Genomic DNA, 453,149 nt, shown 5'->3' with positions numbered 1-453,149 from the left:
TAATTGCATGCACATTGCACACCTCTTTTCAGTAAAGCAGTGCCCAACCAAGGGGTTTCCAAAATGCTATAGACCTGTGATGGCGAACCTATGACACGTGTGTCAGCACTGACACACATAGCCATTTTTGATGACACACGGCCAGATACACAGAAGAATGGGGTCGCATCCCAAAAAGGACATTTCATCCTCGGCTCCTGTACCAGCATTTTTCTATAATGCCGAGATATATGGCATTATAGAAAAAATAAGGTAAGTTAAATAATTAGTTTTTTTGGTTTATTAAATGCAGTTATATATTACAATAATATATTTTTGTTATAATTGGGTTTTTTTTTCTTGAAGTGACACCCTACCTGAGTTATGCTCAATTTTTTGGCAAGTTTTGACACACCAAGCTCAAAAGGTTGCCCATCACTGCTATAGACTATGGTATCTGGAAATTTTATCCACCGCACACTTCCAATAATGGGACACATTGAGAACAGGCAGATGAAAAGACCCTTGGGGTTCTATCATAACTGCTTTTCTTAATGCACCCATGACCAAGAGAGCGCTACACATGGCATCTCCCAGCTTACTTACTTATTTAGGCGATCCCTCGTTGTCTGAGTAGGATTGTCTTCTAAGAGGTGGGTCCGTAGGTGACTGTGAAGCCCTATTCTTGACCTGCATGTTCTCTCGCAGTGAAGGCATTGGTTTCCAGGTGGAAGGCGGTCTCGGTCGGGGTTAGTTTGACATGCCTTTCTCTTGGCACGTTTCTCTCTTTCGCTCTCCATTTGTGCCTCTTCAAATTCTACAGCACTGCTGGTCACAGCTGACTTCAAGCTGGAGCATTCAAGGGCCAGGCCTTCCCAGTTCTCGGTGTTGATGCCACCATTTTTTAGGTTGGCTTTCAGCTCATCTTAAAGATGGGCATCTCCCAGCACCACAATCTGAACTGTCCAAGAAATCCTTCATTTGAGATATTCCCTGGCTCAAAAGGTATGTATTGAGGGTGCGGATAACATTCAGTTATTAATTACCATAAATGTGGATCCCCAACTTGACAAGACTGTAAATCTATTTTACGATTCCATGAGTGCTTAACAGGACGCCAGTTTTGTTTTACTTCCCAAATCACACAAATTCAGGGCATGATAGCCCATTCAAATGCTTTTAGGATCCTTATAATTCCCCTGCCAACAAATGCATATTCAAAGAACCTCTTTGAATTTCTGGCAGCAAGGGTTAGCTGGAAATCCTTCCCAATCCATTCCTGTCGTTGGCACTGAAACTGGAAATTGTCTACCATCATTAAATTTGCAGTTACTTGACTACACTGTTGAAATATTGAATAATGAAAGACAAGGTTCTACATCTCCCAGAATATCATCCTGCTATTAACAAGCAATGCCTCATGGAAAGAAATGCCACTGATAGGAATTGTCACAGATGATCATCTTGAGGATTCTGTGATTCCTTATTTCAATATGTGCTTGTCTAAGATATCAATTGCTCCTGTTAAGCACAAACTATAGGAAAGTATTGGAGTAGTGTGCCAAGTATTAGAAAATGTCTTTCAGGATGTTCAGGTGGGCACCATTCCTAAGATGTTCCTAAGAAGTTCTTTTGTTTTAGATACCTTTCTGATGTCATGATTATCTTTGTTGGAGCACCTTTGGAGATCTCTTGCTAAAATCCCTGGCTATGTCCCTGGCTATGTTCCTGGGAGCCTGCTCACACACACCCCAGAAAGTGCACACTTTCTGGGATGGGTGTCCAGACATTCTCCCAGGACTAGCCCGGGAGAACATCTGGTGGCCCTACCCATTTCCCCCGAAGCCCCGAGACCCTTCTGAAAAGTAAAAAAAAACTTACGTGGCCTCCAGTATACTCTCGGAGCATTTTCCTCCCCTTCCCCTGCTTTCCTGGTGCGTCAGGGTTTGTTTTTTTTTAACTTTTCAAAGAGGTTTGGGGCTTTGAAGGGAGGGGTGAGTATTCCCACAATTTACTGGGTTTATTTAGCCTGGTAAACTTTGGGAATGGTGTCTGGACAGTAGTCCGGTAAGTTGTGGGTTTATCCCACGCCTTCCAAGGAGGCGTGGAATAAATCCACTATCTAAGTAATTTGCAGCAAGCCAGGGGTCTCCTGGTTTGTGGTGAATTAATTCGAGGCTGTCCAGAACGTTGTCTGGACAGCACCTCCTTTATTGCAGTAGATATAGCCCTCACTCTCTCATCTGAGGGGATTTCCTTTTTATTCCCTCAGGGTGCTTCCAGACAGCACCAAATTATGGGTTTTAGTCAGGGGCAAAAAAAACCCGGGACCTGAGAAGAGGTCCACATACAGAACTGTATGTGCCTCCATTATCCACACTTGCTGCTTTGTCCTGGGATTTTGCAGCACCCAAGATGGCTGCCGTGGGACATCTGCTGGAAATTTTGGCAGTTTTTTTAAAAGAAACTTAAGATAACACCCCTGTAATATTTGTTTTGTAGTCTGTGCCCCTGTTCAGAAGATTTCACTTCACTTTCTCTCCCTGTGACAATTAGATTTTGAAAATTTGGGGTTATTGTGGAAACTTCAGTGGAGACACCTTTTCTCATGATGACTCTTACAGGAGTGAATTTCCCTTCCTGAGATAGATTTCCTCTCGCTTCCTGTTGTCTCACCCCAGTTTGTAACTAGGAGTTGGGTGCAAGTTGGATGTTTGTAACTTGGGAACCGCCTGTATTTTATGCATTTATATCCTACCTTTTGCCTGATAATGGGACTCAAGATAGATGAAAACATATTTAAAACAGTACAAACTAAAAACAATTTCTAAGTTAAGACATTAAACATTAAAATATTAAAATATATTAAAATACTATATACACATCATTTAAATAAACCTTTAAAACAATACCACATGGTATTAAAACCCAATTCTAGTCAGTTTGTAAAAGCCTGACAACACAAAAATGTTTGGCACATGAATGGAAGGATAACAAGGATTGGGCCTTTCTTGTCTGTCTAGGTCAGGAATTCCAATGTTTGGAAGCAGCCACCAAGAAGGCTCTCTCCTCTGTTTCTACTAAATATGATGATGATGACGATGATGATTATGTTTATGATGGATCTCATCATCATATCCTACCTTGTTCATGCCCAGCATTTTTTTAAAATTTTAAACTATTACATTTGGCCCAGCCATAGGTTTGTAAATCCTTGCGTGTTATTGCCTATATGTGATTTATATTAATTTGTATTGTATTGTATTGTTTTGTTTATTGCTTTTTTGTTTTATTGATGTGTTGTTGGGCTTGGCCTCATGTAAGCTGCTCCAAGACCCTTGGGGAGATGGTGGCAGGGTATAAATAAAATGATTATTATTATTATTTATTGGTAGCTTGAATCACCACAAATTGTGGTGAATCCACCGGTGCCCGTTGGGGGGCATGGGGAACCCATTGCCTCACGCCCCATGCCCCACATCACCTGGCTGGAAACCACATCCCACAGGGGGAAACCTCTGCCACACAGCTTCCTCCCATTGTTGCCAATGCAACATGAGTAGCCTCCCATGTTGCTGCGGAATTGGCATACACTGTTTCAGCTGTAGTTTAGCCACGGAGCCCCATCAGAAGTAGATGTATGCTGTGGGATGGGAGTTGGTTGTCTCTGTGGCTAAATTACAGTGGAACCAGCATATGCTGCCAAAAACAGCGCCATGTGATGAGATCGACAGTTTATTTATTTCGTTTTTGCTGTTTTTTCTCTCCACAAAGGAGACTCAAAGCAGCTGGGAACATACCTGGGAAGGTAGTGGGACAGCAAGAAGGAGCTCCGAGAAGATTTTAGAGCTCTGATAGGCTCATACTGGAAGGTACACTCCTTTAAAAACCTAAACCCAAGCTGCTTTATAGGGCTTTATAGGTAAAACCAGCACTTTGAATTGAATGGTGCCTGGAAACAGACCACATGTTTATTGGATCCATGCCTTTCTTGGCTCAGAAAAGCTACTAGAAGAGGGACCAACAGGTGTTTCTTTGCAAAGCAAGGCAGAGCTTGTCCTGCCAAAAATAGCTGGTGGTAACACCTCTGCTGAAAATAACATTCTCTGACCATAATGGACAATTGCTGACCAGCCTTCAGTATTTCATGTTTTATAAGGTATTGCTGGAAGATTTTTGCTCAACTCCATGGCTGTTAGCCTATGAAGTCCCTCAGGATTCAGTTTTGACATCTGTGCTATTTAAAATTTATATGGGTGGCTTCTCAACTCAAATGATTTCTGGATGAAATGGGTTATCTAGATGCATTTCAATCTGGCTTCAGGCCTGGTTGTTTGAAGGAAATAGCTTTGTTTTCCTTTGTGAATGACCTGTACTGGGAACTAAACAAGGGGAGTGCCCCTTGTTGGTGATTCTGGACCTCTACTCAGTTTGAGAACTGTCAACTATGGCATCTCTCTGGGTTGGGACTTAAGTGGGCCATTCTATAATTCTTTTTCTGGAAGCGCGCATTTAGAAAGTGCTACTGGAGGGTTCCAATTCAATGCTATAGTTATAATGGTCCTGCATGGTTCAGTTCTGTTCACCATATAATAAATCACAGGGAGAGAGGGTTTGGGGATCATGAAAGAATAGAAGTTGGAATAAACCAGCAAGATCAGTGTTTCTCAACCTGGGAGTCAGAACCCCTGGGAGGATTGCGGGGGGTGTCAGAGGGGTCGGCAAGGACCATCAGAAAACACAGAGTATTTTCTGTTGGTCATGGGGTTCTCTGTGGGCAGTTTGGCCCAATTCTATCATTGGTGGGGTTCAGAATGCTCTTTGATTGTAGGTGAACTATAAATCCCAACAACTACAATTCCTAAATGACAAGATCTATTTTCCCCAAATTCCACTATTGTTTACATTTGGGCATATTGAGTATTCATTCCAATTTGGTCCAGATTCATCATTGTTTGAGTCCACGGTGCTCTCTGGATGTAGGTGAACTACAACTCCAAAACTCAAGGTCAATGCCCATCAAACCTTTCCAATATTTTCTGTTGGTCATGGGAGTTCTGTGTGCCACGTTTGGTTCAGTTCCAGCATTGGTGGAGTTCAGAATGCTCTTTGAATGTAGGTGAACTATAAATCCCAGCAACTGCAACTCCCAAATGACAAAATCAATCCTCCCATCCCAACCCCACCAGTATTCAAATTTGGGCAGATCAGGTATATGTGCCAAATTTGGTCCAATGAATTAAAATACATTCTGCATATCGGATATTTACATTACAATTCATTGCTGTTCATTCGTTCAGTCGCTTCCGACTCTTCGTGACAATTCATAACAGTAGCAAAATTACAGTTAGGAAGTAACAACGAAATTAATTGTATGTTTGGGGGGTCACCACACCCACATGAGGAACTGTATTACAGGGTCACGGCATTAGGAAGGTTGAGAACCACTGAGCAAGGCCATCCAGTCCAATCCCCTGCCATGTGAGAACAAATAATCAAAGCACTCCTGACAGATGGCCACCCAGCCTCTGTTTAAAAACCTCCACCAAGCTATGAGGCAGCATATTCCGCTGTCAAGCAGCTCTAACCATCAAGAAGTTTTTTTTCTTATGTTTAGAAATCTCTTTTCCTGTAATTTGAATCCATTGTTCCATATCTTGGTCTCAGGAGCAGCAGAAAATAAAATTGTTCTCTTTTCAATAGGACATCATTCCAAATATTTAAACATGACTTGAATCATTCTCTTCTCCAACCAAAACACACTCAGATCTTTAAGCCTCATAGGGTTAAACCTCATAGGGTTCCAGGACTTATATCATTTTAATTGCCCTTCTCTAGACACGTTCCTGCCTGTCAATATCCTATTTCTGGGATTCAGTGCCACCAACATGCTGATGATGTTCCAAACTCTCTCTCTTCTTTTATCCAATTTCAAGTTGTCTTAGAATTAAACTAGTGTTTGGTGTCAGTAATAGACCAGATGAAAGAGAACTATTCAAATCTTATACTACATGAATCAGTAGAGCTCTTGTCAGAAGGCAGACCAAGGAACAAATATTCAACCCATGCTGGCTCTGGTTGCGCTTCCCCTCCAGGTATACTCCTGGACATCCTTCAATCTCAATGCCCAGGTTTTTAAGGAGACGGGGGCTCAGTGGGCATTTGCAGCATTAAAGTATATGCACCAGCTGTGCTCATTCCTTGAGCTGTCTGACTTGGTTACAATCTATTTGAATTACCATAATGCTCTCAGTGTTGAGATGCCTTTAGAAAGTGTTTGTAATATTCGACAGGTTCAAGTAACTGTGGCTTGCTGGTTATGGAGAAACAAAACCTCCTTGATTTGACACTCCACTAGTCACTGGTTTGTTTGTAGACATAAATCAAAGTGCTGATCATGACCCATATGGCTTGGGTCAAGACTGTATCCTTTCGGTGTCTAAAAATATAGGTCATTTTTGACACATTGTGGAAGAAGATAGTCAACTTCTTTCTTCAACACTTCTTGGCTTCTTGCTGGCCTTGTTCCCAACAGCATCCAGATTGATAAGACATCCTATAGGACCTCCAGTGCAGATTTCATAGGATATTGTAAAGGACGATGAACAAATGACGAACATATATATAAAACCAGGGCGATGAAGAGACTAAGATAGTGATGGTGTGTGTTGCTGAGGCTTTGTTTATCTATATATATATATATATATATATATATATATATATATATATATAAATGCTCTGTGCGTAATGAGTACCTTAAAACAAAAGAACCAATGAACGAAATCACACCAAATTTGGCAACAAAACATCTCACAACACAAGGAGTGACCATCACTCAAAAAATTATGATTTTGGGAGTTGTAGTTGCTGGGATTTATAGTTCACCTACAATCAAAGAGCATTCTGAGTTCCATCAACAATGGAATTGAACCAAACTTCTTACACAGAACCCCCATGGCCAACAGAAAATTCTGGAAGGGTTTGGTGGGCATTGACCTTGAGTTTGGGAGTTGTAGTTCACCTACATCCAGAGAGCACTGTGGACTCAAACAATGATGGATCTGGACCATCATTGCACTCAATACGCCCAGATATGAACACAGATGGAGTTTGGGGGAAATAGACCTTGACATTTGGGAGTTGTAGTCACTGGGATTCACAGTTCATCTACAATCAAAGAGCATTCTGAACCCCACGAACGACAGAATCGGGGCAAACTTCCCACACAGAACCCCCATGGCCAACAGAAAATACTTAAGGCCATCCAATCCAACTCCCTTCATCAGGGCAAGAAAACGTAATCAAAGCCCTCCTGACAAAGAGCCATCCAGCCATAGATATAGATAGATATGATTCACACACAGAGAGATATAATATCATATATTTGAAAGGGATGCCTAAAGAAGGACAATAATATGTTCCATGTTCCAGAGTAGGCAAACCAGACACTCTCCACATCAACACTGACAAGGAAACAGTAAGAAATACTGTTTACCCACAAGCATAAAGAAATTACATATATTAGAAACCAACACTTTCTCATTACTTTATTTTCCAGATCAACAGACTGGGCCACAGCAACGCATGGCAGGGGACAGCTGTGTCTCTTTAATATGTGTGACCTAATACATATCGTTTCTTTAATAATTAGACACAAGTCTTCAGTATTTGAACTGAACAAAAATATATTTATTTAAAGAATACTCGGGTTCACACAAGGTGGATGGTTACGCAATATCTTCTTGCTGAGTCGCCTGAGGGCTGAGAAAAGCGGTATATAAATGAAGTAAATAAATAAATAAATAATACAGCAAACTCTTTGTTTTTCTAAAAACATGAAACTGTACTGTTAATCTTTAAGAATGGCTTCTCTTCTGTCACCTCAATGTTTGTTGTTTCCTTCTTTAAAACTTAGTTTCTACCCTCAGTCTCTTGACTGGGTTACTTTAATCTTATGGTTTCTTCACTTTACTTATAATTCAACTGAATATTTACTCTTTGATGAGCACCTTTCACCTCAGTCTTTCTGACTGACATTAAATCCAAATTCCCACTTTTATTACTTCAGATTTGACACTGAAGTCACAATAAAACTATCGGGAATCTCTTTCCTCTAGCACCCTGGCTAGATTATACTTCAAAGTTAATTACTCTTACTCTTATAATACCCTGGCTGAAGATTAAACTGGTTATAATAAACCTCTGAGTCCTGCCCTTACAAAGCTAGGACCACCCTTTAGCACTCCGGCTAAAGACTTAAACCCCTTTGGTTCGGCTTCTCAACAAACCAACCTTCCACTTTGTTTCACTGACCAAACACTGACTTTCTAAACTGAGCGCTCTCACCAGTGGCAGTTAGCTCCATTCCTTTTGCTTCTGCCTGGAGGCCTACGTCGCTATGGCAACGCATCAGCTAAACAAACGGCTACATTTCAAACTAACCTGCCTGAACTATATATCACTCAATAAAACCTTTTTTTTCTATAAACTCCTATAAATTAAGTAATTTGTTACAGATACCATTGTGTTTTCACCTCAGCCAGACACTTTCCCAATCTCCCCCATTTTCCACTGGCCACTAAAAGGCAATTGAGAGGAACCTTAATAGAGAAGGGGCATTGCAGGAAGAGCTATATAGTATAGTCATGCTCGGGCAGAATTCTGTGCTACATCTTCCAATGCAGGATCTTAGTCATGGCATTGTGTCTATTTTTGCTCTGAAATGCTTCTCAAGTCTTATGAGTGTGTGACATTCCAAGACAAAAAGTACTGTGCTGTTGGAAGGTGTGAAATTGCTATTTCTGTCCAAATAGATGAATTCAACATAATTCTTTTCCATGCCTACTGATAACACAAACAATCTTATGAAATCATCATGGCACACATGGACAGCCACAGACTAGACTGTGTAAATCACTGAAACTATTTAGGATTTCAGTTCTGGTGGAAACCAGGAATGGACATTTTTCTCAGATCGATGGAAAATTAATATCGACTTGCTCTGGGAAGAGTTCATTTTTGGAAACAAATGTTGTATTCAAAAAGGTTTCTAGACTGAAATCTAGGAAGGTGGACTTCCAGTGTGGCGCTATGGTGACTGGAAGGGCATCTTGAGAAGTCTCCAAGGTGTCAGCCCTGTCAAGTGATCAGATAGAGCGTTGGCTCCCTCTTTCCATTGGATTGAAGTTAGAAAGACAGCAAAACCCAAAGGGCACTAAACCCACGGCCGAAGAGACGTCTCCCGTCAATTTATTTATTTATTTACGACATTTCTATGTCGCCCTTCTTACCTTGAAGGGGACTCAGAGCGGCTTACAAGTAATATGTAAATACAATAGATTATATTATTACCATAGCACAATATTAGTATTATATATATATATTACTAAATTGTACTATACCATTATACTGTAATATTATTAGTAATATTACATGTAATAAAAATAATAAAAAATAAAATAACTAACTAAAGACATAAAATAATATAGTTAAGAGTCAAAAACAGAGACTTAAATGGTGGAAACTGGCAAAGAGACAAGTAGGAGAAGGGCTAAGAAAGACACCATTTAAAGAAAACTACAACAGGTTGACCTTGACGAGAAGCTGTTTTGGATACGGCGAGGCTTCATCTAAACAACTAAGAAAGCATAGAGGAAGAGGGGAATGCCTAAAGAAGACTGGAGCTGACAAAACAGGAACAGAAGGTGATAGAGTGTAAAGAGGATAGAGAGAAATCTAGGAAGGTATATTACAGTATTATTTCAGAGAATTGAAAACCATGTGGCAGACTTGGAATAGCATGGTGCTTGTATTCAGCTGTCGTCTTTCTTTGTTCTATTTTTTGTTCTATTTTTGAAATATATATTTTATTTTAGGACATACACATACATAAACACAACAGTTACAATTCCCACCACCATCACCACCACAAGGATTATTTCTTTTACATATTAATCCTTTTGTGACAATCCTTCTAGATTTACATATTGTAGAACATCTGTATTCTATTTCTTATGGCCTGATCTCTAGACTTATTCATAATATAATTCTTGACCCAGTTCCATCTTTCTTCAACTTATTGCATTCTATTTTCATTACATTTTGAATCATTTAATTTTACATCGATAATTTTGAATTCCATTTGGTCCACTATATACTTTTTTATTTTTTTGTCGTGTCAGGAGTGACTTCAGAAACTGCAAGTCATTTCTGGTGTGAGAGATAAATAAATGTAAATAAATGGTAAATAACGATATACTGTTATTCCATATACTAATACCATTTACTTACTGTCCACTTTGATTTGTCTTTCTATCCCAATACTATCACTGCTTGTGTGCACTCAGTTATAACTTCCTTTATTTCCCTGTAATTTCCCATTCCCTCTCTTTGTACTAAGACCACATTTTTTTTGTTATATTCAGTTGTTGTCTTTGAACAAGATATTCAAATTGGACTGGGCTGTGGCACAGCTAGTTAGTAGCCAGTTACATTAAATTACTGACCGAGAAGTCATGAGTTTGAAACCAGCCTGGGTCAGAGTGAGCTCCCGACCATCAATAGTCTAGCTTGCTGTTGGCCTATGCAGCCCGAAAGACAGTTGCATCTGTCAAGTAGGAAATTTAGGTACCGCTTTACGCGGGGAGGCTAATTTAACTTATTTATGACACCATAAAACCTTCCAGCAGCGTGTAGAACAGGGGTTCTCAACGTTCCTAATGCCGCGACCCCTTAATACAGTTCCTCCTGTTGTGGTGACCCCCAACCATTACATTATTTTCATTGCTACTTCATAACTGTCATTTTGCTACTGTTATGAATTGTTATATCTGATATGCAGGATGTATTCTCATTCACTGGACCAAATGTGGCACAAATACCCAATATGCCCAAATTTGAATACTGGTGGGGTTGGGATGGGAGGATTGATTTTGTCATTTGGGAGTTGCAGTTGCTGGGATTTATAGTTCACCTACATTCAAAGAGCATTCTGAACTCTACCAACGATGGAATTGGACCAAACTTGGCACACAGAACACCCATGAGCAATGGAAAATACTGGAAGGGTTTGGTGGGCATTGACCTTGAGTTTTGGAGTTGTAGTTCGTCTACATCCAGAGAGCACTGTGGACTCAAACAATGATGGATCTGGATCAAACTTGGCACGAATATTCAATATGCCCAAATGTGAATACTGGTGAAGTTCAGGGAAAATAGACCTTGACATTTGGGAGTTGTAGTTGCTGGAATTTATAGTTCACCTACAACCAAAGAGCATTCTGAAGCCCACCAACGATAGAATTAGGCCAAACTTCCCACACAGAACTCCCATGACCAACAAAAAATAGTGGTCTTTGGCAACCCCTCTGACACCCTCTCATGACCCCTCCAGGGGTCCTGACCCCCAAGTTGAGAACCACTGGTGTAGAAGAATGACGAAGTACTCCTTCAAAGGACTCGGTGTCACAAGTGGACGGTGAAGAAACAGCTCCAACTGTGGCCAGAATTGAGCATACCCTCATGAAACTGGAAAGCTGGAATGTTAAATTGCATCTGTGTCAAATCAAATCAAAACATTTATTTCGGTCATTGACCAGCACAGGAAATAGTGTCACGTTTCCATACAAACCTGGCATGTTTGGTACATTAAAAATATAAATACAACTACTAAAAACACAATATGGGTGAGGGAGCAGAAGGGGAAACAGGGTAAAAACATACAATGCCCAGATCCATCACCAAATTGTAGATTCAGGGAAGACGATTACTGGACACACAGTTGACTTTTGGAACTAGTCATTCCCTGGCGGATTTTGTATGCTGCTGCACAAAACTTTGCGACATTGTAGGTTGTAGCTGAATTAGTATCCGCAAGTAGCAGGGAGGTATAAAATTGTCCTGAATGGCCTGGGTGCTTGTCTATCAAGGGTAAGATAAGCCTGGCACGGGTATCCCTGTAGAACGGACACTGAAGGAGCACATGTTCTATTGTTTCCACATGACCCGAGTCACAGGGGCAGAGTCTCTCTGGGAAGGGGATCTTCCGGTAGCGGCCTTCGAGTACAGCTGATGGGAGAGCGTAGCATCGGGCCAGGGTGAAAGCCCTCCGATGAATAGGAACCTCTAAGTATGTTAAATATGCCATAGGGGAGGCAAGGTATCTGCTGTCTTCACTGACAAGAAAGGTTGGAGCCGAGGCCAGATCTAGTTGGCGCTCTGTGTCTGTGATATGTTGTTTAATAAGTGCTTTGGCTTGGTTGTAATCCATAGCTAATAGTAGACCTGGAGAAAATCCCAACGAGGAGATTTTGGATGCTACCGCCTGCTTCCATGTGGATTGGAAGTCATCCTCCATGGTTAGTGGGGCAAGGCCAAGGGGTGCACGGGACAGTCTGAGCCAGAGGTTAAGTATGGCCACCCACACCCTGGCCTCCACTCTCATAAAACCCGTCTCTAGTCGCAGGGTGGCATTTGAAACACATTTAGGTACCTGCAAGGCCGATCTCAGAAACTTGGACTGAACCACCTCTAATGGGGCAAAACTGGGGAAGGGGCCCAGCTGAGCCCCATACAAGAGTTGGGCTAATGACTTGGCTTCAAACAGCTTGAGCGCTGCCGGTGTGAAGTGACCCCCTCTTGTCCTGAGATATTTAAGAATGGCAATTGAGCTCCCCTGCGCGGTGTTGGATACTTGATCCCCATGAGCTCTTCTGCTACCATTAGATTGGAAAACTACACCTAGATATTTGAAGGATGTAACTTGTTCAATTTTATGACCATCTATGCTCCAAGAGTACTCTTGGAGCATCTGTGTCTGTCTATATATGTTGGATATCTATGGCATTGAATATTTGCCATGTATATGTGAATTGTAATTCGCCCTGAGTCCCCTGCAGGGTAAGAAGGGCAGAATATAAATACTGTAAATAAGTAAATAAATAAAAATTATCATATGTACAATGGATAATATCTAGGGTAGGAGAGCATCTTGGCCTACGAGCCCACGAGGACCTTGAGATCGTCTGGAGAGGCCCTTCTCTCGATCCCGCCTGCCTCACAGGCACGGCTGGCGGGGACGAGGGAGAGGGCCTTCCGGGGGTGGCCCCCCGGCTGTGGAACACTCTCCCTGCAGACATCAGACAGGCGCCCTCCCTCATGTCCTTCCGAAAAAGCCTTAAGACATGGCTGTTCGAGAGGGCATTTAATTAAGTGCAATAATGTGGTAAAGAATATCGGAATGGAACAAGGAATATGAGACTGGTTATGATTCTACTAAGAGACGAAGCGGATTTTTAATGTTGTCTGTAATTGTTGTTTAGTCTATATGTTGTTGTAATTGGTTTCTTTTGTAAATTGTCTTTTATATGTATTTGTACACCGCCATGAGTCGCCCTAATGGGCTGAGAATGGCGGTTAATAAGTGCATCAAATAAATAAATAATAAATAAGGTGCACTACAGTGACAAAAGAGTTTAGTGGTGACTGTGGGGATCCAAATGACCTGAGCTGATTTTTTATTTTTTACAGTGATCAGACTTTAAAAATACGAAAGCATGAGAAACAGCTGGATTCTAAACCAAGCAAGTAGAGTGACTCTGTATACCTTTTCATTCTCTAGTCATAACACATCTGTAATGTCAACTACAATAGGTTTGTAGGTTGTACTTTTGCCAGGCCACAACACTCATTTAATATCAGCACTGTACTGTGGAAATTTTTAATGGCCTTTCCAGTGACCAAAGTGAAAAGCCATTTTGAAAAGGCGAAATGAACATTTGAGGATGATCTGCTTTGTAAAATTCTTTTAAAAACACATTTTGGCAGACTTTAATTCATCCTCAAAGTACAGATGTAGATAAGCAGGCCTGTCAAAGCTAATCTTCCGTCATGATTCGAAAACCTTCATTTTGTCTTAATACTCTCTCTTTCATTTTCTTGAGTTCTCCTATGGTTTGTAAAAAGAACCTGGCTTGCTTTCTGATTAATGGAAATGGGGTTTCGTCATCTGAATATACTGTCTTGTGTTACTGACAGTTGGTAGAAAAGGATCGATGGACGGAAAACTGGAAAAGGAACAGTGTGAATTATGGCACTAAGGGAGAAAGGGAAAGAAAAAGACATAAGCCTTTGGCCAGGGTACCTTACAAACCAGTCCAGAAAAGCTAATTACAACAGCAGGTGCCAGGTTCAGTGCGCGGTTGGCAAGGTGTTCAGAGGACATAATTATAAATACAGCACAGCATTTCAGAATATGATGAAGATTTCAAGAGTGTGGTGGTATGTATCTAATCCATAATTTAAATCCTCAAATGCATTTAGATCCACATGCTTTCAGCAGCCATCTTCTTTTATTTAAGTGCTTAGTATGAGAATTATATGAAAGGTATTGTCGAAAGCTTTCATGGCTGGAATCACTGGGTTGCTGTGAGTTTTCTGGCCTGTATGGCCATGTTCCAGAAGCATTCTCTCCTGACATTTTGCCTGCATCTATGGAAGGCATCTTCAGAGGCTGTGAGGTCTGTTGGAAACTAGAAAAATTGGGTTCATATATCTGTGGAATGTCCAGGGTGGGAGAAAGAACTCTTGTCTGTTTGAGGTAGGTGTGGATGTTTCAATTGGCTACCTTAATTAGTATTTAATGACCTAGCAGTTTCAAAGTCTGGCTTCTTACTGCCTGAGGGACTCCCTTGTTAGGGTATGCGTAGCTGCTCCTGATTTTTTCTTGTCTGGAATTCCCCTGTTTTTGAGTGTTGTTCTTTATTTACTGTTATGATTTTAGAGTCTTTAAATATTGGTAGCCAGATTTTATTCATTTTCATGGTTTCTTCCTTTCTGTTGAAATTGTCCCACTACCTCACTTTAGACTGCATCGGATGATCTTGTGGGTTGAGTTCAGTTTTAATAATTACTTGGATTGGTTTTTAGCTTAGATTTTAAAATTTGTTGAAGTTTGACGTGTATAACCCCTTCTTGGGTTTGATGTGAATGTAAGGGACTGGGTCCCCATGTTGTGATCTGGTCATCGACCATAATAAACTTTACTTACTTACTGGATTTCAAGTCATTTCAAGGAGAGAATACTTCTGGAACATAGCCATACAGTGCGGAAAACTCACAACAACACAGATATCAAAGGTCCTTCAGTGATTTTATGTAGATGGTATAAGGTTGCCTTCTGTCCACTTTTCAAACAAACAAATAGAACCTGTTAGTTAACAATTACTTTGTGAGCACCAGGTAATCTAAATCTCTTAGTTTTTAATTTATATGTAACATGTAAGGATTTCCTGGTTTAATTTACTAACTTAAAGCTGGCAATCGGAAGGAATTGATGTGTATACTTTTAATGAGAACTGTATGTCTCTTCAAGGAAACCTAAGCAGATGATAGTGACCTTGTTTCATCCTTCAGTACCATTTCTATGAGGTGTTAAATAAAATATTTTGAAGAGAGGGATTTTTTTTATATCTCTATAAAAAGTAGGGGAAAATACAGTATTTGCTGGAATTCTTCTCAAGGCCTGAGGTGTGAATATTTCTCAAGAAAGATCACAAACAGCAGTAAAGATTAAAATGGAACAGATTCCAATTGTGTCCCGCTCTACTGGAGCTCTGCCAGGAATCCATCCAACTCCACTTGTCTCCAACGTCTTCCTTATTTTTAGTATGACTTCTTCTGCATCACAATCTAGAAAGGGGTTAGTGTTTGCGCATCTATAAGCTCCATTAGATTCAGCAACTTTACAGAAACAAACAAGGTATTTATCCATTCAGGGGTCCACAGGATCACACCTGAACCACAGAACTAGTGCCTACATGGTCCATGTCAGCATGCAGGGAGCTGTGGCTTGTGCTAATTTGCTAATATCAACATTTAGAGTTGGCAGATGTTTTGGGTTCATAAAATATTATCTCTGCATAGATACAATTTCATTTTCATCTTTGCTGTCATGTTCCAGTTGGGCCACAGAAGTATCCTCTTATATAAGATTATCTAGATCTTATTTAACAGATCTTAAACTTTTTCATTCCGGATCCCTTTAGGCCTGAGAAATTTTTATGTGACCCTGAGTATATAAGTAAATAAATTAGATATAAAAAAACAAACATTTCCTGATTGCAGATCAGCGTTCGCATGTGTCGCTAAACCTAATGATTTTCCTATTTATGAAGTACAGCTGAAGCATCTTCTGCAAAGTCCACTGTAAACACTGCACAACAGATTTGTGTCAATGTCTAAAACAGCCACTAGGTGACGACCAGAATTTTTTTCCAAACCCCAACATTGAGCTAAGACGGTGGTTCTGTACTTTTTTTTTTTTACCAGAGACCACTTGACCAAGGACCTCTTTGACCAAGGACCACTTGGACCAGGGACCATTCCCCAACATTAGTACCAAAAGGGTTACAAATCAGTTTTTGGTCAACTTTAGATTTTGTTTGGTTATTTGGGTTGCTGATTCAGAAAATTGCAATGGATAGGCCACATCAGCTCTTGTTTCTGATACAGAACATATGCCATCCAGTAGTTGCCATCTGCTCACTCACAGAAAACCATATTTAATTTAATCTAGAGCTAATGTGGTAGTAGTAATATTTTATGGGTAATCAGCCTCTTCCCTCTTATAGTGTTGTTGCCTCGGTGTAGTAATGGTGAGGCCATGGACCATATTTTTGTTATTGTAGACCACTGGTGATCGATAGCAGGGGTCCTCAAACTAAGGCCCGAGAGCCAGATATGACTCCCCAAGGTCATTTACCTGGCCCTCACTCAGGGTCAACCTAAGTCTGAAACGACTTCAAAGCACACAACAACAATCCTATCTCATCAGCCAAAAGCAGGGCCACACTTCCCATTGAAATACCAATAAGTTTATATTTGTTAAAATTGTTCTTCATTTTAATTATTGTATTGTTTTAAAGTGTCTTTCACACTACAAATAAAATATGTGCAGTGTGCATAGGGTTTTTTTCAAATTATAATCCGTTCCTCCAACAGTTTGAGGGACTGTGACCTGGCCCTCTGTTTAAAAAGTCTGAGGACCTCTGGACTAAAGGTTGGGAACCACTGAGCTAAGAGGACCACATATGCGGTTGGGACCCACAGATAAAGAAGGCGCAATCTAGATAATCCTGCCATAGAAGTTGGCAAAATTGTAAAGATGTGGAAATATTTGTTCTGTGAGAAGCCTATGTACGCTGATAATGTATGGAGAGAACTACAGCTCCACTTCTAGAAAGTCAATACAAAGCAGTCCAGAGGTCCTCAGATACCCCTCTTGAAATAAATAGATGGAAATGTACCTGTAATTGCACAAAGTTCATGTTTAGTTTTGTTCTTTGGTGTCAAATTATTATGTATATGTAAATAGTAAACTGAAATAGAAGTCTTTGCTGTAAGAGGACTTTACAAAGACTGTATCCTATAATTACCATAATTGATTCTAAAGTTCATCCATGAATACACATTCACATACATACACAATAATATGGAAACAGCAAACTTTGAAAACATACCTGAGGTTTATTAGAAGACAAGACTGTTGCACATTTTAAAGAAATGTATTTTTAAAATAATAAATACAAGAGAGAGAATATATCTTGGGATATGATTAGGGCAATACCGGTAGGTATTGCACAGTGTGATAAGAAACAACATCTTTTCAGAAATCCACATTTGTTTGATTTAGAACTGCCACTGTATTGACTCTTCACTGAATATAATACTTCCCCTTCTGTCATCTCTGCAGCAGATTCATTGAACACATGATATCATCCACAGTTGAGTTCACTTCCTTCCTGTCAGGCTTTCAGCTTGACGGGCAAGAAAGGATCAAGATCCAACACTGCAATTAGAGGAGAGGCTGCTTTTGAAACTGTTGCAGCTCCTTTGATCTTAGCAGGTCCAACTCATCATATACAGTATCTGAGCTACTTATTTAGCTACAATGTACAAGTTAGGCCATAGCCCTCTGATATTCATTCAATCTAGTTTTCCCCTGGCTGCTTCTCAGAATGTATCTGTTCAGTATGTGTTTCTAAGGGCCCTTCCACCCAGCCCTATATCCCAGAATATTAAGGCAGAAAATCCCACATTATCTGAGTGTGGATTCAGATAACCCAGTTCAAAGGAGATATTGTGGGATTTTCTGCTTTGGTATTTTGGGATATAGGGCTGTGTGGAAGGGCCCTCAGAAAATCCCACATTATCCGAGTGTGAACTCAGTGCCCTTCCAGACAGGCCCTATATCTCAGGATTTGATCCTAGGTTTTCTGTTTATCCCTGATTATCTGGCAATGTGGACCATATAATCCAGTTTAAAGCAGAAAACCTGGGATTAGTACCTGGGATATAGGGCTTGTCTGGGATTAGTACCTGGGATATAGGGCTTGTCTGGAAGGGCCCTAACCGAGGGCCTTTTCACACAGCCCTATATCCCAGAATATCAAGGCAGAAAATCCCACACTAACCCAGTTCCTTATCATTCTCAACCTGTGGGTCCCTTCAACTTCCAGAAATCCTAATGGCTGGTAAACTGGCTGGGATTTCTGGGAGCTGTAGACCAAAATGCCTTGGGACCCACAGGTTGAGAACCATTGTCTTAAACCCAGCTGTTTGAAATCTGCAGGCATGATTCGGTATACAAGAGGACATTCGACACAGCCGATATTGTGGGATTTTCTGCCTTGATATTCTGGCATATAGGGCTGTGTGAAATGTCCCCTTGTATACCAAACCATGCCAGCAGATTTCAAACAGTTGGGTTTAAGACAATGGTTCTCAACCTGTGGGTCCCAAGGCATTTTGGCCTACAACTCCCAGAAATCCCAGCCAGTTTACCAGCCATTAGGATTTCTGGAAGTTGAAGGCCAAAACATCTGGGGACACACAGGTTGAAAATGGTAAAGAATTATTCAAGAATGATAAGGAATTATTCTGAAAGAGCCATCAACATTACTGCTGCAATTGTTTTCTCATATCTTCTGAAGGATGCAATGGCTCCACCAGAGATTATCAGAGGTTAAGGATGACCTGAGAACTGCACTTTAAGAAGTACTCAATCTGCAAATCTTTACAAATTCAAATAATTTCTGCAGCAAGCATCAATATAGGGTGCACAACAGATACGAAACTGTTGTCAGAAGTGTGTCATATCAGTATAGACAAAGGAATGCTTCAAGGAGACACAATATTGCCAAAACTGTTTATGGCGACTTTAGAAAAGCTCTTCCAAAAAATCAAATTTAAAGCCAGGATTTCAATTGAGAGCAAACAACTTTCTCGTCTCCTCTTTGCAGATGAATGTGGTCCAGCTCACCCTCATGAATCCTTGTACCATTTCGATACTGTTTTATTATGTTATTGTCACTATTTTATTGTATTATCATGTTATTGTTTAGTATTTTTACTTGATGTTATTGTCTATTTTTGTATGTATTTTATTTTATTTTGCCTTATTGTAATTGCTTGGCCTTGGCCCCATGTTAGCTGCCCCAAGTCCCTTTGGGGAGATGGTGGCAGGGTACAAATAAAGTTGTTGTTGTTGTTATTATTATTATTATTTCCTTTTTTTGCCAAAAATCCAGAAGATTTACAACATGATCTCCAACAACTAGCTCGACTCTCAAAATCAGAAGGACTGGAAATGAAATGAATGGGGAAAAAAGCCGTGTCCCGGGCTGCATCATTATAAACTGAGATGAAATTGAGGAAGTGAGTGAATATGTATATATTAGACAACAAGTACAGTTGAATAATTTGGCAGATGGCGAATGGGCAAGAAGATGAAAGGCGGCTTGGATGGCTTTTAATCGAAACCAGACAGTGTGAACACATGCTAAGTTGCCAACGAAGGTCAGAACAGGTATCTTCAACACTACAGTTTTACCTGCAATGTCATATACATCTGAAACATGGGCAACAACAACGTTAGAGAAGGAAAAACTGAGGTGACTCAGAGAGCAATGGAAAGAAGGCTGTGTGACATGACAATAAGAGATAATGTCAGTAACAAAGAGCTGTGTCAAAGAACCAGGGTACATGACATGGTCAATGAGATCTATGAGGCAAATAGAAGTTGGGCAGGGTACAAACAAAAGACAACCAATGGACATGCCAACTAACAAACTGGATACCAAGAGACCACAAGCGCCCCTTGGGCAGACTTTGTACTCAATGGGAAGAACCATTCAGCCAGAAATGGAAAAGAAAAAAACAAAATCATATAATTTGGCAAATGGTAGATTTGCGTGAAGCCAAAATGAGTGGATCGATAACAAATCAAGTAGAATTATCCATTCTGCCTGACATCAGTGTTTCTTCAGTGATAATAAACTCCATAGTCTAACTCTGCAGTGTGTAAATAATGAAAAGAATGTATCAGTCTTAAATCACACACTATTCAGGTTCAGGAATTTTTCTTGGGATCCAACATCATGAGAGAGGGTGTGTTTCTCTTATTTTTTCCACAGCGTGCATCATTTATAAATCTCTATTATGGCTTCTCTTATCCTCCTATCTTTTAAACTAAAAACATCTCAAACGTTGTGATTTTTCTGTCAGTTATTCCAGTTTCATGAGCTTTTTTGTTGCTCTTCCCATATGTCCAACACTACTTTTAACCCGGTATAGTGACAATAGTTGTGCACAATATTCCAAATACAATCACACCACAAATTTGTAAAAAAAGCAGTAGGATATTGGTATTGCTTTTTTATTCTATTTTTAATTATGTCCTCAAAAGAACAAAACAAATCAGCTCCACAGTGAGGCCAGGGGTTCATCGAAATACCATAACTCTGAAAAAGGCACTTTTACTGTTGTAGTCTTGATTTTTTTACCTTACTATATAATTCTCAAAAATATATAAAAAAACAAATTGCAATTTTCTGATCATTTTTTAAAAAACATTATGATTACATTTTAAAAAATTATATTTAAGTCAGACAGGTAATAAATATCTTACACCCTATTTAATATAACATGTTTGAATGACCACTATTTTAAGGACAATCACCATACGCTCCTACTGCCATCTGAAGCCAGTAGTCCAAGCTTCTAAAAATTACAAAATTGTATAAATTCTCTCCCCCCTTTAGGAAACTGTGTTCACTTTCTCTCCAGGAAACAGGGGTGTCAGCAAAGCCATGCACAGTCAGTGTAGCCCATTGAGCCAACTTTGGTTCTTCAAAATAGCAACTGTGGAAAGAAACAAGGAAGCATAGCTAGTGAATACCATGTAGCTGATCCTATACATAATTACTGAAATATAAGTCATGGTGGCGCAGTGGGTTAAACCATTGAGCTGCTAAACTTGCTGACCGCAAGGATAGCGGTTCGAATTCGGGGAGCAGGGTGAGCTTCCGCTGTTAGGCCCAGCTTCTGCCAATCTTGCAGTTCGAAAACATGCAAATGTAATTAGATCAATAGGTACCACTCCTGTGGGAAGGTGACGGTGCTCCGTGCAGTCATGCTGGCTACATGACCTTGAAGGTGTCTACAGACAACACCGGTTCTTCGGCTTAGAAATGGAGATGAGCACCACCCCACAGAGTCAGACATGACTAGACTTAATGCAAGGGGAAATCTTTACCTTTACTTAAGACTTATTAATATGATTGTATATTAAACCCTCCACTCAAAAACATAGTTGAGATTCAGACTAAGATAGTCATATTTAGATCCCACTGAAATCAATATGAAAACGTGGGCCAAATGTAAATAATTGGTTCATCTGAGTCACACACATCTGAGTTACAATAATAAGTCTTCTACTGGTATAAAGACAGTGTCACTCCATAAATGTGGAGAGATGGAGAAAAAAGAACATGTCTGGACATTTGGTATTCATTTGCCATATATACAAAGGACTTTCTTGTTAATAAACCAAAATCATAATTTTTGATTAACAGTTCCAGACACCATCTGTGTTTATAAACTTGTGGTCTATAAATTATAAAGGACCTTATACCTTGTTTAACTTTTGTGTGTGTGTGTCAGGAGTGACTCAAGAAATTGTTAAGTTGCTTCCGGTGTAAGAGAATTGGCTGTCTGCAAGAACGTTGCCCACGGGATGCCAGGATGTTTTACCATGCTGTGAAAGGCTTCTTTCATGTCCCCGCATGAGAAGCTGGAGTCGACAGATGGTAGTTCACCCCGCTCCCCGGATTTGAACTGCCAATCTTTTGGTCAGCAGTCCTGCTTAACATGATATCCCTGCTTAAATTGTTACTATTATAAGAAATTGAGTTTTAAAAAGAAGCAAGATACCAGTATAAAAAGAATCATAAAGGAAGTAGTAATATTAGATAAATCTGTGTGGCTTCTACTAACCATTAGGTTGTATGTAAACTTAAACACCCAGTTTTCTTTTAAAAACAAACAAACAATAGCACAATAACTGAATTAGATATGGAGCACTGATGTCAAGGAAATAATCTGAAAATAAAGAGTGCAGAAGTTCAGCTACTTTAAGCTTCATCAACTCCAGGGAGGGAATGAAGTACACACTTAAATCTTTCTGATTTAAAAATCAGTTCGTCTTCTAGTTTTCCAAAGTTTAGCTTCTCTTTGGTTTGTCTCGTTATTCACTGTATAACAGTAATAAAGTGAAACCAACTGCAAAAGCATTATTGCCTAATACTTTGCAGAATTATTACAAATGAACACATCAAGTCCCTATTACACAAAAATGTACTTATACACACTAAAACGAGGATATGTTTTCCAAACTCTAAAAAAAATAAATAACCCAGACCAAATACAGTTTGTACTAGGAGGATCCAGGGTCACATCTTTCTTCAGTAAGGAAGCTCGTGGGTATTTTGGCCCAGCCATGATCTTTCAGTCTAACCTATTGCTTAGGGTAACCAGGGAAGGAAAAGAACAAAAATGCTGCTCTGACCTCACTGGGATATAAAAGTAATAAATAAATAGCCAATGCTGTCACTTTATCTGTGGAAGTAGCTTCTGTGACAGCAAAGGGTGGTTTACAATCCTTCTTCCTCCTACAATAGTTCATATACCCTAAAGACTTTCAAAACTTGTTCAAGAAAGCTGAGAAACACTTTGAAAGAGGTTTTCAGCACCAGGGGAAGGGCTAAAAATATTGCTGCAACTGTCACTGGCATGTCAGATATAGGCCACAGGTTTTTTTAAAAAAAGATGTGCAACACAATCCTGTACAAGTTTCCAAGAATTCTGTGAGCTGAAGTCCAAAACATCTGGAGGGCCACAAGTTTGACACCACTATTCTTATGTATTTAAGTCCTATTGCAGGTGAAATCTAAACAGTCCTAGACAATGCTCTCAAATGCTGAGTCAGCCTCAGTGACAAACAGCTTACCATATCTGTTCCAATAAATGAGCTATCTTCTCTGGAAGTATAAATCCAGTTATTGTACACAACAAAGCCTGATCGACCAGCGTGCTTGGCTGAGGACAGGAATAGGTTGATAAGAAACTAGAAGATGTGTTTTCCCTGCAAAGAGACAGATCACATTGGACACTTGACATGACTATTAACATTTGAACACACTCTTTTAAAAATCATTGCACCAGGCAATCAGATCTCATACAGAGCAATCTCTTTCACACACACACACACACACGGAGCATAATATATTAGAAAGCTTCAAGATATAAGCAGAATATATTTATGCAAATGGCAGATACTTACAAACCAACATTATTAAAAATGGCACCAAGCCATTCAAAGAGTTCCTGTGCACTGCACGCAGTTTCTGGCTCTCCTTGCAGTTTATTATTCTCCAGCACTGGACACTGGACATTTTTTAATGTGCTGAATGTTATTTTTGGCTGATAGGTGTGTATTTCATTTTGGGAGAAATATGATTTCAAGCTTAATTCTTCTGAACCTTAAAAAACAAATTTAAATGACAATCAAAAACAGTATTTTGTTTCAAATAATTTCAATTCTTTTATCACTGTAGGTCAACGAGAAATACAAAACTGTTGATAAAATGCAAAATAATAAAATACTTTGAAGCAGTTCAGATTTCCAGATGTTATTGGGACTGTGAGTTGTGGCAATCCTGACTGGCAAAGCCAATACCATAGAATGCTAGGAGTTGCAATCTAACAGCATTTGAAGAATCACGCAATTTCCACCCCTAATCTATGTATTGCCTCAAACAGATAAATTCCTACCCTATTCTTCTTCAGGTTCCCCAGATTTATGTTTCCTTTTCAGCAAACAAAGAGGAAAGGATATTTTCAAAATAAGTTTACTTGGACCTGAAGGGTGAGATCCAATGAGGAGGAAATATGAAAGGTGTCTAAAGAAACCAAGATGATTGACTGAATAACTTTTTGCTGAGTTAAGATTTGAAAGAGGCATGTACAAGAAATTGGAAAAAGGGGAGATTACTAAATAGAAGTTCAAATGAATAGCCAGCACGTGGTAATAATCTCTGAGAATTCCCAGAAAACATGCAAAGTTCAAGCATGTGACAGAAGGCAAAATATTTACTCCATTTTGGATACAGATATGATTTATTGAATGATAGAAAGGGGATTGTGTTCCCAAATCACTTTTTTTAGGATATTCTCTCACAGACATGTTTCAAGAAAGTTATCATGGGGAAATGTTTTCTCATCACTCCTTGTGTCCAAAACAAGCCACATTTTTCAAAATCCAGTTATCCCAAGGACAGAAAGTGAGGTGAAATTTTCTAAACAGTGGCATAAACAGCAAAACAAACATCACAGGGGTGTTAACCCTGCCCTGTGCTATCCAAAGCTAAAAAATAGACATTTTTGGCCAGAGTTATACTTTAAAAATGTATCTGTTTCGACTTATATACAATTCAGCTTAAGAACAAACCTACAGAACTAATCTTGTTTGTAACTTGGGGACTGTCTGTAGATGATTTGTATGATAATAAAATACATTTCCAAGATTTTTGTAATTTTTGAGTAACAATATGCAAATATGTGCTAGAATTTCTTTTAAAAGTTGTATAACACTTGCATAGTTTCATCTATAATCACTCCATTTTGTTCCTTTGCTCCCAGTGGCAGGGGGAGGAAGCCTGGGAAGCACATGGGAGGGGCCACCTTCCCCAACCGCCTGATCTACAGCAGCCAATCATTTCCTGGCCCTTAATGGTGAGCCTAATGAGAATGGCCAGCCCTCCTCCCTTAGATCTGCCTGGGAGCTTATCCAAACAGCTGCTGGGTCCAAGGGAGGAGGGCCACCTGTTCACATTATTAGATATCCAACTCACCAGGAAGTGCTTGTTTCTAGTAGCAGGGGGAGAAGGTCTAGGGGGGACATGATTCCCCTCCCTCAATTTTGTCTCCCAACATTTTTCGCACAGCACATTAACATGTTGCAACACAGTTAGAAAAACTCTGCTCAAGGATGGCTAAAACACATGAAAACATTATGTAAACTGCAATGATATCTGATTTCACATCTTTCAGTTAGTTTTCATGATCAGCCCACTATTACCTGTGTAATGCCAGGCCAATAAGAAATCAAACTCCAGGGGCTTTTTTTCTTTCAAGGCCCAAATCACTCTGCTATGTTTCTTGCTATGAGGGTCAGAGGCTAAATCAGTCAGGTTAACAGTAATAACTAATAAGAGAGAAAAAGATAAGCAATGGAAGTATATAGCAATAATTTTTTAATTACTTAGGCAACAAATTCTTTAAAAAAATACAATTACTGTTATGCATATTAAGAATTATAACATTATAATATATACAATATTTATATATTACTATTCACTGGGTCCCCTGGTGGCACAGCAAATTAAACCACTGAGATGCTGAACTTGCTGACCGAAAGTTTGGTGGTTCGAATCCAGGGAGAGGGGTGAGCTCCCGCTATTAGCCCCAGATTCTGCCAACCTAGCGGTTCGAAAACATGCACATGTGAGTAGATCAATAAGTACCGCCTTGGAGGGAAGGTAACAGCATTCCATGCTGGCCACCTGACCTTGGAGGTGTCTATGGACAATGCCGTTTCTTCGACTTAGAAACAGAGATGAGCACTATCCCCTACACTTTGCAACTTAAAATACAATAAAAACAGTTTGTTCAATCCACAAAAACAATGTTACTAAAGAAACATTTCTATATTCCTAAATTAAAAGAACAATAGAAATGCCTCAGTTCCACAAATAATCGCATAAAAGCTATTTTCATGCAAATACAAAATACCATGTACAAGACCATTATATAAATAATAAAGCACTGCTGGGAAGATGACAATCTTGCTTCCCCAAACTGTATTCCACAGATCCCCAGGGTTCTGTACAAACATTGTAGGGGTTCCACTAAAAATCATTAAAATCTTTTTTTTTAAATCCATGCCAGAGTATGATGATTTTATTGAAATTAAATGTACCTCTTCTTTAAAAACGAAAAATGACTATTGGGTAGGACTGACAGGTGTATAGGTGTCAGTAGTCAAAAAAAATATTCTACCAATGCTCCCTTTCAAGTCCACCTACTGATGTAAATCAGACTTTTCAGCTTATGCTTACACCAAAAACAAATTTAGGAGCATGATGCCACCCTGGATTCACATATTCAGTTTTTGAACATAAAGCCCAATTTCAAAACTATTTTAAGGACAAAAAAGAAACATTTTTCTGCACAATTGTAAATGTGAATTCAATATTTTCCTATACAAAAATAAATGTTTGTAGTCATATCCAATATTTTCTTGTACCAATATAAATCTTTGTGTTTATATGTAAAATGTTTTCTCTTTATTCTAAACCTAGTGGATTAAACAAAACATTCAAACAATAGGAGTAGATGAAAAAAGAAATAATGTGTGGGTTCACCATGCTTAGTGAGAGTTAGGGTTACTTGGGAGAAAAACTCTTCTGAAATGTCCAATGATCGAAAAAGTTCGGAAACCGCTGATCTAAAGCGATGCCTCACCAATACAATCTAAGATCCACGTGATTAAATAGGACCTTAAGATTTTTGTAGCCCAGGTTGTACATGATTTTGAAAGTCAAACTGCACCACAGATAGAGTAAATGTGAGTACCAAGTAAGTTTATAAGCTAGAATTGTATAACTACATATTGCATAAAGATTGCTGAATTGTTTTATTTTCTCCAACTGAATATCTTGTTACTGGAGAATGATGATTACTTACTGTATCTCATTGGTTTTTTACCAGAATAAAGGGAAGGATGGCCTTGTAATCCAAGTTCTTCATATGTGTCCTTGTCTACTGATATAATTAGTTTGCCTGTTAAAATATTTAAAATAACAGTATTTTAATTACCATGCAAATATAGAAATTACATCACCTCCCCCTTCTGTCATGCCCATATTCCCATCTTCCCGTTTTCAGGAACCACTCAAGGACTTAATGCAAGGACTGATACGTAATGTTTGTAAAAGATTATAAAACTTGAATAAATGTCCTACCTGTTGGTAGTAGAGCAGCAGTATTGTCTTGGTCAATCCTTGTATTATATGTAAGAGCATAACATGACCCTAAAACACAAAGTTAATACATCTTTTTGAATGGGAAAATGTAAAGCTACACTTATTTTTTTTAACATTTGTGTCAAAAGCATTGCATAAATAAGTATAAAACATAAAATAGAGGGAGCATAAGCGGCTAAATATTTTTGGAACAAAAACTGTCTGTAGCTTTACACAATTCTTCCTCAGTGTATGAGGCACGGCATTGTGAGCAAGAATACAGATAGGGAGTTGCTTGTTCTGCTCCGCAGTTGCACAAGGTGGAGTATTCTTCCAGGTACTGCCATTTTGCCAGGTTGTCTTTTGATCTGCCATCTCCGCTTCTGTGTCTGTTCAGGGACTTCCAAGTTGCCCATTCTTGGTTTGCCCCTGGAGGCAGAGCCTCATGGGGGCCATCCATTTGGGGTTTCCTGGTTTAGCTGCCCAGAGAGATGCACTTGCTGTTGCTGGGAGAACATTAAGAGAAGTGGTGGTTCTCATGAAGCTTTTCCTTGATTTAAGTCTACTAGGAGGAGGCTGATAGCCATGCAATGGAAATATGTCAGTCAAAGAGGCTTGTTCATTCAAATGATTGTCTGATTATTGTTTATTACATACTATTCTTTCTTTTAAAGCAAAACAAACCTTCCTCATTGTGGCTATTTTCGGTTGCTGACACTAAATGACACTTTCCTATAAATTTGTTGTTGCAGAAAATTAATATAAGAATGTGATTCTAATTTCTCTGAACATAACAGAAATGTCTACATTAAAAAAGTCACAAACTCTCTTCCCAATCTTACCATATTTTTCCTTAAAATAATTAGAATAAACCTCTACTAACCAGTGGAGAATCGAGTTCCTTTTACTATCACAGGCACATTTCTTTTCTCTCTTACCTTTTTTCACAAATGTATTAATAAACTCCTCTGTTACAAACTCATGAAGGGGCAATTTCTTCACCAAGTAGTACTCCCCAAAGTCTCCAACTGCATTTTTCAGTATTTCTGGAACCATTCCACATTCAGGGATCAACAAGGACACCTATTCACAGAACATTTGGGACACGAATGAGATCTAATTGACAAATCTGACTGCAAAATCTCTTTTTAAGCAGCTCTTTTGATAACATACAATTATAACAATACAAAGTACTTTAAATGAAATATTGCAATAGCAAGTAAAATTATTAAGATGCTATTATGCACACATCAAATAATACTTTTCAGTTTCAGTTTCAGTTTTTTTCCCATATCAGAAATGGCTTGAGAAACTGCAAGTTGCTTATAGTGTGCGAGAATTGGCCATCTACAAGGACTTTGCCCAGGAGATGCCCAAATGTTTTACCATCCTGTAGGAGGCTTCTCTCATGCCCGGACAGACAGGAATTCACCCCATCTCGCGGATTCAAACTGCCGACCTTCAGGGTCTCACTACCTCTGAGGATGCTTGCCATAGATGCAGGTGAAACGTCAGGAGAGAATGCCTCTAGAACATGGCCATATAGCCCGAAAAAACCTACAACAACCCAGTGATTCTGGCCATGAAAGCTTTCAACAATGCATTGCATTTACTGCGTTTCCATCTGACTCTTCCCTCCACATCTCCCATTTCACTCTAATTTAATGCAGTTGGACACCAGTTAACTGACATGCTCAGTGCTATGGGATCATGGGAGTTGTAGTTTGAAAATGTCTTTAGCATTCTATGGCAAGTAATGTTGTTGCCCCAGCAAACTATAACCTTGACTTCTTTGGCTAATAAGAATAGCCAATTGAGCAACTGGAGACCTGTAGTTTCGGGGGACTCAGACCAGTATCTTGGCCTGAGATCCACTTTGGACCATAGACCAACCCTGAAGCAGCGCTCTCTCTTTCTGGATAAAAACAGGCTTTCTGCGAGCTGCTTGGGACAGATAGTTTTCTCTGTGACTGGTGAATTATGTGGAATTTTTAAGATGTACTTGTACTGCTGAAATAAACTTGACCTAGTGCTACAAGCAGGTTGGATCAAAAGCAATGCCACACTTAGATCCTTTGTAGGAGCAATAGCTCTCTGGGACTCCTCCAGGTCTCCGCACATAGTCAGGAGTTCCCTGGGCTTGAGAGGGCAATATAATGGAAGACATGCCATATGTTGAATTCCAACTACAGAAGCTGTTTATTGCGGACATAGTAATAAGGACAAGATGCATGGGACACAAAATGTCTGTCACACCCCCAAATGGGGTCGCAAGGCTTTTATCGCTTTGACAGAGAATTAAAGACACATTCTCATTGGTCTAAGCTGGCTGATACAATTTTCACTGCCTCTATATGACTTTGACAGGCATGAAGGCACACATGGGATCTTAACAATGGCACAACAATAATCTATTGTTCTCTGGCCATGAACACTCAGTTGGAAAGTATCTATAGGTCAATTACTTCAAGCGGCTGGGAAATTAGGGAAGTATTAGAGAGTACTTTATGTACAACTCTGGTCCTTGGCAGCCAGTTAGGCCCCAATAGGGCTAGATTTACACTGCCATATAATCCAGTTTCTGAATCGAGATTCTTTGCTTTGAACTACATTATGAGAGTCTACACTGCCATATAACCTAGTTTTAAGATGATATTCTGGATCTGGAAACTGGGTTATATGGCAGTGGGTTCAGAAACTGGGTTATATACCATATAACCTAGTTTCTGAATCCAGAATATCACCTTTAAGCTAGATTATATGGCAGTGTAGATTATAATCTAGTTCAAAGCATAGATCCAGCCCTAGTGTGTGTTATCTATCTGTCTTCGTGCTTGATTTCAGGGCCCTTTCCAGCTCTATGTAATTTAGTCCTTTCCAACACTACACTCCATTCCTAAGGAATGTATAGGCCAGGGGTCCTCAAACTATGGCCCGGGGGCCGGATATGGCCTTCCAAGGTCATTTATCCGGCCCTTGCTCAGGGTCAACCTAAGTCTGAAACGACTTGAAAACACACAATAACAACAACAATCCTATCTCATCAGCCAAAAGCAGACCCACACTTCCCATTGAAATACTAATAAGTTTGGGCTGTTGTAGGTTTTTTCGGGCTATATGGCCATGGTCTAGAGGCATTCTCTCCTGACGTTTCGCCTGCATCTATGGCAAGCATCCTCAGAGGTAGTGAGGTAAAACGTTTGTGGATCCCTGGTATAGACCATAATGGGAGAACCAGTATGGCATGGCGGTTGGAGTGTTGGGCTATGACTCTGGAGACCAGGGTTCAAATTCCAGCTTGCCTCTGACAGATTCGACATAGAATCACCGCAAGTTGCAAGTTCTCAATGAGGGTAAACAACAATACCTCACTGAGAACTTCAGGATACAACTTTGTGTTGTTGTTGACTGCCATCAAGTGGAATTCCACTTATGGAGACCCTACAAACATACAAGACATGGTGCCATAATGGAATTGCCACTAGCAGGCCAGGGCTCGTGGAAATAAGTGAAGTGCACTGAGGTTCATATGCATGAGGGTAAGGGTTCATCTACACCCTAGATTTAATGCAGTTTGACACCACTTCAACTGCCCTCAGTCAATGCTATGGAATCAGGACCATGGAAAACTGCAAAGGATGGTGGCATCACCAGAGGGCGGGGGGGGGAGGAGTATTCTACTGCCTTAAAGTGACGTCACGCTTCTCTTCAGAGAGCCTCGACCACGCCCCCTCCAGCAGACCAACAATTCTTGCCGCCACGCGCCGCCCCCCCTCCTCCCTCCCGCGCGCTCACCCGGCAATTGAAGGCGTGGTTGCGCACGTGCGCCGCGTGGCGGGAGCGCTCGTGCCGCACGTGGCTCCTCTCGCACACCAGCAGGTGGCGGGGAGTCTCGCGGAGCCATCTCAGAGGGACGAACATGCTTTCCTCTTCCTTTTCTCTCCGGTCGCGCGCCCAAGCTGAGAGAAGGGCCAAGGAGGGGGCGGGGCCTGAACGTCACGCGCAGCCGGGAGAGAGAGAGAGAGAGAGAGAGACGAGGAGGAGGAGTTGTCAGAAGGGGGCGGGGCGATCTGTGCGCATGCGTATTTTCCTGCTTGGGGGAAGCGCTCCTCCCAATACCTCGTTGCCCTCACTGGAATGGCCAAAGTGAAGTTGTTGCTTCTTGTCCCAAGGAAAGAAGTTTTGATTCTTGTGGTTATAATAAGCAATGTCTTTAGCAGCAGTATATTGTCAGGAGCTGTCTCTCTTATTATGCAAAATATTAGGACAGGGAGTAGAATTGTACTGAATATACAGTCCATACTTCAGGAAATAAAGCCCAACTGCTCATTGGAGGGAAGAATAGTAGGGGCAAAGATGAAGTACTTTGGTCACATCATGAGAAGAAAGGAAAGCTTAGAGAAGACAATTATGCTGGCGAAAATGGAAGGAAAAAGGAAGAGGGGCCGACCAAGGGCAAGGTGGATGGATGGTATCCTTGAGCTGATGGTGGTGACGGCCGACAGGGAGCTCTGGCATGGGCTGGTCCATGAGTTCACTAAGAGTTGGAAACAAATGACATTATGGTGATTTTGTCAGTGGCAATTGTTTTTAATGCTAGCCAAGGACTGTTGCAAAGGTGTAAAAAAGCAGGGCATGTGGCCATGCAAATGTTATTAACAATGTAGACCACACAAGCTAGGAGAGGCTGCAGCCGTTTGCTTTTGCCCAAGTCTATTGGGAAGGGCGAGATTCTATCTCCTTCCTGTCTGCAAAGTCAATTGAGTGCAAACTACTTTGCATTTTGAACTCAGTTTGCAGCAGTTAGAAAGCTGGGAGGACAAGGAAGACTATGAGTTATGGAAGGAGAAACTGTTGTAATTTTTCTTAAACAGCTGAAAAATGGGATGAGAGAATATTTACCAGAGTTCTCTGTGCCAAAGAGGGACAGGAAGATGGTATGTATACATAGAATCAAAAGATTGTGAGCCCAGAAATTGGTATTTAGCACAGCTGTCATTTTGTTACTGCTTATTATTCAACATTTCAGAAAGTTTTGCACATCATCCAGCTTTGCCTTCTGCCCATCTCTTCTGTAGCTGATGTTTCTGGTTCTAAATACCATGTTAAAAAATAGTTGCCACCTGACAACGTGGAGCTGTCAGTTTCCTTTATTTTCTTAGCATATTAAGGATTTGTCACTTTGAAAAGAAAGCCACTGCAGTTAAGATCTGAAATTGCTTTTTACGTGCTTTCTTCTTGTCCCTTTTTTGTTTCATTTTGTGTCTTTTAAAACTGGGAGCACAGACTATGTCATTACTGATCTTTTAAACGCCCCGAGAGCCATTTACAGTTGAAGAGCAGGGTGAAATACTTCAAATAAATAAAATAAGGTGTAGGATCTAAATGCTTGCATCTGGAGCTGAGTGTCAAATCTGCACTCATTACATTCATTGAATTAGACTCAGGTATGTCATTCTCAAAGCCATAGGGGAGGCACGCATGAAAAACAAGTGTGTGCCATCAAAATTACATACAGGACAAAATATAATAAATCAATTGGTTGTCCTCCATTGTTTACGCAACGCTTTTTCCTGAAGTGACATCTCTAATCAATGTTCATTTTATACACACCTAATTGCTTGCTTCAAAGAGCAAGATGTTCCAGGCAATTGAATTTTCTGAATATATAATACCTAATGTTTGTGAATACCTGTTGAGGCAGGAGTTTCCAAGCAACTGTTATGCATGTTTTCACATATGACAACAAAAGCATTTCTTTCTCTTCATGATACAGTTCAACAAAATAGAGTTAGACTATGTTCCCCCAATTACTGTCATTTCACTAATGTCACTTACACTATGTAAAAAGTTAGTAGTGAATTTTACCTTTCACTCTTAACAACCGTCTTGTGAGAAAGTAAATATGGTCAGTTTTGATTACAGTGCAACTTACTTATCCACAGATTCGATATCCACAGTTTCACTTAACCACGTTTCAAAAAGTATTCCCCCCCCCACACACACACACACATACAAACACTCCAGAAGTGTTTGTGGACCTTTCTAGGCTCTCCAGTGCAATTAAATGGTGCGCTTGTAGTCAAAATATAGGGTTTGTTATTATCTATGGTTTCAGGAACCCACTGGGTGGTATTGATTTTGGATCGTCTCCCCACAAATACGGGGTTGCATTGTACTCATATTGAGTACTTATGTTTTATAGCCACCCTGTTATCATGAGAAAACCCATAGATGAAGCAATATAAACAATGCAGATAAATCTAAGCATAATATTAAATTCTTTGTTTCTCAAACAATTATTTGAATAGTTTCCATAAGGGAACTTCAACTGGATAGATATCATATAGGGGTGTCAACCTTTTACTTCTACTAAGTTCCTTATCAGAATGTTTGTCATATTTGTTACTTAAATAGAAAGAAATCGATGCCCATAGGAAATTTCCTCCCATTGAGGACAACAGAGGCACAATGAGAGTATTCTGATCAAAAGCATGGTCAGTGGTAAGAGTGAAATCTACCTTCTCTGACATGATTTCAGGCTTCTGCCATTCCCCCTTTCAATGGCTGTCTTACCAAAAATCAAGCATGACATGGTAAACTACTGTGAACTTTACTCTTGTAGTTTTCAAATGGATGGCTAGTGCTTTGGTTATAATATTTCATAATAGGAGTTGGTTGCGTTAGTGCTTTCTTGTGTATCAGGAGTGACTTGAAAAACTGCAAGCCGCTTCTCGTGTGAGAGAATTGGCCATCTGAAAGGACGTTGCCCAGGGGACATCCGGATGTGTTTGATGTTTTACCATCCTTGTGGGAAACTTCTCTCATGTCCCCTCATGGGGAGCTGGAGCTGACAGAGGGAGCTCATCCATGCTCTCCCCAGATTCAAACCTCAGACCTTTTGGTCTTCGGTCGTGCCGGCACAAGGGTTTAACCTATTGCGCCGCCGATGGCTCCTTATTGCTGATGCATTGTTATCTTAGTATATAAAATGTTAAGGTGTTGAAGCACTAGTTCCCAATTTGAAAATAACATTTATTATCCTACAAATAAAAGTAAGTGTTTAATGACCAAATAAGGCATCTTGTCATTTTATATGAGCAATCCTTATGCATTATAAAAATATTTCATTTTAAGATGTGAAAAGCTTTTAACCTCTGGCAATCTCCTTTAATATTCTGAGTAAATTGACAAATGAATGACCTAAGAAAATACAATTGAGTAAATCCAGTTTTATGAAATTACAGAAGAATATATTATCAGGTAGCCTGTACAGAATGCTTTCAGGTAATAGTCTACAAAAACATAAAGTAAGATGGAATTTGGAAAGTTATTTCTTGTAATAGATTGCAAAATAATTGCTATTTCTTCAAATTCTATTTATAAAAGAATACCGTTCAAACTATAAGGGAAGTACTTCTTGTGAATGCCCATTCCTTCCTCTACATATGAGAATTGTGCCCAAGGCTGAAAAAAGGCACTTTGTTGCTGATGAAGACTAAAAAAAAAATATATCAGATTGCAATATGGAGCAGAAAATCAAATTAAAGGTTAATGCAATTTTAATGTTCATGCAGCCAGCCTAATTTGTTGCAGTGAAGGGCATAATTAAAAGCTAATTAAGTAAAATGAATTCTTACACTTTTAATGCCATGTTTATTCCACTCTACCATCTGGAAAAGCCATCAGAGAACCACACCTTCCATTTAAAAAAAATAATATTTTGTTAAAATAAAACCTGTTATTGCATTCAAATATAAGTTGGTATCATGTTGGGGCATTTTTCCAGCATAATCTCTGATTACACTGGGATTGTACTTTATATGTTTGTATTTGGAGGTATCAGTACCCTCTTAGGTAAGAAGTTATTTATTGCAGACGTGAATAACAGTGCAATATGCTAGTTTGATGATGATGATAAAAATTGTTAATTTCCTCTCCTCACAGCTCAAGGCAAGGTACAACACAGTCAAAATACATTCACATAGAATACATACTATAAAATACATATATTAAAACACATTACTATAAATGCATATAGATTAAAAGACATCGTACAAATATTAAAATACAATAGAAGTGGAATGTGAATTTAAAATTCATAATTCAAAATTGACTGGGGAGGCCTGCTGGAAGAGATAGGTCTTAATTTGTCTCTTAAGTTATGACAGCTGATCTAGATGTCTAAATTCTTCTGGCAGGTCATTCCACAGTCTTGGGGCAGTTGATTAAAAGGTCCTATGAGTGATGGTTGCAAGTTGGGTTTTTGCTGGTTGGAGTAATTGTGCCCTCAGAAGATCTCAGTGTCTATGGCAGACTGCATGAGAGAAGGCAATCCTATAGGTAACCAGGACCCAAACCATGTGGAGCTTTAAAGATTATTACCAACACTTTGTACTTTGCCTGGAAACTAACTGGTAGCCAGTGGAGTGACTTTGATGTGGGTGTTATATTCCCACTCCTAGATGTTCCCGTAGTCAATTTGGCTACCGTGTTTTGGAATAACAGGAGTTTCCAAAATTGGTACAGAGGTAGCCCAATGTACAGTGCGTTGTAGAAGTTTCAGCCTTGAAGTTAGTAGTGCGTACACTACCATCTTTATGTCTGATGATTTTAGGATGGAGTGCAGGATGTTGCTACTTTTGTATGAAGTCCTAAACAACTCAGAGCTTAAGAATAATAATAATAATAATAATAATAATAATAATAATAATAATAGGTTGTAGGTTTTTCAGGCTATATGGCCATGGTCTAGAGGCATTCTCTCCTGATGTTTTGCCTGCATCTATGGCAAGCATCCTCAGAGGTTGTGAGGTCTATTGGAAACTAGGCAAGTGTTATATATCTGTGGAATAACCCTAACCGTTTGCTTCAGGGTCTTCAATATAGGTATATGATGGACAGAAATATATGGTGTAGGTAATCATCTCTTCAGGAGCCATATTTTCTACAAGTAGTGATGAGGCACATATAGCTTTCTCTAATCCATAACTTCAAACACTTTTGATTTATACTTCTTTTTTTCTTTCCCTTAGCTTTTTGTTGGCGAGATCTACAGAGAGACTTCTTAATTGAAAGAAGTGAAACTGTTAAGAAGGCTTGTCCTCTGCAAAGCATATTAGCTCACATTGGCACATTTTTTAAAAAATGAAACTTTTTTCAGATTATCCCAATCAACAATAATACAAAGAAAGATTGCTCCAATAAGTAGTTATAATAAATATTAAACACGAATTATTGTTTTTCTCTGCCTTCAAATCATTCCAATTGAGTAGGGCTGTGAATGTGTGACTGGTGGTTTCCATTGATAATCAAGGAATCAAACTCTGGTCTCCAGAGTCAGAGTTCAGTCAGTACTCGAACCACTATACCATCACACTGTCTCTCTGAACAGAAATAGCATATCCTATAATCCAAATTTACGTGCATATTACCCCAAAATATAGTTCCCTGTCAATAGGAGGAAGAATGTGTTACAAATCACATAAGCCAAAAAGAGAAATGATCACAGAAAGGATTGTGTTATTGTAACATTGTTGAGGTATCAATTGCATATGTTTTTTTCATTCAAGAATAGTTCACTTAAACTGCTTTTGCGTTGCAGTATAAACCATTTTAATGATTTCTTCCAGACAGGTGTCTTTTCACTGCAGGCTGCCAAAGAAAAAGAGAAGGTTTTTCCTGAAATAATGTCTAACGCCATTCTGGGACGAAAGACTAGATGCATCTTGTTTTTGAAAACCTCCTACCAGAATGAATGGATCATATCAAAATGTGGTTATGTGTTCCAGCCTGCACCAATTCTTTGCCTATAGTTTGGTTAGGTACCCAAAGAATAAACTGAGAAAATATCTCCTTAACTGAAGTACCGTATTTTCCGGCATATAAAACGACTGGGCATATAAGACGACCCCCAACTTTTCCAGTTAAAATATAGAGTTTATATATTTTATAAGGCTACCCCTCATCCAACGCACACCAAATGCATTTTTTTAAAGTATCAGATTTGATTTCGATATGGTAATTTTCCTATTATTGTACCTCCTTCTCTGCCTCTCAGATCTCACATATGCGCACCTGCACTGCTTCACTGCAGTCTTCAGGAGCGAGATCTGAGAGGCAGAGGAGGAGGTACAGTAATAGGATACAAGGGCAGGCCAGACAGGTAAAAGAAGTGTGTTTTTCTGGGCCAAGAACTACTCTATCTCTTTTTTCCATACCCCGAGTGCCCCAGACGCCTGCAGCTTGCTCTGCCCTTCAATTACACCTTCCCGGTGAGGCACCCCTTCACCTCACCATTGGGACCGCATTAAGTCCATGAATCCTGATAAATGGATTTTCTTCTACTGTACTTGTACAGCGTCGCCCTTAATGCTTTCATACAGTTGCTGCATACAGCAGGGACACGGCCACTGCCATTTTTGAGCTTCCCCCACCATATGCAGCAACCACAGATTCTCCAATCTGGATTGGAAGTTTCAGCACCTGCTCCATAAGACTCCCGGCGTATAAAACTACTCCTGTGCATAAGACGACTCCCACGTATAAGATGACCCCTGACTTTTGAGAAGATTTTATTGGGTTAAAAAGTAGTTTTATATGCCAGAAAATACAGTAGTAGTTGTTGCTTCAGACTTCAGAGTGCCTTCCACTTGTATTCAGTCAGATCCAAGATCCTTTCCTCAAGTAAGTTGAATTCTATCCCTGCTATAACTTCTATCACTTAAACCCTATGTATTGTTTTTAAGATACATTATTTATGAGTCACATTTGTACTTTAATAATAATGGATGTAAATCTAGCAAATCCAAAATTTGCTAGATTTACACCCATTTAGATTAAATGAATCCTACTTGGTTTTCTAACGAAGGCCCCATGTTTAGGGGCATGTCTATAGAGAAATTGCTAAGCCTACGCAACCCATTCTTACCCAATGTTGACACTGAGCAAACTTATAATGATCAGACATAAAAGGCATCAGTCAGTAGTGAAAGTGAAGAAATCCAAATTTTTACCACTTGGTCTATGTTTTGAATGTGGTTCTCATCAAAGGAATACCCAAACATTTGCTTAAAATTATAATTGGGAGGCAATGCCAACATCTGGTATAATCTAGTTTTTTTCTTGAACTTCTAATGGAAAAGAAATGTTAGTTTTTATGTATAGTACAAACTGGTTTCCTTAATGGAAAATCCTGACATTTGAAAGTCCTAGCTTTCTTCCAGGTCTTTGGAACAGAATGATGATTGCATACTTGAACAACATAGTGCTGCTTATAAAGTTCAACTGACTTCTCTGTTTTTTTGTTAAGTAGCTTGTTTTAGCTCTACGGGATAAACCCCGAACGAAAAGATAACATGGTAGAACAGTGATGTCGCTGAACTAGGATGACTGGAGGCCTGCCTGTTTTCTCAGCAGTTGATGTTTTCTCTGCAGAGAGAAGTCTGTTTTTTAAACTACATAGTGTGGTCAAAGGCTTTTGTGGCTGGAATCACTGGGTTACTGTGTGTTTCCTGGGCTGTATAGCCATGTTCCAGAAGCATTCTCTCCTGACATATCGCCCAACTCAATGGCAGGCATCCCCAGAGGTTGAGAGTTCTGTTGGAAACTGGGCAAGTGAGGTTTATATATCTGTGAAATATCCAGGGTGGGGGAAAGAACTCTTGTCTGCCTTTGAAATCCGCAAGCATGTAGACAATTTCAATAGAAAGGAGGAAACCGTGAAAATGAACAAAATCTGGCTACCAATATTTAAAAACTCTAAAATCAGGACAGTAAATAAAGAGCAACACTAAAAAAATCGGGAATTCCAGACAGGAGTCAATCAGGGCCAGTTAACACCTCCCAACAAAGGAGCCCCCAAGCAGCAGCCAGCCAGGCTTTGAAGCTGCAAGGCCATTAAATGCTAATCAACATGGCCAATTGCAACATTCACACTTGCCTCCAACAGACAAGAGTGCTTTCTCCCAGCCTGCACATTCCACAGATATATAAACTTCACTTGCCTAGTTTCCAACAAACCTCACAACCTCTCAGGATGCCTGCCATAGAAGTGGGCAAAATGTCAGGAGAGAATGCCTCTGGAACATGGCCATACAGCAAAAAAAAAACTCATAGCAACCCTATGTAATTATCTATTTTCCATTGATTATAATTCACCACCTTCAATCATTTGATAGTCATGATGTTAATAGGAATTCCCGTGTAGCTCATCATTGGACTCTGTACTCCTCATAATAGCAGTTAAACTTTCAGGTATACTGTTTCTTAACAATAGCTTTGAGTTTAGCATGTTTTTCTTCTTCTACATTTGAATCTGCCAGTTATATGATAGTGGGTGACTCTTCCAGGGCTTCAAGTGTCTTCTTCTGTGGTCTGGTGCTTTTGTCTCTGGAAGGGCCAGTCTTCAATTCAGCTAGGAATGCTCTCGTCTCAGCAAAGAGTACTTTGAGTTTGCGCTTTCCTTGTGTAATTTGTCTAATGGGATGCTTCCAGCAATAGAGCATTCTTGTTTTCTTGAAAACTCCATGTACCGTAACTTTAAATACTTTCCTTCCTCTACAGTGCTGATAGAGTTACATATGGAAATCTTAGTAATGTGATGGCCTTGAGGCCGGAAGGACCTCCCTCTTAAAGTTATTTATAAAATACAATGTAATATAATACTATATAGCGGTATATTTGCATAGTCTTCTTCCCTTGAGAAGGCAAGGCCTGGGAAGGAATTGCCAAAAGAACCAAGAGATGAGAAAAGCATTTCAAGCTATTTCCTTCTCCAATTCCTGAATTTCTCACCCAGTTAATGTTCCCCTCTGCGTTTTTGTTCACTGGCAGCTCCAGTGGCGCTCAAGATTTTTAGTATAGCATATTTGAGTTTTGATTGACATCTTTGCTTCTGTCCCCGCTCCATGAAGTCTAGTTTGCTGCCTTAGTGAAATGGAATAATGTCTTAGACATTTCCTTACCGTCTTCATACTTTTCTGTAATGTAATTAAATCCTGAAATCCAGCAGAAAATGCTTAAAGCTCACAATGGGATACATGTCCTATTCAAATGTATTCTCATTAAAAGCTTGCGAGTTACACTGGAATGCCCGTGAGATACACAACAGAACGACTTACTCAACGCTATATCCTAGTTGAATGGGATTAAATATGGCTTCTCCCATTCTAAGCCAAAATTATACTAGTTTCCTGGGAAAGGAAGGCTATGATTACAAACATTCAGGGCACCAAATTTATTTTTGGAATGCATCTTTTCACAAGATAGCGTGGATTTATATATAATACATATATGTATTATACATATTGACATATGGAAATTGTAAATGTATTTATTATATTTACATAAGGATGTCCAATAATTTTTTCTCTGGACAATGCAGAAAATGATAATATTACATTTTAAATCATAATATTTTATGATGGTTCCTTATTTGATGCCTTTTTGGTGGGAGGTTGAGACCTTTTTATTCTACCAAGACTTTGGGAATTCGTTAACAGGAGCAGCAATGTACCTAGGATTGGTGACACCTGGTGTAATAACTCATAGTGCCTCTTCTCATACCACAATATTATAGCTAAAATATTAGAAAATGACATCCGTGACTATTAAAACCCCTCAACAGCAATGAAAACAATAGCATGTGCTTGTAGCGGGTGCAGCCACATGGCTTAAAGTGTCATTGCAATTGATTAATAATTACAGTTCTAACAAGAGTGCGTGCACATTAGAAGATTCAAGAAATAAATAAGTATAGTTTTAGACTTCTTGCTATATTGATACAATACATATAGATCTATTTTCTTATATTATTTTCCAATGAGTCACATTGTCTCATGATGTGTCCAAAGTACAACAGCTTCGGGCTAGTCTTCTTGCTCTCTCATGAGATTTGTGCTAGGCAAACCTAGCTGGAGTCTGCCAATCACAAATCAGAAAATACTGTGAAGGGAGGTTATGGAAGAACTTAGACAAAATCTGAGACAGATTGGGGAAAGAGTGCAAAAGGATAAGGGGAAGGTGCAGGCATGTAGCTGGGGGGGGGGGGTTGAGGGGCTTCAGCCCCCCCCCCCCCAAATTCTCATGGTGGTTCGCGAAAAGGCCTTACTGGTGCATTATTTAAACTGTTATGTTTATTCATATCATTATCTGATCACCATACTCAATATATCCCATATGCATGGGGGTATTGGGGTAATGATACAAAAGGTTTGCTAGGCTAGACCCTCTTTCACTCAGACTCAGCCCCCCCTGAAACTCAGCCCCCCCCGAAACCCCTCCCTGAAAATATTTTTAGCCCCCCCCCCCCCCGAAACGAAATCCTGGCTACAGGCCTGGGAAGGCGGCCTAGGACAGAGAATAGAGAATAGCTATAATAGGTCAATCAGTCAGTGGAGAGAACTGAAAGGGTTTTAGGGAACTGTTCATAAAGGATGCATGATTACCCTATATATAAATCTGGAATGTTTAATCCAAAAATCAACCCATAAATTCTGGGTCAATCAATCCATGAGTCAATGTGAGCATTGTACCTTAACTTATCACAAAAATTTGAATCATCCCCTTCTCTGAATTGAGTAGCAAAGGCAAGAACTTAGTCCATCCTGGAAGAACCTTACAAAAGGCACTGACCCCTTCTACTTTCAGCTTCTGGCCTCTTTAATGCTAGGGTGGGGAATGGGTGGTGGTGGGGAGGGGCTACTAACCCCATTGGTGCTTTCCACTCTCCATGGAGTGACCCTCAGTTTATGCATGGGCCATATCAAAACCCATAAGTTTGACCCAAAAACCTACCCTCAACTTACACATGGACTTATAAATTAATATATACGGTAAATAGTTCAGGGATCAACGTGCGATCTAACTGTGTATTAATAAACTTCTGGTTGTTTATCTTTTTTTACAACTATGTCTGGTTGTTTCTGTGAAGTTTTGATAGTCTGGTTACAAATACCATAGTGAACCCACTGAACAACAGATCCATTGCTTCATATAGGGATCATGTTGAGGCCCAAGTAGCTGGTCCAATGATAGATCTTGAACAAAAAAGGCCAAGCTAAGTAACAAGAGCGCAAGAGTTGGAATCATAGAATCAAAGACTTAAAAGAGACCTCATGGGCCATCCAGTCCAACCCCCTGTCAAGAAGCAGGAATATTGCATTCAAATCACCCCTGACAGATGGCCACCCAGCCTCTGTTTAAAAGCTTCCAAAGAAGGAGCCTCCACCACACTCCGGGGCAGAGAGTTCCACTGCTGAACGGCTCTCACAGTCAGGAAGTTCTTCCTCATGTTCAGATGGAATCTCCTCTCTTGTAGTTTGAAGCCATTGTTTCACGTCCTAGTCTCCAAGGAAGCAGAAAACAAGCTTGTTCCCTCTTCCCTGTGGCTTCCTATCACATATTTATACATGGCTATCATATCTCCTCTCAGCCTTCTCTTCTTCAGGCTAAACTTGCCCAGCTCCTTAAGCCGTTCCTCGTAGTATAGGGCCAGCCTGAAGAAGGGGTTTATTTGACCTAGGCACCATTCCTTTGTCTTTTTTTTTTTTTTTTTTTTTGGTAATCTGTAGTACTCTCCAGCTTTCCTCCAGCATCACACTCCAAACGTACTGATTTTTTTCAGCTTTCTTTACAGTCCAGCTTTCACAGCTATAAATAGAAATTGGAAATACTATTATATGTATGATTCTGATATTGGCATTTAATGATATATCTTTACACCTGAAAGTTATATCTATTTCCCTTCTGGCTGCCCTCCAAAGTCTCAGCCTTCTTCTGATTTCATGACTACAATCTCCATTTTGATGAATGACTGAGCCAATGTAGAGAAATTGCTTCAAAATGTAAGTGCACCATCTCTGACGATATGTAAAATCTAGATAAAAAAAACAATTTGAAAAGCTCCTTTTCTTAAATGAACGCATGCTGGAGGGGACATTGTATGCCATGGAATTTCATTACTTTCTCAGCCTGACCAGATTTTTTAAAAAAAATATATATCATGTTATATGTTTGTTTCAATTTCTGAATATACTTTCTGAATATACTATTGCTTAACCTTACTTACTTAGGCAATCCCTCATTGTCCGAGTATGAAGTGTAGTGTCTTGGTAGTGGATACATAGGTGACTATGGAGACCTATTCTTGATTCATATGTTCTTCCACTGTAAGGGCATTGGTTTCCAGGTGGAAGGTGGTCCCAGTCAGGGCTGACTTGACGCGCCTTCTCTTGGCACGTTTTTTCCTTTCATTCTCCATTTATGCCTCTTCAAATTCCACAGCACTGCTGGTCACAGCTGACCTCCACCTAGAGTACTCAAGGGCCAGGGCTTCCCATACTTTTTAAGGTTAACTTTAAATCTTTTTTCTTGTCCATCAACATTACATTTTCCATTCTTGAGCTGGGAGTATAGTAACTGCTTTGGGAGATGGTGATCGGTTATTCGGACAACGTGGCCAGTCCAGTGGAGTTGATGGCATAGGAGCATGACTTCAAATTGCTTAACATATCTACTGTTATTCTTTAAAAACTGCCAATTTGGCATAAAGATTTCAAACATCTAATGAAACATGTTTCTTCTTGTTACATTTATTCTGAACTGAAATTGACAGAATTTCTTCTGGGAGTTTTAATGGGAAAGCCAGTCTCTGGAAACCATATTAGCAGTAGAGCAGAAACCCAGAAACGTCAGTATTACACATCAAATTCATTGTAACTCTGAAGCTCATAAAGCTCATACAGCTGAATAAAACGAGTAAGTATTCTTATGGGCCTTTGAGAACAGTCTTACATGCATTCCAAATTCTTTTTAAAAATCAATGGTAGAAAAGCTGTAGTTAATTTCAGTGAATTCATACTGTCCATATACCATATATTCAAGGCCAGAGCCTTTCCTACTAGCCTCAGGCTAACTTGAAAAGGATACTTGTGCCAAGATTGTTGTCTCCATTTCCACTCAAATGTTTAGGAATCCAGCAACTCATTCTACTTGTTTCTTAATCACTTCTTCTGCCTCTTCCCATAAGTTTTCTTTAAAAGAAAAAAGAACTATGCAAAAATTATGGGACTTTAGATTTGTAGAATTATGTCTCAAGCAAAATTAGAACTTTTTCATAATACTATGTGTCGTATACAGTGCTCTTGTATCTTCAGGTAGCAAAAGTGCTTGGATTTTGCTTCAGGGCATTTATTCAAGATGACTATTTAATCTGAGGACAGAGCCAGCTTTCAAAGTCTGATAGAACAAATTGTTACACCAGAAGAAGATTCTGCACTTTCTCTTTGTTCACCAGAATGGGGAAAATACAGTTATGAAGAAAGGGCGTGAAGGACCAAGGTCATCTTTACACAAAGAGATTTATAACCCTAGATGGTTTTCTGAGATGCCCAGAGGCCTTTCCTGGTTAGCATTCCATCTAAGCTTGCCATCTCAATCCAGAATGTGATATGAAGGTGAAACCAATGTCATCTCTCTCAAATGCTCCCCGACAAACTCAAAACCATGTCGGTTCCATGGTAATTTGAGAAGATGAGAATAATTAAGGGCAATGGCTAAAACAGATGGGTGGAATATCAAAAAGGTTTTGTTCTCTAATCAAATGCTTATTTCTTTAGCATTATTGCTTCTGCCGAATGGCTGTGGTCTTGGAGACATAGTTTAATGGTGCTTCCAGTCCTTTTAGAGGATGAGTCTTTCTGGAACATCTTTGCTTGATATCTTACTCTGAAGCAGTGGTAGCCATTGTGTTATGATATCCCTTCTTGTTCAATGTTTTTCTAATATGTACAAGTTAAAACTGCTGTGAGAAATCACCCAGAAGTTTGGTTGGCATGTTCTTCATACAGTAGATCCTCATAATTGCTGGGGATGATTAATGTGTAGAAGCACACTAATAATTCTAGTATCAGTGTTTGTTGTACCTATAATGGCAGAATAATATTTTTCTCCTTTTCGGATTTTTGTCTTACAGTTTGTATTGGGGAGTTGTGTTAGTATTTCATGTTTAGGTTAATTTACTAGCTTAATACCCTGTATTAGTCTCAATGTAATTTAGTGTTAGGTCAGTTTTAATTGTAATCCATTAGATATGTATATAACAGTATATGTGATCATGTATTCTGATTTTCTTTCAGTTTTCTGTTTCATTGTTTTTTTTTATCTTTTCTATTTTAAATATTTTGCTATACTGTTTTATATTATGAAGAAAGGGCGTGAAGGACCAAGGGCATCTTTACACAAAGAGATTTATAACCCTCAGACACTGCTTTTTGTCTGAGGAAAACTAAGAAGTCTACTTAAGTTTGTGCATTTCTTGTCTTTATAGTATGTATTCATTCATTCATTCATTCATTCATTCATTCATTCATTCATTCATTCAGTAGGAACAAACCACAACCCCTGCCATGCAGGAATACACAATCGGAGCACTCCTGATATTCTCATTCATACAATTTATAACTTGCTTTTCTCTCAGCATGGGATCCAAAGTATGTTGCTGACTTTTGGGGGCCCCATGAATTTCTCAGAGCTTTCTTAGGCAAGGAATATCAAAGGTGTTTTTGCACATTCCTTCCTCTGAAATACAACTTACAGCAGCTAGTATTCATTGGTGATCTCCCACTTAAGTCCTAATTTTACTTTAGTTCCAAGATCAAATGAGATCAGGTACCTTTAGATCAGGAATGGGTGAACTTCAGCCTTCCGGATGTTTTGGATTTCAACTCCCACAATTCCTAACAGCCTACAGTTGAAGTCCAAGACACACGGAGGGCTGAAGTTTGCCTATGCCTGCTTTAGATCCTGGAAAAAATTTTTAAATAGGAGTTTAATCAAAATTCTGTTTTCTCAGAGTTAAAAAAATTAAATAACAATTTCTATTTAAAATGTACATGAACATACTTGACCAAATTGAGATTTTAAAAAAAACAACACTCTTTACACATCTTTTCTGCCAAAATAGGAAAATATTTGCTTGCTGATGAGAAGAGTCCAGAGAGAGGGTTAGCTGGACCTCCCTGGATTCAACCACTGAGAATTATTGTCTTTTGCTCTAATTTCCCCCCTCCTTTAAATTAAACCAGTCTCGCCTTTGTCTTCCATATTTCTTATCCTGTCTTCTCCAGATCCTTCCAGTTATTTTTAAAATTGAATTCATGCACATGTAAAGAAAATCCACACCATGTCAAGAAGACAATGACAAAGCTTCTATTTTCTTGTTATAAAAACATGCTTATATGTGTATTTTAAGTATCAAGCCTTTTTCCTTCGACAGCCTCTGCTCCCAAATTAGCTGACCTCAGAGCAAACCATATGATGTAACTTCAATTTGCTGGGATGGTGGGTGTAATGAGTGCTTATGACTTTTGTTGCATTTAGTTTTGATTAAGTACCGCAATGTAGTGCCAGATGATTGAAAATGAATTATCCAATTTCTGGCTGCAATCTGCTTCAAGTAACACTCAGGTTTTCAGTGTTGAAACTGGCAGTTTAGTTGCCAAAAGATGCTGCAGTTTATGGTTTAATTAAAAGTCTCTAAATTATGCTCCCTTCTCATTTATATTGGTACAAAACATCTGAGTTCGCTCCACTGACATCAGCGGAGTTTCTCAGTGAAGAAAATGGCTGCAATGCACAGTGCACTTAAAGCAGAATGGGAGGATTTATGGTGGCAGCCTGAAGTTATTTACCCTTCCCATAGCTAAGAATGCCATGGCCCCTTTTACCCAGGCAAGCTAGCTCAGGCACGGGCAAACTCTTTTGCCTTGGGACCGCATTGTGGACCTGACCGAGAGTGCACTATGAACCCACACATTGATGAATCTGGACCAAACTTGGCATGCATACCCGATATGCCCAAATTGGAATAATGATGAGGCTTGAGGGGAATTGACCTGTACATTTTGGAGTTGTGGGTACTGGGATTTATAGTTCACCTGCAATCAATGAGTACTTTGAACTCCACCATAGATGGAATTGGACCAAACTTCACACAGAGAGCTCCCATGACCAGCAAAAAACTGGAAATTCACCTTGATTCGGGGGAGTTGTAGTTCACCTACATCCAGAGAGCACTGTGAACCCAAACACTAATGGATCTGGACCAAACTTGGTACAGATATGCTGTAATTTGATTACTGGATGGGTCTGGGGAAACTTACCTTCCTTTCTGGGGGTTGTAGTTCACCCACAACCAGAGAAACTGTGACCTCCACCGATGATGGACCTGGATCAGACTTGGCACACAGAGCCCCCATGACTAACTCAACCTACTGGAAGGGTTTGAGGAGACTGACTCACCACAGTGGGAGTTGTACTTTACCCTACATTCAGAGAGCACACTGAACCCCACCATTGATGCATCTAGAGCAAACTTGCATAACATAACAAACTTTAAGTACTGATGGAGTTTCTTGGGGTGAATCTGGCATGATGTGAGTTGTAGTTCACCCATAATTTTATGCATTTTGTACCATTAAAAATACTTTTTCAAGTTTCCCGGACAATGCCAAGTACCCAAGCTAGTACTAAGTAATAGGCAGTGAAATGTGCTACGGTTACATGCCTTCAGTTCAACTCTGGCTTAAGGATATCATACCATAGGATTTTATTGGCTAGATTCTTGGCAGGAGATTTTCATTTGCGTTCCTCTGAGGCTGAGAAAGCATCACTTGTCCAAGGTCACCCAGTGGTTTCCATAACTGAGAACAAATTTAAATTCTGGTCACCTCAAAATCCTAGTCCAATAAACCACTACATGTGTACATTGTACTGGCTCTTTAATGAATTTATGAATGCCAGCAACTTCCACATAAACATAAACTTCTACATAAACATCAAGGGATGTGCTTTCAGTGAGCGTTAATCCTCTAGTAAATCCTGGGGTGACATTCTTAACTTGATTCTACTTTAGAGCTGGAGGCATACTTTGGGACACATTTTAATCTGCAGTCCAGGTGATGGCCAGAGCTATTTTTCAGTGCTGGTGTTTTGTTTGGAGACCACCTAAAGAAAAAATTATATATATATATACACACAGTATTTCTAAGGATTTGGAATGTGTCTTTTACTTACTGCTGAGAAGCAATGTATTCAAGCAAGCCTGGGCATAAAATGGAAATACATTATTTGCAAACTCAGCAGTCATTGATATAATCTACATTCTGTAATTTTGCAATTTTAGAGATACATTGCAAGGGATGGTAGCTCCATAATTGACTTTTGCTTTATGTGGAAGGATAGGATTATCATGCACAGAACAAGTACTATAGTATAATAATTAACATTTACTCAGTTCCTAGTATTCACCTGCATTCTCTTTGAGGATTTAATATGTGTGATTTAAAAAGACTCACCATAGTAAAATGGTTTTAGTATTGGACTGTATTGAAGACCAGAATTTGGATTCTCACTTGGCCATGGAAAACCACTGGATGGCCTTGGGTGAGTCATACCCTCAGCTGCAGAAAGCAAAGGCGCACCCACCTCTGAACAAATCCTGACAAGAAACTCTGATAGGGTTGCCTTAGGGTTGCCATAAATTTAAAAGACTTGAAGACAAGCACAACGACAACAAAGCCTAACTACTAACTTCCCCAACTAACTTTCTAGGGGTTCCTTACAGGAGTGGGCAACTATTGACAAACTGCTATCCCATCAGGTTGCTGTGAGTTTTCTGGGCTGCATGACCATGTTTTAGAAGCATTATCTCCTGACATGTTGACCACATCTATGGCAGGCATCCTCAGAGGGGTCTATTGGCAAGTAGGCAAGTGGGATTTATATATATGTGGAATACCTAGGAATGTCCAGGGTAGGAGAAAGAACTCTTGTCTGTTGGAGGCAAGTGTGAATGTTGCTATTGGCCTTGCAGCGTCAAAGCCTGGGTAGTTGCTGAAGGAATCCTTTGTTGGGAGGTATTAGCTCACCCTGATTGATTTTTGTCTGGAATTCCTATTTTTTGAATGTTGCTCTTTATTTACTGTCCTGATTTTAGAGTTTTTCAATATTTTGCCAGATTTTGTTCATTTTTATGTTTTCCTCCTTTTTGTTGAAATTGTCCACATGCTTGTGGATTTCAATGGCTTATTTGTGTAGTCTGACATGTTGGTTGTTAGAGTGGTCCAGCATTTCTGTGTTCTCCAATGATAAGCTGTGCCCAGGTTGGTCCATCAGGTGCTTTGCTATGGCTGACTTCTCTGGTTGAATTAGTCTGCAGTGCCTTTCATGTTCCTTGATTTGTGTTTGGGCAATGCTGTGTTTGGTGGTCCATATATAGACTTCTCCGCAGCTGCCATCCTATCCTTCTTCACATCATTCTCAGGCCCAGCAGCAGATGAAATGCTGTCGTTCAACTGCCACTTCCCTGACCTTGGTGAGAGAAGAGGGCAATATGTATCTGCTGGACTTCATCACCTTCCCCCTTTTGTTTTCTGTCTCAATTAGATTGGAAGTCTGACGATAGCAAACTGCTTCGTTCTTTTGCTGAAACACCATGTATAGTGATGGCACTATGGAAACCAAGGAGGAGGAGCAATATCTAAAGGCAGCAGAGTCTGTCTGCCCTTGGAAGCTAAGCAAGGTCAGAACTGTTTACTACTTGGAAGAACACCAGGCTTTATTTAAGTGGAAGGAACTGGCAAGACTATCTCTGAGTTTTCCTTGCCTAAGAAAACTCCATGAAATTCATGGGGTTGCCATAAGTCAACAGATGACTTGAAGGCCACATACACACAATGCTAATGCTAATAATGCTGATGGGAATTGGAGTTCAATAACCCTTGGAGTGATATAGCCTCTTCAATTCTGTGTTATTACAGAAGTATTCCCTAATGAACTTTGCAGTTTCAGCTTTATATGTATTTTTAAGTGGGTTTATGGTTTTTAATTGTTTTTTAAAAAATGCCATTGATGTTTCATTCTGTTTTAATGTTATATTCTTGTAGATTTTAAACTGTATTGAAATGCTTTTAATGTAAGCTGCTTTGAGTCTCTTTTGTGGAGTGAAAAAGCAGGGTATAAATAAATATAGATACAACAGTAATGGACTTTGGGCCAGAGTTAAGACTCATAGACCAATTGGAGCTCCGCTTGGTGAGCCTGGCAGTGAAGTTTATAAACCATCCTTCCTTATGTCATCTCAGAAGGCAGATTGGTGGGGGATATAAATATCATAAATACTAATGTTGATGGGAATTGGAGTTCAATAAAATCTGGTGTGATACGGAGTCTGTAGTATCACAAATGTAGGGACTGGCAGACCTTTTGAGACCACCTTTGGCTGGATCTACACTGTTATGTAGTGTAGTTAGATCAGGCATGTGCAAATTTGGGCCCTCCAGGTGTTTTGGACTTCAACTCCCACAATTCCTAACAGGCTACCGTCTGTTAGGAATTGTGGGAGTTGACCTATATAATGCAATTTGAGCTGCATTCTATGGCAACGTAGACCCAGCCTTGGTTAGCCCCGCAGACAAGTTTATAAACCACTAGCTGTCCCCTGTCGCGCGTTGCTGCTGATCTGGAAAATCAAGTAATGAGAAAGTGTTGGTTTCTAATATATGTAGTTTCTTTCTGCTTGTGGGTAAACAGTATTTCTTGTTGTTTCTTTATCAGTGTTTATGTAGAGATTGTCTGTTTTGCCTACTCTGGAACATGCAAAAATATAATTGTCCTTCTTTAGGGGTCCCTTTCAAATCTATTATACTATATCTATATTTTTCAACTTGGGGATTGGGATTCTTGGGGGGGGGGGTTGTGAGGGGGTGTCAGAAGGGTTACCCAAAACAGTTTTTTTTGTTGGTCATGGGGGTTCTGTGTGGGAAGTTTGACCCAGTTCTGTTGTTAGTGGGGTTCAGAATGCTCTTTGATTGTAGGTGAACTATAAATCCCAGTAACTATAACTCCCAAATGTTAAGGTCCATTTCCCCCAAACTCCATCTGTGTTCATATTTGGGCATATTGAGTATTCGTGTCAAGTTTAGTCCAGATCCATCATTGTTTGAGTCTGCAGTGCTCCATGGATGTAGGTGAACTACAACTTCCAAACTCAAGGTCAATGCCCACCAAACCCTGTTGGTCATGGGAGTCCTGTATGCTAAGTTTGGTTCAATTCCATCTTTGGTGGAGTTGGGAATGCTCTTTAATTACAGGTTAACTATAAATTGCAGCAACGACACCTCCCAAATGACAAAATCATATTTTTTTAAGTGATGGTCATTCCTTGGGTTAGTAGGTGTCTTGTGGCCAAATTGGGTGGAAATTTGTCCAGTGGATTCTGAGTTATGATGTCACTCAAAACGAATAGAGCATCTATATATAGATAGATAGATTTGTAAGGTTATCAGCCCAGAACTGGGCCCAACGCTGACGGAGAGGGAGGGGCACAATCCCCACTCCCACCAGGAGAGGCGGAGTGGGCGGTGGCTTCCTAGGGCTGCTTCTTCCCTGTCACGTCCTCTTTGAGGGAGAAAGGGAAGGCTCCCACTTACCCCTCCTCCCCGGTTGCCGCCCCTCTCTGTCAAGGCCCTTAAAGGGGAAGGCGGGCGAATGGGGCGCTTTGGGCCCGCCCTGTCCCGGCCAAGGCTTTTCGAGATTGGTTCCTGTGGGAAGGCAGAGCGGAGGCCTGCACTGAGGAAGTGAGGGAGGGGGGGGAGCGACTCCCCTCTCTTGGCCAAGGCCTTTCCCGATTGGTTCCCTGCGAGAGGTCTCGCTCAACTAGCCACGCCCACAGCGCTCTTGAGAGAAGGCAGAGCAAAGAGGTCTCTTTTCCAGAGGCGGATGGGAGGGGCTCTCAGTTTGGAGCAGCGCGTGCCTCCCCTCTCGCGGCCAAGGCCTTTCCCGATTGGTTCCTGTGTGAGGCCCCGCCCACCCGACCCCGCCCACCCCGCTCTCTGAGAGAAGGCAGAGCAGAAGCTTCCACTGAGGAAATGAGGGAGTGGGGAGGGAGCGACTCCACTCCCTGGGGCAAGGCCTTTCCTGATTGGTTCCTGTGGGAGGCCCCGCCCACGCAGCCCCGCCCACCCCGCACCCCGAGGGAAGGCCGAGCAAAGAGGCGGTGGAGAGCGGCGCGCCCCCTTCTCTCCGGGCACTCTGGAGGCGAGAATGGAGCGGGGCGAGTAGGGTCGCCATGCCATGGAGAGCCGGGGCTCGGCGGTGCTGGGCTTGGGGCAGCTGGTAGAGGCCCTTCCATGGAGAGGGACGCAAGACGAGGAGGAGGAGGAGGAGGAGGAGAAAGTGGGAGAGGAGGAGGAGGAAGCGGCGCTGCGGGAGTTGCGCCGCCGCCGCGGGCGCTCGCGCTCCTTGCCGTCCAGCCCGACTTTCCCTCGGAGGGAAGGCGATGAGGAAGAAGAAGAAGAGGAGGAGGGAGAGGGAGAGGAAGGGGGCGGCTCCTCTTCTTCCTCCTCGTCGGCGGCGGCAGGGGCGCCCGGGTGCTGCGCCAAGTGCACGAAGAAGCGGGTGCAGTTCGCGGACGCGCTGGGCCTGTGCCTGGCCAGCGTCAAGCACTTCAGCGCCGCCGAGGAGCCGCGCGTGCCGCCCGCCGTGCTCTCGCGCCTCCAGAGCTTCCCGATGCGACACAAGGACCTGGAGCAGTTCAGCGCCGCCTTGGCCTCCCTCCGCGCCTCCTTCCGCGCCGCCACCGCCACGCCCCCCGAGCCACCCCCCGTGCGGCGCCTCCTCCTCCTGGAGCCTCCTCCTCCCCTTCCCCCGCAGCCTTGCCCCCCGGGCCCGGTCAGCCTGGAGGAGGCCTCCGGGAGCTGCGTGGCCGGGGCGCCCTCCGAGGCCAGCGGCGTGGTGCGCGTGCAGGCCGGCCCCGGCCCCAAGGAGGTGACGGTGCGCTACACCTTCAACGAGTGGCTCTCCTTCCTCGACGCCGCCGCCTCGCCGCTCTCTTCCCCCGAGCCCACGCAGGACCCCGCCTCCTCCTCCTCCGTGGAGCGCTTCAGCTTCAGCCTCTGCCTGCCCCCGGGACTGGAGGAGGGCACCGCCGTCCGCTTCGCCGTCTGCTGCCGGAGCCCCCAAGGGGAGCACTGGGACAACAACGGGGGCGCCAACTACACCCTCAGCCCCGCCAACAGCAGCAGCGCCCACGAGCCCCGAGACTGAGGAGGAGAGGAAGGGGCATTGGCATTCAAGGCCCCCACTGGCTTCACAGCTCCCAAATGCCAAGCAGCTTCCTGGACAAGCAAATGGATGGAGCCAAGAAGGGAAGCATCCTCGTGTGAGCAAGGATGATTGTCCTCCAGAGGAAGTTATGTCCAAGTGACTAGGCAGGCCTATTCTGGACCTATACTTGTCCTAAGGGGAGCACTGGGATAACAGCAGCGGTGCCAACAATACCCTCAGCCCTCCTAGCAGTGCCCACGAACCCCAAGACTGAGGAGGAGGTGGAGGAGGGGAAAGGAAGGGGCATTGGGGATCCCCACTGGCTTCACCACCTTCTGCACTTGATGGGACTCCGTGCCTTTGGGTCTCCTCTCTCCTCTCTTGGATTTTACCATTCAAAGGGATCCCTCAAAACAGGTTGTGCCTTTGAGTTTCGTCTAGTGAAGACACGAAGGGATCTGACTTCCCTCTGATGGTTTGGGCCAAGCAGCTTCTTGCACAAGCAGGTGAATGGAGCCAAGAAATGGAGCATCCTGAGCTCTCCTAGCAGTGCCCACAAACCCTGGACTGAGGAAGAAGAGGAAAGGAAGGAGCTTTCAAGCCCCCACTGGCTTCACCCTTCCCACTATGCCTTCTGCACTTCACCCCTCCCCCCCCCCACACACCTTCTGCACTTGAGCCTCTTCCCCTGGATGCTTTGAGCCTATGTCTCTGCAGGGCAGACAGTTGTGGGACTCTATGCCCTTGGGGTCTGGTCTCTCCCAACTCTAGGACTCTACAATTCGAGGGGATCCCTCAAAACAGCGTGTGCCTTTGGATTTTGTCCAGTGAAAACACAAAGGGGTCTGTCTCCCCACCCTTTGATTGGGCTGAGCACAAGCGGGTGGATGGAGCCAAGCAGTGGAACATCCTTGCATGGGCAAAGATGACTGCCTTCCAGAGGCAGTATGTCCAAGAGACTAGGCAGGCTGGTTCTGGACCTATTCTTATCCCAAGGGGAGGACTGGGACAACAAGGGCGGCACCAACTACACCCTGAGCCCTCCCAGCAGTGCCCACAAGCCCAGAGACTGACGAGGAGGAAAGGAAGGGGCATTCGAGGCTCTCACTGGCTTCACCCCTCCCACTATGACTTCTGCACTTCACCCCTCCCACCACACCTTCTGCACTTGAGCCTCCTCCCCCGGATGTTTTGAGCCTAGGTCCCTGCAGGGCAGAGAGCTGTGGGACTCCATCCCCTTGGGGTCTCTTCTCTCCCAACTCTTGGATTCTACCATACAAGGGGATCCCTCAAAACAGCCTGTGCCTTTGGGTTTCATCCAGGAGGAAGACACAAAGGGGTCAGCCTCCTCCTGCATTTCCCCTGCACACAAGTTGGTGGATGGAGCCAAGAAGTGGAGCATCTTCAGGAGAGCAAGGATGATTGCCTTCCAGAGGCAGTATGTCCAAGTGACTAGGCAGGCCTATTCTGGAACTATACTTGTCTCAAGAGGAGCACTGGGACAACAGTGGAGGCACCAGCTACACCCTGCGGCTTCCCTGGCAGCGTCCACCAGCCCCGAGACCAAGGACAAGGGGCACTGGGGAATCCCCATTGGCTTCAGCCCTCCCACAACGCCTTCTGCACTTCAGCCTCCTCCCTTAGATGATTTGAGTCTATGTCCCTATAGGGCCGAAAGAGGTGGGACTAGGTGCCCTTGGGGTTTCTCCCAACTCTAGGATTCTACCATGTGAGGGGATCCCTCAAAACAGCCTGTGCCTTTGGGTTTCATCCAGTGAAGACACAAAGCGATCTGTCTTCCCTCCCATTGATTGTGCCAAGCAGTTGATGATGCCAAGCACTTTCCTGTACAAGCAGGTGGACAGAGTTGAGGAGTGCGGGCCAGAGAAATGGAGTTTCCTCACCTGGGCAATCTGTCCTGGACAAGAGGCAGTATGTCTAAGCGACTATGCAGCCCTATTCTGGATCCACGTGGCCTTTCATGATGACAAAACAGTGAGAAGACACCGAGAAGAGACATAAAGAGGTCTTCCCTAAGGGCTTCATTGTGCCAAGCAACTCCTTGCAACTACATGGACGGACAGAGTTGAGATGTGGATACAAGAGTATATATGTTATCCTTTCCGCTTTTTGTTCCAGTACATCATCAGAAATACTTTCCCCTTGGCTTGATGGTTGCGACTTTTGTGGATGGAGCGGAGTTTGTGGCTACAAGGATGTTTGTGTGATATATTTGCCTCTCCATATATTAAGAGAGAAAGGACAGTGCAACTTCCAAAACATTGTTACCAGTGTGAAGATACTATGAAAGTACAGGCAGTCTCCAAGTTACAAATATCTGACTTGCATACAAATCATAGTTAAGAGCGGGGGTGAGACAATAGCAAATGAGAGAATAATAATAACAATAATAACTTTATTCTTATAACCCGCCTCCATCTCGCCAAAGGGATTCAGGGCAGCTTACATTGGGACCAAGTCCAGAATCAACAGAGTTCAAAGTACAAAATTAAAATACATAGCAAAACAATAAGATTCATAGAATTAAAACTGAGAATGTAACAGCATCATCAAAATACAACAATCAACATCAGAAAATCGAAAAGTGGGCATAATCTGATTTACTAGGGAAGGGCAGGGCTTGGGCAAAACCACAGGATAATAGGACCAGGGCTGGGAATAAAGTGCTGGAGAACCAGAACAACAAATAAAGGCTGGAAAGGGATGGTTGCAAGCTAAACTATTCAAAGGCACGTTGGAACATCCAAGTATTCAAGTATTTACGGAATGTGAACAAGGTGGGGGCTAATCTGATTTCCCTGGGGAAAAAGTTCCAGAGCTGGGAGGCCACCACAGAGAAGGTCCTCTCCCATGTCTCCACCAACCGTGCTTGTGGCAGGAGGGAGTGAGAGGAGGGCCTCCTAAGCAGATCTTAGAGCCCACGCTGGTTCATAGGAAGAGATACAGTCACGAAGATAAGCAGGGCCCAAACCATTTAGGGCTTTATAGGTAAGGGAAATTTGCTCCTGAAAGAGTGATCATGGGGAAGGTGTGTTTCCACTATCACTAATCTTTGTTTCCACAAAAAGCCACTTTTTTTCCGAAATCCAATTATCGCAGGGAAAGTAAGTGAGGTGAAGTCTATTGAACAGCCAAACGAACACCACAGGGGTGTTGACCCGTCCCTATGCTATCCAAAGCTATATAAATATATATATATAGATAGAGAGAGAGAGAGAGAGAGAGAGAGAGAGGCTGGAATGTACCTGTTACGACTTACATAAAAATTCAACTTAAGAACTAACCCACAGAACCTATCTTGTTTGTAACTTGGGGACTGCCTCGAAATAACGGGGTCTCCCCTTGCCTTGATTGTGCCAAGCAACTCCCTGCAACTAGGTGGATGTAGTTGACATGCAGATACAGAGACGTGTGTGTGATATCCTTGCCTCTTCATATATAAAGAGAAAGGATGGGAGTTTGTTCCAGGAACAACTGTGAAAGTAATGGCCAAACAGCTCACTGCAACTGGGCAGATGGGGCTGAGAAATGGATACAGTGATGTGGGCCCTCTTCTTATCGAAAGAGAAGGAAAGGAGGGGGGTTACTGTTCCAATACAATGTCACCAGCAAGAAGATACTGTGACAGTAATGGCCAGCCTCGGAGATAAAGGCAAAATCCTCTTGCCTTGATTGTGCAGTTGTCCCTGCAACTGGGTGGATGGAGTTGACAAGTGAATACAGTGACATTGTTGTAATATATTTCCCCTTCTTCATATGTAGAGAGATGGGATGGAGGGAGTTTGCTGTTCCAGGAGGACAATGTCTCCACAGGGGCAAAAGTTTGCAACCTGAAAAAGCTATTTCTGACTTGTACCTTTTATTTTTTCCTGGACACTTTGTGTAGGAAGCACTAAGGGACCCAGTGGTCACTGACATAAACTTGGAGCAATATGTTGGGAGATAGCCCAGTCTTGACAGAATTGGAAAGAAAGTCTGAGCTCTTTGAAAGGAACTTTGTGTGTTTGTTTGGTTTGCACTAAGGTTTTGAGTCTCTGTCCTAGACTAAACATGTTAGCTAAATCAGACCATATGTGCTCTCAGAGTCTGCGAAAGGTATGAGTTATGTGTGTCCTACACAATTCAGAGTGGGTTGAAACCTCCATTACTCACTGACTTCAAAATTCTTCCTATGCCTAAGATAGAAGGGCCCCAGGGCTTGTAAGAAGGTGCAAAAGAAGGTGGATGGAAGTTTTTCTGATGGAATTCTGTCTGCCATAGAAGTGTTGAAAGTACAGAAGGCTAGTTCTTCAAATTTAGATGCTCAGTCTGGACTGTCTCCCTACTTTCGAGACTTTGGGAAAGTTATTTCTGAAAATTATAGTAACAAAAAGCTATTCAAGGCTTAGTATGTATAGTTGGCTGTGCACAGTGCCTTTGTGAAATGTACTAGCAGGATTTAAAACAAGCTGTGGACTATCATGTATCAAGTTGACCACCCTTGGAACGTGCAAATTGGTGCATCTGTTTGCTCAGTATTTGAAAGCTTCCCTTTTTAGCGATCCTTTGAGATGAATCACATTGACAAAAAACTGTCGCAATAGATCCTGTTTTGTCACTTTTAGCGTAATCCTTTTCACTTGGGTGCCCCATGTCTCCAGTTTTGGGTTTGCGTTCACTTTGAAACTTAATGCACTTTTACAACCTTAAGTGGCTTATTAAGCTATCAGTCACTTTACCGCAACTCACCCTCTGCCTGAAGAACACACATTTTGGGTAATTAGCTGCTAAAATAGAGGGAACAATCCAATCACTACTTAATTGGTGCCTTATTGAGTTAAATGGTTAGTGAATCATGGTCTAAGGACTGCATCCCATTGTTCGATTTGTTGAATGAGTAGAGTTTACTTATGCATTAATTCACAGTTCGATGAGTCTACTCAAGTGTGGACTAATCAGTAAGATTCAGGCTTTAAAAGCCTGCTTACTCATTGTATTGTACTATAAGTACTATTGTATTGTTATTGTTCCTGAATTATGATAGAAATTTTCATGGCAAAATCCCTTGAATGAGATGGGGTAAATTATCAATTTGCCTTTTAGAAGCAAAAGTGTGGATTTCCATGCTTTCTTATAAATTCTCTTTATCAGACTTGTATTGTTGGATTCTTTTCTATCTGGAGTTCTGAGAAAACAATACTACAAAACACACCCTCTTTATCACCCTGATGTGATATAGAGGGTGTGTTCTACAGTATATGAAAGTATATAGGTTGACACCCATATACCAAATGTAACTATTGCAAATTATGACTGGTGCAGTGGCACTTTAGTAGTACAAAGCACCTGCTTTTTGTTTGAATGGAGCCTGCTATGTGACTACTGCTTTGGCTGGTAGAACCCCCAACATGAAGGGATGTTTGGGCAAGAATAACATTTGTGAATCCATGCTTGGCTATTCACATCTTAAAGCCATGTCTTACTGTGACTTCATCTTTTTGTAATCCAGAGCTATTGACAATTTAAACAGTGTTAGCAGAGTGACTACAGTGGGGCTGTGCAAGCAACATGTTCTGTAAATATGAATCTAGGACCCTTTCCACACAGCTGAATAAAATCCCACATTATCTGCTTTGAACTGGAATATATGGCAATGCGAACTCAGATAAGCCAGTCCAAAGCAGATATAGTGGGATTTTCTACCTTGATGTTCTGGGTTATATGGTTGTGTGGAAGGGTCCTAAGAGCCCTTTCCTAGCCATGTCTAGATCAGGGTCTAAGCACCTTTCAGACAACACAATTATAACGCTATGATTCCACTTTCATTACCTTGGCAACATCCTGTGGAATACTTGAATTTGCAGTTTAGAGAGGGACATTTAGAGTTCTCAGTGAGAGAGCACCTACCAACTACAAATCCCAGGATACTATAGGATATTAAAGTGGGACCATAGTGTTATAATTATGTAGTCTGAAAGATATCTAGGCATGGTTCCCCAATATGTACATGTAAGTTATGGTGTCCCTGCAGTAAGAGATATATTAAAGGGTGCTCTTCTGTGCATTGTAATCCAGACTTTGTAAGCTATATGTAGAATGTAACCTTTTTAGACCTAACATACATTGGGGGAAAAAGATTTTGGATATTGTTTAAAAATTTCATGGTGTTCCTAAAGAGTTAAGTGTCTGTCTTGGTTTGGATGCATAGACAGGCTGACAGTGAATCATGCAATAACCTTGGACTTCATCAGCTGAAGATTGTTTGGGATCAAAGTTGAAATGTACTGGAAGGAAACCCTTCTGGTTATAACATGGGAAATGTGTACACTTACCAAGCTCTGCACTGGCTTGTGTTTTTCTCTGTATTCTTAAAAAAATATAGACTTTTTACAGCCAGAACAGAAGCTTTCTCCAAAAAGCAGGAAAGAACCCATTCTAGACACTGTTTTTAAATGCTGTATTGTAACTGCAGGTTTTCTGTTTTTGATTTCTAAAATGTTTTAGCCATTGAATAAGCAAGCACAAGTATATAAATAAATGTCACCTATTCCTTTTGTTTGGACAAAAAAAAGATACCGTGCCAAAGAACTAGCAATGAGCTGGAAGGTCTTCCACATTGCCTTTGCTGCCAATGCTGCCTTAAAAGGGAAAGATTTTGCCATTTTTAGAAAGAAGATAAGCCAGTTTGTATCTTCCCATGGGAAATTTCTTACAAAGAATGGATATAGACGTATGTATGGCATAGGATAGAGCTTGGAAAGGTTATTATGTTGAGACTACAACTTGGAAAATCCACCAACCAGTATCGCTAACGCACATGTTGGATGGGGAATTTGGGAGCCAAAAAGTGTCCTTCCATGCTTCGGTTGTGCAGATATTTTGAGAAATGCAAAATTAGGGAGAAATTGAATTTGTGCCAATTCCAAGTGCCTGCATTTTTCAACTCTTCTGTCTCTGCTAATTCTATAAGCTGGCTACCAAAGTCCAGCTCTTGCCTGGGTTAATGAGAGGTGAACAAGAAAGAAGGCTGGAAGTTCTCAGCCGGGTGGGATCAGAGTGAGATCCTTCAGAGCAAGTAGAGAAAATCAGTATGCTGTGATTATTTTGGCAAAACTGGAAAGAACAAGCAGTAGTTCTCAGCCTGTGGGTCCCCAGATGTTTTGGCCTTCAACTTCCAGAAATCCTAACAACTGGTAAACTAGCTCGGATTTCTGGGAGGCCAAAAAACTTGGGGACCCACAGGTTGAGAGCCACTGAAAGGTAGACAGTGGATTTCCTTGCTGAGAATAATCTTGCCAAAATAGGATTCAAAAAATAAAATACTAAGGAATGGCCCTATAATCTTTGAAGTGCTCAAACCCTTCTGATGTATTGCCTGCCTTCTGTGTATAAATGATAGCATGTTCCTTCCAGAGGAATGTCAAAAACATTTCTGTTTTGTGCCTTTATATAGGGATGGGGAGATGAGTTTGGGTGAATGTGTCTTATGTTTTATGGGTTGACTCAATAAGCAAACATTGTAGAATTTTATTAATAAAAAAGCATTTTGCCAATGTCTTCAGGTCACTGCCTGCTGCATGTCACTGCAACAGTTTTTCTCTTCAGTTTGTGTGTATTTGTATCTCAACAAAGACTGTAAACATAACAAAGTGGTACTGGAGATGGAAAAGAAGCCAGAGATTTCATGAGCTATAGCCAATAACACTTTGCTAGATTCAAATTAAGTACAGACTGTCAGAGTTTGTCTAATGGAACAGAAACTTGTCTTTTTAAGTTTTAAAAGTATTGTTTTTCTAGAATACATTTTGAGACTGAAATAGAAAATATGGGAAATAAGTTGATAACCACCAAACCTATCATTTACCTCTTCTGAAGTGTTTTTGGCACAATTTCCAGTTACCTCCTCCCTCCAGACCCATGCAAAAAGGCCTCTAAACTTGTGAGAACTCATGAAAATATCCCCAACCCCTACAAGCACCCAAGATCCCTTAATTCCCACCAAATGCCTTTATTTTCCTCTGTGGTCCCTCTCAAAAGTCAATAGAAAGTAATGCAATGTCATTTCATGTCCCCGTTTTGAGGACTAGAGGAGAAAGGAGGCATTTGAGTTTCCTGAGACTGATAATCAGTTATCACCCATCTGCCCTTGGTAGTAAAAATAGCCTTTATTAATAATGTAAACATATTCATTGACCTTCTGCCATCTGACTGAGGGTGCTGCCTCATGCCACCTGATGCAAGATTCTTTGGATCCAGCTGAATGCAGACCGATGACTGAATGCCTGCCAGGTGCTCCACAATCCCTGTTTCTGCATAATAAGCAATCTCCCTTCTATTGAACCCTTGGTGGGCTGCCAGAGACGGATGCTGCATCGGGCTCCCATCCAGCAGGCCTGCTTTCTCGAACTGTGTAAGAATAAAAATGGCCTGTGGTCATAGCTGATTCTTTATAAGCTCTTTGGGCCTTTTGCTGACTACTCAGATGCATCTTTATCCCCAAATGGTATCATTACAAGGGGAAAAGATTATTCATCAGGTGTGATCCTTAAGCACTTGAATTTTTTGGCAAGCTTCAGAATATGGTTTAGATTTTGTATTCCAGAACTCTTTTGACCTTTGAAATAGCAAACAGTCTAATTTTGGTGGACAGAGTTTTAAACTTGATAAAGAGGTTATTGGATCTGCTTCCCAAATAACAGGGGAACAGACCCTGTTGATCCCAGCAGCTGCTTCCTGGTAAGTGTGGCTAAGAGGGGTCAACTGTGTAGCATCACGACTACAGTGCTTACACATCATTAAAGGATTCTGGCCATTATGATTTTCCCATAAGGAAAACATCTTCAAAAGCCAATTAGTATGACATTCTCAAAGGAAAAAGCACTACAGAAGTGAAGCTAAGTGATCCAAAACAAGCAAGCTCATTTTCCTAGTTTCCAACAGACCTCGCAACCTTTGAGGATGCCTGCCATAGATGCAGGTGAAACGTCAGGAGAGAATGCTTCTGGAACATAGCCATACTGCCAGGAAAGCTCACAACAACCCAAGCAACCTTAGGTTTGCTCTTAAACATACATGCTGCATTAAGAGTTCTGTGATTGCTCCATTCTGTTTTGAAACTTAGCCCTGATTTTTCAACCTTTATGGATGAGCATCTTTTCAATAGTAGCAAAATATCTGTTCTATCTTTCATTAGTTTTGCACCTCTTAGAATTCAAACTTTCTCATTTTTTTTGTTGTGTCAGGAGCGACTTGAGAAACTGCAAGTTGCTTCTGGTGTGAGAGAATTGGCTGTCTGCAAGGACGTTGCCCAGGGAACGCCTGGATGATTTGATGTTTTTATCATCTTTGTGGGAGGCTTCTCTCATGTCCCCGCATGAGGAGCTGGAGCTGATAGAGGGACCTCATCTTCCTCTCCTCGGATTCGAACCTGCGACCTGTCGGTCTTCAGTCCTGCCGGCACAGGGATTTAACCCACTGTGCCACCAGGGGCTCTAGACTTTCTCATGACTTACCTATATTTAATTTTGTATTCTATGGTCCTATTTATGGTGCTGAACAAATGTCCTCTTCTAATTGGGAAGTTTTCCCACAAACTTTCTGGGACTGTGTATATACACAACAAGTCTTTGTGTGCTACATCAATTGTTGAACAAAATATATTCCATTTATTTCAGATCTCAGGGTATATGTTTTATATGAATAGTAACATTTGTTAAAGGGAAACGTTGGTGCAGGCATAATGTAAACATGATGAAAAGGGAACTTGAGAGGGAGACTGAAGTGATTTTTTTCCTGCTTGTGCAGTGGTATTACTCAACAAAATCATGCATGGAAGTGGTTCTTTAAAAAAAAGATAGACTATGGTAGTATTTGATAAGAAAACTGGTATAGTCCTGAAGAAAATCCAATTTCCATAGTCAATATGATATTGAATAGCAGCTGTGGTCAATAGATTGAACTCTTGAATACCGAAGAATAGCAGAAACTACTAAACTGGAAAAGCTCTGCTAACTCATACAAAGGTTTTTACTCAAAGTAGTGACATCTGATCAGAGGAACTACAAAGGCAGACAGTTCAACAATCACTTCCTATATGAAAAAAAGGCATGACTAGTAACTGGTGTCTCTCCCCTTTCAGGGAAAGTGGGACAGGAATACTGGAAGGAAGTACTGCAGTGGTATTTCTATATGACTTGTTTGAGCCAGTGCTTGCTGCAGGGATCAAAGGGCTACCACTCCCTACAAACACACAGAGGTTTCTTTGGTGTCTCATTAAGAGACTGATTTCTTAGCAACTTGAAATTGAACTTGTATTGAAACACTCAGAACCTAAGTTAAATATACCACTTGAGAATAGATTTAAGTTATTTTAACTGTACCAGAATAGTATTATCTATTTTCTCACACTTGCATTTTGCAAAGTTCTTGTGCCTCTGTATATAAATGAAAATATGTATGTGTGTTCTGCAAAGGTCTCCGCTTGATGGATCTAGACTAAATTTGGTACACATAACCTTTGTGGTTCAACTTAACATACTGGCCGGGCTTCAAATACCACTTTTTTTCAGCCTGGGTCTCAAAGATGAATAAGTATGTGCAACCACCAGAGAGCGGTACATGGATAGAAAAGCTACCAAAAGAAGATATGACGAATGGAAGAAGGCTAGAGCATCAACAGGAATCCCTTTTAGTGGGTGAGCAGGAAACTGTCGCTATAGTCATGGCAGACAAATGGCATTTTTTTAGAAAAATCCCAGATTGAGGCCTACTACGAGGCAAATATCGCTCTGAAGGCCATAGTTGGGATATCCACCCCATAAGATAGTAAGGAATTTAATGAATGGGTTGCTGTAAGTTTTCCGGGCTGTATGGCAATGTTTGAGAAGCATTATCTCCTCACGTTTCGTCCATATCTATGGCAGGCATCCCCAGTAGGTTGTGAGGTCTGTTGAAAACTAAAGTGGGGTTTATATATCTGTGGAATCTCCAGAGTGGGAGAAAGAACTCTTTGTCTGTTTGAGGCAAGTGCGAATGTTGCAAATGGCCACCCTGATTAGCATTTACTAGCCTTGCAGCTTCAAAGCATGGTTGCTTCCTGACTGGAGGAATCCTTTGTTGGGAGGTGCTAGCTGGCCCTCTATGGCAGGCATCCTCAGAGTTTATGGGGCCTGTTGGAACCTCTGAGGGATGTCTGCCATAGATGTGGGCAAAATGTCAGCAGAGAATGCTTCTGGAACATGGCCATACATCCTGAAAAACTCACAGAAACCCAGTGATTCCGGCCATGAAAGCCTTTTTAATATAATGAATACTTATATTTAATGAATATTTATATTTTGGAAGAGATGTGTGTGCGTACCTTCACCTTGCTCCCTCAGCCTGAGAGAGTGAGACTTCCAAGAGAAGGCCAGACCTAGTGCCTTTTAGGTTGATGGACAAACAAAGAGGATTTGTAATAAATAGCATTACTCTGGGTAGATAAGCTAATTATAAACAAATCAACACTGCAAAGAGCTATAGCCTCCATAAGACTGAAATATGATGCAAACCTGAGACTGCTGAATGTGGAAGATGTGACATTTACTATCTGATATGACAATATCAAAGATGTGCATATCTGCAGACTGGGAGACACAGCAAGATTTCAGTTCCTGACAACACACTTTACTCAGATACTTTTAAAATAAAGTACTACTTTATTTATTCCACAGATGGAAAAGTAAAGTGCTGATTTCCTTTAATAGTCTGAGACACAACGTTCAACAAAACTATAATTGTCAATACTTATAACATTTATCTTCTACAAAAGTGTTGAACTGGACACAAAGTTTCAAACCTTAGACTTATTAAAGGCATTTCAGGATTGTAACCAGAATGTTAATTTCTGAAATTAGGCATCGTGAAATATTTTGTCATTACAATTTAAACCCAAAGGCAACAACTATTTATTCAACTGTTGTTCATCCAGGAAGCAAGCAAACACATTAGCTTATGGAATTTTATTGTCAAGAAAACTAATGGTTTGAGAATACCAACCAACAGTGATGTTCAGCCACAACAAAATGTATTCCTCACCTTACCAATACATAGAAAGCATGCTTCTAATATTTTATGCAGTGTACACTGTTAAGACAGAATACAGTCTTAAGTCTTACATATATTCTGTAAGAAGAAAAACAAGATAGCTCAAACAATGTGTTCAAGTAAAAAAATCTGTGCGTGTGTTATACAATACTGAAGCTGGTCCGCTAGGGCTCCCGGAAGAGGCCTTCATCCTGTATCAGACTTTTTGTTCGTGTTCAATTACAAGCTTCTCTGCTGTATAGAGTTGGCCAACGAGGACCTAACATAAGAGAGAGAAAAATAAGAATAGGTTTAGTTATTTCTGAGTGCTATTTTCCTAAAGTGTCTCCTTCAAAATACATCTGTACTTCACAATGACAGGAAGTCATGATGGAAGCACAAGACGGTCCATTTGCAGTGACTGTGTACTTACTTTGAAACAGGCCAGTCCACTTATTCGAATGTCATAGAAGCTAATTTCTTATTTTCCTCTTTAGTAGCAAACACCTCTTTAAAACAGATTAGGCAGAGAGAGAATCTGAGACTTTTCCTTATATGCAGCCCCAAATGTATCAAGAACTACAGTTGGCTACAATGATGCTGGGGAAAATGGAAGGAAAAAGGAAGAGGGGCCGACCAAGGGCAAGATGGATAGATGTTATCCTTAAAGTGACTGGCTTGACCTTGAAGGAGCTGGGGGTGGTGATAGCCAACAGGAAGCTCTGGCGTGGGCTGGTCCATGAGGCTATGAAGAGTCGGAAGCAATTGAACAAATAAACAACCAACAACTTTCCTCTAGCCAGTTTGGTATAGCACCAAAAATAACTATTTATCAACAAATAAGCTATTTATTATTTATTTATTTGCTATACTTGTATACCGCTGTTTCTCAGCCTAGACGGCGACTCAACGCGGTTTACAACAGAATATAACAATCGACAGTATACAGTTTAAAAGCATAAAAACTTAATACACAATATATATATCAAACAACAATCCAATTCATCTCCTGACTAAAATCGTGATCCAGTTTCGTCGTCCATATTGCCAGTCCTTTAATCATTACATTCTTTGCACTGAGTTAACCAAATGCCTGCTCAAACATCCAGGTTTTTAATCTTCTTCGGAATACCATCAATGAGGGGGCTGATCTTACCTCCATGGGAAGGGCGTTCCATAGCCACGGGGCCACCACAGAAAAGGCCCTGTCTCTCGTCCCCGCCAGCCGCGCCTGTGAAGCAGGCGGGATAGAGAGCAGGGCCTCCCCAGAAGATCTTAGGGTCCTGGTGGGCTGATAGGCCGAGATACGTTCGGATAGGTAAGTTGGGCCAGAACCGTTTAGGGCTTTAAAGGCCAACGCCAGCACTTTGAATTGAGCCCGGTAGCAGATCGGCAGCCAGTGGAGCTGGTGCAGCAGAGGAGTTGTATGCTCCCTGCGCTCCGCTCCTGTTAGTATCATGGCTGCCGAGCGTTGGAGCTTCCGGGCCGTCTTCAAAGGCAACCCCACGTAGAGAGCGTTGCAGTAGTCTAAACGGGATGTAACCAGAGCGTGGACTACCGTGGCCAACTCAGACTTCCCAAGGTACGGGAGCAGTTGGCGCACGAGTTTTAACTGTGCGAATGCTCCCCTGGTCACCGCCGAAACCTGGGGTTCCAGGCTCAGGGGGAGTGCGACCCCATTCAACACAGGCTGTAACCCTATACCCTGTTCGGCCTTACGACTGACCAGGAGTACCTCTGTCTAGGTAGAATAAACTGCCTTTCACCTTTGTAGTCTTTTTAAAGTAAATTTTCCCCAGTAGAGCTACCTCTGTGGGAAGCCCTTTTCTCTTTATTGACTTAATACAATTTTAATAGCAGAAGAAAAACCCAAACAGTAACCGAAATGACCACACAAATATAACACAAAACAATGTTCCCATGCTACAAGATCTAAGCAACCTGCCAAATGCTGGCCATTTAACAACAACATGTGTGTTGATGGAGGCTGAATAGTAATTTGGCTATTATTCATTCAAAAACCTAGGCGTGTTAGTCTGGATCAATATGCAAAGGGATCCTGTGTCGCCTTTGAGACCAATTGAGAGAAAACAGTTGGTAGCATAAGCTTTCATAGACTAAGACTACCTCATTAGATGTATGAAGCGCTTAGCAACAGACCTTTAGAGCTATGAATATGCAGGTTGTATTGTGAATAACAACAGAAATTCAACACTTGTTAATATGCTAATGGGGTGACATGTTCAGAGGGCTTGTCACAGGGGACCAAAAGCAGGAGATAAAGCATGAGTAAGCAGAAACAACAACAACAACAACAACAACAATAATAGCCAATGTTGCAATCCCAGGCAACAGCATAAGACGAGAAACAACTAGAAAAGCGGACACAATATGAGGATTTAAAGATTGAACTGCAAAGACTCTGGCACAAGCCAGTAAAGGTGGTTGCAGTGGTGATCGGCACACTGGGTGCAGTGCCTAAAGACCTTGGCCAGCACAAAAAAACAATCGGCACTGAGTGTTCATTGGTTCCTGGAATGGTAGCTTGATCTAGGCAACACAAAAGCAGCTGACAACATTGGTCCCAAAGATAGTCTCTCTATGATGGGCTGCTGGACATCTGAGAGAGCATTCTTCACACCAACACTCTTGAGATATTAGCCACAGAGAATGCATGCAAGTTTCTCCTAAAAAGCAAGGTTGTTCAGGTACTTTCTGACAACACAACTGTGGTCTACTGCTTGAACAAGCAAGGCAGAATTAAACTGAGCACCCTCTCACACTCCACTGATGTACTGACACAAACATATCTTACATCATCTGCATCTGACATCATCTTACATCATATACCTAGAAGATTTGAAATGGTGCATTGTGCAGACACAGTAAATCCGATCTGTGTGGGTTCACAGATGATCACTGAAAAACTATTATAGCTAAGCAACCAGTCCTTCTGAACTATAGATGTACACTTTCTTTGGCAGTTTAATCTTCTCTCAGCCCAACTACACATACACCAAAATGAAAGCAGACTGTATTACTTTATCTTGGATATAGCTCACTCCTTCTCCCTCTCTCCTACCTCCACTCACTATTGCTTAAGCTGCTTATGTCAGAAGCATTACATATGTTATATACCTCTCTGTGTGTGGCTGTTAGAATAATTATGTCAATTACTAGTCATGCCCATTCCTTGTTATGTTGTTGTTGTTGTTGTTCATTCGTTCAGTCGTCTCCGACTCTTCGTGACCTCATGGACCAGCCCACGCCAGAGCTCCCTGTCGGCCGTTACCACCCCCAGCTCCCTCAAGGTCAGTCCAGTCACTTCAAGGATGCCATCCATCCATCTTGCCCTTGGTCGGCCCCTCTTCCTTTTGCCTTCCACTTTCCCCAGCATAATTGTCTTCTCTAGGCTTTCCTGTCTCCTCATGATGTGGCCAAAGTACTTCAACTTTGTCTCTAGTATCTTTCCCTCCAGTGAGCAGTCGGGCTTTATTTCCTGGAGGATGGACTGGTTGGATCTTCTCGCAGTCCAAGGCACTCTCAGCACTTTCCTCCAACACCACAGCTCAAAAGCATCGATCTTCCTTCGCTCAGCCTTCCCTAAGGTCCAGCTCTCACATCCGTAGGTGACTACAGGGAATACCATGGCTTTGACTAGGCGGATCTTTGTTGTCAGTCTGATGTCTCTACTCTTCACTATTTTATCGAGACTGGACATTGCTCTCCTCCCAAGAAGTAAGCGTCTTCTGATTTCCTGGCTACAGTCTGCATCTGCAGTAATCTTTGCCCCTAGAAATACAAAGTCTGTCACGGCCTCCACGGTTTCTCCTTCTATTTTCCAGTTGTCAATCATTCTTGTTGCCATAATCTTGGTTTTTTTGACGTTTAGCTGCAACCCGGCTTTTGCGCTTTCTTCTTTCACCTTGATTAGAAGGCTCCTCAGCTCCTCCTCGCTTTCGGCCATCAGGGTGGTGTCATCTGCATATCTGAGGTTGTTAATGTTTCTTCCAGCAATTTTCACCCCAGCCTTGCATTCATCAAGCCCCGCACATCGCATGATGTGTTCTGCATACAAGTTAAAAAGGTTGGGTGAGAGGATGCAGCCTTGCCGTACGCCTTTCCCAATCTTGAACCAGTCTGTTGTTCCGTGGTCAGTTCTGACTGTTGCTACTTGGTCCTTGTACAGATTCCTCAGGAGAGAGACAAGGTGGCTTGGGATGCCCATCCCACTAAGAACTTGCCACAATTTATTATGATCCACACAGTCAAAGGCTTTAGAATAGTCAATGAAGCAGAAGTAGATGTTTTTCTGAAACTCCCTGCCTTTCTCCATTATCCAGCGGATATTGGCAATCTGGTCTCTCGTTCCTCTGCCTTTTCTGAACCCAGCTTGAACATCTGGCAACTCTCGCTCCATGTATTGCTGGATTCTTCCTTGAAGGATCTTGAGCATTACCTTACTGGCATGAGAAATAAGGGCCACTGTACGGAAGTTGGAGCAGTCTTTCGCATTTCCCTTTTTTGGTATGGGGATATAAGTTGATTTTTTTTCCAGTCTGATGGCCATTCTTGTGTTTTCCATATTTGCTGGCAAATGGCATGCATCACCTTGACAGCATCATCTTTTAAGATTTTAAACAGTTCAGCTGGGATCCTGTCGTCTCCTGCTGCCTTGTTGTTAGCAATGCATTCAACCTCACTCCTCAGGATGTCTGGTTCTAATTCATTCACCACACCGTCAAAACTATCCTCAATATTATTATCCTTCCTATACAGATCTTCTGTATAGTCTCGCCACCTTCTCTTGATCTCTTCAGCTTCTGTTAGGTCCCTGCCATCTTTGTTTCTTATCATACCAATTTTTGCCTGAAATTTACCTCCAGTGTTTCTAATTTTCTGGAAGAGGTCTCTTGTCCTTCCTATTCTGTTGTCTTCTTCCACTTCCATGCATTGCTTATTTAAAAATAGTTCCTTATCTCTTCTGGCTAACCTCTGGAATTGCGCATTTAACTGGGCATATCTCCCCTTATCCCTGTTTCCTTTTGCTTTCCTCCTTTCTTGGGCTACTTCCAGTGTCTCAGCAGACAACCATTTTGCCTTCTTGTTTTTCCTTTTCTTTGGGACGTACTTTGTTGCCGCCTCCTGAACAATGTCGCTGACTTCTGTCCATAGTTCTTCTGGGACTCTGTTTACTAAATCTAGTCCTTCAAATCTGTTCTTCACTTCCACTGTATATTCGCTAGGAATGTTAGTGAGATCATATCTAACTGGTCTGTGTATTTTCCCTGATCTCTTTAGTTTTATTCTAAATTGAGCAATAAGAAGTTCGTGATCTGAGTTACAGTCAGCCCCAGGTCTTGTTTTCACCGACTGGATGGATGTCCGCCACCTTTGGCTGCAAAGGATGTAGTCAATCTGATTTTGGTGTTGACCATCTGGTGAGGTCCATGTATAAAGCCGTCTTTTAGGTTGTTGGAAGAGAGTATTCGTTATACACAGCGAGTTTTCCTGGCAAAATTCTATCAGCCTGCGTCCCGCTTCATTTTGTTCTCCCAGACCATGCTTGCCTGTGATCCCTGTTGTCATTTGACTTCCCACCTTGGCATTCCAGTCTCCTGTAATGAAAATAATGTCTCTTTTTGGTGTATTATCCAGTAGGTCCTGCAGATCCTCATAGAACTGATCTACTTCTGCTTCTTCAGCAGCTGTGGTTGGGGCGTATATTTGGATCACTGTAATGTTGAAAGGCTTTCCTTGCACTCGAATTGAGATCATTCTGTCATTTTTTGGGTTGTATCCAAGCACCGCTTTAGCAAATTTCTTATTAATTATGAAGGCTACTCCATTTCTTCGATGTTCCTCTTGTCCGCAGTAGTAGATCTGGTGGTCATCTGATGTGAAGTGGCCCATTCCAGTCCACTTCAGTTCGCTGACCCCCAGAATGTCTATCTTTAGTCTTGACATCTCGCCAATAACAACATCCAATTTGCCCTGGCTCATAGATCTTACATTCCAGGTTCCTATGGTGTGTTGATCTTTAGAGCATCGGATTTGTCGTTCACCTCCAGTACCGTCGGCCGCTAGCCTTCCTTTCGGCTTTGAGCTAGCTGCGTCATCACATCTGGGGCTAGTTGAACTTATCCTCTGCTCCTCCCCAGTAGCATTTTGGCCATCTTCCGACCTGGGAGTCCCATCTTCCAATGGCATACCGACATATCTCTGGTTGTACTGGTCCATTTAGTTTTCTTGGCAAGGATACTGGAGTGGTTTGCCATTGCCTTCCCCAGGGATCACGCTTGGTCTGACCTCTCTGCCACAACCGTCCCGTCTTGGGTGGCCCTTCACGGTTTCGCTCATAACATCATTGAGGTGCTCAAGCTCCAGCGCCCCGACAAGGCGGTGATCCTTTGCTGGAGCCTTGTTATGTTAGCTCTTGAAAAAAGCAAACAAGCAGAGATCAAATCATATGGGGAATTTTCAAAAACATATGTCCCTTTGCCTCTACCTGGAGTCTGGATGACACTTCATTGTATACGTTTTGCTACATGTATAGAAGGTCATCAGAAAGACAAGAACGGTTAAAGGAAGTTTCATAAAGTGATGGCTCATGAAAACATGGAAGCTCATTTAAATCTACACCTTGTATGGTACACGAAGAGCATAATCTTCTGGATATAGTAATTAGGCCAGCTGTGTGAACATCCGCACTAGTAAACCCCTAAGAGCACACAAGGGAAGTAATGGCATTTTCAGGGAGCCATTGCTTGCTTTGTTTACATTAGGGGTTTTGAAGTGCTATCTGCAAACAAAAATGCAGGGCTGTGCAATGTACACATGACCTAGAACACAGCATTCCCTCCCTTGTGCTTTGGCAGATTGGAGAGCCAATAGATCAAATGTTCAAGAAATTGTTGAATTTGTCTTTTTTTAAAAAGCTAAGCTACATCTAACAAACAGCAATTTCAGCTGGGAGCCTAATATAAAATCTAACAATTCTTTTTGCTGCCAACCATGAAAAGAAACGTTTCATTTAATGTTGGACTAGGGTACTATTTTGCCGTCTGCATAAAAGACAAAGATAAATATACTTTTATTTTCTGTTTAAACATTTAAGTTCTCTAAATACTCTTGGTAGCACAAATGCCACACACACACACATACAGAAGGAACCCACTCACCTGACAGATTTCCTCATGAAAAGCACCACCCAAGTCCAATTACCTCATTTTTTTCTGTAGTCACTCTCCAAATGACAATGGGAAGAAATGCACCATATTTCTGTCACCATATTGAGAGATAATACAGAGGAAAATGGAGGTATCTTCTCAAAATTACAAGAAGTAGAAATGTTCTTTCCCTGTTGTGATTTTGAGGGAGGCAGAAGAAAGGGTTTTTTTTTAGGTGTACACATGTGGCTCCCACATATTTTCAGGCACATTCTGAAGATTTGTCAACAGTTTTAAAAGGGGTATTGGAGACCGCTGGACTCTTTCAAGAACTGCAAAAGTGGGGCCAAACTTTAACGTAAAGGTAAAGGTTTCCCCTTGACATGAAGTCTTGTCATGTCTGACTCTGGGGTGTGGTGATCATCTCCAATTCTAAACCAAAGAGCCAGCATTGTCTGTAGATGCCTGCAAGGTCATGTGGCTGGCATGACTGCATGGAGCACCTATTGATCTACTCAAATTTGCACGTTTTCAAACTGCTAGGTTTGCAGAAGCTGGGGCTAACAGCAGGAGCTCACCCCACTTCCCGGATTCAAACCACCGACCTTTCAGCCAGAAAGAATCAGCAGCTCTGTGATTTGACCTGCTGCACCACTAGGGACTCCGGGGCCACAATTTACCTATCCTGATTTATAGACTCATTCAGGCATCCAAGATTTCTCATTACTTGACTTACCAATATGAGATAAATTGTAACTAAATGTGTTAAATTGATTTAAATCACAGAGAAGCCATGTCCAAACTTTTAAGTCATTTACAAGCATAAGTAGTATTTGCTTACTGAACAATTAAAGCATACATATTTGCAAGTAGATACAGTATTTACGCTACCTGGAGGCATCAACTCAGATTTTCGGTCTTGAAGACTTTTTTCTTGACAACTTGATAGGCCCATTTAGAACACAGCTTGCTACTGCCATCAAATTTGTAGATTTGCATGGTGTGCATAAATTTCCAAGAATTTTTAAGGCAAGGAATATTCAGAAGTAGTTTTCTCAGATACTTCCTCTGAAAAATAATCCACCTCACCGGTTATTTGTTGGTGGTCTCCCATTAAAGAACTAATCAGGGATGACCCTGCTTAACTTCTGGGATCAGACAGGATCTAGGGTCTTTAGGGTACTTTGAATGAACATCAGGTGCTGTAGGCTAAGAAAGGAACTGGCTAAACCAGGCATGAGCAAACTTCAGCCCTCCATTTGTTTTTTCTTCAACTCCCACAATTTCTAACAGCCAGCAGGAATTGTGGGGAGCTGGAGTCTGAAACACCTAAAGGCCGAAGTTTGCTCATGCTTGGGCTAAACCATCTCTGAGTATTCCTTGCCTAAGAAAACCCTATGAAATTCAGAGCCGACCAGCAACTTCAAGCCACATACACACAATGTATTACAGCCCTGTGATTTGGTTGTGTTGACAGTATAAAATGACCTTCAGTGGTTTCCTTCCTTTTTTAAATGAAGAGAGATGCACCGCAGTTCTGTTTTAGCTGGCTTTGGTTTTGTGTTCGCAGATTTTTACTGTCCTTCTCGGGCCTATTGGGTGTTGTTGGCAAGGGGAATGGCAAATGCTAATAGCTATTTTACTAACAAAAACATTGTTACAAGAGTTCCGAGCTTTACTTTTCCTGGCGCAACTTCCCTTCCGTTCCAGGGTTTCCATAGAAACAAATGGAAAATCCAAAAATGACCATAGCCATTTCAGAGCCCACAGTTGTTTCCGTCATACTGGAGGGTGCAATGTATTCAAGTTATCTCCCATATGTTTGTGTGTCAATCCTGTAAACATTTTTTTCATGTGCTAGCTAAAACGAAAACAAGAAGAAATGTTGTTCCAACATTTTCACTCTGGCGGAAGCCGTGAGACTTGGCAGAGCCTAGCACAGCGACTGCTGGTTTACTGCTTTCGGCCTAATTTAAGTGTGCCAAGCTTCATGTCTTTATCCTCGTAAAATCTCTCCCTAGAATTCTTGTATCATCTCAAGATTCCTTTCCAAAAGCAAGCATATTTGCTGTTATTTGCGGAGAGAGCGAGAGAGCGAGAGCGTTCCAACTAATAATTGAAACAGTTCCATGGGCTTGTAGAAAGCGTTACGACAATTTGTTTATTTATTTATCGTGTCAGGAGCGAATCAATGTATTTGAGAAAACACAAAGTTTAAAAACTTGCAATTCTATTAAATGTCCTTTGATCAGTAGCTAGCCACTGGGAGTGCCTCTAGTGTTGCTAGAAGAAGGTCCTCCATTGTGCATGTGTCAGGGATCAGGTTGCATTGTAATAGGTGGTCTGTGGTTTGCTCTTCTCCACACCCGCATGTCGTGAACTCCACTCTGTAGCTCCATTTCTTAAGTTGACTCTGCATCTCATGGTGCCAGAGCACAGTCTGTTCAGTGCTTTCCAAGTTGCCCAGTTTTCTGTGTGCCCAGGAGGGAGTCTCACATTTGGTATCAGCATGGATTGAGGTGCTGATGATTTATGATCCCCAGGTTGTGCCAGTCACAAGACAATTTGTGACTATAACTTAAACAACATTGTAATTCCAAATGTAATTCCAATGTAATTCCAAAAAAAAAAAAAGGGGGGGGGGAGATTCTAGCTATCTATCTATCTATCTCAGAATCCTGATGTATTCTAGGCTATAATAGAAGCCATTATTTCATTGGTTGCACTTTCTCAGATGTTGGGTAAATGGTAATGTGGTCCTGAGCGCAGCCCACTCTTCTATAGGCAACTATACATCTCTCTCTCTTTGCCCTTGGCTTGATGGGTGAGTGAAACTGAACTTAAGGCCAGACAATCTGTTACTGTGTTACTCAGCAGGCATGTATTTATGCTATAGTAGAAGTGTGCAGGAGTAAGCATTCTCTCACACTCAGAAGAAGGCAAAGGCAAATTCCCTCTAGAATCATAGAGTTGGAAGAGACCTCATGGGCCAAGAAGCAACCTTGCTAAAGAAACCATGTGGCAGTTTCACTTTCAGGTCACTGTAAGTCAGAAATGAATTGAAGGCTCATAACAACAACACAAGTGTACAGGATCTTGGCTAAAATATAACTGATATTATTTAACCAAAAGGGAAATTATAAAAATATATTTGCATGATTTTCTAGTAGAGTTGTCACTGTTACTATCAAAAGTAGTCTTTCATTGGGCAGTGCCTATCATTGTTGACAGCTACACCAGAGTATAAAGTCAAGGCACATATGTCCTTTACTGTCCCTTTTTTCCACTTTGAGATTTCTTAACCATGTAACTTGATTATTTTGATAGAGATAATTTGATGTATAATGTCTATTTTCCCTCTCTGTTGACTTCTTAATTAAAGCATTAACAGCCATTGCACCATGTTAACCAAATACTATTTCATAATCAGAGTTTGATTCATGATAATTCTAATAAAATGTGTGTATTGAATGATTCAAGGCCTCCCCAATAGCCAAATAAGGGCAATTTGCCTTCAGGGAGTGAGAATGTTCAAGTTTTGAGAAGTTGGCTAATGTCTGAAATATATACCCAAAATTATTTGTAAAATAATGTAATCTTTTATAGATATTAATTCATTTATTTAGTTTAGAAATCAAATTTGTACAGCGCCTAGTTTGAAAGAAATACCTGACCAATGAATAATTTAATGCATTAACTGTAGTTCTTGCCCTTTGAACACATATATTTCAGCCCACAACTGACAGATTTTTTTGGATTTTGGAATACCTGTATTGGTATATAAGTAGATAATCTTGGAACTGGAGCCCAAGTCTAAATGCAAATTTCATTTAAGTTTATATTCCATTAATTTTTATACAATATCTTAAATATTTTTATGCATAAAATAAAGTTTATGTACACCGAATCATCACAAAGCAAAGTTGTCACCATCTCAGTCAACAATGTTGATGATTTTGGGAAAATTTCAGTATTCTGGATAAGGGATGTTCAACCCGTGTGAGATATCTTTCTATGCCTCTGTTTCTATCGTGCTGACAGTCCTGCAATAAGCAATCCATAAACTATTGAAAAGGCTGCAACAACTAAACACCCAGAAAAAAATTACAACAACAACATTTATTTCTACTTGTCTCTCCTTATAGATGGAGCTGGGTAACTACAATCGATCAGATGTATAATACTATTTAGAAATATAAAACCAATGGACATTAATAACTATCAGCATACTTTACAATCATGTCAAAAGGATATATATCTAGGGAATTTGTGGCCTAGGAATAAGAGATCTTTGGACTAAATCCAAATGCTAGCTTTAACTACAGCAGTGGTTCTCAACCTTGCTAATGCCACAACCCCCTTAATACATTTCCTCATGCTGTGGTGAGCACGAATCATAAAATTATTTTTGTTGCTACTTTAGAACTGTAATTTTGTTGCTGTTATGATTCATAATGTAAATATCTGATATGCAGGATGTATTTTCATTCACTGGACCAAATTTGGCACAAATACCCAATACGCCCAAATTTGAATACTGTAGGGTTGGGGTGGGATTGATTTTGTCATTTGGGAGTTGTAGTTGCTGGGATTTATAGTTCACCTACAACCAAACAGCATTCTGAACTCCACCAATGATGGAATAAAACCAAACTTGGCACACAGAACTCCCCTGACCAACAGAAAATACTGTAAGGGTTTGGTGGACATTGACTTTGAGTCTTGGAGTTGTAGTTCACCTACATTCAGAGAGCACTGTGGACTCAAACAATGATGGATCTGGACCAAAATTGGCACGAATCCTCAATATGTCCAAATGTGAAAACTGATGGAGTTTGGGGCAAAGAGACCTTGACATTTGGGAGTTATTGTTGCTGAGATATATAGTTCACCTACAATCAATGAGCATTCTGAACTCTACCAATGATAGAAGTGGGCCAAACTTCCCACATAGAATCTCCATGACCAACGGAAAATACTGTGTTTTCTGATGGTTTTTGGTGACCCCTCTGAAACCCCCTCGCGACCCTCCCAGGGGTCCCGAACCTGATTAAGAAATGCTGAACTAGAGCACTAATTCTTAAACTGGGAGTTTCACCCAACACATGGGACCTTCCTTAGCTTAATGTTGGGGTCACAAAATTTTTGGTTGTATCAAAAGGCTACTGATTTCCACCCATTTACACCAATCTATTACAGAAACGTGCAGTGTTTACTCTGCAGAAAAAGCTTCAGCTGTATTCCATAAAAAGCAAAATCAGCTTCTTTAGCAAGCCTTGCCAATGCTGATTTATTTCGAGCAAATGTTTGATTTTCATACCTATATACCCGGGTTTACGTAAAAAAATATCAGGAGTGAAAGGGGTTGCGAGTGGAAAAGGTTTAAGAAGCTCTGAAATAGAGTGCACTCACTGAGTCAACAAAAACTTGCCCAGCTGGTAATCATGTATGGTACAATGACTCAATATGTCCAGTCTAGTTTGGATTAACAATGAGATCTTTGGTTCTCAGGAAGAAAATGTCAGGTCAATACCCCCAAATATGGATATATAGATTGTGTGATCCCAAGATGTTGATTTCTGTAGATTAAATTCCAGTTTAAAGCTAGAAAAAATGCTATTAAAAGTAACAATGGTTCCACTTCCAAATATCCTGGAAGGGGAAATTAAAAAGTAACTTTCTAAGTTCTGTTCTAGTGTGAGCTGTAGACTGGGGGGAACAAGTTGTGATTGCTCTCCAAACTCTGTTTGCTCAATATTGCTGCTGCCAGGCAGGCAAAGGCTGAAGAGCACTGACCTGGGGAGACTACGAACACCAGGTTCTTTCCTGTTCGCTCCCTTTTTGGCCTCTACAAAGGCTGCCAATCACAGAGCAGAGAAATGCCGTGATTTGGAAGGGCTGCCCGCTTGACCTTGGCAACTCAACTGACCCCAAGCCAAAAGATCCAGCGATTCATTCACTGCAGAATGAATTTGGCATCTACTGTCTTTCCAGTGGTGGGAGGCGAGAACACCCCATTTGATAACCTTGCACAAGAGCAAGCACAAAGTCATCTTGTACAAAGATGTATAGAAAACATTATGAGCAAACAAAAAGAAAGAGAGAGGTCCGCGATGTTATCTCTGCCCTTCTGGTTGCAGAGCTATGCTTAAAAACACAGAAATAACTGCAATCAGCAACTTTTCTCAAAGTTTCCAATATTTTATCATTTCCACTGGTTTATGACTGACAGAAGGCTTATTTTAGGCTCTTCTGCTTATTAAGATGCAGCAGAAAACTGCAGAAACCCCTTGGTGAACCCACTTCGTAAATGATACACAGATGTCCCTCGGTGAATGTCAGCCTGGCAAAAATCCAGATGTCCCTTTCAACTTAAACTTGGGCCTGACAAATGACATCAGCAGTGATAAAAACAGCCATTTCCCCCTTTCTTTTCCCCATGACCCATGACATATTCCATATGCCCCATTACTTCCATTGATATCCTCCTTTTTCTACACTACAAACATACCTCTGTTATCAAAGGAACTAACAGTGAAGCCCTTTAAAAAAAATTATGAACCTCCAGCCCTTTTCCTCCTCATCCGCTGTCTATCTAGATGTTTTCTAGAAGCATCAATATTGGGAAGATACTGAACAAGGGCTGAAGAAATACAGACTTCCAATGTCAAACTGCAGAAGCATGTCTACTAGGCATGGATAGAGTTGCTCGGATAATTCGTTGCTCGTAATAATTTCGTTAAAATTACCTTTTTGAAGCAATACCGAAGCTTTTTAAAAAACTTGAAGTCCCTTTGTTCTTCCAAAGCTTTTTCCACCATTTTTGTTATGACTCAAGAAGTGAGTCAGAAATTATTCAGCTTTTCCCTGCTTCTGGTCCCTGGCCTCGGCTCAAGCCAGTGAAGCCATTTTTAAAGCCAGATAAGCCAGTTTTAAACCAGAGAAGGAAGGAATTTCCTGGCCTTGGCTCAAGCCAAAGAAGCCAGTTTTAAAGCCAGAGAAGCCAGTTTTAAAGCCAGAGAAGGATTTCCTCCATCTGCTTTTCCCCGCTTCTGGTCCCTGGCCTCAGCTCAAGCTGAGGCAGAGGGACCAGAAGTGGGGGCAAGCAGAGGAAATTCCTTCCTTCTCTGGTTTTAAACCAGAGAAGGAAGGAATTTCCTCTGCTTGCTTTTCTCCACTTCTGGTCCCTGGCCTTGGCTCAAGCCAGAGAAGCTAGTTTTAAACCAGAGAAGGAAGGAATTTCCTCGCCTCGGCTCAAGCCAGAGAAGCCAGTTTTAAACCAGAGAAGGAAGGAATTTCCTCCGCTTGCTTTTCCCTGCTTCTGGTCCTTGGTCTCGGCTCAAGCCTGTGAAGCGAGTTTTAAACCAGAGAAGGAAGGAATTTCCTGGCCTCAGCGCAAGCCAGAGAAGCCAGTTTTAAAGCCAGAGAAGGAATTTCCTGGCCTCGGCTCTAGCCAGAGAAGCCAGTTTTAAAGCCAATTTGGGGAGCAGGCTTGATAGCGATTGCAATGTTTATGTGAACTGACAATGGATTGGATTTGGCTACATGGTTGTTAATAATGTTTTTAAATGGATTTTAACGTGACAGTTTTATTTAATTGTGATGTTGTGATATATTGTGTATGTATTCTGTATGTGTTGGCATTGAATTGTTGCCATTGTAAGCCACCCTTTGGGGGTTGAGAAGAACGGGGTACAAATGTTGGAAATAATAAATAAATAAATAAGTATGCCCCCAAGCACAGTCCAAAAATGCATACAGCTGTGTTGATCCATCCTAGCAAGCCATTTCTAGCACTTTTCAATTCCAGTGTGAAGACATTTGACTAACGTGTCTTGGTTGTTACTTCAGGTCAAGCTACTCTAGGATTCCTCACAATAATATACCATCTTTGGCAAAAAAAATCTGCCACTTGCTACTTTGAGAACTGCAGCGGAGCACAGAGAGAACAGAGAAGTGTGATAAGGCATAGAAGATTATTCCATTGATAATAACCACAAGGGTCAAGTGCTTCAACCGTCATGAGACCTGATTCCAGACAACACTGATCTTCCCTTTACCACTGACCAACCCTAACCTGTAACATTTGAGTAGGAAGGTCACCCAAATTGAAACCATTGTCCTGTGAAGCATTCTTGGATGGTTGTGGTAGCAAATTAGAAGGGATCCTTCATCTCACAAGCATATGCTTTCTCTTGAGGATGTTTCTCAAACCATCTGCCTAACTTTTAAAGTATTCTTTCAAACTTGCACTTCTGGTCTCTCTGTGTATGAGTGATCAAATAAAATATATATTGGATTTAAAGAAGATTTTTAAAGAGCTCAGTTTATAATGCCTTGCTAGTAGATCTTTCAACTGCCTCTCCATGCTTATGTCTGCAATTGTGATTCTTGACATCAGATTTTGATGGCATCACGGGAATGCAAAATCACCACAGGAAGCTGTGAGTGTAGAAACTTTCAGATTTGTCAAATGAAGTCTGTCAAAATGTGCTACTAGAAACAGCCATTAATTTATGGAACCATGTTGTGTTTGTTGCTGCCAAAGGGGACACAAATAAATATACTGCACAAGCTGCAAGCAGTTCTAAGTCTTTCGGGGGGTGGAAGTACATTCCATTGCATTCAACGTGACTTCAGCCACAGTGCTGACTTGGGGATAAATCCTAGTATATAAGCATGATTTAACTTTCATATATATGCACAAGATTTGACCATATGGCAGAAGTCAAAAGACACATACTTAAAAGTGAGAATTGCAAGTTTTACTAGACATTTTCTGCTTCTATTAGCAGATGGTAATGCTTACTTACACAATACCAGGATGCATATTTCTGCAGATCAATCAAACATTAAAAAGCACAAACACAGGCCTTGTCAGGGCTTTCTGGACAGCTGGCAACATTATTTGGAAAGAGGTCCCATTGACTGTAATTGTGCTTAATTCCAAGGATACTGCTGGGTGGAAAGGCCTTGAAAAATGTATTCTTTCATTGATATTTCTCTCCAGAACTCAACTTTGCATAGATTTTATTTTCTCTATTATTTCTTGAGTGAGAGCACTCACCCTGGCTTTCTGAAATTAATTTATCATCATCATCATCATCATCATTATTGTTATTATTATTATTTATATATAGACTGCCCTATCTCCCCAAGGGGACACAGGGCAGTTTCCAACACATATGGCAAGCATTCAACGCCAACAAAGAAAGATATCAACAAATTACATCAAAACGAGATACATCAAACAATACAAAACAGAAGAACTGTAAACTTAATACCAAAAAAATGAACCAACAACCCTAGCAGACATAATCACATCATAAAAAATTACACAAAATGAAACATTTAAAACAACTGGACCTGTATTAAGAGGTAGGATGGTTTCCAACAACTGACAGGCTAAGGTCAAATCCAGTACAGACAGAATTTAATGTTACCTAAGTGATGATATATGTCGGGGGTTATTAGTCTTCCTCTTCTTCATACACCAGAGTGCATAGGTATGTGTTTTCACAACTTTTTAAAGGTGAGGAGAGAGAGCAGTTTTTAGTTCTTTTGTGAGGGCGTTTCAGAGGCGGGGAGTGTTCATGGAGAAGGCCCCCTCTCTTGTTCCCACCAGCTGTGCTTAAAACGGGGGTGGGACCGAGAGCAGAGCCTCCTCAACTGCTGTATTTTTTCTTACCCACATTGCCAGAAGTTATTCTTGCTGTAATCCATCACCTTAACTCCACCTCCTTGTGATCAGTGCACGAGTACTAAAAACAAGTACCACATTTGCCCAATTTACTTTTCATTTGTCCTGCCCATTTTTAAATATTTGATTTTATTTGGTTTCAATTATTTGAAAGGACATACAGTATTGAACATGGGAGCCAACTTGGCTTTAGCTGCTCCAGAGATAATGGATTTAAACAACACAAAAGGACATTAAATATAAATATTAGGAAGAACTTCATGGCGATAATTGCTGCTCAATACTGGCTCAATGTGGTAGAGTTTCCTTTTTTTGGACATTTTTAAAGATAGTCGATGGCCATCTGTCAGGACTGGTCTGATTGAGTTCCCACATGACAAAGGGTTGGACTGGATGGTCCTTGTGGTCTGTTCCAACTCTACGTTTATATGATTTAGTTGAGTTTGAACTCAAAGCTATAGGAACATTCTTGGAGGAGGCTGGCTTATTTTATTTTTTGAAAAGCCATTTCTGCTGTTTTGCCAGACAGGGTATAACATGAGTAAATATAAGTGTCTGGACCTCCTGTGACCATTAACTTTTTATCTTGCTGACATTCAAAAGGTCATGTGTATTCTACAACCCTTCTTCTCTCATCTCCTAACTTAAAGAGCCGATAATTCTATGGTATACATAACAAACTGATTTCAAAGGCTCCAAATCCTGAATTGCTCCTACAGCCATGTAAGGTAAAGGGATGTTTTTTTTTCTTTCAATTTTCCGCTTTATCAACAGATCCACAAGCCGGTGGGATAGTGGAGCCCAGACTCACAAAGCCGAAGCAATGGGATTATTTTTGTTTGCAGGAGCTCAATATGCTCTGCTATTCCCATTAGCTGTTACTAGGCATTGTGTGTATAGTTAAATCTCAATAGTATCAGTGGATGGGGAGACGAGGTTTCCCCATGAAAAAATATTTTTGTGAAGTCCCAGTTGCAATGCAAACTATCTTGAATGGTGTCTTGCTCAAGCAGTTAGAATCATAGAGTTGGAAGAGACCTCATGGGCCATCCAGTCCAACCCCCTGTGAAGGAAGCAGGAAAATCGCATTTGAAGGACCCCCAATACATGGCCATCCAACCTCTGTTTAAAAGCCTCCAAAGAAGGAGTCTCCACCACACTCCGGGGCAGAGAGTTCCACTGCTGAACAGCTCTCACAGTCAGGAAGTTATGACCCAGGGCCCTTCCACACAGTCCTATATCCCAGAATATAAAGGCAGAAAATCCCACAATATCTGCTTTGAACTGGGGTTTCTGAGTCTACACTCAGATATTGTGGGATTTTCTGCTTTGATATTCTGGGATATAGGGCTATGTGGAAGGGCCCCCACTAAGTTTACAAAAGTTCTGGTTCCTGGTGGAGTTGAAAACTGCTAGGACTGGTCTGTTGAAATGAACCACAAGAGTTGCTTATTTTTTACACTGTGGAACTATAGGAATGTTCATAGGGTGAGTGTATGTGCTTCAAAACATATGCCTTCCATTCAGTAGTTGCAAGTAACTGCATTGAGATCCTCTTAGGAAGGATTGTATTAAATTGGGTTTCAACTCTTGGACATTTTTGACCTCATCCAGCAACTATTGGTTTTGTATACAGCAGGGGTCCACAAACATTTTAAACAGAGGGCCTGGTCACAGTCCCTTAAACTGTTGGGAGGGCCGGATTATAATTTGAAAAAAACATGAATGAATTCCTATGCACACTGCACATAATTTATTTGTAGTGCAAAAAAAAAACCCACTTAAAAACAATACAATAATTAAAATGAAGAACAATTTTAACGAGTATAAACTTATTAGTATTTCAACAGGAAGTGTGGACCTGCTTTTGGCTGATGAGATAGGATCATTGTTTTTGTTGTTGTGTGCTTTCAAGTCATGTCAGACTTAGGTTGACCCTGAGCTTAGGTTGACCTTAGAGGGCCGTATCCGGCCCCCCGGGCCTTAGTTTGAGGACGCCTGGTATACAGTATGCATATTAATCTGTATCTCCACTGAAATCACTGAATGGTTCACATTCTAAGACACTTGAGAGTTTCAATTCTTGGTTACCTTGTTCTAGCTTCTCCTAAATCCAAACACACAGGATATTGGTGAGTCTGAGTATACAGAGTATTCAAACATTTATTCCAAGATTCACAATACCTTTGGTTCAAAGGGAATATGTACAAAAGTTAATAAAACTTAAAATATCAGTCAGCAGATGGCAGTGCTGCACTGCCACAGCAATTCCAAATAAGCCTATTTAGAAGGAACACAAAGCCTTAAAGAAATAGATCCCTTTGCTTGCAGTTCATCAGCCTACATATGCACAATCAACAAACAATTCCTATCTGGTCTGTAGACACTTACAACCCAAGGCAATTCTGCTCTGGCTCTCAATTAACCCTCCAACTAGCCACCCATTTAAAAAGATCCACTGTATCTAATAAATCACACCGTGCCATTTCAATCAAGCTCATAGCAACTCAAAAACCGTTAAATGGTATCTTAAGTATTTTAAAAGCAATAACTACACACTTTGCACAGAAGACCTCTGTGCAAAGGCTCCCTGAATAGCAAGTAAATTGTCTGCTTTGACTCCAGTTAGCATCATGTTTGGGTCAAAGGGTATTTCGCTTTGTAGTTTCAGAAGATCTGTTATTTTCTTTACAAAGACTGAATATGATGCAAAATGTGTTCACCACTTACAGTGGAGCCCCCGATGGCGCAGTGGGTTAAACCCCTGTGACGGCAGGACTGAACCAGGTCACTGGTTCGTACCCGGGGAGAGGCGGATGAGCTCCCTCTATCAGCTCCAGCTCCTCATACGGGGACATGAGAGAAGCCTCCCACAAGGATGATGAAAACATCAAATCATCCAGGCGTCCCCTGGGCAACGTCCTTGCAGACGGCCAATTCTCTCACACCAGAAGTGACTTGCAGTTTATCAAGTCGCTCCTGACATGACCAAAAAAACCCCAAAAACCCACTTACAGTGGATTAGGTCCATCCTGCTATTACGAACAGGTATCTAGGATGACTGGACATTGCTATTATACTACAGGGATGAGATCGCATTTTTAAATCAAGTACAGACTTTTAATTTTTTTTAAGGGGGGTGGTAGAAGGAGAACACAGGAAATACATTTAGGGAAAAAAAGCCACAGACGGTGTTTACACATGTTTTAGATGGCAAACCTGAATATTTGGTCAAAGAGAAAGGGCAATGGACACTTAAAGCTAGAGATGAATCTGGGATAAAAGACTGGTTCAGATTCTTCCAACTGCTTATCGATGAGTGTTCATGTAGAACAGTGGTTCTCAACCTGTGGGTCCCCAGATGTTTTGACTTTCAACTCCCAGAAATCCTTACAGTTGGTAAACTAGCTGAGATTTCTGGGTGTTGTAGGCCAAAACACCCAGGGATCCATAGGTTGAGAACCATGTAAGGTTCCCCAAATATTTAAAAACAAATATAAGCAGAAAAACCTGTCAAATGTGCAAAATTTAAGATTTTATGTTTAAAAAATGTGTTAAGTTTCAAAATATCGCTCATACTAAATGCCAAACATAAATGTTACAGTGAGTAGAAAACACTGATGGACCTTAATGAGAAGTTGTACTAGTTGGAACATGATAGCATTCACAAATCAAGACTTGTGCTTTTCTAAAGAGACAACAAAGCTTTTATCATCCAGTTCCCTGTTTTCTGAAATAAAACAATACCTACATTTTGAAAACAATCTACACACAAGAACTATGCAGTAAAGTATGTCAACCCCTGGTTGCATCAATTAAAGGGAATAATTAGAACCAGGTGCTTCAGTAATGAGGTAAATCTGCAGGGACGAGTCTGGGAAGCACTATAAAAAGATCAGAAACTTTGTGAGATATGTTTGGGAAGCGCTATAAAAAGATCAGAAACTTTACGAGTTGAGTCTTCACCATTCAAATGTATACAAATGCGTTATATCATATTTCCCAAGGATCCAAGAAAATGTATTATTATTATTATACTTATTTATACCCTACTTTTTCTCTCCACAAGGCGATTCAAAGCGGCTTTTCAATACAATTAAAAATCTAAAAATATACAAACATTAAAACAGAATTAAATATAAATGGTATTTGAAAACATAATCAAGGCTAAAAACCACAGCACCTCCTGACTTGATCTTAAAAACCTTCTTTTTTAAAAGCCTGCCTGAATAAAAAGGTTTTATAACATTTCATATTGCCTTTGGTAAGAAGAGCATCCCCGACTTAGTGGTTACAAAACAATGAACAAGAAGGTTGTTCATGGGTTGATAAACAAGAAGAAATCACTGCTCTCAAAAAAGAACACTGCAGTTGATCAAAGATCACAAGGAAAATGTCCAAGATTTCTGGAATAATGCCCGTCAGACAGATGAGTCAAAAGCATAACTTTTGCCTCAATGAGAAATGTTATGTTTGATGTAATTCGAACTCAATGTGTTAGGAACCCGAGGTTTTGCCATTGTTGATGCAATTATAAATTTTGCGCTATATCAGAAGATTTTGGAGGACACTGGGAGACCTTCCATCCAAAAGCTGAACCTGAATGGAAAGTAGGGCATTTGACATGACTGTGATCCTAAAGATAACACTGGATCTACCAAAGAAAGGGTGTAGAAGAAGAAATGTCATGTTTCAGAATGGTTAAGTCAACATCAAAACATTGTAACAGAACCTGATAAAACCTGTTCATTCAAGGGAGTCCCTCAAAGGCCACAGAGCCAAAGCAATTCTGAAATAAGGAATAAGTCAACATTCCCAGAAAACAATGTGAAGAGTGGTTGAAAGTTAGAAAAATGACTCACTTCAATACTCACACTTCTTACTATTTCTTACCTCCTCGCCTATGAATCGAAATCCCTATGGATTGAAATTAATGCTGCTCAATGGGGTACGACAAGGTACTGAATCAGGTTTCACATATTTTTTCTCCTGTAGATACCAACTGGGTTGATCAGTTGTGGATAAATAAGTGTTGGCAATGTATCATGTTTGTGTGTTGTTTAGCTATGTTATTTGTTGTACTTTAGGATAATGGACTTTAGTTTAAGATATAATGCATTTTAAGCTAGGAAAGATATATAAGTTCTAAGAGGTTCACAAATTTTTCCTACCATAGCAAACATTTAAACAAAAGACTCCCAAATGAATACGGCTGCATTACTTATGACCCTTATTTAAAATGCATAATTAGTACAAATAACAGATGTTTTCCCTTGAATGCACCTAGCAGTTTGTTCAATTATCTCAGAATGTTGTACCTAGGATTATCTTTTCAACTCCCCTTAAAAGATTGGAGGATAGAAATATTTCGCACACTTCAAATTACGAAATGCACTCTCAACCCACCAATGTTTGGGTAGGCATGTCTTCCCTTCATTCTTCTTAACCCCCTGAAGAAAACTCTGCATTGTTTCCAGATTAAGACAGCTGAACCTCATAGCTACTGAAATCAATGGGACGTAAACCATGGAAAACATGTCACCTTTAGTTCAGTGGAAAGCCAATTTCAATTCATGTAGCCTAGACCTAATCCAAAGATATATTCATGGCAAACAAACTTGTCACTGAAGTGTAAACTGAAGTTCAATGAAATTCTATCATTGAGACGGCTTCTATCAAAGAGCTGTGATTCTGAAAGGGAGAGAGCTAATATGGGTATTCTTTGCTGATATGAATGTATTATCATTAAGGACTTTAAATTCAGAATACACCGGCATTGTGTAGGTTTTGGCTTAGAACATTACTCCATCGGACTACCTAGGGACACCTGCTACTTTTACTTTTTCAAAAATCAAATCAACAGAGAAGACATGACACTCATACAAACTAATCTTTCAAATCCACTTTATAGCCTTACTACTAGCCCTACATATTAAAATAACTGCATAATCTAGTGGTAATGCTTCAATGGCTTTTTAGGAAAATGCAGAATAAAAAAAATTACCACTCTCTTTAAGAATACTGATATTACAATCTCTAGTACAAATTACTAAGCAGCATGGAGCGTGAAGTGTAAGCACCTTTTGCATCTGAAGGAACACTTCTCCTTAATGTGCTTACTCTTTATCTTGGTAAACATTCATGAATGCAAGAAGCATGCAATGACCTGATGTGTTTGCAAGCAGCAAGTCATACCAACTTGCTCATGACAGCCCATGCATTTCACACATAATGTTCACCCCAGCATTTTAAAATAAAGCTTTACAGTATTGTGTAATGGTCAGTTACTGACACGGAAAGTGAGAAGATATTGCTATGTCTCTTTTCCAATGCAGCTTGTGTTAACCAGTGCAAAATGGATAGTTATAAGGCCCAGTGAATTCCTTTCCTCAAAAGAATACAGGCAGTCCTCAAGTTACGAACAAGATAGGTTCTGTAGGTTTGTTCTTCAGTTGAATTTGTTTATAAGTCAGAACAGATACACTTTTAAAGCCAAATAAGTGTGTGATTTCACCTCACTTTCTGTCCCTGTGATAATTGGATTTTGAAAAAAATGCCTTGTTGTGGAAATAAGGATTAATGATAAAGCTTCAGTGGAAACACATTTTCCCATGATAATTCTTTCAGAAGAGATTTTCCCTTCCAGGGGGTAGATTTCTCTTACTCCCTGTTATATCACCCCCTTTCTTAACTATGAGTCATTTGTAAGACACATATTTGTAACTTGGGGACTGCCTGTAACTGGAAAAGTAAAAGCAATTAATCAGTCCCCATTTATTTTGAAGCTTTACGGAGTCCTTCTTGGAGTATCGTATTTCTGGATCATTTCCAAACATCACCAGGGTTTGGAAACAAACAAACAAAATAGTACAGTATCATTCAGTGCAGGTTTACCTTTCTATCATATTCTAACACAGGATTGGTTCATTAAGAGATCAGGCGGCCTTTCACAATATAGATTTATACCACTATGATTCCACTTCAGCGAATAAGCCTGCATCTGGTGGCATCCTGAGGTCTCTAAGTCAGGCAGGCCCTAGAGCAGATTTCTCAACCTGGGGATTGGGAGCCCGGAGGGGGGGGGGGTCGTGCGGAGGTGTCAGAGGGGTTGCCAAAAACTATCCGAAAACACAGTAATTTCAGTTGGTCATGGGGGTTCTGTGTGGGAAGTTTGGCCCAATTCTATCATAGGTGGGGTTCAAAATGCTCTTTGATTGTAGGTGAACTACAATTCCCAGCAACTCCCAAATGTTAAGGTCTATTTTCCCCCAACTACACCAGTGTTCATATTTGGGCATACTGAGTATCAGTGCCAAGTTTGGTCGCAGCATTAGAAGCTTAAGAACGTCCTCTGGACGAGGAGTCTAAAATACCCCTCCCTAAACAGCCTATCTCAGGATTTCACAAAATGTAATGACATCAGTTAAACTGCAATGGTAGTGCTTCAATTGTGTAGTCTGAGAGGGGCCCAGGAATCTTCCACAGAACTGGATGTAAAGAAATGTGATGTTTAGAGCAAAATACTGAACTAGGGGTAAATGCTCAGAGGTTGAAGTCTTCAAAACAGGGAAAGTATGTTAGCATTGTTAAATCTAGTACAGACAAGATTCAAACTTAGGGCCCATCTAAACTGCAGAATTAATGATGCTTGACACCAATTTAACTGCCATCCATGGCTCAGTGTTATGAGATGCTGGGAGTTGTATTTTGGTGAGGCACAATCACTCTTTGGTGAGGAGTATTAAAGAGTTTGGAAAACTTACAAGTTCCATTATTCCACAGCATTGAACCATGGCAGCTAAAGTAGTATCAAACTGCATAAATTCTACATGCGTTCTTTGTCTCACATGAAGTGGATTTGTACCAATTCTGGGGAAGTGTTGGCCTACAGATATTTTAGACTTTAACTCCCATAAGTCGCAATCAGCATGGATCCACTGGGAAAGGGTGACAAACTGGAATGTGTTCAGAGGAGGGTGACTAAAACGATCAAGGGTCTGGAGAACAAGCCCCATGAAGAGCGGCTTAAAGAGCTGGACATGCTTAGCCCGCAGAAGAGAAGGCTGAGAGGAGTCATGATGGCCATATATAAATATGTGAGGAGAAATCATAGGGAGAAGGAAGCAAGCTTGTTTTCTGCTGCCCTGGAGACTAGGGCGCGGAACAATGGCTTCAAACTACAAGAAAGGAGATTCCACCTGAACATTAGGAAGAACTTCCTGACTGTGAGAGCTGTTCAGCAGTGGAACTCTCTGCCTCACAGTGTGGTGGAGGCTTTTAAACAAAGGCTGGATGGCCATCTGTCAGGGGTGCTTTGAATGCGATTTTCCTGCTTTTTGGCAGGGGTTTCGACTGGATGGCCCACGAGGTCTCTTCCAACTCTATGATTCTATGATGATAGAAGCTATAAACTAAATATTTTTTGAAGGGAGATGTCAAAGGTTCCCTACAAGGAACCTGTGATAATAACTTCCCATTTATCTCAGTGGATCTCTGGACTAAGTTTATGCATTTAGATAAAATACAACATTTTTTGCTTTGGTTATGGCTGTCAATGAAAAGAGAGGGAGAATCAGCATGGGAGGAAAGAGACACAGAGTAAAGGGAAGCATTAAATCTGCACAGGCCCAATAGGGCTCCCATTGCAAATCAAAGCATTTTGCTTGTTCCACGCTTCCTCCCCATTCCTCTATTAAAAATGAACAAGGTAGATTCATTTTCAAGGAAGGTCACACTTAATGTGTTTTTAAAAAGCAAGTAGATGGATTTCATCAGTGCTACCCAAACAGCCTCATTTGTATGCTAGATCTTTGAAAGGACAGGCAAGGAAATACTTTTCATTACTGCTTTTAAGCCATTCAAGATGGGAATTAAAGTACTCCCACAAGAAACATTCCCAGTTAATTCAAGAATGATAAAGAACGGGGAAACACATAGGATTTTTTCTTTCTTTTTTAAAGTGCAATTAATTAAAATGCAGAATTCATTAAATAAGTCATTTACATAAAAGGTCTATCAAGAATAATGTTACCAACATACCAATCCCACCATCATTCACAAGTACTTTCCCAACAGGGGAGCTTTTTATACTACAGTTACAGCACCATAACTGCATTTTCTCTGCCACGACAATATTGACAAGCTGGAATGTGTCCAGAGGAGGGTGACTAAAATTATCAAGGGTCAGGAGAACAAGCCCTGAGAGAGCGGCTTAAGGAGCTGGGCATGTATAGCCTGCAGAAGAGAAGACTGAGAGGAGACATGATAGCCATGTATAAATATGTGAAGGGAAGTCATAGGGAGGAGGGAGCAAGCTTGTTTTCCGCTGCCATGAAGACTAGGAATTAGAACAATGGCTTCAAACTACAGTAAAGGGGATTCCACCTGAACATTAGGAAGAACTTTCTGAGTGTGAGAGCTGTTCAGCAGTGGAACTCTCTACCCTGAGGTGTGGTGGAGGCTCCTTCTATGGAGGCTTTTAAACAGAGGCTGGATGGCCATCTGTTGGGGGTGCTTTGAATGCGATTGTCCTGCTCCTTGGCAGGGGGTTGGACTGGATGGCCCACGAGGTCTCTTCCAACTCTATGATTATATGATTCTATGGATCCTGGGATTTGCAGTTTCGGAAGGGATATTGTTAAGAGATCTCAGCTTCAGAGCTCTAGTGTTTCATCTAAACCACAAACCTCAGGATGTAGCCAAAAAAAGTAGAAAGTGGAATCATAGTGCTATAATTCTGTACTGGGAAGGGGGTCCCTGTGTACTCCCAGTGTGTTGGACTACACCTCCCATCATCACAGCCATGCTATTGGGAATTGCAGTCCAACAGGTTAAGAGGGCATCACTTTTGGGAGTGCTGATTTCAGAACATCTCTTTTAAAATGGTCATCTCCTCTGGCATTGGATGCATCATCTAAAGCAGTGGTTCTCAACCTGTGAGTCCCCAGATGTTTTGGCCTTCAACTCCCAGAAATCCTAACAGCTGGTAAACTGGCTGGGATTTCTGGGAGTTGTAGGCCAAAACACCTGGGGACCCACAGCTTGAGAACCACTGATCTAAAGCACTGCGGAAGATAACTGATCTGGGAAAATGGCAATTATATTTTCCAACGTGCCAGGGATTGGTATTATATTTAGAGTCTAATGCATACAATTGCTTCTTTCTTTACTGAATTCTTGCCAGGAAACAGGATTGATCTAAAATACACCGTTCTCCTTCAGTTAGTGGGTATTCCAATTAGGACAGTAACCTCACTTATACGAAGCCTCCTGTCTGAATTCAGTGAAGACATCACTTAATTTGACATCATGATTACTTGGATGTTGCACTGCAGGAGAACAAAAACTATCGCTAATACGGGCAGCAATATAACTGTGTTTTGCCAGTGGCCTACTTGGAAAGACATAAACACAAAGGAGTGAGTCACCAGAATCACAGAAAGTGAGCTATTTTAAATTTTACAAGTAAAATTAGACATTCACAAAGGGAATGAAGGTTTCAAATGCTAATCAGGTTTCTCCCTGCTGAAAGAGGCTGCTTGCATCCAGCATGGGTAAGTACTGTGCTAAGAAATTTGCCTTAGATGCTGCACCTTCTTTTGGCAGAACAAACACACACATGTTTGGACACAGAGGGAATTTGAAATCCTTGAAGGATTCAAGTTGTACCAGCCTTTCCAAAACCCTAGCTAAGAAGGGAACATATCAGGTAATCACCTAACTCTTACACATGAATAATCATCACAATACTGTCAAAGAGCTGCCAAATAGGATGTCAATGCAAAAAAACAAAAACAAAAAAAAATTACACAGATTGATAAAATAAAGCAAACACTTCTGGCACTGCTTCTGCAAGCAATGAATCATCCGGTGCTAGGGGCCCTTCATAATTTCCCGTTACCACAATATACAGACAGCCTTCCACATTCACCAGGGATAGGGGCACAGGACTCTAGAAAAAATAAAAAATACATTTTAAAAATGTTATTATTTTGAATTGAGGGAACACGCCTCTAGGAATCTCTAGACTCTATGGTCAACTTCTGCCAGATGTAGTCAACAAGTTGACTATAGTTTTACATTGGAAGACCTAGATATTGCTAAAGAGAACATTTCCATCAAATTTGTGAATAATTACAATAATGAAAACTTATAAATATGGAGGGCCAACTATAATTCCATTTCAATTCTATTTAAAGAATAGATAATGAACGATAAATCCCAGGATTCCACTGGATGCAGGCATGGTAGTTAAGAAGGAATCACAGTGCTATGAAACCATGTAGAGTGAAAGGATATCTAGTCTCTAAGTGCCATGTGCAATAGTTTGGCATTTGGAAAACATTTAAATTTACACTCATCATGATTTTGGTAAGCTATTTTTGTTGTTGTTGTTCATTCATTCAGTCGCTCTCGACTCTTCGTGACCTCAAGCTATTTTTAACCATAGGTATTTCAGCACACTGACAAAAAATGATTCTAGTTAGGCCTTGTTTAAGTGCCACTTCAGTTATCATCATCATAAGCCTCTCATATAACTGCCAACAGGTTTTCTTCATCAAACTGAGATTTTGATCCAGGCCCATAGGTTTAAAGTGCAAGAAATGTAGATCAAACAGATCCAAGATATGGCTGAATTGAGCGAGTAAAGAATTGGAAAAGTGAATGGACACAGGCTGGGAACAAGGAACAACAAGAAGTGATGGAATGATTTGATACAGTTTTTTTAATGTCAGGAGCGACTAGAGAAACTGCAAATCGCTTCTGGTGTGAGAGAATTGGCTGTCTGTAAAGACTTGGCCCAGGGGACAGCCGGATTTTTGATATTTTACCATCTTTGCGGGAGGCTTCTCTCATGTCCCCGCATGGGGAGCTGAAGCTGACAGAGAGAGCTCAACCTGCTCTCCTTGGATTCGAACTGCTGACCTATTGGTCAGCAGTCCTGCTGGCACAAGGGTTTCACCCATTGCGCCACTGGGAGCTCTGGAAAAGTAAGAAAGTTGAAATGTTTAAATTTTTCTGGTCATCCTTTTGAAGAATCCATTTGAAGAATCTTTGATAGGACATTTTGCAGCATAAGGCGAGATACATGTTTCTGAACTTACCATGGAAATAGAAAAATGTGGAGAAGAGCAAACCCTATTGAAATGAAATCCTATCGAAGTTATAACAGCTGTGGTGGAGAAAAAGATATTTGCAACTGCGAAACTAATGTATTAAACACTGTGACACTACTGTAATTTCAAGCAGAAGCATATCATTGAATTGCCTAGAGGACCTGGAAAATGTCTACAGTGGTCTTAAGATACCAATCATGTGGGGTGGGGGTGGGGGGTTCTTAAATTACTCATTCACACAAGTACACCTTTTTCCACTGTTACTGTTAACTGGCCTTCAAGCTTACTCCAACTGACAGTGACCCTATCCTAGGTTTTTCTTGGCAAGATTTATTCAAAGCAAATTTGTAATAGACCTCCTCTGAATATAATAAACTAATAATACCACTAACTTCATTTTTGAACCCCACCTCCATCTCCCCGAAGGGATTTGGGGCAACATATATGGCACAATGTGCACAAAACAACGCATAAAATAAATACACAATGCAATAAAAGATCAAACCAATAACATAGAAAACAATAATTTAAGGTCAAAATGGATGAGACACTTTCCCAAAATCATCCAGTGGGTATCCAAGGCTGAAAGAGAATTCAGACCATGATTTCCCAGTCCTACCCCAACACTCAAACCAATATGTTACTTTGGTAGTACAGAAATACACTAATAACAAAGTAGAGAATTAATAACTAGTTGTCCTTATGATCACTTATGATCACCGAAGGCAGTTATTTCACCATTTCTAATGACAAATCCAGCCCTTTCTAAAAGGAAGACACTGGTCATGGGTCCTTTTAATATAGCAAAGGCTAAGCGTCTAAAGAACAGAAATTGCTGGTCTCATCTTTGCCAGTTGCAAGATGAGGGCAAAAAGCTCTGGCCAAATGATTACTGAGCTGACCCTTCTTTGATGTGGATATGTGCCTAGAAATGTGTAAAAGTAAATGGAAAGAAAATGTGAGGAAGACTGGCAAACTTATTTTCCTAAGTGATTTTTTGAGGCAAGTACGTCTGATCTGGCCTTATCTCTGGTAATTTTTTGCAGATGTTTTTGTTGATGTTGTCTGGATTTCCTACATGCTGACCTAACATATGGTCATCATAGAGATAGTCAGAAGGCTGGGAGCTACTTCATGAAGGTTCAGGATGACATGATTCCAAAGATGTCAATGTTACGGGAAAGAGACAGATCAACCCATATGGCCACACTATACAAAAGTGACAAGTTCAGAGGCTTTGGCAACAAAGAAGGATGCAAAATGTAGAAAGTCAAATGGAATTTAAATAAAGCAATAAAATAGTAACACACATGCATTTTAGTGTGAGGATTGCCCAGTACCAGGTAGGCAATTTGGTGTTTTCCAAATGTGAAATTCTGTAATATCTGAACATCAGTCATGTTGGCTGGAACTATAAGGGCTATATTGCACTGCAGGCAATATAAACACAACTATATACAACTCAGGTTCTCTCATAATAGGTTTTTTGGATCCATCAAACATTCTGTAGCTCCTCATGGCTGACTCTAACTAGAGTGATATGGGAAAGTAGGGAATTTGATTAGATATGGTTTAGCATAGAGTAGTCATCACCATGCGACTTTTCAAAGCAAGACAACATTGTGGTTGACAGTAGCTTTTCTTCTTTTATAAAGAGTGGAACAGAGAGTCTACCATGTTATTAAATATTTATAGAACCTATTTGAAAGCATAAAGCAAAGGTCACATAGCGCTAATTACATCATCATGAGCTCGAGTGCTGCAAGAATGAACAGAAGTGTTTAATCATTTTTACAAAATGACTTTATTAGATTTTCCATGCCTGTCTTTGCAGACTTTTAAATCCACCCCCTCCCTCCCTGCCTGCTATGGATATTCAGTTTCACCCCCTCTGGGTTTTCCCTCCCTCATTGTGATTCCAGATTTTTAGAAAAAAAAACACATATTGCAGAAGGGAGAAGTGAATATCACCTTGTTCATTAAGGAAAATGTACCGCTTGTGCATTTGTTTATAACCACCAAATACATCTGCCTGAATAATGCAAGGTCTAAAGCAGGTAAGCTACAATTATTCAGTTACTCTTGTGAGAATAAAATCGGAGTGGATATGTATGTTGGAGGAAAGGCAAGGTATAAATGTATGAAATCAGTGCCTCCCAAGCTGACTGACCTGGGGGAACACCAATTATTTTTTTCCTGTATACAAGGATTGCATTGATGCCCATGTGGCACAGCGGGTTAAATCCTTGTGCCAACAGGACTGAAGGCCGACATGTCACAGGTTCGAATCCGGGAAGAGCATGGATGAGCTCCCTCTATCAGCTCCAGCTCCTCATGCGGGGACATGAGAGAAGCCTCCCACAAGGATGGTAAAAACATCCAAACATCTGGGCGTCCCCTAGGCAACGTCCTTGCAGACGGCCAATTCACACCAGAAGCAACTTGCAGTTTCTCAAATAACTCCTGACACACACAAAAAAGAAGAAGATTGTTCTTCCAAAAGACCAAGTGTAGTATTTCTCGCACTAATACAGGGAGACAGATTTGGCTTAGCGAGAAAACTGTTCACTCAGATTCATGTCTGAGTGGAGAAATGAATCCAAATTTCTCTCCAGCACTGTACCAAATTGGTACTTTTGCTGCCAGCATTCTTATATTCAATGCTTAACTAGCGTCTTAAGTGTAACCAATATTTGAACGAGTCTGAAATCTGGTCATTTAAGCTTGTAAGATCTGTTTAGTTTTTAAAATATTTTTGTCTGTTGATTTTCCATTGATTCTTCTCCTGAAGCGGTTTTCAAATATCTGATGTTTGTTTCATGTTCCTATATTTTATCAGTTTGAAACAGACTCTGTGAATCACCCAGATAGTTTTGAATGAATCTTTCAATGAAGAAAAAACATTGGATATTGGGGATAGTGTAGAAATGTATGGAGGTACATAAAAACAATTCACATCTAATGGTGGAAGATTTTACTATGTATCTATCCCCACCCTTTTATTTTTACTCCATGTACAGTAACACGAAGCTGAGACAGACCAACTTTCATTGCTGTTGATATTGGCTCATATCATTCTGCTCTTATCAAAATCACTATCTCCATTGCCCAAAGGACAAAAATAAATGAAAAGGGGGGGGGGGGTTATAAAATCCAGCTGCTCTGACAGCTGTGAAAAAGCTCAAGATTTAAAAATGTATCTGTTTAGCATGTGAGTAGAAGAGAAAGAATATGATAATATAGAATACACTCAAATGCAAGAACAAGACCAATAACGAACGAGTAAAAGCAAGGTAGTAAAGTGGAGATGGATCAATACGAATGCTGCTCTTCAGAGAAACTAGCAATCAATAGTTGACCCCAACACAGCTAGGCATGACTTTTGTTGCTATTCAAGGTGATGGCTGCACTGATGGATGACTTCTCCTTAGGCAACCGAATCACATGGAACTATAGCACCAGACTTTTAAATCTAGTCACTAAAGATGGTAAAAGGTTTGGGCTATATGGCATGTGTTAAAATTTTAAAGTCATATTTAGAACCACACTATACATTAACTAATAAAATTAGCATGATTTAATTTGAAAAAATCAGCATGAAATTTCAGTTTTGCTGAAAATTCCAGCTGACTGCAATGACATGTGTACAGCACTCACAACAACTTTAAGAGAAAGCATTTTCAATCAATTTAACTGAAGATGTGCAAGATATTAAAAACATATGGTAAAAATCAGTGATCTAACCGCAACTCCTAAATATAATTTATTTATTTATTTACTACATTTCTACCCTGTCTTTCTCACCCCAGAGGCAATGATTCAATGCCTTAAAACACAATGTTCACTTAAATGAACAGTTCTGGCCCAGCTTACCTATCTGAACGTATCTCTCCCTGTGAACCATCTAGGAATTTAAGATCGTCTGGGGAGGCCCTGCTCTCGGTTCCACCTTCTTCAGAGGTGCGTCTGGTGGGGACGTGAGACAGGGCCTTCTCAGTGGTGGCCCCTTGACTGTGGAACTCCCTCCTTAGGGATATTAGATCACTCCCCTCCCTCCTGCCCTTCCAAAAAAAGTAAACAACTGGCTCTTTGAACAAGCCTTTGGAAATGCAGTGCAATAGACAAACACAGAATTATGTACGTTTGAAACATAGAACAGGTTAGACGATGCTACTGAAAAATGAGATTAACAGGAAGACATTGGGTATTATATTATAATGGTTTTTATACTGTTTTTATAATGTCGTTTAAAATGTTTTGATTGTATATTGTGGACTGTTAGGGCATCAAATGGCTGCCAATTTGTAAGCTGCCTTGAATCACCTTCAGGCTTGAAAAAGATTGCATAAAATATCGTAAATAATTAAATATATCTATATATATAATAAAGAAGAGTGTTTGTATCGGACAGAGGAAGGGCGGAGGGAGGGCGGTGTATGTGCCAGCGTTCTGATTGGCCAGCCTGAAAGTTCCAACATTCGGATTGGCTGCCGCAGTGGTGCTATTTGCATATGGTCTCTGATTGGCCAGCTTCAATAGGAGCCCCTGGTGGAGAAGAGGGTTCATGGCAGAAACAGGGCATGACAGAAGGAACTTTGCATATGCTCTCTGATTGGCCAGCCTCAAATCCAAGATTCCGAGATGAGAAAGAGAGGAAAGGAAAGGCCGGGGGCTGGGTCAGAACACTCCCAATACAGACAGAAATAGGCACACAGAGCCCCCATCACCCACTCTACATCCTACTGCAGTTTGGAGGAGGATGAACCATGGATGATGGGACTTGCAGTACCACCACTCACATTCTGAGACCGCTGTTAACCTTATCCAATTACTGATCAGGACCAAACTTCGCACATAGACCACTCATGGCCCACTTTACGTCCTGGTGTGGTTTGGCCGGGGATGGACCATGGATTATGGGACTTGCAGTACCATTGCTCAATTCATCAGACCACTGCAACCCTCATCCAAATTCCAATAAATACTAAACTTGGCACACTGAGTCTCCATGATGCACTCTACATCCAGGTGCAGTTTGAAGGAGGATGCACCATGGACGATGGGACTTGCAATACCTGCACTCCCTTCCTAAGACCATTACAACTGCCAACGATGATGGATCAGGACCACAATTTACACAGAGAGCCTGCATAACTCACTCTACATCCTGGTGCGGTTTGGAAGAATTTGACAATGGATGATGGGACTTGCGGTCACTTCACTCACTTCCTGAGACCCTCGCCAATGACTCATCAAGACTAAACTTGGCACATGGAGCTTCAATGACCCACTCTACATCCTGGAGCAGTTTGGAGGACGACAGACCATGGATGATGGGACTTCAAGTACCTCCACTACCCAAGACTGCTGCAAAACTCATCTAATGACCAATCAAGACCAAAGTTGGCACACAGAGCCCCCATGACCCACTCTACATTCTGCTGCAGTTTTGGAGAAGGGTGGACCATGGATGATGGAACTTCCAGTACCTTCACTCACATTCTGAGACCTCTGCAAACCTCATCCAATGACGGATCAAGATCAAACTTGGCACATAGACCTCTCATGACCCACGTTACGTCCTGGTGTTGTTTGGAAAACTTTGGAGATGGATGATGGGACTTGCAGTACCTTTGCTCACTTCCTGAAACCACTGAGACCCTCACCAATGACTAATCAAGACTACACTTGGCACATGGAGCTTCAATGACCCACTCTACATCCTGGTGCAGTTTGGAGGAGGACAGACCATGGATGATGGGACTTCAAGTACCTCCACTCCCTTCCGAAGATTGCTGCAACCCTCTTCTAATGACCAATCAAGACCACACTTGGCACACAGAGCCCCCATGATCCACTCTACATCCTGCTGCAGTTTGAAAGGGGATGGACTTTGGATGATGGGACTTGCAGTACCTTCACTCACTTACTGACACCACTGCTACCCTCATCTAATGACTGATAAAGACCAAACGTGGCACACAGAGCCCCCATGACCCACTCTATATCCTGCTGCTGTTTGTAGGAGGATGGGCCATGGATGATGGGACTTCAAGTACCTTCACTCACTTCCTGAAAACAATGCAGCCGTTATCCAAAGTCCAATAAAGACCAAACTTGGCATACAGAACCGCCATTACCCACTTTCTCTAATAACCCGGGCAACGCCGGGTCCCCAAGCTAGTATTAAAATAAAATTTAAAATTACATTAAAAACAATTAAAACATTTTAAAACAATACATTCAGAGGTAAACACGTAATCCACAAGTGTAATCCGGGCTGTTCCAATGGTCACTGCACATTGTTCCAAGTCCATCTATTGCACAAGTTCTCTAAAGGCTTGGCCACAAAGCCACGTTTTCACTCTTTTGCAGAAGGACAGAAAGGAGGGACTGATCTAATATCTGTGGAGAGGGAGTTCCACAGTTGAGGGGCCACCACTAAGAAGGCCCTGTTGCTCGTCTCCACCAATCATGCTTGCGAGGGAGGCGGGACAGAGAGCACGGCCTCCTCAGATGATCTTAAATTCCGTGATGGTTCATAGAGGGAGATATGATAATGATTTAATTATTTCAGAAGGGATACTGGTATTGGGAGCCAGAATGGCATAATGGTTTGAGTGTTGGATTACGGCTCTGGAGACTAAGGTTCAAATACTTAGACATGGAAACTCGTTGAGTGACCTTGGGCAAGTCATAATCTCAGCTTCAGAGAGAAGCAAAAGCAACCCTGCTGAAAACCCAATGATAGGGTCACCATAAGTCTGTAACTATTTGAAGGTGACACAATCAATTGTCGCTGGTGAGCTTTGCAAACAAATGAATAAACAATGAAACAGCAGCAGCAGACAATATAGTCCATGAAAGCTCATGCCATAAGGAATTTGTTATACTTTCAGATGTCATGGGAATCTTTATTTTGACAAAATGTGCTTCAGTCTTCAAGAGGGTCACAGCCTCTCATGCAATTAAGGTGACTGTAAGGTAGCGCAGTGGGTTAAACCCTTGTGCCGGCAGGACTGAAGACCGACAGGTTGTAGGTTCGAATCTGGGGAGAGTGCAGATGAGCTCCCTCTGTCAGCTCCAGCTCCCCATGCGGGGACATGAGAGAAACCTCCCACGGGGCTGGTATAATATCATAACATCTAGGCATCCCCTGGGCAATGTCCTTGCAGATGGCCAATTCTCTCACATCAGAACCGACTTGCAGTTTCTCAAGTCGCTTCTGACATGGAAAAAAACTTATAGTATTTCCTTCTAAGATAAAGCCTAGTCCTTCAGTTTACACCCTTCCTCTCTTCTGTCTTTTTCCAAATGTTGATCACTTTGGCTCCTTTTTTGACTAATTGCCTTTTCATGGTATGTCTCAGGCATGACGTTCTGCGGTTTAACTATAGTTTATTAAAACAAGCCATCTCCTAAAACCAAGGTTTGAATTTGGCTTACCAGTTGTCTGAGTTCAGATACAATGCTGAACATGTTAACTGAAAATGGAAAAGAAAGTGTCTGATCCCCCAAGCTTGAAGCTCACATAGGCTTGTTTCCACAACAATAAACCATTTCTTCTGCTCTATTCTCTGTTAAGATTATTTGAATAAGCAGAGGAATGAAAAATGCAAGAGGATTTTCTTGCATTAACTATAGAAAGAGCTCTACATATAAATTGTGTAAGCACAGCCCAAGCATGCCTAGCTTTATAACAACAGGCTGAGAAAACCATAACAGAGGTTTAAAAACCCTTGTTAATTGCACCTTCGTTACATGAGATTAATACACTACATAGCATTCAGCCATCACAGTTAAAATCTCATAGTAAATCTTAATACAGCTTTAAAGGTAGGAAAAAGGCAGTTAAAAAAGATTGTTGCTTGTGCACATGTATAATCAGTTTTCTGCAGACACATTACAAAACATTTTCCTGCTATTTTAAGCCATCAGAACTGATTTTTTTTTTTACTTCAGCAGGGGTTTGCTATACCCATTATTAAATTTCAATGAGATTTATGTCATTACAAGTCTGCTAATATCCTTGTACTGATGAAACACATACCAACAGTGCCACAAACACCGATTACTGGACTATTAGCTGGCGGGGATCCAATTCTTTTGTGTATATGACTTACTCAGCATTATTATGTTTATGTATTACACGCACAAGAAGGCAAAGCTCCCAAACTACAGACTGTGTGCCAAATGGACATTCATATTATCAAAAAATTGCCACTAAAATGGGTGAGTTTCTAATTAAGAAAGGAAATTCTGTTGAACAATGATATATGTGATGAACTACATGGAGCAGCTACAGAGGAAACGTCACAAGCAGTACATAAGTGTAAAGGAATAAAATCTAAACATTGTTTATACAGTACATGAAACTTATATGTGTTGTATAAAACTTACATATATATTATACCGTATGAAACTTTTATAAGGGGTTGGTTTAACCTCTTGTTTGTCAGTAAAACTGAATTACCATGTTGCAAAAGGATGCATGTTTAAAAAGTGTGTAACCAACATGAATGGAGCCATGGTGGCGCAATGGATTAAACCCTTGTACCAGCTGAACTGCTGCCCCGAAGGTTGGAGGTTCGAATCCGTGAGACAGGGTGAGCTCCTGCCTGTCAGCTTCAGCTTCCAATTTGGGACATGAGAGAAGCCTCCCACAGAATGGTAAAACATTCCGGTGTCCCCATGGCAGACGGCCAATTCTCACACCAGAAACAACTTGTAGTTTTTCAAGTTGCTTCTGACACACACACACACACACACAACCAACATGAAAAATCTAGAAAGCTCTCTAGCTCTAGAGAGATCCACAAACACTTCCAGAAGGCTGAGTTTTTTGGAGCATGAGAGGTGAAAACCATGGGTACTGCATCCATGAATAAAGTGGTCATATTGTATTACAAATGCTAGCCTGTAAAAGACAAAACACACTCTTCTCTTATCCACCTTGCCATCACATCAATACCCAAAAGAAACAACAAGGCAGGAGCACTGAGCTACTGTGAATGCCAACACCTAATGAGATATTTCTTTTCTATTTAGTAAAGTCGCACCTCTCATAACTAAAAGCAATTTAAAAAGCTATAGCTAAATCACCAAAGGGTGATGTTATCCCTTGTTAAATTACAATCTCAATGTAATTTATTTATACCTTTGTTATGGCATTTGTGTGTGTGCAGAATTAATTATAAGTAACCCACTGTTTGCAATTAATTACTCCTAAGCTTTTGAAAACATGCTTTGTATGCAGAAGCCTCCAAAAAAATCTTCCTGGGATTTTCAGTTTTAAACAAAGCAAAACAAATCAGACAATAGTGGGAGAGATTGTCTGGCTCATAGGAGGCTGCCTCATCTGTTCATAACACATTCCTTGTGCCAGGATGGTCTCCGCTCCTGGATGAAGTAATATGAATGGCAGAGGAAGGAGCTAGGTTTGCTAGTGCCTTCCTGGTGACCTGAAGTTTCCATTATTAATACAAAGATATAGGACACTTCCACATTTACCTCAACATCACAAAGCTACATCAGTGCAGACCCTTAGTTACAGGGAGTCTCAGAGTAGGCACAGCTAAACAGTGGTTTCAGTGGCGAGCAAAATGTAAACCACTATTTGTTTTCTGGCAGCTTGCTTTCTGTGTTTTTTTTTTTCTGAGTTACGACTCCAATGATGTACTTTATAGGTATGCTTTTTCATATTTATGTTGGGGAGAGGCTTAAACACAAATCACAGACATCTTTAAAGGGATCTTAAAAACCAAGTTCCTTTTAAGGGTGAGGTTATCTGAGATATTTAGCACCAAGGCTCTTGTAGCAGTTTTCTCCGAAAATGATTTAGCTTTGCGGTGCTACTCTAGGAAAGAGAAAAATAACTTAAGGAAAAGATACTAAATGCCATAGGAAGCTTTTGTGGTACAGTCTCTGTCTAGTTTATGCCACACAGGTATTCAGTACCAAGGCTGCAAATACAAAGATTGTGATGGGTCAGCTATAGTGAATTTTAGTTCTTATGCCACTCCAAAATCCCCAGTCTGAAACTGGTCTCAGAACACCACTTGAATTAGATATGTAATAGAAATGCAGACCTGATGATACTTGCCCTAGGTGCTGCAGTGACACTTCATACTGAAAAGGAAGTTAGCATTTAAGGTAATGTGTGACCTTCAGAGGTTGCTGGATAGTAACTCCTAACATCCCTCTGGCAATATTGGCAAAGGCAGATGGGAGATGTAGTCTATATGTTACTTATTTGGGTGGTAAGTGCTCAAGAGAAAAACTGGTGTGTTTCTAAAAACAACAACAATATGTTTTGTTTTTGTTTTGGTCGTGTCAGGAGTGACTTGAGAAACTGCAAGTCGCTTCTGGTGTGAGAGAATTGGCCATCTGCAAGGAAGTTGCCCAGGGGACGCCCAGATGTTTTAATGTTTTACCACCCTTATGGGAGGCTTCTCTCATGTCCTTGCATGGAGAGCTGGAGCTGATAGAGGGAGCTCATCAGCACTCTCCCCGGATTCGAACCTGTGACCTTCAGTCCTGCCGGCACAGGGGTTTAACCCACTGTGACACCAGGGACTCCAATGGCAATATGTCATATGTGTTAATAAAAAAACTTCTATAACAAATCACTGTATTTCTAACGCCCATTTATTTTGCCTTACTTGCATGCGGGAGTAAGATTTAGTGACAGTTAAACAGAAACAGATTTTGGCAGGTAACCGACTATCAGTTTATTAAGTAGTAAATGTAGTATGGTGTATGAAAGATGTTATACATCCCATCCTTTTATAGAACATTAACTGGACATCTACTAGAAGACTACTAGAAAATATATTGCTTCCATTGTCTTTTGACAACTCATCAAAATACCTTAAAGGCACCAGATCCCATCTAGTTTTGGAAGCTAAACAGAATTAGTTATGACTAGTACTTGGGTGGGAGATCACCAATGAACACCAGGGTTTCATAGGTTATACTTCAGAGGAAGGAGGTGGCGAAACTACTTCTGAGTATCCCTTGTCTAAGAAAATTATATGATATTTATAGAGTCACCATAAGTCAACAAGTGATTTGAAGGCAAATCTGCACACAAAATGTTGAGAAAAATTGGGGGGACTGGTTGGATTTATTAAAATTTGATAGAAAACTGGTTCAAGATTTAAAACCTTCAAATCCAGGAAGAAAGGATGCTAACTAATACCAAGCAATTAGATTTCTTCCACGTGAACAGTTGACAGTGGTGGCCAAATTCTGAAAAGGAGAGACTTGGTATGCTTGCTTTTTCTGTACTCTTCCATTCTGTGATTCCCTATAGGGCAGATATGGCTGGGGAAAGATTAGGTGGCAATTGTTTTAACATACAGTCATTTCCTCTCTCCAGGAAGCTGCAGTCCTCCTTGTGCATCTGATAAATTACAGTTTAATCATTCAGAGCTATTAATCTCAGCAAGACCATTCACAGGGTCAAGATAGTCCTGATGTCAGGGGCTCAAATTGTTAGTCAATGAGTCATTAACAACCTCTGCATGGCTGGGGGCCATTTAGGCTACTTGTGGGCTGTCAAGTTCCTTAGTAGCCACTCAAGTGTGAAGTAGGACGGGGGGGGGGGGGGGGGGGAGAGAAAAGGCCTGGCATTAAATTGTGAGGTTTCTTAGGGATGTCAGGAAACCTACTGAAGAGCGGGAGTCTCTGTCTGTAAGCTGAAACCCATTATTGATTTTGGTTCAGCCTGGCCATCACGCTACTCCATCAGCCCTTTAATTCAGCACTGGGAAAATGCTTCATGGAGGCATAGTGTCACTGACAAATATATCAGCCAGCTTGGTCTGATCACAGAGAACAGGTCAGGAAAAAAGCAGTAAGTGGCAGAGGCAGAGTCTAATGTAAGGATAGACTTATGCAATTCTGTTAGCTGGAAATACTTTATAGAGAGATTTATTTGAAGAAACCACTATTAGAAGTAACTGAAAAACCTTTGGCAATTTTAATGATCATTTATTTATTTTATTTCCAACATTTATATCCCGTCCTTCTCACTTCCGGAGGGGGACTCAGGGTTGCTTACAACCAGCAACCATTAGATGTCAACAACAATAATAAAACCACAGTTAGACATTAATTAAAACATCATAATAAGTTAAAAAGACCATTTAAAAGAGACAAGTCCAGAGTCATAATTCAAATCTATCCATTGTCAATCACAATATCCCTGTTGTGTACTCCTCTTCTGAGAAGGAGGGGATAGAATAGGAAGCTGAAGATATAGGAGTTGGGGATTTGGGACCACGAGCTGAGGAGGAGGAAGAGGGCCAGGAAAACATATTGCCAGTTCCTACCTTTCAGGAACGCCAAAGGGCAAAAGAACAAAGGGGAAAGTCAGCTAGAATTGCTGCAAGGATGTTGAGCAATCAGACCTCGCCTTAGGAACATTTGTGCTGGGAGTTGAGGGCTTTAAATCAGTAGTAAAGTCAGTGCTGGCAGCAACTATTCTACTCAGTGCTTCTGTGCTCCGGTTTCGTTGTTTGCAGCTCCAGGAAGTGCCTCACAAAGACAATTTCGGCCAAAAACTTAGGTTTGATATCTGCTTTAAGACTTTTGCTTTGTGTTTGGGATTTTGCTTCTGTTACTTTGCTGCTGTTTGTAATGAGTATTACCATTTTGCTGAAGTAAAGCAATTTTAGTTGCTTTAACCCTTGTTGTAAGGCGGTTTCTGGGGCAAACAGGACAATTCCTTTATAATTATTACTGTTGTGGCTGCTGCTCGAAAGCTTGGTCCCACAGCCATGATTTCAATTTTTTCCTGAAGGATAGGAGAGAGGGGGCTGACCTGATTTTATTAACGAGTGTGTTCCACATACGGGAGGGCCACCAACAAGAAGGCCCTGTCACTTGTCCCTGCCAAACGTGCCTGCAAAGGTGGCAGGGTTGAGAACAGGGCCTTCCCCGATGATCTTAACCTCCAAGGTGGATCATAGAGGAAGATACATTCGGACATGTAAGCTGGGCTGGAACCATTGGACAAGTAATTTTTCAGTATGTCCTATGATAAATTATTTATTTTAAACATACAACAACCAAATACCACTTTAAGCTTTCAGATAAACCACCATCACAAGCATGGTTGATGAGATAAAAATAAAAAATAAATACATGTATACATACTAACCCAAGATAAAACACGATCATAGAACAAGGAGACGGAAATAAATTTTTCTCTATCGTGGTCCACATTCTTCATGAACCACTATTACATTCAATAAAGGTTTTTTTTTACATGGGTGATTTGTTACTGACTGCCTTTGGCTATGGTTCATGAGCACTTAATCCTCAAATCATGGCAAGATTTCTGTATCTGAAACAGATCTTTGTGTTTAAAAAGAGGGTGCCAATGACAACTTTGTAAAAGACAATAAAATGTGGGGTGTACTGAGTGAATTATTTCTCTTACCATGCGTCAGTACAATGGAGCACATTTCATACATTTCACCAACAGCATATAAAGATACAACTAATTTAGACGTCCTCCCTTCTGTGTTACAAGATTTCTTTCAGGCTTCCTTATATTAGAAAGACTTCATCAGGTTACAACCACAAGCTTTTCAAATTATAGCCCCCTCTTGGCCAAAAGGCAAAGTAAACATGGATTAGGTAGAATAGTATATACCATTTTGGAGCAAGTTTATGTCCACATCTAATACACAAACATGAAAGAGCCCTGTGGCACCTTGAAGGATAATTGATCATGGCATGAGACATCACACTCCATCTTCTTCAGACAAAGGAGACTATGGATAACTGCAAAGCATTTCCTCTTATCAGAGAACATAATGGGAACAATGGGCTTGCAAAAGTACCCAAGGCTTCTTCCAAATCCTAACACACCCATATTTCAGTGACTTGTATGTTTCTGGAGCGATGGGACAATGATCCAATTCTATCTACTTGGCGCTAAATTTGATTTCAGGTAAGTTCTTCCTTCGAGTGCCTTGGTTACTTACTGACTTATAAATTTAGTTTTTATATGCAACTGAGAGAAAAGAATAAAAAAAAATCTGTTAATCTCTTTTTCAGCTATGATCTACCTGAAATCTTAAAGATGAATGCAGATGCTCTGTATATTGTGGATCCCGACCTTGACTGGAGTCCCCTTAGTTAAATGCTGAGGTCCCTCCTCCCCCCCCCCCCCCTGAAATTCACTTAGAGGCTGTTTTAGACATTTAGATTACTGTTGTGAAATATTTATAGAGGACTGCAGAAGATGCTTCAGCTGTAATTCATAAAAAGGGACAATCAGTTTAGCAGTCCTTGCAAATGCTGATTTATTATCAATACATCTTTGATTTTTATATCTATTTATTTATACCTACATTTCCACTTGGGCCAAAAGGAGTCCTAAGGGGAAATGTTTTAAAAGCCCTGAAGCAGAGACCAGCATAAAAAGATTAATGCTCAAGCACAACCAACCAACATCTGTACTACCTCACCACACCACAGAGGCAAGGCTCTTGGATGGAGTCACTTTTCACATCTAGGTGATAAGCATTAAGTTTGGAATAATTATGTTATGAGATACAAGTATCATACACATGCATATGAACCATACTACAGTTCTCAACCAGTGCATTTATTATTTACACTGAAACTGGTCCTTTTGCACTATACTGGCATACTGCAAAACCCAAATTTAACCTGTCTTTTATGTTTAATGTATATATTGCAATTTATTATTGTTTTTCCACTTACTCTTATTTGCACTCAATGGGCAACACTTTATCCTGAAATTTCACATTCACATGCCAGAGATGTACAAGGACATTTCTGTAAAGAACAATGGTTTCCCACAACAGAGATCTTGAGCTCCACCTCAGCACGATTTTAATGACGGTAATAATAGAAAATACTGATATTGATGCAAGAGGTGTCATCAAACCGATCCCTTCTCAGGGTGAAAATCTTTCCTTAAACATGTTGCTGCTTTATGTTAGTCCCCCAAGCACAATCTGCAGATATAATTCTGGGAAAACAGCCAACAAGATCAATGCAATGTGGCGCTATAGTTGAGTTACTCATGTAGCCCAGTTCTTCCAGATACCAAGATTCTTTGAACTTGAATACTAATTATTAAAAAAACACTGGAAAAAATATTTAACATAAAAGAAGCCTAAGAGGGATTTTCATTTGTCTCTGTGAGGAGTCCTTCTTTTATCTGCCTTTTGAATGTGGCATCTTTCTGTGCCCAGCTAAATTCATTAAAAAGGAGGGAAGACACTGGAGGAGAACGTACCTCTTTGGAATTATTACCAGAAATTTTGCAAAGGAGGAAAAAAAACCCTAGAAGATAATAGCATTCAGAAACTACGGCAGCTATGTGGGCTATTTCAGTTATCTCAAAGGAGCACAAAACATCCTACAAGACGGGGAATCTGCCAACTCAAAACTCATTAAATAACTGGACTGGGATCTTTTTCAAACGCTATATTGGAGAAATTGTGTCATTCTAGGCAGTGGTGGTGGGAAGAAAAATGCTGCAGGTCCTATGGCTGTGCAAGTAGTAAGTCCTTGGACAAAAAGACTGCTTGGAGTTGGCAGTTCTGTCTGCCTTCTTTTACCACTGCTGTGCAACTCTTGAAAGACTGCAACCATTTGAACAGCGGACCAAGAAGATTTTGGCCACACAGTCTAATTGATCATATCTATTGGTAGTTGGCAGAACATTGAGGATGGTTTTGACACTCTCTTTTTCTAAAATAAATTGTTGAAACAAGGAAAGGTAAAGAGAAAAGCAGATATTTACTTCTTGGGCTATGAAGTCTTTGAATTCAGTTTCGAGACTGAAAACAAATTCCATACCTGAATGCACTCAGAGGCATTCATTTCTTGATTCTATGTATATATCTAGCCCACCATTTATTACCTGGCTCCATTTAGTGCAGTGGTTCTCAACCTATGGGTCCATAGATGTTTTGGCCTTCAAATCCCAGAAATCCTAACAGCTGGTAAACTGGCTGAGATTTCTGGGAGTTTTAGGCCAAAAAACCTGGGGACCCACAGGTTGAGAACCACTGATTTAGTGGATCTTAGAAAGATCCTGTTAAGTCTGCCATAGCTGATTTAGTATACAGCCTTCCTGAGATGGAAAAACCCAGTTATTATTGCCTTTCTCAGAATTCTGCAAATATTCTCATTTTTTGTATGTCCATATGCTTTCAAGTCACTTGTCAACTGAACAGCCCTGTAACTTTAATAAGGTTATCTTAGGCAAGGAATACATAGTGTTGGTGTTGCCAGTTCCTTCCTCTGAAATATAGCCTATACCGCATGAAATTCATTGGCAGTGTCCTATCAGAGAGGATCTAGTCCAACAGGGTATGTAGGCCACCAGTGGGATAGTATGTTGTAATTTTTTCTTTTCTTTCTGCAAGTAAATACATATACGAGCCTTGGAAATGTATGGATTTTCAAGCTATCACATGTTTTGTTGTGTTGCTAACAATGTGGAAATGAATATTTTATGTATGGAAATGGCAGTCCAACAAATTTCATTAATATCCCTGCTTCCCAATTGTATTCCAGAATGCAGGCAATGATGTCATAGTCTTAGATTTGCGAGCGTCTGCAACTTGTGCTTTGGAAAAATACAGAGCACTAATGAAAATGGAAGGAAAAAGGAAGATGGGCTGACCAAGGGCAAGATGGAGGGAAGGCATCCTTGAAGTGACTGGATTGAACTTGAAGGAGCTAGGGATGGTGACGGCCGACAGGGAGCTCTGGCGTGGGCTGGTCCATGAAGTCACGAAGAGTCAGAAATGACTGAACAAATGAAGACACACAATGAAAACAATGACTCCGTATCTGAGAATGGATTTTCCTGTTCAACCTTCCAATTGGTGGGCTTCTTTGCATAGCTATTAGGAATAAGTGTTACAAGAATATTTCTAAGAACCCTTAATGGAAATCTACCATTTTAACTAACAAATATTATTCAAAGTCAAAACAAACTAATTTTCATATTCTCAAATTACTGATGAATAATAATTTTAAAAGTATGTGTATTTAGAAGTACCATTTCATTAACTCAAGAACCACAGACAATGTATTTTCTAAAAAGCAGAACAGAAAGTACACAAATTTCCAATTATTCTACTAGAATTTTAAATTATGCCTTCTGTTGCCCGTGGTGGGAAGAATGCATTGGAACACCACTGCGAAAAACATTTAAAAGAAATGAAAAGAGGGAGGTGATTGAAAAGTGGCATTAAGGGCAAAAAGCATTTTCAACATCATTAGGACTGAAGTGGAAAGAGGTGAGGAAAGAGTGGACGGAGGGAAGGAGCACTAAGAAGGGCTAGAGGCCTAACCGGGGAGAGAAATAAAAGCACAGTAGCAGGCGATTCTGTGCACTGACATTACCAGCCTGCTGAGAGCAATTACAATAGCACAGACAGCGCTTGCTTTATTGTGACCTTATTGAATTAACTTTGAGGGCAGGAGGAAAAAAAACACACCTAGCGATTCAGCAGGGAATTTATTAGAAAATTTTAATGCCAACTTAAATTTTATCCAAAGGCCCCAATATTAAAGGTCATCTCCATTACTATACTGCTGGAAACCCTGGGTCCTTTTACCCTCTTGTCCTCCCTTCCCTTTCCCTTGTTTTAATTTGTGTGTGTGTGTGTGTGTGTGTGAGAGAGAGAGAGAGAGAGAGAGAACAGAAAAAAGATGTGCAGAAAGAGAGGGAAAGGCAGGACAAAATTCTGGCTTTAAGCTCCTTGGATTTTTATTGGAGAACTGCATCTTGGTCTCAAGGCTTTAACTAGGAAACTATAGATGCCTTTCCATGTCACAACTCCTAAATTTCCTTACAAAATAAGCATACATGCCTACATACTGATAACTGATTTTTTTGGGCTGTGGGAGGATGGGGATGAGACACTACTAGTGAAGATGGCACAACATATATATAGGAGAAATAAATTATCTTTATAGGTATTTCAGTAAGGAAAGACTAGGGAAATTAAAGGAAACAGGAGGTAACAGATTGCTTTAGTAGGGGGAAAAAGAGGCTCCCACCCTTATGACATGGGAAGGGAGGACTGTTATTATTTTTTAAAGCCTTGAGATATTTTATTATCCTATGTCCAACCAGAAAGGTAAGTGCTCTAGGACAGGGCTACTTAAACTTTCTGACTTTGGCCCCATTTTTAGCCTAAGAATTCTTTACGTGACCTCAGGTATATAGGCATATGTAATAGATATAAAAATCCAGTATTTACTGATAATAAACAATCATTTGCAAGGCTTGCTTAACAGGCTGATTTTCCTTTTTATGAAGTACAGCTGAAGCACCTTCTGCAGAGTCCTCTGTAAACACTGCACAACAGATTCGTTTAAACATCTAAAACAGCAGCTAGGCGAGGTTTAGAAACCTTTTACTGTTGACATATCTTTCAGGGGCCCAACACTGAGCTAAGGATTCCTTTTGGTGTCATTGGGGTCAGGACCCACAGTTTAAGAAGCAGTGCTCTAGGATTAAGGAATGGTAATTCACAATGGCTGAGGGTGTAAGATTACCAGCCCCTGATATAATACCATAAAGCACATTGAACTTTTTGAAGATTCCGAAATGAAAGAAAACAAGAAAAGAGTTTCCTGAAAACTCCACCACTGCAACATTACCATTAAGCATTTCTTTTACAAATTCATTCTTCTTTCTGGACTCACCAATCCCAAGTTGCTCCTGACACAACAACACAAAAAACAAACAAAAAACAACAACAAACCAATCCCATTACAGTAATCTGTTCAGAAATGAACAGAAAGATAACTTTACCTGGAAAATTGTCCACACATGGCTACTGCTATATATGAACATTTACAGCAGGGCTGGCAAGTACTAGGGATGGGTGGTCTACACTGGTGTCCCATGAGACCTGTACCCTCCAATGTCACCATGCAATCTCTCATTTTTTTGCCTATAAACAGCCCCCACCCCGAAAAGTCTGGAATGTGTGGAAAGAAAAATCTGAACAGAGCTAAAAGGGTACCATTCCATGAGTAGCTAAGTAGTCAATAGTGCCCCCATCCTGTTTCCAACTTGGGACATTTCACACCCCCCCCCCCCAAAATAATGTTGGGTACTGGGGGATTTTTGATGCACTTTTCTCATTCCTAACCTATAGAAGGGGTAGTTATCCATATAGCACTTTAAATATTCACAATGGGTGAAAACAACTAAAATGGATGAAGACAACTATTTCTATGCTTTAAATTACCTAATTTAATTTACCAAAAACTTTTGAAAAATGCAGACCATGACAAGATTATTTGCTCACATTACAAAATCTGTTGAGGTGGTAGATATAAACTCATTCATTTTTAAATTAAAAGAAATGCAGATGCAAGAGTCAGCATTTGTATTTTAAGGATGTTAATTTCAACAGACTATGCTTTGTTTCTTTAGCAGCCTTTGGAATTTGTCACGGCTGAATATTGATGGCTATAACCCTTCTGTCTGTTTTGGTTACCATTCCACTGGGATGTTAATCAATCTTGTGCTTTTAAAAATTGGCATCAATAATGTGTTTACATTTGTCAATACTTCTTAATTGTCACGTTGTAACAGTGGACCCTCGATAATAAATCTTGTCAAAAGATAACCTCAGATCCTAGAATTTTAAGTGTTTCCCCTTCTGAGCAAATTGATATATTGATAATTGCTTTCGAGTCAACAGCAGAAGAAAAGAATATACATATGTGTATGGGGGAAGGTTTTGGAGGAATAAACCTTAGTATGCAAAACCAAGATAGGACTGTTACAGATGCAATATTTCAGACCTCTTAAGTCTGGTTAAAAAGAAAGGAATATTCCACAAGACAGAGACAAAAACTGCTTTAAATATGTTGTCATTAGTTTGGGACATTTTTGAGGACTAGCCTGATATAGCTCAGTTCAATGTCACCTTCCTTCTTCCCTACCGCACCCACTGTCAGGTCCGTGTACATTTAGTTTTCATATCTTGGCTCAGTATTTGTGTAAACAAGTGATTCTGATAAAGCAAACACCAAAACCCAGTTTAGGCAACAGAATGCAGATAAATGCAGTTTAAATTTTATTTGGGTGAGTAATTTCCGAAGTCTTACTTTCAGAATCCAGTCTATTCTTGATGTCACTGAAACTACTTCCCCAAAAAGTAAGCATCCCTCACTCACAATTCCAAAATGTGAAATATGCTAAAATCTGATATTATCCACATAGGTGGCTGAGCTAGTGATTTGTCTTCTGATGGTTCAATGTATACGAGTTTCTTTTAATGCACAAACTTATTAGAAGTACTGCATATAAAAACACTATGTGTGTAAGGAGTATATGAAATACACAAGAATGTCGTGTTTAGACTTGGGCTTCATCTCTAAGATAACTCATTATGTATATATATGAAAATATAGGAATATAGATCCAAAATACTTCTAGTCCCAAGCATTCTGGATAAGGGATCTTGTAAAAGTTTTTAAATGGGAAATGTTTTTTTTCCTAATGAAATTCAAAAACCACATCAGCATGCCTATTTTCTGAACATAGAAAAAAGTTGAGATTAATGTGCCCCCCTGCACTGACTTGAATAAGGAGGCTGCTGAGGAGTAGGGACTTTCTGTCTGATCTGGTTCAGGATCTCCAAAATATATTTTGCATAGGAAGGAAAGTTCCCAATTCACCATAATAATAATTTAATTTTACTGCATGGGTGAGGTGAGTAAAGAGTATGAATTGGAACCATAGCTGGGAAGAATGCAAATGATTAAAAGCTTCTCTACATGGTCCTAATTCTGGGGCTGCCTTGCTGGGAAAGGGGGAGGGTGTTACTGGGTGAGAGGAATGTTACTGATAAATTCTAAAATGCTGAAATTTGTCATCTCAGTTAGCGACTTCACAACAGTCAAACTGCCAAGGAAGAGGAGGAGGAAGAGGGGGAGTCAACCCTCAACAATAACACAAACATTACAAAGATAAATATATTTAGGAGTAGCCATATTGGCTGTGCAACAAAATACTACCAAACCCACAATCAACAAACAGCATTGTCTTTTTGGGCTAACACTAAAGCATAAAATACATTATAAAAGCTTCTGGAGCTTCACTGGCTTCTTCATCAGACTAAAATGTTAAACATTACATGCTTATATTTTGTCTGAGATGTTTGTTAAGATGGTATCAAGAAATTTCAATGCAGTCCTCCCTTATTGTCAATGGGAGGACTATAGGCAAAGAGTGATAAAAGACAGGCAATAAAATGTCAATCCCACGACCCACAGAAAAGTTGCTAAAGGACAATTATGGAACATATAATAAAACACAATATAAAAACATGCAAACAGATCATGTCCTTTTTATTATTTATCCTAAAAGGAGCTACTCTTGTTAGAAGTTATGAGTTGAAGTCCTATTTGGTTACTGAAGTCCTATTTGGTTACTGAATCCCAGAACTTGGTGAAAATTTAAATCCAAAGATTGTCCTTTAGGTTACCTCTACTGTAAGCATCTAATTGTTCCATCAGAATGCAATTGTTTGAGGCTGCTCTGACCACTTACTGAAATATCCCACATCTCCTGCACTTGAAAGGGATGGCAACAACTCTTCAATTCCCTTTTTGAAGAAGTGCTAAAACTCAAACAGAGCAGGCAGACCAGCTTCTACTGTTTCCCAGAAGTGATCCTCCATAAGCTTCCTAAGCTTCTCCTTTTGAGAACCATAATATGCATTCTTGTGAAGGGTCCTCTGACAGACTAGATCACAAATCCACTAAAAGAAAGTCCTGTTCCGTGCAGAGGTGAATCTTTTCAGTGGCAATTAAACTCAAATCAGAGGATAAGTGGTACTAAACAGGGAGAGGTCATTTCAAAAACATGTAATGTTGTGAGCCTTAAACACTGAGTTAAAACGACTGCTGCATTCTGTATGCCTTCAACCATTTTGAGTGTATCTTGTCTGTTTTGTGAACTCTGCCTAAAAAACCTAAGTAAAGAAATACATGACTCCACAGTTAACCTAAACTTAAACATGATTAATTATGTAGGCAGGACAGATGAGCTTGCATAGTTGTGTTTTATGAATTTCCTCTATGATTTGCCAAAAAGTATATATTAGACTTGTGTGTGCTCAATAAACTTGCCCCATTCACTCTCAGACTGTGAAGCCAAGGGGGATTTGACTCAAAAGACTGTGGCTCTTATCTACACTGTCAAATTAATGCAGTTTGATATCCTTTTAACTGCCACGACTCAATGCTATGAAACCATGATTAGTTTGGAGAGGCACCAGGACTTCTTGCCAAAGGGTAAACCCCTTAAATTACTAAAAGTCCTATGATTTCATAGCATGGAGTCATGGCAATTAAAGAGGTGTCAAACTGCCTTAATTCTACTGTGTAGCAACATCTTGTGCCTGCTCAAGGTGTGGAAAGTGGACGTTTGAGAATTGCTAACCATATCTGGGTTGCAAAGGGTTGAGAAATTATATGCTTCAGATTGAACTGAAGAGACTAAAATTGGAACTAGAAGTTGAATTAACAGTCACTGCAACTTCTGTTGAACTGGTTGAATATACTCCAGGCTCTACATTACTGAATCCAACAGAACTGCTGATCATTGGGACTGCTTCTGGGAGTTACAGCAATCCAACTGACAAATGGTGAAAATGTTCCTCTCATTGTAATACCACTTCCATCTTGCTTGGATTCCTCTTTGGCTCATTTAACCTCAGTAAACTCAGTCTATTTTCCATATTTTGACTGAACACAAGAGTCAAAAGTTCCCAACTTCTTAGTTAATGAACTACAGAGCTGTGTCATTGCTAGTACAACTCCAAATCTCCAGGCAGTCTTACACAGTGGGGTAAGAATGAGATTTTAAAAATCAGATTGGCACCTGTTAGTTAGAATGGAACTGAAAAGGTTGTCATGCATAATGAATATGAGCTGAAAATGGACCCAGCTATATTTCCATATATTTCACTTTTCCCAAAGTTTCAAGTTTTAAAGCAAGTCATGTGGGCTACATAATTCTGAAAGACCCAGGTAATGTCAGGTCTGTCTGGCACTTATAATTACCAGTTTGAGTGGAAAAGTCAAAAGGAAGGCAGCATACGATAAGAAGAAAGCAACAGTAGCACCCAACATCTCAAGCCTCCTTGTTATTTCCTGATGTGATCCAAGGCAGATGACAAGAAAGTGCACCTTTAAAAGCTCTGTTCACATAAAACAGGATTTCGATTAAAAATTGCTAATTTTTTTTAGCAGCGTTAACATTCTTAATTAGAGACAGATGCTTCCCATAGAACTATTTAATTATCATTAGTTTCTGCCTCTGAGATTCTATCTTAACGACCTCATAATGATTATCTATGTTTATTGTATGTTAAACTTTTCCTTCAATAATATTCAGAATTTCAGCAACAATTTTAGCATGGTAAATTGCCATTTTAACAGCAATTTAGTAGTGGGATATAAATAATCTTAATGAACACTGTGGAATGTCCTGAGGTGGGGTACAACAGGGTGTACCCCAACAAATGTGCCTATTGTTATTATTACCATTATTATTAATACCACCACTACCAACCAGAGGTTTTTCTGAATCCACTTTGCACAAGCATGATGACCCAAGGAAAACAGCAGCTCTTACTTGCACAGAGCCCAAACACCACAAATCGATTAGCTCCATATATTTTGATGAATTCTCAAAGTCTACCGTCTCCCAATATCTGAACTTTATGCTATCCCAAAAGAGTCGCAGTAGTTTCCTTTGATCAGTGGGCTCTGAGATCTGCCGAGGAGGCTCTTCTCTCAATCCCACCTCCGTGTCAAGTGCAGGTTGGTGGGGATGAGAGAGAGGGCCTTCTTGGTGTTATCCTCCCCCCTCTCCGGCTCTGGAATGCCCTCCCTAGAGAGATTAGACTACTCCCAACTCTCCAAGCTTTTTGGTCAAATGTGAAAACATGGTTCTTTAAACAGGCCTTGATTAGAATTTTGATGGTTAAACTCAAGGACTTTTGTTTCACTACAGCACTTAGGATTGATACTTGAAAACAGCTTATTTTATATCCGCAGGTAGTGCCGCTTTTTATGGAAACTTAAATCTTATTTAATTTGTTTATGTGACGTTTTATGTAAAATTTACATTGTCATTGTTTTATATGCTTATGTATTGTGTATCTTATGTGTGCTGCACTTTGGAGAGTTTTTGTGAACTGTCCCGAGTCCCTTCGGGGAGATGCTGGAGGGATATAAATGAAGTTGTTGTTGTTGTTACTATTATTATTATTACTACTACTACTACTATCATCAGCAAAGTCCAATCTATTATGCTTCACATGGATATTGAATTGCATCAGCTGCAATCTACTGTTATCCTCACAGTGACAATACTGGAGTGCTTCCGTAATACATGATGAACTCAGTCAAGGAAGTAATGGTTCTGAGCGTCTAAGACTTGAGCAGTGTGGTGATGATAATGATCTTGAGATTTCTCATTCATAGGTCAAATTGATGACAGTGAACAACAACAAAATACATGTAGGCACTCCATTGATGCACAGGCACCACAATTAGAAGCTCGGCTATGGGATACCAGATGAATGTCAGGAGACAACCCGCATGACCAGTAATGCTTTATGTATTTATTGATTTCATTTATATGTCACCTTTCTTTTGTAGTGAGCCCAAGGTGGCTCATAAAAAGAATCAGCTAAAAAAACCCTGGCAATAACATTTAAAACATAATGCAAAATATCACATTAAAACCATAGCCACAATTAGTACATAATAATTCTACACTTAATATAAATAAAATACTCCATGACTCATTAAATAAGTTACCCCATTAAGTAAAACACCAGTGTAGCTGACTGTAGCTTTGAACCAGGCCTGCTCTTCCTACGTTCTCTGATTCTGTGCCAGATCTTCAAACCAGAAGTAAAACTACACTGTGGCACAGAGGGCTGAAGATGTTCTTCTTGCACAGTGACATTATCTAATACCTTCTAATAATCTGTGCCTCTCTTGCCAAAAAGGATGGTGTTTGCATCTCTAATGCTGCTACTTCTATGGTTGGAAAAGCATTTTCCCTGGGGTTGTATTGGATTATTACAATGGGCAGCTCTACTTCCCCATGACACTCAATAAGCAATTATTCTTTAAAAAAAGCTTTGGGAAATGGCCAAAGAAGCAGGAAAATGGTTTTGTTCCCTTAGGAGGCTCTTTGGACCCAATGTCTAGGCTTTAATGTCATGAAGTGCCATCAGAAGAATAAGAAAGTTCTCCAAGTGATAAAACACTCACCCTCCACCTTTATTCAAAAAAAGAAAAGAAAAGAAAAAAGAACTACATTTATCCCAAGAACACACATATTTCTTACGACATATTTGTATGGTATGGCCTCATTGTACACACAGAAAAATTATATCTGAATTGTACAAAGCACCAATGCATATTGTTATATCGCTGCAATTTATATAAATGATTAGAACTTGAAAGTAATATAAGCTTTTCTCCATGAAACTTGAAATCCAAATACGTAACAGTGTCTGGTAGAAGTTCAGAGAGTCCTGTGTCACTTTGTAGGAGAATTGTCTATGTGAAGCACATTTTTCTCAAGTTCAAATTACTTGAAACAGAATGAAACAGAAAAAGTGCAATGCGCACCAAAGCTGTTATTTCACTGAAGGGCCCTTCAAAAATGAGACTTTGAAAATATCAAGTTGGAGCGGCACCTTTTGAATCTCTCAGGAAATCCAGATAATTCCTTTTTAAATGGGCAACTAATTCTTGTGTGATTCAACCTAAGGGCTTGTTCCCTCAAAACTGCTGCTCTTAGTGATCAAACTACAGATTCAGCAACTTCCTCCAAGAACACACAGATAACATCTTTTCTCAAAAGTTCAAACTCAGCGCTAACATTTTGCATCATGGCACACCTTTCCAGAGTTTTGATCTGGAGTAAGAAATATGTCAGAAGCAAATCAAGGCTGAATTATCTCTAGAAGTTGAAGTTGACTAAACTGAGACTGTTGTACTTTGGCCATATCTTGAGAAGACAAAATTCATTAGAAAACACAATGCTTGGTGAGGTTGAAGGCAGTAGGAAAAGAGGAAGACCACATTACAGAAGGATAGATTTAATCAATGAAGCCACAGACCTGAGTCTGCAAGACCTGAGTAAGCCTGTTGAAGATAAAGTAACGTTGAGGCCTCTTATTCATGGTTGCCAAGTCCAAGTCAACTTGATGGCAGTCAGCAATAACTATCTTGGTAGGAAGTCACAAAATATAGGAGGCATATTTTAAACTCCACAAGTGTCATGGTTGTGTGAACCCAGACAATGCAAAGATCTCCAGAACCTGCTCTACTTAAAGTGCAGGGTAGCTGAAGTCTGTTTTCCAGAATCAGAGATTGGAAAGTGACTCAAAAAATTAATTAGTTTGTTAAGTTGCAGAGCCCTTAAGTAGGTACAACATAAAAAACAACTATTTGCTTTCCTGTATCTCAAAAGTAACTATAATAATTACATTTACAGTAGAGTCACATTTATCCAACATAAACAGGCCGGCAGAATGTTGCATAAGCAAAAATGTTGAATAATAAGGAAAGATTAAGGAAAAGCCTATTAAACATCAAATTATGTTATGATTTTACAAATTAAGCACCAAAACATAATGTTTTACAACAAATGGACAAAAAAGGCAGTTTAATACATGGTAGCGTTATGTAGTAATTACTATATTTATGAATTAAGCACCAAAACATCACAATGTATTGCAACAGCTGTGGATCTGGGCAGGAGCCAGGCTGTGTTGGATAGCACAGAACATTGGATGAGCGAAGGTTGGATAAGTGAGACTCTACTGTATTACTTTTTCAAAGCACCAGACTACAAAATGATGACTACAAAACCTTCTACTTATCCACTTTGTTGCTACCTCAACAAAGATATGGAATATGACTACATTTTGTTGATATAGAAGTTTTGTTTTTTAAAACCATGTTTGCAACAAATGCAATAATCTGGAAAGCAGAAAAAGGACACTATCAGAAATAAAGGTCTCGTGCTCCTGAGCTCAAGATAGTTCTGTTTATAAAACCCAGCCAATTCGCATGAATGACATGAACAAAGTGGCAGTAATTTGCCACATTTCTACAATTCCCTCAAGCCTGATTCAAGTAGTTATTTATGAACTTGAAATACTAACGGTCACTTTGATGACTAAACTATAAATTAGCATGTAAAGAGAATAAGAATTTGATTTCAAGGTAGCAACAAATTACCAGGCAGCTAGCATATTATTTAATTTCTATTGACATGTCATGGAAATAAAAAGTCAGCAGAAAGAGATGTGCTATATCTTAATAAACCCCTAAACTGCAGAGTACATTTAAAATTCTATTTGCCCTGTGGCTTGATTTTAAAAACTCTGCACATAATGCATTTTAGCACACTTTCAAGAAGCCCCTGTTTATGACAATGGTTTTAAATTATTCAGTTACTAAAAGTTACAAATGTAATTACCACACCTAAATGGGGAAAGGAATATAGCAGACCCCCCACATTTGTGGGGGTCAGAGGTGCAGGATTCCCCATGAAAATGAAAAGACCATGGATATAAATAAAAAGCACAAATCTTAATTTTTTTATCCAAGAGAACATTTCTCAAGGCATATTTTACAGTTGCCGATAGGGCAGCAACACAGCAATCCACAAATGATTAAATCTGGAAATGTTTAATCCGCAAACTCCTAAACTCACTCATCCTAAACACGTATAAAGGTAGAAGAAATAGAACAATACGAATGAAGAAGCTTATTTCAACACATCTGTAACTGTATGGAAGAAATAGGATTTCTATTATTTCCTTATTGATTTCTTAATATTTATAGTTTAACCAAGAAGTATATGAAGCTCAAATATTACTAGCTACATAACTAAAACTTTTGTATATCCAACTACAAACTATGACCCCTTATTAAATATTCATTTTTTTCCACTCATTAAAGCAGTGGTTCCCAACCTGTGGTCTGTAGACCACCAGAGATCCCCAACAACAAGTATACGGCCACGGTCTCACCATTACTACACTGTTGCCTCAAAACCATGCGGCAACAAGACCAACTGGTCTCGCAAAACCCTCTTATAGTGCTGAGGCAACGGGAACATTGGGAGGGGAGAGGCTGACTACCCACAAAAGATTACTACTACCACATCAGCTCTAGATTATTAAATATGATTTTCTGTGGGCGAGTAGATGGCAACTACTGGATGGTATATGTTCTGTATCAAAAACTAGAGCTGATGTGGTCTATCCAATGCAGTTTTCTGAATCAGCACCCCAAATAATCAAACTGAATCTAAAGTTGACCAAAAACTGATTCATAGCCCCTTTGGTACTAATAACTAATAGTTACAATGTGAAATGTTCCTGTTCAGGATTCCAGATAGCAACCATATTCTTTTCCAGATTACACATTTCATTCTTTCTTCTCAGTTCTCCATCTCCCCTTCCCAAAAGGCAGCATTCTGAGGCCACCAAGCAAACTCAAACAAAGTAGGGTCTTTTTTTTTGGGGGGGGGGTCCCTCTTTCTCTTAAGCTTTTCATCCGAATAACTTTGTGCTTGGAAAATCTTTGGTGTTTTTTTGAGCTGGCTGATACTTCTTATGCAGAGATGGGTGCTGTTTTGGCTTCATAAGAATCAACACTTGGGAATGACTATTATATAGTTATAATAACAGAAATAGGTTCACTTTTTGTGTCTCTCTTTATTCAATTTTTCCTGGTATGAAACTCATCATATAAACTACATTTGGATGGCGTGAGATTCTTGCAATAAAATAGAGCTCTGATAAAGTGCATGAATAAAATAGGCATATATTGGGCTAAAAATCTTGTCACTCAGTCTCTTCCTAAAAGTAAAAAAAATGTTTATTTTGGAATGTATACACAAATGTGTACAAAATTACACTAACAGACTTCGGACTTCATGATGAAACTTTGCCTTCCTCTCCTCCACCCAACAGTCTTCCTCCTCGAATCTGCCCATTTTGTTGAAAGATAAGACAGAAGTGGATAGAAATAATTGAAGCTTTAGTCTCTGCACACAATTTAAGGAACAGATTCCATGGGAATCAATGAGACTTTTAAGTAACTGGATCAGATTGTGTAATTCCAACTCTTACAAGACTGGTGAAGATACCCAATTGGCAACAAACAGGCTCCACATCCAGTGCATCTCAGTAGCACCCTATCCAACTAAATTCATATATAAGAACTTTCAGAAAAGCCACATTAGAGTGACAATGCCAGATGTAATCGTCATCAGAAATCTCCTAAACATGTGTTCATTAGAAACAATTAAAGAAAAAGTAGGAAATGTCCAAGAGACAGGAGCAAATCTTCTACAAGAAAAGTCACAAAGTTTGGAGCTATCTGACCTTAAAGAAGAGATACTTAGCAGAGACATAGCATGGAGACTGTAGTTAAGGACAAGTTTCTTTCTATCACAATACTATAACCCAAGGTTAACCACTAGTTTATAGTAAAAAAATGGACATTCAGGACAGATAAAATGAAACTCTAAAATTCACCCCCACATGATATAGGGACAGTTGCTAGCATTATTATTGTTGTTGTGTGCCTTCAAGTTGTTTCCAACTTTACAGCCACCCTATTACAGTGTTTTGGAGGGCTCAAGGCCATCCATCTGCCTCCATATCTGCGCAGGGAATCAAACCCTGGTCTCCAGAGCATAACCCAATGATCAGAATACTATACCATGTTAGCTGTCAACATAGATGGCTTTAAAAGGTGAACTGATATGTTCATGAGAGTGGGACAAGTAGTGTTTACAAGTCAGGATGGTTATAGAGTTCTTCTATACAAGTCAGGATGGTTACAGAGTTCTAGTCATTGTTGCTGCTTGCTTTTAAGTTGCTTCCGATGCCTCTGTATTTCAGCTGCTGGGGATTACAAGATGAATGGTGCTACCAGTTAGTCTAGCAACATCTGGAGTACTGCAGGTTTCCCATTCTTGATGCAAAATGGATGCCACAGACTGAAACAATGCAACTAGAAAACACATGTTTGCAATTTAATTAGACTGGAAATAAAACAATGCTTACTTGTCGGCGTATGATTTCCAGATTAGTTTTTGCTTTGTTTAGTAGTGCTTCAATTTCTGTTGAATCACTGATGTTTTTGTTTTCCCTGAAAGCATCTTTTATTCTTCTAATGGCATAGGTCCTAAACATATTTGTAAGGAAGGAAAAATAAAGTTCAGTTTTATGTTTTACAATCAAAATTTCAAAACAACTATAAAGATGTAGAGCTAATATTTTGAATAATATGGAATGGTAGTTTTCACATTTATTATAACAGCTAGCGTTTATATAATGCTTTATATTCTTACATAATTTGACATGAGATTATATTGTCATATAAATCGACAATACACTTTCTATTTATCACTCTTTTATCTAGCACATTAAAGTATAATTTTGCACACATGTGTACTATAAAGATCCATCAACTTATTAATCCAGCCGTTCTTATAAAACCAAGGTCAGTTAGCATAAAATTGTCACCCTCATATTTAAGGGGCACTATGTTGCATACAGAGTCTAACTTTGATAAAGTAAGCCATAGCCCTGTGTATTGAGGGTTCAGCACTTGTATGTGGAAGACATACTTAAGGATTATGTATTGTCTAAGGCTTTCATGGCTGGAATCACTAAGTTCTTGTGGGTTTTTTCGGGCTATATGGCCATGTTCTAGAGGCATTTCTCCTGACTTTTCGCCTGCATCTATGGCAAGCATCCTCATATACTTAGGGATATTTGCACAAAGCAGAGGAAGCTGAACTGGTTTGCAGACCTCCCATTTCTTCTAATGGCTTGCTGTGTGGATACTTATGGTAGATTGAGGGCACAAATCACCAACGAACATTTCAAAATCCCCTAGGCACAGCTATTACTTCATAAGTAGACTGGATCACTCCAGTGATGATTAAGGGCAGCTTCAGAAAACCATTTTCTAATCTCAGTCATAGCTGCACTTCATGTCTGCAAGGAGCCCTCATATACACATCTTTGATTCCCGACTCTTGCTCTCCTTTTCAATTTGCACTTCAACTGTTTCAACTTCCATTTTGGACTACACTTCACTCACCACCTGCTGCATCTAAGCACCAAAAACCAAGGCAAACCGACAAAAGCAATTCAAAACTTGAAGGGAGCAAGAGAACGGTTGCAACCAAATAATAAATGGTCTCATTAAATTGCAGACTCCAGCTTAGAAGAAATCTGCTGCTGATGGCAATAATAATGTTATTTGTGTTTCTGATTGAAACATGGATTCTGGTTAAACCATTTATGGCACTACATCAAATCTTTTCATTTTGCAGTTCAAACATGAATGTATGGACAGCCCAATAAAATGTCTCTCTAAATAGATTGGGCTGGAAGGTTCACTGAGTGTAACAACACACATTAGCCTGTTGAAGTTAAAATTCACCAGCATGTTGAAATTTCCAGCTCTATGCTACCAAGCCAGTTTCAGTCTGGTTGGAAAAACAGTGAAGAACAATTGCAAGTGCTAAAAAAATGATTATTTTGAGTCAAAGAGTTTGCCTTCAATGCTCACATTTTAAAAAGTAAGGCATCTTTCTGGTCTCAGCCATTCGGAGGCATTCTGTAAATCTATTGTGCTCAAAGTTAATAACATCACCTACTCCAGCAGAGTGTGTTCATGCAACATGGTTTACTGGATGTATTCTGAGATTAGGCGATTTTTAAATTTCCAGGACCTGCTTGGACTCAACTTTCATCATCCCTCACCAGTGACTATGCTGATGTTGGTGAGAGTTGCAGATCACCATCAGGAAGGACACACAGTTCTGTTGTACTTCTGTTGACTGCTTGCTTTGTTTATTATTATAGCTTTAGCCACTGTAGTTATGTTTTTTTTTCTCTTATGCCATCCTATACTTAAAAAACAAAAAGGAAAAAAAGGAAATTCCTAAAATAGGGGGGATGGGGGTTCCCTTTAGTTTAATGTAAAAAGTTCTGATGGAGTTATACTTGAAAATTAAAGAAATCTAGATCACAGACTACCATGCTACCAGAGATAGGCACTTTAATGAACTCTTCTTGTAAACCTCTGTTTAAAATACGTACAAGGGCTACACTCCAGTTTTTAAAATATAATCAAGAGTAGCTCTGTTGGCTGTATAGCAAAAGGCAACAATATACAAAATCCACAAAAGTGCAATACTGTTATCGGCAAAGCAACATGCAGGTTTTTGCAGGTTCACTGGACACTTCATCAGGCAAAGATATTTAAAATCATACAGGGGGGGAAGGTGGCAATGTTAGAGCCACATGGTTAAATTATGTCTCAGATGTCACTTGGTCACTGATTTAAGAAGGTAAAGAGGGATTTCTTTCTTGATGTGTGAGCTGGATCCCACCTGGGAAGTTTTATCTATGCCTAAGTACCACTTAAAAGTTTTTTCCCCCCAGGGGCAACACTACAGAGACACAGTACCTACTTCATAGTACCTGCCGATCCAGTTCCAATCACAATTCAAAGTGCTGGTTTTGACCTACAAAACCCTATACGGTTCCGGTCCAGCCTATCTGTCCGAACGTATCTCCCGCTATGTTCCGCCTCGGAGTTTAAGATCTTTTGGGGAGGCCCTGCTCTCAGCTCCACCTCTATCACAAGTGAGGTTGGTGGGGACGAGGAGCAGGGCCTTCTCGGTGGTGGCCCCTCACATGTGGAATTCACTCCCCGGGGAAATTAGGTCATCGACATCCCTCCTCTCTTTTAAGGAAATTAAAAACATGGATATGGGACCAGGCTTTTGGGTAATCTGGCAGATAGACAAAGGACAAGCGACGACTAGAAGTGATGGATTTGACAATGTGGAATGAATTTACGGACTCTGAGCTGACAAACGTTGAGCACTAGTTTGGTTTTCATTTATTATGATATATATAAGTGACTGTTTTAATTGTTTTTAATTACTGTTTATATATGTTTATTTTTATCTTATTGTTTGTGTCAGCATCGAATTGTGCCTTTTGTAAGCCGCCCTGAGTCCCCCCTCAGCGGTTGAGAAGGGCGGGGTAGAAGTGCGCGAAATAAATAATAAAATAAATAAATACTTCGGAAGGAAGTCAACCTAAAAGAGAGGTCATTGAAAATGTCCTTGTTTTGTGGAATATAACTTGAACCATAACTTCTTAACATACAATGAAGAGTTTAATTTAGCATGGGGCCTTCATCCTATTACTGGGTGTCAAATAGAAAATACCCAATGGATCAATTTCATGTAGTAGTCTGGGTGTTGGACTAAGATGCTGGGTTCGAGTACCTGCTCAGCCACAGAATCCCACTTGGTGACCTTGGGTAAATCGGACTCATTCAGCCACTGAGCGAGTCTGATTCGCCCAAAGGCAAATCCCCTTTAAGCAAATTGTACCAAGAAAACCCCACAATGGGGTCACCATAAGTTGGAAATGACTTGAAATAACACAGCAACAACAAATCAGCACCTTGTTACACTACGACATAGGCAGGGATGCTGCCAGATGAGGTTTTAACTATGCAGTGGCTTTGTTTGTTAATGGAATTTTACAGGCGATTCAGATGTCATCATCTTTGACATTCAGGTTGACAAGAAAGGTTACTCACGTCTTGCCTTATTCTTGGGAGTGTCATCATTCTGGAAATACTCCAGAACTCAAGGCTGGCTTGAGATATTTTATGGCCTGATGCAAAAAATAAAATGCACCCGATTCTGTTTTCCACACAAAAGTCTAATGAATGTGAATCCAATAAGAGCAATGAGGGTCTGTCCTGTAAACCAGCAAGCAAGTTTAAAGGCTATAGGTCCGAGTGCATATTTTTTTTGCTGTTTTGAGTGAACATCTGCTACCTGCTAATGATAGTGACAACCTTTCCAGCCAGGACTCAAGTGTATTAAGAGTCAGTTGCTGTTGTGAGACTTCAAGTTGTTTCCAATGTATAGTATCCCTAAGATTCTGGAAATATTATTATTATTATTATTATTATTGATGATGGCAGGTTACAACATAGCTCAAAACACATAATCGCCATAATTATTATATAATACCCACATATTAAAATGTATTTCTGCAATACATGTACTGAAATATACAGAAAAAAAGATTAATATATAGTGAACACAAGATGTGAGTTTAAAATGCATAGTATTAATAAAATAATCCTGATCTCATAGTGAGATTTGTTCAGATGAGGTTTGCCTTTGCCTCCCTCTGAGGCTGAGAGAGTATGACTTGCCCAAGGCTTCCAGTGTATTTCTTATGGCCAAATAGGGATTCCCTGGCTTCCAGAGTTGGGGCCCAACAGTCAAATCACACTGGCAATACATTATTATGTTATTTTTATCCCAGACATGCACCTCCAGTCTTTTCTGTCCTGCATTTCACAGTGCAAGTTTCTGAAACCATTTAGACTCTTTAGGATTGAATAGCATAGGTTGTTTGAAAGGGGTCATGCCTGGTTTCCCCTCCCCCTTTGAAGAGCAATTCCAGAAATGTAAAGACAAAAGAAAACAAAATTGTTGCTGCCTTTGCCTTCAAAAAGAATAACAAAAAAAGAAAAGAAAAAAAACCCTTTTGCTTCTCCAAATTTGGTCAAGCAGCAATTGCATCAATAACATCCCTATTTATTTGTCGCCAAACTAGTTGCATCCCTCTGCAGTTTTGTTTTACCAGAACTTTTTAAAAACTATTAATACTATTACCATTATGAAGGAAACACTCCCAAGGACGCAACATCAAAATACCTGGAAGTTATCCTGGACCGTGCTCTGACTTATAAGAAGCACTACTTGAATATCAAGCAAAAAGTGGGTGGTAGAAATAATATCATACGAAAGCTGACTGACACAACTTGGGGATCACAACCAGACACAGTGAAGACATCTGCCCTTGAGCTTTGCTATTCTGTTGCTGAATATGCATGTCCAGTGTAGAACACATTTCACAGTTAAAATAATGGATTTGGCCCTTAATGACACATACACATTATCACAGGATAATGTAATAATGTAATAATGTCATGCCCCACATCACTGGAAGAAGTATACTGTTAGCTGGTTTTGCACCACCTGACATCCACCAGGAAGTAGCAGCCAATAATGAAAGGGCCAAGGCAGAGACATCTCTGGCCCATTCTCTGTTCGGATATCAGCCAGCACATCAACGCCTTAAATCAAGAAATAGTTTTCTAAGATCTACAAAGATACTTGCAGGAATGCCTCCACAAATGATAATCCAAAAATGGCAGGCTAAAACCTGGAACCTCAATCTACGGCTGATACCAAATGAGAGACTCCCTCCTGGGCACAGAGAAGACTGGGCAACTTGGAAGGCACTGAACAGACAGCGTTCTGGCACTACGAGATGCAGAGCCTGACATTGCTAATATTAATAATAGTATTTTATTATCATCTATCATTGTGGTATTATTATAGCATTATTATCATTGTATTCATATTATTATGATAAATTATGGTGGTGTCATATTCATCATGGTGGTATTATCACTATGTCATACAATTTGAAAAAGATTCTGTTCCTGGTTTGAAAGTACAATTTCCTGTTAAATTTTGCAATATTTACTTTGAAAGTTGTTATATTTCAGAAACATCATTTTTGTAGCTGCCACAAACTGCTGAATTGGTTGAGACTCAATCAGGTTGCTATAAGGAATTTATTGGTTTGAATCTGTTTTAATCTTTACTTTGTATGTTCTTATTGTATTGTTAGCTGCTTTGAGTCTTGCCTTGGTGTGGGAGAAAAGCGGGGTAAAAATTGACTCCAATAAATAAATATTGTGATTCATAATGCCATATACTATGTAATAGTGTATAATAATACCACCATGATAATAACAATAACACCATAATAATAACACCATAAACAATAATATTGTGTTACATAGTGTATGGTGTTATTATTATTAATCTTGGTGATATAATTATTAATTATGGTGTTATTCTTGTTATTAACCATGGTGTTATTATTCATTATGGTGTTACTATTATTAATTATGGTATTACTGCTATTAATCATTGTGGTATTATACATTCTGGTGTTATTATTACTAGTGATCACAGTGGTATGAATAATAATATCATACACTATGTAACACAATTTAATATTAATATTAATTCTGGTGGTGTTATTATTAATGATGGCAGCAGTATTATTAGTTATTGTGTTATTATTGATCATGGTGGTATGAATAATAATAATAATAATAATAATACCATACACTATGTAAGATGATTTTCATATCATGGTGGTGTTATTATTAGTTATGGTGCTATTCTTATTATTGTTATTATTGATCATGGTGGCATGAATAATACCATACATTATGTAACACGATTTTAATATTACAGTGGTATTATTATTAATGTTATTATTGTTATCATAAATAATAATAATAATAATAATACCATACACTATGTGGCACAATTTTAATATTATGGTGGTATTATTATTAAAGATGGGGTGTGGTGCTCATCTCCATTTCTAAGCCGAAGAGCCGGCATTGTCATGGTCATGTGGCTGGCATGACTGCATGGAGTACCATTACCTCCCTGCCGGAGCGGTATCTTTTTTTTTTGTTGTGTCAGGAGCGACTTGAGAAACTGCAAGTCGCTTCTGGTGTGAGAGAATTGGCTGTTTGCAAGGACATTGCCCAGGGGACGCCCGGATGATTTGATGTTTTTATCATCCTTGTGGGAGGCTTCTCTCATGTCCCTGCATGAGAAGCTGGAGCTGATAGAGGGAGCTCATCCGCCTATCCCCGGATTCAAACCTGCGACCTGTCGGTCTTCAGTCCTGTCGGCACAGGGGTTTAACCCACTGCACCACCGGGGGCTCCTTGCGGTACCTATTGATCTACTCACATTTGCATGTTTTTGAACTGCTAGATTGGCAGAAGCTAGGGCTGACCAAGGAAGCTCACGCCATTCTGAGACCTTTCGGTCAACAAGCTCAGCAGCTCAGCGCTTTAACCCACTGTGCCACTACTTATCATAGTGGTATGAATAATAATAATAATACCATATACTATATGACACAATTTTAATAATATAGAGGTATTATTATTAATTATGGTGTTACTGTTAATAATCATGGTGTTATTATTAATTATGGTATTACTGCTATTAAGCATGGCGGTGTTATTAATTATTGTGCTATTATTACTACTTAACATAGTGGTATGAATAATGATAGCATGAACTATGTAACACGATTTTAATGTTGTTATTATTATTGATCATGGTCGTATTATTGTGTTGTTATTATTGATCATGGTAGTATTATTATTAATTATATTGTTGTTATTATTGATCATGGTGGTATTAGTTAATAATAATTACAAGGACACCACCATGAAGAAGACACTTCCAGGTGAAGGGTCCTTAGCTCATAACAATAATAAAAATAATAATAATAACTGTATTAGCTCTTGAAGTTTTCCCACCCCGATCAGTGGATTTCTGAGGATAACATGAGGCTAGGAAGCATACTTTCTACATTCACTGGTGCCTATAAGGGATGAAGGAAACCCTGTGGACAGGGAGGCCTTTCTGGGCGTGGGGACGGGGCCGAGGCCTCTCCTCCTCCTCCTCGTCCTACCTGTACCCGTAGGCGGCGAAGGCCTGGCTCTCCCGCAGGAGGGCCCGGTAGAGGCGCAGCGCCTGAGCCCGCCGGGCTGCGGCCATGTTGTCAACACACGCGGAGGCCGCCTCCAGGCCCCGGCGCTCTTCTTAGGCCCTCCCTCCTTCCTTCCCTGCCTTTCCTTCCTTCCTCGAAGGCCGGTCCCGGAAGAGGAGGGCCCGGCGCTGGAAAGCAGCCGGCCGAGTCCCGCGTGGAGGCCGTGGGAGGAAGAGGAAGGTGAGTGGGAGGCGGGCGCGCGAGCCACTGGGCCTCCCTCCTCGCTATGCACTCTGGTGCAAGCCTGTAGCCAAGGGGCGGGTGAGGGGTGCAAACCAACCCCGAAAAGTTGCAAGTCAACCCAATCTATATAAATAAAAATGTAATGCTTGTTTGTGGGATTAACAGAACTCAAGAACCACTGGACGAATTGACACCAAATTTGGACACAAGACACCTAACAACCCAATGTATGGCCTTCACTCGAAAAAATTGATTTTGTCATTTGGGAGTTGTAGTTGCTGGGATTTATAGTTCACCTACAATCAAAGAGCATTCTGAACCCCACCAATGATGGAATTGGGCCAAACTTAGTACACAGGGCTCCCATGACCAACAGAAAAGACTAGAAGGGTTTGGTGGGCATTGACCTTGAGTTTGGGAGTTGCAGTTCACTTACATCCAGAGACACTGTGGACTCAAACAATGATGGAGTTGGACCAAACTTGGCACAAACCTATATAGATTTGTCAACTCCATCATTGTTTGTGTCCACAGTGGTCTCTGGATGTAAGTGAACTGCAACTCCCAAACTCAAGGTCAATGCCCACCAAACCCTTCTAGACATGGCATACAGGACTTCCATGACCAACAGAAATATATATATATATATATATATATATATATATATATATAGATTTGTGCCATATATATATATATAAATGCTCTGTGCATAATGAGTACCTTAAAAACAAAAGAGCCAATGAACAAAATCACACCAAATTTGGCTACAAAACATCTCACAACACAAGGAGTGACCATCACTCAAAAAATTATGATTTTGTCATTTGGGAGTTGTAGTTGCTGAGATTTATAGTTCACCTACAATCAAAGAGCATTCTGAATTCCACCAATGATGGAATTCATCCAAACATGGCATACAGGACTTCCATGACCAACAGAACACACTGGAAGGGTTTGGTGGGCATTGACCTTGAGTTTGGGAGTTGTAGTTCACCTACATCCAGAGAGCACTGTGGACTCAAACAATGATGGACCAAACTTGACACTAATATTCCATATGACCAAATATGAACACAGATGGAGTTTAAGGGAAATAGACCTTGACATTTGGTAGTTGTAGTTGCTGGGAATTATAGTTCACCTACAATCACAGAGCATTCTGAACTCCACCAATGATGGAATTGAACCAAAGGTGACACACAGGACTCCCATGACCAACAGAAAAGACTAGAAGGGTTTGGCAGTCATTGACCTTGTAGGAGTTGTAGTTCACCTACATCCAGAGACCACTGTGGACTCAAACAATGATGGATCCGGACCAAACTTGGCACAAATATGCCATATGCTCAAATATGTACACAGGTGGAGTTTGGGGGGGGGGGGGATAGACCTTGACATTTGGTAGTTGTAGTTACTGGGATTTATAGTTCACCTACAATCAAAGAGCATTCTGAATTCCACCAATGATGGAATTCATCCAAACATGGCATACAGGACTTCCATGACCAACAGAACACACTGGAAGGGTTTGGTGGGCATTGACCTTGAGTTTTGGAGTTGTAGTTCACCTACATCCAGAGACCACTGTGGACTCAAACAATGATGAATCTGGACCAAACTTGACACAAATACTCCATATGCCCAAATATGAACACAGGTGGAGTTTGGGGGGAATAGACCTTGGCATTTGGTAGTTGTAGTTACTGGGATTTATAGTTCACCTACAAACAAAGAGCATTCTGAACCCCACAAACAACAGAATTGGGACACATTTTCCACGCTGAACCCCATCACCAACAGAAAATACTTGAGGCCATCTAGTCCAACTCTCTTCACCAGGGCAAGAAAATCTAATCAAAGCCCTCCTGACAAAGAGCCATCCAGCCATAGATATATATAGATAGATATGATTCACACACACACACAGATGTAATATCATAGATTTTAAAGGGACCCCTAAAGAAGGACAATAATATATTGCATTTTCCAGAGTAGGCAAACCGGACACTTTCCACATCAACACTGACAAAGAGACAACAAGAAATACTGTTTACCCACAAGCATAAAGAAATTACATAGATTACATCTTTGATGACCCCTCTGACACACCCTCACGACCCCCCCCCGAGGGGTCCCAACCCCCAGGTTGAGAAACCCTGCCGTAGCCAAAGGGGCGGTTTAGGGGTTCAAACCAACCCCAAAATGTTGCAGGTCAACCCAATCCCAAATATATGAGAAGCAAAAATTAGAGTCCCTCCAGAACTACAAGCACTACCTCCACCCAATTTTGATTAGTCGCACTGTCATTACCCACCTTTCTACCCATTTAATAATAATAATAATAATAATAAACTTTATTTATACCCCACCACCATCTCCCCAAATTGGTGACATAGTGAAAGCGACCGAGTTGGTTTAGTAAAGGTAAAGGTTTCCCCTTGACACTAGTCGAATCCGACTCTGGGGAGTAGTGCTCATTTCCATTTCTAAGCTGAAGAGCCGGCATTGTCTATAGACACCTCCAAGGTAATGTGGCCAGCATGATTGCATCCAGCACCATTACCTTCCCGCAGAAGCGGTACCTATTGATCTACTCACTTTTGCATGTTTTCAAACTGCTAGGTTGGCAGAAGCTGGGGCTAACAGCGGGAGCTCAGCCCGCTCCCCGGATTCGAACCACAAACCTTTTAGTCAGCAGGGTCAGCAGCTTAGTAGTTTAACTGAGGTGTCTACTACTGCTTCATCTAATCCAGTGGTTCTCAACCTGTGGGTCCCCAGGTGTTTTGGCCTACAACTCCCAGAAATCCCGGCCAGTTTGCCAGCTGTCGGAATTTCTGGGAGTTGAAAGTCAAAACATCTGGGGACCCACAGGTTGAGAACCACTTATCCAAGCCCTGCCGAATAATAATAATAATAATAACAACAACAACAACAACAAGAAGAAGACAGAGTTTTGGAGCACAATACTCCTGACCTCCCAATTGTGTTAAAAAACAAAGTATGGATCTTCGATTTTTGGACAGGACATGAAAGTAACTTCCCTCTAGGAAAGTTACCTCTAGAAAAATCTAAAAAAACCTTTTGTCTAACGTTTGGCTGAAATTCTGAATTATCAAATGTAACTACGAAGATGGAGTTCTGCCATTGTAGCATTCCAGGTAAATAATAATAATAATATTCCCTCAGTTCTTGTGGGTTTTTTCGGGCTATATGGCCATGTTCTAGAAGCATTTCTCCTGACGTTTCGCCTGCATCTATGGCAAGCTTCCTCAGAGGTGAGGTCTGCTGGAGCTGGGAAAAAAGGGGGTTTATATATCTCTGGAATGACCAGGGTGAGACAAAAGGCTTTTGTAAGTTGGGCTGGGTGTGGATCTTTCAACTGACCACCTTGATTAGCATACAATGGGCTGACTGTGCCTGGAGCAAACTCTTCTTGAAAGGTGATTAGATGTCCCTGCCTGTTTTTCTCTCTGCTGTTTTTGCTGTTGCAATTTTATAATTTTTTAATACTGGTAGCCAGATTTTGTTCATGTTCATGGTTTCTTCCTTTCTGTTGAAATTGTCCACATGTTTGTGGATTTCAATGGCTTCTCTGTGTAGTCTGACATGGTGGTTGTGAGAGTGGTCCAGCATTTCTGTGTTCTCAAATAAAATGCTGTGTCCAGGCTGGTTCATCAGGTGCTCTGCTATGGCTGATTTCTCTGGTTGGAGTAGTCTGCAGTGCCTTTCATGTTCCTGGATTCTTGTTTGGGCAATGCTGCGTTTGGTGGTCCCTATGTAGACTTGTCCACAGCTGCATGGTATACGGTAGACTCCTGCAGAGGTGAGAGGATCCCTCTTGTCCTTTGCTGAACGTAGCATTTGTTGGATTTTCTTGGTGGGTTTGTAGATTGTTTGTATGTTGTGTTTCCTCATCAGCTTCCCTATGCAGTCAGTGGTTCCCTTGATGTATGGCAGGAACATTTTTCCTCTGGGTGGATCTTCATCTTTACTCTTGTGGCTTGTTCTTGGTCTTGCAGCTCTAATAATAATAATAATAATAATAATAATAATAATAATAATAATAATAGCACAGTTGCTCAGATGATTCGTTGGAACTTGTGCCACAAATACCATCTGCCTGCGAGAAAGAACTGGTGGGATCACAAGCTGGAAAAAGTTACAGAAAATGAACACGTCAAACTCCTCTGGGACTTCCAAATTCAGACAGACAGAGTTTTGGAGCACAATATTATTTACTTTGCTTATATACCGCTGTATCTCAAGCCCGAAGGCGACTCACGGCGGTTCACAAACAGTAAAAACAGTAGAAACAGCAGTGGTTCCATACAACATATAACAATTGACTTAACACATTATCCATAAATTACCAATAAGCAATTACAATGCACAATTATTACAAAAAACAACCGTACCCAATCTTCTCATCATCCAAGCGTAGTCCAGGTTCGTCGTCCATTGTTCCATTCCTATGTTCCATTACCAGATTGCACTAAATTACTCAAACGCCTGCACAAACATCCAGGTCTTCACCTTTTTGCGGAATACCATTAGAGATGGTGCTAGTCTAATGTCCGTAGGAAGGGCGTTCCACAGCCGAGGAGCCACCACCGAGAAGGCCCTATCTCTCGTCCCCGCCAGCCGAGCTTGAGAAGCAGGTGGGATCGAGAGCAGGGTCTCCCCGGAAGATCTCAAACTCCTCGTGGGTTCATAGGCAGAGATGCGGTCAGATAGGTAGCTAGGGCCGGAACCGTTTAGGGCTTTAAAGGCCAACGCCAGCACTTTGAATTCAGCCCGGTAGCAGATTGGTAGCCAGTGGAGTTGGCGCAACAGGGGGGTTGTATGCTCCCTGTGCTCCGCTCCTGTTAAAATCATGGCTGCCGAGCGTTGGACTAGTTGGAGCTTCCGAGCTGTCTTCAAAGGCAACCCCATGTAGAGAGCGTTGCAGTAGTCTAAACGGGATGTAACCAGAGCGTGGACTACCGTGGCCAAGTCAGACTTCCCAAGGTATTGGCGCAGCTGGCGCACAAGCTTTAGCTGTGCAAATGCTCCCCTGGTCACCGCTGAAACCTGGGGTTCCAGGCTCAGCGATGAGTCCAGGGTCACACCCAAGCTGCGAACCTGCATCTTCAGGGGGAGTGCGGCCCCATCCAACACAGGCTGTAACCCTATGCCCTGTTCGGCCTTGCGACTGACCAGGAGTACCTCTGTCTTGTCTGGATTCAATTTCAATTTGTTCGCCCTCATCCAGACCGTCACAGCGGCCAGGCACCGGTTCAGGACCTGGACAGCCTCCTTAGTAGCAGGTGGAAAGGAGTGACAGAGTTGGACATCATCCGCGTACAGATGACACCGTACCCCGAAACTCCGGATGATCTCCCCCAGCGGCTTCATGTAGATGTTAAACAACATGGGAGACAATATTGAGCCCTGAGGAACCCCACAAGACAATGGTTGTGGGGTTGAACAGGTGTCCCCCAACAACACCTTCTGAGATCGACCCTCCAGGAATGACCGGAGCCACTGCAAAACAGTACCTCCAAGACCCATCCCTGCGAGGCGTCCCAGAAGGATACCGTGGTCGACGGTATCGAAGGCCGCTGAGAGGTCAAGCAGCACCAACAGGGACACACTCCCCCTGTCGAGCTCCCGGCGCAGATCATCCACTAAGGCGACCAAGGCTGTCTCGGTACCATGTCCCGGCCTAAAGCCAGACTGTGCGGGGTCTAGATAATTCGTGTCTACCAAGAATACCTGGAGTTGTGAGGCCACCATACGTTCCAAGACTTTGCCCAAGAAGGGGAGATTGGAAACTGGCCGATAGTTGTCGAATTTGGTGGGGTCCAGTGATGGTTTCTTCAACAGTGGTTTTATTATAGCTTGTTTTAAGCTCGCTGGAATCTTGCCTTCCCGAAGGGAAGCATTAACCACCACCTTAACCCACTCAGCCAATCCCCCTCTGGCCTCCTTTAGAAGCCAGGATGGGCAGGGGTCCAGGATGCATGTGGTTGGCCTCATTCCTCCAAGTATCTTGTCCACATCCTCGGGTTTCACCAATTGAAATGAATCCATCAAAACTGGACAAGCAGGTGCTCGTGTTACATCCTCAGAGACTGCCATTAACATGGTATCCAGACCAGAACGGATCAAAGCGACTTTGTCTGTAAAGAACTGAGCAAAAGCTTCACAGCGAGAAGTCGAATCGTCAGGGTTCCCACCTTGAGTGGTGGGATTTAAAAGGCCTCTGACAATTCGGAACAGCTCAGCCGGACGGTTCTTTGCAGACGCAATAGTGGCCGCAAAGAAGGCCTTCTTTGCGGCTTTTATTGCCGCGGCATATGCCCTTAAAAAGGACACAAACTGTGTTCGATTTGGCTCACTCGGATCTGAACGCCACACACTCTCTAGTTCCCTCTTCCTTCACTTCATCGCTGCCAGCTCCTCGGTGAACCAGGGAGCTGGTTTAGCTCGGCTACTTGAGAGGGGACGTTCCGGAGCGATCGTGTCAATACTCCTGACCTCACAATCGTGTTAAAAAACAAAGTATGGATCGTCGATGTTGCAATCCCAGGTGACAGCAGGATTGAAGAGAAACAACTGGAAGAAGCTGACACCATATGAGGATTTAAAGATCGAACTGCAAAGACTCTGGCACAAGCCAGTAAAGGTGGTCCCAGTGGTGATCGGCACACTGGGTGCAGTGCCTGAAGACTTTGGCCTGCACTTAAACACAATCGGTGCTGACAAAATTACCATCTGCCAGCTGCAGAAGGCCATCTTACTGGGATCTGCATGCATTATTCACTGATACATCACACAGTCCTAGACACTTGGGAAGTGTCCAACGTGTGATCCAATACAACAGTCAGCAGAGTGTCTGATGTGGACTCATCTTGTTGTGTTTCAAATAATAATAATAACTTTATTTTTATACCCCGCCAACCATCTCCCCAAGGGGGCTCGGGGCGGCTTACAAGGACAAGCCCAAATATTACGATTAAAACACAGCAATCAAACATTACAATTAAAACATCAGATAAAAACAAGAAACCATGGAACAGGAGCAAAGAGAAGAAGCTGTGTCATTGGACTCTATATTTATTTATTTCATGTCCAAAGCATTGCATAAATAGATAAGTTTTGGAGTGCAAGCAACTAAATAGATTTAGACCAAAGATGGGCAACAACAACTGTATTGTCTGTAGTTTTAAACAGTTCTTCCTCTGTACATGAGGCAAAAGCATTGCATAAATAGGTAAGTTTGGGAGTACAAGCAGCTAAATAGATTTAGACCAAAGATAGGCAACAGCAACTGCATTGTCTGTAGCTTTAAACCAGGGGTCCTCAAACTAAGGCCCGAGGGCTGGATACGGCCCTCCAAGGTTATTTATCTGGCCCTCACTCAAGGTCAGCCTAAGTCTGAAATGACTTGAAAGCACCCAACAACAACAACAACAACAACAACAACAACAACAACTCTATCCCATCACCCAAAAGCAGGCCCACACTTCCCATTGAAATACTAATAAGGTTATATTTGTTAAAATTGTATTGTTTGTAAGTGTTTTTTGCACTACAAATAAGATATGTGTAATGTGCATGGGAATTCATTCATGCTTTTTTCAAATTATAATCTGGCCCTCCAACAGTTTGAGGGACTGTGGCCTGGCCATCTGTTTAAAAAGTTTGAGGACCCTGCTTTAAACAGTTCAGGGCATTGTGGGTCAAGCATACAGATGCTGAGTTGTTTGTTCTGCTCCACAGCTGCACAAAGTGGAGGATTCTTTTAGGTCAGTGGTTCTCAACCTGTGGGTCCCCAACTCCCCAAAATCCTAACAACTGGTAACTTGGCTGGGATTTCTGGGAGTTGTAGGCCAAAATACCTGGGGACCCACATGTTGAGAACCACTGTGGTAGTGCCAATTTGCCAAGCTGTCTTTTGAGCTGCCCACTCCACTTTAGAGTCTCTTCAGGGACTTCCAAGTTGCTCAGTTGCCCCTGGAGGAAGACCCTTGTGGGGAGCCATTCTGTTAGAATTTCCTGGTTTAGTTGCCCAGAGAGATGCTCTTGCTGTTACTGGAGGAACATGTAGATGAGTAGTGGTTCTCATGCAGCTTTCCCTTGATTTGAATCTACTGGGAGGAGGCTGATAGCTATACAGTGGGTGGCTTTCACAGTGTTCAACCTTATTTCTCATGCAATTGGCAGAAACTTCCTGTTGTACATCAGAGGGCGGACGGCAGTGCCAGCTAGCTTATAGAACAGCGTTTCTCAGCCTGGGGGTCAGGTTGTGAAGGGATGTCAGCTGGGAGTCGCCAAAGACCATCAGAAAACATCGTATTTTCTGTTGGTCATGCGGGTTCTGTGTTTAGCCCAATTCTGTTGCTGGTGGGGTTCAGAATGTTCTTTGATGTTTGGTGAACTATAAACCCGAGCAACCACAACCCCCAAATGTCAAGTCTATTTTCCTCAAACTCCACCAGTGTTCACATTTGGGCATTATGAGTATTCGTGCCAAGTTTGGTCCAGATCCGTTATTTTTTGAGTCCATAGTGCTCTCTGGATGTAGGTGAACTACATCTCCAACTACATTTGCATAATGATGGTAATTTCTGGGCCTTGTTGAGATCTCATGCCAGATCAGGAGACACTTGCCTGAAAAGTCAATGGGGATGGGGGTGGGATTTTAACCACTCCCACATTTTTTCTTGCTACGGGCCTGATCTGATATCCCTTTAATTGCCCTGGCTCAATGCTAGAGAATTCCAGGAGATACAGTTTGGCCTTTTTGGCAGAGAAGGCTGAAGAAGACCTTGCGAAGCTGTGTCTTATAGAATCATAGCATTACAAAGATCACAGAGTTGGAAGAGACCACATGGACCATCTAGTCTAACCCCCTGCCATGCAGGAAAGCACAATCAAAGTATCCCTTACAGATGGCCATCCAGCCTCTGCTTAAAAGTTTCAAAGGAAGAGTTTCCATCCCATTCCAAGGCAGAGAGTTCCACTGTTTAACAGTTCCTATGGTCAGGAAGTTCTTCCTAATGTTCAGGTAGAATCTCATTTCCTGTAATTTGAACCCATTTCTCCGAGTCCTGGGGCCCTTCCACACAGCCCTACATCCCAGAATATCAAGGCAGAAAATCCCACAATATCTGCCTTAAACCGCGTTATCTGAGTCGATACTGTCATATATTCCAGTTTAAAGCAGAAAATGAGGGATCTTATTCAGCTGTGTGGAAGGGGCTATAGGACTCTTATCTAGTTGGGCTATACATATATTTGTCACAGATTGGGAACCCAGGTGTCCTAGGTCCCTTCTACACTGCCATATAATCCAGAATATCAAGGCAAATAATCCACATTATTTGCTTTGAATGGGATTATTTGAGTCTACACTGCCATATTATCCAGTTCAAAGTGGATAATCTGAATTTTATACAGATGTGTAGAAGAGGCTGTAGGATGGATCTACACTGCCTTATATCCCAGGATTCAATCCCAGATCATCTACTTTGAACTAGATTATATCAATCTACACTGCCAGATAATCATGGATAGGCAGATAGTCTGGATCAGATCCTGGGATATAAGGCAGTGTAGATCCAGCCTTAGATGGTGATTAGAAAGACCTCTAAACAGATACAGATTAGCTGGCAAACTACAAAACCCAGTCCTTTTCCAATGCTGCATATTATGTTTTCCAAAGCTTTGCCTCATTTCTCACATTCACATTTTACGTTTTGTGCAGCTTTGAACTTTCACATCTGAATCTGTAGTTGAACATCCTTCTGGCCTGAGACTGGTTGTATCTTTGCTCTTTCCTAGTAGTTGGTTCAATACCATCACCTTCTGGGAGTCTCATTTCAAGTTATCTCATTGTCCTACTTTATTTTTCAAGTGAAAGATAGTCAGGAGTGGTTTTACCAGAGCTTTTGACATAGGACAAACACTTTTTGTGTTAAATAAAATGCCCCTGCTATTGTCTCTAAGGCTCCTTCTACACTGCCATTTAAAATTCAGATTATTTGCTTTGAACTGGATTATATGGCAGTGTAGACTCATATAATCCAGTTCAAACAGATAATATGGATTATCTGCTTTGATAATCTGGATTATATGGCAGTGTAGATCCAGCCTGAGAACCGTTTTTTCCAGTGTCACTCCCCACTAGAATTATTTGTTTGCCAAATAGTTCTAGCTCCTCAGCATAAGGTAGTCTGATATAGGAGACCATATCCATAGCAGTGCACTTATTCATTTTATTTTATTTTTTAAAAATACTACAATGTAGATGTTATTTCTGTAACTTTTCATCTAAACATTTTTTTGAGTTTTTATAGCAAATATAGCATATGTTTAAAAAACACAGAGGTCTTTAATGGAAGATATGAGTTGATGCTCACAGAGTAGCATTCTTCTTGTCATCTTGGAGCTCCAAGCAAAAATGATTATGCCTGAATTTCATCAAGGGAGTCCTCTGAAACCATTATGTCCAAATTGTGTTAAATGTTATTTTTTATCAACACATTTAAAATGTGTTAACAGAACAATAAAGCAATGCTGCTGTAATTTCTGTTTAAAAAAGATTTATCTCAGTACCTGTCTTCCCCTTCTGGAATTGCTCAAAAATAATGACTAGATATTTATGCCGTATTATTATGTTAATGTTTTCCCCGTTGCATATTTCTCTTTTTCCTCAGTGTAACCACCATCCCCTTTACAGGTATATTGTGTTTACAAACAGTTTTTTAGAGGCTGGTACATTTCTAAGGACACTTTGTTAACTTGGGTATATATTCATGTTCTCAGTTTGAATTCTTATTTATTTATTTATTTATTTACTATTCTTATATACCGCTGTATCTCAAGCCCAAGGGCGACTCACAGCGGTTTCCAGAAAGCAAACAACAGAGACAATAAAAACAGCAATAATCAATATATCATAACAGTTAACTACACAATTCCATTTCTAGCAATAAACAACATCAATACACAATTATCACAAAAATCCACCCCGGATCGCCTCATCATCCAAAACGTGATCCAAATTCGTCGTCCATTGTTCCTTTCCTATGTTCAATTACCAGAGATTGCACTGAATTACTCAAAAGCCTGCACAAACATCCAGGTCTTCAACTTTCTACGGAATGTCATGAGAGATGGTGCCAGCCTAACATCTACGGGAAGGGCGTTCCACAGCCGAGGAGCCACCACCGAGAAGGCCCTATCTCTCGTCCCCGCCAACCGCGCTTGAGAGGCCGGCGGGACCGAGAGCAGGGCCTCCCCGGAAGATCTCAAAGTTCGGGTGGGTTCATAGGCCGAGATGAGGTCAGATAGGTAACTTGGGCCGGAACCGTTTAGGGCTTTATAGGCCAGTACCAACACCTTGAATTGGGCCCGGTAGCAAATCGGCAGCCAGTGGAGCTGGTGCAACAGGGGGGTTGTGTGCTCCCTGCGCTCCGCTCCCATTAGAATCATGGCTGCCGCGCGTTGGACTAGTTGCAGCTTCCGGGCCGTCTTCAGGGGCAGCCCCACGTAGAGAGCGTTGCAGTAGTCTAGGCGGGATGTGACAAGAGCGTGTACCACCGTGGCCAAGTCAGACTTCCCAAGATACGGGCGCAGCTGGCGCACGAGCCTGAGCTGTGCAAATGCTCCCCTGGTCACCGCCGAGACCTGGGGCTCCAGGCTCAGCGGCGAATCCAGGGTCACACCCAAGCTGCGAACCTGTGTCTTCAGAAGGAGTGCGACCCCATCCAACACGGGCTGTAACCCTATACCCTGTTCGGCCTTGCGACTGACCAGGAGTACCTCTGTCTTGTCTGGATTCAACTTCAATTGTGAGGCATTGAGGCATTCTGAGGAATTCTGAGGCATTGAGACAATACAAATATAGACTTCTATCTTGTTCTATGATCTTTTAGTATAGCTATGCTTTAGAAACTATGATATCTAGATTGCTGAAAGTTTTTTGGGCTGTATGGCCATGTTCCAGAAACATTCTCTCATGACATTTCACCCACATCTAAGGCGGGCATCCTCAGAGTTTGTAAGATCTGTTGGAAACTAGGCAAGTGGAGTTTATATATCCAGGGTGGGTGAAAGAACCCTTATCTGTTGGAGGTAGGTGGGAATGTTTCATTTGGCCACCTTGATTAGCATTTAATGGCTTCGCAGTTTTATAACTTCCACAGATATATAAACCTGTCATATATCATGTCCCAAAGTTGATGGTGGTTGGTGGTGGCAAACCTAGCAGTTGGTGATGGAAGGGTTAATGTAAGTTTTAGTTCTAAAGGAGTGAGTAATCTGTAAGTAAGGGTTCATGGGTGAATGCAATTAAGGGTGGAGGTATGCAAGAGATAGGTTGCAGCTGGGTGTTTCTGGATATATTGAGCTAGCTTTGGGACTGATCTTTGGGAGAAAAGTATTTGTTTTATTTTGGTGGTAGATGCTGCTGGTTTTTCCCCAAGGTTTGTGGATTTTTGGTATCTTGACTTGTCTCCTGTACTCTTGGGATCTTGAATTTCTGGACTGGCTTTTGATTACTGTATAGACCCTCGATCCCTGGACTTCGCTCATTGAACTCTTGGCGTTTGACCACTGGACTGGACCTTTTGACTATGGTGTTATTCTGAACCTGCAACAGTGTTTGCCGTCAGTTTTTGTTTTATATTCCGTGGCTGAGTGCTATCTTTATGTTTTGGACTATTGAAACAGCCAGAAAGTAAGTACTGTTTTAATTAAATTCTTTAACACAAACTGGGAGTTTGTTTGGTTCATCTCTGCTGGAATAACGGCAGAGCCCTGGCATTGTGACAAAACCCCATTTTCCCAGTTTCCAACAGACCTCTGAGGATGCTTTCTATAGATGCAGGCAAAATGTCAGGAGAGAATGCTTCTGGAACATGGCCATACAGCCCGAAAAGGTTACAGCAGCCCAGTGATTCCAGCCATGAAAACCTTCAACAACCCAAGTATGATATCATTTATCTCTGGGCCCTTCCATACAGCCATATAACCCAGAATATCAAGGCAGAAAATCCCACAATTTCTGCTTTGAACTGGGCTATCTGAATCCACACTGCCATATATTCCAGTTCACAGCAGAAAATGTACGATTTTATTCAGCTGTGTGGAAAGGGACTCTGTGTGTGTCCTTGTCCTTGTGATAATCTTATTTTATATGCTAGCTTTTCAATGAGAGCTGGATTCCATACATTCGTCTTCCACAAAGATTAAGATGATGCTGTGCTGTATTTTCATTTGCAGTAGGTATTGTGGCAATATAGATAATGAAACTTTTATGCTTGAAGGTTTTTCTTCCTGTGTACTAGATTTAGTACTATTACCTCCAGATAAAGTTCCAGATCTTCACGTCAGCAATTTATAAGTCTGGTTTCATGAGTTAGGAGAGCTCACAGACAGATAATTCCAAATATCTCATGAAACTACAAATCCTGGGATTCCATAGGATGTAGCCGTAGCGGTTAGAATGGTAGTGAAGCACCATAATTTTATAGTGTGAGCCAGACCTCTGTTTCTGTTTGTCTCTTGTTCTGTTTGACAGAAATCTGGTTGGGTTTTTTCGCCTTTCGTTTTACGAAACTTTGGGATAAATGAGCAATTTGAAAAGGATGTAAAAACATAACCATCTGGTATACTTAATAATAGTCTAGAACTGTAGTCACATACTAATGATTTTTAACATAATACCTGCAGAGATCATGGGACTGTGTGGAAGGGAGCAGCTGTTGCATTCTCCAGGGCATGTTTGTAATATTGGCTTATGCTGCTTGAATTATTTTTTTGCTATGCGTCCTTTTATTTTTATGCCATAGCACCCAACTCTCAGGGAGATAAAGTGTAGGCATGTGTTCTTCTGGTACTCAGCTTTTGACAGTAATATTTTTATGTGGTCTTGAGTTATTGTTGATATTCATGGTATCATAATTAGTGTCCCCCTCCCCACATGGTGAGGCATCAGCACTCTTGGGTGGAGGAAGCTAAAGACCTTTTGAAACGACACCTCCCATGGTTCCATAGCACTGAGCCATGACTGTTGAAGTGGTGTTCAACTGCATTAATACCCCAGTATAGATGCTGGGGTATTAATCTAGAAAAATGTTGGGTATAATAAAGGGATGGGATGGATAGATCTGTTTCCATCTCCATGCTACTATAGCTGCACCACTTTGAATCTCATAAATAAAAGGATGGATGGAAAGATTTGGCTCAATGCAACTGTAGCTAAACGCCATGACTATCCAGAGTAGATCTTCCAACTTTGTGCTATTGTAGCTGAACCACTTCAAGACCTGGGGGGTAGCTATGCGGGCCACAAATGGCAATGTTTATCCAAAGTCGGTACTCTAGATTAGCATTGCCATGGTACATATTTCCAGCTTCCAAGCTGGCTTAGAGGCTGGTGGATGTCCACACTGCATACCTCTGAGCCAGCCTGGTGGTTGAATGCTCTTTGGATGGCCCAGTGTGCCAGAACCATTGGTGCCACTGGACAGACACCCTTCACTTGCCTCCATGAATCTGGCCCTTGAGAGAAATGAAATCTCTCCCTCCTTTCCTCCTTCCCTTTTCCAATTGCCTTATCACTCCAGCTATCATCCCTATAGAATCCCTACAGGAATCAAGTAACACAGCAATTTTCACACCCAGTGGTCACTGCAAAAGCCAAATCATTAGGGGAAAATAAATTGCCACCCCCTGTCTCCAGGCTCTGGCAGCTTGAAAGGGAAAACGAGGTGGTGATGTGAACATATGTGGCTGCTTCTGAATAGGAAGTAGCACAAGTCTTTAAATTGGCCCAAAACGAATGGGACTTTTGTTAATGTGGGACAAGGCCACATTGAGTGGCCTCCACCCACATTATGGCAAATGGACCCCACACATTGTATGGATGCCACAGAGCCCGTTCACCTCTGGATTGCCTTATATGACCCATGCATACGTGCTCCAAGTCTTAGAGGAACACCAAGAATAAATAAAAGGATGGATGGATCTGGCTCCATTCAACTGTAGCTGAACTCCATGATTATCCAGAGTAGATCTTCCAACTTTGTTGGCAATAGCAGCAACATATGCTGATGCTTCTGCCTGGCTGATTCATTTAATTTGTTTTAAAGGGATGGTGAAGGAAGAGAAATGCCATGTGTCTTCCTTCTTGCTCTGCTCCATTGCATCTGTTTCCAGCTAGTTGGTGAGACTTTTTATCTGCCAAATGTGTTGAACTATAGCTCCAACAACTTAGGAAATGCTGGGATGAGCTTCTGAGATATCTCAAATTTCCCTTAACTTACAGCCCCTTGTCACTGATATTGTTAGTTGTTATTGTTTCTCCATAGTAAATGTATTCCAAAATGTTCTGTTCTTGCGTGAAGTTTATTGCAAGCTGTTAATTTGCTAGTTGTAACTTCTAGCCTGTTTGTTTTGTATTCTGTCTCCCTCCCCACGCTGCATAAATATTGTGTTACATAATATTTGATAATGCAAAATGGATTTCTACAAAAATCTTTCTTCACACTAAAAAATAAACCTTGAATGGCTTGAAGGGGAAATGGAAAGCAGAAAGAAGGGAAAAATCTAACGTGGTGTAGATATTACATTTTAAAAGACATGTTTGTTTGGAATATTATACCTAACACTGACATGTCAAAATCTCCGCAAAATAACAAATGACTGAAACTAGCAATATTTGTTAGTCAATAAATCATCTTTTTATAATAACAAAAAAGAAGTATTTCAGTTTCCTTCTCATTAATTTCTCTGTAGGTGGTGCTTTGACATAACTGTATTGGAAACAGAACTAATACACCAATGATGCCTTGTTTTGTTTTAAGTTTTTCACAGAACTCTGGTTGCCTTGCTCTCTGCCCTTGTCACCAGGCTTATATTTCTGAAAGACAAAGATCTAACCTCTTATACTTTTACCTAAAGACAGGTGGGTGAGCTATTTAGTTTTGTCTTTAGGAATAATTCTGTGTAGGACAGAACCTGGAAAAATATTTTTAGGATTACAACTTTCAGAACCCACTTTCCAGCATGGCTACAGATGTGCTGTCAAGGAGCTTCTAATCTGAAAAAGTAATATTTCCAGTGTGTGATAGGGTCATTTCTAAAAAGATGCTTTATGTGCTGCAATACCTCAATATATGTGAAAAGTCTAATGGGTGTTCATTTTATTGGATGTAAGGAGATGAGAAGGAGGGATGAACAGTTAAATATAAGGCTATTCTTGACATTTCATAGTTTTCATTAGTGAGGCTAGATGGTTTCCAAAATTGCCTTAAGATTCCCAGCAGAGAATGTAAAGAGCATTTCATCATAGTTATACTGTAAAAGTTGTATAAAAAGAACCTTGCTGAAACAAACCATAGAATCCAGTTTGTCTAGGACTTTGATTCCTATAGTGACCAATTAGTTACTTCTGGGAAGCCTGTTAACAAAGCACACAAGCAAAAGTTTTCAACTGTCCCCATTTCAGGTTCAACCAAAAAGTCTTTGCTTTTTGCTTGAGGTAAATGACACGGTGGTGCACCTTCCCATTTCATGTACAGCTGCTAACTGGGTTGACAATTGGAACTTACTTCAACATTGCTGACAGAATAGAGGTCTGTCATGGCTTTTTTTCAGAAGTTCAGGAAAGGCTGTGTGATGCATACAGATCTATCTTCCAAAGAAAGGATGGTCAGGAGCCCCAGAGGGAAACTGTTGCTTCTGTTCACCCAAGCTTTTGCCCCACGATGTTGTAGCCTGGTCAGATTCTGAGTGCTCAGAAGAGGATGAAAGGGATGCTTGGATAGATTCAGAGGGCCCAGCGGAGAATAGAAGTGGCCTAAAGTGAGTTGCTTTGGAATCTCCTGAGATTTCCTACGAGACTGGAGAAAGCAATATCAGTTCTCATGATAACTTGTCAGAAGTGCAAACTGAAAGCAATGTGGGAGACAAATGTTTGTCTAGGTCAAGACACTTTGAATTCTGGAGACAGGGCATGCAACAAAGACAGACTCACTTTTTCCAGAGAATTCGAAATAAGGAAAGCAAAAGCAGGTGTGTGAGAAATGATGTTATGGGAGGGATTGGGGCCTTTTAAAGTGGTTCCTGCTGTATATATCCTTTTTGAGAGCAACATTGTATTCAGGTGAACAGCTCTCAGTTTTTGGTTCTATGTTCTTGGCATTCAAGTTTTTAAGTTTGTTCTTGCTCCTAGTTCATGTGTGGCATAAGCTGCCTGCCTTGGATTCATGGTATCTTGTTTATGGATATATTTGTAGATTGACTCTGGATATTGTCTTTGAAAGGATTTTGGACTCTTGGCTATCTTGGAAATAACCTTTTGAACTTTGATTCTCTTTTTTTTTTACTTTGCTTATTTTTATATATACTCTTCTTTAAACTTCTATTTATTGGATTACCTGGACAGAGTGTGGTTTGTGGTGAAAAGGGGTTTCAGAACTCTAGTGTAACACATGACATAGTTGCCCTTTGCTTCTAATTGTAGAGATAGCCCCTTGTCCTACAAAGATTCAGTATCCTCTAGTAATATTGTTTCACACTTAAGGCTTTATTTGTTTTCATAATTAGATACTAAGTTTTTCATGATGTTAAAAAAACACTTTAAGGTGGTCAGTCACATTTTTAAGATACATCATCATAGAGACTGATTTGTATCAAGAATGTTCACTTGCTGTGGACTAGGGATTCCTTGACTAGTTCAGAGTAAAACCAGCCAAATGAAGCATGTTATTTTTTAACATCCGGTGAAAATCACACTAGGGGACCTAGAAAATGCCCTGAAAGAGTATTTTCTCCCAGACATGGGCAAGTAGTGATCCCGCAAATATGGAGGTGATGCTGTACAGTGGTATGGGAAAAGTTTATATAAAAACCTTGTGATCAAGAAATAGGTTGTTTTGAGTCGCAACCTTTCTATTTCTGGTCTGTAGTTGTTCTACAATGCTCCAGCACTGCTTGTTTTACCAGATCACTTCTGAAAGGATCGATTTTTGTCTTTACAGGCATATATGGACAAAATCTTAACTAGGACCATATCTATATTATCATCTCCAAAAAATTGAAAAATAAATACATCCTTTTAAAATTTTCTGATTTTGGGCTTATATTCTTCAGAAGTTTGGCAGGCTTGATGCTTTCAGAAGGGACAGCTCTTCCAAAAGTTTGTATACCACTCTGCCAAGAAATGTAAAAGCTATTGGAAATTAGCTCATAACACAGAAACTGCTCTATCTCTTGTCTGATTCATGTTAGATATGATCCCTTCATAAATTCCTATTACAGCAGAAAATGAAATTTTATTTTGGTTAGAAGGAAAATGATAGATATTTCTGGATTTCTAATGAAAGTCAGTAGGAAGTGCAAAGATCTAGAGTTTAGGATTTGGACATGAATCCAATCAATCTCCATTCTAAGACTAAACTAAAGTTTGAAATGAATCTTGTGATCAATGTATGCTTTCACCCTGTCTCTTTCACACACATATATAATTAAAACATTTTAAAAAGAAAAAAGTGTTTTAAAGAAAGTAGAATTAAGATAAGTATAGAGTAGAAACATAAAAGGTGCTAAGAAAAACAAAGAGAGAATAGAAGAAAGGAACAAAAAGAAAGGTTGTTGGCTTCCAATCTATCTTCATTCAACAACAAAAATAATATAGGCATCACCCTCCAGGTTTCTTAGTGTTGACACTTTTCTCAAGCGAAAACACTTTCCAAATTAGTTTTCAAAACTTAAAATTGGTTAATCCCTTTCTTCTTCATGCAAAAAGTCAATAAAGGTTTCTGATCTTTCAAAAAAAAATTTCCAGTGTGTGCTTGACTCTCCAGTGTATTTGTGGGTTGGAATATTTCTCAAGTTAGCCAGCTTACATGTTCAGTTTCCAAACCTTGTGAAGTACTGAAAAACACAAAAAGGAGAAATGACTGTCAAAACAACTAGGCTAGAAGAGGAATGAAGCTTGTGATAGAACAACTCTGTAGGCTGGAGTTAAACTAACAAGAAATAAGTGTTATATTTCTGGTGTGAACAAATACTGGTAGTTGGAAACTCCACTCCTCTCTTGCAGTCATATGGAAGAGAATGGAAGCTTGTGCTTCCAGCGTGGGCTTGCTTCTTCTTCAAACTCACATTTCTTACCACAAGTTAGAAAAATATGATTTGTTTAAACTACAGTTAGTTTAAACTTTATTAGAAAACAGCTTGGTCCTAATGTGGCCTAGGAATGGATATATTGATCTGGTTTTGATAAGAGGTCCATTTCACACATCCTTAGGCCCCTTCTATATTGCCCTATATCCCAAGATCTGATCCCAGATTATCTGATTTAAACTGGATTATATGAATCTCTACTACCAGATAATCTGGGATAAGAAGGTAATCTGGGATCATATCCTGGGATATAGGGCAGTATAGACAGTCTAGGCTATTTGGCTGACTGCATCGCATTGAACAAACCTGCCTGGGCCTTGAGATCTTCAGAAGAGGCCTTTCTCTCGGTCCCACCTCCAGCTCAAGCTTGGTTGGTGGGAACGAGAGAGGGGGTCTTCTTTCTCTGTGGTTGTCCCTCAACTCTGGAACTCCCTACTTCCCAGGGAAGCCAGAATGACCCCGTCCCAGTTGTCCTTCTGCAGCAGGCTGAAACCTTTCTATTCAGCCAGGATTTTTAAAGAAGATGATTTTTAAGAGCAAGTTAGGGGGTGCTAAGATTTTTAGCTTTGAATATGTTTTAACGGATTTTAACTGAATTTTAGTACTGTCATGTTTAATTCTTTTTAAATGTTTGCATATTTATGTATTTTAAATTATGTGGTCATACTTTTAATTGTAAGATGCTTGAGTCTCCTTCAGGATATATAAAGTGGAGTATAAATGGCACCAAAAAATAGGAGCGGTGTGGCAGGGCTTTAGTTTTAAGTCTGTTCTGTCCTTGTTCTGCTTCAATCTGTTACTAGGTGTTACTTTGAAAAAAGCAAAATTCTGAACTCATCCCAGTAGCAAAAGATGATTAAACCGAGACTGTCAAACTTGAGCCATATCATGAGAAGTGATGACTCACTGGAGAACATGTTTGTTTGTTTATTTATTTACTATATTTGTATACTGCCCTTCTCAGCCCCTAGGCGACTCAGGGCGGTTTACAATGGCAACGATTCGATGCCCAAAAACACCACAAAACATTTAAAAACATTAACACATAATAAAAAACCATAACAAGAATACTAGAAGCATACATCATTTGAGTCTCCTAATAAAAACATTGTCCCATCTCATCGTCCAGTCGTTCCAATTCCTATGTCTTTTACCTTGCATATTCAAACACGTGCTCAAACAACCAAGTCTTGACTCTCTTCCAAAATGTTAAGAGGGAGGGGGCTGATCTAATTTCCCCAGGAAGGGCATTCCATAGCCAAGGGGCCACCACTGAGAAGGACCTGTCTCTCATCCCCACCAAACGTGTTTGTGACTCAGGCGGGATCGAGAGTGGGGCCTTCCCGGACAATTTTAAAGTCCTAGTAGGTTCATAAGGGCAGATGCGTTCAAACAGGTAAATTGGGCCACAACTGTTTATGTTAATGCTTAGTAAAGTGGAGGACAGCAGGAAAAGAGGACAAGCGCTTTCCAGATGGGGAGATTCAATCAGAGAAACCATGTCCCTTAGGCCCCTTCTACACTGTCAGATAATCCAGATTGTCAAAGTGGATAATCAAGATTATCGGTTTTGAACTGGATTATATGAGTCTATACTGCCATACAATTCCATTCAAAGCAGATAATCTGGATTTTATATGGCAGTGTAGAAGGGGCCGTAATCTCCAGTTTGAGGAGGTCTATTGAAGATAGGGTGACTGGGAAATCTCTTGTTCATAGGGTTGCCATAAATTGAAGTCAATTTGAAGGCAGCGAATAACAAAATTAAAACCAATTAAATTGGAAATCTACTAAAGAAAAGTGTCAAATTTATTAAATTTCTTTTTGAACTAAAATTATTGACTTTTGCTTGTATTTCAACACAAACATTTTTCCAAAATAAAATTATTTATTCGGTTATTTTTTCATAAAAGGTGCCAGGAATCAATACATTTTCACATTACTAGTTTGTTCTTTATCCAAAGGAACTTTTACAAACAGCTTTCATGCTTTTTGTTAACATTTCAGGGATGTATAATTGCAAGCGTTATGTCACAAGACCTGAGCGATATATCCCCAAGAGTTGATCCAATGGGATGCACAATGTTAAGGATAATGAATGAACAAATTGTTTATTGTACCAGCCATAGGCCATGACATCACATAATATACAACCTTTAAAAGTACAATAAGCACTTTCCAGTATAAATATTGAAACATATTCTATATACTGGCTCTTTAAAATTATAGTAGCACTGACATGATAACAATAACAAATAATCTGATTTGTATCATCCCAAACTATCTACATTTCCATTTCTGTCCTCTGCTGTGGACTTTACTAATTTAGCTTAGATTTTTTGTGTTGCGACTCCAAATGTGGCAACGTTTAATGTTATATTTTTGGAATAATCTGCTAACAAGTCACGGATAATTGTTTCTCGGACTTTTAGCTAAGATCAAGTGTAGTATCAATGTTAAGGAGCTTTTGAGCTTTGGAATCTGAGTAACCAATCCTCCTCACTGCATTTCTGAAAGCAACAAAGAATCCATATTACTGTAAATAGGCTTTGCTTATGTCTGTAAAAACTGAAGTTGTAGAAATGACTAAAATGTCTGAGATGTTGAAACAGGTAATTTAATTAGATTTTTGAAAAGCCTATCAGTGATTAATTGAATTGACCCTTCCTCACTCACTGTCCGATTTCCGTCTCTGTGTGTCTGTTTCTTCATTTTTATTTGATTTATTAGAAGTTACATTTCTAGAAATTACGTTTTTATTTGATGTATTACAAATGGTTCTGGCCCTGCTTATCTGTCCAAATGTATCTCTCCTTATGAACCATCTAGGAATTTAAGATCTTCTGGGGAGGCCCTGCTCTCAGTCGCGCCTTTTTCACAGGTTCGGTTGGCAGAGACAAGAGATAGGACCTTCTCATGGTGGCCCCTCGGCTGTGGAACGCCCTCTCTAGGGACATTAGATCGGCCCCCACCCTCTTAATATTTCGTAAAAAAAGTCAAAACCCGGTTTTGCGAGCAGGCTTTTTCAAATGCAGTGTAGCAGATAACTTCTTGACCTCAGAACGACTGGACAATTGTGATCGGATAAAGATTTTGGTATTGAGATGCGGAGGATTTATGCTTTTATTGATTTTACTGTTTATGGAATTTTATGTATTTTATATGCTTTTAACTGTTTTTATATTATTGTGGCATCGAATTGTGCTGTTTTGTAAACTGCCCTGAGTCGCCCTCGGGCTGAGAAGGGCAGTATAGAAATATAGTAAGTAAGTAAGTAAATAAATAAATAAATAAATAGAATGTTATCAACTGTGTCTTGGGAGAGAGCTCTTCAGGGCATATTAGATTAAAATGAAAAATAACAATCCAAGAGCCCAAAGTTATCTTTTACACATTTATGAAATTATACAGAATTATCATACTGGGGGAGCCCCCGGTGGTGCAATGGGTTAAAGCCTTGTGCCGGCAGGATTGCTGACCAACAGGCCAGCGGTTTGAATCCGGGGAGAGTGAGATGAGCTCCCTCGGTCAGCTCCAGCTCCCCAGTTGGGGACATGAGAGAATTCACCCACAAGGATGGGCAGCATCCTTGCAGACAGCCCCTGGGCAACTTCCTTGCAGACACCCAATTCTCTCACACCAGAAGCAACTTGCAGTTTCTCAAACCGCTACTGACCTGAGAAAAAAATAATAATACTGGGAATATTTTCTCCTCATAGCTATACAGAAGGCAGAGATATAACAGAATCTCTTTTCCCACAAGTCCTTCTCCTGTCTTCTACTTGTTCTGTTCAGTTCATAAGAGGTTCATAGTCAGTCTATTGTTGTTTTCAAAATAGTGGTAGTGGGGGAAATAAACAACATCTTTATCCATCTATTCCCCTTCCTTCAACATCCATCACTGGAGATGCAGCAAATTGCATTAGGAGCCCACATGGGGCCAGCACTGCTATGCTGCTAAGAGAAATCTGAGAATTTCCTTCTGTCTGGAAAAGCCCTGTGTGGTTTTCTGTTCTTCTGTGGCAGGTCTCTCTCTCTGTTTCCTATTCACAGCATTCATTGGATCTTAGCTATCTTATCTTTGTTTTCAATTTCCAAATCTATCATCAATAAGCTAAGAACAAGGCTTAAGATTTTGATTCTGAAGCATGCCACAATGTGCATTTCCATTAATGTTTACATAATAAAAGGCAAGAAGCCGGTCTTAAAGCGTGCCTCTTCCTCTTGTTATTATCCTTGAAAGGAATCCAAAGTGTATTGTTTAAAACAGCTACATGTATTTCATTTTTTGAAAGAATGGTTCTAGGAGGGTTTATTTTAAGATGTCATTTTTACTCAGTGATTTTAGAGTTTACACCACACTTATTTTGCCTTCCCTCCATCCAGAGAAAATGGTTATAAAACCAAGACATGTTATTTTAAGTAAAGGATGGACATTCTACATGGCGTGAGGATTTGAATTCCCATTGCAAATTCTGGTAGTGAATTGCCCAATTCTCAACATGTGGACGTATTTATCAGCTGAAAGAACATTGTTCTGTTATATCTCTGCCCTCTGAATAGCTAAGAGCAGAAAATATTCCCAGTATGATTTTTTTTCCTCAGGTCAGGAGCGGCTTGAGAAACTGCAAGTTGCTTCTGGTGTGAGAGAATTGGGTGTCTGCAAGGACGTTGCCCAGGGGACGCTTTGATGTTTGATGTTTTACCATGTTTGTGGGAGGCTTCTCTCATGTCCCCACATGGAGAGCTGGAGCTGACAGAGGGAGCTCACCATGCTCTCCCCAGATTCAAACGGCTGGCCTGTTGGTCAGCAATCCTGCCAGCACAAGGCTTTAACCTATGGCACCACCAGGGGCTTCCCCAGTGTGATAATTCTGTATAATTTCATAAGTGTGTAAATAACAATAATAATAATAATACACTTTATTTATATTCCTCCCTTCTCCCCTAGGAGACTCAGAGCAGATTAAAGCATTTACATACATAGACAAACGTTCAGTTCCTTTACAATCGCATGAGACACACAAACACAACCAAAGGTAAGGCTTCTCCTTTCATTTCTGTCTTTTGGAGGTGGTGGTCATTTCTGCCTCTGGGTGATGCTTTTCTCCATATTCAAACCAAGGAGCCTGTGTTATCACCTCCTGGTCATGAGGCTGGCAAGATTGATTGGAGCATCTCTTTTCCTTTTCCCATCAAAGTGGTATCTATCTACTCTCATTTGCATGTTTTCGAACTGCTAGGTTGGCAGGAACTAGGGCTGACAGATGGGAGCTCACCCCGTCTTGTGGATTCGAACTGCCAACCTTCAGGTCAGCAGTTTAGCAGCACAAGAGTTTAACCCATTGCACCGCCACCGCCCAATGGCTATTATAATTATAATAACAATGCTCTCCTGTGCTGGCTGCACATTATAATACCCCCAACAAAGATTGAATGTGTCAACTGGGCTTTCCCAGTTTGAAACTCTCTGGATTTTGGGCCTCAACTCACACCAGCCTCTCTTAGCAAGGTCAGTGTAAAGGGATAATGGGATATGCAGTCCAAAACATATTAAGAAGGCTACAAAAATGGCATAATTCTTGAATTTAAAGATGTTCAGAATTCAATCTCTGTCTTTTATTTTTAAAGGAGGGAAAGGGTTAGCTACCTACTTTTATTTCTAGTTAGAGTTGCAAGGTCATAATCCAGGGGCCATGTGCATCTTCGAAAGGCAAAGCGGTGAAAGAAATGACTACAGCCTCAGAGGCATTTCCACTGTACTTTGTTAAAGGGTTGGCAGTGTTGTGATGGAAGCTTTCCAGAAGCATGGCAAAGCTGTGTGATACAATCTCAGGATAGTTATCAATGTATTAGTTATGACAAGTGCCTAAGGGATAGGAAATAATATGAATCATTATGCCCACCAACAATGGTGAACAAATAATAATCTTGTATTTAGAGGTGCTTAACAAAAACCTATACAGGCCATGTACAAGTCCTTTGCCAGAAGACCATAAGCTTTGAAGCCTTGTGATCCCCACTATTTGCAGTGTTTGGTAACACTATAGATCCTTTCAGATGACACAGACAGAATGTAAGAACTGTTTGTGCTCATATTGTGTTTATTTTGGAAGATAACGGTCTGCTTCAGAAGTAACATATGTTATGTGCTATATGGCAGTTGTTATGGCAACTTTAAAAAAAGCATAACTAGCAAAAGCTTTTGAAATAAATGGCTGCCAACATTAACATGTACAGGTGAAGATATGAAAGAAATCTGATTCTCCTTTCTCCCTCACTCTGTAAATTATCTGTGATATTCAGCAACTTTGGTTTACTCTGATAAGGAGACAGAGGGCAGTTCCAGAGAGGGAAGAAGTCCGCACCGACCCGGGTTTAAAAAACCTGGGTCAGGGCAGTCTTCTGTCCTCACACTGGCCTGAAACCCTGAAACCCACATTATCCAGATGCACTCCCAGAACTTTCCAGGAGAACACTTAGACACCCTAACCCCCTCCATAAGTTACTGTCTTTTTTAAAAGGGATTTTGGAGAGGGGTTTGGTGCCCTTACCATTTTTTGGGGCTGATTTAGCCCAGAAAAACTCGAGACTTCTGTCTGATGTCCAAGACTTCTGAGTGGGCAGTCCAGACAGCGGGTATAGTAGGTTTGACCCGCATCTTCCAAGAAGGCGTAGGACAAATCCACTAACAAATTATCTTGGCGCAAAACAGGGTTTTCCTGCTTTGCGCTGAAAGCACTTGTGATTTTGTGAATATCCAGGAAGGTTTGCGTTTTGTGCCCTGTCTGGGTATGCCCACACTTACAAAGGAAAGGGACAGGGACAACCTGAGTCTCAGGGAACATTGCTTTTCTTTTGCTAATGGGGTTGAAATGTTATTACCTGTCCTTTATTGCTTTCTGTCTCTCGTCCCTAGATCAGGGCTTCTTAAACTGTGGGTCCCAACCCGAAATGGGATGCCCTTAGTTGAATGTTGAGGTCCCAGAAAAGTTTCTGAATGTCACCCAGTGGCCCTTTTGGACATTTACCAAATCTATTGTGCAGTGTTTACAGTATTTACTCCATAAGATTCTTTAGCAGCAGCCAGGTTGCTAACAAGAGCGGCGCTCAGGGAGCACACAACTCCTCTGTTGCGCCAGCTCCATTGGCTGCCTATTTGCTTCTGGGCACAATTCAAAGTGCTTTAGCCTATAAAGCCCTACATGGTTTTGGTCCAATTTACCTATCTGAATGTATCTCTCCTTATGAACCATCTAGGACACTAAGATTTTCTGATGAGGTCCTGCTCTCTCTCCCGCCTTCTTCGCAGATGCATCTGGCGGGGATGAGTGACAGGGTCTTCTCAGTGGTGGCCCCTCGACTGTGGAACGCCCTGCCTAGAGATATAAGACCGGCTTCCTCCCTCCTGACTTTTCAAAAAAAGGTGAAAACCTGGCTTTTTGAGCAGGCCTTCCCAAATATGGCATAGCTAAACGTAATTATGGAACTACTTTATAACGCAATCAAATAACAATTTGACATGGAGACGCTCACAATAATTTTTTAAGGCTTTGTATGGTTTTTATATTTTTTGTATCATATGCTATTGTTTTTAACAGAATTTCTTAATTGTTTTTACTTGTAATAATTGTTGAGTCATCGAATTGTTGCCAATTTGTAAACTGCTCCGAGTCACCTCTGGGCTGAGAGGGTCGGTATATAAATATAGTAAATAATAAATAAAATAAATAAATTAGCTGTACTTCATAAAAAGAAAAATCAGCCTGTTTAGCAAGCCCTGCAAATACTGATTTGTTATCAGTAAATGTTTGATTTTTATATCTGTTTTCTATACCTGGTTGTTAGAGTTAATTCTGAAGTAAGTGATGTAAGTGCTGTAAGTATCAATGCAGCAGAGAATGAGCCAAACCACCTGGCCAACATTGTGTAGTTACAGCCAGAGTGGGGCTGGATTGTTGGAGATGTGCGTTTGGAGGAGTCGTAGGAATTTGCTGAAAGGAGTTCTACAAGGCTTGTGTCTCAAAGAGAACATTTGGACTCTGTATGTATATATGTTCTTTTATAAACTCTGCAAAAGACAATGACTGAGTCTGTTCCATGGTAAAAGGCTTCCGCATTTGTGAGTGTCTGCATTAATCTTCATCGCGACACTGGGCTCATGTTAAAAAATTCTCAGGCCAAAAGGGGTCCCAAGTGGAAAAGTTTAAGATGCCCTGTCCTAGATGCCCAAGAATTGGAGTAGCCTTTGCCTGCCTTGAGATCTCTCTATAATACCTGCACTATGTAACTACATCTGATACAAAGTTGTAGATGTAAATATAAGCCTGTGACTCGAGATAATCGCCTTTATTATTCTGTATGATTTTAAAGATCTTTTATCTGTTGAAGAGGCCAGAGGAGCTTCAAAGGCTTGCATGATGCACATTTAGATGCCAATAAAGGTATCTGTTCCTTTTTTGTGGATTTTTGATTTTGTTATACAGGAAAGGTATCCTTTAAGAATGCGGATAGGAGCTCATTATGCAAAATATAAGAAGGAAGACTGAAAGTGAAATTGAGATTTAGGTATCACTCAGATCTTCTATAGCAGGCCTGTCAGTATGTTTCTTTTTAAACTGAACTTAATGTGTTAAAAACAGATACATCTGGCAAAACAATTGACTACATGGTGGCAAAAATGGTGGAGGAAGGTGACGCCCTAAACATGTTCTTTGAAGGTCATCTTCAAGGTAACGCATAATTTTTGGCTTATTTTGGGGAAACCAATCAGGAGATAATCTGAATTACACCAAGATGTAGACGAGGAGCTGTACAGCCAAGTCTATTTAGTTTCACTTTCACAGGTTGAGTGCTGTAAGGGCATGAGCAAGATAAACAATATTGTTGTTTCTCCCTAATAACTTTTTTGGCCTATTGTAACATTTTAATCATTTGATATGGCTATTTCAAATTTTAGCCCAAGCTATTTCCTTTAAATTGATGTATGGAGTGATTGGAGTCCCCGGTGGCGCAGTGGGTTAAACCACTGAGCTGCTGAACTTGTTTACCGAAAGGTTGCAGGTTTGAATTTAGTGGGCGGTGTGAGCTCCCACTGTTAGCCCCAGCTTCTGCCAACCTAGCAGTTTGAAAATGTGCAAATGTGAGTAGATCAATAGGTGCTGTTCCAGCTGGAAGGTAACAGTGCTCCATGCAGTCATGCCTGCCACATCACCTTGGAGATATCTATGGACAACGTCAGCTCTTCAGCTTAGAAATGGAGATGAGCACCAACCCCCAGAGTTGGACACGACTGGATAGATAGATAGATACGTTTTATTGATTGGCCTATTGCCCGTATCAAAACATTTAACACATAACACATTTAACACATAGTCATACAACATACAACCCTCGATATAAGAGAGGTTAAAATAAAAGAGGTTAAAATAAACAAACTGTTAGCAGATCCCGTTCAGGTCAAATATCTGTGTCACCTCCACAGTTTACCCCAATTGATTCTAAGTGTATCAAGGGAAAACCTTTACCTCTACCTATGGAATGATTAATTCAGATTACTATGTAGAATCCCTTGTGATAGGGACCTCCCACAGTATAGCTTATTTTTTTTCTCTGCATGCCACTTTCAAAAACTGAACAACTGTCTATAACAAGACAAAGAAGAGTGGACTCTGCAACTCTCCACAAGGACTTTGAAAGGCATTTTGAATGTTATATATTACTGCATGGCTTAGATAGATATTATGCTGGAAAGGCAAAGAGCTTCAAAATACAGCTGAGAAGTCTATCTCTTTTAAGTGTTATAAGATTTTGAAATGAAAAGCATACTTAATTATGGCAGCACATGGTGTTGGATTGGTATACTGTTTTAGCCAATTAAAACCACATTGCAATCCTATCAGTTGACCAGTATGTGGAGATGTTGGCTTGAATTACCTATAGGCAGAATGGGATATGCATGCAACTAAAAGTATCCACATTTTATTTTTATTTTATTTTATTTACCACACTTTTATCCCGCTCTTTTCAGCCCGAAGGCGACTCAGGGAGGTGTACAGACTGGCAACAATTAATCCTAAACACACATAAATACATTGTTTAAAACAGGTTAAATCACATAATAAAATTCATATAAAAACAATAAAACTATAAAAAATCAATGACTTCTGGGTTTAAATCCATGTCCATTTACATCATTAAACCGTTCCATATTAGTTTACAGTACTGATTTTATCTGTTTACAATGAGGTTCCAAAAGATTGCTTAAGAGCCCAGCTTTTACTCTTTTCCTAAAGGTCAGGAGGGAGGGGGCCGATCTTATATCCCCAGGAAGGGAGTTCCACAGCTGAGGGGCTACCACTGAGAAGGCCCTGTCCCTGCCTGTGAGGCAGGCAGGATCGAGAGCAGGGCCTCCCCAGATGATCTTAAATTCCTGGAAGGTTCGTAAGGGGAGACATGTTCGGATAGGTGAGTTGGGCCGGAACCGTTGCATGTATTCATTGTGATTAATACATGCATCTGTATGTATGGAGTCCTAGCTGTTGACCAGTCATTACATCTGTATCAAAACTGTCTCACATACTTTCTTTTGATTGGAGAAGTCAAATCAGTGGAACTCACCTTTCTGGTGATGTTGATAATCTGTATTGACTTTAGATGGGAAGATGTTCAAGGATATATATCTTTAGTACTAAGACCAGTGACAACCCAAATGTGATCTGGAAATGTAAAATGGTAGACTACAGAAAGGAGTTTGTTGATGGATTTTGTACGGATTGTAAGTGATGTCAACTGGACACACTACCTTGATACCTGGCTCCCAATAACACAAATTACACTATTTAAACCTTTTCTGACAATCAGTGTAGTGCAATGGTTTGAGTGTTGGACTACAACTCTGAAGACCAAGGTTCAAATCCCTGCTCAGTCACAAATCTACTGTGTGATGTTGGACAGGCCACATTCTCAGCTTTATCAAAGGTTATTTTAACAAATCATAGCAAGAAACCCCATTGAAAGGTTCACACTTTGTTGTTGTTGTTGTTGTTGTTGTGTGTCTTCAAGTTGTTTCTGATTTTTGTGCTGCTTAGAGGCACTTACCAAAACGTTTTCTTGACAAGATTTGTTTGAAAAGTTATGCTATTGCTTTCCTCTGAGGCAGAGAGAAAATGTGACTTGACCATGGTCACCCAGTGGGTTTTATTACTGAGCAGGTATTTGAATCCTGGGTTCTAGAATTGCAGTCCAACACTCAAACCACTATAGCACATAGGCTCTCAGAGTCACCCTAGGATTGCCATCAGTAGGAAATGACTTTAAGGCACTTACTTGTGTAAAAATATTCAAAAACACATAGCTAGAGGTCCATTGACAGTTTCCTTGTAGAAATACTGTGGTGGAATCAAACCTACAGAAAGGAAAAATAAAATCTGTAAGATTAATGATGGAATTATTGGTCAAGGAAGGATTGGAATAGCCAAGGAAGGAATACGTTCTGCCTGGAGGGCGATGGAGGCAGTGCTTCCTTCACATGTTATGAAAGTCTCTATGTAGAATGGAGTTGTAATGGAGATAATGTGAAATGGGACAAATCACTGAGCAACCGATAAGATTTGATATTTTCAGATTCACATATACAGAAATGTTAGATCCTGATAATACTGACTTCTGGTCTCCTTGAGCACAAAAGCTATGGCAACAGATGATGTGACCAATGAATTGCTCATGGTTAATGAGCAAAGGATACAAATAGTCTGTCATAATGTGAAGCTAATTAATCTGAACAGTTCTCCCATATCATGGCTCGCTGCAAAAATATAACTTGAAAACTTGTCTTCGTTGAATAAATCAAATGCTACCATGCAGCAGAGGATAAAGAAAATGATGAAGGCTGATGATAAGTTAATGCCGAGACTGCTTAATGGTACAGGCAGTGGTCATGTTTGATGTCCTAACACAAGTTATTGCTTGTGCTTTTTAAAAGTTGGAAGAGTGATATTGAATGTGAGGTTCTGTATAGGTTCTGTATAGCATCTGGAAACGTGATATGTTTATGTTCTCTTTCAAGACATAGAGAAGCCTCAGAAGTACCATGATGCCTTGAGTAAAGAGTTTAATTTGTTCCATTACTGAGCTCTTAAACCAAATCACTCTTATCTCAAAACAAATTTCCCATTGAAATGCTATTAATCTGTTCTGGCCCCATGAAACCCCACTAATTTTTTTGTTATGTGTTTTTAAATAAGAAAATAAATTATAAATAATCTATATAAATAAAAATGTAATGTTCATTTGTGGGATTATCATAACTCAAAAACCACTGGACGAATTGACACCAAATTTGAACATAATACACTTGTCAGGCCAACGAGTGACCATCACTCAAAAAAGTACTGAAAAACACAGTGGAAGGCACTTAAAAAGCCAAAAATAAAAATAAAAATACATTACAACACATGCGCAAAACCACATATATAGATGCAAACACATATACACATATACACACATATACACACACAAAAACCATATACACAGACTGGGCCACAGCAATGCGTGGCAGGCAATAGCTAGTAAATAATAATGTATAAAATTACACATAATTAAAGAGATTGTAAATAGATAAACTTGCTTGGTTCCATCCAGCTGCAAGGAAACACAATTGAGGCAACAAAAATGTGTGGTGGCTAGTGTAACAGCAAGGCAAAACCTACACATTTACATGGAATAGTAACGACAGAAAAATCAACTTTAAAATGGTAGAAACACAAAGTTGTGGCACTGTGGTGGAAGCACAGAGTTGTGGCAAGGAAGCCACAATTTAGTCCCAAATTAATCTTCTTTCTCTCCACATTTTCAGCTGTGATTAATTTTTTCAAAAATTTCTTTCCTCCCCTTTTTCTTTTTTTGTTCTCTTCTGGCTTCTTAAATGTCTAAAAGTCTTAAATAATTGTATATGTAAGTAGAAAATGTTACGTGTTACACAAGAGGCAGAAACATCATTTTCTTCATACTGTACAGTACTCATTCCAGTCTCCCTTCCTCTCTTGGTCTTTCTCCCTACCAGGAATCTTCCAAAGTGCTCATGTCTAAAAACGTTGCTTGTATGTAAAAACGAAACCAGACTGAGTGCCAGCTCATAACTTGAAAATCCCTTAAGTAGGGATGCTTCTAAATCGAGGTTCCACTGTATTGGGTTTTGGAAAAAATTAGGATATATTCTGCCATGTTACAACACCATGGCACTACAGGTAGAATTAATGCAATTTTCAGTTAATTTAGAACATACTCCATAAAGGTTGTCTTACAATCCAAGCAAGTGTACAATAGTACAAAGCAGGTTCATTAATAGATCTGATGTGAATTTCAAAGGTGATTTCAGCTGTTTTCCCTCTGATAACACCTTGCAAAGGCACTATGAACTGGCAACAGCTGGTTGCATCACTTAACCCATTGAAGATTTTGTGGGTCAAAACACGACAACGTGATGGGTTTGAATAAGTTTATGAGTACACCATAGTACTTTCCAACCCATACAGCACTAATATTTCCGCAGTTGCCCTTCCTGATTTCTGAATCAATTGAAACATGCACAATCTCTCTAATAGCTAGAAATAAAGTAATATCCATTACCTACCACTCACATATAACATCTATAATGAAGAATTTGGCAAGCTTCCATGTGTTTACAGAGTATGACACTATTGTTTCCATTGCCAATTATAAAAGAGTCCAGTTTCAAGGGTTTCTTTTTAAAGGATTTTTGTCAGTTGTATTGATAGTGATGGACGTTGTTGAGATGCTAAGGGATTTGTATGGCCTGAATCCCAATATGTATCATGTTAGGTTGCAAATCTTTACTACAAGCAAGAGGGATCTGTATATGCTATCTCCAAGGAAAGATGCACTCAAGCTCAGAGCTCTATATGCTAAGTGGTATGCAGAGATCTCACTGCACATATCAGTTTTGTGTGGATGCTGATACTCCTCAACTGCCTGGAAAGAGGAGTTTGATGTTTTATCTGCAGTCTAGATAAGATTGTTTGTTGTGTTCCATGACTATCTGGATGTTGTCAGTGATGTCTGGAAATGCCTTGTCTGTGTCCAGTGATCTGTGGAATTTGTGGAGCAATACAAAATGTCTAGTCCTTTTTATATAGTCCTATGTAATTTTGAAAATGTCCTTCAAGACCATTTTTAAGAGTGACTTCCACCTTCCTCCCTTTTCCCTGATGTGCAGTGGGTCTGGCAAAATGGCCCACTTTTAACATGCTAACTTATTTTCTAAATCACCTTCTGGTTTTTGGCTTGCCTATGGATGTCTGTTGAAGCAGGCTCAGCTTGCAGGAACCCATGCCACAGTAAACTGGCTGGTTTTAATGTGTTCCCAAAGTCTTTTCCTGTATTATTCCAGTACTGTAGTAGACTGAGTCAGCAAGCCATAAGACATTAAGGTCTTTGTTTTTTAGCAGCTGGGTGCTGCATAAAGTGGTGGTTGTGTCCAGGTCAACTATGGGCACAGAAATCTGTCTGGATTTCTCACATATTCCCTAAACATCTTTCCCAGATCTTAGTACTTGTAGTGGCAAGCTGAAAATCAATGTGAGTTACAGTCTGCATACAGCAGTGGTTCTCAACCTGTGGGTCCCCTACAACTCCCAGAAATCTCACCTAGTTTACCAGCTGTTAGGATTTCTGGAAGTTGAAGGCCAAAACATCTGAGGACCCACAGGTTGAGAACCACTGGCATACAGAATCATAGAGTTGAAAGAGACTGCAAAGATTATCCAGTCCAATTTTCTGCCATGCACATATCACTCAGTATCATGTGTTTGTGTTTGTTGTCAGCAAAAGCAGCAACTATTGCGATAGAAACAGTACAAGCATTGGAGCTGGTGTCTAAACCAAGCATTTCCAAGCCTTGACTATTCAATTTATTTGTATTTCCTGTCTCCAAAATATGTGAGCCTCTGAAAAAAACTTATGTACTGTGCTTGTATGTATGTTTCGGTTTGATAACTAATTTGTCAGAATGCAGACTTCTTCACAATAGATAACATTGACCTGCAAAATTGGGGGTCATAACAACCTTTTTTAAAAAAGGTATGTCAGTTTTACAGTATTTTGATATTCTAAATTAATTGTATTCAGCTTTCTTTACAAACCAGCTTACAATTATGATGGTAAATTCTGGTTTAGAAGGGAAGTGTAGTTTTTGTAGAACTGTAACAGTGAAGCATAGTTAAGGCTAGTTAGGAAAAAAAGAGAATTCTTGAGAAGTAGCGCAGGCTTATCAGATTCGCCAACTGCGATTTGGAAGGAAGAATTGTTATTCTTGCATCATATGTATCGTGATACTTGAAAAGAACAAAATAAAATCAGGCCCTTCTATTTTGGAATATGTTGGGACTGAGAGCTGAATTACATCCAAAAATGTCACATTGCAAAGCTTTGGCAGGAGCATACCTTTTCAGACTGCAAGTGGAAGGTCATGTTCCTTCATAATAAACTCACAACCAAATAAATCAGGCATCTCCCAGGTCAGGAAGAGCTAGAATTACAAAAAAAAAAAAAAAAGCGGTTCTAGTCCCACCTGAATGAGTTTGTGTGTGTTTCAGTATATAGACATTTATTTAATGTGTACTTGGCAATTCAAACGCTACCCACTTGCTTTTTAAAAAATAATAAAAGTGTGAGAATGGCTTATGTCTATGTTATTTTGAAACATCTATTTTTGCTCTAAATTCCTGGTGTTGTATACTGTTTATATGAATGCATACTGCAAGAGACAATCCATTAGAGGACTTAAGACATATGTTTTTTAAAAACCCTTTAAACATTATTTCAAATGCTAAATGTTGTCAATGATTTCTCTCTTTTTTTGTTAATTGTTATTGTTAAGTGATATGACCATATAGTTCTAAATGGTGGATATTGAGAAGGAGGTTCTGGCTTGCCCTATGCCAGTGCTCTAAACAAATAGATCTATTGAGTAGAAAATACAGAAGGTATTTTCATCTTTATAACCTTACATTGAGGTAGGTTTATGAGAATAAACAGATGGGCATGTCACGTTTTTGGCATTCATTGTTAAGTCTACAACACCTTCCAGGTGGCACTATGAAAACAATAATGGTGGTGGCAATGCTCCCATTTTTCTTTTTGTTCCACTCAGACTGCTTTTTCACCTGTCTGTTATGTTCATTTAAAGCCATCTGCTAGCTTTATTTGCTCCTGGCCTCAGTGACTTCAGCCTACATTAGCATCAACAGTGGTCATTGCTTGGAAGGGAAAACATTTGAATTCTTGGTTCTGGAATCATTGGTGGAGCAATTTCTCCTAAATGTTGCCAAATCAATGGAGATAGACCCGATGAACCCTAAAATAAGCATGATTGCTAATCTTTTAGCAGAATGTTATCCTGAACTGAGGAAAATCCACCATGTTGCACTGTTCCTACTTAAGGTGGAGATGGCATCTACAGATGGTTTCTTGCGAATACTGTCCTGTCCCTGGATTTTAATTTATCTTTAGATCATAATGGAAAAACATCAAAAATTACCTTAGACCTTTGTTAGTGGACATATACAAAATACAGGCAGTCCCTGAGTTACAAACATCCAGCTTACATAGTTAAGAAGAAGGTTGAGACAACAGGAAGTGTGAGAAATCTATCCCTCAGAAGGAAAATTCACTCCTGGAAGAATTATCATGGGGAAAAGTCTGCATAATAGACCGCCATAAGGACTTTTGATATCAGGCTAGTGCTGGGCTATGCTCAGGACTTGGATGAAAAATCATGCCCAGTGTAAACTTGAACTGTTTTATCTATTTAATAACATTGCTGCTGTGTGCCTCCAAGTAATTTCCAATTTATGATGATCCTAAGGCAAAGCTATTGTGATGTTTCTTGACAAGATTTGTTCAGAAAAGATTGATGTTGTGCTTTGAGTGTTGAGTCTAGGAGACCAAGGTTAGAATTCCTGCTCAGTCATGGAAACTCCCTTTGTGACCTTGGGCAAATCACACTTTTTCAGACTTTACGTGTCTGTTATATTCCTTCATCTAATGTAATGAACAAAGATCCTATCATTGGGTTGCTTTTTTTTTTTTTTTTGGCAAAATTTCATCAGAAGGAGCTTGCCATTATCTTATCTGAGGCTGAAAGAGTGTGACTTGCCTAAGGTCACCCTTGCATGATTGAATAGGATTGTAGTGACAACACCCAAACCACTAAACCACTCTAGCTGGCCACATTCTGTCAGTCTTAAAGGAAGTCAGTGGCAAACCTAACTGAATAAATGATGTCAAGAAAATCTAGGAATTGACAACAATGATAACAAGAGAAAGACAACAGGGTCATCATCTTAGTCTTTCGTAGAAAGTTAGTTTCAAAGTCTGGGAGCAGCCATCAAGAAGGTGATATCTTGAGACCCCACTAAATATGTCTCTGGGCATGGCAGGACTGAAGTTCTCGGGACTGACTAGCGTTGTATAGGATAACATGGTTCTTGAGGAATTGACAAGTGTTTTGTCCATTTTATCAGCAAATTCCTTCTTTTTTACATAAGAGACTTGCAGTGAACCCTCTCTCTTCCCCTCTGTGATAGAAACCCATTCCTCCAGGCATAAGTGCTTTAAGTTAATTGAAAATCACAGAGGCCATTTTATCTTTGTACAATAAATGTTAATAGCAAAGTTTCTCCATGTAATGTGTGTGTAAGTAGCTGTACATGTATTCTATAGCGTCATGGGTTATTTCCATGGAAGATTTGTGCCCTCTGAAAATTTTAAAAAGTGCCAGGGTTTCAGGGTTTGGTTTTCCAACGTGAGACTAAAAGGTGGAATAAACTTCTGTGTTACTTAGCGTTAAATTATTCCTCATTTCTCAAAAGGCTGTGCACATTTTCTTTAAAGCATGTCTCTGAGTGTAGTGAATTGAGTATACTAGGGTGGGATTTTAGATAAACTAAAATTGACACAAATTCAGGTCCAGTCTACTACCCCTGTGAGTGATTGAGTGAGGGGGTGGGGGTGGGGGTGGGAGGGAGAGAGGCATAGAAAAATATGAATATTAATATGTAAGTACTACTCTGCTCTTTTCCTGTATCTTTTAACCTGTGCTGGTACCCAGAACTGAAAGAGAGGAAAACTTCCAACCATGGAATTAAAGGGTAGTACAGAACCAATGGTTATGTGCACTTTTATTTCTAATCCACAAACATCCAGAAGAAATGGAAACGCTTTCCATTAAGTGTTACTTTTCTCCATCCTGTTGTACAGTCAGCCTTCCACATTCACTGCAAAAGTGGAAAACTCATGAATCAAAAAATCCTATTTTATTATCTGAGAGATCACCTCTGTAGGAATCTCTATGTCTTTCATTGTACCTCTATGACAGTAGTTGACCATAGAGTTACCCTGAAGGATTGAGAGATTCCTAGAGAAAACATATTAATCAAATCTGCGAATAATCAAATTTGCAAACGTGAAACCTGCAAATGTGGAAAGGCAATGCATAATGCAACCTGGATAAAATCTGTGTAAAGGAAGACAACTGGTGGCACCTTAGAAATCAACCCATTCATTTCAGTATAAAATGAATGATGCAGTACATCCTTGTGAGCTTTTCCAAATCTCTTCTTTCATACAAAGGACAGATAACTTTGAAATATGGGAAACCGGGATGTGTTGTGATAAGTTGTGGTTTCGATCTTGAAACAAACTAGAAAGGAAAGAACTGACTTTTCAATACAGTTGATGGAGTGGAGCCAGCTTCTCAAATCTTATGGTGGAAAGAAAGGCTATGGCAAGGTTAGAGTTGAGAGATGGAGAAGCGATGGAGTGGGACTTGCCTTTCATCGTTTTCAGTCTTGTTGTTTTTTGGAATGACATTGCTTATACTGCAGTGCAGTATGGAAACGGATGGACTTAGTACTATTTGTTGGGTTAAATGGTAGGAGAAAGGCAAAAAGTAAACTGTGCTCAAAAGTTAACAGGGAGAAGTAAAAAAATAGTACAAAGTAGGCTTGTGCATTTCAGGTGAACATCGATCCGTTTCTGTTGGCCAAATACTGGTAGACCCCAATCTCCATTTTTGTGTACCTTCCAAAAATGGGTGGATGGCTGGATAGCTATTTTCGTACTGCAGCTGGAAAATATGGCTAGATTCGGCCCACTGGCAGCAGTGGGGGGCTCCCCGGGCTCCTCTTCCCATCATTTTAGACAATGGCATTGTTTGTCCTTATATCCTTCATTAACACATGGATTAAATTTCATACTAAATATTTCAAACTAAATCAAACCCAGAACATCAATGCTTACAGCATATACAATATGGAGCTATTCAGGACTTGCAAAAAATGCATTTTCACAGAAATCAAGATGTTATTTTTGTATACTATATCACTTCGACAACTGTTGAGTTTCATTTGCTTGTAATCAGTTTTTAAAGTTAGATGGTAAAAGCAATTGAAGTCCTAGAATATAGAAATGTAATTTCAAACTATCAATAATGCTGGAGGAGGACAGGGAGTTTGGCTGGAAAAAAAAGACATGGATTAAAAGTATCAGAGTTATGATACCACTCTTTCTGTGATCCTTTCTCTTTGGTTTGTAAAGAAAAATTGAGTTTAAAGGAAGGGCTTAAGATACCACTCTTCCTGCAATCCTTTCCTTTTGATCTGTTGAGCCGGATTGGTCAAAGGGAGCGAACCAGTCCAAATCCGTGCACAAGACAAAATAACACAAAGGGGATTTAGTTCACTAGGGTTTTTCATTGATAAAAAGGATTGTGACAGTGATCCAAAAAGTAAGATAGCGGGATGGAATGTGTCCTGCACTTAAAAAAAATTGTGGTGGAACTGCTACAGAAGCACATTTATTTGTAAAGTGATGCTCTGTTGACACCTGCTGCATCTCTTTCTCATTTGATTGTACTGACTGCGAATTCCCTCTAGATGGTGTTGGGGGACCCTGATGAATGAGCATTCCTTTTAGTGTGACTCAGAGTTTACATTCCACCTAGCATTTTTTGGATGACAGCATGTTGGCATATATTGTAGGTGGTGTTTGAGTTTGCTTAGATTTAAACACATAAATTAGGGCACTGATTACATCTCCTGGAGAGAATGCACACCATCCTTATTTGAGCAATTGTTGTGTGCTCACTGCTTCCTTATTTTGGAGAAGAAAATAAGAGGAGTAGCCTTGGGTCTGGTGTTCTGGGTTATAGGAAATCTCCAATCACAAATCTTTCCTATGGTTTGGTCCTTTGTATGAATGTTCACAAATGAATCCTATTGAGTTTAATGGAGTTTTCTTACAGGAGTGCGTATATAGCGGGAATGAGAATCATGTAGCTGTCGAAGGCTTTCATGGATGGAATTACTGGGTTGTTGTAGGTTTTTTTTGGGCTATATGGCCATGTTCTAGAGGCATTCTCTCCTGACATTTTGCCTTCATCTATGGCAAGCATCCTCAAAGGTAGTGACCTCACTACCTCTGAGGATACTTGCCATAGATGCAGGCAAAATGTCATGAGAGAATGCCTCTAGAACATGGCCATATAGCCCGAAAAAACCTACAACAACCCAATCGTGTAGCTTTCCACATGCAGTTGAACTGCATCTCTCAGCATTCCACATTTATGTCTGTGCCTGGCTAGGAATGTAAGGGCTTGCTTCTAACAACCCTTTAGAGGACAGCTTTCCAAACATTTCATGTTGGTGACACACTTTTTAGAGATGCATCATTTTGTGACACAGTCATTTGGCTTTACTAGCAAACCAGAGGTTAAACCAACTCCTTAGAAAGGATACAGACACGTACATAAATTGCAGTAATGAGATGTATGTGAACACATGTCTCATGAAAACCTTTCAGTTATACACTCTAAAAATATATGGTTTATTGCTTATTTCACACAGACTCAGAACTTTCTCATTACATTCACACGACACGCCTACACACTGCAGTCAACACACTAATGTGTCATGACACACAGTTTGGAAAGCTCTGCTTCAGAGGGCTGCATGATTTTCACTCCTGGTGTATAGGATTGCAGCCCAAACATTTACTTTACTGAAAATGGACTTGGAAAGGAGCTGGAAATATTCTGGTTAGATCTGGATTTTCTGCATGTGAAGTCTAGGTCCAGACTCAAAACATTCTGGATTTTAATTCTACTGTAATACGAAGGCTTATTTACTGATTAAGCTGGTGAACATTCTTACTGTTACATAAAGCTTCTTTTGTTTTTGTCTACAGTGAGACCTTAATATCTGCTGGAGTTTGTTCCTGGACCTGCCCCCCCCCCCCCCATCAAAATCTGCAGATGCTCAAGTCCTCTTATACATGCAGTTGCATAGGAAAATGGTGTCCCTTATAGAAAAAGTTTGCCTTTGGGAATATATTCGGGGTGGGTGGTATTTTCCAAATTGTAGATGAGTGAATATGTGGATTCAGAACCCATGGATATGGAGCACTGACTGTATTTTCCATTATAACAATGTAAGGAACCCTGGACTGTGGACCAAATCTAGTCTGTTAGATTCTTCACCTTGTAGGAGCCTTTTTGGAACAGACAGACAAACATACATTGACTTTTATGTATACATAGATGTCGTAAAATGTAAAATGGCAGGAAACTGAAACAAATACCAGAGATAGCCTGAGATCTGTGAAATGATAGTAGACTATAGCACAATATGCTTACACGTGTGGCAAAATCAAATTTTCAAGTAGTTTTGCTCTGTGCTTGATTGAATTTGTCAATTTGGAACCCATAGATACAGAAGTCTGACTGGAATATGTTCAGATATGTGAATTAGTGTTCTTAGAGTATGGATAAAATGTTCTATAACACCATCAGTGTAGAGAATTATTTAGGTTTACAATTCTTTACATATATGATTACTCATTAAATTTTGGTCTGGAAGAAGTGTTCTCAAATAGTCATACAGGGAATATGTGCAGTCATGACAGGAACAGTCTTGACTACCATTACAGATTGTGTGGTTTTAATAATTGGTTTTAATGTTTACATGTTTCTTAAAAATATATGTTTTAATGTATATGTTTATTTTATTATTTGTTCGATAAGGCATCAAATTGTTGCCTATTGTAAGGCCGCTCTGAGTCCCTTTTGGGGCGAGAAGGGCAGGGTTCAAATGCGGTAAATAAAATAAATAAATTGGTTTATCTGGTGTTGACTAATCGATCTTTGTGTTATTACATGATTAAAAGGTCATAGATTACTGAAACAAATGGAAGTTAACTTTCTTACTTGAATGTTTCTCCCATATAAAAATGTTCTTAATAGTTATTGGTTCAGCATACTGAAAAAGACAAGAGTTGAGACTTGCAAAACCTGGCAAGAGATCAGCTAACAGAAGCATTGATCAGATGGTGAAACATTTGAGGCAAAACCATAAGCTAGCAAATTTGAAACGTTACTCTGTGTCTTAGTATCATTCAAAAGTTCTTCCTAATATTCTGATGGAATCACTTTTCTAGCAGTTTGAATCCATTACTATATCTCTTAGTCTCTAGAGCAGCAGAAAACAATCCCGTTCCATCTTCAGTTTGACAGCCTTTCCAATCTTTAAATATGGCTATCATGGCACCAGTGTTTACCTTCTGTCCTCCAGTCAGCACATACCCAGCTCCCTAAACCACTTCTCATAGGGAATGGCTTTCAGAACTTTTAGTTCTGTGTTTTGTTTTTCCTCCTTTCCAGCTTATCAATAATAATAATGATAATAATTTTTTTGCTTCTGCTCGTGGCCTGTGGTGGGTTACAAGATTGCTAAAACACAATCAAAACACATAGTCATTTAAAAACTCTCTGTAAAATACAGATATTAAAACATATTTCTGTAATATATATTAAAATAAACAAAGCAAAAATAAACATAGAATTAAAGTAAAAATATTTCCATTAAAAGTGTCTGGGTAGGCCTGTCGGAAGAGATAGGTCTTCATTGTGCCTTGAATTCTGACATCTGATCTAACTGTTGGAGCTCTACAGGCAGGTTGTTCCATAATTGTCGGGTGGCCGATGAAAAGTCTTCTGGGTGGTGGTTGGCGGTCAGGTTCTGGTAGACTGGAGCAGATCCCTCCCCCCTCCCCAACATACAAAGACCTCAGTGTTCGGGGTGGATTGTACAGGAGAAGGTGAACCTGTAGGTAACCTGGACACAAACCATGTAGGGCTTTCAAGGTCAATAGCAACACCTTATACTTTGCCCGGAAACTAATTGGCAGTCAATGGAGTGACTTTAGGAGGATAGGGTTATATGCTCACTCCTAGATGTTCCCCTAACCAATCTGGCTGCTGTATTTTGAACCAACTGGAGTTTCTGAACTTGGTACAAAGGTAGCCCTTTGTAAAACACATTGCAGAATTGAGGTTACTGGCATATGAACTACCATATTTAGGTCCTCCTAATCTAGAAAGGGGTGCAGTTGACGTATCAGCTGAAGCTCATAATAAGCACTCCTGACCATTGCATCTATCTGGGCAGACATTTGGAGAGATGGATCCAGTAACACTCCCAAGCTGCAAACACAGTCTTTCAGGAGGAGTGTAACTCTATCCAGAACTGGTTGACACACCTCCATCCCAGATTAGGACTCTTGATGGCAAGAACCTCTGTTTTGTTTGGATTCAGTTTCAATTTGTTTTTCCTCATCCAGCCTATTACCTCCTCTAGGCATTCATTCAGAGGAGACATGCTATCCTTAGCCGAAGCTGTTTTTGAAGGCATGGAGAAATATATTTGGGTGTCATCAGCATACTGATAATGCCCTCGCCCCATACCTAGGGATGATCTCTCTTCTAGTTGCTTCGTGTAAATCTTAAAGAGCATTGGACACAGTATTTCAAGTCAGGTATGGCCGAAGTAATTTGGAAGTCTGATCTATCAGATGTCTGCACATAGGCCAACTTCCCTAATGATTTAGGCTCTTCTCCTTATGTGGAGGCATTCATCTGAACTACATGTACCCAGAAGTTGACACAAAATCAGTGTGTGATCCATCTCTTGTCCAGGTTCTTGAAGTGGGTGAAGTCATTCTTTGACTTGCTATTATATCAGGTGGGTAAGTAAAAATGACAGAATTTTGTTGGAGAATGGCTTCCTTAAAGAAGAACCTTATATTTTTATATAGCTCATTTCTTCTTTTAGTCAGTCTGACCCACATCTGGGGTCCCAATCTATTTGTCCTTGAAAAATCAACATCTTGTAGTATGTAATGCCTGTGAGGGAGAGACTATTAAACATTAAAGTATTTAAACATTATATACTTTATACTATACTTTAGAAAAAGGAACAGCAAAGCATCTCTGAGTATTCTTTGCCTAAGAAAGTTGCCAGGTGACTTGAAGGCACATACACAGACTATATCACATATTTCTCCTGACAGTTTTTAAAGTAAATGTGGGCTTCTTTCCAGTGTACAATTACTGAAAGATCATGTATTTTCTGTCACTTATATATGTATTTATATTATGTTCTTCATATTTTATACGCCCTAAGGTAGGCCTCTAAATATTTATTGCTCTCTGAAACATGTCAGGCATTCAGACAATAACATGTCACTTTATAGCCTCTTGAGATGTGTCTCCTTCATTCAGGTGTCATTGTGATTAAGACAGAGTGTCTTGTTCATGGCTGCCAAATTCTAGTCTCGTTTAGAATACATGCAATTAAAACGCTTATAAAACAAGATTGGTGTTGTAGCTAACTCTGAGAGCGAGGGTGAGGAGGAAGTGTTTGAAGGTTCAGCCCAGCATTGCCCAGCACCTCAGCCAACCTTAGAAGAAGAGGCAATGGTGGAAGCTACCACTTCTCAGCCTGCAGAGAAAGTACAAGCAAGTTCATCAGAGCAGATGAAAGAAGGGTTAAGTATTCCAGCTCTTTTTGGCTTGCGAAGGGAAAAGGCTCTAATTCGCAGGTCCACTCAGTTAGCAGAAAAATGAGCTATTGATAGGCAACACTTGGAAAAGCTAGCTTAGAAGGTGATCAGGCATTGTATCTTGTTGCTGATAGCAACATCAGAGTTTGAAACTATGACCTTGGACTGCTGGTGATTTTGGGATTTGTAAATCTTAACCTCTAGTATCTGTTGAAAATGGCTTTTGGATCTTCACCTTGTGTTATTTCCTTTGGTTTGTGTCTCTTTGGCTGGCTTCTTTGGCTTGGACTTCGGCTGTTCAGATTAACCTTCTGTTTGGAAGCTCAATCTTGCCTTCATGACAGTTGATGAGTTGTTTCCCCTCCCCTATACATACAATGTGTTTTTTGAGAAAGTCAATGCAGTGAGCCAAAAGGGACATGAAGTGTAGCATAGGACACCATGTTCCCATCTCCAAATGGATACTTCTGAAAGAGCAAGCCTGCACTGTCCCCAATGCTTAAAACTGTCATATATCAGGCAGTTCCACTAGTTTTTGTCAAGGGAAACCATATTTTTTCCTCCCACCCTCTTATGTCACAATTGGGATCTGGACCAAGTGTTTTTAGGCTTACAACCCCCATCCAGAAGTCAGTTTGAGAACTGATAATAAATATGAGATGATGCTAATTCTAGAAATTATCATTCAAAAATTATGTTTCCTATCTCTAATGTTATTGTTTGGCGAGTAAGTTAAAAATTGCATAAAAAGCCAGAATGGACTGAGCTATTTTTTGATTTTCATTATTGATTAGCCATCTCCTGCCACACGTTGCTGTGGCCCTGTCTGTGTATATGTGTTTTGTGTGTGTATGTATGGGTTGTTAGAGTTCATTTCTGAAGTAACAAGTACTAAGTGATGTAAGTGATGCAAGGATCAATGCAGCAGGGAATGAGCCAAACCACCGGTCCAACATTGTGTAGCTACAGCCAGGGTTAGGCAGCTGCAGGGGGAATAAAGGAAGCAAAGTACAACTCCTTTGTGTGGTTTGTTGGAGGTGGGTCGTTGGAGGTGGTTACTGGAGCTGAATTGTTGGAGAGGTGCATTTGGAGGAGTTTGCTGGAAGGAGTTTGAAGTTCTACGAGGCTTATGTCTCAAAGAGAACATTTGGACTCTGTATGTGTATATGTTCTTTTATAAACTCTGCAAAAGATGACTGAATTTGTTTCTTGGTCAAAGGCAAAAAGCTTCCACATTCGTGAGTGTCTACATTCATCTTCATTGCAATGTGTATATATGTGGTTTTTGCATGGGTTGTAATGGGGGTTTCTTTTGCTTTTTAAGACTCTTCCACTGTTTTTCAGTGTTTTTTTGAGTGATGGTCACTCATTGGACTGATAGGTGTATTGTGTCCAGTGGTTTTTGAGTTATGTTAATTCCACAAATGAACATTACATTTTCATTTATATAGATTTCAGTTACTTGACTATGACCAGATTGTCGTTAAGATTGTTTAGCATGACATCTTTGGGCACTATAGAGACTGAGATTACCATTTCACATATGAACAAGTACCGAAAAGGGGGGATGCATTCAAGAGCATAATTACGCTCTCAAATAGATGAGGTCTCTAGAACTTTGGCAAAGTAGGTGTTGCTTACTTTGCCTCTGGCTGGGTATTGTTGATGAGAAGTCTACCTGACCGAGTCTCCAAGTTATTGTTATATTTAACTCTGGTCTATCACATCTAACATAGTCAGTGGCCAGGTATAATAAGAGATGCTGTCCAAATTATGAGGGATCAACAATGGTTTCCTATTCTTGAATTAAAATAATTTCCCTTTCTAAATGAAAAAGAGTATAGAACAGCATAATTGGTTTGAAGGGTGCTTTCCTTTACATTCATTTCCTGCAGTTATGAGTGATCTAGTTGCACATTCTGAATTAGATTCAGTCAGTTTCATCTTTACACATAGCCAAATATTCAGTAGGACTTTTGTAGAAAAAAGGTAAGGTCATTAGTGTTCTGAATTTTTATATTTATGGATAGATGTGTATGTGTTATCTTGACTCATGCCAGCCCCATGACTTTCATAAGGTTTTCTCTGAAACATAGAATAATAAGAGTTGGAAGAGACTACAATGACCATCCATCCTAACCCCATTTTGCTATGCAGAAACACAGATTAAAGCACCCACAACATATGGCCATAGCTTCTGCTTAAAAACCTCCACAGAAGGAGACTCTACCACACTCCGAGGCAGTATATTCCATTGCCGAACAGCTCTCAACATTCAAGGAATTCTTCCTAATGTTTAAGTGGAATCTCTCCCCCTCTCCTTGCAATTTGAATCCATTGCTCCATGTCCTAGTCCCTAGGGAAGAGAAAACAAGCATGCCCCCTCTTCAATGCGACCTTTTTTCAAATATTTAAACATGGCTGTCATGTCCCATCTCAGCCTTCTTTTCTCCAAGCTTAACCAGCTCTCTCAGCCATCCTTAATAAGGCTTGGTTTTCAAAACCTTGATTATTTTGCTTCCAGCTTGTCAATATCCTCCTTGAATGGAAGTGCCTAGAACTGTACACAGTATTGGTTTTCTTCCCAGATGAGGTCTGACAAAAGCAGAATAGAGTGGGACTATGATGTCCCTCAATCTAGACACTGTACTCCTGTTGATACAGTGTAGAATTGCATTGCCTTTTTAAGCTGCCGCATCACACTGTTAACTCATATACCACTTGTGGTTGATTAAGACTACTAGATTTCTTTCACATGGGCTGTTGTCAAACCAGGTGTCATCCATCCTATATCTGTGCATTTCCTTTTTATTGCCAAAGTCTAGTACTGTATATTTCCCCCTATTGAAATTCATTTTGTAAGTTTTGGCCCAGCTCTCCTGTTAAGGTCACCTTGGATCCCAATTCTGTCCCCTGGGGTATTGCTATCCCTCCCAATTTGGTGTCATCTGCAAATTTGATAAGTTCGTCTTCTATTCCCTCATTCAAATCATTGATAAAGATAACTCTGGGCCCAATACCAAACCCCGTGGCACCCCATTGGTCACCTCTCCAGGTTGAGGAGGACCCATTGGTAAGTACCCTTTGGTTTTAGCCACTCAACCAATACCACTCACAGTAGCATTATCTAGCCCACATTTTATTTACTTCTTTGTGAGAATATCATGGTTGAACCTTGTTAGAGACCTTACTGAATTAAAGATACACTGTATTCACAACATTCCCTTCATCTACCAAGTTTTAAACTCTTATTAAAAAAGAGATCGTGTTCATCTGGCATGACTTGTTTTTGAGAAACCAATGTTGACTTTTTTTGAGTATGCCATTCCGTTTAGAATGCTTAAAAATTGTCTCTTTAATGGTTTGTTCTAGATTTTTTTCTTCTGGTATTGATGTCAGGCTGACTGGGTAGTAATTGTTTTCCCAGGAGGGTGAAAATCTCTCCGTTGTAATCCTGCCTGCAGCTTCAGTGGCCTGTGGTTTCTTCTCATTCTTGTCTTTGTTAAGTGGTAAGATTTCATATCTTTCTCCATGGAAATCTCTGGATATTTGTATACCCAGTGTTCTAAATGTATGCATTTTAAAATAATTGTTACTAATTTGTTTTGTACATATTTCCTCTCATTCATTAATGTTAGGTACATTTTTTAAAAAAATAAACATTTTGAATTGCCTGCATTTATTTGCATATACAGTACCTTGAAAGAAAATAAAATGCTTGCAGTTTCTTCCCAGGGATGGGAAGCTGACGGCTATTGCATACAATGACATAAATAAACTTCTTTTCCATCCCTGTTTTCTGCCCATATGTAACAGGGCCATATAATTACTGCATCACAAATAAAACAGTGGTACCTGTAGTAAGCCTAGTAGTAGTGAGATTTTTTAAAGTCTCAAATTTCTTTTCAGAATTTCAGTTGAATCATGACTTGTTTTTGCCGTACCATCTGAATAGGCTTGTCTTCAAGAAGGTTCTCTTAATTCTCATAGTCTCAAGGCAATTGATAAAAGTAAACTGTTTTCTTTGTAAATGTCTTGCCAGACTGTACTAAATATTTTAAGTAAATTGTGTATTTTTTCTTCTTCTAGTAGGGCAGAATGTCATCTGACTATATTTATAGCCAGCTGCTATATGAAGCAATGCGTAGTCTGCGATACTCAGCAGTGCCTGGAGTATGTCTTGTCTAAAAATTAATGTAGAATTTATGCAAAGTACAATGTGTTGAGAGTGCCTGTTATTTCCTGCAGCCTTGAGAATTAGAAAGCAGGTGTTGCATGCCACCACATTCTACAATTACATTTATTCTTGTGTTATCTTGTGTGGGGATTAATTGTAGCACTCCAGTGGCCCGAATTCTCTGCTTAAGTCTTGTCTGTGATCATCCTATTGTGAAATACAGTTCATTGTATTTTGTTCACTGTATGGTATGCCCAGACTGCAGCCAGGAAATCAGAAGACGTTTACTTCTTGGGAGGAGAGCAATGAACTATCTCGATAAAATAGTGAAGAGTAGAGACATCACATTGGCAACCATGATTCGCATAGTAAAAGCAATGGTATTTCCCGTAGTCACCTATGAATGTGAGAGCTGGACCATAGGGAAGGCTGAGCGGAGGAAGATAGATGCTTTTGAACTGTGGTGTTGAAGGAAAATTCTGAAAGTGCCTTGGACCACAAGAAGATCTAACTAGTCCATACCAAGCCTGACTGCTCCCTGGAGGGAAGGATGTTAGAGGCAAAGATGAAGTATTTTGGCCACATGATGAGAAGACAGAAAAGCTTAGAGAAGACAATGATGTTGGGGAAAATGGAAGGAAAAAGGAAGAGGGGTCGACCTAGGGCAAGATGGAAGGATGGTATCCTTGAAGTGACTGGCTTGACCTTGAAGGAGCTGGGGGTGGTGATGGCCGACAGGGAGCTCTGGCGTGGGCTGGTCCATGAAGTCACAAAGAGTCGGAAGCAACTGAACGAATGAACAACAAAATACTGTATAATGATTACCCATACGTACTCGGTGTTACCTTAGTACTCCATCTTCATTGTGATAGCATTTTCAATCGTTAAACATGGCTATCTTGGCACCTGTTTACTTCTCTCCTCCAGGCTAAACATACCCAGCTTCCTAAACCACTTCTCATAGGGAATGGCTTCCAGAACTTTTACCATTTTATTCTGCTTCCTTGTCAGTACCTTTCAGCTTGTTAATATCCCATCTCTCATAATTCCTTAGCTTTGATTCATTGCAGTTAAAGTGGTGTCAAACTGCGTTAATTCTACAGTGTAGATAAACCCTAACTCTGGATTTAGACAATTGTCTTTAGTTTTGATAACAACATTATCATTTCTGGGTTGTTGTAGGTTTTTTCAGACTATATGGCCATGTTCTAGAGGCATTTTCTCCTGACGTTTTGCCTGCATCTATAGCAAGCATCCTCAGAGGTAGTGAGGCCTATTGGAACTAGGAAAGTGGTTTATATATGTGTGGAATGGCCAGGGTGGGGCAAAGAACTCTTGTGTGTTGGAGCTAGGTGTGAATGTTTCAACTGACCACCTTGATTAGCATTTGATGGCCTGGCAGTGCCTGGAGCAATCTTTTGTTGAGAGGTGATTAGATGTGCCTGATTGTTTCCCCTCTGTTGTTTTGCTGTTGTAATTTTAGAGTTTTTTTAAAATATTGATAGCCAGATTTTGATCATTTTCATTGTTTCCTCCTTTCTGTTGAAATCCACATGCTTGTGGATTTCAATTTTTATCATTTCTATTTTATACAGGGAAACTAAGATTTTGCAGTTCAAGTTTTATTTAAAGTTACATCCCTTTCTACTACTGTTGTACATTTTCAGCCATAGTCAGACATTTGCTGAAATATGTTCATGTAACATTAACTTAGCGGTCGTTGGAGGCACTGTGTTGATAGCTTATGCAGAAAATGAAATTGTCCTTTAATGTTTCTCATACAGTATTAAAGTTTCTTGCTATCTCTTTTGGATCCAGAGAGAGAATAAAGCATTCTAAATGGGGTAAGAAGTAATATATTATTGGCTATACTTGGTCTACTGTACAACATTAACTTTATAATGATTTTAATAAATTTCAGCTCTAGGAATAAAAGGGCAGTGGCAATTAGCAGCTAATAGGTACAGTTTACGACATCAGTTTATGGATCCATTAACTTCAGACTGAATATGTAAATTTTAATCAAATTTTTACTAGGGCTGATTGCTATGAAAGCACTTCAGATTTGATGATGATGTAAACAATGTGGATTTCTGGACCCAAGCTTTTTTATTATTATTCAGCTGAGTTCAGTTTTAAGCAAGACTTACTGAGTCTTAGCCCCAGAAATGTATGTGTGACATTCAGTGTAATATATGTGCCAATTACAGGTTGTGTAGCTCTTATCCAAAATACCTGAGACCAGAGGTGTTTTGGATTTTTAGGGATTTTTTTTAACATTCTTGTATTGGCATAAATCCTGTCCTATTTGATTTGTCATCAATCCACTCCTTTGGGCTTCACACAAATCTAGCATTTACCAAAATATGTCATCCTGTGCTTTTCTTTTCTATTTCTGGTTGAATAGCTTAACCATTGTGGTTTGTCCCATTGAGTACGAGGTCTTCCCAAGGGCCGCTTGTGGTCTCTTGGTATTTAGTTTGTTAGTCAGCATGTCCATTGGTTGTCTTTTGTTCATCCTATATGCCTTGCCCATCTTCTTTTTGCCTCGTAGCTTTCACTAACCATGTCGCATACCCTGGTTCTTTGACACAGCCCTTTATTTCTGACTTTATATCTTAGTGTCATACCACATATCCTTCTTTCCATTGTTCTCTGAGTCACCGCCAGGTTTTCCTCCTCTAACTTTGTTGTTGCCCATGTTTCAGATGCGTATAACATTGCCGGTAAGACTGTAGTGTTGAGGATATCTGCTCTGACCTTCATTGGCTGCTTATCTGTTAGCACTGTCCAGTTTCAATTAAAAGCTGTCCAAGCAGCCTTGCATCTTCTTGCCCATTTGCCAAATTATTTGATTGTATTTGTTAAAAAAATAATAAAATAAAATTTTATTTATATACTGCTCTATCTCCCCTAGGGGACTCAGGGTGGTTTCCACACATACAAGAACACAGAAAAGATATATAGAGTGTTCAAAACAGAGATACAAAATTATTAACACAAAGCATATACATTAAAACCAGTTCCAACACTATTCTATCATATGGAATGAGCTGCTAGGTCCCGAAGTAGTCAAATGGGCCTAGACCGTCTAAGGGGGCTGGGCTGAGGTTAGTCAGAGCAATATAGGGCCGGGGAGATAGAGAAAGTGCAAAGGCCCGAACAGTTTGGTCCTTTGTGGGGCCTGAATATGGTCCGACTATTCAGTGACTTCCTCAATTGACCATATTCAGTCACTTCCTCAATTTTATCTTTATAACAATTGGTATATAGATAGATAGCGAGATAGATAGAGCTATTTTGGAGATGGAACACACATCTTAAATAGAAAATTCATTTGAGTGATTCATATACACCTTATCCACAAGCCTTGTTACCTTCAAATCCTCCAAAGAGGAACAGATCTTAGTTCAAGATACAAGCAGGCAAAAGACATTGGTCTAGTCACATTGTTTCATCAGAGATTCGGAATAGAGAAATTCATGAGCTCGTGGGTGCCAAATAAATTTGGGACATGAAGCAAGGAAATCAGCCACTTTTTATAATATAGTCTTACATGTGTATCTTAGGAGAGGTATTATCTGGCCCAATTGCAAGCAACCACTCCGGTGAATAAGTAGAAACCCCTTGCATGCAACCAATCAACAACAGCAGGAACTAGAAGGGGGTGCATGGTTTCCCAGCAGCCATTCAATTGAAAGCTGACTCGAGAAAAGGCTGATGTGGCTCCCTGTCACTTTAGGATGAGTTGGCTCCTAAACTCCGTTTTACACTTTTGGTTTCTTATTGTTTATAATTTTGTACATGAAATATTGTTTGTAGATTCAGCTGCCAGACAGGAAAGCTGTCACTATCTCATGTGGACAGTTTTGGAGTATTTTGGATTTTAGAACTGGATTAGGAATCCTCAACCTATATTGGGATGAGTTCTCTTTCAGATTTGGGCACAGCATCTATCTGCTGCTATCCAAATTCTTGTATCCAAATTCTGGTATCCAAATGGCTTTCCAAAATCAATTTTTGTATGTGTTCAAGTTGATGAGTTTCCTTAAGTGATGTGTGATGTACACACCATTCTGATCATTTTCTGTTTATGTAGCAATGTGTAAAGTTTTTTTAAAAAAATGCCCAACATCTGAAACCAAAAGACTAGAACCCAAGCCGTTTATATTTCTAGACTCTGTCAGTTCTTTGCTGTAAAGGAGACTTTACAGCAAAAGGGAGCACTTCCTGAAGAACATGGAGATAACGCTTTATCTCTATTCCCAGCCGTGACCTTTCTCTCACAGCTCTACTCCAGGATCCAGATGTTGTGTCGGATTCCAGATTATTCTCTGTGAAAGATGGGGAAACTGCTGTAGGTGAATAGTTGCAATAGCAAAACAGTGGCATAGAGAGGGGCCGAGTCGTCGTGTCTCCATGTAACTCCTTTTTTCTTCAAAGCATCCATTTATGATGTTTGGAATTTTTGAGAATGCAGCTAGTTTGTGTAATGTAATTCAAGCTTCCTGTTAGGACAGTCCTGCTCATGTTCCTTTTGCAAAGCAGGTCATTATTGATTGAATTATTACACCTTCCTGCACAAAGTTTTAAATACATAAATGTAAGCACTAAAGCAAGTGAAATTCTAACCTGCTGTGAAACTAACCTGGCACTCCACTTTTCTGCAGCCCTGAAACAAGAGATGGATGTATCTGAGGCCTTGGAATGAATTTTGCCAGGGTGTTTATTTGGCTTTAATCTCAAACCTGACAAGACTTGACAAGGTTGGCTTTTTAAAAAGTTAGTTCAATAACAAGGTGAGTGCAGCAACAAAATTCTTGTTCCTTGGCAATTGCTAGAGATTTAGGCCATTCAGTGACCCAAGACTGTAAAATCACATAAGGGATTGTGAACTTGTCATCTCCGTATTGCAGGAGGTTGCTCTTTCAAGCCCTGAATTTCAATCTGGAATTTGGTTTCGCACTACTGAACTTTTCTAATTTTTTCCACTTCCAATATGTAAGTAAGAGCTTGTCTTAGTCTGAGCCATTATGGGAAATAGACATGTTTGAAACAGAAACCCTGAATGACATATCTTGCTTAGTATATGGGGTTAATAGAGCAGACAGCTTTCTTTTTGAAGAGCTGTCACAGAATAACTCTCCGTTGGACTCCTTTTCCTGTTTAAATGGGTTTCCAGTTTAAATTCATTTCAAAGACAAAGAAGCTTTCTTTTTTTTTTTAAAGAGAATTTGTTACTAAAATAGAAAATTCAGTGAAAGTGCATTGAAAATAAACATATTTAATACTTTCACATTAGTATTTTGTTTATTCATTCAGTTGCTTTCCACTTTTGGTAACCTCATGGACCAGTCCACGTCAGAACTCCCTGTCGGCCGTCACCACCCCCAGCTCCTTCAAGGTCAATCCAGTCACTTCAAAGATGCCATCCATCCGTATTGCCCTTGGTTGGCTCCTCTTCCTTTTTCCTTCCATTTCCACCAGCATCATTGTCTTCTCCAAGCTTCCTTCTCATTATGTGGCCAAAGTACTTCATCTTTGCCTCTTATATCCTTCCCGCCAGTGAGCAGCCGGACATTATTTCCTGGAGAATGGACTGGTTTGATCTTCACAATAGTTGTGTTCTAGCATGTATCTTCATTGTGAATTGAATGCAATTTGACATAAATTCAGTTGTCATGGCTCAATGCTAAGGAATCATGGAGTTGTAGTTTAGGAAGGTTTTAGCCTCCTCTGCCACAGAGTGCTGGAGCCTTAAATCCTCGGATTCCATAGCAGAGTCATGGGAGTTAAAGCAGTGTGAAACTGCATTCATTACAGTGTAGAAGTAATGAGCTGAGAAAGGCGGTATATCCACAATTAGTTTTGATGACCGTGCACTGCTGGTTGATTAAGAAGAAATATCAATAGAAATAATTTAAGAATTTCTAACAAAATATCAACTTTCCAGTAATGGCAGAGAAGCTTTTCTTTCCAACCCCTTCACAGCCTGATTTTTTTTCTTATACTGAACTTATGGAGACATATCTATTTTTGGAGATATACTATACCTATGTGTCTATGCCATGTTCCATATTGAAGTTGTTAATAAATTTTAGGGATGGGTAGAATTAGCTTCAATTTGGTCATCACTGAATCTGTTCACACTAGTCCAATCCAGTTTTGAATTCAGAATCCATTGCTATACTCCTAGTGGTAAACTCTTTGTGTTATGTAACATTGATATAAATGCCTCCTTAGTGTTATGGATCCACTACAAAAAGGGAGAAGGCATGAGCAACTGGAGAGAGGTTTGTCTAGTTAGTCTCAGTTTAAATGCTTCTATCTTGAAATTTTCATAAAAGCAGCGCAGTACAGGGAAATTACATTTTAAAACACACTCAGTGCCTAACAGTATAATAGGTTGGAGGGTTAATAAAACAGTAGATAACAGTGGGAAATTAGCTTAAATATGTACATAATATTCTAGTAAGAAACCAGAAAGTTGTCTTTAAAAATATTTTCTTTTTGCGCATGTTAGTAAGCATATTAGGTAAAGATATACTTTTATATACTTTGTGAAATGTCTATATATTTTTAAGTGAGTCTTTGTGGGATATATTTGTTACATATTCAAAATAAAAAGGGAAGAAAACCTATAACTGTGTGACTGAAAATGTAGAGTAAAAGTTATAAAACATTCTAGTAAGTATCTTGTGATACATTAAACAGGTTCTTTGTTGTGTTTTTTTCTGTAGCAAGCTAACACTGCTACCCTTTTCCACATTAAAAGCTCTATAATATTTCATGACCTATTTCATGATGCCATTTGAACTCCCTCTTGTACTCTTAAATAGAATTCATTATTGGACTGTTTTCCTCCCTCTTTATATTTATTCAATGTGTATTCATATGGGCTACATCCGCAATAAGGAGATCTTAGACCACAAGGGAGACATAGGTTTTTGGGTGTTGAAAAGGAATATTTTCAGCAGATACTGATCATATTTTCTTTGCTGTTTCCATTCTCTGGACCATTCCCAAGAAAAAGGAGCAGTAAATAGCTAATTTTATATATAGGGTAAATGTTATAGTCTTTGTTTTTTCTAGCTAGTCTAACTCGATGTGTCACATCCATTTTGGTGGCAAAAGAAGAGGGAGAGTGGGTATTCTATGGCATCCCTTCAATGTAGTTCAGTGTTATTATTTAGAATTTTTCTCTTTGAAAAAAAGTTATAAATTTGATTGTGAGTTGATATATGTAATTGTGTTCAAATATGTGAAGGATATGGGAAGACTGTACATGGGAAGTAGTTTTACATACAATCACAATTTGAGGGGAGTATTTATCATCCATTGCTGCATCTGCTGCTGAAACCCACTTTGCAACCATTGTACTTCTTGTTTTCACTTCCCTAAACAAATCCACAACCTTTGAATCAACATGTGGCAAATGAATTGCAAGAACATTATATAATCCTTCAAAATTTGGTTAAAATTAGTAACACTATTGGCACCCCACCCAACTCTCTCTCTTTTAACTTCTGATTTGAATTGCCAGCTTAAAATTAGCTCATCTCAAGGCCTTTAAACCTCTTATCCTTTTCCCCTACCTGAAACCAATCTTAATCTCCACTATTCTTTCCTCCTAATCCCAAATCTTCTGATCTAGGAGTGCCCAACAGCTTCAATATCTATCTATCTATCTATCTATCTATCTATCTATCTATCTATCTATCTATCTATCTAAATGCTCTGTTCGTTTTGAGTGACATCATAACTCAAAATCCGCTGGACAAATTGCAGCCAAATTTTGTGCAATACACCTAACCCAAGGAGTGACCATCACTCAAAAAATGGTTTTGTCATTTGGGAGTTGTAGCTGCTGGGATTTATAGTTAACTTACAATCAAATTGCATTCTGAACTCCATCAATGATGGAATTGAACCAAACTTGGCACACAGGACTCCCACGACCAACAGAAAACACTAGAAGGGTTTGGTGGGCATTGACCTTGAGTTTGGGAGTTGTAGTTCACCTACATCCAGAGAGCACTGTGGACTCAAACAATGAAGGATCTGGACCAAACTTGGCACAAATACTCCATATGCCAAATATGAGCACGGATGGAGTTTGGGGGAACTAGACCATGAAATTTGGGAGTTGAAGTTTCTCGGATTTATAGTTCACCTACAATCAAAGAGCATTCTGAACCCCACCAACGACAGAATTGGGCCAAACCTCCCACACAAAACCCCCATGACCAACAGAAAATACTGTATTTTCTGGAGGTCTTTGGTGACCCTTCTGACACCCCTTTGTGACCCCCTGTACTGACAAAGAAACAACAAGAAATACAAGCATAAAGAAATTACATATATTAGAAACCAACAGTTTCTCCTTAATCCACAAACATGTGGACAATTTCAACAGAAAGGAAGAAACCATGAAAATGAACAAAGTCTGGCTACCAGTATTAAAAAATTCTAAAATTAAAACAGCAGAGAGAAAAACAGGCAGGGACATCTAATCACCTTTCAAGAAGAGTTTGCTCCAGGCACAGTCAGCCCATTGTATGCTAATCAAGGTGGTCAATTGAAAAGATTCACACCTAGCCCACTTACAAAAGCCTTTTGTCTCACCCTGGTCATTCTACAGATATATAAACCCCTCTTTTCCCAGCTCCAGCAGACCTCACCCTCTGAGGATGCTTGCCATAGATGCAGGCGAAACGTCAGGAGAAATGCCTCTAGAACATGGCCATATAGCCCGAAAAAAACCCACAAGAACTGAGTGATTCCAGCCATGAAAGCCTTCGACAGTTTCTCCTTACTTTATTTTCCAGATCCCCAGACTGGGCCACAGCATGTGTGGCAGGGGACGGCTAGTATCTTCTATTTATGTACTTCCCAAAGTCTAGTCCAAAAATCTAGTTTTCGACTTCAAGTCTCAGGAGCTGCAGCTGGCTTGGCTGATGATTAGGGATACTGGGAGATGAAATCCAAAAATACCTGGATAATTATTTCAGTTTGGGGGAAATTGTTTTGTGTTTGAAGGAGCTATCCGGTGTGCTGAATCCTATCCCCAAAATAGGCTCAGTTTCTTGGATAAATCTGGAAATAAATCTTGTAATAAATTCACTGTACCACTGTCCATGGAATGTCAAGCCAATTCTTTGTATACAATGTATACAATGCTGTGCAAGGAAAACAATAATTCTGAACACACTCGAATGTTTGCATAATACTTAGTATATTTATTGCACGATCCTAGCCATTCCTGCTTGGAAGGTAGTTTTGCATGGAAACTACTTTGAGGCAGAAGTGCTTCGGACTACAACCTAAGCTCTGATTTTTCTTTCTCGAGTGGAATCAGAGTTACTTTAAGAGAAAATGGTGTGTGAAAATTGTAAAGACTTTCTTTCAGTCTCAATCACTCACACAAAAGCACCAAGCTAAGCACAGTAAAAGAATGTAGTTAGAATTTTTTTTTCTCGAAGAAGAAGAATGAATGATGAAACATTCTGAAAGCCATGCAAGAAATGTAAGTGATCCATCATTAGACAGACAGCAGAATCATGTTTGTATTTACTTAGAAGCAAGACTCACTGTATGCAGTGCCACTTACTTGCAGGAAATTGTACATAAAACATCAGCCTTCTTCCAGGGTGTAATTACCTTAATTTTTTATAACTAGTTCTTATTCAAACTATTGATTTATAGTTTAGTAGCATTTTGAGAAGTTGTTAATGCATCACATTCCAAATTGTATGTGGAAATCTACAACTATCGAATTATGAAGTTTACCCTTTTTCTGATAAAATATGAATACAAATCAGAGGATTTGGAACAGAAAACAGCCAGGATGTAGATGTTTAACCTTTGATCTCCATAGTTTGTTACTATATAAATTTGGATTTGGGAAACTGCAGTCCTAGGAATGAGGCATGGTTCAAATCTCTAAGCTTGTCTTCAAACCACACGGACTTTGATCTACTGAGTTTTGAGACAAAATGAACAATTTCAGTGCTTGATTAGGGAACAACTGCTTCATTATTCAATAACATTTTAACATCAAGTAAAGTTCACATTCCCCTTTTCTGTTAAGTTTACCTGTTCTTTTTTGCTACCACCAATCAGTCACAGCATATTATATTTAGTCTGCATTTAATACCATGCTGGCGCTTGGTATAACATTTTGTAGACAGTGTCATTGTGCTGTGTTTTAGTGTGTCTGCCAACTGTGATTCTTTGTGATGACTCAACTTTCTTCTATTGCTTGGGGGAATGTTTGGACTGGTGCCTGTTAATTTGAAGGATAAGAGACTTTTAAGGATAAGAAATGCTGGGTTTATTTCCATCCCGTAGCACCCTGTAACCTTTTATTAAAGTTGATGAATTGTCTTTTTAAGATGACTGATGTAAAAATACAGAATGCAGGGGAGGAAGATAATCAACACTAGGTCTGAAGTGCTAGGTACTACATCTATATGAGTATTTAGTTGGAACAGACGGTAGAAAATGTGCATCTGTAGGTTTTCTGTATTCATCATGAAACCCCTTCAAAAAGTATACTCTCCAATTAAGTGGGAAACACAGTATGTTTGCAGGCTGTTCATGCACCTGGTTAGTCATAATAGTTTTCTGAAGAACTATAAGAATGGGCTTATCACTATGGTCCTCATCTATGTCCTTCACTGATTCATTTGACAGAGGCAAGCACATTATTATGGCCCAGTCAGCCAACATTTTTGTTTGTTTCTTGCTATCCTACTCTCTCAGAGAGTTCTGTGTGGGACTGCGCTTGAAACTGACTGAGAAGCTGCAGCTAGTGTAAAATGCAGCAAAATTTCCAGCAGGAATGCTATATAATAGGCTTGGGCCTGAACCAGTTTGAACAAAAATGAATTGTAATATTCGGTGGTCCATTTTACATATATAACCTCCGAAAACAGAACAAGGAGGAGGGAGATGTAAAGCCCAGCAAAATAGATTGAGGGAGCAGGATTTTATCAGTTCCTGGAGAAAAATGAGTTAAGTCTGCAATATACTTGAGGTAGGGATCTGCCACATCTATTCTCTGTCCCAGTCAGCAGCAGTGTCCCCCCATTTCTTTTTAGAAAGTTCCTAGGTTCCTCCTCCAGAGAGGGCCCTGCTGGAAACTCGCTTTCCCAGCAGCACTTGCATAGGGCAGGCATTGAAAAGTCTTTGAGTGCTCTCAAACCTTTGATCTCCCCCTTAAAGGAGAGGACCTTGGGGGTCTTCAAAGCACCTAGGGGATTTGCGTACACCTTCTCCTTCGATCCGGTCGAAGGTGGGGAGCTATAGCTCAACCTCGCTGCTCAGCACAGGTCCTCCCTGAGAGAGCTTTCCCTCAGCGAGGCTTCCCCGTCGCCATTCCCACCGGAAGTCTCTCTCTCTGTTTCTCAGCCAATAAAAAGCCTGGTCATGTCCATGCTCTGATTGGCTGAGAATGGACACAACTGGTGACTGCAATTCCCAGAAACTTCTCTCGAGGTTTGCCTTATTTTTTAAAAAATGTTATGGTTAAAATAATTTTTAAAAAATCAGTAGATTGGTGAATTGTTTTGAAACTTGGCAGGCCTGCAGTTGTAAATGGGTTGAGTCTTTAAAGTTTCCCATTGCTGCCAATGAGTCAAATCTTTGCCAAATGAAAATGGCAACACCCCTCCCTATTCGAGAAACTTCCCGATAAAGATAGTAAGGGGTCACCTGACAATGGACCCTGAAACGGCATGCCTTTTGGCCAAATTGCACACCTCTTCCATATAAGCAACACATAATTCATTTTAATAGAACAGTGCTGGCTGCTATTTCATTCCCAGTCTGAACTCAAGGGATTGATAATAAGGTCCCCAAAGACCTTGAGGTGTATCTCCTGCCAGACATGCCAGGCACAGGGAGCCCTCCCTCCCTTTATCCTACCAATAAAGAAAATAAACATGGGAGAGGGCATTCTTAACTGTTGCACCCCAATAGTGGAATGCCCATTAGAGGTTCAATTTGATGCCAAGTGAGTTACCAGTTTTTATTGAAGCTTTTGTGGGTAAATTTTGAAATGTTCCAGCTTTTTAACTTGTTGCCTAGCTTAGTATTTATTTGTCCTGTTTTATTTATGTTTATGTTTTTATCCATAGTTGTTTTAGTTACACACCTACATGAAATTTCGCAATAAAGAACAAGTGAGTACCTTATAATATTCAAGGTGCTTCCTATTTTTTTTTAAAAAAATGTGTGAGGATGTGTTCGTTCCATTAAAAATGTGTATAATGTCTTCCCCACCCATGTACAAGGCTAAAGTACTAGAAGTTCATGATGGATGAAATGGAGATGTGATCTTGTGAGAAGAAAAGATTGGTTGTAGAAACTGTTGTATATGCATCACCAGGACTTATGACAAGGATGGAAGATCTATAGGCATTTAGATGTTTTGGATGTCAGCTGCTGGAAGTTCCAGCCAGCATGACCAATGGCAAGAGAATTATGGAAGTTGTAGTCTACAAAAATCCAGAAGGCCAAAGGTTCTGCATACCAATTTGGGTTTTCCAGCTTTCAGCCATCTCTCTTTCATGTGAAACAAGCAAGAGGGCTCCTATTGGTGTTGACCGAATGTTAAATGATATACTCTCTGGGAAACATGAATAGATTAGATTAGGTTTTGAATTTGGCATTTGTATTGCATTCATTATAAGAATTCTCTAGGAAGAAAATATGTAATACCTGAAAAATAAAACACTGATCAAGCTTATTAATTAAATATGATCTTACATTCTGTAGAAGTATCATATTGGAGTTAAACAAAACAGTGTATACATTGCCTTTGTATGTGGGAGGTTTTTAAATAGCAGTAGATTAGTTATTTGTCAGGAGTAATTGTGTGTTCCCCTTGTGTCAAGGGATTGGACTGAATGGCCCTTGTGGTTTCTTCCAACTCTATGATTCTATGATTTTTTGTAACAATATTTTCTTGTCTTACCTTCTGTATCTACACACAGTATATATTGGAATATATACATACTCCACAAATAGTAATCTTTCAGTGAAGAAGAAATTTCTCCTATTTCAATGTGAGCATTTTTAAATGACTCCAATTCTATTACATTTTAAAATAACTGGCATATCCTTTTACTGATTTTTGTATGTTTTAAATGTAACTGGCTTTAATATTTCTAAACTGCCTTGAGTCCCAGTATGGGGGAGTGGGATATAAATGCATAAAATAAAGAAATACCATAATAACATAATTATCATCCGTATCACCAACAACAGTTGCTGTGATGAGAAAATGTGGGTGAATAGGGTTTATTTTATGGGACAACTAACACCTCAAATGTATATGATTGTGTTTTCCTATGCCACATTTCTTCTACCGGCCAACCAATGGCAGAGCATAGCTTTCCTTGAAGTTAATTCATAATGGTGGGGCTAATATGACATAATGCAAATAATAATAATAATAATAATAATAATAATAATAATAAGAAGAAGAAGAAGAAGAAGAAAGACAGAGAAATGCTCTTTGTGTGGAAGAGTATATTTTGAGATTTTAATTTGTGAACGGTTCAAAACTAACATTACTATCTTCCTTCTAGCTTTTACAAGCTGGCTGGAAGATGCAGAATTGCAAAAGAGAGCATCTTCAGTTCCACTCCCTCAGAAACTGAGATGACAACTATAGTCTCACGTAGCACTATAGACATTTTGGACCAAGCCGAGGCACGTGGACATCCGGAGCCAGCCTGCTATCTTTTGGATGATCTCCCAGACATTGTCTGCCGTAGCAGGGTCACTTTGGCCTTTTTTTCTAGAGCTGTTTTTATTCAGGAAGGGAGAAATGTGCTCCAAAGTCCTGCCTTTTTGTGGGCTGAGCTCTGTGCTGTGCTTGGGAAAAATACAGTATTCCTTTTCCCAAATATTCAAATAAAAGTTGTGAGCATGTTTTTCAAATCCAGGCTAATGGCTGACATTGGTTCCCATGCAGAGAGTTTAGAAGAATGTGTATCCCTTTTAAGAGATGATTTTCAGAAAATGTTTTGGAAATACAGAAAGTGACATGGAATTTGCATATGAAATTGTGCAAGTGACATTGCTGCTTCACTTTAGTAGCATTAATAGTCTGGTAAGGTAGTATAATTAGGACTGTTTATGTCCAGAAGGGTCTTAGGTGATTCCTTGTTATCTGAGTATGATGGCCTTCCAGTGTAGTGTCTTGGCAGTGGATAAATAGGGGACTGTGGAGCCCTATTTTTGATCTGCATGGTCTTCCACTGTGACGGCATCGGTGTCCAGGTGGAAGGTGGTCCCGGTCAGTGTTGACTTCCTCTTGGCACATTTCTCCCTTTCACCTTTCATTTGTGCTTCTTTGAATTCCGCAGAACTGCTGGTCACAGCTGATCTCAGTTAGAGCACTCAAGGGTCAGGGCTTCCCAGTTCTCAGTGTCTATGCCACCATTTTTAAGGCTAGCTTTCACTCCTGAAACCCCCATGAGTCATAAGCTTAAAAGTATTGACCCACCTTATGTAAAAAATGATTATTAAAGTCTAGTTTCAATAAGCCCGCATGCCATATTTTCTCTGTGTTAAAATGAAATTTAGCACTTGCAATTTATGTGTACAATTCACTTAAAACTGATAATTTCATACATCGTTTGAGTCTCTTTGGTTTTGGTATTTTAAAAAATTGAAAAAATATAGATTATTCTTTCTGGTATCCCATCAAAAGGTGCAACATGTAGTGTATTGGGCATTTTAGACTTCCGATTTATAGTGTTCTACATGTTTATTGGAATTGGGTGAAGCTTTGATTTTTCTTCTTTTTCCTTCCTAAAAGCAGTAGCTTGTTCATTCAGTTACTCATTGCAGATACTGTGACACAGTGTGTATAAAAATGTAAATTGGAGTCTGTTGTTAATTGATTTTAAAATACCAACTGATATCACAAGGTTATTGTGCAGCATCATTAAATTATGGCTGTAAAAATGTTAAGAAGCTGAAACTAAAAAGTGCTAAGTAAGCAAAAAAAGGCGCTATTAAAAAGCCATGCATAATACAGTGGCCCGAGTAGAAGTAACTGCCTTTGTTAATATTAATTATGAGAATTATTTTATATATCATTTTGTGCAGGTAATACACAAGTGCAGATGAGGGTGACAAAAACAACTGTCAGGGGATGAAAGCTAGAGAATTTTAGGGTTTAGGGGAAAGCAAGTAAGGGGTACTTAATAGTGGGGACCCTCTGACCTTGGGATCTAAGTAGGGGAGAATGTGAATGAATACCGTGCTATATTTCAGAACAAAACCACCTCTGAGTATTTCTTGCCTAGGAAACCTCTTCAGAATCCATGGGGTCACCATAATCCAAGGGCCATTTGAGGGCACATGCACACACAGATGACCAGAAACAGTAAGTAAGATAAAACTATCCATGGCTACTAGGTAGGATGGTTTTATATATTACTTACAGTAACAGGACAGTATATCTCTCAGTGCCAATGGATGGTCCTCCAGGTGGCATTGCTTATCTGTATTGTTGAAGGGAGGAACTAGTGGTGGGCAGAACTCGCATCTATTGGGGTCATAAAACAGATGTGCCATTGGGCCCCTAGTTCCTTTTAAAGCAAAGCCTGGAAGACTACCTCTGTTTTAGCTGTGTAGTTCTGTATGGCAATTTTTTTTCGTGTCAGGAGCCACTTGGGAAACTGCAAGTTGCTTCTGGTGTGAAAGAATTGGCCATCTGCAAGAATGTTATCCAGGGGATGCCCTGATGTTGTGATGTTTTACCATCCTTGTGGGAGGCTTATCTCATGTCCCCGCATGGGGAGCCGGAGCTGACAGAGCTCATCTGTGATCTCCCTAGATTTGAACCTGCAACCCGTTGGTCTTCAGTCCTTCCGGCACAAGGCTTTAATCCATTGTGCCACCGGGGGCTCCTGTGGCCCATTCCACCTCTACAATTCTATTATTATAACAGGAACCCAAAGGTATATTAAATAAGACCATGGAAACTCCATGGAGATATGAAGGACAAATCCACAGATCTTTGCACATCTCTTCTCCACACACCATCAATCCATTTTAAGGAATAGAAATAGAATCCAGTTTATGAAATAAAGCAACCCTGGGTGTATCTGCACTGTGGAATGAATGCAATTTCACACCACTTAAACTGCTATGGCAAGGATTGACCAGTCCTGACTGCTCCATTCAGGATGGATTTGTTTTCATTTGGGTTTATGAGACTTTCTGACACCACAAGTCCCTTTGCTTCATCCCAACAGTCCTCAAATATGTATTCCCACATATGGTTCTTTCCCATGTTGAATTAAATTATATTTGTATGCATGATGCACAATGGGTTAAACCCTTGTGCTGGCAGGACTGCAGTGGTTCGAATCTGAGGAGCGGGGTGGCTCCTGTCTGTCAGCTCCAGCTTCTCATGCAGGGATTATGAGAGAAGCCTCCCACAGAATGGTAAAACATCTGGGTGTCCTCTGGGAAACGTCCTTGCAGACGGCCAATTCTATCACCCCAGAAGTGACCTGCAGTTTCTCAAGTTGCTCCTGACATAGAAAAAAAGAACAAAAATAGAACAATCATAGCCAGGTGGCCACAAATAACGTGAAGGATTGGATATGCAGACCACCCATCCAACGAGGCAGGAGGAAATGCATGGACAGTTATGCCACTGTCACCACAATGATGTGTGTGCCATTAGTGGGGTCACTGCAACCTAGAAAATGTGGTGCTAAACATATATTTTTTGTCAGTGTAGACAAGCTTTTGCTTATGGATTTCCTGTTGTGAACAGAATGTCTTTCAGAAACATCTTTGCTATGACCCTTCTGATCTGATTCTTATGCTTTAATAATTTGGGAACTATCTCTCCCATTAAGGAGAGTGCTGGAAACAGATAGCAGTAGTAATTACTTACCTTTACACCATATTACTCCAAAGAATTGTTCTCTTGAGTCCTGTGTTCATTCACACAGGTGCATACTGGTTTACACTGAAACATACATATATTTGCAAGTGCCATTGAATTCAGTGGGACTTAGTGTTAAGTATGTTGTGTAAGATCATAATCTATATTTTTCTAAAATAACGTTTATTCTGATTATAATAAGGGCTTATTGTCAGCTATATCCATTCATAATTATTTTCTTTATCACCAGGAGTTCTTTATAAAACTAGAGCAGCACAGGAACAGAATTAAGGATGCCAAATGATTCGAAAGCCCTTGGATCACCCTATCTGGGCTTTGTGTCTTAAGTTGCTTGCTGCTTTGTATGGCAGCCAGCTTCCTTGCATAATTTCCTTGACAAATGGCTTGTTCATTAATATTTCAGCCCTTCTCCTACCAACTGGTAGAAGCCGTTGTGCCTTAGGCTGCAAAGTACTGTTCCTTCTGCCCAAACATTCTCATATTTTCTTTTTCTTTTCGAAATGCTATGTTAAAACCAGTGACAGACAAATGGGAGCTGGTACAATTCAAACTCAGGATAACTCTTTTTAAAAAAAGAAATACAACTGCATGTACATTTACTGAGTGTAGCCTGGAGGTGTAATGTAACAAAAGGTAAAATAAAAATCAACAGCAGTGCTGTATATATATATGTTATTGGAGCACCCTGACCTGAAAACTATACACTGAATTGTGAAGTACAATGTATGAAAGAGCTTGGTTGTCTGTTTCTTTTATGGCTTGTTTTTTTTTTTTTGAATTTACATAATGTTTTCTCATTGTTGTTTGTACTCTCTCTAAGAAACATGATTTTGTACTGGCTGTACTATGAAAGCACAAGAATTACTTTGCTGGATCCATACCCAAAGATAATTAATTTCTGAATGTTCCCAAGCAGAGTATGATAGCAGTGATCCTTGTTGGTTGCTGCTAGTGTCTGGAAGTCAAAGGACTAGTGAATGATTAATAACAATAATAATTTTATTTATTTATCGCATCAGGAGCGAACCAAACAATTGTATTGTATTAAAAAAACACAAAGTTTGCAAATTTGGCATTCTGTTAAATGTCCTTTGACCAGTAGCTGGCCATTTGGAGTGCCTCTGGTGTTGCTATAAGAAGGTCCTCATTGTGTATGTGGCAGGGCTCAGGTTGCATTGTAGTAGGTGGTCTGTGGTTTGCTCTTCTCCACACTCACATGGCAAAATGGTACAATTTATACACAAGAATGTTTGAAGGGAATGCTCTCCTTATGGAAACTGGGCTGAGGATTGAAGTCTCTTGGAGGGACCCTCCTTTGTGACCAAGCAGTAAAGGCAATAGAGTGAGGAGGCCCTTCTCTATTGTGGCATCATAGTTGTAGAATGCCCCTTCTTCCAATTAGTAGTGACATTGATTTCATTTTGTACCGAGTTATAATATACAGTTGGGTTTGTTGTTTTTTTTAAAGTGTTTTAACTTGTTAAATATAGCCACCCCTCCAGATAGAGATGAGGGTTCGGGGCACAGGACCTCCTTGAAAATGAAACATTGCAAGTAAAGAAATTGCTTTTTTTTTTACTTGAGAAAACACCTCTCTAGGAATTTTTTGGTTCTGCCCCTCATTGTCCCCTGTAAAGAAATTGTTAATTAATTTTATTAAAAGCTGATTTAAACAATCTTTTGGCGGGGGGTGGAGGCTTTATTCAGTCATCCCACTGCTGCCACCAAATGTAAAGAGATGTAGTTTTTGTTACTAGCAATCCCACACGCTGACACCAAAATGTAAATAGTTTCTTTACTAATAGTTCCAAATGCTGTATAACCAATTGTAATGGATTCTGATTTAAAATGACTTAGATGTTTGGAGGCTGTAGAGGCTTTGCCACCAAACTCTGTATTCTGAGGAAATTTACTTTGAAAACTGGCTACCACCACACTTAAAAGAAATGTTCAGTTTTTAGTTTGGCAAGAGGATTTAAATAAACTGGAATGTGCTGGATTCGCACTCAGGGCTCTGAACTCTGAGGTAAATATCACTGAGAGTCTTTTAAAATGTCACTGCCACCAAACTTAAAATTGTGCTTCTCTAAAACTGCTATGGAACTATTTCACGTAGAAGCACTCTTGAGACCATTGTTGTTTAACAAAGAACAAAGTTGTTTATTTGTGTGAACTTCAACAATACAGGCACTTAAGCTTAGCGGTTGCAATAATGAGTTGGAGCGTATGGTTACTTTAAAACAGTTCAAGACTTAGTTCCAAAAACAATTCTTCACTCCCTCCTTTAAGAAACTAGCAGACTTCCCTCTGGCTAGGATTCTTAAAACTCCAGACAGTCCTTTCCCTTGGATCTGTCTATACTCTATACTAGCTATTCTTCCTAATAGTTATCTATCTCTACTAACTGACCAACTCTGGCTTCTATAACTTCTCTTCTCCTAACACTCCCAAAACCTAATCTTTTTCAACACACCAACCCTGACTCTCTTCATCGACACACAGATCCTGACTGAACTGTCAGATTTTAAAACGCACATTTTAAGGCATTTTTCCTGCACTCTAGCAAAGCTTCGCCCACTCTCTCTCCCAGCCAGTTACAAAGCTTCTCCACATTTCCCCTCAGGCTGCTCCTAAGCTCCGCCCCCACTAGGAAATGGGTACTCTAAGATGGCTGCCTACATGCACCATCTGACAAAAAGGTTGCCAAATTTCTAGGGCCTACTTCCTGAGCTTTTCCCTAGCCTAAAAGGTAGGCAATTCATCACACCCCTCAAATGGCTGATGGGGGTCATCCTGATCTCTCTGTGGAGATTCTTTTTTTATAAGAATATATATATAGAGAGAGAGAGAGAGAGAGAAAGAGAGAGAGAGAGAGAGAGGGAGGGAGGGAGGGGGCGGCAAACAAATGTGAGAGGTAGAAACAATTCTTCATAGACCCCAAGTTAATGCTGATTTTTAAAGTTTTTTTAGAAAAGGAATCTTAAGTGCAAAGAACAACCTTGATAGTAATTTTAATGTATTTTAATTGCCTTTTCTAGGATTTGTGTCTAAAATCGCTAATTTCTATTATTAATATAATTAGGTTTATTCAGTATTTGCTCCTCATTTTCCCCCCTAATTTCTCTTTTGTCACAAGTTTATGGTTATTATTTTTGTATTTATCTGATATTTTAAAATGTTTGTATTTGAGTTGGGCATTGAATGTTTGTCTTTCTTGTGTGTAAACCACCTTGCATTCTCTTGGGGAGAGATAAATAAAGCTGTTGTTGTTGTTATTGTTGTTGTTAGTAGTAGTAATTAGAAACCCTAAAACACTACCATAAATGAATGAGTTCTCCGTCCCAGAAGATAAATGAAGCTTCTGTTTTGTAATGGGAGCCCATGAGATTGGGCAAGTCTGTGAAAAGAAGGTCTTTGCTCATTCTAAGTGTCTGTTTAGTATGTCTTGTCTGTATTTTCTTCATTCCTGGTTTGACTTTATCAAACTACAGCTTGTGACCTGGAGCCAGGAAGCAGGTCGTTGCTGGCTAGCACAATGTTTGAATTTTTTCTCTCCCTTGTCTCTTGGCTGATTACTGAATGGTGTTAGAATTCTTTGCTGTATGGAAACAGGATTTGCAACTTCTTCAAGGTTCATGTCTCTCTACAATGATTTAGTGTAGAAAATAGAGACTATGCATTTCACTTTTTCCTGTCTGTCAGGTTTCTCATCCTTCAACCTCTCCAATCATTTTGTCATTATTCTTAAAATATGTACCCCATAAGAAGATGAAGAAACATTTTCAATCCAGAGACAATATTACAACCATTTGGCTGCAAATAAGCCCCAGTGAACTGAATGGGATTTTTAAATAGATGTATAAGGATGCACAAATTAAAATGACAATTATTTTTGCACATTCAACCGTTTCCTGTAGAACAAAATTTTTTGAGTATTTGAGCCATGGTTTTATATGGTGAGTATATTTTAATAAACAGACCAACAAATAAATGTGAGAGGCAGTCTTTTAGAAAGCCAAGTTTGCTGATACAAATGCAAATGAAAGGGTGATATGACTTAGTCTATGAAATTTTATGGTATCAACTTCATTTAACCTCTGAAGTTCTAGAAGATCTCTTTGCATACTGATATTCCAGAATAACACAGCTATGTCTTTGTGCCCAGTGAGGGCTCCGTGTGCTCAGTGTTGTTGGGTGAGGGATTGCCATGGTTAAATTGTTCTAAGTGGAAAACATGGTCAGTCTGCAAAGATTTAAGAAATTGGCAAGATATGTATTCTTTGCCAATGTGCGGACGTAAGAATTCTTACAGGGCTATCAGTACTGAATGCCTAGGAATCCCTTCACCCCTAGCAAATTCTTCACAGCCACATTATCTTGCTTTCTGCCTAGGGATATTAACTAAATACATCATTTTGGCATATCTTCCGAGAATTGCAGATTTCAAACAAAATGAAAGAGACTCAGTGGAACTGCAACTGAAATGTAAATGTAATACTGATGACTTCTTCTATTAAAACATGTTTTGGGCTTTCCAACACTCACAGAGAAAATTGGTGGTTATAAAATAACCACATTTCACAAATGTAGTTTATATCCTAATGTATATCTTTTCCTTTTCTCCAGACTTTCTGTTTTAATGAACTATAGGAGTAATCACTGCTTTCCATAGATGAATAAATCAGAAATGTAAGTTGTTTAGAGCTTGCATTTTTGTGAGGGACTGGCGGATACAGCTGAAATGGCACTTAAATATAATGGAATAATTGCTATGTACCCTTGTGACACTGATTCCAGTTTTAAGTTGAAACATGGAATCTGAAATTTTCAGCATTTCTGCAACTTGAACAGTTCAGGCTAGGGATTGAACAGAAATTCAACAATCCCTAAATAAACTTAGCTAGGAAGAGAATTGGCCACATCAAAAATTTCCACAAATTGTGGGAACATTTTTTCCTTCTGGCACAACTCAAACTGCACACTTTTTGTGAACTACACACACGTTTGAGAAATTCTACAGCTTTGCAGTGAAAACTTGCAGAAAACTGTACATCTTGTCTGTTCTCTATGGGCTTTTGGCATGCTGATCTTGCTTTTTTTGTGATGTCATGGCAGTGGGAGATAGGAGAACCCTCACATCTTTCCATACTATATTGATTGGTACAAGTAGAGAGAACTGCACCTTTGATCCCAAGAAGAGACCTGATAGATCCAACTAAATGTCTGTGTTAGTCCACTAGTTTGGATACCTCTAAGACAGTGGTTCTCAACCTGTGGGTCTTTTGGCCTTAAATTCCTATAAAATCCCAATAACTGGTAAACTGGCTGGGATTTCTGGGAGTTGTAGGCCAAAACACCTGGGGACCCACAGGTTGAGAAACACTGCTCTAAGAAGTCCACAAACAGGATGTGAGGGTACTCGTACCTTTCTGCTCAGCCACAGATAGTGGAAGACATACTATTTATTATAAGTTATATATAGTTATCATGATTGAAGACCATTGATCACTCTATTCACCATATTTTACCTGATTTTCTGTAAAACATATCTATGTAGGTAATTATCACTATGCCTACATCTTGTGGCAGGGACTCAGCTGATTATGCTTTATGTACAATGCACTTAAAATAATAGAATCATAGAGTTGGAAGAAACCACATGAGCCACCTAGTCCAACCCCCGGCCATGCAGGAAAATCACAATCAAAGTATCCCTATCAGATGACCATCCAACCTTTGTTTAAAAGCTTTCAAGGAAGGAGCTTCCACCACACTCCAGGCAGATAGTTCCACTTTCCACTTGTTGATAGCTTTTTTGAACTGTGGTGCTCAGAATTGGACACAGTATTCTAGGTGAGGTCTGACCAAAGCAGAATAGAGAGGCACCATGACTTCCCTCTATCTAGACACTATACTCCTTTTGGTGTAGCCCAAAATCCTGTTGGCTTTTAAAGTTGCTGCATCACACTGTTGGCTCATGTTCAACTTGTTGTCCATGAAGACTCCAAGATCTTTCTCACATGGCCTGTTGTCAAGCCAAGCATCACACATTCTGTATCTTTGCATACATTTTTTCTGCCTAAGTGTAGTATTTTACATTTGTTCTTGTTGAAATTCATTTTGTTAGTTTTGGCCCAGCTCTCTAATCTGTTATGGTTATTTTGAATTCTGCTCCTGTTCTCTGGAGTATTAGCTATTCCTCATAATTTCGTGTCATTTGCAAACTTGATAAGCACACCATCTAAACTGGCATCCAAGTCATTAATAAAGATGTTGAATTGTACTGTGCCCAGGATTAAACCCTGCAGCCCTCCACTAGTCACTTTTTGCCAGGATGAGGAGGAACCATTGGTGAGCACCCTTTGAGTTTGGTCGCTTAACCAATTATTGGTCCACCTAATAGTAGCATTGCCTAGCCCACATTTGACTAGTTTGTTTTCAAGGAGGTCATGTGGAATTTTGTTGAAGGCCTTACTGAAATTGAGATATACTACCTCCACAGCATTCCCTGCATCTACCAAGCTTGCAACTCTATCAAAAAAAAGAAATAAGATTAGCCTGGCATGACTTGTTTTTGAGAAATCCATGCTGACTTTTAGTAATCACAGCATTCCTTTCTAAGAGATTACAGACTGTCTCCTTAGTGATCTGCTACAGAATCTTTTCTGGTATTGATATCAGGCTGACTGGATGGTAATTGTTTGAATCCTCTCACACCCCCCCCCCCCCTCTTTTTGAAGATAGGGACAAAATTTGCCCTCTTCCAGTCTGCTGGGATTTCTCCTGTTCTCCAAGAATTCTCAATTATTACCAGTGGTTCTGAAATGACTTCTGCTGGTTCCTTCAGTACTATTGGATGTAGTTTGTCTGGCCCTGGAAACTGAAATTTGTTTAGAGTAGCCAGGTATTCCTGAACTACTTCTTTACCTATTTTGGGTTGCATTTTCCCTATTACCTCATCCGTTCTGTATTGCTCAGATTGAACCCCGATCTCCTTTTGGGAGAAGACTAAGGCAAAGAAGGTGTCGAACAGCTCTGCCTTTTCCCTATCCCATGTTAGCATTTCACCACCTTCTCCGCATCCTACCATTTCCTTTTTCTTCCTTTTTCTACTGACATAATCAAAGAGCCCCTTTTTATTGGTTTTAATCTCTCTGGTAAGCCTGAATTCATTTTGTGCCTTAGCCTTATGAACCTTTTCTGTACATATGTTGGTTATTTGTTTGAATTCCTCTTTGGTGATCCCCCCCCCCTTTCTATTTCTTGTGCATGTATTTTTAAAATCTTAGCTCGTGTCTATTTTTTTCTTGAATCTTTTGTTACTGAGGTTCCTCAACATATTTGGGTGGTTTAATTGGGCAACCCTGGACCAAGGAATTATGGAAAAAGTAAGAAAAAATCTATTCCTGATCTGCTACTTAGAATTACATATACAGTTATGCATCTTTATTGTAACCTCTTAGATCCAGAATCCCCAAATAAAAAATCAACAATTCATGACCCTAAATCGGATAACTCCGGTAATCCCATCCAAAGTAGATAATCAACAGTTGAATGATAAATCAACATTTAGATGAAACTTTCACTTCAGTCTGATTTGGATTGGATTTTAAATTTAATTTTGGCCATGGGGGATTTTCCAAAATAAGCAAAAACCAAGCAAGGTGGTGTAGTAGAGAGATAGCTCTGTTGGAGAACAAAAATAAATGTCTTTGAATCTTATATTGTTCGTAGATATAATTCAGTGATAAACTGCTGATGTAAAATCACCCCTTATGCATGGCAATATTTAATATTTCTGCAATTTCTCAGAATTCTAGCAGTGTATGGAGGCCACACACTGCCCATTCCTGAGGTATATCCCATTTCAGCAAGAACACATTTAGATAATCAAGTTTACCATTGACTTGAGTATTTACAGACTTATGCCCACACAAAGCCTTATGTCCATGCTAAAAAAAGTGTAGCTAAGTTGTTAATCAGCTTGGTAACTGTCCAATTTTAGCAATTTTAGCATGTGTTTGTTATTTTGTTTTCAGCATATGTTGTGCTGAGGAGAGTTCTCTATTTGCATGCAAGAACTTTGTCAGAGCATACAAAGAAGGTAGCCCTCCTGTCTTGATGTGTTTCCATAGCATTTTAGAATTTGTCTATTAAAGTATTTTTGGACAGAAGGAAGGAAACAACCATCTTAAAAGGATTTGGGTTTAAACTGTCAGTTTAGAGAAATTGTATATTTAACAGTCCATCTGGACACCATCAGCAAAAATTTCCAAGACATGGTATGGTGCATATGTACTACTGTAAGCATTTGTGAAGAGATTACTGTTTTTAGTTAGGTTTAGTTATCAAGGTCCAAGTTGTAGGGAATGTATCTGATTTGAAGGTGCAAATTGTAGAAAATGCATCTGATTTGAAAGTTGTCCAAGAAGCTCTAAAAGTGGAAGTACCTGTACCTTTGAGGTATGAGCTTTGGTGGTGGCCCAAAGATACTTACTACTTATATGCAATCCTTGATTTCTAGAAAGATGTTTTAATTGATGTACAATTGACTTTCCTTTCTGCAAGTGGAGAAATCTAACAGTAGACATACAATCCTCCTCTCTGCTTCTGCTCGGGTCAAGTCAAGTCTCAGAGGACACAGGAAGTAGAGGTTCTCCCACCATCAATTCTCTTTTGCCATTTTTGCCAGATTGCTTTGTTGATGATGGAACATACAGAGACAAATAGTCCTCTGTTGCTGCCATTTCTAATCTTCTGTTGAAGTTCAGCCTGTGATTGTGTTTCAAGATCAAGGTGCTTTGGATGTGTGGAATGATGTCAATGAGGTTCAAGATGGCAATGGTTTGGTCAATGATATTGATGCAGAGAATGACATAGAGAGTATTTTCCTATGGGAATGTTCCTACAGGGTATAGGGATGATGGTTTACTCCCTGAATTGCTCCCAGAGAGTTCCCACCAACTGTTCTTGTGACAGTGGTGGGAGCAAGAGGAGGGCCTCCTCGCCAAATTTTAGAGCCCGCACCAGTTCATAGGGAGAGATGTGATCACAGAGATAGGCAGGGCCTGAACCGTTTAGGGCTTTGTAGGTCATAACCTTCACCTTGAATTGGAACCGGCGACTTACTGGCAGCCAGTGGAGCTATTTTAATAGGGGCATTGTTAGAATCTATTTTCATTCGAGCTTCACATCCTAGTCAGCAGTTTTGTCATTTCTCCATGAAACATAGTATTTTGATCATCGTCATTGTTAATCAACATTCACTTTATTTACTTGTTTGTCTTGCCACAGTAATTAACCAGCAAACTCTTGCTGAAAGATAGAAGAGTATACAGAGATTCCCCTTGAACTATTGCCAACGTGAAGCATTATCACCATTTTCCAAGACCTTCTGTTGAATAATATTGGAAGACGTGTGTTTGTCATCTCTTGTTTGTCAACATGGTTTAGAGGCAGGTTCTTTGCGTGCCACTGCTGCCGCTGCCTATTCAGGTAAGTGCACTTTGGTTTGGGTTAATTGGGAAGTGAGAAATGACTATACAAAGCTGTCCTTCGCTGCAGTAGAGCATTGGTTTGTTCTGTTAAGCATCATTTGTTCCCTTAAACTTTCATCTATATCCCAGTTCACCCATTTATTAATAAAAATGTATAGAGTTCCTTCAACTGTTATACATCAACTGACTTTCTTTCTAAGCATAAACCTGTTGGGTTAGTAGTGTTTTCTCCCCCACAAACACTGGTTACAGAAGGTCTCCAGATGTGAAAGAATAATTAAACCAATCCTTCCCATAAAAAATCTACAAAAACTCTTCTACCGTTAACCTTACTCCATGAGAAATTGGAAGACATCACACCCATGTGGTAGAAGTTTCAAAAGCAGCCTCTTGTGGTTACTTGTTCTAAAGATTATATATTTTGAACCTAGATATTTATAATGTCTACACAGCAGTGATCATTATTTGTATTTTATTCCTTCCCCTCAGCCTCCAAAGCACACTGTGAAGGCTGTATTCTGAAATTCAATTCCAAAGATGGCGTATGGCATAATGGTTTCACGGTGGAGACTTCAAGGAATAATAGCTTCCAGTTTTAGCCATATGTGGTGCCGAAGTATAGTTTCAGATATTTCCGCCAGCATTTCTACTCCAGACACAGTGGAGGTCCTTGGCAAATCCTATGTTCTGGATGACTTCAGCAATATGACGAAGAAGATTATTTCCAAAGTGGGGAAGAACCTACACAACCAAAGGCATCACCCTCTGTGGCTGATCAAAGAGCGTGTGAAAGATCATTTCTACAAGCAATATATTGGACGTTTTGGAACACCTCTGTTTTCCGTATACGATGATTTTCCTCCAGTGGTCACAGTAGAGCAGAACTTTGATAGGCTGCTCATTCCAAAAGACCATGCCAGTCGGCTTAAAGGAGATAACTACTACATAAATCGCTTTCACATGCTAAGATCTCACACATCTGCTCACCAGTGGGACTTGATACACTCCGGACTTGATGCCTTTTTGGTAGTAGGAGATGTTTACCGTCGTGATCAGATTGATAACACTCACTACCCAGTCTTCCACCAGTTGGAAGGAGTCCGGCTCTTCTCAAACCATGAGGTAAGAATTGTTTTCAACTTTTTGAGCACTTCTGTAAGCTAAGAGAGGCTGTCATCGTGGGCTTTGGCAATCACAAAACAGCAGTTTTAAAGAAGCAAACTGATAAAGCAAAAAAATATATAATAGGCAAAGCTGGAAACTTAATTTCAAAGTGTAAACTTGTTTTATGAACCCATATAACTTCTGATAGGGGTATTACTTGAAACCATGTAGATGTATTTTGTACAACGGACTTCTCCTGAGATGGGAGAATTTATAATGATTGTTGGTTTTACTGATGGGTCTGTGGACCGTAATAAAATTGTTGCTGTTGTTTTATGAACCCATATACTTCTGCTCCAAATAAAAAAAGACAGTAATGCTACTTTTAAATGCTTTACTCATGCAGAATGCCAGCATCTCTCTTCATTCATTCATTCCCTTTGAAATCTAAGCATCAACCAAGAAGGACTGAAAAGCTGGTTGGAGATGTTAGTTAAAATGTTTTTCAGATGCCAGAAGACCTCTTGTTACTATCACAAAAAGTTTACCAAAATTATTGATTGAAGTGAAATCTGAAAAAATTAGGTCATATAGAAAAAAAATCTTATCTGTATTTTCTCAATATATTAGGTAAAAATATAAAATCATTTACAACATTGATTAATATACATAAACATAACATTAAAATAATTAAAATCAATAAAATGTCAGGTTAAAATTGACTAGGTATGGCTGATGGAAAAGATACCATATTTATTGTCATAATACTCCCCCTTTTTGGGGTTCTGTTTTTGGACTTTTTGTATTTTTTGCATAATAATTGCAACCTTACCTGCACGCCTGTCCCATAGAGCAGCCCCCTGTACCTCCGAGGGATAGACGCGCAGGTGGGTGAGGGTGTGAGAGCTACGCCTTGCTCACCCATACATAATACTTGGAACCCCTCTTTTTTGAAGGGGGGAAAGTGCAACTATGATGCATGAAATATAGTAGATCTTTTGTTGTTTTAAAAAATTCAGACATTATGTTTAGCCGATGAAGCCGATGGAATAGTAAGCATAATAATAATATACAAAATTCAGTAGAATCTGACTTATTCAACATAAACGGGCTGGCAGAATGTTGGATAAGCGAAAATGTTGGATAATAAGGAGGGATTAAGGAAAACCCTATTAAACTTTAAATTACATTATGTTTTTACAAATTAAGCACCAAAACAACATAGGCTGAAGATACCATATCTCTTTATTGTTCAGAATACAAGAGTCTCGCACTACTCTCCTTCTATATAGGCCTAGCTATAATATCATAAATCACTCAAGAATCTTGGCGCCTGGAGGTTGCCCCTTTACACATTTCAGAGCCCACTATCCTCCCATCTCAGGGCAATTCAGTTTGATGGCTGGTTCATATTGTCCTGTCCTCCCTTTTGGCCCATGGCCATGTGCTCTGTGTCAGAATGGTGGATAGTTGGATAGTTGGATGGCATGAGATAGAGATCATGACACTAAATCGAATTTTTAAGTATCTCTGTTGCAAGTCTTTTGCTTTATCATCTCTTTAATATGGAAGGCAGTATTTTACAGCAACAATGTCCTGATACTTTACCTCAAATATTCCAGAAAGCTGAGTAGGAATGTGTAAATATGGAAAAAATATGTCTTGCTAAAATTATTGAGTTTTTATAAAAGCCATTTTCCATTCTCTCTTTGCTGGGTACAACTAGCACTTCATATCCACAGATTCTATGTTCACATATTCAACCATCCATGGCTTAACCCCCCCCCCCCAAAAACCCCTCCCAAATCTTGATTTTGTCATTCTACATAAGGAACACCTTTTTACAACGCCATTATATATAATAGGACTTGAGGGTCCATAGCTTTGGGTATCCACAGGGGATTCTGGAACCAAACCCAATGGATACCAAGATCCACTGTATATATTTTAAAAATATATGAACACAAGAGTATAGAAACACATAGAGAATTTGCTTCTTCTTTTTTAAATGGGGGCTACTTTCCATAGTAAGAGGGCATCAGGACCTACTAGCCACTAGAGCAGTGGTTCTCAACCTGTGGTTCCCCAGATGTCTTTGGCCTTCAACTCCCAGAAATCCTAACAGCTGGTAAACTGGCTGGGATTTCTGGGTGTTGTAGGCCAAAACACCTGGGGACCACAGGTTGAGAACCACTGCACTAGAGACATTAATGCATCTTTCCAGTTAAGCTTTTTTTGGATTGACTTCACATAGTCTGACCACAGCTTCTTTCTGAGTAAGCAGTCATTAGATAGATGCCTTGCTATTAAGAGTAATTAAATAGGTCATTTGTATTAATTATGATTATAATATGTGTAAATGATAGACGAGTGAGAATGACAGAGAGAGCATGGGATGTGTGAAGTATATAATTGTACGGCTGTTGTGATGAGCTGCCACTGCCTTGTACCCATCATTTGTTCCCTTAAACTGTAAAACTGTTACGCTCTTCAGTGATAATGTGGTTAGCTTTTCTTTCAGGACAAGTTGTTATTACTTTGTTTTGACAGACTGCAGCATACGTTTTGTTTTTGGTTTGATTCATTGTCTGAAACAGGCACCATAGGACTGCATGATCCCTATAGTCTTAATAGTTTCTATCTGAAAAGTGTCCATAGTGTCTGTTACTGGATTTAATTGGGAAATTATTTTTCTCTTTCTCGAGAGAACAATTGAAATGATACTGCTGAATGTTAACATCTGTTGTATTCTGCAGCAGTTTTGTTAAACAGTTAGCCAGGCAGATCTACATTTCATAACTTTGTTTGCATAATACTATATTGCTTTCTTTGTGAATTTTAAAATCAATATGGAGATGTTGTATGTCAGAAAATCATTTTAAACATTTTCCTCTTGTGGGTGCAAATGTGAGAGGGTTTTAGGTGTTTATCTGTGCATATCTGGCACATTTAAGGTTGTGTGTTTTTTTTTTTTTGGTTAAATAATATGACCTTCTCATCCTGAAAAGAATGCAAAATGCAAATCTCTTTGGAACAATCATGGGGTTTTCCTGGCAAGATTTGTTCAGAGAATCCAGAACTCTACACCACTTTGACAAGGGACTACTCTCCAACATTAATACCAAAAGGGTTACGAATCAGTTTTTGGTCAACTTTAGGTTTAGTTTGGTTATTTGGGTTGCCAATTGAGAAAATTGCACTGGATAGAGCACATCAGCTCTAGTTTCTCATACAGAACATATGCCATCTGGTAGTCACCATCTGCTCACCCACGGAAAACCATATTGAATAATCTAGAGCTGATGTGGTAGTAGTAATCTTTTGTGGGTAGTCAGCCTCTCCCCTCCTGACATCCCCGTTGCCTTGGCACTGTAAGAGGGTTTCGCGAGACCAGTTGCTCTTGTTGCTATGTGGTTTCAAGGCAGTGGTGAGGCCATGGACCATATTTTTGTTCTTGCGAACCACTGGTGGTCCTCAGACCACAGGTTGGGAACCACAGCTCTACACTGACTCTGGATGACTATATATCACCTCAATCGTAAAAGGAGGTGTCACCCCCATGATCGATAGCAATATTTCTCTCTATAGCACTTGCAGGAAACATGAAATAGGGAGCTGTAATAGGACTTGTGTATAATAAATAGCTGGTTGGTCTTTGCATGCACACTATAATGGGTTGTATAGATCTTCAGTTTGATTTATCATGACCAATCTAATACCATGTTTTCAGGAAACTCTTGTTATTATAGGTTGAACATTCCAAATTCTAAAATTCAAAGTAGTCCTAAATCTAAAATTGTTCACATGGGTGCCTGAGGTAGTGACACCTTTGTTTTCTGTTGATTTAGCCTATACAGACATTGTTTTCTGTGCAAAATTATTAACGTATTATCCATAAAATTGCCTTGAGTCTGTGCCTATAAGGAGCATATGAAATACATATGAATTTTATGTTAAGGCCTGGATATGACTTCCATGTTTCTTTATTTGCTAATTAAGGTATTCCAAAATCTGAAAAAAACATAACATACAAAACAGTCCTTTTCCCAAGCAGTTCAAATAAGGGATTCCTAATGTGTGTGAGACCACCAAGTTAAAAAATCAGGTATATCATACAGTATATCCAAATCATTTCAGTACAAGCATTTCCCCCAACTGTTGACAAGACACCACTGTTAGTCCAGGTTCGGCTATGTATTCTGCAAGGCTTTCTTTGCCCCTTGAAATCAAGGATATTGTGAAGCCTGCCTTTTTGTTCTATGTGTGATATGTAATATTACACTGAACTAGAGAATAAAGGCCCCAGGATAGAGTTTAGAAAACTTGGAATAGATTGTGGAAAACTTGGTTTTGCTATGCTACTTGCTATGCCGGTTGAGATATTCTCAGCTTGTAGTTTCTGGATATGTCCCTGTTGTGTTGCAAGCACACAACAGACACCATCTATTTATATGTACATTAATTTAAATTTCAGTATGACTTGAGTTTTGCTGTAACCGTCATCTTAAATGATTATGAGATGAAATAAAATGTCCCCATGCCGGTTTACTAGTTTTTGAATTTGTTGTGGTGATTACATGCCTCCAAATGAATTCCAACTTATTACGATCCTTTTGTAGTGTTTTCTTACTAGAGTTTGTTCAGAGATTTGCCTTTCCTCTTTTCTGGGGCTGAGAGAGTGAGATTTGTCCAACGTCACCCAGTGGGCTTCTGTGGCTGAGAGGGATTTGAACTGTAGCTTTCTGGATTCCTGGTGCAGTACTCAAATCACACAGCATGCTGGCTCTCATTTATTAATTCGGAGCGACTATATACCACTGTTCTCCAAAGAGGCTTTCACAGCCTTTTAAAAAACACAGTGCTGTTAATAACAATTGTCTCTTCATGCTGAAGAGATAATAGAAATGCTGCTAAGTGAGTTTCCCCAAGGAGTGAATTCCAAAGGTGAGAAAGCAGAGAGGAAATCCTTCTACCTTCACTACTTTTATCGCAAGGGTCTACAAAAGGGAATCTTAATGCCGGGAAGGTTCTTATGAAAAGAAGGTATCATGTTTATTTGTTTGCTGTTGAAAGCTTTGAGACTTAAAGCAAGTATCCTGAAATGGACAGGGAGTTGGCGAAGCTGTTGCAAGACTAGTGCCCATATGCCCATTCCTGTTAGTCAAGGAATTATAGACAACATATGTGTGGGATTTTTTAAAAGCAGTATATGTAATGTAAAAGGGTATGTACATATATCTCTCTCCCTCTACCTTCAGTTGTGTTCTTCCGTGCATCCAATCTTGGGGTGATCATACTCTTTGTATAGATACGGTGTCACCCAACTAACTCCAACCCCATAATGTCTAGGCCCAGTAGCTGGTAAAGGTCCCCCCTCGATCCCAATTGCCACTGCTGGTTTCAGGAGGGAGAAAAAGGCAGCTCCATCATTCCTTGGCCCAGCAACTTATGAAAGGCTCTCCCTCCATCACAAGTTTCACTGCTGTGATGTCAGAAGGAAGATAAGAGCATCCCGACACAGCTCTTTCATGGCTTGGCCAAGAAGTAGATAAAAGATCTCTTCCTCCATTCCAACGGCCATTGCCCTGTCTGTGGAAGAAGGACAGTATCTGCTGGACTTCATCCCTTTCTCCACTGCCATTCCCATTTCCTTGTGTGTTGTTTCTTAATTACATTGTAGACTTGAGGGTAAGTAACTCAGAAATGAACTATTTACAAACCAACAGACTTTTTGGCTGAAGGATAGAATATAAATACCCTGAACAAAAGAAAAGGGAAGAAAGAAAGAACCCCTTCCCAAATTGCAGAGAAGTACAAGATATACTTAGACCTTGTAACAGAAAAAGTTGGGTTGCATGTTGGATGCTGATGGCTCTGCCTCTGGTGAAGCTATTCTTTTCCCCACTATCAAATAAAGTGAGGAATTAAACACCTCAAAAAAGTACAGACTGAATGAAATCACTAGGCTATGATTTAAAAGTCACATTTAAATATGGTGGAAACATACATTAGTATCAGTTTCATTTCTGGGGGGGGGGGGGAGCATCACACAATCAGGGTGCCACAGCAGAAAAAGCCATGCTGTATTGCTCTTACGGGTGGGATATTCAGGAAAGATTCTACATTAGACTTCAGTCTTGGAAATTTCCCTCAGTTCTTCTGAGAAGTGTTCCTTCAAGTATCAACCTCCTAGGCCATGTTTTGAGATCATGAGCACCTTGAATTCAAGATGGGAAATGTATTGTTGATTGCATTTTCATCCCAGCTAGAATTTCCTCTGCACTTTCAAATACCACTATTTTTCAATTAGCCTACTTTGCTTCTTCGATTTCCCCTCTTCCAGGTCTGCTTCCCAAGGAGCCTATTTCAAGTAGCTGCATGTCATTCAAAGTGAGATAAATCTTGGGAAAAATTACTTTTATGAATTGCGGCTTCCAGACTCTCTGGTCACTGTGGACACAGACATGGTATTCTAGAATCTGCAATGCTACCTACCATTCAGTATTTCCAGATTTCGATGCTGTCATGAAAGTGTTCATAAGGTGTGATGCAAGTAAACCATTAAAGGTGTATATAGTGCTAGCCAGAGACTTTTGCAACTTGATATATCAAATGGCATACCTCTTGCCTCTGTCATGGAGCTATATCCAAATCAGATTACTTTACATTTGAGACTAAAAACCCCACAACCACTTATCTTTATGCTTTACAGAATAAGGAATACACAAATAATAAATTAAATAAAAAACCATTTGCTGTCCTTTCATGACATGCAGAATTAGGTGTGTACGATTGAGTCTTCATTTTCCCTAATAGTCAGTCTGGACGACAGAGGGCAACAGTTAAAGCAAACACTGAAGTAGTTGATTCATTGCTCTAATGTAGCCATTGTCTCTTCTCTGTCTCCTTTTACGCATCCTTCTCTTTCTCTTCTTTCTTTTCCTTCTCCTTTTCCTCCTCTGATCATCAGGGCATCGTGTGTTTGAACATGTTTTCACAAAACCAACTGGATAACTGAGTAAACAGTTCAGATAAACTTGAATGCTCTCACAGAATCATAGAGTTTGAAGAGACCACAAAGACCATCAAGTCCAACCCCCTACCATGAATAAAAGACTCCAGATAGATGGCCATCCAGACCCCATCACACTCCAAAGCAGCACATTCCACTATCAAACAGCTCTTACTATCAGAAAGTTTTTTTTATGTTTAGATGGAATCTCCTTTCCTGCAGTTTGAATCTATTGCTCTGTGTTCTAGAGTAGCAGAAAATAAACTTGCCCTGTCTTCAGTGTGACATGTTTTCAATCCACTATTCCAGGAGTCCTCAAAACTAAGGCCCGGGGGCCAAATACAGCCCTCCAAGGTAATTTACCCAGCCCTCGTTCAGGGTCAACCTAAGTTTGAAATGACTTGAAAGCACATAACAACAACAATAATCCTATCTCATCAGCCAAAAGCAGGCCCACACTTCCCATTGAAATACTAATAGGCTTATATTTATTGAAATTGTTCTTCATTTTAATTATTGTATTGTTTTAAAGTGTTTTTTGCACTACAAATAAGATATGTGAAGTGTGCATAGAAATTCATTCATGTTTTTTTTTTTTCAAATTATAATCCAGCCCTCCAACCGTTTGAGGGACTGTGACCTGGCCCTCTGTTTGAAAAGTTTGTGGACCCCTGCTCTAATCAATCTCTGTTTTCTTATAGCAAATGCATGCCCTTTAATGTCTGACTTCTCTATCTAGCTAGCTAACTAGCTAGCTATCCCTTTCTACCTATAATGTTGCAGACTACTACAATTGTCTGTACTTGTTTTAATGGATGTTTTTAGAAAGCAGTCATTGGTGAACATTGCCATTCTAGAGCTCACTTTAACTGGCCTGTTTTTTCTTTCACTTACTTAAAAATTATTGTTTTTTGATATAGCAAAGACAAACTGATTGTCAACCCTCTTTTCTATTTTGGAAGGATCAATAAACAGGAACAGGAGTTTCTGTTTAAAAGAAGCTTCTCAGGAGCACTGAAATTGGATATATATTTTGGAAAGTGGTGCATGTCCAATTTTGAATAACGGCTCGTTTCCCCTTGTTTATGCTGGAAGAACTCATCATCTAAGTCATATATTCCCTATCAAAATAAATCTGTAGAGTCCTTGCATTCCACATACAGGAAGGATATGCAGAATCCTGTACAATTTGTCCATTCCCTTGTTGCCAATATGCTTCCTCCCCCAATACTTCTGTTTTAACACTGGAGTGTTATAATGAAAGGCTCTGTTATTTTTTCTGATTTTGTGTTATTCCCTTTCCACTTTTCACTTTTAATTGCACAGATGAAATTTCAACAAGAACCTGGAAAGTATGCAAAAGAGTGGCACAATGGGTTAATAATAATAATAATAATAATAATAATAATAATAAACTTTATTAACACCCCGCCACCATCTCCCCAAAGGGGACTCGAAGCGGCTAACATGAGGCCAAGCCCTTCTAAAAATACAATACAACACAGTAAAATACAAAACACAAAACAAAATACATCAAAAATAAATTACAATAACAAAATGAAATACAGTAGTAAAGCAAATTCACACAATATAAAATCGAGTAGGATGGGAAGGCCAAATGGACAAGATAAAATGATAAAACCCTGGGTGAGGTAGGAAATGTGCAAATGAGGGAGGCCCAAGAAAGTGAAGCAGTGGGGTCAGACTTTCAGTTTAGAATGGGGGGAAAGTTAAAACCTTGTGCCAGCAGGGCTGAAGACCGACAGGTCGCAGGTTCGCATCTTGGGAGAGTGTGGATGAGCTCCCTCTGTCAGCTCCAGCTTCCCATGCAGGGACATGATATAAGCCTCCTACAAGGATGGTAAAACATCCAAAAACAAAACAAAACATCCAGGCATCCCCTGGGCAATGTTGTAGAGACGGCCAATTCTCTCAACCAGAAGCGACTTGCAGTTTCTGAAGTCACTCCTGACATGAAAAAAAAACCCCTGTATACATTAATCTGTGTTTTTCATCTCTTTCTCCAGTGATTCCATAACTACTGGTAGAGACATTTTTGTGTTCAAGATTAATACGTCTGAGCATTCACGGAGAACCTTTTAGAACATAAATTAGCTCCATTTTGGAAAGGCTAGATGTCAGAATAAAGCAATTTTAAATATCTGTAATTATTGAAACTATACTCTGCCTTTTTCCCAGGATGCGATCCAAGGTGGCTTCCTGGTGGAAAGCAGATTTTTTAGAAAAAGAACTGATATAGAAACATAGTGGTCTGGAAAGTTCCATGTGTTTCCTTTTAAACAAGAAATGGAAGATTCTTACTGAACATATACCAACTCTGCTTCTTCTTTTATTTTGTTTTTGCCTTCTGAGAAGTACCATTTCATTTTGGCCAGAAGAGTTAGTTCTTCCAGCAATACACTGAAGGTTCTGTATCCTCCAGCTGTCCTAATAAGATTAATTCTCCATTGGCTCACTTTTTCAGCTGTCTTTTAAATATCCCAGCTTATCTTCCTTCCTTCCACTTTCCCCCTTTTTCCTCAGGCTCCTATTGTTTCTCAAATTGCATTTACACAGCCCTTCAAACACTGGCATTATTTACTAGAGAGCTCCGTAAACCCAGATTTGAATCCCCATTCAGCTATGGAAAACCTGCTAGGTGACCTTGAGCAAGTCATGCTCTCTCAGATGAAGGCAAAGGCATAACCCTCTGAGATAAATCACCGTTCTTATCTCAGCTGCTTCAACCTTGCAAGGAACTTCTTGAAGGCACGAAGTTGGAAAAACATCGGACTCATCAATTCAGCTTTCAACGAAAGTGACATTTTATCTTTATTTACAAAATGTGTGCACTACATTCTCTGGTCATGTCCATTCACATCTCAGCACACTGCACAGAACACATTGCAGATCTTCTTTTCTGGTTTGCATAGGAAACTCTGCACTCTACCAATTCTACACATCTCTATTGTTTTAACCCATACATTTGTGAAACCATACAGTTTAAACTATAAGCGATTTTCACACCAGAAACCATTATATTCTGACACTGGCAACTGGCCACATGACCTATGGACAACTCTGACTCTTTGGTTGAGAAATGGAAATGAGCACCACCCCCCAGAGTCAGACACAACTACACTTAATGTCAAGGGGAAACCTTTACTGTAATATATAACTATGTTGGGAGAAGAGCAATGACCAATCTTGATAAAATAGTGAAGAATAGAGACATCATACTGGCAACAAAGATCCACATAGTTAAAGCAGTGGTATTCCCCGTAGTAACTTACAGATGTGAGAGCTGGACCATAAGGAAGACTGAGCATAGATGCTAGTCTTCATTAAGATAGATGCTTTTGAAGTGTGGTGTTGGAGGAAAATTCTGAGAGTTCCTTGGATTGCAAGAAGATCCAGCCAGTCCATACTTCAGGAAATAAAGTCCGACTGCTCATTGGAGGGAAGGATAATAGAGGCAAAGACGAAGTACTTTGGCCACATAATGAGAAGACAGGGAAGCTTAGAGAAGATAATGATGCTTGGGAAAATGGAAGGAAAAAGGAAGAGGGGCCGACCAAGAGCAAGATGGATGGATGGTATCCTTGAAGTGACCTGCTTGACTCTGAAGGAGCTGGAGGTGGTGACGGCCATGGGCTGATCCATGAGGTCACGAAGAGTCGGAAGCAACTGAATGAATAAACAACAACAACATAACTAAGTTGACCTGGACTTTGGAAGCCTTGTTGGCCACATAAAATGATGTAGCGGTCTGGATTTGGCCGACGGGCCTTGTGTTTGACACATGTGCCTTATGGTCACTTAAGTCAGAAACAGCTTGAAGGCACACAACTACAAATCTGTGCCTAAAACTTTATGCAGAAAGCATACTTTCTTAAAAGTCCTGCTTTAAATTTAACCTGCTCTCCACTAGAGGGAGCTCATGCAAATCCATAAAGCATGTATCACAAAAGTGTAATTTAATTAGCAGTAATGGAAACATACATACTGTGGACAGCTTGGAGCCTTTTTCAGATGAGGCTAAGCTTTTGTAACCTATTTTGGAAGCTTGTCTTAGGGGAGGAGGGAGAGTATTTCAGCTAATTCAGGTTCTTGTTTCCAGTTGTATTTAGCATCAGATTATTCAGAGAAAAATACTGTGTAATGTCTTAAGTGGCAAAGGTTTCAATGTGATAAGGATGTTTAAGATTCACATATTGATGTGTACATTTTCCCAGTACTGCAGCTTATGAAAAGATGTCTCTAGGTCCCCTTTACACTACCCCATTAAAGTATGATGATTCCACTTTAACTGCTGTAGTTCCATCCTATGGGATTCTAGGATTTGCAGTTTAGGAACGGGTTTTTAGAATTCTTATCCAGAGAGTTTCTAAACTTGCCAAATGACAAATCCCAAAATCTCAAAGATCTTATTTTGGCAACTAACGTGGAATAAATAGTCACTGTGGTAGTGTAGTTTGAGTGTTGCCCTCAGACTCTGGAGACCAGGGTTTGAGTCTATGTTTAGTGATGGAAAACCCACTGGGTGATGTTAGACAATTCACATCCTCTTAGCCTCAGAGAAAGGCAAACACAAACCCTCTCTGAACAATTAATGCCAAGAAAACCCCATGATAGGGTTGCTTTTGAGTCGCCATATATTGAAACGAATTGAAGACACAGTAGAACAATAGTGCTATAATTGTTTGGTGTGAATGGCCCCCAAGAAACTAACAATGCAAACTTTTGGCAGGGATTTAAAAATAAAGAACACATGAAGGTTGGAAAAGGATTTTAGATAGAAGGGAGAGGAGAATGCGGAGTATTTCCCTATATGGAAATACATGGCTTCTATACCATCTAACATTTCACAGATGAAAACCTAACTGTGTGGGCAAGCAACTATGGAGTGAAGTTGAAATTTCAAAAGTTGTAAATGAAGAAGAGCACACAAGGAAGAGAGGTTACAGAAGTTTGCTTTTCCCTAATCCTATTAATAAGGGCAAGATTCTGTCTCTGTGTCCTATTGCAGAGCTAACTGAGTGAAAACTAACTGCATTTTGAACTCCATTTGAAGTAAGTTGAGTACAGAGAGGCTCAGAAAGTAACTGGGTTATTTTAAAAGCATCTGAAAAATGGGATGCAAGAGGATTAATTTGGACTCTCCCTCCCAAAGTGAGACAGTCTAAATGTATACTCTTAATATCAGGATGGGAAACCTCAGGATTTGTGGCTCCCACTACAGCTGTTTCAAACTCTGGGAATAGACTACATATGACTCTTTCCTTGTGACACTGTCAGTTGAGGATTTCCCAACTTCTTACATATTTTTCCCATTTAGAGAAAATTAAAAAACTTCTCAATTGGGCTTAGTCATTGGCAACAAGGGTTTGAAGCTAAAATATGATGATGATGATGATGATGATGATGATGATGATGATGATGATAGCTTAATTTATATCCCCCCTCTCCCCAAAAGAACTTGGGGCAGCTTACAACAGAGAAAACACAATATAGATAATGATAAACATACCAACCGAATCAAACAATAAGCTCACACAATAATTAAAATATATAAACACCATAACATATTAATAAAATTCAGGAGGGCATCCCCAATAGGCAAGTATATAACAGTTAAAGCATGTACTAAGATTTATAAGATTACAAATGGACCCTTCTTAATAAAACAGTCAAAGAGTTGACTTTTAATCCTCCATCATTTAAATTTGATTAGTCGTGCTTCCATAACCACGTTTTTGGGTCCCACTTTTTTGCCTCTCTCACTACTAGAAGGTAGGCTCTCAAACTCAATTCATTACTCTGGTCAAAAGAGCCTTCTACCCCCATATTAATCTTTCTGATGCTAGAAAGTTGTCAGGTATTGAAATTCCCAAATGTTTGTCCAAATCATTGAGGTTTGCCAGCCTTTGTAGATTGCAAATTATTTTTTACGTGCACCTACATGTACAAATTCAGCTGGCGAAACTTTCCCATGGACTCTTGACCATTCAGGCTCTTCTCCCTTCCCCTATGTATCCATTCTCACATTGACTCCCTAGTTGATTATAATTTTCCACAATATCTGAATCCACAGAACGTTGTTTGCTGCGAACTAGAATTTTCCTTTAAAACAAAACTAGAACCTACTGTGTGATATGTTGTCTACAATCATAGAGTTGGAAGAGACCGCACGGGCCATCTAGTCCAACCCCCTGCCATGCAGGAAAAGCACAATCAAAATATTCTTGACAGATCGCAATCCAGCCTTTATAAAAAAAGCCTCCAAGGAAGGAACTTCAATCACACTATGAGACAGTGAGTTCCACTGTTGAACAACATCTCTTATGATCAGGAGTTTCTTCCTTATGTTCAGATGTTTCAGAGGATATAATAATAATATTAATAATACTATTTGAGGGCCTCCCTCAGTCATCCTATTAGCCAGAAACTAGTGACAAGAAATATTGGCTATTTCAGTATAACTTCAGGGAGATCACATTCTGGTCTATCCCCTTGTTTAATGGTTTTGTTTTGGTTGGTGTTGTCTGAGGTTGCTGAGCTTTTCTGTTTCCTTAAGTGTTTTCATGCAGACCACCTAACCAGGCAAGAAATCATTTGTATTTCAGTGCAATAAAATATAAAGAGGTGTGCAGTCAAAAAGCCATGCATATATTAACCAGGGGGTTAATAACATTTTTAAAAGGTCTATGCACTTTCTCTGTTTCTTTTGCTGTCCATGTTCCGTCTGGATTCACATAATCCAAAGAGATACAGCATTCTGAACTCAGTGGCTTGTGGACGAAAAGATGCAATGATTACACAGCTGTGAGTTGCTGTCTAAAATAATTTGTGTTGTTTTCTTTTAAAACTAAGAGTCCCAGCAATACGCTGCACTGGGTACTCTATTATTAACACATCGACTTGAGTATCTGCTCGTTGAGTGACAGTGTGGGGACTAGGGTGTGATCTTACAAGTTTTATTGTGTCAAAGAGTGAGTGTGATGGCAGGAAGCATTCCTGTTGATGCACAGGTTCCGCATTAGTGTCATTGTTAATCCATCAGGATAGAGGTTGTGGTGTATTTGCAAAAATGTTTGGGTTTGGGCTAAGTGGATTTAGAGCATGAATTCTTCCTTATGTAAAACGTGATTGGCATAATTGCAAACACCAGCCCTTTGGCTATTTTTGTAAAAAAAAAATGGGAAGAAAGCAAATATTTTTTTCTGAGAGACATCCAGTAACTAAAATCAGGGAAGATGTAGAATAGAAACACACTGCAGCCAAGGTAAACTACATTCATACCCCAAATATATAAACAAGATATGTCCAGCCAAATGGTACCATGGTGGCTATCAATCTTATAAAAACATTGGTTAGCACATATTTATTTACCTTAATTTAAGAATGATCATTTAATTTGTTTGTTTAGCAAGTGGTTCCCAACCTTTTTTTGACCAGGGACCACTTTGACCAGGGTCACTCTCCAACATTAGTACCAAAAGAGTTACAAATCAATTTTTGGTCAACTTTAGACTTGATTTGGTTATTTGGGGTGCTGATTCAGAAAACTGGATTGGATATAAGCTCTAGTTTCTGATACAGAATGTATGCCATCCAGTAGTCGCCATCTGCTCATCCACAGAAACCGTATTTAATAATCTAGAGCTGATATGGTCTATCCAATGCAATTTTCTGAATCAGCACCCTAAATAACCCCAGGAACAGACCTAAAAATGAAGACACCAAGGCGCCCCCACTTCCAGGTGCTACAGAGAATGGCTCTGCTCAGGGGGAGGGAGGAGGAGGCTTGTTGTTGTGCGTAATCAGCCTCTCTCCTCCAGACATCCCTGTTACCTCAGCACTATGAGAGGGTTTCACGAGACCAGTTGGTCTTGTTGCAAATGTGTAGTAACAGTGAGGCCGCAGACCATGTTTTGTTTCTTGGGGACCACTGGTGGTCCATGAACCACAGGTTGGGAACTACTGGTCTAACAGTTCATGTTATTAATTAAACTCTTGATCAGCACTACATTAGTTGATTCTCTTCCTACACACAGAAATTGGAAATGTTATGGCCTGGATAACTGATAAATTGGTTATTACCAAGACCTTTTATACAGGCCTTTCAGACAGGATTTTGAGATTTTTTTCTATTAATATTCATTACTCATGTTTAGAGATCTCTGTTTGCTGCATTCTAACTTCCCTGAACTCATGCTATTCCCAAATATCTGTAGGAGCTTTTCGTAAGACCCAATCAGATATGTAGACAGACTGCAATGGGTATGGGCCTCCAGTCAGTGAGGGACACTGGGTACCACTCCTCGCTGCCCCTCTCCATCCCTGCTATGGAAGTAAGGAGACTGAGGAACATGGGGGCAGCAACTCCAGACTTCACTGCTATTGTTTTTCTTTCCTTCTTCGTCCATGAAGGGGAGGGTGTCAACTTGGAGGTGTGTGTTTGTAGTCAGCCATCCACAATAATTGGCATTACTGGCACAGGAACCCTGCAAAAGTTTTTAAAAAATGCAATTTTTTAGTTGCAAGAACATCTCTCTAGGACTAGGTTCTCCAGCATGACTCAATGGTCCACTTACCAAAGTTGACCCTAGAATTTCACTGGAAGATCTAGAGATTCCCAGAGATAACATTTTAATCAAACCCATGAATAATGAAATATGCAAAAACCAAATTCATGAAGGTAGAGGGCAACATGTATGGGTGTGTGCACGCACCAGCATAAAAGAGCGGCCATAATGACTGAACCATTAAGAGTGGGTGATCCAGACATAGTTGTGGTGGCAGCAGATGTTCTGGTAAGTATTTTAAGTTATGGACTCTGGCCTCTTAGCACCTACGGTTTACCTTGGGATTTCATGAAACTAAAATGTAGCAGTAGAACGCCTGCTCTTACAGATACTGATTTAGCCCACTTAAGTGAAAATTACTTTCATGATTTAACTCACTAAGGCTGGAACATAGATATACAGTCCAATAAACATAATGGAAAAGGTTTCTTTCCATTATGCCAACCAATTTATCCCTCAGCTGGTTGCAGAATATGCAACTTCGGTCATTTCTTGAATTGAGAACTTCTACCACTTGCCTGTTTGCTGCATGACATTTTAGCCAGAATATTCGGCAAGCTCAGTGTGGAGACTCTGAAATTGCTTGACTGGATGTGCATCAGAGGATTTTTGTGTCACACTGACTATCCTTATTCCCATCTTTAGATCTTGTTCAGTAAAAGTTCTGCAAACGTTTATGTAAATTATGCATTGGAAACTGGGAATACTCCCTTTTTTCTGATTTTATTTTTTTCTTTCTTTGCTCCAGATTTCCCAGTTGTGCACTTAAGTACGCATAGCTTGCATATGCATAGGTTCTGTTAAGGTATACTGGATGAATGTAGAGATAGGAGCAGGAACAGGTGGTGCAATTGATGGGGCTGGAAAATGTTGATTAAATCAAAAAATGTTGCAAAGTTGTATTTAAAGAGGGTAATCTTAAAAGTGGAAGACTTCTGGAATAAGGCAATCTAGGCAGATTCTCAATCAGAGGCTGTTCCAGAAGTCATTAATAGTGACCTCATTGTTAACTTGCTTCAGGTCAGTGGTGCTCTCAGAATAGGATTTTTCAGGGCAGAGGTCTATGACTCCACTCAGCAGAACGTCTATTGTGTCATCCCCTCTGGCAATGCAGAGATGAAAACTAAAACATGTGGGGCCATGCAACATCTGAGTGAGGTCAAGATGGCAAAAGTTATTAACGAGGAAGAACACACAAGTTAGGAGAGGTTGCATTACTTTGCTTACTCCCACTCCTCCCACTGAGTTAGTGGAGTGAAAAGTACTTTTGTGGTTTGATCTCAGTTTGTAGCAACTGAAGGAAGAGAAAAGTGGGAAGAAAACAAAGGAATTGGGACTTTTCAAAGACATTAGGAAAAAAATTGGATGGCAGATGTCCAAAATCTACTCAGTGCTTATTTTAGGCAAGGTGTTCTCCGTCGTCACCTCTCTTCTTTACTAATATATTTAGGAGTCTCAGTTCTTCCTCATTTATGCACCTGTGGATGAAATGGAGAGGGCATGTTAACATGCAGGTGACAATGGTGTATAAAAAGAAGAGAAGCAAATCTAGAAACTTCCACGAGTGAACTTTTGTTGGAATGTGGCCCTTTGCAAGTGCTCATGTCTTGATCATTGCTCTGGATTTAGATTTTTGGTCAAGGTTAAATGTGAGATATAGCTGCTACAGAGAGCCAGGAAAACCTAACATCACACTCATATTTAGCATAGAACTGAAGAATCTCTGACGTGCTTTGAATGTGATTTTCCTGCTTCTTGTCCGGGGGCTGGACTAGATGGTCCATGAGGTGTCTTTCAATGCTATGATGCTATGCTTCTACTAGTGTTGTTATTTATTATTTATTTATTATTATTCAGTCACTTCTAACACTTCATGACCTCATGGACCAGCCCAAGGCAGAGCTCCCTGTTGGCCGTCACCACCCCAAGCTCCTTCAGAGTCAAGCCAGTCACTTCAAGGATACCATCCATCCGTCTTGCCCTTGGTCGGCCCCTTTTCCTTTTTCCTTCCATTTTCCCCAACATCATTGTCTTCTCTTAAGCTTTTCTGTCTTCTCATTATGTGGCCAAAATACATCATCTTTGTCTATAAAATCCTTCCCTCCAATGAACAGTCAGGCTTTATTTCGTGAAGTATGGACTCTTTATGCACCTGTAGATCTTCTCATGGTCCAAGGCACTCACAATTTTTTCCTCCAACACCACAGTTCAAAACATCTATCTTCCTTCGCTCAGCCTTCCCTAAGGTCCAGCTCTCACATCCGTAGGTTACTACAGGGAATATTTAACTATGGAGATCTTTGTTGCCAGTGTGATGTCTGTACCCTTCACTATTTTATTGAGATTGGCCATTGCTCTCCTCCCAAGAAGTAAACGTCTTCTGATTTCCTGGCTGCAGTCTGTGTCTGCAGGAATCTTTGCACCTAGAAATACAAAGTCTGTCACTGCCTCCGCATTTTCTCCCTCTATTTGCCAGTTAACAATCAGTCCGGTTGCCAGAATCTTTGTTTTTTTTTAAAAAAAAGTTTAACTGCTATCCAGCTTTTGCACTTTTTTCTTTCACCTTGATTAGTAGTCCCATGAAAACATACCTTCTAACATTTCACAGATGAAGAATGGCACACATGTGGCTAAGAAAGAGTCTAGTTGAGATAAAAAGTATTATTGATGAGGAATAACACAGACAAGAAGAATATGAAGCAGTTTGTGTTTGCCTGAGCCTACTAAGTTAATTGGATGCAAAAAAAAAAAAAAACACTCCATAATCCTCTCCTCCCTGCTGAGATAACTGAGTGCAAACTACTTTTATTTTTTTGCAGCAATTGAAGTTAGCTTAGGACAAATGGGGAAAGTGGGAAGATCAGAGATATCCTGAGACATTTTACTAGCAGCTAAAAAGTGGTACTAGTGGGGATTGTTTGGGATTGTCCCTGCAAAACAGATTGTGGAAGACTATGATAATAACTAATGAAAGATATTTACCAACAGTGTAAACTATGAACAAGCATGTGGATAATTTCAACAGAAAGGAGCAAACCATGAAAATGAACAAAATATGTCTACTATATTTTAAAAAACTCTAAAATCAGGAGAATGAATAAAGAACAACATTCAGAAAACAAAGGAATTCCAGCCATGAATCAATCAGGGCCAGCTAACATCTCCCAACAAAGGATTCCCCCAGGCAGTAAACAGCAAGACCTTGAAACTGAAAGGCTAATCAATGCTAATCAGGTGGCCAATTGAAACGTTCACAACTGCCTCAAACAGACAAGAGTTCTTCCTCCCACCCTTAACATTCCACAGGTATATAAACCCCACTTGCATAGTTTCCAGCATACCTCACAACCTGTGGGGATGTCTGCCATAGATGCAGGTGAAACATTAGGAGAAAATGCTTATGGAACATGGCCACACAGCCCAGAAAACTCACAGCAACCCAGTGTGAACTATGAGCTAGGGATTTCTAGTTCAAAATTTTCCATCAGAAATTGCTAAGGTGACTTCAGGCAAATAATCATTTCTTATTCTCCCAATATTAGGGAAATGATTTCTTTTTCTACTTTCTAAAAAAAAAACCCAAAATAATTTGTTCAGTATAAATGGAATTCAACTGAAGTGCTTTAAAATATCTAAAGAAAGTTACAGCTATTTGAAAGGTACTATTTGCAAGGAAAATTGAAAGTGTGCATATGGAGTGCTTTCAATATTCAAAAAGGTTTTTTTAAATAGATATAAATGCCAAGTGTATTTGATGTTATTTTGTCTTTGAACAGCTGTTCAACAACATCAAGGGTGGAGAAGGTTTTTGCTTGTTTGAACAAGGCCTCCGTACATCACAGAAGCAAGAGATGCACACCATGGAGGCGGTCAAGCTCGTGGAACATAGTTTGAAAAGGACGCTGACAAAACTGGTGGTTCATCTCTTTGGTGATGGTAGGTGCTCTACAAACCTATTCTGTGGTCTTGCTAATACTATTGCAACCTATTTGCATTTTCCGGACACTCCCAGTAAGCAGTAGAAATGACAACATCTCATTTTGGCAAAGTAATTTAGCCAAAATGTGTGCATTAGACTTGAGTAAATATGGTTCTTATGCCAAATAAGAACTGCTTATCTGCCACCTTCTGATAGTACATCTTCCCATAGCCCACTGAGCATGAAGGCAGAGGTTCACAGGATTTTTCTCAAATATCTCCTCCTCACTAATTGATGCATAAAGATTTAGGAATGATCCCTTTTCACTCCACAAGATTGCATTCCCTGTGTATTGCAGAATGGGAACTCATGATCCTTATGATGTTGTGGATTATAACTCTCATCAGCCCTAGTAAAAACATTAAATGGTGAAAGTTAATGGAAGCAGCATTCACCAGTATTAGGAATAATACAGTTGTCTTCCCCATGGGATTATATTATTATTTGCTGTATAATAAAAAAAGAACCCCCAAAAGGTAGTCCTTCATCGGGTACATAAATATGTTTTGAAACCTGATATCATAGTGCTACAATTCGTTCTGGTTATTGCCAGTTGCTTCGGTGGTTGTATATAAATTAATGTGAGACTGGAAATGAATGTTTAAAAAATGGATTTTATGGTGCTGTGCTGTTTTTAATCTTTGTTCTAAAGTAAAGAAAGTTTTAATCCTGTTATTTAATATGGTTTTAACCTTTATTTTATATGTTTTTCACTATGTGTGTTTTTAATAACTTTTGTAAGCTGCCTTCTTTCCTAGTCTGGGAGATAGGTGGAATCTAAATAAAGTGATGGGTAGATTGATAGGTCTTTTATTTTATTTATCTCACTTTTTTATTGGAATAAACTCAGAACAGCTAACAAACTATATTAAAATAATTAACAAGGAATGGCAGAATAGTGACAATAGATAGTTAAATGAAGGTTTGATATTTAAAGGAAAAATATCTTGAGTGTTCATCAGAAGCTGGTAATCCATAAGAAAAGTTGTGCATCACCACCATGCTCTGCTTCTGGAATATAGATACCTATTGAAAACAACAACAACAAACCCAACAAAAAACAGGACTCCTCCAGTTCTATGGCCCACAGTTCCATCATCTAAGTCAGCTGTCTAGTTTTATGGTGATTGGAATAATGGGAATTATATGCTGGCACATTTGGAGGCTGCCTGGTAAGGGGCAATTCAGCCAGAGGCTGCTGATGAGGGGATTGTGGTTCAGCAAAAAGTTGAGGATGAGGGCACTGATGGGCTTTCCAGTGTGAAAAATTAGGGGATTTTTAGATCAGGATTCTGTCTGGGAGAATGGGACTGAGAGTGAAACAGCTTCAGAACAGAGCAGACAGGGAGATGCGGTGGCCTCCGATGATAGGATGAACTTTCCCCCTAGTCGTTCCTTAGCAATGCAAGATAAGGAGTTGGAAGGGTGAGAAGCTTCCCCTGAGAACACACCTGCAATTAGTATGAGATTGAGACTCAATCTTCAGGAGGAGGGAGTCAAATTACGGAGGTCTCAGCAAATTTGTGAAAAACAGTAGGGTGAGAAATCCTTGAAGCAACAGAGCAGATGTCAAAGGCATGACTTCATGGCTTTGTGGTCCGTAGAGTTAGATTAGGCATCGCTGCATTACCATGTATACCTAGGTCCTGTTCCACAGTCAACTCTATGTTACAGTACATTTGGAAAGTTTTATGCTCATGTTCATGGATTCATGGTTTGAAAGAAGACCTTGTGTTCCTGGTTTTGGTTTTAGGCTTATGCCATGATTCCTGATTTTTCCATGTACCTTGTCTCTTTGGAACAGAACGCTCATGTATGGACTATTGCCTTTTAATAGCCTTTTCTTCTATTTGTTTGACATTGTTTTTGATAATGTTTTTTTTTTTTACTTTTGCTTTTTTATATTTGCTTTTTCACTAAACTGTTTAGTTAGTATCCTGGACTCTTGTGTGGTGCAGAGGTGATTCCAGACGAGAGTGCAACAACAGCTATTGGAAGGAGAATGGAATTCCAAACTGGATTAACTTTACTCCAGGTTCAAATAGGGTTATTCTTATACTCACATTTCTATGGGACCTTTATTGGTGTCTTCATTTAAGACACAATTTTGTCTTAAATTTTAGGCATAATTATTTCTTAAATGTTGGCAGCACTAGAATTCATGCAAGATGTTGGCAGGTTTTAGAATTGTTAAAAAGGTATGTTTTTAGTGGAGAATTGTGCCAAGAACATTGGAATTAAAATTCCTACACAAATAATAAGATGTTTAACAACACTTTATTTTTAATGTTAATCATTTTCCTATCTGGACTTGATGAATGTTTATCACTTCTTTGTACAATCAACTCAGGTCACTGTAGGCTTCAGACGAAACCAATGACAATGTCAGACTAATGCTAATGCTGGATTTTTTTTCTTCAAAGTTAATCTGAAAGTACCTATTGGGTTCCTTGGGTCTTTTTATTCCACTACTTTTGTGTCACATAAGAATGCCTCCTTCTAATTTCTATAATATATATGTAAACACTTATCAGCTTTCTTGGGAAAGTTCACCGAAAAACTTTGAGGTATTTTCAACCATATTGAGTAATCGTTGTAACTCTATACAATATAAAAAGTGCCTTGCATTAATGTCACTCTGTGTACTGGGATAGAGTAGAAATAATATTTTATAATATCCAAAAGTGGTAGGAAAACATGTTTTTCAAGTGTCAAGAAACTCTTGCAAGAAGAATCCTTATGTGAAGTTTTGTATTTCAGTCCTGATTCTGTGCAAAATTTGTGTTTGTTTTTGTACAAAATAGCATTTTCTGTGCAGGAAATGCATGGAAAATAATACTTCAATGCAGAAATGTTAATTTGTGTACAGGAAATGTTGTTTTTCCCTCAGAAAAAAGTGACAATTGCAGATTTGTTTTGTGTAAAATTCACAATGGTTGATTTCCATAAATAACAGTATTTTCTTCACAGAAAACAGCATTTTCTCTGTGGGAATTAACATTTCTAAATAGAAGTATTGTTTTCCATACAGACAATATTACCATCTTTCAGGTGTGCTTTATATTCATACGTAACTGGTGGTTGAACTAGATGACCCTTGGGGCCTTTTCCAATTCAATGATTTCCTCTGCAGATAATTATGCTTTTCTGCAGAAAATGTCCATATACACATCTTTGGCACAAAAACAATGGCTAATTATAGCTTCTTCTTGCTCAAGTATGAATATTTCTTCATAGAAATTTTCTTTTCCATGCAGAAAATGCTGTTTCCCATTCAAAAGATACTGCTTTATGTGTCTATGTCTAAATATTTTGCAAAATAATTACAGGATCACAAGTAGCTTTCAAAACTTGGTCACTGCTACTTTTGAGATGACATTACATATGTGTATTAGTTAATGAAGCATGGGCACGGTGAACAAAAGTACTGTATTTAGTCCTGTCCAGTTATATGACTTCCTATTTTTCCTTGATCCACTTTACTCTGCTACTCAATTGATGGCTAAATTGTCTGTCTTTCCTTCCTGAAAAACAAGATACTTACAGTATACATGGTGTTTCTTAGGCTAGTAGCATTCCTGGAATCTTCCCCAAAATGCTATTAGCTTTGTAAATAAGGCAGGCGAACCCTGTATGCCCTCTTTCTACTGAAAATCAGAATGTGCAAGTCATCAGAAATTGTATTTATTCCGAAAAGCATGAGTTGCATTTGGGCTTAGATGAGGCCCCAGAAGTAATTTAAAATGTATTTCAAAATGGAACATAAATTGATTTAATTCCGTGATTTAAAAACAGTGCATTATCTTAGAGCTGTTCATCCTGATAGTAAGAGCTTTAGCAGTATATGTATAGTGTGTTCCTGAGTGCACTGTTAATAATCTTTACACTGTACATATACACTGGGCTAGACATTTTGAGTAAGGTGAACATAACAGGAGTTTCTCTAAGCCCAATTATCCAAGTCAGCGTTGGATGAGACAATTATAATGCTTACAGATTTTCTGTTAATGCATCTTTAAATAGCTACGTTTCTGTATCAAGCACATTCCTAACATTTGTCATCCCATTTTGATTTTTTCTTTGCTACAAGATGAAACAGTTAAAGTTTTTGAATAGAAGTAGAAGAACCCAGCTTCAAATTCTCGATTCAGTGATAGAGCTCACTATATCTTGGCTTAACCCATCCTACAGGGAATAAAGTTAGGGTGGGGGGGGGGGGTGATGCATGCCACTTAGAATAAGACTGACATAAATATAATTGACCTATATGGAGGCTGTTGGAGCAAAATGTCCACAGGCATAGTGGCAGAGGTGGCCCGGGGAGCACCCACATTTTAAGGTATGCTCTATCAGCTATATTCACATAATACCCTGCTACACAGTGCCAACACAGTTTTAGCCTCAGAAGGCATAACATCCTCTGTATGTTGGAGAATGGTCTGTCAGAAATAAGCTAAGTTAAATAGTTTTAAAAAATATTAAAAAATTAAATTCTATGTCACACAGCACTACAGTAGGATTCATTTGAGTCAAAAGCTGTCTTGGTAACTCTATAGATATGTTGTTATATCTATTAATTGATTGGTGGAGCTATGTATATGCTAGGAAAAAATCATTCCCAAGACATGTGGCTAGTAGCATAGGTAACTGAAGAGTTAATATCACTTAGGACCTAGAGAGGACAGACCAGGAATGTCATATCCAGCCAGGCAACTGACCAGCCCAGATGTCACATCCATGGGTGGCAACAGAGGTGACCTGATAAGCTATGATTTATAAGTGGCAACCATGTGGTTGATCTTTCTCTAATGGTCTCTCTTCTGCCATGAATATCTGAGCATAAGTAGCTGTAAATTATCTGTAATAATAATAAACATGAACCACTGAGAGTTCTTGGCTGAAAGACAGTGATCCAGTGTGTTTTGTTACGCAGCGATGTGTTTTGCCCAGAATCCCAGCGCCCAAAGCCCAGATGCAAAAGACTCACATAGTAAAAGTGAACAGTCTTTACTCTTTACTCAGCAGAGATGAAAACATAAACTAGCAGTGTTGCATACAAAAATCAAGCAATACAACAAACTTTCAGTCTTTGTAAGAAACACAAAATAAGGCATTTTCATCTTACAGCAAATGAGAGATCAAAATAAACCTTGGGTAAATATTTCACCATAACCTCCTTCAGAGTAGGTTCTCCAAACTGCTCCCAAGAGTAAAGCCTTGTAGCATAGGTCTCCTCAGAGAAAAGGTTCTCTGGGATCTCTCCTTCAGCATCTCCTGCTGGAACTCCAGTGCTGGTACTCCAGAATGTATTCTAAAAACTTCAAACAGTTATAGCCCCTTGGGCCACATCCAAGCTTGCTGGTTAATCTACATTTCCAGCTGTACATGATAATTAAGCACAATAAGGTTTTTCTTCACACACACATACTTGGTCCTGCAAGGACTTAGCATAACATGTTTGATTTAGGAAGCACAGAGGCAGGAGGAAGAGCAGAGAGGCACAGTGGAAGCTTGCATATCACAGTTACCACTCTTGTCTGTGGCTGCAAATCCAGGGGAACCTAAGTGCCTGCTTGTTTAGGGACCCCTGTCAATATCAGTTTCTGTACTTAATTTGGAAAATATTTGCTTTCTTCTGAGTAAACTGGCCTTTAAGCAACTGTGCCCACCATCTTGTCATCTCTTCCTTGCCCTAGCTTTCTGAGAACTATTGATTTGAGTGAAAATTGGTCTTTGAAAGCAGAGGCACATAGTTCTACCTGTGGCTTACTTACTTTGCTTTTCAGATCATCTATTTATTCAACCTCTCCCCATGCCATTTGGTTAATGGAGCTTGTCGCTGTATATATTAGAAACATATCAGAACTATATATATATATATAGTTTTTATTCATTATACAGCTCTATGAAATATTCATACGGAGGCACAAATCAAGGGAGAATAGCTTTGTGTTTAAAGTGGGTTACTGCAATAGTGCAAAATGCTATGAAGATTTATTTGCAAAAAGTGGTCATTAAGGTAATAGCTAAAAAAGAATTGTAAAATAATAAAGATTTAGTTAGACCTCTAGGGAGCCGTTAGTCATTTCCAGTTACTGGGCATAACAAAATTACCTGCTTAGCCCATGATTTTGGCTCATTTCCTTGCCATGTCAGGTGTTTGCTGGAGTTTGACAAGTGGTTAATTTGGTTTTAAAGGGAGGGATGTGTTGAATAGCACAAAGTAATTTTTATGTTAGAGAAGACATGGCTGTCCCATCCACAGCCTCATCATCTCTGTAAATACCTCAAAGGACACACAAACACACACTGACATAAGCTATTGAAGGTTATCTTGTTTGTTCCTTATTTTTTTATGGATTGCTACTATTGATGTTATTCACCAAAGGGCAAATTTTACTTTACTGATGGAGTGGGAGCAATAAGGCTTTAAATCATCTGCTTTTTTGTTTTTGTCTTTGTTTTCCACACAATGACCAGAGCTTGAGATTCGATGGGTGGACTGCTACTTTCCATTTACGCACCCTTCTTTTGAGATGGAGATCAACTTCCAAGGCAAATGGTTGGAGGTCTTGGGTTGTGGGGTCATGGAACAGCAGTTAGTGAACTCAGGTATGAAAACTATATTATTATTATTATGTTTATTTATATTCCTCTACTATAATTTTATAGAGCCAGTATATGGAATAAGTTTTAATATTTATATTGGAAAGTGCTTATTGTACTTTTAAAGGTTGTATATTATTTGATGTTATGGCCTATGACTGGTGCAATAAACCATTCATTCATTCACTGGTTTAGGATCAGGACATCTTCCTTGGCTTTAGGTGGAAAGGAATAGTAGATTTAGGTGTCATCTGCATATAAATGGCACTGAACTCCAAACTCTGGATAACCTCTCCCAGCAGTTTCATGTATATGTTGAACAGCATGGGGGACAAAATGGAACCTTGAGGAACCCAACAGGGGTTCAGACAGGAATCTCCCAGCACCACCTTCTGGGTATGGCCTTCTAGGAAGGACCGGAGCTACTGTAAAACTGTGTCTCCCAGTCCCATCCCAGAAGGATACCATGGTCAATGGTATTGAAAGCCACTGAGAGATCCAGGAGAACCAACAGGGACACACTTCCTCTGTCTAGCTCTGTATGTAGGTCATCCACCAAGGCAACTAAAGCTGTCTCTGTTTCATAGCCAGACCTGAAACCAGATTGATATGGATCTAGATAATCTGTCTCATCCAGAAATCTCAGGAGTTTGGTGGCCATCACACACTCCAAGGATCTAGATAATTTGTCTCATCCAGTGTCCAATTTCTCACAAAGAGGAGTTGGACACTGGCCGGTAATTACCCATTATAGAGGGGTTCAGGTATGGCTTTTTAAATATAAGCCTCACAACTGCCTCCTTTAGGCAAGTTGGAACTTTGACTTGTTCCAAGGAGGCATTGACCACCCCCTTCACCCACTCTGCCAGTTCCACTTTGGTCTGTTTGATCAGCCAGGAAGGACAAGGATCTAAAATTCAAGTGTTAGCTCTCACCTTTCCAAGGATCCTGTCCACATCCTCAGGCTGCACAAATGGAAAGATATCCATCAACACTGGACAAGCAGGAGCCAAAGTTACATCCATTAGAACTGTATCAATAACTACATCCGAGTCAGAACGAATCTGAACAACTTTATCTGCAAAATGCTATACAAATTCTTCAAAGCGCGATACCAAATGGTCAGGGATTTCTGCTTGCGGACCAGTATGTAATATCCCTCTGACCACTTGAAACAGCTCAGCTGGGCAGTTCTTTGTAGATGCAATGCTGGCAGCTATTTATCTGCTGCCCCCATTGCCATGGAGTAGGCTTTCAAATACGATCTAGCCCATGCTCAGTCAGATTCACTTTGAGTTCCCCGCCAACGTTGCTCTAGTCTCCGTCTCATTTGCTTCATCGCTGCCAACTCTTTGGAAAACCAAGGGGCTGGTTTGACTCCACTCTATGAGAGGGGATGTTCAGGAGCAATTGTGTCCATCGCCCTGGCCATTTTCCCATTCCAGAGGTCAGCCAGAGCTTCAACAGAATTGCCTGCCAAGGTGACAGGAAAAACCCCAAGAATTGTCAGGAATCCATCTGGATCCATAATCCTCCTGGGGCGGACCATCTTAATCGGTTCCCTATGGATATTTGGAATACCAGAGAGTCTAAACCTGACCAGGTAGTGATCAGTCCATGACAATGGAACTGTAGTAAGTTCCTTCTCACCATCATCACCATCATCCCATCCTACACAGAAAGCAAGGTTCAAAGTTGTGTCCAGCAGCATGGATAGGGCAAGATACCATTTGGGACAGACCCATGGTTGTCTTGGAGACCATGAAGTCCTGAGCCACTTCTAACAGGGCAGTGTCAGCATGGATGTTGAAACCTCCAGCACTATTAGCCACTGAGACTCCAAGGCTAATCTTGAGATCACCTTTAGCTAAATAAACCTGAACGCTATTGACTGTGGGATGGGGAACCTAGTCAGGGGGATGGAATCACGATAGACCACTGAAACTCCACCTCCCCATCTCCCAGGTCTTGCGTGCTGCTGCACAGAGAACCCTGGTGGGCTTGACTATCTGAAAGACTGTATTTCCCTAAAGAACAAGGCTTTCACCCAGTCCTTCAACCTGAATTGGTGAGGACCCAAGAGAAAAAAACCTTCTCAATGACTACTCCCACCATCTAAAATACCCTTCTTTGGGAGGACTGCTCCTTGCTCTCCTTTTGTTGGCAGTCAAATGTATTTTTTATTTCAGCAGGCTTTTCATGTACAAACAGCAGAGCTTTTTATTGGGATATTTTATTTATCTTTTACTACTATACTATTGTATGTGCCATTAATTATTTTTTTTTTACCATGAATGCTTTTAACTGTTTTGGAAACCGCTTTGGGCCCCACTCTGAGAGAAAAGCAGCATACAAATGCAAGAAATAAAATATAAATGGAATGAATGAACAAATAAATGAATGATTTTACTGAATTCTTGCTAGAGTTAGCTGTTCCAGCATCATTTCCATTAGACTGTGTCAGGGCTAAAAAGGGAAGGGGATAATTTCATAGTTAGTTGCTTTGCCAGCCTGTTATCTCCAATTATCTCTTCTTCAGAGTTTGGACATCCATTGCTATTCAGAATAGTATTGCTGAGGTAGATAGATCAATTATCTGATTTGGTTTAGGGCCACATCATGTTCATATATATTTTGGGATATTGGAAGGTAAGCAGGGTCAGGTCTATTTAGTACTTAGTTGGAAAACCATCAATGAATACCTTGTATATTTCACAAGGAAGGAACTGACAAAACCATCACTGAGTATTCCTCATCTAAGAAAACCACATTATATTTATGTGTTTGCCATATGTTGATAAGTGACTAGAAAGCCTATGCATTGCACACACATGCAAACGCACATAGTGTTTTGTTTCAGACAACTGAACAGCCTATATGCCTTTTGTTTTCGTTGAGCTAGAACTCCCGTTCTCCCTGTCTGTTGGTCATGATTATATGACTCATTTTGGTTGAAGACCAACAACATGCGGAGAGTAACTGATTGCTCACCCATGGTTTAAGATCTTATCATTACCTTTCTTAGGTTGTTTCATAAGCCTGAAGAGTTATAATCACAATCATCATGGAAAGCGAATGTAGAAGAACAGAATTTTTGAAACTGATTAGAGCAAAAAGGGCAAAAAAGGAAGGAAGGAAGAAGATAAATTATTTCCTGTTGTTTTCTCACCCTATTTATATTTTATAATGTATACTTGGAAAAATTGATTATATTCAAATTCTAAAATTAAATGTCCTTGAGTTGTCAATGTTTGGTCAACTACCAGGTAACAGCTTGTTGTGTTCTTAAAATTATCACAAGGCATTAGGCAAATAGCCAACAACAACAAAACAGTTTTCTGACAAAACATTTTGACAGACGGAAGTTGAACAGACATGGGACATGCCAGACTTACAGACGATGAGAAATAATTTTAAAAAGAGTAAAGTTAGGAAATATTTGCCTGTTTAAGAGATGGTTGACTTGCATTTCATATATATATATATATATATATATATATATATATATATATATATATATATATATATACATACATACACACACACACACACACACACACACACACACACACACACAGAGTAAAAGAAATATGGTATAATCTCAGGAGATAAATCAAAAGACAGGTTCCTCTCCCTAGTGAGCTAAAAAAAGTGGCTTAGTCACACATACTTTAAAATGACAAGAATGTGTTCTTTGGAGGGAAACCTGAGGACATTTCAGGTTCTAGTGAAGTTTCAAAATCCTTTGAAGTTTTTGATTTTGAACATTTAGTCATGAGTAAAGCATGTTGTTGTTCTCTTTACTGCCTTATAGAATCTATGCTGGGTCCTTTATCCTTTGTGTTGCTAAAGATAATGCTACACAGAAGAATATTTTACTGAGGAAACTTTTCTTTTGATTTATGGAGAGACCTACCTTGATTTTACTTCCATTTGAATAGAAACATGTACCACATCAATGAATAGTTAGAGAAAGGAAAGAGCAAAAGCTTTTAACAATGTAACTTGCAATCACCTCACCCCTGGCTTTTCTTTCTTGTGGGATTGTACAGGTAAGGCTTCTACAACCTTTTTATTTGTCATGGAGTATGACTAACCTTCTAACTATCCAGTGACAGGCACTGAACTTCATAATGTGTGACACAGTTCAACAGTTAAATTAGAGGTCTGAAAAGATTTGGCATATAAATCAAGTAGGAGCTACTCTCAGACTTGCTTTACATATACTTAACTTAGGCTGGGTCTTTAATTGGAGGAAAAATGTCTTCTGAATGGGTCAAATAGACAGTATAGAACAGCAGTTCCCAAACTGTGTTCTGCGGAACCCTTAGATTCCACAAAAGCATCATAGAGGTTGCACCAAATAAATAAATAAAATTAAAAACGTTTTAAAAATGAATGCCAGAGTATGAAGATCTTACTAAAATTTGATATATCTCTGCATTAAAAACAAATGTTGAATCTCTTTTATTTTCAGACCTACATTATGTGAATCAACCAGGCAATACGAGTAGATTAAAGAAGGAAGAACATTGTGATTTCACAGTGTTTAGGGACAAAGTCAAGGTTCTGTGGTTAAATCAGGGACTGCGTTAGGGTTCGGAGTGGGGGGGGGGAGTCCTTTGAAGGGTTCAATGACAAAAGCAGTTTGGGAACTGCTGATATAGAGGATTCTACAAGGGTCTTTATGTCAATACCCAAACATGTGTTGGTTCACACTTTTATGACTATCCATAGTTATTATAGGTTTCATGCAAGTATAGTTATTATAGATTTCACCCAACCTTAGTAGATATGGTGAGCCCCACAATGTCTACTAAGTGAAATATAGTGTAATGAACAAGAATATATTGAGTTAACAAACTCAATATATTCTTGTTCATTACTCTATAAATCCTGTATTCACGAGCATTACATTGTTGGAGTTTGCATAGATAACATAAAATTGCAGATGATAGCAAATCTTATTGAAATACAGGCTTCTGTCTCAAGAATCGAAAAAAATACCTAGAGAAGATTTTGTCAAATGTGGATAAATGAACTGTGGATACTTATCCCATGGTTATAGGGTTGTGCTGTATTTATTTAACTGAAAATGTGGCAGCAGAGTTAGAAATAACTCAGAAATTATAAGGATAATCACACACAAACAGAATTGTTCAAGATGTTTCAGCAAACCAGGCTAGGTAAGCCTTGCATAAATAAACAAAAACATTCTGAAACTTCATTGTGAAGTTTTCTTGCAAAATGGATCCAGGGACGACCTTTTTACCCCACTAGCCTCCTCTTTTGTTATGTTTTCCATTTTGGTGGCCTTTTTAAAGTGGTTGATTAGCGTAAATGATGAAGTGGGCTTCACTGCTTTTCCTTTTCTGTTCTGTTTATTTAGTCACTTATTTATAATACCTCTGTATCTCTCAGCCTACAAGGGTTCCTGGGGTGATTAACAAATAATCAGTTGGAACAATATGGAGATAAAGTATTTCAAATGCATCTTTAAAGCCTCCTAAAAAGCAGTCTAAAACAATCCTTGAATTTAATTTTAAAATAGCTAAAACACCAAAAATCATGCAGAATAGCACTGTTTGGCTTCACACAGAACATTTAAAGAGATGGATACAGCCTAACCTACTTGGATAGGGAGTTCCACATTCAAGGCACTAGTACAGAGAAAGCCTTATTACATGTACAAACCAATCTAACTTCAGTAGATTTTGGGACGTGCAGCAGGGCCTCTTCTGAAGATGTCAAATTTCTCGCAGGCTCAAGTGGACAGAGAGTTTTCCAGATGCCCTGACCCCAAGTCATTTAGCAAAGGGCCCTGGTGGTTAAAACGCTGAGCTGCTAAAAGGTCACCGGTTCAAATCCAGGGAGCGGGGTGAGCTCCCGCTGTTAACCCCAGCTTCTGCCAACCTAGCAGTGCGAAAACATGCAAATGTTAGTTACAGCTTCTGCGGGAAGGTAACAGCACTCCATGCAGTCATTCCGGGCACATGACAACACTGACTTTTTGGCTTTGAAATGGAGATGAACACCACCCCCCAGAGTTGGACTTGACTTGACTTAATGTCAAGGGGAAATCTTTACCTTTACCTTTTTAATCAACAGCAGCATTTTGAATTGAACTTAGAAGCAAATTGGAAGTAAGTATTATATGGTCTCTAAAATGTACACTTCTAAAACAGAAAACTGATGTCTGGCCTGCTGCATTTTACACTAGCTGTAGTTTCCAAACACTTTTCAAGGGCAGTCCCATTTAGATTACACTACAGTGGTCCACATTACATGCTTAGTAAAGAATTCTGGCAGCAGATGGCTGCTTAACTTGCCTGTCGCATGCAAGCACAAGTAAGGATCATATAAAACAAAACAAAAACAAACAAAAAAATAGGATCAATAGAACAATTTCCCCCTGCTCAGGATTTAGTTTCTGCTGCAACCTGGTGCTAAAAATCTGTGTTTGTCCACCCTCACCTCCCTGTCACCATTATTCAATATTGTCGCTGCTAAAGGAAGAAAAAGAAGGGAGCTGGCCCGATGGAAAAAAGACTGTGTCTTAGACTTTGTTAATTGATACATGATTGTAAAATACATTTCAAGATGTCTTGCATTGTGCACCTCTGTGTTAAGGAGTTTTAAGTCTGACCTGGTCAAACCCCCTTCATACTTAATAAGCAATTAATCCATCGATAATGGAAAAGTCTTGATAACATTACCTTGTAGGCATCATTTTAATTTATGTATCCATTTTGAATCCAACTGTAAGGATATCGTCTTTTTTCAATCATATTTTAAGCAGAAGGGTGTTAAGACAGCATTTTGTGCTTTGTATCTAGTACCTACTGCCTTTTTAGACATTTCCTTTTGAATTAAGCAGAAGCCATGTAGAGGGTAAGACACCTAACTAGGATGCCAAGCCAGAGCTGTTTATGACTCCAAATCACAGAATCCTCCAGCCAACATGGTTAGGGGATTCTGAGAGTTGCAGCATCTTTCTCAAGATGTGTGCCAATCTAATGACAGTGTTTGTAGCAAATACAGAAGGGGAATGTGCCATATATATTTTTGTATAAATCAGTAGTTCCCAACCTTTTTCTTTTTGACCAGGGATCACTTTGACTAGAGACTACTTGACCAGGGACCACTTTGACCAGGGACTATTCTCCACCATTAGTACCAAAAGGGTTACAAATCAGTTTTTTGGTCAACTTTAGATTTGGTTTGGTAATTTGGGGTGCTGATTCAGAAAATTGCATTGCAGAAAATTGCCGCCAGGTGAGTCTTCTCTGCCCTAGCCTGGGAAGCCTCCCAAGACCGAGAAAGCACTGGCAAGGGCAACACGCTGGCATCTCCCTCCCTCCCTTCCTCCCTTCCTCCTTTCCTCCCTCTCACTCTCCTTCTCTCTCTTGCTCTCCTCCAACAGTGGCACACACCTCCGGGACCAATTTTCCCAGTATGTCTCGTGGCCCTTATTTTAGGTCTCACGGCCCACTAGTGGGCCATGGCCCAATAGGTTGGGAACCACTGCTATAAATCAACTTAATGTGCCAGTTGAGGGCAGGTTTTGGGGCCACAGTTTTGAATTTTGATATGACCTGTGAATAAACCAAAGATCATTCTGCAGACGGGATGACACCAATACCTGAGGGGGGGCAGCTGCCCAACACATAATTGCTAATATTTTCCTGCACAGTCACTTAAAAAAGAAGAGGCTCCACAGCTGAGGAAGAGTGGAGAGGGATGGATTAATATCTTAGCTTTCACCAATTTGCTTAGAGAAAGGGATGGTTTCTCTATCTATCTATCTATCTATCTACACACACACACATATATATACATACACACACACACACACACACACATATATATATATATATATATATATATACATATATACATACATATATAAGTTAAGATACAGTACCTATGTAGACCCATGGAAAAGTTGACCCAGTTTTTTGGGTCTGTGTTTAAATTAAAATTTCTTAAACAAATACATAAATATATACAGTAAGTATGCAATAATGCTGCAGGCATTTTAAAGCAGAATGTTGTGCCATTAAATTTGTGATTTAAGGTATGTGGTGTTGCTTTGCTGAATTTGGAGGTCTATGCAGCTTAACTTAGCTGGCTGCTAATGTGAATATGTCTTCAACTTTTCCTATGACAAACACACTGTTCATTTTCTCCACAGAACAGTTAGAAAGCAAGTGAGGAAATATAGTAGCTGCAGTGCAAATAGTGCCATGATTGTGTGCAGTGACAACTTGATTTCACTGGGTCCCCTTGTCTCCTTAAAAAAATACTGCCCTACTGGGGAATGCAGTAACATTGGGACTACAATGTTTATCTCCTGGGAGATATTATAGACACATTTTCTCTTTTATTCAGTAGGACAAAGCCAAATAGGTAGCAGGTATTTACCATCCCAAGGGGAGGACTTGAGAAATCCCTCTAATGTGGTAAATTATAGTTATCACCCCATTGACAATAAGAAATATTCATTGTGAAGGCAAACTAGTGTCATGGGAACTTGAACCTGTCAAGAAATAAACTGTTAATCAACCCATAACATTATTTGTACATCTTCAGCACCTTCTGAAAATGTGATTGTTTCACCGGCTGTGTGAAAATGCAGTGAGTGGATTTCATTGTCTTTCTAAGATTGCTGTTGCAAAACTAGAGGGAAAATATCTGCCAGAAAACATTTCATTGGTGTTGTCGAAGGCTTTCATGGCCGGAATCACTGGGTTGTTGTAGGTTTTTTCGGGCTATATGGCCATGTTCTAGAGGCATTTTCTCCTGACGTTTCGCCTGCATCTATGGCAAGCATCCTCAGAGGATGCTTGCCATAGATGCAGGTGAAAAGTCAGGAGAAAATACCTCTAGAACATGGCCATATAGCCCGAAAAAAACTACAACAACCCATTTCATTGGTACTCTCAGATTTTGATTGGACTTGATTTTCAACCTTGTTAGAATGACCAAGAATCAGTGGAGGTAGCAAACTAGTAGTGCGTTTTACCTCCTCAGTTTTTTATTAAATTGTTTTTTAAAATGTACAGGATATCTCAATTAACAAAGCCTATGGCAAATCTCTCCTTGCCCTTTGTCTCACTAGAGACTTCATAGCAGCATTGACATTGGAAGGATGATGACGGATAGCTGTAAAACACAGATTATTGCTTATGAGTTGTAACAGTGTGTCTCCAGAAAAGAATTTGCTGAAGCATAAATTGGGAAGGAACAGAATTCTGTTCTAGCCAACCTCACTTTAGCTGTGTATCCCTTTCTGAAATAGGCAAGGTAAACAGTAGTTGTCACCAGCATGTTAAGGGAACATATGTTGATATGTTTAGCCACCAATGTGAAAAGCACCAGAAAAGTGGAAAAATGTGAAAATTGGAAACTGTAAGGGCAACCACAGTTAAGTGATTTGAGTGTTGGACTTTGACTTTGGACACCAGTGTTTGATTACCCACTCAGCTATGAAAACCCACTTTTGGCACCTCATACACTCTCAGACCCAAAACCCTGTTATAGAGTTGCCTTAAAGTGACCATTAATTTGAAATGACTTGAAAGTAAACATCAACAATAAGAAAAGTGGAGGTTGATGGAAGGAGGGAAGAGTCCCTGGATTAATTTTAGAAGAAGCTTTCAAGTGGTCTCTAGAAGGTTCAATATGTTTTTGTTCACTCATGCAAGACTTAGCCTAGTTGTTTCATTTCACATGTGCATATTACCAGTTACGGATAAATGGTCTGCTGAAACATATTGAGCTGCTCATCTTTTTTTTTTTTTTTTGGTAGTGCAGGAACCTATCCCACTTCTATCCAAGTTATTTCTGCCGCTAGTATCAAATTTCTTGTTATAGAAGTAACGTCCAGGAACACATCAACTTCATTAACTAAGGATATACCTCTACAGTTTATTTTGGACTGAGGGATAGTGCCACGCAAACTATTAAACATCTACATAGTAAAAAGATGTGTTTTTCCCATTTGTTTTTGAAGACCTCCTGGTATAATCAGTTGTCGTATAATCAGTTTGGAATGATGGAGCTGGAAAAAAATCATTCTGTTACTACTGAGCACTAGAAATGAGGAAACTAATGTGTTGCTATTAACATTGACAATTAAAATTGTTTAATTCATTGAGTTGCTTTAGTTCATTCATTATGTAACCCAATAGTTTCCCCCCAAACAGGTAGTGGAATTTATGAAAACGGGTTGGATGCTGTCTAGGGTGACTTTTTGTCATTGCCTCTTACAAAAGTGCTCTTTCTGTTGTTTTGAATGTGTCATCCTCAACCTAGCACATTTCCCATATGGAATCCAAATCCATTTCCTTGATAGCCTCTTGTTTATGAAATGCAATAGATAAACACTAAGGTTAGAACAATAAGCCAACTTGCAGAGAGCCAATACTATACATTTAGCCCTATGTTAATCCCATTTCTCTTAAAATAAGTCCCCCTGACTTATTTTATCTGGCATATTGTCAGAAGGGTGGGGTGGGGGGCCATGGCATAAAACTATTGATTTGCCAAAGTGTAGGAATAACTGCAACATTAATTAGACACTCTTTGGAATTCAACCACACTGCAGTTTAACAAATTAACACATTTTCCCTATTTCTGTTCATTGGTCACTAGTATATCCTTGAATATCCAAGATGCTAAACATATCTCTGATATCTTCATTTGAATAATTTTGGATAGCTAGACAGGAAAGCTTAGAGAAGACAATTATGCTGAGGAAAATTGAAGGAAAAAGGAAGAGGGGCCGACCAAGGGCAAGATGGATGGATGGCATCCTTGAAGTGACTGGCTTAACTCTGAAGGAGCTGGGGGAGGTGATGGCCGACAGGGAGCTCTGGCGTGGGCTGGTCTATGAGGTCACGAAGAGTCGGAAACGACTGAATGAATGAACAGACTGGGAAAACACTCTATCAGAAACCTTGGAATTCTGCCATCATTAGAAGTAGGAAGATGGGGAAAATACCTGTTTTCATACTTTTATGCGTGTTCCCTTATTACACTGTAATAAAGGAGTACATCAACTAATTACTTACATACAGCCAGACCAAGCCTACAGTTCGTACGTACAAAACTTGCACATACAAACGGAATTATTAGATTAGCAAATCTAATTTTCTTCTGTTCACCAGCCTTCACCTTTACCCAGTTATCCTCTGCCCACCTCCATCACTTGTTGTGTGGTTAGCTAGTGGCAGTGGGAACTGAATGTTTATGCTCTCCCACTATCTGTTGCTCATAACTACACCCACGTACAGTGTGTTCAAAACATATGCATCATTTGTTATCTTCTTTTCCTTATAATTTGTTTTTATGCCTTTCTTTAATTTACTGGTGCATTTTTTCATGCTCACATTTTTCATGCTTGTATTTGTCTTTTAAAAAAGTATGATGCTGTGGAAGTGTTGGCTTCTCTGATTTTATCATTTGTGACACATCCATTATGTATGCTGCAGTTTGGTATTCTTTGGAAGAATTAATATAGTCTTGCTCACAATCTGTGTGTGTTTGCATAGGATGAGCAAATATTGCCTTGTTGTATGACAATTCAATTACATCTGTTTCAAAGAAGAAGTTATTTGTTTAAAATGAAGGGCAGATTTCAGAAAGTTGCCATTTCCTTATGGTACTTTAACTCTTGCGGAACTGGTGTTGTTTGAGCTTATATATATATTTTTCATGTCAGGAGCGACTTGAGAAATTACAAGTTGCTTCTGGTGTGAGCGAATTGGCCGTCTGCAAAGACTTTGCCCAGGGGATGCCTGGATGTTTTACCATCCTGTAGGAGGCTTCTCTTATTTCCCCACATGGGAAGCTGGAGCTGACAGACGGGAGCTCACCCTGCATCCCTGGATTCGAACTACAGACCTTTCAGTCAGCAGTCCTGCCAGCACAAGGGTTTAACCCATTGCGTCACCGGGGGCTCCTAGCTTATAGAATGAACACACAATTAAAAGTCCAGTTTTTTGCTGGCCTAAGAAATTGTGTAGCTTATAGTAGTTTAGGCTAACAAAAAGCTGGCCTTTTAATTGCAAGACTATATGGTAGTGCGATATATGGTAGTGAATTCAGGAAAATGTGTGTGCTTAGTGATTTAAAGTAGGGCAAGGATATTCAGCTTCCCAGAAAAAAAAAGGTTACCAAGCTTATTCTTGCAACACATAGCATCTCTTATAAAAGCAGTAGGAATTGCTAGCTTGTGAGTTGCGTTTGGCACATTAGAGTTAACACATCAGGTCCACAAGCTTATTTTACTGTTATCTCTGATTAAGTTCCTGGAAATTTTTAACAATTAAAGATTATTTGTCTTTATTTTGGTTTTAAATGAAGGCTGGACATTTGAAACTTGGCATGGATTCTGAGGGGATCCTTAGGTTACAGGCTGGGCACCCCATATTCAGAAACACACAAAATCCAAAATTGTGCACATGGATTGTTGGAGAGTGCCATCTTTGCTTTTTAATGGTTCAGTATACACAAACATTGTTTCATTCACTATATGTATGCAATAAGATGTATTCCAGAATCTGGAAAAATCCAAAACAATTCTGATCCCAAGCCTTTTGGATAAGGTATACTCAGTCTATACTTGGTTTTACATTAATTAATATATTTAGTTTTAATTATTATATATCAATCCAGAGCATGAAGCCTCCCTTGCATCCAGATCTTAATGTGATTAGAGACAATTTGAATGCAGTAGAGAACAACAACAACAACAGCAGTAATTTATTTATAACCCTTTAGCCTTGAGACGGGGCACAACATAGTTAAATACATCTATGAAATCACATATTAAAATATAGTTAAAATGTAACCATAAAAGTATATATTAAAACAAACACATATTAAAATACTTGAGAAAAAATTAAAACACAATAAACATTGAATGTGATTTAAAAGTCGTAGTTAAAACTGGCTGGATAAGCCTGCCAGAAGAGATAGGTCTCAGATGTGTTTTAAATTCCGATAGCTGTTGCAGGTTTTTCCACAGTCTTGGGGCAGCTGATGAAGAGGTCCTCTGGGTGATGGTCACCAGTTGGGTTGTAGCAGGCTAGAGCAGCCCCCCCCCCCCCAGGACCTAAGTTTTCAGGCTATATTGTAGAAGGGAAGGTGATCCTGTAGGGGACCTGAATCCAGACCATGTAGGGCTTCAAAACCAAAACTTTGTACTTTGCCCAGAAACTAGCTGGCAGCCCGTGGAGTGACTTTTGTATGTGTATGATATGCTCAGTCCTACAGTATTTTGAACCAACTGGAGTTTCCAAACTTGGTATAGAGGTAGCTCAACATGAAGTGCATTGCAGAAGTCCCATCTTAAGAGTGTGTGCATCATCATCTTTAGATTCCCCAATTCTAGGGAGGGACAGGGCCTGGATTCTGTCAAGAGTCCTAATTTGAGAATCCTAATTGGAAGAAATTGATCAGAAAGATAAAAAATTAGAGTAAAATTAAAGAAGTAATCAAAATAAATGATTGTGCCAAAATACAACTGAATAATTTAAATAACAGACTTTACTACAAAATCGAATAAACACCTGTCGGGAGCATAGGTCCTTCCATGTTTAATTAATGCATATCATGTATGCCTCTCAATTCTTCCTTTGGTCCTTGCTTATATATTTACTATAGTCACTATTTATATTTATACTGAATGATAGGTGTTGCTATGCTTTGAACTTGCTGATATTCACTAGCATTGACAGAAGTCTGCGAGGATAACCTTCCTTAGCTAAGATTTTTTTTTTATCTAAACCTAGCAGACTTATTTTGCAGCTGGAAGCAGGAGTAGCATTGTCAATCCAGCTTCAAGGTTGTTCTCAGGAGAAGGAAGAATGAGGAGAAAGTTAGGAAATGTTTTGACTTGTGGGGGGACCTGCACAAGAGGAACTGAGGCTACATCTTGACAAACGAAATGAAAACCTTTTGTAATACTTGAATTGTGCTACCTATAAATGTATTATGCAGTTATGGTTTGCCAGATCTGACAACATCTGTGGTATTACAAGCAAATCTGTTATCTGAAATCCACATTTTTGAAAGTAAGCCTGTACTTGACAGCATGAACCATAAAAAATGTGGACCCAGACCAGGAATATGGTAAGGGAAGAATGCAGAATGCATTCTGCAGTCAAAAAGCAAAACAAGACTCGAAGAGTTGCATCATACATTCAAAGACTCTTCAAATTCTTAAGAATAGGCTAAGCCAAAGTGAAAGGTGAAAAAAATAGGGTCAGAATAATGAACACAACTGCTCAACAACTCGTGCATAAGAATAAAGATAACTATTATAATAATCAGTGCAAGGAAACAGAAGACAGCCAAAAGGTACGGTATTCTGCAGAAAAAAAAGATACATTCTGCAGGCAAAAAGGGAGAGAAGTGTATTTGGATGTATAAAGAAAACTTCAAATTCTTAAGAAAACGCTAGAAGCAAAAGCAAAAGGTGACAAAAATAGGATCGGAATTATGAATGCAACTCTTTAACAACTTGCGCAGAGGAGCAAAGAGACTTATTATAATAATCTGTGCAAAGAAATAGAAGATAGCCAAAAGGTAGAATGTTCAACAGTATCCAGCAAATTGGATGCTATATGACCAACAGCAAAACTCATTATGTGATTGGAAGAAAATAAAGAGGGAAGAAATAAACTGAAGAAATATACAAAACATTTGAACAGATGATATGAAAACAGAACTTTTAAAATGAAAAACCTTTAATTTTAGAAATATAGGTAGCAACTATTCCCAGAACATGTGTGGAAATAAACTATCAAGAACAAATGGCATAAAATAAAATTGTTTCAAGCTGTAGAGCCAGAACCCACTCAAGTTTTAATTAAAATATGCTAGCAAATAATGAAAGCTAAACAATGACCACAGGATTGAAAATACTGAATATACCTTCCGGTCGTCAATAAAGGTGTAGGCAAGCAAAGTGATGCTCAAAGTTTTCCAAGAAATATTTTTTTCCTGTATAGAGAATTGCCAGATATCTGAATTAGATTGAGAAAAGAGGCACTAGGAATCATATCACAAAAATACTATAAGTGTGAGGTTTGTAAACTAGTCCTAGTAACTCTGTTTCTAATCTGTGTTTATTAGTTTAGGTTATGTTCTATATTAGGATGATTGCCTTGGATTTAGTTACATTATGTGTAGTAGTTTGACTTTTATATACAATGGAACCTCTACATAATATTGTCCCAACTTGAGTGTTTTGAGTTGAGAACTATCATTTACATTGGTTTTGCTTTGACATAAGAGCAACATTTTAAGTTAAGAGCTAGATCCAGAGGGATTGCTAGGGCGAGAGTACAAGGCTTTAGGGCTTCTGTGTGTCATACCTCTATGCCTCGTGCCAGGCCCGTAGCCAGGATTTCGTTTCGGGGGGGGGGGTTAATTTTTTTCAGGGGGGTTTCGGGGGGGGGGCTGAGTTTCGGGAGGGGGGCTGAGTCTGAGTGAAAGAGGGTCTGCCCTAGCAAACCTTTTGTATCATTACCCCAATACCCCCATGCATATGGGATATATTGAGTATGGTGATCAGATCATGATATGAATAAACATAACAGTTTAAGTAATGCACCAGTAAGGCCTTTTCGTGAACCACCATGAGAATTTCGGGGGGGGGGACTGAAGCCCCCCGAGCCTCCCCCCTGGCTACATGCCTGCCTCGTGCTCTTGTTCACTTTGGGAGATTGCTGTCTACTTTGATCTTGAGGAACTTTGGGTTAGTTGATTTTTATTCCTGGTATGTTTGGTTTCATGAAGAGAGAGAGGAAGAAAGAGGAAGAGAGGGAGGGAAGCTGGAATGAGTACAGTTGAAAGAAAATGATGCTTCTGCCTCTTTGCTTCGTGTTTCGTGCTTTCTTTCCACAATTTTGTGTTTCATTTTAAAGCTGATTTTTCTTTTTTTATTGTACCATATGAAAGTGTAGGTTTTGCCTTGCTGTTACACTGGCCAACATCACATTTTATTGCCTCAAATGTGCTTCCTTGCCAGAACTTTGTGCTTCTACCATTTTAAAGTTGATCTTTCTTTTTTTATTGTTCCATGTGAATGTGCATTTTTACATTATTTGTTATTTATAAAGAACATTTTCTTCTTTAAAAACACATAACAAAAATGGGGGGGGGGGTCGGAAGGAATTAATAGAAATTCAATGCATTTCTATAGAGAAATTCCCTTTGTGATAAGAACGTTTTGAATTAAGAGCTCAGTCAGTCACGGAACAAATTAAACACTTAAGTCAAGGTATCACTGTATTATGAAAAACGCTTTTTTATTTTTTTATGTTTTTCCTTTATTTCTAAGTAACAAATTAATTTTTAAAAAGATAATGGAATACACCAAATTTAAGAAGAAAACCAGCCAGTGCTTTATAGAAAGCCCTTGACTGTATAAAGTACTGCTTCTTAAAATGTGGGTCCCAATCCCAAATGGGGCCCCCTTAGCTCAGTGTTGGGGTCTTGAAAAGTCATCTATTGGCTGTTTTAGGAATTTACTTGTACAGTATTTACAGTGGACTCCGCAGAAGATGCTTCAGCTGTACTTCATAAAAAGGAAAATAAGCCTGTTTGCAAGCCGTGCACATGTTGATCTGTTGTAGGTAAATGTTTGATCTTTGTACCTATTGTTTATATCAGTTTACCTGGGGTCACATAAAATTTTCTCAGGCCAAAGGGGGTCATAGAATTATGAAACCTTCTAAATGAAATTGAAATGCCACAATGTGACCTATAACCTGGGCAAGATGCTACTATCGGGATAGTATATGAAGAAATAGAATGGTTTCACTTTGGAAAGGAGGTTTTGCAGCTGTGCATTTTATCATCACTTCTGTTTAATTTGGAGACACAACGTGTCATACAGAAGGTAGGATGAAATTCAGAGGAAGAAGGTGTGAAAACTGGTGAAAGAAATACCAATAATTTAAGGTATGTAGATGGCCCCGTATTGCTAGCAGGAAATAGCAAAGAGTTGGAACAACTACTTATGAAAGTTTAAAAAGAGAATACAAAAGCAGTGTTACAGCTGAATTCGAGTATAAATATGGATGGAAGGAGGAATGAAAGCATTGCCAGAATAAGAATTCTGTTCCCCAATTTTGCTAGTATTGCAGGAGCTTAAAATTTTAACTAAAAAATGTAATTTGGGCATCCAAACAAGGGGACAGGCAAAGTTACCAAAACAGTATGAAGAAAGAAGTTTAATTTCTAGATATGAACAATTTTAATTGTCCTGCTTTGTGCAGAGCCAGAAATGTTTATTGTGGGATCAAATTCTCATTTGACGGAATATGCCCTCATCTCACCCCAACATAGCTACTTACGTCTTTGAGCCGAATGTTGACAGAATAGGAATAGTGATCACAAAAGATTTATATTTCGCTATAAGAAGAATGATGAGATTGAAATAATTAAAAGATTTTGTATATACGTTGGCATGTCAGTCAAAATGGAACCTGAAGTCGAGAAATCAGAGAAAGACTACAATTTGAAGGATGGCTATGAAGCAATTATGCAAGATTCTCACATGTAAAGTTGTATCATTAGATACCAAAGTAAGCATCACACATGCTTACTTTCTGATTTGTGTGTGTAAATGTGAAAGCTACTGCATTGAAATGTGGCGCTGAAGGAAATTTTAAGGATTTCAGAGATCACCAAAAGTTCAAGTGGAGCCTAATTGGGTTACCATAAGTTGCAGTTGATATGGTAGCAAAAAACAGCTCTAGTGTGAGCTGTCACACTAGGGGGTAGCTAGTCACTGTTCCGATTCAATTACGCCTGGCTGCTGGATTAGGAAAAAGGGTATATACTCCCTAAAGGCCTTAAAGTTTGCCTGCAGTGGTAGACAGAAACAGATGCATGCAAGAAACATATGAGTTAAAAAAAAAAAAAGAATAACTGGACTACAGAGAGAGAAAGGGGAAAGAGATGTGTTCTGGCTGCTACCAAGTGATCCAGAAGTCTTTACCAGGAAACCAGCTTGAAGAAAGGGGATTAGCAAAGGTTATACAGTGAATAAAAAAGTAATACAGGGCAGTAAACTCTGAGACAGGCTGATCCAAAACATCAAAGCCTCTAAAAGAAAAGTGTGCGAACCGCATCCGAACAGGGAATCAACTTCTGGAGAGAAAAAGAAATTGTTGGTATTCTCTAAAATCCATCTTTTGCTCTGGTTCTGGTTCTTTTGTTGCGATTGCCATAGTTTTAAATTCATGCATCAACCTATGGTGAAATTAGCTAGAACTTCCAGGAATATCTTGCTAATGGTGACAAGGTTCAAGTGCCCCAAAGAGAGTCCCCGGTGGCGCAATGGGTTAAACCTTTGTGCCAGTAGGACTGCTGACTGAAAGATCGGCGGTTCGAATCTGGGGAGTGGAGTGAGCTCCCATCTGTCAGCTCCAGCTTCTGCATGCGGGGACATGAGAGAAGTCTCTCACAGAATGGTAAAACATCTGGGCGTCCCCTGGGCAACGTCCTTGCACATGGCCAATTCCCTCACACCAGAAGCGACTTGCAGTTTCTCAAGTCACTCCTGACATGAAAAAAGTGCTCCAAATCAGTGGCTACTTTACTGTAAGATATGCCATGACAATGCAGGTGTGTCCCGCAGTCAGTCCATGGCTTAACTCACAGTGGGCACAATGTATTCAGCTTTGAAAGGTCCATTGCTTTGTGTGAAGCTTGTCATAAATCATACCACAAGGGCTGTTCCAACACATAGCAAGCCCGGTATTTTGGTCAGTAATAGATAAGAGGTAATTTGAAACCTCTGAAGCTCTCTTTTGCAGCCTCAGAAGGCATAAACTTCAGCTGTGCTTTGTAGGTTTGGTGGGAAAACGTCCAAGTTGTAGTAATTGCCTCTAGCCTTCCATGGGCACATAGCTTTGTCCTCTGCTGGATTGTGACCTTTCAAAACATTTCCCAATTTGAATATTGTAGCTCAGTTTGTGAAAGGACCCCTGTTCCTATCTTATATTAGCATTTTATTGCTCTGCTTACAGGATACACATCTTTTGAGGGAAAACAAACATTCATTTATGATGTCGTGTTTCATGATTCCATTGATAATTGTAGGTTATTATTGCTTGCTAGGTTTTTTACGTGAAGCATTGAATTTTGCCATAATTATGTTTGAAACTGCTTTGAGTCCCCCGTTGGGATGAGAAAAGTGGTATACAAGTGAAGTAAATGAATAAATAATGAATGAATGCAGTTGACTGCTTCAGTTTAATAAGGTGACACTACAAGTGATACCACAGATGTTTTGAATCTTGTCTAAGAGAGGAAAGCAGGCTATTAATAACAATAATAACAACTATAACCTCTACGTGGGGTTGCCTTTGAAGACTGCTCGGAAGCTTCAAATAGCCCAACGAGAGGCAGCCAGGTTAATAACTAGAGCGGCATACAGGGAGCACACAACTCCCATGTTACACCAGCTCCACTGGCTGCCAGTTTGCTACCAGGCACAATTCAAAGTGCTGGCTTTGGCCTATAAAGCCCTAAATGGCCCCGGCCCAATTTACCTGTCCGAACGCATCTCCCCCTATGAACCACCGCAGAGATTAAGATCTTCTAGGAAGGCCCTACTCTCAGTCCCGCCACCATCACAGGCACATTTGGCAAGGACGAGAGACAGGGCCTTCTCAGTAACTGCCCCTCGGCTATGGAACTCTCTTCCTAATGAGATCAGGTCAGCCCCCTCCCTCTTGTCCTTTAGAAGGATGATCAAAACGTGGCTGTGTGACTGAGCCTTTGGGACTGTGTAATGTCCCTCTTGACATTTCGGAGGCAAGTTAAAACGTGGCTATTCGAGCAAGTGTTTACAAATACAGAGTAGCTAATATAGGAAATCGAATGACCTGACAATGGAATTGGACAATGCTTGAGAATAATGAGACACTGATGATGTTGCTTTCATTGTTTTTGTGATATTCTTATACTGTTTAATGTTTTTTATCTATTATGTTTTATGTATACTGATTTGTTGGAAACCACTTTGAGTTGCCAGTTGGCTGAGAAAGGCGGTATACAAATATAGTAAATAAATAAATAATAAATAATGAGGCAACGATAGGAACCCTTAGTATGCCAACCAAATTCAGTATGGGTTGTTGAGACAGTTTTAACTAGAGGATTTTAACGTCAAGATAAGTGATTTTAATGCTTTTGTATGTGTATGGTTTAGTATGTTTCGGCATTGAATGTTTGCCGTTTATATGTTGTGCTCCGCCCTGAGTCCCCTTCAGAGTGAGAAGGGCGGAATATAAATGCTTTAAATAAATAAACAAACAAACAAACAAATAAATAATATTACTGCTGCTGCTGCTCCTCCTCCTCCTCCTACTACTACTACTAAAGAAATCATACCTAGACAGATCCACCATTACTTTGATGTTAAGGTTGTTATAATCATCAACTGTGGATAAGACTTCTATAAACTTTTGAACAATAAGCAAATTGCACAAGAGGGCAGTGGAACAATCACTTGACCATATTTCACAGGATTCACAATTAATCTCTTTAAAAGCTTGCAAGACCCCCCCAGCCCCCCCCCCCCCCAAACAACAAAAACAAAACCACACCAAGGATTCTGGAAAGATCAAGCTATCCGCTTTTTCTGTCAAGAGAAGCAGGTAACAAATTAAACTGTTATTATTATCATCATCATTGTCATCAACAAGCAGTACTGTGTATTGTCAAAGGCTTTCATGGCCGGAATCACTGGGTTGTTGTAGGTTTTTCCGGGGTATATGGCCATGTTCTAGAGGCATTTAGAATATGGCCATATAGCCCGGAAAAATCTACAGCAACCCAATCAGTACTGTTCCTGGGTAATCCTGTGGCAGGAATTGAACCCTATGCCTGTCATGGCTGCCCATTTCTAATTTAAGCTTTTGGGCTTTTTGTTGTAGTTGTTGAAGTTGTAGTAACCTACAACTTCTCAACACAGTCCATATTATTATGTTTAGAAAGCCCCAGGTTTGTTAGATATCATTAAAGCAATCCAGTGGGCAAACCTAAAGACTTGCAATCAATTCAGCTCAACAGTACTGGGTTAAATGGGCAACTGGTTTGATTTAATATGAGTTAATCAGTTTAGAACACAAATCTCTCATCCAAGGAAATGTCTAAGTATCAGTTGTAAAAAAAAAAGTCACAATGGTCTTAAATACCTATCTTTGTTGATATGGAGGACCCTTTGTCCTACAGTCAAGCCCACATATTTATTACTAGTATTTACCCATTCCACATGAATAAGTCAATGCAAAGTGTCAGCAGCTTCAGATGCTTGAAAGTATTTTTCCACCTAAATAGCACCACTGAATTATTAACCAATTTTAAAGTGATGTCTCATTTTTCATGAGCACTTCAGACACAATTAGGTTATGCAATCGGATGATTATGTAAGGAGCACCAGTAAGAGCTGGGCTTTGTACTACAATGAAGTTACAGAGAGCCTTTACATTGAATTGTGTAGATAATGTGAAAGCTAATGCTATATGATGATTCTTTTTGCAAATGGCATAATTAGTGTTATCTCACAGACATGTTTTAGCCTTCACAATTTTTTTCCTTTATGTTTGTCTGAATAGACCAGGGGACTTGACATTCATTTTTCGCCTGGAAATAATTAAGTGTCTTTCCCAGCCAAAGGAGATGAAAGATGACTGTTTCCACACTAGTTGGCACAATCTGGTTTTACCTCTTCTGTAGCATATCCTAGCACATGAAAGCAAATTTAACCTTTGATCGTTTATCCCTCTTTTGCTGCTGGGGCATGTACAAAAGGAGCAAAAGAAACTCCTGGCTGTTTTCCGAGCATAAAGCAAACTCTGAGAAAGTTAATTTTTTTTTTACTATAGCTCTCATAATCCCTGGACAGTGCTATGGGCTGAAGAATTTAGAAGCAAATTTTTACAGTGCTGAGCCTATGGACATTCCCCTTAGAATAATGATCTTGTAAGCGCTAAAAAGCGCCACAGTTACAATTACAAAAAAATACTGGAAACTTTGAGATGTTTTCTTTTTAACCTCTGTCAGAAAATCCTTGCAAGGATCCTCGCCAACTGCCTTCTACCTATTTCAGAAGACATCTTCCCTGAATCCCAATATGGCTTCTGTCTCTCCAGTGGAACAGTAAATATGCTTTTGACTGCACAACAGCTCCAAGAAAAATGCAGAGAACAAAATCACATGGCATTCATTGATCTTGCATTGGCCTACAACACCATGAATTGTAATACTCTCTCTTGAAAATTGGATGCCTTGATAAATTTGTGAACATTGTGTTGTAGGTTTTTTCGGGCTATATGGCCATGTTCTAGAGGCATTTTCTCAAGACGTTTTGCCTGCATTTATGGCAAGCATCCTCAGAGGTAGTGAGGTCTGTTGGAACTAGGAAAAAGGGTTTATATATCTGTGGAATGACCAGGCTGGGACAAAGGACTCTACGTTCAGCAAAGGACAAGAGGGATCCTCTCACTTCTGCAGGAGTCTACCGTATACCATGCAGCTGTGGAAAAGTCTACATAGGGACTAACAAACGCAGCATTGCCCAAACACGAATCAAGGAACATGAAAGGCACTGCAGACTACTTCAGCCAGAGAAGTCAGCCATAGCAGGGCACCTGATGAATCAACCTGGACACAGCATATTATTATTTGAGAACACAGAAATGCTGGACCACTCTCACAACCACCATGCCAGACTACATAGAGAAGCCATTGAAATCCACAAGCATGTGGACAATTTCAACAGAAAGGAGGAAACCATGAAAATGAACAAAATCTGGCTACCAGTATTAAAAATCTCTAAAATTACAACAGCACAACAACAGAGAGGAAACAAACAAGGACATCTTAACACCTCTCAACAAAAGATTCCCCCAGGCTCAGCCAGGCCTTCAAATGCTAATGAAGGTGGTCAGTTGAAACATTCACACCTAACTCCAACAGACAAGAGTCCTTTGTCCCACCCTGGTCATTCCACAGATATATAAACCCATTTCCTAATTCCAACAGACCTCACTACCTCTGAGGATGCTTGCTATAGATGCAGGCGAAACGTCAGGAGAAAATGCCTCTAGAACATGGCCATATAGCCCAAAAAAACGTACAACAACACAGTGATTCTGGCCATGAAAGCCTTTGACAATACTTTGTGAACATTTTTTGGCTCCTCCACAGTTACAGTCGTGAACAGCAATGGCTCTCAAAGTGACCCATTTAAAGTGGGATCAGGTGTCAAACAGGGATGCATCATTCCTCCAACATTATTTCCTAGCTTCACAGTGATGATTCTACACATTGTTGACAGGAAGCTTCCCTCTGGTATGGAAATCATAGCTAGACAGATGCCAAGCTCTTTAACCTCAGCAGGCTGAAAGCCAAAATTAATGTCACAACAACTTCTGTTATACAGGGTGAAGCAGCATAACTTCCTTTTTGAAAATGTGCACCATTTGTCGGTTGAAGACGTAGCAGAGCGCTAGTGGTCTTGTTCGAGAGGCGGGAGTATAAAATTTTGTCCTGACACAGTTCAGTTGCCATCATGCATTGGAACAGTGAGGAGCATGCTTTTGCCATTGAGGCCTACTTTTCTAGTGGATTTGAAGTGGCCGGCCCGCTCTCCAGATTTGGCCCCTTCTGATTTTTTTCAATGGGGTTTTTTGAAATCCTGTGTTTATGTGAACCGTCCAAGGACCCTACAAGATTTGAAGACCAACATCCAGGAAGAAATTGCCAACATAATGCCTGCTATGCTGGCAAGAGTCATGACAAACGGCAGAAACTGGTTTACTCAGTGTATGGAGAATGGAGAATGGGGGACGTCAAAACAAAACTTTATGTATGTGCCTACATTATATATAATAATAATTATTTTTTTCTTATTCATACAATGGGTTTTATTAAGTTTTGAAAAAGAAGTTATGCTGCCTCACCCTGTAGAATTCCAATATGTTGATGATAACATAATCTGTGCTCATTCAGAGGAAGATCTACAAGTGCTTTAAACACTTTCACAGAAACATATGAAAAGTTTGGCTTTTCACTTAACATTGAAAAACGTCCTCTATCAGCAGGCACAAACCAAACTCTCTGCAATGCTAGCCATCCAGTTTAATGGTGTAATGGTAGAAAATGTCAACTATTTCCGCTACCTGGACAGCCACCTCTCCACAAAAGTTGACATCAACATCAAAATACAACGCCATCTAAAAACATCACTCTCCACTTCTGGAAAGATTCCATGAGCATTGTCTTTGAAAAACCCTGCAAATCTTTTGGGAAGACAAATGTCAGTGTTCTGGAAGAAGCAAAGGTCCCCAGCACTGAATAGATGATTCTCCACTATTAACTTTGCTGGACAGCCACATTGTTCCCAAAGCAGATACTTTACTCTCAACTTGAGAACGAAAAATGAAATGTCGGTGGGCAACAAAAGAGATTTAAAGATGGGCTTAAAGCAAGCCTTTAAATAGTAGTATAAACACCAAGAACTGAGAATTTGAGTGCTGCAACTGGATTAACTCTTACCAACAGTGCTATGGGTTTTGAAAAGGTGTGAATACAGAGTGAAAGGAGGACACATGTGAAGAGGAAGTCATGTCAAGCAAACACTTGTCATGACTGCCTTTCACATGGAAATCTATTTCTGCAATGTGAAATACCATGTGGATCCAGAATAGGTCCTCACTGTCAGTAAGGATCTTCGCCAAGACTCTACCTCTGGAAGAGAATTGTACTTGGCTATTAGAGTGCCATCTGAAAAAAAAGGATTATCTCAGGCAAACAGTGAACTGAATATGGGTGAAAATAGATATTACATAAAAAGAGTATTCCAAATGGATTCCCAAGGCCATATGGCAACTGGTTTTCTCCTATATTCATGACAAATTAGTAAAAAGCAAGTGGCTCAAATGCCATCTTAGCAGTTTAACTTGTCCCTTCTGGAAAGGGCTGCCCACATTGGGGGAGATATATATGTGTCTGAATAGTGACCCAGTTCTGTTTGTTCATTGATTAGCTGTTCCTGATTTTTTCTTGTCTGGAGTTCCCCTCTGTTTGAGTTTTGTTCTTTATTTACTGTTATAGAGTTTTTTTAAATACTTTGTTCATTTTCATGGTTTCTTCCTTTCTGTTGAAGTTGTCCACATGCTTGTGGATTTCAATGGCTTCTCTGTGTAGTCTGATATGGTAGTTGTTAGAGTGATCCAGCATTTCTGTGTTCTCAAATAATATGCTGTGTCCAGGTTGGTTCATCAGGTGCTTTGCTATGGCCGACTTCTCTGGTTGGAGTAGTCTGCAGTGCCTTTCATGTTCCTTGATTCGTGTTTGGGCATTGCTGCATTTGGTGGTCCCTATGTATACTTGTCCACAGCTGCATGGTATACAGTAGACTCCTGCAGAAGTGAGAGGATCCCTCTTGTCCTTTACTGAACGTAGAATTTGTTGGATTTTCTTAGTGGGTCTGTAGATAGCTTGTAGGTTATGTTTCCTCATCAGCCTCCCTATGTGGTCAGTGGTTCCCTTGATGTATCGCAAGAATACTTTTCTTCTGGACAGGCACATTTTGGAATAGGTGTAGTGATGATGCCACACTGCTCAATACACATATTAGGCAAATGCCAAATACCTTAGGCATTCGCCTGTCTAAAACAAACAAAAACAATTGGGACCAATTAAGATAGTCAGGTAGCAAGCCTAACTTTGGAAAGAATTGAGGTGTCCATTTTTGTACCTGTTATCTGCATGTAATACTTGTCCTGTATGTCAATGAACTCTCAATCATACTAGATTTGTGTATAATGTTACAAGTTCTAGCTTCTCTTCCAGTCTTACTGACAGAGGGAGAACTATGGAGCAAAAGCTATCATACGATTTGCAGCACTTCAGAATGCAAATGGTGGTTTCATGTCTGAATGCCACTGTTACTAATATAGGTTTCGGGAAGTCAGACAGAACAAAACAAAGCAAAACTCATTCTAATATTACACTTAAAATAGAACTCCTTGTGGTGTGCTAGTTTTTCAGAGATTTATTTTCGATGCAAGGAACATTCAGTAATGTAACACCAAACAATTTTCAATGAAATGGAAAGCTTCTGCATCATAATAACTTGTAACATGTGGTGGGAACACATGTTTAGATACCTTCTCCAACCAATCCCCAGTTAAAATCTGCTAAGAAAATAACGGCTGAAATGACATGACAGCCTAATCCTAACCATCACTAATGGAAGGTCTTTTTGTATAATGACTTTATATTTTATAGTGTTAATCATAGCTTTTGCAGCATTTGACTCTCAGGAGCAATGTCTTTCAAAAACTGAAAGGTTGTTGCCTGTGTGCTTGACAAGTAAAACACAAAATAGCAATTTGTGTTCAAAATGTTTAGGTGATCCGTTTGCTACAGTTATGGCAGACATGATTGTGAAAGTAATAATTGTGTGAACAGATAGTGCATAATCTAAAAATAAATTGTAATTTCTAGTTTCTGGCTCCAAGAACTAAATTAAGTAAAGGTAAAGGTTGTCCCCTAACATTAAGTCCTGTCGTGTCCGATTCTGGGGGTTGGTGCTCATCTCCGGCATTGTCCGTAGACACCTCCAAAGTCATGTGGCCGGCATAGAGCGCCATTACCTTCCCGCCAGAGTGGTACGTATTGATCTACTCATGTTTCATGTTTTCAAACTGCTAGGTTGGAAGAAGCTGGGGCTGATAGCGGAAACTCATGCTGCTCCCCAGATTTGAACCTGCAACCTTTTGGTCAACAAGCTCAGCAGCTGAGCGGTTTAACCCACTGCACCACCGGGGGCTCCCAAGAACTAAATTACAATGGTGCTATATAAGAGCCAGTGTGAAATAGTGCTTTGAGTATTGAACTACAACTCTAGAGATCAGTGTTCAATTCTCTGCTTGGCCATGAAAATGCACTTTGTGACCTTGGTGAGAAACACTCAAATCCAGAAAATTCTGTAATACAGTTGTCTTTGAATCTCCATAAGTCAGAAATGATTTGAAGGCACATAACAACAAATACATTTTAAATATATATATATGTATTTTTTTCTGAATGCCCCAGATTGCATTCTTTTTATTTTTGTAATCAAAGACTTTAAAAAGAATGCATATTAAATGGTTTTCTAGAATATGTTTTGAGTGCATGCGAGAACTAAGGAATGTGATTAAAGGGGGTGGTGAGGAAGCATCTGAGTCAGTATTTGATTTTGACTGTGGCACATAAAACATTTAGCTAATGAATTATTCTAAAAGAACAAGTAGATGGTGGGGGAATCCTTCCTGTGACTCATGGTAGTGCAGACTTCATTCCCCAATTCTCTTCTGTACCGCCAATGACTAGAATTTCTAAACCATCATTGAGAATAATTTCTTACTTATGGCATTGCTGATGCACAGTGACTTAAAAGCATGGCTGAGGGCCCTTCCCATTGGGAATTAACATAAAACACATATGTAGGTCATGGTTGCCATCACTTTTTGGAATACAAAGACCTTTCTGCATGTACCCATTATGGAAAGCCAAGGCAGATTGAATATTTATGCCTATTTTGATTAAAACTACATACGGGTTCTACATGTAGATTGGATACTAAGTATTACCTTGAAGTGCTTTCTGTGTATAGATTTCTAAAGTTTAGATTTGTTAAAGTTGTGGTTTCAAGCTTCTTCTTATCCTAAAGCAGTATAAAAGGTTAAAGTACAAAGAAAAAAATACAAATGTAATGAGATAAATAAAAAAGCAACAAAACAGTATGTGTGTGTGGGGGGGGGGGCACTACAAGACGATAATTCTCATGCGGACAACACACATTTTATTATCTGAAAAAGTGTAAGGATTGTCTTTGCCATCAAAAAATGGAAAAGGCAAGACCGGAGGCAACCTGTTCCCTATGTCTCACTATTGAGAAACATCTACTCCATGTGCTGTCAGCCTACCTTCCAATAAAAGTAAGACATACAGTGTGTTGCAGCAATGTAACTTTGATGTTACTAAAGCCTGTGTGATAGTGGCTAGATCTGATTTGCCAGGTAAAGTTATGCAGATGCATCAGTGGCCACAGCTTCTACCTGGGCATTAAAACAAAAGCTAAGTCCAAGAGATTGTGTGGAATGCATAACTAATTCTTCATTGGGAATGCTGAAACCTAAGAAATAGGTTGGCCCTGCCTTTAACCAGTGTTTGGAGACTGGTCATAAGGTTGTGTATAGAGTAATACACTGAGATTTAATCTGGCAAACATAGGGGTAATTTTGTTCGGTAATACGTGTGTATTACCAAACAAAATCATCCCTATGAGAAGTTTTTCATATTTTGATTTTGGAATACGTACACATATATAATGAGATATCTTGGAGATAAGACCCAAGTCTACACACAAAATCCATTCATGTTTCATGTACACCTTATATAAGCCTGAAGATAATTTTAAATAATTTTGTGTATGAAATGAAGTTTGTATGTATACTGAAGCATCAGAAAGCAAGGGTGTCACAATGTCAGCCATCCATGTGGATAATTCTGGATTTTGGAGTGTGTTGAATTTTGGAATTCCAGGTAAGGGATATCAAAAACTTACTTTCTTTGATCCTAATGCACTTGATTTTTTGACTTAGAGCAAAATCTAAATTATAACACTGCTGTTCAAGGTGTTCTAATGATGCGAACAAGACAAGGGATCTTTGTAGTTGAGTGACTTGTGTAAAGGACAGGTCTTGTATCTTTAATAATCTTGTGGAATAGGGAATTTCAGTAGATACTACCAATGTGGCAAACTACATCTGCTGAAATGTCTTCCCCACAACTGTTAAGGGTGCAGAAGCCATCTCCTTCTGTATGTGTGGTCATCTTACAACATGAATTACCTATTCAGGACCAGGCTATTTAATTAACTGGATCCCTGCATACAGACCAGCACAAGCACTGCTGTCAGCAGAGGAGGCCTTGCTCTCAGTCCCACCCCGTCTCAAGAGTGGTTGGTGGGGACCTTCTCCATGATCACCTCTGGAACCTCCTGCCCAAAGAAGTAAAAATGGCCCCTTCTCTCCTCTCTTTCAAAAAACCTTAAAAAACTTATCTCTGTAATCTGGCATATGGAGAGGAGGAGGAATAGAGTATGTAAGCCCGTCGGATACTAGAAATCCACTTTGCCACTTTGGCACTGTTGATTAGAGCATATTATATTTTAATGGTACTTTAATTTATTGAGATTTTACTATGTTGTAATCATGAATGAGTAGGCGTATTTATTTTAAGTATTTATTTGCTTGTTTGTGTGTAATTATAAGTTTGCATTAATGTTTTATTTTATATATTGTTTGATTATGTATTTGGTTTGTTCGTTACCATGACATTAAATGTTTGCAATTTTTTGTTTGTAAACCACCCTGAGTCCCTTAGGGGAGACAGGGCAGGATATAAATAAAGGTATTATTATTATTATTATTATTATTATTATTTTCTTCTGCCAGTGAATATGTTCAGATGCTCATGTAAATAGCGCATCCTTCCTGGGGACAAAAAACAAAAAAACAAAAAAACAAAACTAAGTAGAAAAACACAGGATTGAAAAAAGCAAGCAGTATTCTAATAATTTGAAATATGGGTAGAGTATTTCTTGTCTTGAATTCCAAAATCCAAAATTGTCCAAAGCCTGAAATCATCCTCATGGGTGACTGGGATAGTAATACTTTGCTTTCTTACAGTTCAACGTATCCGATCCTTGTTCATGCACAACATTATTTAAAATATTGTATAACATTACCCTGAGGTTATTTTCCTAATGCGTATGTGAATCATACATTAATTTAAAGTTTAGACTTGGGTCCCATCTCCAAGATAACCTATTGAGTACACATATACAAATGTAGATATTCCAAAAATGGGGAAAAAATCCAAAATCCAAAGCACTTCTGGTCCCAAGCATTTCAAATAAAGCATACACAGACTATATAGCGTGGGAAGCGTAATGGCTCTTTTATTGTTTATAAACTTCATTTCATAGTGCCAATGTCAGAGTTCAGACCTTCCCTTGTTCCTTTATGTATGTGCATTATAAGCCTCTTGAATCTGATAGCAGTTCTTTCCCTTTGACCCAGAAATGAAATCTCAGAGGTGCATATCCACTCACTAAACAAATATGATGTTTTCTCCTCCGGAGTGTGTGCCTGTGAGCCGGTAGAGGGTGCTATGACCCTCCTCTATCACAGCTGGGCCTGCGTGCCAATGAATAAATTTAATTTGCAAAGAAGAGTCACAGGGGTGACTGGAACCCAGGTCTTCCAGCTCCCCAGGCAATCGCGCTGACAGCTGAGGTACAGGAGCAATCTGTTCAGTGAGAACTGGCACTACAAACACACTTATACCTTCAACTAATTCTGCATCATCATGACCAACTTTGAATAAGCCATGCCATGGTTGCAGGAGTCCTCCTTGCTGCATTTTGCTCTCCTGCTCCTTTTGATTTGCAAAGAAGGATTGTAAGCATTGTAGAAAGGGAAATGATTTAGTGGCATGCTGTTGTGATTTTTTTTCTTTTGTTTTGCATCTAATGTGATCCTATTCCCTGGTATTAGGAGGTGATTAGAGAGGGCCTTCAGTCGAGGAGAGATTCCCGGAGGCAAGGTCTTGTCCCACCAGTGCATATAGCATGCCCTGTCTGACACCGGGGAGGCTGGAGAATTGAGCGGAGGGAAACTGCAGTATGGTGCAGCAGATGAGCACCAGCAGTTGCCATGGAAATCTCTAATACAGCCGAAGCTCAAAGAAAGGGCACTTGCCGAAATGCGGGAGCTCCACAGCAAATGAATGAGAAACCAGCTGAATACAGAACAGGCCCTCAGCTCGGCTATCCCAGATGGAGTTTTAATTTCCTTCTCCCCCTCTCCTTAATACCCACCTCTGATTGCTTCAGAAGAAAGCCAAACAACTGAGCCAGCACTATGCGGGAAACACCTCTCCCTTCCGCAAGAAATGGGCATATGCTTATAAGATATTAATGGGAGCATAATGTCCTCGGACGGGAGGGGACGGTGGCCTTTATGAAGGCGCGTGCTCCCCTCGCCAGTGGGGCTTTAGTGAGTGTCGTGGGATTTGTCGGCAGCATATGCGCCCCTGTTAATGATTGAAAAATTACCACAACAATTAGTCATGGATCGCTGAAGGGAAGGCCCCCAAACGCTGTGGACAATGTGATTAAACCCATGTATGTGACAATTAACTCTCCTGAAGGTTTATCCGCCACGGAGGGCTATTTCTGCGCGGGGGGAAGGCGAGGAAAAAAAAGTGACAGGCAGAAATAATTCAACAGAATGGATCTGATACAGCTGGCGATACCCATTTTAATCTGACACTGAATTAATCACACTTAGATTAATCCTGTTCTTATTGCACCATTGCTGTTGCTTCCTTATTTATATCCACCGCCGCCCCCAAACCATCTCTGCTACCAAGGCGTGACTGATTCAATTCCTGCCCGTTCCATGTTTTTTAAATTTGGAAAGCAAACCCCCTCCGTTACGCCATGTTTCTAGGTGGGCTAGGGAGCAATTATCTCGTAAAACCTGAGCAGACACCAGATGTAGCACATCTTGAATCCCCCGAGGTATCACAGTCGAGTAACCTACAGCAAATATTTTTGCCCAATCTGCTGTCCATAGCTGAAAAAGAGGGAGGCAGAGAGAAAGCTCCATTAATTTTGTCTATTCACATACTTCCATGTGGATGTAGTTTACGTGCATATGCAATCCGCAAGCACAGTGGTTGTTTGTTTAACACATATACCACACTTCACTAAATTTGGCTTTAGGATGATGTGAAAGGTTAAGAGAACTCGCCCCACCTCCAAATACACAATCCTGCATATTAAATGCAGATAAAAGCAGAGCTGTCAGCAAAGATTAAAATATCTGAAAGGGCTCAGTGAATGGGAAGATTTCCAATTGGTATCTGAAAATAAATCTTTCAGATTGCATGCAACCTACATAAGAAGTCCCAAACTTGATCAGATCAAAGGTTCACCTAATCCAGCATTTTGTTCCTACAATAGGGCAACCAGAGACCTATAGGAATCCCACAAGCATGGCAAGAGCACAGTAATACCTACCTGCTTATTTTCCCCAGTAAATGTTTAGAGCAGTGCTTCTCAACCTGTGGGTCCCCAGATGTTTGGCCTTCAACCACCAGAAATCCTAACAGCAGGTAAACTGGCTGGGATTTCTGGGAGTTGTAGGCCAAAAGACCTGGGGACCCACATGTTGAGAACCACTGATTTAGATGCATGGCATCTCTGATACTGAGGGTGATGAACAGCCATTCTGGCTAGTAGTAATAGAAGTAGAGTAGTGTCTTGCTTATCCGACATAAACGAGTTGGCAGAACGTTGGATAAATGAAAATGTTTGATAATATGAGGCTTCTGGGAGTTGAAGTCCATGGCAGAGATCCTGGCAGAGATCAGTGGTAAGTGAGTTCTCCTTCTGTTTGGTTTTCCAGTCACAAGGAGAGAACTCACTCATCACTGATGGAAAAAAGAGCAAGAAACAAGGGATTGTAATGAAAAGGTAGATAGTACACTTATACACATCCTCAAGACAATGGCCCACTTTCATTCTTTTCTTTTCTCAACCCATATTTCCTACAAATTCCCTCGTAGCCACAGCCCCTCCTTCAAACTTGAACTGAACCATTGCTGCGTGCGGAGGGTGGAGGTGAGGAGAGGCAGAACCATTATGTTCTGGCTCCTCCTTCAGAGTCCGCCCAGTGGTACTGGCCAAAATGGGGAAGAAAGAAGGAAACTACAAACATGGCCTCCAAAGGGGAAATGCTGGAGGAGCATTTCCCCTTTGGGGGGGGCAAGGGGGGGGTGTTGGAAAAGAGTGTCGGACAACACGAAGGTTGGATAAGTGAAGGTTGGATAAGCGAGACCCTACTGTAGTAGTAAACTTAATACCAGTAGTCATTGACAGACTTTATTATCCATTAATCTGTCAGATCAAATCTTCTAAAACTGCAGATTGGGAGATGTCATATATATTGGACAAACAAATTCCATAGATAAACAGTGTATCTTGTTTCTCCTGAATTGCCCCATATTGGATAATTCCCTGTAAATTGTACCGCATCACCCTTCATTTTATAAAGCTTTCTTGTATCCCTCTTCACTTTTTTCTAAATTCAATATTTTCAGATTTTGTAATCTTTTAACATGGAGGGATTGATCAACTAGTCCTTTTCCGTTCCTTTTCTATATCTACAATACCATTTGGGAGGTGAGAAATTCAAAACTGTTTATGTATTCCAGGCACAGTAATGCCATTGATAAATTTAAAGGTATTATGATATTGGCAGTTCTATTTCCCTATCCTAAAATTCTTGATTTGGCTCCTTCCCAATAACAGCCAGACAGTGTTTAGCTACTTACTCCAAGGCCAAGATCATTTTCCCAGTCAGTCACTGGCAGTACCCTTCAATTACCTGTTCTTTCTAATCATAAAAAAAAAAAAATGTAAAGTCATTTTCTTTTCTGTTGTAGCTACAAAATGTCAATGAGAGGTGTTTGGCCTTTGAGAAATGTCTTTAGTATATTGTTGGAGGCTTTCATGGCTGGAATCACTGGGTTGTTGTAGGTTTTTCGGACTATATGGCCATGTTCTAGAAGCATTCTCTCCTGATGTTTCGCCTACATCTATGGCAGGCATCCTCAGAGGTTGTGAAGTCCTCAGTGGTTTTGAGGACCTCACAACCTCTGAGGACAGCTGCCATAGATGCAGGTGAAACGTCAGGGGAGAATGCTTCTAGAACATGGCCATATAGCCCAAAAAACCTACAACAACCCAATGTCTTTAATATCTTATCAAGCTAAACATTTTAACAATTTCTGCTAAACTAATCGTTTTAATCAACCATTCTTCCGTTCTGTCCCTCAGACCAAGACAAAAAAGGTTGAGATTTAATTAAATATTAATCTTTCTAATTTTCTATACATTCTGGATAATTTCTCTGAGATCACATACAAGGAATATTTTTTCTACTAGAAATATAACTGTTTGACATATGTAACCAAAATTTCTAGCTCACTTTAATACACTCTTAGACGTGTTCTTCTTCCATTTCAAGTTTCAAGTTTGCACATTTTAACATGTACACATTCATCAGCTGTACACAATTGCAATTTTGATCCTGACTTACTTTGTTTGAAACCATGTTTCATCAGTTTTGAATCTTTATGATAACTGTGGGTTATGAAATACCCAAAAACTATGTCTTCTCCTATTCACTCCTCAATTGAACCAATTTTATATTTGTCTTGACAAATCTCCAGGAAAGTTTGATAATATAGCCACCTTTCCAGGGAGAAAGATGGTATATAAAATGAATGAATGAATGAAGGAAGGAATATAAAATTGGAATAGTTACAGAATGAGCTGATAATGAAAAAAAGGATTAAAAGAACACTTTAAAGAAATGAATACAGAAAAAATTAAAGTGTATTCTAATAACTGTTAAAGTAATTAATTTTTTAAGGTTAAAGGAACCAACAAATTCTTAAAAGCAGAGAAATACAGGTTTGTTTCCCAAAGATATGATCAAACATTGAGTATGAACATTTGAGGAGCTCCTGGTAGCACAGTGGGTTAAACCACTGAGTTGCTGAACTTGCTGACCAAAAGGTCGGTGATTCAAATCCGGGGAGTGGGGTGAGCTCCTGCTGTTAGCCCCAGCTTCTGCCAACCTAGCAGTTCGAAAACATGCAAATGTGAGTAGATCAATAGGTACCGCTTCGGCAGGAAGGGAACGGCAGTCCATGCAGGCATCTATGGACAACGCCAGCTCTTCGGCCAAAGATGGGCACCAACCCCCAGAGTCAGCCATGACTAAACTTAATGTCAAGGGAAAACATTTACCTTATGAACATTTGAAGCCTTGTTACTAGTGGTCTAGGATATAAAATCAGGTTTTAAGTAGTTTTGTAAACCTTAGCTTCATTAATCATACTGTAGTTAAATTTTTATCTATGCTGCAGAGAGCAAACTGACAAGTTAACAAGCAGCTATCACTACTGTCTGGCTTCATGTACTATTTGCAGACTGCATCTTTGAAGGATCAACCAAACCTGGGTTTTTATCCACAGCTAAGATAACAAGTGATGGGTAATGCACCAGGCCATGATGCACTTGCTTTTTACTGTACCAAGAAAAAGTGATGTGTGAAATAGTACTCAAAGGTTTATGAGCTCTGGAAGATAACAAAATATTTTGTCACACTCCCAGTTGTAATATTATTGAAGAGAGTAGCATCTGTTAGGTGTTTCCAACAAGATCAGGTCCTTGCTTCGGCCTCTCATCACCATCCTCCAACAAACACTGAGAATGCATATCCGTATCTGCTTCCATCCAACGATTCCTCTGTTTGTTTCTTCCGTATCTTCAGATCATCTCTGCTTACTACACAGTTTATGTGGAAAAGTGCTGTGTCAGGAAGTGTCTCCTCTTCCACATATAATCTGGATTGATGCTGTTCCAATTAAGAACAGAATGAGGTAGAAAAATAGTCAAATATTGACATCTATGTCTGATCCTAAGACATTTTTCTTAGGATCAGACATAGATGAATAATTTTGGCTAGGATTAGGTTAGGAATGTATCTCCCCATTTGATTGCAAATCTCTTGGTGTATATGCACACCTTCTTCCATCATGTGAATTGGTTCTGTTGCATGGGTTATCCCATCCTGATTTGTATGTAAGTCTTGTTCTAGTGTGCACTTGCTCTTCGCTTGTTGCACAAAACGTCTGGATTTTGTAAATCGATCAGTTGGCCAGATTGAACACACTAGCCTTTTACTTTTTGTCAACTCTTACTCATAAACAGTTGGAGAACTATGGAAACCAATTCACTGAATTATTCTAGCAAAGTTTTCATGCGCAATTCCCCAACAGCATATTATTTGTTTAGCTTAGATTTGTTCCATCAAATATCACTTTTGACTCTGTCATTCAGTGCAGTCAGTTCAAAGGCATATTTAAGTCTAGTCCAGGCTCCAGGCACGGCACGGCCAATTAGCCGCTGAAGGATCTGGCAATAATAGCCCTTCAAGCAATGTCAAGAACTAGTCATGCTTAAATGTTTTGAAGGGCAGACAGTCTTAACAATGAGAAATGAGGTACATGTTTTCTTTAATGTTTAGCTCCATGGTTTCCCCCTCCTTTACTTTCTCTGCTTCAGATACATTTCTGAAACAGAGGCAACTTAGCAAGAAGTGAGAAAGAAGCTTATCCTTGCCATGCTTTTCCATATTTTTGCCATAAATTGGTTCAGCAAAATGTCCAACTGTGAGTGCATGAAAGGAAAATATTTCTATTCACAAATAGAAAACAATTTTCAAAATGCATAACATTTGAAAATGAACTTTTAAAATTATATCAGTTTGCGGATGCAGGGGCACTATACTCCTTCAAGCAGAAAAACAGTATGATTAACCACTCATTCCCTCTTTCTCTACTATTGAATAACTGATGATAGAATTCCCTCTTCCTCTCCTGCTTTTTAGGCATGGGTGGTGATGACGGTGGTGGTTGACAGCAGTATAAACCAAACCTCCAAAGATATTTCACACCTTCATGTTAAATATACAAGATAAAATGAAAGCTGTGAGGAGCAGAATATTTATACAGCAAGGTGGGTGGGTAATACATACTTGTCCTGATTGAGACAACCGTGAATACAGTTTTAAAGAGCAATTAGGCAGAAGCGTAAATGCTTATTTCAGTTCTTTGGTCTGATGTCATTTGAATTATGAGGAGGTTGAAAGAAGGCGCTATGGTCAAGTCAGGCACGTCATTCTCTAGGATATGAGTGAAGCCTGTCATAGACTAGTCATTTTTTGGGTAGGAAGATTCTCAATATCCCTGCCTCAACCAAACAACTTACTAGCTGTATTCAAACCATATTTATGGGCATTGTTCTGTTCAAGGGCTGCTGTTTGATGAAGATGGAAGTGGAGTTTTGAAACTGAAATGCTAGATAGAAGGAAAACAAAAGCAGTGTAACACCTATAAACTAAGGTTATTTGTTGTACATTTGGGAGCTCAAATTATGTTATGAGCTCCTTTGTGGTTAGAAACAAGTGTGGTTTGATATCTTGTTGGAAGAAAGACAACATGAAATGGTTTACTCAGAATTCACTTTTATCAGTTATCTCATATAAGTAGATGCTTAGGTTTAGGTGGATGGTGAGAACTGAGGATTTGTTGTTTAGGTTCTTGTGGGTTTTTTTGGGCTATAGAGCCATGTTCTAGAGGCATTTCTCCTGACGTTTCGCCTGCATCTATGGCAAGCATCCTCAGAGGTATGAGGTCTGATTTGTTGTTTATTCATTCAGTCACTTCTGACTCTTCGTGACCTCATGGACCAGCCCATGCTAGAGCTCCCTGTCGGCTGTTGCCACCCCAACTCCTTCAAGGTCAAGGTCAAGGTCAAGCCAGTCACTTCAAGGATACCATCCATTCATTTTGCCCTTGGTCGGCCCCTCTTCCCTTTTCCTTCTATTTTCCCAAGCATCATTATCTTCTCCAAGTTTTTTCTGTTTACTCATTATGTGGTGAAAGTACTTCATCTTTGCCCCTAATATCCTTCCCTCCAGTGTGCAGTCAGGCTTTATTTCCTGAAATATGGACTGGTTGGATCTTCTCGCGGTCCAAGGCACTCTCAGTAGTGTTCCTCCAACACTACACTTCAAAAGCATCTATCTTCCTTCGCTCAGTCTTCCTTATGGTCCAGCTCTCACATCCGTAGGTTACTACGGGGAATACCATTGCTTTAACTATGTGGATCTTCATTGCCAGTGTGATGTCTCTGCTCTTCAGTATTTTTTCAAGATTGGTCATTGCTCTCCTCCCAAGAAGTAAATGTCTTCTGATTTTCTGGCTGCAGTCTGCGTCTGCAGTAATTTTCACAGCCAGAAATACAAAGTCTGTCACTGCCTCCACGTTTTCTTCTTCTATTTGCCAGTTACCTGATGATATTTTGTCTTAAAGCTCCCAGTACCACAGTTTGTGCTTGGACATCTGTCCTCACAGAGGTCATTTGAACTGGATTGAAACTTTTCTACTTGTACTAATTATTGAAAACAGGTTGTAGGGTTTCAGGATTAGGATCTTGTGTGTCTGAACATATATCTTAAAAGCAACATCAAGCTTCTTCTTATTTTTATTCTTATTAAGGAGCATCAACATATGTGATTAAAATTAGAATGCTATGACTTAAATGCTAGTCATAGTGATATTAAGAAGAATGCAGCAGGTTTTCTAAGGTAGTTCATGTGAACATTCAGTTAATAATGTGTAAAAGAACTGTAACATCTCTCCACCCTGCATGACTTATGAAGAAATTCTTTGAAATTCTCGGAAGGGAGCATTTTCTCAATCTAGTAACTAGTTTCATTCTGACCAGTGTAAAAAGGCATCAATTAAAGAGCATTTAGGGGAGGTGATTTGGTTTAGAACATTTCTAAGATTCTCTTCCAGTATTTGTTTTTTTTTCCATAGGAACATAGGGACCATGAATATAATTTCAAAATAGTTGGATGCATCTCTGGTTAAACAGTCACATAACCATGGTAGGAAACTCCTTTGTTCTTGCTAACGACACCTGTATATCATTGTTAGATTTGGTTCTATTTGATTTGGATAACTGTGTGTGGAGGGGTTCAGTCATTCATGACCCCAAACCCTAAAACAACACAGAAGAAACAATGTAACTGAACTTTGTCTTCTCCCACTTATCTCATTCTGTCAAATTTAGAGCTCAAAAAGTACCATGCTTTCCAACCATCCAGCAGTGCATATATTTCTGAACTCTGACACTAATTTCAGAAAGCAAACCTGTCAAGTGTTGTCGTATACAAAAGGAATGGATATTTTTAGCCATGGGATTATAAGGAGCATTTTCCAATACACTAGTTTGGAGGACCTGTAATTCTGCACATTTATGGTTCACCTTTTGAGTTATATGTAAATGTCTCCTGCTAGCTATAGTGGCATGCTCCTCATGTGGCTCATTCGTTGTTCTGTAAAGAAGATCATCTGAAATATAACTAGACTATTTTAACTCTAATTATACTCCAGTGTATGCCATCAGGCCAGTTATTCCTGCTGTTTCAGAGGTATCAGTTCTACAATGCAAAATATTTCTTTATCTCTGGATCCCCAGTTGACAAGAAAGGGTGACTTCCTGGGGCATTCTTTTAATCTCTCTTCCTTTGTGTTGATGCAAATTTACCATTATAGTGCCATCTGTATAGAGCATAAATATATGTATTGCATGACCTGTACTGAAAGCCATAGCTTGCAAATCAGCACAAAATGGAACAGTTTTGTTCTATCTGGCATATCAGTACAGCAGAAGAAAAGCAAGGCAACCCCCACTGTTTAATAAACAAAGGAATTAGGTAGCTGGGGGCTTCCATATGAGGGGGCAGTGAAATTGCTATGTGTTTGGTGCATGTGTACTTTAAAAGAGATATCCAAAGTGCTGAGCTTATCCCCAAAATAGCTCATCCCCATCAGCTCTTTTAAATTTCTGAGCTAATTCACAACACCACTCACATGGAAGGACATTTGCCTAACAATAATTAATGTGCAGGTTGCTTCAATTTGAATTTGAAAAATATATTTTCAAGTTTCAAGGTATTCTTTTAAGAGCGAGGATCATCTTCAAAATTTGGAATGAAATTTGAAATATTGGAATTTGGATGTTGTGTTTTTATATTCCTGCATTTCTTTAGTTCCAAGATGCTATTGATTGTAGGATGCAACACACACACATCTCTCTCCCTCCACCCCTCTCAGCAGCTACAATTTTAAGACATACTCCATTTTTCGAAATGTTTGTGTGGGGAAAAGTGCAACTTAGAACTGAGAAAATACAGCATGTGTGTCTATATACAGTGGTGAATTAGCATTAGAAAAAAAAAACTTCTTCAGCTTAGATAAACTGGGGTGTTTGATTTGCTCCCTCGATACCTTATGAGAGAGTCCACCTAAACATTAAAAAAACTCCTGAATAGCAGTGTTCAGCCTTGCCATATGTTGGTGGAGTTTCCTTCTCTGGAGGTTTCTAAGTTGACGTTGGGTGGCCCCATCTGTCAGGAGTGCTTTGATTATATTTTCCTGCAGGGTAGAATGGGGCTGGACTGGAGGGCCCTCATAGTCTTTTCTAACTCATATGATTCCACATAGTTCTCAATTTAGAAGAGCAATTGAGGAAGTAACCACACTTAACCATTACATACCAAACGTGTAAATTGTAATAAGAAACATAAATATGCAATAATGTAATATTATGTAGTACTAGTGTTATGAATGATGTAATAGTACTATGCTAGTTATGTATTATGTAGTATGTTGTATGTACTTATGACTTGTAAGCCGCTCTGAGTCCCCTTCGGGGTGAGAAGGGCGGCATATAAATGTCGTAAATAAATAATAAATAAATTGCGGTTATGGTCTTATTCACAGTAATGCTCTATCTAATGTATATTTGTAATTGTTTCCCCTATTGTGTGCAGAAGTATGATAGGTGTCAAGGATTTACTGGCAGAGGTGTAAAACCTTTGGCCCTGCAGACGTTTGGGCCTCCATCTCCCAGAAGCCCTAGCCAGCTTGTCCAATGACCAGGAATTTTGGGAGCTGAAGTCCAAAACATCAGGAGGGCCACAACTGGACTATTAAGGGACTATTAACCATTAGATAATCATGTTTTAATCCAATTAATCATATATCTTCAGAATGGAAGAATTCACTACAGAAGGGCACCTACCTTTAATTGTATGTTGAATCACATCCTCCATAGGATAGCAGATTATGTTTGCTCTTCAGTTGATTTTCATTAGCAGGTAACCAGCTTGACAGTCTCATAAGAAAACCATTGAGGTTTCGCGAATCGAGACATGCTAAATTATGCCAACTCATTATTATGCTTGCACCTTACAAACAATTTCGAATGCAGAAGAGATCCATGTTTAGGACTGAAGTCAATTGTCTGTCTAGTAGTAGACAAAATGCGTCTTGATGATATTCCATTTTGCAGTGAGTGTGTACTTGGTCTTTCACAACCAGGATGTTCTTCCTGCCTCTCAAAGTCCTGGGGGAACCCAAGGCCTCTGTCTCTACCACTTGGTAGCAACCCCCTGCTGCCAGGCTTATCTGTTAATAGCCAAGGGAAAGAAAGAATTAACACCAGGGGCGAGAGGAAGTGCTGAAACAGTGCAAAGTGTTAAGCAGTAGTCACCTATTTATTATTAGAGTTTCTGGTGCCTGTGGTGTTGTCAGAAGGGAATAAAAGAAGCAGGACATATTGCAGACTGTTAATTGGGCTCATAGCTGCATGCTGTAATTACTAGCAGGTTTTATTTTATTTAGCGAGCTTTTTTTGAAAAGCAGAAGTGCTAAGAGGCAAACCATTTAACCATTTGTGGCGAGCAGATTGGATTGCAGTAGTCAAACAAAAGCAAGCATTTATATAAAAGCCTTACTTACAAAGCACTTAGTTAGACAGAGAACCTTTATAGGCCTTGAAACCTCCTACCAAAAAGAAAGCTTCAGCCTAGAAAGCCATTAGTCATCATCCAGTACATGCAAACACTACCATTTATGTTGAGAACTTTTCAAGCAGAGAATGAGGCAGAAAAGAATATGAGCGGGGAATATTGGTGAGAAGATTGTATTCTCTCTTAGTTGAGTTGTTGTAGGTTTTTCAGACTGTATGACCATGTTCTAGAAGCATTCTCTCCTGACGTTTCGTCTACATCTATGGCAGGCATCCTCAGAGGTTGTGGCTTCTAGAACCACAACCTCTGAACACACACACACACGAGATATGTTCAGAGATTGTGGTTCTAGAAGCCACAACCTCTGAGGATGCCTGCCATCATATATAGGGATGGGATAATAGCAGCTAGAGATAGCCCATCTAGCATATTTTCAATGTTTGGAAGAGACTATGTGGCTCCCCCACCCCACCCCCACTAAATGTTTTCCAGGATTTAAGACAGGCATGGACAAACTTCGGCCCTACAGGTGTTCTGGACTTCAACTCCCAGAAATCCCTGCCAGCTTACCAGCTGTTAGGAATTGCGGGAGTTGAAGTCCAAAACATCTGGAGGGCTGAAGTTTGCCAATGCCTGGTTTAAGACAATGGCTATAATATGTTCTCCAGATGTTGCACTGTAACTCCCATTATAACTCTCCATTTACAAGGAGACACTCATGACAATGTTTTTACGGATCTGTATGGTTTTTTAAATATATTTTTATATTTTATGCTAAATGTTTTAACAGTATTTTATGATTGTTTTATTTGTTGAGGCATCAAATGTTACCAACTGTGAACTGCCCTGTGTTGCCTTCGGGCTGAGAAGGGCGGTATACAAATATGATAAATAAATAAATAAATAAATAAATAAATAAATAAACAATACAGCCCGAAAAACCTATAACAACCCAGTGATTCCAGCCATGAAAGCCTTTGACAATACTTTCTTAGTTGATTTGTAGGATGAGAGACTGAGAGACAATATGGTCACAAAAATTACTTGTGGTACTTAAATTGAAATATTAACTAGTTTTAATGCCTACCTATTCAAACTAAAAGGAAATTCCCTCTTTGGTAGAAGAGAAGAGAAGCAAAGCATCCTTGTAAGAAAAATATTTAAATATTCCTTCCCCTTTGATTTGCATTTGTGTGAAAACATAGTTAGGATGGTGTTTTGTCATTTATTTCTATTTGCCTCTCCATATAGAAAAAAGATAATTTTCTTCCTAGGAAGCCAACTGCTTTTAACTGTGTGGATAAAACAGCTTTCCCAACTTGGAGCCTCCAAAAATGTTGGGCTACTACACCTATTGCTAGGGAATCTATAGTCCCATTGTATCTGTTAGGGACCAGATTGGTAAAGGTTTTAATAAAGTATAGTCTGTGAGGACTTGAGAGCAATTATGGGGAAAGAAACCCAATTATGGGTGTGCTTTTGTAAGATTTATTTTGATAGAATATGTAAGTTTGATCCTCACACCACCTGCAAATGTTCAACTGTGCAGATGGTATTCTGTGGAGGAGGTGCTGGGTAGAGCACTTATAAATAAACTACATTTCCCTACATTTGGAAGACATCTCTGGATCAAGGACAGAAATACTATAGAAGGATCCCCTCAGAAGCAACAAGGTGTCTTCTGTATGCTATGACCTATACAGTGGACTTGCAATATCTATGTGCAAAAATAAGAAAAAACACAGGTGGATCATACCCTAAGTTATTAAACAGTGGCAGGATGAATGTGCATGTTTCAGTTCATCTACATTCATATCATCGCCATAGTTATGTTAAACTGCAAATGAGACAAAACATCATTTAATTGCCTCACTTCTGATTACAGTATACCAAAAAAATTATATTTATTTCTTTACTTACTTAATTTTTTATTCCGCCTTTCTCCTAACACAATACATATTAAAAACAAAGCATACCCATGTAAATATGAATGTAAAAATTAAAAGACAATTAAATATTTGTGTCATGAAGCATAGCAACTAAAATACAATACAAATTATAGTTAAAAGCTACACAGCCCCCAAAATCCCACCTACAGTATCTCTAGCAGCCTGCCTCTCCTCATCCCCTAAATGTCTGATGGCAGAGGAATGCTTTGATCTGGCTTTTGAAAGGAAAGTAGGGTGGGAGTTTCAGAGTCGGGGAGCAGCCACCAAAAAGGCCATCTCCTTTATTCCCACCAAATAAGCTTGAGAGGTTATGGGGCAGAGAAGAAGACCCTCTCCAGAAGATTGTAAGGTTTTAACAGGCTCATACAGGGACATACAGTCTTTCAAATAATCTGTCCCATGCCTTTATAGGTCAAAAACAGCACTTGGAGGACCTAGAGATTCCTTGAGAGATACCCTCTTGGAATTTGCTAGGTCTTCCAGTGCAAGTCTGTGATAACTTCTGGGAAAGGTATACTATAGAGTCGTCTGGAAGGCTATGAAAATGCATAGAGATCACACACCCCTGTTTGCGGGTAAATGAAATCACGATTATAGGTTCCATAGGTATGGAGTATTTGTGCATATTATTGGGTGCGATGGTAGATATGGTGGTGTCTGAAGCACCAAAGTTCCTTACCTAAAGCACCAATTCTCCAAGACTTAGCCAGTGCTAGCACAGACACTCTTCTTTCAAATTATATTTAGCTTTCCTTACAGAATTGTTGATTTTGTCATGAGGTGGAAGCACATAACATGAAAAAAGCATATTGAGATGACAAATGTTTGGCTGAGCTAACTAGTGTTTTCACACTCTCATCAATGTATTATATGCCCTAGTGCTAACAGTTGTGATAGGCAAACTCGCACATTAAAAAACACAATTCTTTATTGCATTACCCCCAGAAATGCATTGAACTATGAGATGAAAGGAAATATAGGTAAAAACTGGTATCAATAATACAACACAGTTTAGAAGAATATGGCTCAATAAAATGGAGTGCATTCATATTAAGGTTTTAAGAGCAGTGTAATATCCGGAGGGCAAGGACCTCTTCCTTGACCCTTCTTGGGACATGATAATAATGGGAGTGGAATAATGCATGATGCGCCCTGGTAGCCTTGAGTCTGGCTATCATTTTGCAATAGGAACTCGGTCATCCTGTAACCCTTCATTTGAGGCTTCCAACGATCATCTCTTCCCTACCAGATTCCTGCAGAGATACATTCTTTATGACCCCAGGTGTGAAACATATGGCTTGTTAATTCTGTAATATGAGATGTCACGAATATTTGCCTCGTTGGAATACATCTCATGACAAGTGGTAAAGGCTATATTCTTTCGTGAGTTCCTATGTGAAATAGATGTGTTGCTGCTCTACAGGTACTCATATTCCTTAACATAATAATCAGCTAGGTGCTTTAGAGGTGGTTGTCCAGTGATAAATCATTGAGTTATCAGTTACAAATATTTGTTCAGCTTGAGGGAGAGGGAAGAAAAGGTCAAAACACAATGGGAGATATTCCACTCAGTGAATTTCAGAGTAAATTACTTTTTTACTTTTGTTTGTGAAGGGGTTATAGTCAAAGCTGTATTGATTAGCTACTCCCATGTGCTCTTGGTTGCTAAGCAACAAAACTCCTTTGTATCTTACATGGGGTGCAATATAACAATGATGTTCGGAAGCCAAAATTATATTATCGTAGACCTCTTTGTCAGTGTTATGGCTACCTGCTTCTTGGTAAGTACCCATTGGTGCAGATGATCATCTTGGATAAAATGTAGCTGCTGTGACAGTAGAACAACTTATGACAAAGGAATACATACTTTAAAAGATGATGCAATGCCTTTCTTCTTTAAACCAGTTGTTCCTAACCTGTGATCCACAGACCACCAGGGGTCCACAAGAACTAAAATATGGTCTGCGGCCTCACCATTACTACACCGTTACAATGCCCCATGGACCACACCCCTTCCTCACGGCCATGCGTTTGTGACGAGGAGGTGAGAAAAAGCCATTAGGGACAGTTTCTTGGGTCTCGCGCTCAACTTTTTGTATTTTTTTTCAACCTCAGCCCCTTCCCCTTCTATTTTTTTACACAAGCGTTAACAAAATCCATTGATAATAACACAGCCCAACCAATTTTTTTCTTTGTCTCTTCATTTTTAGGCCTGTTCCTGGGGTTATTTGGGATTCCGATGCAGAAAATTGCTTAGATAGACCACATCAGCTCTAGATTTTTAAATATGGTTTTCTATGGGCAAGCAGATGGCAACTACTGGATGGCATATGTTCTGTATCAGAAACTAGAGCTGATGTGGTCTATCCAATACAATTTTCTGAATCAGCACCCCAAATAACCAAACCGAATCTAAAGTTGACCAAAAACTGATCCATAACACTTTTGGTCCTGATGTTGGAGAGTGGTCCCTGATCAAAGTGGTCCCTGGTCAAAAAGAGGTTGAGAACCACTGCTTTAAACCCTGACTCCTGTCTATATCTATTCCACTATCATCACTTCTGTTGATACATGGTAGGATGAAAGTAGGAGATACGTCGCTGTATTGGGATATAAATGTCATAAATATTTAGGGCAATGCACATGACTCTTACTAATTTTTAAAAGTCTGATCTGTATTAATGAAAATTGATTGTCTTGAACTCCAGATGTGTAGTGTGGACCCTAGGTGTCTACTGAGGCCTATCACTTTTTGCTATGGAGCCCCCCAATGCATTAAACCCTTGTGTTGGCAGGACTGCTGACTGAAAGATCAGCGGTTCGAATCTGCGGAGTTGTTGGGTTTCATCCCTGACTGCACAAGTCTTCCGCTCTCAATGAGTAGTTAGTCTAGATAGACTTAGAGATTCCTCCCCAATTTCCTTTAGCTAGGTTGTTTAAGAAGGGGTTAAAAGGGGAGATTGTCTTACTGATCTTTGCATGGCACTATCTCCTCCCCATTTGAATACCTAGGAATGTAACCCTATAGGGAAAGTAACTTCCTCTTTTAAAGGTATTTTTATTGCCCTGGGCTGGCCATGTGGCCTGTCTCCATTTTCCGACCTCTTCTCTTTTTTTCTTCTCTAGAGTGAGGAAGCATCTTGCCATTGTCTAAGGCAAAGATGTAGTAGATATAGTTACTTTTATTATTTTTCCTTTTTCTTTTCCCTTAGAAGATAGCTCAGTGAAGTTAGTTAGCTCCAAGAACCTTTCCTATCTAAAATGGGTTTCTTTTATCTTTAATAAACATATTGTTTTTGATCCTATGCGTTGTGGATCTGCAATCCTGTTCCATCCTGCTGAATGGAAACCAATCCTTGCTCACTACATGTAAGTTTCTGCTGCTTATGTTTCCTGCACTTTGCTATATTTTTTGGTGGTATTATCCCCAGAGAGGGTTATTTTTGAGTCCAACAACTCTTGATTCCCAACAGGAGTGGGGTGAGCTCCTCTTTGTCAGCTCCAACCTCTCATGCGGGGACATGAGAGAAGCCTCCCACGGGATGGTAAAACATCCAGATGTCCCCTGGGCAACGTCCTTGCAGGCGGCCAATTCTCTCACACCTGAAGCAACTTGCAGTTTCTCAAGTCACTCCTGACATGGAAAAAAACAAACCCTTTGTCTGTAATATTTGAAACATTTTCATTGCTTTAAAAGTGTGCATTTCTAAGGCTATGGTGACTAGGAATTTTTTTGTGCATGTTAAAAGATTACTCCATAGCTGTCTATTGAGTCCTTTCTGGGACTGGGTAAGCTCCCAGGCTATGGCTCATGAAGAATCAGACTAAGAACAGCTTTCAAGCTTAATTCAATCCAAGGGCTTCTTTGGGGAATCTTGTCCTGGCCTCCACTGACAAGATTCTGCCATTGAGGCAAGAGATAAAGTGCCACAGGTCTAATTGTGTGCATGTGACAGAGATGGGGAGTCAGAAAAGGAATATGAGTGCCCCTCACAAACATGTAGAACACTATCATCTTCCCCAATTCTTCTTTGGTCTCAGAAAAACATCTGGGCAGTGCCTTTACAAACTGGAGACTGTTCCCATTTAAAACAGGTTCGGGAAATAGATTTTGATGACAGCAGCATTACCGGGCAATAAGTAGCACATTGGGTTAAAATTATGAAAAGGAATACGAGTGAAGCAATAAGTCACGACAAATTTCCACACTCTGTGAAGTTGCCTGTTACCTTATTTAATAGGCGATCATGGAATCCATTTTTTCATTTAAATCTCCGGGAGACTTGGTCTTTAATGTGTAAATCCAGCACTGTTCTCTCTGCAGGGGGTTATGTTGGAGCATATCTTCATAACCTGCTATCAGAAGGTTGCATTTCCTAAATGAAGAGAAGTTGTTGATCATTCTATCCATGTCTGTTGAGTATTGACTTGAGAACAAAACCTATTGGGGCATGGAAGCCAGAATAAGCACAGTATGCCAGGGACACTGGGGAAGGAGGAATATTATAATTATATCTAACCCAGTGACAGCTTCAAGAGGGCACTATGAGAAATATTCACAAGTATAGCATTTGAGAGTTAAGACTATCAATTTCATGTCTGTTTGTGGCTGAGTTATACAATCTCCTAATGATAGCACTGTATTTAAAAATTAGCAGTGTTAGCACTCATATAAGGCAGCACTCATGATATAGAAGTTGCTGGTACAAACACAAAAAACAAGGATGATATTGCCCTGAAAATGGACTCTGATAATAAACAATTACATGTGCTACCTACATTGAAACAACAATACACCTTTCATGGACTTATGCTGTGCTCATAGTGGAGGATACTTGGCTACCTTTGGAGCAGGGCTCTGAGGGCTTCAGTGTTAAGAAATCTAACTAAATACACCAAGGCAAGGAGTTTCAAAAGAGACATAGCTAACCTCATAGTGACAGCCCAAGCTATCCAAAGGCAATCTCTGTTGGAATGTGTGCACTGCCTACGGCTGTGCCTTAAGCACCTGGATGCCCCTAGTTATCCCGTATCACTGAGATAGAGTCCCTTGTCATGTTCAACTTCTAAAAAAAACGTTTCATTGGTAAGACAAGTTCAAAGAAGAGGTCAGGGAAAGGAAAACTTTAACAGATAGGCAATGAGTTAGAGCTATCAGGTCTGTGGATGATATTGTTGTAGTGTTCCCTCAAGTCTTGTTCAGCTTGTGGTGATCCTAAGATTTCCTTGGCAAGATTTACTCTGGTGACCTGGGGTTGCCTTTGCCTTTTGCTGAAGCTGAGAGAACATTACTTGCCCAGCTCAGAGTTCAATGTATCAGATATATGTATCAGAACCTCTAGAGTTGGATGTATTAGATATTGCCAATAATCTGCATATCCTGACAATTGTGGTCTTTCTGAGTTCAAGGAGCCAGATGTTAAGGTTGTGTGTGTGTGGGGGGGGGGATCTACTCCTTGTCACAGGCATGGTCAAACTTCAGCCCTTCAGGTGTTTTGTACTCCAACTCCCATAATTTCTAACTTCCTACCCACTGTTAGGAATTGTGGGAATTGAATCCAAAATACCTGGAGGGCTGATGTTTGCCCATGTCTGCCTTTGCAGGAAACTGAAAATGCTGAAAAAGCATTGCCATCATTCATTGAGCAACCAAGGAAAGAGGAGAAATTGTGCCATTCCCAGCAACTAGTAAGTAGAAGCAATTGACCAAATTAGTCACATAAAGGAAGGTAAAGAACAAAGAAGGCAATAAGTTGTTGAGCTTACTGGATCTCAAGAAACATATAGGCCTTCAAGCAAGTGGCAGTTGCTAACTAAGCCATGCTCATAAAAGACACCAGGCCAGAGATTCCCCTGGTAATAAAGGATTTAAACTGGGCATGGCAGGGGTTGGACTGGATGACACTTGTGATATCTTCCAACTCTAAGATGCTATGATTCTATGCATGGCCATGGTTGCAAACATTATACTATTGCTCACAATGGGCAAGAGATTTCCACTCTGTGTCCAGACATCCTGAAGGAGTAGACCTTAGATTTTTTTGAGATCCTATAGTGTTGGGTTTCATCCCTGACTGCACAAGTCTCTAGCCTTCAATGAGTAGTTAGCCTAGATAGATTAGAGTGAGGGATTCTTTCTCAAAATTCCTTATGTATGCCTATCGTAAGAAGGGGCTTAGACGGCTTAGAAGGGGTGTTGGCTTACTCATCCTGCATACCACTATCTCCTCCCTCTTTGAATATTTAGCAATGTGATCTCTTCAGGGAAGACGTAATTTCCTCTTTAAAAGTATTTTTATTTCCCTGGGCTGGGCATGTGGCCTGTCTCCATTTTCTGGCTCTCTTCTTCCTTTGTTTTTCTAGAGTGAGGAGGCATCTTGTCATTCTCCAGGCAAGATGTAGTAGATTTTGTTTTTTTTTCCTTTTCCTTTTCCTTAAAAGATAGCTCAGTGAAGCTAGTTAGCTCCAAGAACCATTCCTATCCAGAATGGATTTCTTTTTTACTTTAATAAACATATTATTTTTAGAACCTATGAAGTTGTGGACCTGCAATCCTGTTCCAACCTATTGAATGGAAACCAGTCCTTGCTCTTTACACATAAGCTTCTGCTGGTAATGAACTGTGCTTCTGGCACTCTGCTATATTTTTGTGGAATCATCCCCGAGTGAGGGTTATTTTGAGCCTAACAGCTCTTGATTCCCAACATATAGTTCTGTACATTTTTAATTGCTGGCGATTATTCAGTTTGCTTCGAATGTTTCTTTCAGTACTAGTTGGTAATTTTGTTGTGTTTAACATTGAAGATGTATGAAATCCTTTTCAAAGAGAAATATGGGGCAGCCCCTGCCTTGAGCATCTTAAAATAAAAATTTCATTTCAGTGTAGTTCCCCCCCCCCCCCCGTCAATTATTCATATACAAATCCGTCGGGTGTCAATGCTGTGGGTGGCTTTGTTGCCTGCTTTGCTACTTTTTGAGCAAATGTTTCTGATCTACCATATTTCATCACATAATAGTTGCCATCACATTATAGTCTCACTCCTATTTTGGTGGTCCCAGTTTTGAGATTTTACATTTCAATGTATTGTCGAAGGCTTTCATGGCCAAAATCACTGGGTTGTTGTAGGCAAGCATCCTCAGAGGCAGTCTCTGAGGATGCTAGCCATAGATGCAGGCGAAACGTCAGGAGAAAATGCTTCTAGAACATGGCCATATAGCAGGAAAAAACCTACAACAACCCATTTTACATTTTCTCGCATAATTGTTGCACCCCCTGCCTCTTGGAATAACCCTCGTATATCCAAGTGTCAGGCACTCAAGAGGGTGAAGGCCTGAAAGCTGGGAGGTTTCCCATGGCTGCTGCCCGTTGATCAAGGCTTTTTGACTCTCCCTGGGATGCATGGCGGTGAGCCTTCACTCACCCGCATGCCTGCTGGGGAGAACTGGGAAGCCTTGATCAACCAGTGCAGTGTTTCTCAACCTTCCTAATGCCATAACCCTTTAATACAGTTCCTCATGTTGTGGTGACCCCCAACCATAAAAGTTTCATTGCTTCTTCATGACTGTAATTTTGCTACTGTTATTAATTGTAATGTAAATATCTGATATACAGGGTATATTTTCATTCACTGGATCAAATTTGGCACAAATACCCAATATGCTCAAATTTGAATACTGGTGGGGTTGAGGGATGACAATTGATTTTGTCATTTGGGAGTTGTAGTTCACCTACAATCAAAGAGCATTCTGAACTCCACCAATAATGGAATGGAACCAAACTTGGCACACAGAACTCCCATGACCAACAGAAAATACTGGAAGGGTTTGGTCAGCATTGGCCTTGAGTTTTGGAGTTGTAGTTCACCTACATCCAGAGAGCACTGTGGACTCCAGCAATGATGGATCTGGACCAAACTTGGCCCGAATACTCAATATGGCCAAATGTGAACACTGGTGGACTTTGGGGAAATAGGTCTTGACATTTGGGAGTTGTAGTTGCTGGGATTTATAGTTCACCTGCAATCAAAGAGAATTCTGAACCCCACTAATGATAGAATTGGGACAAACTTCCCACACAAAACTCCCATGACCAACAGAAAATACTGTGTTTTCTGATGGTCTTTGGCGACCCCTCTGACACCCCCTTACGCCCCCTCAGGGGTCCTGACCCCCAGGTTGAGAAACACTGAGCTAGTGGCAGCCGAGGGAAGTCTCCCAGCGCTCTCTGGCAGGTGTGTGGGTGGGTGAAGGATCATATGCACACATGCCTGTGTGGGAAAGCTATGGGCTCTCCTTGGATGCTTCCAGACAATTGAGGCTTCTGAGCTCTCCCTGGCAGGTGTTTGGGCAGGTGAGCTTTCACCCAGCTGTGCACCTGCTCTCCAGAGCTGTGGAGCTTCCTTTGGCTGCTCACTCCCCACATGCACCAGACCTACGGAGCTTCCCTTGGCTGCCGGCAGCCAAAGGAGTCAACATCTCAGTTGCTCTCATGTGCCGGCAGAGGTAGGCCTACGGGGTCTTTCTCAGTTGCCAGCCCAAGTTTTTCACTGTGTAATAGTCAGGCATCCTTTTTTTTAAATGGGAAAAAGGCGGAAATGTGATGATTATGTGATGAAATACAATATTTGTTGTTTTACAAGAGGTTTTGTCAAAGAACTGTGATTAAGGCAAAATCCAAGGTGGTGATACTTTCAAAGAGCAAAGAACACAATTAGCCAACAACAACAACAACAACAACAACAACAACAACAACAAATCAGGCTGCTAGCATAAATGGTTTTTATTTCTAGTGTCTGAAGTAGTGATTCTCTGTATATTAGTTATTACATTTCATGGATAAACCCCCAAAACCCATGTGGCCAAACAATATTTGAGTTTGGTTGGGATGGCAAAAGTTGTTGATGAGGAAGAAGAGATAAACTCAATGAGGCTGCAGCAATTTGCTTTTGCCTGAGTCAAATGGGAAGTTTGAGATTCTGACCTCTCCTTTCACCTCCGTCCATTGCATTAATTGAATGCAAAGTACCTTTGCACTTGGAATTCATTTTTCAGCAATTGAAGTAGGAGAAGGACAAAAGGGGGAAATGAGAAAAGGGGAAGGATACTGGGTCATTTTAAACGCAGCTGGAAAAGACACACCAGAGGATTAATTGAGACTGTTGGAAGATATGGGAGGTTGCAGTTATAGTTATATTTCTCTTGTGAACTTATTGAGTATATAATAATAATAATAATAATAATAGTCATCATCATCATCATCATCATCATCTTTATTTATACCCCGCCACCATCTCCCCAATGGGGACTCGGAGCGGCTTAACAATTATAATAAACAATTACAATAAACAATTACAATAAAGAACGACCAAACGCAAACCGAAAACGCAAACAATAAACAACATCATAATTACATAAAACATATGAATATACAACAATATAAAATTACAATAAACACAAACACAGTGACACAGTATATGGTTGGTCTTCCATATTTGCCTTTCACAGATTAGATTATTCATGGATGTGATTAATATGTAATCTCTAGGAATCTAGAGTTAGCCACATGTCAGTGGTGCTTTGATTGTATTTTCCTGCAGGGACTGGATGGCTCTTGTGGTCTCTCTTCCAACTCTGTGATTTTATCTCTAGGTCCTCTAGTACAACTCTGTGATCAGTGGAGGCATGCTCAGACATTTAAAATACCAAGTTACAAGTAGCAAGAGTGTAAGGAAGTTACATTTCAGAAGTAACCAAAGATGGAATGACATCAAATCTGGCATGTGTAGATGAAAGGGGTTTTAATTTCTCTTTAGTGTTCCATTTGGTCAAAAGGTGTTTTTTTATTCATAGGTCTTCTACTTTTGTGTGGGTCCTAAGCCTCTAATGCCAGGAAATCAGGGGGATCCACTATATCTTTTTTTCAATGAATAGGACTCAGAACTGTGGGAATGAGTGCTGGACTAGGTGGTCCTTTGGTCTCAGTGAAATAGGCCTTTGGTCTGATCTAGCAGGGCTTTTCTCATGAAGTTTTCATTCAGGAACATTCTATGTTATTTTATATATTATCCTGAAATAACAAAAATGAATTCTTCAAATGTTTCCAGGGAGTCCAATTTTGGCTTATTTATTTCACTGGTTTCCTTAAAATTATAGGTGATGGCTATAAAAAGTGGCAGCTTCGTGTGAAAAACTTGTCTGCAGAGTCACATAGATCTGGAGATCTTTTCATTTATTTTTCTTCCTTGTGCTAATCAAGGCCAAATAAAAGTAGTTGCTTGTGGGGAGCTGTTGTATCCATTTCAAAGCTTCGCACTTCCTGGAGTGAAATTGTTTAAGGGTAGTTTGTCAACCTATACTGTTGGGAATTCACACTGGCAGGTTTGACATTTTTTTGGATGGTTCCCTCACCAACCAGAGACACTTCCAGTCTGCACTTTTAACTTCAAACTAATCTCACCCAAATAGCTCTTCAGTGGATGGTATCTATAGGAGAGAGCATGTCTGAAAAGAAATCAGCAGTTTCCCCTTACACTGATGTTCAAGTCTGTCAAGTTCAAAGTGAAACAGTTGAAACTTATCCTAACTGCTTTTGGAAAATCTATTGGGTTGGCAATCGTGGTAGAAATGTAATAAATGAATTATTCCTGTGCTTGATTATATTAAAATCTAATCTTTTTCATGCATTTTATGCACCTAGAAATCTTATGTATATGAATGAAAAGTGGAGGCATGCTCAGAAATTTAAAATATCAAGTTGCAAGTTGCAAGGGTGTCAGGAAGTTGTATTTCAGAAGTAACACTCTTAAAGGCATCAAATTTGTGTGTGTGAATGAAGTGGGTTTTATTTCCTTTTAAGTTAATCATCAAAGAGCATTGTAGCTATTCTGAGTGGACTTTTTGAGTGGTATAGTGTACAGGCAGTCACCAAGTTACGAACAAGAGAGTTTTGTAGGCTTGGTCTTAAGTTGAATTTGTATGTAAGTTGGAACAGGTACATTTTAAAACTGTCCCCATCTATCTATCTATCTATCTATCTATCTATCTATCTATCTATCTATCTATCTATCTATCTATCTATCTATCTATGATTGCATAGGGAAGGGTTAACATCTCTGTAGCGTTTGTTTTGCTGTCTGTGCATTCAGAAGATTTCACTTCACTTTCCGTCCCTGTGATAATTGGATTTTGAAAAATTTGGCTTGTTGTGGAAATAAGGATCGGCGAGGAAACTTTAGTTGAGACACTAAAGTGAGATTTCTCTCACTTTCCATGGTCTCTCACCCCCATTCTTAACTTTCCTTTGTAAGTCAAATGTTAGTAACTTGGGGACTGCCTGCAATAGACAGGACCAGCACCATGTATATGACACATAAATTACTTGTGTTTAGATTTTGATCCCATTTCCAAGGTATCATATTATATACATACTGTTTTTACATGAATGTAATACACTTTTTTTTTTTGCTAAATTGCTTAGCTGAAGAGGAGCTGCACATTACAATTGATGGTGCATTATAATTGCACATTTCTGAGTCAATTTTGAGGTACGCATGATCAAAAAATGGATTTACCATCGGGCTGGGACTAGCGAACTCATCAATCTCAGCCTGATGAACGAGTGGTGGCTTCCTAACTGGCTTCATTCAAACTGTGAAGGAGGTGACCCCCTCCACTAAGCTGAGGCTGGCAAGCTAGCCAGCCTCGGCTTGGTGGGGAAGGGGGAGACTACTTCCCTCCCAGCCAGCTTCTCCTTCATCTCTCAGCTGAGAGGCAGAGAAGCAGGCACCCCCCCCCCCCCCCGGGCAAACTGAGGCTGCAAGTGGAAGGGCATTGCTTCCACTTTGTCCCAGCTGGGAAGGGCACATTGGATGGCAAATCCATTTTTTGGTAATGCGTACCTCAAAACAGACTCAAATGAATATGGTATATGCAAATGCATGTATTCCAGGATCTGAAAAAAATCCTAACCTGAAATATTTCTGGTCTAAAGCATTTTTGATAAGTGTAACAGAATCTGTATATTATTTAAAGAAGTAGAGTACAGCAAAATTAGAAAATATTGAAAATTATCAAAAATGCTCCAAAACAGTGTCTGAGAATAGTTACTCTAGAATATTGTCACCTTATGTGTGGGAAAGGAAGGGCATAAAGATTGATTATAGATAGATAGATAGATAGATAGATAGATAGATAGATAGTATTCACAATATGAATGTATAGTATTGTTGAAGGCTTTCATGGCCAGAATCACTGGGCTGTTGTAGGTTTTTTTGGGCTATATGGCCATGTTCTAGAGGCATTCTCTCCTGACGTTTCGCCTGCATCTATGGCAAGCATCCTCAGAGGTAATGAGGTCCTCATTACCTCTGAGGATGCTTGCCATAGATGCAGGCGAAACGTCAGGAGAGAATGCCTCTAGAACATGGCCATATAGCCCGAAAAAACCCACAACAGCCCAGTGAATAAATCAACAGAACATGATTTTTGAAACTTCAACCACATTGGATCTAAAACAAAGGTGGTTTTGCTTTGCTACTGACTGACCAAAATTATACCCCCTACTCCCCCCCCAAAAAAGGGGGGTGAATTGACCTTTCTGGGGGAATCCTATACTGACAATTTTTCCTTCTAAATAGGATGCAGAGTTAAGGTTAAAGTTTTTTGTCGTTAGGAAAACCAGTGTATCAAAACAGGAAGCGGATTTTGTGCCATTTCCACTTTTGTGTCGTTCCCCCCCCCCCCCATTTTTTTGGCACATTGGAGGCATCTGTGGATACTTTGAAAGGTCCCAGGGACAGAAGTTTGTACATTCCATCTGAAAGCAAAAGCCAACTGCTATAATTGGTAAATTTATTAGCAACTTTCTGGAAGATGTTAAAATGACAGCCCAAAGCATGTTTTTGCATCCTTTAAAGTTGACAAAGACTGACATTGCTGTAAATAATTGCCAGCGTTCAATGATTGATGAAAGATGAATGATGTCCAGTTCTGACATTTTTGGTTTGGATGGGGAATATTGGCAGTATCCATTTTGGATGTTTACAGCTGCATAAAAGTAACAGAACTGCATTCTCTTTGGACTACCATTCCAAAAGGCAATGTTAAGTCTACACTAGAAATACATTACATATATTTGTAATGTGTATTGCCTTTTGAAAGTGTCTGGGTTTCAAAGGCAATAGGTTGATGTCTGGTGAGAGGAGCATCAGGACTTCCCTTGAGTTTTTCTGTTTACGGGGATCAGAGTTGCAACACATGAGTTGCCGGAGAAGACACAGGGACCTTTTTTGAGGAAGGCGTGCAAGGCAACGGGGCACAGGAAAGGTTTTAGTACTGTTCTCAGACTCATAAAATATTTACAATGAACAGAAAGAAAGGAGATAGACAGCATACATTACCGTTTATTAATTGCTACACAGGAATTTCTAGAGGGCTCTGAGGAAGATGAGGCATCCGTTGTGAGAGGTGCATTGTTCACATTAAAACATCAAGGAGTGCCCGGAGGGAGAGTCGACTTATAAAAAAATCCCAACAAAATAGGTAAAAGAAAGTTGTCAGGGATGGAATTACCATTCTCCTGCCCCCCCCCCCCCCAAATCCCCCATCACAAAATGGAAACATTCGAACCAAACACCAATTTTTTGGTCTCTTGTATCACAGAAGAAATTGATTTGTTCTATGTAGAGAAAATTGAAATGTCTTCTTAACCCACCCCCCCCCCAAAAAAAACCCTTACTCCTCCTGTCATAGACTAATCTTGTGTTTTTCCCTTACAGCTAGGCACTTTGCCTTTATGGTTTGCTTGGCCCCTGAGTATTGCATCTGAGCCACTCACTAACTGGCTGATTTGTGCCAATCTTCATCTGGCGACAGAGGCTTATCTTAGGGTTTTGTTGCTCATAATTTTGAACTGGAATACACAACCTCTGGGCCTAGTGTGACAGTTTCAGGGTTTTCTGGGAGTAAAACTTCATCACACTGACAACATATTTTTTCAGAAGCCCTAAGATACTGACAATATTTTTCTCTCCTTTTTTTCATGTGACACTTTCTGGTTTATTGGCATAGCATCTCTCAAAAAGTCTAGGGAACTGTAGATTTGTGTAGCTGAGATTTATTTATTTATCATATCAGGAGCAAACCGAGGATACAGTTGTAATGTATTTTAAAAAAACAAACTTTAAAAATAATAATATTAAATTTCCTTTGACCAGTAGCTGGCCACTTGGAGTGCCTTTGATGTTGCTATATGAAAGTCCTTCATTGTTCATGTGGCAGGGATCAAACTGCATTGTAGCAGGTGGTCTGTGGTTTGCTCTTCTCCGCACTCGCATGTTGTGGACTCCACTTTGTGGCCCCATTTCTTAAGGTTGGTTCTGCATCTCATGGTGCCAGATTGCAGCTTATTCAGTGCCTTCCAAGTTGCCCGGTCTTCTGTGTGCCCAGGAGGGAGCCTCTTATTTGATATCAGCCATGGGTTGAGGTTCTGGGTTTTTGCCTGCCACTTTTGGACTCTCGGTTGCTGAGGTGTTCCTGCAAGTATCTCTGTAGATCTTAGAAAACTATTTCTTAATTTAAGGCATTGCCGTGCTGGCTGATATCCAAACAGGGGATGGGCCGGAGATGTCACTGCCTTGGTCCTTTCATTATTGACTGCTACTTCTTGGCGGGTGTCAGGTGGTACAATACCAGCTAAACAGTGTAATTTCTCCAGTGGTGTAGAGCGCAGACATCTTGTGATAATGCAGCATGTCTCATTAAGAGCCACATCTACTGTTTTAGCATGGTGAGATGTGTTCCACACTGGGTAGTTGAGATGAGCTTCTCTAAAAACTGAGATTGTTAGATACTCATTCTCAAATTCTTTGTTTGGAGCTATTAGTGTTAAGTTTCAAAATGGTTTAATTGTGTGAAGTAAGAAAACCATATTCTCCAACATTTCACAGATGAAAACTGGCACATATTTAGATAAGTAACATGTAGTCAGAATGGCAAAGGTTGTTTCTGTGGGAAATCACACAAGCTAAGAGAGGCTGTAGCACCTTGCTTTTGCCTGCACCCACTGGGAACGAAAACCCTCCACCTCTCCCTGTTAAGTTAAGGTAACAGTAAAGGTTTTCCCCTGACATTAAGTCCAGTCGTGTCCAACTCTGAGGGTTGGTGCTCATCTTCATTTTTAAGCTGAAGAGCAGGCGTTGTCCAAAGACACCTCCAAGGTCATGTGGCCAGCATGACTGCATGGAGCGCTGTTGCCTTCCCGCCAGAGTGGGACCTATTGATCTCACATTTGCATGTTTTCGAACTGCTAGGTTGACAAAAGCTGGGGCTAACAGCGGAAGCTTACAATTGAATGTAATTTTTACATTTTGAGCTCAACTTAGAATCATAGAATCAAAGAGTTGGAAGAGACCTCATGGGCCATCCAGTCCAACCCCATTCTGCCAAGAAGCAGGAATATTGCATTCAAATCACCCATGACAGATGGCCATCCAGCCCCTGTTTAAAAGCTTCCAAAGGAGGAGCCTCCACCACACTCCGGGGCAGAGAGTTTCACTGCTGAACGGATTGAACTTGCAGCAATCGAAGTAAAATGAAGATAAAGAAGTGGGAGGAGAAGAAAGAAACTGGGACATTTAAAAAGAAACTGGAAAAGAGACAGAACACTAATTGGGACATTTGTTTATTAAATAGGACTGTCCCGATCGAATTAGAACAGTTGGAGTGGGCATAGAGACACAGCAGTTAACACCACATTTTTCTTTCACATGCTAATTCTAAAGATGTCTTTAAATCCTATGATTCTAAAGATACAGGCTGTAAATCTAACAATGCACATTTAATTTGTACAAGTTGCTTAATTATTGCCGCAGACATTTTTCTGACACACTTCAGAGGAGGATCAACAGCCTGCCTGAAGATAACTCTGCTTCAGGAATTAGTTTCTTAGAGCTCTTCCTGCCTCATTACACGCTGCATCTGTATCTCCAAACCTCTGGGTGCTTTGAGGGGGTTTATAAAACAGAAAGCCTCCTGTAAAATGTGACCTTCATTGCAAAAATAAATTTGCAATGAGGAAAAGAACCCTAAAGTTTTAATGTTGGAATTTCTAATAAACATTAAGGGTATTTTTTCCTGAAAGGCTTCCATAATTCAGAACACTTAAATGTACAGCTTTTCAGCATTTTTGTAAAAAAAATAAAATAAATAACTATTTCTTTTCTATGGATTCTTTCTCTGCACTTGCTCTTTTGTCCTTGATTTTTTTTATGAAGCCCGTTCCCATTCCCCCCACACACATACTGGAAAGCTTGAATAATCTTCTACAGTGTTATAATGCTTGTCAGCTCTTTCCAGACCTGAGCTTTAATGAAGTTTTTTGTTCTTTCCTTTGCACTCTGTTCTCTATTTTACTGATAGGCTAGGGTTTCCCTATTTAAAGAAATCTATAAGAGACAGAAGGTCAGAAATAATATGTGCCCCCCCCCTCCCAGTCCTATCCTCCTGTCTCTTTTTCTTCAGTGAAAGTCAATACTTGTCTACTCCTTAGTAAACATCCTGAATTTAATGGGGCTTCCTCTCAGGTACAAGATTGCAGTGTTAATGGCAAAAAGATTCAGGATATATTCCTCAAGGGCTTTAATGACGAAGACTGTCTTTTGAAACATATTTTAGTGCTAATGTTGGCAGGAATCCAAGCTCACAGAGGTGCAAGCTGAACGTAAGTGGTCCAAGCCAAGAAGCATGGTACAATCAGTGTTTTTGCTTTGCAATAAAACCTAAGAACTATCTCTTGTTTAACTAGCATGGAAACAACCAGGCAAATGAGGTAGAAATGATCATCTCCAGATGTTGATGGGCTGCACTACCAATATTCCCCATGATAAACATTGGTCATGCAGATGTTTTATTTTGCTTCCATGCTCTCTAACAACTAGCCAAGCAGCTGGCGTTTCTGGCAACTAAGGTCCAAAATACCTAGATCAGTGGTTCTCAACCTGCAGGTCCCCAGATGTTTTGGCCTTCAACTCCTAGAAATCCTAACAACTGGTAAATTGGCTGGGAGTTCTGGGAGTTGTAGGCCAAAACATCTGGGGACGCACAGGTTGGGAACTACTGACCTACATGATAATAATAACAATAACAATAATAATTCACTTTATTATTATCTCTCTGGAGGGACTCAGAGTGGATTACAATATGCACATCGAGCAAACATTTAATGCCTTTTACACACAGTGAACAACGACACACAACACAGACAAAGGTAAATGCCTTCCCCCTTTTTCCATCTCCAGTGTCTGGAGGCGATGTTCAACTCCGACCATGGGGAGGTGCTCTTGTTCCATTTTTCCATGGCAAGGAGCCCATCCATAGACATCTCCCATTGTGTTGTCGACTTGTCTGCATATCTGCAAGGGGCGCCCTTCCATTTTCCCACCGAGGCGGTACCTACTGATCTACTTTGAACTGCACCATTAAAGCCTTGGCAGACCGTGCAAAAAGAATCTGCGAACCCCACCTCCTCCAAGATGAACTGAACCACCTCAACTGGGCTCTCCAGGCCAATGGATACTCCACCTCAGACATCAGAAGAGCTGCAAGACCAAGAACAAGCCACGAGAGTAAAGATGAAGATCCACCCAGAGAAAAGTGTTCCTGCCATACATCAAGGGAACCACTGACCGCATAGGGAAGCTGATGAGGAAACACAACATACAAACCACCTACAGACCCACCAAGAAAATCCAACAAATGCTACGTTCAGCAAAGGGCAAGAGGGATCCTCTCACCTCTGCAGGAATCTACCGTATACCATACTATGTAGACAAGTCTACATAGGGACCACCAAACGCAGCATTGCCCAAACACGAATCAAGGAACATGAAAGGCACTGCAGACTACTTCAACCAGAGAAGTCAGCCATAGCAGAGCACCTGATGAACCAACCTGGACACAGCATATTATTTGAGAATACAGAAATGCTGGACCACTCTCACAACCACCATGTCAGACTACACAGAGAAGCCATTGAACTCCACAAGCATGTGGACAATTTCAACAGAAAGGAGGAGACCATGAAAATGAACAAAATCTGGCTACCAGTATTAAAAAACTCTAAAATTACAACAGCAAAACAGCAGAGAGGAAACAACCAGGCACATCTTAACACCTCTCAACAAAAGATTCCCCCAGGCTCAGCCAGGCCTTCAAATGCTAATGAAGGTGGTCAGTTGAAACATTCACACCCAGCTCCAGCAGAGAAGAGCTCTTTGCCCCAGCCCAGTCATTCCACAGATATATAAACCCATTTTCTTAATTCCCACAGACCTCACTACCTCTGAGGATGCTTGCCATAGATGCAGGCGAAACGTCAGGAGAAAATGCCTCTAGAACATGGCCATATAGCCAGAAAAAACCCACAATAACCTAATTTGAATCGTCTTTCTGTGATTTTGGAACAGAAAATGGACTAGTTTGTTTCTATAATACTAGCACCGTTTTACATTGGGGCTTTGCATATCCTTATATATGATGAACCTTAATTGAGAGAACAGATAGTTAAAGTGGTATACACAATGCCATACTATGACAAAGATCACTTTTGTTTTGCCCCATTTTGCCAGAATACATTGCCTTTAAATATCAGTCTGTTTGCAGTCTAAGCCCCTCTCTCACCATTAAAAATCACTCCAATGATAGTTGAATTGCTATCATGACCTCATAGGTGACCCGCTGTATGGTCATTTGCTGCCGCAAATAGGAATCCTACCAAGAGGGCCCAAAACACTGTGTTGTAACGAATGCCAGTGTTACCCAGGTCAAAGAGCAACAGAATCGACAGTCATTACTGTAGAAAGTACAATAATGTGAGAGGAAGTTGCATTAAAAAGGGAACCCTGGAGGAGGAGGGTCACTTTTCCCCTTTATATCACTGTTAACCTAGTTTATTAACATTAATTGTATTAGTGCATATCCTTGGTTTCTGTGATTATTGCATAGTTTTGAGGCTGTATGATTTGATTTTATCAGTGCCTTCATGCCACCCATGGTACAAGCTCAAATTATTCTCGCCTGAAAGCAATCTTATTCTAACCTGAGAAATTTTGCACAGCTAAATCAGATTATGTGAACACATTGCATACTTGTGCTTAAGTAATTATATTTTAGTATAAAGGGGTTATTTTACAGAATTAGAGGCAGCAGTGGTAGATTTGTCTCCCAGGGCCCTTCCCCACAGCCATATAATCCAGAATGTCAAGACAGAAAATCCCACAATATCTGCTTTGAACTGGCCTATCTGTTTCCACACTCAAATAATGTGGGATTTTCTGCCTTGATATTCTGAGGCCCCTTCCATACAGCTGAATAAAATCCCACATTACCTGCTTTGAACTGGGATATATGGCTGTGTGGACTTTGATAACCCAATTCAAAGAATATATTGTGGATTTTCTGCCTTGATATCCTGAGATATAGGACTGGTGGAAGGGCCCTGGGTTATCTGCAGGCCCTTCCACACAGCCCTATATCCCAGAATATCAAGGCAGAAAATCCCACAATATCTGCTTTGAACAGGATTATCTGAGTCCACACTCAGATAATGTGGGGTTTTCTGCCTTGATATTCTGAGATATAGGGCTGTGTAGAAGGGCCCTTAGGTTTATCTGTTAGCAAAGGTGCCAACCCTTGCCTTCTTTAACCTTTCCTGGGAAGAGAGAGCTTCCCAGGAAAGGCTAAACTTTGTTAGCTAGGGCTAGTCAACTTGACCACTTAATTCAATTATTTTGTAGAACAGGACTGGATTTAAGTTTCATTTATTTGTGTGTTTTGCTCTCCATGTCGTGGACTAATTTAGTGGTACTATTATTGCCTGTTACCCCAATTCCACAAGGACTTGCCATGCTTCAAAGTTTTAATGAATGTTACTCCTTGCATGATATACCATGCAAGGAGAGATTATGCCCCTGTGAGTCCGGACACGTAGAAACAACTGATCGTGTGCTTCTTCAATGCATGTTCTTAGAACTAATCTCATTACGCCATGGCTTCTAAAATATCCAGGGTGCACTGAAAAATATTACTCCACCCTGCTGCATTCCGACTCTAGCACTACAATAACTTACAGTGTTGCTAAGTTTTGTGCTGCAGTACCTACAATTAGATGGATTATGGTCGACCCCACAAGGGAATACCCTGTCGGGAATGTAGTTAGAGCAGCCTGTTACAGCTGAAATGCTACTAGACTTGTAATGTGCCCCTTTTAGTGCCCCCCCCCAAGTGCTTTGATCTCTCCTATCAGTCTCCCCCCACCACCTCGTTTCCATACCTGGTACATTAACCTGTGTTTTTAAAATGAATTTAAACTGTTTTCTAATCTGTTTTTTAATAACTGCTTCACTGGGGAGCTGTGTTTCCCTCTCTCATGGCATTGGGCCCAGCTTTGTGCTGGTCAGTGACCATAGTAAAGTGTTGTTGTTTTTGCTGCTTGCTTACTTGCTTAGGTGATTCCTCGTTGTCCAAGTAGGATTGTCTTCCATGATCGGTGCACTGGCGGTGAGTCCGTAGGTGACTGTGGAGCCCTATTCTTGATCTGCATGTTCTCCTGCAGTGAGGGCGTTGGTTTCCAGGTGGAAGGCAGTCCCGGTTGGGGTTGGCTTGAAGCACCTTCCTCTTGGCATGTTTCCCTCTTTGGCTCTCCATTTGTGCCTCTTCAAATTCAACAGCACTGCTGGTCACAGCTAACCTCCAGCTGGAGTGCTCAAGGGCCAGGGCTTCCCAGTTCTCAGTGTCTATGCCAGAGTTTTTAAGGTTGGCCTTGAGCCCATCTTTAAATCTCTTTTCCTGCCCACCAACATTCCGTTTTCCTTTCTTGAGTTTAAAGTAGAGCAACTGCTTTGGGAGACAGTGGTCGGGCATCCGGACAACGTGGCCAGTCCAGCAGAGTTGATGGCGGAGGACCATCGCTTCAATGCTGGTGGTCTTTGCTTCTTCCAGCACACTGACATTTGTCCGCTTGTCTTCCCAAGAGATTTGCAGGATTTTTCAGAGGCAACGCTGATCGAATCGTTCCAGGAGTTGCATGTGACATCTGTAGACAGTCCACATCTCGCAGGCATATAGCAGGGTTGAAAGGACAATAGCTTTATAAACAAGCACCTTGGTATCCCTATGAATGTTCCAGTCCTCAAACACTCTCTGCTTCATTCGGGAAAATGCTGCACTCATAGAGCTCAGGCTGTGCTATGTTGTATTTCAGTGTCAATGTTGCCTTTTGTGTAGAAGTGGCTGCCAAGGTAGCGGAAATGGTCAGCATTTTCAAATGTTACACGATTAAGCTGTATTTCTGGAATTAGAGAGTGATTGGCTGGTGATTGCTGGAAGAGCACTTTGGTTTTCTTGATGTTCAGTGACAGGTCGAGCTTCTCATATGCTTCTGCAAAGGTGTTTAGAGTGGCTTGTAGATCTTCTTCTGAATGCGCACAGACGACATTGTCATCAGCATATTGGAGTAGCTTGCCACCTGTCCGATAGATGATTTCCACTCCGGTGGGAAGCTTCCCATCAACTTTCAGCAGTGTTTACCAATGTGAAATGCTTATATGAAGAGTATTGTATGGAGCAAACGCTCATATTTGCATTTCTTTTTCAGTGAACAGAAACCCCACGTATTTTCAGAAGTTTGATTCTGATGGTTTATACACACATTAATGGAAACTGCCCCCCCCACCTTTTCATTAAAACTGAACTAATGCATTTACCTGTCCATAATTTAAATTTCCCTCCCCGTTATATGACTAATGCCTGTCAATTCTGTAAAGGAAAGTTAGTAGCCCACAAATAAAATTCCATAAGAGTCACATGCATTGAATATAAAGGCTACAATTCTAGAAAACCTTCCTAGGCCATAACTCCAATGTAAAGTCTGGGGGATTTATTTCAGAGCACATATGGGCAGGATTGCAGTCTAAAGTTGTCTTTCTTTAAGGCCATTGTTTGAGCTTCTCATTAGCTGACCTGTGTTAGCTATTTTCAATTTCGCTGCCAGTGTGGTTGGCTGATCCATCACATTCCTCACTGAAACCAATGTAAATCAATGCATGATATTTAGAGTGAAGGATGAGACTCTATAAGGCATAGTAGAGCTCTTAGCTCAGTGTCTGAGAACACATTTTTCATGCTGAAGATTCTAGGTTCAGTTTCTGACATTGTCAAGTAAAAGGATTTAGTTCACAGCAGTAAGAGGGGCTTCAGCATCAGATCCTAAGTAGAAAACTCATGCTGGTCCAAAAAGAGAGTAGTTTGCCTGAAGTAGCAGTGATCTATCTCAACATAAGATTGCTTATTTTTCCTGTGTGAAGAACTGCAAGGGCAGTTTGCTTTTTTCTAACTCTTCTTCAGTGTTAGATCGGAGCCCCCAGTTGCGCAATGGGTTAAACCCGGTCAGCGGTTCGAATCTGGGGAGAGTGGGTTGAGCTCCCTTTGTTAGCTCCAGCTTCCCATGTGAGGACATGAGAGAAGCCTCCCACAAGGATGGCAGAACATCAAAACATCCAGGTGTCCCCTGGGCAACATCCTTGTAGATGACCAGCTCTCTCACACCAGAAGTGACTTGCAGTTTCTCAAGTTGCTCCTGACACAAAAAAATTGTTAGATCAAATCAGCCATGTTTTCTGAAACTCGGTTCGTTCATGAAGAAGTCATGCTGAGAAGCAGGCGTGGAAGAAAGCTGATATAATTAGCTCCTTGTATTTATGAATCTAAAACATTGCAGATGTTAATGTTACTTTCTTAAACAAACATAAGATGAAATCCTCACTCGAGAGGATAAAGAATCTACTTTAGATGTCCTTCCATTTTCTAAACGAATATCTGGTTTCCTTTACATCTTTTTAACAGCCTAGTAAATTTATATCTATATTTTATCAACCAAGCGTACAATTACTATATTATTTAATCAATTGCCTAATGGCTGCAATTGATTCATAAAGATAATCCGCAATCAATAATAATGCAAAGCTGATTGTTTTGCATTCTATGTTCAGTTTCCTGTTCCTGTTCTTTAAACATAAGCCAGCTTGTTTCCAACATCCTTGAGAAAATTGGTTCTTGTCCTACAAGCTGCCGGTTTATGATTGGAAGCATTCCAGTTTAGTATATTCAGACAGAGAGTTCTCAGTGGTCCAAGTTAATGCTGGATTCACCAAACCTTCTGGCTAACTTGGGGTTTGATTCATATTTACAGCAGCCACCATTCAGGCATCTAGAGCAGGGATGGCCAATTGTGGTGGGCCATAAATTGCTATAAATTCAAAAGCAAGCGAACATATAAAAACAAAAATATGGAAGTGCTTTAAAGGCCACTTCTGGTTTTTAAAAAACTGGTATTTTGGAGGTTAACATGGGGGGAATAGCAACTGCAACCCATTTAAAATATGAAGCAACCCAGTCCCAGGCCTTGTGAAAGGCCGCATGAAGTCAGTGCACAATCTCCAGCTCCAAGCTCAGAGACAGGGACAAAAAAAATGAATTCCGACATCCCAAGGGTTCAGAACTGAAGATGGAAGCAAAATACTTGATATGAATTCCAAGCATGGAGATCTATACAGCCAAAAAAGAAAAAATACAATAAAATAAGGCGCCTTTGCCTCTTCGTGCCTTTGGGTCTGATCTAAGTGCCAAACCACAAAGATACAACAAGCTAAGGTTCCTTTATCTCTGTCTTCTATCCCTGAAAGGAGAGAGCTGGAAGACACAGTTAGTGGTCTGCCTCTTTTGCCTCTGAACTGGCACACAAGTGCCTTTACAGCATTGTATCATAAAAGCAGTGCCAAACATGTTTTAAGCACTGGTTTAACTTTAAGACTTTTTGAAGGGACCAGATCTACCACTTCTCCTCTTTGGATATAGCTGAGAAGAAGGACTGGTGATCACCTTCCTCACCAAGACTGGATCCCCGACTCAACATGGTGAGCAGGCTAGGCCTGCTTAAGAAGCTCTGAAAAAGGATTCACAGGTTTGGCCAGAACTCTATTTGAGAGCACCTCAGAATCCCCTGTAAGGTAATATGAAGGATTATAGTTTATTTCAAGTTTTTGATGTTTGAAGTTTGAACAGCTCACCAATCCATTCAGGCCCACACACAATATCGAGCAGAGTAAGAAATCAAACTTAATCATCTTCTTAAGATTTTACTCACAAATTAGTTTTGCTGTTATGTGCCCTCAAAGCAAACTATCATGACAAGATTTGTTCACAGTAGGCTTGCCTTTGTTTTCATCTGAAGTTGAGGGAGTGTCATCCCATGACCAGGTGGGTATTTGAACCTGAGGGCCCTTCTAGACAGGCCCTCTATCCCAGGATCTGATCCCAGGTTTTCTGTTTATCCCAGATTATCTGACAGTGCAGGCTCACATAACCCAGTTTAAAGCAGAAAACCTGGGATCAGATCCTGAGATATAGGGCCTGTCTGGAAGGACCCTGGCTCTCCAAAGTTATAATCCCACACTCAAACCATGGTACCACACAGGTCCTCATGAATACTTGTGCATAATCATACAAATTATTTTTCTTAATGAAAGGTGGAAAAAGAAAGAGTACTGCATGGTATTGGGAGAGTTGGATCATCTCACCTAGAGAGAGATGTTGTCATACATGCTTCATGGAGGAAAGACAGGGAGAGAAAGCGGGGAATGAAAGCAGATGAGATCCCAGAAAATGAAGGAAAGGATAGAATCATAGAGTTGGAAGTGACCCCATGGGTCATCCAGTCCTACCCTCTTTCTGCCATGCAGGAAAAGCACAATCGAAGCAACCCCAACAGATGGTCACCGCACCTCTGTTTAAAACCATTCAAAGAAGGAGCCTGATGCTGGAACAGAGTGGATGTGAACATGCACATCCATCAAAATGATAGAAGCTGAAGCCAAAAAGCACTATACTAATTGAACCAATGCAATTTTATAGAGGGCAAAAAACCCTGAAGAGAAAAATGCTGTGCTTAAAAAAAAAGGAAACCTGAAGAATCTAAAACTTCTCTGTGGAAGAAGCTCACTGTAAGTGAGTGCTTAAAACAGTGGTTCCCAACCTTTTTTTGACCAGGGACCACTCTCCCAACATTATTATTGAAAGATTTATGAATCAGTTTTTGGTCAACTTTAGATTCAATGGACAACGCCAGAAATGGAGACATGACTGGACTTAATGTCAGGGGAAAACCTTTACCTTTAAGGAGTGCCCACTCCTTAAAGGAGCACAGTGGGTTAAAGCACTGAGCTGCTGAACTTGTTGACCGAAGGTCACAAGTTCGAATCTGGGGAGTGGTGTGAGCTCCCACTGTTACCCCAACTTCTGCCAACCTAACAGTTCGAAAACATGCAAATGTGAGTAGATCAATACGTACCACTTCAATACGTACCGCTTCAGCAGGAAGGTAACAGCGCTCCATTCAGTCATGCCAGCCACATGACCTTGGAGGTGTCTATGGACAAAGCTGGCTCTTCAGCTTAGAAATGGAGATGAGCACCAACCCCCAGAGTCGGACCCGACTGGACTTAATGTCAGGAGAAAACCTTTGCTTTTTCCTACCAGACCACATCAGCTCTAGTTTCTGATACAGAACATATGCCATCCAATAGTCGCCATCTGCTCACCCACAGAAAACCATATTTAATAATCTAGAGCTGACATGGTAGTAGTAATCTTTCTTGGGTAGTCAGCCTCTGCATGATAAGAGGGTTTCGTGAGACCAGTCGCTCTCATTGCAATGGTGTAGTAACGGTGAGGCCGCAGACCATATTTTAGTTCTTGGGAACCACTGATGGTCCATGGACCACAGGTTGGGAACCACTGGTTTAAAAGAAATAACTGTTACAGAACAGGGGTAAAGTGGGGAGAGGCTATTCTCTGGTATGCTGTGGACCCTCTACTGTTATCTTTTGTCATTGATAAATGGTCATATTCTTAGGTATGGAGGTGGTCTAGGTCTCAACAAAATAACCAGAGATAAGAGGACCTTGAAATCCTAGCTAATTGCTTATATAAAATGGAGCTCTGGCTTGTAGATTGGGAAGCAGTAGGATTTTTAGCATTGCAGTAACTTAAAATTTAAGCAAAGCATCCAAAGGAAAAGGGGCAGTCAAAATTCCCAGGGAATAAGAACACATCAGATTTAAGAGTTCTAGGCATGAATAGTTTTCAATCTCTACAAAGCTAGAAATATTGGAGCTGGGGGAAAAATTCTTTGGAGGAGGTGGGGAAGCAATGCCCTCATTTTGCCTGCTCCTCACCATAACTACAGTCATGGAAAACATTTGTATGAGACTGACTCTGGTTGCTAGAATATGGAATTCAAACATGGTGGGTGGGGGGGGGGGGAGAGAGTTAAAATCTTCCCTCTCTGTGTATAATCTTGGGAAATCATCTTTGTCTCAGCTTAGAGAACCTCACAAGTGCTTCATCTGGAGAAAAGCACACAAATCCAAATGTAATTTCTAACTATTCCACATGTTTCATGCTCTTTTAACATGAAATGCAATTGTGGAACTTCTGAAAGTCACTGTGGCACCTGAGATTTAAGTATGACCCTAGAACAATGAGCACAATCCGAAGCAAAGCATTCCTATTCAGAGTGCAATGCCTCATTGAAGTGTAATTGCATTTCTTCCATTTAAAGCTTATTACTCTACCACCATTGTAAATAGGATATTAAGACTGAAAGTGAATGTCACCAGTGCCATTGGAAGTTTCTTTGGACCCTTTTAATAGCTTGCTGAAATCTTCATTTAATGTTTCATCCTGGATAAGTATTGTAGCTTTAGAAATTGCATCATTTGAATTTTTTTTTAAAACTGTTTCAGATCTTGATATTTTAAAAAAAGTTGACTTGCTGTCTAATTGCTTGCTACTCTCCATACAAATCTGCCTATACATCAGCACTTCTGAGCCTCCAGTGCTGGTAAACTGCCTTCCTTGTCTTACTCCCTGTCAAAGAACCATTTGTAGCATCGTAACAGATTGTAAACATGTAACTGCAACTTAATGAAGAGGTTGTTTTTCAGCTAGGAAGCATTACTTGGTCCTCTCTCTTCCAGCAGGCCTACCCAGCCAGTTTTAATTACAAATTTTAAACTTGTGTCTTGTATTACTGTAATTTTTGTTCTTGGTATTTTAATACTTAATTTGTAGAAATATGTTTTAATATGCAAGTTTTATAGAATGTTTTAGATGTTTATATTTAGCGTATCAGGAGCAAACCAATGTATTTGAGAAAACTCAAAGTTTAAAAACTTGGCATTCTATTAAATGTCCTTTGACCAGTAGCTGGCCACTTGGAGTGCCTCTGGTGTTGCTATAAGAAGCTCCTCCATCCTGCATGTGGCAAGGCTCAGGCTACATTGTAATAGGTGGTCTGTGGTTTGCTCTTCTCCACACTCGCATGTCGTGAACTCCACTTTATAGCTCCATTTCTTAAGGTTGGCTCTGCATCTCGTTGTGCCAGAGTGCAGTCTGTTTAGTGTCTTCCAAGCTGCCCAGTATTCTGTGTGCCCAGAAGGGAGTCTCTCATTTGGTATCAACCATGGATCGAGGTTCTGGGTTTTTGCCTGCCGCTTTTGGACTCTCACTTGCTGAGGTGTTCCTGCGAGTATCTATGTAGATCTTAGAAAACTATTTCTTGATTTAAGGCATTGGCGTGATGGCTGATATCTGAACAGAGGATGGGCTGGAGATGTCACTGCTTTGGTCTTTTCATTATTGGCTGCTACTTCCCGGCGGATGTCAGGTGGTGCAATACTGGCAAGACAGTGTAATTTCTCCAGTGGTGTAGGCGCAGACAGCCTGTGATAATGCGGCATGTCTCATTAAGAGCCACATCTACTGTTTTGCGTGGTGAAATGTGTTCCACACTGGGCATGCATTCTCAGCAGCAGAGTAGCAAAGTGCAAGGGCAATGTTTTAGATGATTATGTGTTTTTAGCAATGTTGTAATCTGCCTTAAGCCACAAGAAGAGATGGGTAAGAAATTTAAAAATGTTGTTGTTATTGTTGTTGTTATCAATATGACACAAAATTTGTCTATTCAAAATCATTATATCAGGCAGGAAGTAGCTAAAGACCTGCCTGAATTAAAAAAAGCATTTCCCTCCTGAGAAAATTACAACAAGGAAGAAACTAGTTTATGACCTATAAAGCCCCATGCCACCTCTGTCTAGTCTTTCTGTATTCTCCAGTATAAAAATTGCCCAGTGGTGAGGCTGGGGGTCTGTTTTCTTGATATGATGACTTTGCAAATGGCAGAGCTTGGAAAAGTTACTTATTTGGTCTGTATCTCCAAGAAACTCGCAGCCAAGTTGGCCACTGGCCATGCTGACTGGGGGGATTTAGGTAAACTGAAAAAGTAATTTTCCGAAAGCCTAGCATAAGGTGATAGTAGGAGTGCAAAAGTCTTGTTGGAAGTAAACCAAGAACCATATCCTCTCCTTCCCATCTCAGTAAAGTTCACAGATTAGAAAAATGAAAAACAGACCAAAAATAACTTTATTTTGAAGAGCCTTCAATACTGTCCTATAAAACAATTACAAAGGTTTCTTGTTTTCAGGGCAAGTTGTGACATGGCCACATCCTCCATGCCACCAAATTATAAGCGGTATCAGTCCTCTGACATAGGCATGTGCAGGATCCTTCCCTTCCATATCTTAGATGCTCTGACCAAGGCAAAGAGTCAACACAAGTTCCAGTCATAATGTTCTCTATTGAGAAGAAAGAAGGAAGAAATGAGAAAGATACGTTTCTGTTTCCTGCAATACCCTGCTCAAAATGAAACAAGACTTCAGCCTTATGGGAAATCAGGGTTCAGTGATGATCCCAAATAAGAGTTAGCTAGGAGGAATAGTCAACATTTAATGAGCCTGCTCTCTGTCGCACAAGCTAAATGTCATTTCGTTGAAGATGTGACAAGACCAGCAACCCAATTGCTTTGGTTACTGTCCAAAAGTCACCAATTTTTGGCTCTTTCAAAGACTGCAGAGATTTCACTCTCACTTTTTGATGCGAGAAAAATCTCTTTGGAGTCACCTTGAGGCATTGCTGTGCATCCAAGAACATATCTGTTTTTGTGTAAAGTGACTGAACATTTCCCTCCCCACTCATCTGCCTTACATCGTGAATTCTCATTCTTTGAACATCTGGTGATCAGTTGGTTAAATGAATAGACCCTAAATGCAGAGAACAAGCGGTCAAGAACCAGTCACAACTTAGGTGGAAAACTTGGGTCAGGCTATGCCTCCGAAGTAGCTTTGGACACAACTGTGTTAAACAAGGATAAATTGCTGTGGGGCCAGACCTTTACCCTTTAGGACAGTGGTGCTCAACCTGTGGGTCCCCAGCTGTTTTAGCAAACTGGCTGGGATTTCTGGGAGTTGTAGGCCAAAACACCTGAGGACTCACAGGTTGAGAATAACAACAACCATTTTTATTTGCTTAAGTGGCACTCTAAGGCGCACATATAACGTAAAACAAGTCACATAAAATCATAACAACAACCCCCATTGTTATAACCACTGCTTTAGGAGAAATAGTTGTGCAGTTCAATACCATTTTCTTTATTCCAGGGTGGAATGCTTCCCTTTCTTAGCCCCATATTAGCATGTAGCAACACAATTATGCCTCTTGGCAGGGTTCCGTTCTTTATCTTGCTGAAACATATTATGTAAGATCTGAAGATTTGTTCACACGATTGCCTAGCTGAAGATCTAATATCATCCCTTGAACTGCATGCTGTAGCTCTTGAGTGGGTGGTGGGAAATAGGTTTCCAGGTGATGGAAAAGAAGTGATAGAGACTCCACACCCCCTTTCTCGCCATATCTTAGAACTTATGAATAACTAGGTGTACGTGCTTACTTATTTGTCATTAATTCTTCACACATGCACACACACACACACCACGCATACCCATGATGGAAGTATCACTACATTACATTATGGTTGTAACTCAGTAAATCATATTCCACTTTTTTGTGGAATATGTTTTTATAGTTATGGAAGCATGCCCTTCTTAAATGTAGAAGGAATGCCACACAGTATTGAATCACACCATTGCATACACTGCTATCACATGCTCTGCACATGTAAGGACAAGGTGAATGAAAGGAGAGAACGTTTTAAGCTGCTCGAAAAATTGGCTTTGTTTATATTAGAAACCAGCAACAAGCTTTCTGTGTTTTTTTAAAAGACTTAACTTATTGTATAACTTATTGAAGTGTGGGCCTAGTTTTGGCTCATGAGATAGGATTGTTGTTGTTGTTGTTGTGTGTTTCAAATCATTTCAGACTAAGGTTGACCCTGAGCGAGGGCCGGGTAAATGACCTTGGAGGGCCGGTTACGGCCCTCGGAGTTTAGTTTGAGGACCCCTGATCTTGAATATCAAACCAGATAATCCCTATTGACGTTCAACTGGATTATGTGAGTCTACATTACCATATAATCCAGTTCAAAGCAGATAATCTAGATGTCATATTGCAGTGTAGATGGTGCCTAAGTGACAGTGCTATTACTTTCAAATCCAAGATCCCCAGCCTGATAAATCTACTCAGACGAAACATGGGGACACAAATTTGGTGGGATAAAAGGAAAAAGAAATTTGGGTGATTCATGTAAGGAGGAAGGATTGAATTCACTCAGAAAGGTTTGGGGAAATACTTCAGTTTATCTGTGGATCAATTATATTTTCGTTAGGGAGAGAGTTGGTACATATCAATGACCTGGGTGGTTGTTTTGTATGATTTAGCAAGGTCATGTTATGTCCAAGTTGGCCATAAAGTGTGGCTTGTTGGGATGAGAGAGGTAATGCTGAACTGCTTTTAGTTATTGTAGTTCCAAGATTTAAAGCAAGGATTTTGGCAGCGTGTAATGCAAAACAGATTTTTGGGAGCAGCCTCTATGACAATTGTGTGCAGAAGTGGCAGACTTTTAATTGGATTTCCTCTGATTTGTCTGGCTGTATTTCAGCTCAGGAACAATTTCTGATCCAAGGTGAAACGGAAAATGATGGTCTAGGTGCACCTCTAGGGCTAACTGAAATGTGAGCTGGCTCATTCTCAAGAGACATGAGCCACAAATTTCATTTTGCGCCCTCATGTAACCTTCACCTCGACTGTTTCTGAGCTTGTATTAAATGAACATGAAAACAGATGAGGCTGGATTAAGAATGCTTCAGACACGACAAAGTGGTAGAAAAGACCACTGGCTAAAAACATTATGAACAGCTTAAGGGCAACTAACAAAGCTACTTCTTGAGAAAAAAGTTTGTGTTTAAATAAGTCTATATTGGGAATGTAAGACTTGCGTAGGTTGACCGGTACATTGATTTTTATTATCCCATGTATTGCAACATTAATTTGATACTAAATCCAACAAGAGAGGATCCATTGCACTACTCAGTGTTACATGTGAAAAGTATTTGAATACTTCTTTTTGATTTTGATGATTGTTCATTCTTTCTGAATGAAATAGAATCTCCTTAAACCTACTGTGTGTATGTATACATATATGTGTCTGCATGTCTACACGCACACACACACTGTGGGCCATTGATATTTATTGGGGTTTGATTCTAGGATCCTGTGTGAAAACCAGTATCTTTGGATACCCAAATCCCATTATATACCATACGGTCCCTTACGTGAAATGGCAAAACCAATTGACTGGCAATTGTTCAGCAGGGATTTCTGGAAAGAATCTGTTTCAGTCCTATTTGGTGATGTTAAGTGATTTAAATATGAGACCTTTTGCATGCATGACATAAAACTCTACCAGTGTCCTACAACTTTTTCTCAAGGGTCCTTTTTTTCCTTCCATAACATTTAGAAGAAGTTACTCCAGGTTATGGAGTCCCTGGTGGCACAGCAGGTTAAACTGCTGAGCTGCTGGACTTGCTGATCAAAAGTTTGGTGGTTCAAATCCAGGAGCAGAGTGAGCTCCTGCTGTTAGCCCCAGTTTCTGCTAACCTAGCAGTTCAAAAACATGCAAATGTGAGTAGATCAATAGGTACCACTTTTGTGGGAAGGTAATGGTGGTCCATGCAGGCATGCCGGCCACGTGACCTTGAAGGTGTCTATGGACAACACCGCCTCTTTCACTTAGAAATGGAGATGAGCACCATCCTCCAGGGTTGGACACAACTAGACAAGGGGAAACTTTTACCTTTGCCTTTTTACTCCAGGTTATAGTATCTTTTACAGTGCATGGTCTTCTGTCCCTGGTCTGCATCACTAGCTAGCTGGGTGACTTTTCCCATCCCAAATTATTTTTGCTATACCTTGACTGGAAACACATGCATAATCCATAAGAAAATATCCTGTCAGTCTACTATCCATAAACTTTCTGTTTAGACTGAGCTCCCAATTCTGGTTAATTTGGCACCACCAATTACTGGATCTTTGTGAAGTTGACTGCCCAGCTTAAAAAATGGTTAACTGCCCATTTTTAAAAATAGACAATTTTGTAAATTCTGATGACAGATACTATTGCTTTTGAAGGCATAAAGCTATGATGAGTGAATCTAGGTTGTTATTCAGGTGGCGAATACTGCCTGATGAACCATTTTGAAAGGTCAAGACTAAAGATGTGTCTGGAAAGAAGAAAAGAGTGATAAATTATTGGCAGCACTTTGATCTGCATGTGGAACATGGCCAGTAGGCTAAATATGTATTTAAAGTGGGCATGTTTGTACTCTTGTTCTGAAGAATGACTTTTACATATTCAGTGTTAATTAAATACTATTTATCAGACTGTGTTTACTCAGCATGTATTTGCTGCTACCTAGTTCTAGGTTTTCTTAATAACTAGCTTCAGTAAATCTTGCAATCATGGAAAAACAGGCCAGTTCATGCATTCCATATGATGGTACCTACTAGATGTATGTGGGATGAGTCCAGGTTTTGAGGGTGGCTACCAACCACCATGCAAGACCTTGTGATGATGAAGACCAGTTATTTATAAGAAAAGACAGAGCGTATGTCTGTAGACAGCTCAGCTTCATGTATTGATCATTTTTCTCTTTTCTTTTCTTTTTAAATAAAAAAGGTCTCTGGAATTCCTGACAATAGTGAAATAACTTGTCGAAAGCCTTCGATAATACAACTTTCTTGTAATTTTAAAATGCTAATATTTTATAAAATTTTGCTTATAAGCATATGTGATTGATGTCCAAAGTGGACAGTATTGATGAACAGAGATTGAATGCCAGCTTCTACTGTTTTCCTTTTCTTTTGAGATCTGCTGACAGTTCTCAGACTAGAGAGGGACATGCAATTAAAAGCTGCCTGCCAGTTTTGTTTTTGTTTGTTTCCCACTGTATTTCAATTATATTTCGGATAATGATAACCAAAATTGCACTGGATAAAAAGGGTGAGTCTTAAAAGGCATTGCAGCCCTTTCAGCATTCCAGATAATTTCTAGTAAGAAATAACCATGCATTAATTGTCATTATACTTTAATTACATCATCATAGAAGTCTTGAAATCCATTTCTTTTAATGAGAGCGATGCTACTTATGCTGAAGTTAAATCTTTTTGCATATGAATATCAATAGCACAGATAATTGTTTGCAGGCTTGTGTTTTTGCTGGAGCGATTTGGCGCTACCTGCCTAATAATCTACTGCAAATTGCACTTGTTCTTAACTTCTCTTTTGGATTATAGGAGTTGATCATGCAGCCTAGTTTATAAGTTGTTCTGTCCTGGAAGATTTTTGTGTTATGAGAGTTGATCATGGGAACTAGCATATAGATCAGGCATGGGCAAACTAAGTCACGAGAACCGGATGTGGCCCCCTGGGTGCTTATCTCAGGCCTTCCTCATTTTCCCTGTCCTCTTGGCAGAAGGACATGGCAGCTCACCACATCCTCATGCCAAAAAAGATGGGGGAGGAAGGCATATAGCAGGTCTAGAGCACTCTCAGCCACCGTGTGTCTTGACCTCCTCCTGGTATAAGGACGGTGCGAGTGACCCTATCTTTATGCCAGGAGGACAGCTCAAAGAAGGCACGCAGAAGCTGAGAGCCCTCTGGAGCACTCTCAACCACTGCTTGTCTCGCCTTCCTCCTGGGATAATGCTAAGAGGACAGCCCGAGAATTGGGGAGGAGGATGGGGAAGGGGGATCAGGAGGGAAGATTGGTGCAGTCACCACATACCCTGCCTTTGTTCTACCATAAGGATATGGTGAGCAGCCCTGTCCTTATGCTGAGAGGACAACCTGAGGATGACCCAGACCCTGCCCTGGCCCCCCTCTCCCCCTCCCCGTCCTGTCCCGCCCCACCCAAACCAGCATATGCCTGCCCTCCCTCCCTCCTGGCCCAGTGCTCTAGGCTGGGCCCACAATGCGGCCCCAAGACAAAAAAGTTTGCCCAAGTCTGATATAGATGATCCTGTATTGCACAAAGAGTTGTAATACAGAAAGTTTTACTGAAAGTTTAACCCTTTTTTACCAAACGATGTTTACATTGCTTTTATCAGTCGTGTTGATAAAAAGAATGCTCATGACAATAGCAAAACAGGATTTTACTTAAAGCCTGAATACGGAGGAGTTTCAAGAGGAACATATACATTTCCCCTGGGCGGGGGTATAAGTGAAGCCTATAGCTTTGAAGCCGCAGTAAGAAGCTTCCAGCTCCTCTCAACTATTAAATGACTGTCCTCACCAAAACCTGGTCTTGGAAGGTTTACCAGTGTGTAGAGAGCAATGCTACACTATACTGCAGCCTGTAAACAGCCTTACAAGATGAGTCTAAAGACCTCACTTTATCTAGGTGTCATCTTTCCGATAAGTGCAATGGTGTGTGCTAATTTTTAGAAATTACTCATTTTTGGCAAACAATTCTAGTTCAGAAATTACAGTTCGGTTACATCCTGTCTTGAGTTCCTTCATCACGTACTGTAAGTGGAGTGTGATGCTCTACTCTTGCAGTTCTGTGTCAGTCCCCTGCCTCAATGGCTGTCAAGAAGGAGATGGGGGGGGGGGGGGGGGGAGAGAAACTGATGATATAGAAGCAGCTGGTCTCATCCCAGAGGGAGGAAGAAACAAGGGTTCACTCACATATGGACTCCACCATCTTTTCCTTTCCCTAGAACAGCTGCCTTTTCATCATCAGACTTGCTGCCCTCTTTGCCTTCTCCTCTGTGCTCAGCAGCTGTGGCCCTTCCTGGGGCTTGGCAGGTAAGGAGGATGGAGATCATAATAATCAATAGGCCCCTCTGCCCAGTTTAAAAAGTGACCTAGGTGCAAACAAACTATCCCTATATCACCCATAGAGCTTTGCAAACTGAAATTCATCCATTACCTGGCCAGTATGTCTTTATTTTGTTCCCTTTCAGTTCACTTTATGGTTTTTTTTCCCTGCACTATATTCACTTATTTCACCATTAAGTTCCTGAAGGCTTTTCTTTGTGTCTTTGCAGCTGGTGCTGAGAACAAAATTGGCTGGGCTTTTGGCCTGGGATTGGAGAGGCTGGCCATGATCTTATATGGCATCCCTGACATCCGCCTTTTCTGGAGCAAAGACGAGCGCTTCCTGAAACAATTTGAGGTGCCTCACATTGATCAAAAGATAGAATTCCAGGTAAAATAAAATGCTGTGATCTGATACGTTTTGTTCCAAAAAGGGAAATGTTTGCAGAAAGCAGTAACAAGGGGTGCAGAAGTTTTCATTTGTTATGACAATGTTATTAAACACTCTGGCATCCTCTGGGTGCCCATTCATTTCAGTGTGGCATGAGCAGGTGAGTTAGCCAACGAACTGAGTCCCAAGTCATTTGGTATCCTACTTCTATGGAAGCATTGCAGAATCATCTAATCAATAGTTGAAAAACATTTCCACCTGCGATTTCCTGAAATAAAGGTCTGTCAGTTTCAAAATGTTTAAACCTAGCATCATAATAATCTATTGCCAGGGTCTGGAATTCAGACAAAGATGAAGGGCTGCCAGGCCCAGCATCTTAGTCAGTGGAAAGCAGGGAACAACAATAGCTGCAGCCTGACACTGAGGAAGCTACCCCTGCAGTGCAGGACCAAGTGCCTCAGGCAAGGGAGAGTCCTGAGTTAACTCAGGATCAGGAGAGCAATGAGGCAGAGTTAAGTGCCCCAGAAAGACTGCAACTGAGGACTCATGCTGTGTAGTCTGCCCGGTTGGCACAGAGAAGGGCCAACAAGTGAGAGCACTTGTGCTATGGAGCATAAAGAGTAGCAGTTTGGATTTGGTCTTTGTTGGGAGCAATGTTTGGAACCTGTTACAGCTTCGGCAAATGACTTTGTGTGCCTTATCGTGTGTTAGACTTTGACTTTGGACTATGTATTGTTTGGATGTGTTGGTGAGAATCTTTGGACTCGACTATTGACTGTGCTTCTTGGATTATCCCTGTCTAGTTTGTTGTTTGAATCTACTTTGGCTTTGACTTCGGGTTGACTGATGATGAACATAGTGAGTGACTGTTTATACTGAGAGATGCTGTGCAGGGTTGTGACACCTATATAGTGCTAGTTTGACAGGTCTTGCTCTCATTTGCTATGGGGATAATATCACATATACACCAGGAAAATCCTTTATAATACAGATACCTTGATCATGTAATCTCTTCTTAAATTTGACGGGGAAGTACATATGAAGCCACTTGCTTATCCATGACATCGGCATGGAAGAAGATAGGGTTGGCAGCTCATACCCTAAAACTTGAGGCACCAAAACCTGAGATCTAGGAGTGGCCCTTGTTATGTCACAGGCAGCCATTCTGTGATTGCCAGGATGCTGTTAAAAAGGTAGTCTCTAGTTATGTAATTAACCATGATGCATCAACTACGCTTTCATTAAGAATGTCATTCATATGAAGAACACAACTGACCTCATCACACAGGCTAATTTGCCCATTGTATGCCACTTTCTCTCCCCTTTTGTTGTGGAGCCCATTACTTGACGTACATCTACTTCCGGTGGGGCTGCGTGGCAAAAGGGGAGAGTAAGTAGTTTTTGCCATCACTGCAGCAACACCGGAGTTTCGTAATTCAAGCTTTGGGAGTTGCTTGCCTTTTATGCTTGGACCCATCACATAGTAATTGACCAACTGCCCAGGCCATGGATTTGTATTGCCTATTTTATCAACCTCATGTTTGTGGAAATGTAACAAACCTGATTATTCCCAAAAACATGTGGGAAAGTTTCCTGTTAGTCCTTCGTCCAACTTTTCTGGCTTTCAAAGAAAAGCAAGGAGAGTAGATTAAAAACTCCAGATGTGAGATACTATGGGATGAAAGGGGGAATAATGGTAAAGAGTGGCTCAATCAAGTCTCCCTGGTGCTCATGATAAGGACTAGGGTGAATTCTAAATTCATCTGCATATTTACTGTGGAGAAAGAACTCTTACCAAGAGCTGGTAAAGAAGGGAAGTGTGAAACATTATTGATCTACTTTGTTTGTTAGCTGTTATTAGGATTCAATTGTTAAGAACATGAAAACAAGCATTTATTTGAGTGGAAGATAGTATAGGCAGTCTCCAAGTTACAAACAAGATAGGTTCTGTAGGTTTGTTCTTAAGTTGAATTTGTATGTAAGTCATAACAGGTACATTTATTAAGTGTAATTCCCTTTCTGTTGCCTCACACCCATTCTCCACTATGAGTCATTTGTAAGTTGGATCTTTGTTACTCAGAGACTGCCTGTATGCTTAACTGGCCTTAAATGGGGTAAAATTTAAATACAAAGAAAGAAAGATCTCTGAATGTAAAACACAAGAGTTGTACTTGATAACAAAAGTCTAAAATACACACATCAAAATAGAAAGGTAAAGCAAACTCAAGCTTGTGAAAGTGACATGATTTAAACACTGAAGCTTCAGCAGATGTCTGATGGCTTGCCATTGGCACTTGTGCCATTTTCTAGATGACAGAAATATTGACTAGATATTTGAGACCCAGAAGGGAACGAGCAATTAGCTCTGTATCAGACAAGCACTAAGAAACAGTCCTTGGCCAACAGAAAGTTAGTGCAAGACGAAAAGTAAGAGGAGGATGAGCCTTGGGACTAGACAGTAGCCTTCCTAAGCTAGTGACACATTTCCAACTTTGCCAACATATTCCCAGAGTGGTTGGGTATCATCATTTTTGTTGTTCAATAATGCTATAAACACAATGCTATAAAATGTCACTGTGAATCCACACAGAAATGCCAGAAGTAATTTGATTGGTGGGTTTTCTTTTATTTTTTATACTGCTCATTTGCAGGACCAAAGAACCACTCACGAAGTTCCTTGTTTTGGGTGGCTTTGGTCCTTTACATTTGCACTTAGTGTTATCATGTTACACCACTGAGGAAGTAGAAAGGCTGAAATAGAAATGAGCCATTTATGTCCATACTGTCTCAACAGGAATGAAAACATGTCTGTTGTTGATGCTTTTATTACTACCACTTTTCTCCTCTTCTTCGTGCTTTTTATTCAACCTTTCTTCCAATACTGGGACTCAAGGTAGCTTATAATATATTAAAACCAATGCAGATTCTAATACATGGAAAAACATTAGTAACATATAAGTGTGTTATTTTAAGATACAATTAAACAATCTATGGAACTAAAACCATTAAAAGCCCATTAAAAAAACAGAAGGTAAAAAACCAGTGAGACTGCACGCCATTATAACCCCATTGCAATCAATTCCTGAAGGCCTGTCAGAAAATAAAAGTTTTCATTTTTCACTGATAGCAAGGAAGGACCTATCCTAACCTCCTTATAGAAGGAGCTACCATCAAAAAAGCTCTCTTCCTGGGAGAGAGCTTTTGCCTAGGAAGGTGATGGAAGTGAGAGAAGAGTCTCCTCCTCCAAAGATCTTATGGATCAGACCAGCTCATATAGGGAAATACAGTCCTTCGGATAGCCTGGATCTTACATCATACATTTGTTTCTGAGTGGATTCAATTAATTATATTATACTATCCTGGTGCTCTGTCCGCAACCTCTAGCAATCTTGAGGGCGGGTACAGAGAAGCAATAGAGACATTCCTGAAATTGCTTATCAATGCAAGCTTCTTACTTCAGTGGTGAAAAACTGGCTTCACATCAAGCTATTTTGGGCAACCGAATTATCATTGAAAGATTGGGTCATCATGGCTGGAGGGATATGTGAGAGGAGTTCCACCTTCTGCTATGGCTCCTTGAGGAAAGAAAATTCTCCAGTAATCTGCTAGTCTGTATTTTCCATTCATCATTTTAGTTTATGATTAGCATTATTTCATAATAAAAAAGTAAATAGCTGCAATGGGTGCTGAGCTCTTAGATATTTTTCATCAAGATGGGGTAACGGTGCTTAAAAGGTTATCCATTTATTATGTTTACTTTTTAATACCGCATCTATTAAAGGCAAATATACAGCTATTAGTATGTAAATTGAACTTGGATGCCTGAAATAATGAGGTGTAACCTACAATATAAATTATTACCTAATTAGCTTTATTGTAATTGAGGATATGTACAATGTGTGTATATTTGAATATTGCATATACATATGAGATTATCTGACTGAGTATGCAAAAGGAATTTGAATATATTATGTATATTCCAAGCATGATATCTCAACCTAGAAGCAAATTATTTTTCCAGCTCTGCCATGTTACACTTCTTTCATTTTCCTCAGTAAAAATGTAACTTTATTCTATAAAGCTGTGAGAACTCTTGAAGGAAGAGAGCACCTTGCCCGATTGATCTGGTATTTGTGGTGCACACCAGGCATGAAAATGGTGCTGGACACCACTCAATAACTAGAAAAAATGAGATTGACGAAGGGAGAGCAGAATTCCTCCATTATTATTATTATTATTATTTCTATTATTATTATTATTATTATTATTATTATTATTATTAATGTATTTATTTATTTAAAGCATGTATATCCTGTCCTTCTCACTTCAGGAGAGCTTACAATATGCACCCACCAGGTGCCAATGCAGTACATTAAAATCACAGATACAATTAGACAAGTTAAAACAATTATAAAACATTTAATTGAAGAACAGTTTGCCAGTTCAAAACATAGTCCAGGGCAATCTATTGCGGTCATTATTCCATCTATTGTTTGAAGGCTTGACCCCATAGCCAGATTTTAAGTTTTTTACAAAAGCTCAGGAGGGAGGGGGCAAATCTAATGTCATTTGAGAGGGAGTTCCACAGCCGAGGAGTAACCACGGAGAGGGCCCTGTCTCTTGTTCCCACCAGACGCACCTGCAAAAGTGGTCGGACCGAGAGTAGGGCCTTCCTGGATGATCTTAACGGCCTTGGTGGTTCGTAGAGGGAGATACGTTCAGACAGGTAAACTGGACCATAGCCGTTTAGGGCTTTATAGGCTAAAGCCAGCACTTTGAATTGTGCTCAGTAGCAAATAGGCAGCCTTCCCTGCCTTCCCTCTCTTACATCACTTCGTCACTCTATATATCATAATACCTGGTACCAAGTGGTGTCCATCACTATTTTTGTGCCCAGTGGACACTGCAAATGCCAGTTCTGTGGGGTCAAGATAAGGGTTGTGGTCAAAAGATGCCAAACTAGTTCCAGTGCTGCTTGGCCATGTGGCCACCATCCAACACCGAGCTGGTTTGGGCCATCCAGCTTCCAACCAGCTTGGGGACATGGTGTAGCCTCGTGGTGATGCTGATCTAGTCCGGATCAGCATTGCTGTTTCTAGACCAGAGGTCCTCAAACTTTTAAAAAAGAGGGCCAGGTCACAGTCCCTCAAATTGTTGGAGGGCCAAATTATAATTTGAAAAAAGCATGATTGAATTCCTATGCACACTGCACACATCTTATTTGTAGTGCAAAAAACACTTAATACAACAATTAAAATGAATAACAGTTTTAACAAATTTAAACTTCTAAGTATTTCAATAGGAAGTGTGGGTCTACTTTTGGCTGATGAGATAGGGTTGTTGTTGTTGTTGTTGTTGTTGTTGTTGTTGTTGTGTGCTTTCAAGTCATTTCAGACTTAGGTTGACCCTGAGCGAGGGCCAGGTAAATGATCTTGGAGGGCTGTATCCAGCCCTTGGGCCTTAGTTTGAGGCCCCTTGTTCTAGATAGTCAAGATTCAGCCTTAGTTGCAGTATATGAAGTACTGTGCCTTTGATTAAACAGTTCAATAGATAATTTTGGTGCCCCCCGGCCATAATTCAGTATCTTGCTCTTGCACTTTACCACGGTTCCCTGCCCTATAGATATAGCGCTCTAACTGACATTGCCCTTCTAGCCCTAACTTATGATCTGGCTCCTGCACTTTATCCATCAGCCATGTCCTCACAACTGTATTGCACTAGCCCCTGCCCACCCAAGTTTAGGATTTGATTACTATGTCAGGCTATTGGTTGTTTGTTGATGGCCGTTTTATGTTTTATGATGTTGCTTTATAAATTTTACTGTGTTATATTTTAAACAATGTTTGACTGGGCTTGTCCCCATGTAAGCTGCCCTGAGTCCCTTCAGGGAGATGGTGGCGGGATTCAAAAATAAAGTTATCGTTACTATTGTTATTATTAAGGGCAGGGCAGGAGAGGAGTAAAATTGAGAGGAGGAGAAAAACACAAATTCTTTTAACAAAATCAGAATCCTAAAATGAAAAACATGCAAATTTGGTAGTCTCACTAGAACAGGAAAAAAGTTCAATGTATGGCCTCATTCCAATATATCAATGTTATTGAATACATGCTTCAGAGACCACTTGAAAGTCAGATCATGAGTGACTATAATGTGAAGCCCATTGTCTATTTCTGTTCCTAAGGACCATCATGTATTGTGCTGCTGGCAAACATTATAGCCATGCTGTAATTGTTCTTTTCTGAAGCTGTAATTCATTATTCGAACCAAATAGTAATTCTAAAACCCTTTTATAAGCATTTAAAAAGCAATTCAGAAGCAATTAAAATCTTGCTGTTTAACAAGCATTTAAAAAAGGAAAAGACAGGAGATTGAAAGGTCAAATGAACAATCACAAGCACAATGCAGCAGTCTCTCAAGCATCCGGATCGTGACTCAGAGCCCCATTCTCTGCAAAGTTATGCAGAAAATGGAGTCCTAGGGATTGACTTGAGGAAAATTGTTTTAACAGTAAGAGTCCTGATACTAATTTGAACAATCTGTGTTTATAATATTCTACTAAACTGTACAGATGTCATTTACAATCCTTTGTAGGAAAATAAAACCTGTAAAGATATATTTTAGAGCTCTATATTAAAGATAAGTTCTAGTTTTTCTTAAAATATGGATGACTTTGTGATAATTTGAATGGAATGAAAACGGATCTGTAATCCAAATGAAAGCTGTATTGACGGATTATAGTAAGTAACTTCTGAGTATGACAGGGTCCTATGCTGGGCTCCACATCAACTTATTATAGTGTTTTCTCAGTTTGGCTGTAGCCAGAGTTTACCTAGAAGTGACTTCACCTATGAGCACTGGACTGAGAAGTGAGAGTTTTGGTCTAGATCCAAGCATGCTGTTGAGGCAGAGGAGAAGCAAGGCTCGAATGGTGTCACACTGAAAGGGTCTCTGAATGAAATTAGCAAATGCTAAGCAAGGGGCTTTGAATGAAATTAGCAGCAAAAGAGAAATATACCCTTTCTCTGTAGAAAAGGAGCAACGTGGAAGAAAATGTTTTTAAAAAACAAGAGATGACATGTAGAGGTCATACAAAGTTAATGCTTACATAGGAAGTTGGGTTATGGTTAAGCGCAAAGGTCGTGGTTAAGCACAGAGTCTGCAGGTGCAAGAAGGTACTTTTCATCAAAGGTCAAGGGAGGGGGGCTGGAAAGAGAGTACTTTCCATGACCCAAAAATCCTTGTATTCCTTGAGTATAAAGGTCAGCAAAAACAGAGGAGGGGGCGGCAGTCTGTGGAAGCTCATACAAAAGTGCTGTCTGTCCGCCTCATGCTGATCAGCTCGAATAAATGGTGTCTTATCTGAACCTAATGGACTCTGTGGATTTCTTCAAAAAGGGACCCCGCACCCTAAACCCGTGATCCCTTACAACACCACAATCCCCAAAAGGTGGCCAACTAGATGATAGTAAATAGGATCCTGGAGCCCAGGATAAAAAGCAAGCTTAAGATGGTTTGGCTATAATCCAGATGGTCAGCTATCTATGTGCAAGTAACCAGCGGCCTGTCCAATCCATGCACATAATCATATTGGGGGAGGGGAGGGGAACCCCTGGCTGGGAGGGGGCAGGTGCAACTGGAGATGACAACAACGCAGGGGCGGGGGGGAAGCATCTCCGAATCCAACCTAGACAGAGACGCTACCACCACCACCATCTCCTCCTCCACGACCACCACCACCACCACCAACAACAACTTCTCCACTACCATAACCACCAACTCTTCCTCATCCTCCTGCACAAGTTCCACTAACTTGTCCCCACTGGGACTACTGGTGGGAATTTGAAATAACAGTGGCATCTCAGAGGATTCCTCATCCTCAACATCCTGCCATTTCAAACTGCTTTATATGGGAATGTAAATGTCATTGCAGAATTCTAATTTTACAGTTTTTAGACCCTAAAAGTGTTTTTCTACATTGTCAAATAAATGTAATGCATTTTTCCTTACCTCATCATAACATAATGCTAAACGAAAACTCCAAAATTGATGGAAGTGATAACTTTATTTACAGTTAGTTACATTCAAAAATACAAATATACATCTTTTCACTATCATAATTCTGCTGTTAGTTTATTCTATTTTATTTTATTTTTGAAAGGCAAAGCCAGTTCCTGGATTTTTAAATGCATTTTAAAGTGATGTACTTGTAAAATGGATCCAAATAGTAAATGCACTGGAATGTGAAATATTCTTTGATTTTTATAAATGCATAATTTTGCTTCTGTAGCTTTTCTCAGCAAATGGCTCTTAAATACATACATACATATAGTATATATTGCCTAGAAGTAGAATTGTCTTTACAGTGATCTGAAATGTAAAGTATAATACTATATTTCCTTGATCCTTTCAGTTGTGGATAGATAATTTCTATCTGTGAGGCACTTAACTTTCCTTTTGGGTTATTATCCCTGCAAATGTTGCAGTGTTGTAAAAAGCTTTTGAACGCATTAGGATTTACAATCTAATTTTTTTATTAAATCTTACGAGGGAGCAAGCTGGTTTTCTTTTGCTCCAGAGGCTAAGTTATGGAACAACAGATTCAAACTACAGAATATGAGATCCCTGTTAAATATTATTTAAAAGTTCCATTCTATAAAAGCTGTTAAACAGTGGAATATACTATTGTGGTGAAATCTTCTTTGAAGGTTTTTAAACAGATGTCCATCAATCAAGAGTGTTTTGATTGTCTATTGCTGCACGACAGAGAACCTCTTCCAACTCTGTGTTTCTGTGATGTGTGACAGGCAGCAGATTTTGTTTCTACACTCATTTTGGACTAATGGATTCTCCACCAGAGATTGAAAAAGCAATCTCCTGTAGAGGAACAATATGTGTGTGATATATCTAACTCGGCAATGGCTGCTTCCATGTATCTATAAGATGAGGCAGCTGGCTTGTTCCATCCAATGGAAGTAGCTAGCAATTAAGAATGTTTCTGAATCTATTTCTGGTCTATATTGTTTTAACACATAATTCCCATGTGGTTAAAAACAGCTGTCTATCCATTTCTAAACATTTAATAGATATTTTAGTGTGTATTTTTTCCTGCATAATAACAGTACAGTATCTTGTGGTCAGTTAAATTCTAATCTGTGCTGCTCTAGAGGAATTCATGACAAGTGACTCCCTCCAGAGGCATTAAGAAAGCAACAGAGTTCCTCCCATGGCCATCCATGTTGTAGAAATTGTACAGCATGCACACGTACATATCAACAAATTATGTATCTTATTTTTCTTTTTAAAATCACATGAGGACTGAGGGGGTATTTTTTTTAACAATCAGCCACATAATGAAGTGATTTTATATTGCTGATTTACTAGATTTCTGATTCACTAGAGATTCCCTACATATCTACAGATAACTAGAATGGCTAAATCCCCCCTGGATCTCAACAACTTAAAATGCTGATTCTTACCTTCAAGGCCTTATATGGCATGGGGCCGGAATATCTGAGGGACCGCCTCATCCCCTACAAACTCCAGAGATCACTCCGTTCAGACGACCAGAATTTACTTGAAGTTCCCAATTTTAGGACCTTTCACCTGATGTCTACTAGGCATAGAGCATTTATGGTGGTGTCTCCTTACCTGTTGAATGCCTTGCCAGTGGGGATACGAGCTCTCCGAGATTTACTATCCTATCGTAGAGCTTGTAAAACTTATTTATTTAGGCTGGCATTTGAACCTTGCTGATCGAATTTTTCCTTGATTTGAATGTTATATTACATGTGTATACTGTGAACCGCTCCGAGCCTTCAGAGAGTGGCAATATATAAAATTGATTAATAAATAAATAAATAAATAAATAAATAAATAAATAAAATTACTAGTAGGATTGAATCCCTTGTTGTAAAGTCAGATAGGACAACATCTATATAAATAAAAATGTAATGTTCATTTGTGGTATTCACAGAACTCAAAAACCACTGAACCAATTGACAACAAATTTGGACACAAGACACCTAACAACCCAATGTATGTCCTTCACTCAAAAAATTGATTTTGTCATTTGGGAATTGTGGTTGCTGGGATTTATAGTTCACCTACAATCAAAGAGCATTCTGAACCCTCCCAACGATGGAATTGAACCAAACTTGGCACACAGAACTTCCATGGCTAACATAAAACACTGGAAGGGTTTGGTGGGCAGTGTCCTTTGGTTTTGGAGTTGTAGTTCACCTACATCCAGAGATCACTGTGGACTCAAACAATGATGGATCTGGACCAAACTCTACACAAAGACTCAATATGCCCAAATATGAACACTGGTGGAGTTTGGGGAAAATAGAATTTTGACATTTGGGAGTTGTAGTTGCTGGGATTTATAGTTCACCTACAATCACAGAGCATTCTGAAGCCCACCAACAATAGAATTGGGCCAAACTTCCCACACAGAACCCCCATGTGGGCCACAGCAATGTGTGGAAGGAGACAGCTAGTATGATGATGATAATAATAATAATAATAATAATAATAATAAGTTGCTGTAAGTTTTTCAGGATGTATGGCCATGTTCCAGAATAATAATAATAATCATCATCATCATCATCTTTATTTATACCCTGCCACCATCTCCCCAACGGGGACTCGGGGCGGCTTACATGAGGCCAAGCCCGGACAACATATTACAGCAAAATAAAACCAAAACATAATCAACAAGCAACAGCATCAAAATTACATTAAAAACATATGAATACAATAACAAAATAACATTCCAATAAACACAATCACAGTGACAGTGGGTGGGCCACATGCGCAGGATAAAATATTAAAAAAACTCGAATGAGATAAGAATAGGAGCAAGTTATTTGCAGAGAACTCATAAAGAAACACAGGGTTGTGAAACTAAACTTCCCATTAGGAGGGTGAATACTCCAGTGACGGAAGTGTTGAGGGGAGCAGTAGTGTCATGTTGTACACCTACTCGCCAAAGGCGCAGCAGAAGAGCCAGGTTTTAAGGTTCTTTTTAAAGGTTTCTAGTGTAGGGGCTTTCCTGATCTCTCCAGGTAATGAGTTCCAGAGTCGAGGAGCCACAGAGGAGAAGGCTCTCTCCCTTGTGCCCACAAGACGGGTTTGTGAGACTGGCAGGGGCAAAAGGAGGGTTCCCCCGAAGATCAAAGGGCACGGGTTGGTTTATGGAGAGAGATATGGTCACGAAGATAGGTGGGTCCCAAACTGTTTAGGGCTTTATAGGTGATAACCTGTACCTTGAATTGGGCCCGGAAAATAAACGGCAGCCAGTGGAGCTCCTTCAACATGGGAGTCGACCGCTCCCTATAACTAGCCCCAGTTATTAATCTGGCTGCCGAACATTGGACAAGTTGTAGTTTCCGGGTCGTCTTCAAGGGTAACCCCATGTAGAGAAGCATTCTCTCCTGACTTCAGGTAAGGATGCTTGTGGAACATGGCCATACAGCCCGAAGGACTTACAACAACTCAATGATTCCAGCCATGAAAGCCTTTGACAGTAACAACAACAACTTTATTCTTATATCCCGCCACCAAAGGGGCTCAGGACAAGGCACATTCACATATGGTGAACGGTTGCTGTAAAATCCTAGTAGCACACATTTTGAAGGAAACAAAGGGCATGTGGACATTACAGACATTCCAATATTCAGTATCACTGCTTCTGTGCTCAGGTCAGTTGCCAAATAGAGCATCTGAAGTCTTTCAGAATATCTCTCAGGGACCATAGATTTTTATGATGACATATTCTGTGGAATTGTCCAAATGTTATGAGACGTACAGAAACCTGGGCATTTCTTCTCCATTGATTCTGAAGGCTCATTTTTTACTATATCTACAGCAGAGTCCAGTGCAGTGAAGCAAAGTCTATCTGGTGAAAAATCTTTATGTAAGCCACTTTCGGAAATGGCCTTTACACTAGTGTTGTAGCTTAGTTATTGGAACAGAGAAGCTCGTGTGAAGTCTGTGTTTATTTCTAGGTTTCGTGTGTATGTGTGTTTTGTATGGTTTTTGTGCAGTGAGATAGATACATTATCATGAGCCTCATTTCTCTAGACTATGATATCTTGATAGTCATAAAAATGTATTTAGTTGTGCATGAGTACCGGGATTTTGTGTTTTATCAAGTTAAATGGCCACGGAGATTCACTTTTGGTTTGCAATCTGTAATAAATTTTAACAAGCAACATTTGCTCTGACTCTGCTCAACTTGTGTGTTTATTACATATTGTGTAAATTTGATGTATTATCAGATTTATTCTAGGAAGCTATTAATTTCAGTGCTTATTAGTATACATAGCAAAAGGTATAAAAACACACAAACACACACATTACAATCAAAATGCAAGAAGTACAAATTGAACATCCCTTATCCAGAATTCTGAAATCTAGATTACTCCAAAATTCAAACTTGTCCATATGGGTGACTGAGATAGTAATGCCTTTGCTTTCTGGTGGTTCAATGTACACAAAGTTTGTTTCATGCACAAAATTATTTCCAATGCTGTATAAAATTGCCTTCAATCTATGTGTTTCTGACTTGATGAATTGCTTTTATATGTATTTTAGAACTTATTTATTGTGTTTGTTGTTTTATGATATTTATTGTATAGCATTGAATTTTTGCTGTTAGCCGTTCTGAGTCTCTCCACAGAGGTAAAGAAAAATGGGATACAAAATTTCTAAATAAATAAATGTGTAAAAGATATATGTGAAACAGAAATCAAATGTGGGCCCCATCTCCAAAATATATTAGGATTGTAGCGTGTTAGCAATTAATTTGAAGTGACTTTGATTCTGATTTGTTAGTCATTATGTTATATCTCTCCGGGAAGTATGTATTTGTCATGAAATTTCCATATATGAAGGTTTAGTGGTGATTCTGCACATCACCATTTTCTTTCTTATTTCATTCAATTGCCGCAATTTTGCCACAGACTTGAAAGAGTTCCTGTTACAATCTAGTTTGTTCTGCTGTCTGTTGAACCTAATCTGTTATGGGTTACTGAGGACAGTTTTCTCAGTTTCCCAAAACATGAATGTGTAGAATTAGAGAATGTGCAGAATTAGAGAATTTGTGTTGAAAATGCCAGAATATGGAACTCTCTGTATCAAAATACATTATTATTATAATTATTATTATTATTATTATCCCACTATTTCTCTCCATAAAGACACTCAAAGCGGCATAAATTAAAAACATTACAATACAATTTAAAATATACAAATATACAATTTTAAAATAGTATTAAACATAATTAGTATTAAAAACAATTCAAATTAAATCCATAAAAACAGGCAAAACCATACAAAACCACAGCAACCCTGACAGTTGGCTGCTCTTCTCAATCTCTTTCTCTTCTGCCTTTCCTTTCAAAAATATTTTGTTATGTTAAGATGATTTGCTTGTTTGTTTGTTTATTCAGTCTTTGTCTTGATTTAAATGCCCTCATCTGTCAATCTAGGAGATATGTTTATTGGTGTTGCTTTTTTAACCATTCACCCCCTCCTATTTTTAATTTCTCCGTTATTATGAATGGTGGTATATACTTTTAAGATTAATTTGTAATCTTTCTTTTATTCTGTATGAGCAACATAAAAGTGCACATATTGTTATAATAAAAAAGTAAAAATAAATGTTTCCTCTTGACATTAAGTCTAGTTGTGTCTGACTCTGGGGGGTGCTATTTATCTCCATTTCTAATCCGAAGAGCTGTCTTTGTCCATAGACACCTCCGAGGTCATGTGGCCAGCATGACTACATGGAGTGCCATTATCTTCCTGCTGAAGCGCTATCTATTGATCTACTCACATTTGCATGTTTCCAAACTGCTAGGTTGGCAGAAGCTGAGGCTAACAGCAGGAGCTCACCCCACTCCCCAGATTCGAACCACTGACCTTTCGATCAGCAAGTTCAGCAGCTCAGTGGTTTAACCCGCTGAAAGCAACTCTGTAACCATAGTTAAAGCATCGACTAGAAACTGATCTAATCCATAAAGTTTTTTAGGTTGTCCTTAGCTTTCCTCAGAGCCACTCCATAAAGCCCTGACCCCACAAAAATGAAAGAATTAAAATGGTGTGTATGTGTGTTCCTATATGTAAGCATGAAATATTTGAAGCTCTACAGACTCTGAGGCATGCAAATGTACATTGTGGAAGAGAGAACTTTCCCCCCATAAAAATACAGCCCTAATCATATCAGTGCTTTATTACATTGACAATATAAATCACCCCGTTCACATGAGCATTGTGCCCATATATTATCTGTAGAGGCTGTTTAACATGCAACTGTGATGTGGGTGTAACAGAGGAAGCATCATTCATGTCCACTGCTATTTCATCAAGAGCACCCATGTGATGGCTTTATCGAGAGTTGAGTTTTGCAATTGCTATACAGGCGATGAATTTGTCTGACAAGTTTATTCATGTAAGGAGTAGGATAATCATTTGTGATTCACAATTGGAATCGCTGTGGGGTTGTTAATTTAAAACTCTCACAGTATTCCTTATCAGATATTCATTAAAGTGTTTGCATCATGTGCAGCCAGATCTGTATAAATCATTGCACCGTAAATTTACCCTTCTTACAGGTTTACTACTTGATCAGGTATTCACTTAGGATTTCACTGTTCTGTCATAAAACATTTTCCAGGAAAAATACATTTTCTTATTGAGATAATATATTGTATTAATCAGAGCGCATAGCAGCTACTGTGGGTGGAAAAACAAAAGGGAGGACAACTGTTTACTTTTGAAGCAACTAAGCATGATTTGGCAGTGCTCTTTGAACAAAGCCAAATGTTCCATTTGCAAAACACATACCTTAATGTTTGTTCTGCACTGGAGTGGAGTAATTGCAGAGTAGGAAAGGTTTTGCCAACTTCATCTTTTATTTCCCTTTTAAAAATACTGAGAAATCAATAGGGCACAATCAGAGTAGGAGACAAGTATCCAGCTGGTTCCCACTGAATCTCCTTTATGTTACCTTAAGGTTTTGTGTAATAGTGGAACCTTTGCACTAAATCAAGAAATGTTAAATAGCTCAAAGTCAGTGTTTCTCAAACTGTGCTCCTCCAGATCGTTAGGACTTCAGATTCCTAGAGTCCCAGCCAGCTTACCAGCTATTTACAAGAAGCACTGCCTGAATATCAAGCAAAAAGTGGGTGCTAGAAACAATATCATACGAAAGCTGACTGGCACAACCTGGGGATCACAACCAGACACAGTGAAGACATCTGCCCTTGCGCTATGCTATTCTGCTGCTGAGTATGCATGCCCAGTGTGGAACACATCTCACCATGCTAAAACAGTAGATGTGGCTCTTAATAAGACATGCCGCATTATCACGCGGTGTCTGCACCCTACACCACTGGAGAAATTACACTGTTTAGCCGGTATTGCACCACCTGACATCCGCCGGGAAGTAGCAGCCAATAGTGAAAGGACCAAGGCAGTGACATCTCCAGCTCATCCCTTGTTTGGGTATCAGCCAGCACGTCAACAACTTAAATCAAGAAATAGTTTTCTTAGATCTACAGAGACACTCGCTGGAACACCTCAGCAAGTGAGAGTCCAAAAGTGGCAGGCTCAAACCCAGAAACTCAACCAATGGCTGATACCAAATGAGAGACTCCCCCTTGGGCACACTTGGAAGGCACTGAACAGACTGCGCTCTAGCACCATAAGATGCAGAGCCAACCTTCAGAAATGGGGCTACAAAGTGGAATCCTCGACATGCGAGTGTGGAGAAGAGCAAACCACTGCTGCAGTGCAACCTGAGCCCTGCCACATGCACAATGGAGGATCTCCTTGCGGCAACACCAGAGGCACTCCAAGTGGCCAGATACTGGTCAAAGGACATTTAATCAATTACCAAGCCTGCAAATTTTGTTTTGTGTCTGTCTGTTAGCTTTGTTCTGTTAAAAACAGTTGCCCCTGACACGATAAATAAAATAACCAGCTGTTAGGAATTGTGGGAGCTGAAGTACAAAACATCTGGAGGAGCACAGTTTGAGAAACTTTGCTCTAAGGCCTTTTCCCAGTTATAGCCAGACAATGCAGAATGTAATTTTCTCTTGACTTTCAGTACAGCTAACTGTCACGACCATATCCCCATACATATCCCCATGCCATGCCCATCCCAGTACAGATCTGTCCTCTTGGTGCACTTTCTCTCATCCATTACAGAAGATCAATCACATTGTTTGCCCTTTTGGAGCTCTCTCCTCAAATATATATTACTCAATTTACTTATCTCACCTAGGGTTTTTATCAATTTTATCCTGTGCATTTGGTCCGCCCCACTGTGTTTTTATTCTTTCACCATTTTATTTTGCATTTGTTTATTGTACATTTGCTGTTGTTTGCATTTTATTTTGTTATTATTTGTTGTTGTATTTTACTTTGCTGTATTGCAATTCTTGGGCTTGGCCTCATGATAGCCACCCTGAGTCCCTCTGGGGAGATGGTGGCGGGGTATAAATAAAATAATATTATTATTATTATTATTATTATTATTATTATTATTATTTTACTGACACAAAAGCACAGTATGTCACAGCAAACGAGATCTATAATGCTGGATTTCATATTACAAAATCACAAGTCGAACACTTCCCAAGCGTCTAGGACTGTGTGATGTATTTTCGAATGATGTGCGCAGATCCAAGTAAAGTGGCCTTTTGCAGTTGACAGATCGTGATTTTGTCAATGTTTATTGTTTCCAAATGTCAGCTGAGATCTTTTGGCACGGCACCCAGTGCACCAATGACCACTGGGACCACCTGGGCTGGTTTATGCCAGAGCCTTTGCAGTTCGATTTTGAGGTCTTGATAGCGGCTGAGTTTTTCCTGTTGTTTTTCCTCAATGCGACTGTCACCTGGAATGGCGACACCAATAATCAAGACTTTTTTCTTTTCCATAATCGTGATGTCTGGTGTATTGTGTTCCAAAACTTTGTCAGTCTGGATTCGAAAGTCCCACAGTATTTTTGCATGTTCATTTTCCATGAATATGCAAAATTATTATTATTATTATTATTATTATTATTATTATTATTATTTGAAACACAACAAGGTGAGTTCACAGCAGATACTCTGCTGGCTGTTGTATTGGATCACACGTCGGACACTTCCCAAGTGTCTAGGACTGTGTGGTGTATCAGCGAATAATGCATACAGATCCCAGTAAGGTGACCTTCTGCAGCTGGCAGATGGTAGTTTTGTCAGCGCCGATTGTGATTAAGTGTAGGCCAAGGTCTTACAACACTGCACCCAGTGTGCCAATCACCACTGGGACCACCTTTACTGGCTTGTGCCAGAGTCTTTGCAGTTTGATCTTTAAATCCTCATATGGTGTCAGCTTTTCCAGCTGCTTCTCATCAATCCTGCTGTCACCTGGGATTGCAACATCGACAATCCATACTTTGTTTTTTAACATGATCGTGAGGTCAGAAGTATTGTGCTCCAAAACTCTGTCATCATCATCATCATCATCATCATCATCATCATCATCATCATCATCGTTATGACCAAAGGTGCATCTCATTGTAGAAATAATGTGATTTGACAGCATTTTAACTGCCATGGCTAAATGCTATGGCTCATGGAATCTTGGGAGCTGTAGTTTTACAAAGTCTTTAGGCTTTTCTGGCCAAGAGTGCTAGTGCCTCACCAAATTACAACTCCCAGACTTTCATAGCATTGAGCCATGGCAAACTTGCATTCATTCTACAGTGTAGAGATGCACCCAAAGTCAAAAGCAGTGCATAGAGCTTTGTTACTAACATGACTGTCGTTTTTTTAAAGGGAACCATTAATTCAGTTCTAGCCCAGCTTCAAGACCTATTGTTAAAGAGGAGAAAAATCTTTGGACTAGTCAAGTTGCTCAGCAGATCATACCTAAAGCTCTAGGGGGCACTATTGAGTAGATTTAAACTTTACCAGTAAGGGGTTGCTGTGAGCTCTCCTGAGTTTTACACATATCAATGGCAGGCATCCTCAGAGGTCTGCTGGAAACAAGGCAAGTGAGGTTTATATATCTGTGGAATGTCCAGGGTGGGAGAAAGAATTCTTGTCTGCTTGAGGAAAATGTGAATATTGCAATTGGCCACCTTGATTATCCTTGCAGCTTCAAAACCTGGCTGTTTCCTGTCAGGGGGAATCCTTTGTTGGGAGGCGTTAGCTGGCCTGATTGCTTCCTGACTGGAATTCCCGTGTCTTTGGGTATTTCTCTTTATTTACTGTCCTGATTCTAGAGGGGTTTTTTTTTAATGGATTTTGTTCATTTTCATGCTTTCCTCCTTTCTGTTGAAATTGTCCACATGCTGATGGATTTCAATGGCTTCTCTGTGTAGTCTGACATGGTAGTGGTTAGAGTGGTCCAGTATTTCTGTGTTCTCAAATAATATGCTGTGTCCAGGTTGGTTCATCAAGTGCTCTGCTATGGCTGATTTCTCTGGTTGAATTAGTCTGTAGTACCTTTCATGTTCCTTGATTTGTGTTTGGGCTCTGTGTTTGGTGGTCCCAAATAAAGGATTCCCCCAGGTAGGAAGCAGCCAGGCTTTAAAGCTGCAAGGCTGTTTAACACAAATCAAGGTAGCCAATTGCAACTTTCACACTTGCCTCAAACAGACAACAGTTCTTTCTCTCACCTTGGTCATTCCACAGATATATAAACCCCACTTGCCTAGTTTCCAACAGATCTCATAACCTCTGAGGATGCCTGCCATAGATGTAGGTGAAACATCAGGAGAGAATGCTTCTGGAACATAGCCGGAAAACTCATAGCAACCCAGTGATTCTGGCCATGAAAGCCTTCGACAACACATTCACAAGTACAGATACATTATGTTGAAATGGTCTTCCATAAAGTGATATAAAAGAGATCTCATGACTTCAAGTTCCTGACAAGTTTTCATTTTACCATATGAATCATTAAAATACCTACTGAATATGGGGTATTGAAGTAGCATCCTGTGGCAACCACATCAATTGCAAATTATTTCATTAGAATGACTGAAACAACATGCAAGCTTATTAGCTGGCCTGAAATGTAGCAAACCTAAGTAGGGAAAACATCTCTGTAATGGCGTCTTATTTTATTTCCATATATATATATATATATATATATATATATATATATATAATATCTAGTATAGCTGCTGCAGGGTTACATTCTATTGCTTTGTTATTGCAGAGCTCATTTCACAGCATTTCTATCAGTAAATTGATAATTTCGTATTACTGTTGTTTAGCCTTTCAGCAAATGCCCTCCTGTTATCAACGACATCTCTTTTTGGATACCCTCTGAAAAATACTGTGAAAATGCCTTCTACGAGATCATTCGGACCATTGGAGGAGACTTGGTAGAAAACGTTGACCTCATAGATGTATATGTACACCCAAAGTAAGTCAACTGCAGCTTCTCGTTGTTTGTCAATGGCCTGCTCTTATGAAGTAGGTAAAAATCACCTACTTCATAAGAGTGGGACCCAAATATTTCATACAAGGCTGAAATGTAAGGTATACAATGTGTGTCTCTGTGTGTCATATCTTCATGATTGAACCAGTCATGTTGTATACTAGAAATAGCCTGCAAGCTGAAGGAAATGCATATTAACCCAGATAAAATTGTTTGAGCAGAAATTATACTGCACTCCCCATACTCTGACCAGTGTCAGGGTGGTGTAGGGAGACAGTGTCATGGAAACAGATTTGGGAGTGGCCATGATGAAATGCAGCTTTGGCGCATAAGAAGATTTATGGTATTTTATAGATCCAGTAGGTGTTTAAATCAGAGAACATATACTGGTATTTCCCACAGAGTTGTAGTCAAATTTTAAAAGCTATTGGAGTACAGGTAAATCACTAGAAGCTGCTTTGTGTCTGAGCATATGTGCATTTACTGCTTCAGAACAAATTGCAAGATGTGTTTGAAAGTACGAAGTTTAAATATCAGAAGTCTAAACAACCACATATACTCTCACCATGTGATATATCTATGGCTAGACTACGCACACCACATAATCCCAGTAATCCAAAATAAGCAAAATTTGGGGGAAAAGTCCAAAATGAAGCCCTTATGTAATGTGTTGTGGTATAAATCACATTGCCTACAGATTTGCACTTTATCCAACACCCTCTCTCCATTGTTACAGCTCTGCACTATCCCATTCCTTTGTCTTATTGTTTACAGCCTGACCATGTTTACAGCAATTTACCACCACTGGTTGATGAGTGCAGTTTTATTGAGTCTTAGTTGATGTTTTATATGCATATGTTTTACTTTTATATTTTGTACTGTGTTTATTTTATGTTTTGTTTTTAGGCACTTTGTGCCATATGTAAGCTGCCCCGAGTCCCTTTTGGGAGATGGTGGTGGGATAGAAGAATAAAGTTGTTGTTTTTGTTGTTACGGAGCCCCCGGTGGTGCAGTGGGTTAAACCACTGAGCTGTTGAGCTTGTTGACCGAAAGGTCACAGGTTCAAATTTGGGGAGCAGCGTGAGCTTCCGCTGTCAGCCCTAGCTTCTGCCAACCTACCAGTTCGCAAACATGCAAATGTGAGTGGATCAATAGGTACCGCTCCGGCAGGAAGGTAACAGCACACCATGCAGTCATGCCAGCCACATGACCTTGGAGGTGTCTACGAACAACACTGGCTCTTCGGCTTAGAAATGGAGATGAGCACCAGCCCCCAGAGTTGGACATGACTGGACTTAATGTCAGGGGACAACCTTTACCTTTACCTTACCTGTTGTTGTTGTTGTTATCACTGTGCAGACACCCAACGCATTCCACTGATGCAGACATACATATTACGGAGAGGAGAGTTGAAAAAATCCATGCACCTTCTCCATGGCAGTCAAGCCTCGGGTTCGCCAGATCCTGGAACTGGTTCGAGGCCAGACTTTATGTGTGTGTAATTACCATATGGGCCTTGAACTGGTTCCAGGGTATATACACTCTAATAATCCACACAGTGAAACCACATTCTTCAGTACTGGTTTCAAACTGACATCAGTGGTCAGTGTAGATGTCCCACATTTCCTGTATATAGAGGCAAGCTGTCTCTCTGATCAGAGAAATACTGGGAGGGGAGATTGGTTCTTTCTTCCAGTTTCCCACAGTTGGACTGAAATAGTCTTATAAGAAAAGATATAAACTCATTTGCTAATTTATAACTGCCTAAACTCATATTTTTGACTATCCAAATGTCTTGCCAGGATTAATAGTGTGACATATGTCTACTTCGTCAAAATAGAACCTCTCATGGCAATAGTTTTAACCAGACAGATATCACCAAACAGACCCCTTTGCTGGGATATGACACATTAGTTAATCAAAAGAAGTAAAGAAGGAAGACAGAACATTGGAAAATAGCCAGGTGCTCATGGACTCGCATAGGCACAGAGGAAATCAACCATTGAAATAAAATAACACGATGCTTTCAATTGGAAGTGTAGTGTTTTTATTTTATTATGTTGTTTTAATCTTGCTGTTTGTAACACGTGTGGTTTGAAATATAAATTTCATTTAATGGCATTTTAACTTTTGTATTAAGGTTTTTTTTAAATTATAGTGTGCTTTTAAAATGTTGCGCAGCACCTTGGATGCTACAAGAAAGGGAGGATATAAATGGAAATAAAATAAAGTAGATTCAAAGAGAAAAGAGATAAGGCGACTATTGGGATATTCATAGAATCATAGAATGATAGAGGTGGAGAGACCACATGGGCCATATTAGAACTCTTCAGAACAGATCCAATTCAAAAGCAAAAAAAATCCAAAATAATGAAACTGGATTGGAAATGTTTATATCAGGAATGTAAGTAAGTAAACTTTATTACGGTTGATGTCCAGATCATAACAGGGGGACCAAGTCCTGTATGTCCACATCAAACCCAAGTGGTGAGGCACCACAACTTCCTTTTAAAAAATGTGTGCCATTCAGTTGGTTGAAGACTTAGTGGAGCACTAGTGGTCCCGTTCGAGAGGCGGGAGTATAAAGTTTTGTCCTGACACAGTTCAGTCGCCATCATGCGTTGAAACAGTGGGGAGTGTGCTTTTGCCGTTGAGGCCTACTTTTCGAGCAGATTTGGAGTGGCCGGCCCACTCTCCAGATTTGGCCCCTTGCGATTTTTTCTATGGGGTTTTTTGAAATCCCGTGTTTATGTGAACCGTCCAAGGACCCTACAAGATTTGAAGACCAACATCCAGGAAGAAATTGCCAACATAATGCCTGCTATGCTGGCAAGAGGCATGACAAATGCCAGAAATCGGTTTATTCAGTATATGGAGAATGGGGGACGTCACCTACCTAATTTGATCTTCAAAACTACGTAAAACAAAACATTAGGTATGTGCCTACATTATAATAAATAAATAAAAATATGTGATTCATACGATGGGTTTTATTAAGTTTTGAAAAAAGGAAGTTATGCTTTCTCACCCTGTACTTCCAACTTCAACAAATTTTTAAATCTAAGCTAAAAACCAATACAGGTCATTACTAAAACCTAGCTCAACCCACGAGATCATCCAAACGTAGTCTAAAGCGAGGTAGTGGGGATGGCACCAGGGAGGGGGGAATACAACACTATAAATATCAGTCTATATCTGATTTCCCATCTATATTCCAGAGGTGAAGCTTAGGTCTTTTAACCCTCCATCATCGTCCGCCGAATTTTAATTGCAGCTGTGCAGAACTTAGCAACGTTGTACGTCACAGCTGAGTTTGTGTCTGAGAGCAGCAGAGCTACATAGAATTGTCCAGAGCGTCCTGGGTATTTAATTGTCCATGGCAAGATGAGACGATATCAGGAATGGAAAATGAAATGGCCCGTGAGTCCCCTTTAGCCTTCATTTGTGTTTGTGGACCATATTATCCCACCTCCTTACAATTATTACTTCACAAATCTCTGTAATAGTGGTTTTCCTCTAAAGTAGTATGAAGAGCTTCGTTTAATGCAAAGACTGTTTTTGGGTGGGATTTTAAACAGTTTTGGATAAAGAGTAGCAAACTGTTTTTGGAGGGAATGGTCTGAGATGAGTCAGTGGTGGTTAGAATGGGCCCACAGACCCACCTAAGTAGAGCCTCCATTATAGGCTGTGAGTTATGCTCTAAAAATTGAGCTGTAAGATCTGTTTCAGATGTTTGGTCTGCGAAATGGAACCAACTTTAAATTGTTCCAGTCTTTTCCGATGTAGCAAAATTGCTAGTGGAGTAAATTGTTAATCCTCTTCCCTTTCCATTTTATCTTTTGCCATGGTATTGGCATTTTATTGTACATTTTTGCATGAAATGTGCGTTTTGTCCCTTAGCCTTATGCATCTGTCAGCCTGAGCTCACTGTAGGGATGTAGTTCTTAGTTTATTTAATTCTCATGTTCAAGAGTGAAAACTTTTTGAAAGCTGTCTCCCTGCTGGGCAAGATTACCATAATTTTTCAAAGTTGCTCAATGGCAGGGTTTTTTTTAGGGGAACTTTGTTGTGAAACATTTGTTTGCACAAAAAATGTTAACAAATGTTTTTGATCAGAAACCATTGTGTTTCCCGTAAGTATTGTACAAGACAGTTCTGTCTGAGCCAAAGTCAAAGTTTTGAGCCAAACACAAAAAATAGGGGTAAATAAAAGAAAATCAGGGTTTTGTGTGTTTGTTTGTTTTCATTTTTACTGAAGGATGAAAAAACCCACTTGGCTGAAAGTTGTCTTCTGTGAGGATATGAAAGTTTGTAAATCTTCCTTGTATCCTTAGCTTGCTGCTCCAAAGCTCTTTGACTACAAGACAACTGTGTATATTATCACATAAAATAAAGAGGCATAACATGTAACGTTATACCATAACTTCGCCTGCGATCTACTCTCTTGTGTATTTTCCTTAGGGACATATTTTAGTTTCTTTTGGTTATACACCGCAAAGCAGACTATCCGTATTCTTGAAATTTCTTTTATCCCGTCCAGGAAACTATAACTTCAGAAAAATGCCACCTTTTTATGGCTAGGTAAAGAACGGCACTGAATAAGAGGAAAAGAAATACAGAAAACTCTAATCCAGAAATGAACTCTGCTGTCAGATATACCTTGGAAGTAAATTTTTAATCAGAACAACTAAAAATAACCTGGAAAAGGCGTCATGGGAGACAGTAAGCACCCAAAATTGATTTTGTTGCCTTTTTACTCTAGCGTTGACTTTTTTTTTTAAGGCAAAGGGAGTGAACACTGAAATCTCCTTTTAGTTTTCAATTATTTACTTCTCTATTCTCTAAAAGGTAAAGGGTTCCCCTTGACATTAAGTCTAGTTGAGTCTGGCTCTGGGGGGTAGTGCTCATATCCATTTCGAAGCTGGCATTGTCCATAGATGCCTCCAAGGCCGTGTGGCCGGCATGACTGCATGGAGCGCCGTTACCTTCCCGCCGAAGCTATACCTATTGATCTAGTCACATTTGCATTCTATTCTTTAGAAACAGAATATTCAGCAAACGTTAATAGAAGGGAAATGCATGCTAATAGATACTGTTGTTTAGACATGTTAGTTCTTTAAAGGTCTTCAAGTTTTTAGGATAATAGTGATTTCAGTTTTTTCCTCCAATTCAGGTTAAAGGTAAAGGTTTTCCCCTGACATTAAGTCCAATCATGTCTGACACTGGGGGGTGGTGATCATCTACATTTCTAAGTCAAAGAGCTGGCGTTGTCTGTAGACACCTCCAAGATAGGAGCCCCCGGTGGGGCAGTGGGTTAAATCCCTGTGCCGACAGGACTTCAGACCGACAGGTTGCAGGTTCGAATCCGGGGAGAGCACGGATGAGCTCCCTCTGTCAGCTCCAGCTCCCCATGCAGGGACATGAGAGAAGCCTCCCACAAGGATGGTAACACATCAAAACATCCAGGCATCCCCTGGGCAACGTCCTTGCACACGGCCAATTCTCTCACACCAGAAGCGACTTGCAGTTTTCTCAAGTCGCTCCTGACATAACAAAAAAAACCTCCAAGGTTATGTGGCCGGCATGACTGCATAGAACACCATTACCTTCCCGCCAGAGCGGTACCTATTGATCTACTCACATTTGCATGTTTTCGAACTGCTACGTTGGCAGAAGCTGGGGCTAACAGCAGGAGCTCGTGCTTTTCCCCGGATTCGAACCTGCAACTTTTCAGTCAGCAAATTCAGCAGCTCAGCACTCTAACCAACTTTTCCACTGGGGGCTCCCAAGTCAGGTTGAGCATACCTTATCCAAAATCCCCTAAAATCTGAAATTGTCCACAATGGTGGCTAAGAAATGACATCTTTGCTTTCTGATGCTTCAGCATATACAACCTTTGCTTCATGCACAACATTATGAAAAAATATTGTGTACAAATTTAGCTCCAGGCTATAAGATATATATAAAACATCACTGAATTTCATGTTTAGACTTGGATTTCATCCCCATGAGCTCTCATTATGTATATGAAAATATTCAAAAATCCAAGATACTTCTAGTCCCAAGAATTTCAGGTAAGAGATACTCAGTCAATATGCTGGAAAGAGTTGAAAAATATCAGCAAATTTCATCTTCTAAATGCAATCACAACCACTAATCTTTTAAAAAAAAAATATCAATTTGTCTATGGAGAGTTGTTTTCGCTGTAATTTCATTTCTAGTTGCGACAGTTTCTCCTCTCCAAATCTCTGAAAATTGTACTTTTCGAAGCTCATGTTCAGCATCCACGCACCTCTGACTAAGGAGTTCTCATACCCCTTATTGCTCAATCTTGCTTTAACTTTTTTTTCTTGCAAGTGATGAGTACCTGTAGAGTAACAGTGTTTGCAGCTGGAATTGCACAAATGGAAACCTGATCAGTTCAGGCTTCTGATGTCTTGTTTTCATTCTGAGCACACAGCAGTTTGCAAAAGGATTCTTTGATATTACTTTTAACTGCTGACCTAGCAAAGTCTTGGGAGTAGCATCTCATACAAATGCCACCAATAGCAGCAGAAAAGGCATGAGATCAGCCATCAGAGGATATAGATTTGCTGTTAATGACATTTCATGTGGAAGAGTGTTCTCTCCCTTGTTCAAATAAAAGAAAGTCTAATTTCTTGAGTTTGAAGTAAAAGGAAGGCTTTGAGTTTTAAAGCAAACATTTGGGGCTAGAAGCCAGATTACAGCAGGGATGGGAATCAGCAGGCCTCTTGATCTTATTGGATTGCAATTCCCAGCAGTCCTAGCTGGCATGAACAATGCCGTGGAATGCTGGGATTTGCAGTCTAACAATATTCCCATCCCTAGTATATAGTAAGATATATTCTTTGAAGTTAATTGTAGAGTCATGAAACATGCTATGCAAGCAACATCCTATAAGAGCCTGACCAATTCACCTGCTTTTAGGGAGTTTTCTCTCTCTCTGAGCCCTTCCAGACAGGCCTTATATCCCAGGAACTGATCCCAGGTTTTCTGCTTTAAACTGGATTATATGAACCCACACTGCCAGATAGTCTGGGATAAACAGAAAACCTGGGATGAGATCCTGGAATCTAGGGTCTGTCTGGAAGGGACCTCTCTCTCTCTCTCTCTCTTTCACACACACACATCATAACAATTACGATTTATATATTTGGGGCATGTTTCTTGTCCACAAGTAGCGCCAATAAGTCAATTCAGTTCTGCAGCGTGTCAGATGTTATGTTATGTTAACATCTATGGAGAGATTGCGAGCAGTCATACTTGAATACCTTGGATGTCTGAAGTGTTCATGGGTATCAAAAAAGTTCAGAGACTGGAGTTCAGATAACTAGCTCACTACATTTCATGTTTGGAATTGACCAATTATCTGGGAGATATAATTTGATCAAGTAAATCCAAGGTAAGAGAGAACACAAAGGAAGAGGAGTCAAGTCTGGAGGATTATAATGGGAAATCCCAAAACCTAAGCTAACAGAGGCTTAGAAAACCAGGACATATGGTCCAGAAGGAAGTTCTCCAACTAGAAGCTGGTGTTCAAAGCAGAATTTTCAAGGACAATGGCTCAAACCAAGGTTTAATGAACTAATGATTGGTGAACTGTTGCTCTTATCATGCTCCACCAGGCTGACTGTTCAAGAACATTTTGAGTCATGTGATTTATTTGTATTTCTGCTTTCGGTTAATAATTTAGATACACATTTTTTGGCATCTGATACAGTGCCAGACTACTGGTCTCTTTTTAAATGAATAGGGGCAATTAGTGTCTTGTCCAACTTCGAATGAGAGTGTGGACACAGTTTCTTTCATCTGTTTCTTCTCTGTTGTCACATTTCCATAGCACATACAAACACACAGAAACCAGGAGAATGATACTGAAAGACATGCAAACTGAAATGAATTATTAAAAAGAAGCATTGTGCATTTGTGGTTTTTAAAAAATCAAAATATATTTCTAATGAATCACAAAGTTTTGTGAAGCAACCAATAGGTGACCAGTGTGCAGGTGTGCGATGCTCACTTCCCTCCTTCCTCCATGTGAATCAGCTGCTCATTGTAGTATTTGTTAAATATCCTAATTCCCCTGGTGAACCCTTCATCCAAGAATATATGTCCTGCAATTACCTTTAGGGGAAGAAAGAACAGATGAGGAGAGTGCTGTCATAGGCATTCACAGGGGAAAGCTACATCCTTTAATGAAAAAGCTGTCCCTTATGGAAGGAGTGTGTATTTTTCCAACTGCTGTTTTTGAATCTGAGGACTGCTGGCCTGAAATATGAGTATTAACTCAACCAGAATGAACTTTAGTGGACAAAATATGACAACCTCAACCCATCTTTGCCACACAAGATAAATATGAGTTGGTGGGGGCGCATTTATAGAGAAAGAAGCTGTTTTTTAACCATTTAGTTACTCTATGTATGAGAACTTCTGTATAAACTTGTACCAACATAAGCTTTTTGTTCCCGTCCTGACTCTAGATATAACAACATTTTTATGTGGCCAGTTAACAGTTATATTGAATTTCTTTACTTATCCAGTGAAAAGCATGGCCTTGTAAAATTATTGTAAAATTATTTCACATTGACAGGAAAGGAGGAAGATGAGGACTGGATTTATGATACAATCTATCTTTTTTTTTTAGCCATGGCCCACCTAGACCCCTCTAAAATCCTAATCTCTCCCCCCCCCCCCCGGTTACATATCATTCATATATTCAAGAAGCGAACTCCTCTTCACATGGAGGAAGCCTTAAAAGGCCATTCACTTGGTCTAAAAACCTTTCAAAAACATGGCATCCATGAAAGAGAAAAATAAAAGAATGAATTGTTTCGAGTAAGCTGCACTGAATTCAGGGTAACTTAAGTGTCCAACTTCATTGTATGTATTTGGTGAAAAGATGTGAAAATATCATATCCTATCTGTTGTAGCTCAGCAATCATCAGATGATATTTCTGATGGTGGTTCAGAGGATGAGAGGGATGGTGGATTTCAAAGTAAGGAGTCTGAATGGAGAGTTGCAGGCAGATGAGGCCAATGTTTTGGATTCCTGTGCTCATTCCCAGGCAACAGGGGAAAGTAAAAATTCTCTTGAGAAAAGACCTTGGGCAGATGGGGAGTTTTTCCAGGAAACTAGAGTGGACCTGAGAATACAAGGAGTGAAAAATAGACAAACTAGATTTCCTCAAAGAGTCTGAGATAAAACCTTGAAGTCCAGGTGTCTTTGGCATGATCTCATGGGTGCCTGGACGGGCATTAAGTGGTTTGGCTTCAAGCTTCTCAGAGGAGACAACGCTGCCATAGGAGATGACTCTCCTGTGTCTGCTCTCAAGTTCATGATTCAAGTATTCCCAAGTTTCCTGTTCTTGTTTGTCCCTTTGTTTCCTTGGAAGGTTTACCTTGGAAAAGTTCCTGTTTTTATGTTTATGGATTTATGTTTGAAGTACTGCTTTGGATTTTGGTTCTTGTGATTTTATTTTCTTTGTCAATTTTGGATTACTGCTATTTTGTTTATTATATTCTACTGACCCTTTTGAAATTGTCCCGTTCCCCCTTTTATCTGCTTTCTTTAATAAATATTTTTAGATAGAATTTCTGGACTCTGGTGTGGTGCTGGGTGAAAAGGTGTTTCAGTGCTGGAATGCAACACTCTCACATGACATTAATTTTCTTGTGGCTGATCAGTTTTTTCCATTAAAAAAATTGACTTACCCATGAAAGTAATCATTATGATTTGGATTTTTTCACAGATTTCTTGTTATGTTCATATGCAGAACAAAAAGACATTTTATATAGCTTGTAATGTTAAAAGAACAAAAGAGGAGTGGGGGTGTTTGGAATGAAAATTGCCTCACTTTTCTGTGCTCATACCCTCTCTAGTTAACTCTATGCTGTCACCACCTCTCTCTAATAGTGGGCTTTCCCCCTCTCCATTGTCACCAGCTGACTTTCTGTATATTCTGATATTAATTTTAGAAATATGTATGCCACAATATATACTGTATATGAGATCTCTAGAATCATAAAAATGCCAAAAATTCACTGTTAATAACTTATTCTCAAATTGCCCCCCTTAAGAATCAAATTGTCTCCCTGTGGAGTGTATGCCCCATGTTGAGAACCAAGGATCTGCAGACAGTCAAACTCTAGCTTGGCTTCTAGGTTCTAGGGTGCCTTTGGGGATGGAATTTTTCCAAGTGTTTTCACACATTTGAGAGGTTTTCTGTGTTTTTTTTTTAAGGCAAACATTGCTTCCATTTTCTTTTTTAAAAGACCTAGTGGGGAGCTTCAGGGGACACGTAATAGGGTCCAAGGATCTATGCAGCCTGCACTGTGACCCACTCCTGCTTTAAAGCTACCTGGCACAACATCCTGTTCATCTAGTACAGTGGTTCTCAACCTGTGGGTCCCCAGATGTTTTGACCTTCAATTCCCAGAAATCCTAACAGCTGGCAAACTGGCTGGGATTTCTGGGAGTTGTGGGCCAAAACACCTGGGGACCCACAGGTTGAGAACCCCTGATCTAGTAGATGTGTCTTCCCACCAGGAATGCCAGAGAATCTTAGGCATTCCCAAATACTTCCAATAGGGCCTTGAGCCTGAACTTCTCTATTGGTTGAACCAAGGTGGAGGAATTTTAGGGACAGAGGAGCACTTGTGTGCCCTCTTCCTTCCATCCACATGACCTAGTATGTGTCTACGTACAATGCAGGCTGTTCAGCTAAGAAATGGAGATGAGCACCATCCTCCAGAACTGGACATTAGCACCACTCCTCAGAGTCAGAAGGGGAAGACTTTACCTTTATCTGTGTTTTGTTGTTTCTAGGCATTGAATGTTTGCCTTTGTGTTGTGTATCTTAGAACCTGTCCTGAGTCCTCTCGGGGAGATAGGGTGGAATGCAAATAAATAAATTATTATTTGAAACACAACAAGATGAGTCCACAGCAGACACTCTGTTGGCTGTTGTATTGGATCACACATTGGACACTTCCCAAGTATCTAGGACTGTATGATGTATTGGTGAATAATGCATGCAGATCCCAGTAAGGTGGCCTTCTGCAGCTGGCAGATGGTAATTTAGTCAGCGCCAATTGTATTTAAGTGCAGGCCAAGGTCTTTAGGCACTGCACCCAGTGTGCCGATCACCACTGGGACCACCTTGACTGGCTTGTGCCAGTCTTTGGAGTTCGATCTTTAAATCCTCCTATCATATCAGCTTTTCCAGTTCTTACTGTTCAATCCTGCTGTCACCTGGGATTGCAACATCAACAATCCATACTTTGTTTTTTAACACAATCGTGAGGCCAGGAGTATTTTGCTCCATAATAATAATAAATTATTATTATTATTATTATTATTATTATTATTATTATTATCCCTTCCTTGTTCTAACAGAATGAAAATTAGGTTATAATTGCACAATAGGAACACATAAAGCAAAATGAAACATTTAAAATAATTATATAATATTAGTTTCTAAACGAGTTAGATGTTCCAACAGGAGCCCCAAACCCATGCAAGCACAGTGTCTAAGGTGTATTCCTCATAGCATGATGGTAAAGGTGAAGGGAAATGATTAAAAAACAAACAAACCCAGATATGCTGCCTTGAGTTTCTGAAGAAAAGATTGGGATGTGAAATGTGACTAATAAATAATTAATAACTAAGAGTATTTTATTTTAAAATGTAATTTCCCCCCTGGCCATTCCCCTTCTCCCTCTATTCCCAATGCCTCAGCAAACAGATTTGGGGAATGAATCCATGCTTGCCAAAACAACATATAGGTTCACTCTAATAAGACATAAAATTGAGATTGGGAGAATGTAAATGAGATTTTGAAAGTTTGAACATGATAAATTGTTTGTGAAATACTCAGAAGATAAATCTGAACAAAAGCTACCCAGTTATTTCTATAAATCTAGATCTCGATCACTCCCATAAAGTAACTTGGCTGTCCTTGCTGTTAGATATACTTTTGAGATCAACTACCATATATAAATATTCAGTGCCCCACAGGTTGGAAATGTTTCATCTCTAGTGTTAAATGGTCTTTTGAAACAAACAAGCAAACAAACAAACCAAAAACTTGTCTGAGCAGATATTTATGTGATAGACTTTAATGGATATTGGGATGATCAATTGGGTTAATATTCTTTTTTGCAATTGGAATGAATACAAAAGCGTATATTTCGCTGATAGATTCCAACTGCCCCTGAAAAACCTCTGAGGAGTTACCATGGAGAAAGTCCTGTTATGCTTCAAAGATTTATTCCTATGTTAGATTCCTGATTGTATAAATAGAAACCAATACAATATATATGTATATCTCTGTGGATGTGCAATATATACATAGACCAGGAATGTGGCCCTCCAGATGTTGCTGGATTGCAAATTTTCTGAGCCAGAATATCCAGTAGTTAGGAATTCTAAATATTGTCAATATGGTTAATATACATTTCATGTTGCATTTAAAATGTATTTCAGGTAAGGGATTTTTATTCTGTGTTCAGGGTTTGGTCTGGATGGCCCTTGTCTAGAAGTCTATAATTCTCTGTGTTCAGTTGAATGCCTGAAGAAAAAAGCATTATCATAACCAAGATGGAAAAAAATCAATTAATAATGTTATTCAGTGCTCCCTCTTTGTTCCTGTTTTGCGCTAGGAAGAAAAGGAAACAGTGGCAATTGTTTTAGAAAATCCCAGCACTATGTTTTATTGCACTTTCCCCTTCTTCCTGCCTTCTCATCCCCTTCTTTGAGGTAAAGGTAAAGCTTACCCCTTGACACTAAGTCTAGTAGTTTTCGACTGGGGGGGGGGGGTGATGCTCATCTCCATTGCTAAGCTAAAGAGCCGGCGTTGTCCATAGACACTTCCAAGGTCATGTGGTCAGCATGACTGCATGGAGTGCTATTACCTTCCAACCAGAGCGGTAACCTATTGATCTACTCACATTTGCATGTTTTCGAACTGCTAGGCTGGCAGAAGCTGGGGCTAACAGCAGGAGCTCACCCCGCTCTCCGGGTTTGAAACGCCAACCTTTTGGTCAGCAAGTTCAGCAGCTCAGCAGTTCAGCCCACTGCGCCACCAGGGCCTCCTGTCTTTATCCTGATCCTATTGTTGGCTGTAGTTTACTGATACCTGTATGAATCCCAGAGTTAAGAGCTTCAACATTTGATTTTCTGTCATGTCATATAATTTCGTCCTTGTGTACAGGAGTGACATTTCCTGCTCACTGATCAAACTTTGGGATCATCTATGAGATATAGATGTGGAAGTTTATGAAAAAGAGGCAGCTGTCTGGGCGGTTTTGTAGAATTGGTCAATTTGGAATAATAAGACCTTATTAGTAATTGTACCTATTAGAGCTCCATTGAAGGAAAGAAGGACAAAATAGTGTTAGTTACTCACAAAATATCATTCAGCTATTCATGCAGCCCTATCAATGTGGCAGTCTTTAGGAAGTGCTTGAAGACTTGGCTATTCCGGTGTACCTTTTCAGAATGGGAAACCCCAGCAATATGTCCCAGAAGCACTTTACTAGAGACTTAAGATTGTCTGCACACTGTACTTACCCAAAAATCCTTATATTTCAACTGTCATACTCAGCACTTTTAATCTGTACCCATTTACACTTGGCCCGGCTTTAGTTTTATTGTGCTATGCTGTACTGTTTTTACTGTTTACTGTTATTGCTTAATGTTTTGATTTGCTTTATGGTTTATGTGTATTGTTGTATTGTTGTTTTATTGAGGCCTTGGCCTTTGTAAGCTGCATCGAGTCCTTCGGGAGATGTTAGCGGGGTACAAATAAAGATAATAATAATAATAATAATAATAATAATAATAATAATACGAGTCACCCTATTAATTGGGTGCCCCTATTGAAAAATGGCTGTTGCACCCTCTCTGCAGAAAAGCTTATGCAAAAATGCCCTTCTTAGAAATGGCTTCCATCATGCCAGTCTACTCCAAACAAAAATGGCTCCCATATGTTGCTGCTGAACTCTGCCCAGGGCAAAAAAGAAGATGAGGAAGGAGGGGGGGGGGGCTCAATCTTTTTCTCCAATTTAGATAAGGGAGTGGTAATGAGTTGGGAACATCTCGCTTCTACCTCTTATCACTGTCTTTTTTCCAGGCCACATTCTCCATTTTTCCCTTATTTGTATTTATAGAGATGTAGTTGTTTTACGATTAACAATGAAAAAAAAACCCCTGACTATTGTAACTCCTCTCCATTTCTTTCTGCGCAATGGGCTAAACGCGTGTGCTGGCTGAACTGCTGACCCAAATACCTGTGGGACGGCAGTTTGAATCTGTGAGACAGGGTGAGCTCCCATCTGTCAGCTCCAAGTTCCATTCGGGGAAATGAGAGAAGCCTCCCACAAGATGGTCACACATCCGGGCATCCCCTGGGCAATGTCCTTGCAGATGACCAATTCTCTCACTCCAAAAGCAACTTGCAGTTATTCCCAATCTGCTTCTGACCCAATAAAAAAAATCTCTAATTCTTCCTAAGTATGTAAACTTTATGCATTTTTGAAAAGAGAGGAAAATATTATTTTACATTGCCCTAACTTTTATCCTCGACTTATCCACGAGTTGAAGCAAAATTAATAATTTTGTCCCCCCAACTATTTATTTATTTACGACATTTATATGCCGCCCTTCTAACCCCGAAGGGGACTCAGAGCGGCTTACAAGTCATATGAACATAAAACATACTATATTATTAGCATAGTACTAATACATCATTCATAAGATTAGTATTATATAATATTATATTGTTGTTGGCGGAGGAGCTCTGATGTTGCAGGAGACAAGATAGAACTGTCTTCTCCACTCCCTTCTTTACTCTGACTCGCAATTAGAATCAAACTTAGAAGCAGAGTATCTTATCCCATTGCAAAAAAACTTAAGTATCTCTTATGAGAACATATGTAAAAGATTGAACTTTACCACCCGAAGAAGGCCTAAAGCAAAGGCCGAAACCGGTCGTGGGAGGCTGATTCATGAACATACAACGACATCACTAAAAGACTATACAGAACTTATTTCATATTGCTTAATTTTGTGACTACTGTGAATTGAACAGTCTAAGTTTCACAATTTACCTATTTGTTGGACTTATTCATTATGTTATCTTTATAAGTGGATTATTGGTATTTAACCTAGCTTCTTTAAAACCCAGCTTGAAAACCCAAGTAGATTTGCTGCCCCATGGACATAGGAACCATAAGCCGACAGTTACTCTTTCACTTGTAGGGCCATCATTTGAGGGGGACAGGACAAATAGCTGAATGACTGACACTAATATTACTGACTCACTCTTGCTTCCCAAGACACCATTTGAGATATCTTCTATAATGGACTCATCAAAAATGGTGAGTCTTCAAATGGTTGTTCACGAAGCATCTTAGCAGCTCTTTGGAAACACAGAGGACGTTGTAATATAAATGCATTGCATGGGGGGAAATTATTGCTGAATTCTAGGTCAGAAAGATATAACAGGGCTGGAAATGTGCTCCTTCCCTCTCGTAAACCAGCACTGTGCATTTCTAATGCTTTCAGAATTCCACTCTACTTTCACAGTAGCTAATCTCCAGTCCCTTCAGAGAATACTGTTTAATGTCTGCCTACAAAGTGCTTTCACTGCTCTGGTATTCCATACACATGTTTATATCATTAGAAGAACTTTCAAATTCGCACACACATGTAATTACCTGCTACAAGAAGGGTTAATGCCGTAGGGTTGGAGAAAGGACGAGGGAAATGGTCAGAGCTTGCAAATTCCTTTGTTTCCCTGCCTCCCATTCAAAGTGCTTTGTTTGGTCCCTGTTCACCAGCTTGCTGCCTGCTCAAAGCACTTAATAAAACACAACACTCCTCCCTGAGATATTTCCTGTGAAGTGCTTTGGAAATTGCACCGGAAGTCCTTCAGGGACGAACAGTGACACCATTTTTAAAAAATCAGATGTGCACCATTGGAAGGATGCACCTTTTGTTCTATAAAATAAATAAAATTACACTGTGTTTCATCTCTCTGAATATATTATGGTAGAGGTTCATTGTAGGGTGCATCTCTGGAGGGAAATTGACTGTCCTCAACCATAGCAAAGGGAGAGTCCTCTGCACACTGTAGTGCTTGACAAGAGGTATATGACTGGGGGAAAGAAAGGCACAGAGTATGGTGCATAACTTCATGGAGAGTCAAGTTCCTTGGTTTCCTAAGAATCCAGAGCAGGCTTCCATAGTAAGCAGAATGAAATAGGCCACCTCAGGAAACTGAATTTGTCATGTCTTGAAAGTCAGGAGTGAGAACCATGTAGCCTTCCAGATAGTAAAGGTTTCCTTTGACATTAAGTCTAGTTGTGTCCGACTCTAGGGGAGGGTGGTGGTGCTCATCTTCATTTCTAAGCCGAAGAGCTGGTATCGCCCATAGACACCTCCTTTGTCATGTGGCCAGCATGACTGCATGGAGGGCTGTTACCTTCCCGCCAAAGTGGTACCTATTGATCTACATTTGCATGTTTTCGAACTGCAAGGTTGGCAGAAGCTGGGACTAACACCCCACTCCATGGATTCGAACCACTGACCTTTTGGTCAGCAAGTTCAGCAGCTCAGTGGTTTAACCCGCTGTGACACTAGAGAGTCACTATAGAATTGTTTTTGACTGTAAATCCAAGAATCCCTACCCAGCACAAGCAATGAAGAATGATGAAAGCCTCATGGCTCCTAGCTCAAGTTGCTGATCTTGGGGTCCAGCTCTGAGATTCCAGTTTTGGTGAATCATCTACAGATGGGTTTTGGTGGGCTCACCTCAAGCCACGAAGACAGACGTGCAAGCAGATCTCCCACTGTATATTGTTAAACAACATTATTGGGAGAAAGGTGGGATATAAATGAATGAAATGATGACGACAACAGCAGGATTGGCCTTGAAAGGGCAAGGTGAAATTAATGGTGACCTCAGCAACTATTTGCACCTCTCTGTGGAACAGTGCTCACCTGTTCCATTATATAATACATATGCCTCCCAGGTGCTATGGATAAATAGCAATATGTTTTCTTTTTCTCAGATGAAAGATAATTGCATTTCCAGTGGAATTTTTTTGGTAATGTATCACTTTGCTAGTGGACATTTTTGGATTTTAGCTCCCATAATTTCTGCTTCCTTTCTTCAGCACCACATATTTCTAATAGCTAGCCACCAGTCTCGAGCCAAGGAAGAAAGATGGGTCTCCAAATTAAGTCTGGTAACTGTAATCCTTTCTGAACTGTAGAACTTGTGTCAGTGAGGAACCAAGGCTGTTTGCACAGAAAATAGCCTTTTCCCAGAATGGATGTGAATATACAGCGGTTAGGGAAAAAACCTCAGGACACAGTGATGGAAAGTCATTAAGAATGTCATGTTACAACATGGAGAGGAATGGAAGAGTGGTTGTGGTTTTATCCCCTGTTGGATTGTTTCTCCATTGTGTCTCCCCTCACGTTTTCAGGTAGGAAATGTTTTCCTAGGCAGCCTGCGGTATTTCCATGCTGCTCTCTTTTGTTCTCTATGCCTTTCAGAGGCCAAATAACAAAATCCTGAAAAGGTTTCAAATTTGTAATGTAGTTTAGCTGTAAACAAGTTCCTGGCCATTATAAGAGGCGCAAACTGTGATATTTATGCCTCCCCTCCATGTTCATTTTAAGTGGATGCCTTCACAGGATAGGTTTTATTTAATGCAGCTCAACAATAGAAGTATTCTTAGGGTTGTTTCAAACCACTTTCAGAAGTTTTTTGTTGTTGTGCACACTTCAACGAGGAATATCTTTAAAAATGCGGTGTGCGCCCCACTTGTGTTTTCCCTCCCAGCAGCATTTAGACTATTGAGTCTTCTCCTGTTGAGTGATGTCTTGTTAGTAAAAGCATAAATGTGAACACCCAGTTCATTTACTTATTGTATTTTGTTTCGTATTGCACTTCCCTTTGCGCAGTTATAGCCATTTGCGCTCAGCTGCCTACCACAGAAACCAAATCCATTCTGAATCCCATTAAAGTCACCTGCAAATGACATTGCAATTACATTAATGCAGTAAGGATATAACCATATCAGTTCCAACGGATAATGTGCTAGAAAGCTTTGTAATACTTTTGGGATTATGATTCTGTGCTTCATAAAATTATGTTGGTTGACACCAGGTCATGACCTAGTAAAGAATGGACCATGCGTTGCTACACAATCCAGGTTATGTGCCAAAAGCAGGCAGAGTGAACAAGATATGTGAAATCTTCATTCTTGTTCCAAGAAGAACCTTTTCTTTGAGGATCGTATAACCTACTGTAAACTGATTGAATGCTGACACATTTCTCTTTTGCAGTCGCCTGGCCTGTTTTCACCTGTAGTCTGGTTTATGACAGTTGCATCTCATTTTATGCCTGGATAGCTTTGAACAGAATCACATAATTTAAGACATGGGCAATGGGAAAGCTTTGAATTTGAATTACAGACAGCAAAGTGTTGCTTCATTTGAGAGCCCATCCTGCCCACAAAGCTATTGTTTATTTAATTTGATTTTTGGTGTTGACTTGCTCTTCTGCTTCACCTCCCTCAGTGCTTCTTCCCCCTCACTGCATCTCACCTCTTCTCGATTCCTTCATTTTCATTTCCAATCATATTTTTGGTATGTTGTCCTGCTGACTGCTCAGCTGCAGCAGTGTTCAACGTTGGCAGCCAAGCTCATGGTTTACAATCTTAAAGTCATTTCTGCTTATCAGTGTGTTAATAACTTCCTTGAAATAAAATCTGTAGTGGATTAAAAGCAGTGCTGAGCCAGGTTGTGCTATTTGTGAGCATTTGTAACCTTGTCAAAAGTACCTGTCTTTTCTTTGCAAGAGCCTTGAAAGGACAGAAAGCCATTTTAAGAAGGTCGCAATATGATATAGGTAGCATTTCTTTCATTCTGAAATGTTGCTTCCTGTAATGCTGTGTTGCTAAATACGACTGTTTATGTGGAGCCATCGTATGGTCAGAGCAATGCAATTTGGAAGGGCTGAGCTTACTTTGAATTGGCTTAATCTATTTTCGATTATATAGCCACTGAGCCACATTTATTGGCAAGGTGAGGACAGCACTGAGCCCTAGAAAAAGATATTTTAAAAATATAATTAATGTATGTATTTCTTTCCATATTTCCAGGCTGTTTTTAAACTCAAAGGCACCTTTCATTGCACTCCAAGCAATAATATAATATTGTAAACCAAGCAATAAAAATTAAAATCAGAGTGACAAACAGCAGAACAAAATAAGATATTATGCAATATTATCAGTGATCCAGCTGTCAGAGCTCTACCGACAGGTCGTTCCACAGTCGTGGAGCGGCCAATGGAAAGGTCCTTTGGGTGATGGTTGACTAGTTGGAGTAACTCCCCCCCCCCCAGAGGATCTAATTGTGGAGGCAGATTGTACAAGAGAAGGTGATCCTGTAGGTAACCTGGACCCAAACCATGTAGGGCTTTAAAAGTCAAACCCAACACCTTGTACTTGGCCAGGAAACTAATTGGCAGCCAGTGAAGTGACTTTAGGATCGGTGTAATATGCTCACTCCTAGATGTTCCTGTAACCAGCTGGCTGCCATCTTTTGAACGAGCCGGAGTTTCCGAACTTGGTGCAAGGGTAGCCCAATATAGAGTGTGTTGCAGAAGTCCAATTTTGAGGTTACCAGTGCATGCACTACCATCTTCAGGTCCTTCAAATCTAGGAAGGGGTGCAGCTAGGGGATCAGCCAAAGCTGATAGTAAGCACTCCTAATCGTCACATCTCTCTAGGCTGACATTTGGAAGTCTGATCCAGGAGCACTCTGAAGCTGAGAACACACTCTTTCTCGGCGAGGACTGGTTGACACACCTCCATCCCCAGATTAAGACCCTAAATGGCAAACACCTCTGTTTTGTCTGGATTCAGTTTCAATTCGTTTTTCCTCATCCAGCCCATTACGTTCTCCAGGCATTCATTCAGAGGAGATATGCTATCCTTAGCTGTGACTGCTTTTGAAGGCATGGAGAAATATATGTGAATATCACCAGCATACTGATAACACCTCATGTAATGCTTAGGGATGATCTCTCCCAGTGGTTTCATGTAAATATTAAAAAGCATTGGGGATAGAATGGCAACTTGTGGGATACCACATAGCATCTCCTTTTTTGAGGAGCAGCTATGCCCAAGCACCACCATCTGGAACCTGCTTGAGAGGTATGACATTTATTTATTTATTTATTTATTTATTTATTTATTATTTATTTATTAACTTTATTTGTGCCCTGCTAACATCTCCCGAAGGACTCGATGCGGCTTACAAAGGCCAAGGCCTCAATAAAAACAACAACATAACAATACATATAGCATTATAAAGCAAGTCAAACATCAAGCAATAACAGTAAACAATAAAAACAATACAGCACAGTGCCTCAGATACCCAGGCCCCTCCCCCAGGGGTTCCAGATATTCACATGGTCGATGCTATTGAAAACCGCTGAGAGGTCTAGAAGCACCAATAGGGACACGCTCTTCCTGTCGGTGTTGAGTCATGGAAATAGAGAATAGTGTGGAAAAGATGAAATTTCGAACCACTTGAATAGTCAGGCAATGTTTATGGCTAAACTTTGAACTGAATGAAAAATCAGAATATAACTCTTTGGAGTTATTTTCTTTGAGTAATTATGATTTACATTTGATGTCTTTAAGTCTGATTTTGGGTAATACCAATTGTGTGGGCTTTGAAATGGAAAAACAAAAATGTATACATCAGTACACAGGGTTGGCACTGTCATTAGACCACAGGGACTCAAATTATTAATTAGTTGATTTTTGTGTGGCTATGTTTTGCTCTCATTGTCTGTGGCCTAAAATGGTAATGACAGAGCATGAATTTCCATGTTTTCTATCCCATGCAAACACACCTTTTTATTTTGGGAAAAAGAGTGTGTGGGCTTTAATTAGGAAGAGAAGAAAGGAGGAATGGAATATCATCCTTCCCAGCATGCTCAGACAAAAGCAAACTGCTGTGGCTTCTCCTACATTGTGTGTTCTTTCTCATTAATAAGTTTTCCCATCTTGATCATACTCTGGTGTTGTTTGGCCACATATATTCCAATTTTCATGTGTGACATGTTGAAGGGCATGGTTCAGCCTTCAAAATTTTGAAATCTATATAGTCATTTATATCATGATTGTGGTCATTGATATGATTCTGGTAGTTGTAGGAAAGTTATGGAGGAACTCTGGGAATATGCCTTCCAGAAATATTGCCACTCTTTCCTTGGGTGGGGTGGGGGTGGGGGGCAGATATAGAACTGATGCTCACTTGAAATCTTCCTTAACCTATATCATGAAATCTTTCCCCTCTCTGTTCCTTTTACTATTTGTGAACTAACTTTTTAATATATTTGTTTGTGTTTGTGTTCACATCCACACACAAAAAAAGTCTTCAGGAATAGATTGCATTGAAGCTATTGCAGAGACAGGGAGAAAGAGTGATTTACTTCTACTCTGTAATTTTCTGATCATTAAATGTTGTGAGGACACTGTGCCCATTTCAATTTGAGGTGTTTTTGTTTTGTTTCCTCCTTCTCCAAGCCAAGTGAATAATGTTCCATCTTTTGTGGTGTGCCAATAATACTTGTGAATGTCTGCTTGGTTTAGTCAGAAGTAAATTCTTGGAAAAGGGAAGACGAAATGGAAATGAAAGATAAAAAACACAGCAGTGACATTCATAATGGTTCTGGGCGGGAGGGCAGTTGAGGGAAAAGGACAGGTAGGGAACTATTGCCAAAACTAATTCGTCATTAGCACAGTTGATTGTCCTCATGGTTGTTCTCCTTTTACAGACAGGTATGACTTTATGTCCCACCAAATGCAGCCTACCGTATAGTGGCATGCTTTGTACTCCTTCTCTCATCTGTATTTATGGTAGAGATTTTTACAAATCTAACTTTTTAGACTACAGCTTCTAGAATATTGGTAGCTAAAGTCCAAAATGGCATTTGTATCATGCATTTATTTACCTCAAAGGAACAGGCTTGTTTTGCCATCAATGGAAAATTATATATGGCTAGTGGGTTGCAGTCAGCATGCAGGATCAAAAGTTGTCCCATCCTACAACTTTTAACAGAAAGAGTTGCTTTATAACAAAACAAATGATCTATCAACCTAGCTATCGAGACTTGCAGTGGCTATTTGGGTTTTGGAACAGGAGTATTTCTCAGCCTGGGAATGTGATACCTTTTACATGAAAATTTAACATAAGTTAAAATAAAACAAAAATCAAAGCAACACTGGGTTGACTTTCTGACCATTCACTAAAGCAGTGGTTCTCAACCTGCGGGTCCCCAGATGTTTTGGCCTTCAACTCCCAAAAATCTCAACAGATGATAAACTGGGTGGGATTTCTGCGAGTTGCAGGCCAAAATACCTGGAGACCCATAGGCTGAGAACCATTTTTCTAAAGAAACAAGGTAACAAGTCTTCTGAATTTCTACTTAGCGAAACAAAGGAAGGAAGGAAGGACTGCTCATTGGAGGGAAGGATACTAGAGACAAAGCTGTCTCCACATCATGAGGAGACAGCAAAGCCTAGAGAAGACAATGATGCTGGGGAAAGTGGAAGGCAAAAGGAAGAGGGGCCGACCAAGGGCAAGATGGATGGATGGCATCCTTGAAGTGACTGGACTGACCTTGAAGGAGCTGGGGGTGGTGACGGCCGACAGGGAGCTCTGGCGTGGGCTGGTCCATGAGGTCACGAAGAGTCGGAGACGACTGAACAAATGAACAACAACAACATATAGAATCATTTGCAAGATCTCATCAAACTATGATTCCCAGGATTCTTTAGCATTGAGCCATGGCAGCTAAAGTGGTGTCAGACTATCATTTTACAATGTAGTTTCATTGTATGCTGCATTTTGTGTCAGTAGTGTGTGTGTGCTTGTGTACGTTGTTGAGAAAAACATTGATTTTTTCCCCCTCAAATCCTTAGGTTTCTCAAGAGTGGCAGTAGGCCATAAGCTTTGGAGGGATTTTTTTCTGGAAAAACCTTCAAGCCATTTTTAAAATTGCACTCTTTTGAAGAAGGTCATTAAATATTACTAAGTTGAAACATGTTAGTCTAATTACAAGGATAAAATCATCTTTTTCAACAACCTGAGACTTTACCTCTTTGCTCCATCCCTTCTATTGGGTGTTCTGTGCCTTTTGTTAATAAATAATGCCAGCTTCTCCCTGAATGCCACTGCCATCTTTCTGCTCAGTGTGCCAGATAAAATGAAACAACCAAGGTTGTATTTTAAAGAATCACAGGAAAAAGGTTAATAGAACAATTTGTTTCCATGTTTCGTTATCCAAATACATCTGAAATTAGGTTTTGCCTGTATTGTTTACCTGTTCTTTTCCATGGTTCAAAAATATTTGAGTTCCCAGGAATGTGCTCAGTGCATACACAGTGTGAATATTGCCAGTACACAGTGCTAGAAAACTGGCAGCTAATGGCAAAAAAGGGGAAAACTGAAGATAACATATTTTAAGATTTTAGTACATAATATCTGCGCATCCTGAGATTTCTGCCATTTTGTCCATCTGTCCATCCATCAACACAAGCACATCACTAGAACCCAAAATTTTATACCGGCATGACTGGCCTAAATATTTCAGGTATTGAACAAAGAGGTATCCAGTGTCTTCTACAATGCCTTACTTCTTCCCACAGTCAGACAGTGCCAGGGAGCACCTATAAAGCCTATCAATGGCCAAGGGGCAGAATTGTGTTACAGCATTGTCCAACTACTGCTGCATAACTAGAGGAGGGAGAAAGGCAGCCTGCACCTGTTAGATCTTCAGCAGGTTTGGAAATGTGACTCACTGAGCAATAACAGCAAGATTATTTGTGTGTGTGTGTGTCAGGAGCAACTTGAAAAACTGCAAGTCACTTCTGGTGTGAGAAAATTGGCCATCTGCAAGGATGTTACCCATTTTCCTGCTTCTTAGCAGTTTCTTCCAAGTCAATAATTCTATTATTCTAGGGGATGTCCAGAGGTTTGATGTTTTACCATCCTGTGAGAGGCTTCTCAAAGCGACTCACATATATAGGCAGTGATTTGATACCACATGAACATACATCAAGTAAAATAAACATATATTTATTTATTTATTTATTTACTTTGCTTATATACCGCTGTATCTCAAGCCCGAAGGCGACTCACAGCGGTTCACAAACAGTAAAAACAGTAGAAACAGCAGTGGTTCCATACAACATATAACAACACATGATCCATAAATTATCAATAAGCAATTACAATGCACAATTATTACAAAAAACAAAACAAAACAAAAAACAACCGTACCCAATCTTCTCATCATCCAAGCGTAGTCCAAGTTCGTCGTCCATTGATCCATTCCTATGTTCCATTACCAGATTGCACTAAATTACTCAAACACCTACACAAACATCCAGGTCTTCAACTTTCTTCGGAATGCCATGAGAGATGGCGCCAGCCTAATGTCTGTAGGAAGGGCGTTCCACAGCCGAGGAGCCACCACCGAGAAGGCCCTATCTCTCATCCCCGCCAACCGTGCTTGAGAAACCGGCGGGATCGAGAGCAGGGCCTCCCCGGAAGATCTCAAACAATCACTAAAAATGTATCAAACATTAAAATGGCTTATTTAAAAACACGCAATCCGATATCATAGTCTGAGGCCATTCCAATTGTCATTGCACTACTTACTGCACTGTTACTGCACTGTTACTAACGAACGCTAGATCCCACATCAATGTTTTTAACTTTTTCCTAAAGATCAGGAGGGAGGGAGGGAGCTGATCTGATTTCACTCAGAAGGGAGTTCCAAAGTGAGGGGCCACCACTGTGAAGGACCTGCCTCTCATCCACACCAACCACACCTGTAAAGGAGGCAGGACCGAGAGAAATATCTTAATATCCTAGTTGGCTCATAGAGGGAGATACTTTTGGACAGGTGAGCTGGGCCGGAACCAGTTAGGTCAGTGGTTCTCCCCAGATGTTTTGGCCTTCAACTCCCAGAAATCCTAACAGCTGGTAAACTGGCTGGGATTTCTGGGAGTTGAAGGCCAAAACACCTGGGTACCCATAGGTTGAGAACCACTGAATTAGGGCATTATAAGCTAAAGCTATAATGCCCTAATTGTGCTCGGTAGCAGACTGGCAGCCAGTGGAGCTGATGCAACAGGGGGGCTGCATGCTCCTTGTACCTTGCTCCAGTGAGAAATCTGGCTGCCTCCCATTGGACTACTTGAAGCTTCCAAACAGTCTTCAAAGGCAATCCCAAATAGAAGTGCATTGAATGTGTATTCTTGCATGGCAGGGAGTTGGACTGGATGGCCTTTGTGGTTTCTTCCAACTCTGTGATTCTTTGACCTTTCTGGGTTTTATAACAAGAAAAGAAGGGGAAACAAAAACATTTTGAGAAATGCTTTATTTCAGGATTCCCAAACATAGGAATATTGAGATTCAAAATGCATTCAGTCCAGTTTCCTTACCATCACCTATTGGGATGTCCTCTCCCCTGTCCGGGTTAAACTGCCTCTTGGCTTTCAGCTCAGAGGAAGGCAAAATAAACCAATACAGAAACATAGCAGCCTTCAGTGGTATGTCATAGTGAGACTGGCTAGATACCAATCTGGCATAGAATTGCTGCACGTATAGCAGCTGTGAGCCTGATTCAAAGAGGAAGCTGCCATATGGAACACCACATGGGTAGTTTTTTCTTATATGCCCAATGTCAGATTTAAATAGGGTCTGATCCTGCCAAAGTGAAGCCCAGTTAATTCCCGGTGTTTTCAGTTGAGAGAGCTAAACATGTGCTTTAATCACCTCAGTTGAAATCAGTGGGAAACAAAAAAAAAAAAGGTTCATCTGGGATGCCTTTTAAAGTGGTGCTGAAGTTACTAAGTGCACTCAAACTTGCTCCTTCCAGCCCGCATCCTTCTATTCTGCAATTCTATGAACAGGTGACATCAAAGAAAATTCAGCAATGTTTCTGGATTTTGATGACATCAAAGGCACCAGAACTATATCAGCACTTATTGAATAACACTGGTGGGTGGAATGGCAGAGAGAAGCAAAGCTTGAAGGACAATCTGTTTGTTCAGATACCTTGACAACATGGCGATATTTTAAGTGGAAACCAAAGAGAGAGGATAGTAGATAACATGGTTGTGAGTATTTTTTTTAATAAACCAACCCACATTTTAAAGTGGGTCAGAGCTCAAGGGTTGATCTACATCATCTATTTTCCCCCCTTTTCAAGATGTTTTTCTTTTTAAAACTCAGAGTGTGGTTTCAACATCTAAGTAAATGCAGAATGCTTTAAAAGGAAAAGAGGCACATCGTTTCTGACATCTGTGTTTTCACTTGAATGAGCAAATCTGCTACCATCTTCCAGAGCCTGACAGAATTGCTTTTTTGGACTAATGTTTGCTGGTAGATTCGAGGAATTGTAGTCCAAATGGTAACATTTCCCAGTCGTGTTGTAATATTTATTTATCGTATCAGGAGCTAACTAAGGGTACAGTTGTAATGAATTTTTAAAACCCACAAAGTTAAAAAACTTGGCATTGTATTAAATGTCCTTTGACCACTTGGAGTGTCTCTGGTGTTGCAATAAGAAGGTCCTCCATTGTTCATGTGGCAGGGCTCAGGTTGCATTGTAACAGGTGGTCTGTGGTTTGCTCTTCTTCACACTCGCATGTCATGGACTCCACTCTGTAGCCCCATTTCTTAAGGTTGGCTTGCATCTCATGGTGCCAGAGCATAGCCTTCCAGGTTGCTCAGTCTTCTGTGTGCCCAAGAGGGAGTCTCTCATTTGATATCAGCCATGGTTTGAGGTTACAGGTGTTAGCCTGCCACTTTTGGATTTTCACTTGCTGATGTGTTCCTGCAAATATCTCTGTAGATATTAAAAACTATTTCTTGATTTAAGGCATTGGCATGCTGGCTGATACCCAAACAGGGGATAGGCCGGAGATGTCACTGCCTAGGTCCTTTCATTATTGGCTGCTACTACCTGGCAAATGTCAGGTGGTGCAATACCGGCTAAACAGTGTAATTTCTCCAGTGGCATAGAGTGCAGATATCCTGTGATAATGTGCATGCCTCATTAAGAGCCACATCCACTCTTTTAACTTGGTGAGATGTGTTCCACACTGGGCGTGCGTACTCAGCAGCATAGTAGCAAAGTGCAAAGGCAGATACCTTTACTGTTTTTGTTTGTGATCCCCAGGTTGTGCCAGATAGCTTTTGTATGATATTGTGTCTAACACCCACTTTTTGCTTAATATTCAAGCAGTGCTTCTTGTAGGTCAGAGAACGATCCAGGGTAACTCCCAGGTATTTTGGTGTGCTGCAATGCTCCAGTGGGATTCCTTCCCAGGTTATCCTCAGAGCTCGAGATGCCTGTTTGTTCTTAAGGTGGAAAGCATATGTGTTTTGGATGGATTAGGAATCAGATGTTGTAATGAAGGAGATGGGATTGCACCCACTCTCCTGGATAATGGTCTGTATGTGCATTTGGTGAAAGATCCCACATGTGTGTGTAACCCGGAAAAGCAAATGCTTTGATCATGCTTAGGCAGAGACTATATGCGCATAGGCTCTTTCATAACTCATGCCAGGCATAGCTGGCATGTGCATAGACAAAATGCACCTCCACCTCCTGCAGCAGCTGTTATTTATCCTGGCTGTTCACCCAACAGGAAGATAGATTGACTTAGAAGCATGAAATCCATGCTGTAGTAGTGAGGGACCTGTTCATCTTTAATTTGCATTGGTGGAAAAAAGACAGTTTGGAGCATCTTTTTGCATCTTTCTTAATATTTGCAACACAATTAATGTTCAGTGCAAGTAGATTAGGGCTTTTTTCCCTTTAAAAATTAAACTGGTGGTCTACACTTGCTATACGCATCTTTAAAAGCACTTAAATTTAAAGAAATTGGTGGTCTATACTTGCTATAAGCAGAGGCGGCCCTAGGTAATTTTCAACGGTAAGCAAACAGTATTTTGGCGCCCCCCCCCCCAACCAATCATTGATATATTTCTGTTCGTCGTGGGAGTTCTGTGTGCCATATTTGGTTCAATTCCATCATTGGTGGAGTTCAGAATGCTCTTTGATTGTAGGTGAACTATACATCCCAGTAACTACACTTGCCGCACTTGCTCCCTTGCCTGGCCCGCTTTGGGTCCGGAGGCATGCCTGAATACCCCGGAGTGTGCACCAAAAGTGACCTCTTCTTCTGACTTTATCCTCAGCCATTGGGACGAAGAGAGAGAGAGAGAGAGAGAGGTAGAGATGCCCACCTTTCCTGAAGGTAGGCACAAAAACAAAGGAGGGGGCGGAGGTGGGAGATACCTCCAGCCGGAGGGGGTCTCTCTCTCTCTCTCTCGGTCCCAATAACTGAAGAGAAAGTCAGGAGAAGAGGCGACTTTTGGTGCGCACGCTGGGGTCTTCAGACACGCCTCCAGACCCGAAGCGGGCCAGGCGTGGCGGCTCCTCCCCTTGGCCCACCCGCGGATTGGGGAGAGGAGGTGGGTGGAGTGCTGGGGATCAGGAAAGGGAACTAGTCATGGGGAAGGGATTGAACGCGGAGAATGATTGAGCACCGGCTCTGCTCGCACACCCGGTGGCCGGGTGGAGCAGGAACGAGAGGAGTTAGGCGAGGCTCAAGGGCCCGGCCCCTTTGGGAAGAGGATCACCCGGCAGTGAGGCAAGATAGCCGAGGCTCCCCCCGGACTGCTAGGGCTGTTGTGAGCTGAGGGGGCGCTCCTCAAGTGGCGGTCGAGGGGCATTTACAGAGGCGCCTCTGCGCCCCTGGCAAAAAAAGTGTTCTGCGACCGCTTACTTTGCGTAATGGACGAGCCGCCCCTGGCTATAAGCATCTTAAAGACCTTCAGCAATATCATTTGCCTTTACTGCTCTTGAATCTTTTCAAGGTCTTTGTAAAGCAAAACACTTTTATGAGGGAGGCTTACATATCTCATAATTCAATTTTTTTAAAAAAAATCTTCACAAAACTTTCCCCTGTGGAGAGACCTGCATGATTTCCTTTTAAATGACTGAAGGCGTTTTCTGTAAGTAACCTGATGAGGTCTGACATGTGTGGGTGGAGAACTGAACCTCCTCTCTAGTTTCTGAATGTTGAATTATGAAAAAAGAAGTTTATTTTAAACAAGAGTTAATAGAAACGGTCCTTACTGCCTATTTCACTTAATGTGCATTAATAATCAACAATGTCTTGGTAAAGAAGGTGGAATTCTTCTCTCCTTCTTTTCATAAATAGCAGGAGTTTTTGAAAAGCAGTCACAAAATGGTAATAATTCTGATTGCTGCTACTTTTAAAAACTCTTGTGCAGAGTCAGTCAGTACATTACAAATTCAATATGGAAGACACCAGTCAAAAGCTAGACAAGATCCTCACATAATAATAATAATAATAATAATAATAATAATAGTAATGAGGTGGAGGAGGAGGAGGAACACAATATGCCAGACATCATGATTGTGGAAAAGAAAAATGTTTGGATTATTGATGTTGCCATACCAAGTGACAGTCACATTGAGGAAAAACAACAGAAAAAACTCAGTCATTATCAGGACCTCGAAATCAAACTGCAAAGGCTCTGGCATAAACCAGCACAGGTGGTCCCAGTGGTCATCAGCATACTGGGTGCCGTGCCAAAAGATCTCAGCCGGCATTTGGAAAGATTGACAAAATCACGTCTACCTTACTTGGATCTGCACGCATCATTCGAAAATACATCACACAGTCCTAGACGCTTGGGAAGTGTTCGACTTGTGATTTTGTGATACGAAATCCAGCATATAGATCTCGTTTGCTGTGACATACTGTGGTTTTGTGTCAGTAAAATAATAATAACAACAACAACAACTTTATTTTTATACCCCGCCTCCATCTCCCCGAAGGGACTCCGGACGACTTACATGGGGCCAAGCCCAAATAACAGAGCAATTTAAAACAACATAAAACAACATTATACAAAACATAAAGCAAGCATCAAAACCAACAGCAATAACATAGTCAAGCCTCAACATGGGTGGGCGGCCTGGTGCACAACAGATCGGAGGATAGGGCCAGTGAGTAAAGTGCATAGGGCATCGAAAAGAAGGGGAAAAAATGCACGTGAGACTCCATCCTGATACAAGTTAACCATCCTTTACCTGGAATTCAATACTCCAGAATCCAGTATTGTCTGTGTGGATAGCTGAGATAATGATACCTTTTCTTTCTGATGGTTCAGTGGTTGCAAACTTGGCTATGTACACATTATTAATAATATCATATAACATTTTTGTCCAGCTATGTATGCAAGATGTAAATGAAACTTTAATTTTGTGTGTAGACTTAGATCCCATTTCCTAGATATCTCACTATGTGCATGTATGCAAATATAGGTATTCCAATATATGTGTATATGTGTGTGTGTGATGTCAGCAAATTTTAAAACCAGCCACAACTCACAGCTAAGTTCATAAAACATATTCTTCATGTTATCATTCCTCTTAAATCCACTTCAGCATTTGCTTATATTTTTCATTTCCCAGTCCCAGATCTGAACATGCAGGGTGAATAATTGCTTCTGCTGCTGCTCCACATCATTTTTGTGGTGCTATGTATCTTTTTGTTCCCATGCACTCCAATTCTTTCTCCATTTTTAAAATTCCCAGATCCTCCTCATGCAACAATGGCTGCCTTGCACTACCAGTTTTATGTGGGCTGAGGAACACCTATGGCATTTGTAGGTTTGTGCATAGACTCATTGGGAATTAAAATGGGGAAAATAGTTGCAAGTAGTGATACATTTAAAGTGACATGGATTCATTGGGTCTAATGTGTTATGCAGAATCAATTTGTTGCGCAGTAGCAATGTCCAACATGTCCAAAACCAATGCCAAAGACACAGACCAGTCAGAAGAAAATAAAACAGTAGAACTTTACTCTTGGTTGTAGAGTTTGAAAATAAAACAGCTTGGCACACTTACATAGTCTCTGTAAGTAATACAGAATAAATCTTCTGTGTTATAAATCATAGAGCATAACAAAAGTACATGGTCACTTCACCATAACATGAGCTTCTTGCATCTGCTCTCCAGCAAATCAAACAGCCAACTGCTAACAGTCTGCAAAAGCCTCAGAAAACTGTTACATTCAAGAGGCGTGGCCCAGCCTTGCTGAGCTGAGCTAGCTTTTGCAGCTGCAGTTAATTATTAACACTTTGCAAGGCTTTTCTGCAAGGTTTCCTTTAACACACACACACTGGACTTACAACAATATACCGTAATATAATGTTCAGGCCCTTTCCTTTCCCACCTCAGCTGCTTAAGAGGCCTGAGGCCAGGAATTGTGGGAGTTGAAGTCTAAAACACCTGGGGGGCCCAAGTTTGCCCATTCCTGCTGTAAATGGTCCGCCCTCATTTTTATGTACTCCTTTCTTGCCATACTAATTCTCCCTATCTTCCAGTGTCAGTTGTCGGAGAGTAATTTTTGTTAACACCTAGACATCATGGTGTATAGAAACTAAAAAGAGAGTGTGTTCATTTCGCTGATGCATTGCACAGTATAATAAAATCTGTACTCTGTGTTAATGTATCAAAGTAATCTGCACATTGTTCAAGGATTGACACTTACTCTATATTCATTGCAAATTGATTAATCCATTGATGAATGACTAATACATTCTTGATAGAGACACAAACTTCTGCTGGGTCAGACATTCACTATAGGTAGTTCTATTTCCACATTTCACTTCTTACTGCGGCTTTTCTCCTGCTTAGATCAAAGCATCAATAGAAGTTGGAGCTAGCTGAACACCTATTCTCATTTTTTCTTCAGGTCTTTTAGATATCCTCTTACTATCTAGGCTTCGCAGGACCTGATCTTTGAAAATGTGTTGGGAGTTTAATTACAGTGGTATAATCTAGTAGTTTAGGCAGCATGGTATGAGGCATTTTCTAGCTTGGGTTACTTTTCAGGAACTGATCCATAAGCTGCACTTTCGGTAGGCTTGTATAGGGTGTTTACAAGTGGGGTCATCAAACTTCCCTACCCTGATTCTGGAAATTTCCATGAAACATTTTTCAACTTTTGTTTATTCGTTCAGCTGCTTCCGAGTCTAAGAAATGACTCGGTAATCATATACCGTGGGATGAAGCACATCTAAATACTGGTTTGTTGTAGGTTTTTTCAGGCTGTATAGCCATGGTCTAGAGTGCACATTTCACCTGCACTTTGGCAAGCATCCTCAGAGGTAGTGAGGTCTGTTGGAACTAGGCAAAAGGGTTTATATATCTGTGGAATGAACAGGGTGAGACAAAGGGCTCTTCTCTGCTGGAGCTAGGTGTGAATGTTTCAACTGACCACCTTGATTAGCATACAATGGCCTGACTGCGCCTGGGGCAAACTTTTGTTGAGAGGTAATTAGATGTCCCTGCCTGCTTCCTCTTTGTTGTTGTGCTGTTGCAATTTTAGAGTTTTTTAATACTAGTAGCCAGATTTTGTTCATTTTCATGGTATGCTAATCAAGGTGGTCAGTTGAAACATTCACACCTAGCCTTCGACAACACATCTAAATAGTTTTGTAAAAGTATATTACGGCATTATCCTCCATTTGCTGAGCCAAAGGATATACTCAGCTCTAGGATATGAATGGATGTGCTTTCTCCAAACTGGATTCTACATTGCCAAACAATGTCAGAATATGATCAATAGTTACTAATAAGAAAGAACAGACAAGCTTGGAGAGACTGCAGCCGTTTGCTTTTGTCTGAGCCTACAAGAAAGGGCAACTTTTCACCCTTTCTCTCCTCTTCCCCCATTGAGTAAAGTGAGTGCAAACTGCCTTTGCACTTTAAACTCCGTTTGCCCTAATGGAAGTAAACTGGGGTAAACTGACTTTAAAGGGAAAAGGCAGTTTTCATTAATTGAAGTAAACTGGGGGTGAAGTTGGAAACTGAGAGGAGAAGAACAGGACTGGCATGTTTTAAACGCAGCTGAAAAAGTGGGACAACAGATAATTAATCGGGTCTGTCCCTCTGAAATCAGGGTGGTTGGAGGGTATGTAATTCCATAAGTCAGCTGTAATTTGCTCTATTTTGTTGTAACTAATTTCAAATGAATAGGCAAGTGTTCTAGTACTATATTTATAAGCTTATAACCCACTCCCACAGGGATCCTGGTGCATTCTGAGTTATGGGTAGATTTAAAAAATAAGTTCTGTTAAGCAGAATTATTATGACAGTTCTTCTAAGCTCATATTTGTGTCTTTGAAAAGTCCATCTCAGCACAAACCTCTGGTGTGGTCCTGGCACCCTACTAACACATGGAAAGAAAATCAACTACTACTTGTAAATTAGCTCAGGAGTGGGTGAGGGAAGTGACATCTGAAAGCCTCCTAGCAAGATGGTCTAAATATTTTATTGTCCCTCAGGAGAACGCTGAGTTAGACCCAGCCCTCTCTCTACACTAATCTTAGAGTAACCCAATGATTCATGGTGAAAATATCATTTAGCTTTTATGTTGTGAGCAACAGATAAATGATTGCTTCTAAAGTGTGGCTGCTTAGTGAGATATTAATAGGGGAGATAATCCATTTACATTTTTACTGCTGAAGTTTTGCAGTGCTTTGGGGATTCATTCATCCTCAGCATTTTCCACACAGCCCAGGCGGGAGCAGAGCTAAAATAATTCATTCTGGAAGGCTACTCTAGTGTTTCAAGAAATAAGTGGCTCTCAGGCCCAAATGTGCCCTACATGTTGTTATGAATGCCACCAACCTACATTTCCCAAATGTCATTTAGTTGAAAGGGTGTGTAGTACAGCCACATCAAGCTTAAGATTTCCCGCAAGTGGCAGCCAATACAGTAGGAGTGAAAGAAGCTGAGCGTGGGGATATCGCAAGCTGATTCTAACCCAGCCTAGGCTTTCTCTGGGCTCATATATTCTTTTCCTGCCCCTTGCACAAGTCTTTTTGATTTTTAACTTGTTCTCATAATGCTAAGAGGTGCCCACAAGACCAGGAGGAGAGATTGCCTAGCTGTGTGTCAAAATAGAGCACCATCTTCTAATGTCAGCAGAGACACGTGGCCAGAAGCTCAGATGAACTTCTGTGGCTGGCTAGGACATTAGGCCTTATCTGAGCTCCTGCACTTTAGTTGGCCCTCTTTCTGGTAACCTCGACACGTTACAGCTAAGGGTATTTTCAAGCCCGGCCCTTTTGAATTTTTGCATTTTCCCTTGGCTCTACTTGGGAACCAATGCACTTACTTTGAGCCTGAACCCAACCTCGATTTTCTCTCTGCCACGATACTGTTTTTATGATGTTGCTTTCAGATTGTGATATGTTTTTATTTGATTGCTGCTGTTGACTTTATTTTAATGTGTTTGTTTTATTTGTAATCTTGGGGCTTGTCCCTTTGTAAGCTGCCCACAGAGGTAGTGATGTCACTACCTCTGTGGATGCTTGCCATAGATGCAGGCGAAACGTCATGAGAAAATGCCTCTAGAACATGGCCATATAGCCCGGAAAAACCTACAACAATCCATTAAAAACATTTATCTCAATATTAAAATCCACTTTGTAAATGCAATGCAGCCCTTGGATATTCAAATATGTGGTCATCTACTTACATATACTGATTGTTTTAAAAAAAGACAACATTACCACCAACCTGGCTTGCATCCCAATCACCACTATCCCAATTCTACCCCAATCCCAATTTGAGGCACAGGACACATGTGCAAAAAAGCCCAATTTCCCCCTAGAACTGTGGAATGTTTTTATTTTTAAAAATCACATTAAAGCCCTCTGATATTTAAAGGAAATTATTTCACTTCAAAAATAAATTTTCATGCATTCAAACAGGACTGGAATCAATGTAAGGATGATTAACTAATTTGTGGGTCTGGATTCAGCCTTGGTTGCAGATGTAACATGTAGAGATAGCATACCGTCATACATTTTATTGAAACATAAAATACAGTCTCTTGATTAACTGGGAAATTAGGAAATACATCATATTCCTATATATACATAGACACCCCCTCCCCTTTCTTTCTCTTTCTTTCTCACTCACTCGGTGTGTGCGTCTCAGAGTGAGAGAGTTTTCCTGGAGCACTGATTGCAGGGAAGTTACCATAACTTTCAGTGTACAAAGGCAAAAGACATGAAACAAAATTTAGATTAATCAGCTTTCAATTAGCCTTTGAAGTGCTTTTAAATCATCATTTTAATATACTCATTCTGAACCTGATTTACATTCATTTGCAGACTTCAAACATCAAGTCCCTGGCTAATTCCAGAGTAAATTCTAGATGTTTGACAGAATGTCCCTGAAATGTACAATAGATCTGTGTGTTTTAATAATGTCCATAAGGAATCAAATTATTTCAGGCTCAAACAGTTTTTAGTAATATGTTTTAAGCTAATTCAGTTGCTAAAGCCTTTGTATGTCTTCTTTTGGACATGAAGGTGTCTGTATCTCTGTCCAGTTTTGTATACAACAGGCAAATATGTTGTGAAACATTCATCCCCTCCTATATAGAAATACAGATATAATTGTGTCACTTAACTGGATGGGTAATTTTCACATTAATTGGGACAGAGATCAAAGAATTACCTGTAAGCAATTTTCTTTAACCATAATGTTTCCTTTGAGGAAAGTCTAGTACTGAGATTATATAGCCCAAAATGGGAAACCTGCCCCATCAGCTCTAGCTAGCATAGGCAGTTATAAGGAAAGGTGGGAACGGTAAGCCAGCAAGATCTGGAAGGAAATTCTATGCTAATAATCTAGAAATGCTTAAAATCATGGATAGTATGTTGGAAATGGATCCATGAACTTACTCACACAATAATAGTGCTTGGATTTATCAAGTCAAACTGACAGAGGATCTGAGACTGACCGTGAATTGGTGAAATTCATTACTTGAATATATTATAATGGTGACTTGCTTAAATGACTTTGAGACAGATCTAGACATACTCGTAGAGGAATGCATGTTTCTTTCATCCAGGAGTAGAGGCAGTATGTGTCTCAATACTGGTTGCTGGAAAAAATACTATTACTTTTATATCTTACTCATCAGTTTTCCATGCGTACCTGGAATCTTTTCACACAAAAACACTGTGATCGTACTTTAACTGCCATGGTAATATCTAATGGGATCCTGAGATTTGTAAGTTTAATGAGGCATGTTAGCTCTCCGGCTAAGAATTCTAACATGTAGCTTGCAGGATCCCATAGGATGGAACTATGACAGTTAAAGAAGCATCATAGAGTTGCAGTTGTGTAGTGTGAAAGGGCCTATGTTCCTTTGTAAGCAGGAGGCTAAGACTAGGTACACCTTTGGTCTTGTCCAGAAGGGCTCTGCTTTTTATTTATGTCAGTGGTTATGTAGTTCTTGTTATGGTTTGACAATGTGTGCAGGCCAGCAGAAGATTAGTCCTTTGTATATTAAAAAAAGAGTAACACAGGTAGAAGAAATGCAAAACTTCAACTTTACTCTTGTGCAGCAGAGTTCATGGAAAAAACAGTAACTTCCAACACAAACTTTCTAGTAATAATACAGTCATGAGTTTGATACTCTGGAGTATCAAACTCATGAATGGTCCTTGCATTTCATTCTTGCAATGCTTTCCATCAGAAAATATGTCTTCTCCCAATCTTCATTTCTTGTTCATGGAGATGAGCATGGAAGACAAAGTTGCCAGCGTCAAATAGGCTGCAAGCCAGGAGCTTATGCCTACTAAGCTCAGAGTCAAACATTCAGTAAGTCCAAAAACATACAACAAACTCTCCCCAGTTATACCCCTTCAGGAGTAGCCAAAAACTAGTTGACCTTAATTACCTCAATTATTCAGCCTGTGAGATTGTAATACACATACAGTAGTGGTTGCACAGGAACTTAGCCATGTATATTAATAGTTCTTACTGTGTACAACAAAGATCTGTATGCTGTGTAACATTTTAAATATTTTGTAATGTCAGACTGAATAATGCACATATTAATCATACAAATACTTCTGCTCATGGGTCTGTCCTGACGAGGGACCTCATTCTACGAGCAGGGAGAATAGTCTTCTAAGCGTGACATTCAGTAAAGGTAAAGGTAGATAAAAATGTTTAGCATTATGAAAGATGCTGGAATCCAAGGTTTTGGTTTTATTCATCTTATGTCTGGAATTAATTGTGTGTTCCCATCACAAGCAGGGTTTGGTGATGAGATTTTTAGTATAGTCCCCCCATAGCTTGACACAAAGGGCTCAGATTGCGATGTCATCATTTAGCTTCAATACCAACATTTAGGTATATAGATCTGAGCCTTTAAAAAGCCAGCATGGTTCACTGGATGGAGTTCTATAGTCAACTCTGTTCAGTCAAAAAGTATATTGAGACTTGTTCTGAAGAAAATACTATCTCAACATGATCTAGAACTAGACACCCATCCTCCACTTCACATCTTAAAACACAACTGCAATTAGTTTTTTGTTGTTGTTGTTCATTTGTTCAGTCGTCTCCGACTCTTCGTGACCTCATGGACCAGCCCACGCCAGAGCTCCCTGTCGGCCGTCACTACCCCCAGCTCCTTCAAGGTCAGTCCAGTCACTTCAAGGATGCCATCCATCCATCTTGCCCTTGGTCGGCCCCTCTTCCTTTTGCCTTCCACTTTCCTCAGCATAATTGTCTTAATTAGTTTTTTACAAAGCGGCATTAGAGCAGGATACATTACTAGTGCTTAACCATTCCTCTCCTTTCTAATTTGTCTTTTTCATTAGGCTGTGTTTTCATCATAAGACAGAGGTGGGATATTTGTGAGATGAAAAAAGAATGTACAGTCTGTCCCTGAGTTACAAGCATCCGACTTACAAATGACTCATAGTGAAGAACGGGGTTGAAACAACAGGAAGTGAGATAAAACTATTATTTATTTATTTATTTATTTATTTATTTATTTATTTGCAGTATTCATATTCTGCCCTTCTCACCCTGCGGTGGACTCAGGGCGGATTACAATGCACATATACATGGCAAACATTCAGTGTCAGTTAGACAGATGCAGAGGCAGTTTAACATTCCAGCTGTGCCCTAGGCTTTTTCCGGCTGCATGAGGGTATGCTCGATTCCGGCCTCAGGGGGAGCTGCCACTTCATCATCCATTGTGACACTGAGTCTTTTGATGGAGTACTTCATCATTCCTCTGCACGCTGCTGAAAGTTTTTTATGGCATTGTAAATTAGTTACATTAGCCTCCCTGCATAAGCGGTACCCACATTTCCTACTTGCATAGGTCGACAGCAAGCTAGATGAACGGCTCGAAGTTCACTCCGACCCAGGCTGGCTTTGAACTCGTGGCCTCTTGATCAGTAGTGATTAGATGCATCTGTGGCACAATTAGCTCTCAGCTAACTGTGCCACAGCCCAGTCCTTAACTACTCTTTGGAAGCGGAATTCTCTCCCGAAAGAGTTATAATGGGGAAAAGGCGTCTCAACTGAAGCTTTATCACCAATCCTTGTTTCTATGTCAAGTGAACATTTTCAAAATCCAGTTATTACAGGGACAGAAAGTGAGGTGAAATCTTTGTACAAATTCAGCTTAAGAATAAACCTACAGAACCTATCTTGTTCATAAGTTGGGGACTGCTTGTACTGTAAACACTTGGACAGGGGAGAGAGGGAGCTGGTTTACATACAGTGTAACTGTGATCTGTTTGCATTAATTACACCATTTGTGTGATTTACTCAAAAGAGCTAGAATATACAAGGTCATATAATACCTGGCTAGATCAACTACTTAAAAAGGTGTCATTAGTTATCATAGAAGCATTCATTAACTGTGATGATAATGTTTTAATGTGTATAGTGCTGATATTTTAATCGTGTCATGAAGTGGCATTGTGTTGTTATTGTATATTCTTTGTACGTTAACACGTGTTGTGAACCGGTCCGAATCCCTCTTTGAAGGTGAGAGGGTCGGTATATAAAACCTCGAAATAAATAAATAATAAAATTTGGACCGTTACATAGCTATGACCGTCGGCCCAGTGGTGGCCTTCAAACAACTGTACTGCAGCGGTGCCATGTCATATGTGTAGAGCTCATGTAAGTTAGTAAAGTAATATTTGCATTTGTAAAACAGTAGCATCTCCCCAAAGTGTTTTGCATGTTTCTCTGCTCTGTATTCTTGTATCAATTATTATGTCAAATCTGTTTAGATTGCAGTAAAACCTTGTAAAAACACAGTCCAAGGCTTCAAACACTTATCAGTCTAGCTGTCTTTTTCTTTCTTTCCATACCTCCTGCTGATAGCTCACCATTTGAATACATAATATATTCTATTTGGCATATCAGAATGCTGTTTTTAGTTGATTGGTATGAGACGCCAGAAAACAAACAAGGAATGAAGGCAATAAATTCAGAAAGCAGTGCTAGAGCCATTTCTAGTAGTAAGGTTGAATTGTTCTGCCCCAGCTCTCTGGCTGATGAATCATGGAAGTGCACTCAGGTCTTGCTTAAATCTAGATGTGCACCTTTTAGGGATGTGTAAGCAACTTTTCCCTAATTTTTTTTCATCCATTAAAAATGAAAGATGTGGAAGTTATAGGAAAATAGAATTGCAATTATGAACTGTTTTTGTCTTGAGTGAACATGAAACTGCTGGGAGAGATCATCCAAGGTTTTTGGTTTCCAGGTCATTAATATGCCGATGAGACCCAACTCTATTACTGCTTTCTGCTACAGTCCAAGAAAGCTTTTTCTGTGCTAAGCCCATGCCTGCAACTCTTTGAGATGTCAGAGCTGGCCATGATGACACATGTCTGAGTTAGGTCCCAGTTGGATTACTATAATGTACTCTCATTGGGGTTGCCTTTGAAGACTGTTCAGAAACTTTATCTGATCCAGAGAGCTGCAGCCAGATTGTTAACTGGGTTTGGCCACAGGGAACACGCAACACAACTCCCTTGTTACTAAAGCTCCACTGGCTGCTGGTTCATTTCTGAGCACATAATATAAATAAATAAATTGGATTATCACAGCAAGAATGAGGTTGAACCAACAATCAAACTATGTACTGCCACCTGCAAACTGTTGTTTCAGGGATACTGGTTAAGTTAAGGTGGAGAAACCAGTTATGTCAGAAGAAGAAAATGCGAAAGTGTTGGAGCTCAGCCTGTGATTGTGTTTCGGGATTAGGGTGTTTTGGATGTGGGGAGTGATGTCAATGAGTTGCAAGATGAGTTTCAAGATGGCAATGGTTAGGCCAGTGATACTGATGCAGAGAATGACCAGGAGATGCCTGTTCAAAGTGTAGTTTCCCATGACAATGTCCGTGAGGGGTGTGGGGATGATGGTGTGCTTTCCGAATTGTTACCAGAGAGTTGCCATGATAGGGAACATAAAAACAGTTCGGCACCTGTCCCAGCTGCAGAAATTAATGAGCAAATAGATAGGCAGGAGGAGATCAGTCAAAACAGAAGAGCCTGGCTTCGATGGTCTGCCAGGCTCCAAAAGAAAAAGATAAGAAATTCTCAATTTCTGAGTGCTAGAGACATAGCTAATGAGGAGATAAAAGTCCCAAGTACAGAATATGTAGTCAGATGAAGCATTGTTTGGAATCAAGTACAGACCTTGTCCTTGTTCATGGAATCTTTGTCTGGAAAATTCATGTTTTAAGTGCCTTTGTTTCATGGTTTTGATTCTTGGACTTTATGCTTCTATATTCATGCTTTGAATTCATGTTTCCTGATCTCTTGCATTTTATTTGGAAAGTTTTGACTTTGTTTTTATGGACTTTGCTGGACTATTACCCTGGACTGCTTTGTTCCTTCTTATCTCCCTACCTAATTGGATTTACCTATTGCTTTGAAGTGATTTTTTTAACCTTACTGTTTTTTAATTGTCTTCAATAAAAGGATTGTTTTCCATCCAACGGTGTGGTGTTTAAAGTCAGAGGGCTTTTCCTGTCCTGGAGTGCAACAGAAAGTGTCCCAAAATTCCCACTGAAGTCATTAAAATGGCTCTGCGTTTTTAGAAAAGGAAACATCTGTAAGGGACTGTGCAACGGCAAATGAGATCATCTTCTGTTCCGTCATAACCTCTATTGCTACTAATTATTCATGGGAAGAGAATGCAAATGACTTTCCATGCCCACGGTTAATATTTAGGATTCAGGGGGCATTGTACTATGTGTGTATGCTTTGGCTTGCAAATGAGAACTATTTGAAACATCTGCAGCTGATCAACAAAGCCTAATGTGTCAAGTTTTTGAGACACATTTCAGAGCAAATCAGCTCTTCTGCATCAGTCTGTCTGACTCAATAAAATACTACTGACCTGTCTCAGAGGAGGATGTGAAATATTTGCTAATTAGTTAGTGTTTGTGCAATACACAGAGTTGTAAAATACAGCAAAGTACTAAGTAGGATTTTATAACTCTCCTCCCATCTGACCAGCCTAATGATAGCTTCTGTTGACAGATCACAAGTTAGCTGGTGGTATGACTGTACAATTTGCAGCAGGCAAATGCCAGATATTCCCACCTGGCATCCCTTGTTATGTATTTATTTTGTGTCACTCTTTATAAAGCTATCTGATGGTACTCACTACTTTGCATAAAAGGCAAGTGTATTTCCGGTTAGAGTTAGGTGTTGTTGTTTTGGATAATGCATCATTTAGTTGACTTTTTGCTGAAGATTTCCGCGTGTTTGACTAGAGCAGTGGTTCCCAACCTTTTCGACTCATGGAGCTCTTTTTAGAATCAATTTCTATGACAAAGCCCCTTAGGCCTATTCGTACAAGTTAATGATGCTTAGGTGTAGTGTTCCCGAAATGGGAGGGGATAGATAGTAAGGGAATGTAAAATAAAGAGATATCTAAACAATTGCACAGTATATTTTTTAAACTTTGATTTTTACCATAATATCTCAAATTATTCTCAGCTACCACCAGTATACATGATATTGTAAAAACTTGGTCATACATAATTCTTCCAAAGTTCAATAAATTTAACCGTTTGCATTACAACAGAACTAGAGTGCACTATAGTGCAATAGCAGGCCTAAATTAAGCCATTATAACATAATATAACCTTAATGAGACACCTGTGGTTGCATTTTCAACTTGTTCAGAAGTAATTTCTAGTTTTCTTATTTTGATTCAAGGTGCAGGTTATAAAGCCCTAAATGGTTCGGGCCCCGCCTATCTTCACGATCACATCTCCCTCTATGAACCGGTGCGAACTTTAAGATCTTCTGGGGAGGCCCTCCTTTCGTTCCCACCATTGTCACAAGCATGGTTGGTGGGGATGAGAGAGAGAGGGCCTTCTCGGTGGTGCCCCCCCCCCCCACCTCTGGAACTCCCTTCCTGGAGAAATAAGACAGGCCCATCCCTCCCCTCCTTTCATAAGAGCCTGAAGTCCTGGTGGTTTAAACAAACCTTTGAGAATGACTAGTTCTAGCTTAGCCCTAGATACTGTTGAAATTGGCCATATTTTTCTACCAATTACCTAGGTTACTTTCTTCTGTTAGGCCCTGGAAATGTACAGCCATAGACTCTACCTAATTTCCTGGGCCCTCTAAAATAGCACTAGCCTTGGCCCGGCCTTTTAAATTGCCTTGAACAGGCAGGATTATTTTAAATATATGTACTATTGTGGTTTTTAATGCTTATATTGTCTTGTTAATTTTATGTTTATGCTGTTTTCTTTGTATGTATTGATTATGTTACTTGGAAACCGCTCTGAGTCCCTTTGGGGAGATAGATGGTATATAAATAAAGTTTTGTTGTTGTTGTTGTTATTGTATCTCCCCCTATGAACCACCTCAGAGATTAAGATTTTCTGGGTGGCCCTGCTCTCGATCCCACCTTCTTCTGGTGGGGACGAGAGACAGGACCTTCTCAGTGGTGGCCCCTCATCTGCGGAACTTCCTTCCTAGCGACATTAGATCAGCCCCCTCCCTCCTATCCTTCAGAAAGAGAGTAAAAATCTGGCTGAGACCAGGCCTTCGAAGAAGCAGTGCAATAATTGGAATATGTGCAATGACTACGGAACAACCTCAGACTACGATTTTTGGATAGCGTGGTTTTAATATTGAACTTTTAATTTTTTAATATATATTAATTTTAGTTCAATGGATTTTAAGCTTAATGATGTATGCATTTAAGGCATTAAATAATTGCCATACGTAAGCCGATTTGAGTCCCCCTTGGAGTTAAGAAAGGTGGGATATAAATAGGGCAAATAAATAAAAATACATTTTTGTTTGTTATTATTTGTTTCATTAATATGCTTGCATAGGCTGTGGTATCTTTTGTCATCAGACTCCATGTGCACAGAAAGGCAGGGTTGTCTTTGCATGTGCCCCATTGGGTGCTTTCTTTTTCAGTCCCAACCCATCAGGCAAATAAATTGAAACAATTCCTCTTATATGAGGATTGTGCCTTGTTTACCAATGTGTTAAATTATATTTGTCATTCACTGTATTTGCTTGAGATGTGTCCGGAATCTTTTTTCACTGTACTTTTGGAGAAGTACTTCTGCCATATCCATAGTAATAAAGGCAACAATAAAAATAAATGACACCTTTATAGCACCTTTCAGTGTGAAGAATCACAAAGAGCTTTGGTGCACTATATAAATAGATATACAAACAATATAAGGGGATGATGTTATCTGCCCATTGGGCATTGCTATCTCAGAAGTGGAATCCAGAAAAATGGAATGTTGGAATTCAACAAATCCAACCTTTTGAAGAAATGAAACAGACGCCACTATAAAAAGAGGCGCAGGAGCTTGGCAATCCAAAGGGGTCATATCAGTACTTTTTTACTATTGTGTTTGCTTTTTGCAAAAGGAATCAAGAGTCTTACTACAGAACTTCCAAATGCCTTATACTTGTTGTTTATTAGTTCAGTCGAATTGGTTCAGCCCATGCCAGAGCTCCCTGTCCATTACCACCCCCAGCTCCTTCAAGGTCAAGCCAGTCACTTCAAGGATATCATCCATCCATCTTGCCCATGGCTGGCCCCTCTTCCTTTTTCCTCCCATTTTCCCCAGCATCATTATCTTCTCCAAGCTTTCCTGTCTTCTCATTATGTGACCAAAGTACTTCAGTGCCTTATAATCCAACACCCATAATTCCTTACTTACTATGCTGGTTGGGGATTTAGGGAGCTGAAGGCTGAAGATTAAAAAATCAGATTTCCCTCATGCTTATTTTGTGAGTCATGCCAAAAGTCTTCATTAACACCAAAATGACCCATCTGGGAGGAATAAGACCTTTTGTCATTCAGTTTCACTGGACAGCCCTTTGTTGTTCATTAGTTCAGTCATTTCCAACTCTTCGCAACTTCATGGATCAGTCCACGCCAGAGCTCCCTGTCGGCCATCACCACCCCCAGCTCCTTCAAAGTCACTCGAGTCACTTCAAGGATACCATCCATCTATCTTGCCCTTGGTCGGCCCCTCTTCCTTTTTCCTTCCATTTCCCTCAGTATCATTGTCTTCTCTAAGATTTCCTTTCTTCTCATGATGTGGCCAAAGTACCTCATCTTGGCCTCTACTATACTTCCCTCCAGTGAGCAGTCAGGCTTTATTTCTTGAAGTATGGACTGGTTGGATCTTCTCACTGTCCAAGGCACTCTCAGAACTTTTCTCTAGCACCACAGTTCAAAAGCATCTATCTTCCTTCGCTCAGCCTTCCCCATGGTCCAGCTCTCACATCCATAGGTGACTATGGGGAATACCATTGCTTTAACTATGCGGATCTTTGTTGCCAGTGTGATGTCTCTACTCTTCACTATTTTATCAAGATTGGTCATTGCTCTCCTCCCAAGAAGTAAGCGTCTCCTGATTTCCTGGCTGCAATCGGCGTCTGCAGTAATCTTTGCACCTAGAAATACAAAGTCTGTCATGGCCTCCACATTTTCTCCCTCTATTTCCCAGTTGTCAATCATTCTTGTTGCCATAATCTTGGTTTTTTTGATGTTTAACTGCAACCCAGCTTTTGCGCTTTCTTCTTTCACCTTGATTAGAAGGCTCCTCAGCCCTAGCTTTTAGTATTTGGACAGCCCTAGCTTTTAGTATTTGGAGAGAATGAATAAATTTCTATTGATTCTCATTGTAGTCCTACAATTGGGTAAGCCTCCATCATGTCCACAACCTCCGAGAAAGCCTGCCATAGATGTGGGCAAAACGTCAGGAGAGAATGCCTCTGGAACATGCCATACAGCCCAGAAAACTCATAGCAATCCAATGTCCATAATTTATTTTAAAATAAATACTCCAACAAGGTAATCCTATGCTTCCCCATAGACTTCAGGCACCTTGTTTAACTTTAATTCGAAGGACTTTCCTTTAAAACAGTGTGTGCATCAAATAGCAGCCCAGGTATGCTTTGACTCATAAAGAAAATGCACACAGTGTTGGAAAGTGGAAAAGTTCTGACTTAAAGTGAAATCAAAGGGTACAATTTGTGTATACTTTGATTTAATCCCTCCCTTTTCTTCCTGTAACATCCACAGCAAACTAGGTGGTAGTAGGGTCACCTAGGTCAGATATTTTCTTCTTGCCCACCTCTCCTTTTGAAATTTTGAGGTTTGGGGTGAAAATAGATAAGAGTCCTAGTAGCTACACAAAAATGTTCTGAGACCAAATGACCCAGTAAGTTGAAGAACAGTACTGCTTTTTTAGTACTTAAAAAAAAACTGGCTCCCAGGATAGCTACCTTGGATAAGAAATTTTAATCCTAAATAGATCTTTCCATCTTGAGGCTTTCCCTTTCTTTTAATGTAACCACAAGCTGTTCGAACCTTGTCTGTCTCCAGCAGCACATGTTGTCCCTTTGAAGGAAAAAGAGATCTAGGAGAAGGGGGGAAGCACCTAGCTGTGCAACTGGCAAATGGTGAGGTAGCCTCCAGCACATGTTCTACAGCAAAGATCTATAATTGCACATTCCTCGTTCAAATGGTGAGCAGACTCTTAAAAGAATGTGCAGGTTGACATTCTAGGAAAGAAAGCATTTAAAGAGAAGTAAAGCTTACCAAAGTCTTGCCAGACTCGGTGGAAAGAAAAGAAGGAAATGGTTCTGCTTCATAATAATCCAGTGGTTAGATGGATTACACGTGCATAGAGTATAAGTCAATGTTGGTTTACCCTGACATTTTTAGTCCTCTTTAGGAATGATGGAGCAACATCTCAATTCACTTTACATGTCCAGTAGTTATCCATTTTTCATGTCTACCTCTGAATGTAAAACATGAATTTACACATATAATTTAGAAGCATTTACCATAGAAATACCAGGAGCTGGGTTAGATGTAGCTTATGCTGAGTGGGAATTTTGTGTGGAAAAGAAACCAAATGCCTAATTTGTTGCTATGTAAAATGCAAAAATGCCTGTTGACTTACTAGTCACTTTAATTGGACTGTGGCACAGCTGGCTATGAGTCAGCTGCATTAAGATGACTACTGACCAAAAGATCATGAGTTCGAAGCCAGCCTGGATTGGATTGAGCTTTCAACCAATTTGTGTAACTTGCTGTCGACCTTTGCAGCCCGAAAGACAGTTGCATCTGTCAAGTTGGAAATTTAGGTACTGCTTATGCAGGGAGGCTAATTTATGACGTCATAAAAATCTCCAGCAAGCATGCAAAGAATGAGGAAGTACTTCATCAGTGTCACAAATGGATGGTGAAGCAACAGCTCCCCTGGTGGCCAAAATACCCTCATGAAAAAGCTGGAATGTTAAATAGCCTCTGTGTGTCTGTCTATATATGTTGTTTGTCTATGGCTGTTGTGACTCAGCTGGAATCTCAGAGTGATAGTGTCAATGATTCTGATGGGGATGATGGGTTTCAGGTGCACAATCAAGTGCAAAGTTATGATGTTCCTGTGTTAGACGAAGAAGACCAGGAACAGGGGGCAGAAGTTCAGTTGTTTCCCACAACAAGGGATGTCACTGGGGAAAGTGAAACTACTGAGAGCCAGGTGGATTCAGGAAGGGAAAATAGTTCTCAGCCTGATAATGAGGAAAAAAGCACTAACGAGGAAATTGACCTTGATGAAGCCGGGGGCTTAGATAGGGCTGATCGGTTGGAATTTAAGGTCCGAAGGAGTGTCAGGATCGCCAACAGGCGAGAAAGGGAGGCTCGGGACCATAGAAATGCTTTCATGATGTCCAAAGGGTATTAAATAGACTGTTTGAACATGCCTCAGTGACAGAGCAACTTCCCGCTTCATCCAAGAGACTTTGGATTTATCTTGCAGCTTTCATGTTCGTGTTACAGGATTTTGTCATGTTCTCATGGGACTTTGCCTTGCCTATGTCTTCATGGATCTTGTTTGCCTATGTTACCTTGGATTGATCTTTTGAAATATACTTTTGCCTTCTGAACTTTTTATCCTTTAGATTAATAAAGCGTAAAGACTATTGCTGGTGTGTTCTTTGGTGTCTTAAGCAAGGTGATTTTACCCTGAGGTGTGACAATGGCATTGAATGTTTGCCATGTATATGTACATTGTAATCCTCCCTGAGTCCCCTGCAGGGTGATGAGGGTGAAATATAAATATTGTAAATAAATAAATAAATTCATGATAATTTATACTAATGACATTCGTTTTTCTGACATTTTTCTAAGAAGCTATTTGGTCCCTCGTCATGCCACAGTCACTGAACAATGCTGGGCACAACTTTGCCCCAAGCCAAACGGCCAATGGAAGTTTGCACTGAGAAGTTGGTTGATACTGTTGTCTAGCTGGCAGTCATGGTCTTCCCTCTCAAACAACTAGACTTGCACATTCAGTATGCTGACAGAATTCTCACATAGTATTTTGACCATCTTTTTATTGCTGTCCTAATCATGTTTTTTATTGATCTCCTTAGCTGGGAGACAATGGATCATCATTTTGATCACTTTTAAGTGTAGTTTGTAAATTGATCTAAGGGATTAAATTTCATGGTTTTCATATTAAATTTGCTTGGTAATGAATACCCTCAACATTCTCTAATTTTCAGGAAAACAGGCTGGACAATATAGGTCACTCCATATTTTGTGGATTCAGAAAACTATAAACAATGTATCCCTCATGCTTTCCTAGTTACATTTAGTCATGTCTGTCATTTCCCATGAGATTTTGCACTACAAAACATATTTGATGGATGTGGGCTTAAGTTGTAAGAGAACTGCTAACCCATTTCTCCTATGGCATTGGTCCACTCAAAGTTTTCAGAAGTATCTTTTTAAAAACATCCAAGTTTTTTTCAGCAAAGCTATCCTTTTTGTTACCAAAAATGTGTGTCATGTCACTAAGGAAACCGAGCGGGAATAATATTCCTTGGATGATAAATCTGCACATTTTTCACCTGGTAGTTGCACAGCTTAAAGAGTTTCAGGAAATTATTCTGTGCAAAAATCCACAGGGTTTTTATTTTGCATGGAAACTGCAAAATAAAATAGAACATTACTAAAAGTTAATATGGAAATGGTACCTAACACCAGTAAGAATAGCAAATATAAGTAAAAACTACTAAAAAAATTGCTGGGGAGAATGCCAAGAATCAGGAACAGATATACATATGTGGTGGTAATGTAAATATGTAAATAATTTTGGGGGGGAAGTATTTAGAGAAATAGAGGATATAATGAACATTAAAATAGAACGAAATCTTAGTATAGCTTTATTATCATTATATAATAATAAACAATTGAAAAAAAAGAGGATAAAGACGCGATAACAAACCTATTAACAATAGCAAGACTGCTTATAACAAGGAATTGGAAAAAAGAAATATACAAATAGAGGAGTGGTGCAAAGAAGTATGGAAATTGTTAATAAATGATAAGCTGAGATGTGTACAACTGCACTGGTATTCCCTCCATAGGCAACACATTTAAACACGTGTTTTATGTCCATTTGTCTTTGAAAAAGAAAGATTAAATATACAAAGTTAAATACAATATAAATTATAAGTAATAATCTCCTCCTGTTTTCTCAAGATAGCTATATGTATGTATATATAATAGAGAGAGAGAGAGAGAGATATCTTGGCTACATATTCCCTAATTTTGAGATTTCATAAATGTTGGTTTATCGCACACTTTATCACACTTCAATTAACATAATTCAGTTGTAGTTTATTGATTCTTTTTATGTTTTGCATACTTACAGAATGGCAAAGTATTACACTTTATGAGTTTCTGATATGAGTCATGTTAAAATTGTAAGGAGGAAAATCAGTTTTTAATGTGCCTCCTGTGTACACCAGATTTGTTTGCAAACTCTGTACCTGTTTTTTCCCTAGCAGCCACTGAGTCATATGTTAAATTACACATGCAGGGAAAATGGGGAGATGGAAATGAGAATTACATGGAAATTATTCATGTGTACATAGCCTCATCATTTTTCTCCGGCCAGCATTGAATGGAGTTATTTCCTCTGCCATCCCTATAGTTGTGACCTTTGTGTAACCCCTATTCAGCTAGAATTCTATGTGTATGACAAGACATATGGCATTTCAGGATACTAGTCTGTTATTATTCAGCACAGAACCTGCAGATATTAAAGCCTATACTGAAGATGTAGTAATTATAAATTTGCAGATCAGGAAGTACAGAGTAAGAATTTAAAGTCTGAATGAGATGACTGATGGTGAGATAAGAAAACTTAAGGATAGGTGCTAAAAAGTTTTTTTAAAATGAACAGAGGAAAATTGAAGCAGTCACACACTTAACAGAGCCCTGGAGGACAGTAAACATGGCAAGGCTTTAATAACACTATGATGTTTTCCTTTATAGTTTTTGTAACAGAGGAATGTCAGCATTTCGTCTTTTAATGGCCAGTTTAGTAGTAGAAATGCAGATGGCAAAGGTTAGTTTTGCTTTGTTTGCTTATAAATATGTATACTACCTTTAAAAAAACACTACAGCTTTTGAAACCAACAACACAGTTGAAAAAATGTTAGAAAAATAATCAATATGATAGTAGGATGAAATAGAATTAAATCGGCTAGGATGACTATATATACTCATATATTTTTTAAAATAGAAAATCAAGAGAGAAAAAACTGACAAAAAATCAACCCCAAAAACATTTGGTTGACTTATAAGTGGGTTAGTGCTAGAATAGGAACCCAGCAGACAAGAAGCAGTAGTGAGAAACTCCAATTCCATTACCCTTGCTTGCCCAAAAAGAAAGAAAAACAGCCCTCCCTTTCTTCCTCAACTTTTTTTGGCATTTGTGGCATTCAGGAATAACATGGGGGAGTCGAAGAATACATTGCATCTGGAATTTTGGACACTTGAGGCAGAGAGGAATCGGGGTAGTCATCTATATAAATAAAAATGTAATGTTCGTTTGTGGGATTAACATAACTCAAAAACCAATGGGCGAATTGACACCAAATTTGGACGCATTACACCTCTCAGGCCAACTCATTAAAATACTCAAAAACACAGCAGAAGAGACTTTAAAAGCCTCTCTCTCTCTCTCTCTCTCTCTCTCTATATATATATATATATATATATACACACACACACAAAACGCATGTGCTAAACCACATATATACACATATACACAAATATATACACACACAAATACACACATATATACACACAAAACACATATACACAGACTGGGCCACAGCAACGTGTGGCAGGGGAAGGCTAGTTTTTAATAAGGACTTACTGCCTCTGTTTCAGGAAACTATAGTGGCCATTTTTAATACAGGGAGCAAGACTTTTACCTAAACCCATAATAGGGACAAGTTATTTTCCTTGCTCCCTCTATGTTTTGTTCAGGCTTTTCCCTCATTCCTCTCCTTATTTGTATTGTATGGATGCAGGCATTTTAAGAACAGCAATTGTAAACCCCCCCCCCCAACTGTAATCCCTCAAATTATCCAAAACTCTCCTTTTCTTTAATCCTTTCTACATCCGTGCATTTTGAAAAGGCGATGAAAAGATTTGTTTATTACACTGTCTTAGGCTTTATGCTCAGTTTATCCAATGGTCATGGCAAAATTCATAATCCTGCTCCCTCAAACTGCCCTCAACTTACACATGAGGTCACTTGATGGGTAAAGCCTGTGAAAATGTAAAGGCCCTAGATCAGGGGTCCTCAAACTATGGCCCGGGGGCCGGATGCGGCCCTCCAAAGTCATTTACCCGGCCCTCGCTCAGGGTCAGCGTAAGTCTGAAATGACTTGAAAGCACACAACAACATCAACAATAATCCTATCTCATCAGTCAAAAGAAAAAAAAAAAGCCAAAAGTAGGCCCACACTTCCCATTGAAATACAAATAATTTTATATTTGTTGAAATTGTTCTTCATTTTAATTATTGTATTGTTTTTAAGTGTTTTGTACTACAAATAAGATATGTGCAGTGTGCATAGGAATTCATTCATGTTTTTTTCAAATTATAATCTGGCCCTCCAACAGTTTTAGGGACTGTGACCTGGCCCTCTATTTAAAACGTTTGAGGACCCCTGCCCTAGCTAGATGTTGAAATGATATCAGTATAATACCACTCAAGTTTCCCAGAATTTCCCCAAGTATTCCCCTAGAATTTCCCATGACAAAAACGTCTTCTCTGCTGCTGCCATTTGGTTTCCCTGGAGTAGAACAAGCATTTGGAGAATGGTTTCTAAGGATGAGATTCATGCACAGGCTTCATACTGTTGAAATAGATGCTCATTCAGGTATTCATAACCAAAATGCTGGGATTAACTTAATTTTCATTAGATTAAAATGAGATTAGAGCAGGTGTTCAAAATCAAAGCAGGAAATGCACACAAGGGGTTGTGTATCTATGTCAGAACTGTATGAGCAACTAATTGACATTTCAAATCTCAGAACTGGAGTGAAGAAATTTTAGAAGTTTATTGGGATGCTAATGAGATGTTAATTAGTAACAATGTTTGGTAATGGGAGATAGTCCTTTTAGGTTTATAATCCTCTTTTGGTTACCTGTTAATTAACTGCTGTGTATTTTATTTACGTAGACACTGAAAGACTCGCAACCGTTTTATCAATGTAAATGCTGTCATTGTAAAATCATTCTTGTGCCTTGGTTCATAAGCAGATGGACTTCTTAGGTGCTTTTTCTTTTTTAGTGCTAAAACTTCAGTGAAGGTCTTCTCCAAGCTTGTACAGTCCCAACACTCATGAGACCTGACCATCATGATTGGTATCCAAGGGGTGCAATGAGAATCAGGCAGGAAAAAAAATCAGTTACAAGAAAGACAAGGAGGAATTCAAAGCATTACATCACAGTTGGGTCTCAGGTAGAGGCCACATTTGAAGACGCAAATATTGACATCACAAGGGCTGAAGATAAGAATAAGGTGGGAAATGGATGAGGAGAACAGACAAGTGTGTAGGCTAAAGTTCAAGCTCTATTACGCTCAGGGCTTTATCGAGTTGGAAGAACAATGATTAAACCCTGGGATCACTTGATGATATTTGTGCAGGTTACTACTGTAGCTTAGATTGGGGGGGGGGGGGCGATCCTTGGGACGTTGCTCAACTATAATTCCAATTATCCTTACCATTGGTTGCAATTGATACAAGTTGTAGTCTGACAACATCAAGAGGGTCACACATTTCTCAGCTCTTACCTTGATAGTACTCTTGACTAGTTGAACATAGTTTGTCAGGTTTGCTAAGGAATCAGAAGACGGATGATGTAGGACGTAACGCCTGTTTGCTAGCTCTTCTGTAAATACCCAATTTGGAAGGACATTTAAGGATAGAAATCATAGACTACATTAAAAAGAGAACATCAATCTTCTCATTCAAAAGTAGCAGTGGTGGTAATCATTGAATTTCTGTAACTTAGGACAAAAGACAAGAGAAACATTCTATTAGATAAAAATAGTTATCGTTGATGTTAGTGCATTTTTTTAAAAAAAAATCCCTGGGAAACACTTGTGAATTTCTATGAAATCCTTGTAAATGTGACATTGTTTTCATCTAAAACATAGTTAATTCAGATCATTTTCCAGCAGAGTTGCATATTTTAACATTAAGACATATAATTTCTAGTAGGATGCCTGACATTTAGTGTATTTCAGTGTTTTCACAATCAATTTGTGATTGGGGCCTGCATTCTGTTAGACATCTTGGAAAAATGTCAGTCTTCAATTCTGTCTTTATCCAAGCCATTCATTGATTTTTCTAAACGTACAAATAATTCTAAAGGACACAAAACCCAGCAAGTATAGAATAATCTGAAATTCCTGATGGTTAGCCAAATAGTTCTCTGTGTTCAAACATGGACTTCTAGGAAGACTGCCTATAAGCCAATATGTGCTCTTCCTACAAGGAGAAATGTAATGGCAATGCATAATAGGGATACAAATCTTCACCTATTTTATTTTCTTATGTAAGAGCAAAATGCTTCACATTTTTCTCATTGAGATTTCACACTTCAGAATCTTTTTGGAAAAATATGTAAATATTTTAGGGCAAAATATGTTGCTTTTTTTTTTGGTGTGTTTGATTTACACAAAAGCAACATATTTTACACATAGCCCAACATGTTTTGATATGGCTGCTGCTAATAGAAAGAGCACTGCTTATTTCACTCACATGTTGTTGTTTCAGTTATTTCTGACTTATGGCAATACTACCTATCATAGTGTTTTTGGCAAGATTTGTTCAAAGGGGTTTACCTTTGCCTTCCTTTGGGACTGAGAGTGTGTAACTTTCCCAAAGTCATGGCCAAGCGGAAATTCAAATCCTGGTCTCTAAAGCCATAGTCCAATGTTCAAACCACTGCACAACACTAGCCCACATTGGACTATGCATTCTCATGCAGATGAATAATCTCATAGTAGATGTGGTATTGCGAGAGGTTAAGACATCAGAGGATGAGAAAAAATGTGAAATATTCAGTACATTTCTAAAATTTAACAATGAAACCCATCATTTCAAGTACAAAGTCCAGGGAAACTAAAAAAAGATAAAAGTCCAGAAGGAAATTGCCTTGTCTACATCCTATTGTTCAGTTGGAAGAGACTTCATGGGCCATCCAGTCCAACCCCCTGCCAAGAAGCAGGAAAATTGCATTCAAAAAACCTCCGACAGATGGCCATCCAGCCTCTGTTCAAAAGCCTCCAAAGAAGGAGCCTCCACCACACTCCAGGGCAGAGAGTTTCAGTGCTGAACAACTCTCATAGTCAGGAAGTTCTTCCTCATGTTCAGGTGGAATCTCCTTTCCTGTAGTTTGAAGCCATTGTTCCATATCCTAATCTCCAGAGCTGCAGAAAACAAGCTTGCTCCCTCCACCCTATGACTTCCCATTACCGTATATAAGACAACTGGGCGTATAAGATGACCCCCAACTTTCCAGTTAAAATATAGAGTTTGGTATGTATTCGCCGTATAAGACTACCCCTCTTCCAACAGACGCCAAATAAAAAAATTAAAAGCATCAGATTTGATTTTAATATGGTAATTTTCCTATTACTGTACCTCCTTCACTGCCTCTCAGATCTCGCACATGTGCACCTGCACCCCTTCACTGCAGTCTTCAGGAGCGAGATCTGAAAGGCAGAGGAGGTGGTACAGTAATAGGATACAAGGGTGGCCAGACAGGTAAAAGAGGTGTGTTTTTCTGGGCCCAGGGCCATTCTATCTCTCTTTTCCATACCCCGGGTGTCCCAGACGCCTGCAGTTTGCTCCGCTCTTCACTTACACCTTCCTGTTGAGACGCCCCTTCACCTCACCATCGGGACGCATAAAGTCCACGAATCCTGATGAATGAATTTTCTTCTACCGTACTTGTACAGTGTCACCCTTAATGCTTTCATACAGTTGCTGCATACTGCAGGGACATGGCCACTGCCATTTTTGAGCTCCCCCCACAATTTGCAGCAACCACAGATTCTCCAATCCAGATTGGAAGTTTCAGCACCCACTCTATAAGATGACTCCCGGCATATAAGACCACAACCGCATATAAGACGACTCTCATGCATAAGGCTACTTCAGCGTATAAGATGACTCCTGTGTATAAGACTCCTCCCACATATAAGATGACCACTGACTTTTGAGAAGATTTTCTTGGGTTAAAAAGTAGTTTTATATGCCAGAATATACGGTACTTATTTATACATGGCCATCATGTCTTCTCTCAGCCTTCTCTTCTGAAGGCTAAACATGCCCAGCTCTTTAAGCCACTCCTCATAGGGCTTGTTCTCCAGAGCCTTGATTATTTTTGACCTGTCCTTTTTGAATGGGATGTAGTCAATGCCATTACTTAAAACATCAGATTTATTGTAATATAGTCCGAGCCTGTACAATACATTTGTTTTTGTTCATCTCATTGTGGTCACTGAGATTCATTGCCCATCAAATATTACTCCAGAAATAAATGTCCTTGGATATGTAATCTAAATTTGATAATGGTAGGTGGAGTATTAAAAAAAACATTTGTTTTAATTTCTTTATCTTATTTTTTAAAAATAAAAACAGATGCTTTTCATAGCTTTTTAATTTGTTTTCCTGGATTTACACATGACAGAAAGTCATGACTGACTATCTTCAAAGTAGGAATATGCCACATGTACACGGATAGGACTGGTCCAAGATGTCTTATTGCTTATGTAAGAGATAGCACCTTGCCTTCATTTCATGTATAGAAGCAAACTGGACTGGCACTTGGAATCAGTGCTGATTCAACCATGACAATGGGACAGTGTCCACATTTATCATCGAGGGCATCAGGGATGGTGATGCCTTCAGGAGTTTTAGGAGAAGTGAAACACTCAGCAAAATAGAGTGGTCAGAGGACTCGGGAAAAAAATTCTCTATTTCAGCTCCTTGAGGGATATTCCTTCCTGTTCCTAGAAGTGGGGCTGGGTTTGTAGATGCAGCAAAATTGATACATTGAACAATCATATTTTACATGGCTTTCAGAGAAGGAACTGATCTCCATTTTGGACCTTTTGCAATATTCAGTCACCCTAAAACAGTTGTCCTGCTACTTCATTTGATAAGATGTTGCCCAAAGCTATAACAATATCACACATTCAGTCTCACTTCTTTCTGGGAGATCTGCGTTCGTGTTATATTGTCTCTGTGGAAAGCTGTTCCCTGTACTCCTCCCGCCCCAACCCGTATTTCCTCTATTTCAGTGCTTTAATATGCACAGCAATTGGGTGTCAACTTGATAGGTTGGTAACCCAGTAGCTAAATACACACTCCATAGTTTGTAAAAGCTGAATGGGAACTTTGAAAGAGATCGGCTAATTTGCAATGTAAAGGTTGCGATATGCTACTAGGTATACTTGCATTTCCTTTTTGAAGTTGCACTCGAATTTGACCTTTAAGTCTTTCCCATTTGCAAGCAGCCTTGCTTCAGTACATTAGTATAAATTGTTATCTTTTTGAGAAAGACTTATATTAGCAATTTCTTTGTCACTCTTGCTACAAAGAAATGAAGGTTTAATTATCCAATAAAAACTAGTGGCACAATCTGAATTCAAAGTGTTTGTTGGAAACACTGTAGAATTTTTTGAAAGCTTGGTAGCAAAAAGATTTTTCTAAAAAAATATTAGTAAGGTGATACAGCATATAGTTATTTGATATGCTGAGTGTCTTGAACTCTTGTTAAGTTGAAATGAGAGCATGCTACCAAATTGGTCTTACAGGTCCTCAACCTGTGAGGCGGATTAGAAATGCTTCTCAAGGACAGCTCCTATTCCTTCATTTTACTTCATAAGCCATATTTTCTTTGTAGTATCACTAGGCTTGCCATTTTCTCACCCACGCTCTATAGATCACATAATGGAATTCTACACTTTTAGTACTGATTGGCGCTGCGCCAGGCAACCCCTCTTAGCCATGCTGTCATTTCTATTGGACTTCCTTAGAAGCAATTGCAATTTGGAAGCATTCTTGCCCCTTAAAAACATCTTACACAGACAATGCTCCACATTTGTGGGTTTAACGTTTGCAGATTTGACTATCTACAGATTGCTTAATAAGTTATCTCTAGGAATCTGTAGGTCCTCCAGTAAAAATTGATGATAACATTTCCTGGAAATTCACCATAGAATTACACTTGTTGATCAAGGGCAGATATGTACAGCCCTTTATCCCACAAACATCCATGTTAAGAAAATGTGGATATTGGTGGGGAGCTGTCCACACCCACGCCAGAAAGTGCGCACTTTCTGGCATGGGTGTCCACACGTTCTCTCGGGACTAGCCTGAGATAATCTGGTGGGCCTACCCACCAAGTCCCTAGACTCTTTAGAAAAGTAAAAAAAACCTTACCAGCCTGCAGTATTCCCTCCGTGCAGCTATCCTGACATGTACAAATGACGTGCCAGGAGAGCCAGAGGGGGGGAGCAATTTTCCTCCCCGCTCTCCTGACGTGTCATTTGTACGTGCCAGGAGAGCTGCACAGAGCGAATACTGCAGGCTAGTAAGGGTTTTTTTTTAATTTTCTAAAGGGTCTGGGAGCTTGGGGAGGAAGGGGTTGTGTATTCCCAAAGTTTACTGAACTTATTTCACCTGGTAAACTCTGGGAATATTCAGTAGTCCAGACCCGAAAGTAGTGCATTTGTCCCGCACCTTCCAAGAAGGCATGGAATAAACGCACTATCCATTTCCTGGTTTGTAGCGAATTAATGCAGGACTGCTCAGAACGTTGTCTGGGCAGCCCCCTTTTTATTGTGGAAGTTTCTGCAATAAAGGGACTGTCTGGACAGGCCCCTAGAGAGTCCTAGAGAGATGTTTTCTCAGGTTAAAAAATACCAGATTCTTTTATTTGTAGTTTTACCACTTTTGCAGGGATCCTGCATTTCTAATAGCGCCCAAAGTGGAGGGCCTCCAGTAGAGTAAAAGGAAGGCCATTGCTCCATTTGAGGAGGGTCATGGCACATACATTCTACAATAGATAATGTGAAAAGAAAAGCAAGGCAGTACATGGAGAATTTGCTTACAAGGAGGAGAGTGAAAGAGATTAGAGAAAGTGGGGACAGGAGCCAAACAAGTTACATGACAATCACATGACATATAAATGGGGCCTACAACCAAACAGTCCTGCCCAATATGCCGCCACTTTACATCACCTTCTATTCTATTTTTTCTCTGCTCCACTTTGTGATCAATTCCTCTCTCACCAGCCAATAGCCAGCACTTTACAACCCAGAGATGGGTAAGCTGGGCCCTGGGACCACATCCCATGGCTATTTCGATGGCTCTCAACTTCTCTAGAATCTGCAGGTCATGATTTCTCTGGTCAAAAGAAAAAAGGTAAATTGCTTCTCTTGGAAGACTCCAGGTGTAGTGATTTACTTTCTAAATAGGTTGCACAGTTTAAAATCTATTTTTCAAAACCAAAAATGGACTTTCAGTTACTTTGGAAAGTCTGTTATGTTTATCTTATTTGCCATTTTTGACGTTCATGCCCCCTTCATAGAACCCAGATCCCTTTGTGTACCTTTACCTTCAGAGATTTCAAGATATTGAAGATGTGTGCATATTTTGAATCAACGTATTACTACAGGAGAGTCGTGAGACCTAGAATAGATCATTCTTACTGGGCTAACCAGTCCATCCTCCAGGAAATAAAGCCCGACTGCTCACTGGAGGGAAAGATACTGGAGACAAAGTTGAAGTACTTTGGCCACATCATGAGGAGACAGGAAAACCTAGAGAAGACAGTTATGCTGGGGAAAGTGGAAGGCAAAAGGAAGAGGGGCCGACCAAGGGCAAGATGGATGGATGGCATCCTTGAAGTGACTGGACTGACCTTGAGGGAGCTGGGGGTGGTAACGGCCGACAGGGAGCTCTGGCGTGGGCTGGTCCATGAGGTCACGAAGAGTCGGAGACGACTGAACGAATGAACAACAACTGGGCTAATAATAATCTTAGATTTCCTGTTTCTTTGATTCTCGCACAGTCTAGGCAATGGTTTCCGATTTTAATAATCCCTGTGGAGAAAAGTAATTTCTTCTATAGGAATCAATCGTGTGTACCGGTAAATGTTTAAAAATTTCTGTGCAGCAATTAATTTTTCTGCATTGAATTATTATTTTCTTGTCTCGTGTGCTGGAAATGCTATTTTCTGTATCAAAAAACCATGTGTGAATTTTTCACAAATGAGTCATTAACTGTGAAAATTCTCATCAGTCCAGTATTCTTCTCAAGGTTTCCTGACTTGAAAAACATATTTCCCAACCATTTTCCAAATATTTTCAAATATGCTTTCCACTTCCAATCTCAACAAGCAGATCATTTAATTGTTCTTTACCGGTACAAGTTTGTCAAACATATATTTGGACTGGAAGACTTGGTTTTTTGTGCTATAGTGCTAGTATCTCATCATTAACTATTCGGCTTGGTTGATCCAAAAAAAAAAATGGTTCAAAACTCGTTTCAGATGTCGGCGGCACTGGTGGTTCAATTCAGAATTGAATTCCAAATTTTTCTGAAATTTATTTTTGGAACTTTCTGAAATTTCCAAATTGCTTCGTTAATGGTGGACGCAATTGCGCAATATGCGAAAAACGGCATAGGCATAAAAGTATGGGATTTCTAGTGTCTTCTTAGGCAATTCACAGCAAACAAATAAAAAAAGAAACAGTCCTGAGAGCTTTATGGGGCTTTTGAACAGATTCCCCAGTTAGGGAAGTATAGGCACTAGGTAGGAAGCTATGGGATTTCTAGTGTCTTCTTAGGCAACTCACAGAAAACAAAGAAAAAAAGAACCAGCCTTGAGAACTTTATGGGGCTTTTGAGCAGATTTCCCCAGTTAGGGAAGTATAGGCAGGAAAGAAACTATGGGATTTCTAGTGTCTTCTTAGGCAACGAATAGCAAGCAAACAAAGAAAAAAGAAACAGGCAGGCAGCCAAGCATGGCTGTCTACAGCCCTTCTCCCAGCCCTTCTTCCTTTCTGCTTGCTTGCTTGCCCACCCTGCTCTCCTTCAAACTTCCTTCCCTTAGCCTTTGTCTTTCCCTTCCCCCTTCCCCCTTCTCCCTTCTCCCTTCTCTTCCCAGCTCTGAATGAGCCTCTGAGCCATGTGCTCACCTTTATATACAGCAATGGTGGCCAGTGCCGAAACCCCTCCCCAAAATTTCTCCCATGATTGGCTGGGAGGGGAGGCAAGGAGCTTTCCAGCCTCCCAGCAGGCTAGAGGGCTGAAAATACACTGAATCATTTCCAACTCACTTCCTGAGTCAGAACAAAAATGGCGGAGAAAGCTTTGGAAGGGCAAAGGGACTTCTGGGTTTTTAAAATGCTTCAAAATCGCTCCAAAAAACTTTAACGAAATTATTATGAGTAACGAATAATCCGACACAGCTCTATCCATGCCTGTTAACTATATATTTGGGACTTACCTGTTCTATATATGATGTTGTCTTTTTTCCAGAGGAGCAATTTGTATTGTTAGGAGGGAATGCAGTGCTTAGCTATACAGCCTTCTCATCTGGAAAAACAATGGTCGGCAAATCTCTAGGGTGAGCCATCAAAACAGATGTCAACATCTTTCAGGGGATCTCCTTCTCCCCAAAATAATGTCAGAGGCTTTCTTGCCTCTCTGCACTCTCATAAGCAAATGTTTCTGGAGAAACCTCTGACAAGCAAATCCCTCTTCTCCATTTCTTGAAATGAAAATCGGTTGCTTCGCTGCTCTTGGATTAGCAGATGCTTGTGTTAACCAGGAACTCAGCCCTGTCTTGCCTGCTGCTAAAAAAATCGGTAATTTTTTTCTCCTTCTTCTCCCTTTACCGCACCTCTGTAGTCTTTCTGTCAAGCTTGGAATTCTTGACAAGCCCAGTAATGCATCTCTCCACAAAAGCCAGAGGTGTCATTTCAGTTTCAGCTGTATTTCTGAAATCACATGTTAATTGATTGATAGACAGCCAGAACCAGACTCCTTGAAATGGTTGAAGTTTGTTTGGAGTCAAGACCTACTGAAAATTGTGGACATAGAAGTTAAAGTGTCTCTGGGGCATTTTCTTACTAAACTCATAGCTATTCCAGAAAAGCCATAGAAAGGAATACATAGATTTATTTATATTGCATATAAGGATTCAGTTCATTGGAAATGTTAAGCTGGAAGACAATTCTGCAGATATTGTGGAATATCCCCAAAAAACAAATGAATGAATCCTAATGAAAATCTAACGTAAACTCTTCCAGGCAGGCCCTATATTCCAGGATGTGATCCCAGGTTTTCCATATATCCCAAATTATGTGGCAATGTGGTCTCATATAATACAGTTTAAAGTAGAAAACCTGGCATCAGATCCTATAGAGCCTGTCTGGAAGGGCCCTAAATGGACACTGTTATACTTCGGATATATCATAAGATACTGTTTTTGTTGTTGTTCATTCGTTCAGTCGTTTCCGACTCTTTGACTTCATGGACCAGTCCATGCCAGAGCTCCCTGTCGGTCATCACCACCCCCAGCTCCTTCAATCCAGTAACTTCAAGGATACCATCCATCCATCCATCTTGCCCTTGTTTGGCCCCTCTTCCTTTTTCCTTCCATTTTCCCCAGCATCATACTCTTCTCTAAGCTTTCCTTTCTTCTCATGATGTGGCCAAAGTACTTCATCTTGGCCTCTACTATCCTTCCCTCCAATGAGCAGTCAGGCTTTATTTCCTGAAGTATGGACTGGTTGGATCTTCTCGCTCTCCAAAGCACTCTCAGAACTTTCCTCCAGCACCACAATTCAAAAGCATAAGATACTGTAAGTCATTGGAAAAATGAAAGGCAAGGAAACTATAGCCCTGAATTTTTGGCTGTCTGTCATACATTGGGCTGTCATATGTCAAAGCTGTTTGGATACAAAGAACAAAATAACAATACTGATTTGTCTCTTTCTAAAAACATCATTTAAATATGACAACAAACTTTGGGGGGTGTATTGGCAGAAAAGCCTTTCTCCCTTATCTTTGTTTGTTTATAATTTTATCACCCCTTTCTCTTAATATAATACCTAGGTGGCTTAGGTTTAATCAGTTTTAAACCATCTTATAATCTAAAAACTGATCTTATGGATTAAAAAATCAATTAAATAGCATCACTATGAAATAGTAACTTAAATCAGCAAAGTAGTGAAGATAAAAATACAGACTTTTTATCACAACCAGTTTAAAAGACAATTGTCTGTATAAATTCAAAGGTCTTTAGATACACGATATAATATATTCTTTCCTTTGGCAGGACACATAGGAAGGCTCAGGTTAGGAAAGCAAAAGACCTTGGGACACCAAGAATGATTTTTTTGCTCCTTCCAGTTGAAGGTGATGATCCAAGAAGAAGAGTTCTGGAAGTGAACAAACAGCAGCACAGATGGTGTTGTTAGGAAATATTTCGTTTCTTGGACTGTCATCTGTGCATCTATGAAGAAGGACACCTGGAAGGAGATGGGTTGCATCTCACAGGGACTGAAATATTTGCTAGGAATCTCACAGGGGGACTTTCAACTGAATCCAGGTGAAGCAAAGTGTGTATTTCAGAGGGCTGAAATACACTCTTTGGTGGTATTTCAGGTGGATGCCAGCTACTGACAGAACAGCTCTAGTGATAAATGAGAAATGGAGATAATGATATAAGAATCTTTCCATCAATTGGAAAAGACAATAAGGAAGCTATTGAAGGGGGCTAGGCCCTTTATCCCTGTGCGTAACATGGAAAATTAAAAAAGAAAAGAATTTGAACTCTTAACACAAGAAGGCAAATATGAAATCTTGAAAAGCTGGTGGAATAAAATGAACAACTGAAGTGGGAGTATAACTATTCAAAAGAAAAAGACATAACAAAAATGGAATTGGAGTAGCAATGTATGTAAATAATTTGCATATCTGTATGATTCAGAGCATGGAAGTATGGTTGATACCATTGGAGCAAAAATTACAAAAAGGGGAGCCAATAGTGGCACCAGTATGGTGGCTTGTTTTAGAACTCCAAATCATTCTGTAAACTTGATTGATGTCTTCCTAAATCAGATTAGTAAACATTCAAAAAGAAGTAAGTGGCATTTCTGGATGGGGATGGTCTGAAAATAGATGAGAAACTGAGTGAGTGAGTGAGTGAGTACCTGCTTGAGTGAGTGAGTGGCTAAATGGGCAGCTAGGCAAACAGATTGGTGGTCAGCTAGGCAAGTGAGTGAGTGAAGCGGTCATGTGAATCTGGTAAATCAAGAATGCAACTATTAAGCGAAAAAAAATTAAAATACAATTTTTGGATCTCCAAAAGGAGGGATGCAACTTTTACACAGTGGCGACTATTATGTGAGGAAATACAGAAGGTGATGGAAGAAAGCAAGATATAGCTAGTTTAATTCTGTGCATAGTGCATCAGCACGAATATAGTGTCTACTGGTAGGATCAGAATAAGCAACATGATAGCTTTATTCTGCTTTGGTCAAACCACACATGGGATAGTGTCCCCAGTTTCAGGTACAGTGGTTTGAGAAGAACATCAATAAATTGTAGTACATAGAGAGGAGGGTGATACTAAATGATACTAAATGTTCAACAAGAGAATGGCCCCTTAGAAACTGATGAACTTTCCTTTATTAGCAATTTTAAAGTAGTGATTGTATGGCCATTTGACAGGGATCTTTTACTGTAGATTCCTACATCTGCAGAGGGCTGGATCAGATGACCCTTAAATCCCTTTCTACTCTATAGATCTGTGATTCAGTCATTCTGTGACTACATTAACTTTCTAAGGAAGTTAATATAGTCACCACTTCCTAAGGAAAATAATGCCCAGAGATTAAGGATGAAGAGATCAGTCTATTTTTTGCAGTTTTTCATATTATCTCTTTATAAGCCTCTCCTGTCCCATTTCCACATGAACATCATACTGTGAATCACTGTACAAAGAGGAATCAATACACAAATGTGTTTAATTTGGGGCTTATTAATGTATTTTCCCACAAAACATGAATTTCTGAATATATTGTGTATGTGCTTGTTCCAAAACATGCATTAAAATATAAATTTTAATGCATGTTTTGGTATATATTTCTTGTGTCAAAAAAACTATGTCACAAAATGTGTGAAGAAGTTCAACATTTTAAAAGATGCTGCATTCCAATCCATGAATAAATCTGATTCCGAAAGGATTATTTTCAGAAAGGTTGCAAGGATCCTAACTGTATCTTAGAATAGTTGGCTTGTCATATTTTCAGTTTGACTAAATTTATCCCTGATTCCTTGGCTTACTATCCAAATATCTATTTGGTCCATCCTCTAGCATAGATTCTAAGCTTTAATTTGAGATACAGTGCAAAGATGTAGCCACATTTCAGAATTACTCATTTTGACACAACTTTTTTTGCAATTGCTCAGTGCTATGGAATCATGGAAGTTGTAATTTTACAAGATCTTTAGCCTTTTCTGCCCAAGTGTCTCACCAAATGACAGATCTTGGGATTCCACTGCATTGAGCCCTGGCAGTTAAAATGGTGTCAAACTGCATTAAACGGTTTGGGCCCCGACTATCTCCACGATAGCATCTCCTTCTATGAACCGGCCTGAACTTAAGATCTTCCGGAGAGGCCCTCCTTTCACTCCCACCACTGTCATAAGTACGGTTGGTGGGAACGAGAGAGAAGGCCTTCTCAGTGGTGCCGCCCCTCCTCTGGCACGCCCTTCCAAGGGAAATAAGACAGGCCTCATCCCTCCCTTCCTTTTGGAAGAGTTTGAAGACCTGCTGGTTTCAACAAGCCTTTGAGAATGACCAGTTCTAGTCCAGCCCAAACATTGTTGCATATGGCCTTGCACTTTTTACCTATTACCCCAGTCATCCGTCTAATAGGCCCTGGAAATGAGCAACCACAGACCCATACCTGCTATTGCCGTTAGCCTGTTATAGCACTGTACTTAATTCCCGGCCCCATCATATTTTGAGTTTGCACTAGCCTTGGCCCGGCTTTTAAATTGCTCTGTATAGGCAGGATTATCTTTTAATATACATGTGTTCTTGTGATAATTTTATGCTTATGTTGTTATGTTAATTTTATGTTATGCAGTTTACTTTGTATGTTTCGGTGATGTTACTTGGAAACCGCTCTGAGTCCCGCTCTGAGCAGTATATAAAAAAGTATTATTATTATTATTATTATTAGTAATAGTAGTAGTAGTAGTAGTAGTAGTAGTATTTCTACACTATAGATGTACCCCCCACAAAATGTTTGCCTAGCAGCTTAGAAAGGGAGAGTCAAGTAGGCAGGCCACACATAAATAGATTTTTGACATTTGGTTGTAGAGCAATAAATATGACAGAACATTCACTGACTCAAAAGAAATGGAATACACTGTGTTGTTGTAGGGTTTTTTCGGGCGATATAGCCATGGTCTAGAGGCATTCTCTCCTGACGTTTCGCCTGCATCTATGGCAAGCATCCTCAGAGGTAGTGAGGTTACTACCATGAAAGCCTTCGACAATACATGGAATATACTGTGTTACTAACTTTTTATTCTAAAACTGTGGCCAAACAGAGGAACTAAACTTGTGTGGAAGCAATACTGGGAATTAAGTAGTGATGGCTTTCCATGTTTATTTATTACTAGCTTTGGTACCTAGAGATGTCTGTGGTTGGTGTATTGTGTACTGCTCTTTATTAGAAGTAGCCATGTTTTGCTTTTGGATTTTATGAATGATCCCATTAGAAAATGAATAAAAATGTATACATCTCCCAACAGTGTGGGTCAATTCCCTTCAAACCTCGCCAGTATTGAAAGTTAGCCACGTTGGGTGTTCGTATCAGGCTTAGTCCAGATCCACCATTGGTTGGGTTCACAGTGCTCTCTAAATGTAGATGAATGATAACTCCCAGCATCCAAGGTCAATTCTCTCCAAACTCCGCCAGTATTGGTCATGTTGGGTATGCATGCCAAGTTTGGTTTAGTGCTCTCTGCATGCGGATAAGCTATAACTCCCAGCATCCAAGATCAAACCTCATCAGTATTGAAAGTTGGCCATGTTGAGTATGTGTGAAAAGTTTGGTACAGATCCATTGTTGGTTGGGTTCACAGTGCTCTCTGGATGCAGGATGAACTAATAACTGGCAGCATCCAAAGCAAATCCCTCCAAACCCCATCAGAACTTAAATTTGCTCATGATGGGTATGTGTGCCACATTTGGTCCAGACCTATTGTCGGTGGGATTCAGAAAGCTCTTTGATTGTTTGTATGGACTATAATTACCATCATTCAGGATCCATTCCACCCAAACCCTTTCAGTATTTTTGTTGGTCATTGGGGAGGGGGGGGGTTCTGTGTGCCTGGTTTTAACAAGCTTCATCCTTGATAGGAGTCACAAGGTTCTTGAGATGTTAGAGCCATCTTGAAAGCCACATACAAACATAGATACATAAAAGGTAAATGTTTCCTCTGACATTAAGTCTAGTCGTGTCTGACTTTGGGGGTTGGTGCATATCTCCATTTCTAAGCCAAAGAGCTGGCATTGTCCGTAGACACCTCCAAGGTCATGTAGCCAGCTTGACTGCATGGAGCACCATTACCTTCCCGCCAAAGTGGTACCTATTGATCAACTCACACTTGCATGTTTTCGAACTCCTAGGTTGGCAGAATCATAGAGTTGGAAGAGACCTCATGGGCTATCCAGTCCAACCCTCTGCCAAGAAGCAGGAAAATTGCATTCAAAACACCCTGTTAGCTGGGGCTAACAGCGGGAGCTCACCTTGCTCTCTGGATTTGAACCAGCAACCTTTCAGTCAGTTAGTTCAGCAGTTCAGCGTTTTAACGCACTGTGTCATCAGGGGTATACATACATGCATATATACATACATACATAGAAACATACAAACATATTTTCGTTTTTATTATCTAAATATATTATTTTATTTATTTTTGTTAGGACTGTGTTCAAGAACATATTTTGTCTTCTGGGATGGAAAAACCATTTTGCACCTCTTTCCTAGGTTGAAATATTTCAATATAGAGCCTTGGGACATAAGCTGAGCCATTATCCTGAAATTAATTATGCTGCTGGTGATGGCTTTCTAATTTAGGTTCTCTTTATATTAAGCCCTGAACCATTTATAGTAGCCATTTGGATGTGAATGTGTTCTAAGTGGTGAAAGATCAATGATTTATGTCGAGTGTCTGGCATTCTTTTTTCTCAATCCTCTCTGGCTCAGTGGCATCGTCAGAATAGATTTGTCCGGTCTGAGAGTCTGGTTGCAATGCATCGGTCTGTGTGCAAATTAAAAGCTAATTTTTAAAGTCTCATAAATTGAAAACTCGAATCATACTGAATTAAATAGTAAATTAAGGAATAATCACATTATTTTGGCCGTTTCATAACTGTTATGCACCTCAATTTTAATGGCTAAGATTTTCAGAAATCCATATGTATTGGTTCAGTGCCCTCCTTTTTTTTCCCAATGCAATATCAAATGGAAAAAATCAGTCTCTCAGAATATAGATTTTCACATATAAGTTCAAAGTAACACAAACTCACGTAGCTTCCACAAATAGCTGGATCCAATTAGTTGATATATATATATCACTAAGCAGCAAAGTTGCTCATAGCAAAATTTCAAAATGGCCATGTTTCCAAAGGTTTTGCATTCAATGGCTACCTGTTTGTTAAAGGGCAGTTATTGTACTCACTTTGTAAAGGAGAGGTTGGGATTGTAGCTGATTGTTTTTGAAGGTTTTTCAGTTTCCTATCCTGCTGTCTTTCCAGTTCTAGCTATCTTACTCCCTGAAAACCAGGGATTAAGAGAGCTTTTAACACACAGCCAGAATACTAGAGATAATGATGTACAGGGGCATTTAAAACGAAAATTTTCCCGGTTGTCCATTTTCTCAATCAGTTGGTTTGCGTGAGAAAAACTGGCGTGTGAATACAGCCTTGCAAATACTTTTACACAAGTTACTAGTGTTAAAATACTTCTAGGCTGTCCACCCACCAGTAAACGCAGAAACCGACAGAGGGGAAAAGGTCCCTAAGGGCTTACAATTTAAAAACTTATTAAAAATGGTTAAGACAACTGTTCTTGAACTGCAGAAAGTAAAACCTAAGGAGTATTTTTTTTTACCTTGTTGTATGTAATTTTAAGACAGCCTAAAATTAAAATTAAAAACGCCCAACTTCAACATGCCAACACTTTAAAATTGCAGATGAACTGTTCAGGGATTAAAGGTTTGAAAAGAAAATATTGTTTGTTTCATTTTTATATCGTGAAGTGCAAATACAAGGTTTTGCCTTTCTGCAGAGGCGTTTTTCTCTCCTCCCACTCACCACCCAAAGAAGAACAAGGGTTTGCAATGGAAGATTCTTGCCATGGACAATTTATATCGACACAGTATTTCAGAGATAACTGGGACACATGTGACCAAGCAACCTCAAAATGTGGCCTAGATGGCAAAAATTATTAACGCGGAAAAACATACAAGCAAGGAGAAGCAGTAGCAAACTGCATCTACACTGCCTTATGTCCCAGATTATCTTCTTATCACAGATTATCAGGCAGTGTAGACTCAGACCCCTTACACACTGCCATATAATCCAGATTTACAAAGTAGATAATCTACATTATCTGCTTTGAACTGGAAAATATGGATCTACACTGCCATATAATCCAGTTCAAAGCAGATAATCTGGATTTTATATGGCAGTGTAGAAGGGTCTTAGTTTCCCTTAGAAACGACACAAGGACATAGTCATTTGCAATCTTGACATTCCTGTGATAATTAGTGAAACTAATGGATGAAAATTAATTCCTATTAACATTTTTGACTCAACAGAGAGTAGCCTCATTTAGGGATGTTGAATGATTTCTTTGTGTGTTATGTTATTTGGGCTTTATGCCGCACTCCCCCAGGCATTGGAATTCCTTGTTCTCATTGGGGTACAGTATAGTTATTTCACAATATCAACTTGTTCCCACTATCTCTTCCAAGTCTCTGTTAGGCACAATGATCAGAGATTAGTTTTATCCATCTGTCCAGTCTATCTGTACCTATGATGCAGATCTGGAAAGTTTGCCACATTAAATGTCATTGCACACAATTCCCATTGTCTTTTACGCTTGGTAAACTGGCAAGGGCTAATGAGAATTGTAGTCAAACAATATCTGGAATCCCACAAGTTCCCCACCATTGCTATATGGCATGTTTAGTCAGTTAAACACTTTAAGGATGCATTCAGTACCTAGTTCCCAGAGAATAGATCTTCCAGGGTTGATCAATACTATTTTTATTTATATAATGGATTCATTAATATCACACCTTTTTTCAGTGAGCTTAAGGAGGCATACTTCTTACTTTGGCTCTCCTTGTCTGTCACTTACTTACTTAGGTGATCCCACGTAGCTTGAAGATAATAGCCCTCCAAGTGAAGTGTCTTGGTGGTGGGTACGTAGGTGGCTGTGGAGCCCTATTCTTGATCCACATGTTCTCCCACAGTGAAGACATCGTTTTCTAGGTGGAAAGCGATCCCGGGCAGGGTTGGCTTGATGCACCTTCCTCTTAGCACATTTTTCCCTTTCGTACCTCTTCGAATTCTGCAGCACTGTTGGTCACAGCTGATCTCCAGTTAGAGTGCTCAAGGGCCAGGGCTTCCATTTCTCAGTGTCTATGCCACAGTTTTTAAGGTTGGCTTTAAACCCATATTTAAATCTCTTTTCCTGTCCACCAACATTACGTTTCCCATTCTTGAGTTGGGAGTATAGTAATTGCTTTGGGAGACGGTGATCGGGCATTTGGACAACGTGACCAGTCCAGCAGAGTTGATGGCGTAGGAGCATGGCTTCAAGGCTGGTGGTCTTTGCTTCTTCCAGCACGCTGACATTTGTCCGCCTGTGTTCCGAAGAGATTTGCAGGATTTTTCGGAGGCAACGCTGATGGAATTGTTCCAGAAGTTGCATGTGACGTCTGTAGACAGTCCACTTTTCGCAGGCATATAGCAGGGTTGGGAGGACAATAGCTTTATAAACAAGTGCCTTTGTGTCTACAGATGTCCCAATCCTCAAACACTTCACTTCGTTCAGAAAAATGCTTTCTGTTATCCTTATAACAACCATATGAGCAGAATACAAAGTGTTGGTTATAATGTTTGAAGTCCTATATGCTTTGAGTCGCCTCCTCCAATACAATCTGGCCCAAACACTGAGGTCCTCTGGGGGATCTGTACTCCAGCAGCCAAAACCCAACTGATAACCATCATTCAGAGCACCTTTTCATTAGCCGCCCCACAACTGTGGAATGACCTGGCAGAAAAGCCCTGACAGCTGAACAAGATGTCAGGATTTAAGACCCAACTGAAGACCAAAATGGCAGGCCTACCCGGTTTTGGATTTACATTCCATTACTGCTGTATGTTGATCTTTGTACCCGGTGTTTGATGTATGTTTTTATAATGGCGTATTTCAATATATGTAGTTTATTGTATGTATTTTATGTTGATATGTTTTGACTTTGTTGTACCCTGCCTCAAGCCATTAGGAGAGGCGGGTAACAAGCAAAACTTCTTCATCTTCTTATTTCTACTATCATACTACTAAGGTTAAGACAGAATAACTGGCCTAAGATGGCTTCCATCAAACACGATCTTCCATGTACCATTCTAACAGTAAATCACTGTACACAGCAGATATGTTTTTTAGTAGACATGGGATTATGTTGTTGAGTTTCATTTATTATCTGAGAGTAGAAATGGAGTCCTCTCTGGTCTTTGAAGAAAATGAAGAATGCATAATTTCACAGATTGTTTCTTTTGATGGAAATCAATTTTCAGAACCAACCCCCCCCCCCCCCCCCAACACACACACAGAGTTGAGGAATTAGAAAGCTTACATATTCTTATTGATAGAGGTTGGTCCAAAAATATCACCTTGCTTATATTATGTCACTGATGACTTTCTCCTTCTTAGAAGGAATACTTAGTCTTAATTAAGGCCTCTCTTCTGTTATTCATTTGAAAGCAGCTGGTATTCTGTTTTGTACAGAGAAATTTGCACCTTTTTCCCAGAAATAAAAGGAAAAACATTAAACGTGGAACACATAAATATTACTATTGTCACTCTTTCTATAACTTCAGTATCTGCAGAGAAAAGTTTCTCCTATGTTTTTGATACCCGCAGTATCAAAACGTATATGACTTTATTCAGGTTGTATTAGTAATGGTGGGTTGTGGAAATGTAGGGTTTCAAAATATGCCATTGATAGCCATTGATTTTGGTGATCTGGCCAGCTAAATGGATGTGTCCTTTCTTACTTAATATTTGCATTTCCAAATCGGATGTCCCCAGGTGTGTTGCACTACCATTGAAACTGATACTAATTTTTACAAATGGAAGTGTGTGTGTTTTTTTTTTAAAGCACCAGAGCAGGAGTATATGTTACAACATATTTGCAAGTCTTTGACCAAAGTGACTCGAAGATTATGTTCCTTTCTCATCTGTGCTCTGAGATGCTGCAGTGTACATATGTGGCAGATATCATCAACCTGCATGAGTCCCCAATCTACTGCTGCAGAGATGTGCGGAGAAGCAAAGCATGGTGATGTCATTGTATCGTGTATTTCTATTGCTACGCATAAGGGGGAGCAAGGGTGAAAATCCAATGCAGAGTTGCAATTTTTGGCCAGGTTCTTTGTCACTTCTAATTTCATCCTAAGGGCTTCTTTATTTATCTCTATTTTCCAAAAAGTACTGCGTCTCATTGCCAATTTTTGTTGCAACCATGGTTACAGCTTTTGATCAGAAGGAAAAGAGATCTTTTTATTGTTTGTAAGGGGCCAACATTTTTAGTGTCTGTTCACAGCATAGTAGACTGGTCGAAATCAGTCTAAAGACCTCAATTCCCAGGGTATTAACCAAGTGATTGATTTAAATGTTAATTAGAAATATCTAGACATCTGCTGTCACTCAGTTTTGCCTTTGCTTTTTTCCAAAACGGCAGATTTGTTTTAAACATTCTCTTTAGTTCATTATTTAAGTATATTTTAATGTGATAGAAATCTTATTTTTAGTAATGTTTGTACCCTTTAGTGTTAACATGTAATTAGGAAAATGGGACTTCATGCTCATTATTTATACATTTTGGGTTTGATCTTTTAGTAATAAAGACTGGAAATGGTGTCTATTTTCAGAGCTATTTTATTTTTTGCTGTATTTCATCTGAAGTTTAACACCATCATTTTGAATGACTTAATGATAAAATGGCATTCTTAGGTAGTTCTAAGCAAGGTCGGTTTTTGTAATTGTACTATCAAGATCCTATATCTGGTGATCATCATCCTACTCCAACAACAACAACAACTTTATTTTCGTACCCCGCCTCCATCTCCCCGAAGGGACTTGGGTGGCTTACATATGGCACAAAGTGCCTAAACCAACACACAAAATAAACACACAGTACAATAAAAAATAAAACCAATAGCATATAAAACAATGATTTAAACTCAGAACAGCTCCCAATAACCTATGGTGAGAAGTGTCATAAAACGTGGCCAACTGTGAACAAGAACAAGGAAATGGGATAATGCAAGTTGTAGCTAATGAACTCCTATTCCTTATTATTTATACCCCATGTTATCCTAAAATTACAAATTAAAAGAACTTTATACAGTTAAAACCTACAACATATCAACATTGAAATTAAATCAACCTAACGACAGACTAAATTTACAGTTGTGTCTCTGAATGGGGAAAAGAGCTATTTTTTCCTTTCAGACAAAATATGCATTCCTAATATACCATTTTTGGTAGTGGAAACATCCTCCAGGAAATGGAAAATCTGATTTAAAAAAAAATATTGGCCCAACAAGCTCAGTGGTGACCCTTGGATAGTTAAGGAAATTCCAGTGGGTAAGTTCCCAGCCTCTATACTAGAGAGCAATCCATACTCAAAACATTTGGGTATGCTTCTAAGTAAGTAACCAAAGAACTGTGCTGTTAATTATACATTTTGACCCACATAGCCATGGGACTGATATCTGTCTGATAAAATATGTCATCTCTAGCATTTTCTAGATCCTCCAGGATAATTCTGTGATATTTGTGGGACAGACATCCTTCATTTCAGGAGAACCCGGTAGTGCAATGGGTTTAACTCTTGTACCGGCAGGATTGCTGACCAAAAGGTCGGCAGTTCGAATCCGGGTAATGGGATGAGCTCCCGTATGTCAGCTCCAGTTTCTCATACGGGGACATGAGAGAAGCCTCCCACAGGATGGTAAAACAGCCAGGCGTCCCCTGGGCAACGTTCTTGCAGATGGCCAATTCTTTCATATTAGAAGCAACTTGCAGTTTCTCAAGTCACTCCTGACATGAAAAAAATTCTTCATTTCGGTAGGGTTTGCGATTACCTGCAGTTTTGCATATCCACATGATGTCCAGGAACATATTCACCACAAATATGGGGTTATATTGTATGTAATCGTTCTTGCTCATAAAGAGATTTCTAGTCCACAATTATCTGCAAAACATCACTTACGCGAAAGATGGGGGAATATGTTCTTGGACTTCACACGGGTATGCAAAACTGCAAATAATAGTGAACCCTACTGAAATGAAGTATCCCTGGCCCAATATGTCATGTTACAAATGCTTTGAAAGGACATATCTTGTTGGATCTAGATAAACGAAACTGCAACCTTGTAACCCAGGTCCAAATATTATTAGCACTCAGAACTTGACATTTCCACAGATGTGTTCATAACATCTTTCTTTGGGCTTGCCCTGGCTACCTGCATTTCAGTAAATTATCCACGAGGAAGTGTAGTTTCAGATTCAGACAGCGATTAATATGATGTCATTTTGTATGGCTGTTGCAGATGGCATCTTCCTTTTCTGTTGGCTGAAGATTTCCTGATCTGCGGTGTCCATAATTTCCTGGAAGCATTTCAGATTTAAAAAACCTCAATGACCAAGGCCAGCAGATGGCTGCATTGTTGTGGCAGACTTTCTGAGCAAAGGTCTGCTTAACTAAGCATCTCTCCTCTGGTTCATACAGATGGTATTTTAGCAAAGTGACATTTTTTGGCATTGTGTAATCTCTTGCTTCTCTCTATTCTCCCGACAAATAAAGGTGTAAATTATATAATTAGGACTGGAGACAAACAGTAATCTTTAAAGAGAAATGGGAGAAGTTTGAGAAATGTCACACTTTACATGGTCAATGTGCGTACATTTCTTTTGTCCCATTAAAGAAGCTACCCAATTATTTTATTTTCACCCCAAACCTAATAATAATAATAATAATAATAATAATAATAATAATAATAATATCGTCGCTGACAAAATTACCATCTGCCAGTTGCAGAAGGCCACCTTACTGGGATCTGCACGCATTATTTGCCGATACATCACACAGTCCTAGACACTTGGGAAGTGTCCAACGTGTGATCCAATTCAACAGCCAGCAGATTGTCTGCTGTTGACTCATCTTGTTGTGTTTCAAATAACAACAACAACAACAAAAACTTCATTTATACCCCGTCTCCATCTCTCCGAAGGGACTCAGGGTAGCTAACAGGGGGCCAAGCCCAAGCAAATATAATTATAATAAAGCAAAATAAAATACATACAAGACACTGGAAACAGTTTTCCAGACTCAAAAGTTGGCTAAATTTGCAGACACCCCTAAAAGTCTCCCCTCTCTTATGTGTTACATATAAGTGAAATAAACGATGGCTTAAAAGAGTGAACATTGTGTTCTCCTCCCGCAAATCCTGGTTTTCCTATTGGTTTTTCTCTGCCTTAAAGTCATTTCTGGGTGATGGCAGCCCTAAAGAGGACATATCACAAGGTTTTCTTGCTGAAATTTCCTCATAGGGGGTTGCCATTACTTTTCTCTGAGACTAAGAGGGTGAGGTTGAGCGGGGAATCAAACTCTGGTCTCCAGAGCCATAGTCCAATGCTCAAACCACTACATCATATTGGCAGTTTAGGGAATGACATTTAGGATTTTCAGACAGAGAGCTATATTGTCTCAACTTACTACAAACTGCATGATTTGATAGGATGCAGCTATGATAGTTGGAATCGTATTGCTGTAATTGCATTGTATGAAAGGACTCTAGGTAAAGAATCACCATATAGGTTTGCTGTTGGTATATGTATATGTTTTCACTGATGCTGATTTAAGCTATGGTGTGGTATCACACACAAGCCTTGGTCATCTGCCCATGACCTGGCTTGGAGCCAAAAGCAATAACTGTCAGCTTGAAAATGGATAGCATGGCTCGAAGTACTAATCTACAGTGTGTTAGATGTGGTGGTTTGGAAGCGAAAAGTGAAGAGGAAACAGCACTTGTTGTCAAGACTAATCACTTAGAACTGAAGATGTTGTGAATCACCATGTTCTGGCAGCGGTCATGCAGAGGGCGCGGGGAGCTGTTGCCCCATACCCTATTCCGTCAACCCCCCCCCCTTTTCTTCATCACGTTTTGAGAAGCCATTTTTTGGCAGCACAACCTATCTTTCCTTATGGAAAAATGGGAAGCCTGCCATTGTCTACCATCACCATTTTTTTAGTGGCAGCAGCACATCAGCCATGGAGCCACACCAGAAGTAGTTGTCTGGTGTATGATGGGAGCCATCAAACTCTGTGGCTGAGGTCCAAAAATACTGTCAAGCCGCTGAAGATAAGTTATGCGTGAAGAGGTCCTTAGTAATATTTTCTCCTTGGAGAGAGAGGCTTTTTGGCAAGTAGAGCACTATGATTAATGATGAAAAGGTGCATGGTAGCAACCTTCAGGTACATGTGCAGAAAAATTTACAAATTCTGTAGCAAAGCTAAGCTTTTACTTTATTCAGTGTGTTTTTATTTTTAAGTGTGGGTTTTGCATTTATTTTATGTTCTAATTATATAATTAAATTTGTGGATATTGTTATATGTCATTCTTTGACTAATTTTTGGAGGAGAGATAAGATAGGGATCAAATAAATAATACACAAGCCATATTTTTTCCCAGTGAAAACCGATTTTCTGTATTTTTTTATTATAGTGCAGAAGAGATGTCATACTACTATTTATTTGTGGGTTGTTGTATGTTTTTTGGGCTATGTGGCCATGTTCTAGAAGCATTCTCTCCTGACGTTTCACTTGCATCTATGGCAAGCATCCTCAGATATTGTGAGGTCTCACAACGTCTGAGGATGCTTGCTGTAAAAGGTTTAGTCAATTAACAGAGTGAACCCAAAAATCTTCCGGCAGGGCCACCAGAATGTAAAGAATTGAGGATTGAGTGGGCTTCCACCAAAATTAAAAAGGTTGTTTGAGATTTAAACAGAGTGTGCTGAAAGTAAATTGAAATGGTTTGAATTTGAACTTGGGGTACAGAAACTCGGAGGGTATAAATTCCAAGGTCTTTCTAGTAGTGCTGCCACCAACTATAAATATTCTTCCCCAGTCTTGATATGGGGATTCTTGGCCAGAGAGACACACAGAGGCACTGGTTAGGTTTGCCATAGATGCAGGCGAAACATCAGGAAAGAATGCTTCTAGAACATGGCCATATAGCCCGAAAAACCTACAACAACCCAGTGATTCCAGCCATGAAAGCCTTTAACAATACTACTTATTTGGTTGCTAGTTTATATTGTACCATTACTGTGCATGGCACTTTATAGAGTCCAATTGGATGGATCCCTACCTTGTTCTTCATGAACTGTGGAGTAGAGAGTATGTGACTTGTCCAAAGTCATCCAGTGGGTTTCCATGGCCAAGCAAGAATTCAAACTCTGGTCTCCAAAATCATAGCCCAATACTCAAATCACTATGCTACGCTGGTTCTCTGCTTAAGGTGGTTACAATACAGAGAAAGAAGAGAATGAGGGAAAGATGTAGCAGGTTAAATATAAAAGTAATGTGTAGGTGTTTCAGGTACACGCATCTAATATGGATCGGCAAACTCTTTCATAGTAAGGAATCAAGTCCTCCTCTAGTGAAGCAGATGATGTTGGGGACTTTCTCACTTAGCGCTTCAGCAGGAAACTAGACTTCACTTCCCTTTCCACTGCCTCCCACTGACAAACACAGGTTGACGACAACTAGCTTTGCTCTTTCTTCTCTTTGGGAAAGGAAATGAAGCACTCTCAGTTGAAACTTCTGGGATTTATCTGAGACCCAGCTGGAAGCACCAACTGAAAATGTCATATTGTGGTAGAATACATTTTAAAGCTGATTTCCTTGTAGTACAGTTGAAGCTTCTTCAATGGGCTGAGGCCCCTGTGTTAGTTCACAATGCTCTTGTTGGTATTTGTTTTGATATATAATGAAACGTCAGGAGAAATGCCTCTAGAACATGGCCCTATAGCCCGAAAAACCCCACAAAAACCTTATAATGAACCTGTTTTGCTGCCTACTTATAGAAATCTGGAGATAAGATATTTCACACTTTAAACTCGTATAGTGCTATGATTCCACTTTTATTGTCCTCCTGTGTAATGCTGGGATCTGCAGTTTAGGGAGGGACATTTCAAATTAGCAGCTGGGGAGTTTTAGTGCTTCACCAGGCTGCAAATTTCGGGATTCCATAATATGCAGCTGTGAAAATTAAACTTGAATCATGGCATCCATTTACACTCACCACTTAGGTCAGTTTCAAACCGGTGTTGACAAAAGTGCTTTTTTGTTGTGCAAATGATTGCGTAGCAAATCCTGGAACCACTTTGAGGTCTGAATGGTGATTACACAAACTATAGAGCACTCATGTGCCGTCAAGGCTTTCTTTTGAGCACTTTCATTGGGCAGCAGCCACAAAAAAACTGCATTACATGGCTAGTGTTGATGGGGCCTTTGTAGTATAATTGTGCAGTGTGAAAGAGCCTTGGCAGAAGGGATCCCTGCAACCCTTGATGTGAAGACATCACTTTCAAAAGAAGGACATATTTTCAAGTAACAGAAAATATTTGAATGATTAATAGCAATGGATCTAGAGCAGGGGTTCTCAAACTTTTTCAGCCACTGAGTCCTTTTTGAAGCAAAGGTTTCTTGTGGAGCCCCAATAAATGTTTTTATATATACATTGTGTGTGTGTGTGTGTGTGTGTGTGTGTGTGTGTGTGTGTATCTCCCCAAAGGGACTCAGGGCGGATTCCAAACATTTTAATTATTTCGTATCAAAAGCATTGCATAAATTAGTATAAAACCGATAAAAATAGAGGGAGCGCAGTTGGCTAAATATCTTTTGACCAAAAACGGGCAACAGCAATGGCATTGTCTGTAGCCTTCAACAATTCTTCCTCTGAGGCAGGGCATAGTGGACAAGCATACAGACACGGAATTGTCTGTTCTTCTCCACAGTCACATAAGGTGTGGGATTCTTTTAGGTAGTGCCATTTTGCCAGGTTGTCTTTTGATCTGCCCATTCCACTTCTGAGTCTGTTAAGGGACTTCCATGTTGCCCATTCTTGGTTTGCCCCTGGAGGAAGACCCTCATCGGGGGCCATCCATTTCGGATTTCCTGGTTTAGCTGCCCACAGTGATACCCTCGCTGTTGCTAGGGGGATGCCAAGAGGAGTGGTAGTTCTCATAAAGCTTTTCCTTCATTTGAGTCTTCTGGGAGGAGGCTGGTAGCCATGTAGTGGATGGCTTTCACATGTTCAACCTTATTTCTCTCACATTTAGCAGCAACTTCCCATCGCACATCGGGGGGGGGGGGGGAGGCAATGCTAGCTAGCCTGTAGAGTTTATCAACAGGTGTAGGTTTAAGACATCCTGTGATTATTCTGCATGTTTCATTCTGCATGTCTCATTCAATGCTATGTTCACCTGCTTTGCATGGGCAGACCTATGCCAAACAGAGCAGGCATACTCACCAATAAACTTAACAGTATTTCAGTGGAAGACCCCAGGGGCTTCCAGTCCAATTCCCTTCTGCCTTGCAGGAAGAGTTCAATCAAAGCCAGTCAAAGTGGTCCTAGTCGTGATCGGCACACTGGGTGCAGTGCCTAGAGATCTTGGCCTGCACTTAAACACAATTGGCACTGACAAAATTACCAGCTGCCAGCTGCAGAAGGCCACCTTACTGGGATCTGCATTATTTGCCGATAATCACACAGTCCTAGACACTTGGGAAGTGTCTGACATGTGATCCAAAGCAACAGACAGCAAAGTGATCTTGTCTGCTGTGAACGCATCTTGTTGTGTTTCTAAGAAGAAGAAGAAGAAGAAGAAGAAGAAGAAGAGGAGGAGGAGGAGGAGGAGGAGGAGGAGGAGGAGGAGGAAGAGGAAGAGGAAGAGGAAGAGGAAGAGGAAGAGGAAGAGGAAGAGGAAGAGCAACCCCAGGAGTTATCCAGTTCAACTCCATCCTGCAATGCAGGAAAAGCACAGTCAAGCACCCCCTGAGTAGTGGGAGGGAAATAGGTTTTTGGAAGCAAAGAATGCAGGGAAGGGGGGAAAGGTCTGGGTGGTGAGAAAAAGAGTCTAGGTGGTGAGGAAGGTGAGAAGGAAAGGGTCTGTGCCCTGGGAAAACAATCTGCTGCTACTCCAGCTGTTTTGGCAGCTCCAAACTTTAATTTCCCTGCATTTCCCAGGAGGAGGTGGGAAGCAGCATGGTGATGCATAGCCCCTTGCCATCACTTATGGAGCCCCAAAGACTCCACGGAGCACAATTTGAGAACCCCTGATGAAGGGGGATATATTATATGAGTAGTGAAAGGATTATGATTGTGGGAAGTTCTGGAGCTATAGGCGATGGCTTTTGTAGAGCAAAAATAACAAGTAGCAAGGAGAATGATTTTGCCGCCCAGTGCTGTACAGATTACAAGGGACTAAAGTTAGAGGATGGAAGTCCAGAGAGGAAAAGTTGGGTTTATGTGCTTGTTTAAAATGGAGCTCTGCAATTTCTGATGTCTTTGAGTACAGTCGCTAAAAGTACTGCAAACAATAAAACAGAGACCTGCAGACTTGGTTAGGTTCCAGGAACTTGCCCGGGGAGGCTAATTGCTTTGATATACTTGGAATGTTAATTCCTGGATTGTCATCTTCTAAGACACAAAATTCTTTGTTTATTTGTTTGTTTGTTTTTCTTCAGCATTACACAACATGATACTGTCTATTTTTTCCCGGCTGTTTTTATTTGTTGAAAGTAGGCTTTGTTTTCTTTCCTTGTCCCTTTGTGGCATCAGAATCCATCAATAACTCTCCGCTGTTCACCTCCCTCTTTCCCGCACCTGCCTTGTGCTTTGCTGCACTGTATTTTACTGTGTTTCATTACCCAAAAGCCGCAGGCTGCTGCTGAGTCTATTGTAACACTAAGATCAATTAAAGCTTAATGAAAGAAGAAAGAGGTTGTGTGATTGCAGAGTGGATGGAGATGTTGGAAAGTGCAGTTTAAGTAAACAACATTCTCCCTACTCAACGTTAAGCCTTAATGTGGTCTGACCGAGCAGAACTACAGTTTCCATTCCTTGGCTTGATGTTTTAGCTTTTAACAGTGTGAGAACTACATTCTCCATGGCAGTGTTTTTCAGCATTGTGAGATACAATAGCTACCTACAGTTCTAGCCTACAATAAATAAGTGACAGAAAGTCAGAAAAAGGATTTGATTCAGGGACTGGGAATATATATAGTGGAGAGAGAGGGATTTCCAGAGGTCGTCCAAGTTACCAAAAAATCAGAAGGACTTTTAAAATATTTTTTTCCTTTTTTAAAGCTGGCAGTTTTCGTTCACATTTAAATGAAAGTTGTGGATGATTGGGTAGGAAGTTGCCTCTGTTTTAGTATTATGGATGGGGAGAAATTTGTTCATTATACATTTTTGAATGATTTTGAATTATTAATCCTCATTTCAGGGACTAATACTAGAGAGTCCCTGATGGTGCAGCAGGTGTCGGCAGGACTGCTGACCAAAAGGTCAGTGGTTCAAATCCGAGGAGCGAGATGAGCTCCCGTTTGTCAGCTCCAGCTTCCCATTTGGGGACATGAGAGAAGCCGCCCACAAGATAGCAAAACATCCCGGCGTCCCCTGGGCAACATCCTTGCAGACGGCCAATTCGCTCATACCAGAAGCAACTTGCAGTTTCTCAAGTCGCCCCTGACATGGAAAAAAGGGGACTAATACTGCAATCAATCAATGATTTATTACGGTCTTTGACCAGCACAGTACAGAATGGGGCATCAGTGCCCAAGGAAGGGAATCGCAGTTCCCAAGTAGATCAAGTATAAAAGCAGATTAAAAGCAGATTAAAAACATGTTATAAAAGAGACAAATTAAAAAGATAAAACAGACTAAACTTACAGTTTAAAGTGCATGTATGAATCTAAAATAGGGGGCGGCTAATAGCAAATAGACTAATACTGCATGCATTTTAAAATACACAACTGCACTCTTCTTGTTCTTCCTCCTCTTCCGCCTCCTACTATTTATTTTTATTATCTGCTTTTCTCATTTGATCGAGTAGCAAAGTGACTCACAACTTTAAAAACAATGCAATTTAAAACCTACAAAATGTAAACATTAAAATAGAATTAAACATATAATTATTGAAATAAGTCACATTAAACAAGTAAAGCTAAAGTAAAAAATAGCAAAAACGCATGGCATCTGCATGGTGAACCTGTTACGGTGGTTTTTGGAACTGAGAGTGTACAACTTGCCCAGGGTCACCCAGTTGATTTTCATGGCCCTATTCCATATAAATTTGTGTAAACATGCACACACATAGAGAAAGAAAATTCCATATAAAGGCACTTGCCTTATCAAAAGTAGCACACAACAAAAGCTGCACACAAATCGCTTATATTATGAAACAGTGCTTATATAAAAGTATATATTAGGAAAAGTTGCACATAACAATGTTTATAACATGACCAAATTTGGAAAGTCCCATACAAAGTGCAGGAAACAGCCTACAAAAACAAAGGCTTTTAAACAGTTCTTTTATTTAAAAAAAATCTCAAACTAATCATGAAAATTGGACAGAATTGATTTGCTATAGAAATTGCATGTATTGAAAGTCAACTGATTTGTCCATCAGTACCCAGCACATGTGTCGAAAGGCTTCCGGCCCTTAGTAAAGGTCAAAGAAATAATCAGGCAACTGACACATTCTGTTCGATATGGTGGCCTTTATTACATGCTGTGGCAGCAGTAGCAATATATATTCTCCCCCTACAGCACATAATAACCTGTGGAATAATGCACTGGTATAGGACTTGTAACAGATTGATGCAATAAATAGACAGGTGATTATAGTATGTTCTTTGTTTTTATAAAACTTGTGCGTTTTTTTTAAAAAAATGTATAAAACTTTTAAATCATGTTTCTGTTGTTACTGTAATTGTTTGCCTTTTAAAACATATTTGTCAAAATACTTTTTGGAGCCTTATTAGTGTTAATGGGTGTATCATGTTTGATCCTGTGTAAAACCCATTGTCTTTCCATCCCAAAAATGCTGTTGTTTTTTTTAAGCGCACATTCAGTTTGCTTGTTGCAGGCTTAGCAAGTGCTTGTGAGCAATCCAGGCATACAGAAAACACATGCAACAAGCAAAGAAAAAACGCCTTTATGAGACATAACTACTTGCCCAGCTCTTCTTCTCGGTTCTAGTAAATGAAGGAGAGGGGAAAATCAGAATGGCCTTGTGTTTTCCATTCCTTTCACTTCTTGGTCAATCTGTTCAGTGTGGCTGGCAGAGTTTCGGTCAATGGCAAGGAAGATCTTTATATTCAATTTTTTTATTACATTTCCATTCATTTCATAAAAAATAAAAAAATCTACAATTCATATAAATTTTTTTTCTCCTTTCCCCCGTTGTGCTCCCCATCTCCGGAGTCCTTCTTTTCTTTGTGATCCCACCAGAATCTCATTTCTTCTGGGGTGGGTTGGTTCCCATCTTCTTTCTTCAACATTTTCCCCCCATATACTTTTAAAATCATTATTCTTCCTTAGGCCTTTTTAAACCTTTAGATTACATGTTAATTTATCATTTATTGCTAATTTCCAAATTTCCTTATACCATTATTTTATCTTAATTTCCACCTCTCCTTTCCATTTTTTTGCTATTAGTAGCTTTACATCCGTTAACAACATTGTTATTAAATTCTTTTCATTATCATTCCATTCATCTGTATTATAAATAGATAACAGTATAGTCGCCAGATTTGTATTAATTTTTTTCTCCATTATACTTTCTACCTCTACTATAACCTTTCCCCAAAACCTCTGTACATATTTGCATTGCTACCACATGTGGATATATGTTCCCCTTTCTTGGCAAGCCCTCCAACATTTTTCTGAACAGCTCTTGTCCATATGGTGTACAGTGTTCCCTCAGTACCTTGCGGTTTGCTTCCCGCAAACTCGCTTTTTTGTGGTTTTTCAAAAAATATATAAAAAGATAAAATACAAGTAGTGAAGGAACACTTGCTAAAAATTATGGAGAGCAAGACACCTCAAGAATTTATCAATTAGAATAAAAGATAATAGACTGAGTTGTTGAGTTACAGACAGCCGTGGAGAGCCCCAAATTGTCACCAGTGAGGGTTGCGGAGAGGGCCGCCAAGGCAGCTTCCGCTGGGCCTTCTTCCTGGTCACTTCCCGGAGCTTCTTCCTCTGGAGCTGGAGAGGGCCGCCAAAGCAGCTTCCAACTGGGCTTCTTCTGCCAGGGCTAGAGAGGGTCACCAAGGCAGCTTCTGCCGGGGATTCTTCCTTGGGTGACCGGTTGAGAGCCCCATGCCAGTGGGGAAGCAGGGGGGAGGGAAAAGGGTGGCTCTAGCAGGGGGAGGGATGGAGGGAGGAAGAGAGGCAGAAAAAGGAGAGGAAGAGAGAGAGGGGGAGAGAGAGGAGTGGGTGGAGCTATACTGTAGATATACGGTATAGCTTCCCTACATCACAGTTTTCCACTTATCGCTGGGGTTCCTGGAACAGAACCCCCGCAATAAGTGAGGAACACTGTATCTTTATTGGGGGTCAGATACCATTTCCATACAATCTTGTTCTAGTTTTCTTTCATTCTAATTGATAAATTCTTGAGGTGTCTTGCTCTCCATAATTTTTAGCAAGGAACATCTTTAGGTAGGAGTAATGAAGAATCCTGCCAGTCACTGTTTTCCTCAGTGTGTGGCCAGATGAACTTTAACTCTCTCGAAAAATAATTCCCAGTGTTCCCTCACAGAAAAGTGGTTGCCATATATTGGCAATGCATGTGGACCACAGCTAAGATAAAGTGAGAACATTACACCACACTATCCTCCATCTATACATTCTCCATCTGTGTTCATTCCTCCATTTATCCATCTAGACTAATCCCTCTTCCTTTTCCTCTCTCCCTTTCTCCTTCCCCACTTACCCACCCCTACATATCCCCATCCATACTCATTTACCCATCCATCCATGCCACACACAAGCACACACCTCTAACAATCACAGCAGCCATGTCTCAGAGAAACATCTTCTTCCATCTAGCCTCTGTGCTAGGATCCGTTTTCACTGTCCTACTTAGAAACATAGCAGTATATTAACAGTTAAAGATGTAGACTATTCTATTGAGAAACCCTTCTTTTTCTGCAACAGGGATTAAGCTATTGTGGAAAAAAGGCAATATAGACTAGATTGTCTGGCAAGTGTAGGGGGAAGCATTGGCCCGCTTGTCTTACTCAATATGTTCTTCAGCACTTCTAGTAATACACGATCGATAAAAGGGGGAAAAAACACAGTGGAGGTAAAAGTCCCAAGTTTCTTTTTAGCTCTTATTTTATTTATTCTGTTCACATAAGACTGTGCTGTTTGAAATTTTGTTGTTAACTGACATCAAGTCAATCTCAAGCTCCATATCACCTCATCATCAACAGACCTCCTCAGGTCTTGCAGACTCAGAACCACTACTTGATACTATCCATCTGTAACATGGCCTTCCTCTTTTCCCACTGTCTTTGATCTTATCTAGCATTATTGTCTATTCTAGTGAATCATGTCTTCACATGATAGGCCAAAGTACAACAGTCTCAGTTTCGTCATCTTGGCTTCTAGGGATGTTAAGGGTTGCTTTGTTGTTGGGCCCATTTATTTGTCTTTTGGGCAGTCCACAGTATCCATAGAACTTGTCTCCAGTGCACATTTCAGATTTTGTGTGTGTGTGTGTGTTAGGAAAGACTTGAGAAACTGCAAGTTGCTTCTGGTGTGAGAGAATTGGCCATCTGCAAGGACGTTGCCCAGGAGACATCCAGATGTTTTGATGTTTTACCATCCTTGTGGGAGGCTTCTCTCATGTCCCCGTATGGGGAGCTGGCGCTGACAGAGGGAGCTCATCCACGCTCTCCTCAGATTTGAACCTGTGACCTGTCAGTCGTCACAAGGGTTTAACCTACTGCGCCAACGGAGGCTCCTACATTTCAGATGAGTTGGCTTTCTTCTTGTCAGCTATTTTAGCATGACATAAGCCTACATTTCATAAATTTTCCTTTTGACAATTCTATTTACATTCCACCACCACTTCCATCTGTGTGTTTGTGTGCACATATGTCACCTGAGGACAACACATTGCATATCTGATGAAATGGTCTCATATCTACAAAAGCTTTGTAGTTGTGTTCCTTCAAATTGGTTCCAGCTTAGGCTTTGGGCTGTCTTGAGAGAAGCAATTGCAATGGGATCTTGAGAGATCTCTCCAGCTGCCTGTTCTCAACGCACTCTGAGAAACTGTCCTATCAGCTGTATCCAAATGCAGTTACATTTCAGCTTCGCTTTCTTCCTCCTTCAATAGCCAACAGTGGAAACCACAATTCAGCTGAGAATAATCGGGGGAACATGTTGTCTTTTGCTCTATTTTGTCCATGGCAGCCTCACGGTTTCTTGGAAAAGAACCATTGGAAACAAAATGTACATCTGGAAAAGAAACTGTGTGTGCTCTTGGACTAGATTCTCTATTGGACAGATATATGCCTCACTGGGAAACATTAAGAGTGGGAGGAAATCAAATACAAGTTGTATGTTGGAGATAGAATAATGGAATGGAAATGTGTAACAGAGTGAACACACAGAAACCCTTGCAGGAGCTTTAAAAGCATTTAAGGGTTATTATGAGCTGTAGGAGGGGGCAGTCTTTAAATGTACCAGTTACCGCTGCACAATTTTGATGAGGTAGCAGAAATAGATGGACAACTTTATTACTGAACAGAGAGAGTTTCATAAATGAATTATAGTACCCAAGAATGGCTGACTCCTGTGCAAAGCATGTTTTGTATTTGTGAAGTGTGTTTCCAAAAGGTACCATTTAAAAAAATTGAAAAATGACTTATAGGTTAAAGCACATATTATGTACAAAATGTATAAAATCCTCTCAGTGCATGGTTTGGAACTAAAAGGTAAAGATAAAGGTTTCCCCCTGACATCACGTCCAGTCGTGTCCGACTCTGGGGGTTGGTGCTTATCTCCATTTCTAAGCCAAAGAGCCAGCACTGTCTGTAGATACCTCCAAGGTCATGTGGCCAGCATTACTGCATGAAGCGCGGTACCTATTGATCTCCTCACATTTGCATGTTTTTGAACTGCTAGTTTGGCAGAAGCTGGGGCTAACAGCGGGAGCTCACCCCGCTCCCCGGATTCGAACCTACAACCTTTCGGTTAGCAAGTTTAGCAGCTCAGCTGTTTAACCCACTTCACCACTGAGGGCTTTGTAGTTTGGTACTACCATGGCTGGAGCTCCCGGTGGTGCAGTGGGGTTAAACCCCTGTGCCGGCAGGACTGAAGACTGACAGGTTGCACGTTCGAATCTGGGGAGAAGCGGATGAGCTCCCTCTATCAGCTCCAGTTCCTCATGCGGGACATGAGAGAAGCCTTCCACAAGGATGATAAAAACATCAAATCATCCGGGCGTCCCCTGGGCAACGTCCTTGCAGACGGCCAATTCTCTCACAACAGAAGCGACACGACAAAAAAAAAAAACAAAACACGACCATGGCTTAATGCTGTGGAATCATTAGAGTTGTAATTATACACATTTTCTTTGCCTAAGTGTTGATGCCTCACCAAATACAAAATACTGAATCTCTTGGTGAATTTTTGTTCATTTTTTCCACATCAGAATCATATCACATCTAGATTGGAGACAATATTTAAAAACCATTCCTCCTGCTGATTTTTCAACATTACCATACCTGCTGCCATGTTTGTGTCCATTCTTCTTTGTTTAGAGACTGGCCCATTTGTCCAGCAGTAGGGCATTTCTGGTAAATGATAACAAATGTTACACTGGAAAATGAGTAAATGAATGAACTCCAGAGATTGTAGATCCCGTAACATGTTTTGCCATAGTGGAGATGGGAATATAGATGGCATCTGGATCAAGTTCCTGTGTTTGTGATTCCGATGCACAGGCTGTTGCTTCTGGCAAGTAACCTTGAGGTTTGTTTGAGGAAAATGTCATTGCCCAGGATGGGCTGTAGATCACTCACAATACATTTTAGTGGTTTCATTTGGGAAGTCTTGGTGAAAGCAAATGGTATTTAGTTGTTACCTGTTTGAGGTGTGTCATGCTGATTTTAGTTTCACTGTGTTGAGTGAGTATTGTAGTGTGATAAATGCCATATAATCCTTCCATTGTGGAGAGGTAATATCATAAGGCTTGAACTGTATGGTATAGATTTTTGGCAGCTTCTGGGTAGACATTGGAAGCAGTACAGTTATGTAACAGAAGTCTGTAATTTCCTAACAGAAGGTTGCATTTTCATGTTCATCATGTAGTAGCACGGTAGTGGCCAGAAAACAAATCCATAGCATAGGTTGATCTAGGTGGGATGGACATGATCCAAGGGTTAGATCAGTGGTTCTCAATCTATGGGTCCCCAGGTGTTTTGGCCTACAACTCCCAGGAATCCCAGCCAGTTTACCAGCAGTTAGGATTGTTGGGAGTTGAAGGCCAAAACATCTAGGGACCCACAGGTTGAGAACCACTGGGTTAGAGAGCATTTTGACCCATGCCAATCCACCTCATCAAACATTGGTGACCAGACGTGATGGGTTCCACAAATGGAACCCATCACGTCTGGTCACTTGGGAGGCAAGGATCAACTGGTTTGAGTGAGGGCACCCAAAACAATGTTTGCCAATCCAGACTAGCTCTCTGGGGTCTCTTGTAGTTTTAAAAACAAATGCCATCTATATATCTGGGTTAAACAAATTGGAAGCTTAAGGAGCCAGGGAAAGGTCACAGTATCATTTGTGGGCAGCAAAGCTGCATTTTCAGCCTACCCTAGAGTTGATGCAGGGAAAGTTGGGTTCACATAGAATCATAGAGTTGGAAGAGACCTCATGGGCCATCCAGTCCAACCCCCTGCCAAGAAGCAGGAAGCACCTCATAGTCTGATGGGAAGAGACTGTTTCCAAAATAGTGGGATAACCCACGCTCCCGAGTCACTGCTTAGAGCAGTAGTTCTCAACCTGTGGGCCTCCAAATGTTTTGGCCTTCAACTCCCAGAAATCCTAACAACTGGTAAACTGGCTGGGATTTCTGAGAGTTGTAGGCCAAAACACCTGGGGACCCACAGGTTGAGAACCACTGGCTTAGAGCAAGAGTGCCTATAGATGGGAGCTATAGAAATCATGGATGAACTTTACATGTGAACTTGCTTTTTTAGGTGTTAACCAATTCAGTCTGATATTTTTAAAATTGTTTTCTTCTGGCACATCTACAGGGGGGCACATAATCACTACTTCAAGGTTTCTAGATTGGAGATAATATTTAAAAATGCAAAAATGCAGTGGTTGTACCTTTGAGAAACAAGTTGGGCAAAGAAATGGATTTTGCTGTTCTCTACTCTGTCAAAGTGAATTATGTATTACCAACGGGATTTGACGAGTCTGGCACTATCCCTTTTGCATTGGTAACTCAAGAAAATATAGAGCAACATGGCAAGAAAACCAGGAGATGACAGCAGGGATCAGCTCTCCCTTGCTTTCTTTAAAAGGTACACAATTTGATGTATATCTAATTCCTAACATCTGGTTTGTGTTTTCTAGGACAAAAAGGGTCAGTCATTGTTACCAGATCACCTACCGACATTTGGAAAGGACCTTGACTCAGAAGGAAGTGAGCAGCATCCATCATGCCATTGAGAAATCGGTTGTACAAGAACTAGGAGTGGAAGGAAGATTCTGACGTTGTGACATTCAATTATCCAATTTACTTTTTATTTCTTAAACATTTCTAACTATTAAAAACTATTTTCATTTGTGAAAGCCTTTGGCAATGATGTACCAGCTCCATAATAAAGATGAATAACATTGCAGTTCCTATGAAGATCAATAAACATCTTGTTGGGTTGGTTGTGTGTTATTAATCTGTACTTGATTGAACTAAAGACCACGGCTACGCTCATGTTATTGGCATACAAAGGTATAGGTCACTACAGTTCATGCCAGGATATGCCTCTTTTCTTTTGGGTTGATGTGCAAGTTGGTATCTCCTCCCTCCACACCAACCACCCACCCACTTACTATAAAGTCATTGGAGCCCCACATAGCCACTTCATAGCTAGTGGGATATGAGGAGCGGATTAAAGACGTGTCTAGCTTTCATCACATAGCTAGCTCATATCATAAAGTCCAAGCAGTAGGGAGAAACATGAAAGTCACTGTTATGCAACAATGTTGTGGAATAAAATACCCATAAACACACATCGCCATGTGATAATGCCTTCAGTTTTTGTTGAGACATGATCCCTCTAATTTTTTTGGTACTTCTACAAACTTTGGTGTTTTCCCAAAGATACTGATCTTTTCTTCCTGTGCACAATTTGTGCCACTTGTCTCCATAGGTCTCAAGATTTCTCTTGAAATATGGAGTAAATGAAATGTATGGTTCACAATGTCATGTTTTCCAGCTAATGCTGCTGAAAACATAAGGAATTTCTAGAAGAGAATCAGTAGCTTGAAAAAGTAGTCCTTCTCCTTCACAACTATCCTCCTTATGAATCCCCTAGTAGAGTATTACTTTAAAGTGAATCCCACCTCTTTCCATTTGGTCTGCAAAAAAGGAAGTGAGCTCAGCTGTATGAGTGATTTATGAATGACAATTCTTTTCCATTGTATGATACATTCTTCTCAACATCTCTCACATGTTTCCCACATTCCTCATTCAATACCCATGAGGCTGAGGTCCATATACTCCCTCACATAATATTTAGTTTATCTGAGAGCTGCCCATGTGTAACAAGATCCTCAATTGTAAATAGATTTAATTGAATACCAAAACCAGAATCACCCAGAATCACACTATTCCCAGTTTGTATGTATAGTTATGGAAGATGAAAAATGAAGTATGTTGCCAGGAATCTGGAGTAAAATGAACTACACATACCTTGGCAGTCAAAAGACAAAGAAATGGATTCAAGAGCCTAAACTTTCAGTAGATGCCAAAATGATCGAGGTTATCATACCTTGGATATATAAGACAACGTGACTTGCTGGAAAAGACAATGAGTGTTAGGATCACTGTATCAGCCTGGGACTGGCTGCTTTGGTTCTCTGCCATAAAGAAGGGAGATGGGGGGGGGGGGGGGAGGGAGGCTGGGTACAGTTGGGGAAGGTAGTGTAGATATCTGTTTTGTGACGGAAATTGAAACTGCGGTTAACAGACTGAGCATAATGTTAGGCCACTAGGAGATGGATGGGAGTTGGGGCTGATATACAGGGTGAGGCAGCATAACTTCCTTTTTTAAAATGCGCGCCATTCAATCGGTTGAAGACGTAGCGGAGCACTAGTGGTCTTGTTCAAGAGGCGGGAGTATAAAGTTTTGTTCTGACACAGTTCAGTCGCCATCATGCGTTGGAACAGTGAAGAGCGTGCTTTTGCCGCTGAGGCCTACTTTTCGAGTGGATTTGGAGTGGCCGGCCCACTCTCCAGATTTGGCCCCTTGTGATTTTTTTCTATGGGGGGTTTTGAAATCCTTTGTTTATGTAAACTGTCCAAGGACCCTACAAGATTTGAATACCAACATCCAGGAAGAAATTGCCAACATAACACCTGCTATGCTGGCAAGTCATGACAAACGCCAGAAATCGGTTTACTCTGTGTATGGAGAATGGGGGACGTCACCTACCTAATTCAAAACTATGAAAAACAAAACTTTAGGTATGCTCCTACATTATAAATAAATAAATAAAATTTTGATTAATACAATGGGTTTTGTTAAGTTTTGAAAAAAGGAAGTTATGCTGCCTCATTCTGTATATACAGGAGGTTTGAGCGGGAAACTTTAGAACTGTCTTTTTAGGATTGTGAAAAGAAGGATTAAACCACTTGTCTCCAGCATTTTATTGTTGTTAACTTGATTTTAACTCCAAGATCTTCCAGAGTCTGACAGTGAGGTTTAATAAAGTGAAAGTTAATAGGAAAAGAGGAAGACCAAAGAGGTGGATTGATTAAATAAGGGAAGCTATGGCCTTGACTTCAAAAGAACAGAGCAAGCAACTGACCTCTTGGAGGCCTCTCATTCATAGGGTCCCCAAAAATCAAATCAGACTTGATTGTAAATAATGAGAAACATCAATTCCCACAAATAGCAGAACCGAGGATGGAGAAGAAGTTGCTGACTTGGGTCTATCAAAGCCCAGGGGAAAGGCCTTATCTAAAGGTTTATAGAAATTCAAGTAGAAATTATCCTCCTCACACCACCATATGTTACCATGCATTTTGTTTCATATAACTCTCAGACCAAATATTAAATGAAGCAATGCATTGTTTGTTTAGGTATTTATTAATAAGGGAAAAAACGTGTTTAATGACTGTGGTGCTGGACTCCATTTGCAGTTTCAATGTTAGGCTGCAATCCTATCTCTACTTACAAGGGAGTAGGCCACTTGAACACAGTGGGATTTACCTTCTGAGTCAAGCTACTTAAGACTCCATTGGCAAGAGGGTGATCGAGGTAATCCCTTGCAAACTAATTTAATTAAGACATGAGCCTTGTGCAAAAAAGATGCTGCAGTAGACAGAAGCGTGCTGGGAATGGGCTACATCACAGATCTACAGCTTAATTTAGTCTATCTGGCTTTCCTTGGGAAACTGTTACAAAGGCAAACAGTTGTGATTTACCTGAGCCACAAATTGCTTTGCAATTGCATCACTTCAGAGTCAAGTGAATTCTACCATAAACTGACATTCCCAGGACAGTAGCGTTAATCTGAAAAGGGCCAAGTACAGAGTGTTCACAATCAAGATTTCATTTATCTTGCTGGGTCATTTAATAGCTGTTGAAAGATGCTGCATTTTCGTCTCAGTTTTGTGTTTTCCTTCACTGTCTGGAGACTGCATTTCTCATTGGTGTTGGTACATCTGCCTGCTACTCCACTGTTGTATTGAATATTGCCAAAATTGATTTTCTTTGAAAGAGAGCCACAGCAGGCTTTTGATGTCATGGACTGGGAGACTGGATGTCTTTATTTTTGTTAATAGACTTACAGCACAGTCCAAGTACATGCCCATTCAGGACTAATCTGAGGCATTTCAATGGGACTTGGCTCTTTTAGTACAGGAGGGGGCAGCCTGTGGCCCTCCAAAAGTTGGACTGCAGCTCTTACCGCTATTAGCTATGTTGGCTAGGGCTGATCGAAGATACAGTACAACAACAAGCATCCACAGTGAAAAAAGGAGGAAATGACAGGTAGGAGCAGAGGTAATCTATTACCCCATCCCAAGGGGCCAATTACCCCCTTGTGCCCAATCATGCCTTTGGGACACTTTTTGGCAGCCCCTGTTCTGGAATATATAATGTGCTCCAAAAAGGGTAAATGTCAACAATGCACTATGCATTTTGTGGAGCTGATTTCACCCTGGATCTGGGATATGCTGGGGTTTTGGCCACCAAAGTTTTGAGTTGTCTCGACGCAGCATTATAGTGTCAGTTAGTTGGGGCTTCTGCGATCCCCAACTGCACATCTGATTACTATTTTTTTAAGGCAGAGTGTGGTAAAGTAATTCTGGACATCTCCATATCTCAGCTTAAGCCTCCACCTGCCACAATACGCTTGCTCTGTCCTTGAAATAACAACAATGGCTGTCAGTTGGACTAGGTAGAGCACTGGCCACTGGTGTTGGAGATTCTCAACTAAGTATAGAATCATAGAGTTGGAAGAAACCTCGTGGGCCATCCAGTCCAACCCCCTGCCAAGAAGCAGGAAAATCGTATTCAAAGCACCCCTGACAGATGGCCACCCAGCTTTTGCTTAAAAGCCTCCAAAGAAGGAGCCTCCACCACACTCCGGGGCAGAGAGTTCCACTGCTGAACAGCTTTCACAGTCAGGAAGTTCTTCCTAATATTCAGGTGGAATCTCCTTTCCTGTAGTTTGAATCTCCAGAGCAGCAGAAAACAGGCTTGCTCCCTCCTCCCTGTGACTTCCCCTCACATGGCCATCATGTCTCCTCCAACACTTCTCTTCTGAAGGCTAAACATGCCCAGCTCTTTAAGCCGCTCCTCATAGGGCTTGTTCTTCAGACCCTTGATAATTTTGGTCACCCTCCTCTGGACATATTCCAGCTTGTCAACGTCCCCCATCAATTGTGGTACCAAAAATTGGACACAGTATTCCAGATGTGGTCTAACCAAGGCACAATAGAGGGGTAGCACGACTTTCTTGGATCTAGACACTATATTTCTATTGATGCAGGCCAAAATTTCATTGGCTTTTTTTGCCACTGCATGACATTGTTGGGTCATGTTCAACTTGTCCACGAGTACTCCAAAACTGATCTTGGAGAGTCAATCTGCAATATGATTTAGACTGAACTTTAAGGAGCTATACAGACTCTTGCAGCCTCATTGTCCAAATAAGTTCAACAGTCAATATTCTCCTTTAAAGATATGAGGGACATTCCCCACCTCATTGATGGAAGTTGTGAGCTCGTCATTCCATTGACTTCCACTGCTATAGCTTGTTCAACATGCTAAACAAAACACACAAAAGTAAAGTTAGCAATTAATGTGACTGATGCCTTTCTGTGTAAAGAGGGCTAGACATGATTTAAAACTGCCTCACGTAGCTTTGATAAATGATAAATAATTATCTGGCACAGCTGGAATATTTCATTCTTAATTATCACTATTATATATTATTAATAAAGGTGTTTACTTCTTTTTTATGCCAAGCCATTTGTCAGGGGACAGCAGAGAAAGACAGAATAATACATGACTACAGAAATGCAAACAGTCTAAAATTTCCGCAATGGCTGTAATCATCCTAAAACTTGGAACAAAACAATGTCTTCATGATGCAGACTGAGAAATTATACATGTATGAGACATTGTCAGTCTTACAGAAACTCATTTAGCTTTCTCTAGAATTCCTTGGATATTCTTGGCGTGTAACTTGAATTATTTCTTTGCTGATAAATTATCTTTCTGGGAAAAATACAGTTCTGAAAAGCCAAATTTATGAAAAAGATGTGATCTTTTTATACTAGGATTGTACTTTTGAAGAGCTAGGTGCAGTTGTTCCTGAAATCACAGTTTTGCTAGGCTATTTTCTGACAATCTTGGCATTCCTTTCAGTCTTACCCAGAAATTAAAGATAAACAGACAGATCTTCATGAGCCAGGGCTGTGATTCAGTTTTCAGCTGCAATCTTCCTACCCCCATCTCCCAATTTCAACAGTCTCATCATACGGTTTTAAGGTAAAAGACTTCAGGAATGCTTCAGCGTTACCTTCTATGCAATACTAGGTCCTTTAGAGATAGCTTTAGAGATAGAGGTGCCACTGCCAAATCCTCTCCAGTTTCACTCCTGCTGCCCAATAGCAGGTCAAATACCCATACTCTCAAGACTGCTCCACAGTCACACAAGGTGGAGGTTTCTTCTAGGTAGTGCCATTTTGCCAGGTTGTCTTTCGATCTGCCCACTCTGCTTCTGAGTCTGTGGAATTAGTCCATCAAAATAATTGTTTGGTCCCATTTCCCCAAAACCTGAAGATTCATATGAAGCATCTGTCTTAATTGGTATCAGGCCTTTCTTCCCTTGGCCCAGCTCCTTCTTTCCTCAGAGTAGTAACATGAAGTGTACACCTCAAGGAGCAGAGTACAAGGTCTAAGATTCATTGAGGAGGCCCTCCTCTCGCTCCCACCACTGTCTCAAATCCGGTTGGTGGGGACGAGAGAGAGGGCCTTCTCGGTGGTGGCCCCCTGCCTCTGGAATGCCCTCCCCAAGGAGATAAGGCAGGCTCCATTACTCACCTCTTTTCATAAGAACTTGAAGACTTGACGGTCTCATCAGGCCTTCGATAATGACTAGTCTCAAGTTCCCAGCCCTTGGCCAACAGTTAGGAATTGGCCTTGTACTCCACCCATTACCCCAGTCCACTGTCATCTGAGGGCACTTCTTCCGGCCCAGACCTTTTGTATAGTCCTTTAATTGACCCTGGAAATGAGTAGCCCTGGTCAGTATATAAATAAAGTTGTTGTTGTTGTTAAAGGACGAATGAATTGGAACTATTCGCTTTCTCCTGGAATGCCTCTACTGCTCCTGCAACCTTGTCTTCTTTCTATGCTCCAAATTGGTCCCACCTCCATTCTTCCCCCTTGTTGGACTCACTAAATGCCTCTGCTATGCTCCTTGTCTTGTTTATTTTCACTCTGGCGCTGCATCTCTCACCTCCTTCCTTCACCTTGTGATACCACGTCCCTTCTTGCACTGTGTTCCTCACCACGCACCTCATTCCCTGCCAATCGATCGTTCACCCTTCTTTTCTTCCTTGCTTCACTCTTCCTTCACTTCCTCACCTCATGTCATCCCCTCATGGTGCACCCTTTCTCCTGGCACTCCTCTGCCCACACCTATAATTGTCTTACTCCTCACCTTGCCTAGCACTGCTCCCTCACTTCTTCCTCATTTCCACTAGCGCCACTTGCCCTCCATTGTCTCCTAAGTCCTCTTGCTTCACCTTGTGACCTCCTGGTGTGCTCCCTGTACTTCTTGTGCTTTAGGACTCAAACACTCTCCCATCTTTTCTATTCTCTGTCTTGTCTCGCCTCACACCCAAAGGCTGGGTCCCCTCACTTCTTGTGCCCTCTGCTTTTAACAAATATCACGTACCACACATGCTCATGGGGTGCCTATCCCTTCCTGCATTCCCCCATTTGCACCACTGACTCTCCCACCTCGCCTACTCCCTCTGTCACCTTGTCTTGTTCCCTTGTGACATGTCTCTTGCTTGCATTATGTGCATTGATGCATGAACAACTTGAGATTTCATCACACAAGGCTGGCAAATCACAATTACAGCAGGATAACAGTCTCTGTAATCACATCCACCCACTCAAGCAGCAATATTGGGAGCTATGAAATCCCCCTTCAATAAAAGGCACACTCCACCAATGATTTAAATGTGAAGCATCAGTGGGAGAGACACCATGTGACAGGTATTGGCTACAGACACTACTCTCATGCTGTAATTGTGATTTACCAGCCTTGTGTGACAAAGTCCTTACTTTCACATTTCTACTTCTCTTTGCTTGCTTTATTTCATGCCCACACAATATATCCCCTCTTTTGGTGTCTTGGCATTGCTGCTTTCATGGATTGCTTTCCTGTTGCTCATACTCCATTACTTATCTCACCTTGTACCTTTGCTGTATACCCTTCCTTTACTTCTTCTGCTCTGACATGGTCTCCTACTCCTTCCTTTCACTTTAAATCAGTGATTCCTAACCTGTGGTCCGTGGACCAACAGTAGTCCGCAAGAACGAATATACGGTCCTCAGTCTCACCATTAATACACTGTTGCCTCAAAACCATGCAGCAACGAGAGCAACTGGTCTCACTAAACTCTCATATAGTGCTGAGGCAATGGGGATGTTGGGAGGGGAGAGGCTGACTACTCATGAAAGATTACTACTACTACATCAACTCTAGATTATTAAATATGGTTTCTGTGGATGAACAGATGGTGACTACTGGATGACATGTGTTCTGTATCAGAAACTAGAGCAGATGTAGTCTATCCAATGCAATTTTCTGAATGAGAACCCCAAATAACAAAGCTTTTTCGGAATGATGTCCAAGACCGGCAATCGACTAATGGTACTGATCACAATATATGGACTGAATATACGGACTAAGGTGGATATGATTTTATCTTGGCGAACGGCTTTTATGTAATTTTATGTCATTTATCTTATATGTAATTGGTAACTTAATGTTATGTATTATGTTTTAGATTTTTAGTGTTAGCATTGAATCTTTGCTGTCAGCCGGTCTGAGTCCCTCTGCAGAGGTAGAGAAGATCGGGATATAAATGTTTTAAATAATAATAATAATAATAATAATAATAATTTTTTTAAATTTTTTTTATCATGTCAGGAGTGACTTGAGAAACTGCAAGTCGCTTCTGGTATGAGAGAATTGGCCGTCTGCAAGGACGTTGCCCAGGGGACGCCTGGATGATTTGATGTTTTTATCATCCTTGTGGGAGGCTTCTCTCATGTCCCCGCATAAGGAGCTGGAGCTGATAGAGGGAGCTCATCCGCCTCTCCCTGGATTCGAACCTGCAACCTGTCGGTCTTCAGTCCTGCCGGCACAGAGGTTTAACCCACTGCACCACCGGGGGCTCCACAATAATGACAATAATAATAATAATAATAATAATAATAATAATAATAATAATAAAGCTCCAATTCGTAACCCTTTTGGTACTAATGTTGGAGAGTGGTCCCTGGTCAAAGAAAGGTTGGGAACCACTGCTTTAAACCCTTGCAGCATGCCCTTCCCTTGCTTCTTGCACTCCACTTTTTATGTCACTTGTTCCCGCTGTCTTCATACCTGAAATTCCTGGGTGGATGCATTTCTTCCATGGAAGAGTGTACTCACATTTTGCCCCATATCTTAATTTCTACAGGGCTCAAAACCAATACATCCTAATTGGGAGAGAGGAGTGGGCACAAAATAAGGGGTGCAATGTTGGCTCCTCTATCACCTCTCTCTTACTGAGGCACCAAAAAAGAAAGCAGAGCTCAATTACCAGGACTGTGAGATGAGCAGTAGACATGGATGAAACTTCAGACAGTTTTGTCAGTTTCCATAAGTGAATTAGAAGATGGTGTCATTTTATAGTTCGTTGCAAGTTTCCAAGCATCTTGGGGCAGCTCTGCCAGGGACTCCCTCTTCAAATTTTCACATGAAACAATCTCACCATCACTAAGCCTGTTTCGCTGTGGTTGAAAAACACAGAGGCCTTTCCTACCGGGTTGAGGTAAGGTTTGTTAAATATAGCAGTTGCTGTGAAAAGGCTCCAATGTGAGAAGAACACAGCTGCTGGTGCTTTTGCGAGATCTCATAGCACACTAAATGTGATAAGACAAATATTCTTGTGGGGAGTTTTCCACCTCAAATGTGGCCATATGGTTCAGCCTTTAAACTAGTGAAAAACAAGAGAGGAACTGCTTTTCCTGTGGCTTGTGAAAAGAACCTCACATAATGCAGAAAAGTCAGGTCTTGTTTGCCTTGCTGGATGCGGAAAAAAAATTCAGCCTAGCAGTACTGCTTTTTTTTTATATGGGATTACCTATAGATGAAATTAAATCCTTCATGGAGTTTTCTACTGTCTGAGGCTTGACACTCCTGCAGATGTTCTTTTTTAAAAGGTTGGAGAAGCTCTGTGTTTTCAGTTCTGGTGCTTTCTACGTATTGCTTCAAAGTCTTTGCAGAATCTTTTTTTAGAATGCCTTTGAACACACTGGTGGTGGCAGGAAAGGTTGAGGCCTTCTCTCCCTGCCCTGTTTCTGGAAATAAAAGGGATTCCTTCATCAAAGAAAGTAAGTCTTACTACCAGCGATCCCTAAATACTGTTCTTTAAAGAAAAACGCTACCCACCTCAAATTATATTTGTCGTGTCAGAGCAACCAGTCCATTATATTACATTTCTAACAGAACAAAGCAAACAAACAGAAAAATACACAACTTGTGAGTTTGGTAGTTGGTTAAATGTCCTTTGACCAGTATCTGGCCACTTGGAGTGCTTCCGGTGTTGCTGCAAGAAGGTCCTCCATTATGCATGTGGCAGGGCTCAGGTTGCATTGCAGCAGGTGGTCAGTGGTTTGCTCTTCTCCACATTCGCATGTCAAGGATTCCACTTTGTAGCCCCATTTCTGAAGGTTGGCTCTGCATCTCGTGGTGCCAGAGCGCAGTCTGTTCAGTGCCTTCCAAGTCGCCCAGTCCTCTGTGTGCCCAGGAGGGAGTCTCTCATTTGGTATCAGCCATTGGTTGAGGTGCTGGGTTTGAGCCTGCCACTTTTGGACTCTCACTTGCTGAGGTGTTCCAGCGAGTGTCTCTGTAGATCTTAGAAAACTATGGGGGACATGAGAGAAGCCTCCTCGCAGGATTGCAAGACATCCGGGCGTCCCCTGGGCAACGTCTTCGTATACGGCTGATTCTCTCACCACAGAAGCGACCCACCTCAAATAAGTGTGGGTTTTAAAACTCTTGTCATCAACAGAAGAACAAGTTATATTTCTGTGACCACTATATATGCTGCACAATTCAAAGTGCTGGCTTTAGCCTATAAAGCCCTAAATGGTTCCAGCCCAGGCTACCTGTCCAAGCGTATCATCCCCTACAAACCAGCACGAAGACTAAGATCATCTGGGGAGGCCCTGCTCTCGGTCCTACTGGCATCACATGTGCAGCTGGTGGGGATGAGAGACAGGGTCTTCTCAGTAGTGACCCCTTGGTTGTGGAACTCCCTCCCTAGCAACACCTGCATTCCCATAGGATAAGATGGCTTATAAATCTCCCACCAACCTGTTCTGCGATCAACTTACTCCTTTCTCCAGCTCTGCAGCAGTGCTGTCAAAGAGAGAGAATGAGAGAGAGAGTGATTTTGTAGGAAATTATGGGGTAAAAAGCAAGAGTTCTTGCTCTTGTTTTACATCAGATTAAAGAAAGGCACCAAAGAGAATTATCTTCTAAGCTAATGGTCAAGAACAATGTGTGTCCAGATTGCAGTGGCTATGAGATGATTTTTTTTTTTTCATCAGAGCAGGCAAGCCCTTAGTTTGCACTGAACGCAAAACATCTATGTATCCAAGTTCTGGGACACCTTTGAAACATCATTTTCTTTTTATTTGCACAACTTAATGTTTGGCCTTAGAGGAAAATAAAAAGCCTGCACAGTGTTACTCTGACATCTATTAACTTTCCCTCCTGCATAAAACCCATTGTTCCAAAACATGCAGTGGTGCTCCTTTCTCTCCCCCACCCCCCAAAAAAGGTTTGTATAGAATTGCAGCCTTGTGTTTTGATCTTGCCTCTTCAATTCTTCCTGTATGTATTTCATTCTTTATTACAGTAATTATTTCAAAAATTGATGCCATTACAGGACATTTACAGCTGTACTCATAGTATTAACTAAAACAACATTTCAATTTGGAACCAGTACTATGAACATCGCCTTTTCCCCAGACTGTACTTTTTCTAATGTGATATGCTGTCAAATGAAAATAAAAAGGGAAAAAATTAGCATCTAATCTTGGTGAGGTATTTGGAGCCAGCAGGATTCACAGAAGACATCTTTCAGGAATTTAGACAGCATTGCTTCTGGTGAAGAAAATTCTCTCTCTGTATATGGCTATGAGCCATACAATATTTGCACTTATCTTATCTTTGGCAGCCATATCTTTTCCCAAGGCCTCTCCATCTCCCATGACCACTTCCACCACTGCTCATGTTCCTATTTTGTTATGCAAATATCACCCAACATCAAACTACTGAGCATGCCCAGTCTCTTTGGCTGCTCATCTGGCCTCCTATTCATTGTACGTATAGTTTGGGATTTACTTAAGCATGTGGGTAACTCTTTTGTTTGAGCATTCAGATTTTTGCTAAATTTTTCTTTGCTCCCATAACCTGAATTCACAGTTTGGAGAATTAAATAACAGTTTATTTGTACCCCGCTACCATCTCCCCAAGGGACTCGGTGCAGCTTACATGAGGCCGAGCCCAAATACAATACAAGCAATAAAACAACAAAACAAGCAATTAAAATTTAAAAAAAACATGGATAATAAGATATGCAACATTAACAATAAGACAACACATAATTAAAACTGTGGGAAGGCCAAATGTAAAATTAAAATGGAAAATAATGCTAGTGCATGGGCGAAAAGGTGGTAGTGGTGTTTGTGGAAACATACAAGCAGACCTAAAATGTAAAGTGCTTCGGAGGACAAAGTGCTGTGGGATCATTATTCTGGGAAGGCACACTGGAACAACCATGTCTTTAAACTCCTTCTAAAGATTGCCAGAGTTGGGGCCTGTCTGATGTCCCTGGGGAGTGAGTTCCAGAGTCGAGGGGCCACCACCGAAAAGGCCCTCTCTCTCGTCCCCACCAATTGCACCTGCAATGCTGGTGGGATCGAGAGCAGGGCCTCTCCAGATGATCGAAGAGATCATGTGGGTTCGTATACAGAGATGCAGTCACGCAGGTAAGCGGGTCCCAACCGTTCAGGGCTTTGTAGGTAAGAACCTGCACCTTGAATTGGGTCCAGAAAATGAATGGCAGCCAGTGGAGCTCCTTGACCAGGAGGGTTGACCGCTCCCTGTAAGGAGCCCCAGTTAACAACCTGGCTGCCGCCCGTTGGACCATCTGAAATTTCTGAGTCGTTTTCAAGGGCAGCCCCACATAGAGTGCATTGCAGTAATCCAGTCTAGAGGTGACTAAAGCGTGGACCACCTTGGCCAGATCTGCCTTCCCGAGGTACAGTCGCAGTTGGCACACGAGTTTTAATTGTGCAAAGGCCCTCCAGGCCACTACTGATGCCTGAGCCTCAAACGTAAGTGAAGAATCCAGGAGGACACCCAAACTGCGGACCTGTGACTTCAGGGGGAATGCAACCCCGTCCAGCACAGGTTGCCACCCTATACCCTGGTCTGGTTTACGATTGACTAGGAGGACCTCTGTCTTGTCGGGATTAATCTTCAGCTTGTTCGTCCTCATCCAGACAGCCACAGCGGTCAGACACTCGTCTAGCACTCGAGGGGCTTCCTTGGAGTTAGGTGGAAAAGAGTAGTAGAGTTGTGTGTCATCTGCAAAGAGATGGCAACCAACACCAAAACTGGTAGAAACAATGGCCAGTATGACCTCACAACCTCTGAGGATGCTTGCCATAGATGCAGGCGAAACGTCAGGAGTGAATGCTTCTAGAACATGGCCATACAACCCGAAAAACATACAATAGGGTCATTTACCTGGCTGTGTTATTTAATACAATAACACAGGACCTCACAACCTCTGAGGATGCTTGCCATAGATGCAGGTGAAACGTCAGGAGAGAATGCTTCTAGAACATGTCCACACAACCCTTTGGACTGGGATGCAGCAATCTGACCTTTCCAGTTCTTCAGTAATCTTCAGCTACAAGAAATATCCCTGTTACATTTTCACTTCACACAAAAGATTGCTGAATGAGATATTGTGGAATTATTAGTCTACTGTGTCTGTAACCACAAGTTAACAGAGACATGTCGCTTGCAGTAGCTGCTGCCTGGTAAGTCATGATTGGAGGATATTTAGCATTCCTATGGTTCTCTACACTATTAAAGACATAGCAAGTCTTAATACAAAACAGTTTTGAATGTGTATCTCTGGGTTACGCATTCAAAACTATGATAAATTCCAGCCAGTTTTCTTTTACGGTCCTCATGATATGAGTGATTATATTTATTTATTGTGTCAGAAGTGAACTTGTTTTCTGCTGCCCTGTAGACCAGGACGCGGAACAATGGCTTCATCTACAAGAAAGGAGATTACACCTGAACATTAGGAAGAACTTCCTGACTGTTAGAGCTGTTCAGCAGTGGAACTCTCTGCCCCGGAGTGTGGTAGAGGCTCCTTCTTTGGAAGCTTTTAAACAGAAGCTGGGTGGCCATCTGTCAGGTGTGCTTTGAATGCAATTTTCCTGCTTCTTGGTATGGAGTTGGACTGGATGGCCCATGAGGTCTCTTCCAACTCTATGATTCTTTGATTCTATGGGGGTACAGTTATAATGTATTTTAAAACACAAAGTTTTAAAAACTTGGCATGATGCTAAATGTCCTGTGACCAGAAGCTGGCCACTTAGATAGCCTCTGGTGTTGCTGTGAGAAGGTCCTCCATTGTGCATGTGGTGGGATTCAGTTTGCAATGTGGTCTTTTGTTTGCTCTTCTCTGCACTCCTATGCCATGGACTCAACTTTGTAGCCCCATTTCTTAAGGTTAGCTCTGCATCTCATGGTGCCATGATATGAGTGATTTGAGGGCATGGTTTTGTACATAAAATTTATACATATCATGAATTATAATGAGTATCACAGACAAAACAGAAGTAGATTCACCCACAAAACACACAAAAATGAAAATTAGATTTAGCATTATACACCATACTTTCTTGAATCTACCACTGTTCAGCCTCGATTTTCAACAACTTATTTTAGAAATACAATTATTCACGCTTACTCGGTTTGCATTCCTACAACATTTTTAATATTTTCAGGGCAAGAAGCTGCAAAGAGACCACTGTGAGGTTTGGCTCCTTTCTTCATACAACTCACCTGATTTTTTTTAATGTAATACTAAGCAAACTGGAACACGCTCATTGCCTGAAACCCAGGAACCGTTCAATTTACTGGTAGAGAGTGAAAGCCAGGGAGAGATGTCGCAATGTCTTTAAGGCAACTGTTCTATTTCCACACTTTGCAAAAGTACATGTTGAGTGAGGACAAAAGAGGCAGTCAGTAACATATTTGCAAATGTCTAGAGTTCATGGATATGCTTTCTTGAAAGGACCTCTGCCTGTTGGGCATAAACAAAATCCACACCAGAAACCAACAGATTGCTACCTGGGCTTTAGTATGCTCAGTCTTTCAGACAATGTACTATCCCACACATTGGAAGCTGTTAGGAGTCTTGAAATGCCAATGAGAGATAAAGCAACATGCTTAACAAATAATCTTGCCTCTCCAAAAGTGTAGCTTTGTACATGATCCTGTGGCGAGTTTAACAGGGTTCTATTCAGGCTACTCATTCTCTCAAACCTCAGGAAGAAATAGGCAGGGGGAGACTTTCATTCTGAAAGGACCATGACTGGTAGGGGATTCATTCTGATATTTCTTTTCCTTCTTCCTTACAATCCACTCAGAACAAAGGAAATCTATCAAGAGGAAAACCACTTCTACTTACTCCTCCATTAACTGAATTTCCACATTTAATACAGACTAAAACAGGCATACAAATCCCCATAGAGGAAGGCAGACGTAAGATAAAAGAACCCCCAGCACTCCATACAACATGAACATTACTCAAAATCTATACACTAATGGTGCACATGGTAAGGAAATTAATTTCACTGGAGTGAATTCCTTTTAGGCATGGGAGAGAAAAAAGTGGTTCTAAACTGTGTTCAAAAGTAGAGGGTGCTGGTGATTTGATTCTAAAGTCACTTCCAATTTTTTCCGAAAAAAATCGAAACTTTCCAAAACTTCCGAATCTTCAGAAGTGATTTGTTAATGGTGGACACACACATACGCAAGTGGGGGAAACAGTACTGACACTAGGGAAACTTCAGAGTGTGATGTTGAAAACACAACCCATAACAGAAGAGAGACAGTTGAACCCCAAGAAAAATAACTATAGTGCCTTTACCCTGACTTAGAGAAGGCATCTGGAGGTTGAAGTTCAGGGCAGAAGTTTTTGGAGAGAATAGATAAAAGTGACAAAAAAAACCCCCAACACTGAAAGGCTTTCTCTCAGGTTTCACACAGTCACTTTATTAATTTCTCTCTCTTCCTCCCTCCCAAACTTTTCCTTCTTTCTTTTTTTTTCTCTCTCTTTCTCTTCTCTCTCTCTCCCTTCCTCTCCCAAAATCTTTTTTTCCTTCTCCCTTCCTCCCTTCTCCAAACCTCTTTTGGCTCCAATGCCTTTGCCTACCCTTCCACCCACCCACCCATCAGCAGCAACAACAGCATAAAAAAAGATCCCAACCACCCTCATCCCTTTCCTGGCTGGAAAGAGCCTTCCAGCCATGTGCTTGGGTTTATAAGCAGCAATGGCTGCCGAACCTTGGATAACCCTTTCCCTTTACAAAACATAAGCCCTGATTAGCTGGGAGGCAAGCACTATAGCCTGCACCTCTCTGCAGGCTTACTTTCATAAAAAAAAAGCTTTCTCATACTTCCGAATCAACATACAAGCCATTGTAATTAACGACCCAGGTTGCTTCAGAAGTACAAGGGACGTCTGACTCACAGATACGTATCGGAGCTCAGTTTGAAAGTGTGAAACTTCTTAATTTACTTCCAACATCCGCAACTTCCGAACAAACTCGCCCATGCCTAATTTCTGTACTCTCTTTGGGAATCTGAATGAAATTGGGCCATCATACTCAGTATTGACAACATGGAGTGGCAGTGACTCTCTCTGGAGTTTCAGATGGTGATTTTTATGAGCTTCAACCATCTGAACATGTCAGGGACTTAATATAGTTCTTTTACTTGAGCTTGTTGACCGAAAGGTCACAGGTTTTAATCTGGGGAGCAGTGTGAGTTTATGCTGTCAGCCCTAGCTTCTGCCAACCTAGCAGTTCGAAAACTTGCAAATGTGAGTAGATCAGTAGGTACTGCTCTGGAGGGAAGGTAACGGCGCTCCATGCAGTCATGCCGGCCACATGACCTTGGAGGTGTCTACAGACAACGCCGGATCTTCAGCTTAGAAATGGAGATGAGCACCATACCCCAGAGTCAGATGGTAAGCTTTACTAGCTTCAACTGTCTGAACATGTCAGGGACTTAATATACTTCTTTTATCTGAGCTTGTTGACCAAAAGGTCGCAGGTTCAAATCAGGGGAGCGGTGTGAGCTTCTGTTGTCAGCCCCAGCTTCTGCCAACCTAGCAGTTCGAAAACATGCAAATGTGAGTAGATCAATAGGTACCAGGTACCGTTACCTGGTGGGAAGGTAACGATGCTCCATGCACGGACAACGGCTTAGAAATGGAGATGAGCACCACACCCCAGAGTCGAACACGACTGGATTTAATATCAGGGGAAAACCTTTACCTTTACTTACCATGCAAAACATGTGATTCCCCACTTCTAGATGTCACATTCAAAACAGATGGCATCACCAAACAAGAATGGCAGAGATCCTGCATCATCAAACATAACCATGACAATGGTACTGCACTGTTGTAGCCACTTCTAACTCTCCAGTGCTCCCACAACCCATCTCAAGAGCCGGGTAGCAGCAAGCAAGCTTGCAGGCTCCTGTTGCAACTTCTTGTTGCACATACCCCACTGTCAGGAGGGACTGAAACATTCAGTACTCTTTTCTCCAGAATCTGGGAACATCTTCAATTGATGTAGCTATGTAGCAAAAGCACTAAGAAATCACTTGACTGAATTTCAAAGATACACACTGGGACATGAGCAAGAGTGCCTGATGTACTTCCAAGTCCAATATGCATCAGGATCGATGTACATCAGTCCCTTTGTGCATCATGCACCAATGTGCATTGGACAATTTGCTGGACATTATATAACTGCATAATTCTGATTCTTTTATATGTACAGCCATTTCATCGTCTAGCCCCACTGTTGGGATTCCTCAGTCAATGGTTATGTTCTCCCAGCTGTCGCATTTCCAAAAACAGTCTGCAATATAGAATGAGGAGGCAGCTATGAAAAGGAAAGGAGGAAACAGACCAGCCTGTATCCAGTGGGATTGTTTTACTGACAGAACTGTTCCTGGCAGTGGGACCAGGGGAGGAATTCATTCCTACCTTGCAGTCCCCATTTGCCCTCTGCATAGGCTCTGAAAGGCTGGGAAAACTCCTGAAGCAGATTTGCACAGATGTTACAAAAGCTGCTGGACATGCAGGTGGATTTAGTTTTGGAGCTATAATGCAAACATTTAGCTTTTTTATACTGTGGATCTTTGAGTCCTGCGGAAAACTGCAGAGGAGAAGCAGAAATTCCCAGGATGTTATTGTAGCAACAGGCAAAGTGCATCTTGTAGGCTAAATGTTGACCCAATAATTCCTTCAAAACTGAATCATGGTTGATAGATATATAGATAGATATAGACTCTGAATGTTCATTAGCAGTGCAAGGACTCCAAGGGATACTAGTGGCCATTTTATTACAGTTGGTGTATGGTCAACCATTTGGGACTCTACAGACTCTTTTCAAAGCAGGAAGTGAACACACCCCTATTTAGGGTGGGTGGGGGAGAAAAGTCTTATATCAGTTGTTCTCAACCTGTGGGTCCCCAGATGTTCTGACTACAATTCCCAGAAATCCCAGCCAGTTTACCAGCTGTTATAATTCCAGGGAATTGAAGACCAAAACATCTGGGGACCCACAGGTTGAGAACCACTGCCTTATATGGACCTAAAAATGTGGCCCTGACCCCAGTTGCAGCAATGTGTCCAATAGCATGCATTAGAGCAGTCGTTCTCAAACTGTGGGTCCCCAAGTGTTTTGGCCTACAACTCCCAGAAATCCCAGACAGTTTACCAGCTGTAAGGCTTTCTGGGAGTTGAGTGCCAAAACATCTGGGAACCCACAGGTTGAGAACCACTGCATTAGAGGCTTTGTGGGATCACAGCAAAAACCTTCCTTAGTTTGGAGGAAATTAGTCCTTTGAGAAGCCGATACAATCATCTACATTCTGACCGTTTTTCACCTCTGTGTTAGTGGTTCTTAACAGTACATCAGATTCAGGGCACATCTACACGGACTATTTAATGTGACAGCTCTGTGATGGCCAGACTATGCAGAGAGCTGATCCAGGGAAACACAGAGCAAGGCCACCTTAACATGGTCTTGACCTGTGTTAATCAAAGTCATGGGTTGCTCTGAATTCTGGGGCAGAATTTGAACAACCTGTGACTTTGGGCTGGTTCTCAGATGGACCCTGCTGCAACTGTTTACATAGCCATCCCATGTTCACCAGGCTCTGGTAGCCTGGAGACATGGAATAGCACTTACTGTCCCCTTCTGTTCTCCATGTTGCAGCGGTCTCTGGGTGTAACATGGATCCTACTGGTCTCTCATTGCTGGCAGTGATGTCAACCAAGGCAACAGGGCAATTAGGAAAGGGAGAGAAGGAGCAGTTTGATCTCAGGATCCCCTCTTCCATCCGCAGCAGCCATAAAGTGGCTATGTAAACCATCCCTCAGCTGATCTGGCATATACCATGCTGGATTGGCACTGGGATAAGGGATCCATGTATTAACTGGACTTGCACAGTCCTATAGTGCTGCAAACCTCAGCAATTCCTTAGATCGTGACTGGAATTCTGGACATTTCAGTTTCTACCGCCCTCATTTTTCTATGCTAATACACCCACTAGATGTTAAATAAAGTAAGAGAGCTGAAGGAGCAATACTAGAACTGGCAGAAATAAGCCCTCATATGTAAATTGAAGCCTTGGGAGAATAACAGATAAATTGACAGCACCAAAGACTAGACTTTTCCTTGGGCAAGTAATGTGATTCAGAAATATTCTTCCAAATGGGAAAATGAAAATGATTATATTGAAATGAAAATGGCAGACTTTTGGATGGATAATTTTAAAAAAACAAAACTAAACTAAACATTAAACTGTACACAGAATTTCCTTATTCAATAATGCATATGAATTCTGTATAGGTTCTTTTAGCATTTGGTGTTGGAACCAGGGTTATTGGCTCGTCATGTATTATACTGTTGGATAAAATATGAGATTTGTTTGTTCTGTGGAAGTGGGAAGTAAAAGCATCTGTCTAGCCTTGTATACTGCAAAGCCCTGGAAACTGATGAAGAATGTGTTAGCAGCTTGCCAGTCAATTATGGCAGGAGATGATCCAAAGAAGCAAAGACAAAATGATTAGCTAGTTAGAGTTGTATAGTGGGTATGTGATGGTGTGTGTGTAAAGGGGGGGGGGGTCCTATGCTCCATTACTAGGAGATCCACCCCAATCTAAAGACTTCATGAGAAAGCATGCTTGTCTGAGAGACTGCTCAGCTCTGTCCAGTACTTCAGCATCTTCAGGGTAATGCGAACTTGCGCTGAGAGAACAGAATATTGTGGATAGAGCCCCTTGAGGAGTTCATTTCTGCTGTAGCATTTTGGCCTATATGGTGTTGTGGCAAGCAGTTGTGGCCACAGAAAGCAAGGTGTGGGCAGGAGAAGGCCACCCAATTGTTATCAAGGAAATGCACCCCTTAAATAATAAACTCTAAATAATTCTGAATTAATTTATATTAAATATATTTTCTAGACAATCTTGCAATGCCAGAAGATTGCTTCCCTATGTTTCTCCATTCTGATAAAGCCAAGCAAGCTGTGTCTCCCTTCTCCCCAAAACTGTGTTAATCAGATTACCTTTGGGGAAATACCTAGCCCCTGAACATTTGTACTTAGCCTAACCAATTCTGTCATAATGAATTAGGGGATCAGGAAAACCGCTTAATGTATATATGCATTCCAAGTGCACCCCATTCCCATTGATCGTCTTTCCTGTACTCATGAACAGAAACCTTTTTCCATTGATAAACTCCTATTTCATTGAGAATCTTCCTGTTGTCCTTAAGGATTTTTTTCTGGCTTGCATTGATACCATCTGGGCTATGCTGATGGGAAGTAGCTCATAAGTTGCAAGTGAAGATTAGCCCATTGAACTGTTGACCACCTGCAATTTGCTGATAGTCTTTATTGGACTATCCCTTTGTGTTTACCTGGAATGAGCTATGGATTCAATCTCAGACTCTTTAACATATTGCCCTATCACATTCTGGGTTCTCATGACCCTTCTGGAGGTGGATCTCCCAATAAAACCCTTTGTGTTTAGCTGGAATGAGCTATGGATTCAATCTCAGACTCTTTAACATATTGCCCTATCACATTCTGGGTTCTCGTGACCCTTCTGGAGATGGATCTCCCAACAAAACCCTTTGTGTTTACCTGGAATGAGCTATGGATTCAATCCTCAGACTCTTTAACATATTGCCCTATCACATTCTGGGTTCTCGTGACCCTTCTGGAGGAGGATCTCCCAACAAACCCAGGCTTCAAACCAGTGAATGACAATTCCTTGAATTTCCCACCACTAGTAGGATCAAACGCTGAAGCTATTTCACAGAGCTTCCAGCCAATGGGGACCTGGATCTTGGCCAGGCTGCTTTTCAGCCAATCATAGGCTGGCCTGGGAATTCTAAATATCTCTCGAAGTTAATCAGTGCTCTGTATTTTACAATCCTTTATGTTGGTACTTTGAGGACACCACTGCTGATATCCTCTTTGGCCACTGAGCTTAAAAGACCTCTTCTGTTTTTGCCTTCACTCCTGACTGTATCTCATTCGACCTTTCAGCTGCATGAGTCGCAGGGCTTATGGACTCGTGGTTAAGCAGTAGTTGAAATAACTCAACATAATGTTGAAGGGTCAGCAGTGATGACTAAGGGCCCTTCCACAGAGCCCTATATCCCAGAATATCCCACTTTATCTGAGTGTGGACTCAGCCCAGTTCAAAACAGATATTATGGGATTTTCTGCCTTGATATTCTGGGATATTTGGCTGTGTGTAAGAGCCCCAAGAATAGCAGTGGTACTTCCTTTTCCTTCTCAGGCAGTGGAAGAACTTCAATCACCATGCTTATGAGGTAAATATATCTGCAGGCTGATAGCTTGTACAGGATGAAACAATTACTAGGTGTTTTTACTAGGTGAAACAATTACTAGCTGGGAGTCTGAGCTTTATCTAAGGTCATCCAGTAGGATTTCATGGACAAGTGAGGATTTGAATCTTGGTCTTCAGAGTCATAGAGTGCATCTACACTGCTGAATTAATGCAGTTTCACAACACTCTAACTACCATGGCTCAATGTTAATAAATTATGGGATTTGTGTTTTTGCAATGTCCTTTGCCTTCTCTGCCAAAGAATGCTAGTGCCTCACCAAACTGCAACTCCATTGATTCCAAAGCATTGAACCATGGCAGTAAAGTGGTGCAAAACTGCATTAATTCTATGGCGTAGAAACACTCATATTCCAAGGCTCAAGTCATTGTAAGATACCAGATTCCATTTGATATGGAATGATAAGCTGCATCAGCTCTGGTTAGTACTTGGATGGAAGATTGCCAAGGAATGTGATCTAAAATTCAGATGATGGAACTAGCAAAACAATCTTTGAGTCTACATTGCCATATAATTCAGATTATCAAAGCAGAGAATCCACATTATCTGCTTTGAACTGAATTATCTGAGTCTACACTGCCATATAATCCAGTTCAAAACAGATAATCTGGATTTTATATGGCAGTGTAAAAGGGGCCTGAGTCTCACTAGCTTAAGAAAACCCTATAGAAATAATGGGGTCACTATAGGTGAACAGAAGACTTGAAGGCACATACACATCTTTCAAAGCATACAATCATACCTGAGGACACTGCAATCAGACCTTTGTTACTTATGGTTACAGTGTAATGACATAGCCTTCCCCTAAATTAAATTTTCTTTGAAGACATATAATTCCCATTGATGTGAAAAGTCCCAGAGCATAGCTAACACATGTGCCTCTTATTACAAACAGTGTATTCTTTATCAAAGAATACTTCTTCCAAACGAGCTTTGGTGCATGGCCCCATTCGATGTTTCTTTGAATGAATTCATGATTCATAATTCATTACCGAGTAGTTTTGGATGACTATTGACTAGTTGACACGTTACAGCAAAGAGAATTAATAAAGTAGTGAGTCAGGCTGCCTCTATTTTTACTTCAAAAGAGAAAACGATATATAGGTGATTAAGACAAACTAACCTCTTCCCCAGTCTTGGATAAACCACTGTTGAAGTAATGAGCGGGGAGGAGAAGAAACAGCAGTTTGAAAGAAACTAAGAAGTTAAACCCAGAGGGAAGGAGACCTTAGAAGACACCCAGAGGGCTATATTTGTGAAACTGTTTGATGCAGGGGTGGGAAGCTTGTTCCCTCCAGATATTGTTGGGCTGCAGCTGACATTACCCCTAGCTACTATGAACCAATACTTCTTATACTATCTGATGTGAGAACCAGAGTTGTTCCCAGTATGCTAGGAAGTTGTACTACATTTGTGCCCATTAAATACAATTATTTTTTTCTTTCTAGGAAATTGTTGAAGGACCAACAATTCATGGCTCATAGAATGGCATCAGTTCATAAGCCACAACTTTGAGTAGCCCTTGTGTAGATAATAAAGAAAAAGTTGATGTTAAACTGCTGTACATCAAGAAAGTCACAAATTCTTTATTCCTGGTTTCAAGAGAACTCTTTCTAAAAGAATGGAAATCAACAGTCTCTATACAAGTCACATAGAAATACATTGCACCATATGGTCAATGGCATATACTTCTGAGGATGAGCTAAAAAGCTGTCTTTCTGATGACTATTTGAAAAGGTAGGTGATAAAGAGTTAAATAATGGTTTGGTTGATAAGGAATGGAAAACAACGCTTGTCTTAACGCTTCATGTAATGTGGATCAACAAAAATGATAAGTATAATACAAGGCAGCAATATTTGGTTTCTCAGGTACATTTGGGCTACAAACACCATCAGACAACATAGCTAGTACAGCAAGTTGTAATGAGATAAAACATTGCTCAGTACATGGAAAAGAAACGAGTAATGTTTATTTTATTACAACTTACAATTTAGTTGTTACTTCTTTTAAAGAAGAAACATGATTATGACCTTATTGGTGTCATGCCTCACTTGGATAGAATGATATCTAACAGTTCTCCTCTGGAACCATGAGACACCAAGACAGAAACAAAGCCCTCTAGAGAAGACACCTCACCCATGTCATAATTCCATTTCCAGAATGAGAGGTTTCTGACATGGAGGAGTCAGATGTTCACGAATGCATGCCTCCTGTTGATAGTGGCTTTTGAGAATCTGGAAAGCTGGAGGCTGAGGCAGTAGTCAGACCAACTCCCCAGCAGAATGTGCCAGTTGAAGATGCTAAAAACATGCCACTATCCTTTTCTAAGCAATGTAGTGATAAAGATTTCACTAATCCTAGCAGCTGTTAAAGAGATGCTGATCAATTAGGCACCTGTTATTTTGGAGACAGCTGTATATAAATCTGTCAGCAGCCCCCCAGTGTCTCTGTTGCTCTAAACCAGTGGTGTCCAGGCTTTGGTCCTCTGGGTGATTGGGACTCCTACTCCCAGAGGCCCTGGCCAGCTTTCCCAATGGTCAGGAATTCTGAGGACTGAAGTTCAAGACAATTAGAGAACCAAAACGTTAGACAGCACTGCCCTAAACCATCTTATTTGAGTAACTGACTGTACTCTTCAGCATTTGTGTTTTCTTAACCTTGGACCGGCCATGCTTCCACATCTCTATTACTTATATATGGTTTCTTATATCTAGACTGTTGACTTGTAATAATCTGTGAGTAATTTGTGATTGATGTGGACTAAATTAACTACTCAATAGTTCTTCATTGCATCTACCTCATTCCTGGGACACTTGCTGGCTAGAATAGGACATTCTAGGGAGAGGGGCCAGAGCCTGCCCCAGGGAGAAAATGCCTGTCCCAGGGACAAATGGCATCTGAGGACCTAGGTGAGATGCAAATACAGTTATTAAAGAAGATGCTTCAGCAGTAGTCTGCCATCAGTATTTTCAGTTGTAGATGGACATTACCTAACTACAGTCCCATAGAAACAAGATGCACTTCAGCAGTAGTGGTTGAGAACAGGGTCATCCCACCCCCCACCCAAATGTATATATCCTTAACAGGTTAAAGATTTCAATAATAAAGAAGTGCCCCGAAATCACAAGAGAAACTTTGTGAGGTTTGCAACTTAGACAGTTTTATCGGTGTGCATTGCTGTGCAGAGATGACAGAGATTTTTTTAATTTGCTAATGCAGAACAAACAACACATAGATACAAACACCTCCACACATTTGTTCCAATTGGGTTCACTCAAAAATAGAGTTCAAAAATGGAAATTAAAAGCTGTCTAAAGCAAAACAAGTCTGAAATTGTTGGTCTATTATATAATTAATCACTACTTTATGTATTTCTTTGATTCCAAGACACCACCTTTGACAATACAAGATGCATAACTCTTTGTCTTTGGACCAATTCGTGTTTACGAGGAAATAATTGCAATTATTAGCATAGAGGTGCTTACCGAAACAACATAGATTACATAACACTTTCTGGCCACAAATTTGAACTATCCCACCAAACTTTAAATACCAGCAATCCATAAGATGAAATCATGCTAGCTAAAGTGGTCTTATATAAACCAAATTGGTGCAACTGTATAGTGTTTTTAAAAATACCATATTTCTTTGATTCTAAGACACCATTGATTGTAAGAATCACACTAATTTCAGTACCACCAACAGATATAGATGTATACATTTAGATTAGTGGTTCACAACCTTTTTTTGACCAGGGACCACTTTGACCAGGGACCACTCTCCAACATTGGTACCAAAAGGGTTACGAATCGGTTTTTGGTCAACTTTAGATTTGGTTTGGTTATTTGGGGTGCTGATTGAGAAATTGCATTAAAGAGACCACATCAGCTCTAGTTTCTGATACAGAACATATGCCATCCAGTAATCGCCATCTGCTCATCCACAGAAAACCATCTATATAACTAAAAATGTAATGTTCGTTTGTGGGATTAACATAACTCAAAAACCACTGGGCGAATTGACACCAAATTTGGACACAGTACACCTATCAGGCCAACGAGTCACCATCTCTCATAAAACACTAAAAAACACAGCGGAAGAGACTTAAAAAGCAAAAAACCCCCCCAAAAAACAACAACAACAACACTGCAACGCATGTGCAAAACCACATATATACACATATACACAAATATATACACACACATATATACACACACACAAAACATATATACACAGACTGGTCCACAGCAATGCATGACAGGGGACAGCTAGTATAAAATAAAATAATAATAATCTCTACACATAGTAAAAGTGAAAATGTGTATGTGTCTATGTGGGAGGGGTGTCCACTTACACAAACAGCCTCCAGCCTCCACAAACAGCTTTAACCCACAGTGCTGGGGAGCGACCAAGGCCCTCCCTCCAAGGACATTGCAGGTTACAGAGAGTGTCACATCCCAGTGTTCCTTTCTCTCTCCCTTGGTGTGGAATTTGTATGACTCCACCAGGTCCATACCCAGGATTTTGATTTTTGGGGGGGGGGGGGCTGAGTTTGATTCGTGGGGGGGGGGGCTCAAGATCTACCCTAGCAAACCTTTTGTATCATTATCCCAATACCCCCATGCATATGGGATATATTGAGCAGGGTAATCAGATCATGATATGAATAAACATAACAGTTTAAATAATGTACCAGTAAGGCCTTCTCGCAGACCACCCTGAGAATTGGGGGGGGGGGGGGCTGAAGCCCCTCAAGCCCCCCCCCCCCCGGCTACAGGCCTGGACCCCACTGCCTCTCCCATAACCCTTTCCTATCCATTCCTATGGCACACAGCAACTGAACATACTAGAGAGAGAGGTTTGGGGAGAATGTACCATGATTTATAGGAGTTGTAGGGACTGAGATTTATAGTTCATCTTCAATCTAAGAGCACTCTGGACCCTGCCAATGATGGACCTGGAACTAACTTGGCACACAGACTCAACTTGGCCAACTTTGCATACTGGTGGGGTTTGGGGGTGATTGACCACACCACCCAGGAGTTACTAGTATTTATTAATATAGAGTGGATGTGGTAGTAGTAATCTTTTGTGGTTAGTTAACCTCTCCTCTCCTGACATCCCCATTACCTCGGCACTATAAGAGGGTTTCAAAAGACCAGTTGCTCTCATTGCTACATGGTTTCAAGGCAATAGTGTAGTAATGGTGAGGCCACGGACCATATTTTCCTTCTTGGGGACCAGTGATGGTCCACGGACCACAGGTTGGGTACAACTGATTTAGACAGAGAGATAGATAGACACACCTTCTACAATTTTAAGACCATCTTGTTCTTAGAGATGTTTATATTGAGAAACAAGTGTCTTAGAATCCAGAGGAAAAACCAGTAATGACTTTCTCTGTGTATTTATTCATATGTTTTTAATCTCTACTCATTAAGTGGGAAAAGGCCAGGATTTAAATGAATAAAATTGTTATTATCACAGTGCAGATAATATGCTTGATGTCCTGTGTTGCGCATGCAGTGGCACAGGAACACTCTCTACCAGCCAACTTTAGCTTTGCTGGGAATTAGTGAAGGGATTGAGAGATTAGGTTTGGCTCAAAGTTTATTCTTTTTTAAAAAAAAATAATATGACAAACAACAGTAAGACCCACTCTATTTGACACTCTTCGGTACAAAGGGGTTGTTTGGGAAACAGTTACCTGAACTTCAGTTGGTTTCCATAGTAACAGAATAGATTACTGCCTCGGGGAAAGAAAAAAGCTATATATTGTTGCTTCGGGCCAACCAATTCAGGAAGCAAGGCTGGAGTCGGAAATACTGCCAAAGTTACCGGATTCCAGCAATTCCAAATTCCAGGGTTGGAAGCACGTACTTCTTTCAATCTTCTCTTTAAAGTGACATCCCAGCCTTTCTTTTTAGTGCAAAAAGCATCTAGAAATGTCTGATGTGTGGGTGATGGAAGAAAACTGATTTTCCACATGCAAAAATTATTTTTTTCCAGACGTAATTGCACTGGGTGCCAGTCCAAAAGAAGGATACCAAACTTTGTTTCTACCAAATGTATTTTTTTCTAAAAGAACAGCATCCACTTTCTTGTAATATCAAAAGTTGTTGATGTTATGTGCCTTCAAGTTGTCTCCGAGTTCAGGCGGGAGAATGTTTGCCATTGTTTTTCTCTAAGGATGACAGAGGCCCCATCCACACTACCGTACAATGCTATTTGAAACTGTATTATGTGTTCAGTGTTGCCTCATATAATGCAATTTTAACTGCGTAGAGCTGCATTATGAGTCTAAATTGACCATATAATGAAGTTTAAAACTGCCTTAATAATAATAATAATAATAATAGTAATAATAATAATAATAATAATTTGCTGTGACATACTGTGCTTTTGTGTCAGTAAAATAATAATAATAATAATATTTTATTTATATACCACTCTATCACCCTGGGGGGACTCAGAGTGGTTTCCAAGCAACAGCATCAAAACATACAGAGTCACAACATGAACAAAAAATAACAGTAACAGCAACATAAGCACGGAATTGCCCAATCTATATAAATAAAAATGTAATGTTCGTTTGTGGGATTAACAGAACTCAAAAGCCACTGGACAAATTGACATCAAATTTGGACACAATACATCTAACAACCCAATGTATGTTCTTCACTCAAAAAAATTGATTTTGTCATTTGGGAGTTGTAGTTTCTGGGATTTATAGTTAACCTACAATCAAAGAGCATTCTGAGCCCTATCAACAATGGAATTGAACCAAGTATGGCACACAGTTCTTCCATGACCAACAGAAAATACTGGAAGGGTTTGGTGGGCAGTGTCCTTTGATTTTGGAGTTGTAGTTCACCTACATCCAGAGATCACTGTGGACTCAAACAATGATGGATCTGGACCAAACTCTACACGAATACAATACTCAATATGCCCAAATGTGAACACTGGTGAAGTTTTGGAAAAATAGAATCTTGACATTTGAGAGTTGTAGTTGCTGGGATTTATAGTTCACCTACAATCAAAGAGCATTCTGAAACCCACCAGCGATAGAATTGGGCCAAACCTCCCACACAGAACCCCCGTGTGGGCCACAGCAACATGTGGCAGGGGACGGCTAGTGACATATAAATATGAAAAGAAAAGAAAAGAAAAAGAAAAATCCTGTGGCCAGTATTGCCTCATATAATGCAATTTTAACTGCATAGAGCTGCATTATATGAGTCTAAATTGACCATATAATGAAGTTTAAAACTGCCTTAATGATGATGATGATAATAATAATAATAATAATAATACTTTATTTATATACCGCTCTATCTCCCCGGGGGGACTCAGGGCGGTTTCCAAGCAACAACATCAAAACATACACAACATGAACAAAAAATAACAGTAACAGCAACATAAGCATGGAATGGCCCAATGACACATAAATATTAAAAGAAAAGAAAAAGAAAAATCCTGCCTGCTCTTCATGTCTATTTGTTAGGGCATGGAAAAGGAATGGGCCAGGACAACTAAAAAGGCTGGGCCAAGACTGATACAAGTTGAAATAAGATGGGACCGCTACTGTAATAGGTACTGGTAGTGTAGATGGGGCCATAGTGTGACTTGTTCTAGGCTACCCACTGGCCTTCCATGGCCGAGTAGAAATTCAAATTCCGGTTTCCTGGTATCTGAATCCAACACTCTAACCACCACGCAATACTATCTACCATGTATAATATCTATATCCAATATACATTTTTAGACTCAATAGCCTAGCACATTGGGTATAGAGTTGCTAGTGTAAAAATTGGAGTGGGGTTCTTTGCCATTAACAGTTGAGTAGAAGATGAAATTTCAGTAGGAGTGGTCTATCATACTGGATGCATGAAAGGAAAAAAAGTGACCCAATAGATTAGACACATCTTTTTCAATTTGGGAGATTTTTTTCACATCCAGATGCCTTTAAACACACTTTAAGGACATTGGGAAGCAATTTTGTCCTGTGTTTGTCCCTAGGGCATTTTAGACTCAGACAGTGACATTACAGCTGAATTTTAGGGCACTTGCTTTAGGAGGAAAGTTCCTCCAAGAAGTGAAACAGACCAGAGAAGGTTAAAAAAATATGGAAGACCTGCCCCCAACTGTCCTTAAAGGCATTTGGGGGATTTTTTCCATGGATGGGGGGCGGTAAAGGTGTACCACCATCCCAGGTTCATCGGGAGGGAACTTGTGTTATCCACTCCGATCCACTCCAAATGAGTTGACACCCTGTGGATGGTTTTTTGGGGAATCTAGAGCAGTTACCAAGGAAACACATCACCCTTCACAGGTCAGATATTTTTCCAACACATTTTCTGTTGGACAGCATGCCAGGAATAGCTCACATACATTTCAGAAATCTAGTGTGGTTGGAAAGAAAACTAGCGCGCTAACGTGTAAGCCCTAGCTGATGTTGTTATGTTCTATGCAAATGCATCTGGAGGAGGATGGTGACATTAAGAAGCATAACTATTTCCTCCCTTGTTAATTTCAGGCAGCCCATGAAGTACCCACTGTTTTTACTGTTCGTGCTCCATGGAGCCCTGATGATAAAACAGGGTGAATCATAATGGAATAAATATCAGGATCCGTCAGGAAACTGGAAAATATGGTCTGTTCAGCTGGCGTACATGACTCCACCACTGTCATTTGAAAGATTACGAAGCTGGATGTCGCAGTTGCCTCCTATATAGAATTGGTCAGATTGTTTTGACCTTCAGTGCCTGACAGTGGTGGTATGTACCTTTCACTATTGGGTTTGTTCCCAGAGCTCAGAATTCATTGTACATTATATTTATTCCATATCTGAATCAAGGGTCCCATGAACATTGAGTGTGCCTATAAAAAAACACATGCATGGAAAGAAGCTCTGAACCTTTCAATATAGAAGCAAGAAACTAGTTTAGGATATAAGAATGGATTTCCCACTCTATTACACTCAGAGTCGTAGAATCGTATATCTGCAAAGTATCTCAAGAGCTGTTTAATCCATGCAGAATAGAACATTTTCAAGAGATAGCAATCTGGGTTGTTGTAGATTTTTCGGGCTGTATGGCCATGTCCTAGAAGCATTCTCTCCTAACGTTTCACCTGCATCTATGGCAGGCATCCTCAGAGGTTGTGAGGTCTGACTTCACAACCTCTGAGGATGCCTACCATAGATGCAGGCAAAACTTCAGGAGAGAATAATTCTAGAACATGGCCATACAGCCCAA

The 453,149-nt window shown here is 40.1% G+C and overlaps 4 protein-coding genes across 6 annotated transcripts; 2 read left to right on the top strand and 2 right to left on the bottom strand.

The window, feature by feature from the left end:
- Positions 1 to 20,676: 20,676 nt before the first annotated feature.
- On the bottom strand, positions 20,677 to 31,435 carry RPP40 (ribonuclease P/MRP subunit p40). Its single transcript, XM_060774767.2, has 8 exons — positions 31,194 to 31,435; positions 28,337 to 28,481; positions 27,399 to 27,467; positions 27,121 to 27,216; positions 25,454 to 25,579; positions 23,657 to 23,855; positions 23,324 to 23,458; positions 20,677 to 21,177 (listed from the first exon to the last, which is right to left on the bottom strand). The coding sequence occupies exons 1-8, from the start codon at positions 31,317 to 31,319 to the stop codon at positions 20,982 to 20,984; spliced, it is 1,092 nt and encodes a 363-aa protein (XP_060630750.2). The 5' UTR covers positions 31,320 to 31,435; the 3' UTR covers positions 20,677 to 20,981.
- Positions 31,436 to 52,357: 20,922 nt separating this feature from the next.
- Positions 52,358 to 61,059, top strand: PPP1R3G (protein phosphatase 1 regulatory subunit 3G). The gene has a single exon (XM_060774772.2). It carries the CDS (start codon positions 52,533 to 52,535, stop codon positions 53,502 to 53,504), a length of 972 nt encoding a protein of 323 aa, XP_060630755.2. The 5' UTR covers positions 52,358 to 52,532; the 3' UTR covers positions 53,505 to 61,059.
- A 4,121-nt stretch (positions 61,060 to 65,180) lies between these two features.
- LYRM4 (LYR motif containing 4) lies at positions 65,181 to 132,383 on the bottom strand. The gene is made up of 3 exons (XM_060774773.2): positions 132,298 to 132,383; positions 124,714 to 124,834; positions 65,181 to 65,847 (listed from the first exon to the last, which is right to left on the bottom strand). Exons 1-3 carry the CDS (start codon positions 132,381 to 132,383, stop codon positions 65,785 to 65,787), a joined length of 270 nt encoding a protein of 89 aa, XP_060630756.1. The 3' UTR covers positions 65,181 to 65,784.
- An 81-nt stretch (positions 132,384 to 132,464) lies between these two features.
- On the top strand, positions 132,465 to 422,515 carry FARS2 (phenylalanyl-tRNA synthetase 2, mitochondrial). 3 transcript variants are annotated; one of them, XM_060774770.2, is made up of 10 exons: positions 132,468 to 132,555; positions 156,692 to 156,779; positions 185,503 to 185,631; positions 207,072 to 207,272; positions 207,764 to 208,396; positions 227,755 to 227,914; positions 234,438 to 234,569; positions 313,585 to 313,745; positions 333,029 to 333,180; positions 422,212 to 422,515. In XM_060774770.2, exons 5-10 carry the CDS (start codon positions 207,812 to 207,814, stop codon positions 422,348 to 422,350), a joined length of 1,329 nt encoding a protein of 442 aa, XP_060630753.2. In that variant the 5' UTR covers positions 132,468 to 132,555; positions 156,692 to 156,779; positions 185,503 to 185,631; positions 207,072 to 207,272; positions 207,764 to 207,811; the 3' UTR covers positions 422,351 to 422,515. The 3 variants fall into 3 exon arrangements, with proteins under 3 accessions (XP_060630752.2, XP_060630753.2, XP_060630754.2); XM_060774771.2 differs by lacking the exon at positions 156,692 to 156,779 and having other exon boundaries at positions 132,470 to 132,555; XM_060774769.2 differs by lacking the exons at positions 156,692 to 156,779; positions 185,503 to 185,631 and having other exon boundaries at positions 132,465 to 132,555.
- The last annotated feature ends 30,634 nt before the right edge of the window (positions 422,516 to 453,149 follow it).

The sequence above is a fragment of the Anolis sagrei genome, chromosome 4 (assembly GCF_037176765.1).
Source record: "Anolis sagrei isolate rAnoSag1 chromosome 4, rAnoSag1.mat, whole genome shotgun sequence".
NCBI classification, from domain to species: domain Eukaryota; kingdom Metazoa; phylum Chordata; class Lepidosauria; order Squamata; family Dactyloidae; genus Anolis; species Anolis sagrei.
This window is presented reverse-complemented; position numbering and strand designations above follow the sequence as displayed.

Coding starts and splice junctions, on each gene's coding strand:
- RPP40 (XM_060774767.2), bottom strand. CDS start 31,319: ATGTTCGTCCCTCTGAGATGGCTCCGCGAGACTCCCCGCCACCTGCTG. Junction 28,482..31,193: donor ACCACGCCTTCAATTGCCGG/GTGAGCGCGCGG, acceptor TTCTGTGAATAG/GTGTCCTTGTTGATCCCTGA. Junction 23,459..23,656: donor ATTTTTAATAATGTTGGTTT/GTAAGTATCTGC, acceptor GTCTCTTTGCAG/GGAAAACACATCTTCTAGTT.
- PPP1R3G (XM_060774772.2), top strand. CDS start 52,533: ATGGAGAGCCGGGGCTCGGCGGTGCTGGGCTTGGGGCAGCTGGTAGAG.
- LYRM4 (XM_060774773.2), bottom strand. CDS start 132,383: ATGGCCGCAGCCCGGCGGGCTCAGGCGCTGCGCCTCTACCGGGCCCTC. Junction 124,835..132,297: donor TTCGCCGCCTACGGGTACAG/GTAGGACGAGGA, acceptor AAATATGTTTAG/GACCTATGCCATTAGAAGAA. Junction 65,848..124,713: donor TGGAAATCATACGCCGACAA/GTAAGCATTGTT, acceptor CTCTTATGTTAG/GTCCTCGTTGGCCAACTCTA.
- FARS2 (XM_060774769.2), top strand. CDS start 207,812: ATGGCGTATGGCATAATGGTTTCACGGTGGAGACTTCAAGGAATAATA. Junction 234,570..313,584: donor ACAGCAGTTAGTGAACTCAG/GTATGAAAACTA, acceptor GTGTCTTTGCAG/CTGGTGCTGAGAACAAAATT. Junction 333,181..422,211: donor GATGTATATGTACACCCAAA/GTAAGTCAACTG, acceptor TGTGTTTTCTAG/GACAAAAAGGGTCAGTCATT.